The 510,037-nt window shown below is 47.8% G+C and overlaps 1 protein-coding gene across 9 annotated transcripts; it reads right to left on the reverse strand.

The window, feature by feature from the left end:
* Window positions 1-10,474: 10,474 nt before the first annotated feature.
* On the reverse strand, window positions 10,475-468,308 carry LOC138480737 (ras-related protein Rab-6A-like). Of its 9 annotated transcripts, none has more exons than XM_069612467.1 (8): window positions 468,141-468,308; window positions 416,702-416,760; window positions 366,704-366,757; window positions 229,996-230,101; window positions 112,025-112,136; window positions 56,190-56,283; window positions 52,711-52,777; window positions 10,475-12,910 (listed from the first exon to the last, which is right to left on the reverse strand). In XM_069612467.1, exons 2-8 carry the CDS (start codon window positions 416,729-416,731, stop codon window positions 12,846-12,848), a joined length of 528 nt encoding a protein of 175 aa, XP_069468568.1. In that variant the 5' UTR covers window positions 416,732-416,760; window positions 468,141-468,308; the 3' UTR covers window positions 10,475-12,845. The 9 variants fall into 9 exon arrangements, with proteins under 9 accessions (XP_069468568.1, XP_069468569.1, XP_069468567.1 ...); XM_069612468.1 differs by lacking the exon at window positions 229,996-230,101 and adding an exon at window positions 300,384-300,489 and having other exon boundaries at window positions 468,141-468,232; XM_069612466.1 differs by having other exon boundaries at window positions 229,996-230,104; window positions 468,141-468,207.
* Window positions 468,309-510,037: the final 41,729 nt, after the last annotated feature.

Here is a 510,037-nt window from a genome sequence, read left to right on the forward strand (position 1 = left end):
AGCCTTAATTAAATATGGTTCAGGTACAAAACCAGAGCAGCCGCCATCAGCCGCATTTAAATATTCCCTATAGAGCGTCAAAGTATTCAAACTACTTAAGTTTTCTATATGATCCACATTTTTATTCCTGTAGGTTCCCCATCAGGATCAATGGCAGCCTTGGCCAAGAAGTCTGCACAAACCTTCATGAACTCTTTCAAGGGTTTATCGGATTCCTCTCAAAAGATCATCCCCAGCTCGGAAAACGGGTCCAAACCAGCCTCCCCTCTAATTTGGAAATATAGGAGTAGTTTATTGCGTTTATAGATGTACAACCAGGAATGTAGCTCTAGCTCAACACGAAATAACCCTGTAGGGGCAGACAGGGGTAGAATTCAATATTGCACACCAAATTTTCCCCCTCAAAGCTATTTAGCCATTTCCTAATAAAATCTGGTAGCAGCTAAAGAACATAAAATTTGATGGTGTAACTTTGGCCTTATAAAACTCTAATCACAGATAGTAATGAATAAAACTTCTCTGAATTCATTTAATTTGTAAAATAAAAGCCTAATTTTTGCATCTAGCTTTCCCTTCACAAGATGGAGCTGCCTTTCAATTGTCGGGGTATACCCCAAATAAATGACAGTGTCACCTACCTCAATCTTATTCCCGTTATTAAGGCAAACACCATGTTAGCTCTTGGTCTTATTATAAGACATAAAACGAGATTGTATTGGATTGTTCAGCAGGTTTTCTGTGGTCTCTCTCTCCATACAAACTAGCAGTCTTTTGAACCCAATGGGCGTTGCATGCAGAAAAAGAAAAATAAGATCTGCATATGCCAACCAACCTATTTCCAACAACCCCATTTTTGGAGGGAAGCAAGATACAGTTTGAAAGGCCTCTACCAGATATGATACATACAAATTAAAACGAGTAGGGGCCAGCACACATCCCTGCCTCAGGCCAGACTATACTAAAATATCATGTAATAATAAGCCTTCAGAATTCAATCTAATCCCGAGTTTATTATTGGAATATAACAAAAGCATATTTAATACGCCTTTCTCAATTGTGTCCATAATATGTGTCCATGAACTCTGTCAAATACTAATGGCACGTCCAGACTTGCCAAATAAGGCATTTTATGCAATCTATTTTCATTTTTGATCGGAGTATTGAAAGAATTAGACCATTCAAAGATGTTCCCAAAAACCTGCCAGATGAACAAGTTACTTACCAACTGTAACGTCCTTTCGACTCGATGTTCCTCCCAAGTATTCCTCATCTTATGATAAATCATTATCCTACCAGCTTCTCTGCTTCGGAATTTGTTTTTTTTTTTTTCGGCAGAGGGCGCTGTGCATGAGGTCATGGCGTTGATGTCCCTCAACGGGCTCCGTACCGCGTCAACGTCACCATCAGTATAAATAGTTCGAGCCGCGCCTGTTGGCTTCAGTTCTGTTTTTTCGAGGAAATATTGGAGGAACACCCAGGCGTGCCTCATGACTGATACACTTTCCTCTCAAGAAGAGTCTAAGAAACGCAAACTGTACTGCGGCGTAGGATTGGGAGGGGCGATGAGGAATATGTGGGAGGAACATCCAGTCGAAAGAATGTTACAGTTGGTAAGTAACTTGTTCTTCGAATGGATTGGGTCCTCCCACGTATTCCTCATCTTATGATAGACTCCCATAGCAGTGGCAATTGTGGATGTGGGAATACTAGTTATTGTTTTCATGGACGGAATGAAGTAGCGCCTTGGCAAATAAACCCTCATTGGAGGAGGAAGCATCTAAGCAATAATGCTTGATGAAAGTATGCATCGATGCCCATGTAGCAGCTGAACAAATATCTGCTGCAGGTACTCCCCTCTTCAGAGCCACAGAAGTAGCCATCCCCCTAGTGGAATGGGCTAGAAGCCCATCTGGAGGGGGCTACGGGGTCCTTTCCCGCCAATCTGTAGCATTCAATTATAGCCAGAATGATCCAGTGAGATATGGTTTGTTTTGTCACTGATAATCCCAATTTATCACCGATATAACCTACAAAGATTGGTCATCTTGACATTCTTGAAATGTAAAAACGGAGAGCTCTTTTGGGGTCCAGTCTATGCAGTCTCTCCTCTTCTTTGCCCAAATGAGGAGGATAGAATGTTGGTAATATGATTTTTTGTGACAAATGGAAGTCAGAAACTACTTTTGGTAAAAAGGAAGTAGTAACTTTAAGAACTACCTTGTCCTTGTAAAAAGTAGTATAAGGAAGTTTACGTGAGAGCCTGTAGTTCACTAACCCTGCGGGCAGATGCAAGGCCACAAGAAGGACAGTTTTTAATGTTAGAAGCCTCAAGGGACAAGAGTGCAGAGGCTCAAAAGGTATACAAGTTAGAAATTTAAGTACTAGAATTAAATCCCCAGTTGGGACATGAAAAGGAACTGGAGAGTATACATCAGTAAGCCCTTTCAGGAATTGAATTATCAATGGAATCTTGAAATAGGAAACCTCTTCCGAGGAGCGCTTAAAATAGCACAGCCAGATATCCACTGTTCCGATCTGGGGCCCCAGATTGGCTAGATGCAATAGGAAAGAAAGCACCATTGGAGTGCCACATTGAAAAGGGTCCACACCCTTATCTCTGCACTAGTTACTGAACTTGTTCCAACGACACCAGTACAAGGATTTTGTTGCTGGCCTTCTGGCCGAAAGCAAAATTTCCATTACGTCATCAGGAAGATCCCAATACTTGTATCTCAACCTCTCAGAAAACATGCGTAAAGGTTGAGTGTCTTGACCTCTGGATGGAGAACCCGACCTTACTCTTGCGAGAGAAGATCCTCCCCTTTGCGGAAGACGTGGAGGGCAGATGGACATGTACAGAAGGTCTGGGTACCAGGTCCTCCTGGCCCAATCCGGTCAATTAGGATAATGGTTTTCCTGAACTTTCTCAACCTCCTGATTACGTGAGGAATCACGGGGACTGGAGGAAATGCGTGCAGTAGAGGAAACTTCTAGTCCACCCCGAACACGTCTCCTAGAGCTCCTCTCGGAGGAAATTCCCTTGAGCAGTACTGTTCGCGCTTCCGGTTTACTGTGGTTGTGAACAGATCCACTTGAGGGGTTCCCCAAAGGGTGAAGGTCTCCAAAAGGACTTCCTTAGCTAGCTCCCACTCGTGAGAGACCGTGCTCTGCCTGCTCAGAGCGTCTGACGCCGTGTTCTGCTCTCCGGCTAGGTGAACTGCCGATAGAGCGATTCCTTCTCGTATTGCCCAGAACCAGAGCTGCATTGCCTCTCTGCACAGTGGTAGTGACCCTACGCCTCCTCTCTTGTTGAGGTAGAACATGGCCACTGTGCTGTCCATCATTATCAGGACATTCTTTCCCTGTACAGAGGGCAGGAAGGCCTTCAGCGCTAGTCTGATTGCCCTCAGCTCCAATAGGTTAATGTGGAGTTTGGACTCCGATGGAGACCAACGACTGCTGATTGTCAGATTGTTGGTGTGGGCTCCCCACCCCGTTAGTGAGGCATCCGTTACTACTGTTATCTCCGGTCATGGTTGCCAAAAAGATTCTCCTTTGAGGATGTTGTTGTTGCAAGCCCACCATAGTATATCCCGAGTGACTGCGCTCGGGACTTGCAGAAGATCCGACATATTCCCTGAGAACTGGGACCACTGAGTTGCGAGTGCCCATTGAAGGGATCTCATTCTAAATCTGGCCTCTGGCACTAGGAAAATGCAGGATGCCATGAGGCCGAGCAACCTCAAAAAAAAAAATCGAAGGCCGGCAGATGCTGGGCATTTTGGAACTTTGTTACCATCTGCAGAATGTGGAGAGCTCTCACCTCGGGAGGCGAGGCTTTGCCCGAAGTAGTATCCAAGACTGCTCCGATAAACTGGAGCTTTTGGGATGGTATCATGTGGGACTTCTTGAAATTGAGGGAGAAGCCCAATTTGTGAAGAAAGTGACAGGTGATCGAAAGATGTTCCTGAGCTTGTTCGGGAGAACGTGCTCTGATCAACCAATCATCCAGATAGGGGTAGACATGAATCCCCCTCTCCTGAGACTCGCTGCCACCACTTTATCAATTTGGTGAACACCCTCGGGGCGGAGGTAAACTTATAGTGGGAATTGCCAATCGCAAATCTCGGGTACTTTCTGTGCTTGAGATGGATTGGCACATGATTGGCACATGAAAGTAAGCATCCTGAAGGTCCAATGATACTAACCAGTCTTGGAGTTGGAGACCCTGAAGGATCTGAGAGAGGGTTACCACCTTGAACTTGTCCTTCCTGAGGAACTTGTTCAAGTTTCTTAACTCCAAGATGGGTCTCAATCCTCCGTCCTTCTTTGGGATGAAAAAGTAAGGGGAGTACCAACCCTTGTTCCTCTCCGCTACAGGTACTTGTTCTATAGCACCTTTCTCTAGCAGGGTTAAAATTTCCTGCAACAGGAGCGAATCTGGAATTTTGACAGAGTTGGTTCCTGGTGGATGGTTCTGAGGCCTTTTTAGGAAGGGGAGACAGTAACCATGAGCTACTGTTTCCAGTGCACAAGCATCTGAGGTAAGGCCCCACCATTCCTTCAGACGCTGAGAGATCCTGCCTCCCACTGGGGTTTTGTATAACAAGGTCTCAGTGATTTGGAGGCGGCTGCAGGAGCGGGTGAGGACAAAGATGCTGTTCCTGTGGTTGGCTTTGCAGTCTTACCTCGTCCATCACGAGTGACATTTCTCTTGCCTCTTTGAAAAGCCGGTCCTCTTCCTCTACAAAAATAGTAGTATCGAAAAGAACGACCCCTCCAGGAAGATGAGCCCGATTAGGGTTTTTGAGTCTGCCGCATGGAGGATCTAAGAGATTTATCTGCCGCTTTTGAGGTCTGTAGTTTTTCTAGGCTTTCGCCAGCCTTAGTAACAAACTGTCCCAAGTCATCAAAAGGCATGTTGAAAAGTCTGGCCTGCACACCTGGTGCAAACCCCCAACTTCCTCAACCATGCTAATCTGCGTAGCACAGTGCTTGCAGCCATGGATCTGCTGATAGTATCAGCAGTATCCAGTCCAGACTGGAGACATTCCCCCATTGCCTCCTTTCTGTCTGACAATATTCAGGAAGCCTTCCCTTTCCTCGCCTTCCGAAATATGATCAGCCACCGCCGAAATGCAGTCCCACAGAGTATGGGTGACCCTGGCCAGGGTACAGGTGACATAGGTTGACTTAAGAGCCATACTACCCGAAGTAAAAACTTTACAGGCCCAAGCATCCACCTTCTTATCCTCTCTATCCGGGGGCAGTCTGTCTTGAGGTAGTTGTAGCTTGCATAACCAGAATTTCTGGAGTGGGATGTCCATTTAAATATTCAGGATCAGAACTAGACGGTCTATATTTTTTAGGAAAATTACTGTTTACAGCAGCAATATTATCAGGAACTTCCCAGGTCTTTCCCACTGTTCTCTGATGTGACCTATGGAAGGGGAAAAGTGGATCCTTCTGAGGGCCCCAAACAATTATGTCCGTCATATCGTCCTATTCAAAAGTGGGTGAGGCTCTACCCCCAACCCATGTATTCTACCACTTTATTCATTAAACTCCTGTACCCCGAATCTGCATGTTCTACAGGGTCAGGTTTTGCAAACTCTAGCTCAGGTGATGCATCAATGCCACTAGCAGAGTGAGGGTGCCACACAGGTCTCTCATTTTCGATTCGGGATCGATAGGTTCTTCTGGGACCGCTCTAGTACCATATTGTACTCCAAAAAGGAAAAACATCCTCTCCTTCAGAGCCACTTTCTTCAAAAATTGAAGACAGACTTACAAAAAAAAGGAGTAAATCTCCTGTCTTGTTCATGAGGTTTTGTCGAAGGAATCGATGTAACCTTCGATGGTATCGAAGGAATCTTCGAGGACACCAATGAAGTCTTCGACACAGGCTCCGAAGTCTTGGATGTTTGACGACTTCTGTCTTTTATGTGGTGTCAGAGAAATACCCGACTCTCGATGAGTCTTCGACGACTTGGCGTCGACTCAAATTTTTCAAGTTTCGTCCATACTACCAGGTTTTACCACAGTAGTTCCTGACTTCCCTATGTCGTCCGATGGAGCGACAGGGGTCCAGCTCTTCTGAGGTTTCTTTGAGGGGGTCGAGGCTGCATTCTCAAAGACCTCCATATTCTTCCTTCAAAATTCTTCCCAGTTTCTAGGGGAATTCGACTTAGTCGGGCATCGTACCAATTCGGTCGATGAATCAAAAGATGAAGGAGATCTATGTCTCCTTTTCACTAACTTAGAAGAGGAAGATGAAGAGCGCCTCAATCTACTACGAGATAGAGACCTCTTAGAGTGTCTATGACGATCCGATTCTTTCGAATCGCTCGATTTTATATGACTTTTAGACAAAGCCTACGAGGCTTTAGACGCTTCCCGCCCCCGTCAGTTTACCTTTGCTCTCACGAAGGGCCTTCTCCGCCATTGACTGACAGGAGCCACAGTCACGGTTCGATGGCTTGAACCAAGGCACCAGAGACAAACGCGGTGAGGATCTCTGATCGACATCTTCGATCTGCAGTCTAACTCTTTAAATCCTGTCTTGTGAGTTGAAGTAGATGACATTTTCAGAAGAAAATTTCAAAGCGCGCCGTTCGAGAGCGAAGCAATCGGAAAACGTAACTGAAGCCAAGGGCGCGGCACAAGCTATTTATACTGATGGTGATGTTGACGCGGTACGTAGCCCGTCGGAGGACATCAACACCACAACCTCGTGCACAGCGCCCTCTGTCGTAAAAAAAATTCTGAAGCAGCAAAGCTGGCAGGATAACGATTTATCATAAGATGAGGTACGTGGGAGGACACAATCCATCCAAAAAATACTTCCGTCTTTGGGAACTTTCTATCTATCGAGTCAAATCGTTCAGTACAAAACGTGCCAAAATGTTACATTAACTATTAAGGAAATTGGACTAGAGCTACTAGGAGAGTTTTTTCTTATAAACGGGAACCACAAACCAAATAAGACCAACATCCTCTTTCCACCCAGATAAAGTGACCGAAAAGGCAAACATGTGCATTTAGACCATTTCGTCCAAACAAGACGAGCTGTTTTAAACTCTTGCATTATATTTCCTCGTTTCGCAGCTTCCTCGTCTTATGCCAGAGTCGTTCACAAGGAAACTACATTTCAATAATAGAGTTGCATGATCACTCTGTGAACTCTGTAAAACCTCAAGAGATACAATTTTATCCAGCCACGAATGTGGAGCATATACAACATCAATTATGGAGCTAGAATATGGCCCAAAAGTCACTGCCACAAATTATCATTTAAGCGGGATAGAGTCACTCAATCAAAAATAATTCTATCTATTTCTCTCCATATATCTTTATGGAAAGTGGACGTCAGGTTACAGTAAAGATTAATCAGTAGTACATCATTAGCAATTCCCTCACTATAAGAACACATTTTCGTCACCAAAATCGAATAGACAATTAGACTTCACCTCTTCTAGGGACACTCCCAAATTATTCTTCACTGAAGTAAATAGTTCACTGGGGGGCAGCCACTTGCTCCCATCTTGGAGTAAAAAAAATAAAATAATCATAAAAATCAATTAAAAGGTGCCTCACAGTCAAGTTTTTTGTAAAAACAAGATCTGAGTGTCCTTTACTAATCATTTGAGAATTCAGAAAACTATTAAAACCTTGTGTTCCAGCTTAAAAGAGAAACCACCTGAACATTAGAAACCTGTTCTTGTGCGGGCAAAGATTGGAAGGTTAAAAGGCAACCCTCCTCAATCGACGTTTGCCTCAAGGGACTCAATGCGGGCAGATACCCATCTTCTTCCTGCTGCATCAACTTTACACTGCACCTCCACCCCTATTCTCATGTTCCTTGTCCCCACCCTTGCGATCCAAATATCAGGCCACAGACAACTTAGGTACCGAACTGTCGTAGCCTCTAATTATCAACTCTTCATGGGCTTCCATTACCATGGCCCCATTTAAGTTCTGGACAAAAACGCACTGTACATTCATTGAACAGATCCTTCCTCATACAATGCCTGAGATTTGACAAGTACTTAAATCAAGTAAAGAGGTACACGAAGCTCCATTTGATGTCAAGACGGAACACGTGGTGCCACCATTACTCAAGTGCTAGGTGTTTGCAACATAAGAGATAAGCAAACATTGACAAAGCTGCTTGTTTATTCATAGTAAAACGGGTGTCAGTGCTAGGGCAAATGAGAATGCAGGAGAATGGCCATAAGGCGAATTACAGGGAAGGGTTATGAAGGGGATGGGTATAGAAGGCAACAGCCTCAGGATAAAAGGTGAACAACAATTATTACTGGGGAAACTGCATTGACAGAAATGGCAATAAGGGAGCGGCAACTGCCATCATATACACTGGTGATCACCTTGGTGTGACTTCTGTATAAAGTGAGGCCTCACATCCAGCTACAGCCAAGCTTGCCATAGGTGCAATTTCACATGGGCTGGTCTCATTACGTGCACAGGTGTGGAATTATATGGCCATATAACTGCCTGCATCATACCTACTCAGACCCGATAAGCTACTACCATGACAGCATAGTGTATGGTTTCAAATGGACATGCACTGCAGCTATATGGCAAGATGAGGATTTAATACCAAGATGTGGCCTTCTATGGCCATGTACTGCCGTATATACTCAGATCGATATCACCAGTACAGCTACAGTCAAAGGGCCAATGTGGGGGGCCCCTATGGCAATACACTGATGTAATAGACCTAAGGGAGGACTCATGCCCAGCTTAATCAACCAAAGGCATATAGTGCAGTACACACGACCATACACATCCAAGAAGAAAAACGTTCATGCTTTCCCCCGAATTCCCACCTCCAAGTTATCTGCCCTTTCCGTTCCCTCCCATTAAGTCACATCACCACTACATTTACTTTCCGCCTATACATACAGAGGTCTGGTTACCCCAGGCCTAAACACAATATGCTCTTTGGTATAACACTCACACCGGGAGACCACTATGTTGTTAACAGGCATACACCACCGCCTGGAAGACATGGGAGATTGTTTGGCATGGTGAAGATTTGAGAACAGTGCTTTAACTATACTTTCTGGTCTCTAAGCACGTAATCTAGTGGTAAAAAGGCTCCCTTACAAAGCGAAACAAACCAAGATCTTTATAGTTAAAGGGATTCCACCAACATATTTTGTTTTCACCATATTCAGTATAAATCTGAATTCCTGCAGTTTCCTACGGTAAACCACAAACAAAGCAAAACTAAAAATCAAGTAGGTATTCTCATGTCAGGACGTGCTCTACTGGGATTCTGCTTCCTGGTGTCCCACAGTAATTTTTGCCATACTGTGAATTTGCCCCTAGTGTCCTACAGTTGTGAAGCCGGCTGACCTACCCCTGGTCCCCAACCCCAATTGTGCTACATGCATCGCATTTTAATTTGTGCCCTACTGCGATGTTGCATCCTTTTGTACAACCATCATTTGTGCACTTTGCTTTTGCCATCTGGTGTGCTTTCATAGTTTGTGCTCTACTGTGACCTTGTGCCCTGGTGTCCTACCTTTGTGTGCTCGACTGACCTACATCATGGTCTCCCATTGTGATTTTGCACCCAGGGAGCCAATATATTTGTTAAATGCTTTGTTTTCTTCCTTGATCAATACAATTCACTTGGTCCTGGACATTGCATCTGTTAACAGGAACTTTGCCAGACTTAGTCCTGCTTGGAATCCCCGCTCTCAATTCTCCTCACGGTTATCTCACCCACCACTGTACGCATCCTTTACTATATCCTCCTCCTGTGTACCGCACTCATATCCAGGACGTGTCAGTGTTTGCACACGTTCTATTCCTAGAGATACCCACACCGGGGTGCCTCAGTACATTCCCGTAAAAGTACTGAACTCCGAAAGGTACACACGACCAAGACATCGCCATGGCTACCACAGACTGACACGCCAAGTCGCCTAACCTCCACTAACCTTCCAACAATATTCCCAACTTCTAAAACACACTATACGTAGACCAACTAAGCCAACCGCGCATAACAGAATAAACCCTCTAACAGATATACAAACAAGAAGATTCCAGACCTCTAAAACCTGTATATCAGCCTTGGCCAATGCATGCTAGCACCACAGACACCCAAGGCCACCTTTGAGTCACAAAAGCTACTCTGCCCTCACCACAACCCTAGAGACAAAAACCATACACAGCTCAGGTTACATCTGGCCCTACACAACAGCAACGTGCTCATGGCACATTCCGTCTCATCCCTGAACTAACCCACCCCTCTCTTTCAAATGCACGAGAGTGCCTGGAGTACATGCAAATGACAGCAGTGGACAGTATACATTACAATATCACATAACCTATAAGACTACTATAATGCCCTAAAAACATTGTGAACAGTTGGAGGATTTCCAAAAGCAAACTGCTATGATACGAAATAACCCCTCAAACGAAACATCAAAAAGAAAGCATGTTTATTTGGTGAAATCAGTTTATTTTGCGATACACTGCTGTGTTCATACAGTAAATCTTCATATTAATATTCACATTTACTTGGCTAACAGCTAAAGGGAACAGCAGAATTGGGGACAGACACATCCAAAGAGTATTCAGTGTAAAGAAAGTTTCATTCACTATTTAAACCATTATTTGAGTTTGGTTGTTTGAAAGATCCAGTGATTTGAAGAGAACAGTACAACAGATGATGCGAGGGCACATATCCCAGTGAGGGGAGAGTGGAGACTGTTTTACTGTATACAAAGACACACTGACATTACATCAGGTTCCACGAAACGTGGAGCATGTACAAGAGAAACTAAAGGCTCTTGCCGTAGAAAAGAGGCGAGGCTTTGAAATGAGGGCATGGTTTTGTTTTCTTAGCATATACCAGATGGATTAGCTGACTGGAGCAGTGGGATAATTTGCCGATATTTCTAGTACAGTGGTCTATGTAGTCCGCCCCCTTCAGCTTCGTTTGGAGGAACAGTGAAGAGAACATGGGGTTGGGTGCATGCTACCTTTTACAATAAAACCTACAGAGGTAAGAGCGGAGACCAATAGGGCGTGTAGGAAAATACACAAGGCATGAAACTCCATCCGCCTCTCGACACCTAGCACATTCACAACAGGCAAACGGCTCCACAGCAAAGGGTGGAGAGCTAGGGGTGGGGAACGGCAGGGTCAGACAGAGGCAACAAAGATGCCGCTTACTTTTTCCCTTTAAGGAGGGTCACCGTTGGTGCTTTTCGGATCCAGACATTGTGTTGCAAAGTGAATTTCCTTCTCCCAGTTCACAATAGATATTTTCCCATCCGGTTTTCAGACTATTTCTTTAGGTCTTCTTGCCAGATCTGTTTATATAGTAAATATTTATAAATCAACACTTTACTCACAGCACCATTTTACCATATATGCTGGAGCAAGAACTTCGTTCTAGAGAAAAATGCAATTTAAAACAGTGGCCTGGTTAATGTTTTTATTCAACTGATTCTATCTTTTATCAGTAGCTAACAGGAATGTTTCTTTTGCTTCCACAGAACCATACGGAGCATTTGTGGAGCGAGTGATTGCTTTGCAAATAAGTGCACAGCAAACAAAACCGAGGAAATGACAGGGGCGCTGCTCAAGGGCTTCTGACCACTTGAGTTAGTTGTCTCCTTTGGTCACCAGGACACCTTGAATCCACTGCCTTCATTTATTGATCAGGTCTCAATTCTAGAAGTGAAACAACATAGCATGATTCCAATGCATGTGCAGGAATGACCGGTTACAACATAACAGTAGGTTATAGAAACGTGGAATCATTGTGGAAGAAAACAGCGGTTTGTTCCCTCTCATTTAGTGGAGACACTAATGTTAGAAATCACTCAAGATGCTAATCAAACATTAAGACGTCTGAAACACCATCATTCAAATATCCACCAAAGAAATGGAAGTTCATACTCCATATTTACCCAGGACAAGGAACCCGCAGTAGAGTAATCTGCACACCTGGTAAGCATTCATCTATGCTATTATTTGAGATTAAATATTTAAAAATAAATTGACATAACAATCAGGAAAATGTATTCTAAAGATTGTTCAACAGCCAGAAAAAGGTCTGGAAAGCCCTGGGCGAGGTGAAGGACTCACATCTGGATCTGCCATTGTAAAACACCAAGTGACGGTTTTGCATTTCGAGTAAGTGCAAGCCCTCCTTCACCCTAAAAAGCAGATAAAAGGTGTCTACTAGAAGAGGGGTGTCAGGATTGGACAGAGAACCACAGGTTTAACGCGTGAGCTTGCAAACTAATTAGCGAATGAACACAGATTCATTGCCAATGATACAGACAACAAAAAAAAATACATTAAAAACATATCCAAGACAGGAACCCACCATCCCCTGGATTTCAAAGCACATGGCATGGAAAAGAAAATCCTTCCAGCATCTTAGCAGCTATCTGGTGCACTCACAGAAGATCCCAAACATAACAAATGGTACAAGTCTCTGCACATACTTTCAAACTTTGTAACATTGACAGAGTAATGGCACATACATGTGCCCAAAGTGCAATAAATAAAAACTATACATAAATCTCACTCTGCAATCTTAAAGACTATACCATGCAGTTGGAATAGATGAAACCAGACCATTGGCGCCTGGTGTTTCTCCCCCACAAGGATACCCCAAGGATTCTGCATCCACAGACTTATTTATAAGATATATGTAGACTTTTCAATATTTTTCTTCTCTTGAAATTGGTTGTTCAGCCCACGGAGCGTAGTTTCTCTTTCCTGGCCAATGATAGTGATGTCTCCTTTGAACTTGGCCATTGGGGAAGGCATCGCAGAGAATGCTTAGCAGATTAGCAAGAGCAGCCGCTCTCAGTAACCGGTTCTTCTGGCGGCTTTTCTAGTTTTATATCAATCACTGGAAGGTAAAGGTTAAGGAAAGGAACTCTGTGCCATAAAATTACACTACAGCCTTAAACCAAGAATTGGGCTCTGCCACACAATGTAAGCAACCCAAAGCAGTTGCTTTTTAATACACCACGAGCAAGGGTACACATGAAGGGCCACACAGTTATGCAATGGTAGAACTAGAATGCATCCCCCACTCCATGGGTCACATCGGTAACCCTGTGCGGTGATATCATTCATTATACTAATCAAAGATGATCAGAGCCATCATGATCAGCCTGCGGCTACGGTGCATGAACCATTGCTAGACTTGTGCAATTTCAATATTTTGTGGAAGCCTATGCCAAGACCTCACATAAGAATTCTGCCTATAGAATGGCTCCAACATGTTATCACACTGGGATCATGCAACCTTGCATTCAATTTATTTTCTTGAAACAGACTAAAGCAGTTGTTTTCAGAGCAGCATCCTTTAAGGAAGAATGTAGCTACGGGTGTGTCTAGCTTGGTCAGATTCACATGCTTTGTACAACTTCACCATCTAGTGGATGAATACTCTGAACAAAACATGGGCCAGGAACCTAGAACACAGGATTTCATCCTCACATTCTTTACTAAACCCTGAAATACAGTCCAAGTCTCTTGTGAAAAGCCTCCCTTCTTTAAGAACAACTTCTTATAACCCCACATAATGAAAATATGACTTCCGTTGACAGTTACTTACCGTTATTGTAATTTTACTTTCATGGAAACTGCAGTCATAACCCGTAAGACAATATGTATAAAACAAAGGCAAGACAGGGGACGCAGCCTGCCAAGCTGCAGGATGCCACACTTATCTGTAGCTCTGCCTCCTCATCAGAGAAGCAGCTCAGCCTTTCATGCCTAGGTATATTCTTTTGCGTTCACTGCCTTTTACAGTAATGTACAATCTTTCCCTCTGTACTTTGGCATTGCTCCTACTCTGGAGTTGTTGATGTTTGGGTCCTTTCCTTCTGCTTCCTAATTGTTCCCAATATAAAGTCATCCATTTTTCCCTTTCAATAATTTGCAGGAAATTCTACTGAAATGTTTTTAGGAAAATAACCATACACCAAGTTTAAGCTTTCTTAGATTAGTAAAATTAAGGGGCGTCAGGCAGTCTAGCTTTTTGTGAAAACTTAAAAATAAAAAAATAAAAGTATAGTCAAATTATTATGAAAGCCCTAATGAGGTATTCAGAACACTTCAAAACAAAAATGCGAACCCGGACTAAACAAGAAAGCAAGGGCATTCTGGTAATCAAATACAGCAATACACAAAAATGCCCATGTCCAGCCATGGTGTGTTTAAAAAGCAACAAGAGACTGGATATTTAGTGAATCCTACTACATCGTCCGGGCTATTGCGGTTCCTAATGCAATCACTGGCCTCTTTCGGGGGTCACTGCAACAAGAGACCTATCCATAGCGGTAGGTGATCAATATGTAGCCGACCATCTGAGGTAAGAGAAGACCAAAGGGTAGGTTGGTGGGCAAATGTTGTAATGAAGGGAGTCATTCGCTAATCCAAGTTCTCACCTGTCCATAAGGAGCAATCCGTACTTAAGCAAGGTACAAAGGGAAACACAAGAACACATCAAGCATTCATCATGTTGTAATGATCTCTCTGTAGAAGGCACCAAATATCTCTCTGTAGAAGGCACCAAATTGAAATCAGAAGAAGCTTCCCCAACCTCTCTTCCTACAGTGATAGTGGGGAGGAGGGCAATATCCTACAGCAAGGGGAGGGATGTTGGTGCTCAACCCACCTGCAATGACGTTTTGTGTCTCAGCAAGATGAGCTGCCGTCAGACACACCATTCTACAGAGTCATGAACTACATGCATTGCTTCTCTGCATAGAGAATCACCTTGTTTTATGAGGAAGTGCATAAGGGCCCTGGTCACCAATCTCAGCGACTGTGCGGTTTAGCAAGAGAGGGAGAGGGGAAAGAGGAGGTGAAAAGGAAATTGAGGAACTTCTGGAATTTGAGGCGATCCTGCTCAAAACAGAGGAAGGGGGAGGCTGTTCCAGAGGAGGGAGCCAGCCGAGGAAAGCGATCGGCCACCAGCACGCTGTTTAGAGAAGCACTTGACAGCTGGTGCTGCAGGAGCGTAAAGATCCGGAGGGAGAGTATTTGGTGTGGTGAGAGCCAGTTGTATATAGTGAACCCCGGCCCTAGACAGCCTTATGGATGATGCAGAGGGATTTGAATTGGATACTTGCAGCAACAGGGAGCCAGTGGAGTGTTTCTAGGGGTGGAGAGGTGGGGTCCCTGGGCTTGAGGCCAAAGATAAGTCTTGCAGCCCTATTATGGATAAGCTGGAGGGGACGTAGAGAGGAAGAGGGTAGATTAAGGAAGAGGCTGTTGCAGTAGTCCAGCCTAGAGAGAACCAGAGCTCTGGAGACATTGAGCTTCTGGTGGAAAGTGAGGAAAGGAAGGAAGGAATTCTTTGAGGAGGAAGAGTTGAAAGTGGGCCTTCTTGGCAAGGTCCTGGATGTGAGGAAAGAGGAGTCGAAGATGGCTTCAAGGGTTCTGGCATCAGATGAAGGAGAAGAGGGAAGAGCCCATAGAGGGTGGCCAGAGTGAAGGGAAGAAAGAGGGAGCAGGAGTCCCAATGGGAAGGATCTCAGTCTTGCTGTCATTGGGGCAGAGATCATTGAGGCACACGAGGACTGGATGGCAGATAGGCAGTCAGGAATGATGGAGGATCAGAAGGAAGTTTGAAGAAGAGTTGTGGGTCGTCTGAATAACACTAAGTAAGGGGAGAAAGTGGAAATTAGGTGTGCAAGCGCAGCACGATGGATGTTAAAGAGCCTGGGAGGCAGGCTGGAACACTGGGGAAAGCCGCAGGTGGAGAAAGAGGTGGGGAGGAGAAAGCCCAGGACAACCTGGGAGGGACGGTCAGTGAGGAAGGAGGTCAGCCAGTCCAGTGCCCGTTCCGTGATACCAAGGGTATCGTGGAGCCGTTTTATGAAGACAGAGTGGTTGACTGTGTCAAATGCAGAGGAGAGATCAAGTAGAATGACAACAGCTGTCGAGTTAGAGTCAAGAGAAACAAGCAGTTGTTCATGGGTGTTCAGGAGAACAGTTTCCGTGCCTCTGGATACTCTGAATCCAGATTGATGGTCGTGTAGGCAACTGACAATCACAGTATGATGGGTCAGTTGGGTGAAGACCAGCTTCTCCAAGAGTTTCCCAAGGAAGGGGGTGATCGAGATGGGGCGGTAGTTAGCCGGACACAAGGGGCGCGGAAGACTTTCAGAAGGGAAGAGGGGTAAGACCCAGTAGCAAGAGAGTGATTGCATAAATCAGCAAGTGCAGGGCTAAGAGACTATATTGTCCTTAATAGTTCTGGAATAACAGGGGGAGAACCTGTTGGGAGGAGACCTTCATAGAGCGGACAACTCTAGTGACCTTATCGGATGTGATAGGAGAGGAGGCGAGAAAGTCAAAGGGAGGACAGGATGGCATAGGTGGCAGGGGGATGGGAGAGGCGGAAAAGGAAAAGAGTGCTCAGGATGCCCAGAGTTTTTACAGGGAAGTGTGTGGCCAATGCATTGCAGAGGGCCTGAGAGGGAAGAGGTGAGGTGGAGACTGGAAGGATTGGCTAGTCCCTTGCAGATCTGAAAGAGTTCAGCCTTGCAAGAATATCAGTATTGCCCTGCGCAGAAGGAAGGAAAGTGACTAGGGACAGCCTGATCGCTATCAATTCTAGCTGATGTGTTTTCTGATTTCTGATGGACACCATAGGCTGCTCGCTGCCAGATCTTGTAGAGGAGCACCCCAACCCTTCAAGGACACATCCGTGACTGTCAGTTGGGGGTCAGGGTTGGTGAAGCAACGCTTCTTTCAGCAGATTGTCTCACTGGGACCACCATGCTAGGTACTGGGATACTTTTTCTGAGACTCGCAGAAAATCTGATGTGCGCAGCAGCAACATAGCAATGGGGCAGTGAAGTCACTGGAGTGACCTCATGTCCAGCCAGACATATGGCAAGACAGCACGGCATGTGGCCATGAGGCCCGGTAAGCGTAGGATGGCTGAGGCAAGAACCTTCTGTAATTGAAGGACATGAACCATCTGGGAAGATGTTCCTCACTTGATCCGGACATTCCCAGGCAAATGTCCAGGACGGCACCGATATATTAGAGGGCCTGAGACAGCGAAACGTGAGACTTCTTGTTCTTGAAGTTCAGGGAGAAGCCAAAGCTGTGCAACAGGCTGCACGCACGGAACAGATGCACCAACACCTGGTCTGGGGAACAAGCAGATCGGATGTGCCAGTCATCAAGGTAGGGGGGTGGCATTAGACATGAAAGCCTTCCCACCCGAGTCAAGACATTGCCACTGCCAGCTGCTTGGTGAACACCCTGTATGCCAAAGAAACACCGAACAGCAGGACTATTAGTGGCAATGGCCCAATGCGCATCTTGGGTACTTCCTGTGCTTTAGATGGATTGGCACATGTAAGCTGGCATTTTAGGAGATCTAGTGACACCAGCCAGTCGTACACATCAAGAGCTTTGGGGAATCTCTGCCCGAGTCACCGTGCTGAATTTGTCCTTGCACAGGTACAGGTTTTGGAGCCTTAGTCCCATAATAGAACGTAAGCCTCAGTTTTTAATCTGGGCATCAGTTCTATAGCAACCTTGGCCAGAAACCAAGGAAGCTCCTCCAAAAGAAGGACACTAGCAGTGGTTGGCTGGTTGGATAGGGGGTCGGGGGGAGGTCTGGAGGACGTTGAGCAAAATCTAGGCAATGTCCCTGATAAACTACGTGTAAGGCCTAGGCACCCTTGCTGAACAGGGACATTCTTCTACATACAGGGGTCGTACAGTTTCACAGGGGCTTTGCAGCTACGGCCGCTGCGAGCATGGCAGAGGCCGACAAGCCACTACTTGGAGCACCTTGGCCATTCTCCCTGGGCGTGCTGCACATGATAGTCTGAGGGAGCCTGTCCCCTGCCCTTGTGGACACAGGAGAAGGGTCGAAATCACCTATCTCTACTCATGGGGCAGCTGATCTCTGAGCCTCAGGGACTTGGCAGTCGCACTCGAAGACTGGAAATCTGAGGGACTCATCAGCCCTAACCCCAAACAGGTCCTCATCCAAGAGTGCCTCCACACCACCTTCCTTGTGGCCATTGTATGAACCATACAGCCAGCTGTGTTGAGGCCAGAAAGTATAATTTGGCGGGATGCCCCCTGCCATCATTGACCAGGGCCTCAAAGCCCTGTCTCATCTCTCCCGCAGACAGGTGCTCTGCAGGTCTCGAAACCAGACCAGAGACCAAGAGAGAATTTGGCCATGGCATAGGATGCGTTAATGACCCTTGGGCTCAAAGCCTCCTCGACCCTCACCAGCCCCCCCATCCTCCCCATGCCCCCCTCTACCCCCAAGGCATCAAGCCTCTTACTCTGTTAGGAGGTAAGGATGGGAAGGAGTATGTGTACAGGCTTCCGGATCAGAAGCACTGGCTTACGTTTTTGCTGGGCCGGTTTAAGAGTCAGTACGGTCTGCATCTGGGTACCTTCGGAAAAAACTTCAAGCATGCTCAAATTGGACTGCGGGTCTGAAAGGGGTCTATAACCTTGAGCTATCTACCACCTTGGCAACGAAGCCTGAGGTTTTCCTGGAGTTGGTGCAGAAAGCATGCCCAGCTCTGGAGAAGTCAACAGCCCACTTTTGAGTCAGCTGTAAGGTTCATCAATTCCCCCTCCTGACTATAGAACTCCTATGGGAAATACCTGACCTCAAGGACACCGCTCAAAGCGGATGGGATCGCCCTCATGATAAATATATATAATTTTTTTACACAAACACCCCTAGAGAGCAGGACATATTCACAAGGAGCCTCAGCGCCATAGAGTCTAGAGCTGGCGCTGGAGGACCTATGTCGGAAGATGAGTGGTGAGACCTAGAGATGGGTCTTCGCCCATTAGAGCTGGGCAAAATCAATAGGCGAAGGTTTGAAGTCTCTCGCAGGGCCCGAGGCAGATGCCGTCTGCGCCTTGGCAAGGATGTCTAGGAGTCCCTGTAGTGGTGACTTCGAGGATGCAGCATGATGCCTGGAGGACTCGCTGGATGTGCCCGACCACCTCCTGCGGCACCTTATTGTCCTTGTGGACCAGGAAACACCCTTTGGTTAGGTGCTCTGTGCCTGCTGTCCTCTAACAAGTCCATCTAACATCTTTAACCTTGTAGAAAAAATTGAAGAGCTTCACTGCTTGCTCTGGAAAGGGCTTACACCCCAAGTTTTGTCCGACTCAGCATAGCGTGAATCGTCAAACTTCTAATGAAGCTGTTCCTTAGCAAACATAATGCGTGGAAGAAAGGATGCAAGGAGCCAGCATTTGAGAATGCAGCGATTCAAATACTGTTCACAACCAGTATTTGAGGCTGCGCTGTGCCCCATAGTGGCAGAAAATGTTTGAGAAGAGCAGCTGTGCTAGGAGATAGCCATCATAAATGAGAATCCGTGGGAGGAAGAAATCCATTAGAATTGCTTTTTTTGAGAAAGAATCTGAGATCTGTTAACACTGAGGGTACTGCACTACCTTGCTCCCCTTATTAAAGCTATTCACCCTGACATATCATTTGCAAGGTTGGGGTAGACACCCCCCCACCCCACTTCTCACCCCCGCCACTCTAGCGCAGTCCCTCCAACAATGGTCTGAGACGCAAGGGAACATAACATGCAGCTAATCGGGAGTAATGTAGCATCTATATATCATTTTAAAACAGCCCTCTTAGATGTATGGGGCTCCATTTCTTAGGTCTGGCCAAATACACCCAAAACGTTTTGGTAGCTATGGCTTAACAGGCTTAGTCTAGGAGGGAGGAGGGCTGTATTAGAGTATGAAGACATTTGAGCACACTTGCAGTCAAGGAAACACTTGCACACTTCAGTTATATAAAAATACGTTATTATATTACATACTCTAAGCAATGTTCAATTCAAAATATAATTCAGGTAAGGAAAGTTTCACACAAATACCATATACAGTAGGACATTTGCAGTAGTTATACTAGATTCAATTGTAGACCTTAGAGGACAGGTAAGTAGTAACTTAAGGTTAACTATCATTTATCAACCAACATTTACTGACTATCAATACTGTTAATTTAGATAACTGTGTAGGCCTACACTTTAGAAAACCAACCCTATCTGGGGAATGAGAGTCTCAAAAAGTCAGATGGGGACACTGGGAGACCAGTAACCCGTGGGCAGGAGAATAAAGGAAGGCAGACGTTGTCAAATGTACAGATGATGCAGCAATGATTGCAGCAAGTAACATTTTGATTCAAGGGTTCAGGGGAGCTAGACAGGCCACCGGAAGGGTTTCAGCCTCGAGGACAGATGTCCTTAGGCCCGGCAAAACACGCTTGGGTCGCCCACCCAAAAGTAGCTCAATAAGCACAGGAGGAGCAAAAAGCAGCACAAAAACTGTCTAGGTAAGTTGCACAGGAGTTAGACAGTACCTTCTATGATGGAGAAGTGTAATGTCACTGACCGGTTCCCCAGGTAAGACGACAGCAGCTCTGGTTCGGGTATCTGGCCTTGGTGGCTGAAGAACGTTTGGCAGGAGCAGACAGTCCAGCATGGTCGCAAGGATGCCCAGCAGACTATCTTCGCGGCACTTGGATGTGGAGGCTAGACATAGGCTTTGTAGCAGCGACTGTCACCCGGCAGACTTTCTTCCTTCTCTCGGTTCTCTACTTTTCCGAGGGGACTTGTACGATCAGGATGGAGTGTCTGTAGGTCCAGCTGGATGGCCACTAATTTGAAGCCGAAATTGCGTTCAACGAGACAGCAGTGCCAGAGGTCCCAGGATATTTGGGTATTGCACGCCTGGAAGGTCGCAGAATTTTGTGTATGGCTCAAACTGTAGCTAGTCTCGAGACTGGTTAGGCCCACCAGTTCAAGTCCGTCTGGATCTTCCCTGTTGCCAAGAGGAAAAGGCTGGAGCTGCAGCAGTCATTTAGTCGGCTTCGAGGTCGCTGCAGACATTGTCCTTCCTTCTTTGGATGTTCATTCCAGCGGTCGAATGACTTCAGCATCAAGACCCTCGCCTTTTATGCATGATCCCAGCCACTCAGAAATGGATCGAAGCAGACGCACTGGAGGAAAAAGTTCAGTGTCTTGCCAGACACCAGCACGTCTGGGCGGGCTTCTCAATGGGACCCTGTCGAAAGAAATGAATGAGCAGGACTCCTCCCCCCTTCCAACCCTGCCCAGGTTAGCAGAGGAAGGCTAAGAAAAGGGCAGCGCTGAGTGTTGCAATAATAAAATACAGATGCCACAGAAGGTTCGAGGAAAGCAGACTCCAGCCCGGAAAGCCAAAAAGGGTTTCCAGAGTCACAGAAAAGGAATGTGTGAGGAAAAGATTTCCCAATCACTCAGGAGAGTCAAAAGCACAAAAATCCCAGCAAAAGTGCTGGGGGACTGACTGAAAATTCTACCTACAGGGAAACTGAAAAAAACTTTGAAGAATTTTTAAATGTTTTGACCAGAAGGTACTGGATGCTGAGCCAGCAGTTTATTACTCCAATTGTCAAAAAGGACCCTCATGGAAGTCCACAGCATTTTTTAAGATCCTGTAAAGATTTGTAATCTGGTGAGGATCTGCTGAGGAGCTTGTGTGAGATTTTAACATTTGTTTATAAAGGGGCTAAGATCTGTACATGCCCTGTCTCGATTCTGGACTTTAATACTCAGTGGACAACAAGAGAAACAGAGCTGTGACTAGATTGGAAGACTGCTAGTTATCACAAACTGCTTTTGGATGACCTTTCCAGCAAGGGAGGGTAAACTATGAGACCTAACCATTGTTATTAGGCTTAGCAAGTGCTGGCAGCAAGGAAAGTGGAGTTTGTAAAAGCACTTTCCTTTGTGCCATATTTTCTAAAATGACGAGTGACCATTTCTACACTACAGTTCCTTGTTCTCATAATGCAGCATCTTTCTCTTCTGTTCAGACACCAGGCAATTAAACAGGCTGGATGCTTTGAGTTGATGGAAATCGGTAATGCCATGTGGAGAACCTGCTTATCCTGCATATAATCTGCCCTACGCCATCCCTTTCCAGGATGAAGGCATCCTGAAAGGGGTAGGGAGTACCTTCACAACTAGGCACATCCTCTTCATAAACACGGATGGCCTCCCATTCTTTTAGTTCTCCGATTGGATGACAGGTGAAGGATGGCCCTCCCTCACAAGTTCCAGCCTAATAGGTACGGTGTAAAATAGATTTCTAGAGAAAGATTCCTCTACCATGTTCATGTGTGGTACCAACTTGGCCCTTGCAGAGTCCGCCCTTCAGGGATGGTTCCCAGGTGCAAGCCTCATTGGCCCACAATAAGCTGCAATTACCTCATCAACTCAGTGGCAGGGGGGTTTAAATAGACAAGATCTGGCTGCTCCACGCCCTCCTCAGATGGTGCATCTTCACTATGAACCTGTTCAAGAGGCAGCTGTGAGGTTGACTCACCCGTGTTGTAGGGCACATCTGCTATACTATGTTCTGGACCAATAGCATCTCCTTAATGGGAGCAAGGTGTTCCTCCATTGACATCGCTTTTACCACTGGTGATTTTCCTGCCGACAAGCCGGCCGACCTAGCCATCAGTGCTGTGGATGAAGACTTCCCTCTGGACAGCTAGGGCTAACCCCAAAGTAACAACATATTTTAAACAACCACAGGTGGGTGAAAAAGCTGGAGAAACCGATCTGGCCCGGGTGATGATTAGCATGGTTTATTTATTGTTTGCTTGTTAGGCGCTTACACAATAGGAACATACTGTTTCAAAGCACCCACAGGGCGGCCAGGGAGGGAGAGTGGGAAATACATTACAATAATACAATACAATATTTGAGAGCAGAGGGGGAAGGGGGAGACAAACCAACTATGCCTTGTGAGTATTCAGAACATGCAAGTGCAGCAAGGAAGAGGGGGGTAAGTGCTGGGGAGTCCGAGCCCATGGGTGAGCCAAGGACAAAGTGCTAAGAATGAAGAGTGGTACATGGCTTGGGCTGAGGGAGGTGTAAGTGCGAGTCTCCATAGCGGAGGGTGTGCAGGTGTAAAGTGCCGTGGAAGACAGGAGCTGGGAAGAACTGGTGTGGGAGGTCAAGGCCCCGAAGATGTACAAGGGCCAAAGAAACCAATTCAGCAACTGTGGGATTAGCAGAGGAGAGGAGGAGGAAAACAGGAAAGTCTTAAGGAGCTTCAGGAATTTGAGAAAATCCGGTTCAAGGCACAGGGTGAGGCTATTCCAAAGGAGGGAACCCGCAGAGGAAAGTGAGCGACCTCCTGCCCTCTATTTAGCAAAACCTGTACACAAAGAGTTGGTGCCAGAGGAGCAAAGTGGTCTGGAGGGAGAGTATTTAGAGAGATAAAGTTGAAGATACGGTGGTCCCCGGTTTGCTACCTTTCCTACAGACCCCGTCTTAAGAAAAATCTGCATCAGCAGAAGTTTAAGGAACTTAATCTGGAAGTACTCACAAGTACTGTTTACTGGGGCGGCGGGCTGCGATTTGCCGGCGCTGGATTTCTCCAAACTCATTGTCACTGTCCGACTGAAAAAACACCCGCATTACTTCAGGACAACGCCTTTTTTTGCAGCACTTCGCTGCCTGGAGTCACCAACACTAAAGAAGGTGACTTTTCTGCACCTATGTGCACGTTTAGAAAATGGTTTTGTGCACGCCAGGCTTAACTTAATCTGTGCACGTTTGGAACTGCCTCTTGAGACTCTACTTGTAATAACATTGGTTCTGACACTGTCCCTCTGTGTTCTCCCATAGGACTGTGTTCGGGGCTCCTCCTCCAGGGTGCTTACGCTTCCTCCTTTGTTACGGATATATACCAGCTGACCTGCGCACCCAGAAGTACTCACAAGTACTGTTTACTGTTCACTGTTCGCGGCGTGGGCGGGTGAGCTTTTCTATTGTTTTGGGGGATTCAAATAGGATTATATTGTCTTAGGGTAAGTCCTGCTTCAAGAAAACAAGACACTGATCTGGTGAGTGTGGCTTTGAAAATGTATGGTGTGCATGGGGGGGCATAGTGTGCTGCGCTCCTCAGAATTTTCCTGAATATTTGCTATAATAGGTTGGAAATGCAATATCTGCTTTGTGGATATTATTGCTAAGTGTCTGAAGGCAGTTAGAGCCTACGTTTTATTGGGATTTGTGTCACATAAATGCCACATTGAGTAAACCCAGTACTATTTGTTTTGATGGTGGAGTATGGTGGGCACACTCCGAAATGGTAAATTGGTGAGACCCATACAAGCAGCCAAAAAATTCTATCCTTTGGCCACCCACATCGCTTGATTAACGGCCCAGGTATCTCCCCTCCAGCTGGGGAGGATGTTAACTGGGGATAAACCTTATACCGGCCCAGCACCTATCAAGACACAGAAGAGTATGTCGGGTACACAAGAGAAGTCCCGTAGATATTCTCTGGGACACATAGAGGAAGGAGGAAACCCCAAAAAAGGAGCCGACAATTCTCTCTTGGCGCCGGTTGTTAGGTGTTAGGGAGAATTCTCTGTATAGGCTGAATTTCCTAACCTAGCGAGTCCCCCAGCAGCTTTGCTGGATTTCTGGAGTTTGTTTTTTTCTCCTGCCAAGAGTGAGACTTTTTCTCTCACTCTTGGACATGATTTGTGGTGTTCCTTTGACTGTTAATGTGTTTTATGGGCTATGGGGTCCTTTACTCCATAGGGTCTCATGTGTTTTTACTATGTGTGTTACACAGCACCCTCCGTGCAGTGACACAGGGGTGTCATAGTGACACCCCACCATAGACTCCATACCCTGGGACCGACTACTGTCTCCCAGGGCATGTAAAGTCACCATTGGCTTTACTAGTCCCAAATTATTAACAGAAACCGGTACAAACCATATTGTGGAAGTACTGGTCGGGGCAATTCGATTGCCCCGGGGTCTGTTAGTCGAGGGGGCACGTCTCCGTCCCCCTGATCGAGTTTTGGCTGGTGGCAGTGGATACTACTTTTTATATTCGACCGCGAATATATCCCTATGGGATTTTCCCATTGTTCGAGGCTACCAACTTTAATTATTTAATTCTCATAGCCTCGAACATACCGCTGGTTTATTTATTTAATATTAATTCACACTCTTGTGTGATTGGCGTTTGACTGACAGCTAGGCTGAGTGAATGGGGGTGTGCTGCATAAAAGCAGGGCTTTGGGGACTGGAACTTCAGAGGTCCCCACGGGACCTGAGAATCCGACGAGGGAGAAGCTGAGCCGACCTACCACGACGACACCACCGGTGGAGCCCTGCGGAACCGACTCACCACTTCCCAACGACAGAGAAGATCTCCAGGCTGGAGAGGCTTCTTCCCCTGACTGGTGGGCACAACCAGTTTACCTTCTTTTCCTCGCATCCCAGGACGTCTGGTGGTCGAATTGCCCGTGCCAAGCACCCCAGCAACCGGATAGCCACTTACCACTGGACCGCAAATAAAATGACCGCTCCTTTTACCTGAGAACTCTGCGGCTGGTTTCTTCCCTGGCAGTGCAACGGACTCCTGTCTTCCTCCCCGACGAGATCCTCTCTTCCCCCGGACGAAGCACCAACTTGCATCCGCTGCCAGGAACAACTGCCCCCGCTGGAGTATTCTCACCACTTTAAGGTACCGGGTCCGCCAGGCATCCATTCTAAAGATTGCTACAAAGTAATAATAATCCCTTAACCTTCTGGACTGGGCTGGCCGTCTTGACCATCTAACTGGTCCCTTTTGTTTGGTCCAACTCTTTCTGAACCTTTTCAAGACTTTTGTGCACTTCAACCGTGTGCCCTTGGACACAGTTCGTTCTGATCCTCTGAAAGTGGATCCGGCCTTCTAAACTCTAACTTCACGGTTTTACTTTGCCTTCCTCTCGTTGTGTTCTTGTGAAAGTGTTGGGATCTGTTTCAAATTATACTCTGCTTTTCTCTCCCTTTTTAAAACAAATCATTAGAGTGCCATCTGCGTTAAGCGCTCACCGCTGTCTGAAAATAAGTGGGGCTTTACTTAAGACTTGTCTAATATTCTTTTAAGGGAGTGTATATCTTTTAGTGACCGTGTTTTTGAACTGCTTGATATTAGTGCCTGTGTGTTTTACTGGATGTGGTTTTAAATTATCTCTCTTTTACACCAAGCTCTGGTTAGTGTTTACTTGTTCTACTGTGTTCTTTTGACCTATTGTGAATACTCTGTATACTGCCTAACTCTTCTTGAGGGAAGTCTGACTGCTCAGCCACAGCTACCAAGTGAATCTGTGTGGTACAGACTGCTACCAAGTGGGTTTACTGCCAAACACCTGTAGTTTTAAATCTTTTGCAGTGGTCCCAGAGGGAACTGCACAGGTTTCTGCCTAACATTAGGGCCGAGTTGGATAGAAGGGGCCGGCTGTCAAATGAGCCATCCACACCTATAAGATCCAGAGCTGGGGGTTTTGACAATGTGCATTTACATGAACCTACTGAGGAGGCTCCATTTTCTCCTGAGAATCCTCCTAGGAGGGATAAAAGAAATTATGACATCAGTTACGGGAATAAGGAGACAGGGTGCTTTTGTGCCCAACCAGACAAAATCCTCTAGTCCAGTCTCGTGTGTTTCCTATGTTAAATCAATCTTTTGGAACTATCGATCCCCACACAGGACCATTCTTTGAAGGCATCAATAAGAGGACTTGGCTGTGTCATTTGCTACCTTTCCTGTGCTAACCAGGATCCTGAATATTCTAGATAAGGGTCATGATCGTACCCATCTGGATATTCAGGAACTTAGATCAATATTATTGGTTAACACTGAAAAGATTTGCAAATTTTAACATGATCACCCACGACTAGATGGTACAGACTGATGGTGAGCATGTGGTCGGTCCTAAATCCTACGCAGAAGTCCTTGCACAAGGTAATAAGGATTTGCAGGCTGCTTGGCTGCCTGTACTGGACAAGCTCAAAGGAATGGTCTCTATTATTGGCACACAGATCACGGGCCTAGGTGAAAAAATTGAATTGGTTTGTACAAATGTTGCAAGTCTGGATGAGAAAGTAGTATCCAGTATAGGCAACCGAGAGGCCTCAACTAATTTTCCGGATACGGATAGTCCATCTGTATTAATAAGGGCCCTAGAGGAGGGAGTAGAGCCAGGTGGTGATGAAAGGTGTGCTTTGGATGGGGACTCTACCCTAGATAGCTCTACTAACCATAACCCACCGCATTCTAGAAGAGAGAAGAAAATGAGGGCTAGGGCCATTAGGCGTAGGTTGGCTAGAATACATGGCACAGTAAAAAACTGTGAAAAAAAACCTAATAATTTACCAGCATTAACAATTCACAATTCCAATGCAAATCTGAAAGATATATGTAGTCTGGCGGTTGAAGGTTGTATTGACCTTTCTAAACTGGACGATGAAAGTAAAAAAGCATTGGAATTGAAAGAATTGGAGGCACCAAATAACGTTAGTCAAGGAGAGCTGGATCATCATACTTCAAGTCCTACTAGCCACTCAGTAACTGTAGATGGTGATTATGGGGAAGCATCCGACACCTTGATTGATGCTATGACTCATAAGGGAAAGGTACAGGTATGTAAGCAATTAACAAAAAAAGATGAAACAAATAAAAAAGAAAAAACTCTTGACAGAAAATAACTGGGGGGAAACGAGCCCAAGAGTCTAAAAATGTCGTAAAGAGACCTAACGAACAAAAATGCTAGGGTTGCAAATGATAAGATGGACATTAAGCTTTTTTTCAACTCCAAATCTAAAAAAGCCTCTCTGAGCAGCGAAGAGATTAAGTGCTCTTCGCCCACTCATACTTCTACTCCACCACAACAAGTAATAAATAATCCCCTACCCGATGAGCAAGAGAAGAAGAAAGGAGATAATGTAACCATCGAAATACCAAGGGGGGAGGGGCTCTTGCCGAATACGGGGGGGGGGTGGGGGAATCACCAGAGAGGGGAAGCACATATAATAGAAGCAAAACTGGGAAGGAGTGTGAAGGGGGAAATCATGTCATCCTCTAGAGCCTCTTTGGTTCTGAGTGAGGATATCAAAATTCTAGTAAAACAGGCATTACAGAATCTGATTGAAGACACAAGGAGGGGAGGCACGACAGTAGCAGATATCCAAAATTGGACTGAGGTAAGGAGTCTGAGCAGTGGCAACAAGATTAATCTAGAAGGAGTGCTTGGGCATGGTATAGGAAACCGACATATACAGGAAAGAGAAATAAAAGGACAGGAAGCCACTAATTTGGTCCCCAAAGCATGGATGAATCTGGTACAAGCTGCACACCATAGAGAGGAGGGTAACTCTAAGGCGCTTCTGACGGAGGCACGGGTTCCCAGCAATGAGCTGTATAAAGAGGTGGTGAATACTACCGGGTTTGTACCTAGGACAGAGAGGAAGTCAAATCTCCTAAACAAATGGCAAATAATAGATGGACTAATAGAATGGATTGGAGATCGCCAGCCTTCACTGATCACCCTAGTATTATGCTGTGATCCATGTTTTCGCAGGGGGGGGTTCTTCCTCCCTGAATCGCCATCAAATTCTTACCTTGTTCAGTGAAATACCAAGGCTCTCTATGATCTCCTCAGGTGATATCATACTCGTTGGTTACGTACATCCACTGAGACTGGACTGTGTACGACTGGTATTCTTTTCCCAGGCTATCATGGATCTAGTCATATCAGAAATAGACTCCTTCCACCCCTTTGGACATGATTTAGAACCATTCAATAATCAATTGATGAGCAGAGGAGTGGAGGTCAAGTCCTTTGAACATGCAAACATTGATTCTAACATGCAGTATGAGGGAGGGGAGGGAGGCCCCCATCTCACAGAAACGACCCGAGACGGATCTAAAATGGCCTACTCAAACACCAACTGAAACCTTAGCAAAGATACACGAACTGAATGTGGAATCATAATATGAGCCAACATACATCTCAGTGGTATCCTGGAATTCACGTGGTAACAAATCTTTGAGAGCAGAGTCTGAAAGTTTACGCCTCCTTACGGATGCTAGCGTCTGCTTTATTCAGGAAACCTGGGCTCTTTCTCCATTGGTGCTGGATGGGTATAGCATACACCAGACAACAGCAGAGAAGAAGTCCAGGGGAAGGCCTTCTGGGGTTCTTTTGATGGCGATACAAAACACCATGATTTTTAAGTGCCTGAAAGGTCTCTCCTCATAAAGGATGCATCGCCATGCTATTACATTTTGCACCGCCCATGATTCTTGGTTACCTGTTGGTGGTTAACATATATTGGAGTCCTGAGTTAGATCTAAAGGAATTCATTAGTATGGTGGATGCAATTATACAAGTGTGTCAAACAAAATATCAAATTCTGAATATTATGGTTTTGGGTGATTTCAACTCAGATGTGGGCACATGTTCTTATAACCCTGGTTCATCAAGGAAACAAATACAGGGCCAACAGTGGAGTGTATTTATGAGAAATTGGGGCCTAATCTGTGTAAACGATTACCTGGGTAAAGATTTGAGTGCTTTGGAAATGAATATTCTACCATAGATTTCATTTTTGTAAGTATGTCTTTAAGACACACTTTGCTTGATTTTAAAATTATACCATCCTTGATTAGTGATCACAGTCTCCTCAAACTTACCATGAGGGTACACCCTTCCCCGGAATCCTCTTCTGTTCTTCCCCTGACGTTGGAGCTAAACTCAGCTAGGAATAGAATAAACTGGCACTTGGATTATGTTGAAAAGGTGAACAAGGTCTTTTTTGTGGACTATAACAAATATGGCTGTGAGAAAGAACTTGATGTATGTACATGGGGAGTTTAACAACTATGTCAGGGAGGTTATCCTTGGGACAAAAGGTATTGGGAGATCATTGAAAAAGGGCAACATTCACACCCATGTTTTCGATCCCGTCATCCATCAGCTTAAAAAAGAGGAATCGTGAGATTCGTAAACTCCAGAAACTTCCATTTCCCAGCATTTCTCTGGGTGAAATGGTCAAAAAAGCAAAACAACAATGGAGTTATAGGATACGTGCACTCAAAGCAAACACGGTGCAAAGAGATGCAGAAAACATACTTGAGGCACTCTCTAAAACTAATACTCGGCATTTTTGGTTCCTAATTAATAGAAGCAGGGAGGCGCACACCAAAGAACAAGGTGTGTGTATATCCTCGGACATTTGGAAAGGCCACTTTGGCTCAATATATAAACCTACGGTTTGTAACTGGGTGGTTCCGGAAGAGATCGCCTCATGTCCATGGAATTTCCCTTTCTCCTTACAGGATGTGCAAAGAATGATCTCTAGGTGCTCGCCTCCCCGTGCACCAGGTCCTAATATGTTAGCTAACATGGTCTTCAAAGGTAATACGATTCTCTAGGCCAAAATTCTCTTCCTTCTGTTTAAGAACATTGTCATCAACCAGGTATTTCCAACTACTTGGCACATGTCTAATGTGGTCCCAATTTACAAAAAGGGCGATAGATCTATACAAACTAGTTCTAGACCTATTGCCTTGCTGGACGCTGATTCTAAGATATTTGCCTCCTTGGTTCTTGAACATATCCATGTGTGGATGGAGGAAAAGGATGTATTGTCAGCACAACAGTTTGGTTTTTAGAAAAGAGGTTGGAACTGATGCAGGTGGACTTCTAACTATCATGCAGCAACAGACAGAGAGGTAGCCAACCTATCTACTTGGCTTCTATTGACCTCTGTTCAGCCTTTGATCTAGTGGATAGAGACACACTGGAGAAAACTGTTTGCCATAGATATGCCGCCACAGCTCCTAGCGATTTTATATTATCTTCACTCAGAATCTAAGATAAGAGTCCGATTGAACACGGAGGGATCCCTGTCTGAGGAAATAAATACAGGAAACTGTCTCAGACAAGGGTGTATTTTTGCCCCTACTGTTTTTAATCTGTACTTGTCTGATGTTGGTCCGCACATGGATGAGGCATCGTTTGCGGCACCAAAAGTTGAAGGTACTAGGATTGCATGGACTGCATATGCAGATGACGTGTTTTTGTTTGATTTAACACCCATGGGCTAGCAAAGTGTTCTGTCTGCATTTAAGAAGTACACGGCGGACAATGCTTTGGATGTAAATCAGACAAAAACCTTTATCATGCAACTCAGTTATAGGAAAAGGCCAGCAAAATTTGCATGGTTTTTGGATCACGTCAAACTCACCATATGTCATGCCTTCAGGTACCTAGGTTATCCCATTTTTGAGACGGTCACCAGGTTGAATTTACGTAACTATTTGGATAAAAAAGTGACACCACTGATTTCTCAATTACTCAAAATCAATTGCAAATATGGGAAATTTTCAATGTTACCATGTATAAAAATGTACCGTAGTAAAACGATTGCCCAGTTTAGCTACGGAACGGAACTGGTTCCGTCATGGTATAAGAGCGAATTTGTTAAATATGAAGCACGTATGTATAAGGTCACTGGTTTGGTATCTTCCGAAATGTGTTCCATTAGCAGCAATACGATTTGAACTTGGGCTATACTCCCTCTCAAGCGTAATTCTCTGGCGTAGAGTCTCTTTGTTTAGGAAACTGCTTGTAAATAAAGAATCCACTCTATATGGAATTCTTGGACAGTGTCTAGTTGCGGGAAAGGAATCTTCTGCAGTAGTGTGTGATCTGGAAACAGAGGTACATGAAGTACTGGAATTAGTTGGGGTTTCTAAAGAACTGCTTAGCAACCCTACCAAGGTGAAGATACTTCTCCAGCATGCAGACTGGAATCACACTGTTGACTTAATACAAAGCAAAAAACCATATGCGCATTTGGCAGGCAGTCACAAAAAAATTGCAACAGAACCTTACCTCATAAAATTTCCAAACAAAGGGCTTCGACAGGAATTTATGCGCTTTCGTTTTAATGTCCTTAATACAGGTGAGATTATGACTATAAGGCAAACCTTGCCTCCGCAAATGTTTAAATGTCTATTTTGTGATTCAGACATTGGAGCAGTAACTTTACAATACCTGTTGACACAATGTTTGGGTCTAAGCTCGGCACGCATTGATTACTTTTTTAAATATGTGCCCAACCCAGAGAATGTGGATCTGGTTGCCCTATGGAGAGACATGTTGTATGGATCTAGGGTCAAACTTCAACTGGCCATACTGCGTTTTCTAAAAGCTAAATGCGAACTATAGGGAGGTAGTTCAGCTACAACATATTTGTAGGCTTATGCATCTTGCATGTCTTTTTTCATTTTGTTTTAATATGGATCACTTAGATGTATAATGCATTTATACTTTTTGGTTGTATTAGGATGTATTATAAGGAATGTAATCAAATCCATGTAACCAACATTTTATGTATGTATTTTTTTTAAGATCTGTTCTTTTTGGTTTATATCGTTTTTGTCAAGGTTACCATGTAACCAAAACAAATAAAAAAAAATGTTTTCAAAAAAGAACTTAATCTGGATGAGAGTACTTCTGAAAAACTGTACACAGTGGTACACAATAACTCCTTCTGCCATCAAACCTTTAAATGGCATGAAAAAAGAAAGCAGTCAAAGGCGATATGTGGTACTCATGTTAGTTTGTACTCCAGGATCTCGCCTAAAATTGCTGCCAAGTCAGTGAAAGCTAAGAAACTGAGCTAAAGTTATTTGTTTTTTTTATAAGGCATTTTACATCCGGTCTTCCAAGGTCTACTGGTTTCAGCAACTGGCCTTTTTGTGCACACTTTGATGAAACAGGAAGGAGAAACAGGAACAGGTTAATCCCAACACAACACATAGTGTTTAATTGTATCCAGCCAAATAAGGCTGTACTCTTTCACACAAAAAAAAGCTTTGTCTAACAAATTTTCAAAATGCCAAAAAAGGAAGCCAAACTGTGGCAACCCCATATACACAAAGCTATGGGGCAAAATCAATTTGTGTAATCAGCAATCATGCTGGGAAGTGCTATTCCCAAAAATGTTCAGCCTTTTTAAAAGAGCCCCATGAGGTAGAGATGCTTAATTCAGGAGAGTTAGTCCTAATTGACAATTATCGTTTAAAGTTGGTAGATTTGAAACTATGTGGGTTATTGCACACAATGTTTTCTGGTGAGTAATACTTTTTCTCCATGTGAATCGAAGGATATTGCTTTGTGAGTATTTCCTTTTCAGGACTAGTCCTTTCTCATTGTCTCTGGCACAATATGTGCCCCTAAATTGGCTGTAAAACGTACGATATGACAAATTTAAGGAAGGTGTTTGCATTAACAAAGGATTGAATATACTTGAAAGACACCTATAAATGATGGCAGATTTCAATGCTGACCACTATCAGACTTGTTTTCAGCTTCATTCGTCCAACTTTGCATGTTCTTCCAAGATGGTGGATCCGGTTGATCGAGCATTCATGACTGAGGATTAGTCTTTCCTGCATTGCAATAGGACCACCACAGAAAAGCTGCTGTGTTGATGTCTTGTCAGGCGCCTATAAACCGTGCACACAAGTTGGGCCCCACTAAACAAGCAAATTATTAACTGTGATTTTGAGAGATGCTGGAAGCCAAGCCGCCAGAACGATAAACAAGAATAACCCTCCTGCTTAAGTGACAAGAACCCTCCTGAAAAGGCGTTCGAGTGTCACTGATGAGTGGTCTCCGTTACTGGAAGTTTGTTCGCAATACATGCTTTATCATCCCATGTTATGCCATTGGGCCTGGAAGCGACAGTGTTTGCCCCCCTTGTCTGTCAGCTGCTTTTTAGCTTTTAGAGCAGATTAGCTTGAAGCTGCCCGTTCTGAACACCCCCAGAGTGTCATGCATAATACTCCCTCAGTAAGAGCCTATACTTAATGGTTTTCGTAGGGAGGCTTGGTGGAAGATGTCATTTCTCAGTGACACTATCTGGGTAGAAGTAGTATATGCACTCACCATGCATATCTTTGAGAAAGAGTTTTCTCTTCAGTCAGCCCGTGAAGGCTTTAAAGAGCAATTCCTTAGCCGCAGACGATGGGATACTCCACCAGGACCAGACATCTCTTAAAGTCAAGAGGCAATAAATCATCAAAAAGTTAGGAAATCAGAAAAAAGGGATCATAGCAGGATTATAAAGAGTGACCCAATCCACAATAAAATCGTCCAAAAATCACAGCGAACAAAAACGTCCTTACTCCAGTTAGAAAAATCAGAAAACGCCTAATATGGAATGGACCGATACGATATATGTCATATATAATGTGCCTGTACACAAGCGTTTCTAGGTGCAACAAGACGGGGGGGGGGGGGGGGGTGGACAAGACAAACAATCTACTAGGCCTTGTGTCCTTCAGATCGTGCAAGGGCGACATTACAAAGTGCAGGGGGAAGAGCGAGGGGCAAGTGCCGGGGAAGGAGAAGTGCAATTGGGGCAGCAATTGCTCTGAGTGAGTGCAGGCAGCGCCGGTAAATGCAATGAGGCAGGGGGCTGTAGAGGTTACAGCTCCTAAGTGCGCAATAGGTCCGGTGGCAGTGCAGGGGAGACTGATCATGAGGGAGCCTTATACCCAGTAAGAGTCTCGGGTAGCCAAGCAACCAGTCGGCGCAGCAGGCAAGAGAGAAAGCAGAGGAGAAAAGGAAGGTCTTGAGCAGCTTGTGAAACTTCAGGTAGTCCGGCTCAAGTGCAATAGGGGCAGGGAGGACATTCCATAGGGAGGCTCCTGCAGAGGAAAGAGCTTCACCCACTCTCTGCCTGGAGAAGTGTCTGACCCTCAGAGTTGGAGGTAGTTGAGCGAAGGGCTCAAGAAGGCAGGCATTTTGAAGACAGCTGGATGTAGTGCTGTCCACAGCCCCAGAAAGCCTTGTGGACAATGCAAAGGGTCTTGAACTTGATTCTTGAGGCCACTGGGAACCAGTGGAGAGATTTCAGGGGTGGAGAGATACGGTCCCTGGGCTTGAGGGCAAGGATAAGTTTTGCAGTCCTGTTCTGGATTAGTTGCAAAGGCTGGAGAGTAGAGGAAGGCAGATTTAGAAAGAGGCGGTTGCAGTAGTCCAGCCTAGAGAGAATCAGGGCTCTGGAGACAGTGTGCTTCTGGGGGAAGTAAGAAAAGGAAGAATACCTCAGAGGAGAAGCAGCAGGTAGTGGGCCTTCTTGGCAAGGTCCAAGATGTGAAAAGATCGGAGAGAGTTGAATCGAAGATGACACCAAGGTTTTTTGCCTTGCATGAAGGCGAAGGAAGAGGGCCCAAGGAGGGTGACCAGAGTGAGGGAAAGCGGGAGCAGTTGTCCCAATGAGAAGGATCTCAGTCTTACTAGCATTAAGGCAGAGATCATAAGCGCACCAATCCTGAATCACTGATAGTCAGGAATGAGCGAGAGAAGAGGAGGCTGAGGGGAGCCTGAAAGAAAGCCAAGTGTCAGCTGCATAACACATATATACTGCCTGCTACTGTGGAGGGGGGGTGGCCACTCTCCTTCAGCACAGAGTCCTTGAAAGAAGTAATTCTTAAGTTAAATAATTCGAGAGCCCCCGGTCCTAATGGGCTGGCTAACATTGTTAAGAGGAACCCGGACCAGTGGGCCCTCGTTTTACAAGCTCTATTTGAAAAGGTATGCCAAAATCAGCATATACCAGACACATGGCATAATGCGGTTCTCTTACCGGTTTACAAGGGCGACAGGATTCTCCACGAGAATTATAGACTATTGTCATTATTAGATGTAACAGGGAAGATCTTTGCGTCATTTGTATTGGTTGCTCTGAATCAGTGGGTTGAGGAATCTAAGATCCTGCATTTTACTCAAACTGGCTTTCGGGCTGGTTTAGGTACAAGTCATAACCTCAGGGTATTGGATTTACTCCTACGTGGTACCCTTGAATCTGGTAACCAGACTTTATACATAATTTTTGTTGATTTCAAAGCCGTGTTCGACACGGTTGATCGGCCCAGACTCTGGGAAAAACGTATTAAAGCCGGTTGTCCTGCTTGGCTTGTTAGTGTACTCCAGGGATTGCACCTATCTAAGAAGGCATCGGTCCGACTTTCGGACGATGGGGTCATTACCGAGATGGTTGAAAATTGGAAAGGAGTTAAACAAGGCTGTACCCTGGCTCCGAACCTGTATAACTTGTATATGGCGGATGTCCCAGACTGGCTCCGCACAGAGGTGGGTTGTTGTCCCAGGGTAGGGGGTAGTCCCCTGCCCTGCCTATTGTATGCAGACAATTTGGTTCTTTTAAATTACACCTTCTTGGGTATCAAGGCAATGTTCATGGTACTCTGTAAATATGCAGATTTAAACAATTTGACCATAAATATGGATAAGACCAAAATTGTGGCTGTCTCAGCTAAGAAGGTGAAGAGACCTATACTTAAGTGTGACCTGGAAATAATTGATTACGTTGAGGTGCATACATATCTGGGGTTAGATATCGATAGCACAACATCTTATAAGAGTATCGAGGTAAGAAAAAAGGTTACAGCCCATAGGATGATCCACTCTATTTCGAAATTTGTAAGGAATACAGCAGGGTATTCATTGGAGGGAATCATTGCCTTATACAAACAAAGTTTTAGCCCAACAATACTCTATGGATTGGAAGCCCTGGCCATGGCTGATTTATCATGGTTAGACATCTTAGAAGGCAGTTTCTGAAAGCAAATGTTGAGACTCAGGCCATCTGCAACAATTCAGTATATAAGACTCGAATTTGGTTTGACTTCTCTTAAAGGAGAATTGTTGAGAAGACGTGGGCTGTTATACATCAAAACCCATACACATCCTCAATGTCAACTGCTCAGTCTCCTGGATGCCCCGGTACATGGGAGAGACAGTTTTGGTCTGGTGGTCCATGACCTGTTCAAAGACCTAGGATGGTTCCCTGATTTTACCAGGGGCACACCCTATGCTACACTGAAGAGGGTTTTTTCAAAAAAAGACAGTGGGATTGGGTGGCAAATTATAGGCATTTACAGTCTCTACAGAGTTACGCATGTATGTCAAATATTGTGCATAGCTATCTGCAGCCTCAAGCCCACCTTAGACAATGCCCAAATAGGGGTATGCGGGCATTTAGGCTAAGGCTGAGGATAAATCAGCTACAGATTCTAACAGTAATGGGTCCACAGATGGGCCTTCTTAAAAAAGACGAATACTGTTTGTGTCAAAATGCACTTAGCCCAGAGACTGCCAAACATATTTTCACTGAATGTAGGACATTGGGCCCAGAATATATGACGTGATTGGGACCATTTGTTCACAATTTGGAATACATAAAGGGTGATCATTTTTGGGCTTATTGTCTCAACACAGACAGCCAAAAAGTCCATATCGCTATGTATTTGTGGTTAACTATTAAAAAACGTTTAGATAGTGTAAAGTGCACTAATGGGTTGTCTGAACGAAATGGTTGGTAATTGCTGGTAAATGCTCGGTTTTATTATTGTATGATAGATTGTACTTGTTGTAGTGTTTTACTGTTTTATTGTCATAATGGATTTGATCTGACTTGATTTTACTTGGATTTGATTTACAGCGTTTGTTATACTGTGTTTTTGATATACTGTGTTTTTTATTGTATTGTGATTTTAGTGTAATTTTGTAAAGTTTCTTCGAAACTAAACAAATAAAATGAAAATGAAATAACACTGAAAATTAGACAAGGTAGAGATCAGGTGGGTCAAAGGGGCCAAGTAGACATTGAAGATTCAGGGTGAGAGGATAGAGCCCTTGGGAACACCACATGTTGGAGGTGGTGGACAGAAAGGACCCAAGTTGGACCTGGGAGGGACAGCCCAGGAGGAAGGAGGTCAACCACGATGTTTCCACGATGGCCAGGTTCTTGCGTAGTCGATTATTCAGGATGCCATGATTGATTGTCAAAAGCAGAGGAAATGTCAAGGAGGATGAGGACAGAAGGAAGGCTGGAATCAAGATTAGAGAGCAGCTCTTCACAGGTGTTCAGCAGAGCAGTTCCCATGCCTCTGGCTGCTCTAAAGCCAGACTGATTGAAGGCTTTTTAAGGAGGGGATGCACAGGGGAGTGCTTGAGAAGGGGAAGGATCCAGTGGCTAAAGAGTCGTTGCAGATATCGGCCAAGGCTGGACTAGTCATATCATTGAGGTTCATGACTACTGTAATAATATGGGCTGCCTCTTAAAGGCGTGCTATCAAGTATCACAATTTTTTTTTAAATACTCCAGTAATCAACAGTGGCACCTTAGACAATTTAAATCCACTTTGTAAACATGCAAACTAGCCACCACAATAGGGTCCTGTTGGGAGCTGTGAGCAGCCATCTTGGAATTAATCTTTTCCATTCTGAAAAAACAGTCACAAAGTAGCAAGAATATATTGATGACTAATTGTCCGATATTGTTCACTTGAGGCTGTTTCCAGTCTAAACTATATACACAAAAACCCATAGGTCCACATTGTATCACTGTCAGGGCTAAAGTCAGGGGTACACTCGGGAGGACTGAGTCCACCCACTTTTTTCAGAGGCGGGAACTCAGTCCCCTCACCCCCAGCTAAAATGAGAAACAATGAATGTCCACTTTGAATTTATGACTTAAGGCCGAACTTGAGGATCAAACCGTAGTCCGCAGGTTTGGAGGCTGGACAATTCACCACTGCACTATATAACCCAATGAAAAATAACAACCAAATAAAGGTGAAATGTCTCATTTCGGTACTGCATGTTCCAGGGAAAACGGTTGTATTGGTTCTTGGAGTTTAAAACACGCACACCTTTTAACATTTTCAAAAACACTATTAGAAGAAAATATCCTCTCTTGGTTTTGTGTGTGTGTTGATTTTATGAAAGGCAAATACCATTCGTCCTGTGCAATGTGGGTGGTTATGCAAAGCAAATTTAATGAAATGTGCACATTCCACCTTGATATGCTAATTTCTGGTGGCGTCACATCCCATTGCGTTTGTTGACGAGTCCCCCCACTTACATTTTTAGGACTTGACCTCTGATCACTGTGACAGTGGCCAATATACCTGAACCTGAAATATATATTTGGCTGCCTCTTTTAGTGCTTATTTGGTTTACTGAGCACCTTTAATTTTACTTCAATTTTACTTCCTAGAAATGGATATGGCAAAATACATTCTTCAGATTTCCTGCTTGAAGAAATGTTGATCATCAGTTCTGTGGCTGCTTCTGTACTAGCAGTTGTTTGAGGCACCCAAACCGGGCTTTTGTACTGACCCCAATTTGTTCTTGCTGGATGTCATGAGTTTATGCGTGAGCCTCCTATGGAAGCACTTGGTGACAGGGACCATTTCATACAATCTAGGTCCAGCGTGCTAGAAAGCCAGCCTAGCCAGGAAAGTTGCATAGTTAGCAATGCAGATACCGTACACCCTAAAGTAGGCTAGTCTACATTCAAGTCCATGTTGATTCCTACTGTTGGTGGGTGATTCTAATAACAATGCCAGGGCAATTTACCTTTTAGCCATGGTCGCAAGCTACAAAATGGTATTGTATAAAATGGGGTTCTTTGGTGCAGGCTTCTATTCCGTCTCAATCCTCCAACATGCAATATGTTTAATGATCAAGTACATTTTTGGGACTGTGTCTGTGGGGTGCTAAGTGTCTCCACTGAGAAATCGGTGTCAGCCGCTTCTTGCATGGTAAATATGTTGAATCCATGGCTGCTCTATGAATGATGGTGTGCTATGCAGTTGTACGATCCTTTTGTCCTCAGGGAGGACAACACTGGAGGTTTGGGTTGCTCTAGTCCATAAAGTAGTCACGCCTAACACTTTCTACCTAACCTTGAAGGTAGTATTCCTCTTCAGGGACTTGGGGCTCTCTCTTCTAAGTGCATGCCAAACAATTTATACCTAACCTTGAAGGTAGTATTCCTCTTCAGGGACTTAGGGCTCTCTCTTCCAAGTGCAAATCGGCCCAAAATGTTGAAAATAAAATGCTGAATGCACAAAAAATGTACATTCGGCATGGGAAAAAGAATCCCATTATATCGAACAGGGATTGCGGGGGTGACCCCCACTCACCATGTTCGATATAATGGGATTCGGGGGTTGGAGCGGTGTCCCCCGCTTCCTAATGAAGGAGTGCAGCGAGGGACAGAGAAAAGGATCCTGCAGCGGCAGTCCCTACTAATTTTAGGGGGTCCAGTCAAACGTTGCAGGGGGAAAGGCGACAGGAGGATTGGGCAGAGAGGTATGTGGCTACATGCTAAGGTAAGTACAGAGTGGGGGTTGCGGGTAGGGGGAAAGCAGGATTCGAAATTATGGTAATGTGAAGCTTTGCACTTTGCAAAATTCTGCTGCAGTCTTTTCCATTTCGATTAGATCATGTACATACATCCTTGTTCTAGTAAAGGTCATGCGTCAGTCTGTTTTCTGAATTTCAAACAGACACCTGCTCGAACAAGTGTCTGTATTCACGCCTCAAGTTTTTCTCATGATTTTGAAGTTTGCATTGCCTACTAGAAAGGCGGTCTTCAGGAGACCATGTTTGGTTTAGATGAAACGCTATAAGAAACTTTGAATTTCAGTAAAGTAGTAGTACTGAATCCTGTTCCCCAAAAAAGGAATCATCCTGTGTAGGGTGTCTATACACTTGGTGATGCATTTGTATTTTTAGAACCATAGAACCAATGGCACATATTTCAGTGTGCAGGTCATTGATTTTGGTATAGAGTCAGCCAGCACCAAGTGCTTTGAAGTCATTTTAAGTAAGATAAGCTGTGGTCATCTTTCAAACATGTCTGGTGTTTAGATACCCTTGCATGTGAATTTAAGGGGGAGAGGAGGTAGGTTTCTCAGGAGCATCGATAGGCACTATATGGGACTAGTTATCAGCACTAACTGGGATTCCTTTGAACCCATACTGTGTTTGGGAGACATTATAAACTGTCTTTAAGGCCAGATCTGCAGTGGCCAAATTAATGCTCCTTTGCCAAGTCTTCATAGCTGGGGTAGAGGCAAGTGTCTACACAGCCATCAACAAGGCAGTCAATGCTGGGTTAAAAGGCAAATGAGATTATTATTGTGAACCCCAGTCCAGGATGTCATTCAGGCAAACTGGACTACTGGCTTTGTCAGCATAGTCAAACCAAAAGTGTCAACGATCTCAATAATAGTCAGCTGAAATTAAGTATGTGGCTTGTTAGAAGTTGAGGACAGCATGAATTCCAGCTGGTGGGAAACCGGAGGGGTGGAGGGGGCTGACGCAGTGTTGTTCCAATGTTATCTCCTACTAGTCTCCATCTCCAAGTCTGTCTTGCTTGTTTTCTTGGAAGGGAGATGTTCCGAAGTTATCATGTGAGTGCACCGCCCACCTTTGTGGAGTAAAACGTAAAGCTTTTTGCAAGCGTTCGAGGTCCTGTGAGTCCATGGATTGGCACAAACAGCAGTCATCTATAGCATGTTCCAGCCCAAGGCAGTAAAGGCACATTTTGTTGGTGTCTGCAACAGACATCCAGCTTGAGATTTGGCAGAATAGTAAAGAAAATATGAGAAAACGAGTCTGCATTCTTGAGCAACGTATAGAGCCCATGGAAAATAGGAATTTAGTTTATGGGGCACTAGTGGCTCCATGCACACTGATATACTGCCCCCGAAATCACATCGAGTATAATGGGTGTCCATCAGAGTGGAGTAGTGCTGCATGGTACCCCCTGGTGGTAGGAAACATTTCAGAGAGTAGCTTGCAAAAGGAGATGGATATCTAAGAAGGAGACTATGTAGAGTGACCCCATTTGAAATTAAATGTATATTTTTAAATCATGAAAGGGAATATGAAGAAGTTGACAAGGATGGCACAGTGAGCACACCACATTATAGTGCCCGCATGGAATCACAGGACTCCAATGCAGCTCAAGCACAAAAGTGACGACAGGCTTCTGCACAGACTGGCATAGGTCTACTATTTTGTGGGTTCCAAAAATTAAATGACAACAGACTATGCATTAGGCATCTGTGGTGGCGAGCTCTCGCATATACGTTTAAAATGGCCATGTAGTGAATAGCAAGGGACCTAAACATTATTCTTCAAGGCATCGGGACACTGCTCTTCAAGATCAGCCTGCACTAAGGAACTGCATACATCTTGGCCTTTATTTTTAGGACTGCTTCATTTAATTGTTTGTTTGCTTTTTTTAAATTTTTTTATTTCATTTAGTTTATACAAACATTTTGAAAAGATTTATGATCCCTCCATACACATCTTACAAAGGCAGAGAAGTAAAGAACAGTCATGCGAAGCACAGTTTGCGAAAGTCGCTCCACTCATGAAAAGGAGTAACTGAACACAAAAGCTCACACATTCTTCCTGGCAATTTCACGTCGGTTATCAGGCTGCCAGGATTTCCTCAAGTCGGTGTCTGTTTGGTTGATTTCACAGTTTGCATTTTCAACATCTCTGCCTCTCTGTTAGTTCCAGTTCTTAAATCAGTCTTAGACTGCTAGCACAGTTTCCAGCTTACACAGAAAGTTTGACAGGCCGAAGACGTCTTTCTCTTGGGTTCGCAAATTTCAACCATAGCTCTTCTCCAGATAAAGTGGAGTATTGATTAACTACTTGTCTCAAGTGCAAGGTCCTGAAGTCTTTCAAACCAGAGCAATACAGTGTGAGATGTTTTAAGGTCTCAAGGTGGTCGCTGCAGAATCGGCAACTAACTGTCGCATCCGGTTTTCGAAATCTCAGAGCCAGACTTGTTCTTGTATCAAACAGGTTGAGTCTGAATTTTAAGAGCATCCTTCGATGTCTGGCATTAGCTGTTTTCAACACATATTGCAACTGCTTTTTTTGATTTTTCCCTTCGCTTGCTGCATCTTTCATGAACTTGTGGCAATTTCTGTCGTCTACCGTTGCACACAAATCTCGTACCCATAACTTGTTTTTCACATGGTTCGGGTTGGTTTTTAAAGTTTCCAAGTCAGCGCCCATCTCAGCAAGATGGTTTTTGCATGCATTTGCCCATTTTATCAATAGGGATTCCTGATTTCCTTTCATTGCGTATCGTAGTATGACAAATTGAAGTGTGCAGTCGTCAATGATTATTTTCCTGTAGACTGACAGCATGTTCCACATCACACGTGCGTTCATAGATATTAGGTTTGGTTCATACCGTAGACACGCACTAGATATACCTTTTTGTAGATGTAGAACACGCCTCCAATATTGGTTTTCCAGTTGGCACCATAGATTCGAGGTTACTCGTAAGGCACATTCTGCTCCGTAAATTAGAGTATGCACAGTTTTTTGATTGTACTGGGCCAGAACAGGTAGCAAGGAGAATTTTCCATACTTTTTATTTATAGTCATTCCCATACATGCTAGTTGTTTGCATTTTTGTTTGGCGTTCTCGGCCCATGGGCCATCATTTATATTACTGTTAATCGACATTCCGAGGTATTTGGTCTTTTTGACACAACTCAGGTTTTCATTATTTAATTTCCAAATCGGCTTTTTTTTTAGCTTGTTTTTTGGTTCGTGTAAGGTACTTTGGATTTTGGGGGTTAATTCTCAATTTGTTTTTTTAGCACATATCCTTCTAGGGCCTTTAGCTTTCTTGTCAGCCCAATTGGTGTTAAATCGAGCAGTGCGATGTCATCTGCATATAGCAACCAATTTACGCACATTCCATTAATTCTAGATGGATGAGAGTTTACTGCTCCTATGGAGTCTCCAATGTCGGACAGGAACAGGCCGAACAGAGTGGCTGCCAACAGGCATCCCTGCTTTACACCCTGGTTTGTTTTGATTGGTTCACCAAGAGTGTGTAGTTCTTTGATAGGGTCTAGTAAATTTTCTGGACAGTTCCATTTCTTCATTTTGTCCCAGAGCATTTCACGGTCTATAGTGTCAAATGCACTGGACAGATCGACAAACTCAATGTAGATCTTTTTATTTTGTTGGATGGCTTCCATTTTTAGGAAATTTATGATTGCCAGATTTAGGCCACAACCGACACCCTTAACAAATCCTGCTTGCCTAGGGTCGTATAGTTTTGATATTTGAATCCATTTTAGCAGTTTACCCTGGAGCTGCGTAGCAATAATTTTTCCCACCACATCCAGGAGAGCTATTGGGCGGTAGTTTCTTGGATCTGTGTGTTTGCCTTTTTAAAAAATCGGCACAAAGATAGCACTCCGCCAGGTGGTAGGAATCTTTCTCTCCTGCAGGATCGAAATAAATAGAGTATGACAGAAGTCTGTCCATAGTTCTGGGTTTTGTTTTAGGACTTAATTTGTTAGCACATCGGGTCCTGGGGCTCTCGACATGCTAAGTCTTATGATGTTTCTGTATATGTCTTCTTTGTCAATTTTGATTGACCAGTCACTTTTCGAATCTAATGGTTTGCTGGGCATTGTATTTTTATTATAGAATGTATCCGAATAGTATTCCACCCAGGCCTTCTCAGACACCATGTTTTTTGTTACTGCCCCTTGTGGTGTTGCTATGTTATTCAAGTAGGCACAGAATGCGTTGGTGTTCATTTTGGCTATTGTTTCCATCATTACTTCTGCATCTCGTTGCTGCATTATGTTTGCTTTAAGTATTTAGCAATGTCTTATTCGGCAAAGTCCCGCTTTGCCCGCTACTCTCTGCTGCTCTCTGTGTGTGAATTTGGATCTTAACTCAATTATCCACAAGGCATTCTGCTTCCTTGTGTGGGCGTGCCTATAAAACAGAACTCGCGTGCGCACCGGCGAAGTCCCGTCAAGTCCCGCTTTGTCCGCTACACTCTGCTGCTCTCCGTGTGTGAATTTGGATCTGAACTCAATTATCCACAAGGTGAAGACTATAGGAGCTACAGCACCACTTATTACGAACTTTAAAGTCTTTATATATGTTATACATGCATATAATTATATACTGAAATTGGTATTTGCTTTATTGTAGGCATTCTGCTTCCTTGTGTGGGCGTGCCTATAAAACAGAACTCGCGCGCGCACCGGCGAAGTCCCGTCAAGTCCCGCTTTGCCGCTGCGTCGCGAGCAAAGCGAGCTTGGGGACAAACGTCGCCGCTTTACTTATTTACCTGATTTTGCATTTGCTAACCTTTTTTGAATCTAAAAGACCTAAGTTTTGTGACTCGGGTGGTTGATACGGCTGCCTCGTGAAACGTCATGAAATTAAATATCTACAACCTGCGGACTGGAATGCCGCCGTTTACCACATTGATGGTAGATGCAAGCTGCATGCAGGCAAAAGCGAACACAGTTCTGTGTGTTTCAACCCCTTGTGGAGTAAGTGTGGGTGTTAAAGATGGAATGCTCCTATTACCTACAGTGCCTTTGAACTCTAACTGCTCGCAGAACAGAGCAGTCCCTTGTGTCTCGACCCCTCGAGCTTCAGGGACAGGTACTGTAGTCCCCCCCCCCCGTATCCAAGTTAAAAAAGCGAGTAAATTCTCGTGAATTAATTTGCAAGAAAAACGCTTCAAACTCAAAAGATATACGATTCTTTTATCCGGACTGTGTTAATCAAAAACGAAATCCGGATTGTGTTAATCAAAAACTAAATCAACAGTCCTCCAAAGTCGATAATCAGGACTGTTATAATCACAAAAATGCAAGAAATGGATGGTACGACCGTGCATGTCTCATTATCCGACAGCACAGTCCTAAGGGGAGATTCTTTGGCCCCAAACCCAGAAACCAAACACAGCTTTTTGGCAGCTAACTGGCCTGACGAAGTGGCACTAATTGATCTGTCTTCTCCTGAATCCGATTTTTTCTTAAACCAAACTTTAGGAGGTTTGTCTTTTTCACCAAAGTTATTTTCTGATGGGGGCTGTACAAGATCGAGTTTAACATCCTCTTTTCTCCATCCTACCCCACGAAAATGCTCCCCAACAGAAAAACTTCAACCTCCTCAAAATATGTCTAAAGTGGTGGAATTAACATTGGGTGCCATGAATCTAACGATGCAAACAATTACCACTTTGTTTAATACGCTGAATACCAAACTAGATGTACAAAGTGCTCAATTATTATCGTTGTTAAGCTGGCAGGCTAAACAAGAAATACTTTGGGCTAATCAGCAACTAACTCAAGAAGAAATTCCACTGTACCCTAAGATAACCGTTGACCAGTGCTCTTCACCAATAATATTTGCTCCTGTTGTTGACTTAACTGCTGTTCCAGATCCTGTTGTTGACCTTACTTCTGATCCAAATTCTGCTCCTCCAACAACCCCGCAGAACTGGGTGGAAAACTTGAGTCTAGATCAACAGGTGGGAGACTCAATGTCCCCAATTACTGTGGACAACTCAGGTATTCTATGTTCACTCCCTTATATTGGTCAAGTCATCAGAGAGGTAACCCCGGATACCAACAAGAGTCTGGGTGGAGGGACGAATAATGCTCCTTCACAAGAACCATTTACAATATTTTGTAAAAATTCCTCATCTTCGGGAATTAAACCTGGTCTGGTTGACAAGGTAAAACAAAAAACCAAGGCGCTTGCTCCCTCTAAAAAAACGAAAAATATCAAAAAAACAGAAATAATTGCTCCGGTAAGCTCCAAACCATTCTTTAATATGCTTACCCTACCTAAAAAGCAGTCTCAGCAAATCTCATGTGCTATTACTAAAAAATATACTCAACTGAATCAACTACGTAAATTAAAGCTTGACTGCACAAACAAAAACGCTACTGTAGCAGAACCTTATGCACCATTAGATCATCTAATTCAAGCTGTTCAGAACTACGAAATTCTTGATAAGCAGCAAGCTTGCTCTATGATTCAGCCCCTACGACCAAAGCAGCAAGCTTGTTCTAAGACTCAGCCTCCATTACAAGCAACTAGTAACAAATGTGTAAAGTCACAGAGTGCTGTTAAGGAAATTACTAAGAGTTTTAAATTGAGTCAAGTTTTTACTTCCTCACTGACTCCATCTTCTGATCACTAGCTAGAGTTGCTAGCGGCTCGCAGATCAGAAATCAGAAAGGAAGTCGATGCCTATATGAGTGCCTTTACAGCTCTACCGACACTCAAAGCTCCAACCCTTGAGTCTCGAAATCATTTAGTTATAACTTCTCAGGCGTCTGAGCCTAAACGATCAGTGACTTTTAAAAGTGATCTTGACAAAAATGATTCAACTTCTGATCTATCTCTGCCTACTCAGGAGGCTGAAATTGCATCGCTACTAAATTCTTTACGTCCGATGACAAAAAATTTTGTTCCCCCTAAGGCATCATTGCCCTCTAAGAAATCCACTACAAAGTCCATCTTGAAAACAAAAGTGGATACAAAATCTCATGTTGATTTAGTGCTGGGATGTCGGCCTGCGCCACATCCACAATACGTATTAAATCGTCATAGCATTTTACAAGTGTTCTCTGACATTTCTATGTTACAGGACACTGGATCTGCTGATATTGCCCAGGTAGAGTTCTTTAATGATAATCTAGTAAGTACTGCCTGTATTTGGCTAACGTCCCGTGCTGTTAGGAATCTCATATGGGATGTGAAAGATCAATTACTAGATTTAGGGTTTATACTCCTATTAGGTCCTTCTAATTCAACTAAGGGACCACAGAGTGCCGAAACCTGGATTGAATCGGCCTCAAAAGAACTCAAATTCTCAAAGTTCTACTGAGGCTGATACACTTGCGGCTACATCCTCTAAATGCTGTTGTAATTGTGAATCCAGAAGTTAACTTCCGTGCAAGGTCAAAAATGAACGGTTTATTGATTTTGCTTCTTGGAATACGCGTGGTTTTCATCATTTAATAAACAACACGCTAGATCCTTTCATCGATTATGACGCGATTCTTTTACAAGAAACCTGGCTTATGTCTGTCCCTCTTTGGGACAACCATGGTTTACATTTTGTACCAGCAATAAAAGAGGATAAAGGTCGGCCAATGTCTGGTCTTATGACAGGTGCTAAATTATCCTCTCATACAAGCATAATATTTACATATGCTCCAAACTCTTTTTCTCAATTTACAATCATATCAATAGCAAGGACCTTGTACACAATCGTAAACTTATATTGGAATCCCAAAGGCATTGAAATTCTGAGGTTTTTAGTCGATTTGTCCACCATGTTGGACTTCATTGTATTAGCTCCGAATATCCAGCATACAATAATTGCCGGTGATCTTAATCTGCATTGTGCCCAAGAAAGGTTGGCGAAAGAAAATTCCAGACAAAGGATGTGGCAGCAATTGATGTCAAATAGAGGGTTTTGTATGCTCAATGGAAGCAAATTTGATACTGGTAAAATTGCTTACACGTGGCAACAAGGGCCTTTGAAAGCCTCAATCGACTACATTTATACAGACAGGTTGTTTTCCAAAATCAAAACTTTTGATATTATTCCAAATGCAAATAGTGACCACTGCATTCTTTCTTTCAAATGGGTAGTTGATGCTTCTCATATCAAGACTCCCTCCATGACGGTAAATGGTCATATGTCTGTTTCCAATTCGTTAAATAGAATTCGGTGGAATGAAACTAGCCTTATGAAATTTGACAATTCCTTGAGAGCAGCCTTTTGTCACTCACGAGATAGTCTTCCATCCCTTACCATTCCTTATTATGATCTCATACAATACTTTCCACGATACCAAGGCGCGTAAAACTCTGGTCCCCAAGTACACTCATATGTTTGACAGGGAAGCCCAAAATAAAAAAAAACTGTTTTTCGATCTCAAAAAAGGGAGGCTTTAAAACTTCCACTGTGCTCGAGACATGAAGCTCTTACCAAAATTAAAACCTCATATAGAAACTGGCGGCGACAACATCGCAGTAAATTGTTTCAGCGAGATGGTGAGCTAATGTTATATCTGATTCGTGACAGAAATACGACGCAAATTTGGAAGGTTTTAACTGATGCCTTATCCCCGGTACAAACAATGTCTCAAATTCAGAGTGTACCCGGAGCTAGTTGGATCAGTTACTTTTCCAAAATGTATGCGCTTCCTCCAAATTCTGTGAAAACTATCAGTAAACCTTCTTACAACCCATTTCATATTAACATCTCGAAGGCCGACATACTCTTTTTCATTAACAAAATAAGTCAATCCAGAGCTCCAGGTCCTGATGGCCTGTCCAACAAAATTTTCAAACATCCAGAACTTTGGTCGTCGATCCTGTATCAAATTTTTGAGAATATTAATAACATCCAAGAGATTCCTGTCTCTTGGAAACATTCTATAATTTTCACTATCCATAAAAAAGGTGATCGTTGTCTGCCTGAGAACTATAGACCGATAGCCTTATTGGATGCCCCTGGGAAATTATACAGTCGCATCATACTGCAAGAACTAACAAGATGGGCTGCAGCTGAGCTCAAAAGGGATCCGTTTGAAAATGGTTTTGTGGCGGGCTTAGGGATCTCGGTGAACTTAATCACGCTGAAAATGCTTAAGTCAAAATATGCCGACATAAAACCACCATTGTATATGGCATTTGTGGACTTTCGGTCAGCGTTTGACTCAGTTGACAGATTTACTTTTTCTGAAATTGCAAAATTATGGCTGTCCATCCTCAGTGTTAACCATAATCCAAATGTTACACTCAAACACAACTATGCAAGTTAGATTGTCCATTGAGGGTATTCTCTCTGCGAATATTGAAACTTTAAGAGGCCTGAAGCAAGAGTGCATTTTGGCATCGACCTTATTCAATATTTTTCTACTAGACATTGGCATTTCCTTCGAAGAAGCAATTTCTGAGGCTCCTAAGTTAGGATCTCAAAAGATCCTATGGCTTCTTTATGCCGATGATTTAGTTCTTATCTCGCAAACCCCAAAAGGCCTTCAAGATCTACTAAACAAATTGGAAACATGTTGATAATAATAATCTCACAATTAACGTGAACAAAACCCAAATAGTGATCTGCCAAAAGAAGAAAAACAAAAAAATGCTAAATTTTCAGTGGGTTTTGCAGAAGTCACCATTAAAATTTGTCTCTAGTTACAAATATTTGGGTCTGCCTTTCTCAGGTTCTGTAAAAAACCAAATATACCTAGATTCATTAAGGGCAAAAACTCTGACTTTAACATCGCAAGCAAAAATAATGCTGCACAAATATGGAAAATTCACAACATCTCATGTAGTTACCTTCTTTAACCAGAAAGTAGTTCCGATTCTTTCATACGGAGTCGAAACTTTTCTACCACGCCAAAGGGCCTTTTGGGATCTCCTGGAAGGTAAATTCTGGAAACCATTTTTTCAATTACTGTTGTGTACACCGATTTGCCTATTGAGATACGAGTTGGGTTTGATCTCGTTGTTTGCTTTGGTTGTATGGAAGTTGTGCAACTTTTATCGTAAATGTCTGCTTGGACTTAACAACACGAATATTCTGAGATCACTGGCAGTATATATGTGTTCATCTCATGATATTTTCCCTAAAGAGTGGGTCAAGGGAATCTTGAGGATGCTGGTTGAAGCTGATGTCTCGATTGAGTTGTTACTAACCAATCCAGACAAAGCGAAAAAAAAAATCTATTGGCATGATTGGGCTATTACACATCAATTATGTACAAAATATGTGGATTATGACTTCAATCTTTTTCCACCTAAAAAACTCAAACAAATGGCCGTTTATCTTATAAAGTGCCCATCCAACTTTGTACGTGTAGAAATGTTAAGATCTCGTCTAAATTTGCACTCAACAAATCAAATTCTGGCAAGACGCGGATTAATTCCTAAGGCCCAACAATTTTGCCGGTTCTGCAAAAACAGCAAACAAGTGGAAACCCTAATGCATCTAGTTGTTGAATGCTCTGCTCTTGTCAGTTTGCGAGAAATTTATTTTCGCAATATACTGCAATTATCGTGTGATCGCTCTTCTTTCGAAATCTGGACTATTTTAATTACAAACAATCGAACTGCTTTCCACATTGCACTCACAGTTCATAAAAACAATTTTGCCATATGATTCTGTGTTATAAGAGATTTGTGCATTTGTTTTATGTGGATTTCTTGGTTTGAACTTTACTTTTCTTAATAATAATTCTGTGTTATGTATTATTTATGTTAATTTATCGAAAACAGACTGATTTTGGTTTGAAAACATTTTAACTAGTTTGATCAATGAGGTTTTATATAATCGAAGATTAGTGATTTCATTTGTGTAAATGTTTTGTAATTGTTTTATGGTGTGTTGTGTAAGAAATATGCTGTAAGAAACTTGTTTCTTTTTGAAAGGTTGATTTAATCAGCCAACCAAATAAAAAAATAAATAAAAAAAATGTCTTATTCTGAGGGTCATTACTATGTGGTCCAGATTAATCAAAGGAATTTAAATGAGGGCCCAAGGACATTACCACCCTGCAATGGCCCGAGAATTGGGCATTATTGGTATCAACCTGGGGCTGACCTGAATGTGTTACAGGCAGGTGTAACTCAAAAAGGTATTTGCTGTGGGAGGCATGCAGACTGTGGAATGCTGTGAGGAAAATAATAAATAGCTGCCCACCAAGGAAATTGAATGCACGGCTCACTGGAGCCCTTCTATCCACTGGCCGGAGGAGGCAGGTCTGCTGGTATGAAGAGACAGGCGCGGCAAACAGCAGCTGTGCGAGGAAGCGCAGTTAGCAGGGGAGTGACATGGGAAAAGTAGGCAGGTGCAGCGCCCCAGGTGTGGGCAGACAGTGGTAGAGACTGGGGCTTCAGCAGCCTGGAATACAGGCTTTATCTGTAGATAAACTGCATTCCAGAGCAGGTGTATGACTGCGCAACCGTTCCAAGGTGCTTACTGCATTTAATTTTATTAAGCAAGGACTTGAGAGTCAGGGATAGAAATGTGTGGTGTTGGCATTATTAAGGTGTTCTTTGACTAATGGGGTTTTTAGTGTCTTTACAGAAGCGTAGGAATGATTTGGAGGGATCCGTTTGTAGGGTGTTTTCAAATATTCAGGGCACATTTAGGAAAGGCTCCTCGTCTAGTATTTCTTAAATCCGAGATTTAGATTGTTCCTGGAAACTTCAGGCCAGAATACATTCTCTAATGCCAACTGAAATAGTAGTCTGGGTGAACGGCCGTGTATTTTAGAACTCGCTTTGAACTCAACTTGCCTTGCAATTAACATGGACTGTGCATAGATCAGATTCTGTAAAACATTGCATGGACCACAGAACTATCACCAGGGATCCCACATTCTATACCAAGCCTTTTTCTTTGAAACTTCAACACATTGAGAAGTATTGGTTGCGGACTAAATCTCAGTTTCATGTTGAGTATTCCTAGGGTGGTAACTGGTACCACTGCCTTGCACTTTTTCTACATCTGACCAATGTTTAGCTCAGATGTTTCGTTTACATTGACATTTTGGTCTCAGCGTGTGTACCTTTCTGCTGGTGCCATCAGCTGAACTTGGACCCCTGCATCAAATGTTCAGAAATATTCTTCAGTGGAGGTCATTTCATATAAAACAATGCAACTAAAAATGCATATATTTTGGACAATAACCACAAGTAGTTAGCCCCGGATGAACAATTGGGAAATCTATTTAAGAAAGCAAATTCAATTTGAAACAATACAATTCCTCCGCCCTCCTTCCCAGAAAAAAACCCTTGAAGCAAAGGAAAAGATACCTGCTGCAGAAGAATAAAGTGAATACCAGAAACAGAGTTACTCAGGGCTTGAAGTATGTCACACTTCTGCAATCCCGAGAGGCCAACAAACATACCGTAGCTACTCTTGGCATCACAATATTGATTACGGCAAACTAGACCTTTCTGGGGTAGCAGTCTGAGGCACAGACATTTTCTTGGCTATCAAATGCAGATCACATATGGAGAACTCATCATTGATTCAACAACAAACCAGGGTGAGCTACAAGGACATAATATTAGGATACTGTCTTCTTTGCTCTTCTCTGGAGTGCTGTCCATCCCAGGTAAGGCAGCAGCCACACGGCGGAAGAGCTGGAAAGGTAGAAGAGATAAGGCAGACAGCTCAATAAGATTCTCAGATATTCATACTTTGGCTACATTTCTTTCAAACCATGCTTTCCTTTGACACCACTAATGTATCCAAGTGTTGCAATATGTTCAACTAAAGCCTTTCCTAGGAAGGGAAGTGCGTGACAGGCTCACGTTTCATACATAACAGTTCAGTGTGTGCAAGCTAAAGTAAAATGATTTAGTTCAATTTACAAGGTATCACAACAAACGCCAAGACACAGACTCATTTCAAAGCAACAGCATAAGACCACATCTAGACAGGTATACATCACGACAAATATTCCAGAACAGCATCTGGAGTTTCACCACGTGTGCTCAGTGTCCCTTTAACCACACTACACTCTGCATTCAAGAGATGGGGAGGGGGGGGGGACTTCTTCCAGTTTTGAGAGTTAGCAGCTTTAAGTTAAATCACTTTCTATTAGATATTAGGATCAAACCTAGGCAGCTAACTATTTCCATATTAACATGCCCCCTGCCGCCGTCCTGCCCCATTAAACTGCTGCAAGGCAGTTAGGGTCGTTTTGCTAATGGTGTACTAATGAGAAAGAAGACAGAAACGAGTGCGAGAAAGAGAACACTGAAATGATATCTTAGAGACAATCATTCACTGACCAATCTCTCTAGCTCAGTCAGCCCACCAGAGGAATATGTCTAAATACCATACACAGATGAGCCTTTTCCAAAGGAGGACACTACTTGTGCAAGGCTACTAAATAATACACATTGGCGTACTGAAAACTGTTTGCAATAAGGCGTGGTAGAGAACAAAACAAATATCAACACAAAGATCAGAGAGGGCTAAAGGCAGGCACTGTAGAAAGGCATCACAAAATGTCTCCTGAGCATATCCATACGGGGTACAGACCAACAGTACTACTTTATAACTCCAATTATAACAATCTAGATGTCTTAATCCAGTTCCCATCCCAGTAGCATGGGATAAGGTATAGCTAAGACCTTGACTTGTTCTAAAGGCAGCTGGATACATTGAACGATTTAACCAATCAGTTTGTTTTAGATAGTTTCTAACGCATGACCAGACACAAGTCGGGTGCAGTGAAAAAGAAACTGCATTACATGACATTTTTTAACACCCTAAATGTATCTCAACTCGTTAAAGCATTAACTGCTCAATGTGTGCCCAATGTCCTTGTCTGACGTGGACTTGCCAATTTTTTGCAAAAAAATAAATAGCCAACGACCTACATTCAGAATTGTTAGAGATGCGCACAACCAGATCTCTCTGCCGTCTTAGGTTTCTCCCCCCTATCTTACATGCTGCGCTCTGAGGCCTATGGGCGTGTAGCGCCCTACAAAAATCAAAATAAAATAAATAAACCAGATCCTGGTGCCACAAACTATCTATTCTGCACTATTAGCGGGACTCAATCCGTTAAATACTTTATGAAATCTAAACTGACTGCTTCCCTCAATGACTGCTGGCCTCCTGAAAGTGCTGCAGCACTGGCTATACCAACTTCTCCAGTCGTGACTGAGATTATTCAGTTATTTATCAGGGATCAAAGAAACCCAATTGTATACCAGACAACCCAGACAGATGACGCTCAATCTCACAGCTCCGCGACTAGGGTAAGATTTTGAAAACTATGCTAGTGCACTACTGCTCGTTTTTATAGAACACCAGATTTTAGATCCCCATCAGACAGATTTTTAACCAGGCAGGAGCTAAGAATTAGTGCAGACTTCAATGACGGACAAAGTAACATCAAGCACCCCATCCTGTAGATGTATCCGCTGCTTTTACTACAGTTGACACAAGATCCTGTTGGATTTGGTATGACCGCTCTGGTTACAATTTCTTTTTAAGATGGTTCGCTAATGGGGAGCCAGGAGGTTTTGAATACTCACCCGACAAAATAACCTGATCAATGCTCTGCTTTATTGCCACTATTTTTAATTTATATCCCCAGCCTCTTGCAAAATTACTTCATAGCTTTGGCAAGAAGTTACACAACTCAATTTGCAGTTTGCGCTGGACAGCATCAATATCATTTTTGTTGTGTGCATGTCAAGAGTACAATGTCGGATGAGTTCCAACCACTTGAAACATGATGCAACCAGAACCGAGATCTTATGTGGAGCTCAATCAGCACACTAGATGCCAACACCTGGTCCCTATTTAACTCAGTGGTTCAAAATTCATGGTGCCACTTGGACAATGACCAAAATTTGAAATCGGATTTACACAGCTCAACTTTAGAAGGGCTTTTGCACTATTTTTCATTTCCTCACTAGGTGGCTATCATCAATGTGACCATTGCAACTAAGGGGCTACTTGTGTATACTCTTCATGACTACAGCTAGAACACTACTCAAATGGTCTCAGAGATACTATCTGTTCAGGCTCTGGCAACGCCACTGGCTGCCAGTGACCAAGTATGCTCAATTTAAAGCCCTCTGCATTACACATCCTTCTTACTATACAGAAATACTTGCTTTATTTCAATGAAAATCACATACGACACAGGTTCTGATACATTTCTTTGTTCTAACTGAAGTTACAATGCAGAGAAGGATTATCAGTTGGTTTTTCACTCTGCACCATCCAGTGAAGAGGTCAGCGGGGCTTTGAAAACTAATGCTTTGTTCCATCTCTGCAAAATATGTTCAGCTAGTCCAATAAATGGTAACATAACCTGCATCTTGTGCAATTGTGAAACTGGCCTAACACGGCATCAAACATTTCTGTACAATAATGCAATAATCCTGACCAGCTTTCATTATCTGGTAGTAAACCTGTGCAAACTGTCCTTTGCTACGGTTATGTATAAGTCAGTGGCAGAGCTCTGGTGGGCTGAGCAGTAAACCTTTGGGACAGTATTCCAGGTCATCTTCAGAACTTTTGAGATCAGTCGGCATTCATACGCCACTTACCCAATCAGTGCTAAGGGCGTCTACCTCCGCCCTGAATTCTCATAAGCAGTCATTGTAGACTACCCTGCCCCAGCACTACAACCCATATCCTGCGCACACTTTCAGGCTTCGTTATCCTTGCGTCTCAGGACCACGGTGCCCACATTGTGACGTAATACACACTTTAACTTATGTTAAATGTGTTTTTTAATCTGTATCGTCACTTAATTATCTCTGCTCCAGGAATCCGATCCTACCCAAAATAGCACTCACTAGAGATTTTGAAATCCTGAGCTATATGAATCTCAAGCTTTAGAAAAAAGGCAATGTGTTATTTGTGTAGTATATGTAAGCAATCATTGTCAAAAGCACCCAGCATTTTCATAAAAGGGTAGTTAGGAGTGAGACCCACGAAACAGAAACCTTTGAAAAGAAAGACATTCCAAAAACAAATATCAATAAATCAGCAAAAAGAGCGCTAGAATATGGAGTCTACCTGCTTGACATTGTATCCAGTCTTTGCACTGGTCTCAATGAACATGACACTCAGCTCTTTGGCCCGCTGTTCACCTTCCTCGGTGGTGATTTGCCTGGATGCATAGTGCGGTTCAGAAGGAGAGGAGAGGCGCGCGCACACACACAGCACCATAGAAGGAAGACAGAGACAGACAAGGCAGGAGTTAGAGTTCAATGACGGCAAAGGAGTAAAGGATGGCAGACTAGGTATGGATGGTATGTCCTTTAACACCAGGCCTAAAACAATCCCATACATATTGTTGCAGGGTTCCCAGCAAGTTCATGTATATGCACATGCCACAAGGAGCTGCAAGGACTGAAATACTGCGACAAGCTACATTCTAAACACCTTGCATTGCTCAAAGCCTGTGGAGTCCGGTTTAGTGTAGAGAACAGAAACCATTTCACAAGGAATGTCCTCTGTCCCCAAATTCATAAGATACCCATATCTGTACACTTTTTTTACTACTTCATTTTGTTCAATAAAAAAAAGTTTTGGTTTTAACACATGAGGAAAAATATCTACCACAGCGTCGGTAATCGGCAATGAACAGAATCTGAAAAGTAAATAAATGTATTGCACAATCATCCATCAGGAACTAGCTAAACAGCTAGATATAAAGCAGGTGATGGGGTAAAAAAACGAGGTTAGAAAGGGTTGCTTGTGCTGGTGCACAATGCAAACGTCAGACAGCACTGGAAAGAAAGGATGATGCTCTATTCATTTTGACGGTTCTCAGCCTGTATTCTATGCAACCTTAGACAGATCAATGCCCAGTGGTATGTAGAGCAAGAAGGGTCCTGCCAGCTCACGCCCCCTAGGGAAATCTCCCACATATTTAGACAACCAACTAATCAATGACTAAGAAATCCGTCATACTCCGAATGAGAATTTTGAATGGAGAGATTGATTCACGTCTGCCCTGCCAAGGCCACCCCCTAGTAAGTGCATCAAATGGAGGCCAATTTCATTCGTGTACAGCTTTGTAATCGCCTCTAGCTCACTAGGAAATCAGAAATGTTGGTTTTAAAAAGGTCTTCTTAACAATCTAACAGCAATTTCTTTCCTGCAAGTTTTGCATTACTTATCACCAGATGTATGAATTGAGGTGGCGTTATAAGCCAAATGTTGTCCCTCAGCCAATTCAAAGGGTTAGCCTACTTGGTGGTGTCACAGTGGAAACTTGCCTCGACAAGAACTCAAAGTTACATGCAAGCACATTTGCAATTTTAAGTCTACATTGTAACCAACTTTCTTTGTGTACTTGTTCAGTTCCTAGTTTGTGAGGATCCTCGTTGCATGTGAACAGCACCAGATGCAAGCACGTGGGTGATACATTCACAACTGCACAGGCTGCCCGAGCCCTTCCGACACCAATGCCATGAAATGCCAATCTAATCCACAGAAAAGCATTCCCATTCCGACCCCCACCTTGAATAGACCTGTCCGCTGGACTTTTGAGGTTCTTCTTTCTCTTATGCCCCTCAGAATGGTTTCACATCATCTCTGAAGTCTTGTCTGCCACTCCTTGATGCTATTTTCACTTTGGTTTAGCAATGGTGGCAAAGGAACGATCTTCTATGCAATTACTTCTCATACCTTTACCACTCACCAACCTCAATTCAGTCTTTTCCTACACCCTCCCAATCATCAGATACTCCACCCTCCCATCAGCAGAACAATCTCAATTCACAAACGTGATACTCTCGTTCATGCATAACCTGCATGTGTCAGACTTTCAAACCAACATGTGCTCATTTACATGTTCAAATGTAATATGCTGCCAAAACCCTTGCATCTCACTGGATCCCCACCAACCGGACAATATACCCTTTGCCGACCACCGATCCTCACATTTCTGGAAGCCCCTGCAGTGTCATTCTTCTGGAATTGCCCTGCTTCACATTTGTCATCAGGTGGTTTGACACAAAGGCTAAAAACTGAGCAGTACGAGTACCTCAACGCTGCATCCATCTGCGGTTACTCTGCATGCTCCAGCGCACAGAGCATTTTCTTTAGGCAAAGTAGGAAAAGCAGCAAGACAGCACAGTAAGGGTATATTGGAGCAGCCAACGGACCCAGTAAGGCAGAGGAGCCTACAACCCATGGGTGACAGGCTAACAGAGACCTCATCTCTCTCAAGGTGCCAATAACATACAGTTAGTAAAGCAAGACTGTGGTAATTCACCCCCACGAAAGATTTGCTCAGCTATTGAATGTGCTGGACAAACAGCGAGATGGAATGCAGATCTGTAAAACTTGCAGGAAGCAGGACTTGGAGCAACGTCTAAAAACAAGGCAAATAAACTCTATAGCAATACAATACCATTGTAACTACATCAAATGCTAAATAATGCTAAAACATTGGCATACTATAGTCACGTCTCAATGAGTCATTAAAAGGAACCATCACTAGGTGCTTATAACAGATACAGTATTTCAGGGAGACTTAAGAGCTTTAAGAAAGATTGAGACACTACACCACCCAAAAAGAACACCATCCAAGCAAAAACTGCAATCACATTCATAACGGCTAGGAGCAGACTATCAAACATCGATTTTCGTAAATGAATGAATCTTAGTAAAAACAGGGATTGTAATGCTGCCCCCTTCATGCTCACAGCCCTCGAATTCTGTTCCACGAGGTGTGTTTGACTAACCTGATGATTACCAACTCTTTGCTCCAATAATGGGCAGGATACGTGGCCAGTTAGAGAGGGGTTGAAGATAGCTACGATGCAAAACTTCCATCACAGCCAAGTCACTTTTCCTGATGCATAATGTATCATCAATTAATAACAGCTAGGAGAGAATGGTTGGAAATACCGTCCTAATAGCGGGAGGATGGACAGAAGAAACTGGCTTTCCCGAAACATTTCCAAGGGCAGCTTTCCCTACCTGGGAATCTGCTTTTGTGCCCATGTCAATACAGTACAGTTTGGTAAAGGTGTTCACTAGACTCCAGAACTGCATATGCTTGATGGCTCTAGAAATGCTTCCCAACCATTCTGCATAAACAGCTCTACCTCAAGAATGAGCTGTGTTTGTCTAGAAAGGGGCGTTTCCTAGCTTTGATGCAGCTGGCTAGCATCTGGAAGCTGAAGGGGTATAGTCTTAGAGCAGCCAGATGAGAAGCCTGCTGTCTGAGGTGGCTTGGTACCAGAGAATTTCATAGGAGACCACTTGAACAGAATTACTAGTGTAGTGGCAGAGATCAACACACATTTTGTGCACCATATAGGAGGAATGGGTTGAGGCTCCTGGCAAGTAGACTGGCAGGAAGACCGTGGCGGGGAAAAGGGCAGCTTGGTAAGGAGGACCAGTCCGAAAAGGTTCGGCTCAGACCGGAGCCTGCATCAACCATGTCCGAAACAAAAGGGAAAATGTGAATCTGCTGGAGCTAGTTTATTTTCATCCCTGAAATTCTAGCCTGCAAGGTATGAAGGAGGATTACTTGGGCAAGGGGACCACCGGGCTCACAAGCGTGAGTAGGCCCTGATGGTTTCACTAGAAGGCCTACAGAAAATAAACAATATTGGGGGCTCGTTTTTTACTTTCTCTGAAAACATAATTGAGGTGCTGAGAGATGCACCTTATCCTACAAAGCACAACAGCTGAAACTGGAGGAGTATATAAAAGCAGTTTACCAGTCTTCTACCCAATCAGTGCCACAAAAGAAGCAACTTCAACAGCATGGCGGTTTCTATTACCCAGAAAGACTGAACCAATGTAGCACTTGAGAACTCAAAAGAGGGTGGCAAACAAAGATTATGAGGCAGTGGTAATGGAGTGGCTGCTAAACAAGCCTGCCAATCCAACAACCAGCAAGGAAAAGGTCGGGTTGTATTTAAGTAAGCTTTTTTCTTTATTTATTGGCACTTGGTATAGAGAAAACCTCACAGGTAAGTAAACAGAACATGAATGTATCATGTTCTATTGTATTCTACTGTGTGCTGTTCAATAGATGTGTATTGTACAGCACACAGTAGTAAACAGATACAAGGCTGAAAGGGAAAAGATACATGCAGCACTATATCAAAGAGTTATAGCTGGCAAGATATGCACGAAAGTAAGTGCAAATGTCCTTGGGGCAGCTAATACTCGGCAACCGAGTCATTTACAGTTCTTCCTTGGCATTTGCCCAAGTCACATCTTTCAACCACAGTTCATTCGTGGGCGCCATTTTGTGTGTCCACCTCATTAAGATCACTCTCTTGGCCAGCAGACATCTCAAATTCAGAAATCTGCGCTTAGTGAGCATTTTTTCCGTGTAACCTAGTATACATTCTCGCACAGTTAACCTCAGCTGTTGACCAACTAGATCAGCCAGTGAGCCAATGACAGCATGCCAGTAATTATGCAGTTTGAGACAGGACCATAACATATGTAACAAGGCTGTATTCTTGTCTTTGATTCTGGGACATTCTCTCAACCTATCCGTCTGAAACAAGCTCATCCTAAATGGGGGATAATACAATCTATTCAAGATCTTGAAATGTATACACCTGTATTTAGAATTCGACAGGGCACATATAGCCCTTCTACTGTGTTTGGAGATCGCTGCTCCTTTTGTAGCAGATCGTTCATACCGAGTGTGCGTCCATAGTTTGTGCCAGCTTCTATAGCATGGAAATGACATGCATTACTTACCGTAATAGCATTTCTGAGGATTGTTTCTGCTTAGATTCACATGCTGTGCATATGGTCCGACATCCAGTGGTAACTGCAGAGTATTGCATCTTGTCTTTCGGGCACCGAAAGGGGATGTCGGCACAGGCGTGTCTGAAACACTATCCCTATCGTGACGTGTGTAGTACCCAAAATCCCTCACGCGCCGAGGTCCCTCCGATTGTATTTTTTCTGCCATGAGGGAGCCCAAGGTTATAGTGAGTGAGTACATGAAGAGAGAACGTAGTAAGAAGTCTATGTTCCTTCCACCCCGAGCGGGGAGTCAGGGAGGGCGCATGTGAATCTAAGCAGATCCAATCATCAGAAATGCTTTTACGGTAAGTAATGCATGTCTTCTGATGCTTGTTAATCTGCTTAGAATCATATGCTGTGCATAGACTAGCGAGCAGTACCCGGAGTTGGAGGTGGGTTGTGAGAAGGAACAGTAAAAAAAGATGTCTTAGTACTGCTTGTCCCACCTGCGAATCAGACCTAGAATGAGTGTCTAGGCAAAAGTGTTTTGGAAAGGTGTGTACAGAACTCCAGGTTGCCGCTTTGCAAATGGACTCTAGGGGAACATTTGCAATGAATGCTATGGATGCCCCAGTGCCTCGAGTAGAATGTGCTCTAGGCTTGAAGGGCAGTTCTCTCTTTGCAAGAGTGTAACATAGTGTGATGCATTTGACAATCCACCTTGATATTGCTGATTTAGAGACGGGGTCCCCTTCTCTACCAGCTGCCACTGAAACAAAGAATTGTTTAGTTTTCCTCAGTGGTTTAGTTCTATCCATGTAGAACATGACTGCCCTGCGCACATCTAGTGTGTGAAGGCTTCTTTCGGCCATGTTAGTAGGTCTCTGGAAGAACGTGGGTAGTTTGATTGACTGGTTCACATGGAACTTCCAAATACATTTTGGCGCAAATCTGAGATGTGTGCGCAGAACTACCTTATCTTTGTGGACTGTAACAAAGGGGTCCAAAACCGAGAGGGCCTGTAGTTCGCTAACTCTTCTGATAGAAGTGATAGCTACTAGAAAGGCTGTCTCGTAAGTCAGTTCTTTCAGACTAGCTTTATGCATAGGCTCAAAAGGGGGTCTAAGGAGCCTAGTTAAAACCACATTTAGATCCCACCCATGGGCTGGGTGAGTGATGGGTGGATACATTCTTTTAACCCCTTCCATAAAGGCTTTAATCACAGGTATTTTCCACCACGACACCTTCTGCTGTGACATGGTGTAGGCTGACAACGCCGCTAGGTGAACCTTTAAGGAATTGAAGACTAACCCAGAGTCCAACAGATGGGTTAGATATAACACAATGTGTGAAGGCGAGCAATCGGTGGGATTGACGCCTTTGGAACTGCACCAGATGACAAAACGTTTACATTTGCTGGCATAGCAATAACGTGTGTTAGACTTTCTTGCCTCCCTCAGTATGTCCATGCATCTTTGAGGGAGTTGCAGAAGTCCAAACTCTATGACCTCAGGAGCCAGGCTGCTAAGTTCAGAGTTTGTGGGCATGGGTGCAGAGTCTCCCCCCTGTCCTGAGACATGTTGTACGGGCAGGGCAGCTTGACTGGTGGGGAGAGGGACATTTCCATCAGGTGCACGAACCAAGGCTGGCGAGCCCACATGGGAGCCACCAGAATCATGGTGACTGGTTCCTGGTGCATCTTGTATACTATCTTGTTCAGAAGGGGAGTCGGGAGGGGTAGGGGGGGAGCGTAGACCAATTTCCCCTTGGATCGGTTCTGGAGGTACCTGGAGGCGTAATCTTGGCATTGGCCGTTCTCCAGAGTAGCGAACAGGTCAATCTCTGGAAACCCCCATTCTGCGAAGACGTTGGATACAATGTCTTTATGCAGTCGCCATTCGTATTCTCCTGGCAGAGGAAAATCTCTGCTGAGTATGTCTGCCAGAAGATTGAGTTCCCTGGAACATGTTGGGATATCAGGAACATCTTGTGTTTGGAGCCCATATCCAGATGTTTTGGGACAGCTTGGATAGCCCTGGAGAGTGAGTGCCCCCCCCCCCTGTTTGTTCAGCTAATACATTGCCGTTGTGCTGTCGGTTAGGACCAGCACTGTTTTCCCTTGCAGTTGCTCCTGAAAGGTTTTCAATGCTTTGAACACTGCTAGTAGCTCCAGTAGGTTTATATGGTTGGACGCTACCTGAGGGGACCACACACTGTGCGCTGTCGAAGCAGGTGAGACACCACCCCCATGAGAGATGAGTGTCGTGAGAGTGGCTTCCACTGCAGGGGTGGTGAAGGTTTTCCCCTTCAAGAGGTTCTCCCTCGACCACCACTGCAGAGAGAGAACGAGGGCTGGCGAGACAATTAACAGATCTTCCCATTGTCCGCTGGCCTGACACCACTGGCTGTTGAGCCACACTTGCATGGGACTAATTGCGCAGCCGCGCGTGGTGAACCAAGTATATGCATGGCGCCATCATTCCTAGCAAACGCATAGCTTTGCGTACCGTCACCTCTCGACTGGCTACATCCTGAGGGACCTGAGAGAGCATGTTCTGAACCCTCTCACTGGAAGGGAAGACTAGACCGTCTTCCGTACGAATTAGAGCCCTCAGGAACTGTTTTACTTGGTTGGGGACTAAGCTGGATTTCTTTTCGTTGATAGAAAAGCCGAGACTGAACAACAGGTCTACTGTTTTTTGGGTGTTCGAAAAACAAACGTCGAACGAGTCCCCTGTGATGACCCAATCGTCGAGGTAAGGGTAAACTGGAACTGAAAGTCTGCGCAGGTGTGCCGCTGCCACTGCCAAGACCTTGGTAAACACACTTGGCGCCGAGGCTATGCCGAAGGGGAGTACCTTGAACTGGTAGTGTTTGTCCTGAATCACGAACCTTAGGAATTGTCTGTGCGCTGGCAGCATTGAAATATGAAAGTATGCATCTTTCATATCCAATGTTGTCATGAAGTCCCCCTGTTTTAGCAATGGGATCACCTCTTGCAGTTTTACCATGCAAAACTTCTGGGGCTTTATGAACTTGTTTGCTGGGCACAGGTCTAGAAAAGGACGCATGGTGAGATCCTTTTTGGGTACAAGGAAGTACACTGAATAGATACCCTAGTTTACCTGAAGAATCGGGACGGCTTCTATGGCGTCCTTTCCTGGCAGCGCTTCCACCTCTTGGATCAGGATTTGCAGATGTTCCGGTGAAGGCGTCGATGTTTCGGCGGTCTGAACTGTGGAGGTCGGGCGAATTCCCACAGTAACCATGGGTGACCGTCTTTAAGACCCACTGGTCTGAAGTTATCCCCGCCCATGCCTTGAAGAAGGATGTTAATCGCCCCCCCCGACCTGGGAGACATGGGAGGGGACCTGGACTTGGTGGTCATTTCTGACCCGAAGTTGACGCTCCTCTGGAATTGGAGCCTTGCCTCCATTCTTTCTGCGCTTCTGACCCCTCTGGGGGTAGTAAGTGGGGCTTGAAGCAGTTTGGCTTGAGTTGAAGTTGCCCGTGCCAAAGTTGTTTTGAGCGGGGCAGGCTTGTCCTCGAAAGGACCGCCGAGAATTACTGCCCCTCTGTGAAGAGGGTTTCTGGGAAATCTGGTGCAGCGACTTAATAGTCTTGTGCTCCTTCTTGGCTGTCTCCAACGCATCATCTACCGCCTTCCCGAAGAGGTTGGCCTCTTCGATGGGTTTGTTGATAATGGATGCCTGGGTCTCAGGCCTGAAGCCCGACGTGCACAGCCACGCGTGCCTCTTTAAGAGAGTACCCTGTGCGAGAGACCTGCCTGCTGTCTCTGCGGTGTCCAGAGTATTCTTTACCACATTCTGATTGGCAAGTTTGCCCTCCAAGACAATTGCGAGAAGCTTGGCTTTGGTTGGTTCCGGAACCTCTTGAAGGCCTTCTTGGAGTAGGTTCCATTGGGCGTCGACATAGCTTGCTAGTAACGGTGTTTTATTGGCAATCCGGACGGTATAGGCCGCCACCGACGTAACCCGTTTGCCTAAGGCATACAACCTTTTGGACTCCTTGTCCGGGGGTGACTCTCCCGTGGCAAGGGGAACCCCTGCTCTCTTGCGAGTGTTGGTCACCACCAGCAAGTCTGGGATTGCGTGTCCTTTGATATAAACCGGGTCGGTGGGGAAGGGTCGAAAACGTTTTTCGACCCTTGGGTTCACAGCCCTAGTCTGAGCATGTGTGAGTAAGGAAGGGGCCAGCCGTCTCTTTACAGAGCTCAAGAGAGGAATAGACTGGCTTGCCGGAGGCTTTTCATTAATAATGTCCTCCGCAAAATCTTGTTCGGGCAAGGCTTCAAGCGTGGCAATTTTAAAGAATTCCGCAGCTTTTTTCAACATGCTGTTGAAAGCCATTTGATCATCCACCGCGGAAGCTTGTCGAATCGGGGTGGATGGGGGAGAATCGAGGCAAACCATATCAGATTTGTGATCGTACTGCTGGGTGTCCTCCCAGTTGTCCGTTGCTCCTTGATCTTCCCCATAGTTGTCCAGAAAAGAGGACTCCTTTTCTTCTGTATAGATGTCTCTATATGTGTCCATCTGGACATCTTGTTGATAGCCAACTTGGTGTTGGACATCTAGGTGTTGGACATCTTGTGTTTGAGGGTTAGGGTCTACCAGAGCTCTTTTCGGCGGAGGTTGATCAGAAAACCTGAAAAATTGCTCCAGCTGATCCATACACCCCTCGAATTGCTCCGTGGTCCTCTTGGAAGTCTGAACACCGGATCTTGGGCGCCGGAGCCCACAGCCGTAGACGATTCCCCCGTAGTCTTCGTCGAAGATGTTCTTGATGGGCGAAGTGACTTAACGGGGAATAAAACCGACAATTCGGTAACAAACAATGTCTCATGAATAGCTCCGCTATAGGGCGACCAGTTATCTGGGCGGAAAAAAACAATCTGAGGGACCTCGGCACGTGAGGGATTTTGGGTACTACACACGTCACGATAGGGATAGTGTTTCAGACACGCCTATGCCGACGTCCCCTTCCGGACCCCGAAAGACAAGATGCAATACTCCGCGGTTGCCACTGTTTGTCGGACCATATGCACAGCATGTGATTCTAAGCAGATTAACAAGCATCAGAAACTTTTTTTTCCTGGGGATGCATTTAGTATGTACGATAGGCATGCATGTGATGGGGGTTCAACAGGTAACACTGTCCACGGAGACTGAAATGCCACTCACATTTGGAGCTAGTGCAGTACTTGTAGCAGACTATCTCCGGTGACTGTTTTCAGGTCATCCCATTGTACATGGCGGCCCTCTGCATACAAGTCGCTGACTGTCAGGATACCAGCTGCACGCAAGATCTTTGCGATGCACTCATCAGTGGTGGGAGACAACATTTAAACAGATAGCAGCCTTTTGTCTAGCCTTTTCCACACCCTCCAGGTCGCCCCTACTGGGTCTAATGGATGTGCAGGCTGATATCCACCGCCCGCCAACAGCGACAAGATGGACATAAGGCAAAACAGGGTAATCCCGACCAGTAAATTGTATAATGCATTTGCGCCCGCCACCAAGTAGTAGAACTTTAGGTCAGGGGCGTTGAACCCTCCATTCTCATGTGGCCGGGCTAGATGCACCCACCTCAGCTGGAACGAACCACCAGCGCATATGCAAGAGGTGCACGCTGCTATGAGGTCCTGGATGAGTGCACGACCCAGGCAAAGCGGTATGCTATGAAACATAGCAATTTAGGTACTATTAGCATATTAATTAAGCACAGCCTCCCTGCTAGCAACATCAGTATATTGCTTGAATTTCATGTTAGTCATGTATACCCCATAGTTCAGCTCTTTAGTCAACGCCGACGAGCAGGTTATTCTAATTACCCGATAAGTTATTGACGGCGCCGGTCATTCCGACCACATTGATGGGTCGGTTCCTGCGTGTCGTCACTCAGTGGGAATATTTATTATTTAGACGCAGGCCTGAGTAGTTGCCAAACTTCAGCACAGTATCAATTGCACTTGCCAAGTTAGTCCCTAATATATAAGAGGTCATCTGCATTCAACGATATGATGTCCGTCTTCCCTACTATCCGTATACCTATGCGATGGTGTGTGGCACGTGACATACCCCATCTGCGAGTGGTTCAATCACGAACAAGAAAAGTAGATGGGACAGAGGGCACCCCTGCCTTGTCCCGCCACCCAAGCACTGCACTGGGGAGTCACCACCATTACTACGGACCCGGGCAAAGGATTGTTCATAAAGCAGCCTAACCCAGGAAATCTAACTGGCCCAAACCTGTAATTGGATAGTACCTGAAAAAGGAATGGCCACGATAGAGTCAAATGCTTTTTGCCTATCTAGAGAGATTGCTACAGTCTGGTGCTCCCGAGAGGTCTGTGCCATGATGTTCTAGAGTTGTCTTATATTCAATGTTATGGAGCGGCATGACTGATCAGGGTGGACCATGTACGCCATAAGGGGGCTAGTCAAAATGCCAGGACCGTGGCAAAAATCTTAGCGTCAGTATATATGTGTCAGTGGTCTGTAGGACCCACAGTCCTAGCCAGCCTTAACTGGCTCAAGCAATAATATAATGGCTTCTCGTACAGATAGTACCCCCTTTACTAGCGCTTCCTCCAAATGTTGCAACAAGCGCAGCAATAAAACTTCACGTTTTTCCTTATAGAACTCGGACCCAGACTGTCTGATCGAGGCACTTTGTCGTCAGGCAAATCTGATATGGCTGTGCTAACTTCCTCAATTGTAAGAGGCACCTCAAAAGTACCATGCGTCGCCCCAGAGTAATGTGATCAGTGTTCCATTCAAAAACTGCTCTGTTTGGAGTGGCACTGCCCTTTGGCCGATATAAAGCCAGGTAAAAGTCATAGAAAATGTTACTAATTTCTGCATCAGTGTGTGCCGTAGACCTGTCTGCTTTTCTGATGTATGGTATATGCGCATTGCCAGATACAGATTTAATCAGGCGGGCTAATGTCGGCCTCCACGTATTTCGTGGCCAGCATCGGCCTATCCATATATTTTCGTTCCCTTTGCGCAATGTCCCTGTAGGCGTTCAACACAGTTTTGACCTCCGGGTGCAGATCTAGTGAAAGGCACTGCTCACACCTTTGCTGTAGAGCCAGTAGCTCAGATTCCTTAACAGCCGATGCTCTCCTCAAGCATTTAAGGACCCCAAATTCTGCCGACATAGCCACCCCTCTAACATAGACCTTAATTACCTGACAAAGTGCTGCTACTGAAGATACTGATCCCACATTATCCAAAAAGGAGGTCCCTTGTTCGTGTAAGATTAGTGAGAACGCAGGGTTTTAAGGTGCAGCCCGTTTGAACCGCCAAGGTGGGCAGGATCCACGGACCATAAATTGCATGGTCAGGAGTAGGGGGGAATGATCATAAAGTGTGCAGGGTAATACTGAGCAGTGGACACCTTGAGCAGTGAAGCGGATATCAGCCATGTATCAATTTGAGAGTACCTATGTACAGAGGGGTAAAACGTGCATCCTCTATCCATGCAATGCACATTCTCCACGTGCCCAGAGCTCTAGAGACTGCACACCATGTAGTATTTCCTGCACAGCTTTGGTCAGTGATAGAGCGGAGGTGCCGGTGCAGTCCAGTGTTAAGTCTAATACAGTGTTCAAGTCCCCTCCAAACACAATCTCTGCCAACGGGTACAAAACGCATAATGCAAATACCTTCCTATAAAAACCCGGGTCATCCAAACTGGAACCATACATATGGTTTAGGATAACTTCTGCCCTATACAGGATGCCATGCACCATGACGTATCTGCCCTCAGTTTCCACGTTAGTTTCTAAATGTGTGAATCGCAGCAAGCTGTGTATTATTAAGGTTCCTATGGCCAGGGGTGTTGCTAGGTCTGGAAAGACCCGGGGCTGCGCGGATGTCAGAACTGTCGGGACTGGGGGATAGCTGGCCTTTTGGTTGTAGCTCCTGAGATTCTATCCGGGGCTACAACCAAAAGACCAGGGGCTATAGCCCCCTTAACCCCCCCCTTAGCAACGCCTCTGCCTACGGCATTCGTGGAATATGCTGTGTAGTATCGCTGTGAGCCCCAGCTCATTGCAAAGCTGAGTGCCCAACGCTCAAGTGTGTGCATTTCTTGCAAGAACAAGGTTTTAGCGCCTTCTCCATTGGCATATGCTACGATTTTGCAGGCCTTCACTGGATTGCATAACCCCCTGACATTTCAACTGAGAAAGTGAATGTCTGCGTCAGCCCATCTGTGTGCGCCACGACTGCTTGTGTGCGCCATCCTACAGCATGCGCAATTGGACGCTTTGACCGTGTCCTATCTCGTGTGTCACCAAGCGTTACACAACCTGTACCAACCCCCCACCCTCATTGCACCCTGAACAATGGCAGTGTCTACCCCCACCCCCACATTAATCAACCCCAAACTGACCATTTACACGTGTAAGGGGGACATCTTATCGCCCAGAGCAGGCGACCCCCATCAACTTATTAGAACACAAAGTATGGGCGCCCAGCCCAGAATTATAGACATTACAATGAACCCATATCAGCCACATTATGACATTATAGAATGATAACAAGTTTAGGTTGAAGACAAGCCCTCAGATCGGGGGATCACATAGCAGGATGTGTGTTTCTATAAAGGACACAGCCTCAGATGAAAAAGTAGACCTTGTTATTGTGTTGGAATTAGAGTATAGCTGGGAACAGCATGGCATATGATATATTCAGCCCTCTCAGCAATGTATTTACGCCAACAAAAGGAACAAGTTACTTACCTGTAACTGTTGTTCTCCAGCATGGGTCTGGCATGGATTCACATGCTCAAGAATATTCCCCGTCAGGCTGGGAATCCTTGGTACAGAAAATAATCAGTTTCAGTTTCGTTTCTGATCTGTCTTTCCCAGTAGTAACCAATCACTGATCTCTGGGTCATACTGCCCCCAGCCAATGACTGCCCTCTCCCTAAGCCCCACCCCCAGCAGCCATCCTCAGATTTGGTAGCACGTAAAGTGGCACAGTATGACCAAGTGAAGAGCCGCAGAGGGGAAGAAGGGAGGGTTTGCATGTGAATCCATGCCAGACCCATGCTGGAGAACAACAGTTACAGGTAAGTAACTTGTTCCTTCTCCAGCATGGGGTCTGGCATGGATTCACATGCTCATGAATATAAGAATACATAGGAGTACACACATGCACAACCACTGGGGGTGGCAAAAGGCTCAACATCAAGCATTACATAGACTCAACTATAAGCAACTCTTACCTCCTCACCAGCCCCTTCAGGCGAACAGGTTGCGCAGCACTGCTTGGTCGACCCTGGACTCCTCCCTGGAGTCCCGATCGACGCAGTAGAATCTTGTGAAGGTGTGCGTCGACCTCCACGTAGCAGCCCTGCAGCTGTCCAGCAGAGGCACACAAGACAAGAAGGCCGTGGTAGCAGCAATCGCTCTGGTCGAATGGGCTCTCGGACGGCCGGGCAGCGGTCGGTTTGCCAACCGGTGACAGTGCATGATGCAGCCGGAGAGCCATCTGGAAATGGAAGCCTTTGAGAGAGCCTTCCCTTGGTTCACAGGTCCAAAGTTCACAAACAGCTGTGATGTCTTCCGAAACCTCTTTGTGCGGTCCACGTAGAACTTCAGCGCTCTAGCTACATCAAGCGAATGCAAAGTCCTCTCGGCCGGCGACAAAGGCAACGGGAAGAAAACTGGCAACACCAAGGGCTCGTTGAGGTGGAAGTCCTAGGTCTGGCAACACCAAGGGCTCGTTGAGGTGGAAGTCCAACGGCACCTTGGGCATAAAAGAGGGGTGCGTCCTCAGCACCACCCTCGTGTCGTGAAAAGTCAAGTATGGAGGCTTGCAAGATAGGGCCTGGATCTCTCCCTGGATCTCTCCCACTCGTCGTGCAGAGGTGATGGCCACGAGAAATGCTGTCTTCCACGACAGGAACTTCAACGGTGCCGAATGCATAGGCTCGAATGGGGCCCCCATGAGCCTGGTCAGCACCACGTTGAGTTCCCACACCGGGGCAGGGGCCTTCACCGGCGGGAACGATTGGAATAGTCCCTTCATAAATTCCTTCACCAGGCGATGAGACCACAAGGACGCCCGTCCTGTAGTTCTGGTGTATCGGGAAATGGCAGCCAGATGTATTTTGATGGAGGTGTGAGCCAGTCCAGCTTTGGCCAACGACAGTAGGTACGGCAGTACTTGAGGTGCCGTAATCCACAGCGGGTTAATCTTCTGTGCATGGCACACTTGTGTCCGTAGCACTTGACAGTTGAGGACGCCCTGGTCTTTGCAAGAACCTCTCTGCAGTCAGCCGGGATATCGTACCCCCCAAACTCTAGTGCTGCAGGAGCCAGGCCTGCAAGTTCAGCGACTCTGGGTCGTGATGAAGAATGGCGCCTCCTTCTCTGGAGAGAAGATCCGCGTCGCCGGCAGCTTGACAGGTGGGGACGCTGATAAGTCCAGAAGGTCCGTGAACCAGATCTGTCGGGGCCACGCCGGTGCGACGAGGATCATCCTGTACCGGGACCTCTTGAGCTGGTTGATGAGCCGGAGCAGCAATGGCAACGGAGGGAACGCATAGAGGAACAGGTCGTCCCAGGGGAACGAGAAAGCATCGCCCATGCTCCTCGGCTGGGGGAACCTGCTGGCGAACCTCTGGCACTTGGGAGTTCGTCGCAAACAGATCGATCTGGGGTTTGCCCCATCGCTGGAAGAGTCTATCCACTTGATCCTACCGTAGTTCCCACTCGTGGCACGAGCGCAGCTCTCTGCTGAGTGAGTCGGCGATGGTGTTTTTTTTTATCCCTGCCAGATGAAAAGGCACCAGAAACATCCCTTGGCTGACGGCCCAATGCCACAGATCCTGGGCTTCCTTAGATAGGGCTGGGGATCTGGTTCCGCCCTGCTTCCTGATGTAGTTCGTGGTGGTGTTGTCGGTGAAAATCCTCACCACCTTGCCCTTGAGGGACGGAAGAAAAGACCTGAGGGCCCAGAACACTGCATTGAGCTCCAAGATGTTGATGTGGAGCGGCTTCTCCTCTGGGAGCCAAAGGCCTCTTGCGTGAAGATCTCTGGTGTGCGCTCCCCACCCTTCCAGGGAGGCATCCGTCGTCACCGTTACCTAGTGAGCTGGGGTCTGAAAGTCTGTGCCTGCTGTCAGATGATTGCGGGTGCCCCACCACCGGATCGCTTGTCGGAAGGTCTCGTTGAGCGGGATCCTGTCCTCGAAGCTGCCCGTCGCTTGGATCCATCGGGCGTCGAGGACATCATCCCGAGGAGGGACTTGATGGATCTCACCCTCGCCACATCCGTGGCCAGAAAGTGCTGCACCTTGCCCAGGATGGCCCTCGTCCTTTCCTCCGACGGCGAGGCCAGCCGCGCCACTGTGTCGAGCTTGGCTCCCAGAAACAGGGCGACTTGCGACAGGACCAGGTGGGATTTGGGAAAGTTGATGGAGAATCCCAGGTCCGTGAGCAGCTGGACGGTCTTTGCTGTGTGTTCTACGGCGAGCTCCCTTGTCTTTGCTCGGATGAGCCAGTCGTCCAGATAGGGGTAGACGTGGATCCCCTGCAGGCGCAGCCGCGCCGCCACTGGTGCGAGGCACTTGGTGAACACCCTGGGTGCCGACTTCAGTCCGAATGGGAGGGCCTTGAACTGGTAGTGCCGTCCTTGGACCACGAACCTGAGGAACTTTCAGTGCCCTTTTAGGATGGAGATGTGGAAGTACGCATCCTCGAAGTCCAACGACAGGAATTCGCCCTCCTCCAGCTGTCCCAGCACGTGCTGGAGCGGGACCATCCGGAACTTCTGTGCTTGATGTACTTGTTCAGTCGTCGCAGGTCCAGGATGGGACGCCATCCTCCTGTCTTCTTTACGAGGAAGTACCTTGAGTAAACTCCGGAGCCCGAAGCCTCTTTGGGACGAGCTCGATGGCACCCTTCTTGAGCATCGCCCTTACTTCCAACAGCAGTTGAGGGACGTGATTTTCCTTCCTGGCCACAGGGGGAATGTGCAGGCATTTTTTAGAAATTCGAGAGCGTGCCCCTGGGCCAGGGCGTGTAGCACCCAACGGTCGGTGGAGATGGACTCCCACACGCTGACGAATTTCGCCACCCGGACTCCCACTGGGGTGCTTTGGTGGGGGCCCGATGCCACGGTCGGTTCAGTCCTGTTTTGAGGCCGCCTTGCCACCTTGGCCTCCCTGGCGACGACAGCGGGATCCACCCGACTTGCCTCGTCCCCTATAGGCTTCCTGCGACGAAGAACGGGCCGCTTGACGGTAGGTAGAGGAGCCGCCGCCAAAACTTTTGGAGGCCCCTTGCTTGCCTCGGGCGCTCCAAAAAGACGGCCGTCGCTGCTGGAGAACTCCCAGGGCCCGGGATGTCTGTGTCCGTTTTGATGGCTTGCAGGGACTCATCGACTGTTTTCCCCAAACAGGTTGTTCCCGTCGAAGAGCATGTCCAACACCTTGGCCTGTACGACCTGGTGGAAATCAGTCGCCTTGAGCCATCCGTGCCGTCTGAGGCAAACGCCGTTGCCCAACTGGCGGAAACCGATATCAGCGATGTCCGTCGCCACCGTTATGGCGTGGTCCGACGCCACTTCGCCTTCTTGCAAGATTTCCAGGGCCTCCGCCCTCTTTTCGACGGTAGGAAGTCCAACAAAGGAGCGATTTTATACCACAGCTCCCTTTCGTAGCGGGTAACAATCGCCAAGGCGTTGGCTGCCTTAATCGTCGTCGCTGCCGACGAGATGACCCATCGTCCCATCGTGTCCAGTTTCTTTCCCTCGCCGTCCGGCGGGGAAGTCGATGTTGAGGCCAATGCCCCCCCCGCCTTCTTCCTGGCCGCCGCAGAGACGACCAAATCCGGGGTCTGCTGTGCCCTAAGGCACAGAGGGGCCGCATCGGGGACCCGGTACTTTTTCTCGTAACGGTCCCTTTTTGCCGGCATCGTGGATGGGTTTTTGAGAAGGGAAAGTCCCTCGTCCCAGATGTCATCCAGCAGAGGCACGGCGAGGACCGTCTTCCTCTTGGCCTCCGACGTATTCCTTATCTTATCTTAGGTATCTCCTTCCAGCTTTGCTGGCCTCAGAAATTTTTTCTCTAGAGGGCGGCGTCCGTTGCTCAGTTCCGTTTTGTAGCCCACAGTTTTTCTGTCTGGACTAGACTAATCACCCTGAAGGAGCGTAAGCTGCAACAAGGGAAGTAGTACTGCGGGGATGGATGGGAGGGTCGATAAGGAATACGTCGGAGGAACATCCCATCGAAAGAACGTTACAAGGTAAGAAGTAACTTGTTCTGCGAAGGGATTGTGTCCTCCGACGTATTCCTTATCTTAGATAGGCTCCCATAGCAGTATTCTGTTATTGGAGGTGGGAGTACTGACTTCATGCTTCCTTTTATTGATGAATAGAGTGCAATACTGCCCTTCCAAACCTAGTCTCTTGACTAGAGGAGGAATCCAAGTCGTAAAATCGTGTAAAGGTATGGACGGACGACCATGTGGCAGCCGCACATATGTCTTTAACCGGCACTCCTCGTTTGAGGGCCGATGAAGCTGCAATACCTCTGGTCGAATGAGCCCTAAGATTTGGAGGGGGCTCTTTTCCTGCCAGTTTATAACATTCCAAAATGGCTAGAATGATCCATCTGGAAATGGTCCGCTTAGTTATCGGTAACCCCGGCTTGTGACCTGCGTAGCCCACAAACAGCTGGTCTGCCTGTCTTATCCTAGCCAGTCTACTGATATAAAAACTTAAAGCCCTTCTAGGGTCCAGCCTGTGTAACCTCTCTTCCTCTTTTCCCGGATGAGGAGGAGGATAGAAAGATTGCAGGGTAATCTTCTGAGTGATATGGAATTCAGAAACCACCTTTGGGAGGAAATTAGGCTTCACTTGCAGAACAACTTTGTCTTTGTGAAAGATTGTATGAGGGGGCTTTACAAGAAAGAGCTTGTAACTCGCTCACCCTTCTAGCAGATGTAAGTGCTATTAATAAAACAGTTTTAAGGGTAAGAAATCTTAACGAACAAGGATGGAGTGGTTTGAAAGGTGTGCCCATCAGGAAAGTTAGGACTAAGTTTAAATCCCATAGGGGGACCTGGAATGGTCTTGGGGGATAAACGTTAGTTAACCCCTTTAGAAACTGTATTACCAAGGGTAACTTGAAATAGGATGGTTCTTCCGCAGTGCGCTTAAAGATGGATAGCACTGCAAGATAGCCCTTAATGGTGCCAACTTGAAGGCCTGAATTCGCCAAATATAGAAGGAAGGACAAAACCATTGGTGTACCACATGATAAGGGGTCGATATTCTTTTCTCTACACCATCTGCAAAATCTGTTCCAACGGCAGCGGTATAAAGACTTTGTTGCTGGCCTCCTTGCCGAAAGCAACACCTCCATATCATCATCAGGGAGGTCCCAATCCTTGTACCTCAGCCTTTCAGAAGCCAAGCGTGAAGGTTGAGGGTTTTGATGTCAGGATGGAGAACCTGACCTCCCTTCTGTGAGAGTAGATTCTCTCTGAGTGGAAGTTGAATTGGAGGGCAGATGGACAAGTCTAGAAGGTCCGGGTACCACGTTCTCCTGGCCCAATCCGGGGCAATTAGGATCATGGTTTTCCGGAATCTTCTCAACTTCCTGATCATTTGAGGAATGACAGGGACCGGTGGGAACGCGTACAGAAGCGGAAACTCCCAGTCCACTATGAACGCGTCTCCCAGAGCTCCTCTCGGGGGAAATTCCCTTGAACAGAACAGATCGCACTTCCTGTTGACACTGGTGGCGAACAGATCCACCTGAGGGGTTCCCCAAAGGGCGAAGATCTCTTGAAGGACTTCCTGAGCTAGGTCCCACTCGTGGGAGACTGTGCTCTGCCTGCTCAGAGCGTCCGCTGTCAAGTTCTTCTCTCCGGCTAGGTGAACTGCCGATAGAGAGATCCCTTCTTGGATTGCCCAAAACCAGAGCTGCATCGCCTCTCTGCACAGGGGTAGTGATCCTACGCCTCCTCTTTTGTTGAGGTAATGCATGGCCACTGTGTTGTCCGTCATTATCAGGACATTCTTCCCTTGTACAGCTGGCAGGAACGCCTTCAGCGCAAGTCTGATGGCCCTCAGCTCTAACAGGTTGATATGTAGTCTGGACTCCGATGGACACCAAAGACCGCTGATGGTCAAGTCGTTGGCGTGGGCTCCCCAACCCGCGAGTGAGGCATCCGTGACTACTGTTATATCCGGCCAGGGTTGCCAAAACAGTTCTCCTTTTAGAATGTTCTCCTGATAGGCCCACCACCGAAGGTCTCAAGCCACCCTGTCGGGAACCTGAAGATCTGTCATTCTTCCTGAGAATTGTGACCACTGAATCCTCAGTGCCCATTGGAGGGATCTCATTCTCAGGCGAGCCTCTGGCACTAGGAAAATGCAGGATTCCATGAGGCCTAGCAACCTCAAAAAGTCGAAGGCTGGGAGACGTTGGGAATTTTGGAACTTGGTAACCATCTGTAGAATATCTTGAGCCCTCACCTCTGGTGGCGAGGCTTTTCCCAGGGAAGTGTCCAGGATCGCTCCGATGAACTGGAGTCTCTGCGATGGTATCATTTGTGACTTCTTTAAATTGAGGGAGAAGTCCAGTCTGTGAAGGGAGTGGCAAAGGTGATTTAGCTGGATCTGAGCTTGCTCCGAAGATACAGCCCTGATCAACCAATCGTCCAGGTAGGGGTAGACGTGAATCCCTTCCCTCCTTAGACTTGCAGCCACTACCGACACTAACTTGGTGAAGACCCTCGGGGCGGAGGTCAGCCCAAATGGCAGCACTCGAAATTGATAATGAGAGTTGCCAATTGCGAACCTCAGGTATTTCCTGTGCTTGAGATGGATAGGCACATGGAAATAAGCATCCTGAAGGTCCAGAGATACCAACCAGTCCTGGAACTGAAGGGCCTAAAGGATCTGAGAAAGAGTTACCATCTTGAATTTGTCTTTCCTGAGGAATTTGTTCAATTCTCGCAAGTCCAAGATGGGTCTCAGTCCTCAGTCTTTCTTTGGAATAAGAAAGTAAGGGGAGTACCAGCCCTTGTTCCTCTCCGCTACAGGTACCGGTTCTATGGCACCTTTCTCTAGCAGGTCTTAAATTTCCTGCAAGAGGAGCGGATCTGGAGCTTTCTGAGAGCTGATCCCCGGTGGATGACTCTGAGGTATGCGTAGGAGAGGCAGGCAGTAACCTTGGGCAACTGTTTCCAATGCCCAAGCATCTGACGTGATAGCCTGCCATTCCGCCAGATGTTGAGTTAACCTGCCTCCTACAGGTGTCTTGTGAGAGAAGTCCTCAAAGTGGTTTTGGGGCAGCTGATGCAGATGCCGATGGTAAAGAGGCACCTGCTGTTGCTGCGGCTTTTGAATATCTACCCCGTCCACCTCGGGTAGTTCTTCTTTGTCCCCTTTGAGCCGGTTGTCCTCTACCTCTTCCGAATGCGGAGTAGAAGCGAAAGGACTTGCCTCTCGCAGAGGTTCCTGTGGGACGAAAAGGTGTCTGACGGATTGCAGCGCCTAGGGATTTTGCTGCTGCCTTTGATGTTTGCAGTTTTTCTAAACTGTCATCCGCCTTTTTCCCAAACAAAGAAGAGCTATCGAATGGCATGTTCAAGAGCCTGGCTTGCAGATCTGGGGCAAAACCAGACTTTCTCAACCAAGCAAATCTCCTGGTTGTTGTACTTGCCACCATTGCTCTGCTGATACTGTCAGCCGAATCAATGCCCGTCTGGAGGGATTCGCACATAGCGTCTTTACGGTCCTGTATGATATTTAGGAACGCCTCCCTTTCTTCTCCCTCCGGGATGCAGTCAGCTGCTGTAGAAGCACACTCCCAAAGTGTGTGGCTGAATCTAGCAAGGGTGCAAGTAGCATTAACAGATTTTAACGCCATGCTACATGCTGAAAAAACTTTATTTGCCATAGCATCATATTTCTTATCGTCCCTGTCCTGTGGGACGGTAGGGTAAGCAGTCTTGACATCAGTAGAAGATGCTGCCTGTACCACCAGACTTTCTGGGGATGGGTGTTTTGACAAAAACTCCGGTTCTGCAGAAGATACCCTGTATTTAGTAGACAGTTTTTTATTTACTGCCGGGACGACATCTGGGGTTTCCCAGTTCGTCATGATTTTCCTCTGAAGAGCTTTATGAAAGGGTACTACAGGATCCTCCTGTGGACCTTTATCAAGAATATCCGTGAGGTCATCTTGTTGGAAAGCCTTTGAAGGTGTTAACCACCCCATAAATTCTATGATCCTGGCCATTAAGGCTCTATAGGGGGTTTCAGCATGCTCCCCCGGGTCTGGCCTAGCGAACTCCACCTCAGGGGAAGTGTCTAACCCACTTGCCTCATGTAAGGAATCATGGAGATCCTTTAACCTGCGTTCTTCTGAGGATAACTCCTCTTGAACTGGGGTTGCAGGTCCCTGCAACTCAAATGTGTCTTCCTGTTCAGATAGTTCTCCCTCTTCCATAATGGAGGACATAGTTCTCAATTGTTCTGAACTCACAATGGGTGTGAAACCCATCTCCAAGGCAGAGGGTGCCAAACTTCTTGTAATTGGATTCGAAAAAGTCGATGTCGTCGGCGTCGAAGGCTTCGGGCGTGGCGTCGAAAACAAAGGCGGAGGCCTCGAGGACTTCGATAGAATTGGGATTCTGCTTGAGGAAGTCGACAATCTCGACGCCATTGCCATTGAGGACCTGGGGATAGCCACTGGGTGCGTCGCAACCGTGACTTTCCTTGGCGTCGACCCCGGTGTCGAAAGATGGCGTCGAGTCGACAGACCCGTGTGTCGAAGGTCCCTTCGACAACGGCGTCGAAGACACCGACCTCGGCGTACACGGAACCTTCGTCGACGGCACCTTCGAAGAAGGTTTCGAGGTCATAGCTTTACTCGAGGGTTCGTGACGCGCTCGAGAAGCTTCCTTCGCTGGGTACTGCGACTCACAGCGTTTTTGACCTTCAGGTCTTTCGACCAGAGCATCGCTCTCGGCAGTCTTCGAGGGGGTCGAGGCCGCTTTCTCGAAGACACTCATCATATTTTTCCGGAATTCCTCCCATTCAGCCCGGGAACTATGTTTCGTGGGGCAATGGATTCTCTTAGGAGAAACAGAGGAAGAGGAGGACGGAGAAGGGGATCTTCGACGTCTCCTCTTCGAGTGCTTCGATCTCGAAGAGTGATGGGACCCACTCCGAGACCTGGAGCGCGAATGGTGACGAGGAGACGAATGTCTCGACTTCGTCGAGGAAGAAGAAGCGTTTGAAGTCTTACCTTTCTCCAGCTTCCCCCTACGCTCCTTCAGGGCCTTAGCTGTCATGGACATACAGTCCTCGCACTCCGAACAATGGTGTTCAGCTCCCAAACACCACAGACAAACTCTGTGAGGGTCAGTCAGCGACATCTTTTTCCCACAGTCTCGGCATTTTTTGAAGCCAGACCGAGGGGTTGTCGGTTCCGACGAGGAAGCCATCGAGTATGGATCGAATATCTCGAGGTAAATAGGATAAATTCTCTACGAAACTGAGCAACGATATTCCGAGGCACTGAGTAAGCGCGGAAAAACTGAACTGAGCAACGGACGCTGCGCACGGCCTTTATAGGCAGGATGACGTCGACGTCGATACGGCGGCTGTCGAGGGACATCGACTCGGAGGACGTCGACGCGCAGCGCCCTCTAGAGAAAAATTTTCCGAGGCCAGCAAAGCTGGAAGGAGATATCTAAGATAAGGAATACGTCGGAGGACACAAACCCTTCGAAAGATCCAATCTCATCGGGCGAGGGGGGGGGGGGGGGAAGACGGGAGGTCCACCCCGTTGTCGCCGCCGTCATCAGTACCCGTCGTTCTCTTAAGTGGTGGACTTCCCGACAGGCCTGGCTCTGGCTCCTCGGTCGGGCCTGGCTCCAGCCCTTACCCTCCGTCGGGGGTAAGGGCAATCTCGTCCTTATTTCCGTACATAAGGATTGTATTGCCATCAAAACGGCCGCCGAGTTGTCCTGCGGTACTGGCTGCGACGGGCACAACGGTTGATCTGGAACCTCGTTGGTGCCGCCGTCGCTCTCGTCGTCCCCCTCGTTGGGGTTCCTCCTGATGGGCTGGGCCTCCTCCATGCCCACGTCGTGGCTTTCTAAGGCTTCAATCAGTTCCTCCTCGGAGGCCGTGTCCGTATCCACGATGGCCACCCCCCCCCCTGTCTCCGCTGGGGACTTCACAGGGGTCTTCTCGATGGGCTTGATTGAAAGAGGCCTCCCTCCACGGGGGCAGGGAAACTCTGGGCCCCGAGGTAGATTCCAACGGTGCAACCTCCACAGGTTGCGCCAGGGCCGCCGCGACTTTCTCGATAGAGGCCTTGGCCGGGTGAATCAAGGCCTTCGTCACCGTCTGTGCGCTAGAGGCCTTCACCTTGGGGGGAGAGGGGGTCATCGCCTCGCTCCCCCTCAGCCAGAACCTTCGTGACTGACCGGGGCCTCTCCAGAAGCTTAGCCAGGTTCTCGGATTTCCTCTTACCCAAGCCAGAGCGTTGGCTCGTGGTCGATGGCGCCGGGGAGGATGCGCCCGGCCTGGCAGCGAGGAGCCGGTGCTCCGGTACCCGCGGACTCGCAGTGCTTAGCCTTCTGATGGGCCCCTGTCGCCGGGGCACCCTCACAGGACTTAGAAGACTGCTTGGACTTCTTTTTCTTCGCACCCGATGGGCTCTTTCCCTCCAGCCAGTTGGCGAGACGAAGATGGCGATCCCTCATGGTCCACTCTGACATGTTCCCGCAAAACGCACAGTCCTTCTCCACGTGCGTTTTGTCCTCATGAAGACAGTAGAGGCATAAAGAATGCTCGTCTTCCTTGAACACATTCTGTAGCTGGCATCCAGGGCAGGCCCTGAACAGCTTCCCGGGCGTCGAGCTTCCTTTCTCCTGGCCATGTCCGGGGTAGGCCTCAAACTTCTGGACTCCTCCAAAAGCGTAACTATGAAATCTTCACCCTTGAGGGGCGTAGAAAAATCCAAAACGGGACCCCATTGATCGGATGTAGAAAAGGTGGAGCTTGAGGCTCTACTTAACCGAAAAATGAGAAATTCTCTTTGAGAAAAAAAAAAAGCCAAAAACGCAGCAAAAGCTTGAGAGCTATAGCACGAGGACTCCCAACACTTGACCGTGCGGTAAAAATCTGAGGATGGCTGCTGGGGGCGTGGCTTAGGGAGAGGGCAGTCATTGCCTGGGGGCAGTATGACCCAGAGTTCAGTGATTGGTTACTACTAGGAAAGACAGATCAGACACGAAATTGATACCGATTATTTCTGTAACGAGAATTCTCGGCCTGACGACGGGGAATATTCATGAGCATGTGAATCCATGCCAGACCCCATGCTGGAGAAGTGCGTATTTCCTGCTGAACTGTGATGGTGAAATCTGGATAGATATGGATGATGTGTGACTCAAAGCGTAGGTCCTACAAGTCTTTGGCGCACCATAGAAACCGGTCTCTATAGTTCATGATGTGCGCTATGATAGGTCTCAGATAATCAAATGACTTAGGTTTGGCTGTGAGCGTTGGATGGGTACGCTCCGATGTGAAATGCACTGATATTCCAGGATCATCCAGTAGTTTCTTAAGCAAATCTTCCACCACTATTTCAATGTTTCCCGGAAGTGCCTCTTCAGGCACCCCTATGATGCACAGCTTTCACATACTTCATAACTTTAGTCAGAGAGGTCACTGCAGTTTGAAAACTCATCTACTGCTGCGCCAATTCGGCTTTCAGCCTTTGTTATTCTTTGCGTCTCCTTTGTGTCTAGAATTTGTTGCATCTTCAGTGGCTCCGTCACTGGTGGGGCGCAGGGCTCACTATGGCAGATGTAGCAGATGCCTCTGTCTGCAGATCTAGGGGCGGCTTTAATAAAGTGGTCCATGCTTCCTCTCTTTCATCATGCCTAGTGCCAAGGGTAGACCCACTGCCTCTCAGTATTTCTCAAAAGTCAGGTCATGCGCCCCAACTTGCTCCACGGTGACCAGTTATTGTGTCAGCCGTGACATTAGAGAAACAGTGCCTTGTTATGTCTTATTTCCTGCTGCTAGAGGGTGTTGCCTTCAGTTATTGCAGGATATGGAACAAGTTACTTACCTGTAACTTGTTCTCCAGCATGGGTCTGGTATGGATTCACATGCTCATGAATATTCCCCGTCAGGCTGGGAATCCTCGGTAAAGAAAAAAATCAGTTTCAATTCTGAACTGTCTTTCCCCTAACAACCAATCACTGGTCTCTGGATCATACTGCCCCCAGGCAATGACTGCCCTCTACCTAAGCCCCTCCTCTGGCAGCCATCTTAAGATTTGGTAGCACGTAAAGTGGCAGTAGGACCAAGAGAAGAGCCGCAGAGGAGTAGGTGGAAGGGTTTGCATGTGAATCCATGCAAGACCCATGCTGGAGAACAGTTACAGGTAAGAAACATGTTCCTTCTCCAGCATGGGGTCTGGCATGGTTTCCCATGCTCATGAATAAAGAATACATAGCAGTACAAACATGCACAACCACAGGAGGTGGCAAGGCTCAACATTAAGCATCTCAACATTAATCATCTCTTACCTCCTCAGCAGGCTCACCTTCAAGCGAACAGGTTGCGGAGCACTGCTTGGTCGGCTCAGGACTCCTCCCTGGAATCCCTGTCGACGCAGTAGAACTTTGTGAAGGTGTGCGTCAACCTCCACGTAGCAGCCCTGCAGATGTCAAGCAGGAGCACACCAGACAGGAACGCCGTAGTTGGAGCGATCACTCTGGTTGAGTGGGCTTTTGGACGGCGAAGCAACGGTCGGTTTGCTAATGGGTGATGCAGCCGGAGAGCCACCTGGAAATTGAAGCCTTGGAGAGGGCCTTCCCATGGTTCACAGGGCCAAAGTTCACAAACAACTGCGACGTCTTCCGGAAACTCTTTGTGCAGTCCACATAGAACTTCAGAGCTCTAGCCACATCCAGCGAGTGCAATGTCCTCTCAGACGGTGACAAAGGTGTCGGGAAGAATACAGGTAACACCAAGGGCTTGTTTCGATGAAAGTCCGACGGCACCTTGGGCATGAAGGAGGGGTGCGTCCGTAGCACTACCCTCTTCTCATGGAATGTCAAATAAGGTGGTTTACAAGAGAGGGCCTAGATCTCTCCCACTCGTCGTGCAGAGGTGATGGCCACAAGAAAAGAGCTTTTCCACAACAAAAATGTCAGTGGCGCCGAACGCATAGGCTTGAACGGAGGACCCATGAGCCTAGTCAGCACCACATTGAGCTCCAACGCTTGGGCCGGAGCCTTCACCGGCGGGATCGAGCGAAATAGTCCTTTGACAAATTCCTTGACCAATCAATGCGACCATAAGGATGATCATCCAGGAGATCTGGTGTAGCGGGAGATACCCCCAGATGAACTTTGATGGAAACATGGGCCAGTCCTGCGTTGGCCAACAAGAACAAAAATACGGAAGCACCTGCGGAGCAGTCACTCCTAGAGGGTCTATCTTCTGAGTACGGCACCAAACTACGAACCTCTTCACTTTTGCCGGTAGCATTTGAGAGTAGACGAAGCCCTGGCCTTGACGAGCACCTTACAATCTGCTAGGAGATCAAAGCCCCCAAACTCTAGTGCTGCATGAGGCAGGCCTTCAGGTTCAGGGATCCAGGGTCATGGTGTAGAATCGTACCTCTTTTCCTGTGACTGCTGGGGACACTGACAAGTCCAGAAGGCCCGGGTACCATATCTGTCTCGGCCACGCCGGTGCGACGAGGATCATCCTGCACTGGGACTGTCTGAGTTGACTGACCAACCGAAGAAGCAACGGAGGGAACGCATACAGAAACAGGCCATCCCATGGGAAAGAACGCGTTCCCCCCCTTGCTCCCTGGCTGGGGAAACCTGCTGGTGAACCTCCGGCAGTTGGTGTTCGTCGCTGTCGCAAACAGATCGATCTGGGGATTGCCCCATCTGCGGAACAGGTGAACCACTTGGTCCTGCCGAAGTTCCCACTCGTGGCAAGAGTGCAGATCCCAGCTGAGAGAGTCGGCGACGGTGTTCTTCACTCCTGCCAGATGAAATGGGATGAGGAACATCCCCTGGGCTACAGCACAGTGCCAAAAGGTCCTGCGCTTCTTTGGAGAGTGCCAGGGGATCTGGTTTCCGTGAAGACCCGTAACACCTTGCCTTTGAGGGACTGAAGGAAGGACTTGAGGGCCCAAAACGCTGCCCACAGCTCCAACACGATATGCAACGTCTTCTCCTCCGGTAGCCACAGGTCTCTTGCATGAAGACTTCCGGTGTGCGCTCCCCATGCTTCCAGGGAGGCATCAGTCATGACAGTCTCCTGATGAGGTGGGGTCTGGAAATCGACAGATGTGCGCGCACTCCCCACCATCGTATTGCTCGATGGAAACTCTTGTTGAGTGTGACCTTGTCCTCGCAGCTTCCCGGCACTTGGATCCAAAAGGCGTTGAGGAACACCTGTAATGGACGCATTCGTAGCCTGCACAGCCGAATGAGGTATATGCATGACATCATGCCGAGCAGGACCTCACCCTTGCGATCTTCAGGGCCAACAGCCGTTGTACCTTGCCCAAGATGGCCCCTATCCTCTCCTCCGACGGAGACGCCAGGAACAACACTGGGTTGAGTTGGGCTCCCAGAAAATGCGCGTCCTGCGATGGAATCAAGAAGGACTTTACAGAGAACCCCAGCTCCGTCAGGAGTTGGACTGTCCTCGCCGTGTGTTAGACGGCGATATCCTTTGAGCTTGCCCGGATGAGCCAGTCGCCCAGGTAAGGGTAGACACCCCCCCCCGTCTGCGTCCAAGGGAGACGGTTTTGGGGAAATTATAGGCATCATCTTCTCAGGTGTCTTTCCGATGGGTTGAAAAGAGGATTCCCTCCTAGCAGGCAGGGATACTCTTGCCTTCGGGGCTGTGCCCTGCGGATCCGCTTCAGCGGCCTTCGCGAGGGACTCCTTCGATGGAAGGGGCCTTCGTCAGATGCAACTGGGCCTTCACGGCCTTGGTCGAGCCCGAGGCCTTCACCTTAGGGGAGGCTCTAAGCCCCGCTCCCCCTTGGCCTTCTCAGTCGGGCCGGTCTTCTCCAGGAGCTTGCCCGGATGGTCCGACTTCCTCCTCTTAGGAGAACTTGACCGTTGGCTTGTGTTCAAAGGTGCCAGAGACGTACTTGCCCTGGCCGCCGCGGAGCCTGTCTCAACAGCGCTCCCGGTGGCAGTGGACTCGCAGTGCTTTGCTTTATGTTGGGCTCCCGCGGGAGGGGTGCCCTCAAATGTCTTAGACCGCTCAACCACCTTCTTCTGGGAAAGGAAGGCATGCTGCCGGGGACTCACCCAGAGCAGGGGCCTTGGCCTGCAGCCACTCGTTGAGACGCCTGCGTCAGTCCTACAGCGTGCGGGGTACCATCTCCTGACAAGATGCAGTCATGCTCCACGTGTGTTGGGTCCGAGTGCAGGCAGTAAAGGCACAGGGAATGTCCGTCCTCCGAAAAGATATTCCGTAGGTTGCAGCCGGGGCAAGCCTTGAAGAGAGGTGCCGAGTCCTCCTCATCCGCCATGCCACGCGGCGTAGGCCTTGAAGCTTCTGGAATCCTCCAAGAAGAAACTCGACGAAATTCTCCCTTGAGGGACGCTGAAGAATCCAAAAATGGGCCCCCATTAATCGGAAGGTGGATCAATGGAGCTTGAGGCTCGAAAAAAAATAGAGCAAAACTCTTGGAAAAATTGCACAACGCAGTAAAAGCTCAATAGCTATAAGCATGAGGACTCCCAACACTTGACCGTGCAGCAAAAATCTGCAGATGGCTGCCAGAGGAGGGGCTTCGGTAGAGGGCAGTCATTGGCTGGGGGCAGTATGACCCAGAGACCAGTAATTGCTTGTTAGGAGAAAGTATGTTCAAAAGTGAAACTGATTTTCTCTTTACCAAGGATTCCCAGCCTGACGGGGAATATTCATGAGCATGTTAATCCATGGCAGACCCCATGCTGGAGAACAGGATCTTATGCCATGGACCACTGAAGCAGGCCGCTTCTTCCACCGCTGCTCACTTGTGCACGCGTTCAGTGCCCATGTTCCCTGAGCTCGGAGGAACCGGGGCCCCCACACACCTGCCGCATAGAAAAGCGGCTGCTGCACCAGAGCCGCCAATGCCGGGTTTGTTATTATACTTTCCTCTGCTCCGGACAGCCAATAATTCACGTGCGGTGGGTGAAATGCTCAGCGAGACAGTGGAGGTGGGCCTCTCACATGTTCTGTTGCACAGCTCAGTGGGTCTGCTCAGACCCCTCTGTCAGGGAGTGCCTGTTGCTCTATCAATGGATGCAGTGCTCGGTTGCCGGGTACATCCTGCACCAGGAAGCTCCCGTGGCCTTCGCGCCAAAGCACCACCACTCGCGGCGCCCGCTTTGCAGCATGTCTCTCAGCCTCCAAACCAACGGCAGCACACCAATGAAATTGCAATCAGCCGGTTCCCAGCGTGCACAGTGCCCACAAAACAACCCAATTATTCACGATTTCCTCGCCACAGGTCGGATGCTAAATCTGATCTCAGATGTGATGGCTCGGCTACAGATGCCTAGATCGTCCGCCTTGACCGGAGCTTAAGAGGAAATCACCATCTTGGTTAGGCTGCTATACAGCCCACCCGTATTTAAGCAAGCTTACCATATAAAAACCTCATTTAGAAATCCCAAGCAATCCTACAAGCTATTGTTTTTTGGAATGACAATAAGAGGTTGTGTCTTAAGAGCAGCCATGTTGAAAACACAGGACATATAAACTAGGACCACCAGAGGAGGTTTCAGTTTCTGGGCTGGAGTATTGTTATAATGACCTGGGGAAGTAGCCTGCAGGAGTTCCGAATTTGTGGAGAAACGTCAGAAAGGAAAGTGTTTCTTCGAATGCAGAGAACCTAAGGTGAAGGCTGTGTTAGTCTAGAGTGTGGGGACACGGTATGAAATCTTCCGATTCTTATGGATGTTGCCCTAACCCAGATCTCTCCAAGTATGGCCCTAAACACACCAGATCTTTAGGAACACCATTATGGAAACCCATGCATTTAAATGTAATGTGTGGATATTGTGATAACTAAAGTGGATTTGCCTCTAGAGGACTGGACTCTGCGACCCCCTGCCCTAAGCCCAGTGGTATGCTTGGCAGTTTTCTTAGTATACCTATCACTTCACTCCGTCCTAAATCTTACCTTTGACTCCCCAGCCACATCTACAGGATACCCTACTGCCTGTCTGTTAGTTTCCATCATCCTCTAGAGGAAAAGAAAAACAACCCTAACATTGAACACTGCATCCCCCATTATGAACTTGACTTGATCTACTTTATCAGCCTCCAGGTATTCTATAAACTCGGTACACTGTGCATGCAAGGATAAACTAATGCAAGTAGGAATAAAGCGAAGAACAGGTAATGGAATCATAGTATGCAGAAGAAGAGAAGATAAAATGCAAGCATCAAAGGTATAGCAAACAATTGGTAAACTAACACCATAGGCAGGACACACTATGGTCCAAGAAACTACTGGCTATATGACAGCAAGTGAAGTTGGTGAGGTAGGGGACAGATATGAGAACCAGAACAGCTAGCAGTTAAGCTTGGGAAATAATGAGAACCTTACAATTGCTACTATTAATTTTGAGGCCAATCTCTAAGTACTACCCTGAAGCACCGACAGCCTTGCGATGCAGCAGTACTGCTAGATTGATGGCTATTGTGGTGCATCTTACTTCTACAGTCCAAAGGACGGGTAAGGTCAAAGAATCCCAAAAATGGAGCAGTGAGGTTAATTGCTCTAGAAATGTTTTTGGCTCCTCATTCAATGCTAAAGGAAAAGGACACCACAATTAGGAATGAAGCGGGTAATATGGCCATAAAAGCACTAAAGACAACTTCTTAAAACAGTTGAAATATTTTACCAGGACAGGCCAGACCCAATATTGCACAAAACAACAAAAAGGTGTTGTGGCAGAATGGAGGAGACTTGGACAATTCTTGAAACTGGCCTTTCTTCGGGAGGGACATTTTGTAGAACAAAGTCTGTGGCGGTACATTTAGTACACATCACAAAGGCTTACAGGCTTTATGGGGGTTCTTAGTCAAGCATCAGTCCAATGATTGATAGGTTTAACAGAACTCCATGCTTCAACTCTTTATGGTTTGTACCACACCATGCAATTTGATAACGATAAACGAAAACAGACCCTCATAAGACACCTCAATTATATCGAAGGTTGGAATTATTAGGAATGTTAAAATCACTTGAGAAAAAAACAAGAGAAAATGAGCCTTGTTTTTGGGGAATGAGAGGAGGATGCTGGATTGGAAATAGCAGCTTGGGCTTTACGGTAATGCTATGTGATTGGCTTTTTCCCCCTTGAGGTTCAACACCTGCTGCTTACGGTGGCACACCCAACGTTACCGTTATAAGCAGATTAAGTGAAAACATGCTGAACCGGCAGCCTATTCCCCAAGCCCCCACAAACCCACCCCTACATCTTTCACCCACACAGCTTGACGTATATCCATGGATCAGTAGTACATTTAGTGCTACAAAACAATTACAACTTAATCTAAAGAGGTATCAATGTTTCTTAAAGTGCATGGAGGTGCAAATAAATACATATCACAAAAACATTTGTTTAGGATTTAAAACATTGTTTACAAAATACTCCCACTGGCAATAGGACTTAATTGTTCACTCCCTGAAAAAGCATGTTACTCCCACGTTTAAAACCATAGGGAGTAAAATACTCCCACTTCAAACTCTTACACATGGAGCACACCTACACAGACACTAGATCTGCGTGAGGAAATGGGGTTTGCCATGGGGAGTGTTGCAGCCTGAGTCATAACACACGGGTTAATAAGCCCTGGAGGTGTGGTATGTTGGGACACCGGACCGCCTTGCACCACAACTTCCATGAAGCTTTGCGTCTGGAGAGCATGCGTAACGAGCGCAAGGTCGTGGGGGCCTTGATAAGCTCCTCCACAGCCTGTGCCACTTGCTGGTGATTTCGGTGGATGCAGGCACTGGCCGGGCGAGGCAAGAGCAATGTTTGTGTGGCGGAGAAGGACCAGGTCCCGGGGTGCAGAGGAAAAGAAGGGGAAACTGAGGATCGGCTCCCTTTCGGCTTGTCGTTCACCCACTCTGCCTGTAGGCGTTTATGAGTGGTGGACGTGAGTATGGCCACATTGAAAACAATGTGGCTGCGCTTCACCTGGGGAGGTTCCGGAAGGACCACCACAGGCATCAGATATGTGAACACTAATTGTTTGGAGCACTGAAGAACGGATGTAAGAGTACATTTTAACATGAGGAACTCATCACCTTCATCGTTCCAAAAGCGCACATGAAATTATATAGCACTAAGAAAGGAACACTGAACGCTTAATTGTTCATGTGTCTCTATGCTGGATTCTAATTCCATGAAAAAAGCTTAGAGGTGCGAGAAGCACCACTTCATTGATGTTGCCCTGTGTTCTCAGGCAACCTTTGTTGGCTCCAATGTCAAGATTGTCACACAGTAGGTTTCGTTTGATGTGGCTGCTTTATGTGCTACCGTTTGTTGCTTCGCAATGCTTTGAGTTATAGGCTGGTTACTACTGGGGTGTTCCACACTCTTAAGAAAATGTGCCTCCAGGTGTTTGGTGTCCTTAAGAAGGGACACATTCTGGTTGATGTTCAGTATGGATAAAGGTGCAAAGGGCCACAACAAGATACGGCCCAGTAAGGTATGTGTGTTGCACGCCTTTTTCCTGAACCCCTGAATACCTAATCCAACACAAGTTTCCCTAACCCTCTATCCAGTTTCCCTAAAATTCGCCTTCCCTATCCACAACTTCTCCCCAACCCTCTTCTCCTCCCCATTGGCTGCCTCAAGGTTATCTGTTATCTAAAAATCAGGAACCCATGCAAACCAAGATGGCAGGGTCGACTACCATTTGGCTTCCGTGGTCAGGAAGGAGTTGCGACATACAGCTAGGGCGTGACAATCTGCCAATTTAAACCACTTAATACACAGACGATGTATGTAAATGTGATGTCAAAGTATCTTTTGTAAGCTATGATTATTAAAAAAGAAAAGTAAAATCTAAAACTACAAACTACATAAAATGTTTCTCTTAATGATAAGGATAAGATGTCATTATTGTCAGGCATGCGAGGACTGGCGTGTGTCCGCAATACTTAGTCAACCAGCTCTCTCAAAATCCTTGCAGATAGGGAAGCGGTCTTTAGATATGAGGCAAGAAGGCACCCATACCACAAACATGACAATTAACCACAGTTCTCATCATGAATACTATCCTAACAATACTTTAGTGGAATACTGAGCAGGCATGTTCCTAGTGAGTACGTACCTGTTTAACATTATATCCTGCTTTAGCACTGGTTTCAATGTACATCACATTGAGTTCCTTGGCCTTTCTCTCGCCCTCCTCTATAGAAACTTGTCTACAGCAATGAGAACAAATTTAAAATAAAAGAAAGCATAAAAAAAAACAAGTGTAAAGCAAACAAAAGGAAACAATATGACAAGGAAAAATTAAAAAAGGAAAGCAAAACATTTAGGGAACAGTTGCAGCTTTTTCCTCCCTCTTAAATAATGTAGGTTCTCAAAAGGCAGTAAAATATCACTGCTATGGCTAGTGATGCTGTAAAGCCACACAACAATTAAATACGTTTTTAATAAAAAATAACCCCACGATCTACAACCTTACACCAATGACAATGCCCTTCCATTTCTTGATCAAGCATTTGTCTTTCTGACTAAGAAGATCCAGGTGTTCACATGTAAGGCCAGATGAGGATCAGCAGCATATCTGATGAAGTTGCGCCATTATCTTAATAGTTTTAGCAATATTTAGAGGGGGTAAAAACCTGCACACAGCTTTCAAATCAAAATTTTTAAAACAATGGATACTTAAGTGAAACACAAACAAAACAAACACATCTGCAAGCGGCCTGGTAAACTTTTGTAGAGATTAACATTTGAGGCATGCAAGGAACGTTCATAAAAGCAGCCAAAAACAGCCTAAAGTATTTTTGTCATTGAAATAACGGTTTAGGACTTGAACTGTTCTCCTTTAGCTAACATTTGTGCATTAATAAGATTACAAAAACATCAATTATTTTAGTGAAAAATACTAGATTTCTCTTCCGTTGAAAATACCATGGTGGTGATTTGGCCCAACACAAAATCCCACAGCAGCCATCTCGGTGGTTGCCCTTATGTCATGTTGAAGGGCAGGTTTACAGTGCTCAAATAAAATCCCTTCCAGGTGTGGAAAAACTCAATTTGCCGGTTCAGACCCTTCTGCTATCTTGTGCCCGCTGCACAGCATTAGATCAGTATTCGAGTGCCTACAGGCAAGCAGTAAAAAACACAATAGTATCAGGTGCTAAAATGCCTTTACTGGCAACTTCCTGCTAGATTAATTATTATCTGAAATCAAAATCTCTAGCACCCAACAACCAAAGCATGGTGCTTCTTTGCGTGTTAGTCCAGACTTGTATAGCGTCCTCGACACCACAGCATTAGTTTACTTTTTGGTTCCAGGAACTGGACGGCAACACACATGCTACAGAAAATGCTCAAGCCACAGAATAAAAAGATTGACAACTACGATTCTCAGAAAAGGGTGTCCAATGCAGAATTACAACAATCAGAGGATTATCACACAGCCAGGCCAGACTCCAGAACATGTTTCAAATGTAATATACTTTCGGCACCTCGACTACAAACAAAAACAGAAAGGGTTGCCCACAGAAAGGATGTTTGTTGCAGTGAGTTATCACACACCTCAGAGGGATTTTGGGTGGGTGGAAGGCTGACAGGGCAGAGGGTGACTGCGCAAGAGACGAAAGTTGGGGCAAGTAGAACTGATTCACAGGATGCCTCGGCCACTGAACTCATCCGTACTTTCCAAGGGCCTGCATGACCACTTTCACTTTGAGTAAAGAAAGGCAGCGTATTGATATGGTGTGGGAGCACTCAAAAACACATAACTAGTAATAAGAAATACATAAGATAGCCAATTTTACTCATGGTTAAAGCGTGAGGCATAGTTTAGCAAGCAAAGGGTGCAAAACAAATTGTATTGACTACTTGGCAGGGAATGGTGTCAACTAACAGACAATCTAGATGCAAAAAGGGGTCTTAACCGACAGCACTATCCACCCTATCAACAGAGATGCACTCTAGTAAAGCAGGTTGGCTCTTGCCACCTTCATACTTGCACTCGGCTTGAATTCGTCACTGTAGTTTCAATTTCCCACTACTTCTCGGGTTCTAAGGTTGTAGGGGAAAGGGTAGGATGAAAGAAACACCTACAGGACGTAGGACAAAGAGCTAATCAACATAAAAGGGAGATACTCGGGAAAAAGTGTCAGGATGCAGGGATAAACCAAAGCAAGTGAAGGGCCTATATTAACAGGACTGAATGTCTTTAATCCAATGACCAATCGACAGTTCCGGTGGGTGGTGGGGTCCGCCAAATGGAAAAAAATCCATCAGAACACTCTGTGGCCAAGCACACACTTGTATTTAGTCATGGAAGATTACCCCAACGAAGAGCAGTCTTTCTGTGACACATTCCTACCAGAGCAAGATGGAAGCATTCTTACCCTAGTGGCCGACTTCAGACTTACTTTGACACCTGGTGGCTTCTGCCCTATGGGGGTCTGCCTGGGATCCATCCCCCACCTGGGCCTTTTCCAGACCACAGCAAGTATAACCCACCAGCTAAGGGTCAACCCCTCTTGGGCTAAGTAGACCACAGATTACTCTCATTCTTGAGGTTGAAAAGATTTTTGGGTCTGGTGGTTTAAAGCTAAACAAACAAGGGCAGGGTGTCCCCTTAACCCACCGACAAGAGGGACTGTTAAATAACAATCAAAATGTGTCAAGTAGAATAGTTTGTAAGAACGTCATTCCAAAAAATCTGGTATTTGTCTGTAACGGACAATGCATGTCCCTGTAAAGATGGATTTCTAAACTCTGACCTGGTGGGCAGAAGTTTAGGAGGCCACCCTAGTTTAGTAGAACAGGGGGACTTTCTGGACAAACCAGACCAATCTACGGTAGCTTGGCAGGCGGTCAAGATTAAGTCTCAGGAGGGTTGAGTGATCGGAATCCCACAAAGAACATGCATAGTAAAATTCCACAGAATATTCTTAGACAAGTGTATGTGGAAAATATATATATGTACACATTTATTATAGGCCTTATAATTAAGTAATATAAAACAATTACCACACACGCCTTTCACTATTTAACATATATACAGTCACGTTTCGCCTAATGCAGCAAAAGGGAAAACACAGCCACAACCTGAAACAGAAGGGTGGATTAACACAAATATAGCATTAGGCAGGTCTTCAGAATCGATCCCCAACTTGATCAGTCCAGCCCTAGGAAGTGGGGAGCTTTGTGCTCAAATGAACAGCAGTGCGTTATAAATGCGGGGTCATGTGTTAAGCGCGAAAGCGGGTCCTCTTCAGGGAGCTGGAGCAGTTAAGGAAGCAGCTTGAGGTGATAAACAGTGTCCTATTATTTCGAAGAGTGTCTAACCTTGCAGGAAGAGCGAGTTTCGGGGAATAGCAAGTGAGCGCAGGCTAGACCACCTAGGGGGAGTATCTTTTTAGGGATTCTCTTGCGTAAAGAACAATGTTTGTGCCAGGGCACCACCGGTAAGTGACGCAAGTACTCACTGAACCTCACAGTCTGGGCCAAACTTTGCCAGTCTAGGCCAGGTCGCTTGTAGGTTCAACCCCCGCAGTTGCATCTTGCACTGGCTCTCAGCAGCTGCTGGACAGGACGATCGTTTGTGGCGGGACATTAGCCTTTTCTCAGCTCACGAAGAAAAGAGGACAGTTCCAGTGCAGCAGGTCTCAGGGCACAGGGGGGCAGGCAGGCAAGTCTCCTACCCTAGAGACCCAAGCTGCTCCTCACTGATTAGGTTCAACAAGGCTGAAACATGTTTGGGGATGCGTGTGGTCTCGTGCAGAAGGGATGTGACCAAGCAGTTCGGGCTGGACTGCCTGATTTGCACATGGGATTTCCCCCTTTTGTAATGGTTTGGTAGGCGAAGAACAATGTCTTGAGGGTTTTTCCCAGAGCAATGCCAGAGGTTCAGATTAATTCACAACCTTCAAGCCATCACCTCTTGTTTTGCTGAAGGTGCCTACAAAAACAGTCACCAAAGCAGGTCGAAGCAGGGACAGCAAATGCTCATGGCGTGGCACACTCTTAAAATCGATTCCCACTACTCCAACGGGTCAAAGTGCCCTTGCATGCCTTCCGTGATCGATACAAAAGCAGGGGTGTGATGGGACAACAGAGGGCTCAGTGTGCGAAACCTTCCAGCATGCCTCTGGCACTCCAGAGGTCTGCTTTAACGTTTCAGGATATTTGGCACCTTCTGTAGTTTGGACAGAACTTCAGTTGATCAACCTTGAATGGATGCAGAGCCCCTTCGCTTATCCAAGATTTGTTTCGCTCTCAAAATTGGGATAACTAATGGAAGATCTGCTCTCTTGCATGCACGCTAGGCGTGGGCCCACAGTGGTTCGTCATTCAGGCATACCAGACATACTGGCACCAGAAGTGTGGATTGGGACCAGATAGTCCCAATCCTCTTCCTGGGCACTAGCACACATGACATGCAGGATCCAGCGAAAGCTGCGGTTTTCGCAGAAGGCTGCATGCCCAATTAAGGAAAGTCCGGGTCTGCTCGACCTGGGGGGAATCAAAGGGCCTGAATGGGCAAATGACAATTGTGGCAGAACCATTTTCGGCGCTGGCCACAGTCGAGCCAAATGCGGTAAATGTGATACAGTTCATTAAAAAGAAGTAAAAATACTATGAAAGTAAGCTGCTGTCACCAGTTCATCCAAGGCACACTTGTAGTACAATTGCCAACACATCCTTAGAGGGTGTCAAGGGCCATAAAACAAAAGGAACCCTATGCGCAATAATGTAAAGTACTTGGCACATAGATTAAAAGTTACCAAGAAATGGCAACATAGTCAAAGACTAACGGAAAATGTTTTCCCAGTACTGACAGTCTGAAGGACGTGTCCATTTTCACATAACAGATGAGCTAAAGCCCAGAGGAGCGCAGCTGAAGGCTGTGCTCCACTGGAAAAGTCATGTCAGGTAAGCCAAACAAAAGCAAAAGGTTTTGGGGGTTCATAAACGGAGGGAAAATTGCACCCAAGGGAAATCCTTCCCAACAGTCCTCTCTTAGTAGAGGCAACTCTACCAAGACCACAAACAAAACTATTTCATATATATTTTAATGAAATTCCAAAATCAATAAATAGTGAATCATTTAGGTTAATCACACCAATAACCTATAAAATACACAAACAAATGTCCAAATATGGGACATTTAAAACAAATGTATAAAAACAACTTCTGGTGGCCATAAGACCGGTTCAATCATTCTGTCTAAGGTGTATGGAATGTAGAGGAACCTGGTCATTAAAAAATGTGGTTCCACCAGGTTTGTAAAGAACATCTCAGATGGCCTTTTAGGCATGTGAAAACGAACGGTTCTATTTAGTCCAAACCATTCAGTAATGTGGTCGACAAGTTATGGCTGATTGGAATTAGAAGAGACGTAGACGGTACGAGTTAACATGCTTTAGAATATGTTGTGGACATTCTGGTGGCTGGGGGATGCCTGAACAAAGGTGAAGGAAGTCCACATGGAGGCCGAGAGAGCGACAGGGACCTCCTTAGTTTCATGTCCCAGCCAGCAACCACCCTTAGTTTACAATCTTAAAGTACTACACATCTCCTCTCGCCTGGGTATTTTTGAGGCCATCTGGGACAACCACTATCCGAATTGTGAATCGGATCATTTAAGGGTGTATGCAGTAGAGCTTTGGAAACATACAAACCTACATAGGTTATCGTGTAATACATCTAGCTTGTGATACTATTGTTGAACTAACCCGTGTGAAGAAGCTGCTCGTTTGCTAGCTTGCATGATTCTTGGATACACTACATACATATATCTCGATGCACCTGCCTTGCTGATCTGCAATGATCGTTGTGCATTCTCAAATACAACACACAACTGGAGTGCCTTCTGATGTGTTTTGTTCGATCCATATTAAACATGACCGCTGCAGTGTGTGCACTCCTTTCTGCATTAGATAATAGTTCTCTGATGAATACTGGGCAATGAAATATTTGACTTGCATAAAAGACAGACTAACTTAAAGTTTAACTATAGTTCTCCAGCAGTGATCCGTTTAAAAGATGTGTATGCTTTGAATGGTCCCAGCCAGCCAACTTGGAACTCCTTTTTTCCAGTGCTTCGTTAGCAGTAAAACGAAAACAGCAGCACCATGTGCAGCCTAGCCTCCCGATTTCAGGCAATTTTCTTTTAGCCAATGAGGTGGTGAGGTTCCAAGGTCCACCCTAGCGATCATGCTCAGATTCTTGAAGCACACAGAGCCAGCACATATGTATTTCTGAGCCTCACAGCGGAATATAAAAGATACAGATATAGGAGAAATACAGTGACGGGTAATTAACTTTCTCCAGCATTGGATCTTTCATAGATTCCCATATCTTGATTAAATTATTCAGCTCTACTTGCCCAACACCTATATACCTCAATTGTATGCGAGGGGGGTGGACACCACCACCCTAAAGCTGCATGGTTGATGTCCTGCAGCAGTACTCCTACACCGTTGAGGCCAATGCTCATCTGTAATGTGCCCGGACTGTGGAGCCCCAGGGTATATTGGCTTTCTTCATGAGAGTTCAGGTTAATCTTGAAAGTCCAAGTTTGGAGATGCTTTAAACTTTTTTTTTTTTTTTTTTTTTTTTTAGAAAGAGCAAATAATGCAAAGACTTGGGTAGCCTTAAACAACTCTTTGGCTCTGACAATGCAGTCTCTTTGGACCCATTCAATGTCAGTAGACAGCTCTCTCCACTGAAGAGGTAACAAAACCACTGACTCAATGAGATGAAAATGAGAAGGCACTTTGGGAGGAAACTTTGGATTGCTCCTTACCATGCCGATTTTAACATCCGTCCTTTCCCACCCCTCTTGCTAACCTCTCTCTTTATCTCTCCCCCTTTCAACTTCTTCTTTTCACTGTGTTAATAATCCAACCTTGAATGAAATGTACAATCATGTAATGCTTTTAATTTCTAACCACCACCTCACATCACCTACCACGTTTAATGAATGTAATTAAACATGCTGGTCACGAAATGTCTTTTACCACATATCACCTTGCACTTTTTGAATATTGTTCAGCCTTGAGAAAGACCCTTTGGGTTGAAACACGTGTCGGCTGACCGAACTAGGGCACAAATGCCGGAACAGTGTTCTACACACTGACCATTGTATCTGTATTAAGTGGAATCGCTCAAAATACCAATAATAAAAGCGAACCTGCATCGCACTAACTACCGTGTTAGAAGGATTATTTATACCGAAAATCGAAGCAAGATAACCAGGAGCAAACCCACTTCTCCTACGCACCAAATTGGGGTCCAGGCTAAACCCCAAACCACTCCTGTGATCTTGCGACACCAGAACAACCATCCAACCCATAAGTGGTGCTCAGCACAGGCAGGTTCCATTCCTAGAGCCAACACAGACCCTACTTTCTTACCTGGTAACGTTCTTTCGATGGGATGGTCCTCCGACGTATTCCATATCTGACAGGTAATCACCACAGCTGCGCTGCTTCGGAAAATGTTTGGCGTCTGCGTCCTGCTTCGATGACGTCGATATGCTGTCCTTGAGGGCCTCCGTCGAGCCGACGTCACCGGATGTTATAAGTAGGACGCTCGACGCCCGTAGCCTCAGTTATAGTTTTTTTCCAGAACGTGTGGCACCAATCTTCTGCCAGTATGGCCACAAAAAGCCTTGCGGAAACGTAAGCTGCAATCGCATAAGAAATTCTGTAGCGGGGCAGGTAGGGAGGGAGCGATATGGAATAAGTCGTCGGACCAGCCAATCGAAAGAACGTTAACAGGTAAGAAAGTAACTTGTTATTCGAGGGGATTGGGTCCTCTGACGTATGCAATATTTATGACAGACTCCCAAAGCAGTACCAACGTATGGAGGAGGGAAAAGAATATAGAAATTTAGAATGCCCAATTAAATTGCAAAGTAAAGGATCACCTTGCCAAAGGCCAGATACTGCCCATGGATAGAATCTAGGGAGCAGTGTCTTACAAACGTATGGACCAAAGCCCATGTGGCTGCTTTACAGTTGTTACAAATAGGAACACCCCTCTGCAGGGCAGAAGAGGCAGCCATACCCCTAGTAGAATGGGACTGTAAGCCTACCGGAGGGTCCTTACCCGACAAGCAGTAACATTCAGAAATTGCCAAGATAATCCATCTAGACACAAACGCCTTCCAGCGTAACCTATAAAGAGCTGATCGTCCACTCTGACCCGGGACATGCATGAAATTTAGAAACTCAAAGCTCTCCTAGGGTCCAACCTATGGAGCCTCTCCTCTTCCTTACCAGGATGCGGCTCAGGATAAAATGCCGGAAGAATGACCTTCTGGCTTAAATGAAATTCCGACACTACTTTCGGAAGAAAGGAAGGATGAACCCTAAGAACAACCCTGTCCTTATGAAACACTGTGAAGGGTGGCTTAACAGAAAGTGCCTGCAACTCACTCATTCTGCAAGAGGAAGTAACCGCAACTAAAAATACAGTTTTAAGGGTGAACAGTCTCAAAGGACAAGAATGTGAAGGCTCAAATGGAGTACCCATTAGGAATTTTAGAACAAGGGTCAAATCCCAACCGGGCACTAGGAAAGGTGACGGTGGAAACACATTAGTGAGCCCTTTCAGAAACTGAGAAATTAAAGGTATTTTGAAATAAGAACACGCCTCAGACGAGAGCTTAAATACAGACAGCGCCGCCAGGTAACCTTTAAATGATACCCCACTTGCAGGCCCTTGTGGGCTAAAGAAAGCAAAAAAGGAAGAACCACAGGAATATCACATGAAATATTATCCACATTCTTAACCCTGCACCAGTCGCAGAACTTTCTCCAACGGCAACGGTACAGGGACTTTGTTGCAGGCTGTCTGGCCGAAAGCAACACCTCCATCACATCTTCAGGGAGGTCCCAATCCTTATACCTCAACCTTTCAGAAGCCAAGCGTGAAGGTTGAGGGATCTGACCTCTGGATGGAGAACCAGGCCCCCCTCCCGTGAGAGCAGATCGTCTCGGTAGGGAAGATGGCGTGAAGGGCAGATGGACAAGTCGAGAAGGTCCGGGTACCACGTTCTCCGGGCCCATGCCAGAGCAATGAGGATCATCCGGGAACCAAACCTCCTTATCCTCTGCAGCAGTTGTGGGATGACAGGGACTGGAGAAAACGCGCACAGCAGTGGGGAAGGACCACTCCACCATGAACGCATCCACTAAGGCTCCTCTTGGAGGAAATTCCTGCGAGCAAAACCTTTCGCACTTCCGGTTGACACTGGAGGCGAAGAGATCCACTTGTGGGGCCCCCCAAAGGGCAAAGATCTCCAGGAGAATCTCCTGAGCCAGCTCCCACTCGTGAGAGATTGCGCTCTGCCTGCTCAGAGCGTCCGCCGTCTCGTTTTCATCGCTGGCCAGATGAACTGTCAAGATCGAAATCTCCAGCTGGATGGCGCAGAACCAGAGCTGCATTGCCTCCCTGCACAGAGGAAGTGACCCTGCCCCCCCCCCTTTTTGTTGAGGTAGTGCATGGCCACTGTGTTGTCCGTCAGAATCAGGACATTCTTCCCTCGCACAGTCGGCAGAAAAGCCTTCAGGGCAAGCCTGACGGCCCTTAGCTCCAACAGATTGATATGGAGTCTGGACTCAGACGGAGACTAATGACCGCTGACTGTCAATTCGTTGGCATGAGCTTCCCATCCCGTGAGGGATGTGTCCGTCAGGATCGTCACCTCCGGCCAGGGTAGCCAAAATGGAGCCCCCTTCATTAGATTGCCTTCGAATGCCCACCACAGAAGGTCCTGGGCGACCGAGGGCGGCACCTGAACGGGGTCAGACATCCTGCCGGAGGCCTGTGACCACTGCATCTTGAGGGCCCATTGCAGAGATCTCATCCGCAACCTGGCCTCTGGCACCAGAAGAATGCAGGACGCCATGAGGCCGAGCAGCCTCAAGAACTCGAATGCCGGGAGACTCTGGGTATTTTGAAACTTCTGCACCATCTGCAGAATGTGATGAGCCCTCACCTGGGGAGGGAAACACTGCCCCAGGGATGTGTCGAGCACTGCCCCGATGTACTGGAGCCGCTGAGTTGGCGTCAAGTGTGACTTCTTTAAGTTGAGGGAGAAGCCCAGCTTGTGAAGGGAGTGGCAGGTGACGGACAGATGATCCAGGACTTGCTCGGGAGAGTGCGCCCTGATCAACCAATCGTCCAGGTAGGGGTAGACATGAATACCCTTCCCCGAGATACGCTGTCACCACCACCATGAGCTTGGTGAAAACCCTCGGGGCGGAGGTCAATCCGAACGGCAGGACCCGAAACTGAACGTGCGAGTTGCCAACTGCGAACCTCAGGTACTTCTTGTGCTTGGGATGGATCGGCACATGAAAGTAAGCGTCCTTGAGGTCGAGAGACACCAACCAGTCCTGAAGTTGAAGGGCCTGGAGCACTTGAGAGAGAATAACCATCTTGAACTTGTCCTTCCTGAGAAGCTTGTTCAAACCACGCAAGTCCATGATGGGTCTCAATCCCCCGTCTTTCTTCGAAATCAAAAAATAAGGGGAATACCATCCCTTGTTCCTCTCCGCTACAGGCACCAGTTCTATGGCGCCTTTCTCCAGCAGGGATTTGATTTCCTGCGCAAGGAGCAGATCCGGGCTCTTCAAAGAGATTCCCAGGGGGATTGTCGTGAGGCCTCTGCCGGAAAGGAAGACAGTAGCCGCAAGCTATGATCTCCAGAACCCACACATCTGAAGTAATGGCACGCCATTCTACAAGATGCTGCGCCAGCCTTCCCCTAACCGGCGAACCATGGGACATGGCCTCATGACTGAGCTGAAGCGGCTGCGGCAGTGCCTGAGGGTAAAGAGTCAACTGCCTGAGCGGCTCTGGCACCTCGAGTACCTTGTTTTCCACCTCTGGCTCTCCTATGGCGGCCCCTTTGACTTGCAGTCCCTCTCGATCTACCAAAGGAAGAGTAGTATCGAAAGGAACCTCACCTCCATTGCTGTCCCCTAGGACAAAAAGGCAGAGGTTGGCAAACTGCAGCGCTCGTCAACTTCGCTGCAGCTTTGGAGGCCTGCAACCTCTCAAGGCTCTTGTCAGCCTTGCTGCCAAAAAGAGGTTCACCATCAAAGGGCATGTTGAGAAGCCAGGCTTGCACATCAGGATTAAACCCCGACTTCCGCAACCATGCAAATCTGCGCATTACGCTGCTCGTAGCCATGGGCCGGTTGACACAATCTGCCACGTCCAGACCCGACTGAAAGGATTCACACATTGCATCCTTGCCATCCTGAACAAGAGCAAGAAAGCCATCCCGTTCCTCCCCTTTGGGAATATGTTCAGCCGCCAAAGAGACAATTCCACAGAGTATAAGTGAAACGGGCTAAGGCACACACAGAGTTGGCTGCCTGTAAAAGCCATACCCCCTGAAGAAAACACTTTCTTCGCCCAGCCATCAAAATGTTTGTCATCCCTATCAGGAGGGATGGTAGGGTATGACGCCTGTTTTGCCGGGCCGTAGCTGCCTGCACCACCAAACTCTCCGGAGTGGGGTGCGTCGTCAAGTAGCTGGGGTCGCTACTGGCAGGACGGTATTTTTCCGGCAAAGACTTGGCCACAGCCGGGAGACTCTCCGGAGCAGTCCAAGCCGCAGCCACCCTTCTTTGCAAGGCCATACGGAATGGCAGTACCGGGTCAGTTGGTGGACCTTGGTCCAAGATATCTGTCAGATCATCCTGCCGAAAATCTCCTGGTCGCGCAGACCACCCCAAGTATTCCTTGACTCTCGACATGAGGCGCCAGCACGAGGAGTTGGCATGCGTACCTGGCCCAGGCCTGCCAAACTCAACCTCCGGGGAGGTGTCCAGACCACTGGCGTCGTGCAAAGACTGACCCAGGTCTTCTAACTGGCTATGACCAGATAATAGGTCATCAGGACCCTCCTCAGGAACCATACCATCATCAGACCCTTCATCCACCTCAGAAATATAGTCAAGAGGCTGGAATAAATCCCTGGATGAGGGCACATGTTTGCACTTGGCCAGAGCCTTCCTCAGGGTTTCCACCGGTCTCCGGGGCACCTCTGAGAAATCCTCCTCGAAAGGCATCGAGGGTGTCAACGGAATCGGCGTCAACATAGAGCGTGGCGCCGAGGGCTTCGTCACAGGCCTCGAGGGCGGAGCCCCAAGCGTGTCCTTCAACAGCCTTGGCGCCGACGACTTCCTCAGAGGTGGAGCCTCGAGAGAGTCCTTCGACGGTCTCGGCGCCGACGTCTTCTTCGAAGACCTCACAGGCTCCGACAGTCTCGATGGCGTCGAGGACCGTGACCTGGAGCGGGCATGGCTAGAGCGATCCACCTTGTCCGACCGGGACCTCGAAGATTCCCGGTGATCGTGACGACCGCTCGAGCCCGAAGGCGTGTGAACTGTGTCTGTAGCATGTTCCCTGCCGGTGTCTTTCGATGGCGCGGATGGAACGGAGCTCTGCGACTAAAAAAAAATCACCATCTTCTCCTTACAGAAAATTCCCATTCCGCATGAGTGGAATGCTTGGTGGAACAAGCAACCCGCCGACTGGTGGAGTCCTCGGACGAGGACTGGGGCGGGGAAGGCGACCGATGACGGCGCTTCTGTGAGTGCCTCGAAGAGGCAGAGGAATGGCGGGACCCACTCCGGGACCAAGACCCACTAGACTTACGCCGACGATTATGGAGAGTCGCCCCTCGAATCGTCAGTCGAAAGCCCAGTGGATTTCGATTTTCGGGGATTGGACCCCTTACCGACAAAGCTTCTTACGCTCCCGCAAGACCTTCGAAGTTAATGACTGGCAATCGTCACAATCGTCTGTGGCGTGGTCCTCACCGAGGCACCAGAGGCAGGCGTCGTGCGGGTCCTTAAGCGACATCTTGGAACTGCAGTCCGACACTTTTGAAACCCGGTCGCACGGTAGAAGACGAAGGCATCATGGAAATCTTAAACTGGTTCGAAGACGCGCCGATAGAACAGCTCAGAAGAACCGAGGCGCGCCAAGATCTCCGAAGCGAAAAAACGAAACTAAGGCTACGGGCGTCATGCGTCCTACTTTTAGCCTCCAGTGACGTCAGCACGACGGAGGCCCTTGAGGACAGCGTATCGACGTCATCGAAGCAGGACGCAGATGCTGAAAATTTTACGAAGCAGCACAGCTGTAGTGATTACCTATCATAGATATGGAATACGTCGGAGGACCCAATCCCCTCGAAACTATCTTTTAGATATGGGCCTACTTCTGACTGGCAATGCAGCATATACCAGCCAACATGGTTGGGAAGGAGGGCGTGAAGGATGCCAGCCCCAGAACTCCATGACGCTAGACATTGACAATCAGGCAGATCCAACCTCAATCTCATCCGAATCTGCTTTGAAATGCCTGACAAACAACTTTGCACTTGACAGCAACCATTTTGCCATCTAAGAAACACTTGCCACTGTGCTGTATACTGGCATGCCCAAGTTCTTTGAAATGTCCAGAAATGCTCCCGGGAAAATCAACAATTGGTCCTGGCTTCAGGTAGGAAAAAAGTTCACTGACAAAGCAGTCACTAAACATCTTCCAGTATATATTTTACTGGAGGCTCTGGTATAGAGCGCTGGAATGCTGCAGACACATATCCATAAATGCATGCAGTGGTGGAAATGGAAAAAATGTGTTGGGGGATCCCACAACACAAGGACTGGGGTGGGTGAGGAGTTTGGGGGGGTGCCGTGCCCGAGGTGGCGTGGTCTAGAGGTGGCTGGGCTCGTAGTGGACATCCAGCAACGCTGGAATACAAAAACATTGTTTTTACCAAATTAAAAAAAAAAATTTAAAAAGCGCACGCAACGTCAGCCTTACCTTTTACCGCAGGCTTTGGCACTGTTGTGTAATGCACAATTCTCACTACATGTACAACTGAAAGGAATCAGTTGCACACATAGTGAGCATTGTACATTACATTTATTTATTTATTTTTAGTATTCCAGCGTGTTTCATGGGCTTGGGCGGCTGACTCTGGCCGGATCCCGAGATCCGGCTCCATATCTGGTGCCGGATCTCAGATCCGCCCAGAGCCGGCCCAATGACCAGCACTGAATGCGTTGGTGATGCACACAGGGTGCCTGGGAAGTAGACCTGGATGTTGAGAGTCTGCAATGGTTGAGTAAAAGGAAGTGATTATTCCTTATGGCACACTATTCAGCAAGTTGTCACATGGCTACGCTGTTGCCATCTGAGAGGGAGTTTTTGGATTATTTCTATGCAAAATGATGGTTATATCCTCTCCCAGAAAGAGTGTTCTGTAAACGGATCTCACTTTCCAATGCTCCATACTGAAGTATACTTTGCAGCAGCTGGCATATCCGCAGACCAATACATGGCAAATGCAGAGCAACATAGTTTTATTTGTGTTTACTAGGTGGATGATGCTTCAACCCTTGGGTTCGGTTTAGTGCCTCAGTGCTACCTCGGTGCTCGGCCTACAGAGGGCAATCGGCTGATAAGCTATAACTTAAAATAGTAGGTATTTGATTTTCTTTTTTTTTTTTTTTTTTTTTTTTAAAAGGAAGCAAGTTCGACACAGAACATGCAAACCGTGAAGGAATTCAAATTTTTAGCTGAAAGCAGAGACCTCTGGCTCTGTTCAACCTAGGAATGCAAAGGTGCCTTTGACGAGCTGAATCTTACAGCATGAACTGGAATGTGAATCTCTAAGTGAGGTTTGATGCTGAGAGGGCAATGTCCCTAGATTTGTGATGAATTTGAATATAGGATACATGACGTGCCCCCCTCCTATCTGCCTCCCTCTCTGCCCCCATGCGCACAGCGTCCTCTCCCCCTCACGTGCCTGGGGTCCAGTCACCCTACACCCCCCGCCCCTTTACTCCCCGCACCCTGTATGGTGCGCTGTCTCACCTATCTTTTCTAACTGCTTTTCTATCGACTATCCTATCCCTCTCACACCAAGTTTGGCAGGAAGCTCAAAAGGGACATCCTGGTCTCCAAATCAGGCCTCCTTATAGCCGATACCTATACCAGTGCTTCCTCCAGACAGACCGCTACCATACTCTTCTTCGTTCCCTCTCCAGGCCTATGGACCCTCATATTTATTTATTTTATTGTTTTTTTTATTACGTGCCTTATACCAGAGTTTGGTTTCTAAGCAAGGATCTGGGATTCGAACCTCTGCTGCTCTGCATGGTCTTGCTTCGAAGACCAGTACATTGCCCCTGTGCTATCCTCTATTCACCAGTCTCGGGAGGATAGCTCAGGGGTAACGTGCTCACCTTTGAGGCAAGACGACACGGAGCACCACAGGTTCGTTCCTCGGGTCAGCGCTTATAAACCTCTGGGTATTAAACGCATTATAAATAACCCATCATATCTATCTACCTATTATATAACCTCTTCACAAGACCTCTGTTCAGGATACTTGACTCATTGGGCATCTCATACCAACTATGCAGATACCCAGGTACTCATCCCTCTCTCTGGTGACTATCTTACTGATATGAACACCCTGAACTTTATTTACTCCACCATTCAATCCTGGATGGCAAACAATTGGCTCTGTCTAAATAGTGAAAGAAACAAACTTTTACTGGGTCCGAACCCCCGCTTCAACTTTGGGAAAACTTGACAAAAAGTACCACTCCTTCACCATTGACAACATCCCCATCACAGTCTCTCAAACGATCAAGACACTGGGTGTGTACCGCAAACCCAGCCTTATGGACATGCAGGTCAACGCCATTGCATCCTATGTAGCATACCACTCCAAACTGATCAATGTTGTTAGGCCTTTCTTATCCCAACAGAACTGCATCACCATAGCTAGAGCCATCATCGGATCTAGATTGGACTATTGTAATGCCCTCTTCATCGGAGCCTCTCAAAAAAACTTGGCCAAACTCCAGATTACCCAAAATAATGCCTTAAGGTCCGCAACAGGCATCTCACATAGGAAGCACATATCTGGGGTCAGGAGGCAGGTACACTGGCTTCCCATCAAAGAAAGGGTTGTCTTCAAAACCCTGGCCCCAACACATAAATGTCTTCATGATCAGGCACCTTTCTATCTAGCACAAAGGATCACCAAACAAACAGCGTCCAGACCCTCGAGGTCGGCCTATGCCAACCACATCACGGTTCCTCACACGCGTAGAGTGCGTGCTGGAGGAGCTAGCTTCCCAACAACGGCAGCAACCTTGTGGAACAACCTCCCAGCACAGATCAGATCCATCGACTCTCGCGCAGCCTTCCGCAAGGCCCTAAAAACCAGGCTCTTTATCTAAAGAGCGTATCCCTTTGAGCTGTGTATGGCATATGTTACTATGTATAAGAATCCTGTGAACAACTGCAACGTAACAAACTGTAGCTAAGCATTCTTTCTTGGGCCGCTTATTGTAACCCTCAAGCAAGCCTCCTTAAGTTTCCTTAAAGCGCCTCGATATCTGTGGGCTGTAGTGCTCTCTACAAATCCAAAATAAATAAAAAATATAATATCATACCATACCATACCATGGTCTGTTCCCTCTCCTTTTTCCTCTTCTCCCATTAATGCCTAATTAAATGGCACCGTCTTGGTCCAGGGCCCTCCGGCCAATCTCCTCTTCGATAGATGCTTCCTGCACCATATCAACTTCCTTTCCTCTCATGCTATCCCTTCTTACCCCTCTGGCCACCCTGTTGCCTCCCTCTGGCACGCAACCTGCTTCACATCTCTGTCAACTCTCGTTAAGCTGTCAAACACTACTTTGACATCTGCCATCTCCTGAAAGAGCTCGATTTCGATGCATGTCTCAGAGACTTGATTCACGGTCAGCTCTGTCATGAGTTTCGACACCGTCCTTCCCGATGGCTACAAGATCCTCTCCAAACCCAGCACCAACCGTCCCGGTGGGGGTGTAGCCTTGATTTTGCCAGAGTGGATCCCTGCTATCAACCTAACGCAGCACTACTCCTCCTTTGAATGCCTGGTCTGCAGGCTCTCTCTCTCCTGGCCTCTCTCTCACTGTGGCCAGGATCAGGGAGCTTCAAAGGGACCCCTGCAACATAATTTGAAGCCATATTACTGCAGTCCTTTCGGCCCGCTATCGTGAAGAGGCCCAAACCTCACCTCCTTCATGAAACCTTAGCCCAAACGTCCTTCAGACCAGGCACTGTGGGAGAGGTCACAAATAACCCATGTTATAGCAGCCAGGATTGACAGACTTAAAGAAGGCTTAAAGGGGATAGATCCACTGTGACCAAGTGACGTTAAAAGGGGGCGAGAGCCCCCCCCCCTTAAAACAAATCAACTTTGGGAAGCCTCCTTGAGACTATCATATTGGGACAACTTGAAGATGACAAGTGAACCTTTTTGGGGTACGATTTCCCAAAGACCTCTGAAGAGAGGCCAGATTCTCCCCTTAACCGCTTCTTGGTGAACATCTGGAGCAACCAGCTGGAGGAAAACTTAACTGCCGTTGGACACTAGTACCCAGGGCTCTGCCTGCTGAAATGGCATTCGTGTCATTGATCGCAGCAATCTTCCTGGCTGGGAATAGCAGACAGACTCACTTTTTCAATGCGACACAGTGGAGGGTCTCCAGGCATTGCTAGGACCAATTGAAGCTGCTGTTGGATTTCTCTGCAACTTTGAGCTGCTGCAAAGATTGAAAGGCGCTACCTTTGGTACTCTTCTTTGAGCAGTCCCAGAGACTGCTGATGAGAAAGTAGAGGACAGCGACCCATCACCACTTTGACACAACTAGACGTTATGAAGCACTGATGCAGAATCTCCAATTTCCTTGTATTGTGACCCCTTCAAGCTACACAGACCAACATCAACTGCCGTTGAGCATGAAACCCACTTGTCCATAACAGAGTATTGTTGAATACCCTGAAGCCAGCTCTACACGTTGAACCGGACGTAAAACCAAAAACACTGGCTCCACGCAGATAAGACACTGAATTATAACCAGGTATAAATTAGTGGTTCTGTCCCCTTGGCCTTGTTCTATGGGCCCAGTCACAGTAAAGATCACATTGTATGCTTTGAAGACATTGTTGAACTTTTCTGTAATTTCTACAAGACTTTTTTTAAGCAGCCGCTGCCAACATCAAGGAAGTGTCCAACCCCTCACTCACATTGGAAGTCCTCAAAAGGGGATATTCCTATATGCCCTACATAGTAATGCCATTAGGAGTAACACACCCCCTCTCATAGGTTATCCTGATGTCCTGAAATCAGCTCTGAAGCATCAACGCTGGTTCACCTACTCATACTATGCATTTACTAAATAGTATACTAAATCTTCCGGTCCCCATTTCCATGACAGTTTATGGATCTCTTTCTACTTCTTTCTCAGGGAACACAGGAAATTGTTGCCTTGCCTCCTAGCTTGCCCCTAAAGCATTCATAGAGGCAATGGTCACATTTGAAAAGGAAGCCAGAGGATCTGCCTTATTTTCTTCTTGTCACTTTGTCACTCATTCTTTTCCAGCTTTTCTAGTTTATGCACAAGATTTTTGTCAAGGCCCCCTCTTTTTCTCATCGCTTAGCTTTGTCTTCGAATTCTTTATTGATTCGCCTTGGGGCTTGTCCTTCGAAGATAGCGATGGCATTGTGTAAGTCTCATCAGAGGTCAATAAAATGAATGCTGGGACCTTTGGCATCAAACCCAATATTTGGGTTTCTGACATCAAAGGCTTTGGCGTCACAGCCAGTGATGATTATGTTGTTAACATTGAAGTTACTGATATGTAAGTCTTTGATGACTGTTGATTTAATGGCAAGAGCCTTGAATAAGCAGACTATGGAACAGATGGTTATGTTTGAGGTCAAGATAGGGACGCAGTGGTGTCCAGAGCAGGTTTTCTTGCTCACATTTGATTTGTTGATTTGAGTTTTATCCCCCATACTCGAATTTGATGTACAAAAATGCATGGAGCTTTCATTTGTGGTCCTGGCTGAGAAAGATTGATATGTTGGACAATTGGGACGGACATAAGGGTAAAGTCAGTACACCTTATGCATGAGAATTTTCCAAATTGTTCCTCAACCCACAACGGGCTGGCCTTAAAAGGATTATTAATCTACTTTTCAGACATTTTTAGGAAGAGTGGAATACTTACCAACGATGTAAACAAAAAACCCACCAAAAATAAGTTTGCAGCTCAAGATAAATCCAAGAGCAAAGCTTTCGAGGGAGGAGCTTCCGACACGGTTACGTGCATTTAGAATCTGAGGTGATAGCGGATAAGTTTTCAGGTCAGCAGGGTTGACGAATGAACAAGCCCTACTGGCCTTATAAAAGGACCTTAAAGTAGGGTGTATACATAAATCATCTATATTGCTATGGTAAAAATATTTGAATATACTATTTTAACTAGGGCATTTCCAACCAGACATAAACATGTGAATCTATGAAAGGTCTAAAGCTGGAAAACTAACTTCTTGGTCCTTCTCCTTTCCTCGATACTAATCTGAGATTTCACAGCATTGAGATCAGAAGAACAGTCCAACCCTGAAACTAACAAAATAGGCTGCACAGCACTGCTTGTTAAAACAGAGCATCTGCCCTGGAGCGCTCATCTGTTTAATAGAAAAGTAATGTGAAGGACCATGCTGCGCTTTAAGTATGACAATTGAGACATGTTTTTCAAATGCCACAGGGGCCACCTCCACCCAGATCATATTAACATACAGGTCCATGGGGTTAGCCGGCTTTTCTATTGACTACACATGCAGCTTGCCAACACGCCTAGCTCTAGTGACAGATACTAGAAACATGTTTTCAGAGTTACCATGTTTAGGTCTATAGTGGACATGGGCTAAAAGGGTTTGTGAGCAATAGCAATAGCTGTGAATACTACGTTCAATTCCCAAATTGGGTTGGGAAGCCCAAACCGAAAAAGAGGAGACAAACCCCTTGTTACAAAGGGGAACATAATTATTACTGATGAGATAGGATACTATCCCTACTTGATACAATTTGCAGGAATCAATTTGGATCCCACAGCTAGCCAGGTCTGGTTTAAAAGAACATGGTTTAGTTACAACTGTACACGGATGGCAGAACATATGCCCCTTGCTGCATTATTTAGAGCATATGCAAGCATTTCAGGTCACCTGGATTACATCCAAGTTAGCATGAGACATTCTAAGAATCAAGCACTTAGTAACAACGCTCCCAGGTTTAAGGATTGATTGGTGGGGTGAAACACTGCCTTTATGGTGGCTCAACAGATCGGACTCTGGCAGATGCCTGAACAGGGGAAAGCAGAGACACAGATGTGATCTGAAAAATAGTACTCCACCTGCCAGTGAGAAGCTGCTGGGATCCTTGAGCCATTTCTGAATGAATACTGTGGACCAGGTAGATGAGAGGGAAGGCACGGGACCGCATCCCAACCTTGGTTATGCAGAATGTACCCCAAACGCCATCCCCACCAACCCCAATTCCTCAGGTCACAAAGACAATTGGAATTCAGGTGCATTGCAAAAACAATTACTGACAGTGACGGGGGCCTATGATTAATAACTGGCCGATCTGCCATCACCGCTGGGTGGAGTTCCCACTCATGATTCTGGTACTCTAGTTTGCTGAGAAGGTTGCTTCAGTGTCAGTCGCCCACCAACTGTGAGGCCAACATGTGAACATTCTGCTAATTGGTAGACTCCAGTTATTTGGATAGCAAGCAAGCATATTTGGGGAGGTCTCGTGCCCCAGTTTTTCAGACATAACATACAGGCGATGATGTGTCAATATTAACAGATTCTTGAATTTGATCTAAGGGAGAAAAGGCTGAAGAGCAAGGAAAATGCCCTTGACTTCCAGAAAACACAAGCAGTCTAAATAATCCGCCATCACCTCAGATTCTAAATGCACATGACCATGTAGGATGCTCGTCCCCGAAAGCTCTGCTCTTTGATTTATCTTGAGAGGCAAGCATTTTTTTTGTTTACATCGTTGGCGAGTATTCCACTCTCCCTAAATATGTCTGCAAAGTAGATTAATCATCCTTTTAAGGCCAACTCGTTTTGGGTTAAGGAAAAATTTGGAAAATTCCCACACAGACTGTGCATACTGACTTTACCTTTATCATGACTTTCCCAATTGTCCAACATATCAATGTTTCTGAGCAGTCTAAATCATCCCAGAGATCGAGTCACCTAAGGCTGCTCCACACCCGAACATAAGGTAGCCTTTGGTAACAGACACCATCAAATTGGATTCCTGTGATGTTTGCTTTCAGATTGGGCAGAATAGGGAAGCTTGTGTTTTGAGGCCATACCCACTGATCCCAAGAATTTGCGAGGTGCAACTGTACCAGACATATTTTTAACATGCAAAAGGGCATTGCTAACCCACCAAAGTCAGACATATAAGGCGCTGGAACAACCAGGCCATGGTACTTTTCGGGAAATGAAAAAGGGAATCAGTCTTTTGAACGTTCCACATTATTTCCAGCAGGCGCCAAATGTACTGTAAGCTTTTGTCCTAAACAAGCCATTCATGTCAGTTTCCAACAATGGATCTGGAAAGACACACTGTAATTGAAGATAATCCTCAAGGAGAACAGATGGAATAACTTAATCTGTATGGAAATGTGGAACGCACTTCATTTTCAAAAATTAAATACAAATAGGACTTATGGGTGCCACGTAGTCCGCCATTGCTTGCCCAATTTATGTAGCATGCTTACAAAGCATTTTACATTTTAAAAGACATTTTCTTTCATTTGACAGAATAATGTTAAAGCCACAGTATGCAGTAATAAGGTATGACCGAAAACAAATAAGGAAGCAATAAAAACCAGAAATGGCCGATGACAAAAGCAGTAGTATTTTGTTCCTCAACACCCCACGTCCCCGCATGAGGACGCCACAGACTATTACCTCTTGTCTGCTAGATCAGTTTTATTCCCCACCAGCATGATTATTACGTCACTTCCTCTCTCGGTTCGCACATCATCAATCCACTTGGACGTTTGCTGGAAGGAGTTTAAATCTGTTGGAAAGAAAACAGTTTCTAAAAACTGGGTGTCAATGGTAAACAAAACAAGTCATGATTTAAGTAGGACACAGCCGCATCCCTAGAAAGTTCAAGATGCATTTCACAGACACGACCGGATGGAATGCTTACTAGCTGTATTGTATTGCCTCGTGCCATTTTTTGTTAACATTTTTTAAAAAAGAAGGATTTTCTAGAGTAAAATTGTTATTTTTGAGTTTGATGCCAAATGCGGTAGCACACCTTTCTTTAACATGTTTCTTCAGCATCCCATTACGCCTACAAGGACATCGCTTGTAGGAGTAAAAAAGCGAAGTTCAGGTCTGTGGTATGTGTGCTATCGCATTTGGCAAAGTATGTTTTTTTTTATCTGCGTGAAAAAGTATCAGCGACACATTCTAGTAAACAACGCAATCCACCACATCATTAGAAGTACAGCGCAAGCAAAACTGTCTTTGGAGTCCATAACTACAGATAGTCAAACAGTGCATATCGAGCAAAGGAAACATGATTCTACTCAAATGTCTGTGTAAGGTCCAAGTAACAATACATCTGTCAATTGGAGTGGCTTTAGAAAATGTAAAAACAATGACAAAAATATGATCAAGTGAAAAGGTTAAACTTTCGCCAGTTCAATCTTTAGTGCTGGGGAATTCTGAGATGCAGGAGACTTTGCGCTAAACAGAATGGCTCTCCTGGTTAAATTCGAGTAGAGGAGGGACAGAAAAATAATGTAGGGTTCATGGCAGGTAACGCGCCGCACACTGTTAGGCCACCAAAAACATTACATTGAATGAAAATACCGTTTCAACCTCCAAAGGATTTACCCATACGTTTTTGAAAAACCAAAGCAGCGGAGGAAAGGGGCAAAAGGAACTTTGTTAAATTGATGTATTCCAAAAGGTTTATACACTATAAACCCTTGCTACACGCTTGCAGCCATGCGTGAGGGCACTCTTGTGAAACGCAATGCTCATATACAGTGTGGCCCTCCAATTGCATTCACCTGTGCTTGAGAAAGGGTGAGGCTCTGCAGTAATGCTCACATGGTGACCCCTATCCATAGGTGCCACCCATTTAGAAGAATCTGTCATTTACCAAGTCTACTAGCAGATTCCTTAAATGCAAAGTTCGAAAAGTGCAATGCATTAACACATACACTAACCTTCAAGTTGAACTTGCTCTGGTATTCCTTTCCCGATGTAAATTCTTCATTGAAAACAGTATGGCATATGCTCCCTACTTTAGCTGACAATTCTCACGGTCCTACCCTTAGAACGTATGTAGTGGCTCCCTGCTTCTGGGTCGTGCCGAGGCAGCCTCATGCCTCCAAGCTGATATGGGGCCTATAGCTCATAGACGTTTGACCACCCACCCCCCGTGATAACTCCCCATCTATCCACTGCCCCATCTACTCTCCCTCTTTCTACTGCAGCTCGTAATCTAGACGCCCTCTCACTCCTCACTCATTCTCCAGAAACAATGTATACTATTGAATTTTTATAACGCTTAAGCGCTGAGCAGAGTAAACAACGGTGGTATAAGAAAAATGAACATGTAAATGAAACCGAATCAAGAGATCAGAGAGAGAAGGCGAGTTTTGAGGTGGGTCGTAAAAAAGGGGCACAGCGACTATGGAACGTAAAGAGGGAGAGAGTTCCAATTTTGCACACAAGCATAGTAAAGAAAAATATGCGGGGACAGCTAAGAGAACATGGGATTGAGAACAGAGGGAATGAGCTGGAGAGTAGAACGAGATTAAAGAAGAGAAATATGGAAGGTCAAGGCCATCGAGGCAATTAAAAACAATACAAAGGAAGTTCAAGAGTAAACCAGATTCAAAAGAGAGCCAGTGTAGAGAGAGCAGAGCAGAAGTGATAGAGTCGCAGGGGAGAGAATGCAGAGCACCCAAACAGAGGAATGATAGATTGAACAAAGGCGAGCAAGGTGAGACGCAGGCAGAGCACCAAGGAGAGAGGAGCAAAAGAATAGTCTGGAGAAAACTAGAGAGCAGGTAAGGAGCTTGGTATAAGAGAATATCAAAGTTACTCACCGTACCTTACTCATAAGTCCATAGTCCTTTTGTGACATTCCGTCCTGCGGGACGGGACCGGAGCACTACTGAAGCATCAAAAAAAAGTTTGTCCTTTGGCTTTTACTCTGGGCAAGCGCATTGCTGAGCCCCCGCCTTCCTGACTCCCGCCCAGCGCATTGCCAGTCAGTCCTTTTCTTTAGACAAAATCGAAGGACAAATTAACAAATAGAGGCTACTTTTTAGAAGAGAAGGCAGGCGGGCGTATGGAGGAAAGGGGGACTATGAACTAGGAGTAAATAAGTCACTATGGTGAGTAACTGTTATACTCCTACGTCCCTGTCCTTCCATACTTTTAGGAGATTCGCAAGCATTGACCTATGAAAGAGGGTGGAAGGCCATTTTATTTTACAGAAAAAGGTTTTTGAACACTGGCTAGCCAAACTGGGCATCAGCCCTGGAACTGAGATCCAGGCAACAGTGCTTCCAGAAAGCCGAAGGTGAGGACCATGTAGCTACTTTGGCAATGGTCTCCCATGGAACATATGCCTGGAAAGCGACATCCATTGCTTTCCCGTGCACTATGTGTGCGTGCATGCCCTTAGGGGCTTGCAGGCCTTGTACCGTATAAGCCTATGAGATACATGATGCAATCTAACGCGAGATGAGGCCGCTTCTTCTTTGTACATAAAACCTCAGTGCCCCCCGAACGTCCAAGATATGGATGACACTTTCTGCGCATCTGAAGCTGGGTTCAGAAAGAAATAGATTTAATATGAGATTTTGAAACAATCTTTGGTAGGAAGGAGGATGTGTGCGGAGCACCACCTTGTCCTTCTGAAAAACCAAGAAGGAATGCTCAGTAGAGAGGTCTTGGAGCTCACTTATTCTTCTAGCCAATGTTACTGCTTTCAAGAAAGCCACTTTCCAAGTCAGGAACTTGAGATCTACAGTGGTCAGTGGCTCAAAAGGTTTGTAACAGTGTGGCGAGTACCACATTGAGATCCCATTGAGGATGGGGTGGCTTGAACTGAAGAAAAAGATGAAGAAGCCCAGTGAAATGTCTCTTTATGACTGGATTTGTCATAGTGAAAGAGCAATTATCTGTGCTAAGATCTGCCCTAATGGCAGACATGTAAGTTCTGCATGACAAAATGTGGATGCCCGTGGTCGCGAGATGGAATATGAACGATAGGACGCAGTCAATAAAAGCTAGACGAGGGTCAAGCTGCTTGGCAGGGCACCAGTGACCAAATCAAAGACACTTGCTTTTGTACTGCGCTCTTGTTGAAGGTCTGAACTTCGCCTGAATTATATGCATATTGCTTTCTGAGAGACTAAACTGCGCTAGGGATTTGACTCCGGCACCATCCTGTTAAGCTGAATGATTGTGGGGGAGAGGGGATGCCACACCTGTTGACTGTTTTGGTGCAGAAAATTGGGGATCTAAGACAACCTGATAGGGCTGCGTATGGACAACCTGGCTGGCCACCAAGGAGCTACAAGCAGTAAAGTGCAGTTCTTGGAACTCTTGAGTTTCCAAAAATCGACCAATGAATCAATGGCATAGGAGTAAAGGCATACACTAGCATGTCCCACAATCTAGAGCGCATCCCCCAGGGAAGCTGCACCAAGTCCGTCCCTAGAAGCATAGCACAGGAGCTTCTTGTTGGCTGGCGTTGCAAAGAGGTCCACTGTGGTGTGCCCCACTGAGAGAAAAGATGGAAGAGAACATCCTTGTTGATCTCCCCCTCGTGGTCCGCCACTGACTGGTGGCTGAGGGAATCCGCTGCAATATTGATCTGCCCCGGGATGTGCACTGCCTGGAACCATATATTGTTCTGCACTGCCCATTCCCAAATCTGGATAGGCAAGTGGGGTAGCCTTTGTACCAGCCTGCTTGTCTGTGCGTATTTTCACTATCTTGTGGAGAATGGAAGGGCAGAAGGATTTCAACGCCAGGAACACTGCCAGGAGTTCGAGGTAATTGAGGAAACTTCCAAATTATTCAACGTGGACCCCCCCAGCCCAGAAGGGAGGAGTAGGTTGTTATTTTTACCTGTGGTAAGGACTCCTGAAAAGAGGCTCCCACTAAAAGGTTGTCAGGAGTTGACCACCAATGGAGATCTGCCAGCATTGATGATAAGATTTCTACCAATTGCGAGTCCGGGTCTGAAGCTTGCGACTAATTGCTCTGTAACGTTAGTTGTGTGTGCCTCCTCATCTTTAGCCTCGCCAGAGGTAGAGCCAGAACACTCAAGGCAATGAGGCCCAGAACACTCTAGAACTACCAGGCTGACCTGTGAGACGATTTGAGAAGCAGCCGACAGGTGACTGATAAATCAGTAATCCTGTCCCCTGTTAGAAAGATCTTTGCTTTGATGGTATCCCAGCGAAAAGGCAAGATGATCAGGTCTTGAGAGACCGTCATGGACGATTTCCACCTATCCACCAACAGCCCCAGTCTGACTAGCAGCTGAAGAAGGGTCTGGAGGTTGAGTGTTGCAGTGTGCGGACAGTGACTTCGAAGGAGCCAGTCATATAAATACAGATAGACTCCTTGGAGCCTGAGGAACGCTGCAACGACCGCCATTATTTTCGTAAAGACTAGGGATGCTGAACAGAGACCAAAGGGGAGGGCTCGATATTGGAAATGTTCAGCTCCCACTGAAAAACGGATGAATTTCCAATGTGGAGGCCATATCAGGATATACATGCAAGTGTCCTGGAGATCTACCACGCTGAGCCAATCGTCTCTCCGAAGGGAGGTTCTTATTTGGTAGGGCCTGATCATCTTGAATTTTTCTTGTGGAAGGGAAAGATTGAAGTTGGACAGGTCTAGGGTAGTGCGCAGGTCAGCCTGGTTGGGTTTGGGTACTGTGAGGTCCAGGAGGATAGCTCAGGGGCAACACAATCGCCTTGGATGCAAGGCCGACGTGGAGCAACACAGGTTCAATCCCTGGGTCCGTGCTTAGAAACCTCTGGGTATTAAGCACTTTATAAATAACAAATTACAACACAAGAATAAAATCCCACCCCTTGTTCTGAAGGAAGGACACGCTCTACTGTCCGCTCTCAGGTCTAGAGGTTTCTTCACCTCGGCCCTGAGAGACAGAGACCCTTTCTTCTGAAAAGGAGGATTATCCGGAAGCTGAAACACTGACCGGGCGACAAATAAAACCCACCGGTCGCCTGTGATGGTCCTTCATGCCTACAGATGAGACGAAATCCATCCTCCCACTGGAGACATGTGGGACCGATGAGAAACATCATTTTGTTGCCCTGTCTGCAGCAAGGGCCCCTGCAGTTGAAGGAGGCTGAGGACCGGGAGAAAAACGGCCCCTTCTTGTTTGTTTGCGCTGAGGCCCACTGGAGGAGTGATCGGCTTTGCATGCTCTTTAGTCCTGGAACCCTCTAAAGCCCGAAAAGCATCTTGATCAGGATTCACCTTTTTCGGTGTAAAATATTTTGGACGGGGCAGGTTCAGCTAGAACAGACAAGGATTTGGCCGTTAGCGTACTTGCCTTTGTTTTGTTAAGTTCCTCGTCAGTGGAGTAATAGAAAAGCTCTTTGCACTCGAAGGGTAGGTGAAGCACCTTGTCTTTGACCTCCCTTGAGTACTTGGTGGCATGGAGTCACGCCTGGCGGGAAATACACCACAAGGCCCCTGCTGAAGCACTGACATGATGGGCTGCAGATCTTGATCCAACAACCTAGCATCAAAAAAACCTTCCTCAGTCTTCCACAGCCTGCCAATTCTTTTCTTAACTTCAGGTTGGCTGCCGCAAGTATGACCTCTGTGTTAACTTGATGCAGCTGAAGCCCTACATTGGCAAATACCTTTTTGCCGATAAGGTCAAGGATTTTGTCTTCTTTAGACAGTACTTGCAAAGCAGTGGAGGAGGAAGGTGGTTTTGCCTGCAAGGTAGCAGCCACCACCATAGAGGAAGGAAGTGGACAGGAGGCTAAAAGGATTTCCTCTGATGGCTGGAGCTTATAACGAGCTTCAATCTTCTTGTTGATGTATTGTGCAGTATGGGCCCCCTCCCCCCCAAGCTCTGTGGGCTTCTACGAGCACCTCTTTCTGCCTGAGCGCTCTTGTAACTTTAAGGTCAGGGGGGTCCAGCAAGAGCTCCCTCCTGCAAGGCTGGGGATTGGAATTTCTAGCAACACCATTAAATCTAGCAACCCGTTATGAAATGGTCTGATAGAATGGGGCGGGTCTTCCTTGTCTTTGTCCAATAGCTCCTCGTTCTTTTCGGTGGGCACTGTAGGCTGATCCGCCAGATGTGGTGTTTTAGGCACAGCTGCACAACGGAGAAAGTGGAGACAGTGGAGGTCGTGGGGGTGTCACTGGAGGTAGAGCCCCTGCCGGCAGCAGAGGCACTTCTGGGACCTGTTAAAGTAGTGGAAAAGCGGTCTGAGGTTCAGGAGGCTTAGGGTACATATCTTTCAAGAGGTCCCTCAAGTACTTTTTCATCAGGTTCGAATGCATGAGGCCCTGGAACTTGCCAAAGAATGCATTCTTTGAGGATGGCCTAAGAGGAGTGGGCAAAGACTGATCCAAAATACTGTATCCCCATGACTACATAGAAACAGGCTGCCACGATGGTCCGCCCCTTGCTGGATCGATATAATGCAGAGCAGCGGACGTTGGGGGAAGCCCAACTGTATCCAGAAGAGGAAATCTGGGCGCCAGTCGACTGCCGGCTGAAAAGGATTCCTGCTATCCTAGTTAGGCAACGAAAAAGGTGGCTCAGCCCCCATACCTAGTCCCCCTGACATCGCTGTTGATTTGGCGGGAACTGAACAAAATGGCCACTTCAGACATCGTAGATTGCATTGCCATTTTGTCACTGTGAGGAGATCTGCGTCACAGGCTTTTGTGAAGCCATTGTCACCACAGGGTTAAAAAAAAAATGCTTTTTAATGAATTTTAGCCCTCTGTCGAGGGAACCTCGGCAGGGCCGGTACTGGAGGATTGTGGGCTTTTGCCCATCTTCACTCAGAACTGGAATAGTGTTCAGCCCTTGTGAGGGAAACCTCAGGCTAAAGCCTGGCCTTAAGATCCCCTGAACGAAGACCCTCAGATCTGCTGGTTCTCTTTTTAGCCTTCATTTGGGATCCTCAGGAATGGGCCCGGTACCCTTAGTCCCTTTACGGGGAACCTTGAGAAGGACCTCTGTACGTTTAGCCCCCGATTGGGGATCCTCGGGAGTTACCCCAGTAGAATTTGTCCTGGAACGGGGAACTTCGGGGGTGACCCTGGTACCCTTAGCCCCTTGACTGGGAACCTCAGAGGCTACTCAGTATTCAGGTTAGATCCCTTCCGGGATACCTCAGGGTGACCCCTGGTAAGGTTGGAGCTATTAAGACTCCTGGCACCGGACGACCCCAGGAAGGAGTCACCTAGCCGGGGTGCCCTAAAAAGTAAAGTACTTACCAGATGATTCCTCTTCTCGTCGATGAATAGTTGAAGGCGAGCCGGAGGAAGCTGTTGGGACACGTCCTCCCACCTGACGAGGCTACGCTGAAGTGTCCAAACGGATAGCAAGTCTCAGTACAGACAGGAACCCACCGATGTTCCGGGTCTAAACAGACGGAATGAGGATCCGCCCAAGTGAAACGACACTCGCACAAAGAACAGGACACAAATCTCTGATGCTCCGGCATAGACAGATGAGGATGACCGTGGAACCGGAGCAGGAAGAGATTAAGGACAAGAGGAAAAACAAAAATACTCAAAATGCAAGCGAGGCCCACCGCAACCAGGCAGGGAAAAGGACTGAAGGGCGGGGTTCAGTAAGGCAGGGCTACAGCCACGCACTGTGGCCTCACGTAAAAATTAAAGACTGGCAAAAAAGATTTAATGCTTCAAAAGTACTCCAGTATCGTTCCGCAGGACGGAATGTCCCAAAAGGTATGGAGGAAAGGGGACCGGACATACTAGTGAGTAAGGAACCAACATGCTTTTTGGATATTGAATAGGTGATAGTGGTAGGACTGGGAGAAGGAAGACATTTGAGCGGAGAAAGAAATCGAAGAATCAAGAATGACGCAAAGATTACGAGTCGAAGGAGGGATAGAAAGTGTAGAGGAGGAAAGGAAACTGAAGGAAAGGGAATGGTAGGAGCAAGGAAGAAAAAGAACCTCAGTTTGAGGGATGGGGGATTAAAATGGAGATAGTGAGGACATCAAGGACTCAATAGCAAGACAGGCAGTCAAGGAAAAATGAAGTGTCAATAAAAGAGGTGATGGATAGAATAATGTGAGTCATCCGCATAGAAGTGATAATAAAAGCCGAAAGATGAGATAAATGCAAGAGAGCTGTAGAGAGAAAAACGAAGAAGAGGGCCTAGAACCAATCCTTGGGGCACACTGTAAGAAGGGCAAAGAGTAGGAAGAGTCACCAGCTCAGGAAACTGAAGGTGCGCCCCGAGAGGTAAGACAAACCAGCTGAGAAGAGAGCCACAAAAGCCAAGTTCAGCACACGGCCGAGAGATCTAACAGAACAAGGAGAGGAGAGAAAAGCTTAGAATAGTGAGATCTGAGAAGCGAGTTGGTGACAGCTAGAGGGCTGTTTCAGGGAGTGTCCTGGCCTAAAGCCAGACTGGGAGGATGGAAAGAGTGCAGATTAAATAGGACATTTGGGAATAACCAATATGGTCCAGAAGCTTTAAGAGAAAGGGGGGTAGAGAAATGCGGTGGCAATTGGAAGACAACAAGGGGTAGAGCATAGGCTTTTTTTAAAAAATAGGTAGCTTTGAAGCATGCTTAAAGAGGAAGTGGAGAGAGATGTTGAAGAGGGCAGTGAGATAGGAAAGTAGAGTCGAGTAAACCGGTAGGATTAGAGGCAAAAGAACATTTCTTCCACTGCTTGCTCTTGTCGTTTCCAACTCAAACATTTGCAGAGATCATCCCTGGTTTACCCTCCATGCTACTAAGCTACTTGTTTCTTGTCTGGATTACTGTTCTTTTCTTATTGGTCTCCTACCCATCTGCTTTTTCCGTTTACTCCATCAACCCTGCAGAGTTAAGGAGAGTTAATCTAAATTGGATCTAATTTGCAGGCAATTCACAAAGCTTAATGAAGCCATCGTGGGCATGGATGCCAGGGTGAGAGGCGCGCATATCGAAGTGCTTGAGATGAAGACGGATATGTACAGGATGATAGAAGTGGAGGAGGTCACAGATCAGATTTTCTCGCTCCAGGGACAGCTTGAGGAGGTAAAGGCGGTGCAGAATAAGCTGGAGGACATAAGTAGGCGGTGTAACGTGCACTTCTTTGGATTCCCAGAGAAAGTGGAGGATGGGGACTGAGTGGCATTACTAGAGAGCTGGGTACTGTCGGTCTTGAATCTAGAACTGAGCAGGCCCCTGGAGATCTACCGAGCACACCGGATCAGGAGGAGGGACGGGAACAATGTAGGGCACCTCAACCCCTCATTGCGTCCCTATTACAATATCAGCAAGTTCAGCAGATTCTGACACTGGCCAGAAAAGGGAACCCTACGGTCTGGGAAGGCCATCAAATATACATATCAGCTGACTACTCCAGGAATGCCATGAAAACATTACTGGCGCACAGACTACAATAGAGAAAGCTGGCCATACGATATGGGCTGCTTGACCCTGCAACGATGCGGATAAAAGAGCAGAGGACGCTAGAATTCAGAGAACCAGAGTCACTATGGGACTTTTTGCAGGAGCAGCTGCTAGCATCGATGAACACATCTCAGCCGATGCAAAGTGGAGAGGCAAGAAAGAGCCGAAGCACCAGCAGAGAGCTGGAAGGAAATGGAGGCGCCAGACAGGATGCCAGCATGCAGGAAGAAGTTATTGGCTGTAGACCCACACAGTCAAACATACCCGGAGAGGAGAGACAAAGAGAAATCCAGGTACCCAATAAAGTCTCCCCATTGACGGGATGTTGAGGAAGAGAATAAGGCTGATGGGTCGGCAGAAGCAGGAGTTTCTGTCCATGTACATCTGGAGCAAATAAGCAAGCATACATCGGGCAGGGGTGGGAGTAGAAATAGGCATCTGGCCAGGGTGAGGAGGCGGCAAGGGTAGGGCGAAACATGCCTCAGAAGAACAGGATAAGGGGAGGGTTGCTAAAGTCTCCTCTAGGAGGACACCATGGCTGTGACAGCGTAATAAAGGGAAGGAGGAGGGTTGGGAGAACATGGGAGGCTTACTTTGTTGGTTATATAGTTACTCAGAACTGGAGGGAGGTCTAATATTAATACGAGCCCCGGCAAGGGGCGTGTTACACTTTAGGGGAGCAGAGCCTGGAGGGGGCCTACAGCAGTTTCTAATGGTCAGTCATGGTAGCCCTTCGGGCCGTTATAACACATGTAGGAACGTCAGAGGGCAAGATGTAATGGCAAATGGAGATCAGAGCATAGCCTTGCGAAAGGTCAATGGCCTTAACCAATATCTCATACGCAAAAAAGTGCTGCAATAGTAAGAATGGAAAGGGGCTGATGTAGCACTATTACAGGAGACTCACTTGCTGAAGCTGGGGGCAGAAACGTTGTGCAGGATGTGAGTGGGGAAGGTGTTTTACAGCTGCCAAAAAGGAACCAGTGTGGGGTGGCCATCCTCATTTGGAATTCCCTGCCGGCTAGGGGTAGCCAGGTGTGGGCAGACTGATAGCAATTAGAATGGAGGTGGGGGATACCATTATGGTGGTGGGGTCAGTATGCGCCCATGGCAGATAAAGCCGTTTTCTAATTTCTCGCAAGGACCTTAGATGAGGCACAGAGTAGCAGTATTTTACTGGGGGAAGATTGGAACATGACCCTAGACCCCTTTCTGGACAAGTCGGACAAACATCAGGACGGGATGAGGTGGGAAAGGGAAGTATTAAAACAAATTATAGCTGAGCAAGATCTGGTAGACGTAGAAAATAACAAATCCAACGGCTAGAGAGTACACCTTTACCACGTGTGTTCACAGCACTGTATACGGTGGAGCCTGCCGCTGATCTGACAGCAGAACGTCAATTTCTTGGCCCTTTTCCTTTCCCGTGACTGGATCAGGAAGACCAACTGTTGCTGGGGGGCCCGATACAAGCAGAGCATGTATGGGATAGTATTTCAAGTATGAGCAGTGGAAGGTCACTGAGGTAGATGGCCTGCTGGTAGAGTTATACAAGGCGGGGTGGGGGGGGGGGTGGATTTGTGGACTGGCCTCCAAGCTGGCACAGGTGTTTGATGAGGCGGTGAAGCTAGGGGAGCTTCAGATGGAGTTTAATGAGGCCCCAATTACTGTAATCCCAAAACCAGGCAGCGACCCACTGCTCTGTGGCAACTACCGGCCGATCTCGCTGATCAACTTTGACATTCAAATATTCACTAAAATATTAGCAGCAAGGCTGAGGGAAGTTATCCCAAAACTGACACATGAATCACAAGTGGGATTCATACCAGGTAGATCAGTGAGAGATTACAGCCAACTGTTGTTGCACTTGTGGTAAGAAAAGGGGTGGGGGGAGGGTTGGGGGGGAACGGTACCGGTTATCGTGTTTCAGCAGGTGGAGTGGGAATACCTGTTCAGGACGATGGAAAGTTTGGTGTTAGGGCAAGAGTTTGCCCCCATGGTCCGGCTTTTATACCAGTGCCCCAGCGCTATGGTTATGGCAAATGGCTCAGAGTCGAGGCTTTTTGCATCAGGAGAGGAACGAGAGAGGGATGTCCGCTCCCGCCCCTGCTATGTATCTTGGCACCAGAACCTCTGTCCATGGTTATACAACTAAACCCAAACATAAGAGGAATAGAAACTCGGGTGGGGAAGCAGAAGGTATTCTTATAAGCAGATGTCATACGGACTCTGGCTGACCCAGACTCTCGGTGAAAGAGCCGATTAGGGTGGTTGGTGTTTTCTCCACCTTCTCAGGATACAAAATCAACTGGGAAAAGTGTAAAGCAGTGCCCCTGAACAATTACACTTACAAAAGCTGCTTAGTGGAGGCCCAGCTCTGGTGGATGAGCGAGCGTCTCAAGTACTTAGGGATGCACTTAATCAAGGGTCTGATGAATATGGTAAAAAGCAATGTGGAACCAGCATGGGGGATGGTGCAAGTGGAATTCGTAAGGTAGGCATGGCTGAACCTGTGAATTTGGGGCCAGACTCGAATAGTAATATGGTGACGTCTATCGGCTGAAATACAGATTCTGTATGCTGCCCTTGAAAATGCCTGCTGCACTGATGAAGAAAATAATGCATGGCATCAAAACCTTTGTATGGGGGAACGCGTCTGAAAGACGAAAAGCTACATTTAGCGAGGGCAGGGGGGCTCGGACTGCCCCAGGTGGATGTATACTATGTGGCCCAGCAGCTGTCCCAGTGCAGGGATGAAGGGGTGAAGTGCAGTGAATGGGAGCAAATCATCACAAGGAGCGAAGGCGTGGGGGACATCTTCGGAGTAGAGGGGAAAGAAAGCACATCCGATGCTCAGTACAAATATCCCAGCGTGGGAACGGTTCCATGCCTGGCTCAAGATAGATGGCTATTGGCATTTAGAGGCTCCAATCTGGTGAAACAGAAAGATGAAGATAGGAGATAGGCACGTCCACTTGAAAAGATGTGCGTAAGTAGGTATACAGCAATTGCAGGACATTTTGAGGGGGGGCGCTGCTTGACTTTTTCTGACCTCCGAAAACAATGGAAGTTGGGGGCGAAGGAAGAATGGAGACACAAGAAGATAGCACACTGCGTGCATAAGATGTAACGCTCACCTGATTCCCACGGAGGCGCAGGTCTGGCTTCGAGTGCTGATGCTTCTTCAATGGTGAAGCGCAGGACTCTGAAGATGGACAGGAAGGGCCCTCAACTCTGGCTTCTCCGGCTCGCAGGAATATTCCCCTGTGCGTGAAAAGGGAGTATTACCTGCTGACTGAGTTATGCTCAAGCCTCTCACTCTCTTCCAACCCTCCACGATACCCTTCCACGATTCCCCGTGAAGTCTCACCTTAGGGTCTGAAAGGACGAGCTCTCCATCCTGCTTCTGACGCAGGGGCGCGTTGAACCCAGTTACTTCACTGGATTGAGGTTGGATGGGAGTTCAGGTAAGCTTGATTATACTGGTAAGGCGCTGTAAAAGTTCTGTTGCAAGTTCAAAAGTTCAAGCTTTAAATAATAATGTTCATTGTCTTTTTTCAGGTGATGAATGAAGATTCCTTTGGAGACTTCTTGCAACAAAGCGCTAATGTTGATGTCTTTTCCCCATAGGGGCCGGGGTTCGGAATGCCGGAGATATGGCGCCGACCCTAAGTGAAACGTGCAGTTCCAGTAAAGATCTGGTAAGTCCTAGATGAGCGCTCAGGTAATGTTTTTGCATTCGCTCATCTAATGTCTTTGTCTTTTTTCCCCATAGGGGCCGGGGTCCGGAAAATGCTTGGAAGCAGCAAGACCCGAAATGAAATGGGAATGACCCAACAGGTAAGTCTTAGAAGGAAACTGAGCTTTTCCTATTCCCTTCGTTCTCTCACCTCTTATTCTTGTCTTTTTCTATAGTCTCTGGGAAGTGGCTGTGTATCCGGATGATCGCTGCTGAAGATGGAGGAACCCAGGAAAGGTGAGTGAAATGCAGAGCTGCAGCGATCGTAACGAAATGCTTTTAAAAATGATGTCTTCCCTTTCAGGATCGTCGGTGATGTCTCCGTGGTGCACATTAGCTGGTAGGTCTCTTGTCTCCCTTTGCAGGTGACCCAGGATGCTGACAGGCGTGGCTGAAGTCCAGATGCAGGAGCTGACACGGTGAGCGTCCAGCTGCGAGGAGCAGAACAACGCGAAGCGTGAGTTGCTGATCGGGTGTGGTTTAAAGAGCTTTGGAAGAAGTTCCAAGTGTGTATCCTTCCTCCGATCAGGTATGTATCCTTCCCCGACCACACCCGGGTGGAAAGTAGTCCCACAGGTAAAGTAGTTCCTATTCAGGCCTCAAAAGGGCCTGGATGTGGCAGCATGGTCTGCATCAGGTAAGTGCACATTAAAACACTTGAACACATGTCTAGCTTTATGAGCCTGGCGCCTAAGGCGCCAGGACAGAGGTCCAACATGAGCCTGGCGCCTAAGGCGCCAGGACTGCGTCCAAAGGGCCCCAGCTTGGGCCCGCTGGCACTCCCCTGGGGGAAATGATGCCTGCCCCTGGGGTTGCTGGGTCGGACCTGGCTCCTTGGAGGTAGGCATCATGACATAAGATGGCCAAAGAGCAGCCGGGGAGATCTCTAGCTCACCGATGACAGCCTTGCTAGGAACCCTGGAAATGGGGCAAGGGGCTTGTGGGCGGATCTAACAGAGGTTATAGACATACATGAACCGCAGCAGGGATGGAATTGTGGACAGGTGGCAGAAGCTTCTTGGGGAGCGGTTCGCGGAGACTTCTACACACAGTATATTTCAGAACTTTGAGCAGAGGGGCTACGGAAGCAAGGTTAACATAATACAGGTTACTACAAGCATGGTACTGGACTCCAGCTAGAGGTGGGGCTGCCTTGCTTGTGCAAGACGATAGGTGCTGGAGGTGCAGCAATAGTGGAGGTGACCTGGGGCACATTCTGTGGTTTTGCTCGAAGGTGCAGGATTACTGGGAAAGTGTGTGGGAAGCGACAGAGTACACTAGGGTTGAGCACTCAAAGGAATCCAAGGCTATGCGCATTGCAGGATATGTCACAAGTGCCCAGCATAGCCAGGGAGGATGAGAAGTGGCTGAATACAGCACCGATGGTAGAAAAACAGGTCATTTTAAGACTTTGGAAGTCGAACGTAGCTCCAGCAGCAAGTGCATGAGAGCAGGAAATGGTTAAAGCACCCTCATATGAGCAGCTGATTTATAGGGCTAGAGACAAGGAGGCAGACTTCCAGCCGACTTGGGACACATTTTTACTGAACAGCTGAGCAACTTGTGAATGCCACGAGGTGACAAAACCGTAGGAAGGAAGACATACAGAGAACGCCCCCAGTGGGCTGTTTAGAGGAACAGGGATGGTAGTGGACAAAAGTAATAGTCCGGTGTGCCAAGGTTTCAAGCTCAGTTTGTTTGTTTTTTTAAAACTCTTTATTGGTTTTTGTGATAACATTACAAGACAAACGAGCATAACATATAACATAACATGTAACTTGACTGGCTACTTGGCACTCTGCATAAGTGTCCTTCCTTTCTACACCTCCGAGTGGGCAGGTGCTCCTGTCATTTGGGCTTCCCCTGTCCTTCTGGCAGTTTAGCAGTTCTTCTGTTTCGCCTTCCTGTTCTGGGGGGTGCCTCGAGTGTCTTCTACTGTTTTCCTCCCCTCTCGGTTCTTCCTCTTCACTGTCCTCTCTTCGGTCAAATAGGTCCTGCATCAGGGAGTTCCATGCCATCATTTTTTGTCCTATTCCCCCTTCTCCTTTCTGTGCCGCCCTTATCCACACCGCTGTTTCTGTCATTGCCCACTTCTTGAAATCTGCCCACCATGAGTCTATTATTGGGCCCTCTTTCGAGTTCCACGCCATTGCTATCCGCCATTTGGCCAATATGCATATTAGGTCTTTCATTTTTGCGATTTGCGACCTATGTCTATCTCCTCTTGGGAAGAGGCCCAGTAGGTAGAACTCAGGATTTCCTTCTTGTATGTGGAGTCCGCTTGACCTGTATCACTGGGCGGGTCCAAAGCATGTGTATCATGCCTGCGTGTTCCTCTGGGCAGCGGGGGCATGTACGGTGGTCTCCCAGCTTCATTGTATTCATCCTTTTGGGCGTGAGGTACGCCCTGTGCGTGACATAATTGTGCTTGCCTGAACCTTGCGTTCCACGATACTTTTTTGGGATATCTCAAAGCCCTGGCCCATTCCTGGTCGCTCAGGGGTCTTCCGAGTTCTTCTTCCCAGCTTCCTCTTGTGTGCGACGCTAGTGAATTATTGGATCTTAACAGTTGTTCATATAGACTTGAGGTTGTGTGTCCCCCTTCTGCTATATCGTACCATGTATCCAGCTTCCCTTCTGTGTCCTCTTGTTCTGGCCACTCTGGCCACCTCTTCTTAATTGTTAGTATCATCCTGTTATACAGGATGTATTGGCCTTCATGTATGTCAAATCCTTCCACCATGTCCTGGAACTCCGCCCATTGTTCATCTATCCTCAAATCTCCTATTTGTGCTACTCCTTTGGCTTCCCATTGGGATCTGTAAATTACAAGTGTATTTGGATCTGCCCAGGAACCCTGCTAGTGGAATCTGTGACAAGCAGGGGTCTTCAGCCCTCTGGAGTGTCCACACCCTTGCCCACAGTTTTATCGCAAGCTTGAGCATGTTTGGTAGGGTCTTGCATAAGGATTTGTCTAGCCATGGGATTTCTCGTAGGTAGTATGATTTCAGTGCTGGTTGGAAGAGTGTTTTATCTATTGATTCGTCCTCTCCCAGCCATTTAACCACAAATTGCAGTTGCCCTGCTAAATAGTATTTTTCGAAATCGGGTAACTTAATGCCCCCTTCCTCGTACTCTTTGTAGAGTAGTCATGGTGATCTTGCACCTCCACCCTCCCCATAGGAACCTCCGCGCCACTGTGTCCAACTTTCTGAAGACTCTGGGTATGGCATGCGGGATATTTGTAAAATAATATAACAGCCTTGGGAGTACCACCATCTTCAAGATGGCTGCTCTTCCCATCATCCCCAGTGGGAGTGTCTCCCAGAAGCTCATAGCTTTTTGTATTTTGTCTAGTGCCGCTTGTGTATTGCGTTCGTGTGATTCTATGGTGTTGTGGTGCATCTCTATTCCTAAATATCTAAAGGAGCTTGGTGCCCATGTCAGACCTATGTCCGGGAGTTTGTCTCAGGGGACTCTTTTGGTTGGCCAGGGGGAAGAGGACAGACTTCTCTTTATTGATGGCTATCCCTAAGAGTCTGGTGTATGCATTAGCCGCTTCTAGGAGCAGGGTAAGTTAGTGCGTGGGTTTTCTACGAAGAGGAGGATGTCATCTGCATATAACAAAATCTGATGCATTACTCCATCTATGTCTATTCCTGTGTCTCTGTATTCTGCCCTGAGGAAAACCGCCCATGGCTCCAGGGCCAATACATATAACATTGGTGATAGTGGGCAGACCTGTTTAGTACCCCTGTATATTCTCCAGGCTTTTGAAATCTGTCTTCCTGTTTTCACTCTTGCTCTAGGATCTTTGTATAGTAGCCTGATCCATCTAAGGAACCCTTGTCCTATACCAAAGTGGGCCAAAACACTCAGCAGCCACTTCCAGCTAACTGAATCGAATGCTTTGACGGCGTCTAATGACACCACTGCGCATTCGCCTTGTCTCTGATTCGTCTGCTCTATAATGTGATATAGTCTATGGAGGTTCCATGATGTGTTGCGCCCCGGGACATATCCAGTTTGGTCTGAGTGGATCAATGTGGGTATCACTATTTTCAAGCGGTTCGCTAAGACCGCCGTGAGTATCTTGGTATCCTGGTTGATAAGGGAGATTGATCTATAAGAGGCACAATCCCTTGGGGATTTCCCGGGTTTAAGGATCAGTACAATTGTCGTTTCCAACATGCTGTTTGGTAGTTGTGTATTTTCATATGCCTCCTGGTATGTTTCTAGTAGTTTCGGGGCGACTGTGCTCTTATTTATTTTATAAAACTCTCGCGGGAGTCCGTCAGGACCCAGGGCTTTGCCCAAGGGGAGCTCAGAGATCACCATCTCGATTTCATCTAGTGTGATGGGGGCATCTAATAGTTGGGCCTGTTCTGCTGTTAGCTTTGGTAACCTTATTTCAGCTAGGGCGTCCGGAATATCCTCCGGTTCCACTTCCGGATTAGGGGCATAAAGCCGCTCGTAAAAGCGGGCAAATAAGTAGTTTATGTTCTCTTGGTTCCTGATCTCTGTCCCTGTTTCATCTTCTAGTACCACTATGGGGTCCCTTTTGTTTTCTTATTTAGTGAGCCATGCTAGGAGTCTGCTGGGTTTATCCCCTTCTGCGTGCAATCTCTGTAGGTATTTCCCATAATTTAGCTTCCCCAATTTCTCCCAGAGTTCCATACATCTTGTTCTTCGTATTAATTCCCTGGGTTCCTCGTCTGCTTTTTCTGCCCTTCTTTTCTCCTTTTTTATTTCTTTTTCTAGTTTGTCAAGTTCCTCCATGACCGCCCCTTTTAGCCCTCCTGTTTTCCCAATCGCCGCCAGCATTATTACTATCTTGAATGCGTCCCAGAGCGTGGCATTGCTCCCGACGCTTCCTTCATTGTGTTCGAAGTAATCTATCACTTCTTGTAGATATTCTTCCAATTCGCTCTCCCCCAGCGCTTCCGCCCGGAGGCGCCATGTTGGTATTGGGGTTTTCCTATGGGTGTGTGCCCATGTTGCTATTATCGGGGCTTGGTCTGATAATGTGCGTGCTTTAATGTCAATTCCCATGAATTCTATTAGGGATTCAGTGCCCGTAAATAGGTAGTCTATCCGCGTAAATATTCTGTGGGGTGCGCTATAGTGTGTGTACCCCCTCCCACCTCCGTGTACCTGCCTCCAGACGTCCACCAACTGCAGGCGTGCAAGAGTCCTTTGGAGTTCCTTGGCCGGGGGTGTCGGTCTCCTGTGCTTGTCGTCCGACCTGTCGAGGAGTGGGTCCAGGGTACAATTGAAATCTTCTGCCCAGATGAGATTAGCCTCTCTATATTTGGCCACTTTAGGCGCCACATTCCTGAAAAACTCAGTTGCGTTGTGGTTTGGAGCATAGGTGTTGATCAGGCATATTTCCTTGTTTTCTAACATTCCATGCACCAGCACTAGCCTCCCCTCAGAGTCGTTTTCCTGCTTTATTAGCTGGAACGGCACTCCCGGTGCAATCCATATTAGTGCCCCTCTAGCGTAGTTCGAGTATGTAGTGCTGTATACTTGTCCTCCCCATTTCTTGCTCACCTTGGCCTGTTTTTCCGATGTCAGGTGAGTCTCTTGGAGCATCGCTATTTTAACCTTCATTCTGTTTAGCCAGGCGTACACTCCGAGTCTCTTAATGTAGGCGTTGAGTCCCCGCACATTCCAGGTTGCTATTTTTATCTCGTCAGGGTTCATGTGTGTGTGGTTTAATTCGGCTCTGTTGTCCCATAGCCTTCTTTTCGTCTATCGCCCTGCTTTTTCTCCTTTCTTCCAGTTCTCGGGGCCTCCCTCTTTCTTCCAGGTTTCCCCCGCCTGTTCTTCTGGGGTGAGTTCTCTTGATTTGATGCCGTGTATCTCCTTAATCTTTGCCCACTCGGACTATACTGTGGTCGCGTCAGTTGTCCTTTCCGTCGATGGTTCTGTGTGCCAGTCGGCCGTACCTATTGTTTACCAACACATAAGCCATAACTTCCTTAACCCAAACTTCAACGTTGAAACTAACGCCCAGCCACCCTCCCCCTGCTCGGGCCTCGCTGCTTCTCTTGTCTTGCTCCTCTGGACAAAGCAGACTCGCCGCAGCGGAATGCCTTAAAACTGGCATCTGAACTTGCATTGTTCTCTTCTTGGGGCTTTGGTTCTTCTTAGCCGGCGCGTCTGTGTGGAGCTGGTCGCTCCTTTCTGTTTGTCGTTATTCTCATGACTCCCTTTGTATATTGTGTGTTTGGCGTCATTGTTCCTGGTTAGCTGCGGATCCTTTCACCGGGGTTGGTCCCCTCCGTTATTGGCGTCCCTCTGCCCCAGCTGGGGGATTCCCCTGCGCGTCCATCCATGTTTGGGCTTCCTCCATGGATTCAAAAAAGCATGATTTCCCTTTGTGTATCACCTTCAGCTTTTCCCGGAAAAAGGAGCATGTATCGTATCTCCGCTCTCCTGAGACGTTCTTTCGTGGGGCCGAACTGGGCTCTTTGTTTCTGGACTGTGTAGTCCAGATATATTGCGATTTTGGAGGAGTTCCTAGTGATCTCTCCCCCTCCTCTCGAGAATGCCAGTATCCTCTCTCTGTCTTTAAAATTCATTATCTTGGCAATCATTGCTCTCGGCGAAGCCCCGGGCCGAGGTTTCTGATTTAGCGCTCTGTGCACCTGCTCCTCCGCGAAGCCCTGGGATAATGTCCCTGCTCCGATTTCCTGAAAAAGCATATTTTCAACGTATTCTGTGGGATAATTTCCCTCCTCTCCCTCCGGAACTCCGATTATGCGGACATTGTTCCTCCTTGCCCTGCCCTCCACATCTTCCACCCTCCGCTCTAGGAACCTGACTTTCTGCAGCACCTCTGACATTTGTGTTCTCGTAACCGTGAGATCTGTGGTATTTTGCCGTACATGCTGTTCCGTTGTTGATATCCTGTCTGTCAGGTTCCTAGCGTCCTGGCGAAGGAGGCCCACATCAACCATGACTATGTGCAGTTTTTGTTCTAAGGATGCTTTTAGGGCACCTATAGCCGTGCACATTTTGTTTTCCAGACTCGTCTTCATGGAGGCGATCGCCTCTAAGATCTCTCCGTCTTTTCCCTTTTCTGGTTGGTGTGGGGTACTCGCCTCCGCTGTTGCCACGTCCGGTGGGTTTGATTGCTTGTTCCCAGGTGCTTTGGCAAAAGTATCCATACTGGCCTGTTTGGTCTTCACTTCTGTTTTCTTGTTGGGCATTGTTAGTATGTGGGCGTCAAGTATGGCTCCCCTCCTGTTCCTTCCACGTGCAGCCTGCTGTCAGCTGGAGACTACTATTATTTTATCTGGGATCCAGCATTCCATGAGGGGTGAGTGCCCCCTTAAGAGTTTCAGTCAACTGTGGCCGCTGGATTGGTGTGCGGCGTAGCCTTGCCTATGCCCGTTGCCTGCGCACTTATTGGGATGAAGGCTGTGGGAACAGATCCTGCTTTTACTTCACCGGAGGACGAGTAGTATTGTGTGCGATTGCCACTGTCATAGCCTTGCCAGGGGTCCCCCAGGTCACGCGCAGGGGCCCAGAGCACCGGCCCGGAGGGGAATATTCACTTGCGTTTAGTGATGCTACTTAGTTCCTCCTGGGGTATCTTCCTGTGCCCGCCGTCCCGTAGGAGTGTGCGGCTTTGTCAGGGGTGAGGGGCGGCAGCCTCCCACTCACTGCTACAGGGTGGTTTAATGTCCCCCAGGGCCGCGGTCTTATTTGTAGCTAGGGGGGACAGGAGCGTGTAGAAGCGCCAATCCACGGCCTGTTCCTCGAGCAATTCAGGTCCCCCGGGTACCTGTGGTCTGGATGTGGCTCCGCAGTCAGGCACTCGAGAGGCGGCGCCGCCGCCCTCCCTCACCCTCTTCCGAGCTTGCTGTCTGCCTGCCCGGAGCCCGGCACCTCGGGGGTGTGTCTGAGGCCCAGGGGACTGTTTGGTCTCGCCGTCTCCGGTCGTGGGAGGCTCCGTCTCTCGCTGCATCCCTTGTTCGCTCCCAGCCACCGCTCCGCGAGCCAGCCCCGGGCCCGTCAGCCGGTGAGTCAGCGGTCACTGTGGAGAGCTGCCACGAAGCCGTGCTCGAGCCCAGCGATTGCAGGGCTCACCTCTTGCTACTTCGCTTGTGTCCGGCGCGCAGTTGGCTCACTAGGCGTCAGGGCCAGGGCAACGGCCCACCTGGATTTACACGCTTTGGGGAGCCTCGGAGAGCCGACGGCGCCATTTTGGAAGACGCAGGGGGCTCCGCAGAACAGCCGCCACCGTGGTTTCCCTGGTCCGTTTTTCTTTCGGAAGGGCGCCAGAGGGTAGGAAAATGGTTCCGCTAGCGTTTTTTATGTTTATTTAATGTCGGATAAGTCTTAATCCACCATAACAGGATCTTTTGCAGGATCTCAGATGGGAGCCGCGTGGATTTGCGTCTTCACTCCATGCGTGCTGGCCAGCTCACAGCTTGGTTTATCTTGTTGATAGGGTCATGGGTGTCGGGTTGGAGTTTAACAGAGTACCTTAGAGGGTTGCAGTCATCAGCTTTGCAGTAATACACAGAGTGGTTGCTCCTGAATGTCAGAGGTTTGGATACGGCCGGCGTGTAAATGAGCAGTCACTAGAGGTAGTTTGGTAGGCTGGGCCACCGGAGCGGGTCCTAGTCTGTGGTGCCCAGGCGAGCAGGACAGGCCTAGGGGGCACTGGATCTCTAGCAAATAGGGCCAAGAGGAAGCAGCAAGGGCAGACGTAGATGTGGTGAAGGTGCAGAGGTAACAGGATTCGGACAAACAGATTGCAGAGCCATCTGATTCTGGTGGGAGCTATGGGGATCCTGCATCCACAAGGGGGACTGCACGGGAGGGGGAAGGCGGCTTGGCCGATATTTGTGGTGATGTCTTACATGATACAGTAGTTAACTAAGATTTGCTGGATTTAGAGTACACAGGAGTATAATAGATTAATGTGCACTTAGATTGAATTAACTTGAACAGATTAATTTGATTTGAATTAATTTGTGCTGCATGGCACACCAAGTATCTGCCAATGAGCTGCAACACGGACTGAAGAGATGGACTTGGCTTGAGGAACTGAACTTGGAGGGCGGTGGGGATCTTCCTCTTTTGGGGAGGGACTGGTATGCTTATTATAATATGAGGTAATTGATTTGATATATATGTTTTGTTAAACTGTTCTTTGATATTGTTAATGAATTTAATAAAAACCATGATTAAAAAAAATTCTGATGGGTCGTCTTCAGCTGAATAATCTTGAGATACACTCAATTGCTCATGTGATCTTGCACTTTTAAGTATTGAATGTTGCATGTACCTACCTGTACCTTCTTACTTCAATGTTTACTCATTCCAGCCTTGTGTTGTGTTGAACCGGTCCACCTGCACTTATTGTACCTTCGCCTTCCTCCCTCCCTACCTCTTGCTGCATCCTCCCCGACCACCACTTCCCTTCCTCCCCTTCTTTTCATGTTACAGCACTTACACAATCCAAATTGCTTCAAGGCCTAGTAGGAAGGTTTCCTTTTTTTGTTCGTCATCCCATTTTCTTCCCTGACCTGCACTACCCCCCCCTCATTTCATTTTACAGCACTTGCACAAACGTTTCCATTTTGTTTTTTTCGCTTCATCCTTGTTACCTACACCCTTTTGTCTTTAATCGCCTTGAAACACTTTTTTGATGTGCCAGCACATTATAAATACACAAATAAAGATAAAAGGTATCACCAGGTTGTCTTTTCCCAAGCATAGTGGCATACAAGAGGATGACATCGCGTAAATGCGGGCAGTATGGTGGGATAGCAAAATGCAAGCACAATATGTGATCAACAACAAAGCATTTATTTAAAGTATGCAAGTTGGCAGTCGTCAGAGCTGGCAACTGAAATCTAGATTGGCTTTCTAAAAGTCAAGACCAGTTCGCATCTGACCAGGGCGAGGTCTCCATTGGTGCAATGCAGAGATGTTAAGATCTGTGATTCAGCAAACTCAATGCAGTAGAATGTGCTCAATTTAAAGCGCTGCTAGAAAGGTCTGATCTCTTGCCAGGAGTTCCTGTGACATCTCATCAGTGGCCCAAGTCTACAGGCTAGTTGTCTCTCCCATTAAAAGATCCTTGCCAAGGACATTGAAGTTTTAACTTCTTTAAATTACTGGCAAAAGAGAAGAAGTAGGAGGAGGTTGCAAAAATAGGTGTTTAGCTCCGAGAAGCTGTCTTTAAAGAAGAGTCAAGTCTATATGTATCATAAAACCAACTCTTTATTGGGATTCAACTGGACTTCAAACGTTAGTGGAGCTTTTGCTTGGGGCTACAATATTGACTAATTATAAGCCTTTAGACTGAGAAAGTGCCATTGTCAACAACTATAGTAAACGTGTGCCCTGGCTAGAAGTAGAAACTTGACAGGACATGTTCTGTCTGTCTCAGTGAGCAAATCACGTATCTTACTTAGATGCTCAACCAGTATTCAACTCCCTCAGCCTTATTGCAGAGACCTCCTTCAGCAAGATAATTTATATGAATACCTTCTCTGCCCATGTACCACTTCCTATACAACTGAAAGCTTAAATACCCAGAAATCAGTTCCAACAATGCTATATAATGCAGTACAAAGAACACAGCCCCTACCCCCCTACTAAGAAATCAGGAGGGAAGAACGTCTCACTTAATACCCAATCTCCAGATAGCAGCCGATATCAAAGGGCTGCATAAGGAACAAGTTACTTACCTGTAACTGTTGTTCTCCAGCATGGGTCTGGCATGGATTCACATGCTCATGAATATTCCCCGTCAGGCTGGGAATCCTCGGTAAAGAAAAAACCAGTATCAGTTTCGTTTCTGATCTGTCTTTCGTAGTAATAACCAATCACTGGTCTCTGCGTCATACTGACCACAGCCAATGACTGCCCTCTACCTAAGCACCGCCTCTGGCAGCCATCTTCAGATTTGGAAGCACGTGAAGTGGCAGTATGACCAAGTGAAGAGCCGCAGAGGGGTAGGCGGGAGGGTTCGCATGTGAATCCATGCCAGACCCATGCTGGAGAACAACAGTTACAGGTAAGTAACTTGTTCCTTCTCCAGCATGGGGTCTGGCATGGATTCACATGCTCATGAATAAAGAATACATAGCAGTACACACATGCACAACCACGGGAGGTGGCAAAGGCACAACATTAAGCATCACATCAACTCAACATTAAGCATCTTACCTCCTCACCAGGCTCACCTCAGGCGAACAGGTTGCGCAGCACTGCTTGGCCGACCCTGGACTCCTCCCTGGAATCCCGGTCGACGCAGTAGAATTTCGTGAAGGTGTGCGTCGACCTCCACGTAGCAGCCCTGCATATGTCCAGCAGGGGCACACCAGATAGGAACGCCGTGGTAGCTGCGATCGCTCTGGTGGAATGGGCTCTCGGACGGCCAGGCAGCAGTCGGTTTGCCAACCGGTGACAGTACATGATACAGCCGGAGAGCCATCTGGAAATGGAAGCCTTCGAGAGAGCCTTCCCCTGATTGACAGGTCCAAAGTTCACAAAGAGTTGTGACGTCTTCCGAAAACACTTCGTGCGGTCTACGTAGAACTTCAGCGCTCTAGCCACATCCAGCGAGTGCAAAGTCCTCTCAGCCGGCGACGAAGGCGACGGGAAGAACACAGGCAACACCAAGGGTTCGTTGAGATGGAAGTCCGACGGCACCTTGGGCATGAAGGAGGGGTGCGTCCTGAGCACTACCCTCGTGTCGTGGAAAGTCAAGTACGGGGCCTTGCAGGAAAGGGCCTGGATCTCTCCCACTCGTCGTGCGGAGGTGATGGCCACAAGAAAAGCTGTTTTCCACGATAGAAACTTCAACGGGGCCGAGTGCAGAGGCTCGAACGGAGGTCCCATGAGCTTGGTCAGCACCACGTTGAGCTCCCACGCCGGGGCCGGAGCCTTCACCGGCGGGAACGATCTGAACAGTCCCTTCATGAACTCCTTCACCAGACGATGAGACCACAAGGACGTCCGCCCCGTGGTTCTGGTGTATCGGGAGATCGCAGCAAGATGAATCTTGATGGACGCGTGTGCCAGACCAGCTTTGGCCAGCGTCAGCAGGTACGGCAGTACTTGGGGAGCCGTAATCCGTAGAGGGTTAATCTTCTGTGCGTGGCACCAGACAGAGAACCTCTTCCATTTGTGTCCGTAGCATTTAAGAGTCGAGGACGCCCTGGCCTTTGCAAGAACCTCTCTGCAATCGGCCGGTATGTCGTATCCTCCAAACTCTAGCGCTGCAGGAGCCAGGCCTGCAAGTTCAGCGACTTCGGGTCGTGGTGGAGGATGGCGCCTCCTTCCCTGGAGAGTAGATCCGCGTCCGCCGGCAGCTTGATCGGCGGGGACGCTGACAAGTCCAGAAGGTCCGGGAACCATATCTGCCTCGGCCACGCAGGTGCGACGAGGATCATCCTGCACCGTGACCTCTTGAGCTGGTTGACGAGCCGGATTAGCAGAGGCAAGGGAGGGAACGCGTAGAGGAACAGGCCCTCCCAGGGGAACGAGAAAGCATCGCCCATGCTCCTCGTCTGGGGAAACCTGCTGGCGAACCTCCGGCACTTGGTGTTCGTCGCCGTCGCGAACAGGTCGATCTGGGGTGTGCCCCACCGTCGGAAGAGGCGATCCACCAGATCCTGCCGTAGTTCCCACTCGTGGCACGAGCGCAGCTCCCTGCTGAGTGAGTCGGCGATGGTGTTTTTTATCCCTGCCAGATGAAACGGCACCAGAAAAATCCCTTGGGCGACGGCCCAATGCCACAGGTCCTGCGCCTCCTTGGACAGCGCTGGGGACCTGGTTCCGCCCTGTTTCCTGATGTAAAACATGGTGGTGGTGTTGTCGGTGAAGATCCTCACCACCTTGCCCTTGAGGGACGGAAGGAAGGACCTGAGGGCCCAAAACACTGCACGGAGCTCCAGGACGTTGATATGCAGGGACTTCTCCGTCGGGAGCCAGAGTCCTCTTGCGTGCAGATTTTCGGTGTGCGCTCCCCACCCTTCCAGGGAGGCATCCGTGGTCACAGTCTCCTGGTGGGCTGGGGTCTGGAAGTCCATGCCCGCCGTCAGATGCGCGCGGGTGCCCCACCACCGTATCGCTCGTCGGAAACTCTCGTCGAGCTTGATCCTTTCCTCGAAGCTGCCCGTCGTCTGGATCCAGCGCGCATCCAGGAATTCTTGCAACGGGCGCATCCGGAGCCTGCACATGGGAATGAGGTAGATGCAGGAAGACATCATCCCGAGGAGGGACTTGATGGACCTCACCTTGGCCGCGTCGGCCACCAACATCCGTTGCACCTTGCCCAAGATGGTCCTGGTCCTCTCCTCCGACGGGGAGGCCAGAAGGGACACTGTGTCGAGCCTCGCTCCCAGAAACAGTGCGACTTGCGCGGGCACCAGGTGGGATTTGGCGTAGTTCACGGAGAATCCCAGGTCCGTGAGGAGTTGGACGGTCCTTGCCGTGTGGACCACGGCGAGCTCCCTCGTCTTGGCGCGGTTGAGCCAGTCGTCCAGGTAGGGGTAGACGTGAATCCCCTCGCGGCGCAGCTGCGCCGCCACCGGTGCGAGGCACTTGGTGAATACCCTGGGTGCCGACCGTAGTCCGAAGGGAAGGGCTTTGAACTGGTAATGACGCCCTTGGACCACGAATCTGAGGAATTTTCGGTGCCCCTTTAGGATGGGAATGTGGAAGTAGGCATCCTCCAAATCCAATGACGATAGGAAGTCTCCTTCCTCCAGCTGACCCAGGACGTGCTGGAGGGTGACCATCCGGAACTTCTGCGCCTTGATGAACTTGTTCAGACGTCGCAGGTCTAGGATGGGGCGCCATCCTCCCGTCTTCTTCTTCACGAGGAAGTATCGCGAGTAGACTCCGGAGCCCCGAAGCCTCTTTGGGACGAGTTCGATGGCGCCCTTTCTGAGCATCGCCTTTACCTCCAGGAGAAGTTGAGGGACGTGAAGTTCTTTCCTGGCCACGGGGGGGACGCGCGGGCACCTTCTTTGAAACTCGAGCGCGTGGCCCCGGGCCAGGGCGTCCAGCACCCAACGGTCGGTGGAGATGGACTCCCACACGCTGACGAAGCCCGCTAGCCGGCCTCCCACCGGGGTGCTTCGGGGGGCCCGACCCCACGGCCGGTTCAATCCTGCTTGGACGCGGCCTTGCCGCCTTGACCTCCTTGGCGACGACGGCGGGGTCCGCTAGACTTGCCTCGTCCTCTGTAGGCCTCTTGCGACGACGAGCGGGCCGCTTGACGGTAGGAAGCGAAACCGCCGCCGGAACCTTTGGAGGCGCCCTTGCCTCCGCTGCTCCGAAAGGGCGTTCGTCGTTGCTGCAGGACTCCAAGGGCCCTGGCCGTCTCAGTATCCGCCTTGATGGCCTGAAGGGAATCGTCCACTGTCTTCCCAAACAGGTTGTTCCCGTCGAAGGGCATGTCCAGGACTCTGGTCTGGACGTCCTGCCGAAAGTCCGTAGCTTTGAGCCATCCACGACGTCGAAGGCAAACGCCGTTGCCCAGCTGGCGGAACCCAGTGTCGGCGATGTCCGTCGCCACGGTGATGGCGTGGTCCGAGGCCACCTCACCTTCCTGCAGGATCTCCAGGGCCTCCGCCCTCTTGTCGTCCGGCAGAAAATCCAGCAGGGGAGCTATCTTGTACCAGAGCTCCCTGTCGTAGCGGGCCACGATAGCCAAGGCGTTGGCCGCTTTAATCGTCGTCGCTGCCGACGAGATGACTCTACGTCCCATAGCATCCAATTTCTTTCCCTCGCCGTCCGGCGGGGAAGTCGATGTGGAGGCCGCACCCCCCCCCGCTTTCTTCCTGGCTGCCGCGGAGACGACGGAGTCCGGGGTAGGCTGCGCCCGGAGGCATAGGGGGGCCGTGTCCGGGACCCGGTACTTTTTCTCGTACCGGTCTCTTCTAGCTGGCGTCGTGGAAGGGTTCTTGAGGAGGGAAAGGCCCTCATCCCAAATGTCGTCCAACAGAGGCACTGCGAGGACCGTCTTCCTCTTGGCCTCGCGCCGCTGATAAAGGAAGCCTTCCTTTTTCTTCTCCTCAGGGCAGAGTTGGAAAAGCTCGGAAGCCCTGGAGATCATGGAGTGGAAAGATCCGATCTCGTCGGGCGGAGAAGCCCTGGTGGGAGGCGACGACGGAAAATCCTCGTCGTATGCCTCGTCGTCCGTACCCGTCGCTGCCGTGTCAGTCCCCGTATCATCCCCTCGGGTGGACGGGGAGGAGGGCTGGACGGGGCGCGACGGTTGAAAAGGAGGTGGTGGATGGATCCTTCTTTTCTTGGTAGGGGGAACACCAGAAGGTCCCGGTTCTGGATGCCCCGACGGGAGAGGTTCCTCCGTCGGTAACGGTAGCCTCGTCCTTATCTCGGAGCATAAGGACTGTATGGCCAACAAAATGGCCGCCGAGTTGTCTTGCGGCGCTGGCAGAGGGGAATCCGACGGGCGAGCAGGGGCCCCGTCGGTATCCTCGACGATGTCGTCGTCGTCACCTGCGTCGGGGTCCATTCCGACGGGCTGGCCTTCTTCCACGCCTAGGCCGTGGCTTAAGACCTCGATCAGCTCCTCTTCTGAGGTTGAGGCCGAATCTACGACGACGCCCTGCCCCCCCTTCTTCTTCCCCACGGAGGGTTTCACGGGGGTCCTATCGATGGGCACAAAGGAAGACTCCCTCCGCGGAGGCAGGGAGATTCTGGGCCCTGAGGTCGCCACCACTGGTGTAGCCACCACAGGCTGAGCCAGGGCCGCCGCGACCGTTTCGATAGAGGGCTTGGTCGGATGGATCAAGGCCTTCACCACCTTAGGTGCGCTCACCGCCTTATCCTTGAGGGAGGGGGCACTGCCACGCTCCTCCTCTGCCTTAGAGCTCGACCGGGGCCTCTCCAGGAGCTTCGCCGGGTGCTCGGCCTTCCTCTTACCCGACCCAGAGCGTTGGCTCGTGGTTGATGGTGCCGGGGAGGGTGCGCCCTGCCTGGCGCCCGTAGAGCCCGACCGTTCGGCGCTCCCGGTGCCAGCGGACTCGCGGTGCTTGGCCTTATGTTGGGCCCCCGTCGCCGGGGCGCCCTCAAAGGTCTTAGAAGACCGCTCGGATTTCTTCTTCTTCTCGCCAGACGGGCTCTTACCCTCCAGCCAGTTGGCGAGACGTTGATGGCGGTCCTTCATGGTCCGTTCCGACATGTTGCCGCAAAACGCACAGTCCTTCTCCACGTGCGTCTTGTCCTCATGAAGGCAGTAAAGGCAGAAAGAGTGTTCGTCCTCCTTGAAGACGTTCTGCAGCTGGCATCCAGGGCAGACCCTGAACAGCTTTCCGGGCGTCGAGCTTCCCTTCTCCTGGGCCATCTCCGAGACCGGGCCTGAGAAGCTTCTGGAGTCCTCCGAAGCGTAGCTCGACGAAATCTTCACCCTTGAGGGGCACAGATGAATCCGACACGGGTCCCCGTTGATCGGATGTAGGATCGGTGGAGCTTGAGGCTCTTTTGACCGAAAGAATCGAAGTTTTTTGTGAAAAAGCGCGAAAAATAGCACTAACGCTCGAGAGCAATAGCACGAGGATCCCAACACATGAACGTGCGGTAAAAATCTGAAGATGGCTGCCAGAGGCGGTGCTTAGGTAGAGGGCAGTCATTGGCTGTGGTCAGTATGACGCAGAGACCAGTGATTGGTTATTACTACGAAAGACAGATCAGAAACGAAACTGATACTGGTTTTTTCTTTACCGAGGATTCCCAGCCTGACGACGGGGAATATTCATGAGCATGTGAATCCATGCCAGACCCCATGCTGGAGAACTTCAACTTAGGCAACATCCTGGTCCATGACCATCAATCTGGTTTCAGACCAGCTAAGGGTGTATACACGAACACACTGACTGCTCTAAAGCAAAGCGAATCAGAGAATCATCAGACCTCCGAGACATGAACACATCACCCCTGACCTCAGAACTTCCAATGGCTAATTTGAATCATCCATTGCGCCTATGGACCACACGTTCCAAGTACCTTACAGAAGCTTCAACCTATTACACCTATCGAAGATGCATGAGCTTCTACATTTCTGATTGAATAAAGATACCCTTTGCTAAAACATATTCACTTTGCAAATGTTGTGAGCATACACAACCCACTCGAAGGCCCCCTAAGATGACAAAAAAGGCAAAAACACCACAAAGAAATGTTGAAGATCATACATGTGACTATTTTATGAACATGTTCCAATTGTTGTTGTATTGGACTTGATTTTACAATAATTGGATACCTTTATACAACCCTGCATACAGTCTTGCGCAAGACTATTTGAGCTCGTACTTTTTACACAATGCACTTTATGGTGGTTTAAATATCTTTATGTCATGTATGCCATCTTTGTACAGAGACCATTGTCCAGCTGTGGTGTGTGTATATGTAATGTAGAAACATTTTAACGTTTGTATCAACAATGACATTTTCTATAATTTATGTAATATATTTGGGTGTTTGAGAGATTTGTTGAGAACTATACAATGTTGTGGTTCATTAATAGCAGAGTAGGCCATTATTAGATTTACCATCTTACATGAAGCAATCAATATTTACAGGAGGTGGCCATTTGAGCATGATGAAGGCAGGGCAGCCTACTCGTGTTTTGGGAGCTAATATTTTATCCTAATAATCTGAGTAGGTGTCCTTTTGTAAGGAGAAACCTGAGGGATGACCCACTAGAGCGGTTGTCCTGGTCACAGATGGCACAAGACGCACTCAGAAGTGATTCAGCAGTTTTTGTTGAGGTATTTGTGGGACCTAGGGCCATCCACTCTCTCCCTCCATAGCGTACCTCCACCCTAACACAAATATCCCAGACTCCCAGATTAGTAGATATAGAAGGTTGACACTCCTCTGCCCTCCAGCCCCCGCTGTTTAAACTCTGCCTAGTACTAGCAGTGAAGACCTAAAGGCAGTACTGCCTTTACTAAGGCTCCCTCAGGGACTTCCTAGTTGTCCTTACTTTACCCAGTGGTTCGCCCTTTGCCAGGATTTTGGATTGTGCCATTAAAAGACCCTGGTCGATTCAAAACCTTTCCTACTTTTCCACCTCATTCCTCTCTCCAATCTCCTGTCCCTTCAATGTTCTCACTCCTCCTAGATGTTGCACCCACTCACCAAACCACTTCTGCTACTACTACTACACAAACATACTCTTTTCAATCCGTACCATCCACTTCACAAATACTTCTTACTACCTTCCGAAACACTGACTTGCCACAAAAACCCACACACTGCAGTACCACGTACACTATTCTAGACAATACCGCATCTGCCTTAGAATCTCCTGCAGTCCACTGCACCCTTCTCCTTCCTGGTGGTCTTTTGGTCATCCTCTGCCCCCAACCTCACCTAAAAGAGCCACATCTGCTACTTCTAGATCCTCTAATATTTCAACCCTCCACCCACCTTCCTGTGCTTGGTCTTCTTTCCCTGCCCATTCTTACACCGTCTTCCCAAACTGGGCCATATGTAGTGAAAAGTCTTAAGTAATGGGCGAGCCGTGCCCACATTCCACACACCAGGTTGTCATGGCGGCCTAGTAAGGCAAATGTTAGTGTTCGTATTAAGGGGCTTTGTTTAAAGTGTCTCTGAGGCAGCTTTACTGATGGAGAAAGGACACTTTTCTCTTTTAGTCTCTAGTGGGGACATATTTAATTTTGCAGGCATGCTCAAACCTTTCAGAGGTCCAGAGATGATTGTACCCTGGCTGCGTAGACTTGTGGGGCTCATTCTAGTTCCCCTCTTCTTCTCAGCTGTAAAACCGTTCAAGCCAGCGTGTCAGGTCAGCAAGGGCACGGCTTCTCTCTGTGGGAATTGACTGGTTTGTTTTCCTGCTAAGGTCGCTGGATGTGGTTTCTCTCAGGTGCGTTTGCTTGTCTGGCCTGGATGAGCAGTCTCCAAACAAGGAAACAGACACTGGCAAGTACCTGATATTTGAGGTAAGCCTTGAGCAAACAGTGGTCTGCATAGAACCATGCTGTCACAAGGGGGAGGCGGACAGGAATGGTCACTGTCCACCTCAGGGATAGGACTAGCGGTTGATATCTCACCCCTCTTGAAATCATTTGAGTGAGACGGGCCAGTAACCTCACCTTGTCAAGTGCTCCGACTGGTTTCTGCCCAGTGGATGTGCAATCCTACTATGCAGCTCGGCGTGTGGTTTTTACACATGTCCACAGTAATCCACCCCCTCTGTTAAGTTGTTCTTTTGTCCCTTCCTCATCCTCAGTTTAGCATCTAAAAAGTTAGGGCCACAATTGGTCTGTAAATCTAGAAGTCGCAGAACTTATTTAACCAGATATTTGTTATGGCAGTATGTGCACTTAATTCCTTTTCAAGGGAATTATGCCTGCAGAACACGACCGAGGATCTCCATATGGAAGCTTTGCTGATGTTTTGCACAGGCATATTTGTCGGGAATGGAGCAGGTTTTGCCTTGCCTCTGAATATTCAGTCAATTTGCTAGGAAGCAGATTTTTGGCTGCATAGTTAACAGAACCTAATGCAGTCCACAATAAATCGTGTAGCCTGAGGGACGGAGGAAGCGGGAGAGGAAGCATCCAGGACAGCACCAATAAACTGAAGCTTTTGGGAAGGTATCATGTGGCAACTCTTGAAATTGAGGGAGAATCCCATTTTGTGCAGTGAGCGAAGACGATGCTGAGGTGGTCCAGAACTTGCTCGGGAGAACGAGCCCTGATCAATAAATCATCCAGGTTGGGGTAGATGTGAAGCCTCCCCTCATACTCGCCACCACTACTGCCATCAACTTGAAAACCATTGGGGCGGAGGTGAGCCCGAATGGCAGAACCTGAATTTGAAAATGAACTACCAAGGGCCACTGTTTACAGGGCTCAAGCATCGTAATGCTTTGCCATTCTTCCAAATCCTGTGACAGCCTGCTCCCACCACAGTTCTGTGGCCTTTGGTGGTGTTGCAGTAGCTGCAAACAGCAAAGAGGCAGAGATTGGCTCTACCGCCACGTCCCTGTGAACCACAAGGTAGTCTCTGTCCTCAGATAATTGTCCTCTCAACCTACCAACTGAAAAGTAACAACGAAAGGGCCTGCCTCTCCAACTTTGAAAGACCGAATCAGCTTGCTGTGGCTGGTGAATAGTAGCTTCTAAGGATTTTGCACTGCTTTTGAAGTTTACAGCTTATCCAAGCCCCCGTCGGCTTTTGAACCAAAAAGCTGCAAGCCATCGAATGTCATCCAACAGTCTTACCTGCATGTCTGGGGCAAAACCTGATTTGCGCAACCACGCAAACCTTCTTGTGACAGCAGTTGCCGCAATGGCATGACTTACACAATCCGCTAGGTCTAAACCAGATTGTAAAGACTGACACATTACATCTTTATAATCCGAGCAATGTTGAGGAACCCTTCTCTTTCCTCACCCTCTGAGATGTGTTCCGCCGCCATCGCACAAGTAGTCTTCAGTGCCACGCTGCATGCAGAAAATACCCTTTTCCCTAGGGCATCAAATCATTTGTCGTCCCTACCTGGAGGGATTGTGGTATAGGCTGCATCTTTTGAAGATGAAGTGGCTGCCTGAACTACCAGGCTCTCTGGAGATGGATGCTTGGACAATAATTCTGGATCAATTGCAGAAGGTTCCACGCTAAGTCCCTGTTTACTAATCGAGTAGTATTAGGATTTTTCCAATTTTATTCTACTCTTATTTCTCAATGCCATGTGAAAGGGTATCAGTCAAGTCATCCTTTTCACACTCAACAGCAGGCCTAACTCCATCCCAAATATTCTGTAACTTTGACCATGACTGATCTGTATGAGGCATCAGTATGCCCAGTGACACCCTGTGTGGCAGACTCCACCTCTGGAGATCTGGCCAGACTACCAGCATCCATCAGGGTGTCAACGAGGTTTCAAGTCTTGACTCCTCAGAAATCAGCTCCTCTGGAGAATTCGGAGTGCCATACTGCAGTCAAAACAGAGGACTTCTCTCTTCCACTACTTCTTCCTCCTCAAAAATAGCAAAAATAGAGCTCAATGAAGCAAAAACATCTTTCTCTGACTAGAGGGCTTATTAACCTTCGACTAATCCGTCAAGGACGTTGACTGCATCGACGTCCAAGATCTTGCTGCCGGTTTCTCAGATGAAGCTACAGTGGAAGGTAATTGCTTCGACTTGACACTAGGTGTCGAGTCTCTCGACGCTTCTTGAGGATGCTTCGAGACCGTACTGCCTGGACTCTTAGACGCACTGGCAGAGCATTCTTTGTCGAGGGCCAGTCAGCCTCATGAGGAGCGATGGGGTATGAAACCTTTTCCGGTTCTACAACAGGCGTAGATTATGCCGCCTTTGTGAACACCTCCAACATTTTGAGGTCGAAACTCCTCCAACTCAGACTGGGTAGCTGATTTACTCGGGAAACATACAGGTTTCTTATCGGGTGAGGCGTCCGAAGATGACCATGATAGATGGCGTTGCTTTTTTTTTTGTGCGGTGACGATGAGTGGCAGGAACTCGATCTTGCGCGATGTTTTATGCCCCTTTCTTCCACATGAGGTGAAACTTCCCTCAAGCTCCTGTCATCGGAAGACTTATCTTTGATAGAGAAATGGGAGCGATTTGGACAAGCTAACTAGGGCGATTTTCCCCTTCCTCTCCTTCAGTGCCTTAACAGTCATAGATCAGCTCAAGCCAGTCGTCAACCCGGTGGCTCACACTCTAGCACCAGAGGCACACCTGGCGTGGATCTGTGATGGTCATCTTCAATCCACAATCTGATCATCTCTTAAACCGTTTTTCAGGGTAGACTAATTGCTAAGGCTAAGAAACTGTTTCAAAGCTGATGTGCAGAAAAACAGAACTGAGGTAACGGGTGCCGCACATGCTACTTATTCTGGTGTTGCCATCACGGCGAGAGCGGGAAGGAAGCCGTCGAGGGCCACAAGTCGACGTTGCATGGTGCCCTCTACCGACGAAGCTTCAGAGTAGAATACGAATATATCAAAGAAGAGGAATACGTGGGAGGACACAATCCATTAGAAAGAGTGCACACCCCGGCCTTGCAGTTCTTTGAAATCATTTTCCAGAACAAGTTTCTGAAAAAATCTGAGCATGCCTCTATGGGCCCATTATTGGATATCCTTGAGTGACAATTGGGACGCTAGTCTATATGCATTTCAATGCATAGCATTGGTGCACAATTACTTAGTACCACATGTATCCAATGTAATTCCTTCCCACTTCAAGGCGAAGTGGGTTATGCCCTCCGCCCTCACCTTCTTACTGGTGTAGTTTTTCTGCATAGTCCCTCATTGTTAGGGTGCTCACCTGAGTTATGGGCATGTCGGTATTGTTTGACCTCCAAGAGGTTTACTGTCAAAATGGGTACGGCTTGAGTTGTTGGAAAGTTTGTGTTAACACTGCAGTCAATTGGCCAAACTAATAGGCTCTTTCAGCCGAACAGGAATAGAATAGTGTGTGTGTGAAGTATGAATAGGATGTTGATGAATTGGAGCATGAGTGATCTACAGTGTTGGGAAAGCGACCTGAAATGGTTGGAGGAGGAGCTTGGAGAAGGTGTATGTGTACTACACCAGGGAGATTGGCGGAGAGGTGTCTGCAGGTTTGTAGATTTGAAGCTGCATGAAATCAAGAAGGAAACCTCCAATTCCTACCTGCTTCGGTGAAACGTCTTTCCCCAGAACAGTTCGTGATGAGTGACAGAAAATGAACAGACGTGTGGAGGGTACCTACTGCACGGAAGGCAGCAACCCTGGAGGATATATTGACCACCTCTTACACTTTACGTGAGCTCTTTTTGTCAAATCTGACAAAATCTCTCACCCAGCAGAGTACACCCTATGCGCACAAGAAAGCAACAGACATCATGAAGCAGGGATTATGCACAAGGACTGAAGGAAGACCCGTGTAGATGCACACGTACGGCACAACCGCCAAGGTCAATTATAGGAACGGACGCTTCAACGTACCGTTACGTGCGGCCATCTTGGAAAACTCCTTGATCTATATTGCTGCTAACAAGTAATAAGTGCAAAATATTGACTTTGCATAACAATACCGGCACACAATTAGTGTGGTAAATAACACATTGCCATCTACAAAAGCAAATTAGGGTCCAATCAGTTAAAATTGGTGTCATTCTGGATACATTATATATTTTTCTTTCCTTTTCAATTCCTCAAAAGTAAAAAAGTAAATACTTTGTTTCTGAACAAGGCAACACTAATGCAAGGAGTGACCATACATCCACCACAACCTTTCTTAGGCACACAAGAGGAAGCTGCTGCACCAAAGATGGAATGGAAGGAGTACTGAGCAAACTATGTCAGTACAATAGATCATGCAGAATTTGCACCAGCCAAGAAAAGGTTGTTGCATTCATTAGGTCCAGAAGGGCATCCAATATTTTGGGAACTACCACCTTTAAGATTAGGAGATGGAGAAAGCAGAATTAGTATGAAAAAGCACAGAGGCAATTAAAAACCTATTACCCTAAGAAGACCATCACAGTGAGTAGGTATTATTTTTATTCAGGAAAACGAGAAATAGATGAGCCAGTAGATGAATAAATAAGTGCTTTGAAAAATCTGATGCTAATATGCAATTTTGGTAGAGAGCTGACAATATCTCATAAGAGATTAGATTATTTTTTATACAGCCAGTAGTATAATACAAGAACTACTGTGGATGCGTGGTGACCCTGCTCTGGAAAAAACAATAGCGATTGCAAAGAAGGTGGAACATACCACAATTTGTTCTAAAGCAATCAAGGAAAAGGATTCAGTGAAGCTTACACAAGTGACAGCAGTTAAGCAAAAAGAAGGGGAGGAAACCTTTGCACCTAAACCGAAGGATAGTATATATAAGGGCAAAGAAGAAGTGTCCCCAGATATGAACCAGGAGAATCTAAAACTGAATTTTCAGAAAGGAAGATGATGTGGGAAGAAGGGCAATTCAGCCAGCCTTGAATCAAAAATGCTCAAATTGTGGGATGAAAGGACATTTTGGAATTGTGTGTAAAAAAACAAACTGGGGAGTCATCCCAATAGAGTAGGATGGGTGCATGGAGGATAGGAGGGAGATGAAGAATGGGGAGGAGTGGAAGTGGTATCAATGATTCAAATTAACAAGAGAAAAGATCCTAAAGGAATATTTAAGATTGATGGTATATCATCAGAACTCGTGGTAGATACAGGATCTCCATATACTATAATTATAAAGAAGAGGTGGATTGAACAGTACAAGAAAGGTAACAAATGATTTGAAGAGATCAGATATAAAGAATCCATGAGCATTTGTGGGTTCAGTGATGTAAATGTTAGGCTGTAGAATAGCTCTAATGGAATTTAAAGGAAGAATGGCTGAAAGTGTATATTGCGAAGAAGGATAGTGAATGTTTTAGGCTGGGAAGATCAGGCAAAACTGAGAATTAAAACTTAACCCAGGAAGTGATGAGCCCATATCTGTTGTGGGGGAGACTAATAAGTACACTGAATTGTTACAAGAGAAGGAAAAAGATATTTCCTAATGTGTTTAAGGACAACATTGGAAGATTTAAGGGATATTTTCACAAAATCGTATCAAAAAAGGATGTGAAACCAGTGAAGGATTCAGAAAGGCACATTCTGATTTCAATGAGAGAAGTAAAAAAGGAATAAGGGAGGTTTGTTTGATCGATAGATATATAGATATATATTTTATTTCTATCGCGCTCGTACACAAGTGTTTCAGAGCGCGACAAGGCAAGGGAGGGGAACAGGGGAGAACAAAACCGCGATCTTACTAGGCCCAGTGATGTTGAGAACGTGCAAGTGCATGGGAGAGGAGGGAGGGGAAAAGGACATGGAAGGGGGAGAGGTGGAAAGTGCGAAGCAGAGAAGAAACAGATAAATAACAATAAATAAATAATAAAGGCAACAAACAGTGGTAATGCAGCCAGCAATTTGCAAGTGCTAGGTTTAAGGCAGCAGACAGGGTAGGTCTGATAAGTGCAGGAAGAAAAAGGGGGGGCTGTATGGGTACAGATACAGACCCCAGTGCAAGGGGTGGCCCGGAGGCAGTGTGAGAGGGTGGCAGGATGAGCAGGTACCTGGGCCCAAAAGACAGAGGGTAGCCAGGTTCACGGTGCCAAGAGAGAACAGATCAGCAAGGGAGAGGGGGAGCGAAGGCAGAAGAAAAGAGGAAGGTCTCGAGGTGCTTCCGGAACCAGAGATGGTTCTCCTCAAGTTTTAGTGTGGCAGGGAGGCTGTTCCAGAGGGAGGCCCCAGCCGAAGACAGATCTACCCCCAGCTCGTTTCTTAGAAAAACGACTGACCCTGAGTGAGTTGTAGGTAGACGAGTGAAGAGCTCGAGAGGGGAGGTATTTGCGGAGGGATAGCTGAAGGTATTTTGGACCCAGGCCCCAGAAAGCCTTGTGGACAGTGCAGAGGGTTTTGAATTTAATCCTTGCATCCACTGGGAGCCAGTTGAGAGATTTCAGAGCTGGAGAGATACGATCCCAGGGCTTGAAGCCATGGACAAGTATTGCAGTCCTGTTCTGGATTAGTTGTAGAGGGTAGAGAGTAGAGGTAGGTAGATTTAGATAGAGGCTGTTACAATAGTCCAAGCTAGAGAGAACCAGAGCTTGAGATACTATGAGCTTTTGGGGGAAGGAGAGGAAAGGCAGAGTACCTCTGAGGAGGTGTAGTCGGAAATATGACTTTTTAGAGACCTCAGATGTGGGCTGAGAAGGAAAGGGTGGAGTCAAAGATGAACCCGAGGTTGAGACAAGAAGGAATAATTCGAAGTTTCAGGATGGGTTTTTCCCATCGTGGTGTCAAGAAAGTCTAATGGAAAAGTGCAGATATGTATGGGCCGAGAGATTTAAACAAAAATACTACAGTGGAAATGTTTCATTTGCCAGTAATATCAGAAATGTCAATATGCTGATCTGTTTTCAACTATTGATATGTCAGCAGAATACCATAAAATTCTGTTATATCAGGATTTTAAAAAGTACACTGCATGTATCACACTATTTGGGATGTGCAGGTATGTGCACATGCATTTGGTTTAGCAACAGCAGAGGCTGTATTTCAGAGGTTGATGAAATGGTTGGAGTGCAAGTATTTCAAGATGCCATTCTGGTACATGGGCGAGGGAAGTAACCACATTTTAAGACTGTGCAAGGTTTTGAGGAAGATAGAAGAGAAAGGACTTAAGTGGAACACACCAAGTGTAAAATAGGTAGAAAGGAGGTGGATTATTTAGGACATACGTTGTCTAAGGGAGGATAGAGACCAAAGGAGAAGGCCATGAGCAGTGGAGGAAGAACCTTCTAGTAACAAGGAAGAATTCCATTCATTTTTGGCTCTAGCTGAATATAATAATAAATTCATTTAAGGATTTGCAGAGATCACCCAACCATTAACATGCAACATTTCAGTGGCCGACAGTTCAGGAGAAGCCATGAAAGATTAAGAAACGAATTGTAGAATCGCCATTTTTAGGAGGGTTTATTCCAGGAAGGAAGTCAATATTTACAGTAGATGCTAGTTGTAAAGGGCTAGGTGCTGTTTTAACTCAAAAAAATGGAATTGGTGAGGGAGAGATGTTTGCTTCCACAGCAGTAACAGATACTGAAACAAAGTTCTCAGTGGTAGAGTGTGAATTGTTGGCTTGTTGGGGAGCAGAATATTTTAGGCAATATGCTAGGGAAGAGGAGTTTGGTATAACAGATTATATACCCCGATATACATTTTTACTGTGAAAAGTATGTCCAAGGCCACTCCCATAGCCAGGTTAGGTTAAAGGATTTTGGAGTATAATTGTATAATGAAATATTTGCCTAGAAATAAAAATAATGGAGCAGATTTTTTTGTCAAGGATGCCCTTGCCAATATCAGAAAATGTTTTTGAAGATGCACGGAGGAACAAGTATGCGGAGTAACAGGATACATAGTAACAAAAGCCGTCTGCTCCAAAAGCAATACAGACTCCATCCGTGCCAAGAAAAGAGCGCACATACAGGCACAGGTTTCTGGTGCATCCAACAACACGGCTTAACTTTAAGATTTGCAGAGAACTAACCAACCCTTCTGCAGTCTGCTCCTCCCAGTCTCCCTCCCAGGTCCTCTGCAACGCACTCGCTACACACTTGGCCACCAAAACCTAGGACATCCTGAACTCCCTTGGTACTCACCCTTCCCACACCCCCTGGCCCCTTCCCCCCTCTCCTCTTTCTCCCCAGTCATACCTGAAGAAGTTACCAGAGTTGTCTGCTCCATGAAGGTCTCTTCTAAACGGGTTTCCCCTTGCTCTTCCAGAACCATCAAGGACAACATTGGCTCTCTTGCCCCCTCACTCGCTGATTTCTGCAATCATTCTTGCCATTGGAGCTTTCCCCTCCTACCTCAAGCACTCCCTTGTGCGCCCCTCCTGAAAAAACCTTCAGCAGACCCTACCTGTCCAGCCAACTATCGCCCTATTACCATCACCCCCTACCGGGGGAAACTGGTGGAGAAGCTGGCCTTGCCCCAACTCAACTGACACAGAATTTGATGGTGGTCTCCACGACCATCAATCTGGATTCCGAGCATCCAGAGGCACAGAAACTGCTCTTCTGAACACATGTGAAGAACTGCTTGCATCTCTGGACTCAACTTCCCAGCTGTCCTCATCCTATGCAATCTCCCCTCTGCATTTGACACGGTCAGCCATTCCATCCTCATACAAAGACTCCACGATACCCTTGATATCTCGGATCGGGCACTGGACTGGCTGACCTCCTTCCTAACTGACCGCTCATCCCAAGTCATCCTAGGTACCTTATCCTCTCCTACTTCCTTCTCCACCTGTGGTGTCCCCCAAAGTTCTATCCTCTCCTCTTAGCTCTTTCGCATTTACCTTGCTCTGCTTTGGCATGCCTCAACGCTCCCCCACCCCCAACTTCCAGTGTTATGCAGACAACACACAACTCTTTCTGAAACTTTCTGCTGACCCCGTTGCACCTTCTATCATCCCTGACTGCCTATCTGCCATACAGCCCTGGTGCACCTCCAATGATCTCTGCCTCAACGCCTGTAAAACTGAGAGCCTTCCCATCAGGACCCCTGCTCCCTCTTTCTTCTCTTCGTTCCGGGCTACCTCCATAGGCTCTGCCCATGCTCCTTCAGAAGCCACAAACCTTGGAGTCCTCTTTGACTTCTCGCTCTTCTTCCTTCCTCACACTCAGGACACTGCCAAGAAGTCCCACTTTCAGCTCTTCCTTCTCAAAGGAATTCTCCCTTTTCTCACTTTCCCCCAGGAGGCACAAGGTTAACCGAGCCCTGGTTCTCTCTAGGCTGGGCTATTGCAATATCCTCCTCCTGAATCTACCGTCTTAGACTGTGACCTCTCCAGCTGATCCAGAATAGGGCAACAAGACTTTCTTGGCCTTAAGCCAAGGGACCGCAGATCTACTGCCCTAAAAAGATTTCACTGGGCCCCGGTTGCTGCAAGGATTACATTCTAATCCCTGTGTATCATCCACAAGGCTGTATGGGCCCAGGGACCTCATTATCTTCAGCTTTATCTCACTAAATACTCTCCCTACAGACCTCCATGTTCCGCTGGCACCAACTGTGTGTAAAACTCTTTGCTAAAAAGAGGGTAGGAGGTTGATCGTTTTCCTTAGCTGGCTCCATACTATGGAACAGCCTACCCCTCCCTCTGCGCTTTGAGCAGGACTTCCTTAAATTCCAGAAGCTCAAGACTTTCCTCTTTACCGCCTCCTTCCCATCTTCTCTCTGCTAATCTCACAGTTGCTGTGATTGGTGTCCTGGGCCCTTATGCATCCTCGGGGCCCTTGACCTTGCACTTCCAATCGTCCCAGCGCCTGTCTACTCTCAGCACTTGCCTTGGCATCCCCTCCGCCATGAAGGCTCGCACTTCCACCCAACATGGCTCCATGCAGTGTAGCACATTCCACACCATGCAAGCTGTTGCTCAATCACAAACACGGACACTCCAGCACCTACCCCCTATGCCCTCTTCCTTGCTGCACTTGCACGTTCTTAACACTCACAGGTCATAGTAGGTTCATGTTTTTTCCTTTCCCCTCCTCTGTTGTGTATTCAATATGTATCACTCACTTGTCCTCCTTTTGCCCTGTGGGCGCTTTGAAACAGTATGTACTTGCTGTATAAGCGAACAATATATAGGTTGTGAAGAACGGGAGAGGACTTGTAAGAAGGATGAGTTACTTAGCACAGTTATGTGGATTAAATGCAGGTGGCCGGTGAAAGAGGTTATACAAGAAAAATACAGTGGACATTATACAATCAAAGTAGAGTTGTCCATTGAGAATGGATAGTTAATAAACACAAAGTGATACCTCCAGTAATGCTGAGGCTGAGAATCATGCAACTGGTACGTAATGGCCATCCATGAGTTACTGGAACTAAGAGACAAGTCTAGGAGAGATATTGATGGCCGGTAAAGGACCCAAAAGTAGAGAAGGTGGTAAGGTAATTTTTACTGTGTGCTAATTGTGATAAGAATCGCGTTCTGAACAAGTTACCTCCTAGTCCACTTCCGTTACCAAAGGGCCCATGGATGGAGTTAGGAATTGATGTTTTGGGGCTGTATGAAGGGTTAGGAAAATGGAGTAAGTTTCAGTTAATTTTAGTAGACAGATATTCAAAATGGCTTGAAGTAGGTGTCATGGATAGAGTAATGTCAAAGAATGTGATCGTTTTTCTGGATTACGTTTTTAGGAGCGACGGAAGTCCAGAGAGTGTGCTTGGTGATAATGGGCCTCTTGTGGCCAGGAAAATCAGAATTTTTTAAGAATTATGGGATTTAAGTGGAGTTTTTCCTCTGTGTATCACCCAGAGAAGGATGGTATGGTGGAGAGGATGAAAAGGTTAATGAGTGAGTGCACATAACAAGCATTAGCTAATGGTTTGGAGTGGAGCAGAGCGTTGATGGATTTAATATGGAGTACAAGGATGACACCCCACAGTGCTATGGGAGTTTTACCTTCCACGCTAATGAGAGGGAGAGAAACTAATAGTACGTTTTCACCTGCATGGTTGAATGATAAATAAGGTAGAAGGGTGTGTTTTGGCCACATAGAAGTACAAGTAGTATTATGTGTTATGCAATATTGTATGTAGTAACCCTGTGGGTTCTTTTGAAAGGGCAATATGCAACAATAAAATACACTTCACAATACACTTCCTCAGCTTTAAGTTAAGTCAGTAGATACCCTTTTGGGATGACACACACTTCCTACACCCAGAGGTGACTTCAATTGCTAGGACACTGTGGACATTGATTTATCACTTTAACACTTAATGCAATACTGAGGCTGGGGAAAAAGGAATAGGTTAGGGAAGGAAACAAAGGTTAACAAGTTCTCAGAACAGGTGAGTACTTTTCAATCCCCCAATGAAGTATAGGTTAACCCTTTCCCAGCAATACAAGTAACTTATGCACCACCTATGAGGGACAGATGAACAAAGTCAAAGGGTTAGAAGAATGTGCAGGGGAGCCAGGGCAGCCAATGCCAACTGAACCAAGTCTAGGGGGGGGAGGGGGGGCGATGCACTTATTGAAGATAGCACAAACGTCTTGCACAATGTTAGAGAGTTTGTGGAAAAGAATCACTGTTGGGCCATAAACTGGAGGGCTTGTGAGAAAGCAAAGATGCAAGCAACTCTGCAAATGGCAGCTACTGCTAGTCTCCAGTGAGAGCAAGCAAGCTACAGGCAACACGAGGTAAGTACCCCTAGTTAAGACAGTACATTAGGTCTGAAGAAAAGGATCCAGCTGGCTTCTGTTCTGGTAGCAGTTCTGCAGTTCCTGTGTTCCTGGGCCTCAGTCGTGGGGACACGAGGGAGGACGTCTGTAGGACTCCTGCACTTAGTTCGAAGGTGGGCGGTGGCAATGGGCTTACTTCAGATCAGCGGCACTTTGCAGTTTCAGCTACCGGCAAATAGCACCACCACAGTTCTTGGACACCTTGTGGGCTTCCCTTGCTTCTGGGGTCCAGCACTCTGTTGAGGTGGCTGACGCTTGGGTCACCTAGCTCTGGGAGGGTTCTCAGGATCTTCCTGGAGCTCGGGTCCTGCTTAAAGATGATGCACTCGTTCCTGGTGTTCCTGACCCATTGCACTCAGTTCCAGCAGCAGCAAGGAAGTACAGCCAGCAGGTAGAGGGGTTCCAGTAAAGTTAGTCTTGGGGTCAGTTGGTCCCACCAACCCAAGGGAAGAAATCGTCCGTTCCGGGCTTCTTTAGTCAATACGAAATTCAGAGCTCCAGCAGTGCTTCACCGGGTAAACCAACGGTACATGAGGGTGCAGCAAGCTTCTATTCACGTTTCTTTCTTCGGATTCTTAGTCCAGTGGTCGACTGCCTTCTGTCTAAGAGACCTCGCCTGTTATGCAGGTTTCTCCCATTCATTTGCAGCCTAGTCGTCGCTCACAGAGCAGGGTGGCTGTCATCCAAGGACAGCCAGCCAGCCAGCCAGCCAACCAGCAATGGGTGCATTCAGGTTACCATGGAGACTAAGGACAAGGAGTTTCAGGCACCTCCCTTGCTTCCTGTCCTGCCAGATACCCTGGAGCCAGAGGCGGGCTTCAGCATTGAAGCCCACCAAAGACAAAAGGAACAAAGGGACTAAACCTGCTTTGGCACGCAGAGTAAAACACAAGAAAGACCTCACAAGCAAGAAATGGCAAAAAAAGAAGACTGGGGCCATTTTGACAAAATGGGCACTCACAGGTGCAATACTGCAGCTGAGGATTCAGCCTGCTGTAAAAATGCACAATGGTAGGAAAATTAAACCACTGCCACCATCCATTAAATTTTGTGAGGGTAACAAACAATGTTGCATGAGTAAGTAGGAAAAGGGGCTACTATCTAACCCCCCCAGTGCTTCCACATAAGATGGGCTACCCTGGACCTACATAGGAAAAACAGGTAAGTAAAGTCAATTTCACTTTACTACTCATGGAAACCGTTTACCCAGGAGAAGGTATTTAAACCTTTAGAGAAATCTAAAGCGCTTCTCTGTGACACTGCACTGAGGGTGCTGTGTGTCACAATACAAAAAGTGATGCCTATGGAGTTTGTCAGACTCCAAAACCAAAAGAAACAGAGTCCAAATCATATAAAAAATACATGAGTCAGAAAAAGGTCCTAAAGTCCAGAAAAAGAGCCAGGGGCCTCTAAGGTTGAAGGAAATTGGCATAGAAGAACAAGTTACTTCTTACCTTGTAACGTTCTTTCGATGGGATGTTCCTCCGACGTATTCCTTATCTTAGATATCTCTTTCCAGCTTTGCTGGCCTCGGGAATTTCTTCTCTCTAGAGGGCGCTGCACGTCGACGTCTGCCGAGTCGATGTCCCTCGACAGCCGCCGTATCGACGTCATCCTTCCTATAAAGGCCGCGCGCAGCGTCCGTTGCTCAGTTCCGTTTTGTAGCCCACAATAATTCTTTCTGGACTATACTAATCACCCTGAAGGAGCGTAAGCTGCAACAACAAGGGAAGTAGTACTGCGGGGATGGATGGGAGGGTCGATAAGGAATACGTCGGAGGAACATCCCATCGAAAGAACGTTACAAGGTAAGAAGTAACTTGTTCTTCGAAGGGATTGTATCCTCCGACGTATTCCTTATCTTAGATAGGCTCCCATAGCATTATTCTGTTATTGGAGGTGGGATTACTGACTTCATGCTTCCTCTTATTGATGAATAGAGTGCAATACTGCCCTTCCAAACCTAGTTTCCTGACTGGAGGAGGAATCCAAATTGTAAAACCGTGTAAAGGTATGGAGGGACGACCATGTGGCAGCCGCACATATGTCTCGAACCGGCACTCCTCTTTTGAGGGCCGATGAAGCTGCGATACCCCTGGTCGAATGAGCCCTAAGATTTTGAAGGGGCTCTTTTCCTGCCAGTTTATAACATTCCAAAATGGCTAAAATAATCCATCTGGAAATGGTCTGCTTAGTTATCGTTAGTCCCAGCTTGTGACAAGCGTAGCCTACAAACAGCTGGTCTGCTTGTCTTATCCTAGCCAGTCTACTAATGTAAAAACATAAAGCCCTTCTTGAGTCCAGCCTGTGTAACCTCTCTTCCTCTTTCCCCGGATGGGGATGAGGATAGAAAGACTGAAGGTTAGTCTTCTGTGTGATATGAAATTCAGAAACCACCTTTGGGAGGAAATTAGGCTTCACTTGCAGAACAACTTTGTCTTTGTGAAAGATTGTATGAGGGGGTTTACAAGAAAGAGCTTGTAACTCGCTCACCCTTCTAGCAGATGTAAGTGCTACTAATATAACAGTCTTAAGGGTAAGAAACCTTAACGAACAAGAGTGGAGTGGTTCGAAAGGTGTGCCCATCAGGAAAGTTAGGACTAAATTTAAATCCCATAGGGGAACCTGGAATGGTCTTGGGGGATAAACGTTAGTTAACCCCTTTAGAAACTGTATTACCAAGGGTAACTTGAAATAGGATGGTTCTTCCGCAGTGCGCTTAAAGATGGATAGCGCTGTGAGATAGCCCTTAATAGTGCCAACTTGAAGGCCTGAATTTGCCAAGTAGAGTAGAAAGGATAACACTGTTGGTGTACCACATGAAAAGGGGTCGATATTCTCTTCTCTACACCAGCTGCAAAATCTGTTCCAACGGCAGCGGTATAAAGATTTTGTTGCTGGCCTTCTTGCCAAAAGCAACACCTCCATAACGTCATCAGGGAGGTCCCAATCCTTGTACCTCAGCCTTTCAGAAGCCAAGCGTGAAGGTTGAGGGTTTTGATGTCTGGATGGAGAACCTGACCTCCCTTCTGTGAGAGCAGATTCTCTCTGAGTGGAAATTGAATTGGAGGGCAGATGGACAAGTCTAGAAGGTCCGGGTACCACGTTCTCCTGGCCCAATCCGGGGCAATTAGGATCATGGTTTTCCGGAATCTTCTCAACCTCCTGATCATTTGAGGAATGACAGGGACTGGTGGAAACGCGTACAGGAGTGGAAACTCCCAGTTCACTATGAACGCGTCTCCCAGAGCTCCTCTCGGGGGAAATTCCCTTGAACAGAACAGATCGCACTTCCTGTTGACACTGGTGGCGAACAGATTCACCTGAGGGGTTCCCCCCAAAGGGCGAAGATCTCTTGAAGAACTTCCTGAGCTAGTTCCCACTCGTGGGAGACTGTGCTCTGCCTGCTCAGAGCGTCCGCTGTCAAGTTCTTCTCTCCGGCTAGGTGAACTGCCGATAGAGAGATTCCTTCTTGGATTGCCCAAAACCAGAGCTGCATCGCCTCTCTGCACAGTGGCAGTGATCCTACGCACCCTCTTTTGTTGAGGTAGTGCATGGCCACTGTGTTGTCCGTCATTATCAGGACATTCTTTCCTTGTACACATGGCAGAAAAGCCTTCGGCGCAAGTCTGATGGCCCTCAGCTCTAACAGGTTGATATGTAGTCTGGACTCCAATGGAGTCCAACGACCGCTGATTATCAAGTCATGGGCGTGGGCTCCCCAACCCGTAAGTGAGGCATCCGTGACTACTGTTCTCTCCGGCCAAGGTTGCCAAAACTGCTCTCCTTTCAGAATGTTCTCCTGACAGGCCCACCACTGAAGGTCTCGAGCCACCCTGTCGGGAACCTGAAGAAGATCTGTCATTCTCCCTAAGCATTGTGACCACTGAGTTCTCAGTGCCCACTGGAGAGATCTCATTCTCAGACGAGCCTCTGGCACTAGGAAAATGCAGGATGCCATGAGGCCTAGCAACCTCAAAAAGTCGAAGGCTGGGAGACGTTGGGCATTTTGAAACTTGGTGACCATTTGTAGAATATCTTGAGCCCTCACCTCTGGTGGCAAGGCTTTTCCCAGGGAAGTGTCCAGGATTGCTCCGATGAACTGGAGTCTCTGCGATGGTATCATTTGTGACTTCTTTAAATTGAGGGAGAAGCCCAGTCTGTGAAGGGAGTGGCAAACAATCTAGCTGGATCTGAGCTTGTTCCCAAGATACAGCTCTGATCAACCAATCGTCCAGGTAGGGGTAGACGTGAATCCCTTCCCTCCTTAGACTTGCAGCCACTACCGACATTAACTTGGTGAAGACCCTCGGGGCGGAGGTCAGCCCAAATGGCAGAACTCGAAATTGATAATGAGAGTTGCCAATTGCGAACCTCAGGTATTTCCTGTGTTTGAGATGGATTGGCACATGGAAATAAGCGTCCTGAAGGTCCAGAGATACCAACCAGTCCTGGAACTGAAGTACCTGAAGGATCTGAGAGAGAGTTACCATCTTGAATTTGTCTTTCCTGAGGAATTTGTTCAATTTCCGCAAGTCCAAGATGGGTCTCAGTCCTCCGTCTTTCTTTGGAATGAGAAAATAAGGGGAGTACCAGCCCTTGTTCCTCTCCGCTACAGGTACCGGTTCTATGGCACCTTTCTCTAGCAGGTCTTAAATTTCCTGCAAGAGGAGCGGATCTGGAGCTTTTTGAGAGCTGATCCCCGGTGGATGACCCTGAGGTATGCGTAGGAGAGGCAGGCAGTAACCTTGTGCAACTGTCTCCAATGCCCAAGCATCTGACGTGATAGCCTGCCATTCCGCCAGATGTTGAGTTAACCTGCCTCCTACAGGTGTCTTGTGAGGAAAGTCCTCAGAGTGGTTTAGGGGCAGTTGATGCAGATGCCGATGGTAAAGAGGCACCTGCTGTTGCTGCAGCTTTTGAATATCTACCCCGTCCACCTCGGGTAGTTCTTCTTTGTCCCCTTTGAGCCGGTCGTCCTCTACCTCTTCCGAATGCAGAGTAGAAGCGAAAAGACTTGCCTCTCGCAGAGTTTCCTGTGGGACGAAAAGGTGTCTGACGGATTGCAGCGCCTAGGGATTTTGCTGTTGCCTTAGATGTTTGCAGTTTTTCTAAACTGTCATCCGCCTTTTTCCCCAAACAAAGAAGAGCCATCAAATGGCATGTTAAAGAGCCTGGCTTGCACATCTGGGGCAAAACCAGACTTTCTCAACCAAGCGAGTCTCCTGGTTGTTGTACTTGCCGCCATTGCTCTGCTGATACTGTCAGCCGAGTCAATGCCCGTCTGGAGGGATTCGCACATAGCGTCTTTACCGTCCCTTATGATATTTAGGAACGCCTCCCTTTCTTCTCCCTCCGGGATGCAGTCAGCCACTGTAGAAGCACACTCCCAAAGTGTATGGCTAAATCTAGCAAGGGTGCAAGTAGCATTAATAGATTTTAACGCCATGCTACATGCCGAAAAAGACTTTTAGCCATAGCATCGTATTTTTTATCGTCCCTGTCCTGTGGGACGGTAGGGTAAGCAGTCTTGATGTCAGTAGAAGGTGCTGCCTGTACCACCAGACTTTCTGGGGATGGGTGTTTGGACAAAAACTCTGGGTCTGCAGAAGATACCCTGTATTTAGCAGACAGTTTTTTTATTTACTGCCGGGACGACATCTGGGGTTTCCCAGTTCGTCATTTTTCTTTGAAGAGCTTTATGAAAAGGTGCTACAGGATCCTCCTGTGGACCTTTATCAAGAATATCCGTGAGGTCATCCTGTTGGAAAGGTGGTGAAGGTGTTGACCACCCCATAAATTCTGTAATCCTGGCCATTAAGGCTCTATAAGGGGTTTCAGCATGCTCCCCCGGGTCTGGCCTAGCGAACTCCACCTCTGGGGAAGTGTCTAAACCACTTGCCTCATGTAAGGAATCATGGAGTTCCTTTAATCTGCGTTCCTCTGAGGATAACTCCTCTTGAACTGGGGTTGCAGATCCCTGCAACTCAAATGGCTCTTCTTGATCAGACAGTTCTCCCTCTTCCATAATTGAAGACATTGTTCTCAATTGGTGTGAGCTCACAAAGGGTGTGAAACCCATCTCCAAAGCAGAGGGTGCCAAACTTGTCGTAATCGACCTCGAAAACGTTGATGTCGTCGACGCCGAAGGCTTCGAAAGTGGCGTCGAAAACAAAGGTGGAGGCCTCGAGGTCTTCGATAGAATCGGAATTCTGCTCGAGGATATCGACAATCTCGACGTCATCGAAGACCTGGGAATAGCCACTGGGTGCGCCGCAACCGTGACTTTCCTTGGCGTCGACGCCGGTGTTGAGGATGACGTCGAGTAGACAGACCCGTGTGTCGAAGGTCCCTTCGAAAACGGCGTCGAAGACACCGACCTCGGTTTCGACGGAACCTTCGAAGAAGGATTCAAGGTCTTTGCTTTACTCGAGGGTTCGTGACGCGCTCGAGAAGCTTCCTTCGCCGGGTGCTGCGACTCGCGGCGTTTTGGACCTTTGGGTCTTTCGACCAGAGCATCGCTCTCGGCAGTCTTCGAGGGGGTCGAGGCCGCTTTCTCAAAGACGCTCATCATATTTTTTCGGAATTCCTCCCATTCAGCCTGGGAACTATGCTTCGCGGGGCAAGGGATTCTCTTAGGTGAAACAGAGGAGGAGGAGGACGAAGAAGGGGATCTTCGGCGTCTCCTTTTCGAGTGCTTCGATCTCGAGGAGTGATGGGACCCGCTTCGAGACCTGGAGCGCGAATGGTGACGAGGAGACGAATGTCTCGACTTCGTCGAGGAAGAAGAAGCTTTAGAAGTCTTACCTTTTTCCAGCTTCCCCCTACGCTCCTTCAGGGCTTTAGTTGTCATGAACATACAGTCCTCACACTCCGAACAATGGTGTTCAGTTCCCAAACACCACAGACCGACCCTGTGAGGGTCCGTTAGCGGCATCTTTTTTCCACAGTCTCGGCATTTTTTAAAGCCGGACCGAGGGGTCGTCGGTTCAGACGAGGAAGCCATCGAGTATGGATCGAATATCTCGAGGAAAATGGAATAATATATCTACGAAACTCAACGATATTCCGAGGCACTGAGTAAGCGCGGAAAAACGGAACTAAGCAACGGACGCTGCGCGCGGTCTTCATAGGCAGGATGACGTCGACGTCGATACGGCGGCTGTCGAGGGACATCGACTCGCCGGACGTCGACGCGCAGCGCCCTCTAGAGAGAAAAAATTTCCGAGGCCAGCAAAGCTGGAAAGAGATATCTAAGATGAGGAATACGTCGGAGGACACAATCCCTTCGAAATGGGAATTCTCCTTATCATGACAAGAAATTTATGGAACGTATTAGAAGAAAACCGGAGTGATTAAAATTGGAAACTATGCTGAGTTGAAGTGTGGTAGGAAATATGAAAAGGGATCATCAAGCTATTCAGATCCTGTTAGGGTTACTAAGTGTTTGGAAAATGAAGTGAGTTGAGGACAGAAATGTATGGAACCTTTATAGGGTAATGAAGAACAGAAGGAATGAAGGGGGTGATCTGAAGGAGTCTGAAAGAATATGGGAAAGTGTTAAGAGACATGAAAATTAATCAAGGGGAAGATGTCCATGATAGAGGTTTTATGGTAGGGGGGGTGATATTTCAGTTGAGAATGTGTCATGAGAAATCAGTGATGATTCAAGGGAAGTGGGGAAAGGTTTGAGGATTCGTAGATAACAAATTAAACAAATACATATTGGAAACATTAGTATAGTTTTGTTGATATTGAGCAGTGGGATGTGTGGTGTATGAAGTAGGAATGGAATGTTGATGTATGAATGAGTGTACGAGTGATCTAGAGTGTTGGTAAGAGAGCTGAACCGGTTAAATGTAGAGCTGGGAGGTGTGTACCAAGAGAGGTGTCCGCAGGGTTGCAGATTTATAGCTAAATGAAATAAATCAGGAAACCTCCAATCTTTACTTACTCCGGTGCAACTTCTTTCCCCACAACAAACAGCCTTTGGGATATTACTCCCATTTATTTCGCGAAGCTGTAATATGCAATTATATTCTGCAAAGCTGCATTCTTGTTAGCACAAAATTGGTGCCCACTGTTGAACGGCAAAGCAAACAGTCTTGCCAGTACATAAGGTTGGAACTCTGCTACACACCGCAACCAGGCTTGTCGTCAGAACACCTATACATTGGTCATGTGGCAAAACTACCGTATACGTAACGTCTAAAGTGACACCAAGGCAGGTTTTGAGTCAAACTTGCCCTTTAGGGATGTCATATTCCTCCTGTAGCGTGTCTGCCAAGAGGAAAGGTATACCTTTTACCCTTCCTTTCCAAAGGTCCCTATTATAACAGGTCAACAGGAGGACAGCATTAAATGCAAGGAATGAGATTGATGCTATTACATCTTTGTGTTTACACTGGATATGTTTTGAGCCTTTTTCTCCTGGGGACCTGAAGTGATAGACACAGGGTTCGATAACTTAATTCTTGCCAGAGACACCACTCCTGAAACGGGAGATGTTAATCCATACAGACCCATTCACATTAAATTACTTTTCCAAGGTTAAATGTACCTCTTTACCAATAGATGGGGTTACTAAAGCGCAGATGTATGTGTGTATAAATGTACATAGACAAACACACCCAATTCCACAGTATTGTTTATAAACCTTGACATGTTAACAACAAAGGCTACAACCCAGGCTCCCCTGGGTTGTAGTATCCCTGCAGTTTGTGGGCTGTTCATGGAGATGTTCAACACTGTGGGACATTAAAGATTCTGGAGAAGCAAAAAGTGGGACAAGTTGGGTGCAGACCATCAGTAGGGAAGTACTGTCAGCACTCTGTTCAAGTGATACAGACTCCCCTCAACCCTACAGTGGGTGCCCGTTTCTTTCTTCGGATTCTTAGTCCAGTGGTCGACTGCCTTCTGTCTAAGAGACCTCGCCTGTTATGCAGGTTTCTCCCATTCATTTGCAGCCTAGTCGTCGCTCACAGAGCAGGGTGGCTGTCATCCAAGGACAGCCAGCCAGCCAGCCAGCCAACCAGCACTGGGTGCATTCAGGTTACCATGGAGACTAAGGACAAGGAGTTTCAGGCACCTCCCTTGCTTCCTGTCCTGCCAGATACCCTGGAGCCAGAGGCGGGCTTCAGCATTGAAGCCCACCAAAGACAAAAGGAACAAAGGGACTAAACCTGCTTTGGCACGCAGAGTAAAACACAAGAAAGACCTCACAAGCAAGAAATGGCAAAAAAAGAAGACTGGGGCCATTTTGACAAAATGGGCACTCACAGGTGCAATACTGCAGCTGAGGATTCAGCCTGCTGTAAAAATGCACAATGGTAGGAAAATTAAACCACTGCCACCATCCATTAAATTTTGTGAGGGTAACAAACAATGTTGCATGAGTAAGTAGGAAAAGGGGCTACTATCTAACCCCCCCAGTGCTTCCACATAAGATGGGCTACCCTGGACCTACATAGGAAAAACAGGTAAGTAAAGTCAATTTCACTTTACTACTCATGGAAACCGTTTACCCAGGAGAAGGTATTTAAACCTTTAGAGAAATCTAAAGCGCTTCTCTGTGACACTGCACTGAGGGTGCTGTGTGTCACAATACAAAAAGTGATGCCTATGGAGTTTGTCAGACTCCAAAACCAAAAGAAACAGAGTCCAAATCATATAAAAAATACATGAGTCAGAAAAAGGTCCTAAAGTCCAGAAAAAGAGCCAGGGGCCTCTAAGGTTGAAGGAAATTGGCATAGAAGAACAAGTTACTTCTTACCTTGTAACGTTCTTTCGATGGGATGTTCCTCCGACGTATTCCTTATCTTAGATATCTCTTTCCAGCTTTGCTGGCCTCGGGAATTTCTTCTCTCTAGAGGGCGCTGCACGTCGACGTCTGCCGAGTCGATGTCCCTCGACAGCCGCCGTATCGACGTCATCCTTCCTATAAAGGCCGCGCGCAGCGTCCGTTGCTCAGTTCCGTTTTGTAGCCCACAATAATTCTTTCTGGACTATACTAATCACCCTGAAGGAGCGTAAGCTGCAACAACAAGGGAAGTAGTACTGCGGGGATGGATGGGAGGGTCGATAAGGAATACGTCGGAGGAACATCCCATCGAAAGAACGTTACAAGGTAAGAAGTAACTTGTTCTTCGAAGGGATTGTATCCTCCGACGTATTCCTTATCTTAGATAGGCTCCCATAGCATTATTCTGTTATTGGAGGTGGGATTACTGACTTCATGCTTCCTCTTATTGATGAATAGAGTGCAATACTGCCCTTCCAAACCTAGTTTCCTGACTGGAGGAGGAATCCAAATTGTAAAACCGTGTAAAGGTATGGAGGGACGACCATGTGGCAGCCGCACATATGTCTCGAACCGGCACTCCTCTTTTGAGGGCCGATGAAGCTGCGATACCCCTGGTCGAATGAGCCCTAAGATTTTGAAGGGGCTCTTTTCCTGCCAGTTTATAACATTCCAAAATGGCTAAAATAATCCATCTGGAAATGGTCTGCTTAGTTATCGTTAGTCCCAGCTTGTGACAAGCGTAGCCTACAAACAGCTGGTCTGCTTGTCTTATCCTAGCCAGTCTACTAATGTAAAAACATAAAGCCCTTCTTGAGTCCAGCCTGTGTAACCTCTCTTCCTCTTTCCCCGGATGGGGATGAGGATAGAAAGACTGAAGGTTAGTCTTCTGTGTGATATGAAATTCAGAAACCACCTTTGGGAGGAAATTAGGCTTCACTTGCAGAACAACTTTGTCTTTGTGAAAGATTGTATGAGGGGGTTTACAAGAAAGAGCTTGTAACTCGCTCACCCTTCTAGCAGATGTAAGTGCTACTAATATAACAGTCTTAAGGGTAAGAAACCTTAACGAACAAGAGTGGAGTGGTTCGAAAGGTGTGCCCATCAGGAAAGTTAGGACTAAATTTAAATCCCATAGGGGAACCTGGAATGGTCTTGGGGGATAAACGTTAGTTAACCCCTTTAGAAACTGTATTACCAAGGGTAACTTGAAATAGGATGGTTCTTCCGCAGTGCGCTTAAAGATGGATAGCGCTGTGAGATAGCCCTTAATAGTGCCAACTTGAAGGCCTGAATTTGCCAAGTAGAGTAGAAAGGATAACACTGTTGGTGTACCACATGAAAAGGGGTCGATATTCTCTTCTCTACACCAGCTGCAAAATCTGTTCCAACGGCAGCGGTATAAAGATTTTGTTGCTGGCCTTCTTGCCAAAAGCAACACCTCCATAACGTCATCAGGGAGGTCCCAATCCTTGTACCTCAGCCTTTCAGAAGCCAAGCGTGAAGGTTGAGGGTTTTGATGTCTGGATGGAGAACCTGACCTCCCTTCTGTGAGAGCAGATTCTCTCTGAGTGGAAATTGAATTGGAGGGCAGATGGACAAGTCTAGAAGGTCCGGGTACCACGTTCTCCTGGCCCAATCCGGGGCAATTAGGATCATGGTTTTCCGGAATCTTCTCAACCTCCTGATCATTTGAGGAATGACAGGGACTGGTGGAAACGCGTACAGGAGTGGAAACTCCCAGTTCACTATGAACGCGTCTCCCAGAGCTCCTCTCGGGGGAAATTCCCTTGAACAGAACAGATCGCACTTCCTGTTGACACTGGTGGCGAACAGATTCACCTGAGGGGTTCCCCCCAAAGGGCGAAGATCTCTTGAAGAACTTCCTGAGCTAGTTCCCACTCGTGGGAGACTGTGCTCTGCCTGCTCAGAGCGTCCGCTGTCAAGTTCTTCTCTCCGGCTAGGTGAACTGCCGATAGAGAGATTCCTTCTTGGATTGCCCAAAACCAGAGCTGCATCGCCTCTCTGCACAGTGGCAGTGATCCTACGCACCCTCTTTTGTTGAGGTAGTGCATGGCCACTGTGTTGTCCGTCATTATCAGGACATTCTTTCCTTGTACACATGGCAGAAAAGCCTTCGGCGCAAGTCTGATGGCCCTCAGCTCTAACAGGTTGATATGTAGTCTGGACTCCAATGGAGTCCAACGACCGCTGATTATCAAGTCATGGGCGTGGGCTCCCCAACCAGTAAGTGAGGCATCCGTGACTACTGTTCTCTCCGGCCAAGGTTGCCAAAACTGCTCTCCTTTCAGAATGTTCTCCTGACAGGCCCACCACTGAAGGTCTCGAGCCACCCTGTCGGGAACCTGAAGAAGATCTGTCATTCTCCCTAAGCATTGTGACCACTGAGTTCTCAGTGCCCACTGGAGAGATCTCATTCTCAGACGAGCCTCTGGCACTAGGAAAATGCAGGATGCCATGAGGCCTAGCAACCTCAAAAAGTCGAAGGCTGGGAGACGTTGGGCATTTTGAAACTTGGTGACCATTTGTAGAATATCTTGAGCCCTCACCTCTGGTGGCAAGGCTTTTCCCAGGGAAGTGTCCAGGATTGCTCCGATGAACTGGAGTCTCTGCGATGGTATCATTTGTGACTTCTTTAAATTGAGGGAGAAGCCCAGTCTGTGAAGGGAGTGGCAAACAATCTAGCTGGATCTGAGCTTGTTCCCAAGATACAGCTCTGATCAACCAATCGTCCAGGTAGGGGTAGACGTGAATCCCTTCCCTCCTTAGACTTGCAGCCACTACCGACATTAACTTGGTGAAGACCCTCGGGGCGGAGGTCAGCCCAAATGGCAGAACTCGAAATTGATAATGAGAGTTGCCAATTGCGAACCTCAGGTATTTCCTGTGTTTGAGATGGATTGGCACATGGAAATAAGCGTCCTGAAGGTCCAGAGATACCAACCAGTCCTGGAACTGAAGTACCTGAAGGATCTGAGAGAGAGTTACCATCTTGAATTTGTCTTTCCTGAGGAATTTGTTCAATTTCCGCAAGTCCAAGATGGGTCTCAGTCCTCCGTCTTTCTTTGGAATGAGAAAATAAGGGGAGTACCAGCCCTTGTTCCTCTCCGCTACAGGTACCGGTTCTATGGCACCTTTCTCTAGCAGGTCTTAAATTTCCTGCAAGAGGAGCGGATCTGGAGCTTTTTGAGAGCTGATCCCCGGTGGATGACCCTGAGGTATGCGTAGGAGAGGCAGGCAGTAACCTTGTGCAACTGTCTCCAATGCCCAAGCATCTGACGTGATAGCCTGCCATTCCGCCAGATGTTGAGTTAACCTGCCTCCTACAGGTGTCTTGTGAGGAAAGTCCTCAGAGTGGTTTAGGGGCAGCTGATGCAGATGCCGATGGTAAAGAGGCACCTGCTGTTGCTGCAGCTTTTGAATATCTACCCCGTCCACCTCGGGTAGTTCTTCTTTGTCCCCTTTGAGCCGGTCGTCCTCTACCTCTTCCGAATGCAGAGTAGAAGCGAAAAGACTTGCCTCTCGCAGAGTTTCCTGTGGGACGAAAAGGTGTCTGACGGATTGCAGCGCCTAGGGATTTTGCTGTTGCCTTAGATGTTTGCAGTTTTTCTAAACTGTCATCCGCCTTTTTCCCCAAACAAAGAAGAGCCATCAAATGGCATGTTAAAGAGCCTGGCTTGCACATCTGGGGCAAAACCAGACTTTCTCAACCAAGCGAGTCTCCTGGTTGTTGTACTTGCCGCCATTGCTCTGCTGATACTGTCAGCCGAGTCAATGCCCGTCTGGAGGGATTCGCACATAGCGTCTTTACCGTCCCTTATGATATTTAGGAACGCCTCCCTTTCTTCTCCCTCCGGGATGCAGTCAGCCACTGTAGAAGCACACTCCCAAAGTGTATGGCTAAATCTAGCAAGGGTGCAAGTAGCATTAATAGATTTTAACGCCATGCTACATGCCGAAAAAGACTTTTAGCCATAGCATCGTATTTTTTATCGTCCCTGTCCTGTGGGACGGTAGGGTAAGCAGTCTTGATGTCAGTAGAAGGTGCTGCCTGTACCACCAGACTTTCTGGGGATGGGTGTTTGGACAAAAACTCTGGGTCTGCAGAAGATACCCTGTATTTAGCAGACAGTTTTTTTATTTACTGCCGGGACGACATCTGGGGTTTCCCAGTTCGTCATTTTTCTTTGAAGAGCTTTATGAAAAGGTGCTACAGGATCCTCCTGTGGACCTTTATCAAGAATATCCGTGAGGTCATCCTGTTGGAAAGGTGGTGAAGGTGTTGACCACCCCATAAATTCTGTAATCCTGGCCATTAAGGCTCTATAAGGGGTTTCAGCATGCTCCCCCGGGTCTGGCCTAGCGAACTCCACCTCTGGGGAAGTGTCTAAACCACTTGCCTCATGTAAGGAATCATGGAGTTCCTTTAATCTGCGTTCCTCTGAGGATAACTCCTCTTGAACTGGGGTTGCAGATCCCTGCAACTCAAATGGCTCTTCTTGATCAGACAGTTCTCCCTCTTCCATAATTGAAGACATTGTTCTCAATTGGTGTGAGCTCACAAAGGGTGTGAAACCCATCTCCAAAGCAGAGGGTGCCAAACTTGTCGTAATCGACCTCGAAAACGTTGATGTCGTCGACGCCGAAGGCTTCGAAAGTGGCGTCGAAAACAAAGGTGGAGGCCTCGAGGTCTTCGATAGAATCGGAATTCTGCTCGAGGATATCGACAATCTCGACGTCATCGAAGACCTGGGAATAGCCACTGGGTGCGCCGCAACCGTGACTTTCCTTGGCGTCGACGCCGGTGTTGAGGATGACGTCGAGTAGACAGACCCGTGTGTCGAAGGTCCCTTCGAAAACGGCGTCGAAGACACCGACCTCGGTTTCGATGGAACCTTCGAAGAAGGATTCAAGGTCTTTGCTTTACTCGAGGGTTCGTGACGCGCTCGAGAAGCTTCCTTCGCCGGGTGCTGCGACTCGCGGCGTTTTGGACCTTTGGGTCTTTCGACCAGAGCATCGCTCTCGGCAGTCTTCGAGGGGGTCGAGGCCGCTTTCTCAAAGACGCTCATCATATTTTTTCGGAATTCCTCCCATTCAGCCTGGGAACTATGCTTCGCGGGGCAAGGGATTCTCTTAGGTGAAACAGAGGAGGAGGAGGACGAAGAAGGGGATCTTCGGCGTCTCCTTTTCGAGTGCTTCGATCTCGAGGAGTGATGGGACCCGCTTCGAGACCTGGAGCGCGAATGGTGACGAGGAGACGAATGTCTCGACTTCGTCGAGGAAGAAGAAGCTTTAGAAGTCTTACCTTTTTCCAGCTTCCCCCTACGCTCCTTCAGGGCTTTAGTTGTCATGAACATACAGTCCTCACACTCCGAACAATGGTGTTCAGTTCCCAAACACCACAGACCGACCCTGTGAGGGTCCGTTAGCGGCATCTTTTTTCCACAGTCTCGGCATTTTTTAAAGCCGGACCGAGGGGTCGTCGGTTCAGACGAGGAAGCCATCGAGTATGGATCGAATATCTCGAGGAAAATGGAATAATATATCTACGAAACTCAACGATATTCCGAGGCACTGAGTAAGCGCGGAAAAACGGAACTAAGCAACGGACGCTGCGCGCGGTCTTCATAGGCAGGATGACGTCGACGTCGATACGGCGGCTGTCGAGGGACATCGACTCGCCGGACGTCGACGCGCAGCGCCCTCTAGAGAGAAAAAATTTCCGAGGCCAGCAAAGCTGGAAAGAGATATCTAAGATGAGGAATACGTCGGAGGACACAATCCCTTCGAAATGGGAATTCTCCTTATCATGACAAGAAATTTATGGAACGTATTAGAAGAAAACCGGAGTGATTAAAATTGGAAACTATGCTGAGTTGAAGTGTGGTAGGAAATATGAAAAGGGATCATCAAGCTATTCAGATCCTGTTAGGGTTACTAAGTGTTTGGAAAATGAAGTGAGTTGAGGACAGAAATGTATGGAACCTTTATAGGGTAATGAAGAACAGAAGGAATGAAGGGGGTGATCTGAAGGAGTCTGAAAGAATATGGGAAAGTGTTAAGAGACATGAAAATTAATCAAGGGGAAGATGTCCATGATAGAGGTTTTATGGTAGGGGGGGTGATATTTCAGTTGAGAATGTGTCATGAGAAATCAGTGATGATTCAAGGGAAGTGGGGAAAGGTTTGAGGATTCGTAGATAACAAATTAAACAAATACATATTGGAAACATTAGTATAGTTTTGTTGATATTGAGCAGTGGGATGTGTGGTGTATGAAGTAGGAATGGAATGTTGATGTATGAATGAGTGTACGAGTGATCTAGAGTGTTGGTAAGAGAGCTGAACCGGTTAAATGTAGAGCTGGGAGGTGTGTACCAAGAGAGGTGTCCGCAGGGTTGCAGATTTATAGCTAAATGAAATAAATCAGGAAACCTCCAATCTTTACTTACTCCGGTGCAACTTCTTTCCCCACAACAAACAGCCTTTGGGATATTACTCCCATTTATTTCGCGAAGCTGTAATATGCAATTATATTCTGCAAAGCTGCATTCTTGTTAGCACAAAATTGGTGCCCACTGTTGAACGGCAAAGCAAACAGTCTTGCCAGTACATAAGGTTGGAACTCTGCTACACACCGCAACCAGGCTTGTCGTCAGAACACCTATACATTGGTCATGTGGCAAAACTACCGTATACGTAACGTCTAAAGTGACACCAAGGCAGGTTTTGAGTCAAACTTGCCCTTTAGGGATGTCATATTCCTCCTGTAGCGTGTCTGCCAAGAGGAAAGGTATACCTTTTACCCTTCCTTTCCAAAGGTCCCTATTATAACAGGTCAACAGGAGGACAGCATTAAATGCAAGGAATGAGATTGATGCTATTACATCTTTGTGTTTACACTGGATATGTTTTGAGCCTTTTTCTCCTGGGGACCTGAAGTGATAGACACAGGGTTCGATAACTTAATTCTTGCCAGAGACACCACTCCTGAAACGGGAGATGTTAATCCATACAGACCCATTCACATTAAATTACTTTTCCAAGGTTAAATGTACCTCTTTACCAATAGATGGGGTTACTAAAGCGCAGATGTATGTGTGTATAAATGTACATAGACAAACACACCCAATTCCACAGTATTGTTTATAAACCTTGACATGTTAACAACAAAGGCTACAACCCAGGCTCCCCTGGGTTGTAGTATCCCTGCAGTTTGTGGGCTGTTCATGGAGATGTTCAACACTGTGGGACATTAAAGATTCTGGAGAAGCAAAAAGTGGGACAAGTTGGGTGCAGACCATCAGTAGGGAAGTACTGTCAGCACTCTGTTCAAGTGATACAGACTCCCCTCAACCCTACAGTGGGTGCCCGTTTCACTTCTCAAGTAGATGCTGTGTCTTGTTCTCCAGCGTGGCAACCGCTATGCCGTACATAGTTTACTGCCATGGCCCGGGGGCTCTACACACTGGCCCTCTGACAGTTCAGTCCAAGACCACGGCTGCAACTGGCATACAGTGCCTGCTCTGTGGAATTTGGATAAAGGAAACCCGCAGGTTAAATGTGGGTGGTGTGAGGAACTCATGGTGACAACAGTAAAGACAGACATGTGACCACAGTTCAAGGGTGTTTATTAAACTGTATGCAGGTTGGAAAAACGCCTAATCCAAGCCTAAATCTAAGATGGGAGCAAGCGTCGACCATCAAATGAAAACAAGGCAGTCCCAGTGATGGTGTGTCAAATAAAAGAGCCCATACTAAGAAACTTATTGCCAAACCTTATAACTAACACAAAGGGTGTTGGATGATTTTCAAGGAAAGATGAAAAAGTGACTTACCCCATGTAACATTCTTTCGACTGGATGTTCCTCCCACGTATTCCTCATCTTTGAGATTCGATATCCAGCTTCAGCTGCTTTGGAAGACATTTCCGGCCGAGGGTGCTGTGCGACGATGGAGTCGACTCAAAGTGCCTCAGGGGCCTCAGTTTTGAGGATGATGTCAAAGGCATATATAGCACACACAGTGCCCATTGGCTTCAGTTCTGTTTTTTCTTACAGTAGAAATACCCGCATAACCACAGGAATGACCGTACTCCACTATGAAGGAAAGAAATCTGAAATAGCATGGCAAATTCTACCATGGAGTAAGGCTGGGAGGACAGTGAGCAATATGTGGGAGGAACATCCAGTCGAAATAACGTTACCAGGGTTAAGTAACGTGTTCTTGAAATGGATTTGCCCTCCCACGTATTCCTCACTCCCAAAGCAGTATTGGATTTGGTGGAGGGAGTAAGAATGTTCGTTTATTAAAGGTTTTCATGAAATGAATGCACAACCGCTTTTCCAAAGCTCCCATCCTGACCGAGGGAAGACTCCAGGCAGTAATGTTTTGTGAATAGTAGACCACGCTGCTGCCTCACATACTTTCTTTCGGTACACCCCTTTGCAGGGCTGTAGAGGTAGCCATGCCCCTGGTGGAATGGGCCCTTAATCCTTCAGGGGGATCCTTGTCTGCCAGTCTAACATTCCGAAATTGCCAGAATGATCCACCAGGATAAGGTCTGTTTTTGTAACAGCCTGGCACAGTTTGCGGCCTGTGTAGCCAATGAAAAGCTGATCAATGCAAAGCTTTGACAGCCTAGATATACAAAAGTTAAGAGCCCTACGAGGCTCCAACATGTGTAACCTCTCCACCTTACCAGGTGGAGGTGGGGGATAGAAAGAAGGTAAAACAAGGTTCTGCCCTACGTGAAAATCAGAAATGATTCTTGGGTAAAAAATGAAGGCTTAACCCTCAGAACAACCCTATGCTTATGGGAGATAGTAAAGGGTGGCTTGGCTGAAAGTGCCTGCAACTCACGCACTCTACGGGCTGAAGTTAGAGCTACCAAGAGAATGGTTTTAAAGGTTAACAACCTTAAAGGACATGAGTGTAATGGTTCAAAGGCTGCACACATTAGAAATGTTAGTACCAGATTAAGGTCCCAAATTGGAACCTGGAAAGGAGATGGGGCGTGGGGGAACATATTGGTGAGCCCCTTTAAATATTGTGACACCAGTGGATTCTTGAAATATGAACATTCTTCAGATGAGCACTTAAAGATGGATAGCGCCACCAAATATCCCTTAATAGTTCCAACCTTCAGCCCCAGATAGTGTAGTAAGGATAGTAGAAAGGAGAACGCCTCAGGTGTTTTGCACAATAAAGGATCTACGTTCTCGTCTCTGCACCAGTTGACAAATTTGTTCCAATGGCACAAAACCTTTGTTGCTGGCCTTCTGGCCGAAAGCAAAATTTCCATTACGTCATCCGGGAGGTCCCATTCCTTGTATCTCAGCCTCTCGGAAACCATGCGTAAAGGCTGAGTGTTTTGACCTCTGGATCGAGACCCTGACCCCTCCTCTCGTGAGAGGTCCTCTCTTAGTGGAAGACATATTGGAGGACAGATGGACATGTCCAGAAGGTACGGGTACCACGTCCTACTGGCCCAATCCGGGGCAACTAGGATCATGCATTTCCCGAACTTTCTCAACCTCCTGATCACGTGAGGAATGACAGGGATTGGAGGACACGCGTACTGGAGTGGGAACTCTCAGTCCACTACGAACGCGTCTCCTAGAGCTCCTCTTTCGGGAAATTCCCTGGGGCAGTACAGTTCACACTTCCGGATGACACTGGTCGCGAACAGATCCACTTGAGGGGTTCCCCAAATGATGAAGATCTCTTGAAGGACTTCCTGAGCTATTTCCCACTCATGGGACACTGCTCTGCCTGCTCAGACCATCTGCCGCTGTGTTCTCTTCTCCGGCTGGGTAAACTGCTGATAGATTCCTTCTTGAATTGCCCAGAACCAGAGCTGCATTGCCTCTCTGCACAGTGGTAGTAACCCAACACCTCCTTTTGTTGAGGTAGTAAATGGCCACTGTGTTGTCCGTCATAATCAGGACAGCCTTCCCCCACACAGATGGCAGGGAGGCCTTCAGCGCTAGTCTGATTGCCCTCAGCTCCAAAAGATTGATATGTAGTTTTATGGAGAAAAACGACTGCTGACTGTCAGATCATTGGTGTGGGCTCCCCACCCCATGAGTGAGGCATCCGTCACTGCAGTCATCTCCGGCCATGGTTGCCAAAAAGGTACTCCCTTCAGAATGCTGTCCTCGCAGGCCCACCACAGAAGATCATGTGTGACCCTGCTTGGAACCTGAAGTAGGTCCGACATCTTTCCTGAGAACTGGGACCATGAGTTCGGAGAGCCCATTGAAGGGATCTCATTCTCAGGCAGACCTCTGGCACCAGACAAATGCAGGATGCCATGAGGCCGAGCAACCTCAAATAAAATCGTAGGCCGGGAGACGCTGGGCACTTTGAAATTTGGAGACTGTCTGTAAAATGTCTTGAGCCCTCACCTTGGGTGGCTTGCTCTTTCCCAAGGATATATCCAGTTGTTACGCTCACCTGGTCTCTGCGGAGGCATTGGGGCACGGTTGCAGCCCTTCCAGGAATTAGGCTCTCCTCGTTTAGCTTCTCCCTCAGCACATATTCCGTGAACAGCAACAATAGGCAGCACTGCTCAGGACTGCTCCTGGGAGGATATAAAGGGACGCGAGTATCCCAGTCTGTAATCCAGATCCCTTCTAGACCCTTCCCCCCAGAACGTAATTCCCGCAGGTTGCACTGCCCCTAGAAGGCTCACCTGATTATTATTATTATTGGTGAGCTCTCCGTCCTGCTACCTCTGGAAGGGGCGCTTGTCTGACTGGGACAGAGTTCCTTCACTGGTCCCTGCACTTGGTAGTACAGTCCAGCCTTTCCCTCTCTCGTGTTGCGGACCCTGCAGCAGTTGCGGAGCTTAAGATGCAGTCGGCATGAAGGAGGATTGTACCCACGGTGGTCGGGTAACAGGCAAGTTGTCTTCTAGCACTGCACACGTGGTTCTAATGCGGCACAACTTTAGACTGATGGATGATGACTTGTCTAAACTAGTCTCATCTTCTTTCACAGGAATCAATTTTGTGGATGAGGAGCGCGGAGTCGGGATCAAGATCGATGGCTTATAGAGGGTGAGTATGCAGATACGATGATGAACACCGGATTCCAGAATGTGAGTATGCAGGATAACGCTGTAAGGTAAGTAAGCTGATCCAAGCGGCGGTGAGCTTCACGTTGCATGTGAACGCAAAGTAACGTGAAGCGCTGGCATTGGGGCTAGAGCAGCTTATATAGCTGAGCTCCTGAGGCCACGCCCACCAGCCCAGGCCTGCTTGCCACACCCTGCCACTCCTTGAGTCTGCAGGTGCATCATGGCCCTGGAGAGCCAAACCCAACAGTGTGCTCGTGGAAATGCTCAAAAGCATGTGGAAAAGTTCTTGTGAATAAAGCATTTGTGTACCATAATAAAGCGTTCCTGTTTATATTTGCACATGAGCCTGGCGCCAGGACTTAGTCCAGCCGGGCCCCCTGTGTACATGCATCCTGTGACACATTACCCACATCACTTGATGGTGTGGTGTCTGTGTTCTTGGGCCAGTGATCACGACACCAGTACAGCTCTGATTCACTGGAGATTTTGAGAATGTGTCATATGGGACTTCTTGTAATTGTGGGAGAGTCCCAGTTTCTGAAAAGAGTGGCAGGTTACGTTGAGATGATCCCGACTTGTTCGGGTGAATGCGCCCTGATTAGCCAATCATCCAGGTAGGGGTAGATGTGAAACCCCCCTACCCCCCTCTCCTAAGACTCGCTGTCACCACCACCATTATTTTGGTGAAAACCCTTGAGGCAGATGCTAGCCGAATAGCAGAACTCGAAATTGATCATGAGAACCGCCAACTGCAAACCTCAGGTATTTTTTGTGCTTGGGATGGATTAGCACATGAAACTAAGCATCCTGAAGGTCTAATGACACCATCCAATCCTGGAGTTGGGGGGCCTGAAGGATCTGAGAAAGTGCGACCATCTAGAACTGGACCTTTCTGAGGAACTTGTTCAAGTATCTCAAGTCCAAAATGGGTCTCAGTCCTGCGTCCTATTTGGGTATTGGGAAACATGGACAATACAAACCTTTGTTCCTCTCCACTACAGGCACCGGCTCTATAGTGCCTTTCTCTAGCAAGGTTAAAATTTCCTGCACAAGGAGCGGATCTGGAATCCTCAAAGAGTGGCTCCCTGGTGGATTGCTCTGAGGTCTTTGAGTGAAAGGAAGGCAGTACCCATGAGCTATGGTTTCCAGTGCCCAAGCATCCGAAGTAATATCTCGCCATTCTTCAAGATGCAGAGACAGTCTGTCCCCCACTGGTGAACTGTGACTGAATACCTCAGAGGTTGTAATAATGATATAATGATAATGATGTGTTATTTATATAGCGCCTTAATCAAAGCCCTTTACAGAGCACGTACTTACATACAATAATCACCCAACCAAAAATGGTACTCAAAATTGGTTTTGAGGTGGCCAATGCAGTGGCAGATGGTAAAGATGGCCCTGCTTGAGTTGGCTTTGCAACTCTCCCTCGTCGACCATAAGGAAACTTTCTTTGTCCTTTTTGACCAGCCATTCCTCTCGCTCTTCCCACTGAGGAGTAGTAGCAAAAAGATCTACCCCTCCAAGTCTGTCCAGTAGGGCGAATAGGCTGAGACTGCCTAATAGCGGCACCTAAAGATTTGGCTGCTGCTTTAGAGGTCTGCAACCTCCAGGCTTTACTCGGCCTTGTTGCTAAAAAAGTGAGACCCGTCCAAGGGTATGTTGAGGGGTCTGGATTGCACATCCAGTGCAAAACCAGACTTCAACCACACAAATCTGCGTATAACTGCTAGTAGCCATGGCTCTGCTGATGCGGTCAGCAGAATCCAGACCTGACCGAAGAGACTCACATGGCTTCTTTGCCGTCTCTAATTATGGCAAAGAACCTGTCTCTTTCATTCCCCCCTCTGGAATGTGCTCTGCCACCATGGAAATGCAGTCCCATATAGTGAATGTAATATTTGCAAGGGCACATGTGGAGTTGTCTGATTTGAGCAACATACTCCCTGCAGAAAATACCATCCTTGACCATCCATCTACTCTTATGTCGTCCCTATCTGGCGGGATGATACGATAAGCTACTTGCTTACAAGTTGCGTTAGCACCAGACTCTCCGGACTGGGCTGTTTAGACAGATAGTCGGGGTCACTAATGTAAGGGCGGTATTTCTTGGTCCGATTTTTTATTCACAGCAGGATTGGTATCTGCCGTTTCCCAATTCGCTGCCACACTTTTTTTGGAGAGCAATATGGAAAGGTAATATAGGATCTGTCTGTGGACCCTTATCCAGGATTTCCGTTAGATCATCCTGCTCAAATGGTAAAGGAAGCCTACCCCCGGTCCCCCATATATTCCACCACCTTGAACATTAGCTGTCTGTATGACACATCAGCATGCTTCTTAGTCTCAGGTCTTCCAAAATTTAGCTCGGTTGAGGTGTCCACCCCACTACTGGCCGTCTGTAGATGGTCAAAGGTCTTACAACCCCGACAAAGGGTGCATCGTTATCTGAGGGTTAATTTTTTCTGATATATTGAGGTAAGGGAGTTAAAATAGTCTTTCCTCTGTAAAGGCACATATGTTTTCTCAGGCGTCAAAGGTTTTATAAATCGTGGATTCGACGTTCGAGGAGTCGTCAAAACTATTTTTGAAGGGGACGTAGATATAGATGGGGCGCTCGATGTCTAGACCGGCGTCGATGGCGCAGCTTGAATTAATAGCGCAGCTGGCGTCAATGCCGTCAGCGTTTAAGGTGACAACGATGTCGAGGGCTTGGCTGGTGTCGAAGGCGCCATAGATGACGATGGTGTCGAAAACCTCAACTTCGACTTGTCCCTATGTTTACGGCTCGACAAATCCTTCGACGACTCATCATCGCATCAACACCTCGACTGCGTCCGATGCGGATCAGGCCTTCTTCCCGGGCTTGAAGGCGCGTAGGATGTAGGTCGAGCCCTTTTCTTATCTGCTTCTTCAGAAGGCGCGGTAGGAGCATGGCTTGCTGTGGGTTTTTGTTTTTCAAATATTTTCAGCATTTCTGCTCTAAATGCTTCCCATTAGGCAGGAGTGGATTTATTTTGCGGGGCAAGTTACCCTCTCAGGGGAGGTGCCAACGAAGTCGAAGAAGGCAACCTATGGTGCCTCTTTTTCGACGAGAAGCGATGGGAGCCACTCCTCGATCTCTATATTTAAATTTTCTTCCTCCAAGGAGAGTGTCCTCTGGACTCGGTCGAAACATTTTTAGTCGGGTTCGATTTGGGGTTTTGACCTATGGCTAGTTTCCCCTTTCACTCCTTCAGGGCCTTTCCGGTTATCGACTGGCACTTGGAGCAGGCCAAGGTCTTATGCTCCACCCCGACACACCATAGACATATATGGTGTGGATCGGTCAACGACATTTTCGATTCACAATCTTGGACACTACTTGTACCCGTTTGAGGTAGTCTGTGTCGAAGAAGCAGACATACTTATGTATGAATTGCACCGTATTTCTTGAAGCAATAGCATTCGTGGAAAAACTGAACTGAGGCCAATGGGCGCTGCACGCGCTATATATGCCTTCGATGACACCCTCGAGACACAAGCCCTTGAGGGACATCGAGTCGACCGCATCGACGCACAGCACCCTCTGCCTAAACATTTTTCCGAAGCAGCTGAAGCTGGATATCGAATATCAAAGATGAGGAATACTTGGGAAGACACAATCCATTCAAAAGTGCTCTTAAATAATATGTAGGGATGCAGTAGATTAGATCTCCCTTCCCCACGTTTTGTGCACTGGTTAAGATGGGTTCTTGGAGCACAGTACACTCTAGCCTCTCCAAGCACTAGTCGACAGTTCCATTCCAGCTTATCAGGAGCCTTGTTGGCCAAGTCTCGTTTCTCTTGCAAGTCTCTTGCCTTAGAGGTCCTGATGTAAATAACAAATAAAAGTTCCTTCAACAAAAATGAAAGTAAGTTTCTTGGTTTCACTTTGGGGGAGGGCTTCACACCCCCTGGATCCCCCCTCTTCTGGGCGCTGACCCTCCTTTACTTTCAGCCTCCCTTCTCTGGGTTCACTACAGCTTTTCCTTCGCTCACAAATCTTAATGTCTTTTTAAACAGTTCCAGTGGACATCCCTCGGCCGAGTTCACTTCTTGTCAACACACTTCTGTGACTTAAGACTTGCCTTTCTCGCAGTGCTCCAGATAAGATTTTGGAGGTGGGAGTATTTTACTTTCTATTTTTAAACTTTGAGAGTAAATGTGATTTTAAGAGTAAAAATGACTTTTCCCCTTTGCAAGAGTAAAATGTATGCGACATCCAGCATGTGCAAAAACTGTATGGAAATCATTACTATGTGGCAGCTTTCTGCATCTTAATACACATTTCATTATTTCTAGCCATTTGATCTCTCCTGTATATATTTAAATGTTGAAATCACAAAACCTAGCCAATTATATAGTAAAGCAAACATGAATTGCATTGTGTGTTTTGAGATTCGATAGCAGATTTGTCTTTTAATGTTTAATGAAAGTCCTAATTTCCTGGAGCTATTACTACCCAATGGTAACCAGTGTTTTGATACAACAGTGCATAGAGGCAAGGACTGTGCATAGAACATATTTATCACAATTACCATCAAACCAAAGTTGGCACTCCTTTATCAACCTCTAAAGGATGAAAGGCTGATTCGAACCCGCAACCTACAGATCATACACAGATTGCAGCAACGAGTGCTCAACCGGCTGAGCTATCTTATTGGCTAACATCCTTGAGAGGTTGGTTAACTGAATATCGACTCAGGTATAATAATCACAGTACCTAGATGTATGACGAGTCATTCATGAAGCGCTACATAAAGTTAAATACCTATCTGGATTATCACAGGGACATGTTTTGCTGAGTTTCTATTTCAATTACCAATGTAACTTTCATTGGTTTGTTTTTGAACAGCGCTTGCACTTCCTTAAGAGTCAGGTTTTGAATGTTTTAATTGTAGTCCTGAAGATTTGAGAGGCTAGAACACCTGTGATCAGTGTATTGACAATCACTCACCCTTGAGCAAAGACTCTGCTGCCACTGACCATTTATAGTAATGTACCCCATTGACTGCAAGGTTGAATGGGTGTAAATTAAATTATAAGTGTAAAAATGATCTGCCTCCGCACGATTAAGCACAAAGCACTGGAACTTTGAAAAATACAATTGTGCAATACTGGTTTGCTTTCACTGGAAAAAAAAGCATAACTTGTTAAAAAATATGAATTCTCAATTGCAACTTAGTTTTCCATCTTATTAGTTCTACAATCCTAAAATTCTAGGAAAACATGCACAGTGCTTCTGAAGCTGAATGGAAAGAAACCATTCCTTTTATCACACTGTGCAGTTTATTTTTTTGAAAGGCTTCAGAGAAATACATTCTATTTCAGAGGTGGCTTGCAATTACATCCATGTAGATAATCAAAGAACTAGTTACTCTTACCTTGTAACGTTCTTTCGATGGGATGTTCCTCCGACGTATTCCTTATCTTAGATAGAAATCCTTCAGCTTTGCTGGCCTCGGAAAATTTTTTCGCCAGAGGGCGCTGCGCGTCGATGATCGCCGAGTCGATGACCCTCGACGGCCTCCGTGCCGACGTCGACGTCATCCTGCCTATAAAGGCCGCGCGCAGCGTCCGTTGCTCAGTTCCGTTTTGTAGTCCCCAGTAATGTTTTTGGATTAGACTAATCACCTTGAAGGAGCATAGGCTGCAAACCCACAGGAAGTCATACTGCGGGGATGGATGGGAGGGTCGATAAGGAATACGTCGGAGGAACATCCCATCGAAAGAACGTTACAAGGTAAGAGTAACTAGTTCTTCGAAGGGATTGTGTCCTCCGACGTATTCCTTATCTTAGATAGACTCCCATAGCAGTGGTATTGTGACTGGAGGCGGGAGTAATAAAAGTTATGTTACCCTTCCAGAATGGACAGAGTGTAACACAGCCTTGCCGAATCTAGTTTCTTGACTAGAGGAGGAATCCAGGCTATAGAATTTGGTAAATGTATGTGCGGACGACCATGTGGCAGCCGCACATATATCTCGAATTGGCACCCCTCTTTGAAGGGCTGAGGATGTTGCGATACCCCTGGTAGAATGAGCCCTTAGATTTTGAGGAGGCTCCTTTCCTGCCAATTTGTAGCACTCCAGAATGGCTAAAATAATCCATCTGGAGATGGTTTGTTTTGTTATTGGAAGGCCCAACTTATGTCCTGCATAACCTACAAAGAGTTGGTCTGCTTGTCTGATCTTAGCCAATCTGCTGATATAGAAGCTCAAGGCTCGCTTAGGGTCCAGCCTGTGCAGTCTCTCTTCCTCCTTCCCCGGATGAGGAGGAGGGTAGAAAGAAGGTAATATAATCTTCTGAGTGATGTGAAACTCCGAGACTACCTTCGGGAGGAAGTTAGGCTTCACCTGAAGAACAACTTTGTCCTTGTAAAAGATTGTATGTGGAGGTTTACACGATAAGGCTTGCAACTCGCTAACCCTTCTAGCAGATGTCAATGCTATTAGCAAAACAGTTTTGAGGGTGAGAAGCTTCAATGAACAAGAGTGTAGTGGTTCAAAAGGGGCACCCTTTAGGAAGTTTAAAATTAGGTTTAAATCCCATAAGGGAACTTGAAAAGGTTTCGGGGGATAAACATTAGTTAATCCTTTTAGGTATTGTATTACCAATGGAATTTTGAAGTATGAAGGCTCCTCTGCAGTGCGCTTAAAGATTGATAGCGCTGCGAGATAGCCCTTAATTGTGCCAACCTGTAGGCCTGAATTAGCCAGGTAAAGTAAGAATGACAACACCATAGGTGTACCACAAGAAAAGGGTTCAATATTCTTTTCTCTGCACCAGCTGCAAAATTTGTTCCAACGGCAGCGGTATAGAGTTTTAGTTGCCGGCCTTCTGGCCGAAAGCAACACCTCCATAACATCATCCGGAAGGTCCCAATCCTTGTACCTCAACCTTTCAGACACCAAGCGTGAAGGTTGAGGGTCTTGATGGCTGGATGGAGAACCTGACCTTCCTTCTGCGAGAGAAGATCCTCTCTGTATGGCAGTCGAATTGGAGGGCAGATGGACATGTCTAGAAGGTCCGGGTACCACGTTCTCCTGGCCCAATCCGGGGCAATTAGGATCATGGTCTTCCGAAACCTTCTCAACCTCCTGATCATTTGAGGAATGACAGGGACCGGAGGGAACGCGTACAGAAGTGGGAACTCCCAGTCCACTACGAACGCATCTCCTAGAGCTCCTCTCGGGGGAAATTCCCTTGAGCAAAATCTGTCGCACTTCCTGTTGATACTGGTGGCGAACAGATCCACTTGAGGGGTTCCCCAAAGGGCGAAGATCTCTTGAAGGACTTCCTGAGCTATCTCCCACTCGTGAGAGACTGTGCTCTGCCTGCTCAGAGCGTCCGCTGTCAAGTTCTTCTCTCCGGCTAGGTGAATTGCCGATAGAGAGATTCCTTCCTGAATTGCCCAAAACCAGAGCTGCATCGCCTCTCTGCACAGTGGTAGTGAGCCTACGCCTCCTCTTTTGTTGAGGTAGTGCATGGCCACTGTATTGTCCGTCATTATTAGGACGTTTCTTCCCCGTACAGACGGCAGAAAAGCCTTCAGCGCTAGTCTGATGGCTCTCAGCTCCAACAGGTTGATATGTAGTCTGGACTCCGATGGAGACCAACGACCGCTGATGGTCAAGTCGTTGGCGTGAGCTCCCCACCCCGTGAGTGAGGCATCCGTGACTACTGTTATCTCCGGCCATGGTTGCCAAAACATTTCTCCTTTCAGGATGTTCTCCCGACAGGCCCACCACTGAAGGTCTCGGGCTACTTTGACCGGGATCCGAAGGAGATCTGTCATCCTTCCTGAGAACTGTGACCACTGAGTTCTCAGTGCCCACTGGAGGGATCTCATTCTCAGGCGAGCCTCCGGCACGAGGAATATGCAGGATGCCATGAGGCCTAGCAACCTCAGAAAGTCGTAGGCTGGGAGATATTGGGCATTCTGAAATCTGATGACCATCTGCAGAATATCTCGAGCCCTCACCTCTGGTGGCAAGGCTTTTCCCAGGGAAGTGTCCAGGACTGCTCCAATGAATTGGAGTCTCTGTGATGGTATCATCTGTGACTTCTTTAAATTGAGGGAGAAGCCCAGCTTGTGAAGGAAGTGGCAAACATAATCTAGTTGTCTCTGAGCCTGTTCCGAAGATACAGCTCTGATCAACCAATCGTCTAGGTAAGGGTAGACATGAATCCCTTCCCTCCTTAGACTTGCAGCCACAACCGACATTAGCTTGGTAAAGACCCTCGGGGCGGAGGTTAGCCCAAATGGCAGAACTCGAAATTGATAATGAGAGCTGCCAATTGCGAACCTCAGGTATCTCCTGTGCCTGGGATGGATCGGCACATGGAAATAAGCGTCCTGGAGGTCTAGAGATACCAACCAGTCCTGAAGCTGGAGGGCCTGAAGGATCTGAGAGAGAGTCACCATCTTGAACTTGTCCTTTCGGAGGAATTTGTTCAATTCCCGTAAGTCTAAGATGGGTCTCAGTCCTCCGTCCTTCTTCGGTATTATGAAGTAGGGGGAGTACCAACCCTTGTTCCTTTCCGCTACAGGTACCAGTTCTATGGCACCTTTCTCTAGCAGGTCTAAAACCTCCTGCAAGAGGAGCGGATCTGGAAGCTTCAAAGGGTTGTTCCCCGGTGGATGACTCTGAGGGATATGTAGGAAGGGCAGGCAGTAACCTTGGGCCACTGTCTCCAGAGCCCAAGCATCTGACGTAATAGCCTGCCATTCCGTCAGATGGTGAGTTAACCTGCCCCCTACTGGTGTTCTGTGAGGGGAGACCTCAGAGTGGTTTTGAAGCGGCTGATGCAGTTGCCGAAGGTAAAGTGGCTCCTGCTCCTGCGGGTGCGGCTTTCTTTCCCCTACCCCGTCCACCACGGGTAAATCTTCCTTGGCCTCTTTGAGCCGGTCGTCCCCTGCCCCTTCCATATGAGGAATAGTAACGAAAGGACCGTCCTCTCCACGATGATCCCGAAGGACGAAAGGTATTCTGACGGATAGCAGCTCCCAATGACTTGGCTGCTGCCTTGGACGTTTGCAGTTTCTCCAAACTGTCATCCGCCTTCTTTCCAAAGAGGGTAGAACCGTCAAAGGGCATATTCAAAAGCCTGGTCTGCACGTCAGAGGCAAAACCAGACTTCCTCAACCACGCATGCCTGCGGATTGTGGTACTTGCCGCCATGGCCCTGCTGATACTGTCAGCAGAATCTAGGCCAGTTTGTAGGGTCTCGCACATCGCATCTTTACCATCCCTGATGATGTTTAAAAATGCGTCCCTTTCCTCTCCTTCTTGGAGGCAGTCAGCCGCTGATGAAGCGCACTCCCAAAGGGTGTGGCTGAACCTAGCGAGCGTACAGGTCGCGTTAATAGACTTTAACGCCATGCTACAGGCAGAAAAAACCTTCTTAGCCATGGCATCATACTTTTTGTCATCCCTATCCTGCGGAGCAGTGGGGTATGCAGATGTGCTGCCTGATGAGGTTGCAGCCTGTACAACCAAGCTCTCAGGAGTAGGGTGTTTTGACAAATATTCAGGGTCAGAACTAGCCACCCTGTATTTTGTTGACAGTTTTTTATTTACTGCCGGGATAATTTCTGGCGTTTCCCAGTTTGTCAAAATCCTTCTCTGTAGAGCAGAGTGAAATGGAACCACAGGATCCTCCTGTGGGCCCTTGTCCAGTATGTCAGTGAGGTCATCCTGCTGAAAGGCAGGAGAAGGTGCAGACCAACCCATAAATTCTATGATTCTAGACATCAGAGCTCTATATGGAGTCTCCGCATGTTCTCCTGGGTCTGGTTTGATAAATTCTGCTTCAGGAGAAGTGTCCAAGCCACTAGCTTCCTGAAGTGCATCCTGAAGATTTTTTAATCTTCCTTCCTCAGAGGCGAAAGTCTCTGGCTCTGGTGATGTGGTCCTCTGTAAATCAATATCTTGGTCTGAATCCTCCCTTTCCTCAAAAATCGAGGTTAAAGGGGGATACATTGGTTTTTGGAATGGTATAAACCCCATTTCCAATGCAGAAGGAGCCATCATCACAGGCCTTGAAAACGTCGATGTCGTCGACACCGACGTGAAAGTACTCGAAGGCGCCGTGAAAAGCGTCGAGAAATGTGTACTAGGCCTCGAAGAACTCGAAAGGATCGGAGTCCTGCTCGAGAACGACGTCGACGTTCTCGGCGTCGAGTCGGAGGTCTTTTGTCTAACCGTTGGCTGTGGAGTAGCCGTGGTTCTTTCCTTCACCGGCGTCGATATCGGCGTCGACGTCGGCGTCGACTCGATCGACTGATGCGCCGATGAATCCTTCGACAACGGCGTCGATGGCGCCGACCTCTGTTTCGAAGGAGTTTTCGACGATGGCGTCGATGATGCTTTATCTCCCGATGGCTCGAGGCGCTTTCGGGTTGACTTTTCCGCCGGGTACTGCGACTCGCGGCGTTTAGATTTTTTGGGTTTTTTACCCGGGGTATCACCCTCAGCTGTCTTCGAGGGGGGCGAGGCCGCTTTCTCGAAGACGCTTAGCATCTTTTTCCTGAATTCCTCCCACTCAGCTTGCGAGCTGCGTTTTGTGGGGCAATGAACTCTCTCAGGAGAACTCGACGAAGATGACGAAGGGGATCTCCTACGTCTCTTCTTCGAGTGTCTCGATGTCGACGAGTGGTGGGAGCCACTTCGTGATCTAGATCGAGAGTGTTTTTTATGGTGAGGAGACGAACGTCTCGACTCTACCGAAGAAGCTTTCGAGGAAGTTAAAGTTGACCTACCTCTCTCGAGCTTCCCCCTACGCTCCTTCAAGGCTTTCGCCGTCATGGAAAGGCATTCCTCACACTCCGAACTCTGGTGCGTGATTCCCAGACACCACAAACAGACCCTGTGAGGGTCCGTCAACGACATTTTCTTCCCGCAGTCTCGGCACTTTTTGAAACCGGACCGAGGGGTCGTCGGGTCGGAGGAGGATGCCATCGATATCGAGGTAAATAGTAGTTATTATATACGTTATCTTGACGAGAACTGAGCAACGGTGTTCCGAGGCACAACGAAGCGCGGAAAAACGGAACTGAGCAACGGACGCTGCGCGCGGCCTTTATAGGCAGGATGACGTCGACGTCGGCACGGAGGCCGTCGAGGGTCATCGACTCGGCGATCATCGACGCGCAGCGCCCTCTGGCGAAAAAATTTTCCGAGGCCAGCAAAGCTGAAGGATTTCTATCTAAGATAAGGAATACGTCGGAGGACACAATCCCTTCGAAAGAAGCATTCTGGTTTTTGTCAAGTAACCGGACCTTTGCACTGCCCTCTGCTCTAAACCTGTGTGTAAATGTACCCAGGAAAATAATTAAGCTGTCGTATTTACAAGATTTTCATGCGTAAAAAGGCCTTGTACCCACCTTATCTGGACGCCTGCCCTCTCAACATTGCTTGTTCTGACTCACTCTTGCCAACTTCACATTCTCATGTATGTGCTGGATTCATATGTTTGCACACAATTTGTAGATCAAAGTATTTCGATTGTACAAGAATTTAACTAGACCACCTGTATGATCACTTTGACCTCTTTTGGTGGCTTTACTACGGCGTCAGGTACTTGTAGTTTCGCTTAAATGGGGGATCGACCAGAGTCTCAAGTTAGCAGTCACGTGGTGCCGGTTTCCCTCTATAGCTGATCTCCCCTTCAACAGTTTTCACAGTTCTTTGTACTTAGTTCAAACTTTCCACTTTATGATTCTCATTCAACATAGCCCGGTTCTCATCGGCTCTCCCCTCAACTCACCGGCTGGGATGAACCGCGTGGCTTTCTGCTTCACTGAGTCAAGGCCGACCCTTGCTCCTGAGTGTTGAAGGAACTTTTATTTCCTGAGTTTACGGCGCAGGCTTGCCCCGTGTACCGCCGACATCTGCTGAAAGACACCTGTGCTATTGTTCGCAGTGTTATGTCCTCTTCCACAAAGGCTGATGAAAAGGGCAAGGTTGTCTCTCCCCTCGCCAACCTCTCGATTCCCAGCACCTTTCTTCTGCTCTTGAACTGCCGTGCCTGGTTAGCTATGTCGTTGTGCTGTCTGCCGCACTCGCCTTGTTCGTAACTGCTCTCTAATTGCTCCACCTTTTAACCCTGTGGGGATGGGAAAGGGCTGTCGGGTGTGTGTAATTATGATCAATTGACTGCCTTTGCCTGACCTCTGTATTGGGACATGTCAGGTAAATGGCTCTGGTGTTAGTCTGTTACCTGGTGTGTTGTGTGAAAGTGTTTGTGTCTGAAAAGGGGTGGGCAGTGGTTTTGAATGTCTTGCGTGGTAGGATGGGGAAAAGGTCTTGAAAGAAGGGGGGCTGCCGCGTCTCACCTGTCAGTGTCCCACTCGCCTAGGCCTCCTCCCCACCCCCTAATCCAGGTGATCCTCCCTCACTGGTCCACCCCCAGGAACTGGATCCAATATGGCAGTGTCCTGGCCACCTGGATGACAGATCCCCAGGGACTAGCTAAAAGACACCTTCAGGTTTCTCACAGCGGTGAACTATGTTTTAAACGATGGGAAACTGTTAATTGGTCTGCTTTAAAATGTCAATTTAACTTGATTGTTTAGCTACAAATTTTGCACATAATCGGTGATGAATTTCATTCTTTTAATGAACACAATGATAGTTTTCAGCTTCAATAAGATTTTTTGCCTTGCCAAATGTGAGTAGTTTAGCATGTCTGGGATTTGAGGTGGAGGTCAATGGGAGAGGGTGTCTAAAGAAATTCTCATTCTCCCAATACCGGCTAAATAATCCATCATCCTGTCATAAATGAGTGCATACACAAGTTAAAAGAACAATTACTTCTTACCTTGTGAAGTTCTTTCAATGTGATGTTCCTCCGACGTATTCCTTATCTTGATAGATTACACCCCAGCTTGCTGGCCTCGGAAATTTTTTCAGTAGAGGGCGCTGCGCATCGACGTCCCTCGAGCTGGTGTCCCTCGACAGTCTCCGTCTCGGCGCTGACGTCACGGTGCGTATAAATAGACTCGCGCAGCGACCGTTGCTCAGTTCCGTTTTGAAGCTTGAAATTAGCTGTGCATGAATTGGTTATTGACCTTGAAGCAGCGTAAGCTGCAACTACAAGGGAAGTTTTACTGAGGGGATGGATAGGAGGGGCGATAAGGAATATGTCGGAGGAACATCCCATCGAAAGAACGTTACAAGGTAAGAAGTAACTTGTTCTTCGAAGGGATTGTGTCCTCCGACGTATTCCTTATCTTGATAGACTCCCATAGCAGTGGTGTGAAAGAGGAGGTGGGAGTAAAATTTGAATATTTCCCTTTAAGAATGAACAGAATGTAACGCAGTTTTGCAAAATCTCGTCTCCTGGCTAGAGGAGGAATCCAGTTTGTATAATTTTGTATAGGTATGTGCGGACGGCCATGTGGCAGCCGCACATATGTCCCGAATCGGTACCCCTCTTTGGAGAGCCAGAGAGGCTGCGATACCCCAGGTTGAATGAGCCCTAAGATGTTGAGGGGGCTCTTTCCCTGCCAATTTGTAACATTCTAGAATGGCTAAAATAATCCATCTTGAAATGGTCTGTTTTGTGATTGGCAATCCTAATTTGTGTCCTGCATAACCTATAAACAGTTGGTCTGCTCGCCTTATCCTAGCAAGTCTGCTGATATAAAAACTCAAGGCACGCTTTGGATCCAGCCTATGTAGCCTTTCTTCCTCTTTCCCTGGATGGGGAGGAGGATAGAATGAAGGTAAGGTTATCTTCTGAGTAATATGGAATTCAGGGACCACCTTTGGGAGGAAATTAGGCTTCACTTGTAAGACAACTTTGTCTTTGTGAAAAATTGTATGCGGATGTTTGCAAGATAGAGCTTGTAATTCACTCTCTTCTGGCAGATGTTAGAGGCACTAGTAAGACTGTCTTAAGGGTGAGAAATCTTAATGAACAAGAATGGAGTGGTTCAAAAGGAGTACCCATCAGAAAATTTAAGACTAGATTTAAGTTCCATAAGGGAACTTGGAACGGTTTTGGGGGATAGACATTAGTTAACCCCTTCAGAAATTGAATTACTAGGGGTAATTTGAAATACGATTCCTCCGCAGTGCGCTTAAAGATTGACAGCGCTGCGAGGTAGCCCTTGATTGTACCAACTTAAAGACCTGAATTCGCCAAATAGAGCAAAAAAGATAACACCATTGGTGTACTGCATGAAAAGGGTTTGATATTCTTTTCTCTACACCAGCTGGAAAATCTGTTCCAACGGCAGCGGTATAAAGTCTTTGTTGCTGGCCTTCTAGCCGAAAGCAACACCTCCATGACGTCACCCGGGATGTCCCAATCCTTGTATCTCAACCTTTCAGAAACCAAGCGTGAAGGTTGAGGGTTCTGATGTCTGGCTGGAGAACCTGACCTCCCTTCTGTGAGAGAAGATCCCCTTTTTGCGGAAGACGAATCGGAGGGCAGATGGACATGTCCAGAAGGTCCGGGTACCACGTTCTCCTGGCCCAATCTGGGGCAATTAGGATCATAGTCTTCCAGAATCTTCTCACTCCTGATCATCTGAGGAATGACAGGGACTGGAGGAAACGCGTATAGAAGTGGAAACTCCCAGTCTACTACGAATGCGTCCGCTAGAGCTCCTCTCGGGGGGGAATTCCCTTGAACAAAACTGATCGCACTTCCTGTTGATACTGGTGGCGAACAGATCCACTTGAGGGGTTCCCCAAAGGGCGAAGATCTCTTGAAGGACTTCCTGAGCTAGCTCCCACTCGTGCGAGACTGTGCTCTGCCTGCTCAGAGCGTCCGCTGTCAAGTTCTTCTCTCCGGCTAAGTGAACCGCCGATAGAATAATTCCTTCCTGAATTGCCCAAAACCAGAGCTGCATCGCCTCTCTTCACAGTGGCAGTGATCCTACGCCTCCTCCTTTGTTGAGGTAGTGCATGGTAACTGTGTTGTCCATCATTATTAGGACATATTTCCCTTGTACAGATGGCATAAAAGCCTTCAGCGCCAGTCTGATGGCTCTCAGCTCCAACAGGTTGATATGTAGTCTGGACTCCGATGGAGACCAACGACCGCTGATGGTCAAGACGTTGGCATGGGCTCCCAACACCGTGAGGCATCCGTGACTACCATTATCTCCGGCCATGGTTGCCAAAACTGTTCTCCTTTCAAAATGTTCTCCCGACAGGCCCACCACTGAAGGTCTCGAGCCACTCTGTCCGTGACCTGCAGGAGATCTGTCATTCCTCCTGAGAATTGCGACCATTGGGTTCGTAGTGCCCATTGGAGGGATCTCATTCTCAGGCGAGCCTCTGGCACTAGGAAGATGAAGGATGCCATGAGGCCTAGCAACCTCAAAATATCGAAGGCTGGAAGACGTTGGGCATTTTGAAACTTGGTGACCATCTGCAGAATATCTTGAGCCCTCACCTCTGGTGGCGAGGCTTTCCCCAGGGAAGTGTCCAGGACCGCTACAATGAACTGGAGCCTCTGATCGTATCATCTGTGACTTCTTTAAGTTCAGGGAGAAGCCCAGTTTGTGAAGGAAGTGGCAGACATAATCTAACTGGATCTGAGCTTGTTCCGAAGATACTGCTCTGATCAACCAATCGTCCAGGTAGGGGAAGACGTGGATCCCTTCCCTCCTTAGATTTGCAGCCACTACCGACATTAGCTTGGTGAAGACCCTCGGGGTGGAGGTCAGTCCAAATGGCAGAACTCGAAATTGATAGTGAGAGTTGCCAATTGCGAACCTCAGGTATTTCCTGTGTTTGAGATGGATTGGCACATGGCAATAAGCATCTTAAGGTCTAGAGATACCAACCAGTCCAAAGCTGGAGGGCCTGAAGGATCGGAGAGAGAGTTACCGTCTCAAACTTGTCCTTCCTGAGGAATTTCTTCAATTCTCGTAAGTCCAAGACGGGTCTCAGTCCTCCGTCCTCCTTCGGTACTAGGAAGTAGGGGGAATACCAAGTAGGGGGAATACCAAGTAGAGGGAATACCAACCCTTGTTCCTCTCCGCTGCAGGTACCGGTTCTATGGCACCTTTCTCTAGCAGGTCTAGAATCTCCTGCATAAGGAGCAGATCAGGAAACTTCAAAGAGTTGTTCCCCGGTGGATGACTGAGGGGTGTGTAGAAAAGGCAGGCAGTAACCTTGGGCAACTGTCTCCAATGCCCAAGCATCTGACGTAATAGCCTGCCATTCCGCCAGATGTTGAGTTAACCTGCCCCCTACTGGTGTCTTGTGAGGAGAGACCTCAGAGGGGGTTAGAAGCAGCTGACGCAGATGCCGAGGGTAAAGTGGCACCTTCTGCTGCGGTTTTTGTACCTTTAACCCGTCCACCACGGGTGAATCGTTTTTGGCCCCTTTGAGCTGGCTATTCATTGCCTTTTCCAAATGCGGATTAAAAGCGAAAGGACCTACCCTTTCAGGATGTTCCTGAGGGGCGATTCGGAGTCTGTCGGATTACATCCCCAAGAGATTTCACTGCTGCCTTGGATGTTTGTAACTTCTCCAGGCTGTCATCAGCCTTCTTCCCAAATAAAAAAGTGCCGTCAAAGGGCATGTTCAAAAGTCTGGCTTGTACATCTGGAGGAAAAGCAGACTTCCGCAACCACGCAAATCTGCAGATTGTGGTACTTGCTGCCATGGCCCTGCTGATACGGTCAGCAGAATCAATGCCTGTTTGAAGGGATTCGCAAATTGCATCTTTCCCATCTTTAATGAGGTTTAAAAATACTTCCCTTTCCTCTCCTAGTGGCGTTAACAGATTTAAGTGACATGCTACATGCCGAAAAGGCTTTTTGACATAGCATCAAACCTTTTATCATCCCTGTCCTGTGGAATAGTAGGGTATGCAGATCTACTATTTGATGAAGTTGCTGCTTGTACAACCAAACTCTCTGGAGTTGGATGTTTGCTCAAGTATTCAGGATCTGAAGCAGATACCCTGTATTTGGCAGAAAGCATCTTCCTGTGGACCATTAACTGAAATGTCAGTAAGGTCATCCTGCTGAAAAGAAGGTGAAGGTGTAGACCACCCCATGAATTCTATTATTCTAGCCATCAGAACCCTATAAGGGGTCTCAGCATGCTCTCCGGGATCTGGTTTAGCAAACTACTTCTAAACCACTTGCCTCATGTAAAGAGTCTTGAAGATCTTTTAACCTGTTGTCTTCAGAGATAAAATCTTCTGGTATGGGTGTTGTGGTCCTTTGTAAACCAAAATGTCTCATGGTCAGAATCCTCCCCTTCCTCATAAATAGAGGACAGAGCTCTAAAGTAATCAGACCTAGGATATGGTTTAAAACGAAAAAGTTGAGACCTCGAAGTAAACCAGAGGATCGGAATCCTACTCCGAGTTGTCGAGGTTGTCGACGTCATCCTCGAGGTTATGGTCGAAGTCCTCGACACCTCCACTGTCCGAGATGTAGTGACAGTTGCAGGTCTGTCTTTTATCGGAGTCGACAGTGGCGTTGAAGACTGTCGATGCAACAACCGATTTCTGCATAGACGGACCCTTTGACATAGGCGTCAAGGACGCAGATTTACTGCCTTTACTCGAGGGCTCATGACTCTCTCGGGTAGTTTCGTCGGGTGCAACGACTCGCAGCGTTTTGACTTTTCGGGTCTTTCACCCAGGGTATCACCTTTAGCCGTCACCGAGGGGGTCGAGGCCGCTTTCTCGAAGACGCTAAGCATTTTCATACGGAATTCCTCCCACTTAGCTGGAGAGCTGTGTTTGGTGGGGCAGGTGACCCTTTCCGGGGAGACAGAAGACGACGAAGAAGGAGATCTATGACGCCTCTTCTTTGAGTGTTTCGATCTCGAAGACTGATGGGAACTGTTTCGAGACCTTGAACAGTAATGTTTCCTGTGGCGGCGAGGAGACTAATGTCTCGACTCTGCTGAAGAAACTTTCGAGGGAGTAGAAGTTTTAAGAGTCTTACCTCTTTCTAGCTTCCCCTTCCGCTCCTTCAAGGCTTTCGCCGTCATGGACATACAGTCCCGCATTCCGAACAGTGATGCTCTGATCTCAGGCACCACAAACAGATCCTGTGAGGATCCGTCAATGACATTTTCTTCCCAGAATCATGACACTTTTGAAGCTGGCCCGTGGGGTCGACGGTTCGGATGAGGAAGCCATCGAATAAAGATGATATCTTCGAAGAATAAGATTAGTCTTCTTGAATAAAGAACTGAGCAACACGATTCCGAGGCCCACGAAGCGCAGAAAAACGGAACTGAACAGTGCGAAATGGAGGCTGTCGAGGGACACCAGCTCGAGGGACATCGACGCGCAGCACCCGCTACTGAAAAAATTTCCGAGGCCAGCAAGCTGGGATGTAATCTATCAAGATAAGGAATACGTCGGAGGACACAATCCCTTCAAATGAAGTATTTGAATAATCTAGCAGTAGGTAGTCATAGCATGAATACTTAGATTGTTTTGTAGATACATCAGTTTGTCATTATTTGCCTCTAACGTATCAATCACCATGACGACGACGTGGCATCATTCGGCCATACAAGTCGAAATCGGTCTGTGTTGAAAGGTGTTAAGGTGTTGAAGTGGCAAAAAATATTCGGCACTGCTTAGCAATGGCAAAAGGAGTCGATTCCTGTTAACATTAGTAAAATTGGAATGCTTAAGTTGTGCCTCAAATTATAAGGCACCATGGACTCAGTAAAAGAAAAAAAGACTTGGATTAAAATGAATGCATATAAATTGATAGACCTTTTAAGCTTTAATGGCGGTTTTAATGGTTGTTCAAGTGTGAACTTTGCAATTCTTTCTTTTATTTTGTGTATGGAACTAATATATATCTACATCTCAACACAAACGTAGCTTTAAAAAAACTGAGCACTCAGTCTACTTTAAAAAGCAGTGGGTGCCTCCGGGCAAAGAAAAAGCCACTCTCACCATTAGAATTCACGAGTTGAGCTAAAGACTGCCCCTCTGGATGCATCGGTGGTGTCGCCAGGTTCATCAAAAATGCCTGGGCACTCGTTTTATCAAAAAAAGGGCTTTATTTACATTCATTGTCCAAACAATGACATAAGCCTGTGAGAACTGGTTTAAGCTGCCACACATTCGATCCACATCAGGACTTCGTCAGGTAAATTAAATGCATATAAATGGGACATAACTCACCGTAATTGTATTTGTTATGCTTGTATCGGCTTAGATACACATGCTTTCCATAGGCCAACATCTAGTGGAAGTTGCGTAGTATTGCACATTTTTTGGAAGTCTGAAAAGGGACGTCGACAGGGCATGACTAATACTATCCCTAGTGTGACGTACCCTGTACCCATGATCCCTCACTCATCGAGGTCCCTCAGATTATTTGTTTCGGACACAGGGGAGTGTACATTGTAAGAGTGGAGCGTACATATAGACCATGAGGTGTGAAAGATCTATGTTTTTCCCAGCTACCTTCTACTCCAAGAGGGGAGGAAGGGCGGGCGCATGTGAATCTTAATAGATACTGTGAGTAATGCATCCCTTCTGAAGCTTGTGGGTCTGCTTAGAATCATGATGTGGGACAATCTTCCCCTCCCTATCAGGTTAGAAAAGAATTACACAATCTTCCTGAAAAAACTTAAGACCCACTTCTTCAAATAAACCATTACGTACCAGACAAAAACCCCAACCACATACTTGAGCAAATTGTCCAGCGATTACGTGCTTTGTACCAACTGTCTATATGTTAGCACCCTAACGCTTGCGAGCGACCGGCGCAATATATAAATAGTTTAGCGACCAGTACTTTTAGAAGGATGTGGGTTGTAAGAAGGTAGCGCTCTAAAGATGTTTTAGCACTGCTTGTCCTTCCTGTGCATCACCCCTAGAGTGTATGCCTAGACAGTAGTGTTGGGCGAAAGTGTGTCCTCAAATCAAGTGGCAGTCTTGCAAATGGCATCTAAGGGCACATTTCCTATGAAGGCTAGAGTTGCCCCTGTGCCTCAAGTGGAATCTGCTCCAGGGTTTAATGGCAATTTTCTCTTAGCAAGTGAACACCACAGTTGGATGCAGTTGACAATCCATTTACAAATTGCTGCTTACCTTACCCCCGATAACGTTCTTTTGACTGGATGTTCCTCCCACGTATTCTTCATCTTTTATATTTGTATCTCGCCAGCTTTGCTGCTTCTGAAAAATAATTCTTGGCAGAGGGCGCTGTGCAGGATGTCGTGGGATCAATGTCCCTCGAGGACTGCCGTCGAGCGTCAACGTCATTAGCAGTATAAATAGCTTGTGCAGCGCCTGTTGGCTTGAGTTTTGTTTTTTCGTTCCATAAATCGAGGAACTAACCAGGCGTACCTCCAGACCGCAAGTTCTCAGGAAAAACAGTGTAATTCACGTAAATTGTACGATGGAGTAGGCTGGAAGGGGCGATGAGGAATACATGGGAGGAACATCCAGTCGAAAGAACGTTACCTGGGGCAACTACTGGTTCTTTGAATGGATCGTGTCCTCCCACGTATTCCTAATCTTGGATAAGACTCCCAAAGCAGTGACAATTTGGAGGAGGGAGTACTATTTAAATTTTGAATGGAATGAAGGACTGCCTTAGCAAAAAGACCTCCTTGAGTGGAAGAGGAGTCCAATAATGTTAACGAATGGATGCCCATGTCGCCGCTGAGCAGATGTCAATTATAGGGACACCCTTTTGGAGAGCCGCGGAAGTTGCTATGCCCCTCGTGGAATGAGCTTGAAGCCCTTCCGGCAGGTCCTTTCCCGCAAGTCTATAGCACTGTCCAATGGTCAATGTAATCCACCGGGATATGGTTTGTTTAGTTACTGGAAGGCCCAATTTAGGGCCGGTATATCCCACAAAAAGTTAATCATGGCGAAATTTCACCATTTTGGCAATATAAAAGCTTAGAGCCCTTTGTGTCCAGCCTATGCAGCCTCTCCTCCTTGAACGAATGAGGAGAGCAGGAATGATGGTTTTACTTTGAGGACTAGAGGCTTGCATGAAGAGCCTGCAACTCGCGTACCCTGTGGGCTGATGTTAATGCCACAAGAAGTGCAGTTATCAGAGTTCAGAGCCTTAACGGGAAGGAATGTAACGGCTCAAAAGGGATACACGTTAGACATTATCACACAAGGATTAAATCCCAAGCAGGGGCATGAAATGGGACTGGAGGGTACACATTAGTGGGTCCCTTCAGAAATTGTACAATTAAAGGTATTTTGAAATAGGAGACCTCTGCAGAGGTGCGCTTAAAAATAGAAAGGGCTGCCAGGAATCCTTTTATGGTTCCAATCTGGAGCCCCAGAATAGCCAAATGCAACAGGAAAGAAAGCACCATGAGAGTGCCACATTGAAAAGGGTCCACATTCTTGTCCTTGCACCAGTTACTGAATGTATTCCAACAACACTGGTACAAGGATTTGGTTGCTGGCCTTCTGGCCGAAAGCAAAATCTCCATTACATCATCCGGGGTGACCCACTCCTTACATCTAAGCCTCTCAGAAACCATGCATGAAGGCTTAGTGTCTTGACCTCTGGATGGAGAACCAGACCTTCCTCTTGCAAGAGAAGATCCTCTCTTTGTGGAAGACATATTGGAGGGAAGATGGACATGTCCAGAAGGTCTGGGTACCACGTCCTCCTGGCCCAATCCGTACTAATTAGGATCTTGGATTTCCTGAACTTTCTCAACCTCCTGATCACGTGAGGAATGACGGGGACTGGAGGAAACACGTACAGGAGTGGAAACACCCAGTCCACCACCAACACATTTCCCAGAGCTTCTCTTGGGGGGAAATCCCCTCGAGCAATACAGCTCGCACCAGTCACAAACAGATCCACTTGAGGGGTTCCCCAAAGGGTGAAGATCTCCTGAAGGACTTCCTGAGCTAGTTCCCACTCGTGGGAGACTCCTATGCCTGCTCAGAGCATCTGCCGCGGTGTTCTGTTCTCTGGCTAAGTGAACTGCAGACAGATTCCTTCTTGTATTGCCCAGAACCAGAGCTGCATTGTCTCTCTGCACAGTGGTATTGGCCCTACACCCTCTCTCATTGAGGTAGTACATGGCCATTGTGTTGTCCATCATTATCAAGAAATTGTTTCCCCGTACAGAGGGCAGGAAGGCCTTCAGCGCTAGTCTGATTGCCTGCAGCTACAACAGGTTGATGTGTAGTTTGGACTCCGATTGTCAGTTTGTTGGTGAGGCGTCCGTCACTACCGTCATTTCGGGCCATGGTTGCCAAAAATATTTTCCCTTGAGAATGTTGTCATTGCAAGCCCACCAAAGAAGGTCTTGAGCAACTCTGCTCGGAACTTGCAGTTGATCCGACATTCCCTGAAAACAGGAACCACTGAGAGCCCATTGAAGGGATCTCATTCTCAATCAGGCCTCTGGCACCAGGAAAATGCAGGCTGCCATGAGACCGAGCAACCTCAGAAAATCGAAGGCCGGAAGATGCTGGGCATTCTGGAATGTTGCTACCATCTGCTGAATGTGTTGAGCTCTCACCTCAGGAGGCGAGGCTTCCCCCGAGGAAGTATCCAAGACCGCTCCGATGAATTGGAGGCTTTGGGATAGTATCATATGAGACTTCTTGTAATTGAGGGAGAAAGCCAGTCTTTGTAGGGAGTGGCAGGTGATATTGAGATGTACCTGGGCTTGTTCGGGAGAACGAGCCCTGATCAGCCAATCGTCCAGGTATGGGAAGACGTGAATTCCCCTCTCCTGAGGCTTGCTGCCACTACTGCCATCAGCTTGGTGAAAACCCTCGGGCGGAGGTCAGCCCGAATGGCAGAACTCTAAACTGATCATGAGAACCGCCAACCACGAACCGCAGGTACTTCCTGTGCTTGAGATGGATTGGCACATGAAAGTAAGCATCTGTATACCAAGCATTCTTGGAGTTGGAGAGCCTGTAGGATCTGAGAAAGGGTAACCATCTTGAATGTGTCCTTCCTGAGGAACTTGTTCAAGTCCGAAATGGGTCGCAATCCTCCGACTTTGGGAATGTCAGCTACATGCACATGTTCTATTGCACCTTTCTCTAGCAGGGTTACATTTCCTGCACAAGGAGCGGATCTGGAATTTTGACAGAGTTGGTTCCCGGTGGATGATCTTGGAGGCCTTTTTTTAATAAGGAAGGCAGTAACGTTGGGCTACTGTTTCCAGTGCTCAAGCATCTGAAGTAATGCCCTGCCATTCGTTCAGATACTAAGAGATTCTTCCTCCCACCGGGGTCTTGTGGGTCTTGGCCTCAGAGTGGCTTAGAGGCGGCTACCCTCAGCCGCTGCTGGGGCTGATTTAGCACCCCTTCCTCTTCCACCACGAGGGAATCTTCTTTGCCCCCTTTGTCCGGCTTGTCCTCTTCCTCTATCAACTGAGGAATAGCAGCGAAAAGAACAACCCCTCAAGGAATATTAGCCTGAATAGGGTTGTTGAGTTTGTCGAATGGAGGCGCTAAGGGACCTAGCCACCACCTTGGAGGTCTGCAGCTTCGCCAGACTAATCCGCCTTGCTGCCGAACAACCTTGAGCCGTCAAAGGCACGTTGAGCAGTCTGGCCTGCCAGACACCAGAGGCAGACACATTGAGGATCGGTTATTGACATCTTCGACCCACAGTCGTAACATTTCTTAAATCCCGACTTTGGGGTGGAAGGGGTTGAAGATGACATTTTTTGACAGGTACTCAAAGCAAAAGCTTTCGGAAAAACGGAACTGAAGCCAACGGGCGCTGTACGAGCTATTTATACTGCTGATGACATCGACGATCGACGGCAACCCTCAACGGACCTCGACACAACATTGTGCACAGCGCTCTCTGGCGAGATTTATTTTTTTCAGAAACAGCAAAGCTTGCGAGATACAAATATCAAAGGTGAGGAATATGTGGGAGAAGACAATTCATTCGAAATTAGATCAGCGTTACTTGTTCCCGGTGTAGCCTGTGGACTTTTGTTGAAAATGGGTGTTGAATGTGCAGGGGAGGGGCGGTGGGGGGGGGGGGGGTGGGGTGGGATGTTGGCGCGGGTTGGATGGCTTGGGGTTTGCATACGCAAATTTCCCTGACCAGTTCATCAGAAGGGCATTCCCTTTGGATCATTTCTGGGGAACCCTGGACGCGTAATCTTGGCATTGTGCGTTCTCTAGGGTTGCGAAGAGGTCCATTTCTGGAAACGCCCAGTTTGAGAAAACGTGGTCTAGCACGTCTTTTTAGTTGCCACTCGGGCTCCCACGGCAGCATTGTACTCCTGCTTAGCACGTTTGCCAGAGAATTGAGTTCCCCAGGAACATGTTATGCCACTAGGAACATGTGATGTGGTGCCCACAGCCAGATGTTCTGGGCTATTTTGAACAACCACCACTAGATCGTCCCACAACCCACTTGCCTGTGAACATCGTTTTGCTAGCCACCTTTGCATTGGACACATGCGCAGCCTGGCATAAGGCACTAGGTAGATGCAGGGCGACATAACTCCCAGAAGGCGTATTGCCTTTCATACCATCACCTGACAACCACATACTGAGGTGCGTGAAACATGTTTTTGACCCTCTCCTCGGAGGGGAAGACTAGTCTGTCTGTTTTAATTAGTACCCCAAGAAATTGCTTTACTTGGCTGGGCACTAGACTGGACTTTTTGTTTATGGAGAAGCCCAATTGGAACAGCAGACTGATTGTATGTTTTGTGTTTTTAAGGAACCTGTGGGGAGAATCCCTGGTAATTAGCCAGTCTAATTACGAGTACACTGGAATGGAATGCCTTTGGCAAGTGGGTGGCCACCACTGCTATAACCTTTGTAAATACCCTGGTGGCTGACGCAATGCCGAATTATAGCATTTTGAATTGGTAGTGCTCGTCTCTCCAATTTGAATCTGAGGTATTTTTGTGAACTGGCAACATTGAAATCTCAAGGGTCTGTCGAGGAGTGGCTGGGGGTTTATGCTTATGTGAAGATGGTGTGTGTACGCCATAGCCGCCAGAGGCCGTCCTCATAGCAGCACGCTGCAACTGCCTTTCAAGGCTTGGGACAGGTGTGCAAGAACTATTTTGTTCCTCTGTAACATCCGAGCTTGCATGCTTCTGCCTTTGTGATGGGACTCTAAGATCCCTGCAGCTGTCCCCGACCATGCGGACATGGCATGTGCCGCCCACTGCTTAGCCCTGCTCTCCTTTATGGTTTTTGGGCCTAAAGAGTTTGCACGAGGTGCAGCGGGACTCTCAGTGATCACATGAAGGCAGTGGTTATACAACCTGCAGGGTTCGAAATTGATGGGAGCTGGGAGCCATTTAGCTCCTGCTTCTAGCAAAGCAGAGCCTGGTTAACTTGAAACTAACAGCACCCAGCGGGTCATTTTGGCTCCTAGGGTCAACGGCCCTCCAAACATGTAAATGTGACATTACCTTTGAGTATTTGAGAATATTAATAAAGAAAAATTAAAATTAGAACACACCTTACACACATTTAAACATAATGGTTCATACAAAATGGACAAAAAGTTAAAAGGAGCAGCTCTGGCAGCTCCTGGTATCCCTTGCGGAAGCTCCTGCCTACTGGGTGATGCCCGACACCCAGGAGCTGGTTTTAGCTCCTGCTTATTGAATCTCAATTTCGAACCCTGCCCTGTGCGTGTCTTTTCACGGAAATGTTCTATTGCACTTGGGGCAAAACTTAAATGGAGTGTGCTCCATAGTGTAAGGTGGACACAGAGACAGCAAGAGTAAGGCAGTAAGGGCAGGAAATGGGGTAGGCATTCTTTTAAAGAAGAATGGATCAGTCCCTCCGCTCTCCCTACTGATTAGGCTGAAGCCCGGTGTAGGCCAAAGACTGTCGTCGGCACAGGCGTCTGTTTGGAATCAGGAGTCCAAATGCTTTGGAGATCAGCTGTCAAACAAGTTCATCTAAAGGTAGCCCACAAGAGACGTCTGGATGAAATCCACTCTCAAGGTAGCTTTATGCTACTGTCTCAAAGATACTACAGATAGCGGGTTGCAGGCCCTATACTAAGTTCATGTCTGCAAATGCTTGCTTATACCCCCAATTCAAAAAAATGGTGTACTGAAAAGAAGCTTTGGCCAATCTCCATCTGGTGCAAAACCAGAGGCTAATTTAACTAAATCAATACATCAGAGGCAATGTAGTTCATGTGGTTTTTGAGTACTCCGCGTACAAATACATTGTATTTATATCTAGGGTTTCTGGTTTTTAGGGTCTGTTCAGATTCTTGTGGTGTTTTTCCAGGTTTTTAAAAAAGGAATTTGAGTTGTTAAGTGTTTATCCATTGTTTCCTTCAAACAAATTACGGACAAATGGATAATTCCAGTGTAGATCAAAATGTATCTTTTATAGATGTGCGCCTTATGCATAATTCATTTGAAGCAAAACAGCCACATAATGCATGCTGATGCAGTACTTGATATTTCTTGGACTTATAGTCCTGAATTTATAATGGAAACTGAAAACTACATGTTCAAAAACGCAAAGAATAAAATTTGACTTTTGGTGTGAACCACAAGACATTCACTACCCATAGAGAATATAAAACATGGTGTTCAAGAGAGGAAGGGTAATGCACGAGGGACAGGAGCAGATTTATACGTGTATATATTTTCAAAGCTGCAAGGACAAAAACCTGAGCGACCTCTATAAAAACTAAAACATTTAAAAGAAACACTTGCTGGGAGCTAAGCTTTTGATCACAAAGATTACAATGGAGCCCTGGGTAAATATATATTTTGCATATTTACTAATCAATGGTAACAGATTCTGGAACCATAAAAAGCTGCATGTTTAATGATAACATACATTATTGTAATATGACATGCATTACTTACTGTAATAGCATTTCTGATGATTGTATCTGCTTAGATTCACATGCTGTGCATATGATCCGACATCCAGTGGTAACCGCAGAGTATTGCATCTTGTCTTTTGGGGACAGAAAGGGGACGTCGGCATAGGCGTGTCTGTAACACTATCCCTATTGTGACGTGTGTAGTACCCATAATCCCTCACACGCCGAGGTGCCTCCGATTGTATTTTTCTGCCATGAGGGAGCCCAAGGCTATAGTGAGTGAGTACATAAAGAGAGAAAGTAGTAAGACGTCTATGTTCCTTTCACCACGAGCGGGGAGGTATGGAGGGCGCACGTGAATCTAAGCAGATCCAATCATCAGAAATGCTATTACGGTAAGTAATGCATGTCTTCTGATGCTTGTTAATCAGCTTAGACTCACATGCTGTGCATAGACTAGCAAACAGTACCCGGAGTTGGAGGTGGGTTGTAAGAAGGAACAGTAGAGAAAAGATGTCTTAGTACTGCTTGTCCCACCTGAGAATCAGACCTAGAATGAGTGTCTAGGCAATAGTGTTTTGTAAAGGTGTGTGGTCCCCTCAAGTAGCGTCCAATCATATAAACTTACTGCGTGTAGGTTTCGGAGTAGCGCCCTTAGTCTGTTTAGATTGCCCAGTCGCAAAACGCTGCTGCGGATACGGGGATGGCTTTAGATCTGAACGCTCCGAGAGAACCGGCGAAGTTTTCGGCGGCCCCGATGGCGCTATCGCCTTTTTCGACGAAGGCGTCGAAAATGGCATAGGGGTTGTGTGCTTAGTGCGATGCGCTTGTACGCCCCCGTCGCCGGGTGTAGTCTGTGTAGCAAGAGCAGAGTCGAGCCTGGAAGGGTCGGGGACCGGCGTGGCGGACCTAGAAGTGTCCGCTTCAATGTCTATCACATCCGCATTGGACGTTTGGTCATCCGAAGTACCCCTGTCACTTTCAGCTGGTGTGGCGGTGAGGGAAGGGGGCTATTTACACGGTGCTCCTTAAGGGTCTTGGGCCGAAGGAGTTTGCATGCCGCACACCGCTTCTCGTCGTGCTCTAGGGGGAAGACAGGCGTTACACGTCCTGTGTTCGTCCTTCCAAGGATATCTGACCCTACACTTAGGGCAAACTCTAAATGAGGTCCTTTCCATAACAAAATGGAAGGATGACCAGACCAACAGGGAAAAGAGGGGAAGGAGGAAAGACATACTAAACAATATGGCCACCCCAACCCCACTCTCCCTACTGTATAGGTCGGCCAGAGGGCCCGACCACGTGGAAAATCCGGCCGGCGGATCTTAGGCACCGAAATCCACAGCCATAGACTATTCCCCCGTAGTCTTCGTCGAAGATGTTCTTGTTGGGCGAAGTGACTTAACGGGGAATAAACCGACAATTCCGTAAAGATAAACAATGTCTCTAGTAAAAGCTCTGCTATAGGGCGACCAGTTATCTGGGCGGAAAAAAACAATCTGAGGGACCTCGGCGCGTGAGGGATTTTGGTACTACACGTCACAATAGGGATAATGTTACAGACACGCCTATGTCGACGTCCCCTTTTGGTCCCCGAAAGACAAGATGCAATACTCCGCGGTTACCACTGGATGTCGAACCATATGTACAACATGTGATTCTAAGCAGATTAACAGGCATCAGAATGATAAATACATTTAATGGTAATTAGGGATTCAAAATCAAAGACATAACCCTTTTTCTTTAAACTGAACTATAAAATCAAAGTTTGCGATATGGGAACAGAAGAACAAGTTACTTTCTTACTTGGTAACGTTCTTTCGATGGGATGGTCCGACGACGTATTCCATATCTATGACATGTAATCACCACAGCTGTGCTGCTTTGGAAACTTTTTTCGGCGTCTGCGTCCTGCGTAGATGAAGTTGACGCGCCGTCGTTGATGACCTCCTCCGACGTCCGACGTCATCCGATGTGATAAGTAGTACGCACGACGCCCGTAGCCTCAGTTGTAGTTTTTTCCCCCAGAACGTGCGACATTAGTCAACTGCCAGTCAGACACAAAGCCTTGCGGAACGTAAGCTGCAATCGCAAAAGAAATTCTGCAGCGGGGAAGGCAGGGCGGGAGCGATATGGAATACGTCGTCGGACCATCCCATCGAAAGAACGTTACCAGGTAAGAAAGTAACTTGTTCTTCGAGGGGATTGGGTCCTCCGACGTATTCCATATCTATGACAGACTCCCAAAGCAGTACCAGAGCAAGGAGGAGGGAAAGAATTTAGAATCAAAATTTAGATTAGCCAATCAAATAGCAGAGCAAAGGACCGCCTTGCCAAAGGCCAGATCCTGTCCTCGGATGGAATCGAGGGAATAGTGGCGTACAAATGTATGTACTGAAGCCCAGGTGGCTGCATCACAAATGTTGCGAATAGGAACACCCCTCTGCAGGGCAGTAGATACAGCCATACCCCTGGTAGAATGGGCCCGCAAGCCAGCAGGTGGGTCCTTACCCGCCAAGCGGTAACACTCCGAGATGGCCAAAATAATCCAGCGAGACAGTCTGTTTCGTCACAGCTTGCCCCAAACGCTTTCCAGCGTAACCAATAAAGAGTTGATAGTCCACTCTGACCCGGGAAATGCGTGAAACATAAAAGCTTAAAGGTCTCCTAGGATCAAGCGGAGGAGGATAGAATGCCGGAAGAACAACCTTCTGGGCCAAATGAAATTCCGTCACTACCTTCGGAAGAAAAGAAGGACGAACTCTAAGGACAACCCTGTCCTTGTGAAATACAGTGAAGGGTGGCTTAACTGAAAGTGCCTGTAACTCACTCATTCTGCGAGCGGAAGTAACCGCAACTAAAAACACAGTTTTCAGAGTTAACAGCCTCAAAGGGCAAGAATGTAAAGGCTCAAACGGAGCACCCATAAGAATCTTAAGAACAAGGTTTAAATCCCAACCGGCACCAGGAAAGGTGACGGAGGGAACACATTAGTGAGCCCTTTCAGAAACTGTGAAATTAAAGGGATTTTAAAGTAAGAACACTCTTCAGACGAGCGCTTAAAGATAGACAGCGCCGCCAGGTAACCTTTAACGGTACCCACTTGCAAGCCCCTGTGGGCCAAAGAAAGTAAAAAGGACAGAACCATGGAGATGTCACATGCAAAAGGATTCACATTCTGAACTCTGCACCAGTCGCAGAACTTACGCCAACGGCAACGGTACAGAGACTTTGTTGCTGGCCTTCGGGTCGAAAGCAACAACACCTCCATCACGTCCTCAGGGAGGTCCCAATCCTTATACCTCAACCTTTCAGAAGCCAAGCGTGAAGGTTGAGGGATCCGACCTCTGGATGGAGAACCTGACCCCCCTCCCGTGAGAGCAGATCGTCTCGGTAGGGAAGACGACATGGAGTGCAGATGGACAAGTCGAGAAGGTCCGGGTACCACGTCCTCCGAGCCCACGCCGGGGCAATGAGGATCATCCGGGAACCGAACTTCCGTAACCTCCGCAGCACTTGCGGGATGACGGGGACTGGAGGGATGACGGGGACTGGAGGAAACGACTCCACCACGAACGCGTCTCCGAAGGCTCCTTTTGGAGGAAATTCCCGCGAGCAAAACCTTTCGCACTTCCGGTTAACACTGGAGGCGAAGAGATCCACTTGAGGGGTCTCCCAAAGGGCGAAGATATCCAGGAGAATCTCCTGAGCCAACTCCTACTCGTGAGAGATCGCGCTCTACCTGCTCAGAGCGTCCGCCGTCACGTTTTCGTCTCCGGCCAGATGAACTGCCGAGATCGAAACTTCCTGCTAGATGGCCCAGAACTCTAGCTGCATCGCCTCCCTGCACAGAGGAAGTGACCCTGCCCCCCCCCCTTTTTGTTGAGGTAGTGCATGGCCACTGTGTTGTCCGTCAGGATCAGGACACTCTTTCCTCGCACAGTCGGCAGAAAAGCCTTCAGGGCTAGCCTGACGGCCCTCAGCTCCAACAGATTGATATGGAGTCTGGACTCCGACGGAGACCAACGACCGCTGACTGTCAGCCCGTTGGCATGAGCTCCCCATCCCGTGAGGGATGCATCGGTCACGGTCGTCACCTCCGGCCAGGGAAGCCAAAATGGAGCCCCCTTCATCAAGTTGCCTTCGACGGCCCACCACAGAAGGTCCCGGGCGACCGAGGGCGGCACCTGAACCGGGTCCGACATCTTGCCGGAGGACTGCGACCATTGCGTCTTGAGTGCCCACTGCAAAGATCTCATCCGCAGGCGAGCCTCTGGCACCAGAAGAATGCAGGATGCCATGAGGCCGAGCAACCTCAAGAACTCGAACGCTGGGAGCGTCTGGGCATGCTGAAACTTGTGCACCATCTGCTGAATGTGAAGAGCCCTCACCTGGGGAGGAAAACACTGCCCCAGGGAAGTGTCGAGCACTGCTCCGATGTACTGGAGCCGCTGCGTTGGCGTCAAATGGGACTTCTTTAAATTGAGGGAGAAGCCCAGCCTGTGAAGGGAGTGGCAGGTGACGGACAGATGATCCAGGACTTGCTCAGGAGAGCTCCCCCTGATCGTCCAGGTAGGGGTAGATGTGAATCCCCCCCTTGCCTGAGATGCGCTGCCACCACCACCATGAGCTTGGTGAAAACCCTCGGGCAGAGGTCAATCCGAACGGCAGGACCCGAAACTGAAAGTGTGAGTCGCCAACTGCGAACCTCAGGTACTTCTTACTTCTTGTGCTTGGGATGGATCGGCACATGAAGTAAGCATCCTTGAGGTCGAGTGACACCAACCAGTCCTGAAGCTGAAGGGCCTGGAGGACTTGAGAGAGAGTAACCATCTTGAACTTGTCCTTCCTGAGGAGTTTGTAAGTCCATGATGGGTCTCAATCCCCCGTCTTTCTTCGAAATCACAAAATAAGGGGAATACCATCCCTTGTTCCTCTCCACTACAGGCACCAGTTCTATGGCGCCTTTCTCCAGCAGGGCTTGAATTTCCTGCGCAAGGAGCGGATCCGGACTCTGCAAAGAGAGGTTCCCCGGTGGATTGTCGCGAGGCCTGTGCCGAAAGGGAAGACAGTAGCCGTGGGTTATGATCTCCAGAACCCACACATCTGAAGTAATGGCTTGCCACTCTACAAGATGCTGCGCCAGCCTTCCCCCAACCGGCGAACCATGGGACATGGCCTCATGACTGAGTGGGAGCGGCTGCGGCGTTACCTGAGGGCAAAGAGGCAACTGCCCGAGCGGCCTTGGCACCACGGGTACCCTGTCGTCCACCTCTGGTACCCCTGCGTTGGCCTCTTTGACTGCCAGCTCCTCTCGCTTTACTGAAGGACGAGTAATAGCGAAAGGAACCACCCCTCGACTGCTGTCCCCTAGGACGAAAAGGCGGAGTTTGGCGAACTGCAGCGCCCAACGACTTTGCTGCAGCTTTTGAGGTCTGCAACCTCTCAAGGCTCTCGTCAGCCTTGCTGCCAAAAAGGTGTTCACCGTCAAAGGGCATGTTGAGGAGCCGGGACTGCACATCAGGGGCAAACCCCGACTTCCGCAACCACGCAAACCTGCGTATCACGGTGCTCGCCGCCATGGACCTACTGACGCATTCAGCTAAATCCAAACCCGACTGAACGGACTCACACATGGCATCCTTACCATCCTGGACCATAGCAAGGAAACCATCCCGTTCGTCCCCTTCGGGAATATGTTCAGCCGCTAACGCAACACAGTTCCACAGAGTGTGCGTGAAACGAGACAAGGCACAAATGGAGTTGGCCGCTTGAAGCGCCATACCACCAGAAGAAAACACTTTCTTCGCCCAGCCATCACAACGTTTGTCGTCCCTATCAGGAGGGATGGTAGGGTACGACACCTGCTTTACCGGGGCCGCCTGCACCACCAAACTCTCCGGAGTGGGGTGCCTGGTCAAGTAGCAGGGGTCGCTACTGGCTGGACGGTATTTTCGCGACAAGGACCTGCCCACCGCCAGGAGACTCTCCGGAGCAGTCCAAGCCGCCGCCGCCCTTCTCTGTAAAGCCATATGGAACGGCAGTACAGGGTCAGTTGGGGGACCAACATCAAGGATGTCCGTCAGATCATCCTGCACAAACTCCCCTGGGGGAGCAGACCAACCCAAGTACTCAGAAGCCCTAGCCATAAGGCGCCGGTACGAGGAATCGGCATGAGAGCCAGGCTCAGGCCTACAAAACTCTACCTCCGGAGTGGTGTCCAGTCCACTGGCATCATGCAGTGACTGCCTCAAATCGTCAAACTGACTATGGCCCGAGACAATTTCATCTGGAACCTGAATAGGAACCAGGCCATCAGAATCCTCATCCGCCTCAAATATATTCCAGGTGGCGAAAAGAAGGCACCCGAGAGTGCTTGCTCTTAACCAGAGCCTTCCTAGGGGGTTCTCCTGTGCCACGGGGTACCTCCGACACGAAAGGCGTCGAGCGAATCGGTGCCGGCGTCGAGAGAACCGGCATCGGCGCCGATAGGATCGACGTCGAGGAAATCGGCGTCGACGTCAGATGCAGCGCCGCCAGCATCGGCGGCGTCGACACAGCCCTCGAAGCCAGAGCCCCGAGCGAGTCGCTCGACGACCTGAGCGTCGACGGCTTCGACGACTTCCTCGGAGCCGGAGCCTCGAGAAAGCCTGTCGACGCCCTCGACGCCTCAGACATCGATGTCTTCCTCGAAGACCTCACAGGTGCACACGGTCTCGAACGCGTCGAGGACCGGGACCTGGAACGGATACGCCGAGAACGAGTCTCCTTGTCTGAACGGGATCTCTCCCGTGACTCGTGCCGACCACTCTTGCGAGCGGTGTCTCTCGACCTCTCACGGCCGACCCCACTCGGGGGCGCGGACGGCTTAGTACCCTGCGACTCAAGAATCGCCAGCATTTTCTTCCCGAAGGAAGCCCATTCCTCCGGCGTCGCACGGCTGGTGGGGTAAGCGACGTGCCGGGCAGAGTCCTCCGAAGAGGACCTGGAAGACGACCGGTGTCGGCGCTTCCGAGAATGCCTCGAAGAGGCTGAGGAGTGGCGAGACCGACTCCTAGAAGGAGACCCACGAGACTTTCGACGATGACGCGGAGAGTCACCCCTCGAATCATCCGTTGAAAGCCCCGCAGGCTTCGACTTCCGGGGCTTGGACACCCGACCTACTGACAACTTCTTCTTACGTTCGCGTAAGGCTTTGGACGTGAGCGACTGGCAGTCGATACAGTCATCCGTGTCGTGGGCCTCCCCGAGGCACCAGAGGCAGGCGTCGTGCGAGTCCGTCACCGACATCTTGGACCCACACTCCCCGCAATTCTTGAAACCCGGACGCGGGGTCGAAGACGAAGTCGAAGACATCTTCACACGAAGGATTTGCACAAAACGAACAGGTTCGAAGAACCGAGAAGAACAGAACTCCAAAGAGTCGAGGCGTTAACCGAGATTCACGAAGCAACACGTTCACAGAAAAAACGGAACTGAGGCTACGGGCGTCGTCGTCCTACTTATCACATCGGATAACGTCGGAGGAGGTCCTCGACGACTGCGCGTCGACGTCATCGACGCAGGACGCAGACGCCGAAAAAAGTTTCCGAAGCAGCACAGCTGTGGTGATTACATGTCATAGATATGGAATACGTCGGAGGACCCAATCCCCTTGACGTGGCCTTTTCTTGGACCATTTCCCCAAAAGAACTTGAATGGACTAGTGTTTGCTGGACGATATTTGGAATACGATGCACCATTTCATCAAGTGACCATTTGAATCTTCTCTGACATACCGCTTACCAAACCTTTGGGACACCAATAATTAACCCCAAATTAGTAGGAAAAAAAAAAAACATGGCCCATACAAACGTATCATTACGACTTATTTCAATTTAGATCATATTCACTACAGCAATGGCTACTTGATGGCATTGCTGCTCTTGCTTTAAATGTTGACTTCATTACAGGAATCCATGTGAAGAAAGGTCAACACTGCCATCTAGCGGACACTTTCGGATACACCACCAAAATGTAAACATTTTCAGTGTAGCATGGCAGGCAGAAATGTTAAAGGTATTTGTACCGCGTACCGTCACCAACCGAATTGGTCCCCAGGCGCTCTGGCGGATCTGCAAACGATAAGGGCGGGATGGGTTAGTAAGGTGAAGAAGGAGTAGGATAGTGAGAGGAGTGGTGTTCTGTTGGCAGCTTCAACTCGGTATACACCGGGTGTTGAGCTTTGGTGCAGGTATTGGATCGTGTCAGTCCGCATGTGCTGTTGCTCCGGCTTATGTGTTGTTGCAGAAATGAAAATCCAAAACGCATACAGAAGGTTTATTTACATTCAGGGAGTTGCGACCGACCTTACCTGCGCTTTAGCCCATCACCCCAGCTTCCATCCCTTACTGCACTTACCCTCCCCCATGCTTACCGTGGCTCAATCCCCTTGGTAATCCTTGTACATCAGAATCGGCCGGGTTCAAGCCAGATAGGTAAGAAGAGGTGGTGCAAAGGTTGTAAGAGCAAATAAGAAAAGCTTATGTAACTTTGCCTTGACCACTTAAGCTTGCCTCTAGCTCAATGTGTATATACCAGCCCCTTCTAAGGGGACAGATGTGGAAAAGCAGGAGGTTTAAAAACGTTAACCCGCTTTCTCAGATTCAGCACAACTGGCCTGGTGAAGGCTGACGACCCAGAAGTGCAAACAGGTGGCCACCACCTTCTTGTTGCCCCTGTAGGCCAAGAGCTTGCATGACCCTTTGCATCATGGATAGGCATTTTGTAGAGTATATTTCTCTGGCTGTTGGGATGGGATAATTGTGCGGAACCAGTCTTTCCAGTCCACCTTTACATCCACAAAGGAAGGACATGGCTGAATGGAGTATTCTTGGCACAGGGCGATCTCGGCCTTCTCCCAAAGTATAGTTTGGGGAAGTCGCTCACATTTCTGCTAGCAGAAAGGTCAGCTACTGCTTCTCTCAATGTTTCCATATTGGTATTTGTAAGTAATCTGCTGCCATCTGGGGGGCCTCTGTTGCAGTGACTGGTTCCTTTGCCATGGGTTTTCTCCCAGCTGGTTTATATTTTTCTTTTGTTTCTAGCTTTCGCCTTCTCGTGTATTTACGACTTCCTTGTTCCATAACCAAGCCTTCTCTTCCAGACTTGCCTCCATGGCACTCAACTGAGGCAGCATCCGCTCTAGGTTAATGGTTGGCATAGAGTGGCCAGAGAAGCACCATCAGCAGGGAATGGACGTAGTGCCCTTCGGTGTGGAATGCAGAGGCGTCCTGGACAAGGACACTCTGTCGGAGCATTCGATGGCAGTGGTTTTAGTATCCAAAAAGGTTCGATCTCTGCAGACTGGTAGAACTTTGCAATCTTTAACTGTAATGTCATGGGTCTAGACTTCAGTGTCCCAGTACATGAAGCCTGTCGGAGACAAACAAATAGTGGCACGGAAGCCCTCTACATTCTACATGGGGGACAATCACAGTTGACTCTCTGAAGCCGAGGGAGTATTGGCAATGGTTTTGGCAGCACTTCCCAAGAGATAAAGTCTTACTAGGCGGTGGTGTGGAATGCGGCATAGTCAGTCTTCGGAGACTGTTTGCTACCAACGTTTGATTTTACAGAGTACGTGTCTCTTTCTAGGCTGGTCCGATGTCCCCTGCTCGGATCCCACAAACAGGACCTTCATTGCTCTCTCCTTCATGCATCTACAGAAGATCCAAGGCTGGAAACCAATGCCCACATCTACTTCACGTTTGCACAATAACTTCACAGTTAGATGGTGGGGGAGCATAATCACAGCTACCTTAGGCAGTTAAAAACTGCAGGCACGACTCCTGTAAACCTATGGTTTTCCCATACTTAAAACGGACCAGGCAACGCTTTGCCAAAATGAGAGACCAAATACTTTGTCAAAATATGGTTTTTAGCGGTTTAATATTAAAAACAATTGTTATGCAGTTAAGGAACAAGTTACTTACCTGTAACTGTTCAACAGCATGGGTCTGGCATGGATTCACATGCTCAAGAATATTCCCCGTCGTCAGGCTGGGAATCCTCGGTACAGAAAAAAAAAATCAGTATCAGTTTTGTTTCTGATCTGTCTTTCCCAGTAGTAACCAATCACTGATCTCTGGGTCATACTGCCCACAGCCAATGAATTCCCTCTCCCTAAGCCCCGCCACCGGCAGCCATCCTCAGATTTGGTAGCACGTAAAGTGGCAGTATGACCAAGTGAAGAGCCGCAGAGGGGTAGGTGGGAGGGTTCGCATGTGAATCCATGCCAGACCCATGCTGGAGAACAACAGTTACAGGTAAGTAACTTGTTCCTTCTCCAGCATGGGGTCTGGCATGGATTCACATGCTCATGAATATAAGATTACATAGCAGTACACACATGCACAACCACGGGAGGTGGCAAAAGGCTCAACATTAAGCAATACATAAACTCAACATTAAGCAACTCTTACCTCCTCACCAGGCCCTTCAAGCGAACAGGTTGTGCAGCACTGCTTGGCCGACCCTGGACTCCTCCCTGGAATCCCGGTCGACGCAGTAGAATTTCGTGAAGGTGTGCGTCGACCTCCACGTAGCAGCCCTGCAGATGTCCTGCAGGGGCACACCAGAAAAGAACGCTGTGGTAGCAGCGATCACTCTGGTCGAATGGGCTCTCGGACGGTCAGGCAGCGGTCGGTTTGCCAACCGGTGACAGTGCATGATACAGCCGGAGAGCCATCTGGAAATGGAAGCCTTCGAGACAGCCTTCCCTTGATTCACAGGTCCAAGTTCACAAAAAGCTGTGACGTCTTCCGAAAACTCTTTGTGCGGTCCACGTAGAACTTCAGCGCTCTAGCTATGTCCAGCGAGTGCAAAGTCCTCTCGGCCGGCGACGAAGGCGAAGGGAAGAACACTGATAACACCAAGGGCTCGTTGAGGTGGAAGTCCGACGGCACCTTGAGCATGAAGGAGGGGTGCGTCCTGAGCACCACCCTCGTGTTGTGAAAAGTCAAGTATGGAGGCTTGCAAGATAGGGCCTGAATCTCTCCCACGCGCCGTGCAGAGGTAATGGCCACAAGAAAAGCCGTTTTCCACGATAGGAACTTCAACGGTGCCGTATGCATAGGCTCGAACGGGGTCCCCATGAGCCTAGTCAGCACTACGTTGAGCTCCCACGCCGGGGCTGGGGCCTTCACCGGTGGGAACGAGCGGAATAGTATCTTCATAAATTCCTTCACCAGGCGATGAGACCACAAGGACACCCGTCCTGTTGTATCTGGAGATGGCAGCCAGATGTATCTTGATGGAGGCGTGAGCTAGTCCAGCCTTGGCCAACGACAGAAGGTACGGCAGTACTTGAGGGGCCGTAATCCGTATAGGGTTAATCTTCTGTGCTCGGCACCAGACAGGGAACCTCTTCCATTTGTGACCGTAACACTTGAGAGTTGAGGACGCCCTGGCCTTTTCCAAGAACCTCTCTGCAGTCGGCCGGTATATCGTAGCCCCCAAACTCTAGTGCTGCAGGAGCCAGGCCTGCAAGTCCAGCTACTTAGGGTCGTGATGAAGAATGGCGCCTCCGTCTCTGGAGAGAAGATCCGTGTCCACGGGCAGCTTGACTGGTGGGGACGCCGATAGGTCCAGAAGGTCCGGGAACCAGATCTGTCTCGGCCATGTCGGTGCGACGAGGATCATCCTGCACCGGGACCTCTTGAGCTGGTTGACGAGCCGGAGTAGCAGTGGCAAAGGTGGGAAAACAGAGGAACAGGTTGTCCCAGGGGAACGAGAAAGCATCGGCCATGCTCCTCGGTTGGGGGAACCTGCTGGCCAACCTCTGGCACTTGGAGTTCACAACGGCGACGAAGAGATCGACCTGGGGTCTGCCCCACAGCCTGAAGAGTCGGTCCACTTGATCATGGCGTAGGTCCCACTCGTGGCACGAGCGCAGCTCCCTGCTGAGTGAGTCAGCGATGGTTTTTATCCCTGCCAGATGAAAAGGTACCAGCAACATCCCCTGGTCGACGGCCCAGTGCCACAGATCCTGGGATTCCTTGGACAGGGCTGGGGATCTGGTTCCACCCTGCTTCCCGATGTAAAACATTGTGGTGGTGTTGTCGGTGAAGATCCTCACCACCTTGCCCTTGAGGGACGGAAGAAAGGACCCGAGGGCCCAAAACACTGCGCGGAGCTCCAAAATGTTGATATGAAGTTGTTTTTCCTCCGGGAGCCAAAGGCCTCTCGCATGGAGATTTCCGGTATGCTCTCCCCACCCCTCCAGGGAGGCATCTGTCGTCACCATTACCTGGTGAGCTGGGGTCTGAAAGTCTGCGCCCGCCTAGGGATGTCACGGTATTGATTTTTTGACGGTATGATAACCTGCATGCGAAATGACGGTATACCGTGGTTATCGCGGTATAGCACACACGCGTGTTTAACCATTATCTTAGATAATATTTTGCCAGGGAAAGTCACACATTTTCACCAAGACAAAACACAAACGAGAGTCTCCACCAAGAAGTTGCCTTAGTTCTTCTTACATACATTTATGTTACTTTAACTCAACAGACGGGGATCCTGGTGGTCCAACTCAACTTGGTCATACAATATACAACCTTTATAGAAGTTTAGAGGGGTAGCAGGTCAAGAAACGTGGAGTCATGCAAGTGTTGTAGTAGAAGTCACTTATGTCTCAGTCGCACTAATGGTAATTAGACCATCAATATGAAGAAAAACAAATCTCAAATGATGTAAAATACTGTCATGCCATACAAAGTAGATTGTACACGATAACACTTGTAAGGTCATGACACAGAAATAAATGACTAGACTGACTACCAAAATGCTATTCTAGTGACATTCACATAACACATATGCCGAAGAAAAAGCAATTGCACAGACCCTAACCTCGGGTGTGAAAAAGTACACATAATGTCATTATATGGTGGCTCGCATCCGTGGGGAGGGGGCTTATGTGAGCATTTGATTTTGCTGAGGCAGACGGGCATGAAAGTCTTGAAAATAGCAGCTTTCAAGTTTACTGTGTTAGTGCAAGTACATTTGTCTGCATGTGCATAAACAGAGTAAAAGTTTAATGCTGCCCGTTTCAGGAAAGTCTTCCCTCCTCACCTCTCTGCCAACGGCAAGTGTGCATATCTGCTCCTTCCAGTGGTGCACCTAGGGTAACATTTCGGTGGGTGGGGGACGGGGGTCTAAATGTTGGTGGAAGCGCTAACTTCAGAGAATGTGGGGGAGTGGCAAACATACTGGTGTGGGGGCATCTAACTTCTTTACACATTTCAATGAGACTATTCTGGTCAAGCTTGAAGGCTAAAAGCTGTTAACTCTGCCCTATACCGCTGAAATCACCCACTTATTTATTTATTACATTTGTTATACGCCCAAACCCGGAGGTATCACGTCGTAGGTTACATGAACAGGCTTAACTGGGTACAGGGGAAAGTACAGTGCAGTGCAGTGAGGTTTGGGGTGGTTGATTAAGCCACCAGCGGCACAGTTCAAGGCATGGCATGGTTATAATACAATACAGGCAGTGCGGGGCTATAACATAGATATAGGTCAATATAGACAGAGGAAGATAGCCGGGTAAAGTGGGAGAATGAGGCTCTCAGAGTCAAGGTATGGCATGGTTATAGTGCAATACTGGAAGTGCAGTTCGGGGCATAACAATTATAGAACAATGCAGGCAGAGGGAAATATCCTTGAAGGGTGAAGTGAAAGAATGAGGATCTCATAGTCATGGATTGTTAAAACTTGTTGGAGCCAAGTTTTGATTAGGCTCTTGCACCGCTGGTGGGATGACTTGTTTCTGATATGCATGGGGAGACAGTTCCAGATTTTTGGTGCAGCAACAGGAAAGCTGCCCCATCTGCTCTAGTGCTTTTGAACCTCGGGATGAAGAGATTGAGTTCTGGAACCTGATCTGAGGGATCTCCGGCCGCAGGAAAGGACCGAGACCCCTGAAGTCCTGTGCATGGCCAGTGTAGGCCATCCCCTGTTTAAAGAGGCAACCATCCTCCCCCTGGGTAAAAGCGCCCTAAGGAGCGCTCACCTGCAGGAGAGCAACCACACGTCTCTGACACACCACCTAGCATTATTTTCCAGTGATCCCATTAGCCCTTCCCAAGTATTGGGGTTCCCCGCTTCCTATGCCACGCCCTCGCTGCATCATGGCTTCGGGTCAGATCGGCGGCCTGGTACGGGATCCCCCACGACCCTGGTTTCCCTCCCAGTTGGAGAGCTGCCACTCGCCCCTGCCAGCAGCAGCGCCGGGCACGGAATAAAGAGCCCTTTCACGCCACCAGTGCCGATGACAGAAGAGGCCCAGGCCAACATCCTGCTCTCGGGAAGGAGGTGCTCTCCTTCAAGTGCCCATGGGGCTTTGTCAACAGTTTGAGTGTCCCCTACTGATAGGGAGCGGGCGAAAGATTGAATGTCAAAGCAGTGAGCGCCTTCTGGCCCTGGGGCAACAGGAGTAGAGCGTTTGGTGCCCAGGAGTGGTTTCTACAGCTGTTAACACCCCGCAGGCCACGCCTCCCCCGAAACCTAATTTGAATCGTGCGTCTCTTATCCCCCTTCTGAAGAACAAGTTCTCAGATCCACAGGACGGACATACAGCCTTGCTGCCACAAAACATTCCTCCCGCCCTCACCACTCCTAATCCCCCCCCCCCATTCCAATGGCCCCTATCCACTCCTTCTCCTTTCACAGAGTACGGTCTGGATACCCCGGGCAAGGGGCGCTCAATATGCCAACCTCCAGACCTGCCTGGATGCTCAGAGACTACTACGGTGGAACCATGAAGGCACAACATGAAAGCTTTACAACACAACATAACAAAAGGCTGCAATACCCCACTATCAGATCCTGACAGCAGCAGGTGCATCACCCCACAGAGTTTTCTTCCCAGCATACCATTTCTAGAACTGCCAGTTGCCTAGCCCTGTGTTAGTTGCGTACAGCCTCAGCCAGTCCTGTTTTTCTTCAACATCAGTAATTATGGTAGGAGCAATTAAACTACATGTCCCAGCATGCAACGTATTGGGTCTCCAAGGGTCAGTCATGCATTGCATATGGCCACACAACAGCAATACCTATACAGTGCCGGCGGGTGCAGGGGCCTGCTCTAGGGACATGGGCTGGCGTATCCTTTCCGAGACAGTCAGAAGACATGGAGAGAGGCTTGTCAGAAACACTCGGGTATATTATTTGCTTTTACTCTCGTCCCCCTTGGGCGGGCCCACTCTTATATTCGGGGCTAAACACTCAGTTGTGAAATTCTAGGAGCTGAAATTGGCTCTTGCCTCTGTCAGGGAAACATGGCCGTGTTCGCAGCTGGCAGGGGACACGAATCACAATGAGTCACATTGTATTATTTGTTTCACAATTTCTCAACAGAAACGTGTTATCATAGGAGTGTTAGCCAGGGGAAAAAACTTCAGACAGCTCTGCTGGCAAAGCCACCAGAGGTGGCGATCTGTGCATGGCATAAATACAGGCCAAGCAAGAAGAGATGGACCTCTGAGAGGCTAAAGGCAAGTACAGGGCAAGTCATTAGAGGACTTAAGGACTGCTGTGAGAATGAGCAGTCTCCTATGCTCCCTCTACACTTCCACTCACTCCTCTGGCGCGCATCTAGACTTCCAATCACTCTCCTGGCACGCAGTGCTAACCCCACATCACGATTTCAATTGCCTAAAAATGTATGCATGCATTTGAATACAGATGCTAACAGTGAAATGAGTTAAGTTAGTAATGCAGCCCCTTTGTCTGTTGGTCCGGCCACGGCTCTTTAGGTCAGCCAGGTCGAATCAATAGCCCAACATTTTGGTGGCCGGGGGGGAGAGGCGGGGGTCTGGGGTAGAGTCCGATCAGAACAATGGTTTTGCGCCACTGCAGAACATAACATACAGAGTAAACTGCTAGGGTACGGCCAAAACATGCTTTGTACCACCATTCCCTAGTACATTCCAAGACTTAGCTGGTTTTCTGGTAGAATGCACTATGTCACATATAGCATTCATAATAACCGAGCAATTGTACAATTAAAAGACAGTTCTAAGGCCACAGAGTAAATGGCCACTTTCGATTTGCTCGGGTGAAGTGTGCTGTCCCGCTCTAAATGTTTGTCTTTTAGTTTTGCGAGGGGTTTCAAATAGTTTTGAAAGGGGGGGTCGAGGGGGATAATAAAAACCTTGCAGGATCATTACGAAATGCATTTTCTTTGAGAGATACGTGCTTGCTAGTTTTTAAAACTGAGTCAGTACATGAGTGAGAACCCTGCGCATTTGCATAATGTGCCGCCACCATGTCCGTTCCTCTCATGCTAACTGGCATCAGAGAGAAGTGCAGTGCCCCATAATTTACCCCCACCATGCCCCCTAAGACAGAAGAGACTACACACACACACACACACACGGGGCTTTGCAGGCGGAGTGCAGAAATTGATCCCCATTATTAATTTTATGTCTAATGCGGCAGACTACAAGGGGAAAGCTGCATCCTGACTTTCTCTTCTCTTGCCTGAGGCTGCCTATGCCTGTCTTGTGCCCCCTTTCCCTCCCAATACCCTCCTCGCGCCTAGCCCTGTTTGAGCTGAGGATAGGAATTACAGTTACACCTGTGGCTGGTTTGTGACTGGGGTTGGCGAACAGGGCTGGGAAGGGGGAAAGGAAGGGTAGGTAAGGGTACCTTACCTGCTGCTGCACGTACGTAGGTATATAGGCTCCTGCAGGTGCTGCCATTGCACCCGATCGTCAAGTAGCAGGCCACAACTCTGGCACTGAACAACCCTGCGCAGGTCCAGTGGGCCTCCATTCCAGAATCCAGGAGGGCACTGTCTGAAGTAAATCTGCTCCCTGCTCAGTCTAATAGCTGCCTGGCTTTTCAGAGTTCTTCTTGGTGACTGAAGTCATGCTGTGTTGATAGAAACTTCAGAAACTTATTTTTGTAGCCTCCTCTCTGCTGCAGATAGCATGGGCCACCCGTGTCTGTCTTACACGTGCGTCAGGAATGTTCCAAGCAGCCTGGGCCCGGGCAAACTCCGCCTCCAGTCCCAGGCTCACTGAACAGAAGCCTGCCAGCCCAGCCCAGTGACTCATAGCCCTGCTTGCATTCATTGTAAAGTCTGGGCCCGGGCAAACTCCGCCTCCAGTCCCAGGCTCAGAACAGAAGCCAGCCAGCCCAGCCCAGTGACTCACACCCCTGCTTGCATTCATTGTAAAGTGCACTACAAAAACATCATTTATATCGGGATTCGGTATACCATTACAAACAAGGTAACGGTTATTTAAAGATAATTAAATTGTTCACGGTGTTTATACCGGTATACCGTTACAACCCTACGCCCGCCGTCAGATGAGTGCGGGTGCCCCAGCACCGGATCGCCCGTCGGAAGGTCTCGTTGAGCAGGATCCTGTCCTCAAAGCTGCCCGTCGCATGGATCCAGCGTGCGTCGAGGATCTCCTGCAGCAGACGCATCCGAAGTCTGCACAGGCGTACCAGATAGATGCAGGAGGACATCATCCCGAGAAGGGATTTGATGGAACTTACCCTGGCTACGTCCGTGGCTAGCAGGCGTCGCACCTTGCCTAGAATGGCTTTAGTCCTTTCGTCGGACGGCGAGGCCAGCCGCGCCACTGTGTCGAGCTTGGCTCCCAGAAACAGTTTGACCTGCGAAGTGACCAGGTGGGATTTGGGGAAGTTGATGGAGAACCCCAGGTCCGTGAGTAGCTGGACGATCCTCGCTGTGTGTTCTACGGCAAGCTCCCTTGTCCTTGCTCGGATGAGCCAGTCGTCCACGTAGGGATAGACGTGGATCCCTTGCAGGCGTAGCCACGCCGCCACCGGTGCTAGGCACTTGGTGAATACCCTTGGTGCCGACTTTAATCTGAATGGGAGGGCCTTGAATTGGTAGTGCCGTCTTTGGACCACGAACCTGAGGAACTTCCGGTGTCCTTTTAGGATGGGGATGTGGAAGAAGGCATCCTCCAAGTCCAACGACAACAGGAAATCGTTGTCCTCGAGCTGTCCCAGTACGTGCTGGAGGGTGACCATCCAGAACTTCTGAGCCTTGATGTACTTGTTCAGTCGCCGCAGGTCCAGGATGGGACGCCAACCTCCTGTCTTCTTTACGAGAAAGCATCTTGAGTAGACCCCAGAGCCCCGAAGTCTCTTTGGGACAAGCTCGATGGCACCTTTCTTGAGCATTGCCCTTGCCTCCAGCAGCAGCTGGGGTACGTGCTTTTCCTTCCTGGCCACGGGTGGCACGTGAAGGCAATTCTTTAGAAACTAGAGGGCCTGCCCCTGGGCCAGGGTATCCAGCACCCAACAGTCGGTGGAGATGGACTCCCACACGCTGACGAACTTCGCCAGCCGGCCTTCCACTGGGGTGCTTCGGTGGGGGCCTGACGCCACGGTCGGTTCAGTCCTGTATCGAGGACGCCTTGCCGCCTTGATCTCCCTGGCGACGACGGCGGGAACCTCCAGGCTTGCCCTCTCCTCTATAGGCCTCCTGCGACGAGGAACGGGCCACTTGACGGTAAGTAGAGGTGCCGCTGCCGGAACCTTTGGAGGCCCCTTGCTTGCCTCCGGTGTTCCGAAAGGACGGCCGTCATTGCTGGAGAACTCCCAGGGCCCGGACTGTCTCCGTGTCCGTTTTGATGGCTTGCAGGGACTCATCGACTGTCTTCCCAAACAGGTTGTTCCCGTCAAAGGGCATGTCCAGCACCTTGGCTTGTACGTCCTGGCGGAAATCCGTCACCTTCAGCCATCCGCGCCGTCTGAGGCAAATACCGTTGCCCAACTGGCGGAAACCGTGTCAGCGATGTCCGTCGCCACCGTTATGGCGTGGTCCGACACCACCTCGCCTTTTTGCAGAATTTCCAGGGCTTATGCCCTCTTATCGTCCGGCAGGAAGTCCAACAAGGGAGTGATTTAATACCAAAGTTCCCTGTCGTAACGGACAACAATAACCAGGGCGTTGGCCGCCTTAATCGTCGTCGCTGCCGACGCGATGCCTCGTCGTCCCATCGTGTCGAGCTTCTTTCCCTCGCCGTCCGGCGGTGAAGTCGATGCCGATGCCCCCCCCCCCCGCCTTCTTCCTGGCCGAGATGACTGAATCCGGGGTCGGCTGTGCTCTAAGGCATAGAGGGGCTGTGTCAGAGACCCGGTACTTCTTTTTGTATTGGTCCCTTTTTGCTGGCGTCGTGGACGGGTTCTTGAGGAGGGAGAGCCCCTCGTCCCAGATGTCATCCAGTAGAGGTACCGCAAGGACCGTCTTCCTCTTGGTCTCTCAATGTTGATAGAGGAACCCCTCCTTTTCTTCGGGGGCAGAGCTGGAAAAGCTCGGATGCCCTGGAGATCATAGCATGGAAGGATCCAATCTCATCGGGCGGGGAAGCCCGGGGAGGGAGGGGGAGGGAGACAGGAGGTCCACCCTGCCGTCGCCGCCCTAGTCATCCCTGCCCATCGTGGCCGTGTCCGTCATCCCCGCGGACCGTGGACGGGGAGGAGGATTGAGCAGGCCTTGAGGGCTGGAAGGGTGCAGGAGGATGTGGTGTTCTCTTGGGTTGTGGACTTCCCGACGGCCCTGCCCCTGGCTCCTCCGTCGGGCCTGGTTCCGGCTCCACCGTAGGGGGTAAAGGCAATCTAGTCCTTATTTCAGAGCATAAGGATTGAATTGCCATCAAAATGGCCGCCGAGTTGTCCTGCGGCACTGGCTGCGACGGGTGCAACAGTTGGTCTGGGGTCCCGTCGGCGCCACCGTCGCTTCCGTTGTCCCCCTCGTCAGGATGCCTCTCGACGGGCTGGTCCTCCTCCATGCCTGCGTCGTGGCTCTCAGGGGCTTCGACAAGTTCCTCCTCGGAGGTTGTGTCTGAATCCACAATGGCCACTGCCCCCCCCTCTTTCTCCGCCAGGGATTCCGTGGGGGTTCTTTCGATGGGCTTGAAAGATGCCTCCCTCCGAGGTGGCAGGGAGACTCTGGGCCCCGAGGCCGCTACCACAGGTGTAACCTCCGCAGGTGGCGCCAGGGTTGCCGCGACCACCTCGATAGAGGCCTTGGCTAGGTGAATCAAGGCCTTAGTCACCAACTGCATGCTTGTGGTCTTCACCTTGGGGGAGGGCTCCCCACCTCGCTCCCCCTCAGCTGAAATCCTCAAGATCGACCTGGGCCTCTCCAGAAGCTTGGCCGGTTTCTAGAATTTCCTCTTACCTGAGCCAGAGTGTTGGCTCATGGTCGATGGCCCCGGGGAGGATGCGCCCTGCTTGGCAGCCGAGGAGCCCGACCGTTCGGCGCTCTCGGTGCCCGCGGAGCTTAGCCTTTTGTTGGGCCCCCGTCGCCGGGGCGCCCTCACAGGACTTAGAAGACCGCTCGGTTTTCTTCTTTTTCTTCTCTCCGGACGGGCTCTTTCCCTCCAGCCAGTTGGCGAGACGAAGATGGCGGTCCCTCATGGTCCGCTCCGATATGTTCCCGCAAAACGCACAGTCCTCCACATGCGTTTTGTCCTCGTGAAGACAGTAGAGGCATAAGGAATGCTCGTCTTCCTTGAACACGTTCTGCAGCTGGCATCCAGGGCAGGCCCTGAACAGCTTCCCGGGTGTCGAGCTCCCTTTCTCCTGGGCCATGTTCAGGGTAGGCCTCAGAAACTTCTGGAATCAGCGTCGTTCAATGAAATCTTCACCCTTGAGGGGCGTAGAAACTTCCGAAACGGGTCCCCGTTGATCGGATGTAAAGACGGTGGAGCTTGAGGCTTAATTTAACGGGAAAATGAGAAAATCTCTTTGAAAAAACGCGAAAACGCAGTAAAGCTCGAGAGCTACAGCACGAGGACTCCCAACACTTGAACGTGCGGTACAAATTTGAGGATGGCTGCCGGAGGCGGGGCTTAGGGAGAGGGCAGTCATTGGCTGTGGGAAGTATGACCCAGAGATCAGTGATTGGTTACGTCTAGGAAAGACAGATCAGAAACGAAACTGATACTGATTTTATTCTGTACCGAGGACTCCCAGCCTGACGACTGGGAATATTCATGAGCATGTGAATCCATGCCAGACCCCATGCTGGAGAACTTGCGTCTTCAAAAGTATTACCAGCAGCAAAAGACAATTGAAAGAACAATGTAAAACACAATGCTCTATTTTATTTATTGTCCGCTTGTTTAGGTGTTATATAGTAAGTTAATTCTGTTTCAAAGTGCCCACAGGGCAACAGGGAGGGAACATGGTTTTGAAACATTAAATACAGTGGAGAAAAAAAAGGACGAACCTACTATGCCTTGTGAGAATTCAGAACGTGCAAGTGCAGCAAGGAAGAGAGGAGTGGGGGTAGGTGCTGGGGTGTCAGTGCTCGTGGGTGAGCAACAGAGGAAGTGCATGGTATGGCAAGTGCTAAATGGCCTGGAGCGCCTTGGGTGGAAAAGATACAAGCCTCCATATGGAGGTCGGAGGGCGTCGAGGCAAGTACAGAAAGATAGAAGCTGGGGCGATTGGGTGTGGCAAGTCAAGGACCCCGAGGATGCATAAGGGCCCTGGACACCAATCACATCAACTGTGAGATTAATGAGGGACGAAGCGAAGGAGGAGGTAAAGAGGGAAGTCTGGAGGATCTTCCGGAATTTGAGAAAGTCCTACTGAAGACGCAGAGGAAGGGGGAGGCTGTTCCATAGGAGGGAGGCTGCTGAGGAAAGAGATCTGCAGCCTGCCCTCTGTTTAGCGAAATGCTTTACACACAGAGTGCCAGAGGAACACAGAGGTCTAGAAGGAGTGTATTTAGTAAGAGAGTTGAAGATAGCGTGGTCCACGGCGCCAGAAGGCCTTGTGGATGATACATATGGATTTGAATTTAATCCATGCAGTAAGCGGGAGCCAGTGAAGACTTTAGGGCAGGAGAGATGCTGTCCCTGGGCTTAAGACCAAGGTTAAGTGTTGATGCTCTATTCTGGATTAGCTGGAGGGGGTCGCAGAGTGGAAGAAGGTAGATTCAGGAGGAGGCTGTTTCAAAAGTGAAGCCTAGCGAGAACTAGGGCTCAGGTAACTTTGAGCTTCTGGGGGAAGTGAGAACATGTAGAATTCCTTTGAGAAGGAAGAGTTGAAAGTGGGACTTCTTGGCAATGTCCAGAGAGGGAGGGAGGAGAGAGGAGTCGAAGAGGACTCAGAGGTTTCTGGCTTCAGATGAAGGAGCAGGGGGAGAGCCCATATAAGAAGGCCAGAGTGAGGGGAAGGAGGAGGGAGCTGGGTACCCAATAGGAAGGATCTCAGTTTTGCTGGCATTGAGGCAGAGATTGTTGGAAGTGCACTAGGACTGGATGGCAGATGGGCAATCAAGGATGATGGAAGGTGCAAGATAGCAGTTTGAAAAAGGGTTGTGTGTCATTTGCATAACACTGGAAGTTGGAGAAGGAGATGTGGAGTGTCAGCTGAGCAAGGTAGGTGTTAAAGAGCAAATGGGAGAGGTTCGAGCCCTGGGCGACACCACAGATAGAGAAGGAAGTAGGAGAGAAGGTACCCAAGATGACATGGGAAGAGCAGTCAGTTATGAAGGAGGTCAGCCAATCCAATGCCCGTTCCAAGATACCAAGGGCATCGTGGAGGCTTTGTAGGAGTATGGAATGGTTGACAGTGTCAAAACCGGAGGAGAGATCAAGTAGGATGAGGACAGCAGGGGAGTTGTAGTCCAGAGACGCGAGCAGTTCTTCACGACTGGTCAGAAAAGCGGTTTCTGTGCCTCTAGATGCTCGGAATCCAGATTGATCATCCTAGAGACCAGCAACAAGTTCAGTGTGCGAGGTGAGTTGAGGAAAGGCCACCTTCTCCAGCAGTTTCCCCAGGAAGGAGGTGATCGAAATAGGGCAGTAGGTGGCAGGACAGGTAGTCTGCTGAAGGTTTTTTCAGGAGGGGGCACAAGAGAGTGATGAGGGAGGAGGGGAAAGATCCAGTGGCAATAGAGTGGTTGCAAAAATCAGCGAGGGAGGGGACAAGAGAGCCAATGTTGTCCTTCATGGTCCTGGAGGAGCAAGGGGAAACCTGTTTGTAAGAGACCTCCATTGAGCAGACAACTCTGGTAACTTCTTCCGGTGCGACAGGGGAGAAGGAAGAGAGGGAGGAAGAAGGAGGGTGAGGGACCAAGGGATTCCAGCGAGTGAGGGATGGGTTGGGCTGGTGAGTAAAGAGGCTGTTCAGGATGTCCCAAGTTTATGTGGCAAAGCGTGTGGCCAATGCATTGCAGAGGGCCTGGGAAGGAGGAGACTGCGGATGGGTTGGCCAGTTACCTGCAGATTTTGAAAAGTTGAGCCATGTTGTTGGATGCACCATATACCTGTGACTGAATGTCGGACCTTTTCTTGGCACAGATGGAGTCTGTATTGCCTTTAGATCAGGCGGCAGATCAGTTTGTCAGAGGGTGAGCCTGAGGTTTGCCACTTCGGTTCTGCCGCTATGCACTTTCGCTTCAGGGCTGCAAGTTCGGAGTCGTACCAGGTGTTACGCTTTGAAGCGGGTTTCAGGTGGATCCTCATGACGGGGGAAAGAATGTCAAGGGTATTTGTGATGGCCAAGTGGAGGTTGCTGAGACCAGAGTCGGTGGTAGAGTCTGAGGTGGCTTGGAGTGAAGGTGGATGAGTTGACACTCATTTCACCGGGTGGCTGTTCGTGAAGGAGGTTGGCAGGGCTTTTGGGGGTGCGGTCAGCGGTCCGAATTGACCCAGGTGGGAGGAGAGAATGGTCTGACCAAGAGAGGGGTGACCAGGGGGTTTAGGGGAGGGGGAGATGAGAGAGAGGTCAGAGTGGATGAGGGAGTCCAGAGTGTCCAGCTGAGTGGGTTGGATCAGAAGGGAGAATGGAGAGGGTAAAGAGGTGTAGAGGTCAATTAACAGAGTGGATGATGTGACAATGGAGTTCAATTGGATGTTGAAATCACCCAAGGAGGAGGAGATTGGAGGTGGTTGAAAGTAGAGAAATGAAATCGTCCCATTCAGAGAGGAACAGGGTGGTAGCATCCTGGAGGCCGGTAGATGTTAGCAATGGTCAGGGAGGAGGAAGGAGAGATGACCAACTTGCATACCAGGCTCTCAAAGGAAGAGTAGTGCTGGGTGGGTGTGATGGAAGGAGCCCACTCAGGGAAGATTGAGGTTACCCCACCACCAGCACAGTGAGGTCGAGGCTTGGAAAGGATCTTAAAGCAGTCAAGGAGAAGGGAGTCAAAAGCAGTGACAAAGCTGGCATTGGAGAATGTGGAGGTCAGGGTCTTCAAGAAGGAGGGAGATGTCGGCAGAGTGTTTATTGGTTGAGCGGGTGTTAAGAGTCGCCAAGTGGAGGCTTTTATGCGTTAAGGGTATTGGAGAGGCACATAAGGAGCATGTGCCAGTAGTCAAGGCAGAAAAGAATAATAGAAGAGGTTACCTACACTTTCAGACCTGCTGGTGGGGGTGGGGAGGCATGCAACTGGAAATAGAAATTCTGCATGAGTTTTTGGTCCAGAGATAAAATGGACAGGAGATCAAAGACCACAACAAGATATATTTTGCAGAGAGGAAAGGGAAACGCACCAATTAAACAAAACCAAGCAACCCAAACTTCACGATACCAAGAAGATTGATGCATTTTCGGCTGCAACACTTGCACGCAATTCTGAAGCTGTACTGCAGCAGCTCAGTTTCCCATCACTTTCTGGGTGCTGTCCCAGTCTTTCCATCCTTGCATCCATCCTTCCTCTCTGAACACGCAAGTTAACAGTTGGTAAGTGGGCAAACCCAACCACTCAATGTTTGTTTCATATGCCAAGAAGGAAAATACTTAATCAGTCAGTAAGCAAGAACAGCAGATTGAGCTGCGATCTATATGTGATCTGCAGACTCTGGTCCAAATCCAGCCAAGTCAACGTAGCCTTCTATCTTTGGAAGCTTGGTAAATGAGTACCAACTTTGGTTGTGTAATAACTGCATATATAAATACTCAATTTACAGTGCTTTGGTGAAAGTGCCCATTTCTCTCACACCTCCTCCTGATAGGCTGCTTTGTTCGACCAGTGGACTGTTGGGATTGCCGCATGAGCTTTCGTTGAATAGACGGGGAGAAGCACGAAGAGGTCAGAAAGAGGCATGACAGAGCTGCAAAAGGGTGTTGGCCAGCAGTAGGGGTAGATGGGTTTTCTGTGGGTGAGGGAGGAGGGGGAGCAGGCATCAAGGAAGAAATTAGCTGGGGCTTAGAGGGAAATAGATGACTGCGGGGGGGGTCCCGGGGGGGGGGTCCCTCCCCCACAATGGAACGGTGGGAGGAAGCAGTGGGTGCAGGTGTTTCCCCCTGCACAAGAGGGGAGTCAGGAAAGGGACAGAATTCCCCCATTGCGGCAAAACCAGACCGGAGGAATCTGGTCTCTGCAAAAGTGGCCTGCTTGGAATTTGCATGCAACTATATAAATAACAGTGCTCAAAATATGCACGTGTCCTTGGTAAGGGATAACGAACTCTTGGCAAGTAAACATGGTGGCCTGTGTGCGAGTGGAGATCTGAGAGGGCAGGTACGAGTTTTATTTTTAACCCATGAATATCATAACCTTATTTTAATGGAGTCGAGAATTGCAGATTTCCATGTAAAGGAAAAGAAAAAAACATGAAACTTTACACGTATACATCCTATTGCTATGCATGCGTGTGCACAGGCGGTCCAAAAGAGTGAAATGGTTTCCTCCAAACAATATGAAGTCAAGTTATCAATTTCTTGAATCAGTTTACTTTTTTGGTCTTTAAAAAGTTGTAGAATATCAGAAATCCTCCTCCACTACAATGGCAATTGAAGCTTCAGGAACAATTCACAGAACCCAACATGTTACAGTGTAAGAGTTAGGCCACAATAGTATTGTAATTACGTGTTAACATTCACTAAGACAGAACATGCACACTCTGTGATAGGCCTTGAGCACTTCGCTATGTGATTCAGTTTCCATGCCACAGGTTCAACAACATGAGCAGATCAACACTCACTTGTGATATCATACACTACCACTGCAATGGTGGAGTCACGGATGTAGCTGGGAATAAGGCTGCGGAACCGTTCCTGGCCTGCTGTGTCCCAAAGCTGCAGTCGAACCTGCTGGTACCAGGCCCAGAGAAGAGCAGAACGAGAAAAGAGGGAGAGAAGAAAAGAGAAAAAAAAGGAGGAAACTGTCCTTTAGAGAAATTTATGTAAGGTTTGCTAGCACAGTCCAACCTCTGGAATTTTGAATATGTAATGTATAATTCCCCAATAAACTGTAGTTACATAGCAAGGTGAAGACACTACCTTTAAAACGTCTCCCTTACTGCAAACTCACCTGCCACACGTAAAGGAATTCAGAACTATATGAACATCTAGAACAACCACTCATACAACTTCCATTCTTACTGCTAGCTGGCCAGAGTGCAAGGTTTGTTTTACAGCTGTGATAAAGTGTTACTGTGTTGATAACAGTTTAATTTTCCCAAATGTGAAAGACAGGCAACACTCATTTTTGGACGTGTTATTTTCGTGCTTTCTTTACATTGTGGTTCAGGGACTGGCTTTCATTTTTTGGATATTTCATATGGGTCATGACAGATTGCTGCGATGCGGGACAGTGTAGTACTTAGGAGTTTTGGTCCATTACAAGTGGTCCGCGCATACAAGGTGCAAGAGAAACTAGCAACTGCGACCCCAAAAAGGAGTGTCATCACAGCCCAAGTGACTTCTTTTGACTGGGAGGGGAGAGGTGGGTACGGAGGTCTACTTTGTGATTCAACGAGTCAGCAGCAGGGAAATCTATCTTCTGGATTTGGAGAAAGCTTCCAAGAATAGCTGAGCAAGAGAAGCTGCCATTTTGCCAGACTCGGGTGACAGGATACATAGTTGGAGGTTTAGGTCAGCTAGTGTGCTAAACAAGGTTTGACATCTCACAAGGGGTCTAGTGGAGTGGAAAGTGCACAAAATAAATTGGCTAGACAAAGCTTTTATTAAGGAAGCAATACAGAAGACCCAATAGATAATTATAGGTTTGACTGACAAACCTATCCCTGCAAACAGTCTAGAAGGGAGGTCTAACTCAACATAACGAAGAGGTGGTGTTTTGGTTGGAGCTTAACCACAATCACAACACATGTACTAGAATGGGAAACCTATGATGAGCTTTTGAAGGCAGGTAAAGAAAGAGCCTAGTTTGCAGGATATAGCCTACCACAGCATGGGCAGGGCGACACAGTTGGGCAGCCAAAAGAACCTTTCGTTGAAAGACTTGTGAAGAAACTGAAGGAAATGTCAACATAAAGTTCACTTAGAAGTGTGTAATACACTGTTTTGCAGACTGTACCTTCTGCTTTCAAGGAATAAGGACGGTAAAAGAAGCTGTCAATGGAAGACCGCATTAATAGAAACGGGAAATGAAATGAGGCTAGCATCCATGATGGGAGCGAGGAAAACCGTCATGGACTGGTTTATCAAGTCGTAAAAGAAGAGGGAATTTGAAGTCAGTTTGTGCTGTTAGTACAAGTGGTTCTGGTAGTACAAGTGCTGGTGACACTGCCTTATGCCCAGTCAAGGTACCAACTGAGATCCAATGGAAAAAGAAGGGACATGTCCGATAGCCGTTGCAGCTTGATCCTGAAAAACACCAGACTCCAGAAACAGAGTAAGCATGTCAGTGTGTAGTCCGTGTTTCCAATCATGAGGTTCAATGACAAAACGGTGATTAGAAGCAGGTGAAACAGTGGAACAGAACCAGTGCTGATGGTGGAATCCATGCACCAGCGCCGATGAGTAGGAAGGCATGTACCCAAAAACCACTAAGAGGCAGAGGAGGTAGCAAGAAACTAGCAGCAGCCAAGACACCTACATGGGCATTGCAGTGGCTCTACTGTAGATTCGTCCCCACAGCATCTTTCAGTCCTCTCCCATCAGGGATCAGTCTTGCTGCTAACAGCAGACACAGCCAACCAGACCCCTTCCATCTCTGGATGGGACAAGATGCGAGGAAATCACATTAAACAGGCTTACAGGTTCAGAGAACAATTCCTTATCCACATGCGAGTGATTAAGGTGTGATGAGTCCTTAGCAATCAGTCTTGGATCTTGAGTCATATTGGCAGACCACAAGTAAAACCAAGCAGGGAAAAGACATTTTGATAAACAGGCACCGACTCCCAGAACGACCCTTTGAGTGAATATACGTTTGATTCTCGCCAGTATAGCGCCAGGCGGTCCTCAGACTCAGACATTGGCTAACTATATATATTTCGGAATTGGGGGACCAACTCAGAAGGAATGGAATAAGAATGCTGCACTGATGTGCGAAGCCTTCATCACAGTCAAAGGTGCTGTTAAAAGCAAGCTAAAGAAAAAAGACTTCTCAGATTTTCCTGATGACGCAATGGCTGTAGTTACAGACAGGATTCCCAATCTGATGCAGAAGATCCGCTGAATAAAACATTTGCTATGGCAGAAGCAGCTGGTGCTAGGAGAGCACAGGAGGCTTCTTCTCCAATGAAGTGCGTGGATGAGGCCTTTGGCTTTCATGCAACCAAATACTGTCCACTTTACCGTGACAAGCAGTGGGGTACATTATTTAGGGCCGTTAGAAATGACCCTAAATGCTGTTAAAGAAGCAAGTGGGCGCTGCCCATCAACAAATGTGTGGTTTGGCAAGGAGATGATCATGCTGTTTAGAACAACCATAGTCGGTATTCACACAGGATGTGTGCAAAATTGGGCCTGCAGCGACATTAATATGTTCCTGACCCATTACATTTTACATAGATGCAGGCCCCAATGTAGCTAGTAAACATCCCAATTGTATAGTCCGAGGCAGGCAGGTGAGCACCAGCGCACCTGGAGAGATGGCGATTAGAACAGGCGCCCTTATTGGAGCGCACTGCACTGCGGACTTGGTCAGCACCTAGATTGAAAAGCAAAACGGCATATCATTGCTTTGTAAACCATACAGCAAACTCATGGCGAGTTGATTGGGTTTACCTGCTGCACAAGTATCCACGTGTAAAGTAAACCATGCAGGGGCGTTGCTAGGGGGGGGCTGAGGGGGCTATAGCCCCGGATCTTTTGGCTGTAGCCCCGGATAGAAGCTCAGGAGCTACAGCCAAAAGACTAGCTAGCCCCCAGTCCTGACAGCCTGGACATTAGCTTAGCCCCGGGTCTTTTCCAGACCTAGCCACTCCCCTGAAACTATGGTTAAGAAAGGGCACTCTGAACACAAGGATTACAGCTTTGGTTTTATCAGAATATTTATTGAGATGGAAAAGACGACTTGATTTCAAGAACTTGGTTATTTACGGGAATTTAAGGAAGATTCCTTCTCAGGTTCAAGCACAGGTTGAGACTGGAAAAGATTTTTGGCATGGCAAGTTCATTTTGCTCTCAAGTCGGAGGTCAGTGAGGTCCAGAGGGCACCGTTACCTTGAATGCTGGCGGTGCTAGCCTCTACTTCCTTAAGTCTCTGGGTTTTAAAGGGGCACGGGTGGGGTATTAAGTGAACTGGCAGACGTCCACCAGACCTTTGCGGGTAACGGTCTCGATTGCGCCGAGGCTTCCAGGAAACTGCACAGATCTCAGGGATGAAGCTTTACAAGTCAACATAAAGATGGGTTCACTCGCGTTTCATGAGCGAGGGGGATGTACATTGCTACCTGGGGTAGTGCTGATACTCGATTTATTTGTAAAGCGGGGTTACATCACATGAAAGATTCTCGACTACAGGTCAATAGTTTCCACAGTTTGCTTCGCAAGTGCTCAACTTTTAAGAGTGCATTTTATCAAAGTACATGTGGATGTTACATAAAAGTACAAAGCCAAGCACCTTCTTTGTGCTCTAGCGATTTACTTTTATATTTGCTAAAGTATGTCACACAGTTGAGGTCTCTTAGCATTGTAGCTATGGGAATACACGTCCCAGGCCTTTAATTTTTGGAAATAGTGCTATGACTTACAGCTTTGTGTAGAATAGCGAAGGACCCAGAACGCAAAGGATGCTGCTTTTGTCATTTTTTGTAGTGACTTTCTGAAACACAAGCAGATGAACAAGTTACTTACCAACTGTAACTTTCTTTCGACTGGATGTTCCTCCCATGCATTCCTCATGTTATGATATTCGTATCGCCAGCTTCGCTGCTTCGGAATTTTTTTTCCGGCAGAGGGTGCTGTGCACGAGGTCGTGGTGTTGATGACCCTCGACGGGCTCCATACCGTGTCGACATCACCATCAGTATAAGTAGCTTGTGCCGCACCCGTTGGCTTCCGTTCTGTTTTTGAGAGGAAATATTCGAGGAACACCCAGGCGTGCCTCAGGACAGAAAACTCTTCAAGAGAGAAGTGTAAATAACGCAAACTGTACTGCGGGGTAGGATGGGAGGGGCGATGAGGAATACGTGGGAGGAACATCCAGTCGAAAGAACGTTACAGTTGGTAAGTAACTTGTTCTTCAAATGGATTGTGTCCTCTCACGTATTCCTCATCTTATGAAAGACTCCTATAGCAGTGTAATTTTATTGGAGGTGGGCATGTAGTACCGCCTTAGCAAATAATCCCTCATGGGAATAAGAGGCATCTACAGTAATGTTTGATGAAGGTATGCAATGATGCCCATGTTGTGGCTGAACAAATATCTGCTACAGGAACTCCCCTCTTTAGAGCAACAGAAGGAGCCATACCCCTTGTGGAATGGGCACAAAGCCCATCCGGCGGGTCTTTTCCAGCCAATCTAACACTCTACTATAGCCAAAATGATCCAGCGGGATATAGTTTGTTTTGTCACCGCCAATCCCAATTTATGGTCAGTATAACTCACGAAAAGTTGGTCACCCCGACGCAATTCTGACACCCTTGATATATAAAAACAGAGCCCTTTTTGGGTCCAGCCTATGAAACCTCTCCTCTTTACCTAAATGGGGAGGAGGGTAGAAAGATGGTAATGTGATTTTTTGTGACAAATGAAAGTCAGAAACTACCTTCGGCAAGAAAGAAGGTCTAACTTTAAGAACTACCTTGTCCTTGTAAAAAGATAGTGTACGGTGGTTTGCATGAGAGAGCCTGCAACTCACTAACCCTGCGAGCTGAGGTTAAGGCCACAAGAAGAACAGTCTTTACTGTTAAAAGCCTCAAGGGACAAGAATGTAGAGGCTCAAAAGGTATACAAGTTAGAAACTTCAGTACAAGATTCAAATCCCAAGCCGGGACATGAAAAGGGACTGGAGGGTACACATTAGTGAGCCCTTTTAAGAATTGGATAATCAATGGAATTTTGAAGTAGGAATCCTCTTCCGAGGAGCGCTTGAAAATGGACAGCGCAGCCAGATATCCTTTAATTGTTCCAATCTGGAGCCCCAGATTGGCTAGATGCAATAGAAAAGAAAGCACCATGGGGTGCCACATTGAAAAGGGTCCACATCCTTACCCCTGCACCAGTTAGTGAATTTATTCCAACACCAGTACAGAGATTTAGCTGCGGGCCTTCTGGCTGAAAGCAAAATCTCCATTACGTCATCCGGAAGATCCCAATCCTTATATCTCAATCTCTCAGAAACCATGCGTGAAGGTTTAATGTCTTGACCTCTGGATGGAGAACCAGACCTTCCTCTTGCGAGAGAAGATCCTCTCTTTGTGGAAGACTTATTGGAGGGCAGATTGACATGTCCAGAAGGTCCAAGTACCATGTCCTCCTGGCCCAATCCGGAGCAATTAGGATCATGGTTTTCCTGAACTTTCTCAACCTCCTGATTACCCGAGGAATCACAGGGACTGGAGGAATCGCGTACAGAAGTGGAAACTCCCAGTCCACCACAAATGCGTCTCCTAGAGCTCCTCTCAGGAAATTCCCTTGAGCAGTACTGTTCTCACTTCAGGTTGACCCTGGTCGCCAACAGATCCACTTGAGGGGTTCCCCAAAGGGTGAAGATCTCTTGAAGGACTTCCTGAGCTAGTTCCCACTCGTGACACACTTCTCTGCCTGCTCAGAGCGTCTGCTGCCGTATTCTGCTCTCCGGCTAGGTGAACTGCTGACAGATTCCTTCTCGTATTGCCCAGAACGAGAGCTGCATTGCCTCTCTGCACAGTGGTAGTGACCCTACGCCTCCGATCTTGTTGAGGTAGTACATGGCCACCGTGTTGTCCGTCATTATCAAGACAGTCTTTCCTCGTACAGAGGGCAGGAAGGCCTTCAGCGCTAGTCTGATTGCCCTCAGCTCCAACAGGTTGATGTGTAATTTGGACTCTGATGGAGACCAACGACCGATTATTGTCAGATCGTTGGTGTGGGCTCCCCACCCCGTGAGTGAGGCGTCCATCACTACAGTTATCTCTGGCCATGGCTGCCAAAAAGATTCTTCCTTGAGAATGTTGTTGTTACAAGCCCACCAACGAAGGTCTTGCGCAACTGTGCTTGGAACTTGCAGAAGATCCGACATATTCCCCGAGAATTGGGACAACCGAGTCCTGAGAGCCCATTGAAGGGATCTCGCCCTCAATCGGGCCTCTGGCACCAGAAGAATGCAGGATGCCATGAGGCCGAGCAACCTTGGTAAAAGCATAAAAATGTTGCCAAATATTTTGTCCTTCCCCCTCTTTTACGCAGGGTACTGCATGCGGCCATAACTCTGCCCCGCCCATCATACCTCTGCCCCGCGCATCGCCCATCAGTCCTTTTCTATCGCCAGGTCAGAGACCTTTAAGCAATAATAGACGCGGGGGGGGGGGCGTATGGATGAAAGAGGACTATGGACTTGGAGTAAGGTGGTAACTACGGTAAGTAACCTGGTTATACTCATACGTCCCGTCCCCTTTCCTCCATACTTATGGAGATTCCCAAGCACTCCTCGCAGGAACTACGGGTGGATGGAAAATCCCCTTATTGAAAAAGGTTCTTCAGTACAGCCTGGCCAAACTGAGCATCAGATCTGGAGCTCAGGTCTAGACAATGTTTACAAAAAGCCGATGGGGAGACCCATGTAGCCGCCTTTGCGATTGTTTCCCAAGGAACATATTTCTGAAGGGCAACTGCAGCTGCCTTACCCCGCACCAGGTGCACATGAATACCTTTAGGAGGCTGCAGACCTTGAACAGTGTAAGACTCCGTAATACAGGCCGCGATCCATCTGGATATAGTCGTCTTAGAGGCCTGCCTACCTTGTGGGTTACCAAAGATCACCAATAGTTGAGAAGAGCTCCTAAATTCAGATGTTGTGTCCAGATAGAACTTAAGAGCCCTTCTAAAATCCAAGCAATGTAAAACCCTTTCGCTTCTGAAGCTGGTTTTGGAAAGAAGACCGGCAGGAGATTGACTGATTCAGATGAAAATCAGAGCCCACCTTTGGCAGGAAAGAGTGATTTGTCTGTAGGACTACCTTATTCTTGTGGAAAACCACGAATGGATGCTCCACCGGCAGAAAGTTGGAGCTCACTCACACACCCTTGCTGAAGCAACAGCAATCAAAAAAACAGCTTCCATGAAAGGTGCTTAAGGTCCACCGTGGCCATAGGTTCGAACGGTTTATGGCACAACGACTTAAGGACCACATTCAGATCCCACGTCGGGTGCGGCCTGCGAACTGGGGGATAAAGAGGCGTCAACACTGCAAAGTGCCTCCTCATCACTGGATTTGACAGTGAATAAGAGCACTGGTCCGCAGACAGGTAGGCACCTACCGCCGAAAGATAAATTCTGAATGACAGAACATGAACGCCCGATTCCGCTAGGTGAGACACAAAGGACAGCACTGTCAATCGTAGCCATCCTGGGGTCCAAGCTGTGAGGCTAAGCACCAGTGACAGAACCAAAGCCATATGCTCTTATACGGAGACCTCATCAAGAGCTTCCTGGCTGCCTGAATTATTCGCATGTTATCAGCCGACAGGTTGAGATGCTCTAAGGACCTGAACTCAGGCACCATGCCGCCAAGCTGAATGATTGTGGGGAGGGGTGCCACAGCTGATTATCTTCTGGTGAAGCAGATCGGGACTCGCCTGTAGCCTGATCGGTGCACACACCGACAGATGCTGAAGTTCTGAGACCTAGAACCTGGCCGGCCACCACAGGGCTATGAGCAGAAGAGAACAGTTCACCGTGTTCCTCAGCTTGCAAATTGTCCGATGAATCAGAGGCAGAAGCGGAAAAGCATAGATCCTCATGTTGTGCCAAGGAATCTCGAGAGCATCCCCCAGAGAGGAGACTCCCAGACCATTTCTGGAGGCAAACAGAGGAAGTTTGTTTGCCGAAGTTGCGAAGAAGACCACTTCCAGAATCTCCCAACACTGGAATATCCACGAGAGGATCTCCGCTTTCAATTCCCACTCGTAGCTGACCATTGTCCGCCGACTGAGGGCATCCGCTGTGATGTTCAGCTGGCCCGGGATGTGTACTGCTACCATGCCGAACTGCCCATTCCCAAATCTGGATGGACAGATCCACAAGAGGAGACGACTTGGTGCCCCCCTGCCTGTTGATGTAATACATTGACACAACATTGTCCATGCGGATACGGACCACCTTGTTGGCAACAACCGGCCTGAACGCCTTGAGCGCTAGGAAAATCGCCAGAAGCTCCAGATTTATGTGAAGGAACTTGTCCTGGGGCGACGAAAGGTCAGAGACCTGAAGAAGATCTAACGTCGCACCCCACCCTAGGAGGGAGGAGTCCGTCATGACCGTCACCATCGGGGCGGGGTCTTGAAACCCTGCACCCACTGACAAGTTGCCAAGAGACGACCACCACACCAGGTCCGTCCTCATGAAAGCCAGATTCAAAACCATCTTGGAGTCCGGATCCACCGCCTGACGCCAAGATCTCCGAAGAGCCAGTTGAGTCCGCCTCATCTTGAGTCGAGCAAGAGGAAAAGGCAGTACACACGAGGCCATGAGGCCCAGAAGCCTCTGGAACCACCAGGCCGCCATGCTCTCCGACTGCGCAAACATCCGATACGTGGCCAACAGATCCGCCATTCTGTCCCTGGTCAGGTAAACTCTGCAGTCTAACGTGTTCCAGCGAAAACCCAGGAAGATCAAGTCCTGAGAGACTGGCATGTAAGGTTTCCGCCAGTTCACCGACAGCCCAAGGTGGAACAGGAGCTGGAGGAGAGACTGAAAATTACACTCGGCTTTCAGCGGGCAAGGGCTGCGCAACAGCTAATCGTCCAAGTAAGGATACACATGGATACCCTGCAGACAAAGATAAGCTGCAATCACCGACATCATCTTCGTAAGACACGAAGTGCCGAGCTGAGGCCAAAGGGAAGCACTTGGAACTGGAAATGCTCCTCTTCCACAGAGAAACGCAGATATCTCCAGTGTGGATTCCAGATCAGAATATGCATGTATGCATGCATCCTGAAGGTCCACCACGCTGAGCCAATCGCCCTTCTGTAAAGAGGATTTTATCTGACCAGGCGTGATCATCTTGAATTTCTCTTGGGGTAGGAAAAGATTGAACTGGGAAAGGTCTAGAATGGTGCGCAGGCCAGCCTGGTTGGGTTTGGGCACCGTAAACAGTCGGGAGTAGAAGCCCTCCCCTTGTTCCCCCAGGGGAACGGGTTCCACTGCTCTGAGATCCAATAACTTCTGGATCTCGGCTTGGAGTGAGGGCGATGCGGGCTGCTGGAAAGGAGGATTGAAGAGTGGGGGAAGGGGTAAGCGGAAGACCACCCGAGCGACTGACAAGACCCACTGGTCCTCGGTGATGGTCTGCCACACCTCCCAATGAGACTTAATGCGCCCTCCCACCGGGGTCTCATGCAAGCGCAGAGAACCCTCATTTGGCTGGTTTTTCAGTTGCAGCACCACCTGAACCTGAGCAGGAGGCTGAGGAGTGGGAGAAATATCGACTCCATTGCTGCCTCCGGCGAGAATTCCCCAAAGGGGTGTCGACTCTGCAGGATTTTCAGTCTAAAAATCCCCTAAAGCCAGAAGAGGGTGTGACAACAGTGTCTCCTAAAAGGCGGTTTCACCAGGACAGACAAGGACTTGGCGGTCTGGGTGCTATACTTCATTTTGGTCAGCTCCACATCCGTTGTGGAATGAAAAAGCTCCTTGCTGTCAAACGGGAGATCCAAAACCTTATCTTACACCTCCTTAGAGAACTTGGTGGCATGCAGCTAAGCCTGACTAGAAGTATCTACTCCAAGCATAAGGCCTCGGGCCGAAGTGTCAACGTGATGAGCCGCCGCTTCCAGCATATCCTGAGCCTGGACCCTGGTGTCTGACAAACCCATCTAAAAGTCCTCAAGCTTTTCCGCAGGGATGAATTCCTCAAACTCCAGCAGACTTTTCCACATTTTCATATTCGCCCCCGCTAACACCAGTTCTGCATTGGCCTGCCGCAATTCCAGGGCCGAGTTAGCAAAAATCTTCCTCCCAAGGGAGTCAAGAAGTTTATTCTCTTTGCCCAGGACCTGCGTAGCCGTCTAAGTAGAGGGTGCCGCAGGTCTGGACTGCAAACTGGCCGCAGCCACGATCACGGAGGAGGGGGATGGACAACGCTAAGGCCACCTCTTCCGAGGAATGAAGCCTGTAGCGCGCGTCAATTTTCTTATTGAGAAACAGACCAGAGTGTGGTTTCTCCCATATTCTACGGACCTCGGCCAAAAGGTCCTTCTGCAAGAACAAGCCGGTACGCTCCGAAGGAGACAAGGTGAAGGCCCCCGAAAGCACGCCCTCCTGCGTAACGGGTGCCTCGGGTACTGGAACATCCAACAGACATGTCCAGCACCCGGTCGTGAAAGGCTCCGATAGAGCGGGGCTGGTCTTTGCTGTCCTGATCGCCCTGTACATCATCCGATAAATCCGGGTCAGGCTCAGTCACATCCGGCACCACAATCGCCTTGTCCACTGGGGACAATGGAGGCGGGGGTGGAAGAGTTGGGGGAGGCCCAGCCGGTAAAGGCAGTGCTGGCGGAGGCAGAGGCAACGTAGCCGGGACCGTAGGCGCGGGCGGGCATATCTCCCAAAACAGGCCCTTAAAATATTCCTTCATGGGGTCAGAACGCATACGTTTTTGAAACTTGCCGAAAAAGACATCCTCCGCCGTTGTTTTAGGTGTGACAGGAGGAGGCCTCTCATGAGGAGGGTAATTCCAAGGTCGCAGGGGATAGGGTTGCCAAGAGCGCCCTTCCCGCTGTGGTCTACATAAATCAAAGGGGCCGATGCCGCTGGCAGCGAGACATTGTGCGGTAGAGGCATCCGAGCGTTCGTCATAAAACGGACGAAACGGATGTGCACAAGGAAACCTATGCTCACCTGAAAGAGCACCCCCTACACCTAAAGCCGATGGTGTAGTTGTGAGGGTTGTATCCAAAATGGCCACCGTGGTCTTGGCGGAAACGTCCGCCATTTTGTCGGCACCTGAGGTGGAAGTGAGGCAGGGGTCCCCACAAGTGGGTCAGGGGTCTTCATTTTAGCCTCAACACAAGGAACCTCAGCCGAGCCGGTTCTGTGTGTCCTAGGATGTTTTTTTGACATGCTAATAGCCAAACTAGCCTTCGCAGGAAGGACCTCGGCACTGCGGTAAAGGAGGAATTACGGTTCGAAACCTTACTTCTTGCCCCCTCAACAGTTCTGGGGTCACCGCAAGAGCGGGAAAGATGAAGATCACCTTTCACCGACAAGACCTTAACAGGCCTCTCAGAACTGTTGGTCGCCTTAGCCTCTAAACGAGGGACCTCGGACCCGCGTGTGGTAGAAGCCTCTTCACGCCGGGCCTCGAACTTCTGTTCGGTACCGACAAGCCCAGTCGAAGCCTCGGGGCGCACCCCGGTACAAATGAGGGAAGCTCCACTCATGGAGGCCTCGGAGCGAGCTCCTGTACCCCACCACTCAGTAAAGCTAGGTCTACAAACAGCCCCCACTGGAGGGGCCTCGGATTGTGATCGTTGTCAACAGGCCCCTTACGGAGACCCTCGGAGAAAACTCCAGTCCACTTTTTAGGCCTAGACGGCACCTCAGGGCAAGCCCCGGTAACGGAGCCCTTGACGCTCCTCCCAGACCGGGAAGACCCCGGAAAGGAGTCCCCCGGCCGGGGTGCCCTAAAAAGTAAAAAACTTACCGGGCGTTTCTTCTCGTCGAGGAAGGATTGGAGATGCGTAGGAGGAGTGCGCCTAAACACCTCCTCTCACCGCTCTAACGGACGTTGGAGCGTCCGAACCAAAAGGGAATCGCAATAAAAACACGAGTCCCACCGGTGGTCAGGACCCAAACACTCAAAACAAATGGGGATCCGCCCTAGCGAAGCGTCGCTGACAGGAGGAACAATTCTGAAAGTCTATCTGAAAAGGCATGGACAGACTATCACGCGATCGCAAGCGAGAGCAAGAGAGGAGGAAGCTGGAAGAAAAAAACCTTCCGCAGAAGCTAAGTGCGTCCAGTCTCAAACAAACGGAGAAAAGGACCGATGGGCGATGCGCAGGGCGGAGCTAAGATGGGCAGGGTTACGGCCACGTGCAGTACCCCAAGTAAAAGAGAGGAAGGACTAACATTTTTGCAAAATTTTAATGCTTTTACAAAGTGCTCCGGTCCCGTCGCACAGGACGGAGGAATGTCCCATAAGCATGGAGGAAAGGGGACTGGACGTAGGAGTATGTGGAGAGCACTCACCTTGGGAGGAGAGGCTTTGCCTGAGGAAGTATCCAGGACAGCTCCAATAAACTGGAGCCTTTGGAATGTATCATGTGGGACTTCTTGTAATTGAGGGAGAAGCCCAGTCTGTGAAGGGAGTGACAGGTGATTGACAAATGATTCTGAGCTTGTTCGAGAGAATGCGTTCTGACCAACCAATCGTCCAGGTAGGGGTAGACGTGAACCCCCCCTCTGAGACTCGCTGCCACTACCGTCATCAGTTTGGTAAAAACCATTGGGGCGGAGGTCAGCCCGAATGGCATAACTCGAAACCGATAGTGAGAACCGCCAACCACGAACCTTAGGTACTTTCTGTGCTTGAGATGTATTGGCACATGAATCTAAGCATCCTGAAGGTCCAATGATACCAACCCGTCTTGGAGTTGGAGAGCTTGAAGAATCTGAGAAAGAGTAATCATCTTGAACTTGTCCTTCCTGAAGAACTTGTTCAAGTTTCTTAAGTCCAAGATGGGTCTCAAACTTCCGTCCTTCTTTGGAATGAGAAAGTAAGGGGAATACCAAACCTTGTTCCTCTCAGCTACAGGTACATGTTCTATTGCACCTTTCTCTAGCAGGGTTATTCTTTCCTGCAGAAGGAGCAGATCTGGAATCTTGGTAGAATTGGCTCCCGGTTGATGGTCCTGAGGCCTTTTTAGGAAGGGAAGGCAGTAACCTTGAGCTACTGTCGCCAGTGCCCAAGCATCTGAAGTAATGCCCTGCCATTCGTTCCGATGCTGCGAGATTCTGCCTCCCACCGGGGTCTTGTGTGATAAGGCCTCAGAGTGACTTGGAGGCAGCTGCAGGAGCAGCTGAGGGCAAATATGCTGTTCGTGAGGCTGGTTTCGCACCTCTTCCTCGTCCACCACAAGGGATTTTTCTTTTACCTTTCTGTATGGCCTGTCCTCTTCCTCTACCAAAAGGGGAGTAGTATCGAAAAGAACGACCTCTCCAGGAAGATGAGCCTGAATAAGGTTTCTGAGGCTGTCGCATAGAGGCACGAAGGGATTTAGCCGCCGCTTTGGTGGTCTGCAGTTTTTCTAAGCTTTCATCAGCTTTACTGCCAAACAGCCTCAAGCCATCAAAAGGCATGTTGAGTAGCCTGGCCTGCACATCAGGTGCAAACTCCGACTTCCTCAACCACACAAATCTGCGTAGCACTGTGCTTACAGCCATGGATCTACTGATGCCATCAGCAGTATCCAGTCCAGATTGGAGACATTCCCCCATTGCCTCCTTGCCATCTTTATATATTCAGGAAGCCTTCCCTTTCCTCGCCTTCCGGAATATGATCAGCCGCCGCCGTAATGCAGTCGCACAGGGTATGGGTGAACCTGGCAAGGGTACAGGTGACATTTGCTCACTTGAGAGCCATACTATCCGAGGTAAAGACCTTACGGGCCCAAGCATCCACTTTCTTATCCTCTCTGCCCGGGGGGATAGATGGATAGGCTGTTTGCTTTGAAGAAGTTACTGCCAGAATCACCAGACTCTTAGGGGTGGGATGCCTCCAAGTAATCAGGGTCACAACTAGAAGGTCTGTACTTCTTAGGAAAATTACTGTTAACTGCAGAAACAGCCTCAGGAGCCTCTGAGTTTTTTTCCACTGTCCTCTGAAGCGCCCTATAGAAGGGGAGAACTGGTTCTTTCTGGGGGCCCTGGTCCAGGATATCAGTCATATCATCCTGATCAAATGTGGGTGAGGATCTACCTCAGCCCATGTATTCAACAACCCTATTCATCAAACTCCTGTACCCTGAGACTGCATTTTCTGCAGGGTCAGGTCTTGTAAAGTCCATCTCTGGTGACGTATCAATGCCACTAGCAGAGTCAAGGGTGTCACAGGTCTCATTTCCGATTCTGGATCGATTAATTCCTCTGGCACCTCTCTGGTACCAAACTGTACCCCAAAAGGAGAATCTTCTTCCTCTGGGGCACTCTCCTCTTCAAAGATAGAGGACATGGACTTTAAGTCTGATTTAGGTAAGGGAGTAAACCTCGGTTCCTGTGTCTGAGCTTGCCTCGAGGAAATTGAAAGTGTTAAAACCTCCTTCGGCTTTGATGTCAAAGCCGCCGACGCCGATGGCATCAACAAAGTCGTCAAGTGCTTTGACAACTTCTGTTTCTTTGTCGGGGAATCACGCGATTCTCTAGGAACCTTCGACGATTTGATGTCGGGGTCTCGATTTGAGCTTCACCCTTACTATTGGTTATGCCCACAGTAGTTTGACTCTCCTGCGTTTGAGGGGGGGGGTCGGGCTGTATTCTCAAACACCATCATTTGCTTTCTAAATTCATCACATTTCCTTGGGGAATCCGACTTAGTCAGACATCTTACCAAATCGGTAGATGTGGCAGAGGAAGAAGAGGGAGATCTGTGTCTCCTCTTCATCTTCTTTGAAGACAAAGAAGAAGTCTCGATCTACTATGTGATCGAGACCTCTTCGAATGTTTAAGCCGATCCGAATCTCTCGATTAGCCAGACTGTTTTTTTTACAAGGCCTTCGAAGAGGCCTTGGAAGCTTCCCGCCCCACCGCCAGTTTACCTTTTCTCTCATGAAGAGCTTTCTCCGTCATCGACTGACAGAGGAACAGTCGCCGGTCCGATGGTCCGAACCCAGGCACCAAAGACAAACGCGGTATGAGTCAGTGATCGACATTTGAGATCCACAGTCAACATATTTTTTGAACCCCGTCTTGGGAGTAGAAGGACATTTTCTCAAAAGAAATTCGAAGCGCCGTTAACTGGAGAGCGAAGCAATAGGAAAAACGGAACTGAACACAACGGGCGCGGCACAAGCTACTTATACCGATGGTGACATCGACACGGTACGGGGCCCGTCGAGGGACATCGAAGCCACGACCTTGTGCACAGTGCCATCTACCGAATTTTTTCCGAAGCAGCAAAGCTTGCGAGATCCGAATATCATAAGATGAGGAATACGTGGGAGGACAATCCATTCTAAACATTGATTCGGAAAGTTATCTTCACGCAACACAAGATTCACGGATATAGGTTTGAATTTTTTTAAGGAGCAACCATAAACTTTAGCGCTACTGACCTTATAGGCACCTGTATGTCTAGTTAAGTTGGATGTGGATTTGAATGAGTTGTGGAATTCGTTAACCGATTAGCTGCATATATAGTTCTAGATTTTAAGAGCATGAAAAAAGGCCGACTATTACGAGGTTTGGCATACAGAGTCATGGGTGTGGATGAATTTGAAGGGGTTAACAATGATGTCATCTAGTTAACAATGATCTACTTGTTTCTTCAGCAAGAAGAACAAGTTACTTACCAACTGTAACGTTCTTTCGACTGGATGTTCCTCCCACGTATTCCTCATCTTAGATATATTCGCCATCCTGCTGCTTCTACTGAAAATAATTTTGCCAGAGGGCGCTGTGCTTGAGGCCGCGTAGCTTGGTCCCTCGAAGGCCGCCATCGAGTGTCGACGTCCTCCGTCGTATAAAGGGCTCGAGCCACGCCCGTTGGGTTCAGTTCTGTTTTTTGATGTTAATGGTCGCATCAGTTGCATTAGGTGTCGACAGATGTCAGGCTCTTAAGGAAGTACAAGTGCAAAAAGTGTAAAAACTGTACGGAGGGGTAGGTTGGGAGGGTCGATGAGGAATACGTGGGAGGAACATCCAGTCGAAAGAACGTTACAGTTGGTAAGTAACTTGTCATCCGGGAGATCCCAATCCTTAGATCTTAAGCTCTCAGAAGCCACGCGTGAAGGTTGAGTGTCTTGACCTCTGGATGGAGAACCTGACCTTCCTCTTGTGAAAGAAGATCCTCTCTTTATGAAAGACGTATTGGAAGGCAGATGGACATGTCCAGAAGGTCAGGGTACCACGTCCTCCTGGCCCAGTGCGGGGCAATTAGGATCATGGTTTTCCTGAACTTTCTCAACCTCTTGATTACATGAGGAATCACGGGGACTGGAGGAAACGCGTAAAGGATTGGAAATACCCAGTCCACTACGAACGGGTCCCCTAGAGCTCCTCTCGGGGGATATTCCCTTGAGCAATACAGTTTGCACTTCCGGTTTGCCCCAGTCGCGAACAGATCTATTGGAAGGGTTCCCCAAAGGGTTAAGATCTCTTGAAGGACTTCCTGAGCTAGCTCCCACTCGTGGGAGCTTGTGCTCTGCCTGCTCAGAGCGTCCGCCGCCTTGGTCAGTTCTCCGGCAAGATTAACTGCAGAGAGATTCCTTCTTGCATTTCCCAGAACCAGAGCTGCATTGCCTCTCTGCACAGTGGAAGTGATCCTACGCCTCCTCTTTTGTTGAGGTAGTACATGGCCACCGTGTTGTCCGTCATTATAAGACATTCTTTCCCTGTACAGATGGCAGAAAAGCCTTCAGCGCTAGTCTGATTGCCCTCAGCTCCAAAAGGTTGATGTGTAGTTTGGACTCCGAAGGAGACAAATGACCGCTGATTGTCAGATCGTTGGTGTGGGCTCCCCACCCGGTGGGTGAGGCGGCCGTAACTACAGTTATCTCTGGCCATGGTTGCCAAAAAGGTTCCCCCTTGAGGATATTCTCCTTGCGAGCCCACCATAGGAGATATTGAGCCACCTTGGACGGGACTTGTAGAAGATCTGACATCTCCCCCAAAACTGGGACCATTGAGTCCTGAGGGCCCAATGCAGGGATCTCATCCTCAGTCGAGTGTCTGGCACCAGAAAAATGCAGGATGCCATGAGGCCTAGCAACCTTAGGAAGCCGAACGCCGGTAGATGTTGGGCATTTTGAAACTTTGCTCCCATCTGCAGAATGTGGAGAGCTCTCTCCTCGGGAGGCAAGGCTTTCCCTGAGGTGGTGTCCAGGACAGCTCCGATGAATTGGAGTCTTTGGGTCGGCTATCATTTGTGACTTCTTGTAATTGAGGGAGAGGCCTAGTTTGTTTAGGAAGTGACAGGTCATGGCTAGATGTTCCCGGGCCCGTTCGGGTGAACCTGCCCTGATTAGCCAATAGTCCAGGTAAGGGTAGATGTGAATCCCCTCCCTCCTGAGACTCGCTGCCTCCAACGCCAGTTTGGTGAAGACCCTCGGGCGGAGGTCAGCCCAAATGGCAGAATTTGAGAATTGCAAACCTCAGGTACTCTGTTTGAGATGGATTGGCACATGAACGTAAGCATCCTGGAGGTCTAATGAAACCAGCCAGTCCTGAAGCTGAAGAGCCTGAAGGATCTGAGAAAGGGTCACCAACTTGAACCGGTCCTTCCTGAGGAATTTGTTCAAATTTCTCAAGTCCAAGATGGGTCTCAAGCCTCTGTCCTTTTTGGGGGATGAGAAAATAAGGGGAGTACCAGCCCTTGACCCTCTCCGGTACAGGTACATGTTCTATTGAACCTTTCTCTAGCAGGATTAAAATATCCTGCAGAAGGAGCGGATCTGGAATTTTTACAGAGTTGGCTCCCGGCAGATGATCTTGAGGCCTTTGATGAAAAGGAAGGCAGTAACCATGGGTCACTATATTTAGTGCCAAGGCATCTGACGTAATGCCCCGCCATTCATCCAGATACTGAGTGATTCTGCCTCCCACCGGGGTTTTGTGGGTTAAGTTCTCAAAGTGGCTTTGCAGTGGCTGCAGCAGTGGTTGAGGAGGTAGTAGCCGCTGCTGTGGCTTATCTAGCGCCTATTCCTTTTCCACCACGAAAGGGTTTTCTCTGTTGGCCTGACTGGTCTGCCCTCTCCCTTTTCCAAAAGGGAAATAGAAGCGAAACGGCGACTCTTCCAGGAAGATGAGCCTGCATAAGAGTGTTGCTGAGGTTACCTTATAGCGGCGCAGAGTGATTTTGCTGCCGCTTTCGAGGTCTACAGCTTCTCCAAGCTCTTGTCCGCCTTGCTGCCAAACAACCTCAAGCCGTCAAAAGGCATTAAGTAACCTGGACTGTACATCAGATGCAAAGCCAGATTTCCTTAGCCATGCAAATCTACGCAAGACTGCTAGATGCCATGGACCTGCTTATACTCTCTGCAGTATCCAGTCCTGACTTAAGGCACGCCTCCATAGCCTTCTTTCCATCCCTTACTATCACCAGGAAACCATCCCGCTCCCCACCCTCCGGGATGCGATAAGCCTCTGCATCCACACAGCTCCACAGGGTGTAAGTAAATCTAGCTAATGTACAAGTCACATAGTAGATTTAAGGGCCATACTACCGAAGTGAAAACCTTCCTCGCCCAGGCGTCAATCCTTTTGTCATCCCTGTCAGGAGGCACGGAGGGATAAGCCGATTGCCTATTTGCAGTCGCAGCCTGAATCACCAAGCTTTCAGGTGAAGGGTGTTTAGACAGATATTCTGGATCTGAGGCAGCAGGTCTGTACTTTCCTACGAATTTCTTATTTACAGCTGGTAAAGACTCAGGGGTCTCCCAATTTGTCATAACTCTCTTTTGAAGAGCTTTGTGGAAAGGAAGTATTGGGTCTCTGAGGTCCTTCATCAATAATATCAGTCAAGTCGTCCTGGTCACACCTTGGAGACACTGACTTCCACCCCATAAAATCCATCACTCTTCCCATGAGATTCCTATACCCCGGTTCAGCGTGGTCAGTGGGGTCAGGCCTTTCAAATTCTACCTGAGGTGAGGAATCTAGGCCACTCGCCGATTGTAGGCAGTCAAAGATCTGCCATTTTTGAACTAGGATCTACTAGTTCCTCAGGGACTTCTCTTGTCCCAAATCTAACACCAGCTGATGTAATTTCCTCAGAGGTTTGTTCTACAAAAATAGCAGACATGGATTAAAAAAATTCCTGCCTGGGTTGAGGGTGGAAAATTTATTCTGTTAAAGGTGGCGGCATAGACCTAGATTTAGCCATAGTTGTCGTCTTGGGAACCGGTATAAAAGATTTCCCCCGACAAAGGCATCGATGGAATCCACGATGGCTTCGATATGCTCGAAGGAATCCCCGAGGTCATCGAGCAAGGCTTCGACGCAGAGGCCGAAGGTATCAACGCCATCTTTGGTTTCGATGAAGTCATCGAAGGACGCGTCGAGTCGATACTTGACTTCGACGATGAGGATGCCATTTTGTCCTTGGTCAACCTCGACTTATGCACCAAAGGTTTCTGCATGTTTCATGAGGCGCTGGAGACTTATCCTCCAAGGACACCCTCGACTTTGTCGGATTTAGCGTGTGTCGTTTTAGATTTCCCTCCGTCACTTTTGGAGTGGACAGGGGCAAGCTCATCATGCAATTTTTGAGGGGGTCGGGCCGCCTTCTCCAACCTTTTTAGCATTGAAGCCCTAAAGGCCTCCCATTTTTTGGGGGAATCATGCTTAGAAGGACAAGAAATGAACCTTCTGTCGGGCGAGGAGGACGAAGATCTGTGATGTCGCTTTTTTGATTTTTTAGATAAAGAGTGTTAGGCAGAAACCTGTGCAGTTCCCTCTGGGACCACTGCAAAAGATTTAAGTCTACAGGTGTTGGCAGTAAACCCACTTGGTAGCAGTCTGTACCACACAGATTCACTGTGGTAGCTGTGGCTGAGCAGTCAGACTTCCCTCAAGAAGAGTTAGGCAGTATACAGAGAATACAGAATAGGTACAGAGGCACAGTAGCACAAGCAAACACTGACCAGAGCTACGTGTAAAAGTATAAACTTATTTATTAAAGGTACACTCATAAATTACACTAGCACAATAGAAAAGATAAGAAAGTCAAACACAGTTACTATTACTCATATGTACATCCCTAATCATTTGTTGGACAATTCTAAGTTAACCCCACTTATTTCCAAACAGAGGTGAGCGCTTAACGTTAGATGACACTCCAACAAGTATTACCAAAAGGGAGGGAAAAGGCAGAAATAAAGAGAGCAGTAAGGTAAAACACTTTTCACATAAGGTTAGCAAAGACAGTCAATGGTGGAACAAGGAGAACTAGTTCGGGGCCCGCTTTAGAGGGAGCCAGGCGAAAATGTGCCCAAGATCACACAATGTCACAAGTCTTTGCAGGTGAGAGAAAAAGGTTTTACTACGGTTCTCAAAAGTTTAGTTAGGGTGTCCCAGGCCTACCCAGGTTCGAGAGCCGAGGGCTAAATCTACCCCGTACAATCGGTGGCAAGGGAGGCCGGGCGGAACACAGTACCTTTAAAAGTGGAAAGGATCCTCCAGCGGTGGTAGTTGTTCCTGGTAGTGGGTGTAAGTCGCGGCGTCGTCCAGGGGAAGAGGTGATCCCGTCGTGGAGGAAAGCTGCAGATCGTTGTACTACCAGGGAAGAGACCAGCCGTGGAGTTTTCCGGTCACAAAGGATTTTTACCCCTCTTTCGCGGTTGAGGTAAAAAGTGGTATCCCGGTTGTCAGGGTGCTTGGCACAGGCAAGGCGGCCACGAGATGCTTCGGGACGGCGAAAAGAAGGCAGCAACTGGTTGTCCCCACCAGTTAAGGGAAGAAGACTCTCCGGCGGGAGATCTCCTCTGTCGTCGGGAAAAGTGGTGAGACGGTTCTGCAGGGCTTCACCGGTGGTGTCGTCTTGGCAGGTCGGCTCGGCTTCTCCCTCTTCGGCTTCTTAGGTCCTGTGGCGACTTCTGAAGAACCAGTCCCAAAAACCCTGCTTTTATGCAGCAAACCCCCATTCATACAGCCTAGCTGTCACTCAAACATGCTAAGTGGTGAGCGGGGTGGCTCACCACTTGGGCCAATCACACTAGAGTGCGACATGAGTTGGCAAGGCAACTCAGTCCAGGGTGCCTAAACCCCCTCCCACACCCCATGTGGTACCCAGACAGAATGGCACCACTTTGGAGGGCTTCTGTGCAGAAGCCCGCCAAAAGTGGAACAAAGGCTCGACTCGGGTTCAGGGTTACTGAAGTGAACCTAGATGCCACGGCGAGTTCTGGCAAAAAATCCCAACCGGTGAATTTATATTAAATAAATAAATAACCCGGCGGTATCTTTAACATTGCACCAAAAAGTGGTGCATTAAAAACAATGGGAAATCCCATTGGGAAATATTCTGGTGGAATATTTCCGTGGTATCCACTGCCACCAGCCAGAACTCGGCAAGGGGGGACGGGACCGTACCCCCTCGACAACAGACCCAGTGGCAATCTAATTGCCCCTACCAGTACTTCCACAGTAAGATGGTTTGTACTGGTTAAGTTCCTACGTTAAGACTAGTAAAGTCAATGGTAACTTTACAGACCCAGGGAGACAGTAGTCAGTCCCAGGGTGTGGAGTCTATGTTTGGGGGTCTCTAGGACACCCCTGTGCTACTGCACTGAGGGTGCTGTGTAACACACATTCAAAAACCAATGATGGCCTATGGGGAAAATTACCCCCTAGCCCATAAGCACATAGCAAGTCACAGAAACACTCTCAAGTCATGTCCAAGAGTGAGGGTAAAAGAGTCTCTATCTTGGCAGGAGAAAAAAATAAACCCCAAAAATCCAGCAAAGCTGCTGGGGGACTCACTAGGTTAGGAAATTCAGCCTAAACAGAGAATTCTTCCTAACAAAGAGGAAGAAGACTTCCTTGAGCGACTTTTTGACCTCGACCGCCTGGACTCATGACAAGATCTTTTTCTTTTAGTCTTTTTGCTGACTTGAAAGACTCCTCTCCCACCGCTAGCTTACCTTGGCGTTCCTTAAGAGCCTTGTTCGACATAGCCTGACACAACCCGCACTCGTCGACTAAGTGATCAGGAATAAGGCACCAAAGGCAGTTGCGTTGAGGATCCGTAATGGACATCTTTCTTCCACATTACAGACACTTTTTAAAACCCGTCTTGGGCGTTGTCGGAGTTTAGGAAGAAGACATTTTTGATGAGAAAACTGACGCGCCGTTTTGAAACACGAAGCAGAAGCTCGGAAAAACAGAAATTAATCCAACGGGCGCGGCTCTAGCCCTTTATACTACGGATGACATTGACGCTCGACGGCGGCCTTCAAGGGACCAAACTACGCGACCTCGAGCACAGCGCCCTCTGGCGAACATTTTTTCCAAAGAAGCAGCAAGCAGGCAAATATACCCAAGATGAGGAATACGGAAGAACAAGTTACTTCTTACCTGGTAACGTTCTTTCGATGGGATGTTCCTCCGACGTATTCCTCATCTTTGTTAGATCATCTCCCAGCTTGCTGGCCTCAGAAAACATTTTTCGGTAGAAGGCGCTGCGCGTCGACGTCCCTCGAGCCGATGTTCCTCGACAGCCTCCGTAACGGCACCGACGTCTCGTGTATAAATAGACTCACGCAGCGTCCGTTGCTCAGTTCCGTTTTGACGTTAACAGTTGGTTTACATGAATTGGTTATTGACCTTGAAGGAGCGTAAACTGCAACCACAAGGGAAGTATTACTGCGGGGATAGATGGGAGGGGCGATAAGGAATACGTCGGAGGAACATCCCATCGAAAGAACGTTATTAGGTAAGAAGTAACTTGTTCTTCGAAGGGATTGTGTCCTCCGACGTATTCCTCATCTTTGATAGACTCCCATAGCAGTGATGTGTAATTGGAGGTGGGAGTAAAACGCCATGTTTCCTTTTAGGAATGAACAGAATGTAATATGGCTTTGCCAAACCTAGTCTCTTGACTAGAGGAGGAATCCAGGTTGTAAAATCTTGTGAAGGTATGTGCGGACCACCATGTGGCAGCCGCACATATGTCTCGAACCGGACCCCTTCTTTGGAGGGCCGAGGAGGCTGCGATACCCCTGGTTGAATGAGCCCTAAGATTTTGAGGAGGCTCTTTCCCTGCTAGTTTGTAACATTCCAGAATGGCCAAAATTAATCCACCTGGAAATGGGTGTTTTGTTATTGGTAGTTATTTGTGCCCTGAGTAACCTACGAACAGTTAGTCTGCTTGCCTAATCCTAGCAAGTCTGCTGATGTAAAAGCTTAAAGCCCGCCTTGGGTCCAGCCTATGTAGCCTTTCTTCTCTTTCCCCGGATGGGGAGGCGGATAGAATGAAGGTAAGGTAATTTTCTGAGTGATATGGAATTCAGAAACCACCTTTGGAAGGAAATTAGGCTTCACCCGTAGGACAACTTTGTCTTTATGAAAAATTGTATGAGGGGGTTTACAAGATCGAGCTTGTAATTCGCTCACCCTTCTAGCAGATGTTAAAGCCACTAATAAGACAGCTTTAAGGGTAAGAAATCTTAGCGAACAAGAGTGGAGTGGTTCGAAAGGAGTACCCATCAGGAAATTTAAGACTACATTAAAGTCCCATAAAGGAACCTGGAACGGTCTTAGAGGATAGACATTAGTTAATCCCTTTAGCAATTGTACTACTAAGGGTAATATGAAATACGATGGCTCTTCTGCAGTGCGCTTGAAGATCTATAGCGCTGTGAGATAGCCCTTGATATCGCCAACTTGAAGGCCTGAATTTGCCAAGTAGAGTAGAAAGGATAACACCGTTGGTGTACCACATGAAAAGGGGTCGATATTCTCTTCTCTACACCAGCTGCAAAATTTGTTCCAATGGCAGCGGTATGAAGACTTAGTTGCTGGCCTTCTGGCCGAAAGCAACACCTCCATGACGTCATCAGGGAGGTCCCAATCCTTGTATCTCAACCTTTCAGATACAAAGCGTGAAGATTGAGGGTTCGGATGTCTGGATGGAGAACCTGGCCTCCCTTCTGCGAGAGAAGATTCTCCTTGAGTGGAAAACGAATTGGAGGGCAGATGGACATGTCCAGAAGGTCCGGGTACCACGTTCACCTGGCCCAGTCCGGGGCAATTAGGGTCATGACTTTCCGGAACCTTCTCAACCTCCTGATCATTTGAGGAATGACGGGGACTGGAGGAAACACGTACAGAAGTGGAAACTCCCAGTCCACTACGAACGCGTCCTCTAGAGCTCCGCTTGGGGGAAATTCCCTTCAACAAAACTGATCGCACTTCCTGTTGATGCTGGTGGTGAACAGATCCACTTGAGGGGTTCCCCAAAGGGTGAAGATCTGTTGAAGGACTTCCTGAGCTAGTTCCCACTCGTGGGAGACTGTACTCTGCCTGCTTAGAGCGTCCGCTGTGAAGTTTTCTCTCCGGCTAAGTGAACTGCCGACAGAGAGATTCCTTCTTGGATTGCCCAAAACCAGAGCTGTATCGCCTCTCTGCACAGCGGCAGTGATCCTACGCCTCCTCTTTTGTTGAGGTTGTGCATGGCCACACTGTTGTCCGTCATTATCAGGACATTTTTTCCCTGTACAGATGGCAGAAAAGTCTTCAGCACTAGTCGGATTGCTCTCAGCTCTAACAGGTTGAAATGTAGTCTGGACTCCGATGGAGACCAACGACCGCTGATGGTCAAGTCGTTGCTATGGGCTCCCCACCCCATGAGTGAGGCATCTGTGACTACTGTTATCTCCGGCCAAGGTTGCCAAAACAGTTCTCCCTTCAAGATGTTTTCCTGGCAGGCCCACCACTGGGTCTCGAGCAACCTTGTCCGGGACCTGAAGGAGGTTTGTCATTCTCCCTGAGAATTGTGACCACCGAGTTCTCAGTGCCCACTGAAGAGATCTCATTCTCAGGCTCGCCTCTGGCACAAGGAAGATGTAGGATGCCATGAGACCTAGCAACCTCAAAAAGTCGAAGGCCGGGAGACGTTGGGCATTTTGAAACTTGGTGACCATCTGCAGAATATCTTGAGCCCTCACCTCTGGTGGCGAGGCTTTTCCCAGGGCAGTGTCCAGGACCGCTCCAATGAACTGGAGTCTCTGTGATGTTATCATCTGTGACTTCTTTAAGTTGAGGGAGAAGGCCAGTTTGTGAAGGAAGTGGCATACATAATCTAACTGGATCTGAGCTTGCTCCGGAGATATAGCTCTGATCAGCCAATCGTCCAGGTAGGGGTAGACGTTAATCCCTTCCCTCCTTAGACTTGCAGCCACTACCGACATTAGCTTGGTGAAGACCCTCAGGGCGGAGGTCAGCCCAAATGGCAGAACTCGAAATTTATAGAGTCGCCAATTGCAAACCTCAGGTATTTCCTGTGTTTGAGACGGATTGGCCCATGGAAATAAGCATCCTGAAGGTCCAGAGATACCAGCCAGTCCTGGAGCTGGGGGGTCTGAAGGATCTGAGAAAGAGTTACCATCTTGAACTTGTCCTTCCTGAGGAACTTGTTCAATTTTCGTAAGTCCAAGATAAGTCTCAGTCCTCCGTCCTTCTTCGGTATTAGGAAGTAGGGGGGAGTACCAGCCCTTGTTCCTCTCCGCTACCGGTACCGGTTCTATGGCACCTTTCTCCAGCAGGTCTACAATTTCCTGCAAGAGGAGCGGATCTGGAACTTTCCGAGAGCTGTTCCCCAGTGGATGACTGAGGAATGCGTAGAAAAGGCAGGCAGTAACCTTGGGCAACTGTCTCCAATGCCCAAGCATCTGACGTAATAGCCTGCCATTCCGTCAGATGTTGTGTTAGCCTGCCCCCTACTGGTGTCTTGTGAGGAGAGTCCTCAGAGAGATTTAGAGGCGGCTGATGCAGGTGCCAATGGTAAAGAGGTACCTGCTGCTGCTGCTTTTGTATTTTTACCCCGTCCAACTTGGGTAAATCTTTTTTGACCTCTTTGAACAGACTGTCCTCTGCCTTTTCCGAATGCGGAATAAAAGCGAAAGGACTTACCTCTCCAAGAGGCTCCTGAGGGGCGATTTGGCGTTTGGCGGATTGCAGCTCCCAGGGATTTTGCTGCTGCCTTTGATGTTTGTAGCTTTTCTAAACTGTCATCCGCCTTCTTACCAAACAAAGAAGAGCTGTCAAAGGGCATATTCAAGAGTCTGCTTTGCACAGCTGGAGCAAAACCAGACATTCGCAACCAAGCAAATCTCTGGGTTGTTGTACTTGCCGCCATGGCCCTGCTGATGCTGTCAGCAGAATCGATGCCAGTTTGAAGGGATTCACACATAGCGTCTTTACCATCCTTGATGATGTTTAGGAACGCTTCCCTTTCTTCTCCCACCGGGAGGCAGTCAGCCGCTGATGAAGCACACTCCCAAAGTGTGTGGCTGAACCTTGCGAGCGTACAAGTAGCATTGATGGATTTCAACGCCATGCTACATGCAGAAAAGACTTTTTTGGCCATAGAGTCATATCTCTTATCATCCCTGTCCTGTGGAACAGTAGGGTAAGCCGATTTACTACCTGATGAAGTAGCTGCCTGAACAACCAGACTCTCCAGAGTTGGGTGTTTGGATAAATATTCAGGGTCAGCAGAAGACACCCTATATTTAGCTGATAATTTTTTGTTAACCGCTGGGATTACCTCAGGTGTTTCCCAGTTTGCCAATATTCTCCTTTGTAATGCCGCATGAAATGGCACCACAGGAACCTCCTGTGGACCTTTGACCAAGAGGCCTGTGAGGTTGTCTTGCTGAAAAGCAGGTGAGGGTGTGGACCACCCCATAAACTATTATACTTGCCATCAAGGTTCTATAAGCGGTTTCAGCATGTTCCCCTGGGTCTGGTCTGGCAAATTCCACTTCTGGGGAAGTGTCCAACCCACTTGCTTCCTGTAAGGATTCTTGGAGGTCTTTCAACCTACCTTCCTCAGAGGTAAATTCCTCTGGTACAGGAGTTGCAGATTCCTGCAACTCAAAAGGTCTTTCCTGATCCAAATCCTCTCCTTCTTCATAAATATATAAGACTCTGGAGTGATCAGGTCTTGAAAATGGTATAAATCCCATTTCCAGAGTAGAAGGGGCCAAATTTGTCATAATTGGCTGAGAAAACGTCAACGTCGTCGACACGGACGTTAAAGGCTTCGAAGCCATCAAAAAAGGCGTCGAGAAAGGTGGAAGAGCCCTCAATGATCTCGAGAGTATCGGAATTCTACTCGAGGTTGTAGACGACATTCTTGTGATCGAGGCTCTAGGCATTGGCCAATGGCTGTGAGATGGCCGTGGGTTTGTCCTTTCTCAGCGTCTAAGACGGCGTCGAATCAACTGACCTGTGCGTCGAAGAACCCTTCGATAATGGCATTGAAGACGCAGATCTATGCGTCGAAAGGATCTTTGACGACGGCGGCGAAGACGTGCCTTTACTCGAGGGTTCGTGACGCTCTCAAGTAACTTCTTTCACCGGGTGCTGCGACTCATGGCGTTTTGATTTTTCGGGTCTTTCACCCAGGGTATCTCCCTCGGCAGTCTTCGAGGGGGTCGAGGCCGCTTTCTTGAAGAATCTTCTTTCCTGAATTCCTCCCACTCAGCCTGAGAGCTATGTTTTGTGGAGCAGGAGACCCTTTTCGCAGAAACAGAAGACGACGAGGAAGGGGACCTTCGACGTCTCTTTTTTGAATGCTTAGATCTCGAAGAGTGATGGGAACTGCTTCGAGACCTAGAACGAGAATGTCTTGTGATGGCGAGGAGACGAATGTCTCGACTCTGCCGAGGAAACTTTTGAAGAAGCTTTAACTGCCTTACCTCTCTCGAGCTTCCCCTTACGCTCCTTCAAGGCTTTCGCCGTCATGGACATGCAGTCCTCGCACTCCGAACAATGGTGCTCGACTCCCAGGCACCACAAACAGATCCTGTGAGGATACGTCAACGACATTTTCTTTACATATTTTTAAGCCGGACCGTGGAGTCGTCGGTTCGGATGAGGAAGCCATCGAGTAAGAGTCGGTATTCACGAGGAATAATGAAGTATATTTGACTGAAGAACTGAGCAACGATATTCCGAGGCCCCACGAAGCGCGGAAAAACGGAACTGAGCAACGGACGCTCTGCAAGTCTATTTATACGCGTGATGACGTCAGCACCGATACGGAGGCTGTCGAGGTACATCGGCTTGAGGGACGCTGACGCGCAGCGCCCTCTACTGAAAAAAGTTTTCCGAGCCCAGCAAGCTGGGAGATGATCTATCAAAGATAAGGAATACGTCGGAGCACACAATCCTTTCGAAACTGCTCTTCTGAACACCTGTGAAGAACTGCTTGAATCTCTGGATTCTCACTGCCCAGCCGTCCTCTCTGGATTCTAACTGCCCAGCTGTCCTCATTCTACCTGATCTCTCCTCAGCCTTTGACACGGTCAACCACTTCATCCTCGGCTCCACGATACCCTGGGTATCTTGGATTGAGCACTGGACTGACTGACCTTCCCAAGTGACCATCTGTCCCAGGTTTTTCTGGGCACCTTCTAATCCCCTACCTCCCCTAATCCCCTACCTCTTTCTCCACCTCTGGTGTCCCCCAGGGCTTCAACCTCTCCCCTGGCTCTTTAACACTTACCTCACTCCACTGGCACTCATTTTCACCTTCATCCCCAACTTCCAGTGCTATGCAGATGACACACAACTCTTCTTCAAACTTCCTGTTGACCCTCTTACTTTTTCCATCTTTCCAGACTGCCTATCTGCCACCCAGTCCTGGTGCACCTCCTAACGATCTCTGACTCAATGCCAGCAAGACTGAGATCCTTCCTATTGGGAGCCTTGCTCCCTCTTTCTTCCCCTCACTCTGGCCATCCTCTATGGGCTCCCCCCCTTCTCCTTCATCCAAGCCAGAAACCTTGAAGTCATCTTTGACTCCTCACTCTCCTTCCCTCACATGGAGGACATTGCCAAGAAGTCCCCCTTTCAACTCTTCCTACTTAAAGGAATTTCCCTTTTCTCACTTCCCCCCAGAAACTCAATGTTACCAGAGCTCCGGTTCTCTCTAGGCTAGACTACTGCAATAGCCTTCTCTTGAATCTACCCTCTTCATCCCTACACCCCCCCAGCGAATCCAGTATAGGGCAGCAAGACTTGTCTTTGGTCTCAAACCCAGTGACTGCATCTCTCCTTCCCTCAAAACTCTTCACTGGCTGCCGGTTGCTGCAAAGATCAAATTCAAATCCCTCTGCATCATCCATATTGCTGTCTGGGGCCGGGGACCATGCTATCTGCAACTTGCTCTTAGTAAATACTCTCCCTCTAGACCTCTACATTCCTCTGGTACCACTTCTCTGTGTGTCAAGTGCTTCGCTAAACAGAGGGCCGGTGGCCGATCTTTCCCCAGCTGGCTCCCTCTTATGGAACAGCCTCCCCCTTCCTCTTCACCTTGAGCTGCAACTCCTCAATTTCCGGAAGCTCCTCAAGACTTTCCATCTCCTCCTTCCCTTCTTCCCCCCTCTGCTAATCCCTACAGTTGGTGCGATTGGTGACCAGGGCCCTTATGTGTCCTCGAGGCCCTGGCCTCCCACGCTCAATCACCATCAGCCTCTGCCCGCCCACAGCACTTGCCTTGCACCCACTGGTCTACGCCACTGTAGGCCTGCACTTACCTATTGATTGCATCTTAATGCTCCCTAGCACTTCCTACACTTGGTACTTACATCTACTGCTCACTCACGAGCACTCCAGCACTTACCCCCCCCACACACACACACTTCCTCTCTCTGCACTTGCACGCTCTGAATGCTGACAAGGCCTAGTAGGTTCCTCTTTATCCTCCAGTGTATCATTTTCAATCCCATGTTCCCGCCCTGTGACCCTGTGGGTGCTCTGAAGCACAATTTACTTGTATAAGCGCCTAACAAATGCACAATAAATAAAATAAATACAATGGGCCTCATTACGAGTTGGGCTATTACCGCCGCATTTAAGAGTCCGCCCAATCACAAGTCTGGCAGCATGCACCAATTTAATGCCCATTTTCGGGCACAATTAGCATGTGCTAAATGCGCCGAAAATGCCCCATTGGGTCCAATGGACCATGGGGAATACCCATTACTGCCCAACCCTTGATCCAGCGCCAATAGCGCCGGACTGGGTGGCGGTAACGCTGTTAGCCCGGGCGGTATCCGGTGGTAATACCGCCCAACTCGTGATGAGGCCCAATGTCTTAAAATCATGGTTTTGTAGCAGACTGGTTGGTGTAAACCATCCAGCCCTGAAGTCCCTGAACGCAAAGCAGAAAACAGAACTGAGTGGGATACACATACAGGCTGTCTGGGGCCGGGGACACAGACAGCCTGTATGTAACCCAGGAGTCTGTTTGACAACTAAGCATATGTAACAGAAAATTGGTTTCCTGGGAAGCTACTGCATGGGCCTCGTTTGCACAGCATGACAATGCATGCCTGCCACCCACATTTAGAAATCGGCGCCCACCTGCAGAAGAGTTTTGAAGAGAAGGGTTTTTTTTTTCAATGGTTCCTCCAAGAACCTGGTTTGATTGTTCTATAATTTATACATTGCGATCAGTAAATTGGCGCCCTCGTAGACTCGAATCGAAACCTCTGTAGCTCCAAGTCTCATTTTTGGGCATATCAACCGCAGACATTCTGCAGTATATGAGAAGATAGCTCAGGGGCAACACGTTCGTCTTGGAAGCAAGACCAAACAGAGCAACACATGTTTGAATCCCGGTCCCAGGCTTAGAGAATGGTCTCTGGTATTAAGTGCGTTATTAAAAAATGTAATTAATATGCAAAGTGATACTTCCTGTTGTGTGTATAGAATGTAAAGGTTACTTACCATAGGGACCACTGTACTGCCATGCCATCGTGCTTTTGACATGTTGCTGAGATTCCCTTCCACAGAGTATGGAGACAAATCGGTACAGAATATTTGCTTACCCCGATACACTGCATGCAAGTGGTGCTCCACCTTCCACAACTACCCTTCAGTTCTTTCCATCAATGCCTGCATGCATTAGCAGACAGGCAGGATTTTACTGGCGTCTGTAGGAGGGCATATGGAGGAAAGGGGTCTATGGGCTAAAACGACAGTCACAACCGTGGCTAACTTACATATCCCAACGTCCCCATCCCTTTCTCTCCATATTGTTGGGAGCAAATGTTATGGTGCATTGCATACCAACCTGAGCATCACTGAGTAATGACATCCAAGGTAACACTTACAGAAGTGGGGATAGGAGTCAAAGACTACATAGCATAGTAGCAGGCGTAAGAGACAGTGTGAAAACCTTCTGGAGTAGAAGTTCAGGATCTTTTAAGCATACAGGATGCAGAAGATCACCTAGGGAACTATAACATCTCGGCGACTTGAGAACATGAACAATCTTTCGCATATCTCAACAAGTAGGTCAAGAAGAATTTAGTCCTGTGAAAGTGAAATTTAAGGGCCCTACGAACATCCATGCAGTGTAAAACATGCTTTCAATTAGAGTGGTGTTTTAAGTTTGATAGCACCTTCAGTAAAACGGAATGATGGCTGGTAACACCACCTTATCTAAGTTGGTGTGCATTTGTTTCCTGCAAAAAGAAAATTGGAAGACCGAGGTTCGAGATCAGAAAGACAGGATTTCTTAGCAGCCTGCGGGGTATCAATGTTTTCAAGGGACAACCCGAAATGGGCATAGAGCAAGGACCTATAACATCAAGGTGCAAAATTATCAATTTAAGGAGAGTGGCAGAGGACTAACTTTTGCTGAGTGGGGAGGAAAATGGAAATTAACCCATCTAGGTGAAAAAGACTGAGAACGGAACCTTTGAGGAAAGATATTTCCAGTATCGGGGTACAACTTAGCTGGCATCCTGGAGATCATTTAAAAGAGCAAGGAAGGCATAAGCCGACATCTTGCCCTAGCTCAGCATGAATAGTTTCCGCCATGTCATGAGACCTAGACCTCCGAGGGAGACCAGGGAAGTATTCAGTGTTGTAGCAAACAAGTCCACTAGCGGGAAACCCAAGTCTCTGAAAAACGTTTTGTGTCAAATTACGCTTAGCAAAAACAAAGATGGCTGTAAAGTTTAGAATGAATCTTAATCACTGGCATTGCTCTGGGCAACCCTCCAGACCATCGTTCTTCGCCTGCCAAGCCATTACAGAAGTGGAAAGACCATATGCAAATCAAGCTTGGTCACACCCCAAAAGGGGCAGTCAGCCAGAACTGCTAGGTCACATCCCTTCTGCACGAGACCACAAGCATCCCCAAACATGTTTCAGCCTTGTTGGGCCTCATTAGTGAGGAGTAGCTTGGGTCTCTAGGCCCAGCAGGCACAGGACTGACGTCTGGGCATAGCCGTCCCACTCGCAGTGACAAAGCAAAAACAAAGAAGTGATGGCTGGAAGGTTTAGAATGAATCTTAACCACTGGCATTGCTCTGGGCAACCCTCCAGACCATTGTTTGTCAGCCTATCAAGCCATTATAGAAGGGGAAAGACCATATGCAAATCAGGCTTGGTCCCACCCCAAAAGGGGCAGTCCAGCCCGAACTGCTAGGTCACATCCCTTCTGCACGAGACCACAAGCATTGGTAGGACCAAGCCTGATTTGCATATGGTTTTTCCCCTTCTGTAATGGCTTGGCAGGCTGAAAAACCATGGTCTGGAGGGTTGCCCAGAGTTATGCCCGTGGTTATGATTAATTCAAAACCTTCCAGCTAAAATTACGCTTTAACCTGCTCCTGAATTGTGAGCTATTGTCAGGTCAGCAGCTTGAATGGAGGATACTCCTACAAAGAGCTATTTCCCAAACCTTCAGGGGCAGATAAGAGATTTTGTACCCCCCTAGTTGGCTCAGTGATATAAAGCAAAGCAGCGGTGTTGTCCCAGACAACCAAAACACTGATGATGTAAGGAAGGCATTCAGAGCAAGGAACACAGACTTTAGGCTCCAGAACCTTCATGTAAAGGTCTAAGGGGTGGGAGGATCTGAGGTTGTGTACTTGGTGGCTCTTTGGAGCACCCGGGAGTGCACCTTGAGTGCTGGTAGGCTGGAGAGACTCTGAAGGAAGGTGAAGCCCTCTTTGAATTTATCTCTGTGCTGAAAGTGCTTGGCAACATTTGACACATTAAAAAAAAAAATGAATTGGCCACGCCCCTTTATCCCCCCAGCAAGCATCATAAAACCGACAGCCGCGAGCACCCAGGAGTGCACCTTGAGTGCTCCAAATTTCTCTCTGTGCTGAAAGGTATTTTGAGAGAAAGCTGAATATGCTAGGATCATCATAATCAGGGCTCAAGTTGAGGGTACACGCGGGGGGATGGAGTTCACCCACTTTTTTCAGAGGGTGGACTCAGTCACTCCAGCTAAAATGAGAAACATTGAATGTCCTCTTTTAAGGTATGCATTAAAGCCAACCACGGGGATCTAACCACAGTCTGATTTGTAGGCCGGACACTTCACCACTACTATATAACCGGATGAAGAATAACAAACTAATGATAAATTGTCCCAATTTGGTACTGCACATCGCAGGAAAACATTTTTATTGGTTCTTGGACTTTAAAACATGCACATCTTTTAATGTTTCAAAAACACTAAGAAGAAAATATCCTGCCTTGGTTAAATGTGTGCGTTTTTATGAAAGGCAAACGCCATTTGTCCTGTGTAATATGGGTTGTTAATCAAAGCCAATTTAATGAAATGTGCATATTTTACCTTGATATGCTTATTTCTGGTGATGTCATATGCCACTGCCTTTGTTGATGAGCCCGCCACCCCTTTAATTTTTAGGACTTGACCCATGATCATAACTAACCGGATGGACTGAACTTGCAGCTAATATTGTTTTTTCTCGTTTTATCATTGTTTGGCAACATTGGACTCATATGACATTTTAGTAAAAATGGAATTGGCCACAGTCTTCTCCCCCCAGCAAGCAGCATAAAACAGACGACCACGGCAACAAGCGTGCACACGCATCCAGTAGTGCACCTTGAGTGCTGCTAGGTTAGTAGGGTGCTCAGTTGGTGTTGGAGCAAGTCTGAAGTTTGGCCTAAGTAAGCGTTTTGCCACAAATAAGTCCTACTGAGCTGACAAACTGACAACTCTGCACAAACTGCCTGATACAGAGTAGTCAGATTTTGTGACCCTTTGTACTCTGTACTATTTATGGAGTGTTGAACACTGGTTTGTTGGGTATGGGGAGTGACCCACTCGAATCAATAGTAGGGCGATATGCAGGCAATTACGAAAAAATATCAGCTTAGGACCAGTGCAAAGTTGGCTTGGAAAAGACAAAGGTATGGCGAGTGATAGGAGAGCTATTAATAGGGGAAAAAACGAATGATAACATCAATAAATTAAATGCAGAGGGGGTTTCACCAGCGGTGATTGAGGAGATATGGGAAAAACTGGGTGAGCCACACATGGCACAAGATCTTTAAAACTGAAGATCAAACAATCTATGCAAACAAACTCGGTGGAGGTGGAGATACACCCAACGGTTAAGGAAAACGAGGAGGGGTTAGGGGAGGAAATCAAACCTATTGACATTGATTCACTGTTAAATATGGTTCTAAAATTAAAACATGTTACTAATGGGGATCCGGAACAAACGCTAAATACACTGTATAATCCATCACTGGCTGTGGAGGGAACAGCCACAAATCTGGAAGTAACCCCTAATCTGAATGAAATTGCGAATAAGGGCTATACATCTTCACCTACAGGAGGCGACTCCTTTTCCTCGACTGACTCCTCAGGGGATGAATGGAGGAGTGAACCAGAACTACTAAAAATTGCAAAAGCATTATTCACTATTTGCAGCTCTATTTTCAAACAGCAACAAATACTGAAAGAAGGTTTTACTAAACTTGTGGATATGATACTAAATATATCAAAACCACACCCTATAATGGTTGAGGCCCAGGATAACATACCAAATGATTCTCAGCCGAATATTGATCGTGTTAGTGGTTGCAGTTTAAAGCTGATTACTATTTTGACAGTCCATGATGAGGTACGTCGGCAATAATTAATAAGATGGTCAAAAAAGGGAGCCAGGTGACCATTAGAAACACACTCGGAAAAGAGTGGCACAATTTCTGGCTGAAACAACTCAGAATAGAGTAATATGTATAGAATCAAATGATAACTGAGCTGGTTGAAGATGAAAGACGCACCAATATGGTTAAGCCTCATCAAAATAAAGGTAAAAGTAAGAAGGATGCAAAGAAATAACTAAACAAAAGCAAAGTGGTAACCACACGAGGGTTAATAGAAATATCGCTACAGAATGAGGAGCCACAGCAGACTAGGGTGAAGGCTAGATTTCTTGATATGGGGAGGGACCTATCATAGATTAGATGGTATATGAAACTGATGAGATTGAGGACTGTGCAAGCTCCTGAAGACCTAGACAAGAGGAGTATGGCGGCCCAGAAAAACATGGCTACCAAGACCCTAGGCTTAAAATACATCCTGAGTTCCAATAGGAGTAGGATGAAAAACATTTAAATTGTTGATATGTATGCCTATGCACATAGCCCATTTTTAAATAGAACAAACGCTTTGGAATTGTTAAACCAAGTAACTGACCGGAAAGTCATTACCTCACAAGAGATCACACTAGTGGAAATCCCAAAAACAGCATGCAAACCAAACTGGGCTATATTACATCTGGTGTCTCCCATAGTGTGTGAGTATATAATGCCTTATGCCAACCAGTTTAAAGAGGTGGGATACGAGACTTGATGAAAAGGTGAATAGGGTGCATGGTGCTAATCCAAAACAACCTAAAGTGACAAAAGGCAATATGGAGGATAGAGTATTGAGAATCTGGTACATAAAATGTTGGAAGAACTAAATGCTGGTGGACTGTATCCCCCCAATATGAATAATGAGTTATTAACAAATGGCGATTGTGAGGATATTGACTGACAAAAGGATGGATATAAGGTTTTATAACGTGGCACTCCAGGGGCTATTATTCCTTTACCACCAATACGGAGGGTATGGCTATCCTACTGGGTGCTGACGTCTATTCAAGAGACTTGCTTATGTTATGAATTCATATTGGATGGATATAAAATACATAAAAAGGCCAAATACTTGGGGAAGGGTAGGCCGACTGGAGGTCTCACACTAGGAGGCAAGAACCACCTAATTTTAACAGAATATAATAAGCCTGCAACTCACCCATGTATATTGGTGTACAGAGTCCGTCATAGAAGAACTGGGTAACATCATTGTTGAATGGACCAGTGTGAATATTAGGGCGCTGTATATAATTGTGTGGGACTCATCTCATTATACAAGATTCACAAATGAAAGAAATTCAAGAGAACCTACCTAGAATTATGAATTGTTGCGGAGCCACCATTATACAAGAGAGATTAATGTTGAACCAAATTATCCATGGGAATCGTTTATACATGCCAATGGTTTCTGTCGACTCTACATAGATAAAGTGGAGGAGGAAAAGTGCTCATATAGATGGTCCACAAGAGTCCTATTCATGGATAGATTATGTATTTGTTCCCACCTAAATGATGGCATTTATGGGAAAACTATCCCTTTGTCCCACACATTTAAATGTGACCACCTTACTCCTAGTCCATAGTCCCCTTTCCTCCATACTTGTGGGACATCTCTGTCCTGTGGGACGGGACCGGAGCACTTTGTAAAAAGCATCCACATTTTTTTCAAAAATTTGTCCCTCCTCTCTTTCCTGCGCCTGGCCCGGCACCCGGCCGTAACCCCACCCACCTTGGCTCCGCCCCGAGCATCGCCCATCAGTCCGTTTCTATCGCCAGGTCAAAGACCCATTAGCTATAACAGAGGAACCTTATTAGAGGGGACGGCGGCCGGGCGTATGGCGGAAAGGGGACTATGGACTAGGAGTAAGGTGGTCACTACGGTGAGTAACCTGGTAATACTCCTACGTCCCGTCCCCCTTCCTCCATACTTGTGGGAGATTCCCAAGCACTCCTTACAGGAACTACGGGTGGATGGAAATACCCCTTACTGAAACAGGTTCTTCAGCACAGCTTGACCAAACTGAGCGTCAGCTCTTGAGCTCATGTCGAGAGAGTAATGCTTACAGAAAGCAGATGGGGAGGCCCAAGTAGCTGCCCTAGCGATGGACTTCCAGGGGACATATTTCTGAAAAGCAACCGCGGCTGCCTTGCCCCACACTAGGTGTGCATGGATACCCTTAGGAGGTTTCAGCCCTTGGACGGTGAAGGACTCCGTGATGCAGGCGGCGATCCACCTAGAAATAGTTGCCTTAGACGCCGGCTTGGCCCGAGGGTTACCGACGGTCACAAAAAGTTGAGAACTCCTAAGCTTGGAAGTCCTGTCCAGGTAGAACTTAAGAGCTCTTCGGACATCAAGTCAGTGTAGAACACTTTCAGCCTCTGAGGCAGGGTTCGGAAAAAAGACCGGAAGGGAGATAGACTGATTCAGATGGAATTCGGTCACCACCTTAGGTAGAAAAGCCGGGTTTGTCCGAAGGACTACCTTGTCCTTGTGAAAGAGCAAAAAAGGATGCTCCACCGACAATGCCTGGAGCTCACTCACTCTCCTTGCTGACGTAACGGTGACCAGAAAGGACATTTTCCAAGACAAGTACTTGAGGTCCACCGTAGCCATTGGTTCAAAGGGTTTGTGGCACAGCGCCGTCAGGACTACATTTAGGTCCCATGGCAGGTGTGGATTACGAACCGGAGGGTAGAGGCATGTCAAGCCAGAAAAATGCCTCTTCACCACTGGGCTAGTTCGAGAATTAGAACACAGGTCTGTAGAAAGGTAAGCGGAAACCGCCGAGAGATAAGTCCTGCATGACAGAACATGAACCCCTGACTCTGCTAGGGAGGACACGAAGGACAGCACCGTGTCAATTGAGGCCACCCTCGGATCCAACTTCTTCTCCAAACACCAATGACAGAACCTGAGCCATTTACTCTTGTATTGAGATCTGGTCGAGGGTTTCTCGGCTGCCTGGATAATGCGCATGTTATCCGCAGACAAACTCAGATGCTGTAAAGACTTGAACTCATGCACCATGCCGCCAAGCTGAGCGATTGTGGGGAGGGGTGCCACATCTGTTCCCCTTGGTGAAGAAGATCGGGAGTTACTGGTAACCTGATCGGTGGATACACCGACAGGTGTTGAAGTTCTGAGAACCAAAACCTGGCAGGCCACCACGGGGCTATGAGTAGAAGGGAACAGTTCACAGAGTTCTTCAACTTCCAAATTGCACGGTGAACTAGAGGCAGAGGCGGGAAGGCGTAATCTCTCATGTTGTGCCATGGAATCTCAAGAGCATCCCCCAGAGAGGAGGCTCCCAGACCCCCTCTAGGGGCATACTGAGGAAGCTTCTTGTTCACTGCCGTAGCGAAGAGGTACACCTCCGGTGTGCCCCAACGCGAGAAAATCCATGAGATTACGTCCCCCTTCAATTCCCACTCAAAGCTGACCACTGTCCGCCGGCTGAGGGCATCCGCTGTGACATTCAGCTGGCCCGGGATGTGCACTGCAAGCAGCCAGAGAACATGAAGCGCGGCACACTCCCAAATCTGGATGGACAGGTCCACGAGGGGGGAGACGTTCCCCCTTGCTTGTTCATGTAGTACATTGACACCACATTGTCCGTTCTTATGCGGACCACCTTGTTGACAATGAGCGGTCTGAGCGCTAGGAAGATCGCCAGAATTTCCAAATGATTTATGTGCAGGAGCTTATCCTGAGGTGACCAGAGGTCCGAGACCTGAAGAAGATCTAACGTCGCACCCCACCCTAGAAGGGAGGAGTCCGTCGTGATCGTCACCATGGGGATCAGGTCCTGAAACCCAGCGCCCCCAGACAGATTGCTGAGAGATTACCACCAATCCAGGTCCACTCTCATGTAATCCGGAATCATTATCCGCATGGAATCCAGATCCACTGCCTGACGCCATGAACTCCGAAGAGCCATCTGGGCCCGTCTCATTTTGAGACGAGCAAGAGCCAGTACACACGAGGCCATGAGACCCAGAAGCCTCTGGAACCACCAGGCCGACATGCTCTCCGACTGCGCAAAACATCTGACATGTGGCTAACGGATCCGCCATTCTGTCCTCGGTCAGATACACTCTGCAGTCGATCGTGTTCCAACGAAAACCCAGGAAGATCAGGTCCTGTGAGACCGTCATGGAGGATTTCCGCCAGTTCACCGACAGCCCAATATGGAACAGGAGCTGAAGGAGAGAGTGGAGGTTGCCCGCTGCTGCCAGCGGACAAGAGCTGCGTAAGAGCCAGTCGTCCAAATAAGGATACATATGGATACCCTGGAGACGAAGATAGGCCGCAATCACTGACATCTTCGTGAAGACACGCGGCGCCGAGCTGAGGCCAAAAGGAAGCACCCGAAACTGGAAGTGCTCCTCTCCCAAAGAGAAGCAGAGATATCTCCTGTGTGGATTCCAAATCAGGATATCCATATATGCATCCTGAAGATCCACAACGCTGAGCCAATCGCCCATCTGTAAGGAGGAGCGTATCTGGCTGGGCGGGATCATCTTGAATTTCTCTTGGGGTAGGAAAAGATTGAACTGGGAAAGGTCTAGGATGGTGCGCAGACCAGCCTGGTTGGGTTTGGGCACCGTAAACAGCCGGGAGTAGAAGCCCTCCCCTCGCTCCCCAAGGGGAACGGGTCCCACAGCTCTGAGGTCCAGAGGTTTCTGAACTTCGGCCTTGAGGGAGGTTGAGCCCGATAGCTGAAAAGGAGGGTTGAGGGGTGGGGTAAGGGGTAAAGGTAAGCAGAAGCCCGCTCGAGCGACTGACAAGACCCATCGGTCTTCTGTGATGGTCTGCCACGCCTCCCAATGAGACTTAATGCGTCCTCCCACCGGGGTCTCGTGCGAGCGCAGAAAACCCTCATTTGGCAGGTGCCACCTGAACCTGATGAGGCTGAGGAGCGAGCGAAAAAACGCATGCGTTGTTGTCTACAGCGGTTATTCACAGCAGGAGTATCCACTCTGCGAGATTTGTGGTCGAGGAAGACCCTAAAACCAGAGGAGATTTGAAAGGAGCTTTGACCAGAACAGACAATGATTTAGCCATCTGAGTGCTATCCTTGGTGAGCTCTACATCAGTAGTAGAATGAATAAGCTCCTTACCATCGAATGGAAGGTCCAACACCTGGTCTTGCACTTCCTTAGAAAGTTTAGTGGCATGCAGCCACGCCCGCCGTGAGGTATCAACCCCAAGCATCAGGCCCCGAGCCAAGGTGTCTACGTGATGAGCCGCAGCCTCCAGGAGATCCTGGGCCAAGACCCTGGCATAGGAAAGGCCTTCTTTGAAGTCTTCCAACTTCTCGAACAGGATGTGCTCCTCAAACTCTGACAGACCTTTCCACATCCGCATGTTAGCTCCCGCCAATATCAACTCAGCGTTGGCCTGCCTGAGCTGCAAGGCTGAGTTGGCAAAGATTTTCCTCCCTAGGGAGTCCAGGAGCTTGTCCTCCTTTCCCAAGACCTGAGTAGCTGCCGTGGAAGAGGATGCTGCAGGTCTGGATTGCAACATAGCCACAGCCAACACTGTGGAGGAGGGAGGCGGACAAGACGACAGGGCCACCTCTTCCAAAGAATGCAGCCTGTACCTTGCGTCAATCTTATTGACAAAAAGTCCCCAGTGTGGCTTTTCCCAGACTCTTCGGACCTTGGCTAGAACGTCTTTGTGCAGGAACAGGCCGCTACGCTCCAAGGGAGACAGGGTGAATGCCCCAGAAAGCACGCCCTCCTGCGGAGGGGGTGCCTCGGGCACCGGAACATCTAAGAAACTCATCATGTCCAGTACCCGGTCATGAAAGGCTCTGATAGAGCGGGGAAGGCCCCGCTGTCCTGATCGCCTTGAGGGTCATCTGACAGGTCAGGATCCTGCTGAGCCGTGTCAGGCATTGCCTTGTCCACTGGGGACAATGGAGGCACAGGCGGAAGAGCCGGGGGAGGCACCACGGGCAAGGGAGGCGCCGGCGGAGGAACGGGTGGAGCCGGAGGCGCAGGTGGACATATCTCCTTGAAAAGCCCTTTGAAATATTCCCTCATGGGGTCGGTGTGCATAAGCGCTTGAAATGTACCGAAAAAGGCGTCCTCAGGAGATTGCTTCGGAACCTGAGGAGGCCTCTCATGAGGTGGACAAATCCAGGGACGTAACGGGGAAGGGTGCTACACCGGCCCCTCCACCGACTTATCCACATAAATCAAAGGAGCAGCCCCTGCGGGCAACGAAACATTGTGCGGAAGAGGCATCCGGGCGTTCCAATCATAAACCGGCCGGTAAGGATGCGCACAAGGGACCTTAGGTTCACCCAAGGGCCCGCGCCCTACACCAGAGGCCGATGGCGTAGTTTTAGAGGTAGCACCTAAAATGGCTGCCGTGGTCGTGGCAGGAAGGGTGCCATTTTGTCCTCAGGGGATCTGCGGCACGTGAGGAAGTGAGGCAGGGGCCCCCGTCGATGGATCAGGGGTCTTAATCTTAGCCTTAATATAAGGAACCTCAGCCGAGCCGGTACTATGAGGCCTGGAATGTTTTTGTGACATACCAACTGCCAAATTAGCCCTCGAAGGAAGGACCTTGGCACTGCCGGTAAAAGAAGAACTTTGCTTCTTCGCCCCCTCAACAGATCTGGTATCACCACAAGAGCGGGAACGGTGAGCAACCGCTTTCACCGATAAGGCCTTGTCCGGCCTCTCAGAAATGTTGGTAGCTTTAGCCTCTGAACGAGGGACCTCGGACCCAGGCCCGGTAACAGCCTTATCTGCACAGGCCTCAAACATCCGTTTGGTGACAACCAGCCCAGCCAAGGCCTCAGGGCGCACCCCAGTCTTGTTTTTGAGGGAAGCCGACAGAGGCCTCAAAGCAAGCTCCAGTACCCCACGATTCAGTAGAACTGGGTCTACAAACAGCCCCCACAGGAGGGGCCTCGGAGCGTACTCCGGTGTTCACAGGCCCCTTACGGAGACCCTCTGAGAAAACTCTGGTAGAATTATAAGGCCCAAAGGGCACCTCAGGGCGAACCCCGGTGAGAGCGATCAACGCCCCTCCCGGACCGAGAGGAACCCGGAAAGGTATCCCCCGGCCGGGGTGCTCTGAAAAGTGAAGAACTTACCGGGCGTTTCTTCTTCTCGTCGATGAACGCCTGAAAATGCAAAAGAGGAGTTCGTCGGAACACCTCCTCCCACCGCTCCAACCGACGTTGAAGTACCCGGACCGAAAGGGAGTCACAGTAAAAACAGGAGTCCCAATGGTGTTCCGGACCCAAACACTCTAAACAAAGAGGATGGGGATCCGCCCTCGCGAAGCGACGGTGACACGATGAACAATCTGGAAAGTCTAATTTGAAAGACAGACAGACTAGTAAACAAACGCTAGCGAGAGCCAGAGAGGAAAAAGGGAAGAAAATCTTAAGAGGATGCAAGTGCGTCCGGCCCCGATCGAGCAGAGAAAAGGACTGACGGGCGATGCGTGGGGCGGAGCCAAGGTGGGAGGGGTTACGGCCGCGTGCCGCGCAGGAAAGTGGGGCACATTTTTGAAAAATATTTTGATGCTTTTTACAAAGTGCTCCGGTACCGTCCCACAGGACGCAGAGATGTCCCACAAGTTTGGAGGAAAGGGGACGGGACGTAGGAGTATACCTTTAACATCGATGGGATCATCATCATCAAGGTCGCCAATGAAGTAAAAACCTTAGACGTTTACTTAGATTCCACCCTCTCCCTCAAAAAACAAGTTAACACTACAGCTTCCACGACAGCATATACCAACAAACTAATCAATGCATGCAAACCCTTCTTGTCCACGTACAGCTGCCTTACTCTTGCCAGGTCCTTGATCTTATCCAAGCTGGATTATTGTAATACCTTATTCCTTGGCACTACTGAACATAATCTGAACAGATAAAAAGTTCTGTAGAACAATGCCTTGAGATCTGCCTTGAATATTCCACGCTACAATCATATCTCCGCCATCAGACGGGACACACACCGGCTACCAGTACGAGATAGAATTCTGCTGAGCACATTAGTCATCACACATAAATGCCTTTGAAACACAGCTCCCAAATACTTGACTGACACATTCTTGAGGAAATTACCCATGAGACCTACTAGATCCTCATACCTACACTGCCTCAAAACACCCAAGTATAAACTGAAAACTAAAGGGGGAGAAGGTGGGGGTCTAGATTCCCAGTGTTAGCGGTCAAGTACTGGAATGCACTCCCTACCACTATCAGATCTAAAGTGAAAGACTGGCTCTTTGCCCAGCAACACTAACTTGCACCTCAGCTACCACTCAAGTTACTCTGTTGTCCTCACCTCTACTAATAATTACTGTTGTGTAACCAATTCGTTCTACTTTGTAGTTTAGCTATTTGCCTTACATTGGCTTCTGTACTTTCCATTCAATACATCGTATAGCGAGGACTGCTCCTCAGTTTCTCGTCTGTAATTTCATTGTTATAATGCTGGCCAATCTGTAACATGGTCTTCATGCTTTTACCACTTTCCTTGTAACTATACCTGTAACTATTCAACTATGCTCAAGCGCCCAAATACCCCAAAGTTAGGTGCGCTCTATAAATAAACTAAACCGAACCTGGAAGCTAATATTGGGCCTGGTATGTTTATTTCAATTTCAAACAGTTCATACACAATTTAGAAACCAGATATGGGGACAAAACTATAGAAAAGAGGCAGTCATATGATGCAGTGATTGCAAGAGAAAGATATACAACAAAAAGAATAAAGCGTGCAAAGAGGAGTATCGGCACAGATTCGGAAAGGAATAAAAAATAACCAATATAAAAATGAAATCTAAAAATGTAGTTAAACATCATAGGGCCACGGAGACAGCTTTAAGGTGGTTCCAGTTGCAAAGTATAATAAAAAAACCCAAATAGATGCAGATTTTGTGACTTCTATCAGTCCAACTGCAATATGTATCATGGAAAAAAGATAAATCCAGAGGGGATTTGGCTTATGCATATCCACCAGTTATATTACCGAGCTGATTCCATCGCTACTTTAAAGGAAACTGAATGGGTCCCAGACTTAGAAATAACTCTGGATTATTCCAAGGAAAATGAGGAGAAATCGATAATTAAACTGAAACCGTCTAGGGCAGCAGGTCCTGATGGGATCCCGAATCGGCTGTATAAGCACACACCCCAATTCTGATCGAGCAGATTCTCCCAATTGTTCACTTCAATTGTAATTACCGGAATAATACCAACTAGATGGAAAGCATCTATTCTGATCCTATTTTTTAAAAAGGGGTAGTGATAACCCCAATAACTATAGATTGCTAGCCATGTCAGGCACCTTTTATAAAATGTTTGCACAAATTCTATTATTGGAACTAAATTTATGGATAAAGAATAAAATGCTACCTTGACAGCAAACAGGTTTCAGACGTGGGATGGGGACGTTGTCCAATATTTGGACTCTTGTACTTATTACGTCAGAGCACACATCTTTGTACATCTGCTTCATAGACTATAAAGGAGCATGAAATACTGTGGACAGGCACAGCCTATGGTCAAAGATGAGAAAGAAATCAGAGTCCTATTAAATTATATTTCATCCAAGAATTGTATTGTGATAACATGGTGCAGTTTTGGCTTAATTTGGAAGCGTACCTGAGCGAGGAAATAAATACTGGATTAAAGCAAGGTTGTCCTGTTGTAATCAAGCGCTCAGTTGAGCGTGAAACGCGTTGTGTCGCAGGCCTTGCCCTACCGCGTCCTGCCTCTGTTTTTGCTTTGCTGCTATTCCAGTCATGGTTCTGTAATTTAATAAATTATTTTCACTCGCATCTATTCTGATGTGAGTGTTTCTGCTTATTAATTTTGTGTTTGGAGACGTTATTTGGCCTGCAGAGAGTGCGGTTTTCTTTCCTTCTTTGTTTTTTATTATATATGTAACGCTCATCCAAGCCAAAAACACCTAAAGTGGACGATGGCCTCACAAATTGGTTAAGCTTATGCTGACAATACCATTTTGTTAGACCAAACTGATCGGGTTGCAGCGAATCATGAACAAAGTGAGAATTCTCCACAAACACTAATTATCAATTATGATAAAACTAAAATAAGGACACTTTGCTTGCATAAAAAAGCCCAAAAATATAATTGGAAGATGGAAAATGTGGTGCACAGTTATATTTACTTGGGAATGTTTATATCAGATAATGAATGAGACTATGCTGGAGAATTTTATATGTCAGAAAATTGAAAAAAGGTTTCGGGCAATTACAAATTTCCTCAAACATAAAAAAAATGTATGTATCCATTGAAGGTTTGGTGAAACTGTGTAAAGCATGCCCAATACCATGCATAGCATATGGATTGGAGGTATTCACAGTAAATGAAATAAGGTGGGTCAATAAACTGGAGGGGAAATTATGGCACAGAGTGCTGGTACTACATAAAAATGCCCCGGTAGAGGCGATAGATAGCGAACTAGGCCCGACATCATTGATTACACAAATGAAAATAAAAATGGGCATTGTTTATACCCGCATGCTTTAAGACAGACGATAAATCTGTTTCCGTCGTTTGGCAGCCTGGTGGAGGAGAATGACCCACTAGGTAACTTGAAACAATGGAAAAATGATGTCATAGTGTTCTTTGATGAGATTTGCTTTAGAAAGAAAGCCCGGTAATGGAAATGAAAATGAAGATTAAAAAGCTGCCAATGGTCTGGGATCATGACTAATATCACTAAACTGGTAAAATGGGAAAATACGGGCATATGTCAAACAGAGCTTCCCGGTCGATACACCATGAAATTACCTCATAAACCACTATGACCTAAAGGTTAGGAGATTTCTGATGATGCTTAGACTGGAGCTGCTTCCGACCCATTCAAGAATTGGTGCGTGGAATGGCTAATTATGGCTCGGTTCAAACATGGGCACTAATATGATCAGGGAATGCAATGGTCTTGAAATTTACATATATCATATGTGGCAGGAAATACAAGCACTATTAGAAGCAGCTGAATGAACTCAAAAATTCAAATTAAAAAAAAAAAAACTTATTAAATGTTCTTTTCCAACAAGTGCCAAACAGTACATGTCAATTTCACATTTCCATATATCCTGGAATGCTTGCAATAACCTTGAAATGATCATGAAGTGAAAAAAGACAGCAAAAAAGATAACAATTGCGTAAATAATCAACTGACACTTGTCCCCTGACGCCCTCCGCCTCCCTTTTTTCCCCAACCCTCCCCTAAAATCGATCAAATGAAGATATAACTAAACCTAGTTGAACAGAGTGTAAGGTGCTTCCTTCTGCACCGTTCAGGTTGGATATTTGTGTAAGGCTTGGATCACTTTTTTGAACAAATTCTACTATCTAGTGTGAGTCGGCGGACCGCTGAGGGCGATTTTCTATGTAATCCTTGTTGCTCACAACGGCGTGCTTTTATAACTTGGTCTTACGGTGTCCCAGTATGTTGAGTAAAATTCTAGGAAGGGCAGCCATATCATGTTTATATTCTTTTTAGTTTCTTGGACAGCTGCTGTGAGGCTTTCCATTTCGTAGATGGCATGCGCTTTGGTCACCCACTCACTCTTCGTGGGCAGAGAGGGGGATTTCCACTTTATCGTTAAGCAGACACTCGCTGCTAGCATTAGATTGCGGGGCATGTGTGTGAGAGTCACATTGGAGTCTTCTTCGTCTGAACAGGACCAAAATTGGGGTCAGGTTTCTGGGTATCCCATCTATAGCTTGTATCCACCCCAGAACTTCCTTCCAATACGTCTGCACCTCTCGACAGTCCCACCACTGATGCCAGTAATCACATATTTTCCCACAACCTCTCCAGCAGAGGGGAGACGTGCCGGGAAACATGTTGGACAACCTTGGGGGGGTGTAGTGCCACCTAACCAGCAGTCGTGCATTATGCATTTTATATTGCACTGAAATGGATGACGCCCATACTGCTTTGTAAATGGCGTCCCAGACTTCTGGCTGATCTGCGAGACCCAGCTCTGATTCCCACTTGGGTTCGGATTGGGGGCGTTTCAGATGACCTCATGAGCAGGGCTTTATACATCCATGCGGTGAGACCCTTCGTTGTTTGGGGGATGCTTAGTATCTGCTCGAATGGAGTGAGGGGCGTTTTAACGATGTGCCCCACCTAGCATCATTCAGGGCACTTCGCAGCTGTAAATACAACATGGGGGTCACCTTGTTGCCTTGCAAAAGTTCTCGTGCTTCTTCATAAGTAATGAATATACCCTCCGTCCACATCCGACCTGCTCGTGTTAGACCTGCTTCGAGCTACGGTTGGAAGTGTTGCACTTCAGCAATGAGATCTCGAATGGGGGAGGCCCAAATGAAGCTAAGAGGAGAAGGCCATGTAGTAACTCCCCTCATTGCCCGAGAGGGACGCCACAAGGACCACAGAACTTTCAGAATTGGGTGCTCTCGTATTCTGCAGGTCATTGCCGATGGAGGGACCCACATCCATTCCCCCAATGTGACTGGCGCAAAGAAGTCATTTTCTATGGCCACCCATTGTTTTTCAACTCAAGGTTTTTTTTAAGGTTAGGATGATGAATATACAAGGAGCACATTCGTTTTTGTTTGATTGTATTATCATATTAATGCGTAATGTAGATGACATGGAATGTATTTTATGCAGATTATATATATGGAAAGGGAAAAAATGTATACTTTTATTTCTAAATGAATGTTTTTATTCAAGGAATGTATCGGATGTATTTATTTTTGTAATGTGTTAAAAGGTTTATTGAACGAGAAAAATAACAATAAAAAAATAAAAACTTGGAGGCTCTGAAAGTTGGCTTCCCAAGTGTAAGGGTGTGGAAGGAGGAGACTGAGAAACAGGCGGCATAGACTTATTTATACAAAAAGAAACCTAGCTATCCGAGAGGTTTCCCTACCTCACCTAAAAGTAAGGAAATGTCAGAATGTATTTAACTAAGAAGCCCACCGCCCTGTGTCAAAATCTTACTTCTAACCCTCACACTTATAACAAAACCAAACTGGATTTGTTTCTTCAAGGTCCAGAAGGACTCCTTTCTCCTGGATGGTATGGGGGAATGTCTCCGTCCCCAGGCAGGCTTTTCTTGGGTTCACTGTGGTTGAGGGAATGTCTCCCTTCCACATGCCTTTCTCAGGATTCTCTTGACAGTGGGCAGCCCTGGTGTACTCTCCACACCAGGGCTGCCCATTTCAAGTGTGGGTCCCAGACCCCTTTATAGGCTTCTTAAACGTAGGTCCCACACCACTTTGTATTGTTTCTTAATTGTGGGTCCTAGACTCCTTCATATTAGTTTCCTATGAGTCCCAGAGGTTCCCTCGCAGCACTGTACCTTCTTTCGGGGCTCCTGAAAGGTTATTTGCCTCTGTCTCAGTTCTCTGTGCGTCTTCTGGTGGCTCGCTTTCCTGTTCTCACGTGGGGCTCCACCTCACTTCTGTGGAGTTGCCCTGCACGTACCTGCTCTTCGAGCGGCACTCTCCTATACCCGGTTCTTCACACTTGTGCATTTCCAACACTTCCATCTTCGGTGAAGCAGGTAGGGACTGCGGCACTCTCCCAGTTACGCCTGGATCAGTAGCTGCAGGCTCTGCTCTTCCTGGAGCGGGAATGGACCTCTGCTAGTGGTGCCTCCGAGGAGGGACTGACAACAATGTTAGTCCCTCTGCCATCTTTAAGCTACTTGAGATTTGAACTAGAATGTTAAATGTGTTTCTCCGAGAGGCTGTTTAGGTCTCTGTGTATCTTCCTCAGATTGCTCAGTGGCGTTAGTCCTGATCTTCCTTTTCTCAGTAGTAGCGGTATCATTGCTATAACATAAATACATAGAGGAACTTGTATAGTCTAGGGAAGAAATGTAGTTGAGTGTATTGTACCGCGTTATTGCACTCTATCCCAGAGAGGGAATCCCTCCCAGTGAGTTACACACGCTCAGTACCATCCCCAGAGGGACTTTTTGGTGGCAGCCTCATCTCCCTGGCCTCATGGAAAGGGCCTCCCTCTCGTGGAGAAAGGACGACATTGTGAGATTCATCACAAGAGACCATGGAAGTGTGTCTGGATGGTCCGATATGCAACTATAAAGAAACCTGCTGGAAGAAATGTATTTATTCTGACCACAGTAGCTTACTGCTTCCACCTGGTGATAGCAAAACAAAAGAGGTGACGGCTGGAAGGTTTAGAATTAATCTTAACCTCTGGCATTGCTCTGGGCAACCCTCCAGACCAACCTTCACCTGCCAAGGAATTACAAAAGGGGAAAGACCATATGTAAATCAGGCTTGGTCTCACTCCAAAAAGGGGCAGTCCACCCGAACTGCTTGGCCACATACCTTCTGCAGGGATTGGTAGTAGCAGCCAAGGTCCACCTACTCACCCTTTTACTCCGTGTTAACTGTAAGGATTGGTAGTGGCAGCAAAGGTCCACCTACTCACCCTTTTACTCTGTGTGAACTGCAAGTCGTGGTAGTGACAGCGAAGGTCCCCCTACTCACCCTTTTACTCTGTGTGAACTGCAGGGATTGGTAGTAGCAGCCAAGGTCCACCTACTCACCCTTTTACTCTGTGTGAACTTCAAGGATTGGTAGTGGCAGCAAAGGGGCACCTACTCACCCTTTTACTCGGTGTGTTAAATGCAAGGATTGTGTAGCAAAGGTCCACCTACTCACCTTAGATGCCTTCTTTAACTTTTGAGTCACATCATCTTGAAATTAAAATGGGGACTGTAGGGACACCGATTAAGTATGCATAGCCGTAAAGTTTGCTCGGTTAGAACCAAGCCAAAAGGTTGACTCGTACAGTTTGCAATTGGGCTGGTAGTGATGGAGCCAGAGCCGCCAAGCCACTAATGAGAAAGCAGACTGGACAAGAACCAAATCCCTTGAAACCAGAAGCATGAGGCATTAACCGGGAGACCATCAACATAAGGATTAAGAAACTGCGTTCACCAGACAATTCCAATTTGGAAATGGGGCCCTCAAGATTGCTATGCAGAATACAAAAGTGTTGCACCGCAACAAAATCTAGGAACTACAGAAACACAACCTGTCCCAAAACATGGAGCAAAGGTGTGAGGAAGCTGGTGGGCGCGAAGTAAAAGGAAGGGATTTGTTGAATGGGTAAAGCCATGGATGCACACACTGGGCTTCCTATATTCTATGGTACATTTTGATGCTGCCTGCAGAAAAAAGGCTTCAATTTTAGTGCTGTGGCTATTGATACCTCATTAGCCTGGCAGAAGGGGGGGCGGGGTGCTGTGCATTTGTGTACAATTGTACTTAAATGCTGGCATCGCCATCAGGCTTTCTGTACCCCCACTTCTAGAGTCAGAGAGGCAGTCCTGCTGATAATCAACATCTGGCCCAGTTGCTTCTGAACACTTTACCCTGCACAACAGTTGATAGCCACATTCACTGTTCCCTTCCAGTTAATTGCACTAAACCAATATTTAATATTTCCTCACTTGGCAATCAACATTTGAATCCTCAAATGTTCAACAAATGGCTACTTTATGTTCATGTTGGCTCAGAGCAGATGCTACGCCTACAATATTACGCGGCTTGTAAAGGAATCAGCAGCTTGACATCTTTGCACAAGATGAGGTATATGTTTAAAATGTGGAAGTCCATGTTTTCTGCAGGAGGATTCGAACCAGTTAATCTACTCTGCCACTCAAAATCGGGTAGCACTTGATGAAAGCCAACGATCAGGAGATGCTAAGGCGATAGATGATTTAAGCACCAGGTTTACGGTCAGCACCCTTTAATTTCCCATTCAGTCCTCACCATCTTGGAAGAGTCCAAATCAATGCAGCGATGCAGCAAGAAAAGCTTTTCGATTCTATACAACTGGCTATAAAACCGGACACCAGCACATTTCCTGTGCATCCCGACACAATGTAATGTTCGATTAAGCAGTAGGGCGCCATTTAGGTCTTGTCCAATGAGTTTGAAGGGACATTTTACTTTGGGGGAGGGGGATTAAAACTGGAGTCGAAAAGCCTTCCTGAAAAAGGTCACAGGAAACATACTGCAGATGCTACAATCCTTTCTAGTAGAATGAAATAAAAACGCACTGTCGTGGAATCATCACTTCCTTAAGTAAACAAGCACTGGCAAAGCAACTGGCTTTAGCTCTCCTCCAGCTCAATACATGTCATCACATGTGCAGGTCAGTCCCTCAGCCACGCCTCCCCACTGCACTTACCTACAGAGGTTCCTGTGCCACGTGATCTGGCGAGGATAACCCATTGCGTTTAAGGCTTTTCTTCTTCTTGTGTGCACCATTTCCCCAATGCTCAGCTGAAGTGGGGCGAAGGGAAGAGGTGCTCCCATCTCACGACCCTCACTAACAGCTTAACTTTGATGAGGACACTCTTGGGGTAAGGGGCGAGCAAGGACATGCATCATCACTCTGTATGCCCACAGAAAGCATTCAGTGTGACGTATGCACACCAACAAATACAATGCACGTGACTTTGTGTTGAGGCCTGGCCGCCTATCACTTGCCAATAGCAGACATCAGCATGCCTTTCAGAAGAGCATAGCCGACCCTAGATGTCCATGTTAACGCTTACCCACCCCGTACTGAAGATCAGACATGTCTGCCCAGACAACTCATTCCGACGAGAGAACGGGAAGCCAAAGTTCCCAGAAGGGAAGTACAGTGTCTGACAGAGGCCGGCCTGGTCGTTCGAGATCATGGTTTTATGCAGCTTGAAGGATCCCATCCAAGCACTTTAGAGCTCGCCAGAGTTTAGTGATACTCCACTGCAATGAGTTGCCCCAGTTCGGTTCCTTAAGATTTGGACTTTTCCTCAACACATGGACTGTATGAATGTGCATTTTTAGTTACATATAACTAAAAAGGTCAACACTATTATACTTGACGAAAACATTCTGAATTTGATGGAGAGGGGATATTGCACAGAGCACATTTTGTTTACACAAATATATTACTGGCTGAATATATATGTATGTGTATGTTGATGAAAATGGGCATGTAATAACTTAATCGAAATCAGAAATTGGTTCCGATTTATTATAAAATTGGAACTGGGATTTTTAAAAGATGGAAGTTACATGGACTATGTCCGAAACATTTTTAAATAGAGATGCAAAGGCAAACCCGTGGAATAAGCATTGAAAGTGGGTTTACATATGAAGATGTAAACGCATACAATTCTACTCTATATTAAAAACAACAACAGATCCAGATGTCCAGAGCTCTCAAGATTCCCAGTTCCATGCACATCAAGAGTCCATTTTAGAATTCTGGGATTTATAGCCCTACATTTAAAATGGACAAGAAAAACTCCAAGTTGCAGATTTTCAAGAAAAATCGGGACCAGACGGCTGGCATGCACGAAACTGGGAAACGGTGGATGTCTTATCAACCAGCTTGCATCAAATTTCTTCTGAGTCACAAAAAGTCTAGATACAGGGTCAGCGTCTACTCCGATCACCCCGCCAGAGTCCCTCAAACCTTGAAAGTGTGTGTGATGTCTGGTTAGGGGGAAGGCCAACAGGGGGGACCAGAGTGGTCTAGTGCTTACTTCAGCTCAGAATGATCGATAGGCTATGTATCAAACCCTTAACTTTAAATTGCACATTAGAGTATTCACTTTGTGCGCATTTGTGCTCAGATTACACCATATTCATTTTATTCACGTGTCACATGACAGACCAGGCGTCCTCCCATACAAACCTTTATTTTATAGATTTTAAAGAGTGGGTCTAGGTCGAGAGCAGCAGAGTGCTGTGGAAGGTGTGGGTAGCCAACATTTGGGCAAGCATCAAACAGTAGCGCCGACAGTTGCGGTCTGTATCTGTATGTGCGTCCACTGGGATTAGTTCTTGGCCAGGTGTTGTTTCAAAGGGCCAGGATTTCAGACATTCGTGGGGCATTCCGTACGATAAACGGGATAGAAGTTCCAGAGGGTTGGCGAGTGACAAGAGAAGGATGCCAGTCCTCTTTTTGCAGACAAGTTGTCATTCAAGCTGGTTTGTCGACTTGCTATGCGAGGATTGTGTGCTACCAGATATGTGGAGCTTACCAACCAGGATCGCTGGCATGTCACTTATGACTGCTTTGTAGATGATCCATGCAGCCTTGAACAGTATGCTGGCCTCGAGAGAACACCAAAGTAGTTCACTCAGGATGGGTGAGATTTGGTCAAATCTCTGCGCAGCTGTAATAAGATGTGCTGTAGCGTGGTGTCTGCTTTTGAGAGCGCAGTCAGGAGGGCCTTTCCAACACCGGTGTGAAAAACCACAAAGGCATGCATTACGGCCCATAAATCCTTGGGTGGGTTGAAGGGTTTGGTTTTTACAAAGGGTAGAGATTTGGAGCCAGGCCGTTTCGGCCTTCTTGTCTATGTGTTTCTGTTAGGACAGGCTGCCGTCAACGGCGACAACTAAGTTTTTTGCAGAATCCGAGATTTGTGGATCAAATCCTTATAGGCGCATATTATTCAACCATTGTTGGAAAAGTTGTGTTACTGAGGGTTTGAGGGAGGGCGAGGTTTGCAGATCCATGACAAACTCAGTGTTGGACGGGTTAAGTTTGATCCAACAAAGAGACTGGAGGCCAAAGTGACTGAAGTGCTCTTATCTGGTTTGCTAATTATTTCACACATTCTCTTTTCTTTCAGGACGGAAGCAAAATGTCAGTCTTTTTGGTTTTGGAGAGGCAGCCTTCAGTTCGAAACTCAAGAGTGTGTGATCCGAAAGTTATTTCTATTAAGTTAAATGTCCTTTCACGACACAGCAAAGCCTCTCAGAATGGTCGTTTTGCTTAGAAGCTTGCAATTTCAGATTCAATGTAGAATAATCCAATCACCTAGATCTGAAAGATATTTTGTTCTTAATGGTAACATTCCTAAGGATTTTGGCTGTGCTCCAACAAAAAACCTACAAAGCGTCTGCCCGATTAGCAATTCTTCAAACTACAAGAGTGGTTCTGGGAGGCGGAGGGTGCCACCCTCCCCACTCCTCCCGTAGAGGGCATTAGCTAGGCAAAAGTAGGTAAAAGTAATATGGTAAAAGTGAAGACTTTTGAAAAGCAAAAAAAAAAAAAACAGGATTGTGATTCTTAAAAAAGGTCCACAAGATGTTAGTCACAGATTATAGAAACATATATACATCTGCATGCAGATAGTATGGGCAATGTATCAGGTATGTTATTTTTGGAAGTTATTAATGTGTCTTTATAAATGTATTTAGATATTTTGTCAGGAATAAAAGCATAACCTGTGGGGTCATGATGAGACAGCTGAAAAGACTTTCAATCATAATGTAAACGAGGGTTTGAAGGGTCACCAGCTTCTTTCTACACAAATCTTCATTGGGTACATTTGCCAATCTTTGTACAAATGAGTTTGCATCCTATTCTTTTAAATAGTGCAAACTTGTTGCTTTCACAGGCTGCATCTGTCTGCAACGCGTCTTTGCTAATGTTACGTATGTTCAAAGTTTTACAATGCGCTTATATTTAAAAAAAAAAACGTTTTTAAAGAGACATTATGGTTGAAGCACAAAACAAAGTACCAGTTATTGTTTCGAAAGCAAGCATAAATAGGCCAGCACCATCGTAAAACAAGCTCAACTCAGACACTACCAGGCACTGCTCAGGCTATTTGGTTGTGTCGATTCAGCTGGGAAATTGGGTATTCAAATGAATTTTGACACTTCAGTTTCTTTTCTGGGGTTTGCCATAGCACGGAATTTGAAATGCCCTAAATAGGGTAGAGAACACTTTTCTTATATCTTTATTGCCGTATACATCCCGTACAAAGTCGGGGTAAGTGAACGTCATTTGCTTTGGCATGCATGGTGTTATGAACAATGAGCAATTAGGGTGTTAAGGCCATTTTGTGGCGGCACTCCAACAGGATCCCTCAAACCACCAGATGGAGCCATTGGGTACCGGGCCTCTCAGAGTAGCTTGTGGCCACAGCTTGAGGCTCTTCACTCGCCATGAAACGGGCAACGGCCATGTGCTGCAACCATGGCAATTGGTGACTTTGGGGGAGACATGGCCAAAGACCAATTCCCAGCCTCACTCAAGCAACCCTTAGTACCACTTGCCAACAGATATTGCAATAGCCAGTGACAACCCTCCTCCCTCCCGCGACCAGGCACACAAGCCCAGGTGCTTCCCAAGCAAGTCGGTGTACCCTCTGGCCATGGCCTAATTCCAGGCCAGGAGGCCACATTGTCCCACCATGTAGACCACACGCTATCAGGTGGGTCTGGCGACTTCTGGACCACCTTCCTGGTGATATAGCCTAAAGACCATTCCAGCATATAGACCTATGGCGGCTAACAGGCTTTTATATTACCATTTTGAGAACCTATTCTACCAAAGGTCTGTTTCGAAGAATATTGTGTGCAGGTACACACCCCTCCATGTAATGCCCTAATGCTGCAGCCAAAGATGTCAGACTGGGTGGCAATGTATACACACACACCATAGCAACATCCAGTAGTCATCACTGGGACTTCACTGCCAGTGAACAGTCACACGAGCAAAGTATTGTTGGCATTCAAATTAGCCCACATGTATGCCTTGATCACAAACAATCCATCTTCCAGGGCAGTGGCATTTATACATTGCTTCTTCATCCCAAGGTGGACAGTTTAAGGCTGCTTATCACTGCATACCGGTTTCACCAGGATTAGTTCAGTGTAGTAACGTTTGATAGCCTTGTGGTTGGAGTATTGAGGCTTCTGAAGCAAACGCCAGAAAAGTTGTGGCGGCTTTAATGAAAAAAAACCTATCTAAAAAGTGAAAAAAGTAGAAAAAGATTGTTGAGCCAAGTCGCACATGACACAGTGCCGCCAAGTAATTGTCACAGGAAGTTCACTTCCTATTCAGAGCCACATTGTGCCCTGTAAGACCAAGACAATGTTCTGGAGCTTTGCATTTGGGTAATGTGTATTCCCACAATGCATTGCTTGCATATCTGTAAGCGTGAAGGGAAGCTCCAGGGATGGCTACTGGGGGGCACTGAGACATGTGACTTGGCTCAAATGGCTCATTCTTCTTTCACATTTTAGATGGAAGGGATTTTTCTCAAGCGTTTTAAAACCACCACACCTTTGCTGGAGGGAGAGCTTAAATATATTCAGTTAACAAAATAGTTATGCGACAGTAAAAAAGAAAGCATTTCTCACAACAAAACTCCTTTATTCAGTGGAAGTTGGAAGCGACCCCAACTGTCTCCCCTTACTCTGCCCATGACCACAGATATTTCCTATCGCATCAGTAATGACATTGCTGGTGCAATCCCCACCCATAATAGTCAATAAAACATGGCCACAGGCCACTGGTACCAATTACAATAAAAGACCAGAGTGCACTGCTCATAACCCCTTCAATAGTACATAACCATGGCACACTGACCTGGACAGCCCTGCCACTTTGCACCAATTAAGGGGAAATGCCGAAATGCAGGGGCCTCTCTGCGAATCATTCTAACATACCATTTGCACCAAATGTGTTGCCACAGATTGATAGTAAACCTTGTTTTGTTACTACCCTCCCAACCCCCCACATTCCATTCCTGTGAGATTCCCTCCCTGCCTGCCTTGCCAGAACCTAACCATTGCGCAGACTTCTCTTCCCAGGTAAATTCAATGTCATTTCCGCGTTAAGATGAAAATGCCATAAAATTAAAAAAGATCTTCCACAGCCCCTGCTATTCCCACTGCGCACCCATCCCTTTTTTAGTCTCCCCACCTACATCATACTGTGAAAGTGCCCCCAGACCCTCTTTTAGTATCACTTTTTCATAGTTTCTTCCTGCGACGCTCTTCACTTCCTGTGGTAGTCTTGCGCTTCACCGTGGGAATCCCGTGAGATTCCGAGAGAAAGATGAAAATGAGGTCACCGAAAAAAGGTCTCTCCGCAAAAGTTTAAAAACACACACACATTTGGTCCACTTTCCCCATCGGCTCAATCTGATGTGAACGCCCCACGTTGGCACTTCGACATCTAATATTTTGAGCACTTTTCATCGGCACTGCTTTCATTACGCAGAAAATGAAAACGGCAAAGCTTGCGCTGCACCAAAGGATACATATATAAACTTTTTTTTAAGATCAGGGGACCGCCTTCCCAGTCAAATGTTCAAAAACATACTAAATAGATTAGCACCAAAATGGGTATAGGGCACCGTTTTATGCCCAACGTGTTTCGTAAATCCGTCCAGATGTTTTGTTGTGCACATATCTTGCTTACGACCCCTATCTATTGGGAAAGGAATGGACTATCTAAAAACCGCTTGGTTTTCTATACTGAATCGTTTGATGACGTTGCCCCAGATTTTCCCGTTTTGGGGTGGAGGGAACATTTCAGCCAGATGCGCCCAGCAACGCTAAAGTTATTAGCAATAGAATGTTTGCAAAAGGCAATTGTTCATAAGCTTTACTCTATAATATATATGTAGATAGAAACAAAAATGTAGTATATCACACTGATGATCCCGAAAGAGGGCGAAACGAGCATGTACATCAATGCCCCCCTTTGATCTGTGTATGTGTTGGCAAAGTCCCAGACTTAGGGCTGGAGCACAGGAGGACGTAGACCTGGAGGGCCAGGGACCTCGACCGACTCTGATGCAGGCACTGGAAGCAGTGTATCAGTGATCCTCCAGGTGTCCCCATGCATGAGAAAAAGGAGCTGCTCGCAGTCCCTTTGGCACCTGTAAGGAAGTCTGCCAGCGACCTGATGCATACCAGGAATTGCGTTTGCCTAAAAGAGGAGAATAACTCCTAGAGCTGAAAGACTTCATTGGGAGGGCCATAAAGTGATCAAGAGTTCGCGTATAGGCAGCTGTTATACTGGCTTCAAAACTGCAGCCACCCATTGGTTAGCTTGGCTAGCAAAGCCACAGGGTAGTCGGCAGAGAAATACAAGCAACCAAGATAGTTAGCAGGCCTAGCCAATAAGAAGACAGTCACAGCTTTCATGTGCCCACCCCAATTATTGAAACAATCCTTCAGCCCAACAGAACAGGGACATAGTGGAGGAGTGCTGTGGGAGTTAAGATTTGGTGTCGAGAGAAGAGAGGAGTGGTGGAAAAGGAGAGGGAAGGAGGGGAGAAGCGAACATGGTGAGGCAAGGAGGTGAAAACAGGTTGCGCAGCACTGCTTGGCTGACTCTGGACTCCTCCCTGGAATCCCAGTCGACGCAGTAGAATCTTGTGAAGGTGTGCATCGACCTCCACGTAGCAGCCCTGCAAATGTCCAGCAGGGGCATACCAGACAAGAACGCCATAGTAGCAGCGATCGCTCTGGTCGAATGGGCTCTCGGACGGCCTGGCAATGGTCGGTTGGCCAACCGATGACAGTGCCTGATGCAGCCAGAGAGCCATCTGGAAATGGAAGCCTTCAAGAGAGCCTTCCCTTGGTTCACAGGTCCAAAATTCACAAACAGCTGTGATGTCTTCCGAAAACTCTTAGTTCGGTCCACGTAGAACTTAAGCGATCTAGCTACATCCAGCGAGTGCAAAGTCCTCTCGGCGGCGACGAAGGTGACGGGAAGAAAACTGACACCAAGGGCTCGTTAAGATGGAAGTCCGACGGCACCTTGGGCATGAAAGAGGGGTGCGTCCTCAGCACCACCCTCGTATCGTGAAAGGTTAAGTATGGAGGCTTGCAGGATAGGGCCTGAATCTCTCCCACGCGTCGTGCGGAGGTGATGGCCACAAGGAAAGCTGTCTTCCATGACAGGAACTTCAACGGAGCCGAATGCAAAGGCTCGAATGGTGGCCCCATGAGCCTGGTCAGCACCACGTTGAGCTCCCACGCCGGGGCTGAAGCCTTCACCGGTGGGAACGATCGGAACAGTCCCTTCATAAATTCCTTCACCAGTCGATGAGACCACAAGGACGGATGTCCTGCAGTTCTGGTGTATCGGGAGATCGCTGCCAGATGTATCTTGATGGAAGCGCTAGCTAGTCCAGCTTTGGCCAGCGACAGTAGGTATGGTAGCACTTGAGGAGCCGTAATCTGTAGAGGGTTGATCTTCTGTGCACAGCACCAGACAGAGAACCTCTTCCACTTATGTCCGTAGCACTTAAGAGTTGAGGACGCCCTGGCCTTTGCAAGAACCTCTCTGCAGTCAGCCGGGATATCGTACCCTCCAAACTCTAGTGCTGCAGGAGCCAAGCCTGCGAGTTCAGCGACTCTGGGTCGTGATGAAGAATGGCACCTCCCTCTCTGGAGAGAAGATCTTCGTCCGTCGACAGCTTGACTGGTGGGGACGCTGAGAGGTCCAGAAGGTCCGGGAACCAGATCGGTCTCAGCCACGCCGGTGCGACGAGGATCATCCTGCACTGGGACCTCTTGAGCTGGCTGATGAGTCGAAGCAGCAGCGGCAACGGAGGAAACGCATACAGGAACAGGCCATCCCAGGGGAACGAGAAAGCATCGCCCATGCTCCTCGGCTGGGGGAACCTGCTGGCGAACCTCTGGCACTTGGAGTTCGTCGCCGTCGCGAACAGGTCGATCTGGGGCTTGCCCCATCGTTGGAAGAGCCGATCCACTTGATCCTGGCGTAGTTCCCACTCGTGGCACGAGCGCAGTTCCCTGCTGAGTGAGTCGGCGATGGTGTTTTTTGTTCCTGCCAGATGGAAGGGAAGCAGAAACATCCCCTGGGCAACGGCAAAGTGCCACAGATCCTGGGCCTCCTTGGATAGGGCTGGGGATCTTATTCTTATCTGCTTCCGGATGTAGAACATCGTGGTGGTGTTGTCGGTGAAGATCCTCACAACATTGCCCTTGAGGGACGGGAAGAACGACTTGAGCACCCAGAACACGGCGCGTCCAAGATGTTGATGTGGAGACACCTCTCCTCCGGGAGCCAAAGGCCTCTTGCGTGGAGATCTCCAGTGTGTGCACCCCATCCCTCCAGGGAGGCGTCCGTCGTCACCGTCTCCTGATGTGCCGGGGTCTGGAAGTCCGTGCCCGCCGTGAGGTGTGCACGGGTGCCCCACCACTGAATCGCCCGACGGAAAACCTTGTTGAGCGGGATCTTGTTGTCGAAGCTGTCCACTGCTTGCATCCAGCGGGCATCGAGGAACTCCTGTAGAGGACGCATCCGTACCCTGCACAGGCGCACTAGATAGATGCATGACAACATCATACCGAGGAGGGACTTGATGGATCTCACCCTGGCCACGTCCGTGGCTAGCAGGCGCTGCACCTTGCCCAAGATGGCCTTCGTCCTTTCCTCCGACGGAGACGCCAATCGTTCCACTGTATCGAGCTTCGCTCCCAGAAAGTGCCACCTTCGACGGAACCAAATGGGATTTCGGGTAGTTTATGGAGAAACCAAGCTCCGTGAGTAAGCGGACGGTCTCCGCCGTGTGCTCGACGGCGAGTTCTCTTGTCCTTGCACAGATGAGCCAGTCGTCCAGGTAGGGGTAGACGTGGATCCCCTGCAGGCGCAGCCGCGCCGCCACTGGTTATAGGCACTTGGTGAACACCCTGTGTACTGACTTCAATCCGAATGGCAGAGCTCTGAATTGGTAGTGGCGTCCTTGGAGTACGAATCTGAGGAACTTTCGGTGTCCTTTTAGGATGGGGATGTGGAATTAAGCATCCTCCAAGTCCAACAACGATAGGAAGTCGCCCTCCTCCAGCTGTCCCAGCACGTGCTGGAGAGTGACCATCCTGAACTTCTGTGCCTTGATGTATTTGTTCAACCGACGTAGGTCCAGGATGGGGCACCATCCGCCTGTCTTCTTTCTGACGAGGAAGCATCTTGAGTATACTCCGGAGCCCCGGAGCCTCTTGAGGACGAGCTCGATGGCACCTTTCTTGAGCATCGTCTTTACCTCCAACAGCAGTTGAGGGACGTGATTTTCCTTCCCGGCCACGGGAGGAATGCAGGGGGACTTTTGGAATTCGAGAGAGTGCCCGTGGGCCGGGGCATCCAGCACCCAACGGTCAGTGGAGATGGACTCCCACACGCTGACGAACTTCACCAGCCGGCCTCCCACCGGGGTGCTTCGGTGGGGGCCCGACACTACGGTCGGTTCAATCTTGCTTGGAGGCGGCCTTGCCGATGCAGCCGAGATCCTCCTTGCTTGCTGCGACCTCTGTAAGCCTCCTGGGACGAGGAGCGGGCCGCCTGGCGGTACGTAGAGGAGCCACCGCCTGATCCCTTGGAGGCCACCTGTCTGCCTCCGGCGCTCTGAAAGGGCCGTCGTTGCTGAAGGACTCCCAGGGCTCAGGCCGTCTGTGTCGGCCTTGATGGCCTGCAGCGACTCATCCACCGTTTTCCCAAATAGGTTGTTGCCGTCGAACGGCATGTCCAAAACCCTGGTCTGCACGTCCTTACGAAGTCTGTCGCCTTGAGCCAGCCATGTCGTCGAAGGAAAACACTGTTGCCTAACTGGCGAAACCCAGTGTCGGCAATGTCCGTTGCCACCGTTATGGCGTGGTCTGATGCCACCTCACCTTCCTGCTGAATCTCCAGGGCCTCTGCCCTCTGGTAGGCAGTCCAGTAGGGGAGCTATCTTGTACCATATCTCCCTGTCTTAACGGGCCACAATCGCTAAGGCGTTGGCCGCCTTAATTGTCGCCGCCGACGACGACATGACTTGTCACCCCGTGGCATCCAATATCTTACCCTCGCCGTCAGGTGGGGAAGTAGAGGTTGAGGCTGTCGCACCCGCCACCTTCTTCTTGGCCGCCGCTGAGACGACCGAATCCGGCGTAGGTTGAGCCCTGTACTTCTTCTCGTACCTGTCCCTCTTGTCAGGCGTCGTGGACGGATTCTTCAGGATCGCAAGTCCTTCGTCCCAGATATCGTCGAGTAACGGTACCGCGAGGACCGTCTTTCTCTTGGCCTCTCGCCGTTAGTAGAGGAAACCCTCCTTCTGTTCCTCAGGGCTGAGGGGGATGAGGGCTCCATGGGTCGTGGGGGCATGAAGGGCAGGGAGGGATGAACTCTACTCCGCTTGTTCAGAGGGCTTCCCGACGGGCCCGGTTCTGGATCGTCCGCCGGGGTTCGTGGTAATCTCGTCCTTATCTACGTGCATAAGGTTTGGATTGCCATCAAAATGGCAGCCAAGTTGTCCTGAGGCTCGGGCAATGGCTGTGACGTCAGGGAAGGCTGCTCCTCCACTGGGGCCTCGTCTGCGCCACCGTCGCTTTCTTCAACCACCTATTCGGGAACCCTCCCGTGGGATCGTACCTTCTCGAACCTCTTGTTGAGGTTCTTCACGGTTTCCACCAGCTCCTCCTCAGAGGCTGAATCCATGTCCGTAACGGCCACCGCTCCCCCCCCCTTTTCCACCGGGGTCTTCACGGGGGTCTTGTCGATGGGCTGGAAAGAGGATTCCCTCCACGGTGGCCTCCATTGGTGTAGCCTCCACAGGCTTCGCCAGGGTCGCCGTGACTCCCTCGATAGAGGCCTTAGCCGGGTGAATCAAGGCCTTCACCACCTTGGGCGCGCTTGAGGCCTTCACCTTGGGTGGAGGGTCCCCGCCTCGCTCCCCCTCGGCTGAATCCTTCGAGATCGACCGGGGCCTCTCCAGAAGCTTACCAGGGTTCTCGGATTTGCTCTTCCCCGAGCCAGAGCGTTGGCTTGTGGTTGATGGTGCCGGGCAAGGCGCGCCCTGCCTGGCAGCCGAAGAGCCCGACCATTCGGCGCTCCCGGTGCCCGCGGACTCGCGGTGCTTAGCCTTCTGTTGGGCCCCAGTCGCCAGGGCGCCCTCACAGGACTTAGAGGACCGCTATGACCTTTTCTTCTCACCTGCTGGGCCGTTCGCCAGCCAGCTGGCGAGGCGGGTACGACGATCCCTCATGGTCCGTTCCGATAGGTTCTTACAGAACGCACAGTCCTTCTGCACGTGCGTCTTGTCCTCATGAAGGCAGTAGAGCCATCTCGAATGCAGAAAACATTCTGTAACCCGCATCCAGGGCAGTTCCTGAACAGCTTGGATCCGGGCGTCGAGCTTCCCTTGTCCTGGGCCATGTCCATGGTAGGCCTCAGATCTTCTGGAATCCTCCAAGAAGCGCAACTCGATAAAAACTTCACCCTTGAGGGGCGTAGAAAATTCCAAAACGGGTCACCGTTGATCGGAAGTAGAATGGTGGAGCTTGAGGCTCGATTTAACCGAAAAATGAGAAAATCTCTTTAAAAAAGCGCGAAAACGCAGTAAAAGCTCGAGTGCTGTAGCACGAGGACTCCCAACACTTGAACGTGCGGTAAAAATCTGAGGATGGCTGCCAGGGGAGGGGCTTAGGTAGAGGGCAGTCATTGGCTGGGGGCAGTATGACCCAGAGATCAGTGATTGGTTACTACTAAGAAACAGTTCAGAAACGAAACTGATACTGATACTGATACTGATTTTTTCTTTACCGAGGATTCCCAGCCTGACGACGGTGAATATTCATGAGCATGTGAATCCATGCCAGACCGCATGCTGAAGAACTAGTTCAGAGGTGTGGTATGCAGCAGTAATGTAACGTGGACCCCTTGCTCACTGTGCTCAGAAAGGCACAGCTTTACCTCACTGATGAAGACTGAAATATGTGTATGGGGTTACTGTTGGTACTCTTGTTCAGAAGAGAATTGCCATAGCATTTCGGTGCTCGACTGCCCATGTGGGTGGGACAAAGCCTGATATGCAAATGGATATTTCTCTTCTGTGAAAGGTACAGTGAGCTGAAGTGTGGCTGCGGACTCAAGTGGGTACCTTCCCAAAAACAGGTCATATGGCCGTGTTCGTTCTCGCTGAGGGGTGCCTACGGACTATTTTTTTTTTTAATGCAGCAGTGATGTAGTGGTAACTCTTACCACTGTTTTTAGCCACACCGCCAAACTCATAATAAGGTCCCATTACAACTCTTCGCCTCTTGCATGGATTACAGTTCTGAACTTTTAATTGGCCTCCCGCTTAAGATCTCGGCCCTCACCATTCTGTCGATCACTCTGCCATTCACCACCTCTTCTCCCTTCATTACCCTGCTCTCTGCTATGCCGTTTTCTTCTCTTCGACCTCAGCCATCTGTTTAAGTACATCTATGGTTTTACTTCTCTTTACCTCTTTTACTTCCTTATACTCGACCCCTTACACTTTGCGATCATCTAAATTCCTTCTTACCACTCCTACACATCCCTGTGCCCGATCTAGTTTCCGTTCGCTCTCATGAGCAGTGGCACTCCCTCCCACTGTCTATCAGTTCCCCCCCTTCATTCCATCTAATGAACTTCTCTCAAATTTCATCAGATCTTTAACAGGTTTTTCACCAATCGTGAATAAGTCACTGGTCATTTTTACTTAAATGTGTAGCGACTTATTAGATGTTCAGCGCTTTGGTAAAAACGCTAGATAAATCCAAAAACAACAGTCCTAAGATGGTTGGGAGCGACAGCACTCACATAATGTGCGACAAGTTCAATGAACAAGTACAGCAGCACTACAGTAATGACCATTCCCCTGTGGCCAACATGTGCTACTCTGCTAATTAAATTATCAGGGATAGGTTAAATCTGAGTTTTTAATACCGTAACATGGTTAACAGATGGCAATCTACCCATACTAAATGATCTTGTTCCAGACAGCCATGCCATTACAACACTGCACTGAAGCTCACAACATGGAGACGGTCTGGCAGCAATTCATAGGAAAGATCAAGAATACACAATGTCCTCCCATGGATGAGATTACGGCCTCAGAGCTCAGGTTTCTTATGCTCTCTGAGGTCCATGTTCAAGTTAATGTTTGTGTATCACCGGCATGAGACAGTGAAATCATTGCAGTCTTATTTAGCTCCTGTTCTACCACCTTAGGGCACTTATTTGTCAGACCTACTCACTGTAGGTGACCAACATCTGGCTGATTACTCAAAAGATTGGAGGCTCTGCCCTTTGCGATCTATGCTTCTCTTAGGACTATCAGCCTCTCACTGATGCCCTCACATCAAGCATCACATTATATTGAATCTAGAAAGTGTGCCCCAATAGTGTCACTGTGATAAAGTTGAATTTAGAAAGTATGCCAAATAGCGTTACTGGGTTAAAGTTGAATCTAGAAGGTACTCGTAACATCATTGAGTGTACCTGGTCGCTTGCACTTTACTGATTACCATATCACACTAGTATGCTTACTCTCCCCTAGACACCATCATTCAACTAGAATACAGCTATACTATAACACATTCGGTCTAGCTGTTCACATACTAACATGACCCCTCGAACTACCCATCATCCTAATAAATCACAGCTAGCTGAGCACATACCGGCTATCTTAGGCGTCTCCTCAGGCCTAACGCAGCCACAACTCAGTCTGGGTGTCCACCCTCCAGACTGAACACATCCAACTGATTTCCTCAGCACCACATCTACCGCTAAGAAGCAGCTATCACGCAACAACCACACCAGCTGCACACATATCCGTTGCGCCCACGCACTTTACGACACTATCTATCTTTCTGATTTGAACTGCAGTTCCCAAGGGCGTTCAACCTACCAGCGCTTTGAGATCATACCAATGATACATAAGGCGCTATACAAATGCCAAGCAACATAACATATACACACATGCTATATATAGTAGGGGTTGTAAGGGTCAGCAACTTGTGGGTCTCCATATGTTCTGGACTATGACTCCCATGATAGACCACCATTGTCTATGCTGGCTAGGGCTGGTGGGCAATGTAGTTGAAAACATCTGCAGACGAGTTAATAGACCCTGAAAAAGACCCCTGACCTAAAGCAAAGCATATGCTAACCAAGGTTCCCACTCCCCCCCTGCACCCCTATCTTTTGCCCCAAGAAAGTGCATGGTCTTGGTAAAGACATATCTCTCAGACCATTCCTCCTGTATGCTATTTTTGGATGGGATACAAGGCGCGTTGATAAACATGTGAGAACATCCCCACTACAAACTGGAAAATCAAGGTGTCAATCTGCACCTTGGTTCAATGTCGATCTCATTAAACAAATCTAAATGCTGAACATTAGAACCAGAACGGCATCCTTCTTGTGCAGACTAAAACCTTTCCAAGTTGCAACGGTCCATCAGCACTAGAAAGGCTATTTTTCCAGCCCAAAAAAAGAAGAGTATATTATTTAAAAAAAAATAATAATAATCATAATAATCATAATAATATCACCCAGCCCACTTTTTCTGGCTTTTCAATGTTTTCTTTCCCCCACTTAGATTTCAGTTTAGCTGCACCCCACCATAGAGTGATGTAATAAGTTTCATTTTACAGAGGTCAAACATATCCAAAAGCCTATTTCTCAGGAATAGGATAGGATACCTGTGTGGTAGTAGCAGTATTTTTAGTTTGGACGGTTTTCCCCAATCCCGCTTTAGTTTTCAACAAACCTCTATCCTGGTGCAATCTGCCCCAATGAAAGCCATGAATCTCACTTGTAATCCTGAAAACATGGTACCAGCCCTAAGTCCCAGAGAACATTCCAACACCCACTGACTGCCCCCAGATGTTATATACCAGGCAAAAAGGTAGCGTCTCCTCCAGTGCATCTCCAATAAAATCCCCTCTTTCAGGGTCCTGCTGGATATTTATATTAAATCGGGCATCTGCCTGCTTGAGGAGCACACCATCCGTACAGGTGGATGGTGCTAGACTCCGAGATTGGGCATATCTGAAGTTTGCAGTGCAACTACTAGTAGTTCATTTATGTGCACGTTTATGTGACGATTCTCAATGTCTTGTTTGAATGCACATTTCCGACATGGCTGGTTGGTGCCATGTTGGCACAAGTGTTTCTCCAGTACAGTCTTTTTGGTGCCTTGTTACACAGTCTGTTCCAAGGTCGGTTTGCCAGTCACGGTTCCGTTATTTTCCATCCGACTTGGCAAGTAGCCAAAATGTGTTGCTGGTGGTTCGATGCCCATAGCACCTTTCCATGTTGCAGATGGCCCACCTTTCTTGTGAAAGGGGAGGTGCCCTGGGCTCTCGGAACAAGTGCTGTCTGTGAGCCAGTCCCCCTTCGTTTCATCACTGCTGACAATTTTGTACCCTCCCCTGCCGTTGTGTGGTAGCTACTGAGGCAGCCCTGTGGTGGCTTCTTCAGAGCCTGTGTCGGCTGGTCTTGTGCCCTCTGGGTTTGTGTGCTACCAGGGCGATGCCACCTCTCTACTGGCTTCTCAGGCATTTAATTAGCTTATTTGAGTTGTTTCGATGGCATATACTGCCCAGTGGGCTTGTACTGATTTAGCATACTTTTTGGATACAGTACACCTAATGTTTGCATTGTCCCTCGGTAAGCACCTATTACAAACCCTATGGGTGTGGTCCTAAGGAAATTGGTTGTTAGACACCAGGAAGAATATAAAAGGTTAAAGGGAGACTTCTCAATTTGTAAAGATGGCAGTGAGGCCAGGGACAACAATGCCAGACCTTCTCAATAGGGACGATCACCAAACGCAGCAAGGCTGAGAGTCAGGGCAGACTCCATGGCTTGTCTGTACCTCGATTAGGTGACCTATGCTGCTAAAACTACCTCCGATCGGTGCTGCAAGGTGCGACTGCCCTTGTCTTTCAGCTCACATTCTGGTTACCAAACCAATGGTGGAACACCACACAAGGCTGCCTGTAGTAAAAGGTACCTGCACACAGAGTAGGGTAAGACGGCACACCCCGGTCAATGCTTACTATTACTTTGGAAGTAAAGAATTTAAAATACTTCACACCTACCAACTGATATCAGATTCATGAACAGATTCATAAACCCCAGAAATACAGAGAGGGGGGAGAGAAACGTTTGTTATATAAATCCCAGTAACATGAAATGTATGTTAGACACACACAAACACATTGCCAGCTGGAGCCCATTGAGTACGACTGGTTGTACATTGGTACTCCATAGGATTGGTGGGTGGCAATTGGTAAAAAGGGTTAGGCAGAAATTATGTGGCTTTACCCACAGAGTCTGTGGACACGGATCTGGGTCAGAAGAGAATTTGGCGTTTTCCTTTCCACTAGCAGTTTGCAGTATATTCCCTTCCCTCGTTTGCTGTGGGGCCGCCCATGGGGGCTGGTATGGGGTGCTTCAAAAAGCTTTTGCAGCACAGTGGGCAAAACCACAGTTCAGAACTGTCGAACACAATTGATTTAAAAAAAAATGTAGATCTTGGCATACCACCAATCGCCTTTGCGGATTCAAATTGGGTTCCAATGAAAGAATAACATACTTTTGGTAAACTCGTTACATTTTGGCAAACAATTGTTGCAGACGCAACACGCATATCCAAAATATGCTATAAGCACAAAGAAGAGAGGACTCTTGCATGGCTATATCTATGCCAGTCCATTGGCCATGTTCCTACCTGTTTCAAATGCATAGCATGCAGGCTTTGATGGCCTCACAATAGGACACCATTGGCTTCTATGCATGCGATTCAGGTTAATAACGTGAGAGTTTTTCCAGGTGGCTGTGTTCTGGAATTCAGCTCATTAAACCAAACTTGATTGCGCCTCTCTAATGGACTAGAGCAGTGCTCCAAGTTGCCTCTCCTGTGTGATATAACAGATTAAACGCATGCTTCGAGTAGACAGCGTCCTGGTCCCTGGTAAAGAGACAATTGACAAAATGAACTATATACTTCGAGACTATTTGAGCCACTGGTGTTGTATTTAACAAATTGCTTGCGAGCACCTGGGGTGGACATGCTGGCCAGTCGGGTTGCTTGAACAATGGATGGTACTCAAACACCCTGAGCACTCGCCCCCCGCCCCATTCCCCCAGCTTGCCCCATCACCTCTCACAGCTCACCTCTTATTCCGGGATAAGCCTTGGACCTGCACCTTCCTTGTGGGAGTACCTGTGTTACCCTTCGCACTGGAGGTACGCTTGCCTGGCTACATACTTCCAAAATCATGGTAGGAGCAGTTCACCTATTCTACAGCTGCTGCGCAGGCTTGCCTGGCATCTTGGACCGCTTCTGAGCAAAGTGTTGCAAGCATCTCGGCAGTTCCAGTGCTTGGAAGGCAGAGTACCTGGAGTCTGGGTTTAAATGGCACGCTGTTTCAGCCTTTTCTCTACTACATGGTCTCCATTTAAATTACACATTTCTGGACAGATATGGCAAGGTGGTTTGACTGAGTGCACTTTCACCTTTCAGATATTTTCTTTGCTAAATTGTTCATGTTTGTTCAGTTTGACTTTTGGCTTTTTGGCACCTGGATGGGGTTCCACTTTTGATGACACCCTTTATGGGCAGTGGTATTGTGGTGCCGCCTAAACGGTTCACGGTTTAACCTCTTATAACAGAAGATTGATGGTTCTATCCGTGACAAGCCTGCCTTTCCCTCGATTCCTTCATATTTGTTAGAAGATCCATTGACGGCTACTGAGGGGTGTTTGTAGTCGACAAGTAAGAGTAACAAGTGGTATTTGTCTGTTACTGATAATCTGTGTAACTCTTGGGGACTGAATCTAACCCACCCTTCTTTAAGCTGTGCCGTCTGACCATTAAAGTACTTCTTGGGCATTACCACCATTGAGTGGCAGGCCAGGATTTTCACATCCATGGGCTAAACATTGTTAAATTTAAAGGACTGGGGTGATTCCTCAGTTTCCAGACATGATCAGACAGTTACAAATGTGACTGTAAAGACCAGGATCCCATGTAAAGATGTTTGCCAGCAAGAAATCAGCATTCACCCTGCCCCTGCTGCTGGAACCTAGCAAAGATCCTTTTAGAATCTATAGTATTTGGATTTTAGCATACTAATCGCATCTTTCGCCCAGGGTTATGCCGAAATGATTCGTCCTTGGGATGCATTTCAGTGTCTTGTACGCCACATGGTCTCTGTTCACAAGCCTTTACAGTGCATTGATAACTGGAAAGTCCATGTTTTCATCCTGTGTCCCCATTCCTTGACATGGCATTGTTCGAGGCGAATAGGATCACTTGCATGGCACGGTAGAAATTATCTGAAAGAGGGACTGCTTTGTGATACGGGAAACTTTGTACAGTCCAAAAAGGCATTTGATGTCAGTACTTTAACAAAATCAAGACTGGTGGGTCTATTTTGCCGGAAAAGGAAATGAGATTGCAAACTATAGCATTTCCATTTTCTGAACGCAAATGTTCCCCTACATTATGCCCAAGTGAAAACTGCGTAAGGCCTGCAAAGCCCAAATACCTACTTGTAATGTCAAATACAACAATAGCGGAGGCAGAGTCTCGGATGTAACTGGGTATGAGGCTGCGGAAGCGTTCCTGGCCAGCTGTGTCCCACAACTGGAGCCGCATCTGGGAAAATTGAAGATTATGGGTGAAATAGAGGGAAGAGGAAGGACAGTTGGGGGAAAAAGAAAATGATAAAAAAAATGAAAACTTAAATAAAACAAAAATATGACTACAACATAAACGAAAGAAAGATTGTGGAGCAAAAATGAAAACATTTGTAATCTACTTAAACTGTAGCACATGCCATATAGCTCTAATTGGCCACCTCAGAGCGTAGGGGGCCTCAATATCACAATTACTCACAGCGTGCTCAATTTGCTAGAGCTCCTCAGAAACCCAGCGATTTCTAAAAAAAAAGACAGCCCAGGACACATCTAGACACTGCACTGAGCTCTGTAAAACGGTACCACTGGGTAAACTTCTACCTAACCAGACACATGAAGCACACTGAACTTCACATTAGGATCAAAGTGACGTTCGACACTACACTTCTGTTATGCTTTGAAGAAGGGTGACATGTGCTCTTTTTTTAAACTTTATTTTTGGTTTTTGCATAACAGTAACACAACATTGCACAAATTACAGCCCACGACCCGCCTCCTCCCCTTCTCCCGACTCCTTCCCCCCAGGCTGAAAACCGATCGAGTCCACCAGTAATACTTTCAGTCTATATTCTGCAGATGGCATTTGTAACGTTTCAGTGACCTCAAGGGACTGGGCCAGGGGATGAGTTCAGTGATGAGATTGAGTCAGTGGTGGACATCAGATATGCGACGTAGGGACCCCAAATGTCTGGCGGCCATGCATGGAGCGGCAGCGTCTTTATGACGCTTGTTTCTATATCTTGGCTATATGTCACATCTTTTAGCCAGCTTTGCAGGTTATGTGGGAGGTCCACGTCCCCATGGTATTGCCACCCTCATGCTAGGATCAATAGTAGATCTGCCAGTTTGCGACCAAAGGACGGTAAGTGCCTGGTTAGCCCCAGGAGTGCCAAAGTGGGGTCGTGGTCTAGTTGAGTTCCAATGATTGCTGCAATTTTCCCCAGTACTGAGTTCCACAATTGAGTTATGCTTGGGCATGTCCACGCTAGACTGCCTCTAGCGCCTTGCATCGTTCACACGTTGCCGGGGTCGTCGTCCGTTGCGAGTGAAGTGTTGCCGGTGTGTATTATACTTGGTGTATGTAATTGAAGTGTATTTGTTTGTACCGTGTGTTAAGTGATACTTTGCGTTTGATGCAGGATGTAAGACCAGTCGTCGTCTGTTATTGTGGTTTGTAGGGCTTTTTCCCCACCGCCTTTTAAATGCTAGGGATGTGGGTGCTGGATCGTTCAGGTGTGACATATTTCCGATACCAGTCTTCCATTGCCTTGCGATTGTATCACTCTGAAGAAGTTGCCACGTCGGTGGCTGTTGAGGGAACGTGGTGAAGATGGCTTAGAGTGAGTGGCATAGTAAAAAGTATATGAATAGGTACAGGCTGTTATCTCCGCCTTTGTCTCTGGCCTGTTGCGGAGTGATAAACGTACCATCAACGAAGAGGCCTTCCAGTGACTATTTGCAACTTGTTTGTCCATCTTAGGTATGTTCTATCGGTGGTTAGGGGGAGTCCTGTTATGAATCTTGCTGGAATTAAAAAGGGGAGAACCTGGTCTGGACGCTACTTTTTTGCGCAATCTTTTGCCAGATGGCATATGTGGTGTGGACAATGTTAAGTGTGGTGTGGGTATGTTAAGGCTTCCTAGGATTGTCATTCTAAGGAGGTATGGGGTCGCCAGTGCTCGGTCAATTAGGACATGAGGTCTGATGAAGTCCGTGGAGTACCAGTGTCCGAGGAACTGGGCTTAGCGGCCCAGTAGTAGCTGTGCCAGGCCCCCTTTTTCTCAGGCTGGATGAGTGTGGAGTATGCCACTCTCGCCACCTTGCCTGCCCATAATAGGTCAAGTATCAGGCTCCGGATATGCTGCAGGAACTGCTGAGAGCAGTATGGGGATATCTGCAAAGAGGTACAGCAATTTGGGAAGAATTACCATCTTGACCAGGGAGACAGAGCACCAGAGCGTGAGTGAAAGGAGTTTCCATCTGTTTATTTAGCCTTGTTGTGTTTCCACTGTTGTCTCGTAGCTATCTTGCATAATGTCTTGGATATTTGCTAGTTGCCAACTGAACCCAAAGTCGTCTGCAAATATTGAAGTTGTCTCGGTTAGGGGAAATATAATGGATTTGGAGTGGTTGATCTTCAGTCCAGAGAAGTTGCCGAATTTGAAGACCTCACGCATGATTGGGTTTAGGTTCTCAGCGGGGTTGTGTATGAATAGAGCTATGTAGTCTGCATAGAGGGAAATTATCAATGTGTGGGTTCTGATGGAGAGACCCCTGTGCAGATGGTGGGCTTGAAGATCAGATGCTAAGGGTTCCATCACTAGCGCAAACACTACTGCTGACAGAGGGCATCCCTGTCTGGTCCCTCACTTCAGTCGTATTTCTGAGGATCTGGTGTTTACCAGGGTGATGATGCAGGTTGGGTCTTTGTATAAAAGGGCGATTAATTTAAGGTAGTAGTTGCCTAAACCCATGCGTCGTAGGACCTCGAAGAGAAAGGGCCATTCCACCGAGTCAAATGCCTTTCCGGGGTCTAGTAGGGCTTCTATTGCTCGAGCCTCGGGGTCGAGTGCCACCATAGCGCCAAACATTCGCCTGATGCCAAATGAAGCCTAGCGCCCAGGTATAAAGCCAGCCTGATCGGCCAGTGCCAGACCGGGCATCAGTGGAAGTAGTCTGGTGGTAAGGATTTCGGCCAGTATTTTTTTGTCCAGATTTATTAAGGAAATTGGCCTGTATGAGGCGCAGTCTTCACGTGGTTTTCCTTGTTTATGCAGGAGGATCATATTCGCTTGACGAAGGGTTGATGGTAGTGTTCCAGTTTCCAACGCTTCTTCATATACCTGCAGCAGGAGCGGGGCCAGAAGGTGGGCATGAGCCTTCTAGCATTCACCTGTCAGACCGTCTGGCCCTGGAGCTTTAGTGTTGGGGAGGTTTTTGATCGCTGCAAGAATTTCTTTGAGGGTAAAAGGGATATTCAGTGGTTCTCTCAGCTCATTGTTGGTCCAACATAGTTCAATATTCTCGAGGTATTGGAAGAGTTCTTCTGGGTCTGCTGTGTATTTGGTGCTATAGAGCTCTTGATAGAAGATGCAGAATGTTTCGACAATTTTTGTGTGGACAAGATCTCCCTGTTGATTTGGTATCCTCTCCACTAAGGTGGGTTTCCTCTCTGCTGCTATTAGTCGTGCCAAAAGGGCTACGGGCTTCTGGCTTTCGCCATACTGGCGGACTTTGTGGCCAAGGGATAAGAACTTTAGTTCTCTTTCTGCTATTGATCTGAAGTTGTCGAGTTCTACCTGGAGGGCAGCCAGGGAACTAGGGTATTTCGACTGGGTGTATTTTAGCTCCCATTCTTTCAGTTTGGCTTCGCTGGAAGTTAGTTCCCTTCTGATGAGCTTTAGTATTCAGTGTTCTTTCGCCAGGCACACTCCCCTGATGTAGCATTTCATCGTCTCCCAGAGCGTGGCGGCCGATGTGACTGATGGTTGGCTTATCTCTAGTAAGGAGGTTATTTCTTTGCGCAGTTCATCTGCGAAGACTTGATGCTAGAGGGATCCGGGTTTCAACCTCCATTGTGGCCTGTCTTTCCTGCCATCCGCTGGGTTGCATTCAAGGGTGACAGTGGAGTGGTCTGAGAGAGTCCTCACCAGGAGTTGGCTCCATGTGGATACTAAAAGGTAGTCCAGACGCAAATCTGTGTTGTGGACCCATAAATGAAAGGAGTATTCACAGGCTTTACAGTGGCTATGTCTCCAGATGTCGATAAGATTATAGTTGTTGGATTTGAAGACTTGCTCTGGAAGGTGGGGCCTTTGCACTTTGCGTTTTATCTTTATGGGGGTCCAGCGGAGTGTTTAGGTCACCTCCCCAGATGATCGTGGCTGACCCTGCGGTTTCCAGGTTTGTCATCACCCAGTCAAAGTTGTTGGCGCTATCAGTGTTTGGCCCGTAGGAGTTTACTAGGATGACCTCTTTCTTCTAGTATTCCTCGTACGAGGAGTGCTCTGCCTTCCGAGTCTTTTTCTGAGGATATTAGCCTGAATCTTAGTCTTGTTTATCAGGAGGGCAACTCCCCTCGCGAACAAGGAGTATGATGATAAGTACCTGTGACATCCCCAGTCACGAGCCCAGCGGTTTTCAGAGCTGGGGAGAAGATTTGTTTCCTGAATCAGGGCTATGTCCATCTTAGGTCTCTGGAGGTATTGGGATATTTTGCATGTTTTAGATGGCTGATTGCCCCCTCTAATGTTCCACGTTGCTAGGTTGACCATAAACGTCCAGTAACATTTCTCTTACGGCTTTGTTAATTATTGCTGGTGATTGCGGTCGTTCTGGCGTTTATTCTCTGCTGTCTGCCAAGCAGTGGCAGGAGGATGTACTGGTGCGGTTTGAGACGATAAGGTATGGCCTGAGGTGGCTGGACGACTTTAAAATCGAGTGGCAGGTGGTGGATCTGCTTCCTGTGCTTTCCCACAACTGTATGCAACTTCCCTCCCTCACACGGGCAACCCCCAACTTGCCCGTAGGTATTCCCTCCCCTTTAAACAAGTTCGTTTAGGGTGCTGTGCTTGGGGCGCTAGTGCCTGCCCAAGAGCAACGGCTCCCGTGTAGGTCAATTACATTGCTGTGCTATGGTGTGATAACATGTACTCACCATGTATGTACCTGCCGGAGACTGGCACTGTAACTAAGCTTCGAGAATTCTTGTAATGTTGCGCCCAGCTACCTAAGGGTTCGGCGCGCATTATCAAATCAATAAACAAAATCTCAGGTCAGTGGTGGGTGAAGGTTTACACATGTCATAGTGGGTTTCTCCTAGCTCGGTCCCTTCTTGGTGATCTCTGAATATTTTCTGGTTGTCTGCATCCCAGCTCGTTGGAGGAAGAAGTTGACCTTGTCAGGTGTGTTAAAGAATTGCGCTTTCCCGTCACGTTGAATCCGCAGTTTCGCTGGGTATAGCATGGAATAAGACATTTGGTTGGCTTGTAGCCGGCATTTGACTCCTGCAAAGGATCTCCTCAGTGTTTGCAGTGCAGGGGAGAAGTCGGGGTAGAGTTGGATATGGTCTATCGAATTGTAGGTTCCTTTTTTCTCTTGCTAATCGCAATATAGTGTCTCTATCTTACAATTAAGGAGCCTGGCGATGATTGGGCGTGGGGTTGCACCTGGGATGGGCCGGCCGGAGGGCACCCTGTGAGCTCCTTCCACCACAAAGAGCTGTGATAGGGCTGAGGCTCCGAAGATGTCTGCATATTTTCTCCACAAACTCTTCCATCTTCTCAGGGATCTGTCTTTCTCTTATTCTGACTAGCCCGATGTTGTGGCATGAGCGGCCTTCCAGATCTTTGTTCTTGGCTTTGACGGCCTTCGTTTGGGTTTCCAGTGATGAGACCCTGGCTGCGAGTGAGGTTAAACCATCTTCAAGTTCTGATATTCTGTTCGACTGTGTCCAGCCTGTCGCCGTGCTTATCGGGGCGAAGTTGTAAGAGGACTACTTTGGACGACAGTGCATCAGGTTTTCAGTCTAGGGTGCCTATTCCTGCTTTTAGTTAGAGTAGGATCTCCCTAATATCCATAGCTGCAACAGGATTTTCCTCATCTTGCCCTTCCTCCATGGCTGGGGGTTCACTTTGGTTGGTTGGTTTTGGGGTTTTACTCACTGCACCTGGGTCATAATTCAACTTCCTTTAAGACTTGTCTGTTTCCCCCCCATCTCGTCATAGTCGTGTGTCTGGCTGGACAGTGCTAAAGCAAGGCCTGTGCTGATGGGGGTAACTTTGTGATTCTGTGCTCGAACAGGGGGCAGTATGCTGTGGTGACAGTCGAAGGAGTTTGTGGTCCAGCCTGAGGATAGCCGTAGATTGGTTTTGTGATCCCTTGTGTCGCAGTTGTGGGTTGCGCTTTACTGTACCAGGCTGGACGTTGGTGAAGGGTTGTCCTCTATGCTGCTCGCTAGTGGTGTTCGGGGACAGTTGGTTATTTGTTTGATAGAGCGCCAGTGGGTGTCTCACTAGGCTGCCCTGGAAGATTTAGCTTCGGGGGTGTAAGGTGTATCTGGGAGTGCCGTGATAGTATTGGGATCCGAGCTCCTCCTTAGTTTGGGGTCTTCTGGTGTGGTGCCCACAGAAGCAATGGTTGCAGGGAGATATTGATTAGTGCCGGGCCACCACTTGGAGGGAGCTTGCCTGCTTTACTGCAGTTGGAGAATTGCCTCCGAGACTGTTCCGGGTTAATGGCTAGGACCAGGGTCTGCGCCAGCTTGGTATAGTTGAGTGTTCGTCTGCAGGTGTCCCGGCTGATGCCTTAGTATAGTGCACCTGGCTCATGTGCCATTGGGCTGCCGAGTACGCAGGGGTTGGAGCTTTATTTGCAGCTGGGGTCTTCAAGCGTTGTGTGTGGGACATTTGCAGCCTCAGGCGGATATTTTGTCGATGTTGGATTGTTATTTGGGCATGGGGGCCGGGCGCCCTACTGCCTTTGTACGTTGAAGTTGCGGTTATCATGGGTTGTTCAGTGGGTGCATTAATGTTTCCAGTGCGACTGTTGACGGTTCCCCCAGTGCCCAAGAGACTGTTCGTCACTTCGGTTGTTTGTCCGGTGCCTGGAGTCTCTGGAGCGTGGTGGGACTGAGACAGCGTTATGTTTTTATCACAGCCGCCCGGCTACCAGGCCCAACGTCGATTTACCCAGCCGGGCTTCGTCTCGTTGCTAATTTTAGTTCGATTTCTCGGGAGCCGGCTGGCTAGGTTGGCCCTCTGGGCCTTTCAACCATTCGGAAGGTTCCCTCGCTGCCTTGTGGGCAGATGTTAGCAGGCGGGGGATTGGTCTCCCCGCAGGATTGAGGCCGGTGTCCTGCCCGATGGTCCCCCTTGTGCTTATCTGTCAATATATCTCTTGTAGGAGGGTGCCGTGGGACAGCGCAGGCCTGGGGTCTGGGCTGCTTGGGGGGGGGGGGCACAACAGACCACTAGGCTTCAGTGTTGCAGCCGCGCCGCTCTGCAGGGGCTCCCCCGCCGCTAAAAGCTGTAGCAGGGAGTGAGGGAGTCGCGGACAGGTGGGTCTTCTCCGATGGTGGGCCCAGGGCCCCGGGGTGGGTCGTTCTACTCCTATGCCACCCTATTACAGGTCTCAGTCTCCAGCTCCAAGTGCCGCCGTCAGACAGGGGGGGGGGGGGGGGGAAGGGTCAGCAGTTTGGGGCGGGGAGGCCTGCGCACTCACCTGCTACCAAAGCCTGGTCTTGTGGGCTGGCGTTGTAGATTTCTTCCTCCCCGTAATGGTAGCTAGCTTCTCCCTGTGGTCCAGGCGAGGCACCCGGTGTAGAGCTTTCAGCCAGAAGCCAGCTGCTCTGCCTCAGCCCCTCCACCGTGTCTCTCTATGTTGTGGTTGCTGCGGGGCTGTTGGTGCTTCTCATTCCCGCGCCCGCTCGGGGGGAGCGCTCTGGGCCGAAGCAGAGGATCTGTCCTTGGATCTTCCGCGGGGTGCCTGCTTATGGAAATTCGGATCTTGCCACCGGAGGCACCCCCAGCCGAGCAGGGATTTGCTCTCTGGCTGTAAGGGACCTCCTGCTCAGGGTATCGTACTTCTGGCTCCTCTCTTCGTCCTCCCAACAGCAAGATGGTGCCGGGCCGGTCACCCTGAAAGTCAGGTCTGGTCTCGCTCGCTCTGTTGTGTCTGCTCTTTCACCGACACATCGCTGTAACTTCCGCAGCTTAGGATAGCTCCATCCACCGTTTAGGGTTCAAATACACACTGTGGAACATGTGATTTTCAGGATTCATTTGGGAGTCTCAACAGCGCTCACAGAAGAGCGGCCATCTCGGTTGGCTCTTTAGAGCCCTCGACATATGCTCATGTGGCCAAATCATGTTTGTAAACTGGTGACCGCAGTTTTATTGCCAGCTTAGCTGCATGTGCAAATGGTGTGATAGCTATCACAGTATCTAGCCACATTTGAAATGAGTGCTTCAAAACAGGGTATTCAATAGAACGCAAAGCAACCCTCAGGTCACTCATACCAGCCCAACGGATTAAGCTCTTCGCCACAAGACATACGCCCAACAAACCCTGCCCAATAAAATAAAGTTACTCACCGTAGTGACTACCTTATGCCTAGTCCATAGTCCCCTTTCCTCCATACGTGTGAGACATTCTGTCCTTTGGGACGGGGAAAAACGTTTTTGTCCACCTTTTATTTTTACGCAGGGCCCCGCCCTCCTGAGCTCCACCCCGCACATCGCCCTTCAGTCCTTTTCTATTGCCAGGGCTGAGACCATTTAAGCGATAATAGATACTTTTTAGAGGGGACGGCGGGCGGGTGTATCGAGGAAAGGGGACTATGGACTAGAGTAAGGTCACTACAGCGAGTAACTGTTCTACTCCTGCATCCCGTCCCCCTTTCCTCCATGCTTGTGGGAGATTCCCAAGCACACACCACAGATAGTACGGGTGGATGCGAAAACTCCTTTACTGGAATACGTTCTCAAGAACAGCCTGGCCGAATTGGGCATCAGCCCTGGAGCTCAGGTCTAAGCAGTAATGCTTACAAAAAGCTGATGGGGAAGCCCAAGAAGCCACTTTGGCGATGGACTCACAAGGGACATACTTTTGGAAGGCAACAGTAGCCGCTGTGCCACGTACAAGGTGTGCATGGATGCCTTTTGGAGGTTGAAGACCTTGAATGCTATAGGCTTCTGAAATACATGAGGCAATCCGGCAGGAGATGGTTGCTTTGGACACTGGTTTCCCTTGCGGGTCTCCGAATGTGACAAAGAGTTTTGAGTAGCTTCTGAGTTCACTTGTCGCAGCGAGGATAAAACGTCAGGGCTCACCTGATGTCCGAGTTGTGTAAAACTCTCTCGGCATCAGATGTCTGGTTAGGAAAGAAGACAGGTAAGGAGATAGATTGATTAAAATGAAAAATCGGCAACCACCTTAGGCAGGAAGGAAGGATAAGTGCAAAGCACAACCTTCTCCCTGTGGAAAGTGAGAAACGGATGCTCCACGGAAAGAGCTTGGAGCTCACATACTCGCCTTGCCGATGTTATCGCCATCAGAAAGCAACCTTCCCAGAGAGGTACTTAAGATCAGTAGTGGCCATGGGTTCAAATGGCTTATGGCATTACGTGGTGAGGAACACATACCAATCCCATTTGGCATGAGGGGTATGCAACAGCGGGAAGAGATGAAGACCCGCAAAATGTCCTTTGATGACTGGATTGGTCAATGAAAAAGGAACAGTTGTCCGCAGGTAAGCCGTAATAGCGGATAAGTTCTGCATGACAGAACATGGATGCCAGAAACGGCCAGATGAGACAAGATAGAACACTGTCGACCAAAGCTTGCCTGGTATCAAGCAGTTTACCTAAACATAACTGGCAAAACCGGAGCCATTTGCTCCTGTACTGCGCCCTCGGTCGCTTGGATAATGCGCATATGGTCTTTGGACAGATCGAACTGTGCTAACGATCTGAACTTGGGCACCAGGCCGCCAAGCTGAACGATTGTGGGGAGGGATGACACATCTGGCGATTGCTCTGGTGAAGCAGGTCAGGAATCTGCATCAATCAGATAGGGGGGAATTACCGTCAGATGCTGTAGTTCTGAAAACCAGAATCTGGCTGGCCACCAAAGAGCCATGAACAGGAGAGTGTAGTTCGATGTGCTCCTGAGCTTGCAGATCGACCGATGGATCAGAGGCAATGGAAGAAAAGCATAAGCTTTCATGTTGTCCCACAAGATCTCGAGGGTGCCCTCCCAGGGAGGGCTCTCCAAGCCCGTCCCTGGACGCATTAAGAGTAAGTTTCTTGTTTGCAACTTCTGCAAAGAGGTCCACCTCTTGAGTGCCACATTGATGGAAAATGTAGGAGAGGGCATTGCTGTTCATCTTCCACTCGTAACTGCTGCCAACTGAGTGACTCTGTAGCCACATTGATATGACCCGGGACGTGTACAGCCTTGAGCCAAACATTGTGCTGGATGGCCCAGTCCCAAATTTGTATGGCAAGACCCACAAGGAGAGGAGACTTGGTGCCACCCTGCTTGTTGATGTAAAACATTGCCACTGAATGGTCTGTGTGAATACGAACTACACTGTTGCTTTAAGGGAGGTATTAAAAATGCCCACCATGGTCCATTTTGTCAATGCCTGAACTGCGTCACAGGAGCAAGTGAGGCAATAGTCTCCTCAGGGGAGTCAGTGGCCTTGTGTGCCATCTTAACCTTGAAACAAAGAACCTCTGCAGAGCCGGTACTGGCAGAAATAGGGTGTTTACTCGTCACCTTAGTGACTGGTCCAGAATTAGCCTCTAGTGGAGGATCCTCGGCAGAGCCGGTACTGGAAGGCTTATGATGCATGACCGCCTTCTTTGTTCCCTCAACATAACTGGTATCACCCCGGCCGTGCGTGTGGGAATGCTGAGGGATATACCTTACAGCCAAGACCCTTGATGAGGGACCCTCAATTCTGTTGGGAGTCCGACTTAGCCCCAAGAAGGGGAACCTCCGGTTTAACCCCGGTACGTAAAGCCACCTCGAGAGGGGCCTCGAGCAGAGACTTGGTGTGGTTAGTTCCAGATGCAGAAGCCTCAGGGTGAACCCTGGTATCCAGAGCCACAGAAGAACTGGGCCCAACCTTAGCTCCCAAAAGGAGTAGACCCGCTGCAGGGGCCCTCGGAGGAGTGCGCCTCGCTGAGTTGAGACCAAAAGGGAGTACACGAAACTCGAAGTGTTCTGCTCCCACAGAAAACTGCAGATATTGTTGATGCAGGCTCCAAATCAGAATGTGCATGTATTCATACTGGAGGTCTACCACGCTGAGCCAATCGCCCTTCCGAAGAGAGGACTTTATTTGGCAAGGCGTGATCATCTTGAATTTCTCTTGGGGAAGAGATCGATTGAACTGGGAAAGTGAGGACAGTGTGCAGGCCAGCCTGGTTAGGTTTGGGCACTGAACAGACGGAAGTAGTAGCCCTCCATTTGCTCCCTGAGGGGGAACAGGCTCCACTGCACTGAGGTCCAGAAGTTTCTATACCCTGGCTCTGAGGGAGGGCGACCCAGTCTGCTGGCAGGGTGGAGTTGGGGGTGGTTGCAAGTGGAAGCCCACCCGAGCGATAGACAAAACCCACCGGTCTTCGGTGATGTCTGCCTACACCTCCAGATGAGGCAAAATGTGTCTAACCACCAGAGTCTCGTGCGACCGTAAATAATACAATAGGATAATTTGTCGGCAGGGAGACTATCTGTTCCTGGAGAGGAGGCTGATGGCTGAGAGACAAACCGGCCACCTTGCTGCTGCTTACAGCGAGCCCGCCAACCGGGGCTTCAGATCAGCGCGCACAGCGTTCCTGAAATCCCTGAACCCAGAGAAGGACCGAGTTTTGGACCCGGACCTCTGTATATAAGGGGTCTTAGCCAGCGCTTTTGCCAGGACCGATAAAGATTTGGCGGTTTGACTACTCACCTTAGTCTTCGTGAGTTCCTCATATGTGAAGGAATGGAACAACTGCTTACCATCAAAAGGAAGGTCCAGCACTTTGTCCTGCACTTCCTTTGAGAACTTCATCGCAAGGAGCCACGCTTGGCAGGAGATGTCAACCCCAACCATAAGGCCTTGAGCTGAGATATCTACATGGTGTGCCACAGCCGCCAGTAGATCCTGTGACAACACTCTGGCGTCTAACATACTGGCTTTGAAGTCATCTAGCCTATACACAGGAATACATTCCTGGTAATCGGCTAGCTCTCTCCAGAGCTTAACATTGGCTGCTGCTAGGATGAGCTCGGTGTTAGCCTGACGAAGTTGGAGCGACAGATTGGAAAATACTTTCTTGCCAATGCAGTCGCGAAGTTTGTCCTCTTTAGAGAGGATTTGGGGCACTGCAGTGGAGGATGCAGAGGCCGGCTTCGACTGGAGAGTGGCTGCTGCCACCACAGTTGAAGATGGCAGTGGACAAGCCGACAAGGCTATATCTTCCAAGGCTTGAAGCTTGCATCGAGCATCAATCCTCTTGTTGAGATGCAGCTCGGTGTTGGGATTTTCCCAGACCTTACGGGCCTCAGCCAAAACGTCCATCTGGAGGAACAGACCGGTGCGCTCCTGAGGTGATGAAGCACCCCTCCTGTGGAGCGGGGGCCTCGGGCACTGGAATGTCAAGCAAAGCCATCCTATCCAGCACACCGTCATAGAATGCTCTAATATAGTGGGGCTGTTCATCACTGTCCTGGTCCGCTTGGCACTCATCCAGTACAGCGGGAACAGAAGACAAACACTGCACATGGCGCCTCAGGTTTTAAAGTGTTAATCCGGAGCAGCCGATGTATTTTCTTTATTTTATTTGAATTTTTATTTTTTTTTTTAAAATCAGAGAAAGCAGAGGAGTAAGTTGTGGAGGAGGTCCGGCAGGAAGAGGTGGCACCACCGGGACCTGCGTAGGATCAGCCGGGGCAGGAGGCGGTACAGGAGGTCCAGGATACATTTCCCTAAAAAGACCCTTAAAGCACGCCCTCATGGGATCAGAGTGCATGAGCATCTGAAATTTTCCAAAAAAACACATCCTCAGACGAAGGTCTGGGCGCTGGAGTGGGCAGAGGACGCTTGTGAGAGGCATATCCCCATGAATGCAATGAGGATGGCTGCCAGAAAGGTCCACCACTGGCTGGGTCTACATAGATCAGGGGGGAGCGAGACTGTGTGAGGCAGCGGTGCCCGAGCAAGCCAATCGACTGATGGGCGGAACAGGTTCTTGTTGTCCACATGGCATGTAAAAAACTGTTCAGCCTCAAAAGGAATGCCCCCAGCACCAGCCGTAGTGAACGTTGGTGTAAGAGGTCGTCAAAATGGCCGCCATGGACCGCGTATGTTGAGCCGCCATTTTGTCCACACCCAAGGTGAACTGTGTCACAGGAGAAAGTGAGGCAACTGTTTCTTCAGGGGAGTTAGGGATCATAGGTGACATTTTAGACTTGAAACAAGGACCCTTGGGCGAGCCAGTACTGGCAGCTCTAGAATGTTTACTAGACACCTTAGGGACTGCCCCAGTATTAGCATCCAGTTGAGGAACCTTGGCAGAGCCGTTACTCAAAGGCCTATTCAAGGCATAAAATAAGCGGTATTGCATCGCAATTTGCGATACGATACTTTTAATTTAATAAACATGTCGCAGCAACTGCGATATGAATGATGGCACAGAGCGCAGAGCTTAAAAGGCACAGATTACTGTGCCTTTTTATTTAAACTCTGCGCTCGGTGCACTGACAGTGTGCAGCCAGAATCTTCCGTGTTGGGCTAAATACATTGTAACAATTGCTGCGTTGATGTCACGTGGAGTAGAGGCTGAGACTGCAGCAGGTGCACCCCAGCTCCACTGACAGACCCGGCTTCAATCCAAGGTAAGGAGTCATGCTGGGGTGCTTAGGGGAGGGAGGGTGGGTTGGGTGGGGCAGGTGTGCAGGCCTTCTGCAAGCCCCTTGTCTGCGGGGCTGGGTGCCGGCTAGGAAGAAATATTTCTCCTGCCCGTTCGAGTGGGAGAAATATGAATTCCAGCCACTTGCTAGTACCCAGCCCCATATGGCATGCTGGCAGATCGTCTTTCAAATATTCTTTCAGCCTCGTGATTCGCGAGGAGGAAGGAATATTTAAAATGACCTCTGCAAGCAGGCTATATTATTACTGCGGGCCCGGGTACTTAGAAAGAGGCTGGAAATAATATTTCTCCCGCCCAAACAGGCAAGAGAAATATTATTTACTGTCACTTTCTAAGCACCCAGGCCCCGCATTAATAACAGCCTGCTACAGAAGGCCCTTTACATTTTCTTTCAGTCTCGTGATTAAAGGTTCCAAAAGCGCTTTAAATCACGAGACTGAAAGAATATTTAAAATGCCCTTAGCAAGCATCCTATTACTGCAGGCCTGGGTGCTTAGAAAGTGGCAGTATATAATATCCCTCCCACTCGCATGGGCAGGAGAATAATTATTTACTGCCACTTTCTAAGCACCCAGGCCCCGCACTAATAACAGCCTGCTACAGAGGGAGTTGTTTTTTTCAGAGCTCCTCATTGTCCTAGAGGGTAGAGTAATCCTTTTGGAAAAGGAAAGCAATGCCTCTGATGTCACTGACTTGTTGGCCTGAATTGTTTTGTAACTGCTCTGTGATTTGTGGCCTTGCCTCCCACGTCGGTAAGCCTATAATCGCCCCGATTTTTTCTTTCTTCCATGTTTGTAGTTTTGACGAAATTAATTAAAGTCCTTTGTTTATCTTGTACTCCAGCAGTTTTTCAATCTGATATCTGTCATGTAATTTGAGATTGCCATCATACTTCCTTAATTTGTGACTTTCGTTAAGTGTAAGTGTTGTTAAGGAGCTTGTTAGTTCCTGGTCTTTGGTCTGTTTTTTATATGAGGCATGAGAGCCAAGATTCCCACTTGGAGGGTGTCTCACAGAAGTACCAGTTAATTACTCTTGCTGTTAATGTCTGTTATAAAGGCACTGTATTGTTCTTGAAGGTGCCATATGTTCTGGTTATCTCTCAGGAGGTGAATAGTAGCCTCCATGAGGTCTCTTTCTGGTCATCCCAGTCCATTGTTGTACCATTGTGTGTAGTCTGCAGAGTTTGTATTCAGTCTTCCTCATTAGGCTTATTTATATCCTGCCATCTGATTGATGAGGCCCTGAATAGAACGCAACCTTCCTACTATTAACATGTTCCTTTTGCCATATGTCGACCAGGGTGATCTCTTGTAAGATTTCTTTTAACATTATGGAAGCGAACATGTGGCTATCCTGGTTTCATTATCACTCCTGTCCAAGTGCGGGGTCATGGACTGTATTGAAGTCTCCTTCCCTCCCCCTATCAATCTGCCCTATGGCTGTTGTATAAACTTTTTGTAATGTGGAAATAAAATGTAGCTCCTCTATGGTTCGGTGCATAAGTGTTGTGCAGGATCACTGCTTTTTATATATCCCTTTGCACAACAACAAATCTATATTTGGGGTCGGACAGTGCGTCTTTCACTGAAAGTTTTAGCCTCCTTTGAACCATTGTAGCCACACCTCTCAACGAGCTACCCTCTCTCAGTGTTTAGATATGTCCCACTCATGGTCTACCAAGTCTTCCTTCATCAGTAAGAGACAATAGGGTCTCTTTGACTATGATAAGGTCACCCAATATTTTTCTGAGTTCACCTAGAAGTTTCTGTGATTTTACCTTGTTGGTTAGGCAGTTGACTATCATTGTAATAATGAATATGACCCCTATATGTCAGTTGGTGTTTGTTGCTGGGTCCCATTAAGGGGGGTTCTCACCATAAGGCTCCTATTCTGTTATCAGGGTCTTGCCACCCCCACATCCTGGGTCACAGATGTGTAATGGAGAGCAGGGGATGTCACAATACTGCTCATTGAAGAGTGTGGTTGGTAATGAGAACACGTACATTTACCAGACTAGACTCTAAGCTTGGGGGTGGCCGCACCTTCCTACGCAGAATGCTCAAGTTTGGTCCTCAATGGAGGAAGATACATCAGTTAACGTCACAATGCCGTTAAAGAATAGTGGGTTGTATTAGAGAAGAAAGGGACTAGGGTTACCACCCTTGCCCACCTCAATAAGGGAGAAAACGATGAAGGCTCTCATCGACAACTCTCAGGTTCAGGCCATTTGCCCCTTACTGTGTCAATAAGAGTTGATCTCTGACTTTCCTTGTCCTGGCCCCAGTTCCTGGTTAGTGTCTGTGTCTTTGCAGGAAAATGAGTTTACAGGGTGGGATGCCTGTGCAAACCTACACATATATGCTATATTAAATAACAGAGAGGGTTCCCACACCCTGTTGTGAATAGTCTGAACACCCATAGGGTCAGGACCCCCTTCAGGATCATATGTTAATGCCTTGGACTCTCAAAGCTCGGTGCAACACATTTTTAAATAAATGGTTTGGATTGGTCCTCTTGATGTGAAACCTGCCCCACTTTTGTTGTTTCTTGGTGCTGGTGTATTTGATCTGATTTTGTTGATAATTAAAGTTTGTCACAGATAGCCTCAAGAACACACCAACTTTTGAAGACTGTTTAAGAGCCTTTATTGATATACTAACTTGAGAAGGGGCGCACTAAGGGCCGTCCCTCTCTCTAGTCTCTAGAGGTGGTTTCCTCCTAGTAGCCCAGACATCCGAAACTCTAGATTGGTCACTAGAGCTTGGTAACTCCGACGGACTGTTCCCAGAGTTAGAGAATGGGTGTTGCACCATAGGACATCACAACCAATCTAGGGGACTCTTAACCTAGGTCACAAAATGATATAGTACAAGAACATGTGGCTGTCGAACACACGCACAATTGCATCTTTATTGATGTCTTGTTGAAAATTTGATGGACCCTGCACTATGCATCACCGCCTGGCTCCATGATCCAGCTGTAGTGCACCTTGAACTGTTTTCAGAGCTTTTTTTTTTTTTTTTTTAAATAAGATCTATTTATGTGGCCCATTCATGCAGTGCACCTTTACATTTTACAGACACTCATTGCACTAATGTATTACTTCAGAGGTACATAGAAATGCTGTATTCTTGCCAATTGTACGTCTTGGGGTAAAACTAACTTCTGGTTTAAAATAGGAGTACAAAATTCAAATAATAAAATCAAATAAGTTTATTTGCTAATCAAAACTATTTTAATTAACAAATTCTGCAAATCAATTTTTGAAAACTAATTTCTGCCTTGCTATGGTGCGTGACCGCCTTCTTTGCCCCCGACAGAACCGGTACCACCACAAGCCTGAGCGTGGGAAGGTTTAGGAATGTACCTCACCGAGAGGACTCTCAAAGAGGATCCCTCGGTTCTGCTGGTATCAGATTTAGCCCCAAGAAAAGTAACCTCAGGTTTTAAGCCGGGCCGTTTAGCTCCCTTACAAAGGGGCCTCGAGTCGCAACTCGGTGTGGAAAGCTCCAGAAATGGAGACCTCAGGGCAAATCCTGGTAACTAGAGCCACAGAAGAACTGGGCTGAACTTAAGCCCCCCAAACGGGGAACCTTGGAAGCATGTCCGGTTTTGGCAGGCCCACTGTGGGGACCCTTGCAGGATGCTGCAGTGTGCCTACTAGGCCCCTTGCTGGACACCTCAGGGATGCCCCTGGTAGTAGAGCTACTCAAGCCCCTTCTGGTCCTGGAAGACCCCGGAAAGGAATCCCCTGGCTAGGGTGCCCTACAAAGGAAAGAACTTACCAACCATTTCTTTTTCTCGTCAATGAAGAGCTGCAAATGTGGTGGAGGAACGCGTTGAAAAATCTTCTCCCACTGAAGACGACGACGCTGGAGTGCCCGGACGGAGAGGGAGTCAAAATAGAAACACGAGTCCCAGCGATGTTCCGGGCCTAAACACTCCATGCAAAGAGAATGGGGATCCGCTCTCGCAAAACGACGTTCACAGGAACAACAGGACACTAATTTCAGACGCTCTGGCATAAAACGGAGGACAAGATGACTGTGGAACCGGAGCAGGAAGGAAGGACAAAGGGAATAAAAAGAAAAATTCTTTGTGATGCTAGTGCATCCAGCCCCGACCACACAGAGAAAAAGACTGAAGAGATGCACGGGCAGAGCTCAGGAAGGCAGGGTTACAGCCACAAGTGATGGCAAAGGACAAAAACAACATTTTTGATTGTTTTGTGCAAAAGTGCTCTGGTCCCGTCCCAAAGGACGGAATGTCCCACAAGTATGGAGGAAAAGGGACGGGACGTAGGAGTAATCAGGAACTCCAGACTATGCTCTAGACGCACGACAGCTAGCTTTTCACCAACTAATAAGTAAAACCAATATTATAACTGCACCTGCAAATCACAAACGAGCTAATCCACTGAATAGCATAGTCAGTAATGCTCCTTCCGTGCAAGTAAACACCACTTCCACTAATAACACAATCAGCACTACCATGCTCATCAAAGTAGCGCTTATAAATGCCAGATCCTTGACAGCACACTCACTTGATGAGTGCAGCCCTCATAGCTACGAATGACCATGACTTTTTAGCCATAACTGAGACTTGGCTGCAGCAGGGCCTTCACCATTGCTTGCCTTACCAGACGAGTACACAATCATTAGACAAGACAGACTCCTCTAAAGACGGTAGTGTTGCTACAATCGCTAAAATATCACCAGTCTTTAGTAGGGGTGTCACGGTATTTGTTTTTTGACGGAACAATACCTTTCTTGCCAAATGACGGTATATCATGGTTATCGCGGTATAGCAGGTGGAGTTAACTAATCTTAACAAATATTTTCTAAAAGGTCATAAATTGTCAGATTTATCATCACAAACAAAACCAGGCACCCAGGGTCAGAATTGGGCTTTTCAACATACTTTCCACTGAAATGCCACCCCTTGCTTCCACCAAACACAAACACACGTGTGGAGAGGAGGAAGGGCGGGGGGGGGGGGCCCTGCTGCGCCTGGCAAAGCAAACTGAATAGCTTTTCTTAAGTGGTCATTTCAGCTTTTAGCCCCCCCCCACTGGCTACTGGTGAAGATGAACATGTTGCCATCTTGATAACCTGCATGCCACAGATCAATGGAGTCTGATGGTAGTATACGCTTGTGCGCATACGCACACAAGCACTCTCTTTACGTTACAGCCTTTAGTTTACTTGAGGGCCAAAAGGTGTTCAGTAATCACAGACATGTTAAACTTTGGTATGGCAGCAGGGAATGCCCACAGAGATGAGTAAATTTCGCACTGTGACTTATTATATGTAAATTCAATGATGGAACCAGGGAAATCCCCCATTGTCATATGTTTAGAAAACATTATCCATTATAAATATATAAACCCCAAACCGCCAACCCAAAGTAAACCCTTTTCCTTCGTGGCACTGTATTTATTCTTCCTATTGCTAACATATTGATTTTGTGTCAGGCATGTGTGGTTTATGGGATGGCATTAAAAACTGCTCCAACTGAAACTACTTGGCAGACGGCACATCCAACAGTGCAAGACCAAGACTGCACAGCACTTGCTTACTGCAGCCTTTCCAAATCAGATTGAAAAGCACACTTAACGGTATGAACAGTATACCGGTATAAACAATGTGACGGTTATTATTGTTCAATTAAGTAGTTCACGGTATCTTTAACGGTATACCGTAATACCGTTACATCCCTAGTCCTTAGACACCTTCCAAACCAAACAGTCCACTCAGACAAACCTCTATCCATCAAGCGACCCATCACTGCATCCCGTACTACGACCATCCACCTTATGTACAGACCACCAGGTCCACTATCCTCATTCGAGGAAGACATCACTGCACTTCTTACAGCAAACACTAAACCAGGATCTTAAATCATGCTACTTGGAGACCTTAACCTAGGATTACACGACTCTAAAGATGGAAATGCTCTAGCTGTAGCTACCACTATAGCAGAACTAGGCTTCATACATCGTATCCCTCAGCCCACACACAACAAAGGAAGAACACTAAATTGGATCACAGTCACCAACATCATCTCTAACACCATGTGCTTGGTCTGACCACCATATCCTATTTACAATACAGGACAGCAACCGCCACAAACATAGCATCCCACTCGCACCACCCACACTCGCTAGGAACAACCATAACATAACAGTTGAGAAACTTCTTTCCTTGCTACAACACATCTTAAACCTCCCCTTCCTTGATAACAACCCCTCCTCGTTGTTAGAACTGTACAACTCAACATTACTCAACACTTAACACAATAGCACCACTGAAAATGATGAAAGCCAAACCTTGCTCACACATTAATACCCGTTCACTCCACACCTTAAAACCGTGCGCATAAATAAAAAATGCTGAAACACTCTGGAAAAACCTTCCCTCAGCAGTTAACAAGGAAACATTTGTAAAAGCCTCACTCACCTATAAAGCTGCCGTCCACCAAACCAAAAGGTGATTCATACAATGATTGAATCTCTAAAGCTAAATCAAGCACTAAATATCTATTTAGTATCATTAGAGAGTTGGAATCTCCCACACCACCACCCGAGACCTGCACCAAAACACTGAATGGTGCACTAATCTACAGAAAGCATTACTAGACAAAATGGAGCTTTTACAAGTCAAAATAGAGTCAAACAAACTCAGCCTCACTGCTGACTCTTCCCAACTCAGGCCACCAACATCCTCACCTGACCCACTCAAATTGTACAATTTTTCACCTCTTTCCTCTAAGGCCGTTGAATCCATAATAATGACCCTGAAACCATCTAGATGCCAAGGTGACACCTGCCCAGCAAAGATCATTAAAGAGCGTAAGCGATATTCAATCAACACTACAGCTAAGTCAATGCCTAGTCTAGGATGCTGAGGAAAACCCTTATTGATGTATTTTTAGATCCAGTTCAGTACTCTGGATGACAACCCTTGTATAACACCCCCCTCTTAGAATCCCCCTGACCCCACTGAGCCAAGAAGTAGGTTTGTTTTGCAAATTAAAAGGTTTATTTGAAAATTTAAAACAAAAATATATAACACTTCTATAAATAAATTGATAATGGATATTACACTTGTGAATATGAGCAGCAGTCCGCAAGAGGTAACTTATGACTAGGAACAGAAGAATAAGGTGGGAAAGAATGCTTTATATGGTTCAAGGAAACGCAAGGTGGAATAAAATGCAGTACAGAAATAACTTATGATTTTAGCAAAAGGTAATATGATCACTTTTTTCTTTTGACAATTCACTCCCCCCTATGCAATACAAGAAATGGAAGGGGAGCACACAGTCTTCAAGAATCCCCACAAAACACACTTTATAATGCAATACACAGTTCCAGTTCTCCCAGCAACTTTAGGGAAAACAGGGATGAGTTTTAAACACAGGCAAATTACTTTAATGTGGTTTGCAAGGAAGTGAAAAGGTGCTAAAATTGCTTTTAATTCCCTCTAGAGGTTCAGGGTAGGTGATGGCTACTTTATATTAGTTCAGGCTCACTAACAATACTCTATGAATGATTAGCAGATTGCAAACGAATTTTAGCAAAGAGAAGCAAAAAGCTGCTGATTTCTACAGATGAAGAAATCGGGCCAAATCGCAAATCACAGTAAATATAGCATGTGCATGTCTCGCGATTACGGAAAAGGTATAGGGAGTAGGAAGTCGGTTCTAGGTTCGTCGGAAAGCCGGGATTCAAAGCTTTCAGATGAAAGTTAAATCTCGTTCCTAGCACAAACGGTTCCGGAGATACGGATGATTTAATAAAGGTATATTTTCGGATTTAAAGTAAAACTCAAAATGACAGGTGACAGCTTGCAGCTGCAGAATTGACAGGTGACAGTTGTGCAGCTTTAAAAAAGGACAGATGACACAATTTCTAGGAGGCTGTTCTAATTCGGTTAAAATAGCTTGAATTAGATTATTTTAACTAAGAGATTGGGTTCTGCACAGTTCTGGCGGATACTCACTCCTAATTTTGAAATGAATGGGCCTCGTCACGAATCTGGTCGACTGGACTGGGCGGTTCTGCTCACAGCGTCTGGGTCAGCTCTGCTCTGCTGGTCTAGCCTCTCTGGATACGGCGGGTCAATCAGGCACCGGTTCTGCTCACAGCGGTCTGGGTCTGGTCTGCGGTTCCGGCAACAGTTCTTGGCAAAGAATTCAAACAGCTCGCCCGGCTGTTGAATAGTTTGGTTAGGTTTGCTGGATTCTGAAGGCCTGTTGAGAATACTTTTGCTTGCAGTGGGTCCTCTAGGTTCAAAGTTCTGTAGTCTATGTTTAGCTTGGAAGTCTAAGTGTTGGATCTCTGGATGTGAAGTCGTCGGTCAGCATGCTCTGCAGCAAATGGAATTGAATGTCTCTACCTGTCCCAGCAGTCTCTTTTTGTGCGTTTTGGAAGTGGGTGTGTGCGTGGCATAACTGAGCCTGCCCCTCTCTACTTGTCATTGGCCCAATTCTCCCATGATTGGGGGAAGGAAATGGATTGTCATCATGATTAGGTCTGTTTATGGGTCAGAGGATCCTCCCCTGGTCAATTTGCCCACAAATCTATTTCTGATCCAAATACATATTTCCCAGGTACACAGTTGTTTGACATCACATACACACATCATAAATTACTAAAGATAGTCCCTGTCCCGACTCTGGCATTTCTAGGAGCTTGCATTCAAAAATGGCAACTTATTTTCGATTTTAGTGGGTTTTGCAACATGGGTTTTTCATCAAAAATTATACAAAGGTACATTTCCCTTCCACATTTATCCCAGTAACTTTCCATGTCTCTAGCTTAAACACAATGTCTACAATAATCATAATTAGCGGGGTTTGGCACCAGAACATTGTACAAATTGGAGTTTGGACTCAAATCGTGAGGGCATTTTTCAAACTAAGACTCTGAAAGTTGTACATTCCTGTCATTTGGTTACAATAAATTATCACTGTTTCTATAAAATATATATTTGTTGCAATTCAACTCCCCCAGGTGTTTGGGTACGCCTCCAGGAGTCTGGGTGGGTCAGTGATCACATGTCTCTCCTTGCTGGCAGAGGGCTGTTGACAGGAAACACTCAAAATTAACATACCCCATTCAACAGAAAGCCTTTTGTGTGGGCTCCAGCAGGCTGCCTGGAAGTCTCTCCTCAATCAATCAACAGGGTCTTGTGATATCCTGCCTCCTGGTGTGGAATCTCTGAGGTGTTAAGGTTTCCCAGCCTCTTGGCCTCTGGGAACAGCAGGTGGCTAGGATTTCCAATTAACTAACAAGCTTTGAAGTCCCTGCCCCTCTTGCAACTCCTAAATACAGTTTCCCTGTCGGAGTTTAGACCGCTAGCGCCACCTTGGGGAATTTATCGGTACTGCATCCATTTTTGTGTTGTCTTGAATTACTGCATTTCAATAGAGTGGTCTTTTGCTTGATAGTATAGAACCCTTGCTTAACATTGTTTTGATGGCATCCTTACAGTAGAGTGGTGATGTGGAACCCCCCACAAGAAGGTTGTATCTTTGGAGTGGTCTCGTGCCAACTGCGCAGTTCTCCTATTCTGGCGTGAACGTGGGCGGCGATAACTCATCCCCACATCCACCCAGTCTATTGATTTAGTTTGTTCTGGGATAGAATAATGGGCGGCGACAGCTCATCCCCACATCTACCCAGTCTATTGATTCAATATGGGTCAAAACCCTTGACAAATCCCCCCCGCCCGACTACGCTTTGATTCAAGTCGAGGGGAAGTCGGGTGCAAAGGAGGTTTTGAGCCCTTGCGCTGGTATGTCCCCATTATCTTCTTCCAATTCTGTGGATGGCACAGTTCAGCATCTTTTCCTCCACCCGGTTGGATCGATCGGTTCTCCTCGCCGGTCCTGATGGGAATATTGGGCGGTACCCCGGGCCCCTCGGGTCTCTGCTCCCGGTCCCCGGATCGTCCTCCTTGGCCAGTCTCCAGGTTTTCTTTCTCCTAGGACGACAAAGGAAAGCGGCAATACCTATTCGTAGACATTTCTTCCCCACCATTGATATAGTGGGGTGGCATATACATTTTATAGTCAAAACATTTGCGTTCTTATTTTAACAAAAAACATACAATGATAAGACTTTTTTTTTCCAAATCATAATATTTTAGAGACAATATGTGGAATATTTAGGGTTGGAATTGAATTACTCTGGAGCGGTCCCCTCTGGTATCGCAGAGGACTTCTCCAGTTGTTGAAGAGTGTGCTTGGGATGGCAACACTTTAGCTGATTTATATGTACCCACTTGTCTTCCCCCTCTGCCGAACTGCCTTTGGGGATGCGGATCTTGTACGCTACAGGGGAAATCTTGTCTATAATTTCAAACGGTCCCTTCCATGTAGGCAAAAATATTTGCTGTTTGGCCTGGTTCCTTTGGAAATTGTATAGATAGACCCGGTCCCCCACAGTATATTCCTTCCTGGTGGTCTTCAGGTCGTAGTGGGTTTTCATGCTATAAGCTGATCTTTCTAGATTCCGCTGAGCATATGCAAAAGCATGCTGAAGGTGTTTCCTTAAATTCTCCACATACTCGTGAGTTGTGGAGGCATTTATCAGTGTCTGCTCTTGGGTCCTGTAGAGCAAATGCTGAGGAAACACCATCTTGCGCCCCGTCATCACCTCAAATGGTGACATTTTGGTTGCAGATGAAGGGGTAGATCTGATGGCCATTAGGACCAGAGGTAATCGGATATCCCAACTTGGCCCAGAATCTGCCACCAACTTTTTTTTTAATATGCTCACAATGGTTCGGTTGTATCTCTCAACTGCTCCAGAAGAAGCTGGCCTGTAAGCAATATGTAACTTCCTTTTGACCCCCCCAGTATCTCCCACATCTTTGTCATTACTTCACTGGTGAAGTGGCTACCCCTGTCTGACTCAATACTTTGAGGTAGACCAAAACGGGAAAAGATGTGGTTAATCATCAGGGCAGCTGCTGTTTCTGCCTTGCAGTTTGGGGCTGGGAGACATTCCACCCACTTGGTAAACAAGCATGTAACGGTCAACATGTACTTGTTTCCTCTAGACGAGCGGATTAAAGGGCCTACAAAGTCGATTTGCAAATCTGACCATGGCAGTGTCATCCCCCTCTTTTGGAGAGGCGCACGGTGTGTGAGGGATGATGGCTGACATTGTGCACACACAAGACACCCCTTCAAGTATTGTTCGAGGTCCTGCCCCGTGTGTGCCCAGTATGCAACCTCTCTTAAGATTTCCAGTGTTGTGTGAAACCCCCTATGACCGGCAGTGGCCACATCATGGCCGTGACTTAACATCAGGCTTCGGAATGAGGTAGGAACCACCCACTGATCGTGGCCAGCTTTGGATTTCCTTACCAGCAAACCGTCTTGGATTCGGAACATTTTTGGACATTTCAGCAACACTCTTAGGTCCTCTTTCCCAATGTAATTGGTATCCGTCAGGGGAAAGTTCTCAGGGTCCCCAATGCGTTGGTAAAACTTACCAATTATTGGATCCCCCTTCTGAGCTGTAATCAAATCAGCATCAGGGGTCTCCTTACTCCATTGTGCAGTTGAAAGATCATTGTGAGCATTGGTCTGGGACCTAGTGATGGCAGTGACCTGGATTTCCCCCAACAGGGGCTCTATCTCTATTAGATCCCCTTGGATGGCCCCGGTTTTAGCTAGCTGATCAGCTAAGTCATTTCCAGTTTTGTCTGGTCCCTCTACTTTGGAATGACCCTTGATCTTTTTCCAGTAGATGGTCATCCCATTCGAGGTGACCAGATCATCAATGTTTTGGATTAACTTCCCATGTTTCAAGGGTGTGTTATTAGCACATAACATGCCTCTGGTTTTCCAATTAACCAGGTGCTCTACAAACCCGTTCCGTACATAATCCGAATCTGTGATTATGACTAGTTCGTGGAGTTGATGTTGGACGGCAGTGAGGATGGCCTGATGCACAGCCATCAACTCTGCCACCTGACTACTCGGGGACCAATTTTGTATCCAGCGGAGGGTTCTGTAAACTCCTTCACCCATGCATTCCCTGCACCGGCCACCAGTTCTTTCTCCCCGTTGTCAACATGGTACGAGCATCCATCCACATAGACAGTGGGCAATCCCTCACACTTGTCTTCTTCAAAGACTTTGTGTGGGGAATTAAGGTATGCCTCCATGTTGTCCTTGATTTTTAGACTTTCGTCCTCAAGACAGTTTCCTCTGGCGCAATCATGCAAGTCAGCCAGACCTTGTGCGAGGGGACTCTTCTTGTTTTGGCCATATCTGACCTCCACAGGAAAGCCTTGCATTGACAGAATCCAGGAAGTAATTCGGGAATTACTCACATTTCCGGCCCTGATTCTGTCACTTTGGAGATATTGCAGAGGCTGGTGTGGAGTCTCCACTATGATGTGTTCCCCCTGGATAAACAGGCAGTAATTCTTCAATGCCCACACCGTTGCCAGGAGTGCCTTCTTACAATCGTTGAATTTTTCCTCCACAGAGGATAAAGTTTTGCTCGCATAGGAGATTACTTTATTGACCTTGTCATGCTTTTGGTATAATACTGCTGTCAAGCACATATTAGAGAACCCTGTCTCCAGGAAGAACTCCTTGTTTCTGACAGGGTAAGCTAGGCAAGGCGCTTGCGAGAGGCTTCTTTTGAGTTGTCTTACTGCCTCAAATTGTTCTGGACCCCATTCCCACTCGACCCCCCCCCTTCAAGAGATGAATCAGGGGTCTAGTGATCTCTGCGTAGCCTTCAATGAACTTTCTGCTGTAATTAGTCAGTCCAAGGAGTCTTAGTTCCTGCAGAGTCGTGGGGTCTTTCAGTTTCTGAAGTGCTTCCACTTTCTTTTCCTGGGGACAGAGACCCTGAGGAGTAACCTCATGCCCCAAGAAATTAACACGGGTTCTATACCACTGTGCTTTCTGAAAGGAAAGTTTTGCTCCGGCGGCCCTCAACTGCGTCAGAACATAACGGATCTCCGCTATGTGTTCTTCCACAGATGAACTTTTGATGAAGACATCATCTTCATAAGCCAGGTTACCCCTCGCACCCAGGTCGGGCATGGCCTTATGTAAGAAAATGTTGTATTCATTGCCGGAGTTGAGGTATCTGAAGGGAGTCCGGGTCCAGGTGTACTGCTGGCCCCCAAAGGTAAAAGCCAGTTTGTAATGGTCCTCCCTACTGACAGGCACGGTCCAGTATCCATTGGTCAGGTCTATTGCAGTGAATACCTGTGACCCCTGAATCTGGGCCTGCCCTTGGTCAATGTAGGGCAGAGGCCATCGGGAAGTATGGACCCGTTTGTTGAGCTCCCTAAGGTCGGCGCAGAGTCTCCACTGGCCGTTTGGCTTCAATATTCCCAGCACCGGATTATTGAAGGTGCTGTGGACTGGACGGATTATTCCCCGGGACTCAAGGTTCTTAATTATATCAGTAAGGGACTCCATGGATGCAAGAGGCAAACAATATTGCTTCACAAACACTGGAGTCATTCCAGGGTCCGTGGGAATTGTTGTGGTGTGGATGTCGGTGCAACCACAGTCATACGAGTCTACCGCAAAGAGATCTTGGAAATCCAAGAAAACTTGTTTCAACTTTTGCTTCTGTTCCAGAGTGACACAGGCATCAGCTAGGGTGACTGTCTCTTCCACCATCTGCCTGAAGCCTGGAAAGACTTCTGGTTTGGCTATCTCAGCGGCCTCCTCCAGCTGGGTGGAGAAGTCCCTGGTCAGAGTGCTGATTTGGACTGGAGGCTTCAGGTGGGAAAGGCAGCCCTCATGGACCTGGAAAATCAACTCATCCCTCCTGAAGTCACAAGTCACATCTTCCTTACCATAAGGGCAAGAAGTGTACACCAGGAAGTCCCCCCCCCCCCATACCGGGTGAAAATCCTGTCTGGTGTTGTGTTGTCATCACTGTCAAAACAGTCCTTGGGGATTGGTCCTAACAGTTCATTTCCTAGATCAATGGAAAAATGTCGGTCATCAACCGCCATTCCAATAAGGGTGCCTGCGGCTAGAGTAATACTCTGTAAGTTGCTGTTATCCACCTCTATTGGAATGGTGTCATGTTCTATGTTGACTAATGGTGTTGGGTTTACCCCTAACCCTTGCTGTTGGAGAGAAGCATTTAGATGAACATAAGCATCAGGGTTTTTCAATTTTTGTCCTCTTAACTTTCACTTCCAGGGAGAATTGTCGGGTCCTTTCTGGGATGGTGACTTCCTCTTTAATCTGAATTTCAACTGCATAAGGTAGCAATTGAGCTGACCTAAATGCTTTTTCTGAATCATCAAAGCCCATGGGATTATCTGCTAATCGGGACCAAGCTTTGAAGTTTATTAGGTCCAAACTAATGGCGAAGCGATTGAGAATGTCACTGCCTATGTAAAAGGCGGCAGTGACGTCTCGCACGACCCAACAATTATGGACTATGCTCTTGTTGCCAATGGAGATTTTGAGCATACACCTGCTTGCCAGGAGATGTTTCCAATTGGGTGCTTCCAGGTCCATTTCCCATTTGTCTATCAGTTTGAATGTGGGAATGGCTGGATCTTTTGGGAGTTGGCGGAACATGGCTTCGCTGATGAAGCTCTTACCGTTGTTCACACACACAAGGGCGAGAACAGAGTCCTTCCCATCATTTAACTGAACAGGGATGAACAACTGCTCTCCAATTTGCTGAATATCAGCCAGGCTCTGAGCCGATTTAACCTCTTTCTGGACTATAGGAGTGGGCGTGTGATTGTGGATTGGTAAAGAATTTCAGAGTGTTTCAGAAATAGAGAGGACCCCCTATCACCAGTCTGTTGTCCTACTGCAATTACCGTAACGTCTGGAATTTGGTTGTTCTGTAAGTGAAATTCTACCTCGTCAGATTTTTGTTCAACCATGTGGCAGGTACCATTTAAACTAACATGGTTGACACTCTGTTTTAATTTTATTGGTCGACAAATCTGGGTCCAGAGGACCTTGTTTACGCAATCTATTAGGGGCGACAACCTTCTCAGGAAATCATTCCCTAGTAAACAAGGGGTGCCCTCTGGAGTCACTATGACCGGGTGTTTCACCTTGTGTCGCCCAATTTTGATGTCCAAATCTGCAGTTCCCTCGACAGGAATTTCCTTCCCGTCAAAGTTCTGCAGTTGTCCAGGAAGAGAGGTGAGGGGAATACGATAATTCTCCCCCCTTCCTGCATTTAGTTCCTCAAAGGCCCTTTTGGACAGAAGGGTAGCTTGGGATCCAGTGTCCACCAGTGCCAAAATTGTACCCTGCCCCTGTACTTGTACCGGGGTATAGTATCTTCCCTCCTTCTCCTCAAGGGGGCACAGATAATGCACATTTTTGGACAACTGGTGGGCTAACTTTCTGGTTTTGGACATTGCTAGCGAAGAGATTTGGGCAGAATTCTGTGGAGAGCCTGGGGAATCTGAAAGAAAAAAGTTGGCAACTTGAAATGGTTTCGGGTTCTGGGCCACCCCCCCCTTTTTGGAGGCAGTCATCAGGATGGGTTTGACCCATGGGATTTTGGTATTGTCGGTTCTGGGATGAGATGATGGGCGGCGGTAGCTCAGTCTCTACATCTCCCCAGTCTGAATTGGCATCCCTGGGGACCCATTTTTCCTTGGGAGGCGTTCCCCCCCCCATCTCTGAAGGAGAAGATCCTTTTCCCAGGATCTTCTGAGGATCCCTCTCCCTCAAATTGAAAGACCTGTACCTCCTCCACAAAGTGGGTCTGTTTGGGTCCTTTGTTTCTCCTACCCCCCCTCTGCTCCTTGGAAGGCAGGCTTTCAGGGGCAGGAGATTTTGTTTCCGGTTCCTGGTTTTCCAGGGGCTATTTACAAGTTGGGAAGGAAGCTTCCTCCAAGGCGTTACATCCCCCTTCTCCTTATGCCTCCTCCCTGGGAAACGGTGGGTTATCGGGGTGCTGCCCCCGTCATTGTTCTGGAGCACCAGGTCCAGAGTTTGGGGCATTCTGCGGTGGCATGCTCATCTGAGGATTCTGTTGAGCCCTCAGTATGTGACCCAGATCCCGTGCCATATTTTGTTCCTGGCGCTCAAGTTGTGAAACCCGCTCAGGCTGATACGGGGCTCTATTTTCTCCCCTGGGCTGATCCCGGGAAGGGTAGCTATCCCTTCTCTGGTAATACCCCTGGTTGGGAAGATTTTGGTACCCCCTCCACCCTTGGCCTCCCCTCTCCCGGATTAGGTTGTCTGGGCTCAGGGAATTGGGGAAAGAAGGATGGATGATTTTGGGGCTGGAAATTGGGTGGATGCCTGGGGAAAAAGTTCTGCCCAGGATTTGGTGAATTTCTGCCCTCCTGGGGGAAGTTAGGAGGGAAGTTCCCCGGGTCAGGTGCTTGGCTGGATTCCCCCCCCCCTTGGGCTGGAGGAGTCCACACCTAACCCAGGATTGGTCGGTTTCCCTTGTAGTGGGGACTTATAGTCAGGGGAGCGGGGGACCCCATTTGTGGGACTACCTCCTCAACTCCCTGTCTGACTGGCCCGAGGGCCTTCTGGGCTGTGAATTATTTGGTGCAGGCAGGTTCTTAGGGCCCCCCCATCTCCAAATCTAAAACGGGGGCAACCTTTACCTCTGCCACCATGGCAGCAGCAGGGGTGCTGTTGGTTTTGGGGTTTTTCGGTGCATTATTTTTATTTTCGATGTGCTTCTGCACCTCATAGATCTGGGTAGCCTGTTCAATGACCCAGTCTAAAGATCTTTTCTCATGAAAATCTCTCACGAGCTGGGTCATTCTGTATTTGGGTAAGGCATGGAAAAACGTATTGATAAATTCTCTGCTATCCGTGCGCACCCTTCTGGTGGTCTACGCAAAAGCACGCTTTAATTCTTGCAAACTCTAATTGTAGGCTGCCTTGCGAGCCTCTTGAGGATTTCTGTGCACAGAAAAATGTTTCAAGATGGCCGCCCTGTATGTGGACCACCTTGAAGGGTTTTGATCCTCCAGTCCCGCAAAGAAACTGGAGTATTCTGGTGAGAAGGTCCACTTTACATATTGAATACAGCTTTGGCTGTCCTTAAAATGGAAAGTCTCCATCACTTGCTCATAGAGCTCCAAGTGTTCCCAAACAGAATACTTGGCGTTCTTATGATAAGGCGTGATGACACTCCTTATTGCCTTTATTTGTTTCAATTGGTCCTTAAGCAAGGCCCTTTTTGCCTTAGTGGCCTTTTTGGTTCGGGTAACCCTGGTCCATTCATCCTCTGACTCAGAAGCACTGCTCCCAGAGGTGCCCGTCTGATCTTCTAGGTTTTCCCGGATTCTGCGAGCCTGGGAATGGCTGGCAGAATGTTGGGACCTGGTCTCCTGTGTCCTGTAATGCTCAGAGGAGTCTTCAGATCCCTCCTTGCTGCCAGGATTTGATGGGTACCCCCCCCCCACTGACCTAACTGGGCAGAGGTTTTCAGGATGCCCTTAATGGGCCTACTCTCCTGGGGTTCCCCACTAAATTGCACTGTGCTTGGGTGCCCATACCCGGATGCCCGCCCATCCATTCCTGGGAGGTACTGGCCTAGGAGCCCCATACTTCTAGCTGGAGAGTAATCTGCCATCCCCGTGGCCCTGGGCTCATGTGCGCGAGGGGACATGGGGGTGGCAGAGTCCAGGGACTGGGAGAGATGAAGGCCTCTGGTACTAGGGCTCCTGAGGTTATGCTCAGGAGTTTCTCTTTCCCAGCGAACCTCATCTCTATCCGCCCCTGCTTCCTGTTGCAAAGCAAGTGCCTGCGCTTTCAGTTGAGACCTTACTAGACTATCAGTCTCTCCTGCATCGCTACCTGTTGCTGGAGCCTATCATTGTGCTGGCAGAGAGCCTCATTCTCTCTCTGTGCCTCCTGATTGGTCCTGGAGTACTGGGTCAGTCTTTGCTGCAGGAGGGTTATCTCCTGAGCTGTGTCCCTATTGGCCTGCTCCTTTCTTGCCAGAGCATCCTCCACCCTCCTGGTGTGCTCTAACAAGTTCTGGTGTTCTTTCTGGAGTTCTCCCAGTCCCTGGAGGGCCACGTGATTTTCTTCAATTTTTCTTTTTAAATGGCAGACTTCCTGGCCTAAGGTATCCCTTTCCTGACCAAGAGCCTGCATTTGTGACGCCAGGTCGTCCCTCTGACTTTGAAAGGCACCAGGTTTCTGGCGTTCTTCATCAAACTCTGCCTGGGTATCCAGGTCTTTCAAAATCAATTTATTGCTTCCCTCTTTCTCTCTGTCTAGTTGTATTTGCAGGGTGGCTACCTGCTCTGTGCATGCCCTGTTGAAATTGATCTGTTGCGCCAGCTTTTTCTGGCTCTGCAGTAAGGAGTCCAAACTGTCTTGGTGCACCTTCTGCAAAGCCAGAATTCTGGTATCCTGGTCTGTCTTTTCCTGTTGCAGTATATCCATGTCCTCTTTTATTTTAATGATATACTGCCTACTATCATTTCATTTTCTGACTCCTGGCTCCTCTGCAGCCTCTGCTCAGAAGTGACCAGGTCAGATTGGGCCTTTTCTAACGCCATCTGTTGCCTATTTGCCAGATCTTGGCCGTCAGCACATTTGTCCTGCATGGCTCCCATATATAGCTACAAATATGCCGCTATCCTAACCATCTTGTGTTCATCTTTAGCTTTAGGAGCCATGTATAATTCACTCAGGGCCACATGTAATGGACCCTGATCTCTCCATATATCTGACCCTGTTTCAGTGACCTGTTGCGCGATTGCTCCTGATGAGTCCACTCACCTCTCACAAATAGCTTATGTAAGAAGGGCTCTCTGGCTATTTTCATATCTAACAAGGTCGTCATTATGGAATTTGAGTTCCTTCCTGACTTACAGAAGTTTGCATTTTATTTTGCAAAACAGACCGTTTCCTTAGAGCGTTCCTTTGAGGGATGCTTTCACAGTGTAAACAGCGTGGTGATCTAACCGGATGTGTGTATCTGGTCAGTTGGCACATTGTATTAATTTGCACAAGTGGTAAATCTAACCCAGAATATCCCGGCTCCGAGCCCCCACTTCTGTAAGCGATATTCAATCAACACTACAGCTAAGTCAATGCCTAGTCTAGGATGCTGAGGAAAACCCTTATTGATGTATTTTTATATGCAGTTCAGTAATCTGGATGACAACCCTTGTATAACACCCCCCTCTTAGAATCCCCCTGACCCCACTGAGCCAAAAAGTAGGTTTGTTTTGCAAATTAAAAGGTTTATTTGAAAATTTAAAACACATATATATATATATATATATATAACAATGCATTACTTACCGTAAAAGCATTTCTGATGGTTGTATCTGCTTAGATTCACATGCTGTGCATAGGTCCGACATCCAGTGGTCACTGCGGAGTATTGCAGTTTGTTTTCGTAGTCGAAAAGGGACGTCGACAAGGCGTGTCTGAAACACTATCCCTATAGTGACGTGCGTTGTACCCACAATCCCTCACGCGTCGATGTCCCTCTGTTTGTATTTTTCTGCCCTGAGGGAGCCTTCTAGACGTGAGTGAGTACAGAAAAGAGATATAAAAGGAAGTCTATGTTCCTTCCATCCGAGCGGGGAGGAAGGGTGGGCGCATGTGAATCTAAGCAGATACAACCATCAGAAATGCTTTTACGGTAAGTAATGCATTGTCTTCTGATGTTTGTTAATCTGCTTAGAATCACATGCTGTGCATAGACTAGCGAGCAGTACCCGGAGTTGGCGGTGGGTTAAGAGAAGGAACAGTAGAGAAAAGATGTCTTAATACTGCCTGTCCCACCTGGGAGTCAGATTTAGAGTGTGCATCTAGACAGTAGTGTTTTGTAAAGGTGTGCACAGAACTCCAGGTAGCCGCTTTGCAGATGGACTCAAGGGGAACATTTGCAATGAATGCTATGGACGCCCTCGTGCCTCGAGTAGAATGTGCTCTTGGCCTAAAGGGCAGTTCTCTCTTAGCAAGAGTATAGCAGAGAGTGATGCATTGAACAATCCATCTAGAAATAGTGGACTTTGAAACTGCATCCCCTTCTCTTCCTGCTGCCACCGAGACGAAGAACTGATTAGTTTTCCTCAGTGGCCTGGTTCTTTCCATGTAGAACATGACCGCTCTGCAGAGTCCTTTCTCCCAAGTTGGAAGGATTTTGAAAGAACGCTGATAGTTCTATAGACTGGCTTACGTGGAATTTTGAGATGAATTTCGGAGCAAACCTTGGGTGAGTGCGTTTGTTTGTTTGTTTGTTTGTTTGTTTATTTATTTAGTATAGCGCGCAAAACCCAGAGGTAACAGGGCGCAACAGAGGTCAGGAAGATAGGATTACATAAAAACTTGGTTACAGAATAAGATAGGCATGAGAAAAAGAGCATTGCATTTACAGTTACATTGTGTGGGATGTGCATATATACATATAATTGAGCGAAAGCTTACAAATTTACATGTTTAGTGCTGTGCATAGGGGCAGTTCGGTTGCATTTACATATTTACATATTTAAGGCTGTGCATGGTAGTCAGGTTATAGCACTGGCATGATCAGATTAGATGGCAGGGTTAGTCGTGAGGATCATTGGCCCGCAGCCAAGTGAGGGTGTTTCGCCTGAAGCTATAGTAGGATTGGTCTGTCCTAATGTAGAGTGGGAGGGCGTTCCAGTGTTGGGCTGCCAAGACAGGGAAGCTGCTGCCGCCGGTTTTCTTTTGTCTGAAATTGGGTACCTGCAGGCAGTAGGAATTAATCGATCTGGTGGGGCGGGTGGACGTTTTTTTCTTTATTCTGGATGCGAGATAGGGGGGGGCTGCGTTGTTTAAACATTTGTAGGTGAGTGATGCCGTTTTGAGGGAGATGCGGTCGTGGATTTTAAGCCATTTGTGTTCTCTCCTTTTGTTGGAGATGTGTCCTTAGAGGGTAGGTTGAGGGCTGTTCTGAGAGCGTTGTTTTGTAGTGTCTGTAGTTTGTTGGTTATGCATTTGTTGGCTCCTAGGTACATGGCGTTGCAATAGTCCAGTCTGGATAGTATTAGGGCGTTGGCTATGATGATGCAGCTAGCTTGGGTGAGGAAGGCTCTGCTTGCCCTAATTAGCTTGCATGTGTAGGCGGTGGAGGATGCTAGTGAGTTAACTTGTTTTTTTAGTGACATGGTTGCATCAAGGTGAAAGCCTAGTGTTTTCACTGTTTTGGCCACTGTGATGGTGTTGCCATCAATGTTGAAGGCCTTATAGTTGGAACTGAGTTTTTTGAGATTGGTATTGGATCCGAGGAGCAGGATTTCGGTTTTCTCATCATTTAGACATAGACCGTGTGTGGCCATCCATGCCTGAATGATGAGATATATTTTGTTTACCAAGGCCGTATCTGAAGCGTAGTTGCCTGAAAGGGGTATGAGGATCTGGGTGTCATCTGCATAATTGGTATATGAGACACCCAGTCTGTCCAACTTGTCAAATAGGGGCTTGGTAAAGATGTTGTAGAGGGTGGGAGAGACGCAGGAGCCTTGGGGCACCCCACAGGTTATTTTAATGGGGTCTGCTGAGGCTAGGGTGGAGAAGACCCTCATAGTTCGGTTGTCCAAGAATGATTGGATCCAGGCTATGGCCTCTTTCGAGAAGTGGGCTGCTGAGGCCAGGTGTTCGCACAGGACTGCGTGATCTACCAGGTCAAATGCTGCCGACAGATCGAGGAGTAGTAACATGGCAGTGTTCCCTTTGTCGTTAATCTCATTGATCTGGGTTTTAAGATCGATTAAGGCTGTCTCGGTGCCGTGCTTCGGTCTGAAGCCTGATTGGTGGGTGCCTAGTAGTTTGTGAGTTTCAAGATATTGCTGAATCTGCAGGTATGCTACTCTATCTATTATCTTTAACAGGAATGGCACCGTGGTGATGGGCCTGTAATTGGTGGGAATAGCGGGGTCTAGGGTTTGCTTCTTGAGGAGAGGCAGGACCCAAGATTCTTTGAGGTTACTTGGTATGGTGTTGGAGGAGAAGGATGCGTTGATCAGCTTGGTTATAAAGGGGGCTAGATCCCTAGCAGCATCCTTGATTATCTGGGGAGGGCAGTTGTCGCCTTTGCAGTTAGATGGTTTAAGTGAGGCTATAACTTTTTCTGTTTCTGGGATAGATATTTTGGTAAATCTGAAGAGATTCTGGCCTGGACGGTTGGCTGTTTTGTCGTGGTTGCTGGGAGATGCTTCATTGGTGGTGAGAGAGTCTTTTTTCAGAGCGATTTTGGTTTGGAGAGTTTTGATTTTATTAGTTAGGGCGTTTTGGACGCTGGTGCACCATACTTTATCTTTAATTATATTGTCTGGTGGGGGTATAGGGGATTCTAGTTCCCTTAGTATAGCAAATAGTTCTCTGGTGTTGGAGCTCGATTTTGCGATTCTTTCATTGAATAGTTTCTTTTTGGTGAGTAGAATTTCTTTTTTGTAGTTGTTTGCACAAAGTTTGAGTTGTGATTTATTCTCTTCTGTAGGGGAGTTGCGCCATTGGCTTTCAAGTTTTCTTTTGTGCAGTCTAAGTTCTTTCAGGTGTGGGGTGAACCAGGTGTTCAGGTGGGCTTGCTGTTTGCTTTTTTGCAGTTTTAGAGGGGCAATGATGTCTAGTCCTTTTTTTATGATATTGTTATAGTTTTCTACTAGGCGTTCTGGTTTTAGATTATCGGGGAGAGCATTGAGGGTTGGCAGTAGTAGTGGTAGGAGGTTGTCAGGGGTTATGTTTTTTTTTGCTCTAGTGGGTAGTGGTGGTGCCATGATTTTTCCTTTGTTGACTTCTTTATTGAGAGATAAGGTGAAGTCAATGAGGTGATGGTCTGTCCAGTGCTGGGGAGTGGTTTTGGTAATGACGGTGTCGCAGTTTAGAGTGGCGATCCAGTCCAAGGTCCTACCTTTATTATGGGTGGGGGTGAGCACTCTTTGGATTAGGCCGTGTTCATCTAGCATGTTGGCTATAGCTTGTGCTGATTTGTCGTCAGGGTCGTTTAGTCCTAGATTCAAGTCGCCTAGCAATAATATTTGGGTGGTGTCTTTTATGTTGTTGGCTAGGAGGCTGGATAGGTCTGCTTCGAATGAGCCAATGGGGCCGGGTGGCCTATATATTAGAAGGATGGTTAAGGTGCGACAGTTGGAGATGGGTAGTTTGGCTACTAGGAGTTCGCAGGATTTGAGAGGTGCTTGAGGCAGTGGTCTTAGCTCGAGGTTTGTTTTAGCTATGATGGCTAGGCCGCCTCCTCTGTTGTTGGGCCTGTCCATTCTGATTATTTGGTAATTTTCTGGAATGGCTATTGAGAGTGCTGGGCCTGCTGCTTCGTGCAGCCATGATTCAGTGATAGCTAGGAGGTCGAGGTTGTTTGAGGATAAGGTGTCTGCTATTTCTGTGGCGTGGGCCATTATCGATCTGGCGTTGATCAAAGCTCCGGATATAGTGGTAGTGTTGGGTGTATCCTGGATTGTTATAGGGATGAGTTTGGGTTGGGTGGAGTTGTAGCAGGGTGTGATGTGTCTCGGGTGGATTTTGGTGTGTTGCAGGGTGGGTCTCTTGTTGTGGTAGATGGGCTCGTAGAGACGGGGTAGTCTGGCTCGTAGTCTAGTGTTTCTTTCTAGGGTTGGACAGGGTGCATTTTCTGCAGGGTACATGGTTATGGTGGCAATGAAGATGGTAAGGTGTAATATATGTATGAGGAGATACAGTAGGGTGGCTGTTTGGCTCTTGCTGAGGTACATTGTACGGTTTGGCATGTGTAAATACACAGGGGGTTTACCTGAGTTCGCAACTCAGGCTAAGAATGGCATGTGCAAATAGATGCAAGTAAGCAAGTAGTTCACCTAAGAACAGTAATCACATTTAGGCTAAAATGACATGTGCAAGTAGATGCAAGTAGGCAAGGGGTTCACCTAAGAACAGTAATCACATTTAGGCTAAAAATGGCATGTGCAAGTAGATGCGAGTAGGCAAGGGGTTCACCTAAGAGCAGTAATCACATTTAGGCTAAAAATGGCATGTGCAAGTAGATGCAAGTAGGCAAGGGGTTCACCTAAGAACAGTAATCACATTTAGGCTAAAAATGGCATGTGCAAGTAGATGCGAGTAGGCAAGGGGTTCACCTAAGAGCAGTAATCACATTTAGGCTAAAAATGGCATGTGCAAGTAGATGCAAGTAGGCAAGGGGTTCACCTAAGAACAGTAATCACATTTAGGCTAAAATGACATGTGCAAGTAGATGCAAGTAGGCAAGGGGTTAACCTAAGAACAGTAATCACATTTAGGCTAAAATGACATGTGCAAGTAGATGCAAGTAGGCAAGGGGTTCACCTAAGAACAGTAATCACATTTAGGCTAAAAATGGCATGTGCAAGTAGATGCGAGTAGGCAAGGGGTTCACCTAAGAGCAGTAATCACATTTAGGCTAAAAATGGCATGTGCAAGAAGATGCAAGTAGGCAAGGGGTTCACCTAAATTCGGTAATCACATTTGGGCTAGAAATGGCTACAGACATATAGATAACTCTGCAAGTTGGACCAGTTAGTAGAAAAAGACTACCACATGGTCGGGGGGGCGCATGATACCAAGAAGGATCTGTGGTGTTGAGGGCATTGCTGTGTATGAGTAAACATGTATTCGTGTCTACTGTACTTGCTTCTTGAGTACTATAGAGTGATAGCTGTTCAGTAAGTGAGAGAGCTCCAATCACACATTAAGAAATGCGTACAATTTGTTTAACGTTAGAGAATCTCAGAATTTCCGCAGCTGGTGATTGTTACCGCTTTTGTTGTTAGAAAATCAACAATTACAAATGTAGGTGTATCGCTTCAGTTATTTCTTATAAGAGCTTAGCCGTCTTATGTAGTTAAGCATTACTCACCAAAACAGTTCAGTTAAGCTGATAGGTATCATGGTGCTGTACATGGCCAATGTACCATACATGTTTAGAATCAGTATAATGCGGCTGAGGGCGTCTCCAACTTCTGATAGTGAGAGATCCTGGAGTTGAAAGGGCAGAGATCCTGGCCCCTGGCTCCTACGGCTCCGAACAGGCACCCAACAGGCCTTAGAGTGGCCTTCGAGCTGGCCGCCGGCGTGATCCGCCTGCCGGCGGTTACAGCTGATGTAGATGAGGCTCAGCCTCGGTTTCAGGCCGCGCTGCGCCCGGCATGGGCGAGTCAGGCGCCGTGTGGGTGGAGGTGATAGCTATTAAAAAAGCAGTCTTAATAGTGAGGTGTTTAAGAGATGCTTTGTGCATGGGTTCGAATGGAGAGCCCATGAGTCTGGTGAGTACCACATTAAGGTCCCATCCGGGAGCTGGGTCAGCTATCGGGGGGTGTATGAAGGCCTTTATAACAGGGATCTTCCACCACGACACCTTGAGTTGGGAAGTGGTGTATGCAGAAAGTGCCGCTAGGTGGACTTTAATGGAATTGAACACTAGACCTGAATCCAATAGGTGGGTCAGGTATAGAATAATATGTGTGGGAGAGCAGTCAATTGGGTTGATGCTCTTACCCCTGCACCAGATGACAAACCTCTTCCATTTGCTAGAATAGCAGTGGCGAGGGTTAGGTTTTCTGGCTTCCCTGAGGATGTCCATGCATCTTTGCGGGAGCTGTAGATGTCCGAATTCTATGATCTCAGGAGCCAAGCTGCTAAGTTCATGTTCTGGGGGCATGGATGTAGGGTCCTGCCCTCGTCTTGTGACAGCATGTTGTACGGGCAGGGGAGTTTCACTGGGGGAGATAGAGACATCTCCATCAAGTGAGCGAACCATGGCTGTCGGGCCCACATTGGGGCCACCAGTATCATGGTTACTTGTTCCTGGTGCATCTTGTGCACCACCTTGTTGAGAAGGGGAGTCGGGGGGGAAAAGCGTAAACAAATTTCCCTGACCATTGCATCGACAGACCGTTCCTTGGATTGGTTCTGGGGGTACCTGGAGGCGTAACTTGGGCATTGTGGGTTCTCCAGGGTTGCGAACAGGTCTATTTCTGGGAATCTCCATTGTGTGAAGACGTCGAAGACGATGTCTTCGTGCAGTCGCCATTCGTACTCTTCGGGCAGGGGGAAATCTCTGCTGAGTTTGTCTGCCAGCAGATTGAGTTCCCCTGGTACATGTTGTGACAGTAGGAACATGTTTTGTTTGAGAGCCCACTTCCATATATTTTGGGCCAGTTTGGACAGTCCTGGAGAGTGGGTTCCCCCCTGCTTGTTGATGTAATACATGGCTGTGGTGCTGTCTGTAAGGACCATCACTGTCCTGCCTTGTAGGTGTTCCTGGAAGGCTTTTAGCGCCTTGAACACTGCTAGTAACTCTAGCAGATTGATGTGTTTGGATGCTACGTTCGGAGTCCACACTCCGTGAGCAGTCTGATGGGATAGGTGAGCCCCCCCATCCTGTGAGGGATGCGTCTGTGGTTAGAGTGGCTTCCGGCACGGGTGTGGCAAAGGGTTTTGCTTTTTCCAGGTTTTCCTTTGTCCACCATTGTAGCGAGAGAACTAAGGCCTGCGAGACCACCACTAGATCGTCCCACAGCCCGCTGGCCTGACACCACTGGCTGTTGAGCCACTCCTGCATTGGGCGCATGCGCAGGCGCGCGTGAGGTACCAAATAAATACACGACGCCATCATGCCTAGCAAGCACATTGCTTTGCGTACCGTCACCTCTCGACCGGTCACATATTGAGGGATCTGAAACAGCATGTTTTGGACCCTCTCTTTGGAGGGGAAGACGAGGCCGTCCTTTGTTTGAATTAGAGCCCCTAGGAATTGTTTGATTTGGCTGGGGTCTAGGCTGGACTTCTTTTCGTTGATGGAGAAGCCCAACTGGAACAAAAGGTCTACAGTCTTTTGGGTATTGGAGAAGCATGTTTCGTAAGAATCCCCTGTTATGAGCCAGTCGTCGAGGTAAGGGTAAACTGGGATGGACAACCTGCGCAGGTGGGCCGCTGCCACTGCCAGCACCTTCGTGAATACCCTCGGTGCTGATGCTATGCCGAAGGGTAGCACTCTGAACTGGTAGTGTTTGCCCTCTATCATGAACCGGAGGTATTTTCTGTGCGCTGGCAACATTAAAATATGAAAGTATGCATCTTTCATGTCCAATGTTGTCATGTAATCTCCCTGTGATAGCAGTGGGATCACTTCCTGTAAGGTCACCATACGAAACTTTTGGGGTTTGATAAACTTGTTCACTGGGCGCAGATCTAATACAGGGCGCATGGTTAGATCCTTTTTGGGTACAAGGAAGTACACTGAATAAATACCTTCCGTTACCTGAGATAGAGGCACGACCTCTATGGCTCCTTTTTCCAGCAGTAGTTGTACTTCTTGTAGAAGGATGGCAAGATGTTCCGGTGACATGCGTCGTCCCCTCGGGGGTTTGTATGTTGGGGAACTGTTGAATTCGATGCAGTATCCGTGGGCTACGGTGGAAAGTACCCAGCGGTCTGACGTTATACCCTCCCATTCTGGAAGAAAGGATGTTATCCGGCCCCCGACCGGTGTTGCATGGGATATGGACGCGAATCTTCGCGTCACTTGGTGTTGTTGGGGGCTTGGGAGCCTCTGGGGGTGGACCCCCGCCCTCTTCCTTTGCCCCGGCGCTGGCCTCTTTGGCTGTACTGCCCACTATTGGTCTGGAAATTGGTGGCAGGGTACTGTTGCTGCTGGTTTTGTTGTTGGCGTTGGCCACGAAAAAAGCGTTTGTTGCCATAGCCGCGCCTGGTAGAGGGCTTAGAGATTTGGTCAAGAGTTTTGATAGTATGGAACTCTTTTTTAGCCATCTCCAGAGCCTCATCCACCGCTTTTCCGAAGAGGTTAGAGTCTTCAACAGGTTTATTTATTAAAGACGCCTGTGTCTCCGGTTTGAACCCTGAGTTGCGCAGCCATACGTGGCGTTTAAGGAGTATTCCCTGAACCAGGGAACGTCCCGCTGTTTCTGCCGCATCCAGAGAGTTCTTTACAATACACTGGTTGACCTGGGTTCCTTCGCCAATAGTTGTAAGCAGGCGTGTACGTAGTGGTTCCGGCGCTTCTTCAGCGTCTTTGCGCAGTTTGGCCCACTGCGCGTCCGCATAGCTAGCGAGCAAAGAATTGTTGTTCGCAATTCTTGCCGAAAAGGCAGCCGAGGATGTAACTTTTTGCAAGGGCATATAACCGCTTGCCGTCCTTGTCAGGTGGTGCCTCACTGGTGGAAAGTGGTACCCCCTGCCCTCTTTCTTGTATTGGTTACTACCAGGGAATCCGGAATGGAATGTCCCCTGATGTACAGCGGGTCTGAGGGTGAAGGAGTGAAAAGTTTTTCAATTCTAGGATTGACCCCTCTGATTAGTGAGGGTGTGGACAGCGAAGGGATGATTCTTCTCTTCACCGAAGCGAGGAGGGGAATGGTCTGACTGACCGGGGGTTTCTCCTTAATTACTCTTTCCACAAAGTCTAATTCAGGAGAGAGCTCCCCAGTGTCCAGTTCGAAATGTGCTGCTGCTCTGCGCAACAGGGCATTGAATGTGGGCTGATCGTCAATGGGAGACGTGTTTCTAATAGGTGAATTGTCAGGAGGATTTAGGTTCAGGACATCAGTGTCGGAATATATTGATGGGGATTGCCAGGGGTGAGAAGGTCCTTCTTCTGGATTTTCTCCGAAGCCTTCTCCTACCAAGTCTGGGCTGTCTTCCAGACCTTCCTCCTGGTTCCGTCCCTCTTCCTCGTCCATAAAATCATCCTCTTCCTCAAAGTAATGTTCCTCCCCAGTGAGGTCATACACACTATGGCAGTCTGATGCTGAGATTTGACTAATCTCTGAATCTTGGCCCTGGGGTCCTCCTGAGGCCCTTCTCTTATTCTCTTGGGAGTGGGAGGGTTCTGTGTATTCATAAACCTCTCCATTCTTTCCATGCAGAGATGGAGCCTCTCCATGGTTTCATGGGGTACATCTGAGCGGTCTAGCGGGGGAAAAATAGTGTCTTGTAGCTGAAAACGGCTCAACCTCTCCCACAACGTCGAGGAAAGTGTCCCGTCGCCCTCCGAAAAGCCTTCAGGTGTGTTGGGGGTCCCCTCGACTGAAGGGGGTAGTCCCTGCCTTTCTTCAGGCTTTTTCGGCGTGTCTTTCGACCTCTGCGTAGAGCTCGACGTGTCTTTCGGCGTACGCTTGTGGGCGTCGGCTACCACGATCCTCCCCAAGCTCTCAGCGACTCGTTTGTCAGCGGAGGGCTGTGGTTTCGACGTTAGGGGTGTCGATCGCTCTACGGCGGCATGCGCTTTCTGCTGATGCGCGCCGGCCGATGATTTGGGGGCGGCGCCCTTATTTGCCGAAAGCCCAGTCGCTGGTCGCGGCTGCGGTTGCGAGAGGGGCTTCGAACCCGAAGGGTCCGAGGAGGCCGCCGGTGGAACCTGCGTCTCCTTGGGCGCTGATGCTCTCTTCGCCTTCGACGAAGAAGAGCCATGGGTTGTGTGCTTATGTGTGGTCTTGTGTGCGTCAATGTCGCCGGGGTGTTCATCCCCATAAGCAGGGCGTGAGCCGAGCCCGTCGGGGCCGGGGACAGACGACGAAGCGCGTGTGCGCTCTTTAGGGGGGTTTTCGACTTCCGTAGCGGAGGTCGTGGTATCACGTTCCTCGTCACTGTCGGTGGTAGCAACGGTGGGTGAAGCATCGGCCTTCGACATAGCGTAGGCCGCCCACCTCTTGACCCTACGGTCTTTTAGAGTCTTAGGCTTAAGAAGCCGACAAGCCGTGCAACCTTCCTCTTTGTGATCGAGGGGCAAGCAGCGGTTACACCGTGAATGCTTGTCCTTCCAAGTAAACTTGCCCTTGCAAAGCGGGCAAAACCTAAAGGGTGTCCTCTCCATAGCCGAGGCAATAAATCGTGATAACCACCCCAAGGGAAAGGAAGGGGAAAAGGAAAGGCATTCTCAGAAAAGAAACAGCGATGTCCCACGACCCCCACTCTCCCTACTGTATATGGCCTGCGAGGCCAGGCCACGTGTTCGGCAACGCCGAAGGATCTCCTCCGCTCGTCCCCTCCGTCGAAGATCTTGCTCGGCGGAGACAGCTTCACAACAGCGTCGAGGGGGGGGGGGGGGGTAGATATGTTCTATATTAATATAGGAAAACGATCAAAGGTCGAGGAGATGAAATCTGCAATGTCTCTCTCGAGGAGCTCCGCGTAAAGGCAACCAGTAGCTGGGCGGAAAAAAACAATCTGAGGGACCTCGACACGTGAGGGATTGTGGGTACAACGCACGTCACTATAGGGATAGTGTTTCAGACACGCCTTGTCGACGTCCCTTTTCGACTACGAAAACAAAATGCAATACTCCGCAGTGACCACTGGATGTCGGACCTATGCACAGCATGTGATTCTAAGCAGATTAACAAACATCAGAAATATATATATATATATATATATATATATATATATATATATATATATCACACTTCTATAAATAAATTGATAATGGATAATGGATATTACACTTGTGAATATGAGCAGTAGTCCGCAAGAGGTAACTTATGAATAGGAACAGAAGAATAAGGTGGGAAAGAATGCTTTATATGGTTCAAGGAAACGCAAGGTGGAATAAAATGTAGTACAGAAATAACTTATGATTTTAGCAAAAGGTAATATGATCACTTTTTCTTTTGACAATTCACTCCCCCCTATGCAATACAAGAAATTGAAGGAGAGCACACAGTCTTCAAGAATCCCCACAAATCACACTTTATAATGCAATACACAGTTCCAGTTCTTCCAGCAAGCTTAGGGAAAACAGGGATGAGTTTTAAACACAGGCAAATTACTTTAATGTGGTTTGCAAGGAAGTAAAAAGGTGTTAAAATTGCTTTCAATTCCCTCTAGAGGTTCAGGGTAGGTGATGGCTACTTTATATTAGTTCAGGCTCACTTTAACAATACTCTATGAATGATTAGCAGATTACAAACGAATTTTAGCAAAGAGAAGCAAAAAGCTGCTGATTTCTACAGATGAAGAAATCGGGCCAAATCGCAAATGGCTGTAAATTTCGCGAGTGTGTGTCTCGCGATTACGGAAAAGGTATAGGGAGTAGGAAGTCGGTTCTAGGTTCGTCAGAAAGCCTAGATTCGAAGCTTTCAGGTGAAAGTTAAATTCTGTTCCTAGCACAAACGGTTCCGGAGATACGGATGATTTAATAAAGGTAGATTTTCGGATTTAAAGTAAAACTCAAAATGACAGGTGACAGCTTGCAGCTGCAGAATTGACAGGTGACAGTTGTGTAGCTTTAAAAAGGACAGATGACACGATTTCTAGGAGGCTGTTCTAATTCGGTTAAAATAGCTTGAATTAGATTATTTTCACTAAGAGATTGGGTTCTGCACAGTTCTGGCAGATACTCACTCCTAATTTTGAAATGAATGGGCCTCGTCACGGATCTGGTCAACTGGACTGGGCGGTTCTGCTCACAGCGTCTGGGTCAGCTCTGCTCTGCTGGTCTAGCCTCTCTGGATACGGCGGGTCAATCAGGCACCGGTTCTGCTCACAGCGGTCTGGGTCTGGTCTGCGGTTCCGGCAACAGTTCTTGGCAAAGAATTCAAACAGCTCGCCTGGCTGTTGAATAGTTTGGTTTGCTGGATTCTGAAGGCCTGCTGAGAATACTTTTGCTTGCAGTGGGCCCTCTAGGTTCAAAGTTCTGTAGTCTATGTTTAGCTTGGAAGTCTAAGTGTTGGATCTCTGGATGTGAAGTCGTCGGTCAGCATGCTCTGCAGCAAATGGAATTGAATGTCTCTACCTGTCCCAGCAGTCTCTTTTTGTGTGTTTTGGAAGTGGGTGTGTGCGTGGCATAAATGAGCCTGCACCTCTCTACTTGTCATTGGCCCAATTATCCCATGATTGGGGGAAGGAAATGGATTGTCATCATGATTAGGTCTGTTTATGGGTCAGAGGATCCTCCCCTGGTCAATTTGCCTACAAATCTATTTCTGATCCAAATACATATTTCCCAGGTACACAGTTGTTTGACATCACATACATACATCATATATTACTAAAGATAGTCCTTGTCCCTACTCTGGCATTTCTAGGAGCTTGCATTCAAAAATGGCAACTTATTTTCGATTTTAGTGGGTTTTGCAACATGGGTTTTTCATCAAAAATTATACAAAGGTACATTTCCCTTCCACATTTATCCCAGTAACTTTCCATGTCTCTAGCTTAAACACATTGTCTACAATAATCATAATTAGCGGGGTTTGGCCCCAGAACATGGTACAAATTGGATTTTGGACTCAAATCATGAGGGCATTTTTCAAACTAAGATTCTGAAAGTTGTACATTCCTGTCATTTGGTTACAATAAATTATCACTGTTTCTATAAAATATATATTTGTTGCAATTCAACTTCCCCAAGTGTTTGGGTCCGCCTCCAGGAGTCTGGGTGGGTCAGTGATCACATGTCTCTCCTTGCTGGCAGAGGGCTGTTGACAGGAAACACTCAAAATTAACATACCCCATTCAACAGAAAGAGCCTTTTGTGTGGGCTCCAGCAGGCTGCCTGGAAGTCTCTCCTCAATCAATCAACAGGGTCATGTGATATTCTGCCTCCTGGTGTGGAATCTCTGAGGTGTTAAGGTTTCCCAGCTTCTTGGTCTCGGAACAGCAGGTGGCTAAGATTTCTAATTAACTAACAAGCTTTGAAGTCCCTGCCCCTCTTGCAACTCCTAAATACAGTTTCCCTGTCAGAATTTAGACCGCTAGCGCCACCTTGGGGAATTTGTCGGTACTGCATCCATTTTTGAGTTGTCTTGAATTACTGCATTTCAATAGAGTGGTCTTTTGCTTGATAGTATAGAACCCTTGCTTAACATTGTTTTGATGGCATCCTTACAGTAGAGTGGTGATGTGGAACCCCCCACAAGAAGGTTGTATCTTTGGAGTGGTCTCGTGCCAACTGCGCAGTTCTCCTATTCTGGCGTGAATGTGGGCGGCGATAGCTCATCCCCACATCCACCCAGTCTATTGATTTAGTTTGTTCTGGGATAGAATAATGGGCGGCGACAGCTCATCCCCACATCTACCCAGTCTATTGATTCAACATGGGTCAAAACCCTTGACAAGAGGCAGCGAGAGATTTTGCACCTTTTATTGCCTCAATAATCAACGCCTCGTTCGCAACTAGCACAGTTCCTACAAACCTAAAAAAAGCCTGGGTCCTCTAAATATTAAAGAAACCTTCCCTCAACCCAAACACTTCTACAATCACCAAGGTCCCGTTACTCTAGTCTTGACAGGGCAGCCTGCCTGCAGGTTCAAGAACATCTTGAAAGTAATAATCTCTTGGACCTCGACAATCTGGCTTTAGACGTAGACACAGTACCAAAACAGCCCTGATAGATCTAAAAACACAAATGGACAACATAAAAGACAAAGGCAACCTAGCCCCCTTACTGCTACCTGACCCATCAGCTGCATTCGATTTAGTAGATCACAAAGTCTTATACATTCACCTCTCATCTGCAGCCCATTTCTCCGACAAAGCGACCGCATGGATACAGTCATTCAACAGAACTACGAGGGTGTTTGCACCCGCGGCATCGGCCAAACCAGCACCAGTCACATGTGAAGTCCCCCCAGGGCTCTAGCGTCTCCCCAACGCTCTACAATGTTTTCACAAAGCCCCTCTTCGATGACCTAGACCACTTGGGTGTCTCCTACACAAACTATGCGGATGACTCCCAAATTCCCATCACTGGCGACTATATTGATTCAAAACTACTAAATGATATATCTCTAATCATTCAAGCTTGGATAGCCAAACACGGATGTCTAAATGATAAGAGATACTCCTTACAGGCTCCCAAACAAAACTCAAAAGATTAGATACACAGTTCAACTTGTTTAATATTGACGGCAGTAACAAAGGTTTCTAATAAAGTAAAAACATTAGGCATTTAACTTGATTCCTCACCAACACTGACAAGACAGGTTAATGCGACGGCCAGAGCCGACACTTGCAAATTAATCGATTCTTGTAGACCTTTGTCGCCAGCCAATTGCACCGCCATAGCGCTGATCCTAAACGTGACTACTGCAATGCATTATATTTAGGAACTTACAGACGTTACCTAAAGAAGTTACAAGTACTCCAAAATAATGCCCTCATATCTGCAATGAACCTCCCCAGATCTCACCATATATCAGAGCTGAGACACAATGCCCACTGGCTATCAGCCCATCAGAGAATTGCATTCAAAACCCTATCACTCGCACACAAATGTCTCTCGAACCTAGCACCCGAATACTTGATTGACAAAGTCACACGCAACCTCTCAGACCGAAGAACAGCCCAACTAGACTGCCTGAAGATCCCTAGGTTCAAGCTGCAGAAGGCAGGGGCAGTAGCTTCCAGGTGTTCGCTGCAAAAAGGTGGAACACACTACCTGCAGTGTTAAGAGCAGAACCATCCTACCCCAACTTCAGGAAAAATGTTAAAATGTGGTGGCTCATTATGCAGGAGACACAATAACTTGTATGATAATGCTCATCTCTGTATTTTATGTATGCATCTCGGTATTTTATGTATGATGCACTTTTCATTTCGTTTATATCATTTCATGTACCTTCTCAACTGTATGTAAATATGTAACATGTTTCCGCAAGTAATGCGCCCAGATACCTAAGGGTTCGGTGCGCTATACAAATAAACTTTTATAGAGTATATTCAGATATTACATTCTTTGAAACAGGACACAGTCCACTACCCTCACTCATAGGTGCAGTGCACCAAGATGTACAGCCCAGGGTCCCGATGTGCACAAGCTCTTCCAGCATCCCGACACGTCAAAGAGGCACATGTCAGCAATTCGTATTTTACAAGCAAAACACGCCGAGATCCATGCACATTATAAGCGGTCCAGAATATTTGCTTTCTCATGTGGTGCACTAAACAACCTGTACATTACATGCATTTCACCCTGGGAAATCCACCTATATGGTATACCTTGATCAAATAGTACAATCCAGAACATTGAATCATTTTATCACAAAAAGATGTTGCCAGTGAACACCTGATGAAGCAGTCGGAACAACCTGAAGACCTCCTGCATTTAGAGAGCCCAGCGTCCGAAGGTTTCAGTTTATGAACAAACCTTGGTGAGGAATTGCAGATAGCCTAATATTTAGGGCATTTAACTCCCAGTGAGATTTTCTAACACCCAGTTAGGGGAAAAGCTATGTTAAATCTTTAGTATTCTGTACTTTGGGCACCATGATGCAAAAGTCACTTAATATTAGCTCTATAAAAAAAGTCTAATACCAAGTCTTTGTTCAGCGTCATTATCAACACAAGGATAGATGTAAACCCCTCCATTCTGAAATGGAGGAAGTTGAATGGGCTGCACTTCGAAAACCCACACAGCCGAAGTAGTAAATTTGATCCAACAATAGATGCCCCAGGTCAGTCTTTATTGAATTTATTGCTTTTCTGAAAACTTCCACACGCTGGACATTAGGAGTGACCAATGTAAATATAAAAAGAACACAGACTAACATGAAAAGTCCAGTGCTCAACATGTAGGCAGTAAAGACCACACTCATCATTTGATTTAAAGATCAGCCTTAAAGTAAGGAGACAAGCTGTTTCTTGTGGAAACAGGTGACAGAGGCATGTGGAGCTACACATGTAATGGTTACTCACCATAGGGACTGTTAGGGAGAATTCTCTCTTTAGGCTGAATTTCCTAACCTAGTGAGTCCCCCAGCAGCTTTGCTGGATTTCTGGAGTTTGTTTTTTTCTCCTGCCAAGAGTGAGACTCTTTCTCCCACTCTTGGACATGATTTATGATGTTCCTTTGACTGTTAATGTGTTTTATGGGCTATGGGGTCCTTTACTCCATAGGGTCTCATGTGTTTTACTATGTGTGTTACACAGCACCCTCCGTGCAGTGACACAGGGGTGTCATAGTGGCCCCCCCACCATAGACTCCATACCCTGGGACTGACTACTGTCTCCCAGGGCATGTAAAGTCACCATTGGCTTTACTAGTCCCAAATTATTAACAGAAACCAGTACAAACCATCATATTGTGGACGTACTGGTCGGGGCAATTTGATTGCCCCGGGGTCTGTTATTCGAGGGGGCACGTCTCCGTCCACCCTGATCGCGTTTTGGCTGGTGGCAGTGGATACTACTTTTTATATTCGACCGCGAATATATCCCTATGGGATTTTCCCATTGTTCGAGGCTACCAACTTTAATTATTTTATTCTCATAGCCTCGAACATACCGCCGGTTTATTTATTTAATATTAATTCGCCGGTTGGTATTTTCTGCCAGGACTCGATTCGAAAATGGCGTTAGTGTTCTCTTCTGTGACTCCAACCCAAGTCGAGCCCCTTGTTCCACTTTTTGGCGGGCTTCTCCACAGAAGCCTCCAAAAGTGGTGCCACTCTGTCTGGGTACCACAGGGGGTGTAGGAGGGGGTTTAGGCACCCTGGACTGAGTTACCTTGGTAACTCAAGTCGCACTCTTGTGTGATTGGCCCAAGTGGTGAGCCGGCCGGCTCACCACTTAGCATGTTTGATTGACAGCTAGGCTGAGTGAATGGGGGTATGCTGCATAAAAGCAGGGCTTTGGGGACTGGAACTTCAGAAGTCGCCACAGGACCTGAGAATCCGACGAGGGAGAATCTGAGCCGACCTACCACGACGACACCACCGGTGGAGTCCTGCGGAACCGACTCACCACTTCCCGACGACAGAGAAGATCTCCCGGCTGGAGAGGCTTCTTCCCCTGACTGGTGGGCACAACCAGTTTACCTTTTTCTCTTCGCACCCCAGACCGGCTTGTGGTCGAATTGCCCGTGCCAAGAACCCCGGCAACGGATAGCCACTTACCACTGGACCGCGAATTGCAGGACCGCTCCTTTTACCTGAGAAACTCCGTGGCTGGTTTCTTCCCTGGCAGTGCAACGGACTCCTGTCTTCCTCCCCGACGAGATCTCCTCTTCCCCCGGACGAAGCACCACCTTGCATCCGCTGCCAAGAACAACTGCCCCCGCTGGAGTATTCTCACCACTTTAAGGTACCGTGTCTGCCAGGCCTCCCTTTCTAAAGATTGATACAAGGTAATAATAACCCCTTAACTTTCTGGACTGGGCTGGTCTGCCTTGACCCTCTAACTGGTCCCTTTCTTTGGTCCAACTCCTTTTTGAACCGTTACAAGACTTTTGTGCACCGTGTGACCTTGGACACATTTCGTTTTGATCCTCTTAAAGTGGATCCAGCCTATTGAACTCTAACTTCATGGTTTACTTTGCCTTCCTCTCTTGTGGTGTTCTTGTAAAAGTGTTGGGACCCGTTTCAATTTATTCTCCGTTTTTCTCTCCCTTTTAAAAACGAATTATTAGAGTGCCATCTACGTTAAGCGCTCACCACTGTCTGAAAATAAGTGGGGCTTTACTTAAGACTTGTCTAATATTCTGCTTACTATTAGTGCCTGTGTGTTTTTCTAGATGTGGTTTTAAATAAATAATGATATCTCTTTTACACCAAGCCCTGGTCAGTGTTTACTTGTTCTATGGTGTTCTTTTGACCTATTGTGAATACTCTGTATACTGCCTAACTATTCTTGAAGGAAGTCTGACTGCTCAGCCACAGCTACCAAGTGAATCTGTGTGGTACAGACTGCTACCAAGTGAGTTTACTGCCAAACACCTGTAGTCCTAAATCTTTTGCAGTGGTCCCAGAGGGAACTGCACAGGTTTCTGCCTAACAGGGACTACATACATACTTCTAGCCCAAAGTACCATTTCCTTCTTGTCTTTTGTATTCAAGTCCCATGGAAACAGCACTAAACCCCTGGTTGCACAGCAAAGCACTGTTATTCACCAATATGGTGTCAAAACGCATGCACAGAAAGGGCCCGAAAGCCATACATTCTGACAACCAGTCCGTCTTTTTCCCATTCTCTGACCTACACATAACTAGGTTTAGCAGGGATGACGGTAAGGCAGGAAAAGATGGACTAGGAGTGAATGGCGGTCAATACAGTGTAATTTTGCCACTTGCCTACATCCCAACCCCTTTCCCCTTTTTGGGAGAATCACGCTGACAAATAGGGCGAGGTTAGTCCTAAACTAGCCAAAAAAGGTCATGGAGCACTACCAGACCGAACTGGGCATCTGAGCTTGATCTGGCATCCATTAATAGGGTGACCAGATTTTCAAAACAAAAAACCGGCGCGGCCAACAATATAAAAGAGGGACTACCCCATTGCAGCTCACCAGTTATCGCCCCTCCCCCAACACGCCCCACAACCATATTTCCAGCACTTCTCCTTTCTATACTGTATATAATCTCATTTGTACAGTTTTGTCTGTGAATCGTGGCATGTTGATTCAAAACAAGCGTTAGCTCTGATTGATATTACATGGCTTGCTGTACAAAGCCAGTCTCCGTGGCACAGTCAGTAAGTGTTCCGACTCGTACCTGAGAGGTTGGCAGTTCGAGCCAAACCTCCAACTTCAAAATTTTGAAAGTGTTGTGAAAAATAATTACGGTTTTAATTACCGTAGCCCCACAAACATGCAAACCCCGGACGAGGTTTCAAAAAATGAAAAAATTCCCGGGACCCGGAACGGAGGGTGATTTTCCCGGACTGTCCCGGGAAAACCCGGATGTCTGGTCACGCTACCATTAAGTAATGGATGCTGCAAAAAGAAGGCTTTGCACATTATTGGCGTGGGACATGCCTCTAAAAAGCTACCAAAACTGGCGAACCATAAATGGGTTGGAGCTTTTACATATGCGGGACACTAACAGTTCATTGCTTATGTTGGGGTTCATTCAGGCAAGTAGACCGCTATCTGTCAGACCCTGCAAACATCAGGTCGTACAATATTCTTGGAAGAGGAATTAGTTGAAACATTGGAGAAGCAAATCGGATTCATGGGAAAATCTGAACGAACAAGAGACAAGTGCAGAGGACTATATCCTGTCCTCAAGAAAAACTGTAAAAGGCTCAACAGTGCCTTAGCTCGTTCATGTACCGAGCCGAAAAAAACTGCAATGAGAAAAACGGTTTTCAAGGAAGGTGCAAAATAATATTCAAATACCATGGAGGGCAAGGGTGAGGTTTTTCTTTACTGTGGGGGTAGAGGACATGGGAATCCCTGAATGCGTCTTTTGGACACAGGATTGGAGCATGAAAAAGATCTCCTTTCATAAGCCTGGCCCTCGCTTTCATCCCGGATGCACGGCAGGCCCCTCCTGGCCCTTGCCTTTATCCCGGATGCACGGCAGGCCCCTCCTGGCTCTCGCTTTTATCCCGGATGCACGGCAGGCCCCTCCTGGCCCTCGCTTTTATCCCGGATGCACGGCAGGCCCCTCCCGGCCCTCGCTTTCATTCCAGATGCACGGCAGGCCCCTCCCGGCCCTCGCTTTTATCCCGGATGCACGGCAGGCCCCTCCCGGCCCTCGCTTTCATCCCGGATGCACGGCAGGCCCCTACTGCCCTTGCCTTACTGGCCCTTGCTGTTATCCCGGATGCACGGCAGGCCCCTCCTGGCCCTCGCTTTCATCCCAGATGCACGGCAGGCCCCTCCCGGCCCTCGCTTTCATCCCAGATGCACGGCAGGCCCTTATGGCCCTTGCTTTCATTCCAGATGCACAGCAGGCCCCTATGGCCCTCGCTTTCATTCCTTTCATTCCAGATGCATGGCAGGCCCCTCTTGGCCCCTGCTTTCATTCCAGATGCACAGCAGTCCCCTCTTGGCCCCTGCTTTCATTCCTAAATTCAATACTACTACTATACTGCATTTTCTACTTGCCAATTTCGACATTAGCCTCACCAGAGCTGGCTCTGTTCTGTATGTAATCCAAATCTAAGTTATGAAGGTTGAGGCAGGTCGGAGACTGGAGCATACAAACAAACAAATGTAATGGTAATGTGGTATTGCTGCTCGCATGCAATCAATTGCAATGTACTGACAGATGTTTCAAAATTAATGTCGATGCAGAAAATAAAAAATCTCCAACAAACAAAATAGATTATGGAACTATCCCTAGATTGCCAGCACTTGTCAGTCCACTACTTAGCAGCACGATCAAATGATTTACTTAGGCAGTCTGTAAAGTTAATACTGAGTTTGTACATAATCCAACTATAAATAGAAGTCAAATCTCAGTCAGAGAATGGTTAACAGTGCTACTGTGACAGCCTTCCTGCGATGGAATGGGTCAGGATATAAAACAAATGGGAACTATTAGCTTCTCATGCTACTTATCGGTTGTCTGGTAAGCTTGAAAGATTTTGACCCAATAAAATGGCACACACAAGCCATCTTACCATAAACATTGTAAAGCACTCCTTCATTCATCCATAGTAGAACTGAGAAGAACAAGTTACTCTCTTACCTGGTAACGTTCTTTCGATTGGGGTGGTCCAACGATGTATTCCATATCTGTGACAGTAATCACCACAGCTGTGCTGCTTCGGAAAATCTTTCGGCGTCTGCGTCCTGCGTCGATGACGTCGATAAGCCGCCCTAGAGGACCTCCTCTGACGGCCGACATCACTGGATGTTATAAGTAGGACGCACGATGCCCATAGCCTCAGTTGTAGTTTTTCCCCAGAACGTGTGGCACCAGTCTTCTGCCAGTCTGACCACACAAAGCCTTGCGGAAACGTAAGCTGCAATCTCATAAGAAATTCTGTAGCGGGGAAGGCAGGGTGGGAGCGATATGGAATACGTCGTCGGACCATCCCATCGAAAGAACGTTACCAGGTAAGAGAGTAACTTGTTCTTCGAGGGCATTGGGTCCTCCAACGTATTCCATATCTATGACAGACTCCCAAAGCAGTACCAATGCAAGGAGGTGGGAAAAGAATTTAGAAAAAGAAATTTAGAATGCCCAATCAAATTGCGGAGCAAAGGATCGCCTTGCCAAAGGCCAGATCCTGCCCACAGATGGAATCGAGGGAGTAGTGACGTACAAAAGTATGGACCGAAGCCTAGGTGGCTGCATCACAGATGTTACGAATAGGAACACCCCTCTGTAGGGCAGTAGAGGCAGCCATATCCCCGGTAGAATGGGCCCGCAAGCCGACCGGTGGGTCCTTACCCGCCAAGCAGTAACACTCAGAAATAGCCAGAATAATCCAGCGAGACAAAGTCTGCTTAGTCACAGCTTGTCCCAAACGCTTGCCAGTGTAACCAATGAAGAGTTGATCGGCCTAAAAGAAATTACGACACCAAGAAAGGAAGGACGAACTCTAAGGACAACTCTGTCCTTCTGAAATACAGTGAAGGGTGGCTGTAACTCACTCACTCTGCGAGTGGAAGTGACCGCAACCAAAAATACAGTTTTAAGAGTTAACAGTCTCAAAGGGCATGAATGCAAAGGCTCAAACGGGGCACCCATCGGAAACCTGAGGACAAGGTTCAAATCCCAACCGGTCACCTGGAAAGGTGACCGAGGGAACACATTAGTGAGCCCTTTTAGAAACTGAGAAACGAAAGGAATTCTAAAATAAGAACACTTCAGACAAGCGGTTAAATATGGACAGCGCCGCCAGGTAACCTTTGATGGTACCCACTTGCAGGCCCCTGTGGGCCAAAGAAAGCAAAAAAAGACAGAACCATAGGAATGTCACATGAAAAAGGATCCACATTCTTAACCCTGCACCAGTCGCAGAACTTTCGCCAACGGCAACGGTACAGGGACTTTGTTGCTGGCTTTCTGGCCGGAAGCAACACCTCCATCACATCTTCAGGGAGGTCCCAATCCTTATACCTCAACCTTTCAGAAACCAAGCGTGAAGGTTGAGGGATATGACCTCTGGATGGAGAACCTGACCCCCCCCTTCCCGTGAGAGCAGATTGTCTCGGTACGGAAGACGACGTGGAGGGCAGATGGCCAAGTCCAGAAGGTCCGGGTACCAGGTCCTCCGGGCCCATGCCGGACCAATGAGGATCATCCGGGAACCTAACCTGCGTAACCTCCGCAGCACTTGCGGAATGACGGGGACTGGAGGAAACGCGTACAGCAGTGGGAATGACCACTCCACCATGAACGCGTCTCCCAAGGTTCCTCTTGGAGGAAATTCCTGCGAGCAGAACCCTTAGCACTTCCGGTTGACATTGGAGGCAAAGAGATCCACTTGAGGGGTCCCCCAAAGGGCGAAGATCTCCAGGAGAATCTCCTGAGCCAACTCCCACTCGTGAGAGATCGCGCTCTGCCTGCTCAGAGCGTCCGCCGTCTCGTTTTCGTCTCCGGCAGATGAACTGGCGAGATCGAACCTTCCTGCTGGATTGCCCAGAACCAGAGCTGCATCGCCTCCATGCACAGAGGAAGTGACCCTGCCCCCCCCCCCTTTTTGTTGAGGTAGTGCACAGCTACTGTGTTGTCCGTCAGGATCAGGACATTCTTTCCTCGCACAGTCAGCAGAAAAGCCTTCAGGGCAAGCCCGACGGCCCTCAGCTCCAACAGATTGATATGGAGTCTAGACTCCGACGGAGACCGACCGCTGACTCAACTCGTTGGCATGAGCTCCCCATCCCGCCAGGGATGCGTCCGTCACGATAGTCACCTCCGGCCAGGGTAGCCAAAAAGGAGCCCCCTTCATCAGATTGCCCAGGGCCCACCACAGAAGGTCCTGGGCGACCGAGGACGGCACCTGAACCGGGTCCGACATCCTGCCAGAGGACTGAGACCACTGGAGCTTGAGTGCCCATTGCAAAGATCTCATCCGCAACCTGGCCTCTGGCACCAGAAGAATGCAGGATGCCATGAGGCCGAGCAACATCAAGAACTCTACGCTGGGAGACTCTGGGTAAGCTGAAACTTGTGCACCATCTGCTGAATGTGATGAGCCCTCACCTGGGAGGAAAACACAGCCCCAGGGACGTGTCGAGCACTGCTCCGATGTACTGGAGCCTCCGAGTTGGTGACAAATGGTACTTCCTTAAATTGAGGGAGAAGCCCAGCTTGTGGAGGGAGTGGCAGGTGACGGACAGATGATCCAGGACTTGCTCGGGAGAGCGCGCCCTGATCAACCAATCGTCCATGTAGGGGTAGACGTGAATCCCCCCTTTTCTGAGATGCACTGCCACCACTACCATGAGCATGGTGAAGACACTCGGGGCGGAGGCCAATCCGAACGGCAGGACCCGAAACTGAAAGTGCGAGTCGCCAACCGCGAACCTCCGGTACTTCTTGTGCTTTGGATGGATCGGCACATGAAAATAAGTGTCCTTGAGGTCGAGAGACACCAACCAGTCCTGAAGTTGAAGGGCCTGGAGGACTTGAGAGTAACCATCTTGAACTTGTCCTTCCTGAGGAGTTTGTTCAAACTGCGCAAGTCCATGATTGGTCTCAATCCCCCGTCCTTCTTGGAAATCAAAAAATAAGGGGAATACCATCTCTTGTTCCTCTCCACTACAGGCACCAGTTTTATGGCACCTTTCTCCAGCAGGGATTGAATTTCCTGCGAAAGGAGCGGATCCGGACTCTTCAAAGAGAGATTCCCCGGTGGATTGTCGTGAGGCCTCTCTGCCGGAAAGGAAGACAGTAGCCGCGGGCTATGATCTCCAGAACCCACACATCTGAAGTAATGGCACGCCACTCAAGATGCTGCGCCAGCCTTCCCCCCCAACCGGCGAACCATGGGACATGGCCTCATGACTGAGCTGAAGCGGCTGCGGCGTTGCCTGAGGGCAAAGAGGCAACTGCCCGAGCGGCCTTGGCACCTCGAGTACCTTGTTTTCCACCTCCGACACTCCTACGGTGGCCCCTTTGACTGGCAGCTCCTCTCGCTTTACCAAAGGATGAGTATTAACGAAAGGAACCTCCCCTCCATTGCTGTCCCCTAGGATGAAAAGGCGGAGGTTGTCGAACTGCAGCACCCAACGACTTCGCTGCAGCTTTGGAGGTCTGCAACCTCTCAAGGCTCTCGTCAGCCTTGCTGCCAAAAAGATGTTCACCGTCAAAGGGCATGTTGAGGAGCCGAGCCTGCACATCAGGAGCAAACCCCGACTTCTGCAACCACGCAAAGCTGCGTATTACGGTGCTCGCCGCCATGGACTGGCTGACGCAATCTGCCATGTCCAAACCCGACTGAACGGCCTCACACATAACATCCTGGACCATAGCAAGGAAACCATTCCGTTCGTCCCCTTCGGGAATATGTTCAGCCGCTAAGGAAACAGTCCCACAGAGTGTGCATGAAACGAGACAAGGCACATACGGAGTTGGCCCCCTGAAGCGCCATACCCCCTGAAGAAAACACTTTCTTCGCCCAACCATCAAAACACTTGTCGTCCCTATCAGGAGGGATGGTAGGATATGACGCCTGCTTTGCCGGGGCTGTAGCCGCCTGCACCACCAAACTCTCTGGAATGCAGTGCTTGGTCAAGTAGCAGGGGTCGCTACTGGCTGGGCGGTATTTTCGCGGCAAAGATTTGCCCACTGCCGGGAGACTCTCCGGAGCAGTCCAAGCCGCCGCCACCCTCCTCTGTAGAGCCATATGGAATGGCAGTACCGGGTCAGTTGGTGGACCTTGGTCGAGGATATCCGTAAGGTCATCCTGAAGAAAATCCCCTGGGGGAGCAGACCACCCAAAGTACTCGGTAACCCTAGACATAAGGTGCCGGTACGAGGAGTCGGCATGAGTGCCAGGCTCAGGTCTACAAAACTCCACCTCCAGAGAGGTGTCCAGACCACTGGCGTCGTGCAGGGACTGACGCGGTCGTCAATTTGGCTATGGCCCGGGAGAATCTCATCTGGCACGGTATCAGGAACCATGCCATCATCAGAGCCCTCATCCACCTCTGAAATGTACTCAAGATGGCGGTAAGAGGGCACAGAATGAGGAACAAAGCCTGGCTTGACCTTGGCCAGAGCCTTTCTAGGGGGTTCCACAGTGCCACGGGGTACCCCTGTCGAAACAGCCTCGAAATGCGTTGAGGGCGTCGAGTGAATCGGCGTTGACGCCAAACGCGGTGCCGACAGCATCGATGGCGTCAACACAGGCCTTGAGGTCGGAGCCCCGAGTGTGTCCCTCGACAGCCTGGGCGCCGACTTCTTTGGAGGCGTAGCCTCGAAAGAGTCAGTCGACGACCTCGGCGCCACAGGCATCGACGTCTTCCTCGAAGACATCACAGGTGCACACGGTCTCGAGCACATCGATGACCGGGACCTGGAACGGGCATGACGAGAAAGATTCCCCTTGTCCGAGCGGGACCTTTCCCGTGAATCGTGCCGACCACCCGAGCCCAAAGGGGTAAGAGCGGTGTCTTTCGACCGATCACGACCGACCACACTCGGAGGCGCGGACAGACCAGTGCCCTGCGATTCAAGAATCGGTAGCATTTTCTTACCGAAGGAAGCCCATTCCTCTGGCGTCGCATGCTTGGTGGGATAAGGGACCAGTCGACGGGCGGAGTCCTCTGATGAGGGAGGGGAAGGTGCCCGATGACAGCGCTTCCGGGAGAACTTCGAAGAGGCAGAGGAGTGGCGGGACCTACTCCGGGACCGAGACCCACTGGACTTCCGACGACAATGCAGAGAGTCGCCCCTCGAATCGTCCGTCGAAAGCCCCGCAGACCTCGACTTCCATGGCTTGGACACCTTACCTACCGACAGTTTCTTCTTGTGCTCCCGCAAGGCTTTGGACATAAGCGACTGGCAGTCGACACAATCATCTGTGTCATGGGCCTCCCCAAGGCACCAGAGGCAGGTGTCGTGCGAGTCCGTCACCGACATCTTGGACCCACAGTCCCCGCACTTCTTAAAGCCCGGACGCGGGGTGGAAGACAAGGTAGAGATCACGAAGGATACTTCACAAACGAACAGGTTCGAAGAACCGATAAAGAACAGAAACTCCAAAGAGTCGAGGCGCGCTGAGATCTCCGAAGCGAACACGTTTGCGGAAAAAATGGAACTGAGGCTACGGGCGTCGTGCGTCCTAATTGTAACATCCAGTGACGTCGGCCGTTGGAGGAGGTTCCTCGAGGGCGGTGCATCGACGTCGGACGCAGAAAGATTTTCCAAAGCAGCACAGATGTGGTGATTACGGTCAAAGATATGGAATACGTTGGAGGACCCAATCCCCTCGAAAGAGGCATACAATAGAAATCAGACTACTTTGTGGGGGTACAGACCCCAGATAAGCCATGAGGACAGCCAGAGTTGTTAAAATAAGGCTTCCAAATCAATTTGAATAGTCTACATCTATTTAAATGTGCTAGAAAGGATCATGGTTTACAGAAAAGAACAAGTTACTTCTTACCTTGTAACGTTCTTTCGACGGGATGCTCCTCCGACGTATTCCTCATCTTAGATATCTCCTTCTAGCTCTGCTGGCCTCGGAAAATATTTCTCTAGAGGGCGCTGCGCGTCGACGTCCTCCGAGTCGATGTCCCTCGACAGCCGCCGTATCGAAGTCAACGTCATCCTGCCTATAAAGGCCGCACGCAGCGTCCGTTGCTCAGTTCCGTTTTGGAGCCCACAATAATACTTTCTGGACTAGACTAATCACCCTGAAGGAGCGTAAGCTGCAACAACAAGGGAAGTAGAACTGCGGGGATGGATGGAAGGGTCGATGAGGAATACGTCGGAGGAACATCCCGTTGAAAGAACGTTACAAGGTAAGAAGTAACTTGTTTTTCGAAGGGATTGTGTCCTCCGACGTATTCCTCATCTTAGATAGGCTCCCATAGCAGTATTCTATTATTGGAGGAGGGAGTACTGTCTTCACGCTGTCTTCTATTGATGAATAGAATGCAGTACAGCCCTTCCAAACCTAGTCAGTCTCTTGACTGGAGGAGGAATCCAAATTGTAAAATCGTGTAAAGGTATGGACAGACGACCATGTAGCGGCCGCACAGATGTCTTTAACCGGCATGCCTCTTTTGAGGGCCGATGAAGCTGCAATACCTCTGGTCGAATGAGCCCTAAGGTTTTGAGGGGGCTCTTTCCCTGCCAGTTTATAACATTCCAGAATGGCTAGAATGATCCATCTGGAAATGGTCTTCTTAGTTATTGGTGACCCCAGCTTGTGATCTGTGTAACCTACAAACAGCTGGTCTGCCCGTCTTATCCTGGCTAGTCTACGGATGTAAAAACTTAAAGCCCTTCTAGGATCTAGCCTGTGTAACCTCTCTTCCTCTTTCCCCGGATGAGGAGGAGGATAGGAGGATAGAAAGATGGTAGGGTAATCTTCTGAGTGATATGGAATTCAGAAACCACCTTTGGGAGGAAATTAGGCTTCACTTGCAGGACAACTTTGTCTTTGTGAAATATTGTGTGAGGGGGTTTACAAGAAAGAGCTTGTAATTCGCTCACCCGTCTAGCAGATGTAAGTGCTATTAATAAAACAGTTTTAAGGGTAAGGAATCTTAGCGAACAAGAATGGAGTGGTTCGAAAGGTGTGCCCATCAGGAAAGTTAGTACTAAGTTTAAATCCCATAGGGGAACTTGGAATGGTCTTGGGGGATAAACATTGGTTAACCCCTTTAGAAACTGTATTACCAAGGGTAACTTGAAATAGGATGGTACTTCTGCAGTGCGCTTAAAGATGGATAGCGCTGCGAGATAGCCCTTAATGGTGCCAACTTGAAGGCCTGAATTCGCCAAATATAGAAGGAAGGACAAAACCATTGGTGTACCACATGAAAAAGGGTCGATATTCTGTTCTCTACACCAGCTGCAAAATCTGTTCCAACGGCAGCTGGCCTCCTTGCTGGCCTCCTTGTTGCTGTCCTCCTTGCCGAAAGCAACACCTCCATAACATCATCAGGGAGGACCCAATCCTTGTACCTCAGCCTTTCAGAAGCCAAGCGTGAAGGTTGAGGGTTTTGATGTCTGGATGGAGAACCTGACCTCCCTTCTGTGATTGGAAGTCGAATTGGAGGGCAGATGGACAAGTCTAGAAGGTCCGGGTACCACGTTCTCCTGGCCCAATCCGGGGCAATTAGGATCATGGTCCTCCGGAATCTTCTCAACTTCCTGATCATTTGAGGAATGACAGGGACCGGTGGGAACGCGTACAGAAGCGGAAACTCCCAGTCCACTATGAACGCGTCTCCCAGAGCTCCTCTCGGGGGAAATTCCCTTGAGCAGAACAGATCGCATTTCCTGTTGACGCTGGTGGCGAACAGATCCACCTGAGGGGTTCCCCAAAGGGCGAAGATCTCTTGAAGGACTTCCTGAGCTAGTTCCCACTCGTGGGAGACTGTGCTCTGCCTGCTCAGAGCGTCCGCTGTCAAGTTCTTCTCTCCGGCTAGGTGAACTGCCGATAGAGAGATTCCTTCTTGGATTGCCCAAAACCAGAGCTGTATCGCCTCTCTGCACAGGGGTAGTGATCCTACGCCTCCTCTTTTGTTGAGGTAATGCATGGCCACTGTGTTGTCCGTCATTATCAGGACATTTTTCCCTTGTACAGCTGGCAGGAACGCCTTCAGCGCAAGTCTGATGGCTCTCAGCTCTAACAGGTTGATATGTAGTCTGGACTCCGATGGAGACCAACGACCGCTGATGGTCAAGTCGTTGGCGTGGGCTCCCCACCCCGTGAGTGAGGCATCCGTGACTACTGTTATCTCCGGCCAGGGTTGCCAAAACTGTTCTCCTTTCAGAATGTTCTCCTGACAGGCCCACCACTGAAGGTCTCGAGCCACCCTGTCGGGAACCTGAAGAAGATCTGTCATTCTCCCTGAGAATTGTGACCACTGAGTCCTCAGTGCCCACTGGAGGGATCTCATTCTCAGGCGAGCCTCTGGCACTAGGAAAATGCAGGATGCCATGAGGCCTAGCAACCTCAAAAAGTCGAAGGCTGGGAGACGTTGGGCATCTTGGAACTTGGTAACCATCTGTAGAATATCTTGAGCCCTCACCTCTGGTGGCGAGGCTTTTCCCAGGGAAGTGTCCAGGATCGCTCCTATGAACTGGAGTCTCTGTGATGGTATCATTTGTGACTTCTTTAAATTGAGGGAGAAGCCCAGTTTGTGAAGGGAGTGGCAACATGATTTAGCTGGATCTGAGCTTGTTCCGAAGAGACAGCCCTGATCAACCAATCGTCCAGGTAGGGGTAGACGTGAATCCCTTCCCTCCTTAGACTAGCCGCCACTACCGACATTAACTTGGTGAAGACCCTTGGGGCGGAGGTCAGCCCAAATGGCAGCACTCGAAATTGATAGTGAGAGTTGCCAATTGCAAACCTCAGGTATTTCCTGTGTTTGAGATGGATAGACACATGGAAATAAGCATCCTGAAGGTCCAGAGATACCAACCAGTCCTGGAACTGAAGGGCCTGGAGGATCTGAGAAAGAGTGACCATCTTGAATTTGTCTTTCCTGAGGAATTTGTTCAATTCTCGCAAGTCCAAGATGGGTCTCAGTCCTCCATCTTTCTTTGGAATGAGAAAATAAGGGGAGTACCAGCCCTTGTTCCTCTCCGCTACAGGTACCGGTTCTATGGCACCTTTCTCTAGCAGGTCAAAAATTTCCTGCAAGAGGAGCGGATCTGGAGCTTTCTGAGAGCTGATCCCCGGTGGATGACTCTGAGGTATGCGTAGGAGAGGCAGGCAGTAACCTTGGGCAACTGTTTCCAATGCCCAAGCATCTTACGTGTTAGCCTGCCATTCCGCCAGATGTTGAGTCAACCTGCCTCCTATAGGTGTCCTGTGAGGGAAGTCCTCAGAGTGGTTTTGGGGCAGCTGACGCGGATGCCGATGGTAAAGAGGCACCTGCTGTTGCTGCGGCTTTTGAATATCTACCCCGTCCACCTCGGGTAGTTCTTCTTTGTCCCCTTTGAGCCGGACGTCCTCTACCTCTTCCGAATGCGGAGTAGAAGCGAAAGGACTTGCCCCTCGCAGAGGTTCCTGTGGGACGAAAAGGTGTCTGACGGATTGCCGCACCTAGGGATTTTGCTGCTGCTTTTGAAGTTTGCAGTTTCTCTAAACTGTCATCCGCCTTTTTTCCGAACAAAGAAGAGCCATCGAATGGCATGTTCAAGAGCCTGGCTTGCACATCAGGGGCAAAACCAGACTCTCAACCAAGCAAATCTCCTGGTTGTTGTACTTGCCATTGCTCTGCTGATACTGTCAGCCGAATCAATGCCCGTCTGGAGGGATTCGCACATAGCGTCTTTACAGTCCTGTATGATATTCAGGAACACCTCCCTTTCTTCTCCCTCCGGGATGCAGTCAGCCGCTGTAGAAGCACACTCCCAAAGTGTATGGCTGAATCTAGCAAGGGTGCAGTAGCATTAACAGATTTTAACGCCATGCTACATGCCGAGAAAACTTTCTTTGCCATAGCATCATATTTTTTATCGTCCCTGTCCTGTGGAACGGTAGGGTAAGCAGTCTTGACATCAGTAGAAGATGCTGCCTGTACCACCAGACTTTCTGGGGATGGGTGTTTTGACAAAAACTCCGGGTCTGTAGAGGATACCCTATATTTTGTAGACAGTTTTTTACTTACTGCCGGGACGACATCTGTGGTTTCCCAGTTTGTCATAATCTTCCTCTGAAGAGCTTTATGAAAAGGCACCACAGGATCCTCCTGTGGGCCTTTGTCAAGAATATCCGTGAGGTCATCTTGTTGGAAAGATTGTGAAGGTGCAGACCACCAGCATGCTCCCCCGGGTCTGGCCTAGCAAACTCCACCTCAGGGAAGTGTCTAACCCACTTGCCTCATGTAAGAAATCATGAAGATCCTTTAACCTGCGTTCTTCAGAGGAAAATTCCTCTCTAATTGGGGTTACAGGTCCCTGCAACTCAAATGTGTCTTCCTGTTCAGACAATTCACCCTCTTCCATAATTGAGGACATAGTTCTCAATTGTTCTGAACTCATAAAGGGTGTAAATCCCATTTCCAAGGCAGAGGGTGCCGAACTTGTCATAATCGGCCGAAGGCTTTGAGCGTGGCGTCGAAAACCAAGGCGGAGGCCTCGATGACCTCGACAGAATTGGGATTCTACTCGACAATCTCGAAGCCATCGTCATCGAGGACCTGGGGATAGTCACTGGGTGTGTCGTGACCGTGACTTTTCTTGGCGTCGACGCCGGTGTCGAAGCTGGCGTCGAGTCGACAGACCCGTGTGTCGAAGGTCCCTTCGACAACGGCGTCAAAGACACCGACCTCGGCGTCGACGGAACCTTCGTCGACGGAACCTTCGAGGAAGGTTTAGAGGTCATAGCTTTACTCGAGGGTTCGAGACGCGCTCGAGAGATTTCCTTCGCCGGGTACTGCGACTCGCAGCGTTTTTGACCTTCAGGTCTTTCGACCAGAGCATCGCTCTCGGCAGTCTTCGAGGGGGTCGAGGCCGCTTTCTCGAAGACGCTCATCATATTTTTGCGGAATTCCTCCCATTCAGCCCGGGAACTATGTTTCGTTGGGCAAGGGATTCTTTTTGGTGAAACAGAGGAAGAGGAAGACGGAGAAGGGGATCTTCCGACGTCTCCTCTTCGAGTGCTTCGATCTCGAGGAGTGATGGGACCCACTACGAGACCTGGAACGCGAATGGTGACGAGGAGACGAATGTCTCGACTTCGTCGACGAAGAAGAAGCTTTAAAAGTCTCACCTTTCTCCAGCTTCCCCCTACGCTCCTTCAGGGCCTTAGCTGTCATGGACATATAGTCCTCGCACTCCGAACAATGGTGATCAGCTCCCAAACACCACAGACAAACTCTGTGAGGGTCAGTCAGCGACATCTTTTTCCCACAATCTCGGCATTTTTTGAAGCAGGATCGAGGAGTTGTCGGTTCCGACGAAGATGCCATCGAGTACGGATCGAATAACTCGAGGTAAATAGATTTAACCTGACAAAAACTGAGCAACGGTATTCCGAGGCACTGAGTAAGCGCGGAAAAACGGAACTGAGCAACGGACGCTGCGCGCGGCCTTTATAGGCAGGATGACATCGACATCGATACGGCGGATGTCGAGGGACATCGACTCGGAGGACGTCGACGCGCAGCGCCCTCTAGAGAAAAAATGTTCCGAGGCCAGCAGAGCTGGAAGGAGATATCTAAGATGAGGAATACGTCGGAGGACACAATCCCTTCGAAGTTACCTTCCTCAAAAGCAAATTTAGATCAAAAGAATGCATCGCGTCAAAGAGGCCCAATTAACCTACACAAACTACTAAATTCCAATGAAAAACAGGTTTCAAATTGAACACTTCCATTTAAAGTTGAAGATGACAACAGTAAACAGGAGAAAATCGGAGCCATACAAAAGAACAACTTGTGAGAAGGTACATCTCAGATAAGTCATTTAAACAGTCAAGAGAAAGATTGGTATATCAAGACTCTTCACTGGGAGAGTGATAAAAGGAAACGCAGATGAACTGCATAGTTTCTTTTATACACTTATTGACATCAATTGTCACCCCTTGGTGCCAAAATCAGTCACCTACAAAGGGGGCCATGGTTGCGCCTTTGAAGATGGCTATTCTAACTGCAGGTACCTATGCTGACTGCCATTGTGCTTGGATGAAGACATCCGACATATCAACTGCCTTGATCTAGAACAAGCATAATGTGATGCATAGACTAAGTACACAGCCACTCTACTGATGTGAACGCTATGTTAAGGAGCCTAACCAACACCTTTCATCTCAAAATAGACATTTCAGACCAAGGCAACTGCAAATCTTCTAAAACTAATGTTTTAGACCCCATTACACCTTTTGGTGCTTTCAACTCTTAATGGATTGCACAGCATTATGAAGACTACCATACACCCAATGTGCTATATCTCACTCATTCACACGATTCTGCTGTAGGTGAAGTACACACATTATTTACTCACCGTGCGATCTTCTAAGTACATTGTTTTTGAGAGAAAATCAATTCCAATAGTTGCCTGTAAAAGGGAACAAAAAAAGAAAGTGTTGGTTAGTAGCAGTCATTATTAGCAAGAGACCAAGATTCTAACATCAAAGACCAAATTAAACAGGTCTTTGAGAAGCCTTTCTATTGCTCTACTCTTAGCAAATACCTTTCCATGCATTACCCAGATGCAGTTATTAACGCAGAAGCCATTTTAGCCTGAAGAGGTAAGATACATTTGCATTTAAATGGTTAAAACAACAATGGTGGGCATGCTATTCACTGAAAATAAACCATTGCAAGCTGCTTAAGACCGATAAAGATTCACCAATATAACGTCTAAAGCAAAAGACTTAGTAACTGTGTTATCTGGATGTGAAAGCCCTCTTGTAACCAGGAAATAAATATGCATCAACAAATGGGGATAGATACCTAGCTTACTAATGTGTTTCCTCCAATACCCTTTCAAGTACATGTGTGGGATATAAATTTAGTGTTAACATTTCTCACATGTATTCCATTTGAGCAATTGCATTCTTGCCCATTAAGGATCCTTACTCCAAAAACAATACTGCTAGTGGCAATTACTTCAGCCCGCAGGGTGAGTGAGTTGCAGGCGCTTTCTAGTAAACCTCACACCATCTTTCGCAAAGATAGTTGTTCTGAAGGTCAAACCCTCTTATCTACCGAAAATTGTCTCAGATTTTCACCTTTCACAAAAGATAACATTGCCTGCATTTTATCCTCCTCCTCACGCAAGTAAGGAGGAAGAGAGATTACACCCCAAGAGGGTGCTTAGTTTCTATATAGCAAGACTGACTACATTTCGTCAGTGTGACCAACATTTTGTAGGATATACTGGCCGCAAATTAGGGCTGGCAGTGATGAAACAAACATTGTCCAGATGGATAATTTTAGCTATAAACTGAATGTTATAGATTGGCTGGGAAAGATCCTCCGGATGGGCTGAGAGCTCATTCAACCAGGGGCATGGAGACTTCAACAGCTCTTCAGAGAGGTGTCCCTATACAAGATATTTGCGCAGCAGCCACCTGGTCATCCATGCACACATTTGTAAAGCACTACTCCCTAGACTATACTTCTTCACAGGGGGGGGGGGGGGGGAGGGTCTCTTTGCAAAATCAGTACTTCAAGATTCATATTTATGGTACTCCCTCCTCCAATTCAAACTGCTTTGGGAGCCTATCTAAGATGAGCAATATGTGGGAGGACACAATCGATTCGAAGAACAAGTTACTTACCAACTGTAAAGTTCTTTCGACTGGATGTACCTCCCACATATTCCTCATCGAGCCTCCTATGCTAACCCACAGTACAGTTTACGTGTTTTACACTCAAGGTTCCTTTAGAGCTTTTGGTCAAAGGGACACACCTGGTCTACTAATTATTGACTACAATGTACAAAAAAACAGAACTGAGGCCAACGGGCACGCTCGAGCCATTTATACTGCGGATGACGTCGACGCTCGACTGATACCGCTGAGGGACATCAACGCTGAAGACTCGAGTAGAGCGCCCTCTGGTGGAGATTTCTTTTTTCCTAAGCAGCAAAGCTGAAGGTAAGGATATATCTAAGAAGAGGAATACATGGAGGACACAATCCATTCGAAATACCTCCTTTGCCTTTTGTGGGAACGCAGGCCGAGGGAAGGCTATACGCAAGAGCAGCGTGAAGGTGAACCAGTAGTGACCCAAATAACAGTATCACAGTCCAAAATAAAGGAAATGTCCAGTCAAGATTCTATAAAAATATAAACACTTTTATAAAACACACTATCTGCACATAGAACGAAATGAGATCACTATACAAAAACCCACCCCAGAGGAAAGAACATACAATTCGACAGACTGGAGAAAGTAGCAGTCTGAGATTAGTTCCAGGGGTGGTAGGCAAGATACTACTGTAAAAAAGATATTGGGTTGAAAACAGCAACTATTGTGACCTAACCAGTCTAGGGTGCTAGTGGACTGTGGGGGCAGTTCAGTGTCACAGTACCTGGATTCAGTTCTTGGTGTGCTGAGGCATCTCACCCGGTCTTGAACGATGACGTGAGCTGATCAGGCTCTGTTTGGGCACGTAGGATTGTGGAGGCCCGGTAGTAAACAGGTGTCCGGTATGGTGGAATGCTGGTGCTATGTGTGGCGGAACGGCTGCAGGTCGGAGAGGTCCTAAAACGCTTTATAGTTGGCCCGGCCATGTCACGCTTTGGCCGCAGGGAGAGGTGGCGAGTGACGCTTCAGTGTTTAGAGTCGGCAGGTGACACTGTTTAAGTGGTGATTGAGGGTGTGTCCATGCGCAGTGAATGAGGCAGTGGTTCTTGGGCTAGCTGGGTCGAGCCACGGTTGTAACCTCCGGTTAGAGTTGGCCAGTGACTCTCCAGAGATTTGATTCGGGTGCTTTGGGCCTAGCGGGTGGCGTGCTTCGCTAGGAGACACGATGCAGTGTCGAGCTGGTTTAGATGAAGTGCAATCGTTCGGCTGGTCGGAGGAACGCAGACACCAGCGCCTTCCCCATAGTTCAGGAAGCGGGGAACATAGGGCTTGTCTGGTCCGCTGGCTGCTGTGAGGCCTTCACAAAGGGCGCAAGGACAGGATGCTCCAGTTCAGGGTCTCTCTTCTGGAACAGAAGAGCAGTTGCAGAGTGCTTGGTAATGGTCCACAGTGGAGTCCGGCAGTGAGTCCAGTCCGACCCATTTTACCGGCAGTGTCCTGTGTTTTGCTTTTTGAATTCGAACTGGTTACTGTTGCTGTTGGCAAAGAAAACTGCTGGCACCTTTAACTAAAAGGAGGAGCCTACTTAAGGGCAAAGAGGCGCGTGGCACCAGCGTGGAGTCCGGCAGACCCGAGCAGCCCGCACAGACTATGGAAAGACTGCTGCTCTCTGCAATACGTTGACATTGCTGCCAGCCCGTCAGATTGATGAAGCAGTTGCCGACACTTGGAGCAGGTCCTGAGGGGGCAAGCCCGATGACCAGGGCTACGACTTCAAGCCGTAGATGCCTTGTGTGAAGGCCAACAGGCGGAGATGTTGGAGTCATCAGCCATGGCCATAGAGAAGGTGAGTGGCGCTGCGCCTGTTTGTATTGACCCATTCCATTCACCTTCTGTGCACCAGCCCCCGCCCTTGTCCGCGTCCTTGCTCTCCCCCGCCTCACCAACTGCCTCTACTAGTGCCATGGTGCGGAGAGGAAATAAACAGGCTATGCGAAATAAAGGGTTTACAGCCCCGGCAGAGTTGGATCCAGTCGAAGACATCAATATCAGCTTAGACATCACAGATGCTGAGCTACTGAAGGCCAATTTGATACAGGTTGAAGAACAGCTGATGAAGCTGGAGCGTTGCTATCTGGCGTCTGACGAACGTGACAAACTCATTACACTAATAGAAAAGCTCCCAAGGCAGCAGGAGTTCAGGCAGCTGGAGCCGCCCCAAAAGGACGCAAGTGCAGCTCATCAACAGCGCTCATGCACTTGCTTATCAAAATGACGTACTACAGGATATAATCACAGAGTGACACTGAGGGCGGAATGCTCAGCCTCGAGCTGAAGACCCCGAAGGGCTGCTGAATTACACAAATGGGATGGTGGAGGCGAATGTGAATGCGGTAACATCCAGAGCGGATACATCAGGGCGCTCACACAATACAGAAGGAATACATGCATGTAATAGTACTCAGAGCAAGAAAAGAAAACATTAATATCACTTTGTGAGCACGACAGCGCAACACAAAGGAACTCGCCAAGCAAGTTCAATGAATTGGCAAGGAGAGAGGCGCGTTTAGCTACGCAACTCAAATCTGATATTCTTAATTTGAGAGAACCCTAAACGAAAGTTGTGGTCGCCCAGCAGCAAAAGAGGGCACCAGGATAAAACAGTGTGGCATCTCAACATTGGCCTCTATGAATAATTCAGAAAGCTTGGTGGACAGTGCGGGTGGAGGTACTGTAATTGGAGATGAGACGAGTACCCTTTTCAGTAAAAAATAAGACCAGCACAAGCTACCAGAGCAGCCTCGAGTCAAATGACCTCAGAACAAGACTCTCAAAGGGTAAGGTATGCCCGCAGTCCGGCGCATTGAATACATTGTGTTTGGGCTGCTCCTGTCCGTTGAGTGACCAGTGACAGGCAGACTTGACAGGAAATAGTTAATGTCAGCTATCTGTAGCAGCAGGACTACATATACACAACAATGTGATGGCACATTGACAATTTCTATGGCCCCTTTTGTCAAACTTTATGAGTCTTTGCATGACCACTTAAAGGATCACAACACCCTACTGGCCATGATCCACTCCAAACATTTTTCTAGAAGCCTTTACTGTAAACATTCATAAGAGATTGGATGAGGAAGCCGAAACATTGGTAAAATGGCACAATAGGTAGGAGGGATCTGGCAAGAAACGTGCTTGCAGAGAAAAAAACTGATGTAATCGAAGCACTGATGGACTGCACAAAATGTATGCGGCACAATTTCCATGAAATTAGTCCCCACACAGGGAAATCAAGAAAGTCATTGCAGCAGAAAAAAAAATAAGTGATAAAATGATGTATAGTAATGAAAGAGAAAACATCACAAATGGTTTATTTGATAACATTGGTACAAATGAGAAGGATCATGAAAGAGAAAGGGCTTCCAGAGGTGCAAGGCACAATGGGTAATGTAAATAGCAATAAAGACCCAACAATATATATGTGGTTGATTTAACACAGAGTTGAAAGAGTTGACGGAACAAAGGGAAAGGGGGTGAGGGGGGGGTAGTTCATTCTCAAAAGGCAACCGAAGTGTCAAGTGATGAGAGCCACAACATCCGATGTGCACGACAAAATGGAAAAACACAGTAACTGCAATGGCAGCAGAAATGGAATAAAGAATCCATTTTTGATTAACAAGATAACCGATTCGCAAAGTTTTGGCATCTTCAATAAAAATTTGCAAACGGAACCAGTGACAACAAATCCAAGAGAATCCCAAGAGCATGTGCAAGGAACAACCAAAGGAATGGGGATGAAGAATTCATTCTAGAAAACGAAATCTAATGGATCAAGGGTGTTTATTAGAAATCTAACTACCCCCGCCCACCAACTGCACTGTTCCATCGGAAAAATAACAAAAAGGCATTAGTGGAGAGTGGAGCGACGAAAGAAAAACCTAGTGTACATCAGCCGAAAATAGACGACCACCAATGCCAAAAAAAAAAAAAAAAAAGTGCTCAAAGAGGATGAAACTGAACAAAGACAGCTGGATGAAAATGAACTATTGGGAAATCTATCAACGTACTTGGACGATAACAAATAGTGGAGCAGATCCTTGTAAGAGCCAACAAAAGAAAACACTTTTAGTAGGCCTACAAGGCTGCCTGAAGACTCCAAACTAAACCATAATGGAAAGAAGGAAGATTGAGTGCCATGGGAAGACTGAGGCAATTCATGAGCGTCCGCGACTGATAAGCAAAGGAACATGCACACACATCGAGAAGAGTTCAGTGAGAAAGGTGGCATTAAAGAATGACCCTTTTCCAACCCAAATCCAAAATTTGCAATGGCCCAAGTCCAAAGGAGGGGAGAAAAATGTAATTGTGACACTCAGGGAGGAGTCACACAAGGAGAGAGATTGGGAAACTTCAACTGGAAAACCTTCTCGGAGAAAAATGAAGTGAACCTGAACAGGCGCACATAATGAAACTGCTATATTGCGTTACCATATTGAGAACTATTTCATCGGATGACATCAACATAGTCAAGTATGTAACAGAATCGCGTTTGGATTGGGTAATCCTGCACGTGAATACGAAAATCATTCAAAGTACCTTATTAGAAGCAAGAACAGCGCTACTCTCGTTCACATATGAGCTGACTCGGTACACTCAATACCCTGGTGATAAAGAAAAGGTGGCAAAGGTCCCAAAGAGAAATGAGGGCATTGATGATACCCAAAATGAAAGAAGAGCAATCCTAAAGATATGATAGGTTATTTATTACACGCTTCATACTCATAGGTTTCGAAGAGCGGACCCGGGGATCGAACCTGTGGTGATCCGTGTCGTCTTGCTTCCAAGGCGAGCACATTGCCCCCGAGTTATCCTCCCAAGACAATGTACGACATGGTAAAGACATGGTACGAAAGAAGAGATTTGTAGAGAGGCAAACAAGCTACAGGTTGATAATTGTAAACAAGCAAGAAGGAATGGAGAGAGACTCTTGCCACTATTAGCAAATTAAAAATCCAGAAAACATGTGAAGGAACCTTAATATTGTGGAACACAAGAGGTTTCACACACTTGTTTAATGAGGTGGGTTTAAACAAGCAGGCATATACCATAGTCTGTTTACAAGAAACTTGGCTGCTTGAAACACCGGTGAGCGATGAGTATATAATTATACTTAATGCAGCAGAAAAAACAATTAAAAAAATAAAATCGCTTGGGAAGACCAAATTCAGGTCTAATAACTATGGAAAGAAATACAAATGCGTGTAAGGGACCATATTGCAAAATGCAAGCTATGACAAAGATAATGCGGAATACCTGATGATCATTAACCCCTATTGGAACCCAGCCATGATTACTTCAGGACATTTTATAGCTCTGTAATGAAGATGGTAGATGATTGTGGTACTGAATATAATAACGCCCATATTATTGTATGCAGCGACATGAATGTAAGACGTATCAATGCTGAAGGGAAACTAATTCTGCAGATGGAGATTCAGATCGAACAAGCCAAAGACTGTGGCGAGCGATGGGCACACAAATTGAACACAAGAAATTGTGTTATGCTAAATGGGCAAACCTGTGGTGACATTCCAGCAAGACCAACTTGGCAGAGAAATGGGTGTCACAAAACTATATGGTCATCGGGAAATTTCCTACACAACATAATTGAGCTAAAAGTGATCGGAATGGAAAACAGCGATCGTGACACCTTAAACATGCGATGGTCATTGAAAGCACAAAAACACTGCGAACTATACACTGGCCACCTGGAAATAAACCAAGGGCACAACCGACTGAGAATAAACCCAAGAGATCTTAAAGCTAACAATGGCTTTTGAAAAGATGAACAAAAAAATGTTGGGATCCCAAATGATCTGCCTCTTATGGCAAGTTATAAAACAATGAAGACAGGTTTCAAGCGGGATCATCATGAACTAAAGCATATGAACAGCCACAAAGCTGCAGCAGAAAAAGAAATGCTGAGAAGAGACAAAGCGATAACTTTTTTTTTTTAAAAAAGCGTACAGAATCAGATTGGGAACAGGCAATAAAGAAAAGGAAGCAGTGCTACCGGAATTGGCTTCTCATTCAAAATGCTTATGGATCAAGAGCAAGCAGAAAACAAACTTCAATTCCATTTATGCGCACCACGCAGGGGAAATATGGCCAATAATAAACAAAGGGACATTGTCACAGAAGGCCCTAATGAGCAACAATGTGAACGCTGATGGATGGGTAAAACACTTCTAGTGTCTTTGCAAAACCTAGATTATCTTCAGAAAAAAAACTGTGGTACGAAATGTAATACCGAAATCCCATGGGACTTCAAAGAGATGAAATTGAGGATGCTATACACAACTTAAAGAACTCTTTAGTGGCAGGTCCCGATGGGTTGACGAATATTATGTTATAGCAAAACAAGGAACATTGGGCAGCCTTCATTGAAGTTCTCATTCATTATATATCGAAGACCAAGACGATTCCACGTTCATGGAAATCGGCGGTAGTTGTTCCCAAATTGCAAAAAGGTTGATAAAGCTGACCCAAACAACTACTGTCCGATTGCCCTATTAGATGTAAGTGGGAAAAGTATTTGCCTCCCTTGTGCAAAAGAAACTGTCTAAATGGGCAGAAGATGAAGGAAATACGGATGCGAGAGACTGGCTTTACCAAAGGCGTTGGGACAGACTAAAACCTCCTACTGTTGAACCTATTGAAACTAGAGACACTGAAAGGGAAAAAACCTTGTTCTTTGCCTTTATCGACCTACGCCAAGCGCTTGACAGTGTAATAGATCATTACTCTGGAACAAGCTGAAGTCGTGGAACTGTCCTAATGACCTGCTGCAAGCCATTATAGCCTTACATTATCAGTTACCTATACGTATTAGACTAAATGCCAAAGGAGAGCTTACTGAGGTAATACAAACTGAAAAAGACCTCAAGCAAGGCTGTCCCCTCGCCGCATTAATCTTCAAACTCTTATCTAGCGGACTTACCTGCGGCATTGGAAATAAGTAACATATTTCCACCAAGTGAAATATTGTTCATCGGATATCATGTGTCATATATGCCGTTAACTTGGTTGATATGACTCAAACTGCTGTTCAGAGACTAATAATCCAACTTCAAGAGTACCTTAACAGAAACGAGCAGGTAATCGATGTAACAATCAAAAATGATGGCTTTCGGCTCGAATCTTGGGAAAAAAGGAAGGACCTTTCAATGGCGAGCAGTTTGTGAGCAAATTGAAGGAACAGACTCAATTAGTCATCTAGGAATTCTCTTCAATAAATCTTTAAGAGTGGCAGTAGATGCTGGATTTGAAAGCAAAGATGAAAAGGCTAACCTTGCAGGAAAAATATGGGAAATTTACAGTGAAACCACTAATAATGTTTTACACGCAGAAGGTCACAGCGACAATTACATATGGAAGCTAAACAGGACTGAACATAAGTTGGTCAACATGGAATGTTTTAGAAGGGTACTTCTGGGGAAAGGTCCAGCACATGCCAAGATATGTACCGCAGCAATCCGCTACGGATTGGGGTTACAATCACTGCAATCTAAATAGATGTACAAGAAATGTTTAGATCAGCTAGATGCCTTAGACATTTGGATGGACACTAAAAAAAAAAAAAAAAAAAAAACAACCCTGCGCTGCAAAATTTTTTTACATCTGAGACTCAACTTGTATCCAACTAAAGAAGTCTTGTACATGAGACATTCTGGTAACGTCATGGATAACCAGTGTTGTGCTGCAACAAAAATGGGGAGTCAGTACGACACTTGATAACAGAATGTACAGCATGGATCACAGAAAGAGGTTTCTTTCTAGTGAAGTTTGCGCTGAACAGTCTGGACATTAAAGATTGGTGGCAGTTAATTCTGCAGGGCGGAAATCACATGTGCGATGATCGACTTTATGGACAAAATCTTGAGTAATGAATCGTAGATTTAAGGGCTGGGTATGTCAAAGGAATAATATAGTAGGTTGACTAAAGTTAACAATGGGAGGGGAAGAGGACATTAAAGCAAGGAAGATGGAATTTGGAAATTTAAAGGAAAAGTAATAAAACGTTGGTAATAAACTGAATTACAATAAAAAAATATTTTTAAAAAATTGTACCAGCACTGGTCACTTCCAATGATCCCTGGGAGTGGTTAGGGGACAGATCATCTTGGATGACTCAATACTCACCTCAGGCCGAGGGATTTGGACAGTGCAACTGACCCAAAGGAAGTCCAGGTGAGAATGTTCAGAAATTCTATTAAGCAGATCCTTGAGGAACTGAGGGCATTCTGCTGAAGGGGTGCAAGACTCCTTTTAAAAAGGCAGAAGTCCTCTCCCCAGGATATTAGTCTAAAGTTAGCCTGCTTTAGGGGACCAATCCCTGCTCCTGGCTGGAGTGGACTTCACCCCATTGATCTTGCACTGAAAGTGCTTTGTTCCAGAGGAAGTGGAGGAGACCCGAACGGGGAAGAGAGACAGTGAGTAACAAGACGGTGGAAGGCTTCTTCCAGTGTTCAAAGCACTCCTGCCTATCCTACTCCCACCCACTTCCCTCCCACTGACAACAAAGCCAGTTAGCTCAGTTGGTTGGAGCATGGTGCTGATAACGCCAATGTCGCGGGTTCTGTCCCTGCACTGGCCAGCATTCTATCTGAACGGGGGATAGCACAGGGGCAACGCGCTGGTCTTGGAAGCAAGATCACGCAGAACAGAGATTCGAATCCCGGATCCACGCTTAGAAACCAAACTCTGGTATGGTATTAGGCGCATTTTAAATGAGCAATTAAATAAAAATAAAAGACCTCTGGATATGCACCACCCTGGTGTGAGGCTACGCCTCCTGAATGGGTGTGCTCTTCTGATAACTGGGCCCGGGATAGCTACCTGCTGTGTGGCCATCTCTGTGGTAGGGAGGGGTTACCGGCCCTCACAAAAAAAAATAATAAATAAAATTTCACACAAAAAGAAATCAAGGAGAGGCTGGTTCCTGTCCTGCATTTTGCAGTATCGGCCAGTCTGACCCGAATACACATTCCCTTTGTGACGAATCCCAGGATGTCGTCACTGCTTCCGCAGGGTAGCTCCTTCCCATAATGCCAGGAATGCGAGACCGTTACACTATAGACCCCCTGGGGGTGGTACTCAGCGGGTAGATCTCATGGGTGGGGAAGCCCCCCTATGGGACCAGTGATGACTATTGTGGGAGAAAGCTGTATCTGCCAAACACCTACACCTCCACCTCCCCTTCACCCGCACTCTCTCCAACCCTACCCTCCTATTCCATATACTCCTAGAACATGAAAGGATTGAGACGAGGAAGAATAGGGGTAACTATCATGAAGATCTAGGCCAAGAAACAGACAAGGAAGAGGTGCAGATCTGCAAGGATCAAATATTAGAACCTGAGAGAATGATCTAGTCTCCAATTACAGAATGTACTGGAAAAGTTAAAGGACATCAGTACCGTGCACTATCACCACCGGAGTGGTCCCCTGGCGCTCTGGCGGCTCTGAAAGAGGAAGGGAGGGGTGGTTAGTGGGAAAAAGCTTGAAAAGTGCAAGAGAGCAGTGATGCGCTATTGGTGGCCTTGGCCCGGGGGGTCCGTCGGCTGGGCTTGGGGTGATTTGCGGCCGGTAGTCGTCGTGTACTGTTGTGCGGGTCTATGTGTTTTTTTGTTGTTGCAATGTAGTGAAGTTTTTGCGGTTTGTTGTGCTGTAGGTTTGTGGTTGTGGTTGGTTTGGAGTTTGAGAGGTGTATGCAGAGGGGGGAAATTGTTCGTGCAATTGGTTAGTTGGCATCAGTTATCCTGAATTGAGGTGCTGGGCTTCTGTAATCTCCCCAATTGGGGTTCGGGAGCACCCCTGGGACTCTGTCCTGATCTGGGTCTGTCCAACCTCCGAGGTCCCTTTCACATCTGGCCCCCTCCTCCCTCAGTCTTCCCTTCCCACTCATATGGCTAGCGCACTTGCCAATATCCCGATAAATTCCGACATAAAAACTAAATGGGCTCACCCAGCAGGCAGGTCCTACCTGGAGGAAGCCATGAGCATGGCAGACACTCGCCGGGGAGACCACAACACCAGAAGACAAGAAGCAAGGTGTCAAGGGGACACGCAAAGGGACGTAGAACTGAGAGGCTCGGTGGGTAGAGCAGCGCAGCAGAGGGGATCACCCGGTCTGGCAGAGAGACACGCCAAACAGGGTCAGAAGCTGCAGAGCCACTGCGGCATGCCGGAAAGAGCCCTAGAGCGCTGGTGAGCTAGTGAGACACAGGGAAGCCTGCAACCAGCCAGAGTGCTGCAGCAAAGACCCTAAAGGTATTTGGGTATCTGAGCCTATGGTTGGGGTCCCCAGAGGGTACAAGGAGCCCTAAAGAGAACAGTGACTGAAGAGTCAGGGAAAGCGGATAATCCCTACAGGACGTTAGCAAGAATATCATTAAGACACTATAAAGAGAATAGGATCTTGGACCATTCCAAAAAAAGAACATATCACGTAACCAAGTTACCTAATCTTCTTAATGACATTACTTAGAGAGAAGGCAACCTATGGCTGTCAAATATCAGAAGAAAGTCTGAAGAAGGCTATGCGAGTGACTCCTCCGAACGCAGTGCTTGGCAGAACAATAAACAAAGTCTGCATATGGAAGTAAGAGACTGAAGAGAACTGAAAGTAATTACATATAAACACAGAGATTGGCAGCTGAGCAAACCAAGTCCGTGTTTGAGGTTCAGTGCCTGGCAGAATGAAACCATGTCTCCCAACCAGAGTCAGGGACCCACCACAGCTTGAAGTAACATCCAAACTGCCCTTAGTCGCAGTACCCGTTAGCAAAAGGAACCAGGTTTGCCATCCGGGATCTGGGACCCCCAGAGACAGTAAAGAAGCCTGAGAAAGGAAGGTTGGACGAACTGGGACATTCCCACACTAATTGTTGAATTGTCTCAAACCATCCCCAGTTTTCCTCCGGTTTAAGATACTTTAACTATTGTTCTCCAGCATGGGTCTGGCATGGCTTCACATGCTCATCAATAACGAATGCACAGTACACATTACACAACCACAGGTGGTGGCAAGGCACAATAGAAGTAATCAACACTTACCCCTGGAACAGACTCACCTTAAGCGAACAGGTTGGACTCCTCCCTGGAATACCTGTCGACACAGTAGAACTTCGTGAAAGTATGCGTGGACCTCCACATTGCAGCCCTGCAGATGTCGAGCAGTGGCACACCAGACAGGAACGCTGTTGTCTCTGATCGCTCTGGTGGAGTGGGCTCTCAGGCAGCCCGGCAGAGGCTGGTTCGCCAGCCAATGACAGTGCATGATGCAGCCGGAGAGCCATCTTGAGATGGAACCCTTGGACAAGGCCTTCCCACGGTTCACAGGTCCAAAGTTCACAAACAATTGAGAAGTCTTCCAAAAAATCTGTGCATGCAACATAGAACTTCAAGGCACAAGCAACGTCCAGCGAATCCAAGGCCCGTCAGCCAAAGTTTTGGGATGAAAACAGGCCACAGCAAGCGCTTGTTGAAGTGGCATTCCGACGGAACCGATACGATAGGTTATTTATAACGCGCTTAATACCCAGAGGTTTCTAAGCGCGGACCCAGGGGTCGAACCTGTGGTGCTGTTGTCTTGCTTCCAAGACGACCATGTTGCCTCTGAGCTATTCTCCTGAGACATCATATCCTTTGCCTCGATTTGTGGAAAGTCAGATATGACTGCTTGCAGGATAGGGCCTGGATCTCACCCACACGTCTGGCTGAGGTGATGGCACCAGGAATGCAGTCTTCCACAAGAGAAACTTGAGTGGGGCTTGATGCATAGATTCCAAAGGTGCCCCCTTGAGTCTCGTCAGAACCACGTTGAGTTCCCATGCCGGGGCAGGCACCTTCACCAGAGATAAAGATCGAAAAAGCCTCTTGAGGAACTCCTTGACTAGTCTGTGGGACCAAAGTGAGGATCTTCCCAGCGATCTGGTGTAGCGCAAGATGGCCACCAGGTGCACCTTGATGGAAGTGTGAGCCAGCCCAGCTTTGCCAAGGACAGCAAGTATTGAAGAATCCGCAGAGCCGTGACTGTCAGAGGGGGTAATCTGTAACCGGCACCATGTAACAAAACACTTCCACTTATGGCCGTAGCACTGCAGAGTCAGTGACGCCCTGGCCAGGACCTCCCTGCAGTCCGCTGCCAACTCAACCTCCAAACTCAGGAGCCACAGATACAGGTTCAGAGATCCTGAGTCGTGATGAAGGATTGGGCCTCCCTCCCTGGAGAGCAGATCCGAAAGTATTGGCAACTTGACCGGAGGTGACACAGACAGGATGAGTTGGTCCGAATACCAAATCTGTCTCAGCCACACCAGGACAATGAGTATCATCTTTCACCAACACTGTCTGAGTGTGTTGATCACATGTAGCAGGAGAGGAAACGGGGGAAAGGTGTACAGAACAGATCTTTCCACAGGAAGGAAAACGCATCCCCCATGCTCCTCTGTTGGTGGAACCTGCTGTCGAACTTCTGCCACCAAGTTCGCCACTGTGGCAAAAGATTGATCAGATGTCTGCCCCATTTGACGAACAGATGGTCCACCTGATCTTGAAAAAGTTCCCACTAGTGGAAGGAGCGGAGCTCCCTGCTGAGGGAGTTGGCGATGGTGTTCTTGACACAGGCCAGGTGGAACAGAACTAGGAACATCACCTGTCCAATGGCCCAATGCTACAAGTCCTTAGCTTCCTTGGAGAGTGCCGGCGACATAGTGCCCCCTTGTTTTCTGATGTAAAACATGGTGGTGGTGTGGTCCTTGAAGATCCTCAACACCTTGCCTCTCAGACGGTAGGAACGACTTGAGGGCCCAGAACACTGCCCATAACTCCAGGATGTTGATGTGCAGATCCTTCTCTGGAAGCCACATACATCTGGCATGTAGATGTCTGGTGTGAGCTCACCAAACTTCCAATGAGGCGTCCATGGTGACCGTCCCTTGGTATTGCAGGGTCTGAAATCTCATACCCATGGCGATGTGGGAGCGTACCCACCACTCCATTGCATGCCAGAACTCCTTGTTGAGGGGGATCTTGTGCATAAAATTCCCGCACACTTGTATCCAACGTGCATCCAACAATTGCTGTGGGGGTCGCTTCTGCAACCTGCGGAAGATGCAGGACATCATGCCCAGCAAAAACTTGATGGCTCGAACCGTGGACGCCTTTGCCGACGACAGCCACTGTACCTTCCCTTGAATGGCTGCTAGCCTCTCCTCCAAGAGGGGCGCCAGGCCATTCACTGTCGATTCTGGTGCCAATGAACAGCACATTCTGCAATGGCGTTAAGCAGGACTTCAGATAGTTCACGGAGAACCCAATCTCCGCCAGTAACGGTCAGTCTCCTTCGTGTGCTCATCAGTAGTTCCTGGGAGTGGGCTCATTATCAGCCAATTGTATAGGTATATGTGTACGCCCTGCAGCCGCAGGTGGGCCGCCACCATGACCAGGCATTTTGTGAACACCCTTGGGGATGACTTTAGGCAGAAAGATAAGGCCTTGAACTGGTAGCGTTGGCCTTGTACTATGAACCGTATGAACTGATGTTTCCAGTGGATGGGAACATGGAAGTATGCATCCTCTAGGTACGACATTGAGAAATTCCCTTCCTCCAGCTGGCCGAGCACGTACTGCAACGTAACCATCCTGAACTTTGAGATTTTGAGATTTCAAGTACTTGTTTAGACCTGAGCCTCCAACCCCCCCCTGTCTTCTTTCTGACCAGAAATTATCTGGAATAGACTCCGGTGCATTGGGGAAGTAGCTCTATCGCCCCTTTCCGTAACATGGCTCGCACTTCTCTCAGGAGCTGAGGGACGTGCTACTCCTGACAAGGAACCGGTGCAATAGCAGGGTACCTGCGTTGGAACTCCAAGGTGTGTCCCTAAGTGGGAGCATCTAGCACCCATCCGTCACTGATCTTCCACTCGCTAACGAACCTCCTCAGCCAGCCTTCCACCGGGGTGCACGAGTGGGTGCCCGACGTCTTGGCCAGTTCAGGTTTGCTTGGGTGACGGTGAACTCTGCTACCCTAGGCCTGGGAGCGACCCCTGGAGGCCTCCTGCATGGAGTATCGGGGAGGTTGCCTTATGATGTGGAGAATCCCTTGGATGATCTGCGAGATTTCCCCCTGGAGAAGAGAAAAAGACGACGAGCGATGCTGCTGTAGAGTGCCATGGGAACGTGCCATCTCCGTGTCTGTCTTTATGGCTTGAAGGGATTCGTCGACCGCCTTACCGAACAGACTTTCGCCGAAGGGCATGTCCAGCACCTTCGCACGAACATCCTGATGTTTGTGGCCTTCAACCATCTCTGTTGACGAAGGCAGACTGTTTCCCCCATCTGCCGGAAACCTGTGTCGGCTATGTCTACTGCCACCATAATGGCATGGTCCGACGCCACCCCCCCTTCTTGAAAGAGGAAGAGTGCCTCAATTTTCTTGTCGTCGGGGACGAATTCCAGGATAGGGCCCAGCTTGTAACAAAGCTCTCGGTCGTATCGGGCCAAAAGAGCATTAGCCATCCTGATTGTGGATGCTGCAGCGTATATGACTCTCCTCCACATGGCATTCATCTTCTTACACCCGATGTCCAGGAGGACTGATTAGGAAGCTGGATTGGCCAAAACGTCTCCTTGCAGTTATCGACACTACCAAGTCTGGGACGGTTATGACCTCAAGCACTTGGGCATGGAGTCGGCGCCCTGTATTTCTTCTCCAACCTGTCTCGTTTGGTTGGAGCTGTGCATGGGTTCTTCCTGAGGACTAGTCCTTTCTCCCAAATGTCGTCTAAGAAGGGTACTGCCATGATAGTCTTCCTGTTGGACTCTCTCCGCTGATATAGGTAGCCCTCCTCGGAACAGCTCAGACCCTAGAGATTGAGTGGAATGATCCCACCTCGTCTTGGTGGAGAGACGGACTATGAGGGGCCTCCAGGTGCAGTGATTCATTGTCCGCTGGGAGCGAATCCTCATCTTCATCGTTTACCGTGGCAGTACCAGTGTCCGTATCCGGGTCTGCTGGTGGAGTCTGGTCCCAACGTGGTGGAGGAGGTTGATGTGGCGGCGTTGGACGATTCTTCGTATGCGGAGGCTGGTCAGGGGCCTGCGCCTTGGATGGCTGTTTTTGGCATCCTCGCCCCCACACTCCATATTCCCTCCTGAGGGCCGTGTACTGGGACTTGAGCCGGTGTGCCACCCTCGAACCCTACAGGGGTGCCCGCAGCATTCGCCGCTGCTTCAGTGGTCATGTTGCGCCTGGGTGGCAGGAATACTCTCTGCATCGTAGGAACCACCCTCGTTGAGTCGGTACCTACCGCCACAGCGGTCGTCGCTGAAGATGTTGACAAAGTGGTTGACAAGGCCTTTGGATGCACCATTTGAGCCTGATTGGCCATCTCCTCCTCCGGCCTTGGCTTTTCCGATTTGTCCTGTAACTTGGCTGGGGTGGAGGACTTACTCTTTGAAGAGGAGCTGTTATGGAGGCGGACGGCAACGGTGATCACGGCCTTTCCAACATGCGATCCGCATCAGTGGTGAACCAGGTGGAATCAGACTTGGCCTTATCTTGGACCCCACCTGCCTGGATGGGGCGTCCTCAAAGGACTTTGTCGTCTTTCCAGAGGGAGACCGCTCTTCAGACCGACCAGTCTTGGGTGAGGCATGACCCTGCTTGGAGCACGGGTCAGAGGCACTGCTCGATTTCAGCCATGGAGCCAGCCTGCTGTACCCATCTTTCTTTGTCTTTTTCGAGAAGCCCAGGCATCTCTCGCACCCATCCTTATGGTAAGGGTGCAGGCAGTATAGACATTTTATATGTTTGTCCTCCACGAAGACGTTCTGTATCCCGACATGGAGTGCAGGGCCTGAAGAGAGTCCTTCCCTCTTTCTCCCACCGTGAGGTAGACCCAAGAATGCCTTCCAGAAACTTAAGACGAATAATCGCCATCGAGGGGCGCGCAACTTCACTGACTACGGATCCCAGTTGCTGGCAGATCGAGATAGGAGCACACTGGCTCCAATGCAACAAAAATAGAAATTTTCTGCTAAATGTTTTGGAAAAAATTTACAAAGTAGCTCAGAGAGCAACTCGAAGACTCCAAACACTGAAGCGTAAGGTACAATTCTGCAGATGGCTGCCAGAGGCAGGGCTTAGGGAGTGGACCATCATTGGATGGGGTAGTATGACCCAGAGGACAGTGATTGGGTTATCCTCATCTTTGATAAATCCACTTCCAGCTTGCTGGCCTCGGAAAAAATGTTTCACTATAGAGGGCTCTGCGCGTCGACGTCCCTCGAGTCGGTGTCCCTCCAAGGCCTCCGTATCGGCGCCACCATAGGTATAAATAGTCTTGCGCAGCGTCCGTTGCTCAGTTCCGTTTCGAGGTGCTGTTTTTGCCTTGTATGAGATGGTTAATACCCTTGAAGGAGCGTAGGCTGCAACTACAAGGGAAGTTTTACTGCGGTGAAGGATGGGAGGGGCGATAAGGAATACATGGGAGGAACATCCAGTCGAAAGAACGTTACAGTTGGTAAGTAACTTGTTCGAATGGATTGTGTCCTCCCACGTCTTCCTCATCTCTGATAGACTCCCAAAGCAGTAATGTGTAAAGGAGGCGGGAGTAAAATATAGTGACTTTTTAAGAATGCACAGAGTGCAACACAGCTTTCCCAAATTTAGTCGACTGACTAGTGGAGGAATCTAGACTGTAAAATTTGGTGAACGTATGTGCAGACGACCATGTGGCAGCGACACATGTCTTTAATTGGGACTCCTCTTTGGAGAGCTGAAGAGGCTGCAATACCCCTGGTTGAATGACCCCTGAGGTGTTGAGGAGGCTCTTTCCCTGCCAATTTATAGCAATCTATAATAGTTAGTATAATCCACCTTGAAATGGTCTGTTTCGTAATAGGTAAACCTAACTTATGCCCTGCATACTCCAATTGGTCTGCTTGCCTAATTCTCGCAAGTCTGCTAATGTAAAAACTCAAGGCACGCCTTGGATCCAGCCCGTGCAATTTCTCTTCCTCTTTCCATGGATGTTGAAGAGGGTAAAATGAAGGTATTTTTTGTGATGTGGAATTCTGAGACCACCTTTGAGAGAAAATTCGGCTTCACTTGAAGAACTACCTTCTCTTTGTGAAAGAGTGTATGAGGAGGTTTGCAAGACAAAGCTTGTAATTCGCTCTCTCTTCTGGCAGAAGTTAAAGCCACTGGGAAGACTGTTTTAAGAGTGAGAAACCTTAATGGACAGGAATGCAGGGGTTCGAATGGAGTCCCATTAGAAATTTTAAGACTAGGTTTAGGTCCCACAGTGAAACTTGAAAAGGAGTTAGGGGAAAGACAGTTAACCCTTTCAGAAATTGAAGGACTATGGGCAATTTGAAGTATGAAGGCTCCTCAGCCGTGCGCTTAAAGATTGACAGTACGGCAAGGTAACCCTTGATTGTGCCAACTTGAATGCTTGAATTTGCCAAATATAGTAAGATAGATAACACCATCGGTGTACTACATGAAAAAGGGTCAATATTCTCATCCCTACACCAGCTGCAGAACCTATTCCAACGGCAGCGGTATAAAGATTTTGTTGCTGGCCTCCTGGCTGAAAGCAACACCTCCATTACGTCAGCCAGGAGGTCCCAATCCTTGTACCTCAACCTTTCAGGAACCAAGCGTGAAGGTTGAGGGTCCTGATATCCAGATGGAGAACCCAACCTCCCCCCTGCGAGAGAAGATCCTCTCTTTGCGGAAGATGAATCGGAGGACAGATGAACATGTCTAGAAGATCTGGGTACCACGTTCTCCTGGCCCAATCCGGGGCAATTAGGATCATGGGTTTCTGAATCTCCTCAACCTCCTGATCATTTGAGGAAGGACGGGGACTGGAGGAAACTCGTACTGATCGCACTTCCGGTTGATACTGGTGGCAAACACATCTACTTGAGTGGTTCCCCAAAGGGCGAAGATGTTGCACTCTATCCTGATAGGCTGGAGGGTCTCCCCCCCCAAGATGACCACTCCACTGTGTGAGTGACAGCTAGACTGTATGAATGGGGATCTTTTTGCATAAAAGCAGGGTCCTGAGGACTGGAAGAGCAAGACGTTGCCACTGGAACTAAGAAGCCGAAGAGGAGAGAAGCCAAAGACATCTGCAACGACTGAACCACCGGTGAAGCCCTGCTGCAGCGTCTCAACACTTTTCTCCACACAACGAGAGAAGTTCTGCATCTGCAAGAGCCTTCTTCCCTTGAGCTGGTGGGGCCAACCAGTTTGCCAATTGCCTTCCCGGACCTGGCTTGGTCAAATCTCCGGTACCTTGTACTCTGAGGCCGGATAGCCAGGCACCAGTCCACCCGCACTGCGATTTAAAGGAGCGTACCTTTTATTTGTCGTGCAGCACCGCGGCTGGTTTCATCCCTAGTGCAGTAACTTGAACCTTCCTCCACGACGAGAGCCTCTCTTACTCTGCTGGATCACCCGAACTGCAGGAACTAACAGGAACAAACGCCACCGCAGGAGCCACTTCATTTTAAGGTACATTGTTCCGCCAGGCCGCCCTTTCTCTGCGGTAGCACTAAAGGTGTTTTAAATCCTTTAGCTACCTGTTGGGATGGCCGTCCCTCTCCCTTAACATCATCTTTTCAACTTCTGCATCCACTTTTTCCACTTCGTTAACCAAAGACTTGACTGCAGCTACACAAACATTTTGCTCCTGGGCTCTTGCCCTTTACCAACTGACTTTGGCAGAGGCCACCAGACTCTGGTCACCATTTGTTAGATCTGCCTTCTTTAGATTGATTCTCAGCTATAACTATGTGGTGCACCTATTTCTTTTAACTACCCTTCCCTTCCCTTCCCATTTTTAAACCTTGTAAAATGCCATTTTGCTCAGTTTTCATTTAAGTATTGCCTATACTGATGCACTGTCTTGCTTAAACTGGTCCACAAACTTATGGGAAGTGTTGCTAGGGTGTGTAAGAACCTATTTCTATATAACTTGTGCTTTCCCTCCCTTGTGTGGAATTGTTAGAGGATCCCTTGTGTGTAGTTGTCACTGTGCCGTTTTGCTTTGTTTTCACTCTGGTTCACTTGGTCTACAATTTAACTTGGGAGTGTGTATATTTTTCCTTAGACTTAATTTAGCTTGCTTGATGACTGATACATGTGTTTTATCTAGAAGTGTGTAAAATAAATATATAACTACTTTTTACTACAAAGCTTTGGTCAGTGTTTCCTTGTGTCATAGTACTGTAGGCCTATTGTGTAAACTCGGAATACTGCTCATCTCCCTCTTGAGGCAAGTCTGACTGCTCAGCCGCAGCTACCAACTAAATCTTTGTGGTACAGACTGATACCAAAGGGGGTTTATTGCTCTCACCTGTAGTCCTAATATTGTGTAGTGCTCCCTAAGGGAACTGCACAGGATTCTGCCTAACAAGCTGTGTTTAGTGGGGCAGGTGACCGTTTCTGGGGAATTTGAAGATGAGGAATAGGGAGATCTATGACGCCTCCTCTTAGAGTGTCTCGATCTCGAAGAGTGGTGGGAACCGCTTCGAGATTTTGATCAGGAATGTTTCTTTTGATGGTGAGGAGACGAATGTCTCGACTCAGCTGAGGATAATTTTGAAGGGGTAAAAGATTTAACTGCCTTACCTCTTTCTAGCTTCCCCCTAAGCTCCTTCAAGGATTTCGCCATCATGGACATGCAGTCCTCACATTCTGAACACTGGTGCTCTGATCCCAGGCACCACAAACAGAGCCTGTGAGGATCTGTTAATGACATCTTTTTACCACAATCTCGACATTTTTTTTAAACCGGATAGTGGCGTCATTTCGGACGAATATGCCATCATAGGATATTAAGATTTTCAATTTTTTTCGATTAGTAGAACCGAGTGTTGGGTCTCTGAGGGATACGAAGCGCGGAAAAACTTAACTGAGCAGCGGACGCTGTGCGAGACTATTTATACCTATGGTGACGTTGGCGCCGATACAGAGGCCTTCGAGGGACGTCGATGCACAGCGCCCTCTACTATGAACATTTTTCCAGAGGCCAGCGAGCTGGAAGTGGATTTATCAAAGATAAGGAATACGTGGGAGAACACAATCCATTCGAAATACAGTTTTAAAATGAAACGGTTTTTCTTTTACCAAGTATTCCCAGCCTGAGGACAGGGAATATTCATGAGCATGTGAATCCATGCCAGACCCCCATGCGGGAGCAGGAAGACATTTCCCCAACAGTTGAGGAACTGTACCAAAAGCCCAGGACGGCTGGGGAAGGGAGACATTCCCCCACCAGTGGAGATTGAACTTTGAGAACTTTCAAACCAAGAACGGTCTTGTCCGGGGCAAAGGTGTAATTACTCTGGAGCATGAATACATTTATTTAGTTTAGCATAAAGTGTGAGGGACAGAGTTAGGATTCTGGCATAGGACTTTACTATTGACATCCAAAGTGGGACGTTGGTATTACGGTTGCGGCAGTGAAACTCATTCATAGTTTACTCTAACAAAGTTACTCACTGTAGTGACTAGCTTACTCCTAGTCCATAGTCCCCTTCCTCCATACTTGGGGGACATTCCGCCCTTAGGGACAGGACTGGAGCACTTTTGTAAAAAAGCATCAAAATTAGTTTTGTCTTTTATTTTTACGCGGGCACCGCATGCGGCCGTGACACCGCCCTCCTGAGCTCTGCCCGGCGCCTCGCCCTGCAGTCCTTTTCTATCGCCAGGTCTGAGACCATTTAAGCAAAAACAGAGGATACTTTTTAGAGGGGATTGCGGGTGGGAGTATGGAGGAAAGCGGACTATGGACTCGGAGTAAGGTAGTCACGATGGTGACTAACTTATTTATACTCCTACGTCCTGCCCCCTTTCCTCCATACTTGTGGGAGATTCCCAAGCACACCTCACAGGTAATACGGGTGGATGGAAAAACCCCTTTACTGGAATAGGTTCTTAAGAACACCTGGCCAAACTAGGCATCGGCCCTGGCGCTCAGGTTCAAGCAGTAATGCTTACAAAAAGCTGACGGGGAAGCCCACATAGCCGCCTTGGCGATGGTTTCCCAAGGGACATACTTTTGGAAGGCAATAGCAGCCGCTTTGTCACATACAAGATGAGCAAGGATGCCTTTCAGTGGTTGAAGGCCTGGAATGCTATAGCCCTCGGAAATACAGGAGGCAATCCATCAGGAGATAGCTGCTTTGGAAGCCGGTTTCCCCTTCGGTTCTCCAAATGTGTTAAAGAGTTGTGAGGAGCCCCTGAGTTCACTCGTTCTATCGAGGTAAAACTTTAGGGCTCGCCTGACATCCAAGTTGTGTAAAACTCTCTCAGCATCAGATGCCTGGTTAGGAGAAAAACAAAGAGACAGGTAAGGAGAGCGATTGATTGAAACGAAAATGGGTAACTACCTTAGGCAGGAAGGAAGGATGAGTGCGAAGCACAACCTTATCCCTGTGGAAAGTGAGGAACAGATGTGCCACGTAAAGAGCTTGGAGCTTGCTTATTCACCTTGCCGATGTGATCAGAAAAGCAACCTTCCAAGAGAGGTACTTAAGATCGGTAGTGGCCATGGGTTCAAATGGCTTAAGGCATAACGCACTGAGGACCACATTCAGATCCCATTTGGGATGAGGGGTACGCACGGCAACCCGCAAAAAGTCTTTCGATGACTGGATTAGTCAATGAAAAGGAACAGCTGTCCGTGGACATGTGGGCCGCAATAGCGGACACACATGGATGCCAGAAACGGACAGATGAGATACAAAAGATAGAACGTTGTCGACAGAAGCTTGTCTGGGATTGTGCAGTTTCGCTAAATACAAATGGCAAAACCAGAGCCATTTGTTTCTGTACTGAGCCTTCGTAGAAGGCTTCCTGGCCGCTTGGATAATGCGCATATTGCCTTCGAACAGATCGAACTGTGCCAACGATCTGAACTTCGGCACCATGCCGCCAAGCTGATTGTGGGGAGGGCTGCCACACCTGGCGATTCCTCTGCTGAAGCAGGTTTGGAATCTGCAGCAATCTGATCGGGGGAGTACAAACAGATTTTGAAGTTCCGAAAACCAGAATCTGGCTGGCCACCAAGGAGCCATGAAGAGGAGAGTGCAGTTCGATGTGCTACTGAGCTTGCAGAGTGACCGATGGATCAGAGGCAATGGAGAAAAATCATAAGCTTTCATGTTGTCCCATGAGATCTCGAGGGCTTACCCCAGGGAGGATGCTCTGAGCCCGTCCCTGGACGCATAAAGAGGAAGTTTCTTGTTTGAAGAAGCTGCAAAGAGGTCCACCCCTGGAGCGCCCCATTGATAGAAAATGTTTGAGAGGACATTGCTGTTCATCTCCCACTCGTAACTGCCACCGACTGGCGACTGAGTGAGTCTGCGGCCACGTTGATGTGACCCGGGATGTGTACAGCCTGGAGCCAAACATTGCGCTGGATGGCCCAGTCCCAAATTTGTATTGAAAGATCCACAAGGAGAGGAGACTTTGTGCCACTCTGCTTGTTGATGTAAACTGCCATCAAATTGACAGTGTGAACACAAACTACACTGTTGCTGTAAGGGAGGCATTCAAAATGGCTGCCGTGGTCCATTTGGTCAATGCCTTAGTCACAGGAGCAAGTGAGAATCGTCTCCTCAGGGGAGTCAGGGGCCTCGTGTGCCATTTTAGCCTTGAAACAAGGAACCTCGGCAGAGCCGGTACTGGCAGATCTAGGGCGTTTACTCGACACCTTAGGGACCGACCCACAATTAGCCTCTAGTGGAGGATCCTCAGTAGAGCGGTACTGGAAGGCCTGTGGCGTGTGACCGCCTTCTTTGCCCCCTCAACAGAACTGGTATCACCACAGCCGTGCGTGTGGGAAGGCTGCAGGATATACCTTACAGCCAAGTCCCTCGATGAGGGACCCTCAATTCTGTGGGTTTCCGATTTAGCCCCAAGAAGGGGAACCTCAGGTTTAACCCTGGTAATAGCAACCTCGAGAGGGGCCTCGAGCCAAGACTAGATATGGAAGCCTCAGGGTGAACCTTGTTATCCAGAGCCACAGAAGAACTGGGCCTAACCTTGGCTCCCAAACGGGGAACCTCGAAGAAGATCCGGTTTTGGCAGACCGGCTATGGGGCCATCGAAGGAGTTTTTGGTGCGCTTCGCTGAGCTGAGACCAAAAGGGAGTACACAAAACTGGAAGTGTTGTGCGCCCACGCAACACCGCAGATATTTTCAAAGCAGGCTTCAAATCAGAACGTACATGCATGCATCCTGGAGGTCTACCACGCTGAGCCCATCACCATTCCGAAGAGCGGACTTTATTTGGCAAGTGGTGATCATCTTAAATTTCTCTTGGGGAAGAGATAGACTGAACTGGGAAAGACAGAGGATAGTGTGCAGGCCTGCCTGGTTGGGTTTGGGCACTGAACAGACGGTAGTAGTAGCCCTCATCTTGCTCCCTGAGGGGAGAGGGAGAGGGAGAGGTGGCTGATTTGTGTTGGCAGGGAGGGAACACTACCTGACCCTGGAGAGGAGGCTTATGACCGAGAGAAAAAACAGCCGCCTTGGTGCTGTTGCTTACGGTGGGGCCCGCCAACCGGGGCTTCAGACCGGCACGCACGGCAATCCTGAAACCCCCTGAACCCAGAGAAGGACAGAGTTTGGGACCCTGACCTCTGTGTATAAGGGGTCCTAGCTGGAGCTTTCGCCAGGACCGATAAAGACTTGGCGGTCTGAGTACTCGCCTATGTCTTTGTGAGCTCATCTGTGGAGGAATGGAACAGCCCCTTGCCATCAAAAGGAAGGTCTAGCACTTTGTCCTGCATTTCCTTTGAAAACTTTGCCGCATGGAGCCACGCTTGGCAGGAGATGTTGACCCCGACCATGATGCCTCGAGTGGATTCATCTACGTGGTGTGCTGCAGATTCCAGTAGATCCTGTGCCAACACTTTGGTGTCCGTCAAACTGGCTTTGAAGTCGTCTAGCCTGTCCGTAGGGATACATTCCTAGAAATCAGCTAGCTCCTTCCACAGCCTAAGATTGGCTGCTGCCAGGATGAGCTCGGCGTTAGCTTGATGAAGTTGGAGCGCCAAACTGGAAAAGACTTTGCCAATGGCGTCAAGAGGGTTATCCTCTTTGAGGGGATTTGGGCTGCTATAGTGGAGGATGCAGATGCCGGCTTGGACTGGAGAGTGGCAGCTGCCACTACCATGGACGATGGGAGCGGACAAGCCGACAAGGCTACATCTTCTGAGGCGTGAAGCTTGTATCGAGCGCCGATCCTCTTGCTGAGATGCAGCCCGATGTGGGGTTTGTTCCAGACCTTACAGGCCTCAGCCAAGACGTCCTTCTGGAGGAACAGGCCATTGCGCTCCTGCGGCGATAGTGTAAAGGCTCCCGAAAGCACCCCCTCCTGCGGAGCAGTGGCCTCGGCTACTGATGTTTTCTCTATTGGGGATAGCGGCGGCAGAGGAGGAATCGCTGGAGGAAGTCCGACAAGTAGAGGTGGAGGAAGTGGCACCAGCGGGAGCTGCGTAGGATCAACCTGGGCCGAAGGTGGTACTGGAGGACTGTGGTACAGCTCCTTTAAAAGGCCCTTAAAGTATGCCCTCATGGGATCAGAGGGCATGAATGTTTGAAATCTCACGAATAACTCATCCTCCGAAGGTCTAGGCGCTGGAGTAGGCAGATGCCGCTCATGAGGGGCATACCCCCATGAGTGCAACGAAGATGGTTGCTAGGACGGCCCACCGCAGGCTGGGTCCATTTATATCAGTGGTGCGGAACTAGGAGGAAGCAAGACTGTATGAGGAAGCGGTGCCCGAGCACGCCAATCTGTAGAAGAGCAGAACGGGTTATTGTTGTCCACATGGTGTGGAAAAAACTGCTTAACCCCAAAAGGAATGCTCCCAGAACCAGCCATCGTGAAGGTTGGTGTAAGAGAAATATCCAAAATGGCCTCCGTGGACCACGGAGGTTGGGCCGTCCATTTTGTCAACACCTGAGGAGAACTGTGTCACAGGAGAAAGTGAGGCAACTGTCTCAGGGGAAACGGGGGTCTTAAGTGGCATTTTAGCCTTGAAACAAGGCTCCTCGGCTGAGCCGGTGCTGTCATATCTAGGATCTTTACAGGACATCCTCGATACTGCCCCAGAATTAGCCTCCAGTGGAAGCACCACAGCAGAGCTGGTACTCGAAGGTTTGTGGTGCGTCACCGCCTTCCTTGCCCCCTCGACAGAATTGGTACCCGCACGTCGAGCATGGGAAGAGTGAGGAATATACCTCACCATCAAGACCTTTAAAGAAGGTCCCTCAATTCTGCCAGTACTAGATTTAGCCAGGACGTAAAGCTCCCTTAATAGGGGCCTTGAGTCGTGACTTGGTATGGAAAGCTCCAGAAGTGGAGACCTTAGGGCGAACCCCGGTATCCAGATCCACAGACAGAAGAACTGAGCGGAACCTTGGAAGAATGTCCGGTTTTGGCTGGCCCACTACGGGAGCCCTCTGAGGACGCTCCAGTGCCTTTAGGCCCCTTGTGGGACACCTCAGGGATGTCTCTGGTAGAAGAGCTACTCAAGCCCCTCTCCTCCCTGTTCCGGAAGCCCCCGGAAACGAGTCCCGGGCCAGGGTGCCCTAAAAAGCAAAGAACTTACCGGGCATTTCTTCTCATCGAAGAGCTGTAAATGCGGTGGAAGAACGCGTTGGAACACCACTTCCCACCAAAGACGACGACGCTGGAGTGCTCAGACGGACAGGGAGTCGCAATAAAGACACATGTCCCAGCGATGTTCCGGGTATAAACACTCCAGACAAACAGGATGATGACCCACCCCTGTGAAATGACGTTTGCTTGAATAACAGGACACGAATCCCAGACGCTCCAGCATAGACAGAGGACTAGACGACCGTGGAACCGGAGCAAGAAGGAAGGACAACGGGAGTAAAAACAAAAAACTCCCAGTGATTCAAGTGCATCCAGTCCGGCATAAAAATAAAAAGGACAAAACAAGTTTTTATGCTTTTCTAAAAAAGTGCTCCGGTCCCGACCCGAAGGACGTAATGTCTCACAAATACGGAGGAAAGGGGACGGGACGTAGGAGTATTAGAGATTACTGTGAGAAGTCCGCTATGAGAGCCATGCCATGTTTTTGGGTTAAAGACTTTCATTAGAGAAAAGGGGATTGGGAAGAGGCCTCTTTGACCCTGCTCAAAGAGGATTTCCCTACCTAAACAAAAATAAAGGCTGTCTGTGTCAGGATATCAAAAGTAAAAAAATGTTTTTAAAAAAAACTGTCCAACATTCTATTCGGACCCTCACACTACCAACTTAACTCTAAGGTGCAAAGGAGGGTTTGTCTTTAACTTTGACTGGTTAAGAAAACTATTTCAAAAAGGAAGAATAAATGATTTAAACACAAGTTTCCTCAAGGATAAGTTCTTGATTCCAGAGGGTAGTTCCCTTGCCCTAGATTTGTCGTTACTCCTTGAGATTTCCATACATCATGGTGCTTTGGGGCCACTCCTGGCCAAATACAACACTTGTACAATAATCCTTTGACTTCAGTCTTTGGGCCTTTCTTCTCAGAGTACAATACCTGTACAATAACAGTTTAACAACTTTTGCTTTACTTTGGGCCTCTTGTCCAAATGCAACAATTGCCTAACACTGTCTTCTTGTAATCTTGTATTTATTTATTACATTTGTGTAACGCCCAGACCTGTGGGTATGACAGCGTATATACAGTGGTGGAAAAACAGAAGGAACAGAAATTGGGACAATAAAGGATAGTTCAGCCCGAAGGATATTGTCCTAATAACACAAGGCTATAGTACCACTCTAGGATCTAGTAATATTTTTTCAACAGCCAAGTTTCAAATTTTTTTTTTTTGTAACATCCGGTGGGATCACTCATTTCCGGTAGCCAGAGGCAGGGAGTTCCAGAGCCAGGGTGCTGCGACACAAACATATGTATCCTACTCCATTTATGAAGCTCAGTGACTCCTGCACTCATCAATCAGGTTTTAGAAAACTGTTTGGAACTGAGACTTCTCTTCTGGAGTTAAAATCCAGACTATTAACACAAATGGGCAAGAGCAGCCTCTCATTGATCATTTCACTGGATCAATCTAGGAAGTGGCTAACTTTTCCAACCAGTCCGGAGCTTGGATCGCTTCCTTCTTAGAACACAGACACAGTAGTGTCTGTTTGGATATCGCAGAACCTGATTCAATCCCAGTTCTCTATGGAGTCCCACAGGGGGCTAGCACCTCACCTTGTATCTTTTCATGGCATCGTTTTTCTTTATGTTGGAGCAGGAGGGTGTAATTTTCTCAAATTACGCAGATCACACCCAATGTGTGGTGCATCTAACAGGTATCCATGAATTGGATGAGATGGAAGTGAACAGAATGTTCAGCTTGATTGGAAACTGGATGCTGAATAACTATCTGGCTCTAGACAGGGCTAAGACCGAGTTAATGATTGTGTGTTCCCCACATTCCTTGAAGGTCTTAAACCAGGCCTACAGCTCTTTCAAGCTGGGGGGACGATATCATATGCCCACTCCCTAAAAAGAAAATATTGGTCGTTACCCTTGACCAGTCTCTTAACATGAAAGCACACGTCTTCGGTTGTATCTTCATCAGTATATTATGTTAAGCTACTGTCACACCTGAGGCCCCTTATATCTCAGAAAAGCGCCGAAACTATAGCACGACCGATAATAGGGGCCAAACTAGACTATTGTTGCAGCCTTCTATTAGGTATCAGTAAATTGGCTCTACTGAAACTACAACAGGTTCAGAAATGGGCTGTGAGAGTTGTAGTGGGGCTTTCTAGGCGCAAACACGTCTCGGAAGCCAGGCGGGGACTTCACTGGCTTCCAGTGGAGGCCAGAATTAAATTCAGAACACTGGTTATAACATTTAAATGTAGAAGGCAAATGATGCCTCCATATCTTCAGTGTTACATCAATGATAAAGTAAACATCAGAGCATTAAGATCTGGTGCTCATAATCTATGGGAGCAACTTAGACCAAAAACTTCAAAAGCGGAGAATGGAGCTTTTCCTTTCAAAACTCCCATTCTGTGGAATCTACTACCCGATTACCTGCGCAAACATAATAAACTCCTGGCCATTTTTAAGAAAGAACTTAAAACCTTTCTCTTTTCATAAGCAGGCCTTTTGGGCAGCTTTTTCTAGGAATTACACGGACAGTAGGCATGCTTATTGCAACCACCCTAGATGGGATTTGTTTAGGCTAGTATAGGTTACCCTTTTCGTTGTATGTTCCGTTTCTTCTTGTTAGCGCCTTCATGCCTACAGGCCCATAGTGCGCTTTATAAATGTAATGTAATTTAAGTGTGAGCAATTTACCCACAGTGAGCAGCTACGTTTTGTCATCATTAAGGCAGAAATTGTGAATGGCCATCTAGTTTTGGATGATGCTGTACACCCTATTTATAGCAGCAGTATTACAGATGTCATTACCCGAACAGGGATGAGAATTTATTGTCTGTAAAGTTAGTGTAAGTAATGCCAAGGGAGTCTAGAAAATCGAAGAGGTGCTTAGTGTATATGTCAGAGGGTTGGTGATAAGCAGGAGCCTTGGGGAAACACCAAAGGGGAACGTGATGGAGTCGGCTGCTCTGTCACCGATGGAGACTATTGAGGTGCGATTGGTTAGGAAGGAGTAGATCCAAGTGGTGGCTTGGGCGGAGAAGTGAAAGTGTTGCTTGAGGTGTTGGCATAGGGTATCATGGTCTACTAGGTCAAATGCTGCGGAAAGGTCTAGTAGGTGGAGAATAGCCAGGTTGCCAGAGTCATGATACGGTCTAGTTGGATTTTAAGGTCAAGTAAAGCAGTTTCTGTGCTGTGCTTAGCGCGGAAACTGGATGGCCTTGATACTAGCATTTGGTGGTGTTCAAGGAACGGTGGACTTGGGAGTAGGCGATGCAGTCCAGTATTTGAAGCAAGAAAGGGATGGCAGTGATGGGATGGTAGTTAGTGGGGACGGACAGGTCCAGTGATGTTTTTTGAGGAGAGGTGACACCCAGGCTTCTTTGATACTGGACAGTACTACACTGGAAACAAAGGAGGCATTTATGAATCTGTAATGATTGGGGTCAGGGTGGTGGCACAGAGCTTAACTAGATTGGCAAGGCAACTATCCCCTGTGCAGTTGGAGGGTTCCAAAGATTGGATGGTTTCAAAGATTGGATGGTTTCCAATACAGTCGTTTGAGAGACTTGAGAGAAGGTAAATGGAGGGGGCGTGGGATGTTTGGGTAGCGCTGGGGTCGTCTGGACCACAGGGAGAGGGAGTTTGGCTGCTAGTTGTACTTTTTCTGCTGAGATTATATCACAGAGCGTGTCAATTTTGTTACCAAGAGCGGTTTAGATAGTGGTGGACCAGATTTTGTCAGCCCTAGAAGGGGTGCTGGTGCAGACTGCGTTTTCTAACTCTCACAATGCAGAAAAGAGTACAGCTAGAGCTGGCATTTGCGATTCTAATGTTGCAGAAGTTCGCTTTACAGGAGACTACTGCTTTTTTGAAGGTCATAGCAACGTTGGTAAGGTGATCACGGTTGGCGGGGTGGGGTGCTGCCTGCATAAATGGTCCAGCGCTCTTTTGCTTCTATGAAGGACAAGCTCCTCAGTGAACCAGATGTTAGCCGGCTGGTGCGGTTGGGGTATCTTGGTCACGAGCGAGGTATGCTGGTCCACGGTGTGAAGGAGACATAGCAGGAAGCGGTGGTTAGGTCTTGAGGGTCCTCAATGGTTGTGTTAGGACTCCTGCAGAATCCTCACACAATTCATACCTACATTCTCCTCCCAGGGAAAGTTAACTGCTACCAGATCCTAACCCTGGGGGTGGTGTTAGCCGGGTGGATCACTTGGGAGGAGAAGGCCCCCAAGGGAACAAGAGGATTCCGTTAGGAGAGATGCCATTTGTCTTCTACAGAAAAGGAGATTTCCACAATGCCAGAATACGTAATGGCTTGTTGTCAGAGTCAGACTTCCTTTCACAAATATGTCCACATTGAGGGTAGGGAAAACTCTTGTGGCTAGCAGACAAATAACATTTGTGGGAACCAGAATATTAAAATCCTGACTTCTGATAAATACAACTATCCCTTAAATCTGAACCAGACAACAACGCCCAACACTCTTCCCTTATGGTTAATTTAATAGAGTAAATGTAATAATGTTCAAGTTTGATTTGGAAGAAAGAAAGAACCAGGTCATTGGGGACTTCAAGTCTCACAACGTTCTAAGTACTGGGACAAGGAAGAGGGACTCAGAGATACTAAACTGCAAGACGCAGTCTAGTTCTAATGACCCACTCTGAGCGGGACATTTGAATATATGGCCCCTCGGGTGCAGGCCATTAGAACCTGAGGGTGGAGTTGCAGTGTCCATCCAGTGCAGTTGCAGGAGAGGCAAAAGTGGAAGAATAAGGGAGACGCCAGAGATGCCGCTATTTGTGAAGCGGGTATCGGTCCCGAGAGGGTATCCCAGGTTAATAACCTAAAAATTGCAGAGGTCGCATAGCGGGAAGCGGCTTTGAGGCAAGCGTCCCCCTTGGAGAGAGAGGCTCTCCTGCTTGCGTGAGGTGTCCCAGTGATAGGTGAGCGCCAGTGTAGACTAGGAGCGAGGGAAGCACCTTTCCTGTTGAGCGCAGGCCGCAGGAACTGAGAATCAGCCTGCCGTGCAGACGGAGGCAGAAGAAGCAGAGTGAGCAGTGGCTCGCATACGTGTGCAAAATCCGTCAAGTTTACCAGTGAAGGGTAATCCCGGTACTCTCTTTATGCAACAGCTGACCATTAACAGTTGTTTTGAATCACAAACAAATATAAATAAAGCATATTGGCAGAATACGAACTTTAAGTGCAAGAAGAGAAAGATTACAATCAATATTCTAAACGTCAGCACCTTTACCAAAATAAAGAAGGGTCAAAACAAAAACCAGCTAATTACAAACACCAATGCCAAAGTAAAGAAGGGGCAACACAGAAGCAAGCTAATCAAATTTACAAAAGGTGTAGGATGAAAGACATTGTGAGTCCTCTAAGAAATTGAGTTATGAAGGGTATTTGGAAGTAGGATGCCTCCACCGAGGTGCGCTTTAATATGGAAAGTGCTGCTTGATAACCATAGACTGTTCCAATCTGGAGCCCCAGATTTCCCAAATGCAGCAGAAACGATAACACTACAGGTGTAGCACATAGAAAAGGGTCCACATATTTCTCCCTACACCAGCTGCAGAACTTGTTCAAACAGCAGCAGTACAAGGATTTTGTTGCTGGCCTTCTGGCAGAAAGCAAAATCTCCATTACGTCATCCGGGAGGTCCCAATCCTTGTTCCTCAGCCTCTCAGAAACAAATGCGTGAAGACTGAGTGTCATGACCTCTGGATGGAGAACCTGACCCTCCTCTCGCAAGAGAAGGTCCTCTCTTTGTGGAAGACATATTGGAGGGCAGATGGACATGTCCATAAGGTCCGGGTACCACGTCCTCCTGGGCCAATCCATTGCAATAAGGATCATGGGTTTCTTGAACTTTCTCAACCTCCTGATGACTTGAAGAATGATGGAGACTGGAAACTCCCAGTCCAATTCGAACGCGTCTCCTAGAGATCCTCTTGGGGGAAATTCCCTGGAGCAGAACAGTTTGCACTTCCAGTTGACACTGGTCACAAACAGATCCACTTGAGGGGTTCCCCAAAGGGTGAAGATCTCTTGAAGGACTTCCTGAGCTAGCTTCCACTCGTGGGAGACTGTGCTCTGCATGCTCAAAGCATCCGCTGTTGTGTTCTTTCCTGCTATGAGGTGAACTGCCGATTGGGAGACTACTTCTTGAATTGCCAAGAACCAGAGCTGCATTGCCTCTCTGCACTGTGGTAGTGACCCCACACTAACTCCTGTTGAGGTAGTGCATGGGCACCATGTTGTCAGTCATTATCAAGACATTTTTTTCCTCGTACAGAAGGTAGTAAGGCCTTCAGCACTAGTCTTATTGACCTTTGCTCCAAAAGGTTGATGTGCAAGTTGGACTCCGATGGAGACCAACGACCGCTGATGGTCAGATCGTTTACATGTGCTCCCCATTCTGTGAGTGAGGGTCCGTTGCTACCGTTATCTCCGGCAATGGTTGCCAAAAAGGTTCTCCCTTCAGAATGTTGTCCCCGCAGGTGCCCCACAGAACATCCTGTGCAACCCTGCTCGGAACCTGAAATAGATCTCACAACCTGCCTGAGAATCGAGACCACTGTCTCCTTTGAGCCCATTGAAGAGATCTCATTCTGAGGCGGGCCTGTGGCACAAGGAAAATGCAGGATGCCATGAGGCCGAGCAACCGCATAAAATCCAAGGCTGGAAGACGCTGGCCATTTCTGGAAATTGGTTACCATCCGCAGAATGTGTTGAGCCCTCATCTTTGGTGGTGAGGCTTTTACCCAGGGATGCATCTATGACTTCCCCAATGAACTGGAGTCTTTGAGGTGGTATCATGTGGGATTTCTTGTAAGCGATTCTCCATTACATCATCCGGGAGGTCCCAATCCTTGCATCTCAACCTCTCAAAAACCATACATGAAGGTTGAGTGTCTTAACCCCTGGATGGAGAACCTAACCCTCCTCTCGCGAGAGAAGCTCCTCTCTTTGTGGAAAACGTATTGGAGTACAGATGGACATGTCCAGAAGGTTTGGGTACCTCCTAGCCCAACCTGGGACAATTAGGATCAAGGATTTCCCAAACTTTCTCAACCTCCTGATCACATGAGGAATGACGGGTACTGGAGGAAACGCGTACAGGACTGGAAACTCCCAGTCCACCATGAACACGTCTCCTAGAGCTTCTCTTGGGGTAAATTCCCATGAGTAGTACAATACGCACTTCCGGGTGACAGTGGTCGCCAACTGATCCACTTGAGGGGTTCCCCAAAGGGTGAAGATCTCTTGAAGAACTTCCTGAGCTAGTTCCCACTTGTGGGAGACTGCTCTGCCTGCTCAGATCGTCCACCGCCGAGTCCTCCTCTCTGGCAAGTTGAACTTCCGATAGAGAGATTCCTTAGAGAATTTCCCAGAACCAGAGCTGCATTGCTTCTCTGCACAGTGGTAGTGCCCCCACGCCTCCTCTCTTGTTGAGGTAGCACATGGCCACTGTGTTGCCAGTCATTATCAGGACATGCTCTCCCTGTCCTTGGTCACCCTAAGTTACTGTAACGCTCACCTGACTCCCACGGAGACGCTGACCAGGCCTGGGCTGCTGCGGCCTCTTCTAAGGTGATGCGCAGGACTCGGAACACCGACTGGGCCGGACCCCCAAACCTCGCCTGTCTGATGCGTAGGAAGATCTTTCTGTAGATGGGGAAAAGGATTTTAATCACCTGCGGAGTGACGAGTCGAACCCCTCCTTTCCCCTTTTACTCTCTCTTCAAACCACCTCTGAACCTTCCCGTTAATTCTCACCTTAAGATTTGAAATGACGAGCTGTCCATCCTGCTTCTGGTGCAGGGGTGCGGTAGAATCCAGTTGCTTCACTGGTTATCGGACGGGCATTCAGGTCCAGTTGCTTCACTGGTTTTTTGGATGAATAAGGCGCTTTCGTAAGTATATGACTTATCAAGTTCAAGGGTTGTTCTTCCTTCCTTTTTGGCCTTTATTTTCAATGGACTGCTTTTAGTCTTTTAGTGCAGGTGCAGAGCGAAGATTCCACGTAGAGAAGACAGTTCGCTGTGGATAATTCAGATGAGTTTATGTTGGGGTGGTTTTTCTAATGTCTGTATGTTCACACACTAATGCGCGTGTTCTTTTTTCCCCATAGGGGCCGGGGCGCGGTACTGCCAAAAGGCGTGCCGACCCGAGATGAGGAAGGATTCTCCCCACCAATCGCCAGGTAAGCCTTCTGGCAAATCAGTTTTTTCCCAATGTTTTCTCTGGCTCACCTTTTGTTCTTCTCTTTTCCTTCCTAGGTGCTGGAATGCGGCGGAACGTGCGGATGGTTGTTCGGAGTACGGAATTCCTTGTGGACAGGCGAGTTGAGCGCAGCACTGCAACGAGCAACGCGAGGAATCCAAAAATAAGGTCTTTTCCTTTAGGATCGTCAGCGTGTTGGCTCCGGATCCCATGCAATATCAGGTAATGTCCTTTATTCACCTTCTCTTCCTCTCTTCTTCCTTTTAGGTGTTCCAGGACTGAAGCAGGCGTGGCTGGAGTCAGGATGCAGGAGCAGACACGGTGAGCGTCTAGCTGCTAGGAGCAGAGCAACGCAAAGCGTGAGCTGCTGTCTGGGCGTGGCTTAAATAGCCTCCAAAGAAGTCCCAGGTATGTATCCTTCCCCAATCAGGTATGTATCCTTCCCTGACCACGCCCGAGTGGCAAAATAGTCCCACAGGTAAAGTAGTTCCTTTCAGGCCTCAAAGAGGTCTGGATCTGGCAGCATGGTCTGCATCAGTCCACCAAAAGCACTCCCTTTATGAGCCTGGCGCCTAGACTGATGTCCAAAATGAGCCTGGCGCCTACGGCGCCAGGAGTGTGTCCAAAGGGCCCCTATTTGGGGTTGCTGGACCTTCCCTTGGGTACCTGATGTGTGCTTCCGGGGCTGCCGGTCTTGGACTGGCTCTCCAGGAGTATGCATCATGACAGTTACCTGGGGGAACCCAGACGTGAACCCCTTGCTTACTGTGATGTGATACAAGGCATTTATAACGTGCCTATACACAAGTGTTTCGAGGCACAATGAGGCAAGGGAGGGGGGAACAGAGGGAAGACCAACAATCCTACTAGGCCAGGTGTCATTCAGATCGCGCAAGTGCATAGGAAGGGGGAAGGGGGAAGAGGACATTGCAGTACATGGGATAATAGAATAAATAATAAGTAAAAGTATGGCCAGCAGGTGGCAAGTGCAAGCGCAGACAACAGGTTTCAAGTGCTTGTAGTGGAACTGTAGGGATACAGAAACAGTCCCCAAGTGCAGAGATTGCCAGGAAGGCAGTGCAGGTGTGCGCTGGCGGGGGAGGGGACCTCGGCCAGAGATCAGAAGGTGGTCAGGTAACCAGTGCAGTTTCAGTTTCAGCCAGGAAGTCAGCAGGGGAGAGAAGGAGAAAAAGCAGAAGCTAAGAGAAAGGTTTTGAGGTGCTTCCAGAACCAGAGACGATTCTCTAAGTTTCAGGGAGGCTGTTCTAGAGGGAGGCCCCAGCCCAAGAAAGGTGATCTACCACCAACTCGTTGCTTGGAGAAGCGACTGACCCTGAGGGAGTTGGAGGCGGATGAGCGAAGAGCTCAAAAAGGAAGATATTTAGGAAGTGAGAGTAACTGCTCCACAGAGCAGTCTCTTTCAAAGCGGAAGAGAGGCACAGCTTCACCTCACTGATGAGGCCCATAAAGGCTGATGTATGGGGTTGCTGTTGGTACACTTGTTCAAAGGAGGTTTGCCTGGCATTTTGGTGCTGGACTGTGTGGGTGGGACAAAGACTGACACACAAATGGATATTAACCCTTTGTGAAAAGTACTGTGAGTTAGTTAAAAGGGATGGCTGCAGACTCTCAGTGGGTATAACCACAGAACAGGTTAGTATGCCATGTTCTTTCGAGAGAGGGGCACCCGCTACCTTTTTTGCAATTTTGTAAGAAACTTGGGGTTGGTCACCCCAAGTTACCTGGGGGAACCCAGACGTTGACCCCTTTCTCACTGTGCTCAGAGAGGCACAGCTCCACCTCACGAGGCCCAACAAGGCTGAAACACATGTATGGGGTTGCTGTTGGTACACTTGTTCAAAGGAGGTTTGCCTGGCATTTTGGTGCCGACTGCCCTTGTGGGTGGGACAAAGACAGACATGCAAATGGATATTCCTCCTTTGTGAAATGTCCAGTGAGCTAAAAGCGATGGCTGCAAACTCACAGTGGGTATAATCACAGAACAGGTTATTATGCCATGTTCTTTCGAGAGAGGGGCACCCGCTACCTTTTTTGCATTTGTTCCCTATACACAGGGCAGAAAAGCCTTCAGCGCTAGTCTGATTGCTCGCAGCTCCAAATGATTGATGTGTAGTTTGCACTGCGATGGAGAGCAACGACCGCTGATCGCCAGATCGTTGGCTTCCCACCCAGTGAGTGAGGCGTCCATAACTACTCTCGGCCCTTGGTTGCCAAAAAGGTATTCCCTTCAGAATGTTGTCCTTGCAGGCCCATCACAGGAGATCCTGTACAACCGTTTTTGTTACCTGAAATAGGTCCGACATGTTGCCAGAGATTTGAAAGCATTGAGTCCTCCAAGCCCATTGAAGGGATCTCATTCTCAGATGAGTCTCTGGCACCAGGAAAATGCAGGATGCCATGAGTACGAGCAACCTCCAGAGGTCAAAGGTCAGGAGATGCTGGGCACTCTGAAATTTGGTGACCATCTCCAGAATGTCTCGAGCCCTCACTTCGGATGGCAAGGTCTTTCCCAAAGATGTATCCAGTACATCCCAGATGAACTGGAGCTTTTGAGACGGTATATGGGAAATTGATGGAGAAGCCCAGTCCATGGAGAGAGTGGCAGGTCAAGCTGAGATGATCCAGGACTTTTTCTGGATAACGCACCCTGATCAGCCCATCGTCCAGGTAGGGGTTGACGTGAATCCCCCTCTCTGCCACCACTGTTATCAGTTTAGTGAAAGCCTCAGGGCGGAGGTCAGCCCAAACGGCAGAACTCTAAACTGATAATGAGAACCGCCAACGGCGAACGTCCAATACTTTGTGTTGGGGATGGATTGGCACATGAAAAATAAGCATCCTGAAGGTACAATGACACCACCCAATCCTTGAGCTGGAATGCCTGAAGGATCTGTGAAAGTGTGACCATCTTGAACTGGTCCTTCCTGAGGAACTTGTCCAGAATCTGAAGTCCAACATGGATCTCAATCCTGTGTCCTTTTGCAGTGATCAGGAAACATTGAGAATACCATCCTTTGTTCCTCTATGTTACAGGTGCCAGCTCTATTGCATGAAGATAGCTTGGGCGTTGATGACACAGGTGGCGTAGATGGCACCAATGGTGTCAACAGCGCCACTGGCGTCGATGAGTTAGACGTCGACTTGTCTGTGGACTTGGTCCATGACAGACTTTGATGGCCCGAAGGATTCTTCAATGACTTTTCATCATGTTGCAGTCTCAACGGCTCATGATGAGAATCTGGCCTTCGTCCCGGGCTCGAGGGCGTGCAGGATTAGGCTCAAGCCCGTTCTTTACCAGCTTCAAAAAAGGCATGGTAGGAGCATGGCCTACCTGCTTCGAGGATTTCTGTGTCTCAAACATTTTTAGAATTTCCTGCCTGAATGATTCCCATTCAGCTGGAGTAGAGGCCTTAGTGGGGCAAGATATAGTCCTCTGTGGGGAAGAGTTGGATGAGGAAGGCGAAGTAGGCGATTTGTGAGGCCTTTTCTTCGATTTCCTCGACAAGGAGAAGTGGTGGGAGCCGCTCCGTGACCTGGACCTTTCAGTCTTCTTCCGTCAAGGAAAGTCGCCCCTTGCTTCATCAGAAGAATTTGTTTTCACAGTGTACTCTAAGGGTATTTTGGGGAGATTCTTCCTACCGCCAATTTCCCTTTACGTTCCTTCAGAGTTTTTCCGGTCATTGACATCTCTCTGACAGGTCGAGTTCTTGTGCTCCACACCGAGACACCACAAACACACCCGATGTGCGTCAATCGGCGACATTTTCACTTCGCAGCCTTGGCATTTTTTAAACCTGTTCTTCGGGGTCGAAGAAGAAAACATTGTTAATAGTTCTCGAATAAATATATGAAGCGCACCGTAGTTCACAAAGCGAAAGCCTCCTTGGAAAAACAGAACTGTAGCCAAGCGGTGCTGCACGGGATATAGATATATATATATATATATATATATATATATCTATGCCTTTGATGACAGCATCCTCAAGACAGAGGCCCTCGAGTGACATCTAGTCGACCACATCAATGCACAGCGCCCTCTCCAGAATTTCTTTTCTGAAGCAGCTGAAGCTGGATGACATGCATTACTTACCGTAATAGCATTTCTGATGATAGTATCTGCTTAGATTCACATGCTGTGCATATTGTCCAACATCCAGTGGTAACCGCAGAGTATTGGATCTCATCTTTCAGGGACCGAAAGGGGACATCGGCATAGGCGTGCCTAACACTATCCCTATCGTGACGTGTGTAGAACCCAAAATCCCTCACGCGCCGAGATCCCTCAGATTGTATTTTTTCTGCCATGAGGGAGCCCAAGGCTATAGTGAGTGAGTACATAAAGAGAGACAGTAGTAAGACGTCTATGTTCCTTCCACCCCGAGCGGGGAGGTAGGGAGGGCGCATGTGAATCTAAGAGGATACAATCATCAGAAATGCTATTACGATAAGTAATGCAGGTCTTCTGATGCTTGTTAATCTGCTTAGAATCACATGCTGTGCATAGACTAGCGAGCAGTACCCGGAGTTGCAGGTGGGTTGTGAGAAGGAACAGTAGAGAAAAGATGTCTTAGTACTGCTTGTCCCACCTGAGAATCAGACCTAGAATTAGTGTCTAGGCAATAATGTTTTGTAAAGGTGTGTACAGAACTCCAGGTTGCCGCTTTGCAAATGGACTCAAAAGGAACATTTGCAATGAATGCTATGGATGCCACAGTGCCTCGAGTAGAGTGTGCTCTAGGCTTCAAGGGCAGTTCTCTCTTAGCAAGAGAGAAACAGTGTGATGCATTTGACAATCCACCTTGAGATAGAGGAGGGGATCCTGTCTCAAAATCGGCTACCTGCTGCCACTGAAACGAAGAACTGTTTAGTCTTCCTTAGTGGTTTAGTTCTTTCCAGGTAAAACATGACTGCTCTGCGCACGTCTAGTGTGTCAAGGCTTCTTTCGGCCATGTTAGTAGGGTTCTGGAAGAAAGTGGGTAGTTCGATTGATTGGTTCACATGGAACTTCGAGATGAATTTAGGCGCAAACCTGGGATGTGTGCGCAGAACTACCTTATCTTTGTGGACTGTAACAAAGGGGTCTAAAACAGAAAGAGCCTGTAGTTCGCTAACCCTTCTGATAGAAGTGATAGCCACTAGGAAGGCTGTCTTATAAGTCAGGCCTTTCAGACTTGCTTTATGCATAAGCTCAAAGGGAGCTCCCATGAGCCTGGTCAAAACCACATTCAGATCCCATCCAGGGGCAGGGTGAGAGATGGGAGGATAAATCCTCTTAACCCCTTCCATAAAGGCTTTAATCACAGGTATTTTCAACCATAATACCTTTTGTTGTGATGTGGTGTAGGGTGACAGAGCAGCCAGATGCACCTTTAGGGAATTGAAGACTAACCCAGTGTCCAACAGGTGGGTAAGATACAGCACAATGTGTGAGGGTGAGCAATCGATAGGATTGTCGCTCTTGGAATTGCACCAGATGACAAAACATTTCCACTTGCTGGCATAGCAATAACGTGTATTAGGTTTTCTCGTTTCCCCCGAGTATATCCATGCACCTCTGAGGGAGTTGCAGGTGTCCAAACTATGACCTCAGGAGCCAAGCTGCTAAGTTCAGAGTTTGTGGGCATGGATGCAGGATCTCCCCCCTGTCCTGAGACATGTTGTAAGGGCAGGGTAGCTTTACTGGTGGGGAGAGGGACATTTCCATCAGGTGAGCGAACCAGGGTTGGCAGGCCCACATGGGGGCCACCAGTATCATGGTAACTGGTGCATCTTGTGCACTATCTTGTTGCGAAGGGAAGTCGGGGGGCTGGGTGGGGGTGGAAGTGTCGACAAATTTCCCAGACCAAGTTATCCAGAAAACGTTCCCCTTGGATCGGTTCTGGATGTACCTGGAGGCGTAGTCTTGGCATTGGGCGTTCTCCTGAGTAGCGAACAGTTCGATCTCTGGGAAACCCCATTCTGCGAAAACATTGGACACAATGTCTTCGTGCAGTCGCCATTCGTATTCTTCTGGCAGAGAAATCTCTGCTGAATATGTCTGCCAGAAGATTGAGTTCCCCTGGAACATGTTGGGACAACAAAAACATCTTGTGTTTGAGAACCCATATCCAAATGTTTTGGGACAGCTTGGATAGCAAGTGCCCCCCCTGTTTGTTAAGGTAATATATTGCTGTAGTGCTGTTGGTTAGGATCAGCACCGTCTTCCCTTGCAGTTGCATCTGAAACGCTTTCAATGCTTTGAACACCGCTAATAGCTCCAGTAAGTTTATATGATTGGATGCTACTTGAGGGGACCACACTCCATGCGCTGTCTGCTGAAGCAGGTGAGCCCGCCCACCCCGTGAGAGATGCGTCTGTTGTGAGAGTGGCTTCCACTGCAGGGGTGGTGAAGGTCTTCCCCTTAAAGAGGTTTCTCTTGACCACCACTGCAGAGAGAGAACGAGGGCTGGCGTGACAGCTAACAGATCTTCCCATTGTCCGCTGGCCTGACACCACTGGCTGTTGAGCCACTCTTGCATGGGACGCATGCGCAGCCGTGCGTGGGGAACCAAGAATATACATGACGCCATCATCCCTTGCAAACGCATGGCCTTGCGTACCGTCACCTCCCGACTGGCTACATATTGAAGAATCTGAGAGAACATGTTCTGAACCCTCGCACAAGACCAGACCGTCTTCCGTCCAAATTAGTACTCCCAGAAATTGTTTTACTTGAATGGGGACTAAGCTGGATTTCTTTTCGTTGATTGAAAAACCCAGGCTGAAGAGGAGATCTACTGTTTTTTGGGTGTTTGAACAAAAACAAGCGTCGAACGAGTCCCCCGTAATGAGCCAGTCATCGAGGTAAGGGTAAACTGGGACTGATAGTCTGCACAGGTGTGCTGCTGCCACTGCCAGGACTTTGGTAAACACCCTTGGTGCTGAAGCGATGCCAAAGGGGAGTACCTTGAATTGGTAGTGCCTGTCCTGGATCATGAACCTTAGATATTTCCTGTGTGCTGGCAACATTGAAATATGAAAGTATGCATCTCATGTCCAACGTTGCCATGAAGTCTCCTTGTTTCAGCAATGGGATAACCTCCTGCATTTTTACCATGTGAAAATTCTGGGGTTTTATAAACTTGTTCGCTGGGCGCAGATCTAGAACCGGACGCGTGGTGAGATCCTTTTTGGGTACAAGGAAGTACACTGAATAAATATCCTTGTTTACCTGAAGAATAGGGACGCCTTCTATGGCGTCCTTTCCCAGCAGTGCTTCCACCTTTTGGATCAGGATTTCCAGATGGTCCGGTGAAAGGCGCCATGAGCGCAGCGGTCTGAACTGTGGAGGTCGAGCGAATTCCATGCAATAACCGTGGGCGACGGCCTTTAAGACCCACTGGTTGGAAATTATCCCCTCCCATGCCTTGAGGAAAGATGTTAATCAACCCCTGACCGGGGTGACATGGGAGGGGACCTGGAATTGGTGGTCATTTCTGATCAGAGACTGTGGCTCCTCTGGGATTGGGGCCTTTGCCTCTACCTTTGCCGCATTTCTGACCCCTTGGGGGGTAGTAAGTGGGGCTTCCAGGTGTTTGATTTGCATTGAAGTTACCTGTGCCGTAGTTTTACCAGCACGGGCTTGCCCTCGAAAGGACCGCTGAGAGTTATTACCCCTCTGGGAGGAGGGTTTCTGTGTAATTTGGAGCAGAGACCTTATAGTCTCGTGCTCCTTCTTGGCTGTCTCCAACGCTTCATGCACTGCTTTCCGAAGAGGTTAGTCTCCTCAATGGGTTTATTAATGAGGGAGGCCTGAGTCTCTGGTCTAAATCCTGATGTACGGAGCCATGACTGTCTTTTCAGTAGAGTCCCTTGTGCAAGAGACCTGCTTGCAGTTTCCGCAGTGCCCAGGGTCTTCACCACATTCTGGTTAAACAGTCTTCCCTCTGAAACAATGGCGAGAAGCTTTGATATGCCGGGTTCAGGAACCTCTTGGAGGCATTCCTGGAGCAAATTTCATTGGGCATCAGCATAGCTTGCTAACAGAGTTGCATTATTAGCGACCCGAATGGTGAATGCAGCTGCTGACGTGACACATTTGCCCAGGGCATACAGCCGCTTAGACTCCTTGTCCGATGGTAATTCTCCCGTGGCAAGGGGTACCCCTGCCCTCTTTCGAGTGGTAGTCACTACCAGTGAGTCTGGGATGGCGTGCCCTTTGATATATAGAGGGTCGGAAGGGGAAGGTCGAAATAATTTTTTCGACTCTCGGGTTCACTGCCCGTGTCTGAGCAGGTGAAACCAATGAGGGAGCTACCCGTCTCTTAACAGAGTTAAGGAGGGGGATGGATTGACTCGCCAGAGGTTTTTCCTTAATATCTGTAACGCTCACCTGATTCCCGCAGAGGCGCCGGTCTTGACTGGGTGAATGCTGTATCTTCAAAGGTGATGTGTAACACACGGTTGGCTCTTTGGGCTGGACCTCTGTGCACTGTATGTCTGACTCGAAGAGTAAGATGTCTGCAGATAGAAAATATGGGATTAATGAACTGGGGTTATTGGGTGCCTCTCTCCTCTTCCCTTTCTCTTCTCCTGTAGAACCCCAAAGGTTAACGCCCTCACCTTAGGTAAGTGAACGCCGAGCTCTCCATCTGCCTCGGGGCAGGGTGCCGTTACCAGTTTCTTCACTGGATAAGGGTGCAGGCCTCTTGATCTCAGAGGACTGCTGTCCGTCGTTAACTGAACGGTAAGTTCTGGGTACTTCAAATGTCTTAAAAGTCTTTTGTAATGATATCTCTCGTTTTGCAGGGTTCCGGCGATGGCGGATGGCGGGCTGATGAGAGTTGAGGATCGAACCTGCGTGAGGAATAGAAGCGCCTGGAAGCACGTAAGTAAGCGCTTGTAGCCTGCTTCACGATGCGCACTAACTGTCCCTTTTATCTTGCAGGTACAAGTTCGGAGCTTTAGAGAAGCTGAAGGGTGCTGGAATACCCACTGGATTCGGCGTGGGGAGGAGTAATGGCACGTGAGTAATAAAGTTGCCCAATGTCTTTAAACGCACCTTTGTCTTTCAGATGCGGGATGCAGCGCCGAAGGCCTCCGGAGCGTGCGAAGAGCTGGTAAGCTTTTGTCTTTCAGATGCCGGAATGCAGTGCGAAGACCTCCGGAGCATGCGAAGAGTAGGTAAGCCTTTGTCTTTCAGATGCCGGAATGCAGCGCGAGGCGTTGGTGACAGCCGATGGACCAGGTAAGAGATGCGCTGCCACTGAAGACCGTAGTGCTAACCGGTTCTTTCTTTGTCTTTACAGGTGCTGCTGAAGACTGGATTCCAGGATGGTAAGCCTTTGTTCCCTTAGGCCCAGGATCAGAAGCAGAAGACACGATGAGCGGTCTGCTGCAAAGAATGCAGAATAACGCAAAGCAAGATTCATCCATCGGGTGTGGTTTAAATAGCCTCCTGTAGTGCTTAGGTGTCTCCTTCCACAGCCACGCCTAGGTAAGAAAAGAGTTCCTGCTTTCCAGAAGAGTTCCAGTGTTCTGAACCTAGGGAGTGCCTCCTGCCCCACCCAACAGGAAAAGTAGTCCCAAACAGAAGAGGATCAGGGGTTCAACTGGCAGGTAAGTAAGCAGCATGGTCTGCTGCAGGTAAGTCCACCCAAGCATTATGAGCCCGGCGCTTCCAGCGCTGGGACTGGGCATCTTTATGAGCCTGGTGCCACTGGCGCCAGGACAGGGTCCAAAAGGTCCAAATTGGGACTGGCTGGCACTCGGAATCGGGGTTATGGGTCTGCTTCCAAGGGAGTCGGGCAAGTCCTGATCTTTTGGAAGCAGAGATCATGACAATATCCTCCACGAAATCCTGCTCAGGTACCGCCTCGAGTGGCAATTTTGAAGTATTCAGCTGCTTTCTTCAATATGGGGTTTAATGCCATTTGGTCATCCACAGGGGAGGCCTAGCGAGCCGCGGTGGACAGAGGAGAGTCTAGGCACAAAACATCAGTGTCCTGATCTTGCTGTGTCCAAGGGTCTTAACCTTCCTGCTGGGTTTCCCGATCCCAGTTGTCCATAGTATCCGGTTGATCTTCCTCAGTTTGAGAAAAGAAGCTTCTTCATTATAGATGACTGTGTGTCCATCTGGACTACGTCTTCTTGTTGGAAAACATGAGACTGATCTTCCTGAATTTGGAGGTTAGGGTCTACCCGAGCCCTTTTCGGGGGGAGGATGATCAGAAGAACTGATAATCTACTCCAGCCCATCCATACAACCATACATTTTTCTGTACTCCATTTAGAGGACCCAAACGGGCCTACGCAAGGAGAAACGACGTTCTCCGCACTGCGGCGTCGAAAGGAACCTCTCAGGGTGTCGGAAAGAGGATCTCGACTATCTTCGTAAGCCTCATTGGAATTGGGAACCCAATCCGCTGAAAATGTTTCCGCGGCTTGGCCCATAACCTTAGGCTGAACCGGAGTAAGGCTGTGATTCTTCCGATGCTACTTTCGATTGTCACCGAATCGTCGTGAGACTAAGGCTCAGATTTGTCGGCAGTTGTAATACCGTCCGCGGCACTAGGGGGCCTAGCGGTCGGTTTTCCGGGTAGAGGCTTAGCCGTAGTTTTAGGGCCTTCTGAAGCCTTGGAAACATTTGAAGCGTCGGGCTCCCGCACTTCAACTCGTGTAGGTTTCGGAGTAGCGCTCTTAGTTTGTTTAGATTGCCCAGTCGCAAAACGCTGCTGTGGATGCGGGTAAGGGTTTGCATCTGAATGATCCGAGGGAACCAGTGAAGTTTTCGGCGGCCCCGCTGGCGCTTTCGCCTTTTTACAAGGAAGGCGTCGAAATTGGCGTAGGGGTTGTGTGCTTAGTGCGATGTGCTTGTACATCGCAGTCGCCGGGTGGAGTCCCTGTAGCAAGACCAGAGTCGAGCCTGGAAGGGTCGGGCGTGGCAGACCTAGGAGGGTCCGCCTCAAGGTCTATAACATCCGCATTGGACAGCTGGTCATCCGAAGTACCCTCGTCACTTCCAGCTGGCGTGGGGGAAGGTGGCTCCACGCGTGACATACTGTACGCGGCCCACCGCTTTACACGGCGCTCCTTATGGATATTGGGCCGAAGGAGTTTGCACGCCGCACACCGGTTCTCGTCGTGCTCTAGGGGGAGACAGGCGTTACACGTCCTGTGTTCGTCCTTCCAAGGATATCTGAATCTAAAAGGAGTCCTTTCCATAGCAAAAGGAAAGGATGATTAGACCAACACGGAAAAGAGGGGAAAAGTAGGAAAGACATACTAAACAATATGGCCACCCTGACCCCACTCTCCCTACTGTATAGGTCGGCCAGAGGGCCCGACCACGTGGAAAATCCGGCCGCCGGATCTTAGGGCAAAGTGACTTAACGGGGAATAAACCGACAATTCAGTAAAGATAAACAATGTCTCTAGTAAGAGCTCCGTATAGAGCGACCAGTTATCTGGGTGGAAAAAAAAACATCTGAGGGACCTCGGTGCGTGAGGGATTTTGGGTACTACACACGTCACGATAGGGCTAGTGTTACAGACACGCTTATGCAGACATCCCCTTTCGGTCCCCGAAAGACAAGCTGTAATGCTCCGCGGTTACCACTGGATGTCAGACCATATGCACAGCATGTGATTCTAAGCAGATTAACAAGCAACAGAAAAACTTATGTAAGGTTGACGTAATCTAAGTATATTTGTTACTAGTCCATAAGGGACATAAGATTAATTATTGGTCATTTTGGAGAAGCAAAAAAAAAAAACCCTTGGATGTTTTTTATCAGAAATTATATATTTTTTTTTACAGGAAACAGTATGCTGATTAAGCTATTTTTAATTTATTTTTATGTATAGGTAAGCGATTAAGTTTTCTTTTCTCGTTTTACCATTTTAAGTTTGTTTTGAATGATCTGTTCTCTTTTTTGGGTGTGCTTGGATGTGAACATAATGTAACTATTCTGTAAGAAAAACTATTCTCTCTTTTGTAAAGGTGCGTAAGCACTAAAAACAAAATTAAACATTTTTTTAAAAAATGTACCTCCATGCCCCTGTGAACTACGAGGCAACCTTCTCTGGCCTCTGAGACATCTGCCACTTTGATCTTCCAACTGAAGAATAGAACCAAAAGGAATGACCTCTCTAACTGTGAGAGGCCAGATGGGTTTGTTTTGGTTGCCAAATCGCTGCTCACATCGATTCAGCAGCTGTCTTGGAACCCTGGAGCTTTTCCAGGCGCTCGTTGGCCATAAAGCCGAAATTCTGCAAGCCATCAAAAGGCAGCAGCCTCACCTGAACATCTGGGGCAAACCCTGACCTGTGCAGCCACGCTCATCTCAATGTCACAGCGCTTGCTGCCATAGAACGACTAACGCAATCAGAAGAGTCCAGACTGGACTGCAGAGACTAGCACATTGCATCCTTGCCATCTTGAACAATGTTGAGGCAGCCCCCTCCCCTCTTCTCCCTCAGGAACGTGTTCCACAGCCATTGCTGTAACCTCCCATAGAGTAAACGAATACTTGGCCAGGGCAAATGTAGCATTAATGGCTTTAAGAGCCATGCTACTAGCCAAAAACATCCTTTTTGCTAGGGCGTAAAATCTTTTGTCATCCCTATCTAAAGGGATTGTCGGGTAGGCAGCCAGCGGTCTTTGAGGTAGACGTGGCTGCTTGAACAACCAGACTTTCAGGAGTGTCTACACAAAGTCTGGGTCTATAGCCAAAGGCCTGTACTTTTTTGTAAAGTCTTTATTTACTGCTGTTGTAGTGTCCAGCTTTTTCCAATTTTCTATGATGCTGTTTTTCAAAGCTGCATGAAATGGTAGTACAGGATCCTTTGGATAAGAAGCCTTCTTCGGTTCATTTGAAGGGGCGGATGGAGCTGTCTCTGAACGCCGCCTCTAGCATCTGAAGGCAAATTCCTCCCAATCAGCTTTAGACCCCAATTTGCTAGGAAAACGTACGCGCTTCCCGTCAGGTGAGGATGACGACGAAATTGAATGGCAGCGATAACGCCACTTCTTATATGAGGACGACTAGTACCGAGAATCGCTCCTCGATCTTGATCACATAGAAGGCTTAAGAGCGCTTTTTAGCTGAGAGGTGAAATACCCCTTTAGCTTTTGTCGTCTGACAACCTCTTTTTTGACAGGGGTAAGTCGAAGGAGATTTAGACAAAGGCCTACCTAAGGCAAGCTTCCCCTTCCTTTCCATCAAGGCCTTAATGTTAATCGATTGGCACGCACCACAGTTCTGGCCCACCATTAGACACGAGAGGCATTATTCAGTGAGGATCTCTGTTGGCCATTTTCGATCCACAGTCCGTACACCTCTTGAATCCGGTCCTTGGAGTAGATGTTCTAGCTGGGAACATAACATTTGCGCCTCCTTACACCAGATTAAGCCTCAACACCTCTGCCATCAGAATACAGCGACGACCTAAAACAAAAAAAAATGGTGCAGCTGGACACAGTCTCTTGCACTTGTACACTCTCCTGACCTCCCTCAGCACCCGTCCACATGCTTCATCTCTTGGGCTCCTTACGGGATCCCGGCTAGCCACCTAAATCCTTATCTGGGCCAAATGCACAAACTCATTCTAAGCCTTTTCTGAGAAATTTCCCATACTCTGGGCTACGGTCCCCAAGGGCGTCCGACCACACTCCCGTTCAGACCATATTAATGGAAAAAGGCGCTATATAAATGACTACTACATATTGAAGACTTGGAGAAAACCATGAGGCGACAACCATTCAAAGTGTGCTGTGCATGCGGAAAAACAGAACTGAAGCAACGGGCGCGGCGTGTGCTACTTTTGGCAGCATCACAGCTGAGAGCAGTATGGAAGACATTGAGGGACCTTGAGTCGACAATGTACAGAGCCCTCTGCTGTTGAAATGTTTCCAAAGCTGCAAGCAGGATATATCAAAGATGACGAATCCATGGGCAGACACGATGCATTAAAAGTGTCATATTGATTTATGCCAAAATTACAGAAAGGTAGTCCTTTTGTTTTAAACATGTAACATGATTGAGCACAGTTCATGAATAAGAGATTAGGCTTATTCGTTCTTTGCATACACTCGGAACAATTCAGAATTGCAGAATGGTCTGTGGCCAACTATTTTTATTCTAACTCTTTTCCTATTGAAATGCAGATTTTCGTTCCCTCAGAATGTTTAAGAACCAGTCGAGAGCGCAATAAGGGTGGGCCTAAAATATCACCATTTCCTTCAATTGCTGATATTGTGCGCCCGTGAAGTTAGCTTAATAACCCTGTGGAATTTCGGATGAACACATCCATCGTGTGAGAGTATAGGAAAGACTCCAAGAAAAAGCATAAGAGGAAAGGCCTACTAGTTTATGGGGAAAGCTTAAATGAAGGTCATCATCCAAACCAGGTTGAAAGCATTCCCCAGGGAACAAACTCCATACACTAATGTGAGGCATATTCCTTAGGAAGTGGCTCTCCATCACAACACTTCTATCTACGGCAAAGCCAACTTTCGAAAGAAGGGAAAAATTATCATCTTGCTAATTTCACATTTGTATGGGCCGCGAATGAGCCTTCTAAAGACATTTGAATCCGTGTCTGGGGAACCGGATGGGACTAACTGTTCATGTGTTTTAACCAAAAAGGAAATTGTGTGAAGTGTTACAAATGCTAACACATTACATACATTAAAAAAGTAATTTGCTGGCAATAGCTACTTAACAGTCTAACATTTTGAGTGTTGGATTACAATTTACTGCACGCCTCTTACCTGGTATGTGTTATCAAAACTGTCGTACATAAACCTCGTGATAAGGGATGTCTTTCCAACTGTGGAAGTGCAAAAGGGAAAAAAAGACAATAGTTAATACAGAGTTCACGCTATAATAACTGGGATAGTTGGGGAACACAAAGTTGAGCATTTTCCGTAGGTATGTAAAATTAGCGTGTTATATGTAAGACAACAACTTCAAAGGGGATCTACAATTATTTCTTCAATTTCATCTTTAAGATAAAGAACACAGTACAAAAATTAAAAGCAAAGAACAAGTTACACTATTGCGACTACTGTACTCTAGTCCATGTCCGCGTTCCTGCATACTTGTGGGAGTTTTGTTGCCACGGGACTGTAGCACTATGTGCAGCAAATCATTAGCTTTGTTTTGTAGCAAAACTGTGCACAACCACAGCCCCACCCATATCCATTTACGAAGGCATGAAGAACGTCTATTATCCTGACAAGACAAAGAGATTCTAATATGCTAAAATTAGTACGACTTCCCCCACTGGCACTAGAGTAGAGAAAACCATTGGGTGTTGGTGTCTGCCTTTAGGTCATTTCATTAGAAAGCTTCTACTTCGAGGCGGGAACGAACAAGTTCAATGTTGTCCAATGTCTACAATGTTTTTCATAGACATCTTTGGTCGATTTAGATCCCCTATCCTAGGCTTGTCCCCCTCATGTCAACGTCCAGCAACATGCCTACAAAAGAAGGGTCAACATGGAGGGTTAACTGCACTATACCATTTGCAATTTGTCTAGCTTAGGTGAACTTCCCACTAAAGAACATGCTTGTCGGAAGGGAGCTCTTTCTCAAACACTACAATGTTTTTCCATAGTCCTTGATTGGAGGCTGCTAGCAAAGAGTCGGAATGACTGTACAACCACTGGACAATATAGTCGTCAATGTCTGCTAAAGTAGAGGATTAAACGAAAATCAGGTTTGCCTCAAAACACGCCCATAAAAGCTACTGAGATTGCGTACTGAAGCTAGGTATAGATCTCTGCCAATTCCCAGATATCAAATGCCAACACAAAACCAAACAGCTAAGCATACGACCAGGCTGAAAAAGCTGGTACCGGCTAAACGCCTTTTCTGACAGTCAGGTAATTGCTGGATATTAATCACAGACCCAGGAAGTTTAGAAAAAAATCAATTTTATACCTAGAACAATAAGCCGAGATCATTGGCATCAGAGGAAAAAGCAATTCAGATTCCAAATGTGGCGATTTTTTTTTAGGAAAGAAACAGATTAAATCTAAAAAGGTAGAACCTTTTGAAGCCATATCGTGTTGCACCTAGTAATTTAACCAAGCCAAAAGGTATTAGAACTCCTGTCAGTGGCACGGCTCTGCTGGTATTGCAGATACAAGCAGCGCGTTGAGCTAGGTTAGTGGCAGATTCCCATATGTCCCGGGAGGATAGCTCAGCGGCAATGTGCTTGCCTTGCAACGTGCTCGCCTTGGAAGCTAGACGACACAAAGCAACACAGGTTCGATCCCCGGGTCCGCGCTTAGAAACCTCTGGGTTTTTAAGCGTGTTATAAATACGCAACTAAGAGAAAAACAAAAAAAACTATTCCTGTAACAGCGCCTCGATGCCCGCGGGCTGTGTGAGCGCTTTAAAAATGCAAAAATTAATAAATAAATAGGTCAGTTGTTTCCCCAATTTAGTTGTGACTACGTGCATGTTTTAGGAAATAAAATGTTTTATACACAGATTGTGTGCAGGGCTGGTGATACCAGGTAAGAAAATGAGCACAAAGTCTGCACAGCTTAAAATGCTACCAGCTTGAAGAAGTGCTAGGCAGTACTGAATGACAATCAAAGATTTTCAATGTAATAATAAGATTGATCAGGATCTTGTGTCTAGACAGACACCAGTGTTTATTTTTGTTCTTTTAATGTATATTGGTGAAGCGCACTTTTTCAACCTTAATATAAAATACAAAATGTACCAATAAAATATTAATTCATATTGAAAATTAATTCAGCACAACAGTAAATAGTAACATTCATATTGAAAATTATTAAAATTAATATAAAAACAGAAAAAATCTATACTCCTAATACACAAACAACAAGTTACTTTCTTACCTGGTAATGTTCTTGCGATGGGATGGTCTGACGACGTATTCCATATCTATGACAGATAATCACCACAGCTGTGCTGCTTCTGAAAATTTTCCCCATCTGCGTCCTGCATCGATGACATCAATACGCTGTCCTCGAGGGCCTCCGTCGAGCCGACGTCACCGGATGTTATAAGTAGGACACACGACGCCCGTAGCCTCAGTTACAGTTTTTTCCCAGAACGTGTGGTACCAATCGTCTGCCAGTACGACCCCAGAAAGCCTTGCGGAAACGTAAGATGCAATCGCAAAAGAAATTCTGTAGCGGGGAAGGCAGGGAGGGAGTGATATGGAATAAGATTTGGACCATCCCATCGAAAGAACGTTACCAGGTAAGAAAGTAACTTGTTCTTCGAGGGGATTGGGTCCTCCGACGTATGGAGGAGGGAAAAGAATTTAGAATACAGACATTTAGAATGCCAAATTAAAATTGCAGAGTAAAGGACCGCCTTGCCAAAGGCCAGATCCTGCCCATGGATAGAATCTAGGGAGTAGTGTCTTACAAACGTATGGACCGAGGCCCATGTGGCTGCTTCACAGATGTTACGAATAGGAACACCCCTCTGCAGGGCAGTAGAGGCAGCCATACCCCTAGTTGAATGGGCCTGTAAGCCTACCGGAAGGTCCTTACCCGTCAAGCGGTAACATTCAGAAATTGCCAAGATAATCCATCTAGACAAAGTCTGCTTAGTAACAGCTTGTCCCAAACGCCTTCCAGCGTAAGCTATAAAGAGGTGATCGTCCACTCTGACCTGGGAATTGCGTGAAATGTAGAAACGTACCAGGATGCGGAGGGGGATAAAATGCCGGAAGAATGACCGTCTGGCTTAAATGAAATTCCGACACCACTTTCAGAAGAAAGGAAGGACCATCCCTACGGACAATCCTGTCCTTATGAAACACCGTGAAGGGTGGCTTAACAGAAAGTGCCTGCAACACACTCCCTCTGCGAGCGGAAGTAACCGCAACTACAAATACATTTTTAAGGGTTAACAGTCTCAAAGGACAAGAATGTAAGGGCTCAAGCACCCATTAGGAATTTTAGAACAAGGTTCAAAGCCCAACCGGGCACCTGGAAAGGTGACGGTGGAAACACATTAGTGAGCCCTTTCAGAAACTGAGAAATTACAGGAATTTTGAAATGAGAACACTCCTCAGACGAGCGCTTAGAATAGACAGCGCTGCCAGGTAATCTTTAATGGTACCCACTTGCAGGCCCTTGTGGGCTAAAGAAAGCAAAATAGACAGAACCACAGGAATGTCACATGAAAAAGGATCAACATTCTTAACCCTGCACCAGTTGCAAAACTTTTTCCAACAACAACGGTACAGGGACTTTGTTGCAGGCCATCTGGCCAAAAGCAACACCTCCATCACGTCTTCAGGGAGGTCCCAATCCTTATATATCAACCTTTCAGAAGCCAAGCGTGAAGGTTGAGGGATCTGACCTCTGAATAGAGAACCAGACCCCCCCCGCCTCCTGTGAGAGCAGATCAACTCAGTAGGGAAGAAGTTGTGGAGGGCAGATGGACAAGTCCAGAAGGTCCGGGTACCACGTTCTCCTGGCCAATGCCGGAGCAATGAGGATCATCCGGGAACCGAACCTACGCAGCACTTGCGGGAAGACGGGGACTGGAGGAAACGTGTACAGCAGTGGGAAGGACCACTCCACCATGAACGCGTCCCCCAAGGCTCCTCTTGGAGGAAATTCCAGCGAGCATAACCTTTCGCACTTCCGGTTGACACTGGAGGTGAAGAGATCCACTTGTGGGGTCCCCCAAAGGGCATAGATCTCCAGGAGAATCTCCCGAGCCAGCTCCCACTCGTGAGATCGCACTCTGCCGGCTCTGAGCGTCTGCCGTCTCGTTTTCGTCTCCGGCCAGATGAACTGCCGAGATCGAACTTTCCTTCTGGATGGCCCAGAACCAGAGCTGCATCGCCTCCCTGCACAGGAAGTGACCCTGCCCCACCCCTTTTTGTTGATGTAGTGCATGGCCACTGTGCTGTCCGTCAGAATCAGGACATTCTTCCCTTGCACAGTTGGCAGAAAAGCCTTCAGGGCAAGCCTGACGGCCCTCAGCTCCAACAGATTGATATGGAGTCTGGACTCCGACTGAGACCAACGACCGCTGACTGTCAACTCGTTGGCATGAGCTCCCCATCCCGTGAGGGATGCGTCCGTCATGATCGTTACCTCCGGCCAGGGTAGCCAAAATGGAGCCCTCTTCCTCAGATTGCCTTCGCAGCCCACCACAGAAGGTCCTGGGCGACCGAGGGCAGCACCTGAATGGGGTCCGACATCCTGCCAGAGGCCTGTGACCACTGCATCTTGAGGGCCCATTGCAGAGATCTCATCCACAACCTGGCCTCTGGCACCAAAAGAATGCAGGATGCCATGAGGCCGAGCAACCTCAAGAACTTGAACGCCGGGAGACTGTGGGCATGTTGAAACTTGTGCACCATCTGCAGAATGTGATGAGCCCTCACCGAGGGAGGGAAGCACTGCCCCAGGGACATGTCGAGCACTGCTCCGATGTACTGGAGCCGCCGATTTGGCGTCAAGTGGGACTTCAAGTTGAGGGAGAAGCCCAGCTTGTGAAGGGAGTGGCAGGTGACAGAGATGATCCAGGACTTGCTCGGGAGAGCACGCCCTGATCAACCAATTGTCCAGGTAGGGCTAGACATGAATCCCCCCTTCCCGAGATACACTGCCACCACCACCATGAGCTTGGTGAAAACCCTTGGGGCGGAGGTCAATCCGAACAGCAGGACCCGAAACTGAAAATGCGAGTCGCCAACCGTGAATCTCAGGTACTTCTTGTGCTTGGGATGGATCGTAACATGAAAGTAAGTGTCCTTGAGGTCGAGAGACACCAACCAGTCCTGAAGTTGAAGGGCCTGGAGGACTTGAGAGAGTGTAACCATCTTGAACTTGTCCTTCCTGAGGAGCTTGTTCAAACCACGCAAGTCCATGATGGGTCTCAATCCCCAGTCTTTCTTCGAAATCAAAAAATAAGGGGAATACCATCCCTTGTTCCTCTCCGCTACAGGCACCAGTTCTATGGCGCCTTTCTCCAGCAGGGATTTGATTTCCTGCGCAAGGAGCGGATCCGGACTCTTCAAAGAGATTCCCTGGTGGATTGTCGTGAGGCCTCTGCCGGAAAGGAAGACAGTAGCCGTGGGCTATGATCTCCAGAACCCACACATCTGAAGTAATGGCACGCCATTCTACAAGATGCTGCGCCAGCCTCCCCCCCCCCCAACCACGACACAACCCGCGAACCATGGGACATGGCCACATGACTTAGCTGAAGCGGCTGCAGCAGTGCCTGTGGGTGAAGAGGCAACTGCCCGAGCGGCCATGGCACCTCCAGTACCTGGTTTTCCACCTCTGGCACTCCTACGGTGGCCCCTTTGACTTGCAGCCCCTCTTGATCTACCAAAGGAAGAGTAGTACCAAAAGGAACCTCCCCCCCATTGCTGTCCCCTAGGACGAAAAGGCGGAGGTGGGTGAACTGCAGCGCTCAATGACTTCGCTGCAGCTTTGGAGGTCTGCAACCTCTCAAGGCTCTCGTCAGCCTTGCTGCCAAAAAGATATTCACCATCAAAGGGCATGTTGAGAAGCCGGGCTTGCACATCAGGAGCAAACCTGACTTCCGCAACCACGCAAATCGGCGCATTACGGTGCTCGCCACCATGGACCGGCTGACACAATCTGCCACGTCCAGACCCGACAGAACGGATTCACACATGGCATCCTTGCCAACCTGAACAAGAGCAAGAAAGCCATCCCGTTCCTCCCCTTAGGGAATATGTTCAGCCGCCAAAGAAACAATTCCACAGAGTATGAGTGAAACGTGCTAAGGCGCACACAAAGATGTTGGCTGCCTGTAAAGCCATACCCCCCAAAGAAAACACTTTCTTCGCCCAGCCATCAAAACGTTTGTCGTCCCTATCAGGAGGGATGGTAGGGTACGTCTGTTTTGCCGGGTCCGTAGCCGCCTGCACCACCAAACTCTCCGGAGTGGGGTGCATAGTCAAGTAGCTGGGGTCCCTACTGGCAGGACGGTATTTCTTCGGCAAAGACTTGCCCACTGCCGGGAGACTCTCCGGAGCAGTCCAAGCCGCAGCCACCCTTCTTTGCAAGGCCATATGGAAAGGCAGTACCGGGTCAGTTGGTGAACCTTGGTCCAAGATGCTTGTCAGGTCATCCTGCAGAAAATCTCCTGGTGGCGCAGACCACCCCAAGTATTCCGTGACCGGACATGAGGCGCCAGTACGAGGAGTCAGCATGCGTACCCAGCTCAGGCCGGCCAAACTCAACCTCCGGGGAGGTGTCCAGACCACTGGCGTCATGCAAAGACTGACACAGGTCTTCTAACTGACTATGACCAGATAAGAAGTCATCAGGAACCTCCTCAGGAACCTCATCAGACCCTTCATCCACCTCAGAAATATAGTCAAGAGGCTGGAATAAATCCTGGATGAGGGCACATGTTTGGACTTGGCCAGAGCCTTCCTCAGGGTTTCCACCGGTCTCCGGGGCACCTCTGAGAAATCCTCCTCAAAAGGCGTCAACAGAATCGGCGTCGAGCGTGGCGCCGATGGCTTCGACACAGGCCTCGAGGGCGGAGCCCCGAGCGTGTTCGACAGCCTCGGCGCCGATGGCTTCCTCGGAGGCGGAGCCTCGAGAGTGCTTAGACGGTCTCAGCGCCGAAGGCGTCGACATCTTCTTCAAAGACCTCACGGGCTCCAACGGTCTCGATGGCGTTGAGAACCGGGACCTGGAGCAGGCATGACTAGAGCGATCCACCTTGTCCGACCGGGACCTCGAAGGTTCCCTGTGATCGCGACGACCGCTCAAGCCCGAAGGTGTGCGGACAGTGTCTCTAGCACGTTTCCTGTCGGCGTTTTTTGAAAGGAACGGAGTCCTGCGACTGAAAAATCGCCATCATCTCCTTACGGAAAGATTCCCATTCCGCAGGAGTGGAATGCTTGGTGGGACAAGCAACCCGCCACCGGAAGGCGACCGATGAGAGCGCTTCCATGAGTGCCTTTAAGAGACAGAGGAATGGTGGGACCCACTCCGGGACCAAGACCCCCTCGACTTACGCTGACGATGCGGAGAGTGCCCCTCGAATCGTCAGTCGAAAGCCCAGTGTATTTCAACTTCTGGAGCTAGGACACCTTACCGACAGAAGGCTTCTTTTTACGCTCCCACAAGGCCTTCGAAGTTAACGACTGGCAATCGTCACAATCCTCCGTGACGTGGTCCTCACCAAGGCACCAGAGGCAGGCATCATGAGGGTCAGTCAGCGACATCTTGGTATGGCACTACATCATGGAATTCTTCACAAACTGGTTCGAAGAACCGATAGAACAACTCAGAAGAACCGAGGCGCGCCGAGATCTCCGAATGGAACACGTTCGTGGAAAAAACGGATCTGAGGCTACGGGCGTCATGCGTCCTACTTGTAGCATCCGGTGACGTTGGCTCGACGGAGGCCCTCGAGGACAGCGTATCAACGTCATCGACGCAGAAAACTTTCTGAAGCAGCACAGCTGTGGTGATTTCCGGTCATAGATATGGAATACGTAGAGGACCCAATCCCTTCGAATGCAAAGAAATTCACATGTATTTACAGAGTTAATCATTACAACAATTTTCAGAATGTCTCACGCAACTTCAAATAGTCAAGAAATCGAGTAACTAAGTGTTAATGAGGTAGGGCAAGCAAGCAAACACTTCAGCCATAAGTCTTCACTATCCTCTGAGCCAAGATTAAAAACAGACTAAATGGTTGGATGCAAAATGATACAAAGTTAGGGCAAAAAATGATCAAGTGCTTCAATGTTTCTAATTCTAAAGGATCATGAAAAAATCTACATGAAAGGTTACTGTGCTCACTTCCCAATCGTCTTGCATAATTTCCCTAGTTGGGAACAGGGTCCATCTAATATGTATAAAATCAAATTGGGCACGAGCACACGGAAAAAACATAAAATAAAAAGGGGCCAATTCACCAAGTCTTATGATCAAGTGTGATTTAAAGACACATACCTATGAACATTATTAAACGTAGAGCACCAATCATGAAGACATAGGACCTTTTTGACCCCTCCTAGATTAACCCTCAATTCCAACAGACCACGATTTAATAAAATTGTGTCACAGAATTCACCAAGGCAATTAATCACCCTCTCTCCTCCAGAGAGCACCAGCTTGCCCAGATCATCATACAGGGTCTTGTGCAAAGGATTCATATTTTATTTGTGTATGGTTTCAAAGAAAATTTTACAAAATTCATCGATACCAAATATTTCATAAAAAAAACATTACAATTAATGAATTTTTACAAAGGTAAAAAGAAATGACAATAACAGCACGCATTAAAATGTATTTTACGTAAGTTCATATACAGGTGCGATTTAAAGAACAAAATCTTTTATCAATTCATCAAGTCAATACAATCGAATTTCAGGAAACGAATTACCGCCAATTGCAGTGGAATTTTGTTGTCAAAAAGCATACGTTTCCACAGTAGTTCCAAATCTACATTTGAAGGGTCGGGCACAAAACGTTTAAACCTACAATATCTCCCCTGGATCAATGCAGGACAATCAATTAATAAATGTCTTTAGTTCTCAATGGTCTGACTACTCTTACAATATCTGCAAGTTGGTGCTACTTCGTTCGAAATATCTCTAGCTGACAAAATCTCTCCAGTAAGAAGTACATTAAAGCAAAATCGCATAAATGAATTCCTCCAGCCTTTCTGAGGAAATGAATTAAGGTATGGTTCTGGAGTACCCAAACACTTATAATAGGAGACCATATGACCGTACAACTTGTATTGTGCGAGTTTCTGCATTGTTCTGTCCCAATCCCCGTTCTGTAACAATAACTTTACTTTTTTGGGATTGAGTATGAGAGTACTGACTTGTGCCCCTACGCTGTTCAGTGCATTTTTACATATATCCACCAGTTTTCTCATAAATACTGATTTCGAGGTACAGAGAGAAACCAAAGTAGACAAAATCATTGTACAAAGTATTTCCATTATTACTGACAATGTTCCGCAAAAGCAACAGACATTTCCATTCAATAATGCCGTTTAGTGACTGCAAGCCTAATTCGTAACGAATGGCCACTAAAAGGAATACATTTAGTTAGAAAATAAAACATTTTCCTCAGAATCTGCGCTTCCACTTTAGTTATATCAATTTTGCCATGAATGAAAGAAAATTCCATACCATAAGCGATTTTGGGAATAATTTCTAACTTGTAATATCTCAACAACGGAAGACAAGAAAAGGCCCCAAACTTACGATCCACTATTCGCATTTGGTAATTCAAGTTTTAATTTTCATCCTGTAATGGTTGATGGTTAAGCTACAGTTTGGAGTATCACTAACAAGCATACCAAGCTAGATCATGTTATGTCTAATGTCCAGCTTCGTCTTATCCATGAACCAATTTTTCTTACAATGCTTTTTCTTCTGTGTAAAGCAAAGAACATTTGATTTAAGGGCATCGACAGCTAGACCATTTTCTGTCATGTACACAAGAAAAGCATTTAACAAGCTCTGTAGCCCCAATGGCGTTCGATCAAACAGAAGATAATCGTCGGCATACGAGCACCAACTCATTTTTTTTTCCTTCCAATGAAGGCTGAACAAAAGCGTCTTTTTGCAAGCATGGACCAATGTCTACCGTATACATATTGTAAAGGGTTGGGGCAAAAATACAGCCCTGTCTTAGACCATTGTAGGTTTGTTTTAAATCGGTGAAGAGAGCAAACCGTCTTTATTTAGGCGAACCTGTACACTAGAACCTTCGTGGAGATGTATAAGAACCACCAGTAACTCTAATGGCATACCCAATCGGGTTAATTTAGCTCAAAGATTCTCACGAATAACAAGATCGAACGCCAGAGAGATCCATGCTTGCAAGCAAAGGATTCATAAGATTAGAATCAAATTGAAAATATCACCATAGCCCTCCAACTTTCATGGAATTCAATTCAAATACATAAAGGATTGCTGTAGAGGGAACAGCATTGGGAATACCAAACACCCTTCACCAGATAATGCTCTCCATACAATATTCTTGGGATAGCTTTTCCCCTCACAAAACATAACCAATGAAATTAGGGAAATGTGCAGTATTGTGTTCTTATAAAGTTAATCAGTGGTTTCCGAAAAGATCTGCTTTTAAGTAAATGAGAGTGCAAAGCCATCTAAAGTCTGGACAGCTCACAAAGCCACCAGTTTAAAGAAATGCAAGGCAGTACTGAATGACAACCATCAAGATTCAGACACCAGGGTTTATTAAAGGACCAATAGCTCCATTATGTGCAAGTTCCCCCCCTTGTAACAAGTCACTAGTTAGCATCATATCCATGGACCTCAATTCTTTTAAACATGTCACGACCATGGTTGGTTCAATCATGTGATGAACAATGTGGACATCTATGATAATAGTCTACTAAAAAAAAAATACCATCCCTGTCCCCTGTGCTCCCCAGTGCCACAGAAGGTTAGCTGATTTTGGGCAGTGGGGAGGGAGGTTGTTGTACAACCTTCCTCCACTCCCACTTGCCAAAATCAGCTCCCTGGCCCAGCATAAAACACATACTCACAACATTAATTTCACATGCAGCATGCACTCGCTCATTCATACTTTTCTGTCTAGGGCCTTTAAATGCCCTAGACAGAAATCCTTTTCACCTGAAAAAACGCTTTTAAAACACTGCACCAAAAACGGCTGTGCTGTGCTTTCCCTGGCGCATGAGTGGCAAGCAGTTAAACACTAGAATCCAAAAACGGCCCTGGGTTGCTTTTGTTTCACCTGAATAACAAAAAGTTATGCACTGCATCCAAAAACTGCCTCGTTTTAATTCTAATTCACATGAGGGGCAAGGATTTCACCATTACAACCCGGCAGCTTTTGATTTCCATTTAACTTGAACAGCAGCCCTTAAAACACTACAATTGAAAAAATGACTTGGCATGCTCTTTTGTTCATGTGAAATCCGAGAACCATGTGGAAGGGGGCCTGCCCCCTCATTGTCAATGGGCCAACAGCAAATGCAAACCCACTCCCAAAAGAAGAAGTCTTACTTACCTGTAACTGTATTTCTCCAGCATTGGTATCTTTCATAGATTCAGATGCTTGAATATTCCCCGTCGTCAGACCGGGAATCCTCAGTGATTTAAAATTAAAATATATATATATATATATATATATATATATATATATATATATATATATATATATATATATATATATATATATATATATATATATATATATATATATATATATATATATACACACATTATTTCCATAGGAAATAAATGTGGATTGTCAATGATGGCCAATGAGGCATTCAATTGTGTAGTCCCTCCACCTCACTTTGGTCCTTTATGACCCTAACCAATGAGGTGGCAGGGCTTAAGCTCTACAAAGGCAGTCATCTTCATATTTTGAGCCGTGAGTAGACTACATGTATGATGACTGCCGGGCGTTGGAGCAGCCTCTCAGGGGAGGCGGGTTCTCACGCTATCAGAGGAATCGGTGGAAAAGCATACAGGAACTTGCCTATCCAGTTCACTGAGAAGGCATCCCCTAGTGACAGGTGTTCTGGATATCTGGAGGCGGACATGTGACATTTCCTGTTGCTCTTTGTGGCAAAGAGGTCGATATCCAGATGCCCCCACTCGCAAAATATCTGTTGAGCTTCTGCTTCGTCCAGCTCCCATTCGTGGAATGTTGTGTAGTCTCTGCTCAGCTTGTCTGCTAAGACGTTGTTCACTCCCGACAGATGTTCTGCTTTGATCTGAACTTTGTGCTGTAGTGCCCAAGTCCAAAGCCTCTGTGCTTCTTGGGACAACATCTGATCTCGTGCCTCCTTACTCGTTGGCATAATGCATGGAGGTTGTGTTGTCCGTCTGGATGGTTACCACCTGTCCTGCTAGTACAGGCAGGAAGACTTTTAGTGCCCAACGTATTACTCTGAAAGGCATTTCCTACGACAGATTTTGAGGTGTACTCCACCATTGGAGTGCTTTGTGGAAAGCTGCTGGGAGTTGGATGGTATCGCTCGCCTCCATTGGCGGTCCAGGGCCTCTTGCATCGGCCTCATACGGAGTCTGCAATTTGGTATGAGAAATATACATGAGGACATCATGCCCAGAAGGGATTTGAAAGAGCGTACCGTGAATGTTACATTGTCTTGGAACATTGCTGATATGTTGGTTGAAGGCCTTCCCAGGGTATGCTGTTGAGTTCTGCTCCCAGAAAGCGCACTATCTTGTAGGGCATTGGACAGGATTTGCCTTTGTTAATTGAGAATCCTAGCCCCTTCAGGAGGTTCATTGTTTTTGTGACCGCCCTCCTTGTGAGTTTGAATGAGCCTGCTCTTATTAACCAGTAGTCCAGGTATGGAAAAACCCCTGTTCCAGTTTGTCTTTGCTGCCACCGGTGCCAGGCACTTGGTAAAAACTCTTGGTGCTGACCTTAGTCCGAACGGGAGAACATGGAATTGAAAACGTGACTCCCCTATTGCAAATCTGAGGAACTTTCTGTGGGTGTGTCTTCCAAGTCCAGGGTGGCTAGGAAATAATGTTTGTTTAACCATGGAAGGACGTTATGCAAGGATGTCATCTTGAATTTGATGCGCTTGATGAATTTGTTTAGCGCAATCAAATCCAATATCGGTCTCCACTGACAGTTTTTTTTTTCTCACAGGGAAAAACCGGGAGTAGAAGCCTCTTCCCATTTGTTGGTCTGGGACCGGCTCTATGGCTGCTTTTTGAAGCAGCTTGCGAATTTCCAATAGGATATGTTTCAAGAGATGCACCTTGCGTGAAAAAGGAGCAAAGGATGGAGGTTGATCCAGAAATTCGATAGTGTGACCCTCGCAACACCCACTTGTCCGAGGTTATCCTCTGCCAGTGTTGGTAATAGCGGCTTACTCTTCCCCCCACCGGGGTGTGTTGTGGGAGGGGGAAGATAGGAGTGGTCTGTTTCGTTTGCTTTGTGTTTTGGCCACGTCTCCCCCTTTGGCTGTACCTGGTCGTCAACTGATGGTATCTGTTGTCTTGAAAGGCGTTGCCCTGTGTCTTTTGGCTGTAGGATGGACGGTTAAAACCTCTGTACTTGGACGATAATCCTCGAAAAGGTTGAAAGGATCTGAACTTTGTCCTTATCTTTAAGAGAACTGGTGGCTCTAGCTGCATCAGTGTCCGTTTTAATTATTCCTTTGAGATGGTCAATCTTTTTCCCCAAAGAGATTGTGCCCATCAAAGGGCATATCCAATATGTCCGCTTGGACCTCTGGCCTGAAGTTTGTTGCCTTCATCCAGGCTGGCCTTCTCAAGACCATACCATGGCCATTTGCCGAAAACCTGATTCTGCTGCGTCCACCTCTGTGTCAATCATATGATCGGACCTAGCTTCACGGTCCGATATGATTGCTCTAGTTTCTTCCTGAAATTCCGCTGGTAAGTGTTTGGATAACAGACATACGAAGCCATTGCTCACGGTGCAGTCGCGCTGTCATGGCCAGCGTGTTGCCCGCCCTGATGGTAAGGGAAGCAGACAAAGACAATTTTCTGCCCATAGCCTCCAATTTACGCCCTTAGTTATCAGGTGGGGCTGATAAGGGCGATGAAGGGTTAGCCAATTTCTTCCTGGCTGCCACTGCGATTACAGAATCTGGCTTAGTATGTCCTCTTAGGCATAGTGGTGCCGTGTCCGGGGCTTTGCATTTCTTTTCTAGTCGCGAGACGAGTGCAGGTGTGGACAGAGGTATAGAAAATATCTTTGCGCTAGAGCCCCATATGGCATCTAAAAGAGGGATAGTGGTGACTGTTCTTCTACGCTTATCCCCATGTTCATATAGAACCGACTTCTTTTATGACGTAACTTGTAACTTGAAAAGGTCTGCCGCCTTGCCGATAATTGCAAGGAACACCACCAAATCATCAGGCGCAGAAGTATCTCCTGGAGAATCCTTTTTCCTGGGTTTCTCAAAGATGTAGTTCCATTCACTTTGTACATCTGGTTCATTAGTAATCTCCCCTTCTTCGGGGGTCTGAGAAGTCTCTGAACAGGTCCTCCTGCCAGCCTGAGTGCGGAGCGGTCGATGGCACTTCCGTAGGATCCCTTGCAATTGAGCGTGGTCTTGGTCCAGGCAAAGATCTTGGTAGGAAGAATCTTGTCGGTGAAGCACTGCATGTCCTGCGAGGTGGTTCCATTGAACGCAGCCTTTTATGAGGTCTGCTCTTGGGAGGGGAGCTTCTCGGCGTGCATGATAAGGCGATTTGTCCCTTTGGGGAGACCTTGCGTCTCACAGAGTAGAAGGCTGATTCCTCTGTCTCCGACACCTGTTGAATTCGTCAGAAATTATTTGCATCGATTCCATGAGTGTTGGGTCATATGGATCCGTGGGCTCCTTTGTAGCGGGGTGCCACGGCGGGTTATTCTCCTTGGCTGTGAGAATAGGTTGTTCACGTTTGAATTCGGTGTCTGTAAAATCTTCCTGTAAAATGTCGTCTGGCAGCTCTGCCATCTCTTTTAAGGGAGACAGTTGCGATCCTATTGTTTCCTCGTGGGTCTCTGGGATGTAAGGGATCGTGCCCATTGGTTTATCTGATCTGCCCTCATTGGACGGCGTTAACTGGGATGTCCGTGGACAGTGTTTTAGGCTTGTTCTTCTCTGTCGATGAGGGAGTTGACAGTTACGTTGACGACAACTTCGTCGACGAATGCTGCTCCCTTACTCAGTCGACAAGAGCTTTGTGGACGAGTGATGGGATTCCTTTGTCAACGATTGCGACGACGAGGACTTACTCATCGATGACGAGGTTTGGAGAGTCGCTGTGGACGTTTTGGGCTTTGTTGACGGTGTTGTCGTTGACAAGCCTTTATCACTGTGTTGCTCATAGACAAGGATTCCTTTGGAGGTCGTGTTTTTCCTCAGGATGCCATTTTCCCTGTTCCCCAGAGGTAAGAGAAGGTGTGAGGGGAGTCATCTCCACTTTTCTTTTGCTTTTATGAGAAGGGTGAAGTCCTCCTTTCCATTGAAGAGCCCCTTCTCTTTGAGGTTTGCCTCTCAGATGGTTTTATAGATTGGACAGGGGCTGTCTTGACAGATTCCTCATCAAAAGAGTGCCCTTTTGACTCAAGGTGTAGCAAAAGTCTCCTGTGTGTTTGGTGGCGAAGGTCTTGCAAATGTCGCATGTGTGGATGTCATGCGGGTAAAGGCAGTAGATGCACAGCTCATGAGGGCCCAAAGTTTTTCCTGCATCTCGTGCAGTCTCTGAACAGGGAAGGTTTTTTGGCAGTTGGTTCTTCAGCCATGGTGTGAAGTGGAGTTTCACTCGACGAAAAAAGGTCATTATTTTGTGTTTTCTGAGCCCAGAAACACCCTCAGTGGCGCTTGATCAGAAGATCAAGATGAAATATATTTTAAAAAATAGTTTGAAAGAGCCAACAGAAAAAAGGAAAAGTTCAGAGAGCTGAAGGTGTCCCTTCGTCTGTTAGACTGCCGTGAAAAATCTGAATATGGCTGCCTGGGGCAGAGCTTTAGTCGATGTGGTTGAATTTTCAGAATCTCATCTCAGGGGGGTTGGAGTAGTCGCCGGAAGGCCTTGAAAAAGGCATGGTAACCATCCGGGTCAGAGGACCAAGGCTTGCACAGCAGTTTTATGGGATAACGGGTTTGATTTTCCATAGGAGAAAACGTTGGTACCAAGCAGTTAGTTTGAGTCTTTCTTTGAGTCCTGTTTGAAGGACAGGTGTGGTGTCAGGGTTCCTACTCACCCGCAGCGCGTCAATAGGCAATGGTGGCGCCTTCTTGGAGACTATGCCTGTGCAGGAATTGGCCGGAAAGAGTAGGGACTACAAGTCCCATGAACAGACAGCACTTTGCACTATGGCATATATGTCACGGCCGCTGGGGACTGCCGAGTCTCGCTTATAAACAAACACTTGGCGACTCCAGTGAGTCTGAACTGTTCCAGAGTGAGTTGCCAATTGCTGTTTGTTGCTGCTTGTTTCTAACTTTTAATCTCCTGTTGCTGACCCATCCGCTTTGTCTTTGGCTATATAGGTCTGCTTTTCCCCCCTTTCTGTTTTGTTGAACATTAGTTGCATCCTCGTATCGTTTGGGAATCCGTCCTCAGCATATCCTGGACTGTGTGTTAGGAACTGCGCCCTCGTGCCGTCCGTGTTAGCTACTGGACTTCCTGAACTTTTTGTCCATTTTCATCCAGCATTAGGCAGTTGTCCGGCTTTCACTTATAGGTTCTGTGAGAAACCAGAGGGTATTCTCCCAGGTCGACCTCAAGAATCCCTTATTCAGGTGGCCCGGGAAGTGCTGGCGCTCTCAGATCCCAACTATGGGGGTGGATGAGTGAGGATCACCTGTGTAGGGGAGCCCCGGGTTGTACTCTTGGAAATGCCCCAGGTGAGACACGGTTTATTACTGGGAAAGAAGAAGAGGAGGAGGAGGATGAGATCCCTGACACCTTTGTAGGATACTCCAATTACTAAAACCCTCCTGCCAATGAATGCCCTTTATCCGAAGCCAATAACCCATCCGTCTTCCGTAAACCCTGAAAGACCTGAATCTTGGTGCTGTGGGAAACTACATCTCCCAGAATCCCTGTATTATGTTACGTGCCGAATACTCCAGATCTCTTTTCCATGTGCTTCTGATGATTCTTTTACAAACACCCAGTCTACCAGATGCTACCATTCCCACAAATCCTGCTGTCCGCCTCACAATAAACTTGGTAATTGCTGCTGGTTTCATAAATCCTGATATGAGGGTTGAAATTCCCTAAAAAACCTCTTCCCCATACTACCTCGCAGGATACTCAGACACCCCAACCCCTCCCCTTTCCAATACGAACACTGTTTTACCTCATAAAAGACAACGGCCTGGTAATAAAACGGTTTGCCTGACATATCCTGACACAAGGGTCAGGCAAAGCCAGGCAATTGATTTAAAATCACACTCACCCGACAACCCTTTACTTTCCCCACAGGGATAAAAGGTGGAGCAAGAGAGCACAGTACAAGCAAGGCAGATCGCACGATGAGACAGCTATCCAAACCTGGCAGTTCAAGAGAAGGAGAAAGGCGGTGGATATCGAGAGGCTGACAAGGAGAGACATGGCTTTGCCCTGTTTGACAAAACCCTGCGAAAGAATCGCAAGGTCGAGGACAATAGCCCAAGTGTGCTGCAGCAGATGTCAACGGTACAAGAAGAGTATCGATGCTGATAAGCAGGAGCGAGGGAAACTCCTGCCACTATGATACCGGCCTTGACTTCAGTTACGAGGGGAGTGCCAATAAGAACCAGGCTGTGGTGAATGAAATACAAAGTGGCAATGCGAGAAATGTGTTGTTACAAAGGGGAGACCAGCTGCAGAGGAGTACTGGCACTACGGTGCTGCTGCTGCGAGAAACTCTGTTCGATCCCTGTCTGAGTGAAACTACAGGTACCGGAAGGCCATAAGAGACACACCAAGATAGGTCGAAGTGGTCATATAGGAGGTCATGCAAAATCCCCATACAGTGAAAAGCCTTTGACCAAAGAACTTTAAAGAAAGCAAGGGAAGTGAATCCCGCAAATAGTGAAAGTGAATGTGAAGTTGGCAAAAGTGAACCCGACCGAGGGATGCTGATGAAGAGGGGGCAAATCTAAAGTCCCAAGAAACAGTGCGTTGAGAAAAGTGAACCCGGCCGAGGGATGTTTACTGGAACGGTTTAAAAAGACATTAAGATTCGTGACAAGAAAAGCCATAGTGAACCCGGTGGAGGGAGGCTGAAAGCAAAGAGGGGACTGCACACGGAAGAGGGGGACCCTGGGGCGAAGCCATCACGAGAGATTTATAGGCCAGAACTTTGTGTTTTGTTAGTTTTGTGAACCTATCAGGCCCTCGGAAAGAGGAGACTCGACCACTGAAGGCCTCTATATCAATAAGGACTGTTTCGGAATCTAATCCCGGAAGGGAGAGATCCAAATGGTGGAAAACTATCACCCAACACCAAGAGGAACAAGGATCACTGCCCGAAACAAACTTTTTTGTTGAAGGAACTTTAGTTTTGTTACTTGGGTCCTCAAAGGCAAGAGACTCAAGTGAAATGAGACTTGGCCATTGACAGCCCTGATTGCTTCGAGCGGAACGGTCATCTCGTGCTGGGGAAGCTTGAGTGTACTGTGCGCCAAGATCCCACCTTACCCCATGCTGAAAACGTGGGGAAGGGAGCCCTAAGCTACCGCATCCTGACATATTTGAGAAAACTTATTTCTTTTCTTGAAAACTATCCCACGCCCTTTTTTGTATTAGTTGTAAGGTTTGGCAATAGGTTTAAGGACGGCCTTATTTTTCATTTTATGGTCGAGGCTTGCTCCCATCTTAGATTTAGGTTTACATTAGGCGTTTTTCCAACCTGCATACAGTTTATTAAACACCTTTGAACTGTGATCACTTGTGTCTGTCTTTACTGTTGCCACCATGAGTTCCTTACAGTTCACATTCTACACGTTCCACATCCATGTAGGACGCGGGCACTTGGGGTGGTGGAGTGGCTGTATGTACATTCATTGTCGCTTTCTTTTATTTTTTGTGTGTCGTCCTGTCTTTTCACCTGAGCCTCTGGCATAGCAGTGTTGGTTCAGTAACCCAAGGCTGTGCTCTCGGGAGGAATGTCTCCCTCCCCAAGTAGTAGACCCATCGATTCCACCTTGTGCAGTGGCCAGCTGGGGCGTGAAGCCCTTGTGGTGCATAACAGGATAGCCAGGTCTCTATGTCAGGGTGCTCAGTGTTGTTGGTCAGGTGTAGGAATTCAGTTTGGTGGGGTTGAGCTTCAGGTAAGCACCGACATCCACTTATGTCTGTGGATGACTTCGATGGAGGTTATCTTGAGGTAGAGCTGCGTGCCATATGCGTATTGGTGGATGCTGATGTGTGGAGCTAGGAGTGGTTCCATGTAAAGATTGAAGATCACAGGGGAGAGAATGGGTGCTTTCGGGACTCAACAGGTGATGTTAGAGTTGGTGATATGGAGGAATCCATTTGCACAGAGGTGGCGTGGCGATCAGCAAGGTATAATTTGAACCAGCTGAGGATGCTTCTGCTGATCCCCATGAGGAGATGTAGCTGGTCAGTGTTTAGTGGTCTTTGTCAAATGCTGCTGGGAGGTCAAGGAGAACTAGCATGCAAGGATGGCCATCACAGATTTTAAGGGCCTTGTCGATTACATTGATGGTAGCGGTTTCTGTGCTGCATCTGAAGCCAGATTAGTAGGACTGAAGGAGGTTGCTCACTTCAATGTGTTGAAGTTCCGTGGCTACTGCTTTCTCAAGGATCTTACCTACGAAGGGAAGATTGATGAGGCAGCAGTTACTGAGGTCTTCAGGATTGGTTTCTTGATTAGAAGGGGAAGGTGGATTTGTCCAGTCCCGAGGGTTGAGGGGAAGGTGACCGAGTTAGAGAGCGGTTGATGGTCAGGTAATGGAGGAGTGCTTCAGTAGGAAGGGTCTTGAGTTTGGAAGCAGGGAGAATGTCATGCACATATAATGTGGTCATACGGGATAGTGCCTTGAAAGTTGTCAAGGTAGTTGGTCTTTTGCGAGGTGGAATGTGTAGTGCTGTGAACGGTAGCGTGGTGTCTGTGTTGGTGGATCATGCTGATCTTGTTGATGAAAAAAAAGAGTAGATGGAGGTGGATTTTTTGATGGTGTGCATTATAGGCGGGTCGGGCAGGGGGTTGATGCAGTGCTAGATTGCTTTGAAAAGGGCTCTACTTTCATTGTTGGCCTTGGCTATGGCGTTTTAGTTGTAATTCGCCTTGGCAGTGATCAGTCGTCTGCATGTAGCATGGCGTTCGAGCATTGCAAGGTCAGATGCGCTGTAGTATTTTCACCAAGTCTTTTCACCAGTCTTTTCTGATTATTTGTTTGTTGTAATGGAGTTCTTGTGTATACCAGGGTGTAGGTTTAGGCTTGAGGGTGTGTACACTAGGGCATGACAGTTGATGTTGGTTGAGAGCATGGTGTTGAGTTTTTGGAGACATGAGGCAGATCAGCCTATTTGAAGTGGCGTCCGGCTAGGTATTCTGTAAGAGCCTCCACTTTGAAGTTCTTGAATGATCTCAAGGCTTGTTTTCTGGGTTTACAGTGAGTTTGACTGGCGTGGTGTAACTAATGTAAAATCTGGATTGTCGAGCTGACCAGTCAAGTACGATTGGACTGCTGTGTTGGAGGGTGAGCAGGGCAGCGATGAAGAGGTTGAGGATATTATTCCTGCAAGTTGGATCTTTCGTGTGTTATTTGAGTGTAGAGTACACAGTGGATATCTTCCTCCATTAAATTGTTTGCTGGGTGGCCAGGGACGGTGAAGTTGCTGGGAAGATGAAAGCACGTGTGAGATTTGGTGGGGGACCAAGTCTTTTGCATAACATTACAGATCACAAATATGCCCTGATTTGAAAAAGGCATAGACAATGCTGAAACACGTGTAATCAGAAATGGCCACCAATAAAACTATTTTGATCACCAATATATGGCATCTATTGAACTCATTCACATACAACTGTGGCGCAGTAACAAGGTGTTTTAAAAAATTCAAATCTCTTCAATGAAGGTGGTGTTGGGCTTGGGTGGTCTGTAGAAGAGGTGAAAAGTGAATGGGCTCATTGGGGAGAGCTGGACGTGCAGGAAAGGTTTTTGGAAGTGCCAATGTGGCTAACATCCAGTTGAGTGCATGTCCAAGATGCCTTGTGAATGACAAGGGCTGCACCAATCTTGTTTGGACTGCGTTGTAGAGTTCTGTAGTCGTTGAGGGCAAGGACATCTAGGATGTGTGTGCAGGTGGATGCCATCCAGGGTACCGTAATGAAGATGGCGTCAAGTCATGTGTGGGGATGATGTCGGCGATATGTGCTGTATAGCTGGTTGCTGAGCAGACATTGGCGAGCATCAGTTGTGTAGTGGTAGATGCAGTGTTGATGGGTCTATGGTGATACAGGAGAGATTGCTGCAATGCAGTGTCCATGATGTTGCTGGTGAGCGTTGTGGCTGGTGATGGTAGGGTTGTGCTTTTGTGAGAACTGATTGAAACAAATACTCGCAGGAGCTTGAAGTGGGAGAATGGAACAAAAGGCTCCCACCAATCCCCTCACGCCCCTGGCCTAGAGGATCGCGGCCCGGACACCCGCCACGAGAGGAGTTTGCCTATCTACCAGACGACCAAATACCCTGGTACAGGAACATACGGATGTGCCCACCAGCCTGCCCACCAGCCTGCCCTGCCCATGCCGACACCTGCGGCATGGATGAACTCGACTGAACCATTCAACAGTAAATAAACACATCGTTAGAGATGCCATGACGACCTAGCCAACGGTCAGCACACCCGTGCAAACATGCACACTGGACACTCCCACACCAATCCACACGAAGAACATATTCAGTGCTATGACGTAGGTGACGGACACACCCACTGACGCGCATCGTTATTATTTTTCACATAGGTTTTTCAAAATGCAGAAACGCAAGACGCACAACGAACTCATCTAAAATGCTTGCCGACGCTTCTCCTAACCCATGCATTGCAATGAGAAATATAACGAAGACATGATACTGGGGATAAAGCAATATGACACCGTAACTTAAAGCGCCTTGCATCAAACATCCCCACCTATGCACCAGGCCCAAGTAGGCCGCAAGCAAGAGCCTCCATGAACATTGAACGAGCAAGAGTACAATTGTTGACCCTGCAGAGTGAGCCCGGCGAGAACAGAGAGTCAAGGGCACAATGTTGCAAACCCGCATGCCACAAGCCAAAGCCAAGGTCACACCTGCAAACTAAGCCAGACACACAGTGGAAAATGCAATATTAAATGTGCAGAATTCTGCCTCAACCACGGTCTCTCCTCACGTGACCAAGCCCAACCTGACAGGGTGCCAGACCCAGGAGGAAGGAGGCGCCTGGATCCCACGTTTTGAGACACAGGCAGCAACAATGAAGCGACTCAATGGACATCTGCGGCGGTGGGAGAAGTCTGCCCTCCAGCATATGAACAAATCCTCGCATTGTCTGCACATACCCATAGCTATACATTGTTGCAAATGACAGGTGCACCGCGAGCTGGGAACAGCGATGGTCCCAGACTGGGGGGGCTCGCGAGTGGACCAATCAGAACATGGGGCACTTATCACTGACGCCATTAACATTAGCCAATCCTCAGGGGTCTTCATGTAACAATTTTCATGTATCTAATTGAAGGGACAACCCAAGTATACCACCTGACTGACCCTCAACCACTAACAGCGTTCTCTATACGTATGCTATACTAACCCTACCACTCGAGGAACCAATCCAGAGTGGCGATAGGTTTTTTGCTAACTTTTCCAGGTGACGTAAGTAGCGCATCATACTGAGGTAAAAAGGGCCTGCGAGCCCCACGAAGAGAGAGTCAGGACGGACGCGTACGATCCTTGACCCATCCCTGCCGTTTTTTAATAAACAGCAGAACCACCTTGCTTCTTGCGTGTGCCTCATACTCATTTTTGGGATACGCGGGAGGAGTTGGGGTCTCCCTGCCCGGGGGTCCGCGGACGGCCAGCATACCCCGGGACAATTTCCCCCACGACAAGTTGGAGGCACTGCTGAGATCTGTTTAAGATCTGCTTTTATTTTATTTTTCCGAGTGCTCCCGTTGCGAGGAGGCCCGGCGGCGCGGCCCCCTCTGCCGCTGCCCCCTTTTGAGGACTACAGGACCATCGCAGAACTGCGAGAAGACCGGACAGCGCAATCCGGATATTGGCCTTCGGGAGCTGGTTGAGAAGTATCCCGCCCGCGGTTGGCGAGTGTCCAGACGTGGTCCAGACGAGGAGAGGTGGCGAGCCGCTTGGAGGGGTGCACGCAGTCGAGCGGCCCCGCATCAAGAGAACTTGGTGAGTATGCCACGCCCAACAAGCAATGTGAAATTGTGAGGGAGGGGGGAGGAATAGAATACGGGAGGCGGGAGGTGTTACACAGGTGCGCGGGGAAGGTTTGATAAATTAGTATTGACCGTGAAGTGAATGGTAGCTGGACAATTGCGAGAGCAGTCTGCTACGTTACGGAAGAGGAGGGGGCGGTGCACGAAAACATCACGTGCGGCAGCTCGTAGAAATTGATTGGCCTAGGTTGCGACCACGTATAAGGGTGTGTGTGTGTGGTTTCCTACGATTTGGTGATTATTGATCAATGAGTAGATGAGGATCCCTATTGATCGAGCAGGAAACTCGATAGATAGATGACGTTTCCCTGTAGGCGGTAGCTAGCTGGTGGCCTAATACGGAAGATAATTGGCTGGTTAAGCCCTCCTGTCGAGGGGCGTATCATACGCGAGGTGACGCAGCATGCGCAGTCCGATTATATTGTTGATTACCTTGTTCCAGGCGTGACAAGAGGACAGCTGTGGGGTTAACGAGGGTAGATTGCAAGCGTATTGTGGCCTTTTAAAAACATGTAAAGAACTTACCAGTAGTTTTGGAAGAGATCGGTGACGTCACCAGTAGGGCTTTCATAGGATATCTCGAACACAAGGCATTTTTCAGGGAGTGGTGCGGAAGAGAATAATGGTAAGGGAATGGAGACGGAGATAAACGATAACGAGTAGATCGGGGCAAGGTGAAAAGGGGGACGTGGCTGCGCACGGAGAACGCCGGCCACGACAAGTGAAGAAAGAGGAGGAGGGGTAAAAGAAAGTGGGACGGCTGTATAAGAACGTCACACGGGGCACGCAGCCCCAAGGGGCTACGTGCGCCTCGGCCGCAGGGGGCCGTAAAAGGTGTTCAGTAAAGGAAGAAAAGAAAGAACAGAATATACAAATGCAAATGCTATATTTTACTATTTTTCCTCAGCGGACAATCGCAAGTCCCCAAAATTACGGGGCCAGGTAAAGATCTAAGATTGTATAGCGTACACTGTTAGCAAGATAACCGCTACCAAATAGGGGTAGGATAACAAGTGAAGTGCTACTATGTCATACAGGACAGGATCGGGAGGGTGGGGGAACACCCTCACTACCCCGCTACAGCATATATGTAAAACACTGTCACCCCATAGGGAGAAACTGATCAAATATAGCATAGAATGGACACAGGGGACAGACAACAAAATGACGACACCATGGCCGCCTAATGGCAGTTTCGATCCATATACCCAACATTCACTATTAACCCATCTGCATAACACATACAAGGGGAAGAAGTTGACACACCACGTGGAGGTGTTTAACTTATGGAGGATGTTCCAAGGGTCCCGACCAGGACCAAACGGAATGTTCATTATGGAGGAAACAACGGAAGAAAAGAAGATTAAGGAGGAAGGAGAGAATGGGGAAAAAGAGTGAAGGCACACAGAACACGGGGAACGGACAAGAGGGAGGAGAAAAGAGTAACAACTCAAACGAAAATGAAATAAAAAAAGGAACAGAGCGACGATATGCCCCTAGCGAAGGTAGTGAAAACGGAGGGAGGGGGTTGTATCCTTTAAGAGAACTAGGAGAAATAGTAAGAGAACAATTAAGGGCGGCTGAGGGGTACTCGAACCCGGCATACAGCCCGCCACCATATACAGCTACAGGTGGCCACACGGGAGGGGAGCGGACTAGTACGACGGGATCAGCTCATAGGAAGATGCCCGCAGGGGAGGGGAGGACTGGCGAAGAGTAGATCACGGAAATAGGACATGAGTGGGTAGCTGCGCAGGTACTATTAAAATTACGAGGTTCATTAACAGGAGAAGAGAAGGAGGTAGTAAGGAAAATGGACGAGGATAATACCAGGAAGAGTGAAATGAAAGGGAAAGAGGGGAAAAGAAAGGAGGAAGAGCTGTTACGACAAAAGGAAGAGATTTTGGAGGAATGATTAGCAGAATTAAGGGATGAGCAGAATGCACTGATCAAGCAGCTCGAGAGAGAGGAAAGAGAGAGAGAGCACGGGAAAGGAAAGAAAGTAAGAATGAGTTGGAAAAAATGAGGGAACGAACTGAGGAGCAAAATAGAGAAGCCGAAAGGGTAAAGGCAGTAGCAGAAAGGGTATCCAGAGCAGCACTGCGTGACAAGAAAAGAGGAAGAGGAGAAAGAAAAAATGGAAATATGGAAGAGGAGATTACTATCAGAAACGACAAGGAAATACAAAGGGAGGATGATAGAGGGTATATTAGAGCGGGAAAGAGCGAGATGGGAAAGGAAGAAAGAAGAAGAAAGGATATTGGAAAAGATGAGTAGTGAAGTAATGGAGGAATTGAAAAAGAAGAGAGGAAATTGGTAGAGAAATAGCGGAGAAAAATGAAGGGGAAAGAGAAGATAGGAGAGGGGAGAGTGAATTAAGGAGGTATGTACACAGAGACACAGAAGTAGCAACAACATCAGCCCAAAGGGGTGCAATTGGTAAAAAAGAAACGGGAGGAACGGATCTAATAGATAAAACAGTAACGATTAGGGGGAAAAAGACAGATTGGGGTTGCCATTCCTGGATGACTTTTGTAGTGAGGAAGAAGGAGGAATGGAGAAGGAAGGAAGAAATAGCGAAAGGGAAAGCCTAGATAAATTATACATCACCCGGACAAATAGAGAATCACCATAGGCCTGCAGGAGAAAGGAAGAACTGGAGGGAAGTGAGGGGGAAGAGGAAGGAATGGCGGGAAGGCAGACACGTGCAGCTACACCCTCATCATCCCGTCCAACATGCTCCACCACCCCACACTCATTACGTGCAACATGCCCACCTAAACTCGCACCCTTCCCCCACGAACTGACACCCTATGCAGCCAGGCTTAAAGACCTCCCTGGACGCAGGCAGGGAGAACGAATACACACGCCCACATTAAATAAAGGAAATGATAAAAGAAGGGGAAGAGATGGAGGAGAAACAGTTACGAGCAGGGGAAATATGGACGCAATTGACGATGTAGAAGACACGGAAGAAGAGGAGGGGTGCACGGACTCGATTTTGTGGAACCCACGGGGTCAAACAGGACACAACTTAATTCCACTTCTGGAGAGGGGAGGGGTTAGACCACAATACGTCAACTGGAAGCATGCAGACAAGGAAAATATAAAGTGCAGGCTCCCATCATTAAGTGGAGGTGCGGGAAAATGGATATATGAAATGGAAACACACACCGCAGGACAGAAACTGGCAGTGGGGGATGTAAAGGGCCTTCTAATATCAATATTGGGGGATGCAGCAGAAGAGAGCAGGCTTCCCCGGGGTCACAATAACAAACACATCACATGATGGGGCATCATTCGCAAACTGTAGACATGCATTATGGCAAGCGCTGAGGGTACAGTACCCAGACACATCAGACATAGGAGCAATTACCTCACGCAAGATGCGTGAGCACGAAGATCCTGTTGATTATATCCAGGAAATTCAAGAGAAGTGGCGTATGGAAACTAGAGAACAATGGGACAAAACACCAGCAATATTCTATCATATACTAATACAAGGGCTCCCAGAAGCAGTTTAGAAACAACTGAAGAAGGTAGTGGGGATGGAAGCAAAAGCATGGCCAGAAATACAACTGACGATAGTACATCATTGTAGGACATGGCAAGAAAAGATGAAACAAAAGGAAGAGGATAGAAAAGCGGAAGAGGCTAAATTGGTACAGAAAAAAAACTTACTAAATACACGATGGAAGGTGCACTAATAACTACACCTGCAACAACGACCCAAAACCCCACACAAGTAGTGGCTGCACAAGATCCCTCCCAAATACAATCATCACAGATTGTAGCACAACAGCTGCCACCACCCCAACCATACACGACTAACATGGGAGGAGGATACTCAACGCCAGGAGCTGGATATTATAATTACAACAGGGGAAGGGGAGGAATGATGAGGGGGAGGGGATACGGCTATAACACACAACAGCAAGGGGGAGGATTCAGAAATTTCTACCCCTCCGGGCAACCAGTATACCAGGACAATTCAGGGCGCTTTCCATGGCAGAACAGGGAACCACCGGTATGTTGGATTTGTGGATTACTAGGGCATATGTCACGCACATGTAGAATGAGACCAGGCACACCATCATGGGGAGAACAGGGACAACAAGGACCTACAAGGGAACAGCAGGACACCCAACAACAGCAGGCACTGCAACCGGGAAATGTGCAGCAACAAGTAGTAACACAACAACAGCCACAGGCATATTCACTACCACAACAACAACAGGTAGCAATAACACAACAACGTCAAGTGCAGCAAGTACAGCAACCTGCCCAAATTCAAGACCATAACATAACCACTACCAATACACAACTACAGCAAACACAACTGGGAAGGATGATGGTCCTGGGACACAACCCTTACAAAGGAAGTGGTCAATCATTATACCCACAATAGGACAGCCCACAGACGGCCTTGGTGTGTCCCATCCTGTCGGTAACACCTAATAGTGCAGAGGAACCACGCATAGAGGTAACGATAGGTGACAAAAAATTGTCATTCCTCGTTGACACCGGGGCGACCCGGTCTTGCATAAGGGAAGGTAAATTTAAGATGTCAGGTGAAGCCATGAACACCCAAGGATTCTCTGGGGCTAGGGGGTTGGTTCCCTTTACTGATAACATTCCCTTATCAATAGGGGATTATGACATGTCCGTCCCGCTTTTATATTCTAGGGCCTCACCAGTAAACATACTGGGGAGAGACATAATAAGCAGGTTGAATATGACGATCTCCTTTACAGAGGACGGCATAATTTGCTCCACTCCAGGAATAAACATGCTCACTGCACGACAAATTATGCAAGCATATTGTGGACAGACAGTGATTAGGGCTGAGCCAGTAGATGGCGAACTGTTCCAGTACGGAACAGAGATGGCTTTTGCATGGATGCCAGGGATAGAAGGAAAGATCTGGAGGAGGCCAACAGCCTATTTGTTTAGACCAGAAACACCAGCCAATGAACCAGAAGGAAAGGTGATTTCAGTGAGCATGGAGAGCATTATAGCAACTGCTGATTATATCGCAGTAAATGCCCAAGACAGGGAAGGAAGAGCATGGAGGGCAGTGATAGCCCTAGCTGAGGGATGCAGGCTCACCCAGGTGTCAGACGAGGAGCTCTTTTCAGAAGAAAAGGAAGAAGGTGAAATGGTATTTATGGTGAGTGTAGAAATATGGCTATGAGTGACATACAAACAAGTGGCACAGAAAATTGCAATGGCACTTGAAACGCCCACATCCACCCCAGTTCCCTTCTTTGAGGAGGATATGGCAAAAGTCCCAACATCATTATGGACTACTAGTCCCTATGACGTGGGGTGCATAAAGAGTATAGGGGGGGAGTAAGAATAAAATTGAAAAAAGGTGCAATACTCCCTAGAGTGAAGCAATACCCACTATCAAAAGAGGCAGACTAGGGCATATATGAAACAATAACGGCCCTTATAAACAATGGCATATTGGTACCATCAGAATCACCATGTAACACAGCTGTATATCCAGTGTCATCCAGGACCTCAGGCCCTTGAACAACATAGTGGAAGCAGAATACCCCATAGCAGCAAACCCGGCCACAATATTGTGTGGCATTCCAGCAGAGGCATCACGATTTACAGTGATTGACCTCAAAAATGCCTTTTTCTCAATACCCCTGCATCCAGACTCACAAGATCTAACAAGCTTCACGTACAGAAACACAAAATGGAAACACACCATGCCACAAGGGTACTGCGAGTCACCCTCAATTTTCAACAGAGTAATACAGATGGACTTGGGAAACATTGAAGTGGAAAGCACAGTGTTGCAGTATGTTGACGATATAATAGTTTGCAGCACAAGCGAAAAACAATGCAGAGAGGACTCATTGAAGATGCTGACAATATTGGCTGAAAAGGGTTACAAGGTAGAAAAAGAGAAGTTACAGTACTGTCAGGAACAGGTACTATACATTGGCCAGCTCATATCCCAATACGGAAGAAAGATTGCACCACAAAGAGCACAGGCCATATCAAAAACGCCATTGCCACAAACAGTGAGGGAACTGCAGCAGTTCCTGGGACTGTGCAATTACTGTAGAGCATGGGTATTTGATTACAGCTCATACATAGGACCCCTACTTGAGGCATTAAGAGAAGCTAAGAAAGGGGAGAAAAAATTGGGGTGGACAATGGAAATGAAAGAGGCCTTTGATGAACTGAAAGATGCAATATCAACTGCTCCGGTACTGGCCACCCCAGATTATGAACGACAATTCTTTATATTTTCACATTGCGACTCAGCAGTAATGAAAGCAGTGTTGGCTCAAAAAACAAGCATGGGTTACAAACTAGTACCATTTTACAGTGGTCACTTGGATCCTGTAATGTTAGGACATTTCCCTTGCGAACAAGGTTTTGCCGCAGCTGCCTTCGCGGTAGAGAAAGCATCATCAATTACAATGGGGTGCCCAACCAAACTATTTGTGGAACATGCACTATTTGCAATATTGAACAAGCCTAAGTCCACACTAACCACACAGAGGGCGTCAGGTTATGAGATCATCTTATCTAGACCAGAATTATCAATTGTTAGATGCAGCACAGTTAATCCTGCAAGGTTTATAGCGGAAGTGATTGAGGAAGGCGACTATGCACATGATTGTACGCAGACTACCGAAATGTACTCCTGTACTAGAAAAGTTGAAGAGGACGCGCTAAATGGAGGAGAGCTCTTGTTCATTGATGGGTCATCAACAATAGACCAAAGTGATGGGATAAGGAGAACTGGGGCAGCAGTGGTAAAAATGACAGAGGAATTGGTGTATGTGGCAGTGAAATGCGTACAATTACCACAACATTACTCTGCTCAAGCAGCAGAATTGGTTGCACTGATCTTGGCGTTGAAGGAAAGCTTTGACAAAAGAGTAACTATATATTCTGACAGCGCATATGTCACGTCTACTGTCCACTCAGGATTGTCCAAATGGAGGAGAAGAGGGTTTAGGAGAGCTGACGGCACCCCAGTGCAACATGCTCTCTTATTAGCTGAATTAATTGAAGTAATAAATGACCCCCAAGAATTAGCTTTGGTCAAATGTACTGCACACACTAATGGAGAAGATCATATCTCAAAAGGAAATGCAGCAGCAGACGCACATGCGAAGTATGCCGCATATTTTGGTGAGATATGGAACCCCCCCAGAGTCAGGGAGGGGGAGGGGGATAGCTAAAGAGATGTTGATAAGAGAAGGGTACACCCATCTCCCATCCACACAGATAATGGAGTTACAAGCGGCTGCACCAATGGCAGAAAAAGAAATATGGGTAAAAAGAGGATGTACAATGTCACCAACTGACGCACTATGGCGCCAGGGTAACACTGGAAAGATGGTAATGCCATTGGCACTATTGAACACCGCCCTGAGCCAACTCCACCACCCAGCCCACACAGGCAAGGAAGTTATTGCAGCACGAATTAGGGAAGATTGGTTCTGTCCCGAGTTAAATTCCCATGTGACAAATTTTATCAGCAATTGTCTCACATGTCAACAGTTTACGGCCGGTCACACGCTGAAAGTGATAAAAGGTACTATACCCCGGCCAGAGGGACCCTTCCTGCACATCCATATTGACTATGTTGATATGATCAACATATGTCAAGGAAATAGGTATATGATTGTAGTAGTATGCCCATTCTCCAGGTGGATTGAGGCAGGACCCTGCTCACATCCAGATGCATTTAGAGCAGCTAAAATTCTAGTGAGGGAGGTTTTCCCCAGGTGGGGAGTGTGCGAGGTACTGCGGTCGGATAACGGCCCGCATTTCGCTAATGAAATGTTCCAGCACATCACATCCTTACTGAACATCAAGCATAAATTTGCATGTGCATATCACCCGCAGGCCAACGGTATATGCGAACGCCTGAATGGCCTACTGAAGGAGGCAATTGCAAAGATACAGCAAACAACAAAGAAGAGTTGGTTGTATTGCCTTCCACTAGCTCTATTTGAGCTGAGGAATAGACCATGCTCCGACCACCACCTCACTCCTCATGAGGTGGTGACCGGACGACAAATGCGCCTTCCTCCAACGCCAACATCAAGGGCATTCACAGACTATGAAAACACTGCAACTGTTCTTGGTGATGAAATGTACCAATATGTGTCTTCTTTGGTTACTAGTGTAGTGTTTGTGTCTCAACAGCTCGAGCGCACGCGGGGCGGGTCTAAGAGTTACCAACAAGAAGACGAGGATCAAGGACCGGAAAAGGAAAAACTGTGCAAAATTGCTAAAGGTGACCACGTGCTACTCCGCAATTTCAATAGAAAGTGGAACAGCCCACGCTTCACTGGTCCCCACCTTGTAGAGGAGGCATCTACGAGAGCAGTAAAGTTGCAGGATAAGCGTGCTTGGAATCACCTACACGACGTAAAGATCTGCAAACTCCACACCCGCCCTAGCGTCACCGACAGGGCCATTGGAAGAACAGCGACACCCACGGAGGAAGAGACTTCTACCACAGCTGACGACCCAAGTGTCTCCATACCGTGCCACCCCCCAGATTCCCCAGAGACAACTACTGAAATAGAAACTGGTAATTCTTATACCGCGCACCCCATGGTCACACGATCAAAGAGTAAAGAGACTTCCGCCAGTTGAGCCCAAACCCTCTGCCCATCGACCCCCTACCCACTACAGTAACCACCCAATTGAAGGACATTGTCTTGCACATATACACATGTAAACACTTGAACGTTCTCTTCTTTCTTTCTCGCACATGCAGGTACCGCGTATTATTGTATTGCTAAGAAAACAGATAACTAACAAAGTTCATTGCCCAGGAGTAGATGCTACCCTCAGACGATAACTACCCTGAAGCCCTATCACACCAATTTGTCTATCACATAAAAAGGCCAAAGTACCTAAAAAGAAGGAGGGTACGTGTCTACTACACAGCATTTATCTTGGCCATAGAACAATCAATGCCCCATCTTCACCAACACTTGCCTGCCCTAAGAGACAGATCGCTTAGATTGACGTGGGAACAGCTCTTCGCCTGGGCACTGAACGACTACTTGATAGGGAGAGCTTGAAAACAACAACTAACACTAATAACAAGCCTATTGAGAATTTTCAGGCGGGCAACTTTAACGTCGCAAGAATAAGCTGCCGGACTGCAGCAAGGTAAGAGCAAAATGCCGGTGAGACTAGCTTCTGTAATAAAAATGATAGGGATTTTGATGATCACTGGGTTTTTGGCTGCCTCTGTATGGCAGAAAAGTTATGCTATCAATATTTTGGCTGTATCCAAACCTAATGTACCCCCACCCATGGCTGCAACAGGTGTTACGTCAGGTGGTACTAGCAAGCCTCCACATAAGGGAAATAGAGTTAAACGTAGCACATACTCAGATAATAAAAGGTATTGATAATTACATAAAAGATTCAGCACACGGCTCGAACAACATGTGATACCAACACATGACCCAAATAGGTAAGCAGACAACAGAAGACAGCTGCTACGTCTGCTCATTGATCCCATACGCCACGAGCGCTTCTCGAACATTTGTTGCCACGGAAATAGATGAAGACAGCACAATGTATAATATACCTGGCACTGTTCCAAACGAAAGGGAGATTTCAAGGGACGGTGGTGAAACTGGTGTGGAAAACGCGAGACACATATCCATACGAAAACAACTTCCTCAAGACTTATTTGAGTTACCACAAGAGCAGTTTGCATGCTGAAGCATTCAGATACATGACAAGTGGTCCTGAAAAGGGAGAAACAAAGAAAGTAACGCTACAATACCCGCCATGTGACTGGTACGCCACTGAAGTTCCTGGTAAACAAGGATGTTGGGAAAGACCACTGGTAATAATAACAGGGAAGGTGTACATGGACAACAAATGGGACATAGGAGTGATTGGCAGCAACATGGTAACAAGAGAAAATATTACAACTATTGATGAACACAATAACAGATGTTGGACGATTTGGGGCAAGTACGTACCCATGCTGACATGGATGGAGAAGGATGAAGACCCAATAAGCATACTGCCACTGTCTGCACCTAAGGTATGCTACCAACATAGAGGAGAAGTGGACGTGGGATACAAAACCAACTGTGCAAGCGTGATGGAGTTACCCGAGGGGGGAGCAGGAACAACAGTATTAATGGACCATTACTGGGCCTGCGGAAACAAGGCATACCACACACTGCCCCCTCTGTGGAATGGTATATGCACAATGGTACACGTTAATGTACCATCACTAGTGGTGCCCCAGAAACGTGAACATGGCGAACTTCCCTAAAATGGATGAAAGAAACAAGAGGAAGAAGAGATCTGTAAAACTCCAGAAGGGGTCAGAGAACGAAAACAACAACAATGTCCTGAATAGAAAGAAAAGACAAGGAGAACCTCTGACAGGAAATTACCTATGGGGAAGGTCAGAAACAGCACTCACTTCAATCCCACCAGAACACAGACTATTCAGCAGAGCAGCAATGTTCTTCTCGTCAATAATACATCCGGGACTACAAGCTTACGCAAACGCAAAATGGCTCCAGATAACTCGATGGGAGCTAATGACGACAATTAATTCTACAGTAAATGGATTCAACGCAATAAAAGAGGAACTGCGAGCAGTGAGGATGGTAGCACTACAGAACAGATATGTATTGGATCTCCTTACAGCAATGGAAGGAGGAGTTTGCACAAAGATAGGACAATCATGCTGCACATTCATTCCTGCTAACGATGCTGACAATGGTACACTGACAGAAGCAGTATCACAACTGGCCCAGATGCACTCCAAAATGATGGAAGAAAGTAAATGAGTGAAGCAGGATGACAGCTGGTTTTCAATATTATGGTCATGGATGCCATCTTGGCTGTCGGACGGACTGAAGATTATAGTTGGATGCATAATACTGGCTGGAGCTGCACTGATAATAATAAGATTTTGGAAGGCCCGGAAGGCACGCACTACAGACGAAATGATCGAAATGGTTGGTATGCACCCCTTGATGCCGGCAGATGATGGCCAGCACACAGGCACAATAATAAAAGAGAAAAACTGCACAAACAGATCACCACCAACCACCTGGACCCACCATCTGTGAAGCTCGAAAACCCAAGAAATCCAAGGAGCTACATAGGGAAATGGGTATACTGCACACCTGGAGGAACATGTGTATATATGTATTGGTCATTTGAAGACCATGTCAACCACTATGGACATTTGGGAGGAGTAACTAAAATATGGAGAGTAAGAGGAGATAAGGAAAAAGATACGTTTGCGGTCGACAAGTCGACTAGAGGGGGGACTGAAGTGGGAGAATGGAACAAAAGGCTCCCACCAATCCCCTCACGCCCCTGGCCTAGAGGATCGCGGCCCAAACACCCGCCACGAGAGGAGTTTGCCTATCTACCAGACGACCAAATACCCTGGTATAGGAACATACGGATGTGCCCACCAGCCTGCCCTGCCCATGCCGACACCTGCGGCATGGATGAACTCGACTGAACTATTCAACAGTAAATAAACACATCGTTAGAGATGCCATGACGACCTAGCCAACGGTCAGCACACCCGTGCAAACATGCACACTGGACACTCCCACACCAAACCACACGAAGAACATATTCAGCGCTATGACGTAGGTGACGGACACACCCACTGACGCGCATCGTTATTATTTTTCACATAGGTTTTTCAAAATGCAGAAACGCAAGACGCACAACGAACTCATCTAAAATGCTTGCCGACGCGTCTCCTAACCCGTGCATTACAATGGGAAATATAACAAAGACATGATACTGGGGATAAAGCAATACGACACCGTAACTTAAAGCGCCGTGCATCAAACATCCCCACCTATGCACCAGGCCCAAGTAGGCCACAAGCAAGAGCCTCCATGAACATTGAACGAGCAAGAGTACAATTGTTGACCCTGCAGAGTGAGCCCAGCGAGAACAGACAGTCAAGGGCACAATGTTGCAAACTCGCATGCCACAAGCCGAAGCCAAGGTCACACCTGCAAACCAAGCCAGACACACAGTGGAAAATGCAATATTAAATGTGCAGAATTCTGCCTCAACCACGGTCTCTCCTCACGTGACCAAGCCGAACCTGACAGGGCGCCAGACCCAGGAGGAAGGAGGTGCCTGGATCCCACGTTTTGAGACACAGGCAGCAACAATGAAGCGACTCAATGGACATCTGCGGCGGTGGGAGTAGTCTGCCCTCCAGCATATGAACAAATCCTCGCGTTGTCTGCACATACCCATGGTTATACATTGTTGCAAATGACAGGTGCACCGCGAGCTGGGAACAGCGATGGTCCCAGACTGGGGGGGCTCGCGAGTGGAACAATCAGAACATGGGGCACTTATCACTGACGCCATTAACATTAGCCAATCCTCAGGGGTCTTCATGTAACAATTTTCATGTATCTAATTGAAGGGACAACCCAAATATACCACCTGACTGACCCTCAACCACTAACAGCGTTCTCTATACGTATGCTATACTAACCCTACCACTCGAGGAACCAATCCAGAGTGGCGATAGGTTTTTTGCTAACTTTCCTAGGTGACGCAAGTAGCGCGTCATACTGAGGTAAAAAGGGCCTGCGAGCCCCACGAAGAGAGTCAGGACGGACGCGTACGATCCTTGACCCATCCCTGCCGTTTTTTAATAAACAGCAGAACCACCTTGCTTCTTGCGTGTGCCTCATACTCATTTTTGAGATACGCGGGAGGAGTTGGGGCCTCCCTGCCCGGGGGTCTGCGGACGGCCAGCATACCCCGGGTCAATTTCCCCCCCCCCCCCCGACAAGCTTACCCGGTGTGAGGAGGAGCAGGAGTTCTTGTACTGGGTCCTCCGGGCCAAATGGGAATGTACCTCTTCTTAATCTGCCCTTTACTTCGTACTCCCTGGATCTATGAATTAAGCAAGGCAGGGACAGGACTTAGCACGTGTATGGGGCTTAGATATCACAACCAAGATCCACGTGCTCCTGCTCACCAAGTGCAAAGGAAAAAAGGCTGCCTGGAGGGCGTGTAAAGTTTTGGTGGGCGGAGAATGAGTGGCAGGGCCTGGTCACGTAACCAACTGCCTCCTTAAGGCAGTCTGTAGGAATTATAGATATTGGAGGGCCTTTGTTTGATATGAACAAGAATTCTGACTATCCCATTTAAAAAAGTGAGATCTCTACAGTTGCAGGTACTCTTAATCTGCCACAAAAGTGCTAGATCATACGAATAAAGAAATACAATAAAGAAAATATGCCAAGTGCTAAGCATTATATTAGCAGAAAGTGCTTTTGGGCAAGACGTGCCGGATTGCTAAAGGCGAAAATTACATATTTTCAAAGTTCGTCAGCCTAGGCAGTGAAGAGAGTGCACACACACAGGCCAGAGCTTTGAAGTCAAGTCAAAGCAATTGGAAAGCAGTATTCTGTGGTGCAAGAAACAATGTATGAAAACCGTAGTAGGCAAACTGATTTTCCTGGCACCAAAATCGCATTTCACATGATCATAAATCACAGCTCAGCATTCTTCTTCATTTAGTATAGTGCCACGATGCAGTAGAAAGACATTTTACTCCATCCAATGTTGCGATGCACCTCAATCAAGACAGAAAATGCATGCCCTGCAGCCCATTTGCTCTTAAGGAAGTTCTACCACCATGCAGATTCATCAGCTCATTACGAGCGTTTATTTAGGGTCAGCCTTTGCTGTGACAGCGTCCAAGCAGAAACAATATTTAGCACCCTCCTAGGAAATAAAACCTCCTCATTGATGAACATAGAAGCGCACGATCGAGATTCGAACCAGTGTCACGTTGCGTTGTCTTGTTTCCCCGACAAACGTGTTGACCCCGAGCTATCCTTCCTCCCCAAGATGCCAAGCTATGGGTTGTCTCCATTTACCTCCCTATGCTGCATTTTATACAAAAAAACTGCAAAATGCAAAGACCAGAAGCCAGAAACATTATAAACAAACAAATGTACAAACTTGTTAAGAGTATATATATAGGTCAAATGTAATATTTTATCTGGAAAGAATATGTATTTATATTAAGTGTACCAACAACAAAGCATTTGGTGTGGAAGCGTGTTTAGGCATATGACCATATGTGTGCTCCATGTTTAATAAAAAATGTGAGAATGCTACGTATTACACAGCTTTCTATTGTGATGGGGCATAACAAGGGTGAACATTTATTTTCTGCCATATGAATTTGTTAACTGATGTCAAACGAGGTCAATGTCAGCAAATAGATCAACTAGCAGCCAAATCAGACAATATCCCACTATTGATGTAATGAGCCTTTGCTGGCTCATGCTTTTCATCTGAAAGCATAGTGCACTTGAATCAATTCCAGTTGACACTTTCCAACTGGATTCTATGGATCCAGTTGCTCACAGATGTGCAAGTACATCTTCTGAATTCCCATCAAGAAAGGTCTCGAGGGATTTTATTTGATGAGGTGAATTCAATTAGTAAAACCTATAGATAACAACTGGATTCAGTAAAACATTGTTTAGGCGTGAGAAACCTGAAGGTGTCTCACTCGCGAGTCCCCGGGGATCTATCATCCAGGTGGCCAGGACACAGCCATCGCCTGGGGGTGGACCTGGATGAGGGGTCTTTAGGGAGTGGAAGTGGGACACCGAAGGGTGACATGCGATCTCCCCTTCCTTATGACACCTTTTCCCCATCCTGCCAGGTAGGATATTTAGAAACTCTACCTCTTTCCCACTTTCCAACACAAACACTTTCTCACACCATGAGCGACAACAGACCAAGACGCGAACCGTTTACCTGACATGTCCCAACACAAGGTTTTAGGCAAAGTCAGGCAATTGCTGACAGCTACACACACCTGACCACCCTTTCCCTTCCCCATAAGGATAAAAGGCAGAGCATGAGAGCACACCCTGAGCAAGGCTAAACGTACGAGGAAGCAGCTATTCCAGGACGGCAGTTCAGAGGAGAAAAGCGGCGAGATGTGCAAGGACGTCAAAGAGGGAGTTGCCCCTTGCTATATTTCAACCCAGGCCCGCAAAGCCGAAGACAAAGAAAATATAAGACCGGGAATCACAGCTGGCGAATGGTGTGACGGATGTCAGAAGTACATGGAACCCTCCTGCACTGATAGCCAGGATGGGGGGAGAAATGCCAACGAGCTCAGCACAGCCGGAGAGTCGGAAGAACCCGATAGGGGACTGGACTGTGTTAAACTCAATGTTTCAGTGGCAACATTAAGATAAATAGACTGAGGTCTTTGTAGTGAACAAACTTGTCACCAGAGATAGTGTGGTCCGGCGCCACGTGGGAGCTCATTCGATGGTCTCTAGCTGGTACCCATCTCCTGAACAAAGAGAATGTGAAACTTCTATCAGAAAGAAGAATACAACAGGCCATAGGGAAGGCTGTGTGAAGTGTCAAGGTGGCCATACAAGGATCAAGCTAAAATCCCTTGTACAATCGTAAGTCCTTGATACGTTACAGAAGTTTTGAGGATTCTAAGACTGATCCCGATTGAGAGAATGTGTGAAACCGGCGTTTGCGCCCTGCTGAGGGGAACGCCATGTGAACAGTGATTTTGTAAAGCCAACACTTGCCACGAGCTAACAGTGACCCAGCGAGACGTGATCGCCCTTCTGAAGGCTCAGTTTACAAATGGCATTTTAAAGTCCGACTGAGGGAGGCAGACGACTGAGAAAAGGATCAGAGCCCGGCTGAGGGTGATCCAAGGGTGAAGGGTAATCACCCAACGTGAAGCACGACGGAAGGAACTTGTGTTTTGGCATAGCAGGTCCTCTGAAGCAAGAGACCATCTGAAAAGAGACTTGGATACAGAAGGCCCCGATAGAGAAAAGGTACTGTACGCTCGTGCCAGAGAACCCCAGGAGTGTGCTGTGCGCAAGAGTACCGCGGCAAAAACGTGGGAAAGGGAGACCCTGGCCATAACATCCTGACATCTTTTTGTGAACACCTTTTTCTTAGGAACATTATCCCACACTATTTTGTAGAGTAGCAGTAAGGTTTGGCAATAGTTTCTTTTTAGTATAGGCTCTTTATTTGACTAGACTACCAGGACTGCATTATTATTAGTTGATGGTCATTGATTGCTCCCATCTTAGATTTAGATTAGGCATTTATCTCACCCACTTTACAGTTTAATAAACATCCTTGAACTGTGATCACTTGTGTGTCTTACTTTGATACCATGCCTTCCTTACAGGCGTCGGCTGTTTTTAGGTCTCAGCTGTGAATAGCTCATGCTAGTGAAACTTCCAACAGACATGGAACCACTTGCAATATTCCACCAATGATCAGCATCATACGTCTTATTTCTACTGAAATAGGACAACATATATAGCAAGACATTGGTCAGTTCTTGTGCGAATACTGGTACATAACACCATATTCAGTTTCATTAAATCACAAGAAGGCTGTAACCCACAGAGTATGCAAAACATTGCCATGTAGGGAAAGTTACAACATAATGTCCCGTTACCATCTGCGAATTGGTGGGGACTGCCTTTATTCAGTGAGTGGGTTCTATCTGCAGCATTTAAGTACCCTCCCAGAAGCAGGGTAGTTTTTATCCACTGTGTTCATTCCAGGGTTTGGAAGTACATGTGTAGCAATCCGTGGATGCCTTGTCTTGAATATCAGCCAGTCTAAGCGGCATGTTGCTTCGGTATACTTCAATCAGTAATGAAGATGACAGGGCGGTAAAACCCAGATTACATAGGGGTAATCTTCATTACTACAAGTCCTACACTCCCTCATCACCCTTTCATATCCGACCACCAGATACAGTGGTCGAAGTGTACGAAAAGAAGTAGTTGTACTAAATTCCACCTCCCACAAACTCCATCACCACACCGCCTCCCACGTACAATACAAAACCCCAAACAAATGAGCCTGCTGTTTAAGGGCACGCTCAGTGCACTGCACTGAGTGCAAGTTACAACTTCTTCCTACACTTCAAAACAAATCCATTCTGGAACGATTTTTAAAATAAAAGTACAGGAACAATAAAACAATTTTTAAAAAGTGGAGGAGCACCGCTACCAACTCCTCCCGCCCAATTTACTTCCCAGAGATCAGGTCAACGAGCCACAGTGTCATGAGCTTCAGTAGTTCCAGGCGAGAGTCGGGCTTCTGGGCACTACTTAGTGACGCAAAGAGGTGAATGACCTCTGGTCCCTCACAAAAAAGCAAAATCACTTCTCTAGAGTATGCAGGCATCCTTCAAACTAATGAAGGTGAGGAAGAGTAGGACTCGGTATAATGAAGGTTATCCCATGCAATCAAGGCATTAAGCCTAAACCAGGGTTCAAGTCTAGGGTACACGTGGGTGGACAGCGTCCACCCACTTTTTTCAGATGGTGGACGTCAGGTGTTGCGATAATTGTGTCAGAGAGAAAGCAGAATCATTATGGTTGTGGAAGCCCTCGAGCATGAGGGACCGCTGCCAAGTTTTGCACCACTCCACTGAAGTATACACACATTCCTAGATTAAGGATAGATCTGTTCAGTGTGTCAGTGCCACACACACGCACACACCTGCCACTAGATGTATAAAACTTAAAACATTAATCATATGTGAAGAGTAAATGGATCCTCATATGAAAGAATGCCTGCTCTACACATATCCTTAAAGAATGCGGTTAGAATTGAATTCCTCGTTGGCATGAGGTGGGCGGAGAGGGCCAGGAGAATTATCATGGCTGCGAGGAAAGCCATAATGCTCACAGGCTGCGGGCACCTCTTGATATTGTAGAAATATTTGTGTTTTTCATTTCAATGATAGTCTTGCATTAGAGTGACGGGACTAATGTTATATCCCTGACAATTCGGGGCAAGAAACACCAATTTCTCAAAAATCGAAATGTTTTTCAAGAATGAAAGTCCAACTCAAATAAAGGTGGTCTTCAGCTGTATACCAAGGAAATCACTACAATGTTTTAGGTACAAAAAAAACAATGTCTCAACTTGTTTAAAGGCTAGGTTGCTCTGCCCGTTGAAAAATACGTTATGTGCCCCCCATTACATTTAGTGAGGGGATCAGAATTCCTAAATCTGGCGTGCTTGCATTCCAAAAAATCAAAGTGAAGAATGAGGGGTCCCATACAGCTGCTCATTTTAGAAGCCTGCTATTCATGTAGATGGTGGTTACAGCCAGTCTCATCCACGCCACTGTTGTATCTGGAAATAGTCTCCCCCAGAAGCAAGGCCTGAAGTTCGACTTTGGGAACACTTCCTGCATCTCCTCTCCCCTCTTTATAAGCTTTGGCTATTTGATTCAGTGTTTTGGAGTTTTACTCACCGTTCATGGCCATGCTAATCTCTACCTGCCCATCACCACCAAAAAGTCTGCCTTCTAGGATCTCCTTGAGCCATCTCCATTGTGCAGTAACATCAAACTATGGGCTTTTATGGGTCTGCTTCTCATTTCTAATCAGTGTTCTGAAAGGTAATCGCTCAATGTATGCCGAAAATCAGCTCCTGGTGTAATGTCTTAACCGAGTGTGCCTTCAGCCATTTGATTTATTTTAAAAAAAATAATAATTGGCAAAGCCTCCACTTAAAGCTTGCGCATATGTATTCAATAAGCATTTGGTAATCAGGAACATCATATGCCCAGATACTCGCACCATTCTCCAGCTGTCGCTTTGTTATGGTTGGGTAGTGTCATCATGGCAGTGCTGGATAACTACATAAACCACACCTACACAAAAGTGCAAACTGTTGAATTTACCAATACTGGTCTGTATCAGAATGAAAATAAACCAAACGAGCACTCAAAGTGTGTGTGAGCCACCAAGGCCTAGATTTGTAATGCTGACTACCCAACATTAGTTTTTAATTTGCATTTAAAAGTCACAAACCGAGACTTTGTATAACTTTTATCCTAGCCACATCTGGTGTGGCAGGAGCCTCGTTTTCTACAAGGTCAGACTATCCAGACTTACTGAATAACAGAACACTGGTGCATGTTAGACCGCATTTTAGGGGCCAACAGAATAGACGGTTTTCACTTGCTGTCAGCAATCAAAGGCTGGCATTGGATTTCTAAATGTATGAGGCCTACGGATAATGTCCTAAGGCATGCCAAGAGCAGAGCGTGATGAAAGCCAGGTATCTACATTGCGCTCCACCTCTGCGAGGAAACCAATGAACATCAATAGAGCGAAGAAAAAACCCTGCGACTGGCTGGTCCGGACAGACTGCATAAAGGGAAGGAGGACACTGAACGGGATCCGCTCAGCATCTGTCTTTCTGGGACCATTGTACCTTCAATTGGCACTGGGTTTGTGTTATCTGAAGAAATTCACAAGAAGAAATCGTCACTTACATTGCGATATTAAACAGACAATAGTACTGGCTTTCGCGGTAGGGGAGGGGGCGTCAGAAACACCATGAGACAATGGCTGGGGTCAGAAGGCCACAGCGACTAGGAAGTGCTCTTCAACCTGTGGGGCTGCCATCAACTCAAGCCCATGAGACTGGATGTTGTGACTTGGGTTTTGGTTGTTGTCACTTGAGTTTGAGTAAGTGCTGATGCATGGAATGTTGGAGTTGTTGGAATGTTCCCCACTCTGGGTTCCAGTGTAGGCAGTTGAAAAGTGCCTGGCCCAGAGTGAAGGGGTTGGTGGATGTCTCTACCATATATATTTACTTTCTGTATTATTCCTACATTGTACTGTAGTCATTTTCTGCAGTTCAAGTTACTAGCAGCCTGTCTCTGGTCTCATCAGTTCAGTAACGGAACACTGGACGTCAACATCTGTGATTTTAGAAGGAGGCAGCAGTCCTAGGAACTGGCCGATACACACACGATCAATGGAGCACAAGGCTTTCTGGGGCCAGGGCCCACAAGATCTACAACGCTCTCTTCCTAAAAACTCTCTTTCTAGAGCCCTCTGCTCGTCGTCCTCCAACTCTCTGTGGGTGAGTCGCTTTCACAAACAGATTGGGCGTTAGATCTGCATCCTTTGCAGATGCTTCCCTCTGGAACAGCCTCCCTTCCTCTCTCGGTCTTGAGCATGATCATCTTAAGTTCTGAAAACTCCCCAAGAACTTCCTTTTTTCTTCCTCCTCCTCCTCCTCTCTCCCTCTTCACTGCTAACCTCTTTCTTTTCTTTCCACCCTCCTCATCTTCCCTAACTCGGTTCAGTTTTTGCTGACTGGTTGCCTGGGTCACCTCCAGAGCCTACAGGTCCCAGGCTCTCCTGCCAGTTTTTGCACTTGCCTTCAGGCTGCTGCCCTTTGTTTTACATTACATCACTTTCATCTTACGCTTCTTGAGCGGGGCAACCACTCTGCACTTAACCCAGGGCCCAGCTGGACCAGACTCTTCCCCCTGTCCCCCCCTCTGCACCTCAGTCTGTGTGTATGCATTACCTAAATGGACTAGGACCGGCTGGCTTGTCTGTCCTGTACCACTTCATGCACTTGCACTAGGAGATATGTCCTCCGGCCTATTATGCTAGTTTTTCTGTTTGATCATTCGGAATCTTCAAGTGCTTCCTGAACCGGAGATGGTTCTCCTCAAGATTTAGAGTGGCAGGGAGGCTGTTCCAGAGGGAGGCCCCAGCCGAAGCAGATCTACCCCCAGCTCGTTTCTTTGAAAAAAGACCGACCCGTAGGGAGTTGGAGGTAGAGGAGCGAAGACCTCGAGAGGGGAGGTATTTGCAGAGGGATAGTTGAACGTATTTTGGACCCAGGCCCCATAAAGCCTTGTGGACAATGCAGAGGGTTTGAATTTAATCCTTGTGTCCACTGAGAGTTGTCCAAACTCTTTAGAAGAAAAGGCACAGTGGTAATGGGTCTGTAGTTCCCTGGGACCGATGGGTCGAGGGAGGGTTTCTTAAGGAGCTGTTGTACCCACGCTTCCTTAATCCCTGTTGAGTCATGGCCAGACTGGAAGGACACATTAATAAATGCAGTTAGGAAAGGGGCAAGGGGGGGGGGCACAATCTTTAATGAGCTGAGCCGGGCAGGCATCCCCTTTACAATTGGAGGGTTTTATAGAGTTAAGGAGGGCAATGACTTCAGGTTCACTCATATGCTTGAAATCAAAGGACGGGGATTGACCAGAGTTAGTGACAGGGGACAGGTCACTATGACGGTCAGCTATAAGATGAGTAAGAGCCAGTTGAGCTAGGATTTTGGTTTGCAAGGTGTTCAGTTTATCAAACATGGCAGATTGAATGTTGTTACAACACTTTTCATCCTTCAGGAGAGTAGGAGGTGGGGGTGGAATGATTTTCCAACTCTGTAAAAAAAAGGGCAGATTTCTTTCGTCCCTGATTTTGCGTTAGCTATCTTCGTATTTAAGGATGAAGCTTTATCGATTATGGCAGTTTTATATTCTCTGGAGATAGCCCTGAAAGCTACCTTAGAGGCATCATTAGGGATAGTTTTCCAGAGGCAAAATCTCCATTGTTGCTATTGGTACCGTTCTGAGAACAGTTTTTAATGTTTTTTCCAGTACCCAGTCTTGTGGTTTGCCCATTATCCATTGGTTGGAATTCAGACCAGTCCCATTCTGGTTGGGGATCATTTTTCTAACATTTTTTTTAAAAAACTGTGGTTTCTCTCCTGATGATAGACCTAGAGTGGCCGGAAAGAACATGGAATGTTTAATGCCTTTTGTTTGAAGTTTCTTTTACACAGCATCGAAAGAGAGCCTGGCTTTTTAACTGCTTTTGTGAAGTCTGGGAAGACTGCCACCATGTGGCCCGCAGTCTCCAACGTGCCCTCTCCTCTGTGCCCCTGCAGTAGGACTTTGCGGTCCCTATAGTTTAGGAGTCTGCCAACAATAATTTGCGGTGGGGGTCCGAGCAGGTTCAAAATTGAGATTTTGAAAGCAGGAGCTAAAACCAGCTCCAGGATATCGGGCAACACTCGGTAAGCAGGAGCTACCTCTGGGATACCAGGAGCAAGTACATAGCACATTGTGTATGTAATTTTCACAAGAGAAAACAGTACACTTTTTGCCCATTACTTATGATCTATTGTACATGTGTGCATGTGCCCTTATGATTTTTTTTAAACTTTCCCAAATGCACAAAAAGTTAATGTCACAAAGGGTATGATACCAATTAAACAGGAGGGCTAATAGGAGCTCCTGGTAGCCGTTTGTGGAAGGGTAACCAGGCTCTCCTAAGCTAGGAGCAGGAGTTAATAGCTGCTAGGACCCAGCAATTACAAACCATGCTAGAGTCCATTCGCTAGAGAAATTAGAAAGCCCTTCAAGTTCCCACTATGGACTGGAACCATTTCTCCAGGAAGTGGTCAATAGACTGTCCCTTTCCTTTTTCAGAAACTCCCACAATACAGACATTATTCCGTCTTCTCGTACACTCTGCATCTTCCGCTTGTGCCCCAGGTAAGTTGGTCTTTCCTTGCAGACCTGAGATTTGACCTTGCATTTTGGAGGTGGCATCCTCTGCAGTAGTTATTCTTCGTTTCCGTCTCACTCCTCCAGAAGGAGATTATTGTGGAGGTCTTGTCATAGAATGTTTACGTCAATGCCGAGGGCATGTAGCTAAGATTACAAGGCCATTCTCGAATCAGTGATTGCCGTCATCTGATCCGACAGTTGGATAGAAACGGGGTGGTCAGTGCAACCTTTACCCCCAGGATCCGACATCTGGTCCGCGGGTCTCTGTCCCACTGGGATAGTATCTATGTTTCGATCTTGCTCTAGTGACACTGTTTCTTAGGTTTATCTTTCGACATTCTTAGTAGGAACGTTACCTAGGATCTCTGGAATAACATAAATGTTGGCATATGTGTATTTGGGGGCGGGGGCTTACACTGCCTAGCAATATGTCAATTTTAGAGTACTAGTCAGAAAGTTTTTTTAAAAAGTCAGTTCCGGAATGCAAGAGGTTTTTATTTATTTGTATCTCAGAGAACAACTGTACTTTATTTGTACGTTTTCTTTACAATGTTTTAGTTTTTTTATTGTGCATTAGTTTAATCACACACTTTTTGTAAAATAACTATGTTGGGTGCCTCCCTTAAAACTGATACGAATATTCTTTATATCTGGGTTTTAAGTTGAATTATTCTCTCATAATCAGGGCGAGTTTCAAAAAATGTCCAGTTCAAGTCCGAGGTCTAACAGATGACTTTTAGTGAACCTTTGAAGTTCGACAATGAAAGGATTATGACAATCAGAATTCCTCCTTTCACACAGCAGTTGAAACAAAGCATTTGAGCTACAATCTGATTTACACAGTTTGGCATATAGCAAAAAACTCTTCTAAAACACCACAAAAAGTGTAAGGATGGAAGACCGTGTTCAAGCCTCAAAGTTTCAACTGGAACGGCCTTACAGAGATTGATAATAGATCTGAAATAATTTTGCTTCAAGTTTCCTCAGCCATTTAACCTGCACGGATGGCAAAACTTCTAGTGCATATAGTATTGACGGGATACTTCTTACTTTATAGATCTCTATGAATCCCCCCAATATTGCACCCCCACGATGTTCAAAGTAATTCTTAATTACTAGCCATCTTTTCATGTTTTCTCATAAGCAAATGCCTCGTAATAAGGGGGTGTTCAAGTTTTTACTGGAAAGCCGGGATATATAAATTCTGTGCATTTTCCAAAGCAGTATTTTCCACATGCCATTTGAATTTTTCTATAGCTGTGTGGATACCACCAAGGCACATTGTTCGGGTCTTTAATTTATTAATAACCATGTCATTTACCCTTGCATAATCAGCAAGCACATTTAGTGATCGGTGTAAACAGATACGGGTCTGATCAAAAAGAATGATATTGTCAGCATAAGACATGCTGACGATTTTAGAACCGTTTAAATTTCATATGAGGTGTAAAGTAGGGTCCAAATCAGTTGTATAAGCGTTGTAAAGAATGGAGCCCAATACACATCCCTGCTTCAAACCCCATTACAATGTGTACTCAAGGAACATCACACAAAAGTAGTAAGAATGAACATCTGAGAATTATTAGGAATGAATATACGCAATTAATTTAAAATCCACACTTGCATTGACTATTTAAATTGTAAACCAAATATACAATAACTAAATTTAAAAACGAAGAAAAAGAAAGTCACTACACAGTAGTGGGATATAGAGACGGTTGAATGGGTCAAGTGTCCAACACTGCAGTACATTGTGTGCCAGGCATTCAGGACACACTTTGACAGGGCGGATGCCTCCCCATCTTCTGCGTTTAAAGAAAAATGTTAAAACATTTTGCTGCAAACACTTGATAAGAGTGGCTAGTGGTACTGTTAGCCGGAGTCAAACCCAGTTAGTTAGCCACCAGACCACATAAATAGCTTATCACAGGCCACTAAAATGTAGTTTATTGACATTGTGAAATACGGGGCAGATTTTGTTAAAGATGATTAGCTCTAAAAGGTGCGTCAGAGTCACCCCCCCACACTTTTTTAGGATTCAAGCCATGTGCGCATTCTGGGAACCCGTGCCACAGCAAACTGTGTATAACTGAACGGATTTGATGGTGCCTCTATGTTTCCCCTTGGGTTACAGGTATGCATAAATAGGCTTCCAGAGACTAACCATGTATCCTCAATGGCGTTACAAAGTTTTTTTGATTCTGAGCAACTGGTTCCTTCGGAGCCACAGACTGAGATGAGGCAATAAGAGAAGGTGACCACCAGACTGGCCTCCCCATGGTAGCTGGCGTTTCCATCGAATTACTATCCATTACAATGTATTCATCGAATTGCTTTTCCATCGAAAAGTATATTCATTGAATGAATTTCGAGGGATAATTAGGGTTAAATTAAGTGTTGGGTTAGAGCTACGTTAGGGATTAGGGTCAGGTTAGAGGGAGAATCCCCACCCCAATAAGAAAGCACTAAAACGTTACATGAAGCTGGCCAGTGCCGAAATACTTTAAAGATTTCAGGACTGGACAGCTCCATGTAACTGTATAACGTGAAAAATAAATGCATCGAAATGCTATCTTTTACATTCTAAAAGTACATAACCATTGAAATGTCTCCATTCCTACATTCGATGGACAAGTTTCTTTGGATATGCAATTTTAATTCAAAAGATAGACTTTCGATGCATTTATTTGATGGATTTCTCTCAATGGATTTTAATTTTTATGCATAATTTTCGATGCAAAGACCATAAACCCCTCCCCATACCAGACGGATGACAGGTTGAGAGATGACCCATATTAAAACACGTATGGATGTTCCACTGTTAAAGAAACGGTTGACTAGTGAGATGTACGACTTACCAAGCTCATTCGAACGTGAGCAGGAGTCCGCTTACTCACTACGGTTAAGTAGATTAGCTCTGAAGAACAGTGAGACTCACAAGCTTGCAGAAACAAATAGGTTTCCCAGAACTGCAAGGGAGCCTATTCCCACAAATCATTAAACATCACCGAATAAAATACTCAGGGCCGGATTCTGAGCTCCGTGCAAAATAATACAAGTGAAATTCTGCGATGGAAAAATACAGAATATGAAGCAAATTTATAAAAGTATCTATACACATATGGTCACATAAAATGGAACAAATGAGAACAGTGTCCTTCCATCACTGAGTTCGCTTATTTTACATGGTGCTCTCGATCAAAAGTATACGTATTACATGAAGCATTGGAAGCACTGACGTTAGTGTGCAGCTGCAGGTAAACTGAAGAACGACATTTAAATCATTGTCCTTAAACCGAGATGTAAGTGAGCTGTGGGGTCAGGTTTCGCACCTGGTGTGACACGATTCCCCTATCCGCAATGAATTTATAAGCACAATACTGCATACTTAGAATGCAATTTGAACTGAACTGACATAGTGCCCTTTCTCTGGGACGCCAGGTCCGATGAATAAAGCATGCACACTTTCGGGCGATTAGGTTCTCAGCCCAACCACCACGCTCTGGAAAGGAAGGCCTTGTTCCAGCGATCAGCCCCACCCTTGCGTGGTCATTGGCAGGATTACATCAACCGCTTCACAGGAAGCATTTGTTATTCAATGTCCAAGCACAGGCCTGGCAAATCCACCCCAGCGCCGCGAGAGATCGTTAAAAAGGATGGGTCTGGACTGCGGGCACACACCCAGTGGGGCAAGGAACCTGTGTACCAGAGCGAGCAGTCGACGGTCTAGGCTTCAGTGTGCGGAAAAGCAGGGGCACTGTACAGATGCGGGGGTGACAGGTGCAGGCGGCACGACCAGTACCTCTGGGAGGGGTGCAGTCTGAGGTAGCAGGAAAGCCAAGCGGGTGATCACTGGCAGACAGGAGCTGGGCTATACAGAGGAGAGTTTGGGAGATGTCAGCCAGAGGAAAGGGGTGGGGCCAATGTCAGACAGAGAGAGGAAGCGCAGGCATTGCTAATGACAGCCAGAGGGAGGTGGTGTAATTAAGAGCTAGGACATAGGAGTACTTATGACAGCTGGGGGTGATACTGGCAGCAAGGGGGTGTTATTGACAGCCTGGGAGGGCGAAATACCAACGAGGGGAGGTGGGGGGGGGGTAGTATTGCTAGTGACAGCCAGAGAGGGGAGGGCTAAATACCAGTGGGGGTTAGGTGGGTAGTAATGCTAGTGACAGCCGGGGAGGGCTAAATACCAGTGGGGGCTGGGGGAGGTAGTAATGCTAGTGACAGCCAGAGAGGGGAGGGCTAAATACCAGTGGGGGTTAGGTGGGTAGTAATGCTAGTGACAGCCGGGGAGGGCTAAATACCAGTGGGGGCTGGGGGAGGTAGTAATGCTAGTGACAGCCAGAGAGGGGTGGGCTAAATACCAGTGTGGGCTAAGGGAGGTAGTAATGCTAGTGACAGCCAGAGAGGGGAGGGCTAAATACCAGTGTGGGCTGGGGGAGGTAGTAATGCTAGTGACAGCCAGAGAGGGGGGGGGCTAAATACCAGTGTGGGCTGGGGGAGGTAGTAATACTAGGGACAGCCAGAGAGAGGGGGGGCTAAATACCAGTGTGGGCTGGGGGAGGTAGTAATACTAGGGACAGCCAGAGAGAGGGGGGCTAAATACCAGTGTGGGCTGGGGGAGGTGGTAATGCTAGGGACAGCCAGAGAGAGGGGGGGCTAAATACCAGTGTGGGCTGGGGGAGGTGGTAATGCTAGGGACAGCCAGAGAGAGGGGGGCTAAATACCAGTGTGGGCTGGGGGAGGTGGTAATGCTAGGGACAGCCAGAGGGAAGAATGTAGCCCCGACAGGCTGGAGGAACGGGTTATTAAAAGCAAAAGTAAGATGAGGGATTAGGATAGCCAGAGAGGGGGTATGGGGCGCTAGAAAGGAGACTTTGGGAGAGGCAAGCCAGAGAGAAGGGGCGGGGCCAATGTCAGCCAGAAGAAGAAGAGCAGGGTTTCAGTGGCAGCTGGAGGCAAAAGGGCGTGGCGAGTGACAGCAATGGCATTGGCACCAGATAGCCAGTGTGAGGATGCCAGGGGGTGAAGCTGATGGCAGGAAAGGGGTTGGAGGTAGACAGCCAGCAGGAGCGGTGCTGCATTCAGGGATGAAGTTGAGGATAGTGCCAGCTCGGGTGCCTGGTCATAACCTCGGGGAGAAAGGGGTGTCTAATAGACAGCTGGTAGGAGGGGTGCATTATGAAGGCCTGGAGGTAAATCGTTGACAGGGAGTAATGATGGCCATGCATGTGTGCAATGGTGCATGTGGGCGGCTATCGATGACTGTCTAGGGGGCAGAGACATGGAATGGCTGTGACAGCCAGAGGCAGAGGATGGAGCAGTGACAGGTGTCTCTCGAGCGCTCTTCTCCCGTGCACTCACCGCTCTGCTCTCCCAGGAACACCAGCTTGAACTTCCTCAGCGGGTTGCCGAACTCCCCGCTGCCGGTGGAGGACATGACGGCCGCTGTCGGGGAGAAGAGTCTGGCGGGCACGCGCGGGGCGAGGCCGGCCGGGGGCGCGCACGACGTCTGGGGGCCGCGAGTTGAGATATGAAATGGTGGGCGGTTGCTGTGCCAGCTGTTAGTGGGGAGTCTACGGCTGCGCTGGCGGGTGGGGGATAGCCGGCTCACTGGGCGGAAGGCACTGAATCAGCCGCAGGAGATCAGCACCGGCCACTGCCCCCAAACGTCTGCAGCTGACAGGAGGCAGCTGTGCTCGGGCAACGTCACATCCGCTGCCGCCTCGCCTCCTCCCTCACTGGCAGCTCGCTGACGCAACGCCCATCGCTCCCCACCGTGACGTCAGATCCGCCGCCGCCGCCGCCTCCAGAGCTGGGCCTCTGTTTCTGCCGTACCTGCGGCGGGCCCTCGCAACGCCCCTCGCGCCTCGGCGTGACGTCAGATCCGCCGCCGCCTCCAGAGCTGGGCCTCTGTTTCTGCCGTACCTGCGGCGGGCCCTCGCAACGCCCCTCGCGCCTCGGCGTGACGTCAGATCCGCCGCCGCCTCCAGAGCTGGGCCTCTGTTTCTGCCGTACCTGCGGCGGGCCCTCGCAACGTCCCTTGCGCCTCGGCGTGACGTCAGATCCGCCGCCTTCAGAGCAGGGTCTCTGTCTCTGCCCCACCCGCAACGCCCCTCGCGCCTCAGCGTGACGTGCTTTTTACTTGCTCCTGGGCAGGTCACGTCAAGGCCCCGATGATGTCATCGGAGAAGCTCTCTTTCGTCACTTGGCACTACAAAATCCAAGTCCCACTTCTTCAGAGTGCTTATTTAAGAAATACCAACCTGAATGACTGTAATGTGTCACCCCTCCTGAGAGCTTGGTATCTCCAAGAGGCTTGTGGCAAGTAACCATGTGACGGTATCAAATAAAAAGAATGAGCGGCCTCCCACTCATCAGTCTTGAAAAAGTATGGAACCTGGTGTGGTGTGTCCTTGCAGCCCGGCGTGCTACGCAGCAGGCAGGTGACCTACCATGTAAGGCCACACAAAGAGATGGCGCCCCTGTTGGGTAACCCCCGGTCTTATCAGTGCTGGCCTGGGTGCCCCCAGGCCATGAAGGTGTCCATGTGGCCACGGACTGACAGAATGCCCCTTGTCCTAGCTGTTGGCTGGGTGCCCCCAGACTTGTCTTCCGTCCGGTGATCCGGAAACCCTAGGGTGCCATCTATGGGCTGCTGCGTGATTGCAGCATGCTTTTGTAATCCGGGTGATCCCAGCAACCAAATATCCTGCTCCGGTTCCCCGGAAGAAGGATATAAAAATGTTGATGAGGATGGTCCAGGACCCCGTGCTGTCACGTAGAACAGGCTGCAGAGGGGCTGTTTTGCTGCCCCAGTGACGGTGAATATGCTAATGCAGCATCAGCCGCGTGTTAAGAGGCAACCTCAGTCACGAAATATGGAGCGGCTGGACCTCGCGAAATCCGCCGCATGGAGAAGAGTTCGGCTCCTGAGAAATGGGGCTGCTGCATCCGGGTGGAGGGGTGAACTTCCCCCTCTGCGCGCCCGCAAACACAATGAAGGGTGTCAGCTGTGCCGGCAGCCTCCTAGGTTTCAGGCTGCTGGTCAGTGGAGGCTGGTTGCTCCAGACCGGAGCCATGAAGAAGGTGGGTGCGCAGCCAGGTCCGGTGGTGGCAGGGACGGCGGCAGAAACTTCGTAATGGAAATTCCTCCATAATCAGATGGCCGCAGGGAAGGCAGCATGAGCCTCCGCAAGGAGGAAGAGCGGAGTGAGACGCATGGCAAATCAAAGGTACAGGCCTTTGCAGATCCTGAGTCGTGCCATGCTGCACATTGGAGCAAGTAAAAAAGAAAAGTGCTCTGTGTAATAACTTGGTACCTGAAGTAACACCCGGACCAGCAGGTAAGTTATTTGTAGGTTTATTGTCTAAGTATATGCCAGGAGGATAACATCAACATGTCCCTTCATGCCAGCTCAGCTCTCAACTGTAAATCTTAGAACCAGTATTCATAGCATAACATCCCCAACACCACACACTCTGACATCACTACATTCCATCCAACAGTGATGTCACCACACTCAGCTACACATTACAACACCTCTCCCTCCTTACATTTTTTGAACAAGAAGGAATTAAACTAAAACTATCACTAACACAATCCCCTACATGCACGCGTGGCCAGCACATAAATGCACCAACTAACCAGACTCCACTGACGACAAAAAACTGCCACCTGGAGCTCACTATCACCCTCAACAATTCCAATTATATGACACTACGGAAATGCTAGCACTAAAACCATGGAACACGGGACAAATATAACCTACATGGCACCCCTAGTATACCTTCTCTAACTGTGCCTCCAACAAATTGGACAACAAAACCAAACCCGTGTTAGCAAAGACACACCCAAATCCACTCCTTCCCCACAAAACACAAACAATAAGGAACCCATCGAAGTAGAATAAGGGCTAACTCCTCCCTTACAACCAGAACTGGAAATACACTAGAGAAGTGAAAATAACAAACTAAGCACTACCAGCTGTTTCAAGCAGCCCCTTGAAACCTAGGACCTGCCACGCCTCAGCTTTCCCAAAAATAGTACACTACCGAACACCCCAAACCTTCTGTACACAAACAAACTTCCACCCTAGTCTGCACCTTAGGGCACCAGGGCTGCCACCCCCGGGCACGATCCCAGCTCACCAAGAGCAACAACAAGCACACCATCTCAACATCAGTTCACAACAGCGCCCATACAGAGAATCCCTAACACAACCACAAACACCTAAGAAAATACAGTCAAACTAGACTGTGCAAAAACACACCCCTTAAACCACCACAATACGAGACACAAGTCCCAACCAACTTCCATTGACGGTACACACACACACCTAGGACCCCTTGTCCAGCCAAACTACAACCCTGCAGCACACCAACACAACCCAGGACCCACTAGTCCTTCCCCAAATATTCACACCACAGTAAACCGTTACTACGACCCAGGACCCCTAGTCCTTGCCAAACTGCACCACCGCAGCACACCAACACTATCACAAAGGACCCCAAGTCCAAGCCAAACTGCGCTTGCAGCAACACACCAAACTACCACTAAGTACCCTAAGTCCTAGCCAAACTGCACTAGCAGCACAATAACACTACCACCCAAGACCCCTAGTCCTAGCCTAAACATAAACGTCAATGCACCACCACTGAACCGCGGAACCATGGAACGCCCCTACAGAAGAAAAAAATGGGACCCCCGGCATCAGCCAGGCTACCATCAGTATCAAACATGGAAATGGACCCCCGGCAACAGCCAGGCTACCATAACCTAACGGCACACCCCTCATCATTTGAGATACATCTGCGACCCAAAAGCACTCTACACCTCCGTGCCCCAAGCCCTAATGGGTATCACCCCAAAGATGACCATAATCACGAAAGGCCTAAAATCATGAAAAGCCTAACATGAATCAACAATATGAAAGGCCTAATAAGTATCAACACCACCACACCCCCACATCACACCCACCCAACTCATGTCACCCACTCTCACAACTCATGCCACGCACGAGACAGATGAAATTAGACTATTGCATTAACTCTGGCACAAAACACAAATTGCACCAATTAAGAATTTCGATTCCACCGGACAACAAGAGATAGTCCAGTTCTACATGTGGGGATATTATTTTGTTGGTCAACACAGGAGGGCCCAAAACTGGATGGGCCAAAACTACACGACAAGTAACGCGCAAGTTCAGACCCACCCTCGAGTCCTGGTCAAATGACCAATCCGGCCCCACCTGTGAAGAAAACAGTGTTATTAATTAACTAGTAACTAGAATTTGCATACTCAACAAACCCCAATTATCAAATAATGTTCACCAAAAACTTGCAACCCACGCGTCCATTATCCCCTCTGCAAAAGAAAAACAATCACAATAATAATAAAGTAACATACTTAGAAAATCCTCACTTACAACGCACATGGGCCAAAACACTCACACACACATTCATACTGGCCCTAGATTTTACTCACTAGATTACACCTAGGAGGCCACAACACAGAGCCAGAACACCTCACACACCGACCTCACACACACATATGCTGGCTCACTGAGACTCCGGTAAAACGTCAGCTGTCCTCCACGTCTCGCGGGGCTGCTGCGAAAACAAACGTCTCAACAGTTCCAAACAACGTCCCCTCAATTCCAATGCAAGGCATTTCAACGGCCACGGACGACAGGCACTAACGCCCATCGACAGGAACGTCCTCGCCGCTCGTTCAGGAGCGGCACGTTTCCTTGTCCAGTACTTTGCTCCCCAACACGCTCCAGCTCCGTGAACCAACGCTGTACAGGCAGCGCACTCTAATTCTCCTTCGCGTTTCAGCTGACCGCACTGGAACATAACGTGTTCATTCTTCAACGTCATCACTTTGCCCAAGACTCCGACAAGTGTGCATCTCCCGCACTGACAACTCTGGCAATCTCCTCGAGGTCCATAGCAACAGATTGCCACTTCTCCGACGCCCTTCATAAGTGCAGAGAACCTCAGCTTAGAACACACAGCTCCTTGGTGCGCCCAGTACACAACTGGTGTCCATAACATTCACTGCCGAATGCAGTACGACTTACTCCGACTGGACCACCCGGCCTCCAGTTGCAACAGAAAGTTCGCTCGCCTGCTATTCTCTCCCAACGCCACGGGAGATTTCTACCGCAGGACGCTTCTGGCCACAGGCTTCTTCAGCCCGCAAGGCAGCAGCCAGAGCGGGAAAGTTCGCCCGCCTGCTAATGCTCTCCCAACGCCACAGGAGATTTCTATCACCGGACCCCTCCAGCCACGAACCCTTTTCAACCCGCAAAACTCCTCGTTCCCTTCCTGCGCCGCCACAACCAAACGGATGTCTGGCCAAATGCAGTCCACACGGCACACCTCAGCGCTCCTAAGGCCCAGGACGCAGGGCTGCACAGTTCCAACAGCCTGGAAACGGAGCCGATCCTTCAGCACGGTCCGGTTTGCCAAAATCCAATTAACACCTTGACCAGGACTGCTGGGTTAACGTCTGCTGGCAGCAACAACATGGGACATGGACTCAAAGGAGGGCGATGTTCCTGGCTCTACACTGTCCCCTCCACGACAGGATCCCATCCTCGTCGTCAGTGTAATAACTTGGTACCTGAAGTAACACCCGGACCAGCAGGTAAGTTATTTGTAGGTTTGTTGTCTAAGTATATGCCAGGAGGATAACATCGGCATGTCCCTTCATGCCAGCTCAGCTCTCAACTGTAAATCTTAGAACCAGTATTCAGAGCATAACATCCCCAACACTCCACACACTCTGACATCACTACATTCCATCCAAGAGTGATGTCACCACACTCAGCTACACATTACAACACTCTGGTGTTGGAGCTCAGCAGGTAAAGGCCTCTAAAGTTCCATGCCTAGAAAGTTCCCGGGCCCTAAGGCGGTGACTGTCATAGACAAAAAAAGTGGAAGGTGACTTGTTTCTTTCTAGGCCCACACAAAGGAACATGTGAGGCCCCCTCCATATGTGAGCAAGTGGAGTGGTTGACCGTGCAGACAACATCACTGCACCATCAACCCGTGCAAATGGAAGATATCAATGTGGACCAAGTCCAGTACACCCTCATAGCCTATTGAAGTCCCTCGGCCCAGTGGTTGTGACTGGAAAAAATAAAAGGGCAGAAGGAAAAGGAAAGGGGAATAACACGGGAGGGTTGCAGCTCTCACAAGAGCTTGTGCGCCCTCCTAGGCCTGTCGCCCAGACACCCTGCCATCAGCCCTAATGTGAAATAGGAAGCGTGAGGAGTGGCCTGTCGTCCATCAACAGCACCCTGCCACTGGTTGCCCCCAATGTGCATGGACTAGACGATGTGGCCCCTGGGTTCCCCCAGGCGCGGCTTTGCCAGCCCCTGAACTGGTGGGACTGTCCTGAACCGACACTGGCGTTATAAACTGGTTTCTCACAACTCCACGAGTACGTAAGATGGACACCATAGACATCCCCATGAAGGCTGGGAGCCTGCAAACCTGGACTTGCTTAAAAAGGCTCAGTTTGTTTGTTTTTTTGATTGTTTATTTAATATAGCGCAGAACCAAAACCCTCAGGTAGCTGGGCGTAAGCAATACAAGGATACTTAGGAAGCCTAGTTACAGTGGAGGAGGTAAGTACATACATAGCATGCTAAACAGGATAATGGCAAAGAAACATCAAAACTACTGTACATTGGCAGTGAGCAATGGTGATAATAGAAATACCAAGATACAGGCAATTGATATCAAAAAGCAAATATGGTTGACATAGACATCAAATACGATAAACATAGTCAGGCATGGCAGTCCTTGGAGAGAGTGGTCAGGAATGGGTAGGGATCCAATAGGCTGTAAGGTTAAGTGTCATTAGTCCGCAGCCAAGTGAGGACTTTCCGTCTAAATCTGGAGTAGGGTTGGTCAGTTCTAAGATCTAGAGGGAGTCTGTTCCAAGATTGAGCAGCTACAACCGGGAAACTGGGGCCGCCGGCTGTGGTCCGTTTGAAGCTAGGAACCTTTAGAGTGTGGGCGTTTGACAATCTCGTGGGTTGGTCAGAAGTTCTTTTGACAACTCTTTCTACTAGATAGGGTGGTGCTATGTTATTGAGGCATTTAGAAGTGAGAGAGAGTGTTTTAAGGGAGATCCTGTCCTTAATCTTGAGCCAATGAGCGTCTCTTCTGAATACAGAGATGTGCTCTCTGTTCGGGATGTTTAGAGCTGCTCTAAGGGCATTATTTTGGAGTCTTTGCCTTTTATCAATAATGTACTTATTGGATCCAGCGTATAGGGCATTACAGTAATCCAGTCTGGATAGAATAAGTGCATTGGCTAATTTAATACAACTGGTTTCAGAGAGGAATGGTCTGCAGGCTCGGATCTTTTTGCAAGTATATGCTGTGGATGATGCTAGTGAGTTAACTTGATTTTTGAGGTTGAGTGCAGAGTCGAGATAGAAGCCAAGGGTTTTAACTGCAGGCAATACTTTGATGACATTATCATCAATGTTGAATGAGGCGTAACTGTAGTGAAGTTTTTTAATGGCCGTCTCTGAGCCTAGAATCAGTATCTCCGTTTTATCGTCATTCAGGCAGAGGCCATGGGATGCCATCCATGCCTGAATGAGGAGGTATATCTTATTTACCAAGGCCGAATCTTCCAAGTAGTTGCCCGAAAGGGGGAGGAGGATCTGAGTGTCATCTGCGTAGTTAGTGTAGGTGACACCCAATCTATCCAACTTGTCAAACAAGGGCTTAGTAAAAATGTTATACATGATGGGGGATACACATGATCCCTGGGGGATGCCACAGGAGACTTGTATGGGGTCAGCAGCTGCTAGAGGGGAGAAGACTCTCATTGTACGGTATGCGAGGAAGGATTGCATCCAGTCTATGGCATTGCTTGAGAAATGAGCAGCTGACCTGAGATGGGGGGTCATTACAAGGTGGGCGGTAAGGGATTACCGGTGCCGGTAGGTGCACCGGTACCGGTAATCCCTTACCGCCCTATTACGAGTTCCCTTTGTGGGTCCTACCTTAACGCCTGGTTTTACCAGACGTTAAGGACGGGACCCGCAAAGGGACTTTGGTGCTAATAACGGTACCGCAATTTGCAGTACCGTTATTAGCGCCTTCCCCATTCCCATTGAGCCCTATAGGGGCTCAAATGGGAATGGGGAAGGGCCCTGGTGAATGGGGAATTACCGCCCCCACCAACCTTGTAATGGGGTGGTAATAGCTCCATTCACCAGGGCGGAGTCGGTAAGGATTTGCAGGCAGCCATGGCGCTAATAGCACCATGGTTGCCTCCAAACTCCTAATGAGGCCCATGGTTACATAAGACTGTATGATCCACCAAGTCGAAGGCTGTCGACAGGTCAAGGAGGAGTAGCATAGCTGATTTCCCATTGTCCTTCAACTCGTCAATTTGGGTCTTAAGGTCAATCAAGGTTGTTTCTGTGCCATGAAGGGGGCGGAAGCCAGACTGTGATGAGCCTAGTAGGTTATTGGCTTCTAGGTGATCCTGTATTTGTATATATACTACTCTGTCAATAATTTTCAGTAGGAAGGGGACGGTTGTGATGGGTCTGTAATTAGTTGGTATCGATGGGTCTAATGTTTGTTTTTTGAGCAATGGTAATACCCAGGAATGTTTAAGATTATTCGGCACAAGGTTCGTTTTGAAGGATGCATTGATGAGCTTCGAGATGAAGGGGGCTAAATCTCTGGCTGCGTCCTTTATAATTTGGGCTGGACAGTTATCTCCTTTGTAATTGGAGGGTTTGAGTGAGAGTATGAATTTTTCTGTTTCAATGATAGATATTTTTTTGAAACTGAAAGGTGGAGGGGAACTATTATTTTATTTTTTATTTTAAAAGTAGTTTATTGCCATTTTCCTCATTTACATTTGCATAGCACTCGGTTAGCGAACTTTCGCCAATATGGGGAGGGGGAAGGGGAAGAATACAAACTCAAGGAACAGACAAATAAGCTAAACAACTAGTCTTCTTGCCACATCATTAAGAGTTCTCCAGATGTCAGGTTGGCGGAGGGGTACCAGCTTCTTCGGTGCAGGGGGTGTTGTCAATGGGCGTTTGGTTATAGGTGCAGTTCAATATGGTCTTACTGGTCAGGGGGTAATTCAAGGGGGTTTGTCGTCTGACGGGTGGAACATATCTTGTATCAGTGCTTTCCAGGCTTCGTAGGTTGGGCTAGCCTCACCTCTTGCTCTGTCTATTCCCTCTCCCCATACCTTTGTCTCGGCCGTTGTCCAGTGTTCTAGTTCTCTGTACCATTTCTCAAAGTGCGGGCCCCTGGGAGACTTCCATGTCATGGCTATGGCTCTTTTGGCCAGTACACATGTCATGTCCATGAGTTTCACTAAATGGCGTATTTTGCTTATTCTTGGGTATGCGCCAAGTAAGCAGTCTTTCGGGGACCATTTCTATCTTTCCACTCCAGCCCTTCTGCAGACTTGCTCCACCCTGGACCAGAAGTTTTGAATCTTCGGGCATTCCAGAAACATATGCATAATTCCTGCCTTTTCTGAGTTACATCAGGGACATAGCGGGGCGTTGGACTTATTGATCTTGGCTATTCTTCCTGGCATCATATATGTTCTGTAACGGATCTGTAATTGGATTAGCCTGAATCGTGCATTTCTCAACACTTGCGAAGATTCTTTCCCATTCTTTTTCGATGATTTCTTCACCTAGGTCCACTTCCCATCTGGATTTCAGGGTCTCACCCTTGGGGTTAGGTCTTTCTGATAGTTGGGCGTAAAGCCTGGGCGTTGGTTTCCAGCCGTCCCCTAGGTTTTATAGTAGTGTGGTTAGCAGGTCTAGTTCTGGCTCGCCTGGCCATTCTTTCCATTGCTTCTTGGCACCTTCTCTGATTCTTCTGTACCATAGAAATTGACCACTGGGCAGTCCTTCGTTGGCCATCATTGTCTCAAATTCTCTAAATGTTCCATCTGTCTATTGCCCCAGGTATAGATACCGTGTCTCTCCCATTGTCTCATTCTGTTTAGGTCCGCCTTTCCCTTGCATACCCCTGCCGCTATTGGTATGTTTGTGGAGTAAGGGTGTGTCCCTTTTGTGTGCTTCTGGGCTCTGGCCCATATTTTCTTTCCTAGCTCCACTAGCATCAGGGTTTCCCCCAGGCATTCCACTGGTACCCATAATACTTCCTTCACGTTGGCCGGGGTTACATGTTGCCTAAGCAGTCTGGTTTCCGAGGTACGTTCATCGGCCATCCATTTGGCCACATGGCTTAACTGTGCGGCTAGGTAATATTTGCTTAGGTTTGGGAGCTGAATTCCGCCTGCTGCATATAGCAGTGTCAATATGTCTGTGGTGGGGTACGATTATGTTGGTTTAGAGGTGGTTGATGCTGATGTGAGGATTCTGACGGTAGGAGCAAAGAGGCTTTCTTTTTGGCAATTTTGATTTGGAGGGAGGTAATTTTATCTGATAGTGTATTTTGTATATTAGTGCACCAAAGCTTATCCTTGGGCGTATTGTCCACTTGAGGTATTGGTGATTCCATTTAGCGGAGGATGGAAAATAATTCCTTAGTGTCGGATTTGGCCTTAGAAATTCTGTTGTTAAAGGTGTTCTTTTTTGTACTAATTATTTCCTTTTTGTAAAGTTTAGAGTGGTTACTTAACTTAGCTTTGTTCTCTTCAGTGGGTGAGTGGCGCCAAATTGATTGTAACTTTCTTTTTTGGATCCTTAGTTCTTTCAGATGTGGGGTGAACCAATTATTAAGGTGAGATGTCTGTCTACCTTTGCAGATTTTGACAGGTGCTATAGTGTCTAAGACCTCTGTCATGGCGCTTTTAAAGACTTCCACTAGTAGGGAGGGGTCTTTATTATTGGTAAACTTGTTGAGAGTCGGGAGGAGGTATGGTAGTAGCTTTTCCACAGTAATGTCTTTTTTGCTCCTAGTAGGGAGAGGTGGTGCCATAATTATCTTTTTAGGGCGGTTGAGGTCAAGCGAGGCCGAGAAGGTAATTAAGTGGTGGCCCGTCCGTGATTGAGGTGTTATATTAGTTATAGTAATATTGCAATTCAAGTCGGCAACCCAGTCTAAGGTCCTACCTTTGGTGTGTGTGGGGGTAGTGATTTTTTGTGTCAGCCCGTAATCCTTCAATAATGAGGTAACATGTGGCATATTTATCATTACTATCGCTGAAGTCGAGGTTAAAATCTCCCAGCAGCAGAATTTGTGAATGTTCTTTAGTGTTATTGGTCAGGATACAGTTTAGGTCATCCTCGAAGGACCCTAGGGGTCCAGGTGGTCTATAGATCACATGGATGGTAAGGATACGGTTACTGGAGAGGTGAAGTTTAGCTGTAAGACTCTGCAGGAGGGGAGCGACGTGGTGGGAGCGAGTCTGATAGGAAGGTTAGATTTGTGGATGATAGCGAGACCGCCACCTCTGGCGTTAAGCCGGTCGGCTCTCAGTAATTGGTACCCATCTGGTACAGCTAACATAATGGCAAGGCCGGCAGCCTCGTGGAGCCAAGTTTCAGTTATGGCCAGCAGGTCCAAGTTTTCATTAATTAATGTGTCCGCGATGTCGGCAGCATGCGCCACCATAGATCTGGCATTGATAAGCGACCCTGCTAATGGCAAGGTACTTGGAGGTTTGGTAGTATGGGGTTATTTGGTTGTAGGTTGGGTTGTTCTTTGGAAGTTTATAGGTGTGGTAGCTAGGCGAGCAGAAGTCAGGTAGTTATAGTTGTCTTGCTGTGTGCGTTTAAAGGGTGATCCTATCGGTAGGGCAAACTTGCGTGTGAGGCCTCTAGTGGAGAGGTTTATTATGGGGTCATAGAGACGAGGCAGTCTAGATCTCAATCTCGTGTTTCTGTCCTTTGGTGGGCATGAGGCAATGGAGGCAGTGGCCAACATGGCAAGGAGGCCAAATGCTGTAGGGATTATCAAGGTTCTGATGGTTCTACTCATGGTCATGAGCTGGGCAGGCAGTTGTAAATAATCACAGTGTAGGGCTAAAGCAACGAAGGCAAAAAGGAAAACTTAATGTAGCACTCAGTTAGCGAGGTAAATATATAGGCCAGATGCATCATTCAAATAGTAAGGGCTAATACAGCACACAGTTAACGAGGCAGGTATATGTTAAATACAACAATCAGTTAACAGGTAAATATGGACTGTTGCTGCACTCAGGTGCAAGGCAAGTATATACGGAATACCTCATTCAAGTAGTGAGGTCAAAAGTAGGTTAATCCAGCACTCTAAATGGCATAAAGGCAAAGCAAGGATATTCTAAATACACCAGTCAAGTGGTGGGGCCCATATGAACTAATGCAGAGCAAGCGTAGCATGGCAGATATGAGCTAGTACAGTGTTCAAATGGCGAGGCCGGTATAGGCAGAGTGCAACATGCACAGGTAAGGCCAAATACAGAGTAATGCGGCATTCAAGTGGCAAGATAAAATGCAGTGTTCAAATGGCGAGACAGGTATAGGCAGAGTGCAACATGCACAGGTAAGGCCAAATACAGAGTAATGCGGCATTCAAGTGGCAAGATAAGATGCAATGTTCAAAAGGCGAGGCCGGTACAGGCAGAGTGCAACATGCACAGGTAAGGCCAAATACAGAGTAAAGCGGCATTCAAGTGGCAAGATAAAATGCAGTGTTCAAATGGCGAGACAGGTATAGGCAGAGTGCAACATGCACAGGTAAGGCCAAATACAGAGTAATGCGGCATTCAAGTGGCAAGATAAGATGCAATGTTCAAAAGGCGAGGCCGGTATAGGCAGAGTGCAACATGCACAGGTAAGGCCAAATACAGAGTAATGCGGCATTCAAATGGCGAGATAAATGGCAGCTTAAAGTCATAGATATTAAAATTATGTAAATGCCAGGGCAGTTTCATAAGTTACAATCGTAGGTAGGTGCGGGCAGTAATCTTATGGCAGTGCTCCAGAGGTAGGTTAGAAGTGAATGTGCTGGGCTGAATTTCAATCCATATGCATGCTATGGCACAAAACACAGGCAGGAGGCAACACAAATATAGGGTCAGACATGCATATGTAACCGAGCATATTTTTAGAGCAGGTGCTGGTGGCAACTCAGAAGGCAACTCGGGCAATGTGATGCCAGTTATAGGGAAACAAGTGGGTTGGTAGTAAGGGGGTCACTGGAGCCAGAGAGGTAACTAAGCGCTGAAGCGGCTGTAGCCGCGGACCGTCTTGAGTCACAGCAGTGGCGCGCAGTTAGTGTCAACAATAGTAATTATGCGAAAGGTGAGATGGCAGGGGCTCCAGGACACAGTACCTTATGGTGGCGACATCTGGAGGTGGTGATCCCTTAGGATCCAGAGTTCCTGGCAGGAGGCAGAGTCCGGCTTGGACAGGCTAGGACAGATGCTTGCCTTCGTTCATGGCCTTAGTGAAAATGGCCGGCTCACGCCGCCCGGTGGCGGATTGGCTGACTTCTAGGCACTGTTAGCCAAAGATTGTGGTCAGCAGGGCGAGGTGAAGGAAAGGCATGGAATGGAAGCCTTGTACTGCTAGGCATCCATCTTGGAACAGATGCCACGTGCAATCCGGTATGGGGGCACAACAAGATGCGCCATGCAATGGTAAGTAGGATGCCTGCCTATGCCTGTAAGTAGGATGCCTGTATTTCGTAGGCAGCAGGTGCAGCAGATGCCTGTGCGCATTTAAGCAGCACTTTTCAAAAGAAATAAGCGGCGGATGGGCGACGCTGTCGCAGGGACGTCATTTCACCAAAATGCCAGGGGTCACGGAAGTGACATCATGATGGCACGCCCCCAAGAGTGACATCACAGGAAGTGATGTAATTTGGCCACACCCCCGCATGACATCATGTGAAGTGATGTAATTTGACCACGCCCCGCATGCCATCACAGGAAGTGGCATCACATAGCATTGTTTCTAAGTACACTACGAACAATATGGTCACGATAACCCTGTAAATTGATGTACATTTTTAATTCAAGAATGGATCACCATATGTATCGGTAATATCGGGGCGAATTGGCCCATATTACGAAATCACTGCGATTGCAAGCAGATGTCCAAGGCCAAACGATAATGATGTTTTAATATATAACACTTAAGCGCTGCTTGTGCCTCATGCCTGCTACTCTGTGCCACAGTAACCGTGGCCTCAGCCATGCGCACTGCATGCAGCCTTCACCTTGCTCGGTGGCAGTGTGGTTCTGGCAGACTCCCTTGCCATGCAGCAGTGCTTGCAGCCGCATCTTCTCGGCCCGGGCGATGCAGCACAGCCATAGGAGCCGCGCCCGCCCCCAGGCAGGCATCATGGAGCCTGCCCTGCAAGTCGCTGCGCACACAATTCAGCCCGCCAGTGACTTGCCTCATAATTCTTTTTAAAATAATCAGAGGTTGAAAGGCACTGGCAGGTTGACTCGCGCGCACGGCAACCCGCAATGCAAGCTCCATGACCTCACCTCTGCAGTGCAGGAAACATAGGGGAGGTGAGGCCGGACAAAGTTCATGGTTGTGAAGGCATGCGTCCCCAGCCAGCACGATCCTCCCCGCAATGAGAGACAATGAAGGACTCTCCCAAATCGGGAATAAAGCCAAGACAGAGTGCGGGTGAGCTTAAATGGGAGTTTATCAATCAGAATAGGGCATGCAAAGAACTCTGCAAACTCCGAGAGCGCTCTGTCTGACAATAGCAAAGACAGGCGTATATATTTACAAAAAACGTCATAAGAACCTACATACTATATGGAGCACAAGTTCGATGGGATTGGGTGGCGATGACTAACTACAATCGAGGCACCTCCAGCAAAGTGATGATGGCGATGACTAACTATAGGTGCTGCTGTGATGTGGTTGGCTTTGGCTGGAAAACGTCACTGTTCAGCCTTGTGGGTTGGGCTGGGCCTGGCAGGTTGGCTGAGTTCATCCGGGCGGTGTTGTTGTGCCCTCGCGGCCAGTGTCAGAGATGAATGTCTTTTCCTGACTTATTTGCCCTAGGCCATGCACACCGCAGTCATTCAGTCATTACAATATGTTTTTCTCCCGTGTCCACATCAATGGATGCAGACCCATCCACGAAGTACACTTCCCCCTCGCTTAGAGCGTTCTCACACACCACTGTGTCCTCCCCTCGTTCTCCTGTGTAAGTTGCACAATCGTGGTCCTGCATGTCCTCTAGTGTGCATGCTTCTGTAATGAATGTTGCGGGGTTCACTGTCTTGCATCTCACCACATGAATATTGGCGCTAGACAATATGATCTCCTAGGCTGTTGCCCGCTGTGTTGTCAGTGTGCTTTTTGACCTCTCAAGGATTGCAAATAATGAATGTTCCACAAACAATGTCACAGGGCAACCCATTACTATTGTGGCACTTTTTTCAATCGCGAACGCGGCTGCAGCTAGTGATTGCTCGCACGCGAAATGGCCTTGCATCACGGCATCCAAAGTACCACTATAGTAAGCCAAAGGTTTGTGTCCTAGGGACGTCTTTTGTGTCAGAACAGCTGTCAGGAGTGTTCCCTTGCAGTGTGAGAATAGGTAAAATTCGCGTCCATAATCAGGATTTGCTAGCACTGGAGCGCTTGACATTAACTCTTTTAATGCTGGGAATGACGTGCTCATTTCTTCTGACCATTCTAATTTTTTATTCTCCTGTTGTGCTTCTTTGAGTGCTTGTAGTAGGGGTCTCGTGTATGCTGCATAGTCTAATATCCATGCTCGACAATAGTTGCACATTCCCAAGAATTTCTGCATGTCTTTCACTGTTGTGGGTTCTCCTACAGATCTTATCGCTTCTACCCTGTCAGGGATTATTCTTTTTCCATCTTTTGATATCAGCTGTCCTAAGTATAAGACCTCTGTCAGGCAGTACTGTAACTTCTCCTTGTCTACCTTGTACCCCTTGTTGGCCAGTAGAGTCAGGAGCGTTGTTGAATCCTTTCTACATGTTTCTTCGTCTTGTGCACACACTAATAAATCGTCTACGTACTGAATGATCGTACTCTCAACTGATAGGTTTCCCAAGTCTTCATGCAATATGCGGTTGAATATGCTTGGGCTCTCACAGTATCCCTGTGGTAATCTGCAGTGTTCATATCTCTTTCCCCCCAGTGTAAATGCTGTCAGGTATCTACTCTCTTCGGCCAGGGGGATTGAGAAAAATGTGTTTTTCAAGTCTACCACTGTGAAGTGTGATGCCGCTTTTGGGATGCTGCATAATATTGATGCAGGGTTCGGGACCAAAGGGAACTCTTTCTGAATTACATCATTTAGGGGGCGTAAATCCTGTATCATGCTCCAAGACCCTCCCTTTGCTTTTTTGATTGGATAAATACATGTGTTGCATGGGGAGTTTGAAGGCACTATTATCCCTTGTGCTAGTAGTGCATTTATTGTCTCTTTTATCCCTTCTTCAGCTTCACGGGACAATGGGTACTGTTTCACTCGAGGTAAAATTGCTCCTTGCTTTAGTTTTATTACCACAGGTTGTACTCCATGCAACAGCCCTACATCATGGGGGCCTGTTGTCCACAAATTATTTGGTACGAGCCTCATGTCGTCATCAAAAAATGACGGCGGTGCTCCCACCACTGCCATCAGTTGAACGGGGATTTCCCTGACTTGAATCAAAATGTAACAGGGCATCGCTATTTCCATTACTATTTCACCATCCCCTTCTGCATCTGAAAAGAGATCCTCATCTGTTATCTCTCTTAGGGCGATGTTGGCATTTGTACACAGCACTGTACGCCACTCACATCCTTCCCTATCTACTCCAATCACAGCAATCCTTTTCGCTGATACCTGTACAGCGTGCAAATCTAATGATACCACTGATCCTGGTGCTGTGTCGGGGCACACTATGGGGCGGAAGAGGAACTCCGCTGGAATCCTCCAGTCCATTCTTCTCAGCTCTGGAATTATGAGGGCCAATATCTTTAGCCCTTCAATAAACATTTCCTCATTTTCCGGTAACCCTCGTACTTCTTGTGTGGTTGTGTAGGCTTGCACTACCAACATTGCACGCAAGGGGCATATTCCGGGTGTTGAACACATTATTCCTCTCTCAGTAAATGATATGGTCATGTTAAGTTTACTCAGGAGATCTCTCCCTAATAAATTTATCGGTGAGTGTTCATAATACAGTAAGGGTGTCTTTACAGTCTTACCCCCCACTGTTACATCCAATGCTTCTGTGTAAGGAACTTCAATTACAGCCCCAGAGAACCCCTGCGTCTCTAACTTCCTGTTAGATAACGGGAACCGGCCCTCCCGGATACATTATTTCTCCGCTCCCGAATCCACCATGAATATGAACTGCTTGTCTCCTATCTGCGCCCCTACCAATGGTTCCTCTGCTGCATCGTAGGTGGTAGATAGAACTGGACACGCAAGTGTTCTCTGTGGGCTGTCCTATGCAGGGTGTCTCATCGCCCCCCCTTGATTGAAGACACTCCCTGAAACCACTGATACTCCGCTATAGGGTGCTGGTGCGGGGGCCCCGTTGGCTGTTGTCGCAAAAGGGTTGCCTGGTGTATACTGCATATTGTCATTGTTTTGTGGGTGGTTCTGCGTTCTATACTGGTGCCCCGGTTGTTGCTCATTATTACCTTGGCCTGCGTTTCTCGGTTGCTGTTGTCCCATTGGAAGACCATATGGGCTCCCCGGGTGGGGATGGCCATACTGTTCTACCTCTTGGAACCCGTTGTTGGGTCTGGCTCTGCACTCCCTAGAGTAATGCCCCCATCTTCCGCAGTTCCAGCAACTCCCTTGGGCACCTCTAGGGCCCTGCCATCCATTTCCTCCCATTCCCCCGTACCCCGGTCCACCCCTTCGGCCCCTGTACCCACCTCGTCCTCCTCGAGGGGCCCAATCCTGCCACCCTCCGCCTGTCTCCTGCTCATTCCACTGCCGCTGTCCGGCTCCAGCCCAACTAGTTGCCATCCTTCCTTGTATGGCTATCAGACCCTCCTCCTCCTCATCTCCCTCCCTGCTGTGGGGGAGTACGGCTACAGCCGCTGCGACCTTCACCAACTTTGTCTGCACTAGTTTTGCTTCGTCTGCCAATCTCCTCTGCGCCACCTCCTTCTCCCTTTCCTTTATTCGCTTACAATGGTGCACTATTATGCTCTGAATCTCAGGCCATCCCTTCGCTTCAATGCCCGCTATTTTGTCAAGCGCCTTTTGCACCTCTTTTGGGAGCGCTCTTTTTATAATGAAGTAAAATAAAGATGTCGATTGATACCAGGGCGTACCCGTTTCCGCTCTCCACATCTCTTGGACCCGAAAAATATAATCCATAGCCTCCTCCCCGTCATTCATGGTACACTGCATTACTAACTGTAAGTCTGGCGCATCTGGAAACGTTTCCCGCAAGGCATCCCACACCCTCGCATCGCACTGTGTTAAAGGAGGCTCCGTCATGGCGGTCGCAGTCTGTTACTCCCGGGAAACCAGCCTTTACCCATACTCTCTCAGCCTGATCCCCCACTGCTGATATGAGCAAGCTCTTCACATCTCCTATTGCTAGGGGTACCTCGGCAGTGTGTTTCTCAAAGGCGTATATCCACTTACTTGCCCCGATAACGGTGGCAATAACTTTAATAAATTGGCTTTATCCATCTGAGCCCATGGGATATAATTCGGCCTCCCTCCTCCCCTATGTATCAATGGGAGCTGTAGCCTTCCTTTTGTCGTTGTATCTGGACCCGTTTTGGCTGCTGGTGTTCCCAGTGATGCCATTTTCCCCACCCTGTTCCTTAATCGCCCCGTCCACTCATCATCCAGTGTTCTCATTGAACATGTACCATCTACCCCTTCACCTCCCCCTCCCATTGCCATGCTCAACCTGTCGCATTCTTCTAAATCGTCCCTTATATCACATAGTAGTTCCTCTCTGTCCCCGATAGGCCTTTCTTCATTATCAATACCTCCCTCTCGTGTCCCTACTTCGATTATTCGTGTCGGTTCTTTCTCAATTCTGAACAGTATCTCACTCTTTTTCCACCCGTCTTCGATTGTTCTATTCTCACTCGGCACTCTAGATGTGCGCCCTGATCTTGCTGCATTAAGTGCTGTTTGTTCACATATGTCTTTTATCCTTGAGAGCTCATCTTTCGCTATTGAGAGTCTGGATTGTAAATCATCTGTTAGCTTTTCTATGTCCACCCTTTGTGTACTTGCCTGGGCTCGCTCCTTTGTACTTTCATATGGCGGGGGTGCCGTGGGCCGGTGGGGTGTAGTAGTTGTCGGGGGAGGCACATAAGTGGGATCACTGTACCCTTCTGCGGGCACAGGCTTGTTTAATATCGGGTACAAGCTTATTACCTCTATTGGTGGTGCTACATTTGACGATTCTTTAACATGTTTCTGTATCATCAGTGGATTGTCTGTGGTGGACGGGAGGTCAGCATTTAATGCTGGTGCTTTAGGCGGTGGTATCTCTTCAAATAACCTCCAGAGATCTAATATTTCCCTCCTATTGTGCAGCTGCTTCCCCTTGTATTTCAAACAAATGCATGTGGCCACCATGTCCAGAACACTTTTATCAAATGACCCCCCCTCGGGCCATATCAGGGGTAACCCCTCTCCCTTCAGCTCTGTTATCCATTGGTCATGATATTTCTTAATTCGCTCTGCGTACCCTGGTAGGTTCTTACAAATATGTGATAAGGGTGTTTCGGCCCCCATCTCTGTGTTTTCCTAGTACTTGTGTGTCTCTGTGTGTCCACAATTACAATGTAAACCTATTACCAATATGGGTTTCGTCTTCTACTTCACATTCAATAATGGGCTCCTTTGTGCTCTTCCCCCTGCCTGCGCAATACAAAACTGGCTGTACACAGTCTCTATTCTATTCTCTTTGGGGGGGGTGGGCACATACAAGAGCAAATCATCAGTGTTTTTGACAATATTAACCCGGAAATCAAAAAGGTACACACTCACTTCACCTTGTCATTTTTTCCTTCAAGAAGCTTTATCTGGCCACACTTACCATGACCATGCAATTACTATACATTTATAACCACTTTACACACCCACAGCACCAAATTGTCTTCTGACGCATACGAGGTGCACACACCTCTCTGTAACACCCTATTCACAATTCAAGCTGCCCTCCCTTTCCTCCCTAGCTGGCTGTCCCTGTCCTTCTTATTCAGATATATGGATGCGTATATATATATATGTATATATATATATTGGTCTGCTCTTCCCTCTTCTAGTAAGACTCTCTCTCTTTTACTTTCTCCCTAACATTTTGTACTGATCTCACTTTTATTTTCCCCCCAACCCTAAAGAAAAGAAAAGAAGGAAGAAATAGCAGTCACTAATATATTCTCCGTGTCCCCCTTTGCCAGACACTTTTATCTTATAATCCACTTCTTCATATATTCCCAGTACTAGTCAAGATAGCACTATGCGGCGCCGCCTTCCACCCCCTTTCGGAGCTAGTTTCCCGTCACTTTTATCTCTTATTCACCTCCTATTCCTAATGGCCATATGCAAAGAAAAAGCAAGGACATTTTAGGATGATCCTTAGTAGATCTGCGTACCCCCATTTCTACCCCTCTTCGTTTTCTGTCCTAGACTTCTTCCCCCACTCCCTTTACGATCGCTCGCACTCAATACTCAAGTGCCCGTCTTGAACCGATAGTCTCCGAAACTGGGTCCGTCCAGGCAGTGTTGCCGTCCGCTCAACAGTCAGCCCCGGCTCCGGCGAGCGGTACTCAAAGGGGATTTTTCAACTGGGATCCCGTACCCTCTCTCTTTTGAGTGCACCACTTCTTAGTGTACTGGTCGCCGTTGGTGGGCAGCCTCCCGGAGCCGGCTCACCGTGCGTATCCCTTTTCGACCGGAGATTCTCGTGCCAAAAGGGGACGGTAATGTTAGGTCGGGGAAAAAATAATAATAGTAATGATCACGCTTTCGGGGTCACCACTGAAGGCATGCGTCCCCAGCCAGCACGATCCTCCCCGCAATGAGAGACAATGAAGGACTCTCCCAAATCGGGAATAAAGCCAAGACAGAGTGCGGGTGAGCTTAAATGGGAGTTTATCAATCAGAATAGGGCATGCAAAGACCTCTGCAAACTCCGAGAGCGCTCTGTCTGACAATAGCAAAGACAGGCGTATATATTTACAAAAAACGTCATAAGAACCTACATACTATAGGGGGCACAAGTTCGATGGGATTGGGTGGCGATGACTAACTATAGGTGCTGCTGCGATGCGGTTGGCTTTGGCTGGAAAACGTCACTGGTCAGCCTCGTGGGTTGGGCTGGGCCTGGCAGGTTGGCTGAGTTCATCCGGGCGGTGGTGTTGTGCCCTCGCGGCCAGTGTCAGAGATGAATGTCTTTTCCTGACTTATTTGCCCTACGCCATGCACACCGCAGTCATTCAGTCATTACAATATTATTTTCTTTAGTAAATCTTCCAATAGGTTATTCTACAGGTTAATGCAACACAGGAGGAATGCACCTTGTGAGGGGTCTGATGGTCATTCGTCAGGGCAAGGTTACCAGTGTCCTGTTGACCGGGGCCATTGGTTAAGGGGCTAAGCTTCAGGGCATGGGACGGGCGGTACATGCCTCCCTGTCTTGTTAGATGTGGTTATAAATGTGCCGCTGTGTGTTGCCACAGTGTTGGGTGTCCTGATTGCACAGGGCCATAAGTCTAAGATGATCGGGTGGGTTGTGGGGTTTACGAGGGGGCGCCTTTGGAAGTGTGTGTTCAGGCAGAGGTTTACTGCTGTACTGTAAATAATGCAGGTGGCGGGCCGTAGCCTTGGGTGCTGCAGAGGGGGCTACAAATCTTTGAAGCGGCTCCAGTCTGGTTGGGGGAGGTGGAGCAGCGCGGCGCGGGCCTCTGCTTTCATGTTTGGCAGTCTTCGCAGGGTGGGAGGGGAAATGGCCTTGCACATATTCACAAAGGTATCTTCCTCGTGTGTTGCCGGCTTTTAGAGGTGAAAACATCACAATCATTAGAACATTTTATAATATTTGTTTGAATCACTTGAAAACATACATTTCACTTTGCTGGAGGTGCCTCGATTATATCCATTCTGAGCACCTTATTCGTACACTATGTTTTAACAATTACAGTATTTAGTTATACGCATATACATTTGCAGTAAGTGAGGTAGTATTGAGGTTGGAGGAGTACATAGAAAATGACCCGCTACCGTATGTGACGGTGGTGGCATATAAGGGGCTTAGACATACACGCGTGACGAGTGCATTCTCGCACATCCTTTACATGAGCCCTCTGTATGGTTACATTCGTTTTCTTGTGTACTCTAGCAGCATTAGTTCAGTTATGGCGCGGGACCGCGGGGTGTACAGTTTTCAATGATACGTATAAAGAATAATCCCCCGGAATGCTTTTATCATTTGCACACCCCTGCAGGGGTGTGGGTCCTTCATTGCTGGTGTCATGTAAACATGCGTTTCTTACAATAATTACACAATTTTACAGGTTTCTTTAGTAGAAGTAGTTTTATGGAAATGATACACGTATTAAAAGTAGTTTTTGACATTCGTATTTGGGTATTTTTCTGCTTTCATCGGATGACCATTCTACAGATCTTCCCATCACACAGGCCTCGCTGACCGGCTCACTCTGGGAGCAGTGATACACTGTGGACGGTGAAATGTTAGTGTTAGTATCTTATGCTAGTTCATGTCCGTCTTGTTCGTGGGAACGGGCTCACAGCGGATCTGCCAGGGTGCTGCGGCAACATGGATAATTGAAACTCTCCAAGGGTGGGGGCCGCGCTACAGTGCGCTGAGCTCACACCATCTTTGATAGACAAAATGGTTTCTGGGCCTAGCTAAATTCAATACGTGTGGGCAATGTCTTCAGCAGGTGAACCCTCCACCACCTGGGCCCGGGTGGTCTGAGGGGACGCCCAATGAGCCATGGCCCTCACCTGGGGAGGGGATGCAGGCAAGGAGGGTCTTTTGGACCACTCCTCCCCTACAGTTGCCAGGCAACCATGACCTCGAGTGCCAGCCTCCGGACCTAGTGGAGCCGCGCCCGCCCCCAAGAGCCTGCCCTGGAAGTCGCTGCACGCGCGATTCAGCTCGCCAGTGACTTCCCTCATAATTCTTTTTAAAATAATCAGAGGTTGAAGGCACTGACAGGTTGACTCGCGCGCACGGTAACCCGCAAGGCAAGCTCCATGACCTCTGTAATCTTTTCGCGACCCCTGATTATTTTAAAAAGAATTATGCAATGGCCTTAATCAGAGGTCACAAAAAGATCAGAGGTCGCAAGGGAATCGCCAGAGGTCGCCGTTGCGACCTCTGGCAACCCCCAAATGACGTTCCTGCCCTGTCGGCAGGGTGCAGGAGCTTACCTTGATGGAGGGAAGCTCCAGCTTCACCTCCTCAAGGGGTGCACTGCTCCAGCAGTGTTGGTGGGAGCTCCTGCTCCTTCGCCGAGGTCCGATCGAGTGTGCAGGCTAGGACAGATGCTTGCCTTCGTTCATGGCCTTAGTGAAAATGGCCTGCTCATGCCTCCCAGCGATGGATTGGCTGACTTCTAGGTACTGTTAGCCAATGATTGTGGTCGGCAGGGCGAGGTGAGGGAAAGGCATGGAATGGAAGCCTTGTACTGCTAGGCATCCATCTTGGAACGGATGCCATGTGCAACCCCAAGATGCGGCATGCAACAGTGAGTAGGATGCCTGCCTATAAGTATTTCATAGGCAGCGGGTGCAGCAGACGCCTGTGCACATTTAAGCAGCACTTTTCAAAAGAAATAAGCGGTGGATGGGCAACACTGTCGGCAGGGTCGAGGGGTTGCACTGCTCCAGAAGTATTGGTAGGAGCTCCTGCTCCTTCGCCGAGGTCCGGTCGAGTGTGCAGTCAATGGGCAATTTAAAGTTGTGAACATCTGTATGTGTGGAAGTGGTTTAAGTGGTGCCAGGAGCTCTCATTGGTGCCGTTCAGTGGCCTTAGACCTCACTACTCACCCAGGTTAATAAAGGGTCCTTTGAGAAGGTGGTGAAACCTCCAACGTGCCACCAACCCTGAATATGGGTACAATATGATCGTATGTGTAACTGTCACAATGTAGATGTTTCGTGTTTGCACATACTGTCCTAAGTGGTGAGGTTTGCGATGTGTTTAGATGTCCAGTGAAGTCTGTTGTTTGTTGCCTATGGAAAAGGAGGAGTGCAATGTGTCACCCCTCCTGGGAGCTTGATATCTCCTAGGGGCTTGTGGAAGTAACCACGTGATGGTATCAAATAAAAAGAATGAGCGGCCTCCCACTCGTCAGTCTTGAAAAGTTACGAACCTGGTGTGGTGTGTCCTTCTTGCAGCGTGGCATGCTAAGCAGCAGACAGGTAGCCTACCATGTAAGGCCACATAAAGAGACGAAGCCCCTGCCGGGCATCCCTGCCTCCCGTGGTTGGAGCCCCTGCTAGGCAACCCCAGCCGTATCACATGCTGGCCTGGGTGTCCCCAGGCCATGAAGGTTTCCATGTGGCCACGAACTGACAGGGTGCCTCCTGTCCTAGCTGTTGGCCGGGTGCCCCCAGTGTTGTCTTCTATCCGGTGATCCGGATACCCTAGGGTGCCCCTTATGGTCCGCTGTGTGATCGCAGCATGCTTTTGTAATCCGAGTGATCCCGGCAACCAAATGTCCTGCTCCAATGCCCCGGAAGCAGGACATAATAATGGCTGGAACCCTTTTTGAGAGCTCTCAATTTTACCATCTATAGTATGTTGTGCAGTAGATGAATGCTCACTATTATTATATGTGCAGGAACTCTATATTTTAGCAAAACATTCATAGGGGATATTTTTAAATACTAAATGCTACACACTCTCTCTCTTCTATAGACTCCCAAGTGTGGCTGAGAAGACACAGAAAGATTAAATGATTTGCCAGGATCATACACTCAGGATAAATGGTGATACCAGGATTTGGGCCCACACTGCTTTTTAAGCACTTCACCACATGTTTTCCAAGATATAATTCATATAAGATTTGTTTTAAGGTTTGTGTTACAGGCTTGTCCTGCTCCCCACGATACCAGTGCTCATTCAGCTCCCTCACACTGTCTCAGGCTTTCCAGGCACTCGGCACTCGGACACAAATAATACAAAAGGGCAGAAGTGGGGTGAAAAGCGCTGTAATGCTAACGCACAGGAGTGCCTGGGAGGGATGCATTCGGTTTTTCCCCTCCCAGGCCCCTCCCAGGCCTGGCTCATCCTTATGTACAATGCAGAAGCTACATATTATTCTCCACCCATTAACACCATGTGTGATAAAAAACAGGACCTTTTGCCGAACAGTGAGAAAGAAAGTACATTTCGTAACAGCAGACTGTCTCTGTGCGGCAGCCTCTAGCAGCCTTGGGACTTCAGCCAACAGGATCAGAACTGTGTACTTCTCAGGGGAGGCCTGGTCATGCCCTCGGGCCTCCAAATCAACAGGCAACAGCGATTGTATGATCACGTTTGATGGAATCATTTACCTGATCCTTCTGGGCATGATAAAAATGCCTGATATCACGAACAAATGACTTTATTCATTTCACTTTAGGTTGTTTGTGTGTAATTGAAGGAGATCATAACTCTGATGGTCCAAGATCATTGCTACACAGAGTAGAGTCAAATAACGTCACTGCCTTCTCCGGCATATCAATAATTAGTGAATATAACGCCATCGTGATGCTAAGCACAGTTATCTAACCAGAAGGTTATAATTGCTTCCCTCTGCAACGCTGACCCGCGGAACAGCACTCAGCAAAGCACTCCTCGAATGCACGCACGCAAATGCACGTGTGCTCCAGATTAAATAGTCACGCAGGAGTAGGTGGGCGTGGCTTAGGTAGAGTAGGAAGAGAAGAAAGAGAAGAGAAGATATTGTCACGTAAGATACTCCTCCAGTTCACTGTCCACAATCAAGCAAAAAGTCAACAAGCAGCCTGTGCTTCGTACCGCTGAGTCCGTTGAGGAATAGATCTCTGCTCACAATTGATGGGTTCAGACCCTGTGGATTGTCACCAGCGGAACAGTTTTCAGCGAAGCACTCCTCGAATGCGTGCCAATGTGCGTGGTACAATTAAGGCTTTTCAACAAGTGCTCGTTGCTTTCTGCCATCATAAACAGAGTGCCTTGTTCCACAGGAAATGGGAGGGACAGGAAGTTGTAGGGATCTGTGTGAAATGACTGAGTTGAAAAGTCTGACCACCAAAAGTCCACCAGCCCCCATTTGTTTGCATATATATATATGTTGGGGGAGACCCCACATAGCCCCCCAGTTTAGGCCTATACATTGTGTGTTAACTTTACCCCCCCACATATACATATGCGAACAAATGGGGTTTGGACATTTGGTACTCAGTCCTTTTGACCTCAGTCATTTTGGCCTGACTCAGTTGTAGATGGCCCTAGCAGAAACCAAGATGGAGGAACACCCACTCTCAGTCACCTTCTCTCCTTGCGCTAATGTAACTCTGCCAACTTCCCATGTCTGTTGGCTTTAAGAGGACTCCTGTGGTAAGCATCCTAGTATGAGTGTGGCTTACTGATGTCAGTACTGAGCATTCCAAGGAAACCTCCTGAGGAGGTTTCCTGCGCTCCAGAGGAAGGTGTTGCACTTACTCTCAAGGACCAAAGAAGATAACTTTGTTGCCATTATCCCACAGGGCAGTTGTGGAGACAGCCAGGCCAGAGGGCCAATGCATAATACCCTCTCATGGCAGGGCCCTGCCAGCAAAACTAACACTCCACAAAATGAAATTGCAGTGCCTGTATTGTGCGTCCTTAGCAGCCACCATGCCACAACCAGACATGGCTTATATTTAAAGATTAATGTTCCACCAGGCTGACTAAGGTGCACAATTATTATATTGTGAATCGGATGTGCAGAAGATGAAATAGCCACCTCTGCCTTCTGTTACTTTGTGTTCCAGTAGCTGTCAGGAACGCACATGTGACCTTTAAAGATGACTTGTGTCACTGCACGGCTGGTGCTGAGGGTGTCAGCAAAGACACATATTTACACTATTATTTTGGCATAGTGCATTTATGAAAGGGGGGCCAGATTAGCAGACCCTGCTATTTTAAAATTGTAAAATGTTAAATATTTCATTTTTAGTTTGGGCTATTAGGTGGCACAGCCACCCATAAGCCACAACTATTGGATTGGATTGGATTACAGATAGAGAGAAATGGCATATGATGTGGGACACAAAGCTTGAAGATGTTGTTTGGTTGCCCATGGCCATGCTAATCCCTATGGCCATTCCCATCCAGTCCCTGCCCCGCTCAAAGCACCTCCTCATGGGAACTCTTTCAGCTCGCTTCTGAGAGGTAATGACTTATTTGGAACTGTAAACATGGGACTGGTGTAATAAAAATGTCTAGAACAGGACTGCTTTCAGCCACTCTATTTATAAGCACTCTGCAGGCCCTTCACAATTTTGACTTGTGTAGAAGTAATATGCATTTGCAAGGCACTGCTATGAGATGCCCATGTACTTGCATTATATTGCACCTGTTACCACCAACGGCCTGTTAATACCACTGGGACAGTGCCTGTCAAGTGCCTTTCCCATGCCTACACAAAAGCCCAAAGTGTTGGCATTGCCAATGCTTCTTATTAATCGCTTCTTTTGCAGATAATACACAACATTTTGTCTCTCAAAATATGTCTCTTTCTTGTAAAGGCTTGCATTCAGATTCAAACCAATGGTCTTCTTTTTTAGCACCAAGACAAGGTTTAACTGCGCATGCTGATCAACGATGGGTTGGGAGGTCTGCGGAACCTACGTATTTGGTACAGTATTAAAAAACACTAATAATTATTTAAAAAATAGAAAATAACACATATAGGGCCTCATTACGACCCAGGAGTTAAGGGTTAACGCCGTCGTTAACCCTTAATGCCTATTCTGATTTTAACGGCTGCTCGTAGCAGCCGTTAAAATCCATGGCGCTAACCTGCCATGATGCTAATTACGCCACCGTAATTTACGGTGGCGTAATTAGCGCCTTCCCCACTCCCATTATGCCCTATGGGGCAAAAATGGGAATGGGGAAGGGAAAATGGGAAATGGGGATTTACCGCCCCACTCACCTTGGAATGGGGCGGTAAATCCGCCATCCACCATGGTGTAAACATAGTTTACACCATGATGGTAAAGTTGGCGCAATTAGCACCTGGGTCGTAATGACCCCCATAGCTGTAGATTCTTCAGCCTAGCCATGTGGAACCTTACAATTTAAGTCAGAAAGAACACCTGCGCCCCCTTTAGAGCCTCCCACCTCCTCCATATGGACAATGCGCCTTCAGGTGATGGCGACATTCCTGCAGGACATATGCAATGACAATGTATGTCTCCAAACAGCAAGCCGGTCCCCACCTCGGGGGATGCCTCTGTCGCTGCTGCTATGATTTTACTTTTACCCATAAAAAACAGACCTCACTCTCCTTGAAAATATCTGTGTTTTTTTCTCTGTTGGAGCTTCTGTTAGCAATGGCTGCCGTGACTCTAGCAAACGTGCACCTGACAACATGACTCTCGCCACCAGAAAGAGAAAGAAAGAGGAAGAGAGAGAGAAGGAGAGGGATAGAGAGACTGAGTCAGAGAGTGAGACAGAGAGCGAGATAGAGCAAAAGAGAGCGCAGGAGAGAGAGGCAGAAGGCCAGGTACAACTAGTTTCCTTTTATTTTGACAGATTTCCACTTCCAAGTTGTCTCGCCTTCATTCCATCCACTGCTGTGTCCCAGCTGGTCGAACATCTGCTTCATTAATTTTCAATAGCACTACCTGCAGTTACTAGTCCATGACCATAAGCAAGAACGAGGCCAGTTGTTTGGATTCAAGAATTGATTTTATTTGGAGGTGTCATGCTGCCTGCATTGGAATTTAAAGATAATGGCAGAGGTCAGGCAGCATCAGGGTGTCACTCACATCTTCATACATGCCAATAATACACAGGTGGCCACTGGCGCAGGGTGAGTGGGGAAGTGAAGGGGCTTTAAAATACAGACTGAATCGTATCAAAAGTATCACACAGCATCCTGAGCTCCCGGAGACCATGGAAATGGCAGCAATGCGCTGTACAAATCCACTCACAGGTTTTAGAGGTGATTTGGGGGGCTGGGTGGGGTGTTCTAAAAGTCTGACGGACAATAGTACTCCCACGCTCTTCTGATAACCAGAGCCGTTCTGGAGTCGTTGGCAGCTGGAATATTCCACGAGCTAGCTCTCCTCTCTTTCCACGTCCTCTTTCTCCTCCTCATCGTCCTTTTCCCCATCCAGCTTCTGTCGAGCAAACTCCTCAATAATGATATCTTCCTCACTAGTGGGGAACAAAGAAAGAAGGGTTAGTTTGTAGGGGTCATTGAGTGGCATCTACTGTTGATGGTGGCTGGGAGGCAGCTGAAGAAAGGGAGAGAGTTTCCTAATGGATAATCCACCTTTGGTGGTGGAGACTTTGTGGAACAACAAAGGTGGATTATCCATTAGGGTGATTAGTGTGATCCGCAAAGTGTCCACCACCAAAGGCGGATTATCCATTAGGGCGATTAGTGTGATCCGCAAAGTGTCCACCACCATAGGTCCACCTGGACACTTTGAGCATCACACTAATCGCCCTAATGGATAATCCACCTTTGGTGGTAGTCACCTTGAGGATCACACTAATCGCCCTAATGGATAATCCGCCTATGGTGGTGGACACTTTGCGGATCACACTAATCGCCCTAATGGATAATCCGCCTTTGGTGGTGGACACTTTGCGGATCACACTAATCGCCCTAATGGATAATCCGCCTTTGGTGGTGGACACTTTGCGGATCACACTAATCGCCCTACTGGATACTCCGCCTTTGGTGGTGGACACTTTGCGGATCACACTAATCGCCCTAATGGATACTCCGCCTTTGGTGGTGGGCACTTTGCGGATCACACTAATCGCCCTAATGGATAATCCGCCTTTGGTGGTGGACACTTTGCGGATCACACTAATCACCCTAATGGATAATCCGCCTTTGGTAGTGATGACAATCAAAGTGACAAAGCAAGTGCCGGAAAAGAAGGAAGGATTTTCAATACAGAGAGAGAAAAAAATGGGGCTGAACCTTTAAGAGGTGAGCAGAGATGAGTGTGTGCAGGGCTTCAAGCACCTTTGTAACCATGCTTCGGGGCAACCAAGGTAAGCAAAACAGCAGCGGTTGTAGAGAATGGGACTTAATGAGGGTGGTCAAAAGAGAAACAAGCTGGGTACAGGATGACCGCATAGTGTAAGAGCCCGATTTGTACATGGGAGAAGCATGGAAGCGGCCTAGCTTCCACTGCCAGGCAGTGACCAGAGCTGCCCAGAGCTTACTTGAAAGATAGGACGCAGCGTCCATGAGGTGGGCTGTATGAGTTGGGAACAGTATTTTCCATGTATCTGTTTAGCAGCATGCCAAAGGGCTACCCACAAACAGTCACCACGCATGTGGAGCGCCTGTGGTAGCAACAAAGAGGGAATGTGCCTAGAAGGACTATGTAAGACACTAGAGGATTTGCGAATGTGGTGCTTTGTGGCTAAGAGGGCAGCAGAAGCCAGAGAGCATGGCAAGCCATCGGTGTGGCATGTGTTCTACTCAGGTGTACAGAACGTCGTAGGTTCCGGGGATGGGGCCACCTGCAGTTTGCTTGCAAACCTGGTGGTTGGAGAAGAGAACATACATTCGCTGGTTGTGGAGCAGAGGTTGAGTCACTGGGTTGCACCAAACCATGGTACTTATGGCTGTTTGAGTGTGTCTTGGAAGGAGACCCTGGAGTGGTTGTGGTGACCTATCCAAAGAGAAGACAAGCTTTTGGATGCACCTCTTATTGATCTTCTATGGCTTATATATATTTTGTTTTTGCTTGTAATCTGTAACCATGTAACCCCAAGCCTTGCATATTCTGTACTGCTGAACCCGGTTATCTTCAGGTCTGGTACCCATTATAAGTAAATAAAACAAACAAACAAACCTCGAGGCAATCACCTGTCAAAAGGCAGAAACAGGTTGTCGGAAATTTAGGGCCAAATATTCACCTAGTCAGCTGTATTTGTGTGCAATCTGTGGTCTAGTTTTCACCCCTTGTTCAAGTCAATCCGCTTAAATATTGGATGTCCTGGCTCTTCGCAAGACAGCAAATCTTACAACTTTCAGAAGAGAACTGAAGACCTTTCTGATTTAAACTGTAAATGTCAGGCCGTTGCTGTTTGTACTTTCGTGGAATGGGCACTGAGAACCTATGGGTAGTTGTACCTTGCGTTATTCATCAATAGAAATAAAGAAATAGAGCTAGGTATTGTGGTGTACGGTGGTGCAGTTAAGGACATGGTGGTTGGGCGAGGCAGCCAGGGGAGGTACCCTTCTACACTTCCTTTTATAATGGGAATTGTAGGGCTGCACTTAACCAACTACGCTTGACAACATGCTCAAAACATCAGATGACACACAAAACAGTTGAGGATTACCTCCTGTGGCATGGCAGGAACATTGCGTCACCATGGTGCCCAGGCAGAAGAAGTTGAAAAAGCAGAGACAAATAAACAGACCGTGATACCAGTGTCACCATGGTGCCCAGGTAGCAGAAGGTGAAAAAACAGGGACAAATAAACAGATTGTGAAACCAGGATCTAGACATGATAAGTAGGCATCAAAACTAAGGTCAAAATTCAGACGATATTAACGGATCATAGAATTTTTCTAGGGAGTTCGCAATTAACCAAACAGAACACACTAGCATGTAAATTGCATGGGATGCTTTCAAAGGAACACTTAGAGGTAATCAACAAAGTTTCATCTAAGAAAAAGAAAGATAAAATGGAACGCGCAGACAACCTCAATAAAATCAAAGAGGAAGCGAGACAGTATCGAGATGACAACTCAAACCAAGCCCTAAAGAACCTGATAAAACTAATATTCAAATTTAATAAAAAATGGACAATAGCTGCTAATATAACGTTGGTTAATATTAAGGCAAAATACCATGGAGGATAAAATAACGCTGGGAAACTGTTGGCAAGATACTTATAAGGCATAAGAGAGAAAGCTAAAATGTAATCGATCGAAAATAAGAAGGGAAAAACCCTAACTAAGGACGGGGAAATATTGCATGTTTTTCCTGTCTTCTACCTCTCTCTATACTCCTCTAACACCTCAGACTCTCCAAACACACAGGCAGACATGGTTCACTGCCTGGATAGAATTCCATTAAACAGGATAAGGAAAACTGACCTAGTATACCTGAATACCCCTATCGCAATGGCTGAAATTTACAAAAGCAATCTCAACCACGAAGAGAGGGAAAGCTCCAGGTCGAGATGGCTACCCAATAGAATTATACCAAACCTTCCTGACCTCTGTTACTCCCAAGCTACTAAAATTATATCATCCTTTAAGCAACAATTCCCCTCCCCCATTACCTTTGAAGAAAGCAATATAATCTACTGAAAAACAACAAAGACCCCACCAACCCACAAACTGACAGCCCAATCTCACTTATTAACATCAACTGCAAGCTGCTGGCCGATAGGCATTCCTAGGTAAGTAGATAAACATACACGCTGTTAGCACTTAAGGAGTTTAAACGTCCATGCCAAGAGAGGTAAGTACCCAGTTAAGATGAAGGCCACACGATTACGCCTTGAGAGGTAGATGAGCATCTATGTCTACCGCAGAGGCCAATCCAGTTCATACAGCTAAGGGCAGGAAGAACCACAGGGGAAGTTTGGATACAGAGAGTTTGGATTAAAGTTCTGGATTTACTACAGAAACGGCCTGTGGCGATGGGGCACTCGTTGACTCAGTTGGTCAACAGCTCTTTTGATAGCACCTACAAAAATATACAGCTGCAAGAAGCGCATTATATGACTATTTTCCCCTTGGCTTCCCCATACTGCCCTAGAGTACTCCCTGACCAGGTTTTACCCGTATGGGGCTTATACCAGTGAAATGGTACAGGGCAGACCTCCTTCATCTGCTCTCAGATCCATCAATCCACATCTTGCCCTTTGTCTTAAGGCCTTCACTGTTGTCAGCATGGACCAGGTTCATCCATCAGCCTCCTATGGGTCATCATGGGATTCCAGACATTACAAGCCATGGTAATGCAGCTGGTGTGTGTGTGCCACTGCACCATCTTTCTGCAAGCAACAAAGACTGTGCCAAATGCACCATCTATCTGCAAGCAACAATGATGATTCCACCGCACCATGTATCTGCAAGCAACAATGACTGTGCCAATGCTCCATCCATCTGTAAGCAACAATGACTGTGCGCATGCACTATCTGCAAGCAACAATGGCTGTACCACTGCCCCATCTATCTGCAAGCAACAATGACTGTGCCAAATGCAACATCTATTTGCAAGCAATATTGACTGTGCCACGGCTCCATCCATCTGTAAGCAACAATGACTGTGCCAAATACACTATCTGCAAGCAACAATGACTGTGCCAATGCACCATCTATCTGCAAGCAACAATGACTGCCAAATGCACCATCTATCTGCAAGCAACAATGACTGTTGCAAATGAAACATCTATCTGCAAGCAACAATGATTATGCCAAATGCACCATCTATCTGCAAGCAACAATGACTGTGCCACTGCACCATCCATCTGCAAGCAACAATGACTGTGCCAAATGATCATGGTCCCAAATTATACACTTATCCAAGCATCTGAAAAGCTTAGGAGCCACACCGTACTGGCGCCACCAGGAACTTGGCAAACAATCCACACATATGTGGAAAAAAAACAACCAATAGGGGCTGGGTAAGTTAGCAAATCCAAGATGGTTTTTGAATCAATATCAGGGATTCACAAAGCTGAGGATGGGTTGCACATGGGCACCTTCAACATTCAGGGATCAGTGCCCTTTAGAAATTCTGCACAGGGTTTGGGGGTTCACAAATCTATGCATGGTACCTGTACGTGCCCGGTCATTCTCAGCTGTCCATCCAATGAGCAGGGGTAGATCTGTACACTGATCTATAGGGAGTGATGGTTATTAGCCTGCTGAGTCCAAGCTTATACGGGTGGACAGTGTACCATTCCCTCCGGCAGGAGGCTCGCCGTATAGATAGCTTCATGAGGACAGTGGTTTCAACACAATACTTTCTCTATCAATCAATACTGAGTCTTGTGAAGGTATGTTTCTCATCAACACGGTTCTTATGTTCAAGTTATTGACCAGGGAACAGAAACATTTCTTAAAATCTCACCTTGCCCAATGAAGAGGATGGCACCCGGCCACACTTTCCAAGACACAAGGTTGAGGCCATCTTAGTGACCATCTTCCTGATTAAGTTTAGTTTAGTTTATTATATAAGTGGGCTCCTTTTGGGCTCAGGTTATGCCCATGCAAATTGCAGTAGCGGGGTTCTTAGGTTACACACCACGCCAGAGCCAGCAGGTAAGTTTCATAGGTACGTTTATTCCAAGTATGTTACTTGGTAGAGAGACTCTGGCACATCCCATCCAGCCAGCTTCCAGATCTTAAGTGACACACCTGGAACCCCGAGAGCCGCTCACACATCAACACTCCAACATGACATAGGTACATTCCACACACCTGCTGTCCATGACATCACGACCCGTAACTCACATTACAACACCAATCCTACTGAGGAGGGTAGAAGTATAACATGGATTCTATCTTCATGTGGCCAATTAGGGGCCAGGTCATCTACACTTTCCCTTGCGCAAAAAAAACATGGGGACACTTAGGGCCCGATTCATCGAAGTGTTTTATAATGGCGAAATCCCATAGGAAAACGTTCCAGGAATCAGGCCCTTAATGTATTGCTTGTGCCATAGGAAAAGGAGCAAACAGGTTGAGCAATAGTTAATCAGACCTCTTTTTTGTTTACTAAGAGGACACATTTCTTTAAAACAAGTGGACGTTGCCCCGTTAAAAGGCAAGCATACTTTTAACATTTGCCAGAGAGAGAGGCCAACCTAAGCCATATGGGATATTAGTGACAGGCCAACCTAAGCCATATGGGATATTAGCGACAGAGGCCAACCTAAGCCATGTGGGATATTAGCGACAGGCCAACCTAAGCCATATGGGATATTAGCGACAGAGGCCAACCAAAGCCATATGGGATATTGGCGACAGGCCAACCTAAACCATATGGGATATTAGCGTCAGAGGCCAACCTAAGCCATGTGGGATATTAGCGGCAGGCCAACCTAAGCCATATGGGATATTAGCGACAGAGGCCAACCTAAGCCATATGGGATATTGGCGACAGGCCAACCTAAGCCATATGGGATATTAGCATCAGAGGCCAACCTAAGCCATATGGGATATTAGCGGCAGGCCAACCTAAGCCATATGGGATATTAGCGACAGAGGACAACCTAAGCCATGTGGGATATTAGCGACAGGCCAACCTAAGCCATATGGGATATTAGCGACAGAGGCCAACCTAAGCCATAAGGGATATTGGCGACAGGCCAACCTAAGCCATATGGGATATTGGCGACAGGCCAACCTAAGCCATATGGAATATTAGCGACAGAACCCAACCTAAGCCATGTGGGATATTAGCGACAGGCCAACCTAAGCCATATGGGATATTAGCGACAGAGGCCAACCTAAGCCATATGGGATATTGGCGACAGGCCAACCTAAGCCATATGGGATATTGGCGACAGGCTTACCTAAGCCATTTGGGATATTAGTGACAGGCCAATCTAAGCCATATGGGATATTAGCGACAGAGGCCAACCTAAGCCACATGGGATATTAGCGACAGAGGCCAATCTAAGCCATATGGGATATTAGCAACAGAGGCTAACCTAAGCCATATGGGATATTAGTGACAGGCCAACCTAAGCCATATGGGATATTAGCAACAGAGGCTAACCTAAGCCATATGGGATATTAGTGACAGGCCAACCTAAGCCATATGGGATATTAGCGACAGAGGCCAACCTAAGCCATATGGGATATTAGCAACAGAGGCTAACCTAAGCCATATGGGATATTAGCAACAGAGGCTAACCTAAGCCATATGGGATATTAGTGACAGGCCAACCTAAGCCATATGGGATATTAGCGACAGAGGCCAACCTAAGCCATATGGGATATTAGCAACAGAGGCTAACCTAAGCCATATGGGATATTAGCAACAGAGGCTAACCTAAGCCATATGGGATATTAGTGACAGGCCAACCTAAGCCATATGGGATATTAGCAACAGAGGCTAACCTAAGCCATATGGGATATTAGTGACAGGCCAACCTAAGCCATATGGGATATTAGCGACAGAGGCCAACCTAAGCCATATGGGATATTAGCAACAGAGGCTAACCTAAGCCATATGGGATATTAGCAACAGAGGCTAACCTAAGCCATATGGGATATTAGTGACAGGCCAACCTAAGCCATATGGGATATTAGCGACAGAGGCCAACCTAAGCCATATGGGATATTAGCGACAGAGGCCAACCTAAGCCATATGGGATATTAGCGACAGAGGCCAACCTAAGCCATATGGGATATTAGTGACAGGCCAACCTAAGCCATATGGGATATTAGCGACAGAGGCCAACCTAAGCCATATGGGATATTAGTGACAGGCCAACCTAAGCCATATGGGATATTAGCGACCGAGGTGAAAGACTATTCATCTGCTGTGAATTCCGCCTACCCAACTCAGTCGGGTAGACTTTCGCCTCTTTGACCCCAATATTCCGCACAGACTGACCCGCCTCACTACTGCATTGCAAATGCAACATCCATTCAGTGACAAGCTTGGAGCAGTATGACCATAATTAAGTGAATCAATGGCACACGTTAAGTGTTCACTGGCCAATTACTTACCTGGGTTTATCTACCATCCCGATGCATCAAGTAAGAGAAATGGAAATAATTAGTGATTACGGATTTGTCAACATTTATTAACAACGCACCAATATCACTGGAAGTAGAAAAGGACAGTACACCAAGAAATGTCGTGGTCAGATGAGCGCCAATGCGTTTATCTGATCCCTGCAGGTTTTCGGCACGTTATAAATAAAAATACAATACAATACAATGACTCAAAAATAAACATCAATGAAAGTGGCCCACTTTTGACAAAATACAAGTTGATGGTAACTGGTTATTAATCGTAGATAATGAGAGCATATACTTAAGCCGTACAGTAGTAGAACGCGGTTGTTACTATGAGCCATTATAGAGGGTGGGGGTAGAGAAAGTCGGAGTTGGGCTGGTGGGTGTACAGGTAGAGAGAGCAGGGGTAGAGAGAGAGGAGATAGGGTGGGTAGAGGTAGAGAGAGCGGTGGTTGGGTGGGTGTTGTTAGAGACAACAGGGCTATGGTAGGGAGATGGAGAGATGGGGTATGGTGGGTTGGGGTAGAGAGAGTAGGGATAGAGAAAGTCTGGGTTGGGTGGGGGTAGAGATATTCAGGCTCGGTTGGGTGTATGGGTTGAGAGAGCAGGGGTACAGAGAGGAGAGATAGGGTGGGTGGGTAGAGGTAGAGAGAGTGGGCTAGTGTGGGTGGGTGTAGAGAGAGGGGATGTAGGGTGGGGTAGAGAGAGTGAGGGTAGGGTGGGTGGGGGTAGAAAGAGTGGGCATAGGGTACGTGCATGGGGTAGAGAGTGGGAGAAGGATAGGAGGGCAGGGGTAGAGTGTGGGGGTAGGGTGTATGGGGATAGAGAGGTCATGGTTTGGGTGGGTGGGGGTAGATCGAGCAGCGGTAGGTTAGCTGGGTGATGGTAGATAACAGTGGGGGATAGACAGACCAGTGGTAGGGTGTGAAGCAATAGAGAGAGTGGGGGTAGGGTGGATGGGGTAGAGAGAGCATGGGTAGGGAGGGGGTTATGGTAGAGTGAGCAAGGGTAGGGTAGGTGGGCGATGGTAGAGAGAGTGGGGGTAGGGTGGGTGGTATGTAAAGAGCATTGGTAGGGAGGGTGGGAGGAGGTAGAGCAAGCAGGTGTTTGGTAGGGTGGGTGAGGGTGGGGGTAGGGTGGGTGAGGGTAGATCTAGTGGCGGTAGGGTAGGTGGTATGTAAAGAGAGCGGCAGTTGGGTGGGGTAGAGAGAGTGGTGTAATGGTTGGTGTGTGGGGGTAGAGCGAGCGGGAGTTGGTGTGTGTCTGGGGGTATGGTAGGTTCATGTGGATAGAGGAGGTGGGGTAGGTAGAGAGGGCAGGGGTAGGGTGGGTGGTTTTGGAGAGTAGGAGTAGGGTAGGTGGGGTAGATAGAGGGGGGTAGGGTGGGTTGGAGTACAGAGGGTGGGGGCAGGATGAGTGGGGGTAGAGAGAGTGGTGGTAGAAAAAGTGGGGATTATGGGTAGAGAAAGTGGGAGTTGGGTTGGTAGGTGTACAGGTAAAGAGAGCAGGGGTAGAGAGAGCCAAGGTAGAGATAGGGGAGATAGGGTGGGTGGGTAGAGGTAGAGAGAGCAGGGGTAATGTGGGTGCGTGTAGAGAGAGGGGATGTAGGGTGGGGTATAGAGAGTGAGGGTAGGCTGGGTGTGGGTAGAAAGTGTGGGTGTAGGGTAGGTGGGTAGAGGAAGAGAGAGGGGAGGAAGAGTGGGTGGGGGTCGAGAGTGTGGGGGTAGAAAGAGTGGTCTTAGGGTAGGTGTGTGGGGGTAGAGAGAGGGGGGTAGGATAGGTGCCAGGGGTAGAGTGTGTGGGGGTAGGGTGGATGGGGTAGAGAGAACGGGGTGGGTGGGGGTACAGCGGGCAAGGGTAGGGTAGGTGGGTGATGGTAGAGAGAGTAAGGGTAGGGTGGGTGGTATGTAGAGAGAGTGGTGGTAGGATGGGTGGTCGAGGGTAGAATGAGCAGGGGTTGGGTGGGTGTGGGTAGGATAGACACTGGGTAGAGGAGGCGGTGTAGGTAGAGAGGGAGGGGGTAAGGTGGGTGGATGTAGAGGGTGGGAGTAGGGTGGGTGAGGGTAGATAGTGTGGGGGCAGTGAGAGTAGAGAGAGCAGCAGTAGAGTCAGTGGGAGTAGAGAGTGTGGGGATAGGGTGGGCGGGTGGGGGAAGAGAGAGATTGAGGATAGGGTGGCTGAGTGGGGTATAGAAAGTGGGGATAGGGTGAGTAGGGGTAGGGAGAGCAGGGATAGGGTGGGTGTAGAGAGAATGAGTTTAGGGTGAGTTGGTGTACGGGTAGAGAGAGTGGTGGTAGAATGTGTGGAGGTAGAGAGAGTGGGGTAGGGTAGGTTGGAAGAGATAGAGAGTATGGCCGTTGGGTGGATGGAGTAGAGAGAGCGGGTTAGGGTGGGTGGGTGAGCTAGAACGAGCAGGGGTAGGGTAGGTTGGTGGTGATAGAGACAGTGGGGGTAGGTCGGGTGGGGGTCGGGAGAGCGGCAGTTGGGGGATGGGGCTATGGTAGAGAGAATGGTGGTATGGTCGGTGGGGGTAGAGAGAGTTGGGGTAGAGAAAGTGGGGATGGGTCGGTGGGAGGGGGTAGAGAGAGGTTGGGTGAGGGTAGAGTGAGCGGGGGTATTGTTGTTTTGTGGTGTCAGTGATAAGGAGGGTAGGGTAGGTGGGTGGGGTAGACAGGGCTATGGGTAGAGAGGGCAAGGGTAGAGTGGGCGGGTGTGGCTAGAGAGAGTGAGGGTTGGGTGGTGTGAGGAACCTCAGGGCGTCCTCACTTCTTTTCCCCCTGTATCCTCCTCTCGGGTGGCCAGGAAAAGGCCATCGCTTTGGATCCTGACTCTGGGGGTGGATATGCGAGGGAGGATCACCTGGGTGGAGGGAACTTGAGGACGTCCTTAGGTGAAACATGGCATCTCCCATTTCCTTTTCATAATGAACCCTCCATCCTACAAGCCTTTGTGCAATGGCACCTGGAGTGTCCCAAGTGCTGAATGGGATTACCAGAATAAAGAGCAAGAGGGGGCAGGGTGGGTGGTGGTAGAGCGAGCAGGTGCAGGGTTGGCTGATTTTGGTAGAGAGAGTTGGGGTAGAGTGGGTGGGTGATGTAGATAGAGTGTGGGCAGGGTGGGTAGACAGGGGTAGAGAGAGTGGGGGTAGGGTGGTTGGGTGGGGTAGAGAGTGCAGGCTTAGGGTTGGTGGGGGTAAAGGGAGTGGTTTTGGGATAGAGATGGTTGGGGTAGAGAGATTGGGGTGGGGTGGGTGGGGGTAGAGAGAGTGGGGATAGGGTGGGTGGGGTAGAGCGGGTCAGGGTAGGCTGAATGGATGGGGTAGAGAGGCTGGTGGGTGTAGAGGGAGTGGGGGTATGGTGGGTGGTGGGTATAGGGGCAGTGGGGGCTTTAGAGATGGTTGGGGTAGAGAGATTGGGGTAGGGTGGGTGGGGTAGAGAGAGTGGGGATAGGGTGGGTGGGGTACAATGAGTGGCGGTAGTGTGAATAGATAGGGGTAGAGGGGATGCGGGTAGAGAGTGGCTGGTGGGTGTAGAGGGAGTGGGAGTATGGTGGGTGGTAGTAGAAAGAGTGAGGTAAGGTGGGATGCTGGGGGTATAGACGTGGTCCCTTGTGTCCTGCTTTGGCAGGTCTTAAGTAAAAGGAACATGCCAAACCAGCTGACAGCCATTATACGGTTCCTATACTTAGAAAACAAGGCAGTGGTTCGGAATGGGCTAACAGGGGACACTACTGAGCCTTTTAGTGTTTCTAAAGGGATGAGGCAGGGCTGTGTCCTCGCATCACTCTTGTTTTGCATATATATAGAGGAAGTGATATCTGCCCTGCTGAGCGAAGGCTTGATCCACCTAAAATGGGCCAGGACAGATATCCAGTGTTATTTATTCTAATGACGCCGTCCTTTTCACAACCTCCCCCCAAAATCTCAGGGTTAGTCTACCCTGGCTGTGTTTTTGAGGAAATGCGAGGACATAACACGGATACTGAGCACTGAGAAAACCAACACCATGGTCTTCAAGCTTAAGTTTGCTAAACAACAAGTCCTAGAGGTTAGACTAGCGGATAGTAGGCTTGGGCAGGTCTCATCGTATGATTACTTAGGAATCAGATTTCATGAGAACGGTCTGTCCTAGAGGTTAGACTAGCGGATAGTAGGCTTGGGCAGGTCTCATCGTATGATTACTTAGGAATCAGATTTCATGAGAAAGGTCTGTCCTTGAGGTTAGACTAGCGGATAGTAGGCTTGGGCAGGTCTCATCGTATGATTACTTAGGAATCAGACTTCATGAGAACGGTCTCTTGGACCGCTCAGCTTAATGAAGTTTGTGTCGCGTTGGAGAAGCACAGTGCAGTAGTGAGGGGCTTCTTTAACAGCCACCTGCCCTGGAGTTGTGTAAAAAACAAGCTTGCACCTCTTCGTTGTTTGGGGCTGAAAAAACAATGACATACTTCCTTCAGGGGGGATGGCAGCTCTCCAACCGGGAATGTATTGGCTAAGGCTTAGTCATAATGAATGGCTCGTGCAATATAGAGAAGCTCTGATTCACGTGCAGAGCCTGGCGGGAGGTAGGAGTCTCCCCTGGGTGAAGGACCTGAAAGATACTGTATCTGTACTGAATGAGTCCGTGCTATGGACAAATCCAGATCGAGTAGACGAAGCAGCTGTCACCAGAGTGATGAGGGCCATTGCATCTCACCTTAAGAGAAAGATGGAGGAGGTTAGCCGGAAGCTCGTTTGGGCCCTGGTTACCTGCCTATTAAAGGCGATTTCAGGTATGAAAGTTTCCTCGCTAAAGTCACCCCTCCATATGTACGAGCACTGTATTTGGGATTTAGCCTGGGAACTCAGAAGGATGCTCCGTTCACGAAAACATGGTACGCGGGAGCTTCAGGCAACTGTCCACTGTATGGACTTACAGAAGAAACTAGTATTCATTTTATGTTCCTGTGCCTCAGCCTAAGTTCACAAAGAACCAATGTACGAAGGCCCTTGTGAGAGCTGTAGGCGTGTGTAACTTACCTAGCGCCCTGGCATTGTGTAACAGCTCTACTCATGAGACCATTGTTGTTATTGTGGCAAAGGATATCCACCGGGCGTGGTTGCTAAGAATGACATTGCCACCATGCTAGCATCAATGATACCTGGCGATTTGGCGTGTGTTCATCTTAGGTCAAATAATGTTCTTTATGTATATGGTGCTAAGGACATGAATTCCTGCAAGGGGCTGTGAGTTCTCGCTCCCCTTGGGGGCTTTTTAGTGTTCCTTTTTATCTCATTATTTGATTTTAATTATACATGTGCTGATACTGTGATTTTAACTCCATATTACCAGCTGGCTGTGAAATATGGTGGTTATTGGGAATGCGCTTTCTTATTGTTATTCATATGTTCGAGGTGTATTATATTATGATGAATTTTGATATTGTTATGGAATGAATATTCTCATTTCTAATAATGTATTTTATTGATGATTTTTGACTTTATGGCTTGGAGCCGAATACAGTTGGGATTGATTGATGGGGGTAGTGTGGGTGGGGTAGAGAGATGGGAGATAGGGTGGGTCGGAGTAGAGAGTGGAGGTAGGGTGGATGGGGGTGGAGGTATGGTGGGTGGGGGTGGAGAGAGCGGTGGTAGAGAGAGCAGCAGTAGGATGGGTAGGCTGGTGTAGCGAGAGCCATGGCGGTAGAGAGACTGGGGGTAGGGTGAATGGGTGGGGGCAGAGAGAGTTGGAGCAGGGTCGGTGGGGGTGGAGAGAAAGTTGGGGTAGGGTGGGTGGCTGGGGGTAGAGGGAATGGCAGTAGGGTGGTTGGGTATAGGTAAGAGAGACTGGGGTAGCGTGGGTGGGGCTAGAGAGAGTGGGGCTG

This window comes from Ambystoma mexicanum, chromosome 5p (genome assembly GCF_040938575.1).
Source record: "Ambystoma mexicanum isolate Mex_15411 chromosome 5p, UKY_AmexF1_1, whole genome shotgun sequence".
In the NCBI taxonomy this organism is placed as follows: domain Eukaryota; kingdom Metazoa; phylum Chordata; class Amphibia; order Caudata; family Ambystomatidae; genus Ambystoma; species Ambystoma mexicanum.

What these genes read in the sequence shown, in the direction of transcription:
- LOC138480737 (XM_069612461.1), bottom strand. Translation starts at nt 467,742, where the DNA reads ATGTCCTCCACCGGCAGCGGGGAGTTCGGCAACCCGCTGAGGAAGTTC. An exon ending in GTTCCTGGGAGAGCAGAGCG is followed by an intron (nt 416,761 to 467,666) that starts GTGAGTGCACGG and finishes GCACTTCCACAG; the next exon opens with TTGGAAAGACATCCCTTATC. An exon ending in CAGGATATAATGTTAAACAG is followed by an intron (nt 52,778 to 90,271) that starts GTACGTACTCAC and finishes CTACCTTTCCAG; the next exon opens with CTCTTCCGCCGTGTGGCTGC.